The sequence below is a fragment of the Pleurodeles waltl genome, chromosome 7 (assembly GCF_031143425.1).
Source record: "Pleurodeles waltl isolate 20211129_DDA chromosome 7, aPleWal1.hap1.20221129, whole genome shotgun sequence".
Taxonomy (NCBI): domain Eukaryota; kingdom Metazoa; phylum Chordata; class Amphibia; order Caudata; family Salamandridae; genus Pleurodeles; species Pleurodeles waltl.
The window spans coordinates 855,514,661-856,091,376 of record NC_090446.1 but is presented as its reverse complement, the minus strand read 5'-3'; the positions used below and the strand labels follow the sequence as shown (position 1 = coordinate 856,091,376).

Here is a 576,716-nt window from a genome sequence, read left to right as displayed (position 1 = left end):
CCTAGAGACTTGATCGTGCCACAATCCTGGAACTGTGTGCCCAGTTGGAGCTAGCTAGACCTGATGTCAGCTGTCCGCCATCCCACAGGAATCCCCCCTCACGTGCAGGTGCTGTCAGTACTCCATTTCCTAGCAAGTGGGTCATTTCAACAGTGGCCCTAGCATCAGGGATGTCCCAGCCTATGTTTTCCAACGTGTTGTCCAGAGTGTTGTCTGCCATATTTGTCTAATGGTTGTCTCCTGTCTGTATTACCTCTGCAGGTCAGCGCCCATCAAAAGAAGGGTATGTGGCATCCCATCGCCAAGGACGTGTGGACCCAGGTGGATCACCCACTGTCAGAAGCAATGGGAGGACCTGAGACGCTGGGCACGGAAGACCACAGAGGCCCAGCTGGGGATGGCCTCCCAACGAGGAAGATGTGCCCGTTGGACCCTGACACCCCTGTTGGCCTACATACTGGTGGTGGCCAATCCAGAGCTGGATGGGAGCTTGAGGGCATCACAGCAGCCACAAGGGGGTGAATGTAGTGGCCATCATTGAAGCTCATGGCTGGAGGGGTGGTATCCGGATGGTGGTTGTGTGTCGGTTTGCACCCCTAGGCCAGGCCAGACATAGCAGCGTAGGTCCTCTGGTGGCTAAGAGTCTGCAGTGGAAATACTGCTTACCAAGCTTGTTAGTATTCACTACTGGTCAGGGCAGCGTGGGTCCCAGGTGTGCTGTAGTTGGCGGTGTGTACCCCTCCTCATTCCTTGTTGAGTAGTCATCTCACTGGTAGTGCAATGCATAGTGCATAGGCCTGTTCTCTGTGTGGGGGTGCTGTGTACGCCACCGGTGGTGTTGGTGCAGTCATTGACGCAATGTACCCTTTGTCTCTCTCTTCCCTTTCTTATTTTGTCATCCTGTCCATATGTGCATTAGCATCATCTGGCGAAGTTGCAGAGGCACCGGCAACAGAGGGAGTTGCATCCCACTGGACCCTGGAGGCAGAGTCCACCGACGCTGAGGGCACCATTGGGACGGAGGGTGAGGGGAGCACCACGGCGGAGACTGGAGGGGACCACACAAACTCTGATACCTCCTCCGATGGGCGCTCCCTGGTGGTGGTGGACACCTCTATGACCACCACTCCAGCTGCAGGTATAGCCGCCACACCCCATACCAGCACTGCACTCCCAGTAGCCCCACAGCGAGTTGCCCGTGCCCGCTCCCCCAGGAGGGTGGGCATCTCCTTCCCCTCAGGGACCTCAGGCCGTGCCCCTGTAAACCCTGCTGCCCTGAGTGAGGAGGCTATTGACCTCCTGAGATCCATCTCTGTATGGCAGTCAACCATTGGGAATGCCATCCAGGGGCTGGCAGCTCAGATGAAGCAATCAAATGCAGTCCTGGAGGGCATTCACGGTAGATTGGCTACCCAACAGAGATCGATTCAGGCTCTGGCCTCCTCTCTGATGGCAGCCATTGTCCCTGTTTCAACTGTCCCCCCTCCACCTTCCACTTCCCAGTCCCATTCTCCTCAACCCCAACCCATCACGCACACAGCCAGACGAGCATGCTCATAAGACAACACCCAAGAGTGTCACAGGCAAACTCAAGCACCACACTTCATCCCACAGGCAATTACAAAAACACCATTCTTTTGCAGGCACGACAACATCCACTATTTCCACTGTCTCCCCCTACTCCTCCGCCTCCACCTCCCACCCAGTTCCATCCACACTCACACCTGCATGCACTACATCATCATCCACTACCAGCATCATCATCACACCAAGCAGAACACACACCTCACTGGCAGACACCTCCACAACATCCAAGCACATATCCCCTGTGTCCTCTCCCACCGTGCCTGTCCCCCCTAAAGTACACAAACGCAAGCACTCAGACACCCAATAACCATCCACCTCACAACAGCATAGAGCCCATGCACCTGCACCCATATCCAGCAGACAAACACCTTCAACAACCACTCCGTCATCCTCCACTCCCATTACTCCTCCTTCTTCCCACCCCAATTTCCCTAAGAAGCTTTTCCTTTCCCAGATTGACCTCTTCTCTAACCCTCCACCCCCAGTCCTGTACGTATGGGTAGGGTAGCAAGGACCCAGCCAAGCACCTCAGCCAAACAGTCCATGGGCCCAGTGGTAGCAGCACCTACTCATGGTTGAAAGGATTCCAGGCCACAAATACTGAAGGGGAAAGAGCCTGCACCAGCCACACGGAAGGGGAAGGAGCCTGCACCAGCCAAAAGAAGGGGAAGGAGCCTGCGCCAGCCACAAAGAAGGGGAAGGAGCCTGCACTAGCCACAAAGGAGGGGAAGGAGCCTGCACCAGCCACAAAGAAGGGGAAGGAGTCTGCACCAGCCACAAAGAAGGGGAAGAAGCATGCACCAGCAGCTGTCACGGAGCCCCAACCGATCGTTGTGCAGCCATCAGAGAGTGCAGAGGCTGAGCAGGAGCCTCCCACAAACACCACAGCATTGCAGCCATCGGAGGGTGCAGGGGCTGAGCAGGAGTCTCCCACAACCACCACCACAGTGCAGTCATTGGAGAGTGCAGGGCTTTGCAGGAGTCGCCCACAACTACCACAGTGCAGCCATCGGAGGGTGCAGGGGCTGAGCAGGAGCCTCCCACAACCTCCACCATGGTCCAGACATTGGAGGGCAAGCAGGAGCCTCCCACAACCACCTCCACAGTACAGCCATCGGAGGGTGCAGGGGCTGAGCAGGAGCCTCTCACAACAACCAACACAGTGCAGCCGTCACTGCCGGTGGAAGCCATATAGTCCAGCCTCCAAAGGCTGCGGTGCGGCCTCCCCCCTCCAGAACCAGTGGGGCATTCACCCATTCAAGAGACTGCGGCCTTGCACTCCCCAGGACCAAGCACAGGCATGTTGCCCCCTGCAGAACGAGTGAGGTATTCACCCACTCAAGAGACTGTGGTCTTGTACTCGCCAGGACCAAGTACAGGGCATGTTGCACCCTCCTGAACCAGTGGGGTATTCACCCACTAAAGAGACTGTGGCCTTGCACTCCCCAGGACCAAGCACAGGGCATGTTGCCCCCTCCAGAACCAGTGGGCAAGTCACCCACTCCAGAGACTGTGGCCTTGCTTTCCCCAGGACCAAACACAGAGTATGTTGCCCCCTCCAGAACCAGTGGGCAAGTCACACACTCTAGAGACTGTGGCCTTGAACTCCCTAGGACCAAGCACAGGGCATGCTGCCCCTTCCAGGACCAGTGGGGAAGACACCCACTCCAGAGACTGTGGCCTTTCACTCCCCAGGACCAAGCACAGGGCATGTTGCCCTCTCCAGAACCAGTGGGATTGTTCCTGCATCCAGCTGAGGTGGCCCCTCTCCCCCTGAGGTGCCTGCCTAATTGCCAACTGATGCCCCTGCAGTGTTCTCTCCGTAGTGGGGCAGGATTCGAGTAGGGCTTTGCACATTGCCCTGTGGCCAAGTAGGCCCTGTGAATTATGGACTGCGCAGTGTCCCTTTTTTTATACACATGTACAGTTCTGTTTAATGTGTAAATCAGATTGTCGAATTTATTGTTGGACAGATTACAATCATTTTTGTAAATTCCTGTTGCCTTCGCAGTATTCTGCAGATTTTCATGATCAAGTTGTTTTTGTAATGCATATGGTTGTGTGTATGGTGTGTGTGTGTGTGGGTGTGTGTTGTATGTATGTGTGTCACTCTCTTTTTCCTCCCCCCCTCGCCGGCGTTGGTGTTCCAGGTGGAGCATAACTTAGAAGATCATCAGGAATACTTGCATTTCTGGTTCCATGGCGGCATAGTTCTTTCCTTTCTCTCCAATGGGGAGTCCTTTGACTTTGGTGCTTTGTTTCCACCAGGCTTTTGATGGCGTTGGTAGCGCCCCGGAAAAGGTGGCGGTTTGCAGGGTCATAATATTGTGGGCGGTACTTTGTCTTCCACCTGGTTGTAGGCGGATACCGCCGTGGTGCCTGTTGTTTCCACCCTGGCGGTCAGTGTGGTACTTTGGCTGTCTATCAGAGATATCATTGCCATGCTCATAATTTGGTGGTAGTTACCGCCCGCCTGTTGGCGGTATTACCTCCACTTTATCACCGACTGCCACTGTCGTAATGAGGGCCTAAGAGTCTTAGGACCTCATTTCAACCTTGGCGGGTGGCAACCGCCGCCCGCCAAGTTGAAACCGCCGGGCGGCCGCCATTGTGGCCGCACTCTCACAGGGCCTACTTGGAGATCCAGGTTTACGCCCGCCGGCCCAGTGGGATCTCGGCCGCAACACAGGAGCTGGCTCCAAATGGAGCCGGCGGTGTTGCGGCTGTGCGACGGGTGCAGTTTCCCTACACAGCGTTCTGTGCATGGATTTTCAGTTCCTGTCTGCCAACTTCACCTTTCAAGGCCCAGGGACTAGATAGGGCACAACTTGGCAGGGCAGGAATCTCAGCAGAGAGCCCAGGTGCTGGCAGGGGAAGGCTTTTATGGCCCTGAGACTTCAACAACAGCAGGAAAGCTCAATGCAAGCCCTTGAAGATGTTTCTCATCAGAAATGTACAACAAAGTCCAGTCTTTGTCCCTTTTCATAGGCAGAAGCAGCAACTGCAGGGTAGCCCAAGAAAGCACAGTCACAGGCATAGGCAACACTTCTCCTCAGCTCTTCAGCTCTTCTTTGTTTGTAGTGGTTCATCTTGATCCCAGAAGTGATCTAATTTTCAGGGGGTTTGGGTCCACTACTTATACCCCTTTCTACCTTTGGAGTAGGCAAACTTCAAAGGAAAGTCTCTCTTGTTTGTAAGATCCTTCCATGCCCAGGCCTGGCCCCAGACACTCACCAGGGGGTTGGAGACTACATTATGTGAGGGCAGGCACAGCCCTTTCAGGTGTGAGTGACCACTCCTCCCCTCCCTCCTATCACAGATGGCTCATCAGGATGTGCAGGCTACACCCCAGCTCCCTTTGTGTCATGTCTAGAGGAGAGGAGCAAACAGGCCAACTGTCAAACTGACCCAGAAAGGAAATCCACAAACAGGCAGAGTCACAGAATGGTTTAAGCAAGAAAATGCCTACTTTTTAAAAGTGGCATTTTCAGGAAAACAGTCTAAAAACAACCTTTACTAAAAAATGTATTTTTAAATTGTGAGTTCAGAGACCATAAACTCCTTATTTCTATCAGCTCCAAAAGGGAATCTTCAGTTTAATAATATTTGAAGGCAGCCCCATGTTAACCTATGAGAGAGATAGGCCTTGCACAGTGAAAACCGAATTTGGTAGAATTTCACTGTTAGGACATATAAAACGCGTTAGTATATGTCCAACCATAAAAATACACTTCGCCCGGCCCATAGGGCTATCTAGGGCCTACCTTAGGGGTGCCTTGCATGTATGAAAAGGGAAGGCTTAGGCTTGGCAAGTGGGTACATTTGCCAAGTGGAATTGACAGTTTAGAAACTGCACACACAGACACTGCAGTGGCAGGCCTCAGCCATGTTTACATGGCTACTCATGTGGGTGGCACAACCAGTGCTGCAGGCCCATTTGTAGCATTTGATTTACAGGTCCTGGGCACCTCTAGTTCACTGTACTAAGAACTTACTAGTAAATCAAATATGCCAATCATGGAAAGCCAATTACACACACATTTTACATAGGAGCACTTGTACTTTCCACTGGATAGCAGTGGTAATGTGCCCAGAGTATCAAAAACAGCAAAAACAAAGACCAGCACACATCATCAATGTGGGAAACAGAGGCAAGAAGTTAGAGGAGACCACGCCAAGGATGCCAAAGCTAACAGGCCCGCTGTGGTTTGTGTCTCCATCCGGCGACTCCTGACTATGGGCTTTGCCGGTCAGCCTGTACCTTGGATGATGAGGGAGTTTCGGGTCTGCTGAGCCACTGCAAAGACCTTAAATCCCTGGACTTGACATGGCACACACTGACTCCGGACCTTCATCTGATGTGGCGGCTCCCTTTAAGGCCTGGCCTCAGGGACTATCCTGTGGCCCATAGCACGATTGCAGTGGTGAGTTTTTGCCCCCTTATTTTCCCTTTTTAGACGGCCAGGGAGCTGGCTTTCATTGTGGCTTTGGGGCAGTCTGCCATGCTGCCCATGTGGTGAGCCTCGCTACAGCTGACTCCTTTTTGCAGGTTATTCTCCATATTACTACTTGCCTACTGAAGTGCCACATCCTTGCCAATCCTATACCTACAAGACTCAGAGCAGATATCACTGGCTCATTCTCACTTTAAAGCTGCTTGCTCGATTGAAGCATCAGATTTGGCATAGACAACCGTGCCACTATCTGGTGTATCCGCACGGCACTGAAACATGGGACAGGGAGACCCAACACAGAAGCAACTGTTGTTTGATACTAGCAAGAAGGCCCCTATGGATGATCCTGCATCTGTGGGCTCAGAGCATGATGCTACGTCTGCCCCTCCCCTTCCTCCAGATGGCACAACAGTGATTATGGCTGAACTCCCGGCAAGATTCCAGGCTATAGATTCCCGCCTTGATACCTTGGATGTGAGACTGGACTGTATGGATAAACATCTAGATCGCCAGGCTGCCAGAATAGATGGGGCAGAGTGTTTGATTTTTGAGGTGGAAGATGTCTATGTTGACACCCAAAAACATCTGGAAAGGGTAGCGCACCTCCTGAAAGTGGTGGCATCCATAACTGAGGATCTGGAGGCACGGTCACGTCGCAATAACGTTCACATTGCAGGGGTAGCAGAAATGACAAACACTGGCCGAATGGATAGCTTTGTGGAAAGGCTCCATGTGGAACTATTTGGTAGGTAGGCCTTCACCTGCACCTTTGTTGTGGAGAGAGGGCATAGATCGCTGGGCCAGTTCCCCATCCTGGAAACCCCCCATTGCCCCATAATTGCTAGACTTCTAAACTTTCAAGACCAGGATACTACTCTATGTCAGGCACATAAAAAGGGTATCACCGGTATCTGGACATGTACATTTCCATATTTCCGGGCTTCACACAGCTGGTCCAGGATGCGTGTTGCAAATATGCAGACGACAAGGAAATACTTCAGAAAAATAACATTTGATATGCAATGTTGTACCCAGCATGATTGAACATTGAACTAGAGGGCAAGCATCATCTGCTCACCTTTCCTGCTAAGGCTGCATCCTTCTGCAAACTATGCCAGCTTGGGAGGTCACTGTGTGTTCGGCGGAGCTCCACACACTCTCCCCCGCATCGCGGCCTCTGTCGCAGGACGCCCGAACTTCAGATGGAGGCCCTTCGATCTGAATCTCCTCTCGTGATGAGGCTGACACAATGCATGCTGATGACACTGCCCTATGATATTAGATGACTATTTAATACATTGTCTGCTTTCATACATTATCTTTATAACTCTTAGGCTATGGGCACTTTTCCCACCTATGGAGTATTGCCACAACCCATGGTGTTTGCCGGTATAGTTACTTGTGTGGCAGTTCTATCGTTTCTTGGGATTTACTGGAGGCTATATCACTGGTGTGGGTGGGGGGAGTTGGGTTGGATTGTTTATTTATGTATTATCACAGAAGCTATCACTCTTTCCGCACTCCGGTCAATCTGGCTGTCTAACTCACCTAGCTAGTCCATATTCTACATCATCACTATATTATGCCACGTTACTTTTACTCATGCAATGACACGTATGTGTATAACTTGGAACATTAGAGGTCTAAACAGTCCAAAGAAAGGGAGGCAGGTGCTTTCGTATCTTAATAGGCATCACATAAAGTTGTCATTTCTCCAAGAAAAGCACCTAGCGCCTCGCCCTGATCACTCCTACGCTGCACAATGGGGCCAACACCCATATTTTGCATGTCACAGCTCGTATTCCCAAGGGGTATCTATATTGATCCACCAGAGTATCCCCTTTAACTACTGCACTGTTGATTCCGATCCTGAGGGGTGTTACCTATTGATACAGGGAGACCTGGCAGGTGTTCTGGTTTGATTAGCTAATGCTTATGCTCCAAATGGTGGAGACTTTGATATTGCCTACGATACCTTGTTGGACCCAATAGGCTCTACTGGGGTAGCAAACCACACTCTCTTTGCATATTAACAGACATCTTAAACAATTTCCAAGTTTCAGATTGGTGTTGCATCCGACACCCACACATCTATGATTTTACATTTTATTTGTCCCCGCATAACAGTTGGACATGCATTGACCACTGGTACTTCCCCCCCTTTACTTCTGTGGCTATCTGATATTTCCCATCCCCGCACTTTATCGACCACTTTCCTGTTTTGGCCAGACTCAGCATACCTTCTACCACTCTGTTGTATAGGATCTGACATTTCCCAGTAAACATACTACATGATGAAATGTTTTGTTCTGAGATTCGAGAGGCTCAGTCCAGTGCCACTCCACATTGTGGAAGCTTTCAGGGACTACATAAGAGGTATTTGTGTAGCCAAACATACTGTTGTGCTCCGAGCTATTGAGACGGATCTTGCCTGAGTGGAGAAGCAGCTTACTGACATTGATAACCAGACCAGCTTGCAAGCTGAAAACACATCCATGCTTGCGTGATCAGAGTTGTTGCAGGAGCTTTATGCCCTAGTTGCGCAAGAGGTTGCTCATCTTGGTAAATATGCTACGGCCCATCGTTATGGGGGAGAGAACTGGGTGAACAAATGCTTGCCTCTTGCACCCTCAATATCAGGCCTCGTTCATTATGGCCTTACGTTGTGAAGACTCCACCAAAATTGCAGCCAATGCTGCCATTGATCTGAATTCATGGAATACTTCCATCATCCATAAACCTCTCGGGTTGATTTGCCAGCTGCTGATCTGGCAAATTACCTGTCACATATTGCCATGGTGTGGCTGGATAGAGGCCAATAACAATTTTTAGCAGTCCCTATTACTTGTGACGAGATATCCTAGCCCAGAGGTTTCCTGAGTGGATCGAAGGCCCAGGACTAGAGGGATTTACAGGGGATTTTTATAAGGCCTACAAGGATGTCCTGACCCCGCATTGGGTAGACGTTTACTCTGAATCTCTACAGCTGGGAACCCTTCCCCCCACCCTTTGGGAGGCTGTTATTATATTACTGTTGAAACTTGGCAAGCCTTCTTGTCCCTGTGCCTCATACAGGCAGCTATCGCTGTTAAACCACAATACTGAGATATTAGCCAAGATTGTTGCCACCCGCCTTGCTCTCCTCATGGACAAAATCATTTTCCCTATGAAATCTGGGTTTGTTCCTCATCGTTCAACAGTGATTAACCTACACACCATTTTTGCGGTGGTTAATCAGATCTCTCCAGACTTACTGGTGATGGCAGAGCTCTTGAATGGACCTTCCTCTATGCCACCTTAACAAAGTTGAGAAACCTAAAGGGGATTAGAGACTTAATTAAGCTGCTCTATACAGACCCTACTGCAAAATTGAACATAAACGACACCCTCTCAGAATCCTTTTCTCATTTACGTGACACCTGTTAGGAATGCCCGCTGTCTCAACTGCTGTTTATTATAGCCAGGGATCCACTGGTGCGCTATTTACAGGAACGTCACTTAGATCGAGGATTAACATTTTATCAAGGCCCTCTTTTGGCTGCCTCATTCACCGATGACACTCTCCTGTTTGTCCGTCACCCCTCCACCAATCTTCCTCCCCTGATCAGGGAGGTGATATGCTTTGGCACCGTCTCTGGTCTGTCCATAAACTGAAGCAAATCAGAACAGTTTCTGCTAACGGATGCAACTACTCCTTGCTCCCTTGACTATCCGCTGCAATGGTGCAAAGACCTGCCAAAAATTCTGCATAGAAATAGTGCTGAGGTGGTCCGTTTAAACTACGGCCCCGCAATTGATAAACTTACATCACAGATAGAAGGCTGGATTAAACTCCCACTTTCCGTGGTTGGTAGAATAGCTAATATTAAAAAGGTGGCCCTTTCCTGCTTTTTATATTTATTTCTCAACATTCCAATTGCGCTATACAATAGCTTGTTTGATACTCTTCATACCTTGCTTACGAGACTCATATGGGCTGGCTGGTGCCCTTGTGTGTGGTGGGACACGTTAACTCTTTCATAAGAACAGGGAGGATTTTTGGTGCCTCAATTTCGTCTCTATTATTTGGTAGCCCAGGGGCACGTTGCCTATTTTATTTTACCACCCAGACTCCTGACTTCAGTACCTCAACCCCGAGCATGTCCTGGCTCTTCCCTTTTCCTTCACCAAGTTTTTGCCACATGGCCTCCCCAGGATCCCAGCTGAAATCCAGAAGATTTCCACTCCATGCTGGGCATGGTTCAAGCTGCTCCTTTATCTAGGCCATGACATGCTGTGCTCCACCACCTTCCCTTATCAGGGAACACATGGTTTCCACTCACACCAGGGCAGTTAACCCAGAGCACATTAACCGCCCATCAACTTCACATGATGGGTGACTTCTTTAGTGAGGCCACACTGAAAACTGTTGCCACATTGCTTGAGGGCCACAATGCAACATACCTAGATAGTTATACTACATTGCTTATAAAGTTTCCTATGTACTATGTTGCCTAAGTACTCACATGAACCAATCAAATTTCCTCCACTCTCTTTATTTATTGTGGCCCCTGATAGCACACATCTGATATCTCAACTCTACAGCACCTCCCTCAAGTTCAGGTCCGTGGGGGCAGAAAAATCCAGATCCGCATGGAAGTGAGACATGGGTCATTCTCTGTCAGATAAACAACAGTACTATTGCTGTGCACAAACTAAACTTATCTCCAACAATCAGAGGCATAAACTATTTCACTACAAATACCTGCTCTGCACTTAAGTAACCCCGCAGAGGCCCACCAAATTAGATCCCTTCTGATCTCATTCCTGTCCAGAATGCTCTACCGAGCATGCTGATTTTGCTCATTTAGCCTAGATGTGCCCCCATCCGTGCATTCTGAGATTCAGTACATGCCACCCTGACACAAATGACAGGACACCTGCTCACTCCTAGCCCATTTCTGGTGTTGATGGGCAATGTTAAGCCATTGCCCCTGCATCTCCAATGCTTTGTTGCATTGGCCTTACTCCTTGTGAAGCGACAGGTCAAACTCCACTGTGGTAGCAGTACAATCCCTACCAAATCACATGGCTACATGACATGTCTTATTGTGACACCACTAGTTAAACTTATATGGCACTATAGCTGTCATCCTCCTGACCCAAGAACATATGGCAACCATTTTGAAATTATCTCTTGACCCTGCCTCTCCAACAAACGAAGATTGAGATTGACTCATCTCACTAGCATACTGACACCTCAGCCCATCCCCTCTGTAGGGTATACACAAACAGTTCTCCTGAGAAGTTGGGTGAATAATACCCCTGTTTTTTCCAACTCTTTCTCTCTCTGTTGTGTCTATCCTCCATACTGCATCCATCTACTGCATTCCCCTCCGACTATGATCCATTGCCCCATATTCATTTCTACTAGCTATTGAATTGTTGACAGCACATTCCAGATTTGGACTATGGTGATGTTTCTATTATGACCTAACTAGTAACTGTTACCTATGTTTGCAATGTTCTCTAGATTCGTTCAACTGCATAAAATCAAAATAAAGTTAAAAAAAACACAGCATGGTGCTGCTGCTTGTTGAAAGACAACAAAATCAGTGTTGACGTGGATGCCATCAAACGTAAGTACACACACCTCCCCCTGTATCATCAAACTTTATAAACAGCTTGTAGTCCTCACTGAGGGAAGCAGGGGTAACAGGGGCTGGGGTGGAGGTACCAGCGGCAAAGGAGAACCCACACTCTTGGGTGAGCAGTCATGGGCAAATAGGTTGTAGTGAATCCATATTAGCTTTTATTGCGACTCAGGATATGAGCTCAGCCCTTTGGCTTGCAGGCCTGTGCCCCCGTCACCTAGTGACTTTTAACCTAGGGGCATATTTATACCGTGTTTGAATTGAAATAGTGTCATTTTTTATGCTATTTCAGTGTAAACTTAACTCCATACTTATATTTTGATGCTAGACCCGTCTGGCGTCCAAATATTAGAGTTAAAGCCATTTCTTTGCCTGCAGAAAACTACCTTGCGTCAATGAGATGCAAGGTAGTCGTTCCTGGGCGAAAAATTACTCTAAGGCCCATGCACCTTATTTATCCTCCTGTGCAAAAATGGTGCACAGGAGGGGGGCAGGCCTACATAATGGGGCTAAGCATCCTAAGCGCCATTATTCACCGCCTGGGTCAGGGTAGGCATTAGGGGACCTGTGGTCCTATTTCCATGGTGAAACACCATGAAATAAGTCCATCGGTGCCCTCCCCAGGCCCCAGGGACACCCCACCCACACCAGAGGGACAGCGGAGGATGGGGGACCCCATCCCAGTTAAGTATAGGTAAGTAGAGGTAAGTATTTTTGGATTTTTTAAGGGCCACCATACATGGCACGGGGTGCAATGACCATGCCCAGAGGACCCTAGTCACTGTGCTGGCCATTAGGGTGGTGGACATGACTCCTGTCTTTCATAAGACAGGAGTCATGTGGTATGGTAGGTTTAGCATCAAGAAATGACGCGAGGCTGGTTAGAGTTATCTTATTTTACTCTAACCAGCCTAACATCATTTTTTGGTGCAAAACCCCCTTCTCCCATGCTGCCACCCCCACCCAGATAACACTGTTCTTCATGACGTTAGCCCACCCTTTGCGCCGGATTGAGCCATTCCGGCCGGGGTCTTGGAATGGCACTAGCCGGTGGTATACATTTGAAGTTAGCACAGTTTAGTGTCACAAAGTATAAATCAGGGCCTTAGCGTGCTCTGTTTTAGTCCATATATTTTGTTATTTCTTTTAAGATGGCTGCCATTGTTTATAGTTATAAAAATGTTTGATTTGCATTATCAGTGAAACTCTGCAAAGGCGTCACTATCAGCGTCATATTCAAATGTTGTATGTAGGTATTCACATTATATTCCTTTCTCACATACTTGTGACAGGAACATAGGGGGTCATTCTGACCCCGGCGGTCTCTGGGTCGGCGGGAGCACCGCCGACAGACCGGCGGTGCCCCGCAGGGCATTCTGACCGCGGCGGTTCGGCCGCGGTCAGATGCGGGAAACCGGCGGTCTCCCGCCGGTTTTCCGCTGCCCTGCAGAATCCTCCATGGCGGCGGAGCGCGCTCCGCCGCCATGGGGATTCTGTCACCCCCTACCGCCATCCTGTTCCTGGCGGGTCTCCCACTGCACCCGTCGCACCCCTGCAACTCCGCAGGCTCCATTCGGAGCCGGCATCCTCGTTGCAGGGGCATTTCCGCTGGGCCGGCAGGCGCTCTTTTGGAGAGCGCCCGCCGGCCCAGCGGAAATGTATGAATGGCCGCCGCGGTCTTTTGACCGCGGTGCGGTCATTTGTCGGCGGGACCTTGGCGGGTGGCCTCGGCCGCCCGCCAAGGTCTGAATCAGGCCCATAATGTACACTTGTTTGGGATTGTTTACATAATTGCTGCCACAAGTCTGCCTCCTTATCAATTGTTTGGTAAGATATCTGCATCAGGGGTCCTACATGATCTGTATAAATACATCTCACACAGACAAGGTTATCAGAGGGATTCCCTCCATCTATACTGCACCTCCATGCATTCTCCCTTCACATTGTGTTGACAATGATCCTGTATGAACTTTGTGTAGCTCTCTATGTGTTTCCTCATTGCAGGTGACAGTGCCTGTGCCACAACACTGACATAAGTTTGTGTCATACCACCATATGCTTGCTCATTGCAATAGGATGCACCTTTGATCAGGGACTGTTGTTCTGCCCTCGGTCTGTGTCATGGCATATGTTAAGTTGGAAGATATGGTTTAGGTATGCGTTAAGGCTCTAGTTAGTGACAAGATACACCAATTTGTTAGCCTATTGTGTGGGATCAAATCTGACAAAGCCCTTTCTTCTGCGGTCTGGGAGACAGTACCTTTGAGATATCTAGGCCACCTCAAGATGGTTCTGACATTCTTGGCTATGACAGTCCGGGCATTTTTAAATCCTATGTGTTGTACTGTGCAATAAAATGTTTGATGTTACCAGACACTTGTGTCATATTCTTTCTAATTCTCCTCAGCATGACACTGCCTGAGACGTATCCCTCCTTCCATTACCATCTTATGTCTCCTTCATGTGCATCACATGGGTTTACAATTTAACCTTTCAAAATGTAGAAAAATGATAGTAGGCAGTGTTTTTGTGATAGGTGTGTTTATTTACATGTGTACAGAACATTTTTGTGGGACTCAACAAAAAACTAAAGTGAAGGGTTCAGACATGGTGGATGAAATCAAACCAGTAGATGCCACAACATTTGAAGTCCAAATTCTAGTGCCCTACTACCATGTAAAATAGAAATTGGTTCAGCAACAGTCAACAGAGTAAATCTGTGGCACACAAAGGAGTTCCTTCAGGAAGAGGCCACTTGCTGGCAGTGTTGATGTCTTGCCATTTTCACCTCCTGGAGTCTTAGGTGGACGTCCCCATTTGCGTGGGGTGGTATCTGCTACTACAGAGTCAGGGTTGTCTGAGGCAGGTCCTTCACCTGACAGGGCCTCCCTTCCAGTGGCTGCCACAGATGTTGAAGGGGCTGCTATTGATTTGCCAAAGGAAGGGGTATGGTGTTGCTCACGGTCCATGATCAGGATATTACCGATCTCCCTGAACACCCCTGTTAGCCGGTCAGCATGGTGTTGGTGGTCTCCCACTTTTCCAGAGGCTCAAGATGGAAGTCCCTCTGTAGCTGCTTCATCTCCCACAGTTCAGAAAGTACCTGACCCATCACTCCTTAGGATTGTTAGTAGCTCCCAAGATTTGGCTGATGGTGTCCTGGCCAGGACCATCTCCAGCAGCCTCATGCTGCAGGACTACACCATCCCTCCCACGCAGGCACCCTACCCCCATGTGCCTGCTCCCTTGGCACAGCTTGACCCCTATAGCTGGCTCAAACACCATCATTGTCAGAGGTGCTTTGCTGTGACTCAGGATCTAGGAATGGAGGGCACAAGATGGTTGTCACAGTCCTTGGGACACAGGTTTGAGGGTGACTGGCTGCCTGAGATGCTGAAGCAACAGGGCTATGAGGAGTTGATGTGGTCACTGTGAGGCTCACTGGTGTCGTCTGACCAGGTTTTCTGAATGGGCCAGAACCTTCATCAACATCCAGACGTCCAGGAGTGTCCTCACAGAGGACTACATCCATGGGGTAGTGGCAGTCTTTTCAGTAGGTTCGGTATTCACAGTGGCAGCTAGACCTGTTGATGTAATGGTTGTATTGTGACATCTACGTCCAATAGTAAACAGTGACATTTGGCTAAGGCAATGTACGTATTGTAAATGCAGATTTGCCTTATGTGACAGGTACACATGCTATCAGTTGTTTTGACCTGACATTTAGGCAACATACCAATTCCATTTCAGTCAACTAGCTTCATAATGTCTGTGTTTATTAGCAATTGGAAGGATTGTCTTAGACTCATCTATTGCCAGCAGTGCAGGCTATACAGTGGCTAGGCAGGATGTGCGTTAGGTCATTTTAAGACCTAGTTGACTGTTATGCAGGCAGACTCAAGACCTTGTTATATATGTGATAGTTGTCAATATGTGGTCAGTGCATTGTGAATGTGTCTGCTGCCAATACCATTCATATGATGCATCTTTGGGCCTTTGATCTGTCTCAAATTGTTTTGCACACAGGTTGAGCTGTCCATCCTGTCCACAATATGTTCATCTTAGCATAGCTGCTCAAGATGGATCTAGGTGTTTAGCCACATCACAGAGTGTTCCATGATCTGTATCTTGGTCCCTCCCAGGTGGGTAAACATAATTTGTGAGTTCACAGACAGATGTACATTGTCAAATAGAAATTGGCCTGGTTATTGGAGTTACTGGGACTGGCCCTCCTGGGATCTACAGTCATGTTACTCCAAGTACTACACTCAGTAGACAGATGCATCCTCTCAAGTGGGTACAGTTCAAAGTCTGAGTAGAGGGACAAGGGACATTGGAGCAGGGGACACTTTTGTGGCTGAGTGGAGGGAATTCTGAGTTCTGAGTAGGATACACTCTTTTGGTTTTTGCAATGGTAGAACAGTGCCTCCTGGGAATTGTAGTGCTATTAATCCCTGTACTACGCACACTATACAGAGAGGTTGTTGCCCCAGGTGATTCTAGTTCACATGCTGGAGACCACGTAGGGGTCTATGGACAGGTGGACACTGGGCTGTTGAGTGGGTTGACAGTGAAGTTGGGAAAAGGTGATCAGTGAGCATGCATAAAAATATATTTTGGTTATATTTTATTGTTGTGACTTACCTGACTCCACTCCCCCAGGTATTCCTGTCAGGCCCTCAGGATGTTGGATAACCAAGACCTTCACCTCCCAGGATGTGAGTTGTATGGGAAGAGCTGGGGACCCACCACCAGTCTACTGGACATTCAGCTGGTGCCAGGATGCCAAGGAGCGGACCTTGCCCCTGAGGTTGTTCCACCTCTTCCTGATGTTGTCCCTTGTGTACAGGGTGGGGCTTACAGCATTCACTCTGTCATCTATCCTTTGCCACATTTACATTTTCCTAGCGATGGTAGTCTGCTGGACCTGGGCTCCAAATAGTTATGGCTCTACTCTAATGATTTCATCCACCATGACTCTTAACTCATCTTTAATGAAACAGAGATTTTTCTGGGGTGACATAAAAGTGATAATTAAAAAAATTATAGGTGGTGGGAATTAAGCAGGTGATGGGTAGTAAATGAAATAGAGAGATGCACATGGATGTGATATGAGGGTGTGGAATATGTGCTCATTGAAAGTTGGAGGGGTACATATTCCATGGTTTTATCTTTTTTGATAATGTGCTCTGGCTACTGTGTTTGGTGTTGTGGATGCAAAGGATTGTGGTGTGTGAAGGGGTGTGTTTTATAGTGTGCATTGCAGGTGTGTGAGCTGTGTTGTTTTCAAATCCATCCACTGTGGTGTTGTGTTTTACTTTGTTGACCACAAACCGACGTTTTAACCACCATTGGCGGACCGCCATGGCTGAGCTTCACTGCAACTTTGTATTTGTAATGGATTCGGTGGTTGGTTGATGGGATGTCACTGCTGGTGGTTGGACCACCTATTTGTGAATATCATGTGTCATAAAAACAATCATTTTAAGGTCATAATTTCACCCTCAAATACCCCTATATTACAGCCTTAGGGTCAGGTGACCTCAACCCTGACCCCTTATGCCACTTTTCATTCCATTTTTCAATACTGGGGACCGTGTCCGATTACCTAAAATGTCATCGCAACTTTCTGGTCTGGTTACATGCTGACAGCCAATCACATCATTCCTAGTGTCTCGCGCATTTGTGAATTCATTGCGATCACCGTGAAAATGTCGCAACAGATTTGTGGCCCTAGATATACTAATTTATTTCCCCTTTAATATCTCGAAAACTACTGGACGGATTTACACCAAATAAAAAAAAGTGTAATCTGCAGAAAAAAATCTAGCTTTATGCCCAATTTGGTGTAGTTCCAGTTCGGGCTGCAGTTGTGTTCAAAATTCCTATGGGAATTAACATGAGAAATGCAAGTTATTTTCACCCCCCTTTTCCTGAGTGCCCACTTGACAGATCACCCTGAAAATTGTCATGCAGAACAAGAAACACAGGCAACTTTTTGTTTTGAGAATGTCAAAAATATCTGTCAAGAGGCGTCAAAGATATAGGCAAGTCAAAAAACACTTTCTCTATAAAAAACACATGGTCCTAACTGTAACTACCTACTGGTGACCGCAAGTAGGTAATATATATACACTATATATATATATGAGTAGTTTTTTTCAAAATACTTTTATGGTACTCTCTAGGAAATGCATTTATAACTTTCTATACATTATTGACTACATATCATTACAATACTGACCTCAGTACAATTAGAATTACGAGCCTGAAAAATATTTTTCAGGTGTATAGCAAAATAAAATGAAAGTGCTCTGTCAAAGAACATGGCTGCCATTAGACTTTGGAAAAGCACACATTCGCTTATCAGATAATCCCTGGTCATCGCTATGTACTGAGGTTGCACAGCCTTACTACTGATGCAACAGATATAACTAAAATTTCTTGTTTGTGAGCAGATTTTTACCATATAACATTTGGCAGGACTATACTTTATGGTATGGGAATGTTTCTTTTGTTATTTGAAGTGAATTGGTCAGTAGTTTAGTGGTATCTTGTGGCAGTACTGCAATACTACCACGGTATAGGGTGGTGAGAAAATGTAACATGATTGGTAAATTAAAGGCTTTTCCAAAATGAAAAGGCAGCTTTCTTCTTCACTCCACACTTTGGCTGTGTTCTGTGCTTGCATATAAATTCAAGTATAACAACGGGAATATAATGCACAGGAAGAAATGTGCCTGTTTGTCATAGTTTCTAGTGGTAGGGAAAACACATTTTATTGATACATATTTTTTATGAAAATGGTTCGAGAATACCATGGTAGTACTGGAAAATCAAATGGAAGGTACCGCAGTATGTAAAAACACTTTAAAAAATACTACATATGAAAAAATACATTGCACACAATGTACCGTGATTCTTAAAAGACCCTTTGCTTGCTTTACAAAATAACCAAATTTAAATATCGCATTGAAGCTAGGTTTTGAAGTGTGAAAGGAAAACATAGTTTCCATATGTCGCAAAATAAACACCATCAGGACAATATTGTACTGCATTTGAATATTTTATATCCAATTGACAAATTGAAGACAGTCCATGATGTATAAGGAATGTTGAGACTTTCAGGTTCACATACCTTCCAGTCTTTTCAAATTTTGCAGCATTTTTATTCACCTCTTCCACTTCTGTGTTTGGCAAATTTCGGAGAAGACAAAATGTGTGTTTGGAAAGATAGACATTAAGGTGGAAAATGTCTACTTCATGTCAGTTCCTTGTCTCACTCCAATTATGTGACTAATATCATTGGCACCAGAATGGGTAATCACAAAGCTGGGGTGGTCACATGTACTAAGAGACAAACGTACAGATTAACTAATTCCATCTCAAACCTCTTTTCCCAATCCATTTAGGTCTACTGCTTTCAATTCTGAACCACCTTTAAAACGGGCTTCAAAATCTGTTTTCTTGGCATGTTCCTTTGGTCTAAAAAGTGAAACTTTGCCAATAAGCCAAACACAAACCATCTTGTACCTGCACTGATTGTACAGCAATAATGTGCAGAGAATCATACAAACAAATATATGCACAGTGTGATGATTGCCTGTTAGAACAATACATTACATTAGTAACTTCATTTTGAAAGCAGCTTAATTATTGGTTTGAATACAAATTGGGCTACTAACATGGCACTATACTAACAAAAACAACGAAACATCAAAATTATGTCAGAAAATGAAATAGACTAGACTGTACAAGTGCATCGACACAGGTATTACAATGGCATTTAAAACAAATATTTCTGGCCACATTACAATGATATCTAATAGAAAAAGAGATCATGAATACCATAAATAAGTTAATCTTTATGTGATTGGTTATTAGGACAGAGTAGGCTATAAACACAGCCCACTACTACTAAATACACATTTATACTTACATGAATATGAAAACAAATATAAAAATCCATAAAAATGTAATGAATAATTAAGGCATCATCTGATTTGTTTACAACAGAAAGTGGGTTTATAAACACAACCCAGTTCTACTAAAAACCACGGATACCTACAGGGACTCTAGTGACTGTTGGAAAACAATACAATTATTTTTCTTCTTCTAAGACAGAACTGAGAATTTGAGATTTATACCTCATCATCTACATCTATACATTTCTTCATACTACAGGTACAGTTGTTTGTCTAATATAGTTTCTGAAATTACACAGACACAAAGAGAAAATAATTCACAAAATAACACTTCCATTATGACAATGAGTGCTGTAGGCATTGCTTCTTTATCGCTTTTCTACAAGGCTTTTGTCCAGATTTAACAACATGCATAAAAAAAAATCTTGGAAAGCCAAAATAAATGACTACAGAGATCGGAAAAAGAAAGTCATTGAATGAGCAATTGGAGGATGCACACAGAAAAGCAATAATACTGTTACCACTACTTATAATGTTATTACTGTTTATACACACCATACCCATACTTCTAAAATGGTTGATGGGAAACTATTGATGGAGAAAGCACTAGTAACAGTTAGTGAGTACAACAAACATATTCATGCCATTCATGCAGATTCTATCTAGCTATAGAGTTTTAGAAGAAGATAAACGACTAAGACTAGCACTGCAAAGCCTTACACAACTCATGCTTATTAACAATCTGCTTGAAACACTTCCTTTCATAAGGAAAAAAAAAACAGACTAACTCACAAGAAAACAACCTGATCAACATATTGTTGATAAGCATTTCATGTAAAAAAAAACTGTTCATTTTCATAATGTATTGCATGAAAACCCTGGACCATTTCATTTCAACGTATAACATACATAAAATGCATACAAAACAGAGAACAACACCTAGGCCTTCATTATTAGTTTGGCGGTCTTTAGATTTTGATCTCACAGGCAGTCTCTCAGCCACCACCTGCCACACTCATAACGGGGGCCTAAATGTCTGCAGGATTTTTCAAGAAATTGGAGACATGCCTGTATTGTTAGGAAGTCTTTCACAGGAATGTAGTAAAATACTGTATTTACCCAAGATTTTAATGAAGAAAAAAACAACGCCTGTGCAAATGGAATTTCACATCTATTTGCAATATTAGAGATACATCCATTGTCAAGCCAAATACATTTCTAATTACATATGTGAGAAAACAGGGCTGATTCCACAGGCCCCCTAACTTTTTCCCCCATTTTTCACTTTTTGCTGGTGTTTTCCTGGCTCCAATAGTGCCCTGGGTACTGCTGATCAGTCCCAGGGCCTGTGCTCTGTGTAAAATGAGTATGCAAATTAGGCTAATTATAATTGGCTATCTCAATCAACCTATATGTCCCTAGTATATAGTAGGACATGCAGGTTTAGGGAGCCCAGCAAAGGAGGTGCACCGATAGGTGTCCAGTGTAATTTTAAAGGCAGGCCTGCCTTGCTGGCTGCTTTTAAACAAACGTTATATGCAAATTCGACTTTGGAATTAAAAGTACTTCCAAAGTTTTAAACTACCTTATTTTTACATATGTCACCCCTAGGGTGTGCCCCTAGGGTTGCATGCCTTGCAACTATAAGCAGAGACCTTATAAATATTGTTCTATAAGCTCTGGTGAGGTGAAATAGCCAAATTTGTTTTTCCCTAACTGTAGTGAATGGCCTCCTTAGGCTAAAATGGGAAGATTTTATTTTAATTAACAAAGTCCCCTTAAGTGTCAGATACCTTGAGTTTGGTATCCAATTAGTTGTTATAATAAATCCCACAACTTACAATTGTTTAATTTAATACAACGAGTTCAGGTAAAGAGTTTTAAAAGTCTACCTGAAAGTTGCCAACTTCAGCTCTGTAATGCCCATCTCTGATTGGTCCGCATCTGGCAGCCTGGCCAGGCTGTATTGATGAGGTGTAAAGTGTCCTGACCTGAATTCAAATGATGTGCCTCAGCAGATGGGGAAGCAGGAAAGGGGGAGGGCAGCAAAACTAATCTTCAAAGGCAGGAAAGGACATTTGGAGCAGCCCAGCACCTCCCTCACATCACACAACACCAGACAATTAGGAGCACTCTTGATTAGATTAAGATAGGGTAGGAGAGGGGTGTGTTAAGGATTTTTAGCCACCCCAGTGGGTGGGCTCAGTTACATCTAACCTCCAAAAATCACTTTCAGCCATGTTGGATTTTTGAGGAATGTTGCTCCCTGGGAATTATTTTTTCCACAGTTCCCAGGAAGTGGTCATCCAAGGGGGAAGGAGCCTGTCTGGGATTGGATACACAGGACCCCCCCCCCCTGTTTTTCATCCTGGAGCAAGGATAAATACGGCAGAGCTGCGCCCACACCTCAGACCCCTACAAGGAACAAGACAAAAAAGAAAAAGGACTGCCCTGCAGGACCCCTGACCTCCAACCTGGACACTGCAGTCTGAAGGACTGCACCTGCTGCACACACGGGCTTCACCACTTAAAGGACTTTATCTGTCTTTTACTTCTTCAAGAAGGGACTCCCTGTTTGCTACAGGTACAAAGGAGCTGTCCAGAGTCTCCTGCATCAAGTCCTGCAAGAAGATACCAGGTGACCAGCGTCCAGTCGCCATTTGAAGATTCTGACCAGGAGCATTCTGGGAACTGTAGTCTCAACACCCAAGGAGTAACTCACAGCTTCGGGAACCTTGGATCAAGTTGTGGACACTTCAAGGACCCAAAAAGAGGACCTCTGAAAGAAGATACATAAGTTTGGAGATGTTTGGAGCAACCCCGTAAATTGAAGAGGTGTATTGTTGGAGTTGTAGTCCCAGACCCCAAGAGGCAAACCAGAGCCTCTGAACCCTTGGCTGGTGTGTGTTATGGACCACTTTCCTGAATCAAGAAATAGTTCTGGAAGTAAGCGTAACAGTGTTACCTTCGGGGTAGCCTGAACTCTGGACTTTTGTCACTGTCGAGTGTGACCTTTTTGTAACCCTTTGAGCGCTAGGTGCTTCTATACGCAAGAAAACAGTAATTCTTTTAAAAATCATGGGGGTGATTCTAACTTTGGCGGGCGGCGGAGGCCGCCCGCCAAAGTTCCCCCAACAGAATACCGCTACGCGGTCAGAAGACCGCCGCGGTTATTCTGTGTTTCCCGCTGGGCTGGCGGCGACCACCAGAAGGCCGCCCGCCAGCCCAGCGGGAAACCCCTTCCCACGAGGAAGCCGGCTCCGAATGGAGCCGGCGGAGTGGGAAGGGTGCGACGGGTGCAGTAGCACCCGTCGCGATTTTCAGTGTCTGCAATGCAGACACAGAAAATCTTTTAGGGGCCCTCTTACGGGGGCCCCTGCAGTGCCCATGCCATTGGCATGGGCACTGCAGGGGCCCCCAGGGGCCCCAGGACACCCCTCACCACCATCCTGTTCCTGGCGGTCACGACCACCAGGAACAGGATGGCGGTGAGGGGGTCGGAATCCCCATGGCGGCGCAGCAAGCTGCGCCGCCATGGAGGATTCCTCAGGGCAGCGGAAAACCGGCGGGAAACTGCCGGTTTTCAGTTTCTGACCGCAGCTGTACCGCCGCGGTCAGAATGCCCTTGGGAGCACCGCCAGCCTGTTGGCGGTGCTCCCGCGGTCCCCGGCCCTGGCGTCGGAATGACCGCCCATATCTCCTGTTCCCCTCATCTGACTTTAATCATCTTGGTGTCATTGTAAATGTAAAAATATAATTTAAGTTTATCAATTGGTGTTGAATTTTTATTATTTTTTGTGTTTTACTTATTTACTGTTTTGCAATTTTTAAATGCTTAACACACTTGTCTTCTAAGTTAAGCCTTGTCGCTCTTTGCCAAGCTACCAAGGTTTGAGCTGGGTTTAATTTATTGAGACCTAACTGGACCTAAGTTGGGGTTAGTGGCCTATTGTTGGTGAAGGTACTTACCTGCCCTTACCAATAATCCACTTTCCAACAACATATAAAAGGTCATCCCTACTTAAAAAGAATAAACTACTACAAACCTTTAACATCTGCTCATTTCAGACTTACAGGCCTACAAGGAGAGTTTTTAGCTTCCCTCAGAAATCACGTGTGACACAACTGTTCCCCATTTTAAAATGCTTTCCACACATCATTCAACAATACGAAAACCTGTGGGCGCATTATGCTTTTAAACCATCATTGCAATTGGAACAACTTAACTTTACTCTAATCCATACTTCAGTATGTCAAGAATATTGTGGACTACATACATTCTGCATATTTTGATTCACTATCTGAACTGCAATAATTGTCCAGAGGTTGCCTTTTCTCAGAATGAGTCGGACTAAACATTACCTGACTTAGCCAATTAAAGAATGGGTATTCTTCCATTTGAATAAACTATTTCTGACATACCTAATCAGATGTGCATCTGTTATCAGCAAACACATTAACAGAAGCAAGCAAAAATAATTGATTAGGATTGAACATATTGAATCTGAGGAAAAAAAATCAATGGAGAAAGCAGACACTGTTAACTTCATTTATTGTTATTTAAAACTAGACCATAGCTTAATGCCTTCGTGTGGAATTCAAAAAGACTTGGACATGTATTCTATTCAATCAGAAACACTGTAACTGGATTTATTCAAAAACATTCTCATTCGAACTGTACATCTTTATTCAAACCATTGTTAGAATGCTCCAAATACCTGGAAAATTTCAGTCACATTAACCAGTATGGGCACTGACAGTAAAAGTTGTTCTCCTTCCACTTGACTTCAAAGAAACAAAACTATTCTTGGAACTGAATGCAGAATAAAGGAACCTTTAGTGGTTTCAGTGAATGGAGTGCCTGCAATAAATAAAACAAAGTTTGTTAAGAATTAATAAGTATAGGCAAAGTCAAGAAAATATTTCATTACCTTCATTAAAAACAACATCCGCAGTAAAAATGTGTTAAAGTGGTTGTGCTCTCCCCTTTAAACATGGTAAGATTGGCTTCCACCTATATGCTTATTTTATTTCCTTTTATTTAATTTACTTATAAGGCCCCTGCAGAGTGGTATACCATATACCTGGTTCCTGTAAATTAAATGTTACTAGTGGGCATGCAGCACAGATTGTGCTACCCACCTATTAGACCCTTAAAACATGTCCCAAGTCCGCAATTGCAGCCTGAATGCAATTGTAATATTCCAATATGACTTGGCAATAGAACTCACCCTGCCAGGACCTAAACTCCCCTTCTACTGAATATACGTATACCAGGTAGGACTTTGGTAGCCCATAGGACAGGGTGTATTGTAATGAAAAGGTTGGGCATGTACTTTTAAGTTTCATACGTCCTCATAGTAAAAAAAAACTCCTAAATTCTTTTTTCACTAACGTGCTGCCTACCTGTCTAATACAAGAACATTTAGTTGCCTCATTACTTGTAATAAGTGCTAACTTTTGACCGGGACCATGTAAGCATTTAATTTTGGTATCATGAAATCATCATTAACGTAAAGGGCAGATTTTGAGTTACAATTTTGAAAAAGCCACTTTTATAATGTTAGCATTTTCCTGCCCTTAGCCTTTTGGTGCCTGCAGACTATCTTAGGTCACATGACTATGTATAACTTTTAGACTTTGTGAATTCCTCCCCAGCTTTCACACAATAGTGGAACTAGGCTGCCTGAATAAGCCCTCTGTTGGCAGAATGGGGGTGGAGCTGGATGCAGCCCCACTTGCAACTGGATAGGTTTTGCTTTGCCTTCACACAAAGAGCTTGTCACCTCCATGTTGTCTTTGTATCCAGCTTGGAACCAGGACAGGGGAGTCAAGAAATTCCGGGCACTTCAAAGTGAAACCTTTCCCAAATTCAAAGGATACATCAGGTATAAAAATCAAACCTTCGGACTCACTCTTCAGTTCACTTTCTAGACCTGGGAATAGACTCCTAGAAGACAGGCTGCTGCTCTGGCTCGCTGTGTACTGCACAAGACTCCTTTGCTGCACCTGGAGTATGCCTTGGGCTCTCAGTGGCCAATGATGCTGTTTCAGCCCTGCAACTTCTCCTGGTGACTCCAAAGACTAGTTTGCTGGCCTCCGTTTCAGTGCCACAAGAACACAAACGGCTCAGACTGTCTTGAACCCACACCTGGACCGAGCCTGCATGAGTTCTGAACCCTTACGTAGAGTCTCACCAATTCTGGACCTCTAGCTGTGGTGCTAAAGGTGCCCAAAATCCACCACTTGAGACGTAGACACTTTCTGGCAAAAGAAGTGCTCTGAGAAATGAGAGAAGACCGGTACCAACCTGCTTTTCGATTAACCCAAAGTGCATTCATGGTGGCCTGAATTCACAGCTGCTCCCGCTACGTTCTTGTCCACAGCAGCAAATCCTGTTCAGTGGCCCTTCACAAAAGGGTTATCTGACCTCATGGAACTGTCTTTGGCTACAGCCTCCTGCCTCGTCCAACTGGGGATTTTCAGCTTCCCAAAAAATGACTACATCTGAATATAGAAATATTCACTGTGCTTCACACAGTGGCTCCCCAATGACAATGCTTCATTCTTGGGCACCAACCGCAGCCTAATCCCACTGAACTTGATCTACTTGGAAAAATGTTGTTCAAAATTCGGCTCAGTCCGAAGCTAAGCGCTGATGGGGCCAAATCCAAGGGGTCGATTATGAGCTCAGCGTACAGGAAGACCCCTCTGTCGAACATCCGACAGGAAGGTTGCCGCTTTACTGGCTATCTCCCCACCAGCCCCCTAACTACTTTCCCTCTGGGCTGACAGGTGGAAACTAAAGTTTTTACCCATCAGCCCAGAGGGAAAGTGGTTGCAGCATTGTTGCCACTCATAATCAAGCCAGTGGCAATGCTTCCACCCTCAGGGGGTACCAGCACCCTTGTAGTGCACACTGTCTGCACAAGGGTGCTGGGGAGGGGGACCCCTGCACCGGTTCTCTGCTTGCCTTTTCATGGCAGTGAAACAGCCAAGAAAAGGCTGGTGGAAAATCAGGTTATAATCAGCGGCAGTGATGACCGCCTCCTCAAGTCTGGCGGTCTTTTGAACCTGACAAACTCCTAAGGAGGCCCCAAGTCTTGTACCTGACTGATGCTCCATTATGGTCAGCCATATGTTTTTACTTTGACCTGCTCTTATGCGACTAGATGTCTGCAGTTGATGCTTTGATATTTTAGGTACTAGTTTTTGCTAGACAAATCATAATTCTGGTTCTACTGATTGGAAGTTTTTCATTTTGGTGATGAATAATTTATAATAAATTACTCTATTTTTTGAAATTGGTGTAAGATTTTTGTTTGTTGTATTTTTACTTTATTACTGTTTGTATGCTGTATAAATACTTTCCACATGGCATGTAGGTTAAGCCTGACTGCTTTTGTGCTAAGCCACCCAGGGTTACACACAGGTTAGTTAAGTGAATTTTTTTGTTCACCCTGCCAGGAATTTTGGCTGTTGCTTGACCAGGCCTCACACCACATTCAACCGAAACACTGATGTTTTGTAACTCTAGCAGATGAAAGAAGCCAGAGGCAAACTGATTAGTGAGTGAGAAAAAACACTAAAAGCAAGATGTCATCCACATTTATTCCTCACTAGAAAAGCTAGACAATATAATGATCATCCAGTCTGAATTTCAGCACGTGAGTACCGAGCCACAAAATTATATTCAGAACATTCACTCTTTCAACAGGATATTACTTTTATTTTACACTACTACATGAAAGTGAACTTTAAATTAATTCCTATGTTGTTGCATATGTTATGCAAACTATAACTGGCTCCACTAATATCACAGCACAGTATTTTGTTGAAAAAGTCGATGACAAAGATAAGTCTTGAATATAACTTGATACATATTATGGCATGTCAATGAAGGTTAAATGAATATTGGTTTAGAAGATATGGAGATTTAAAATGCATGCTCAGTAATTTCGGATCACCAACTTGGTTTATAACTTTAAGCTGTGCTGAGTGTGGATGGGGTAGCTTGTAAAAATGTCTTCCTGAAGCAAATGGTAATCAAGATATTAACTGCAAATCACCCTCTGAATTATTTTATTTGTATCCTGCCAATAATTGCTGATATTTCAACCCCAAATATTTATGTTTCACTAGTTCACCCACAACAAAAATTAAGTTAGAAAAGTTATTGATTTTTTTTTACCTTTAGAACATCAAATAAGAGGAGCACAGCATGTTCATATGCTTCTTTCAATCAAAGATGCACTTTAATTTGGCTATGACTCTAATGAGTCTATTCGATAATTTGTTGAACGTCATATCACTTGCAACATCCCAACAAAAAAAATAATATATTTGAACAACTTTTACACTTTCAATCACATAAGAGTTGTAAGTACTGCTTATAAAAACATTGGAACACTTCTAAATATTACTCAAATTTTGCTTTGAATTCCCAAGACCAATTACACAGAAATAAAGAGTAATGTCATCAGTAAGACATGCTGTTACAGACAAATCATCAAAAAGCACTTACAGTCTACAGAAGCCACAAGCATCACAATAGGTTAATTACTACAACTCTTTAATTCTACATGAGTGAGATACTAAAATAGATATACAATTCACTGTACAGCAGTTGACCGCTATGTTACTTCGTGCATTACAAAGTCAGAAAACACAGATGTGAAGAAAATATGGAAAGAAATATCTACTGAGAAATCCTTGAGTAAATGATTACACAGATTTAGCCTCCAATCATGTGGCTTAGATTAGCCTTCTCATCTTCATGACGGAGAGTTCAGAAAACCCTGTCTGAAATTGAATAGCTTGTGCAGTTTGATCCCATGAACAAAGACATTTTGAAAAGCAATATTTTGGACACAATACTCAAAGAAAGTCCAATATTAGAAGAACTATCACTCTATGAAGTTGCTTACCTTTACACATATAGGAATAACATGCCAGAAGATATCAACACTGGGAAATTTTGAATTGAAGGAATTAATGGCTGTTTGATATATCATTCTAAACCTACAATTATTAATCATTTGATTTGTGACAGAAGAGAAAAGAAACAATTCTACTATGTAACACGTATTTAACTCTTAAACAGTTGCATAAAGCAGAGGACATTATGGGGGTCATTCTGACCCCGGCGGGTGGCGGGAGCCGCCCACCTGGAGGGAACCGCCAGAATACTGCTGCGCGGTCAAAAGACCGCCGCGGTTATTCTGGGTTTCCCACTGGGCTGGCGGGCGACCGCCAAAAGGCCGCCCGCCAGCCCAGTGGGACACACCCCTCCATGAGGATGCCGACTCCGAATGGAGCCGGCGGAGTGGAGGATGTGCGACGGGTGCAGTAGCACCCGTCGCGAATTTCAGTGTCTGCTGAGCAGACACTGAAATTCAAAGTGGGGCCCTCTTATGGGGGCCCCTGCAGTGCCCATGCCATTGGCATGGGCACTGCAGGGGCCCCCAGGGGCCCCACGACACCCCTCACCGCCATCCTGTTCCTGGCGGGCGGAACCGCCAGGAACAGGATGGCGGTGAGGGGGTCGGAATCCCCATGGCGGCGCAGCTACCCGTCGCGAATTTCAGTGTCTGCTGAGCAGACACTGAAATTCAAAGTGGGGCCCTCTTATGGGGGCCCCTGCAGTGCCCATGCCATTGGCATGGGCACTGCAGGGGCCCCCAGGGGCCCCACGACACCCCTCACCGCCATCCTGTTCCTGGCGGGCGGAACCGCCAGGAACAGGATGGCGGTGAGGGGGTCGGAATCCCCATGGCGGCGCAGCAAGCTGCGCCGCCATGGCGAATTCCCATGGGCAGCGGAAAGTCGGTGGTACACCGCCGACTTTCCGTTTCTGGCCGCGGCTGTACCGCCGCGGTCAGAATGCCCGGCAGAGCACCGCCAGCCTGTTGGCGGTGCTACCGCCGACCCCGGCCCCGGCGGTCCTTGACCGCCGGGGTCAGAATGACCCCCTATATGTCTGTTTGAATCCTATTAAGATGCATTTTTTGGGTATCAAAATTTGATTGCATTGTCTCAATTTCAGACATACTTGCAAATGTTGGAAGAAAAACTTTAGCAACAGAATATCATTAAGGTCAAATTGAAAACAATAATGTATCTACTAATAAATCTTCCATATCGAGCACTTGCGACCCACTTGGACAGCCAATTAACTACCCAAACACAATGGCCCCAAAATTAACATGTAGATTACATAGGCTGCCTCTTACAACAGCACTTGTGTTTTGACCAAAGTATTTGCAGATTACACCTGAAAATTAACAATAAACAAACATTTCTGCACGCTCTAAAGATAGACAAAAAGTAGCCCAAAAAAAAAAACATATAGCCTACAATCATAGAGACAATGCTTCATGGCCTGAACTAGCAATAGATGCCCGATAAACACAGCCCAAAACTAGTATTTTACATCAAAAAAGTAATACATTGTGTAGACTTTGGGAAAAAATACAGTTGAATACCTTTTTTACAAAAAGTTTACTGAAACTGCAAATTATACCTTATCACATAAATCTATATATGTGCATACAAAACTCCTACATTCCCATTATATTCATTATCTCAATTTTTGCAACCAAAAATACTTCTCAGTTCTCTTACCAAATTAATAAATGTTCAGAACACTTAAAAACACAAGTTTATATTTAAAAAAGTTACCAATTCCAAACTTCAATGCAACAATGAAGGTTAAAACGTATTTACAGTTAGGAAGACATATGCATTTATGTATATATATATATATATATATACACATATATATTCACTGAAAAAAACAAAGGTTACAGGGATGTTATAGTTAGGTTCGGAAGAATTTACTTGTACAAAATTATAGAAATTCAGCAGTTTAGTTATTTCAAGAAACTATACCTTGTGCTCTAAGGTAACAATAACTTGTGCCCTCACCATGCTCTGCTAATTACCCCAGATATTACAGCACTCATTACAACTTCATAACATTATTAGAAATATAGATTAAGTCCAATAAATGAAGAAAAAACTCTGCATTCATTATAAATAAGCCCAAGGGAGATGGTGGGGCATCAAACTGCCCTAGGAAGGGGACCCCATGTCCCCCCTTCTTTATTTCAAAATACCCCCTGGACCTGGGTGCCCTAGGGGCTTTTTAAAAACAAGCATGGGAGCCCACGCTTGTTTTTTATATTTCCCGCAAATTCACAGGTTCACTGCAAATTTGTAGCAAACATTTTTTTTGCCCGAGGGAGCAACCTCTAGGACCCCAGTACCAGAACTAAGGGATCAGGGTGACCCTACCCCACTTCTTCTCTTTTTTGTGGGACTTAGATGAATGGGTCCCAAGATGGCTGCCAACATCCCCTGGTTGAAATGTTGGCAGCCAATCAGAGCTCTGCATATTTTTTCTGAGTGCACTTCCGTTCAGCGGTTCCCGCTGTAGTTGTGCCTAAAATTCCCATGAGAATTATAATTGAAAACTCATGTTTTTTAATTTCTTTTTTCTATGCTTGAAGAATCACCCCAAAACTTCCCATGTACAACAAGGTTACTAGAATACATTTTTGGGAAAATGTTGTAAAGATTAGTCAAAAGGCGTTAAAGATATAGGCGAGTCAAAAACACTTTTTCAATGGAAACATGGTCATAACCATACCTACTGGCGACCAGCAGTAGGTAATAAAAATATAAACATATATCTATACATATCTCTCTCTCTCTCTCTCTCTCTCTATATATATATATATATATATATATATATATATATATATATATATACTTCATATTTGCTGATGTTCCCCGGCTACTTCCACACTAGCGACGTCGGTGCGATGAACGGAAGCCGGCCACCACTCTATAGAGAGAAAAAGGGAATCCAGGTACCTCCGTCACTGGTAGCTGAAAAACTGCACTCCACAGGATTGTGAATCGTGATAAAGAAATTTAATGGCAATGTGTTTCGATCTCCCAGAGATCTTCCTCACAGCCAATAAGAATAATGTACACCACTTCCCTTAAAAACACTTGAGATGCATTAGACATGGTAAAAAAAACTATAAACCTTTGACAGAGTAAGAAGAAAGACAAAAAATAAATATATACAATTAATTTACCTCTAATCATATTCATGATATATCTGCCAATTTATACTTCAACATTTTTTAAATACTCAGCACACATGAGTTCTGGCTAGCAATATTCAATTATGAAATGCAATCGTATTTACATCATTTCCAGAACCCTTATACAAATATCTATACCCAATATACTGGCCCAGTGGCCATATAATATATCATAATCTATTGCACATGATTTGTCTGAGCAAATACTTGTGGCCCCTCCTAGATCCCATTGCATATCATTTCCCTTATATACTGGCCGAGTGGCCAAATCTTATATCATAATCTCTTGCACATGATTGGCAAACATTTGTAGCCCCGCCTAGATCTCATCGCGTACAGTATATGTTTATCTTACATATCAAATCAACAAAATGTCATTTTATTTTATTGTTTCAAGTCAATCTTCTGCAAAAGAACAAACCCTTGCTCCCACACAAATAGATACATAAATATATAGGATAAAGAGAGTGCTGAGAGAAATTTCCACCTATCATCCCATCAGAGATGCCCCATCTTTTGTCTCCCATAAACGCACTCATCAACATAATGCAGACAGATAAGAAAGCTATGCCAATTGTGCCATATTCTGAAATCTGTCAACCTATATGGACCGAAAGCTCCCCATCAAGATTCAGACCCATCGGGCCTTACTGTTAAGATGCACAATATATTCAGACTCCAAAATCCAGTGTTTTCTCTCTCTCTGTCTCCTCCTCTTGCTGAAACCTCCACCCTGTCCATACCAAAGAAACTGAAAGAGTATCAGTATTTTTGGCACGCTCTTGTTCCCAATGTCTCGTCACTGGATAGTTATGATCGCAATTCCTAATTGCTCTCAAATGCTCCAAGATACGTTTCTTGACAGGAAAAATGGTACAATATATTGTAAACCACATGGGCATTCCAAAACATATACACAAAAATCACTATTGGGGGTGATTACCTTGCTGATCTTCCTCTCCTGTCCATTTGCCATTGTGTCTTAACATTGACACTATTCTTGCAGGCTTTACAATTGCCACACTTATGAAAGCCCTGCTGTTCAGTTAGCCAACTAACCTGTTTGGGAGCCTTCTTCATGTTGCTATGTACTAAAAAGCCTCTCACTGATCTAGCTTTACGATAGGTAATAAAGGCGGAAGGTGAAACCTTGTCACCAATCACACTGTCTGATTTAACCAAATGCCAATGTTTTGAGATCATCTTTCTGATCTCCTGAGATTCAACATTATAAGAGGTAATTAATCTCACCTTATCCTCACCTCTGGAGAAACTAGATTTATTTGTAAAGAGATCCTTCCTAGGGACACTTCTTGCTTTATCTCTGGCCGTCATAAGGACTTGATGGGAATATCCTCTAACCCGGAATCTATGTAACATAATGGCCTCTTCTTTCTCATATGCATGCTCATCAATGTAATTACCCCTGGCCCTCAATAGTTTACCATAGGGGATACTCCACTTCAAATTGGTCGGATGATGACTTTGTGCAAGCAGGAGACTGTTACCTGCTGTCTCTTTTGAATGAAGACTAGTACACACCTTGCCTCCCTGAATCTCCACATGTACATCCAAAAATTGAATTGCACTTCTGTGGAATTGATGGGTGAAGGATAGAATCATCTCATTACTCGATATGAAGTTTTAAAAAATCAAGCAAAAGACTGACAGACCCATCCCAGATGACAAAAATATAATCTATATACCTTATCCAAAGGGCTATATGACTCGCCCAATTCTCATTGTCATCTGTCCAAAACATATTCTTGATCCCACCAGCCCATAAATATGCCAGCAAAACTTGCAGCAAAACAACTTCCCATGGCAGTCCAGGTAACCTGTCTACACCATTTGTGGCTAAAGGTAAAAAAATTGTGACTGAGATAGAAACCCAACATCTCCAACAACATCATGGTATGATCATACATATGGCTAGCCTTGTCACCAAATAAATGTTTACATGCTCCAATTCCCAATGCATGATCAATGCTTGTATATAAAGCCACTACATCTATAGTGACCGAAAGGTACATGGACTGCCAAGGTATTTCCTCGATTCTAGAGATAAAATCTGCACTATCCCTACAATCGGAAGGAAGGTTCAGCACATAAGGTAGCAGGAAAAAGTCCAAATAAATTGAAGTAGGTTCCAAAAGACTAACATTTGCTGAAATATTCGGCCCTCCCGGGGGATTGGTCTTATTTTTATGGTTTTTGAAAACATATAAAAACAGGGTGCCACTGGTTTCTGTACATATAGAAACTGAAATTCTTCTGTACCAAGAAGACCCTGTTTTCTCCAATTGCCAAGTTTACTATGGTAACATCCTATAGACTGCTTGCAAATTTCATATGATGAGACCTCATAATCTCTTGATATCATGAGCTGTCTATCTGCTTCCTTCAGATATGCCTGTACACCCCATTAGAGTACATTTCCACCCTCATCAGAAGGTTTAATAACTACATTAGAATCTTCTGCTAATGAATGGAGAGCCACTTTCTGAGATACAGTAAGATTTTCAGCAAAACGGTTCTTGCTCTTCTGCCACATCTTAAACAAATCCTTTGTCACTAATTCCTGAAAGGTGTCAATATTATCATGTGGAGTATTGGGGTTGCAATTAGATTTGGGTTCAAATGAGTTCCTACTTGTTCTGTCAACCTCTAAATTCATTGCTACCAGAATCTCTGTTTCTGATTGAGAGGACTCCACACCATGTTCCAAATCGTGCAGCATCCTAAGTCCCTTTACGTCACTCCAACACAGATTATCAAAGTTGTGGTCTACACCAGGAACTAGAGCAGAAGTTTTTGAAGATTTATTCCTCTGTTGCTTAAAAATCTTCAACAATTTCCGCTTTTTACAGGACAGGAAAACATCAATAAGAGTTCTACAATAATCCATGTTAGCTACAGGACAAAATGATAAACCTAACTCCAAGAGAGACTGTTCACCTGGATTCAGTTCATGAGATGATAAATTAACCACAGTCAATTGGTTGTCACCCATTATCTTTTCATTCATTATCTTTTCTTTGTTTGCCGTGTTGGTTTCCCACAAGTCAATTTCGTGTTGTTTCTTTTTCCCACTTCTCCTGTTTTTCCACCTTTGTCGTTGTCTGCATCTTTTCCTCCTGGCCAAGGTTTGCCTCGCGGACCTCAGCTTGGTGTAAAAAATGATTCCCATCCAAAGCGGGGAGAGGCGCACTGTGCCTATTGCCACCACCAGGAAGCTCCTCCAAATCCGAATACATTTCTGAACCAGATTCAGATGTGCCCAATTCCTGCTGTCTTAATGCACCCCGTGTTTGAAAACTCTTACTGCATTATCATATTTCCTACCAAAAGTAAGGATTCAACCCAATCCATAATCATATTTATCTCTCAAGAATTTCTTCCTTTTCTTCATCTGAATTTCCTGTTCAGATTTAGTGACTCTCTGCTCCATACCCATTACAGACTTTTTAATTTCACCCTGGTCAGTGTGTTGATCCAAAATCTTTTTTATTTTCATTATCTCATCACACGTTTGTTCAAGTTCCAACTTTGCATATTTAGATAATAGGCCCAACATTCCTTTGCACATAGAGGCCAATAAAGCTGACCACTCCTCCAACAATTTCTGATTGGGATTCTGGTATGTGGGAGTAATGAGAATGCATTAACCCCTGGGGACCCTGGCCACCTCAATATAATTGTCAAGAGGTGTAGTCTCCCACCAGCGATTAATATCCTTTTTCAATAATTTTTCATACAAAAATAGGTGTTGTTTCAAAGTTCTAGAGCGCTCAAGGCCGCTACTCATTATTGCTCCATTGAGAGACTTATCTTCTTGTTCCTCATTAAAAATATTACTCGCTGTCTCCGCCCGTTTTGAGTGCCATTCATCCATGCCAGAAAATCTTTTGATGAACAATACGGGCAGACAATGGAAGGGGTGATCCTCTCACAAAAAATACTTTTACTGAATAAACAGAAAACACTCAGCACTCATGTCCTACCACATCACAGTCACAAGCCACGGCTGCCCAAACTGTACATAAAGAAGAAAGGGCAAAACCCCTGCCTATATATAATGATCTCTTTGTTTTCACAGAGTTCGTCAAAGAACTTTTACTGTGAAGATACTTACCGCCTTCCCATTGGGAGACTACTGATAATCATGCATGTTAAACTCACTAGATTTTTCAAATTTTGGCTTTTAAGCAGGATAGGCTGACAGACTCACCAACTATATAGACCGACCTCGGGTGGCTCTACTCGACTGTTCCACTGGATCCTTTCAATAGTGCTGCCCTCGATCCACACACTGAATCATGGAACGCACAACAATGCGTATCGTTAAACAGGCTCCACTCCGGTCGTGTGAAGCTCGCATATCACTGCAGTCAGGCTAGGCACGCCCCCCTCTCTTCGCTACACACGGTTCAGTTCCCTACACCTGTGCGCGCACATCTGAGTATTTGCTCAGACAAATCGTGTGCAAGAGATTCGGATATATTATATGGCCCCTGGGCCAGTATATAGGGCATAGATATTTGTATAAGGGTTCTGGAAATGATGTGAATTTGATTGTATTTCATAATTGAATATTACTGGCCAGAACACATGTGTGCTGGGTATTTAAAAAATGTGGATGTATAAATTGGTAGATATCTCAAGAATATGTTATTCTGTTAAAGACTTATACTCTTTTCACCATGTCTAAGGTATCTCAAGTGTTTTTAAGGGAAGTGGTGCACATTATTCTTATTGGCTGTGAGGAAGATCTCTGGGAGATCGAAACGCGTTGCCATTAAATTTCATTATCATGATTCACAAGGCTGTGGAGTGTGTTTTTTCAGGTACCGGTGACGGAGGTACCTGGATTTTCTCTATCTATCTATCTATCTATCTATCTATCTATCTATCTATCTATCTATCTATCTATCTATCTATCTATCTATATATATATATATATATATACTACTGGTGGTCGCCTGTAGGTAGCTATAGTTGGGACCTAGTTTCCATGGAAAAAGCATTCTTTGTTTTGCTAATGACCTTGGCACCGTTTGACGAATCTTCACAACATTTTAAAAATTAGTTTGCCACTCTGCTAAAGGAAGCGTCCAAAAACACATTTTTCCCATACAACTTTAATTAGAGATTTTAGACACAACTGCAGCCCGACTGGAATGACACCACATTTGACTGAAACCTAGCTCTTAGTCCAGAAAAATCTCTTTTTGTAATTTGGTGTAAATCAGTGCAGAAGTTTTTTAGTAATGAAAAAAAAAAGGAATTTATATATATCTAGAAACACAGAGGGCCTGCAGATCTGACAGATCTCATAGTGAGATCTGATTGGCTCCCACCACTTTAACAAGGAAGTGGTGGCTGCCATCTTGGAACACAGGACTTGGCCGAGTCCCAAGTAAAAAAGTTAAAAAAACACAAGGGGGCAGTGGAGGGATCTGTGGCCATATTTTTTCAAAAACCCTTAAGGGTCGTGTCCCAGGGAGACTTCTTTCTGTTATGATGGGGAAGGGGAGTAAAAGTGAACTCCCACCCAAGGCTAATTTTGGCCCAATTCCCTGGGGCCTGTCCTTTCTAAAAGAGGGAGGGTGGTATGCAGCTCCCCTCCTAGGCCAATTTTGGCCCTAGTGACCCCATTCGTGGGGGCCCGGCCAAAGTTCAAAAGGGAGTGGGCCATCGAGTCTCTCTGCATGGGCCAATTGTGGCCCTGGGGACCCCATTTCTTGGGGCCTGGATGTATTAGTAATGGGGATGGGGCCTAGTGGCCCAACTCCCAGGACCAATTTCAGCCATGGAGACTCCATCACCCAGGGCGTGGCCAGAATAAGAAAGGGGAGCGGGTGCTCCTCCTGGAGCCATGAATGGCCCATTTCCCAGGGCCATCTCCTGATATGTCTCGGGGTGCCAACTCCCAGGATATTGTGCAGGCAGGGAAACCTGTGTTTGCTCTCACTTGGCAGGGGCAATTTCAAAGTTCCCACGAAGAAAGAGCAAACATGAGGTCTGTTCCCAGGTTGAAGGAGCTATAAAAATGCTCCTGCCAACTGGGAACAGACTTTAGATCTGTTTCCTCACCCGCAATGATGTGGGCAGGGAAACAGAAATAAATATTGCCCTTGCCTGCAGGGAGCATCAATTTTAGCTGCTCCCTATGGGTGGGAGCAATGCTGGTTCCTGCTGGATGTGGGGAAACAGCTGGGGTTGTGGGGGTCTTGTGGCTCCCACTGCATTTCTCAACCATATCATGCTGGGTGCCCTGGGTGGCCACTAGGACACTCAACCTTTGTTGTCGGGCCCCATGGGATGGGATCCCGGGCCCAATATTGGCCCAGGGAGGGGGGTGCATGCCCCACCCCATTTAAAAAAGTGCTAAGCCCTGGGGGATGGGTCTCTGGGGCTGAAATTGGCCTGGGGAGGTAGGCTGCATGCCCATCTCACCCTTGAGAATATGATTGGGCCCCAGAATCAGCCCTGGGAGGGGGGCTGTGTGCCCCCATAAATATATTGGTGAACCTGGGAGGGTGGGGTCCGCGAGGCCAAACACAGCCCGGAAAGGGGGTCACATACCTCTTACCCTAAAAATATGCACCAGGCACTGGGGGATCAGCCTAGGTAGTAGGAAATGTACCTCCCTCCCCCACAAAATGAATTGGGCCCTAAGAGACGTGATCCCCAGGGCTGAAATCGGCCCAAGGAGAGGGGCTGTAAACCCCCTCCCCTTAAATGTAGAGGTGGGCCTTGAGGGGATGGGTTCCCTATAGCCCAAATTTGCTTAGGAAGGTGAGCCTTGTGCCCCCGCTCCCTCTGAAATATGCTGCTGAGCCTGGGGGATAGGGTCCCTGGGTCCAAAAGCAGCTTGGGAGGTGGGTCCCATACCCGTTTCCCTTAACAAATACACAAGTCCCTGGGAGATGGGGTCCCCAGGCCAAAAGTGGCCCGAGGAGGAGCCCTGTGGGTTGGCTCCCTTTCAAGGGTTGGACACAGGCCAGGCTTTGCATCAAAACCCTGCCACTCACAGCTGAATGATGGATGTAAGCCAAATAATGATGAGAACATCGATAAAGTGGACTCACAATATAATGCTACAGGAACCTCTTTCCATGACAGTACCTTCACTCACCTCCTCCTCCCACCATCCCATTGGCAAATTAGTATAGCTGGGGGCACTGTACCTCTAAACTGTTAGTATATCTCACCATTGTACAAGAAGATGTTGTTAGATACGCACTACTCTTTCATACTATGGAACATCTGACTTTTTTATATAATTTGTTCGTCTTGGCTCTTAGGAAGTGTTTTATTGCCCTAGGACATCTTGGTGGTGAATACTAGTATACAATTATGCTACATCGTGTGACCTGAGAAGCACTCCATCTCCCCAATTTATATCAAATATTTCCCACAAAAAATCTAAAGTATCCTTTATATATGAGGATAGGTTAATACCAAGGGGCTCAAAAGAAAGACTATATACTTCTATTCAGTTTCAAACATGCTCCCTTGTGCATCAATTATGGAATGCCCAGGAGGATTGTGAACATTTTTGTGCACCATCGTAATAAGGTAGCAGATAAGAAATGTGGGATGTTCCAGTCTCCAAAATCTGTATTCATCAAGATTAAACAAACTCTTATCTTTCCACTTATCTAACTCCTTTTTAAAATAAACAAACTCTTATCCTTCCATTTATCTAACTCCTTTTTAAAATAAATAGTCTGACAAAGTAATCTTCTTGTAACTTTGAGGATCATTAATTTGTCTAGAAGCCTCAGCTACATATATTTCTTTAGGCCATTGAAAAATATTGATACCCTTATCTGAGTCTGGTATGACTGCATTGTCTTGTTCACATAATTTCTCAATAGTTGACATATATTATTGTTTTCTTTCATTGTATCATTCCTTCTTCATCATGCAGGTGTGTCTTATGTCTCTCAAATACCTGTTCATTATCTCTGAGAATATATCTCAGTTATCACGTGGCATCTGTGGGATCAACTAGGACTTAGATCTGAATTTTCAGCCACCTTCCTCATCAATATTCAAAGGCATTAATTCCATTAGTAAAACATCAACAACACTGTGTTAATTCACACTGAATTCCTTCTCTAACTCAATCAGTTCATGCATAAAATACATATCTGATATTTGCAAATTGCTATCACGTCTAGTTTGTATATGTACATCTTTATTCTTACGCTCCTTCTCTTTGTACAGCTTCAACAATTTCTGGTTCCTCATGAACTTACATCTAATCTACTCTAGGAATAATCAAAATTTGATTCTGGACAGTAGAACAGATCTAATGAAATAAGTTGTAATTGTATAGCAAGAGAGGAGGCTAGCTTTATGCATTAAGCCTTTTTTTCACTACTTTCAACAGCCATGTTAAAATCAAAAATGACAACATAAACCAAACGGACTTTCAGTCCTTTAAACTCCCCAACACTCCACACTCTTCCCTTTTTGTTTATTGCTTCTGAGCAGGTAAGTAAATCTTACATCATTTGTCAGTTTAAAATATAAAATATAAGTATTTATTGTGAGCTTATAACTGCCAATTTATTAATAGAGTTTTGGTATGGTATATCTGTCAGAGCCCAATTTGCGGGAGCTGCGTTAGAGTAGCTAGAGTTATTTTGGTTAGTGATAGAAAGATATAAATAATAAATGTATTGTTTGACAATCTAGATATAGATCAATATGTCATAGGTTGTTTATCTAATGGATGAACATTTATTTATTGTATTGTTTCTTTTATTTTAGAAGGTTTTATAGCTGTTTTCATGCGTGTTTAAATGCAGGAAACAGAAACATGAATGTTATAAAGTACTTTTTTTGAGAAGCTTAATGTTACTCCTTTTTCTAAGTATGTGGGACTGGTAAGTATTTGGAAAGAGCAACTTTCTTTTCAGTACATGGCAGTGGCAGCCGGCAGCTTTAGGAGGGAGGGGGGCGGGCCGGAAGCACACACCCACACTCATTCTTTCACACACAGACACACATGCACGCACATCCATTAACAACACTCATAACATTCAAACATGCACGAACGCACCAAACATTCATTTAAAAACATCACACACACACACACTCATTCTTTCACACATGCACGCACATCCATTAACATTCAGAACATTCAAACATGCACGCACGCACCAAACATTCTTTTTAAATGATCACACACACTCATTCTTTCACACACACACACGCACTCATGCACGCACATCCATTAACAACACTCATAACATTCAAACATGCACGCACACACCAAACATACATTTTAAAACATCACACTCACACTTACCTTCAGCCTTAGAGGTCCCAGGAGGGCTGGGACTGCTGCCTTCCCTCATTGGCTGACCTTAGGTCAGCCAATGAGGGAAGGCAGCAGTCCCCGCCTCGTCACAGAGTGGGATGGGGTCAGTGAAACTGCTGACCCCACCCCACTCTGTGACGAAGTGTCACTAATTGACATTCACCCTTGGCGCTTCAGGGCTTAAACGAAGTCAATGGGTGATGCTTTCCTCGACACCCAGGGGAGGGCCTCGAAGCACCTTTGCTGAGCCGAGGAGGTTACGCCCATAGGAGCTGTGACCTCCTCAGCCCAGAAAAGTTCAGCGCAGGCAACCAGGAGTCTGCGTAAATCGTGCATGTCTGCTCCTGGCTACCTGACCTGAACATGAAGAGTGTCTGTCAGGCTGACCTTTGTTCAGCCTGACAGACACTCTTCATGAAGGTGGGGGGGCGTGGTCCCTCCACCCTAAAGGATTGGCCGCGCCTAGTACGTGGTTCATTTTACAGTTAAATATGCATTGTGGTCTAAGCGTCTTTTGAAAAGGGACTTTCATTCCGAGTCCTGCGTCAAGCATGCTCGTGATGCGTCTTTGTGAAGATTTTGATCTTCAAGAGTCCGTTTCAAGTGCGCTTGCGACGTAACACGTCTTCGTGAGAAGATTGCTCATCACGAGTGGCGCGTGCAAGCTCTCACATGAAGAAAAGAAAGGATTTTAAAGTTAAAAAAATACAAATAAATAAATTATTACCAGAAAACAGGATTTCTTATTCTTGAGGAGAAGAACTTGTCGATCACACAGGAAGTACACCACAGTGCATTGCGTAGAATATCAACATCATGATGTCGTTTTGGGTCTTTTTTGAGAATAATGAGAATGAATGAACGTTTATCGGAACAGACTATTATCTGAGGAATATATGAGCTGGTCAGTGTAGTTTTAAGTACTTAGAAGTAAATTAAGTTTAGAGTTTAAGAGAAGATTAGAATATAATTTAATTGATTAGAACAGTTTATTTAGGAAATGGCAGAGCCAAGTACTGAAACTAATAAGCAGTACACCACAGTGCATTGCGTAGAATATCAACATCATGATGTAGTTTTGGGTCTTTTTTGAGAATAATGAGAACGAATGAACGTTTATCGGAACAGACTATTATCTGAGGAAAATGTGAGCTGGTCAGTGTAGTTTTAAGTACTTAAAAGTAAATTAAGTTTAGAGTTTAAGAGAAGATTGATTAGAACAGTTTATTTAGGAAATGGCAGAGCCAAGTACTGAAACTAATAACAGGAAAAAAGGATCAGAGAGTTAATTAGAGAGGAATTAAAGGAAAGTGTAAAAGAAACGTGTGATATTCTTAACAATAAGTAGAGAAAAGGGCAAGATGATGAGGAAGAGTATTAGACCTTGTCTGAAGAAGATATTTCTTGTAATAAAGGTGCAGGTGGAAAGTGTTTAAGACAAAAGAAACACTTGATGGTTGAAGAGGCCTCAGTATCTTCAAAGTATGGGGTCCAAGGCAACTCACAAGAAAAGGTGACCCAAAGCGGCACATGTTCAGGGGAGGTTAACCCTGCATGTTGATTCAGGCATGATATTACAGGGAAAGAGACCAATACTGAAAGTGATGAATATGTTTTTGGCATGGATTATGAGGAAGGAGAAATTGTAAGTGAGTCAGAGTACAGAGATAGTGAGTTCTCCTCCTAGAAAGAAGGCAAGAGTATGAAAGACCCATTAGGTCAGAAAATGTTTGATCTTAAAGAAATAAGACATCAGACTTGTGGCCTTTGGCCCATGTAGCAGAATATGCTAGAAGTAAGTTAAGGAAGCCCTTGGAAAAAGAAACATTATGAGGGCAGAGTGTTCTAGGCCTATTATTGGAGAAAGGGTCACGATGACCCCTAATTTGGATCCTGAGTTGATTACTTATTTAAACGTGAAAGAGATCCAAGGAAAGGATTGGGATGCTTGCTGAAACAAGGCGAGGATAAGCTATTAGATGTCTTGGGTCCTGTTGGAAAATGGATTATTAGTAAGGGCAGGTAAGTACCTACACTTAGCAATAAGCCACTAACCTCCACTTAGATCTAGTTAGGTCTCAATAAATTAAACCCAGCTCAACCCTTGGTAACTTGCAACGAGCGACAAGGCTTAACTTAGGAGACAAATGTATAAAGCATTTAAAAATCACAAAACAGTAAATGAGTAAACATAAAACATAATAAAATTCCAACACTAATTTATAAAAATAGATTAGTTTAAATCTTTAAAATAACACCAAAATGATTAAAATCAGATAAGGGGAACCGGAGATATTAATTTTTACAGAATTAAGGCCTTCTAGTGCATAGTAGCAACCAGCACTCAAAGGGTTAAAAAACAGGTCACACTGGAAAGGAACAAAGTCCAGAGTTCAGGCCACCCATGAGGTAACACTGTCACACTTACTTTTAGAAGTGTTCCTTGAATCAGGAAAGTGGTCCACAGCACTAGCCAAGGGTTCAGAGGCTCTGGTTTGGCTCACCGGGTCTGGGACAACAACTCCCATAATATACCTCTTCATCTTATGGAGTTTCTCCAAACATCTCCAAACTTCTAGATCTTCTTCCAGAGGTCCTTTTTCGGTCCTTGAAGTGTCCACAACTTGATCCAAGGTTCCAGAAGCTCTGAGTTGCTCCTTGGGACTACAATTCCCAGAATGCACCTGGTCAGAATCCTCAAATGGCCACCGGACGCTGGTCAGCTGGGCTCTGCTTGCAGGACTTGATGCAGGGGACTCTGGGCAGCTCCTTTGTACTCCAATCAGCAGCTGGGTCCTTCCCCCTGTGATGACCACTTCCTGGGAAGTGTATCAAAAATCAATCCCAGGGAGCAACATTCCTGAAAAATCTGTGATGGCTGAAACTGATTTTTGGAGGTTAAATCTGGCTGAGCCCACCCACTGGTATGGCTAAAAATCTTAAACACACCCATCTGCCCTCTCCTAATCTAATCAGAGGGGCACCTAATTATCTGGGTTTGCAGAATTGAGGGAGGTGCTGGGTTGCTCCAAATGTCCTTCCCTGCCTTTGAAGACCAGTTTAGCAGCCCTCCCTCTTCCTGCTTCTTCATTGGCTGGGGGGGAGTTTTCCTCTCCCAGGCACACCTCTTTGTGTTCAGCCCAGGCTTCTTTACACCTCATCAAGGCAGTCTGGCCAGGCTGCCAGAGGCTGGCCAATCAGAGCAGAGAACTACAGGGCTGAAGTTGGCATTTTTTAGGTAGAGTTTAATTACCTGTACAAGTTATATTAAATCCACCAATTGTAAGTTGTGGGATTTATTATAACAATTAATTTGATACCACACTTGAGGTATCTGACACGGAATGTGACTTTATAAATTAAAAAGAAGTCTCCCCATTCTAGCCCATGGAGGCGATCACTACAATGAGGGAAAAACAAATTTGGCTGTTTTACCTCACCAGGGCTTATAAAACTATGTTTATAATGTCACTGTTTATAGTTACATGGCACCGAGCCCTAGAGGCACATAGGGCACACCTTAGGGGTGACTTATATGTAAAAATAAGTTAGTTTAAGATTGTGGAAGTACTTTTAATTTCAAAGACGAATTTGCATATAACTTTAATTTAACAGCAGTCTGCAAAGCAGACCTGCCTTTAAATAACACTGGGCACCTCAGCAGTGCACCTATGGGTGCATTATCTATACTGGGGTCCCTAAACCTACATGCCCTACCATATACTAGGGACTCATAGGTAGGTTGACATAGTCAATTATAATTAGCCTAATTTGCATACTTATTTTATACAGAGCACAGGCCCTATGACTAGTTAGCAGTACCCAGGGCACCATCAGAGTCAGGAAAACACCAGCAAAAAGTGAAAAATGGGGGCAAAAAGTTAGGGGGCCTCTGCAATTAGTGCTATATTCCCATACAAGCCCTCCCCAGCCCACAAGCCCAGGTGACTCAGCCCCACCCTGGGAGAGTCTTCCTGGCTTGTCAGGCGAGGAAGACAGTGAAGAAAACTGGCTGTCCCTTTTGCAGGGCCTACTCTGCCTAACACCCTCCTGTCATGGTCACTCCCTCTGGGTAGTGAATCCATGCCCACAGTGAAAGGACCCATCTAAAACTGAAACTTCCCTCTAGGGGGGTCTTCCTCCTCTCTTTCTGCCAACTTGGGTAGGGTGGTTCCCACCTCCCCTATTCCTAACTTTGCTAGGGCAACACCTAGCTTGCCCAAAGAAGTAACCCAACACTTGAGCAACCCCACCATGACCAACAGGTTCATAGAGCCAAACTAGATTTTGGCATTGGGGTCTGCCTCCCAGGCCAATTGCAGTGCTGCCATGAAGGCTAGCACCCATCAGGGGCTACTGACAGCTGTCAGCACCCAGAACCCTAAGCTCTTCACTGACAGGTGGGTGAGCCGCTTTAGGGGAAACTGTGGGACCTGGCACCGCTCTTGCTGTCTAACACTGGGGCCTACTACCTCCTGTGGCTGACACCCTCCTTCCACTCTCCCTTCTGTCAGCGCAGGGGCAACACCCTGCATTGGCAAGCTACCTGACTACTCAAGACTTCCTGGGTGTCAGGTGAGGCCTCACCAGTGGCAACTCTTGGCTCCCCCCCCACTGGGGCAGAAGGCCTTTGGCCCCCTGGAACTCTCTTTAAGAGCGGCCAACCCTTCCTTTTCTTCTTTCCTTTTCTTGGGGACCCCTGTCTCCTAAATGTAGGGACTAGCTCCCCAGGACTTTGGGTTGTGGGGCGGCCTGGGCAACCACCCCATCTGGGACCAGACTCACCTCTGGGAGCTCATTGCCTAGGATACAATCCAGGGGGAGTTCAGCACTGACTACCACCCTAAACCGGTCAAGGACACCCTCCCTTTCTAGGGGCACTATGGCTACAGGTTTGGAGGTGCCCTCCCCTGTGGCTATCCTGACTTTCCTGGTCTCTCCTAGGACATACATGTCTGGGGTCACCAACTGGTCATTCACTATGGTGTGACTGGCCCAGGCCAGTGGTAGGTATCCCATCCACCTGAATGGGGTGAAAGTGCCCACTCCAACCCTCAGGGATCACCAGCTTACCATCTGGTCCTGTCTCCTAGCCCAATTCTATGAGGACTTCCTATCTGAGGAGTCCTCCTCAATGGCTACACTGGACAGCCCAGTGCTAACCACCTTCTGTGGGCATGCTGCATCTCCCCTGAAGTGACCTGTCTGCTGACAGTCAAAGAAAGCCTTACTGTCTAAGAGCTTTTTCAACCCTGAGTCTCCCTCCCTCTGCTTGTAAGAGTGGGAGTGGGATTTACTCCCCTCCTTCTTACGGTTCTGGGGTACAGATGGAGTGTATGTGGTGGGCTTACTACCTCCCTCATCAGGTTTTTGGGGACCTCTCCTCCCCCTTCTCGGAGTCTCCCCCTCGGGACTTGACAACCACCCTGTTTTTCAACCACTCATCAACTGCCGCCCACAGCTCTCTGGGGTTGGTCAGCTTAGAGTCTACTAAATGCTGGTGTAAACTTTCTTGGATACAATTGGTCAAGATGTGCTCTTTCATGACTAAATTGTATAACCCCTTGTAAGTATTTACTTTGTTACGTGTATCCAGCCCTCGAGTGCCTTAAGTGAGGTGTCTACAAAGTAAACCTAAGACTGGGTATTGACCTTCTGGGTGTCCCTGAACTTCATCCTATACTGCTCTGGGGTAAGACCAAACTTCTCGGTTAAGCACCTCTTCATACTAGGGTATGAATCTGCCTCCTCCCCACTTAAAGTTAGAAGCCTATCCCTCACAGAGTTGGGGACCAACTCCCATAGAAGTGAACCCCAGTATTGAGGCATAACCCTTCTCATTCGGAATGCCCTCTCAAAGGCCTCCAATGACTTGTCTATGGCATCCCCCTCTACATAGGCAGGAACCACCCCCTTGGGTAATCTGGGACAAAACCCCCACCCTTGGGCACCTCAACTTCTCTGTTGCTGCCACCATCTCTCTGTTCCATCCTTGCCCACTTCTCCTTCTCTAGGACCAACTTCTCAGCCTCCAAAGCTATGAAGGCTGCCTGGGCCTCAAGTTCCTTTTCCCCGAGGTCCAGTTCTGCTTCCTCTTGGTCTCATACCACAGACCCTTCCCTCCCATTAGCTCTGGATGGGGCCCTAGCTACTGAGAATACAGTGAGGCAATCATCCTCCTCCTCCTGGAGGTTGGAGAGGACATCTTCCCTCTCTCTTGCTACCTCTGAAGCTTTCTCTGTCTCTTTCCGCACTACCCAGGTTTCAAGGAACTTGACAATCACAGCCTTCCTCAGGTTCTTAGCAGCAAGTAATCCCCTCTTTCCGTACAACACCCTAATGTCAGCTGCAGTAAGCGTGGGTAGGCTAGCCAGATCAAGCACCATGGTCTCCCTTAAGTTTTGTGTCACTTAAAAAAATACTTTTGCACCTATTGATCAGAACAATTTAGAAAAATCAAAAATGAAGTAATCAAAAAATGAGTTCAAATTTGAAAAATCAAAAATACTTTTGTTCTAGGTTAATTTAGAGGATTTTTAACTCATTTCACTTAAAAGTGTAGTGTGATAATAAACGCATGTACGGGATCCCACCACTGCACACCAATCAGGTTGGAAAATGGATTATTGTTAAGGGCAGGTAAGCTCCCACTGGAGCCCCAGAGAAGTTCAAGGAGGACGCGGGTGGGGTGGAAGCCTCACTGTAGGCTTCCCGTCTGGGGCAGTCCTCCCGTTTTGTTGTGGGCCCCTGCGATAGGCGTGTGGCCCCCCACTGTGGCCTCTCATTGTTTTGAGGCATTGTTTTGGCTCCCGCCCATTGGAGGGCTAGCGGAGGGCTGGGGGGTCCCCAGATATCATGGGCCCAGGAGGGACCCATTATAAAAACCAATAGGGGTACGTGTCGTTCTGCTGCTCCCCCTATCATCAGAGTGGCCCCCCAGAGGGAGAACATGGTGCACAGGGGGGCCCCTTTTGTTCTTCCTGGCACTGGAAGTGCCTTTCATCATAGAACAGGTACTTTTTAAAAGGACATGTCATATTCAAATGTTCCTAGTATGGAGATGATTGATTTGTATGTTAACCTGCCTAGTTTTGTGATATGTTACATACATGAACTGCTGTTCCTTTTATGGGTGTGACATGCTGATATGTTTCTTGATTTGCCATGTGTTTTATAATGCTCTTGGTATAGGCACTCATGATACTTTAATGACAAGTGCATTTCTTGTGTAATGTGACTTCTGACTACTGCTTATGTTGCAGAACAATAAGTAACGTGTGTGTTATATGTGACTACAGCTGGTTCTGCAGAGTAACTATTGTGTAATGGTCTGACAACTGCTTGGGTAGCAGGATATTACTGACATGTTGTGTTTGGTCTAATAATTGAGTTGTGTACAATACAGTATATTTTCATATAACTTGGTGTTGTGTTTCCTTTGTGGTGGGAATAGTATGTCATGTGTGTTGTGTGTGTTGTGCAAATGCTTTACACATTGCCTCTAGGATAGGCCTGACTGTTCGTGCCAAGCTACCAAGGAGGTGAGCAGGGGTTATCTTGGACGTGTAACTCACTCACCCAGACTAGAGTGGGTTGGTTCTGCCTGGCTTAGATGCATACCCTAGCCAGCCAGAAACCCCATTTCTAACAATATGAATGTGGGGGCAATCACCTGCCATGACTATTTACTAATTTTACCCCTCCTTTCTTTGGAGCTGACTATGGATACTGTCTGCAGCTGTGGGTGTGACTCCTTATAAACACCGCCAAATGGAAGTCCAGCTTAAATCATGCCCTAAGCAGGACCCGGTTAATAGTTGAATGGGCTCTTGGAGCCCACAAGTCCTGCTTCAGTACTCTGCATGTGTCTGGGGGATTGATATACCCGCCACCGATAGTAAGCAAAATAGTACTACTTTGCTGCATATTGCACAATATTTTTGTGCAGATAAATCTACCATGGGCCAATGTCAATCCGGAGTAGGAAGTGCCAGACAATGAGGATAAGAAAGATGAGGAGCAATAACAAAATGTCCCATCAGTCGCAGCAACATGGCGGAGTGGCCATGTAGTTCAAAATCTTTTTACAAATGCTTGACCGACTATCACAGTATTACAAAATTATGACCAAATGGAATCTGGTACACATACCAAAATAAATATATGAGCACTACCATTGTGTAAGCAAGTTAACTTTATAGTCACAGTAAACACTTGATTGCCACACAGAAAACGTATGTAGCTATGGGTGACAAAAAGCACTGAACAACATCTGGTACGTCCAAAATAGTGTGCATGGCTACAACTTGTATCAAATAGACCTCCATTACCAACCACAATGAACATGAAGTGTTGAAGTAGATAGTCTGCCATTACTGTTTGTGTCTCTTTTACAGCTCGCCATTTATGTGTCCTCATACTTGTCAAGGACTGTAGAGTTTACTCATAGTATGATGACTGTGAAAGTGATCCACATAGTATGTGCATGAGAACACAGTCCAACCCCTACAGTTGACCTATGCAACATACAAATCTGCAACCACATATCATATCCATTAGGAGATCACATATCACACATACAAATCCTAAATACTATACTTTGCTGGTGCAAGAGTGTATACACAGTGAGTTGGCCACATTTTCCCCACTATGCCAAGATGCCAATGGAAACAGCAGTGATGTAGCCTACCATGTTGGTATGTTGCACTCAGAGACAAGCAATAACTTCACTCCCATGCGTACAGCCTTATTGTGAATGTGAAGACACAACACCAAGAATCTGTGTATGAAACAATTGCCCATCATAAATCACAAAAAGCAAGGTTCATTCACCAAGGTTCCAGAGACTGATGCATCCCAAGATATAGTGGTCAAATGTGGCTGAAAATTCACAGGTGAACATCATGTTTGAATGCATACCCATCACTTAACTTCAAGTAATCACACATTATAGACACATTGTGATGAGTGTCAATGGCAGACATAGTTATGATTGGACTACACCTGACTAGTTGTGGCTAGACAAGCTGACCTTGTGATCCACAAATTACAGAGTAAGCCTGTAGATAAAGACAAGGAGCCATTGTAATGTTAATGAGCAACACATAACCTCCAAAAAGTCCATACAGCTGGTGTCTACGTAGTACAACTTGTTCTAGTGTGTTTATGATGGCTGTCTGGTAACCGTTGATATGCATATATCATCATGGGTCATTAATGCCACCACATATACATATCAAATGTAGAGAACCAGTTTGTCCCTTGTCTGCCACTTACCTATACTGTAGGGTGGCTTCAACACACAATGTTAGTCACTCCCTGAGTGGGTATGCTGCAACCACAAGACATCCTAGGATAGCAAATTAAGAAGATATGGGCCTAGGTACCACAGGCCAGTGACGCTGGTGTCACATCACATTTGGCCAATCAAATGGCACAAGCCTCTCAACAATATCCATGAGGCCATGCAAAGTCTAGCCATATGGCTCCTCCTGGACTCATAGCTATAGAGCAAATGAAGGCACCCCATGAGGCTCTCCATTGTTACTCTGTGTAATGGGTGTATTGCAGGGACCTTGTTGGTGCATTATTGCTGGACAACCCCCATGGATAATCAGGATGACTCATGTAAACTTATGGATGACAACATGGGACTGCAGAAAATGCCCATACGGCCACCTAATCTGCTGTCAACTTGAATTACACTTCTCTCAACACTTTCCTGCATATAAGCCATTCACAGAATAGTCCTACATGGCCAATGTAAGCAACAGAATGCAGGACACATGGAAACAGATGAGCCAAGGTCACATCCATATGTACATCCTTGTTCAGGCTCTACTTAAGATGTCTGACAATGGTTGGACTGTGCCAGGAACACGTGAGTCTTATTACCTTTCACAGTGTCAAACTACATGGGTGTTGCATGTCAACACCCACTTCTACGGACAACCAACACTGCCTTGATGCAGAGTATAGTAATGGTCTGATGTACATTGCCTTGCTGTCCTCAATAATTCAAAGGTCACACCAAGGCATGCATCATGGTCTAGCATTGCACCATCAGCATAAGTGAGAATCATGTGCCCCAAAATGATGAAAATGTTACTATCCTGGTCACCTTCACATGCTAACCAATTTGAAAATGACACTTTGGCCACAGTATTCACGCCAGGTGCTGTTTGGTAGAAGTGCTGCAGGTGCACAATAGGCTTTTGCACACACTTTGTTGCCCCCTCAGGGTCCCTAGAAATGCCTGAAGGTGCTGCACATGCTTGTGCCAACATTCATGAAGCAGCTGTGGCATAGGTACACTTATACTGGCTATGGCATCGACAGAGGGTGTGCTCGCTTGTGCATGGGCGTGTAAGCCCATGCTAATATGAAATTCACTCTGATTTGGACTGAACGCCATATGTAAGATGTGGGGCCAGAGACAAAGTAAATCTATGGAGTTGCACTGGCAGTGTGTCCCCCAATGGGAGCCCCCTGGAGGGGGGAATTGGGGCACATGGCCCCATCCATATATCCCCTTCCAGGTGGATCCAGCCAATCACAGCACTTACCAAACTGTAACCTCTCAAAGTTGCCCGACTGCCTGCTTACCTGCACTGTAATACACGGCACAGGTTGCAGAAGGCTACGGTGTCTTAGTTGTGGGTGCTCTGACCCCATGCCAGTGCAAGTTTGTGGCATCCCTGGGGATATCTCAGGTAATGTAATCAGGTTACTTATTTGGCACACAGGGCACCTCTAGTAAGTTGTGTTGTTGTGCTAACAGAGCGATTGGGCCCAATGCATAGTATAATAATACCAGTAATTCGTGCACTGTCACAGATGTACACTGTCAGCACACACTTTACAGACATGCAAAGACTGTAAAGAGGTCAACCCAACTCAACTATTCCCAGGCAACACCGCAATGCCTGTAAATGCTTACACATATTGCACATCATACTACTCAGAAAAACACACATTGCACCATTGCATCAAAAAGAAAGATGCATTGGACTAATGTGTGCTTTTTACAGCTATGGCGTCAGCCGAAAATGGCACATCCCACCCGACACATCTGAATTACCGTATGGTGCTTTGTCAGGCCTTGTGTGAAATCCACGCATTGGCTGGAAATGTAAAAAAAACTGATGCATCAACTGAAAATATGCCTCATCCACACAGGAAGAGATCCAATGCATCAGCCATGCTGCAAACCAGGAACTGTGAAATTACTTGTATTTTATTTTTTACTCACAGTCCATTTGTCTGTGCTTGTGAGAGGGTGTGTTTTGGTTGTGCTGGAGAGAGTAGTGGTGTTTTTGGAGATTGCTATACTGTCTGATGTCCCTGTAGTGTCCCTAACGTGTACATTGTCCTTTGTAATTTTTATAGTGCATTGTTTTCTATTGTGTTTTTTGGCCGGTCTACGTTTATAGGGCTATTTTTGTTGTTAGGGGGAGTTGTGGGTAGTTTTGGGTTGATGAACTTTGTTTTGCCTCAGGTTGTGTTTGGGGATGGACATGGGGAAGTTTTGCTGAGGACCAGGTAATTGAAATTAGTATTTAGGATAAGGTAGTGTAGGTTAGGTTCGAATGGTTAGGTTTTGTAGGTTAGGTGCTTTTAGTCATATACTTTTTAAAAATTTCATTAAATATCATTGTTGGCTACATAGAAGCCTACATCATGATTTACTGTTTAGGAGTTAGCATGTCTGCTTAGGTATTGTTAAGTACCTGCCTTTGGTTTTGCTAGCAGTGTTTGGCAACATGCGTGACTAGGTGATTTACCTAAGGACAGGTACCAGTCAGGTTGGCTAGAGAATTACATGAGCTATCTACAAACATCATTGAGCAGTGTACGTGGCAATCTGGATGTGAATGGATACAGAGGCCAACACAGGTATTCACATATGGTTGCTCTGTGTGGGTAAGACACGTGACATGCATTGGAGGGATGTTGTATTTAAAGCATTCTCCCTAATCCAAGGATTTTTAACTCACACACTGGGGCCCCGTTACACACTAACATTTGCATCATTTGCTTGTCACAGCAATGTTGTTTGTTTGCTACTATCCATGGGTAGACCAGCCATCACAGGTGTGACTTAAATCACCTTTAACATTGCATGATACCTAATGCACTTCATGCTTGTGAGCTTGAGTAACTGCTTGCTGGTCAAAATACACATCGGGTTAACCAAATATGTTTCACTCTGTCTGTGTAACTTTGTCCCCGACTCCAATCCACACTTGTCCCTTTGGGAAATAATTGGTGTATTTGCCTCACACAAAATGCACAATGTTTAAGTTAGTCCTGACTCAAACACACATAAACCACACAGGCTGTACTAAGTGCTTTTATTTACATGTGCAAATAATCAGGAGGTTCACAGGAATAGTTCTAGGACAACAACCCCAAAAGATGTATAGAGTCAGTGGATGTCCAACAGAGTGATTGGGGGTAGCATATCATGGCATGGAGGAGAGGAGTACTTTAGTGAGGAGGAGGACCATGTTGCCATTAGGGTATATTGGCAGCATTTATAGTCCTCAAAAGAATGAGGTCAAAAGGGGGAGAATGAAATTGAGGATAGTGGCAATTGATTTTAGGCTGGCATGTTCATAAGCACTGGACACTTTTGCAGGTGAAAGCGGTGGAGTCCACATGTTCCTCTTCTGATGTGTGAGGTGCGTTCTGTGAGAGGGGTGTTGTAGTTGCCGGAGCAGAGTGAGACACACATACATCAGGGGCTGAAGATGCAGATACTGTGTCCACAACAGCATCTCTGTGGCAACATATAACGCAGCACAGCAGCAAGGATGATCAGCTGGCTTTGCAACACAGCAGCAATGTCACAGTGGTAAGCAGCCATGGTAGCAATGAAGGAGTCCTGCTTCCCCTCCATGTACTCCAAGGTGGTTTTGATTGCCCCCAGCTGGTTAGCAACCTCATTGTTGCCACTTTGGCAGGGCATTTACTCATGCCTCTTCCTAATGACACCAGCACTGTGAGCCAGGGACTGCTGGAGGCCACGGAGTGGAGAATAGGTGCCTCTTATTTCAGCAGAGTTGTATTTATTTGGACTGAGGCACCTATGGACTCCCTCTAGAGTGCCAGCCATGGTCTCCATCCCTGCCTGCACCTGATCTCCCCGCTCTCGCATGAATCCTACTGCAGTCTGTTGGAATCATTTGTGTGGGTCCTGGGAGTCCAGGTGGTGTATGTGGGATGGTAGATGGATCATCTGAAGACCCCACAGCACTATTGAGCCTCCCTGTGACTGGAGATGGTGTCTCTATGCAGCCCTGGATTTCCTGAAGGGTGTCTGTGTTTAGGGTTTGCAGCTTGTAATCTACATCATCGCTGAAATCTGAGGCAGTCTGCTGGCCAGGAGATATGGGTTCATCCTCTGAGACAGAGAAATGGTAATGGTGACCTCTGTTAAATGTTGACATGAGTAATCAGGTTGACAATCAAGGTTTCAGATTTAGAACTTTCAGTGCAATAGCGGTGCATAGGACACCAGGTAGGAAGGGGTATTAATGATAAATTGCACTGTAGTTCCCTTACAGGTGGCAGTATTTCTGCATTGTCCTCTCAAACACTTTGTACCTACTTTAAGGGAATGAACCCTATCCTACTGTGTTGATTGTGATCACTGACATTCACCCTATTTCATCTTGATCACAGTTGGATATCTGTAGAGTGTCACACATCATTGACTCAGCCCCATGCCAGTGTATGTGTACATGCCTTCTGTGGTTACCCACCTTTGGGTCCTGGACACAAGTTAGTGCCACACAGTGATGATACCCAGATCATACATTCACTCTCATGTGCCCACAAAATGAAGCTTAGGCGTTACCATATCCAATGGAGCTACATGTTGGTTTGTTATTGAGGGCTATGGGTCAGGCATCTCCTCACATGGAAGTAATGCTGGAAAGAGTGCCACGTACCTACCTATGTTTCCCACATCACTAGACCCACCCATTTCAGCTTTGGACCTTCCATGACTCCTGTAATTTGTGGTGGCTAACTAGCCATTGCTATCCTTTGACAGGTCCCTGTTTGACATCCTCCAACTTATACATGTGGCACTATGATGTTGCATCAAACTCCCTCCTGGCATGTGCTACATCTTCCCCATGTCACATGACATGTAGGATCTTGTATCCCAGTGGGCTGTTTTCTGCTATTCCTACCCAGCTGTGACCCAAGTGTGGACCAGTCAGACATTGCAGTGCATGTGTATTAGTGAGACTACCTTGCAGAACACATGTTCATTCTCACCTCCCCAGTATGCACAACCTGCCAAAAGGGCCAGGTCCAACACATATACATTCTGTTATGTGTCCTGATTGACTCATAAACTTGGCCAACAGTATGAGATGAGCTATGACATTGTTTGGCATTCATGGAAGTTGAATGTAGATTTGACTGACACTGTATTACACATAAAGATGTACTGTCCTCTGTGACATACTTTCTATTTGTCATACTTGTGAGTGCCAATGCCATGGAGGTGATGATTTGTCACCAATAAGGAGAATCAATTAGCCATTGAGGAGATAAATCTCTTACACTCATCTTTTGTCTCTGTTTATGACTAGTTTTCCATTTCTGGCCTGATACATGTCAGAAATTTCTCCATGCAGCTTGGGCTAGTGAGGTTGCATACTTCATTCACACATATTTGGCAGTGAGAGTTGGAGTTACTGTTGTTCAATTGCTCCTGCCAGGGGCAGGGTAGTGAGTGGATGTCAATGTGGGGCATGATAGTGTACTAATGACAGTGTACTATGTCCATTATGTTGATAGTACAGAAGGTATTTGAGATATGTGGGAGTCTTATGCTATACAGTACAGCTGGTACACTAACCACACTATACTGCCACACTGTTTGGAGACAGTATAGGACATATATTCCACATGATTCAGTGTCCCGGGTTTGCTGCTGCACTATCAATGTGCAGCATTGCTCTAAGTCAGGCACATTATTCCCAAGGTGACTGTGTGGCTGCCTGTCCAGTGAGATGTACTTAGTGTATGAAGCTATACTTTGCTGCACAGTCAGAAGCCTTGGAGGACTGTGTGCAGCAAAATGATGGGCACATTAGATGAGATGTGTGTATATGACGACTAATGTAAATTTGCATGATACACATGATCTTGATAAGTAACAATAGAACTATATTTCTCAGATTCACAGATCTGGAATACAAGAAATGCCTCATGACCATGAGAGGCAGCTGTGGACACACAGACAGAAAGGGAGTCCTTTCCTTCAACACAGTGTTTGGGTACACCATTTCACATAGTGCAGCTTTAGTGAGGATCTTTGAAACATTTGCATACACACCTAAGACCTCATTTACCAGTTGCTGCTGCAAGACAGCACAGGATATCACTTGGCTGTGCTGCTCTACATACAAAGGGAAGGGCTGCAATGTGCCATAACATACAGCACATTCATAGTCTGTCCACATACGCACCATCACATATTGGTGACTATCTCATAATACACACCGTTGCACCATGGTGCATGTGTCAGCGTTGTGGCCTCATATATTTTTTACTTTAAGGAACAGATTCCTGCACCAAAAACTAACAATCTATGCAATTTCCTCATTCTGTGTGACCTGAAGAACGCAAGACACATAGAAATTGGTAATGACAAGGAGACATGTTGTTATTTCTCCTCATTATACCTCCGCTTTGGGGACACACTAATTGCAAACAGTCCCAGGGCCCCAGATCCTTGGATCTGTGAAAATGTGTAAGATCAGCATTGTTTTTCCATGGGAAAACCCACGCAATTGCCCATGGAACACATCCTTGATGTAGTGTGAGGCAACGCTGTACTTTGGTCTAGCTTGCCTTACTCTCTATTTATGAAGCCGTGCAAGGGGACATAGGCTGCCTTTTGCAGTGGCTCATAAATATAAATTGGGGACCTGCTCCACCAGAGTGTACTGGACATTGATGTTCCAGCAGCGCCATCTACTTGCTTATGTGACCCACAGTGGCATAGGCGGTCTCAATATGCATGACTTGGGTTGTGTTGCACATGTGGCACGTAGTATGGTGCAAGTATGTAGGCCAACACCTGCTACATGTGCAATGTCACCAAACACAGAGATGACTATTTTGGTATATATGTACTTCAGATGTACTTACCAATCAGTAGGCCATTCTCATATCTCCCATTCTGGAATCAACCATTTATGATTGTATTCCGGAAGATGAAGTAATCATGAGCACTCCCCAGGTACTTTGCAAGGACATTGATGAGGAGACCCTGATGGTCCATGATTGCCTGCACATTCATAGAATGTGCATGCTTCTAATTGTGGTATAGGTGGGCTGTAGCTGCAGGAGGCAACAGTTGCACATGGGTCCATTGCCATCAGCACATGTGGAAATCCTGCAATGAAATAAAAGCCTTGCTTGTTTTACTGCCGTTTCTGTGGTGTGTTGGGGAACATGAGGTACTGGGATGTAAGGCTTATGATGGCATCTAGGAGAGAGGGGAGGAATGCCAGGAAGGATGGCGAAGATAGTCCTGACACTGGCTGTGGCGGATTGGAATGGTCCAGACGCCAGCATGTATAATACAGCCAGTAGCTTGGTCTGTGGAAAGATGCTGGTGCACCGCTGTGATGTTGTTTGCAGAATTGTTGCAATCTGATGCAGGAGCTGTTCAATGGACTCCCTCCTGAGCCTGTAATAGTAGATGACCTCCTCCTTCCTGAGGCTAATGAGGGTAATCGTCTGCCTGTATTACTATTCCCTTCTCTTTTGCTGCAGCCGCAGTACATGTTGTGGTGATAGTGGTGGTGATGGTGGAGGTGGTAATGATGGTAGTGTTGGAGATGGTGGTCCTCTTGGTGCTCCAATTTGCAGTGGAAGCAGGTCCATGGTGTCCTAGAGCTTGCCAGAGTAATTTGAGTATGTCATTCTTATGTACCAGTGCAAATGCATCAATTTTATGCCTGATCTGACAATGCATTACTTTTTTACGCTATTGAGACTCTGCACGTTTTTTGCCAAAGAAGCATCATTTTTTTTTTCTATGTACATATGGCTGTGTCCATTCTATGTGGTTATTGAGAGGGGACACCTACCTTGCATATCATTGCAGTTATCTGAAGCAGTCAGATCTGGCACAAGGAAACACTGACGCATGGGAGAGAAAAGTGACACTAAAAGCCTCTAGCATCAATTTAGAAATATGGAGATAAGAATGCACCACCGCTGTGTCAAACAAATTATGCAGCGGTGGTGCAAGCTCCTTGAAAATATGCCCCCAAGAGATAGGAATTCCTTGGATTTTTTACAGGTAATAACTTTATCCCCTTTTGGCAAATCACCACAAAACTTTGCAGACCTATTCATGTTTTTACATTGGCAGATGATGCAAAGTTTTGTGGTGATTCTTTAAGGGGGTGTAAAGAAAAAGGGGAGTCCCAAAGCACATTTTACCACCAATGCATTTCAATAGACTTTTTACAAGGACCTTGCGTCAAAACGGCTAAACGGATTTTCATGAAAGTTGGCAGAAATGCAGATTATGGTGTGAAAAGGACCCTTTTGGCATTGGAAGTGAATTGGTTCAGTACATTTTTGTAACTTCTAAGGCAGAAAACCTATTGATATATTGGGCCTTAGTAAACCATGGCAGTACCATGGTATACCGCTGTACATGGCAAAGACAAAATTGTTAATGAAATCCTTTACAAAATGAAAAGGCAGTCATAATTTTCAGATCACAGTTTGGACGTGTTGTGAGTTTGTGTGTAAAATATAGAAGAAGAATGATGATTTTGTGTACGAGAGGGAAGGAACAAGTTTAGAATAATTTGTAGAGGTAGGGGAAAGTAGTTTTATTGATTTATTATTTTTAAATATATTTACAGAGTACTGCAGCTCTGTTGTGAAAGTTTCTAGGAAATACCACAGTAGCTAAACAAATTTTAAAAGAACTATATATGAAAAAAATACATTTGACACAATATGGGGTGGCTCTTAAAAGAACCTTTCTTCGTTTTCCAAAGTAAACATATATAAATCTGGTTGTGAAGCCAAGCTCTTAAATTCTTAAGGAAATTATGGTTGTAAAATGACATCATCAGCATGATATAGTGCTGCATTGGAATATTGGATATCCACATGAATAATGTAAGATATCCCATGATCTCTGTGGAATGCCGAGACTGTCATGTTTTTATGTCTTTGAACTTTATCAAACTTAGCAGTCACTGACAAATAAAGACAACAAAGTGTGTCTTTGGAAATATACTTACTAGGATGGAAAGTACCTCCTTCACTGCAATTTCTGTCTAGCTTCAGTTAAGTGACATATATCACTGCCACCCCAGTGGGTAACCATTAACCTGAGATGGTCACATTCTTGAACAGAGGAAATTAGAGGGAGTAACGGATTCAATCGTAAGCCTCTTTCCCCTATCCATGTTATGTCAACACCTTTCAAACTCAAATCAGCATGACGATCTGCTTTCTTCGTATGCTCTCTAACCCAAAAGATGTAACTATGCCCAACAATCCACACATGAACCATCTTTCCCATGCACTAACATGCAATAATGAGGAACACTCAGCCAGACAAAGAAATATATACAGTTTGATGATTGACCAGTAGGAAACTACATTATATTAACAACTTCATTTTTAAAGGAGGATAAAGATTGGCTTACATACAAATTGGGTTACTATTGTAGCACATCATTACCAAAAACAAAATGAAGCAAGAAAAACAAATAGTCTGCAGTAATTAAGTTGCAGGAGTATTAGAAAAGCATTTGAAACATCCAGTTCTGGTCATATGACAAAGAAAACCATTAGAAACATAAATAAGAAAACAATTAAGAAATAAGACAGAATCTGAATATTAAGAATAAGAGTAAGTGGGCTATATATAAACACAGCGTAATACTACTAAATACACATTTGTGGTCCATGACTTTAAAAAGGAACAGAAAAATACATTACAAATACAATAAAGAAGGAAAGCATTATATCATTGGTCAGTAAGAAAAGTGGGCTATAAATACAGCCCAGTATTACTAAATAACAGCAACAGCTATACATACTCTGGTGACTGTTGTAAAGCAAAACAGCTCTATTTCTTCAACAAAGATATTTGGAAGGATTTGAATATTTTACCTTTTCACCACCATTTAAATATCTCTACATAAAACAGGTACATTGCTATGTGGAAGAGAAAAATAATGCAACAAAATACATTAACACAATACATTTACTATTGGGGCAATAAGTACTGTAACCTCCACATCTATATGTGTTTCTGAAACAGATTTCCCAAAATTGAACACAATACCTACAGAACAATACCTGGCAAAGTAAAACTTTTAAAAGTACTACGTAGATTAATTGAACAGAGAAGGACGATGTCCAAAAAAATACAATGCTACTGGCAAGACAACTCAAAATTGACTCACTGTTTTTATACAGGGTAAGCACAGCAGTAAAAAGGTTAATATGAAGCAATCGCCAAAACAGCAAAATTAACAGTTAGCCATTCCAACAAACAAAATACTTCTTATTTAACAAAAATATACTCTTTCACAAGCAGAGACAAGAATTATAAAACTTGTGTGCTCAAAAATGTGATCCAAACATTTCTTTTCATAAGGAAATATACAGTACAGAAAAACTCACACAGAAACAATATGTTCAACATATTGTTGAAAAGGCTTTTCGTGTGAATAGAAAAGTATTCATTTTCATTATGAATTGCGTCAAGACCCTGACCATTTAATTTCAACCTATAAAACAACTAACAAAATAAAGTTCTGCAACATTTTCCATGGAATGTGGAGACATAAGTCAAGTGCTAAACTACACTTTCATGAAGGGAGTTACCATCAACAGAATAATTGTGTGCTTTCAGTCAAATATGAAAGTCAGTGTTATGAAGTCTTACAAGGTAATGTATAAGGTCAAAAGCAAAAGATATATAAAGAAAATACACTATCTACTGACAATTTTCAGAACAAAAACAAAAAAAACAAGCATATACATAAACAGAACTGCACTACTATTTGTTATATTTGAGATGCCTTCATTGAGAAGATATAACATTTCTAATAGCAAATAAAATGTCATTACTACTTAAAAAAACATAAAGTAAGTGGCTATTTTCATGGCCACAAGCCAAATAGTGCATAATCTTTTCTATTTACTTGGCGATCTGCAAAATAGTATATAATCCTTGCTGTTTAGCTGGCCACTGATTAAATAGTAGACATGAGGTACAAGTTGACTGGTGGCTGGATAAATGGTGTGAAGGAATTCTTTATTTAGCCCAGCATTAGGAAAAAAGGGGCCACAATTAATGGTAGGGTGATGGCCACCTTTTAATGTGAATGCAACATGTGTGAGGCATATGAAGTTAATTGCATATAGAAATGTGCAATAGTTTGTACAAAAGTAATTGGATGAATTCATTGCTGAGAAAAATTCTATTTCAGGAGTTTCTGGATGTGGCACATATATTTTTTGAATTGCATCCTAGGAGTATTTAGCTGTCCGTAAAGAATAATGAGTATGGTTTTAAAGCATGTTGCATAAAAGTTTTAATCACTCATGAGAATCTTGTGTTTTGTAGCATTTATGATCCTCCTCTTTATTATTTTCCTAGGCTTCTTATGGAAGGCTTTGTGCTTGCTTTAGGCTTCTTTTTCAGAGGGGTGGTGCTTGCCAACTATTTAAAAGCTGACAGCACAACAGCAGTCACCAAGCACCAGCAAACAGGGAATATGAACAGGTAGGTGGTATCTGGGTTTTAGAGGGAGGGACAAGTACAGTAGGCAATTAGTGTTTGGGGCACAGTGCTTTGGGACACTTGCAGGAGGTAAATTGAGTAAGCAGGCTTCTATAAAACAGGAAGGTGAAAGCAAGAGATGGGAAAGTATCATCTGGATAATTCACAGTATGAGTTCACTCTGCTGCCATTGAATAAACACACCTGTTCATAGTATTCACGCAGCAGAGTGGGTTTCACGCATAGAAGCTTATTGCCCCCTTGTCATCAGTGGCACCTTCAGCCACCCTGACATTTTAGTCACTTGCTCAATGTTTCATGGGAATTGTAGTTTTGTTTTTGACATGTTAAGCAGTATTTTAAGTGGTCAAGCTCCTGTCTCTACAGAGCCCTCCTTTCCTTTCTGACATTCACAGTACTCTCTCACCAAAGGAAATCTATAAGCCAAAAAATAAAAATTGTGTGGCAGGCTTCGAGCCATACTTGACTAAAGCCATTGTGAAAGGAGTTTGGGGAAGGAAAGAGTGGGACCAGCAGGAGTAGTATGATGAAAAGCAGGAGAAAAAGGGCCAGAAGATGGGAACCAAGAGGTCTAGGGAGACAAGAGCCATGAAGACCAGGACAAGAAAAAGACAGGCCTGTGCAACTTAATCTGATAGCACCAGGGTTACCAATGTCAGAGGGGACTGGGAATAAATGGACAATAGGGAACAGAGCAAGGAAAAGCAGGTCTAAGAATACCTGGACCAGGGTGACAAGGATCAGAAGTCCCAGGAGGATGTGGAACAGGGCGATTAGGAATAAGTCGACAACAGTTTGAAACAACAGTTTCAAGGGTAGAACTGTTGGTGTTCCAGGTTCATGAGAACTATGGCCAGGAGAAACCAAACTATAAGGACCGAGACCAAGAGGATCTGAGTGAACTGATACATAATCCTGAGAAGGACAAGGAAAATGAAAACAATAGCACAACCATTGCCAGGAGTGCCAGGGAGGTGAGTCCAGGGACACAGACAACTAGATCCAGAAGGAAAGGTTCCAGAAGAAGCAAGGAAGATGAGGGGGCCAATACCAAGAATACCAAGAGGATCAGAGCCAGGAATACCATGTCTAGAGCAAAGAGGATTAGAAGAATCAGCACCAAGAGGACCAGGAACAGGCCTAGGAGTACTGTGGACTAAATTCATAGGACTAGGTCCCAGAGTACAAGTTGAGCAGAAAGACCAGGACCTGGGGCTAGCCGGACCAGGATAAGGAAGATCCGGGGGACAAGAACAATCAGAGCCGTGCAGACTAAGGGGGCTTGACCTGAATATCCAGGAGGACCAGGATCAAAATGATAATGCTCTGAAGGTCACAAATAAGGGGAACCAGGACCTAGAGGACCTAGAGGGTTCAGACCATTGGGTGCAGTGAGAAACCAAGAGGACAAGGCTGAGGGCCAGGAGGACAAAGATGATCTAAACCAGCAAGACAGGGGCTAAGAGGGCAAGGACTAAGCGGCCAAGTAGAGTGACAGGATCATCAGGACCAGGACCTAAAGTACTAAGAATCAGATTAGCAAGGTGAGAAGGATCAGAAAAACCAGATCAAATGGCCAAGGGTCAAGAGGACCGGGAAAGATGAGGAAGAGCTAGGAACAGTGTGGCTGAATGACAAGGATGGACAGAGGAACCAGAATCAAGAAGATCTACAATACAAAGACCCAAACAAGGAGTACCAGAACCAAAAGGGTTAAGAGTCATGGGCAAAAAGCAGGAAGAAAACATGGACTGTGAGGACATGAAATAGGAAGACGACTATTGCTACACAAACCAGACTGAGAGTGAGGAAGACTAGGAGAATAGAACCTGAAGAATCAAGAGGAGATGGTCAGGTAATGCAGGTGACTAAGAAGTTTCAAGTTGAGCAGGAGGACTGAACATTGGGGGGTTTAGGGCCATGCTGGTGAGGGTCAGGGGTGCTATGGCAACCAGTGCCATGAGGACCAAGAGGACCAGACCATGACCACAATGACCAGGCCCAGCCCAAGATGACCTAATACAGGAACAGTAGATGCTGTGTCAGATGGACCACAAGGATGAAGGCAAGGAAAATAAAGATCACTCAAACCAGGAAGTCTAGGAGTGCCAGCCCTTGGAGAACCAGGGCAACAGGGCTAGATCAATATTGACCCAAGAGACCAGCAGGATGAGGCTGAGGTTCAATAGTACCAAAATCAAATCAGGAGGTCCAGGGATGCCCTATAAAACCAGGAACACCAGATTCAGGAAACCAGGGTAAGCAGACCTAGTTAGACCAGGGCCAGGATGAGGATCAGGAGGATGAAAACAGCCCAGAAAAGAGTACTTGGAACAGGAGGAGGACCAACAATTAAAGACACAGAAGAATCTGGGAGAAAAGAAAGCAGGAGGACACCTATGTGAGTCTAGGGCACATGTAGAAGGCTTTCCCTTTTGTGAATGGTTGTTATTCATGCTTCATATGCTGTCAACCCTGAGAAACCCCACCTCATCAGTCCCAGTATAGAACTGGCAAGTATTTGCTGAAAAATTAGATCATGCAAAGTGAATACAAAGCAGGGACTGTTGCACTCTGACCTTTGAGTGAAGGAAGATGCTGTCTGATACTGGCACAGTAGTCTGAGGGTGGATCTGAGGGCATGGGGACTAAAACATGGCATAGGAGTTTAAAGGTGGATGGTTAAAAATGGGTGTGGTCTGTGAAGGAGACAGAAAGGGGTTGAGAAACTCAGATGGCTGTAGTCAGGAAAATGTTTGATGGCTAACAAAGGGTAAAATGGCTATGACAATCAGAAAAGGGGAGCTCAGGATCACAAGAAGGCTCTGTTTAGGAAAAGAGGAGGTGATGGAGGCACCACATAGATCACCTCAAATGGCCCAAAGAGGAATTTTGCGTGGCTCCTAGATCTTTGTCCCCAGTTATGCGGAAAGTGCAGCTTTTAGACTCCTTGTTTGATGAAAATATAAGTGCATGAGCCACTGGGTGCATTTTGCATTATGTGATGGAGAGTGGATACAGCTTCCCTATCCTTTTGGATGGAGGGTGGGGACCTAGAACTGAAATGAGAGAGAATGGAGAAAAGGTTACCCAAAGAAATTCTGGCAGGGCCTGCTTAGGTCCTCCTAAGTGATGATGTAGGGTAAGTGGAGGAGGCCATAGGTTTATTTTTTAAAGGTGTTAAAGTTTCTAAGCAAGACTGCCTGTTGTCTGTGCCTGATGACTGCTCAGGAAGGCTAATAACAGCCAGGTGCCGATATCTCATGCTTCATTGTGTCCTTGTTTTGGATACTTCTCCTTGAAGCCAGAACTATTGTTACTGCTGTAAGAGCTATCAAGTATCACCTAGGCTGTGTCTTGGGTACAGCGAGCAAATTATAATTCAAAGACCATCACTTTAAATCAGTTCTGAAACCTCAATTGTGGATTCACATCCCATGACTAGAAAATAATTATTTAAGTGGAACTGTGAAATGATTGCTAAATAGATCAAAATAATGGATGTAACAAAATGTATCTCTGTTTATTCAGTGTCTTATTCCTTACACTTTTTGCAATAAAGTCAATGAATAAAAATCTCTGAGAGTTTTTTTTTTTTTTTCTTCTGTGTCTTTGATGCCCACATGTCTTTCTCTGGTTTACTGGAAAAATTCATTCCTATTCCAAAGGCATTCAGTTCAACTAATTATAGTCCCATTCCTTTGCTTGTGGCTCCTTGACAGAATACATCCTCTGAAGGCCAGACAGAGTAGGGGCTGTCAAAGGCAGTGCTTTATACTGTCTACCCTCTTTAGATAAAACCTGGGTGTAAAACACAGGAAAGACCTTTTCCCCCTGGGAGAAAACTCCCAGCGTGTGGGACATTACCTCTCTGTTTTTCAAAAAACAAGCTCCCATTTTGGGAGTTTGTTTTAAAAAAGTAAATATTTTTTTAAAGATTCCCGACCAGCCATCATGTATGTCAGTACTGTCCTTCAAATGTTTCATGCATAGGCAGAAACTGCCATGACAGCAGTGTCTGTCAATATAGAATGGTGTAGACAGGGCCAGAGTACAGCTCTACATCAGGCCCACAGTTTTTCTTTCTTCTGTCATGGTTTTGGCATGAAGCCTCTCAATCATACTGTGTTGGTCACTTCATAAGAAGCCCTATGCAATAGTTTCTATTTTGATAAAAATTACCTTAAATATTAGAAGGCTCACACTTGTTGTTGCTTTTACAAATCATTGTTTTTGGGTGTTTTAGTCTGATTTGTTTATTTGAACTGAACTAGAATTAATAATTTCAGACTGCACTAATTTGTTGTAGAACAAGAAGTGTTCTGATAACATAGAGCCTTTTAGTAATCTTTTCTCTGCCCCTGGTGCCTTCCCATAATTTTGTGAGCAAGAGTGAGTACATAACTTTGGAAGAGTAGGCACCTTGAAGTAGTCTTGGAAAGATTCTCATCATATTTATAATTATTCACCTCTACATTATCAGTAGTCTCTTCTGCAGGTAAATGTAAGGGAGTGTCAGCATTTGGGGAGCACAAGACAGCTTCATTAAGGGCCTACCAAGTCACTATTTCATGGCCTATGGTGTAATGGAGTGGCAATCTCTGCCATACAGTTCAAAGTAACTTGGAGACTTTCAAATATTTTAGACCTATAGATGTATAAGTGGGTGCCTATATCTAAGCCAGTTTTGGCACTAAGAGCCCCATGTCGAAAAAATCCCAGGGTTTATGACCATAAAGGTGTTTATCATTATGTACAAAACCATTTGTATTCATTAGAAATTCTATCACCTAGTGAAAGGATTTTTGCAATCATTTCTGAATTGGAAATGAGAGCATGTATGAATGTGGATTCCTCCCTCCCCTTTTAAATTGTGAAAGGAATTTGTTGATAGTTTTGTGACTGCAATAATTGTTGCAAACCACTGATGAGCTAACGACCCCCATGTTGGGGTGGTAACTAATTTCTAATGAGGAAGAGGTCTCTTTAAGATCTCTTTTCCTTTGGGAATCGTGCCGGCAGCCTTTGGAGGTAGGAGTTTTCCAAAACCGAAAACCATTTTTTAACCAGCACTGGTTCTTTTAATGAACATGGGCTGCTTTGAAATAAAAACATTACCCATTTTGGATTGCGGTCATGGACATGATGGTGTGCTGTTCCTTGCAGGCCATCATCTGTGATTGCAGTCATTCTGCAGGCCTCTGTGATCCAGTATTTGTTTAATGGACCGAACAGTACATATGTCAGATTAAAAAATACTATTCTATTCTCAAAACATAAGTGCTGAATTTGCAACCACTTTTGTGAATGGAATAGTAATACATCAGTACACTGAGGCCCATATTTATACTTTTTGACGCAAACCAGCGCCGGTGCTGGTTTGCGTAAAAAAAATGACCGCTGGCTAGCACCATTCCAACGTGCCAGGCGGGTGCCTTATTTATGGATTGATGGTAGCCGGCACTGCAGGCTGGTTAGAGTAAAAAAAAATACTCTAACCGGCCAGCGCAGGCATAGAGAAGAATGGAAGTTGTGCGTCAAAAAATGGTGCAAGTCAGGTTAGACTAAAAAATAATGGCTCTACCCAGACTTGCGCCATTTTTTGACGCACAACCCCCATTGAAATGACTCCTGTCTTTCATGCCTCCCTGACATGACTTAAGTCCCCTGGGCATGGCCATTGGGCACAGTGGCATGTAGGGGGGCCCAAGTTAGGCCCCCCTATGCCACTTAAAATAAAATACTTACCTCAACTTACCTGTACTTACCTGGGATGGGTCCCCCCATCCATGAGTGTCCTCCAGGGGTGGGTGGAGGTGGCAGGGGGTGTCCCTGGGTGCAGGGAAGGGCACCTGTGGACTGCTTCCATGGTCAGAGACCATGAAAATTAGCCCACAGGTCTCTTAACACGTGCCCTGACCCAGGCGTTAAAAAACAGCGTACATCAGGCTGTGCGCCATTTTTTAAGCCCCGCCCCCTCCTGTGCGTCAAAATGACACAGGAGTATAAATAAGGTGCACAGGTGTTTAAGTCATTTTTTGGATGGGAACGCCTACCTTGCATGTCATTAACACAAGGCGGTTTCCCGCATCCAGAAAATAACGCACACTGCTGAATTTTGACATTCGTGGGCTCGGGCGTCAAAGTATAAATATGGTGTTATGTTTGCGTCGAACTCGGCACAAACAGAGTATAAATATGCCCCTAAATTTCACAGGAAGATGATTCTTGTGTTCACTTCTTGTGTGCAGTTCTACCTGGTGTAAGTAATTGTTTAAATCTTCATTAGGCACAATAAAAACAATGAAAAACTATTTAAGCTGTTTAGACAACAGGCAGGTAAATAGTGATGTTCATATGCTCTTTGTATGGCTAGTGGCCAAGCTGTGAAACTGTCTACTAGTTAACAAGCAACTAGGTAACTAATTAAATTTCTTTTCAAGTTATCTCCAAGACCACCTGCAATACAGTACATCATTTCTGGCATTTAGCCAGATACCAGGTAAATATTGAAATGTATGTGCTACTTGTCAGGCTGTTGGTCAAATAATATAACATTTCTGCTATTTTACCATCAGCCACATCAATAGTTACATTTTTTGGATGACTGCTGGCCTAACTGTACATGTCTGCTGTTTTGTCAGCAGCTGGGTAATACCAGAAGTTTTTTTTTTATTTGCTTGACTACTGGCTAAATAGTACACAATCTCTGCTTTTAGGTAGTGGCCAGTTGATAGTGAAGTGTCCTTTTTATTTGAATGGCTCCAATCTCTACCATTTAGCCAGTGAAGGTTAGTGCTTTTTGCATGCCCATCAACCAAACAGTGAAGAATTTCTATTACTTACTATTAGTCCTGGTAAATGGTGATTTGTTTCTGCTATTTGCACTGCCATCAGCCAAACAGTGCAAAAACACTACCATTTAGTCAGCGGCTGGGTAAATAATGAGCTTTTCTGCTATGTGTGCACCCATAAGCTAAACAGTGCAGAATCTCTACCACTTACCCAGTGAATAGTGACATTTTTCTGATACTTCCATGACTGCCGTCCAACCAATGTTGAATCTCTATTTTATTGCCAGTGGCCAGGAAAACAGTGAGGTTTTGCTACTGTTTTTAAGGACACCAACCAAAGTGTAAACAATTTCTTGCCTCATCAAAACTGGTAATGTTAGTTATTTAACAGTGTTGTCGACTCAGTAGCCCCACTACATTAACCATTACTTGCAACTATACAATGCTCATTATTCTCATACGTGATTTGATTACACATGTCATGAGTCCTATTAGGAACGGTATAATTTAACATGCTATAAGTGATGAAATATGAAAGGACATAAGCAGTGCATGGAGAAGGAGCGAGTTATAGTTAATGTAGTCTGGCTACCTAGCAGGCAACGCTGTGTGCAGAGTTTCTTCCAAAAGATAACCAATGGAGGATACAGTTGTTCTGCCCGGTGGGATTTGTGGCATTTTTGTGCAGTTTAGGTAGCAAATTTGAGGCATTTGGTATGCATATTATTGTGCTTACAACAATGCATGTCCTTAAGTAACATTTATGTTTTTCTACTTTGGTTTTTCACTGCACTAATAATTACGACTTTGGTAAGCCATTTGCTTGAGCGTTGTATGCACTAACATACATATGCACTATGTATTTACTTTTGGAGCATCAGGGTACTCTGCTATGTGTATGCTATCCGACAAGACAAAATGGTGCTCACATTCTACACCTTCGTGAGGGCAATGTGCGATCGACCCATTTTCTATCTTTAATTTTATTATTCCATTACTGTTGTTACTGCACTCCTGTTACCCGTGACAAAGCCCTAGCTGGGACCAAACGCAGCAAAGAAGTCAGCCGTGAATAAAGTGGCTTTTTGCAAACTGCAGGAGTGTCTGCGTGTATCCTTGACTGTGGGTATTAAAAAATGTTTTTTGACTTGCCTATATCTTTCGCACCATTTGACAGACCTTCACAAAATTTTCTAGAAAGTGTGTTCAAGTGATTTTTGTTGTGCATGGGAAGTTTGAGGGTGATCCGTCATGCGGGGTCAAGAAAAAGGGGGTCAAAAACCTGTTTTTCCCATGTGAATTCCCATAGGAGTTTTGAACAGAGCTACAGCCCGAACCGCTGGACGGAATTACACCAAATTTGTCAGAACGGTAGCTTTCGGTACACAGTTTACACTTTTGCATATTTGATTTAAATCCATTCAGTTGTTTCTGAGATAGTAGGTGAAATAAATTTGCATATTTAGGGCCACGGATCCGTATTGACGTTTTCACTGTGATCGCAGCGATCGCGGCAAATTCACAAATGCATTGGCCAACAGGAGTGTTGTGAATGGCTGGCTGCAACCTGACCAGAAAGTTCCACCCGCGGTTTTATGTAGCGGGACATGGTCCCCGGGGCTGAAAAATAAAATAAAAAGTAGAATAAGGGGTCAAGATGGAGTTACCCTGACCCCAGGGCTGTGATATAGGGGTGTTTGATGGTCAAATTATGACCTTAAGAGTAATTTTTCCATGGCATCTGATATTCATGAATACGTAGGGACACTCAGCGTGCCGCCGTGTAAAGCGGTGCCAAATTCGCAACTATTGATGAAAAAAAAAATCACAGACTCATTCATAGAGTAAATCATTCACTCATAGAAGCACTCAGACACTCATGCACCCACTCAGTCATACACCCACTTTCAGACCCACTGAGACCCTCATGCACCCAATCAAAGACCCACTCAGACCCTCACGCACCCACTCACAGGCCCACTCAGTAATTATTATTTGTTTCTTGTGTTGTTCTTAGTATTTGTATTTAAGAATTGGAAAATTATATAAATGCTTTTTAATTTTAAAACTACACTATCCAGAATGCATTGTAAATAATGAGGCACTATGCAGTATAAATAGCAAAAGGGAACAGGGACTCATTCACTGTGAACAAGACTCCTTGGGGAGTTGAAACGCGTTGATGGTTGTTTTTTTGGCATCAATAAATAGGCACTATTAGAACTTCATGGAGTGCAGTGAATACTTTTGGTGAATTATATTTCTCGAGATTGGTCCTCTCCGTCACTAGCACCGGCAGTGGAGTGCACCACCCAGCAACCTTTAGACCATCCTTGTTTGAAGATATATATATATATATATATATATATATATATATATATATATATATATATATATTGTTAGACCTGACAGCCTTAGGGTGGTCACCCCAAACTTTTTGCCTGCCTCCCTCCACTTTTTGGACACCGTTTCTGCTGGTTTTAGGACTCTGCGCACTTTACCACTGCTAACCAGTGCCAAAGTGCATATGCTCTCTCCCTGAAAACATGGTGGCATTGGTTCCTACGCAATTGGCTTACTAAATCTACTTGTATGTCCCCAGTAAAGTGCACTACTGTGCCCAGGGCCTGTAGATTAAATGCTACTAGTGGGCCTGCAGCACAGATTGTGCCTCCCACATAAGTAGCCACTTAACCCTGCCTCAGGCCTGTCAGTGCAAGGCCTGTATGTGCAGTTTCTCTGCCAATTCGACTTGGCATTTAAAAGTACTTGCTAAGCCTTAAACTCCCCTTTTTCTACATATAAGTCACCATTAAGGTAGGCCCTAGGCAACCCATAGGGCAGGGTGCTATGTAGATAAAAGGCAGGACATATACCTGTGTAGTTTATATGTCCTGGTAGTGTAGAACTCCTAAATTCATTTTACACTGCTGTGAGGCCTGCTCCTTTCATAGGCTAACATTAGGGCTTCCCTCATGTACTGTTTGAGTGGTAAATTCTGATCTGAAAGGAGTAACAAGATCACATTTAGTATGGCCAGAATGGTAATACAAAATCCTGCTGACTGGTGAAGTTGGATTTAAAATTACTATTTTAGAAATACCACTTTTAGAAAGTGAGCATTTCTCTGCACTTAAATCTTTCTGTGACTTAAAATCCATGTCTGGCTAGGTTAGTTAACAGCTCCCTTGTGCATTTCACTCAGACAACCCCAAATACAGGATGCTCAGTCATGCCTGAACACATCTGCATACTGAATGGGTCTTCCTGGGGTGGGAGGGTGGAGGGCCTGACACTTACATTTGAAAGGACAGTGGCCTGCCCTCACACAATGGACTGTCAAACCCCCTACTGGGACCGTGGGAGACAGGACAGAACTGAAAGGGGACCTGGTGCACTTCTAAGCCACTCTTTGAAGTCTCCCCCACTTCAAAGGCACATTTTGGTATTTAAACAGGGCCTCTGACCCTACCAACTCAGACACTTCTGGACAAGATACCACTGGTGAAGGAACACTGAACCAGACCCTGCAACCTGCCAAGAGGAACTGCCTGGCTGCCCAAAGGACTCACCTGACTGCTTTTCTGCAAAGGACTGCTGCCCTTCTGTTGCCCTGCTTCCTTTCTGCCCTCTGACTCTGCTGAGAAGTGCTCTCCAAGGGCTTGGATAGAGCTTGCCTCCTGTTCCTTGAAGTCTCAGGGCCAAAAAGACTTCATCCTGCAAAGAACTCCTTGTGCCGCGGAAATTCTATGCCCAGCCTGTTAGAAACTATGCACAGTCTGCATTGTGGTGAGAAAATCTCTGCATGCCGAACCGGAATGATGCAGCCTGGCTCCCCGAGAGGAGATCGATGCAGCTCCAGCGTTGCGACTGGAACTTTGACGCATGGCCCACTGGATCGACTCATAGCTAAGCTGGAACGGCGCAGCCTGACTTCCTGCGAGGAGAATCGACACAGCGCCTGCTCTGCAACAGAAATTTCCCACATTGCCCACCGGATCAACGCAGCTCCTGTGACTTCATCCTGCACACCCAGGATGCCTCAGCATTGTCCCTGGGGCATCCAAATACCCCGCAACCTGAAGAGGATCCAAGTCTTCGCACTGGAAATCAACGCAAGGCCCTTATTGTGTGGAAAAATATCTATGCATCTTCTGTGTGCGCCAGGAGAAACCGATGCACACCTCCTCATTTTCCACACATCTCCTCTGCGGCCCCTTGCAGATAATTTAGACGAAAACCAGGTACTTTGTGCTTGCAAGAGACACTTACTGCTTTTTAAGAACTTAAGACACTTTTTTTTATCATTCTCTAAAGTGATATTTCAATGTGTATTTATCAAATCTTGATCGTTTTGACCTGCATTTAACCAGATAAATATTCTATATTTTTCTAAGCATTGAGTGGTGTGTTTTTGTGGTGTTATACTGGGTTATTGCATGATTTATTACACACTGCCTTCTAGGTTAAGCCTGACTGCTCAGTGCCAAGCTACCAGAGGGGGGGGGGCACAGGATAATTTGGATTGTGTGTGACTTATCCTGGCTAGAGTGAGGGTCCTTGCTTGGCCAGGGGTAACCTGACTGCCAACCAAAGACCCCCCATTTCTAACATATATTTATATATATATATATATATATATATATATATATATATATATATATATATATATATATATATATAAAAAGTGATGGGTGGTTTCTAAGCCCTTTTTAAGGTTTTTGTTTAAAAGAGATTTTGCAAGCTCATCCCAAGCGCTCCGAGGGCAAAATCTAAAAAGGTTACTTCTGCTCACTTGCTACTCAGCTTCTCACTTTATATATGCAAGGGAACATAATGTTTCCTAAAACACTTTAAGATCTTCTGGGTTTATTGTTTTTGTATTGATCTAACTCATTGGTGTCACCACGGTCTAAGTTATGTCATCAATTAATGTATTTGTGGACCATAAATGGACAATTCTGTGATTTGATTCACTCCCAGGTAGAAGTTTGAAAATTCTTGCTTAGTGAAGTGGAGAAGTCACGTGGAAGCATTTCCTTGTGCAGGCTAAAGAAGCGTTGCCAATAGTACCGTCTCGATTATCCTGCAATCGGTCCCAATTAATATTTATTTCGCGTTAATCCTGTTGGCGTGCCTCAGGTTGGGTAAGTGATATCCTATTATTTATTGACTTGCTTTAAAACAACGCGTTCCATGGCCATTGACATCTGAGAACTAATGATCTTGTGCTGGTATCATTACCTGTCTCACAGGTGCCAAAGGTCCTCATTCATTATGTTCTTCTGCATGGCTGCAATAAATTGCTTTCTCCACATCCTTTCGTCATCCATTCACTTTCTCATCACCTCACTCACTCATTTGCTATGAGAGCTACCTCATGTACTAATCATCGATGTAGTTACTCACCTCTTAAACCATTTATGCATTCACCTTTTCGTGACTCTCCGTGCCCTGGATGTCATTCATCCATGCACTTCATTTATCCATCCATTTACAGATTATTGCATTCGCCCACTAACGCTTCCACCTACACCTACGCAAACAAACACAGATAAACTTGTTAATGAATGAGAAATAACTCTTCATATTAATAAACTAAAAGTTCACCTTGTCAATGCTTACTTAATGCACCGAACTTCTTTATGTGCCGGAATTAATATCTTCTTCAGCCTTAGGGCTCTTATTTTACAGTTTGTATGGAACATTTTTGGGGCCATATTGGGGTGGGGGGGGAGTTCTAGATGATAACATTATGAAGCATACCTTAATGAATCTCATAACATTTTAAATGTGAAGCTGTAATACGTTTCCATAACCTATTTGCGATAAAAGGAAAGGTGAGATAAGCAGGGTTTTATTTTACTGCTTTGTTTATTTCTTCTGGCTGGTAAATTGTCCCTTGAGGTGCTGTAGATGGCGTTATCAACATGACTGTGTGCGCGCTGCGCAGTTACATGCAAATGTGTGCTTGATACAACTCACTAGAGGGCCCCATAGTGAATCTAGTGACTGAGGAAGGGAATTTACAAAGACAATGAACGCTCTTTCATCTGCAAGAAGTCTGCCTTGTTTGCACTGGAGGCGACGACCAATGTAAAATACTGAAGTGTGAGAAAGGAGCTGTCCTCGAGAGTGGAGGCAAATATATATATATATATTCACTGAAAAAAACACAGGTTACTGGGATGTTAGAGTTAGTTTTTGCATTTACTTGCACAAAGCTACAGAAATTCAGCAGTTATAGTTAGAATTCTTTCAAGTAACTCGCTCCCTAAGGTAACTATAACTGGTGCCCTTGCCATGCACTGTTTTGTTATCAATAATTTTATTGCCAATCAAGATAGCATCAATTTTATCTATCATATAATATGTGGAATATTCAGTTGTGCATGGTGCTTTAAATAGCCACAAAAAGTACAAAGAGCCACTCATGGGTATCTGGTCACACTGGACGGGGGTCAAAGTCAAACAATCAAGCCAACCGCGATGAAGAGCGGGTCCGATAGAGGGACTTGGTTCATCCTGGTGAAGAGTTTACCTTCTTTGAGACCGTGTCATCGCAAGGAGTCCCAGCTAAGGCTTTGCAGTGGTGGGGGCCATGAGGAATTCATTCTTGGCACAAGGAGCAGCTGTTGCAGGAGCTTCGGATTGGTGGAAGACATGTGCTGTCACGGTTCAGTGCAGAGAGCAGGTTGCCATCGGAATGCCTTGTTGGCTGGAGATGCAGTGATTGTTGCTGATGCGAGGAACCCAATTTGGTCTGGTTCAAGGTAAGCAAGTCCAGTCTTCCTTCTTCAGACAGCAGGGCAGTCCTTCTTCTGAATCTTCCACATGTCAAGGTGTGTTTTGGTGAGAGGCTCTGAACGTGACACATTTCTACCTAGTGCCAGTCTTTGTTTGGGGGGCAGTCATAGGCCTACTCCCAAACTGATCCTGGTCAGTTGTCCCCCTTACCCTGGGTTTGGCTCCAAATTGTCTAGGGTAACAAAGACGGGGCAGGCCTGGTGTCAGTTTCTTTTGTGTGTGCAGTGTACAGGGTTCCTGGAATGTAATACAGACAGGGCACAACTCCTCCTCACAACATCCTGGAAGGAAGACCCACTCCCCCCACACTCAACCTCCTTTTGTCCCCACATGTTGAAGGCATACACACCACACCACAGGAGAGCCATTCACAGGCATGTGACCCTGGATGTTGGCAGAAAGGCACATTTGGATTAAGCAGGAAAATGCCAACTTTCTAAGAGTGGAATTTTCAGAATAGTAACTTAAAATCAAACTTTACCATTTAAGTGGATTTTAAATTACAATTCATTTGAGTGGAAGAAGCATATCTCTACCTGTTCAAAACTAAAGTTATCACTTATTAAGTGTACTAAGGTGATCCAGTTTTAGTTTACGTGAGAGATAGCCTAACAGTGAAAATGACTCTTGAAGTTTTTCACTGTCAGGACATGTAAAACCTCATGCCCTACTTTTTAAATACTGTGCACCATGCCCAATGCGCCTACAAGGCACAGCTTAGGCCTACCTTAGGGATGAGACATAAGTAATAAAAAGGAAAGTTTAGGCATGGCATAAGGTTTGTTTTCTTATGTCAAAATTGTAGTTTAAACTGCACTACTGGTTGCAGTGGCAGGACTAAGACACATTTTACAGTGCTACATTTTACAGTGGCACAATGACTGCTTATGCCTGCTTGTAGCATCGAAATTACTGGCCCTGGGTACAGGTACTCCTATTTACTAAGGACTTATAAATAAATTAAATCTGTCAATGAGCTGTACACCAATTTGACTCTGCTTGAGTGAGAGAGCAGAGTCACTTTACCACTAATTAGTAGATGTAACATGAACAGAGTTCTACAATGCAACAAAAACAGATCCAGCAAAGTTTGGAGGGTATCAGAGCATACATAGGCTTCTCTGTGCCCCTTTCACTCCCATGCGAGAGACTTCATCATTCGGGTCTGTGGACAGATTCACTATTATTTGAAATTCCCTATTGGCCCTGTGTCTGACATCCTGCTGAGCTTTTTCTATTTGTGTATGTATGTGGTATTTATGCACCACAAAACTAGCTGAAAGTCATTGCACAGAGTGAAAGGCACGATCCGTATTGATGACGCTACATAGCTCCTCTCATCCCACATTTCAGAATATGCAAAACCAGCAATGTTGTTTACCCTTGGTTACATTATGACATGTTCCATTACACATGAAATATCATGCTTTTAATTATTGCTTATTAGCAGGGACATGATGATCATTTAGATCAACCACACTACTCACTGAGCCTAAATGTATGAACTTGCAAAAAGTTGCGAGGGATATTTATCCAGATAGTTCCAATTAGGGTTCAGGGATCTGTCATGGTACTGATAGTAATGTATGCAAAACATATGGGATGCCAATTTGTCCAGTAAGACTTATATTTCATTTGCACAGTTTGAAAATAAATTACATTATTCACTCAACTGTGTAAACAAAATACATAGTCACATTTTCTGTTATTGGGACAACTAATTCCAATACCTTGTATATGCCGAGGTGCTTATGCCCTCACAATTGTTCGCATTTCTCTATTCTGAATTGCCATTTTGCTATCACATTTCTTCATAGTTTGGCAAAAAAACAGTGAGGGGGAATGGTTAGGGAAGGTAAGTCATGGCTCCTTGTGGAGAAACGTGGCAATCCATGGAAGGAAACAGTATTTTGGAAATTATATTTCCTCATTGTGTCCATGAATCCCTAGTTGGAGAGACATGAGAACATTTCATGTGAAGGGGTAGTGGGGAGTTGGTCTAACATATTTGCTAGGATTTTGAAAGGATTAACAGAAGATTCTTTGACTACAGGAATGGGAAATGCAGTGTTATCACATCAGAAATTCAATCAAGACTTGTGGGATAGAATAAACATGTGTGTTAGATAGATCTTATTTAATTGGAAGAAAACTTTGATGATCTTGTAGTGTGGTTAGTTTTACGGATACTTTGCGCATTAGCTTCAGACTTTAGGCCTTTGTGCACTTTGCCCTGAATGTATTTTATTAATTTGCTGACAGCTTAGAGCCGCTGTGCACTTTGCTCTAAATGCTTTTTATTAGGCTTCGTACTGTTATTTTTCAAGTAGCCAGTTCTACGGTGTTGTTTTTTATTCATATCACACTGTTTTGCCTACTTCAGCACTGGAGTTCTTCATAACATATTCACTCTGTTCTTCAGTCAAGGATACAGTCTGGTACATTGCCGATAGACGTGGTAGGAGTTTAGATTTGGCATTCCTGCGTAGGGACATTTTGTGATCACGATGACATGTTAGTTATAAAATCACTTCCTTGTCCCAATACATGCAAGAGGGAGATTCCGACCAGAGACCCACAGCTAGACGCTGACTGCCTCGTTGCAGATGCTGAACCAGATCACAGGCCTTTGCTCAGGTATGAGGGCTTATGTCTCCCCGGTGATTCGGAAAGGCAAGCTAGAAGCTTAACATGCTGGTCTCTTAATAGAACAAGCAGAGGGAGAGTAGAAACTGTTAGGCACTATGATAGCTTTGTTCTTATGTTTTACTCTCCTGGTGACTATTTCAATCCTACTGTGTTGTATTGTTCTCGTTATTGCGGCTCACGCCTTATTATCTAAAATACAGTCGTTTTATTAAAACATTATATAAAACTTATACTGTCTTTGTCATTTGTATATGAGATCATATTGTAAATGAGAGAGTTGGCTTGGATCTGAGTGACCACGACTTCCCTGAGAAGTTCCAAAGATGTCATGCGCTCGGCTGCCTAATCATTTCTTCCCCGTGGGAGAAATGAGGCACTGCTAGTTAGCCGGAGCAAAAACCTGATTTAGGGTGACAGAGTTCCTTACACGTGGGTCAGACTCAGTCCCCCACACCGTTATCGATCCTGCTGCCTAGAAATCCAGTAGTCTAATTTAGGATAATGAGAGCCCACGCGACAATCTGATGACAGAAAGGGTCTCCATCTTTTGGATGTAGGTGAGCATCAGCTAAATTAAAGATCACAAGCCTGTCATTCATTCAGCATAAGACACTTTGGGGATCAAGTGAGCAGTACAGTGCAGAATTTATTATATTATTAAAATAACAGCAAATAAATTATCCTTCATTGCTAATGAAAGGACATGATGAAATTTACTCTGCCTTATGGAACATTCCCTCTTTCCCAGCCAGAGTGTCCGGTTCCTTACCTTGGATAGGTTTAGATATAATGTTGGCAAAACTTCCTTTTTGTCATTTACTGATGCAAAGCATTAATGTGGATAACATCTAGAAGACAGATACTTTTCATGCTTTGCCAATTGAATGAGTTTTCTGTAAGCAGGCAATTTCAGCCTGATATACTTTGAAGAGCCTACATGGTTGTAATATTTCTGATGGAAATACAACTCCCATAAATTAGCTGACATTAACCCCTCATGGGATCCTTCTCATCCCAGTCCTAACTAACGAGGTAGATCCCTCACAGACAGTAGTAGCACAGAAGTACCTTCTCTATTTTTACCTTTTTTTTATAAAAAATATAATGACTCCTCATCTCTGCCTCCTCCTGTTTTGTTTTCTGTTGCATCTCAGGTGAGCACTTTATTGAATTTTCTTTTATGTTTTCTTAATACTGATTTCAGTTATAGTGTTGTGGTGTTTTTTCCTTACCGTTTTCACGTGCGGTTGTGTGTGTTCACAATGGGCAGCCTTTGCTGGAGCACGCGGCAGAGTGGTTTTGCCCACTCTTGGATGTGCTCCCTGCTCATGTGCTGAGCTGGGGCAGTGAACTGCTAATGCATTTGGAGTGTGGGTTCCATGGGGCCAGATTGACATTTTCCTTGTTCTCTGCGTGTTCGAGTCTTGATGTGGACCAAAGAGCTCAACTGCTTCCTCTTGAGACACTGGGTTCTCGCAACATGAGACCCAGTTGCCTGGTCATGGCTATTAAAACAGGAAGCACACATGCTGCTATAGCCCGTTGCTGTTCTTACTGGAGACAGGTTGTTGTGATGGCCAAGCGTTTAGAGAAAAAGAAGAATGTTCAGCCTCCTGAGTAGCAGGAGCCTGAAGAACTGTTGCATATTTCTTGTGCAGACTTATAGTCTTCGATCAAAGAGGCTGAAAGTTCTGCTTTAAAGGAGTAGGAGGTCCCACAAAACATCAGAGGTTGGATGATGATGCAGATGAGACTAAAGACTGTAAGGGCAGGTACATTCAGCATGAACAACTGAAGGAGGTCGTAGCTCATATTAGTGACCAACTGGGGTTTGATGTCCCATGTTTTGAGGAGGATGAATGTCTGCCACAATAAAACACTACAACGTAAACTGTTTGCCTTTTCATGAGGTCATTAGAAATATGTGGTATAAGGAATAGTAGGATGTTGACAAGTCCACGTTTCCTCATTTTCTTCACAAAAGATATTTGTTGGAGGGTTTTGAAGTTCCTTCAGGCACCTAAGGTTAATACATTCTTGACATCCATGTTGTTCGCTTCCTCTTTGGCCTCGGAGAATGCTGTCCATGCAGACCCAGTTGACAAGAAAGTGGAGTCTCCCTTGAAACGTGAATATGCTGCTTCTAACTATAGCATTATACAATCTCCTATGTCACTTACGCCAAGCAGGCTTTCTTGAAGGACTTTCATTCTTTGCCTGCAGTCTCAGGAGGATCATTCAGAACAGTTGGCTCATAAGGAATTGTTACAGTTTATGTCAGTTGCTGTCTTTGGCAGTCTTCAGGCCTCGGTTTCTGTGGCTGGTGCTTCCATTGCGGGGAGGAGGTCCTTGTGGTTGAAGTCTTGGAAATAGGAAACTAGCCAACACTCCTTTTTGTAAGTTGCCATTTTTGGGCCCAAAGTTGTTTGATCCGTAGCTCTGTGATGTGGTTGATAAAGCAGCATAGCAGAAAAAGATCCTGCAACCTTTTAAACATGTGGCATATAAGAAACAGTTTGGTTTCAGGAATGCTTTTTTTTTATGCCAATGAATGCCAGTCCTTTCTAGGTAGGGCCTCGGGTTGGGGGCTCCCTTCTACAATAAATACTGACCCTCTTCCTCCAGTGCCCCTTTTATTCAGCAGCCAAAACTACTATATGTGAGGGGGAAGTCCCCTTGAAGACTTTCTTCCACAGTGGAAGCAAGAAGTAATGGATGCCTGGGTCCTTTCAGTAGTGGAACATGGCTATCAGATTCAATTCAAAGGTCACACTCCTCTTTCATGCTTCAGACCTACACCTTCTCCAAAGGATCCAGGGCAGTTGCAGAGTCTCAAGGTGAGACTAGACTTGCTCCTGAAGAAAAAGGTGATTGTATCAGTGCTGGAAGATCAGCAGGGTTTGGTGTTCTACTCAACCCGATTTTTTGTTTATAAAGCCACACAAGCTAGAATGTAGCACTGCTCTGGGTGCCCCCACACCTCCAAGGGTTGCAACCTGTGAATCAGACAGCACACAGAATGTGCATGCAGTTGGCATGTCGCAGAAGAGAAATGCACCACGATTGACAGAGTGGGCCACGCGGGGTCCCGCAACCAGTGAATCTGCTCACAACCAACAAGATGCTTGTGAGTGTTGTGGCCCCATGATGAAAGGCCACACTCCTTGAATTCGGGCAGTACTTTGAAGGCTCTTCACCAGGTAATCTGGTCTCCAGACACAATTCTTAGTTCCACGCTTGTACCACTTCTACCAGGTACAATCTAGCAGACGATGTAGGTGTTTAGGAGTGCACTGTTCTCCAGATGACTAAAGTAGCAGGTGTAGGTCCCTCTCAAGAGCTCTTTGATGTTCCTGAGACCTCCACCAAGAACAGGAGCAAGCCAAAAAGCCCTTGGAGAGCACTATTCAGAGATCACACAGCAGCAGGCAGACTGCACAGTCCAGCCACAATGTAGGAAAGTCAGCAATCCTCAAATTGTAGATAACTCATGGCAGTGTTGAGAGCCTTCCTTGTTTTTCAGAAGGATCTGAAAGGTCTGTCCATCCCAGGGGCACAGGGTTGCTCCAATCCCTCTCCTGCAAAAGGTACTGCAGAAAGTCAGAGTGAAACAGGTGCTTGTGCTTCTCATTGCCCCTTACTGGCCGAACCGTCATTGGTTTCCTCTCCTTCTGTCTCTGGCCAAGGGTTGGTTTTTTTTGTTCTGCCTTGCAGCACCTCTACCTTTCAGTTTCCTTTGCTGTCTCACCAGATGATGTCTTGGTTTCATCTTATGGCCTGGCCATTGAATGGGTAGGTTGGGTTCAGTTAGGGTGTTCTTCCCAAGTTGCTCTGGAGATTCAGGGGGTCATCGCAAACCCTGGCGGACAGTGTTAAAGTGGCGGTAAGACCGCCAACAGGCCGGCGGTAACATTTTTGCAATTACGACCGTGCCGGAAACTGCCAACAAAGACAGCCACTTTAACACTCAGACCGCCACGGCGGTACAGACAAACAGCTTGGCGGTCACCGCCAACAGACAGGCGGGAGACAATGTACCGCCCACACTATTATGACAGGCCAATCTGCCACCTTTTCCGGGGCATATACAATGCGGATAAAAACAAGGCGGAAACAGGCATTTCGAATGAAAAACGCTCACCTCTAACCACTCCACGAGGAAGGAGGACACCATGGAGCCGGAACTTCATATTCTCCCAGCGCTAGTCTTCCCACTCTTCTATGAGGATCACCAACGCCGGCGGCGAAGACCACGGTGAGTACTGCACCTACGACATAGGGGAGGGGGGAGGCAAAAAACAGGGACACACACACTCAACACCCCAAACCCCACCCCGACCCTCAACCACTACAACACACACACCAATGCATATCTATACATTACAGTAACACCCCCCAACACCCCCGGAAGAATGCAAAGACAAAAGTAAATGAGTGTAACTATTGTAATATATCAAAAATCAGTAAGCAAAAATATACATATATATATATACACTATAAACAAAACTTATACCACGATTAGTAGTCCAGGTTTTGCATCATTCATATTCCGTGGACCACTGGGCCCAAAATGCATGGGTGAGGCCCACACAAGATACCCGAACATGACGGAGAGAAAACTGTGGGGGGCATCAGATAGAAATACAACAGGCACCTCAGGGGGAAGGGAAGAGGGGGGGGCACCTCAGCCGGATGAGTGCACAACGCCAGATCCACGAGGGGGCTCCATGCCCACTGCTTTTTCCTGGGGAGTGCAAAGCCACAGTCTCTCAAGGCTCTCCAGTGGGTGGTTTGCAAACGGCTTTATCCTGGGGAGGGCAAAGCCACAGTCTCTCAAGAATCTCCAGTGGGTGGTTTGCCCACTGCTTTATCCTGGGGAGTGCAAAGCCACAGTCTCTCAAGTCTCTCCAGTGGGTGGTTTGCCCACTGCTTTATTCTGGAGAGTGCAAAGCCACAGTCTCTCAAGTGGATAACTTTCTTCACGGATTCTGGAGGGGGCTTTGTGCCCAGAGTGATGCATCCTGTGAAGGACAGAGGTAGTGGATGGATGTCTCCACTGGTTCTGGAGGGGGACTGGTGCCCAGAGTGCTTCATCCTGTGCAGGACAGAGGTAGTGGATGGATGTCTCCACTGGTTCTGGAGTGGGACTGATGCCCAGAGTGCAGCACTCACCCCGTGACGGTCCCCGTTGCATCACTGCCCCTGCCGCTAATGGGCAAGCCGTGCTTGCCATGGCGGTCTTTGCCCTGTTCAGCGGTGCTTGCCCTGTTCAGCTGTGCTTGCCATGGCGGTCTTTGCCCTGTTCAGCGGTGCTTGACTTGGCGGTCCTTGCCCTGTTCAGCAGTGCTTGCCCTGTTCAGCGGTGCTTGACTTGGCGGTCCTTGCCCTGTTCAGCAGTGCTTGCCCTGTTCAGCGGTGCTTGCCATGGCGGTCTTTGCACTGTTCAGCGGTGCTTGCCCTGTTCAGCGGTGCTTGCCATGGCGGTCTTTGCCCTGTTCAGCGGTCTTTGCCCTGTTCAGCGATCCTTGCCCTGGTGGTCCGTCATTGCCCAGCTGGGCTGTGGCTGGCGGTCCTTCATGTGACAGCTGGGCTGTGGCTTGTGGGGCCCTCCTGGGCAGCTGTGCTGTGGCTTGTGGGGCCCTCCTGGGCAGCTGGGCTGTGGCTTGTGGGGCCCTCCTGGGCAGCTGGGCTGTGGCTTGTGGGGCCCTCCTGGGCAGCTGGGCTGTGGCTTGCGGGGCCCTCCTGGGCAGCGACGATGGTGCTGGCGGTGGCCTCCTGGGCAGCGACGATGGGGCTGGCAGTGGCCTCCTGGCCAGTGACGATGGGGCTGGCGGTGGCCTCCTGGCCAGCGCCGATGGGGCTGGCGGTGGCCTCCTGGCCAGCGCCGATGGGGCTGGCGGTGGCCTCCTGGCCAGCGGGGATGATGGCGGTCTTCTCAGCTGTGCTGCTCCTCACTGACTTTGCAGGTTTCTTCTGCCCCTTCCCCACCTTGGGAGGAGTCACTGCCGAGTCCACACTCCCCCCGGGACCCCTGTGAGCGGCTTGGCTGGCTGGAGTCTTCCCCCTCTCCCGCCGGGCACTGTCCAACGTCTGGTGCTTCTCAGGGGGGGGGGACTGGCTGTGCTGTGGCTCCGTGACAGACTGGCTGGCCTGGTGACCGGTGCACTCCACATACCTGTAACAACAGGCACCACTGGTCCCGGAGATTTTTTGGCCGAGGTGCTAGTAGGGGACCTATGAGTTGGAGGGGGGGTGGCGGGAAATAGGTTAAGGGGGGACAGGAAAAGTTGTTTGTACACACTGGGACGGGTAGCTGGAGGGGGTTTGGGAGTGGAGGAAGAGGTGGTGGTTGTAGGAGGTGTTACTTTTGGGGATTTGGGTGCAGGTGCATGCGCTGGAGGCTGTCATGAGGTGGATGGCTGTTGGGTGGGTGTGTGCCTGCGTTTGTGTATCTTGGGAGGGGGCGTCACAGACACACTGGGAGAGGACACTGGGGACGTGTGAATGGTAGTGGGGTGGTGACTGCACGTGAGCGGGGTGTGGTGGTGGGTGTGCTGGAGACGGACATAGTGGCTGTAGAGGTAGTGCATGCAGGTGTGAGTGTAGATGAGACTGGGAGGGAGGAGTGGAGGCAGTGGATGTTGGTGTGTCTGCATGTGTGTGATGCTTGCGTGAGTGCCTGTGGGATGTGTGGTGCTTATGTTTGCCTGAGCTTCCCTTGTGTGGTGAGGTGTGTGCAGGCTGGTCTGATGGTATGCTTGGGATAGGCAGAGGTACAGGGGATTGGGTCTGGGTGGAGGAAGTTGGAGGGGGGAGGCTAGACACAGGGAAAATGGCTGCCATCAGTGCTAAGGCCAGAGTTTGAAGGGTTCGATGAAGGGCAGCCTGACCAGAATGAATGCCTTCCAGGAATGCATTTGTGTGTTGCAACTCCCTTTCTACACCCTGGATGGCATTCAAAATGGTAGACTGCCCAACAGTGAGTGACCTGAGGAGGTCAATGGCCTCCTCACTGAGGGCAGCAGAGGTGACAAGGGCAGGGGCTGAGGTGCCTGGGGCGAAGGTGATGCCCACCCTCGTGGGTGAGTGGGCACGGGGCACACGCTGAGGGGCTCCTGGGAGGGCAGTGCTGGTAGGGGGGGTGGTGGCTGTACCTGTTGAAGTGGGGGGCACAGATGTTGCCAACACCACAAGGGAGCTCCCATCGGAGGACAAGTCTGTGTCACTGGTTGCAGATCCTGTGACTGCCGTGGTGCTCCCCTCGCCCTCCATCCCACTGGTGTATTCTGAGTCCGTAGTGTGGGCCTCCATGCCCATGTGGGATGCAGATCCCTTGTGCTCTGGTGCCATTGTACCTCCGCCTGATGATGCTAATGCACACAAGAACAGGGAGACCGCAAAAAAAGGGGGGGGGACAGAAGAAAGACAGGTTGAGTGCATTGCTTACCACTACCGTTGGTGGACAATACAGACACAGCAGCCCCCTGCACTACGTCGCGCTGTTGGGCTCTACAGTGCAATTTCTGGGAAATGGCCTACAAGGCTATGGACGACATCTGCACACATAGATGACCCTGGGGCATGAATAGCTGTACTTGGCACTCTACATAGGTGGGGTGGGGGGACACAGGGCCATGCCTTATGAATGGGCCTAGCCTACGGAACTCGCCCTGGCCTAGGGGAACCCACAGCCCTCCTCCCCCGCCCAGACACCTTCACTGCGCGCAAAGTCAGCTGAATGATAGTGTACTCACCCCCTTGTGTCTGCTGTGATGCCCTCAAGTGCACATCCAACTCAGGGTAGGCCACCGCCAGGATCCAGAACATCAGGGGTCATGGTTCGACGGGCACCCCTCCCACATTGGGAGGCCATTCCCAGCTGAGCCTCCACCGTCTTCTTGCTCCAGCAGCGAATGTCCTCCCATCTCTTCCGGTAGTGGGTGCTCCGTTTGTGGTGGACCCCCAGGGTCCGGACGTCCTTGGCGATGGCACGCCAAATATCTTTCTTCTGGTGGGCGCTGACCTACATGAAATGTACAGGGGAAGAAGAGAAGTCATTAACAACTGCACCGTCAAAATGAGTGGCCCCCATCCCTACCCTTGCCATGTGGCACATGCATTCACCATCTTTCATGCACTCAGAACTCTGCCCCCTTCCTTCTTACAACCAGCCCTCTCCACACAGGCATAGCCAATACAACATGCTCCCTGTGTACTTACCTGTTGGTCTGGAGGACCGTAGAGTAGCGTGTACTGGGGAAGGACCCCGTCGACGAGCTTCTCCAACTCCTCTGCAGTGAAGGCAGGGGCCCTTTCCCCAGACGCACAAGCCATTGGCCCTCATTCTGACCTTGGCGGGCGGCGGAGGCCGCCCGCCAAATTCCCGCCGTCAGGTTACCGTTCCGCGGTCGAAAGACCGCGGCGGTAATTCTGACTTTCCCGCTGGGCTGGCGGGCGGTCGCCTTCAGACCGCCAGCCAGCCCAGCGGGAAAGAGGCTTCCACGATGAAGCCGGCTCGGAATCGAGCCGGCGGAGTGGAAGCTGTGCGACGGGTGCAGTTGCACCCGTCGCGTATTTCACTGTCTGCACAGCAGACAGTGAAATACATGTAGGGGCCCTCTTACGGGGGCCCCTGCAATGCCCATGCCAGTGGCATGGGCACTGCAGGGGCCCCCAAGGGCCCCGCGACCCCCCCTACCGCCATCCGGATCTCGGCGGTCCGACCGCCGGGATCTGGATGGCGGTAGGGGGGGTCGGAATCCCCGCGGCGGTGCAGCAAGCTGCGCCGCCGCGGAGGATTCAATGGGGCCGCGGTACACTGGCGGGACCCCGCCAGTGGTGCCGGTCCGACCGCGGCTTTACCGCCGCGGTCGGAATCCCCATTGGAGCACCGCCGGCCTGTCGGCGGTGCTCCCGCGGTCCTCCGCCCTGGCGGTCAAAGACCGCCAGGGTCAGAATGACCACCATTGTCTCTTCCAGACCGAGGTCAGAGCAGCACTTGCATGTAGGTCCTCTCCTGTCGAAGATCAGGTATCGAGTGATTCAACAGTTAGAAAATGTCGGTCACATCCGCGGTGGTCACGTCTGCAGCGGTGCGTACCATCACCGCCGACCTATATCGTCATTGGCTCCTGGGACCCATAGGGTCCAATGTTAACCAATGCAGCATTGCGCCGTGGTCTTCGCCCGCCTACCGCGACTGTGTACAACGCCAGCGCAGTTACCTCACATCCCATTGTCCCACTTTAGAGGTCAGACAGCCGCCATTTCAGGGGCCCACATGGCCTAATTACCAATTGCGTCACACAGACCTAGGCCTAGTCTCAACACACATACAGGCCACATTTTTTGTATGATTGGTGTTGTGTGCATACTGTGGGTACATACCTCTGAGTTGTTTGACTCTGTGCTTGCTGTTGTCCTTCATAGGCACCGTCCGCTGGGACATGTGAGGAGATGGCGGAATCCTCTGGTGTACCGACCGCTGGTGGACCTGTCGACAATGGAGGAAAGACATTTGATTATCACCTACAGGTTTGACCGTGCCACAATCCAGGAACTGTGTAGCCAGTTGGAGCCAGACCTGATGTCAGCAATCCGCCATCCCACAGGAATCCCCCCTCAAGTGCAGGTGCTATCAGTGCTCCATTTCCTTGCAAGTGGGTCTTTTCAAACAACAGTGGCCATAGCATCAGGGATGTCCCAGCCGATGTTTTCCAATGAGTTGTCCAGAGTGTTGTCTGCCCTGCTGAAACACATGCAGAGCTACATCGTTTTCCCTCAGGTGGAAGACTTGCCTACAGTGAAAGGTGACTTCGATGCCCTTGGACATGTCCCCAACATCATAGGTGCCATTGATGGGACCCATGTGGTTTTGGTCCCCACCCACAGGAGTGAACAGGTGTACAGGAACCTGAAGAGTTATCATTCCATGAATGTACAGATGGTATGTTTGGCAGACCAGTACATCTCCCATGTGAATGCCATGTTCCCTGGCTCAGTGAATGATGCCTACATCCTGCGGAATAGCAGCATCCCTTATGTGATGGGTCAACTACAGAGGCACCGCGTGTGGCTATTAGGGGACTCTGGTTACCCCAACCTGTCATGGCTACTGACCCCAGTGAGGAATCCCAGGGCAGAGGAATGCTACAATGAGGCCCACGGGCGGACTAGGAGGGTGATCAAACGCACCTTCGGCCTCCTGAAGGCCAGGTTTAGGTGCCTCCATATGACAGGTGGATCCCTATTCTACTCACCAAAGAAGGTGTGTCAGATCATCGTGGCCTGCTGTATACTTCATAATTTGTCTTTGTGACGACAGGTGCCTTTTCTGCAGGAGGATGGTCCAGATGGCAGTGTTGTGGCAGCTGTGGAGCCTGTGGACAGTGATGAGGAGGAAGCAGAGGAAGAAGACATTGACAACAGGGACTCAGTCATCCAGCAATATTTCCAGTGAAACACAGGTGAGAATACATTCCTGCCTACTACAAGTACTTTTACACTTCTACCTCTATCCTGTCTGTCGATTTCACCCAGTGTATGGTCAATGAGTTGTCACTTTCCCTTACGGTTTCACAGGTGTGGGTCCCAACGTGTGTCATCTGCTTAGATTCCTCATGGACTAGAGCTGTGTGACATAGGTATGTTGACATTACTATTTCCTGGAAATTTTGTCACTGTAATTGCAAATACACTATTTCAAAATCACAGACAGACTCCAGATCTTGGTGCTTTAGGTGTGTTTATTTAAATGCAAAATATTGGAGGGGGAAGTTAAATGGTGAGGGTGATGGTGGAGGAGTGTCCATGGCAGAGTCCAGTCTATTTGTCTCATAGGTGCATTGCCCATATGGGCATAGGAAGTGGAGCTGGGGCAGTTCCAATATGGACAGGGGGACAAAGTGGGACAGTGGGTTGACAATCAGGGTGGTCTCATTTCTTGGCGGGGGTCTTGGCATCGTGCTCTGTCTTGTTCCTGGATCTCAGGGACCGCTTGCGGGGTGGTTCTCCATCTGCAGGGGTTGGGGTGCTGGTGTGGTGGTCCTGTGGCGGTACCTCCTGTCCACTAGCGCCGGCAGAGGTGGTGGGCAGTTCAACGTCCATGCTAGTGTCAGGGGCCCCTTGGAGTGCCACAGTGTCCCTCCTGGTGTGAAGTATCTCCTTCAGCACCCCTACAATGGTGCCCAGGGCGGTGCTGATGGTTCTGAGTTCCTCCCTGAAACCTAAATACTGTTCCTCCTGCATGCGCTGGGTCTCCTGGGAGTGGTGGTATGCTCCCATGATGGACAGGACAGGGCCTCGTGGAGAGTGGGTTCCCTAGGCCTGTCAGCCCCCTGTCGCACAGCAGCCCTCCCAGTTCCCCTGTGTTCCTGGGCCTCCGTCCCCTGGACCGTGTGCCCACTGCCACTGCCCCCAGGTCCCTGTTGTTGTTGGGGTGGTGGGTTATCCTGGGTTCCCTGTAGTGGTGGACACACAGCTGATTGACGTGTCCTGGGTACGGAGGTATGGGCCCGCTGGGTGGGTGCTGTGCTGTTGTTACCAGAGGGTGGAAGGTCTGTGGTGGCCTGTGCCTGTGCGAGGGGAACCGACTGTCCCGAAGCCCACGATGGTCCGGCTGGTCATCTGGATCCAGTTGGACAGAGCTGCTGTCATCACTGTGGGCCTCTTCTGTGGGTGGGGTGGAGATTTCTGGACCCTCCTGTCTAGTGACGTTGGGTAGTGGTCCTGCAGGGGTGTAAAAGCTTAATTATTGCATCTGTGTGTGTCATGGTGGGCAATGGATGGGTGACCGGTGTACCCCAGTGCTTACATTCCTATATGGGGACTTGTGTGATGATGGTTTAGGGGGTTGTATGGGTATGTGCAGTGGGCATGCTTTAGTGATGGGTGTCCATGCGTTGGGGTTGCATGCAGGGCTTGGTGTTGGGATGAGTGGTTTGTGATAGTGGGGTATATGTGAGTTGTTGGAGTGCTGAGGGTGAGGGTAGGGGTAGGAGTTTGGGATGGCATGCAGGAAGGGTGGGGGATATATTAGTAAAGCTTTGACTTACCAGAGTCCATTCCTCCACCGACTCCTGCGAGGCCTTCAGGATGCAGAATCACCAAGACCTGCTCCTCCCATGTTGTTAGTTGTGGGGGAGGAGGTGAGGGTCCGCCGCGAGTCCGCTGAACCGCCAAGTGGTGTCTTGAGACCACAGAACGCACCTTCCCCCGTAGGTCGTTCTACCTCTTCCTGATGTCATCCCGATTTCTTGGGTGTTGTCCCACTGCGTTGACCCTTTCGACTATTCTTCTCCATAGCTCCATCTTCCTTGCAATTGAGGTGTGCTGCACCTGTGCTCCAAATAGCTGTGGCTCTACCCGGACGATTTCCTCCACCATGACCCTGAGCTCCTCCTTCGAGAACCTGGGGTGTCTTTGCCGTGCCATGGGGTGGTGTAGGTGATGTGTGGGGTGGTGTGTGTGGTGATAAGTGTGGTGATATGTAGTGGTGTGTGGTGTTTTGTGCGTGGAAGTTGTGTGGGTGATGGTGTTGAGTGCCTGTGGATGCTAGTTTGTGGATGGTGGTGTCTCTCTCTTTATGTTATAAATTACAGAATCAACTAAAGGTTGATGACTTTGATAAATGTCAGTTACACCAACCACTGACTAAGAGGGACTAACCTCAATACCTCTCTATGTATACATTGTATGGGCCCTGTGACATAATTTTAAAACTGGCTCACTCAGGCCTATTATTAATCGAGAAAATTGAAAAGAAGACAACTGGGTGACATATGGTTTTTGTACCCAAGTAGGGGTTTAGGTCACCACATTTCAAACCATTCTCGCTTAAGGTGAATTAAACAGATTCATCAGAAAGCTGTAAAATAATGTTTTGATTGTGACAACTTTGATGCTGTGTATAATTCAAATAATGACACTTCTAGGCCGGAGACTGAGGGAGATCAATATTGTTTTGTTCCAACAAGCCATGCGAATGTGATCTTTCACGTGATAGAATGGATTTCTATGTATACATATCCGTTTGCATTCACTCCAACCTGCTGCTTGTTTTTTGTGCATCTTGAATGAAATGTGTCTTTGTCAACCTACCCTTCTTAAAGTTTTGTGAATGGGGTTGATCTGACTTCAATAAATCGATAAATCATCCATACCATGTTTTTTGTTCTTTCAATAGAACAAGGGACATTAGTGTCATCAAAGTCACCACTCATCGATTACCCCAAACGGGCCTACTTTCCTCTTTCTACTTCTCACCAGAACAGGGTGACCTCTTCCCTCCGGGTCTTTCTAGACGCTGTTTGCAGTTTTGGACATAATGACCTGGGGTAAGATATTCAACCTACAAAAGAACAATGCGGTTAACTAAAACTCAGTATTTCGACCATTGTAATTATTCAGTGGATTGTAGGAGTCATCAAAAGGTGAAAAGTTGCTACGCAGCTTGTCACCTTTGTGGAGGATTTGCTTCAGTATATGCACATTAAACATTTTACTTTGACAGTCCATCACATCTTAAACCGCTGCCATCACGTGTGGAATTAAATACCTCTATGACTGGCAGCAAGGAGATAAAATCAGTTTATAAGAACATATGGAATTGCTTTTCCCTCCTGCCAGGCTTAATCTAATGTGCTTTGAAATGCTGCCTTTGCAGGTTGCAGGTCCAAAGGAAAAAATACATTTTGCAAAGAGTAAAACACAGCATCTTGAGCCTTGAGTGCATTATAATGTGTCACATCTGCATCAAATTCAGATAATTTCCGATTCTTAATGCCTTCACAATGTCGAGAGAATACTTAATATAATACTCTCAAAACGTCCCTACCTGCCGTACGAAAAATGTGACACATGACCTACACACAGTAAAACACAGTATCTGTACAAAAAGATGAAAACATGTTTGCATTAATGATGCAGTAAATTCTTCTTTTGAAACTGTAGGTGGTCACTGTTCAGAAGGTCCATCTAGTATTGTAGCAGAAGTAAGCTTAAAACGTCTCGGTATGTACTCCACTAAGGTATTGACGTGTGCTATATTCATAATCGTGATAGAAACACAAACGAACGCAATCATTTTAAATTATTGAGTGCCGCAAGTCTCGAAGGAGAGAATTCCCCGTAAACCATACGCTTACAGAATTTAAAGGTACAGTTAACTGCAGAGGCAGCCTTTCATGGTGAAAATGCAGTATTGAAGACTGGGAAAACCTGTCAGAGAGAACATGTTGCTGGCAGTCTTACGGGTTACTCGGCCTTTCATCAATGCCGAAGGGGCAAGAGGGGTCTCACTGGCCAGCGGCAGCACAAAGAAAGTCACCAAAAGTGCCTTTTGTGTGCTTTGTTTACTGTTCTATTTTGTGTATTTCTTGCTTGATCACAAATTACAGCCTCCGCACATGTGAGCAATTGCTATATAGTGCCCAGAATATTAACAACAACTTCAATGAGCTACCAGATAAAAGGTTATTTCTTGTTCCCTAAATGTTCAGTTTGTCTAATTGCCTTTTAGTAAAGAGTTTACGCTTTTTCCAGTTTTCACTATTTATCAATATTCACTATAGCAGTGTGGTCTTACACTTTGTCTGGCAAAGAATGGGTACTGCTCAGAAATCAAAGGCAAGGCCCCCATTTGTAAACCCTATTATTACCGCCCAAATGATCCAAGGCTTCTGAAGTAAGTAAATAAGTAAAACTTTTTATTGATTCTAATTATTAAAAACTATAACAATTTAACAAAGAAATAAAATAAATACAAAACAGGTAAACGAGAAAAAATAATCATACAAATGACAATTCAATATGTCATGAAAAATGCTGATCCTTTACAGCTTTTCAAATCAGTACTAAAATTACAATGTATAGATTGAGCTTTCAGAAAAATAAGCAGTGTTCTGGCAGCTCAGTCTCAGGACAACGTTCAAATCAAGAATTAAAATGCAATATACTTTAAAATATTTGCAGGATTACTTGGCATTGCTGCCTAAAAAACAGAGGTTAGGACATTATGACAGGAGTCCACACCTGGCATCAAAATAAGTGCAGAAGTACGTGCTGTTTCGGACCAGGGCCATAGGTCAATTTCATTATACTTCAAAAAGGGGGATTCCCATCATGTTTGTAAAGTGCATCTTACACCGTCAAGTGGCCAGGCACTCCTAACTTGCACTACTCCAGACCAAGATAGAGCAGTAAAGGTATAGGCCAACAAATAAAGTGCACTGTGCGATTTGTAGGTTTTCAGGGGTATTATTTCACACCTCAGTCTCAAAAGTTATTTTTTTAAAACAAGTTTCATGGGCCTGGATAGGTAAGAGGCATTTCCCTGGTCATGTCTGCCTTCTTCATTACATTTTTGCCTTTTTAACAAGGGTTTGGGAAACTAGTTTTGGAGACAGGCTTTGTTCGAGGAGACTCTGTGCACCCAGAAGGTAAATGGAGTCCCTGGCATAGGGCTACCATTGGAGCTTGTAGTCCTGGATGCCTAGCCCTATTAGTTCTTTAAGGGATTCTTTGGAGGCTGCCTTGAGCTTCTTGAGATAGAACAGAAACCGAGTTTTCAGCATTATTGATTGTTTGCATAGTCTGAATTCCAGTCTTATTTGGTACGAACGGGTAGAGTCTGGAAGGTGGACTAGGCATCTATAGAATTGGGTTTGGGCTTTGTCTGGCCATGTGGCAAGATGATCTTTAAATATCAGCGAGCTGCAGGTTAAGGTAGGTGTAAATCAATTACTGTACAAATGGCCATAAGGTCAGGGCCACGCGTCTTTCTTAATAGTTTTTGAAAACTCATGGACAGAGAGATTTCTTTCAAGTTAGACAGATGTGCTTGGCGCGAGCCACACTGATTGATGTAGACGTCCAAGTACTTTATACTTGGTACTTGCTCCAGTCGTACATTGCCCATATTAAATTTGAATTTGTTAAAGTTATTGATTTTTCTGGATCCACATGCCATTATTTTCATTTTTATCTGATTGACTGAGAGCTTGTTTTTCTAACAATACAATGAAAGTGCATCTAAGGATTGTTGGACCCCCACAGCGGTATAGTCAAATAGTAGCGTGTGGATGGCGTAGTGGAGGCACTGGATGCGGGAGTCTGCAAATTTGAGGGGGAACGCTCAGGCTGAAGCTTGTGCATCATTTATATCAGCCAAGTAGAGATTAAATAGTATGGAGACTATAATGCACTCATGTTTTAAGCACGGAATAGTTCAAATCTTGTGCTTTGTAACTCTATTTGCTGATATTTTGACTCTCAGCCAAGTCCTGGTATAGAGACTCATGATAACTTTCAGGCTTCTGAAGGAATAGCATGCTACACCTTTATGCTGTTGGAATATGTTAATCACATTGTGCATTACCATGGCACACACATGCACATGTTGCTGTTGCTTAGCCCCTCGAAATAGCTCTGGTCTTATAAAGTTTCTGCTCTGGACTTCGGTTACTTTACTCTTGCAGCACACACTCAAGTCCTTACCCATGAGAAAGTAACGTTTTCTCAGGAAGATGTTTTTCCTACGACAGAATTATCTTTTTCCTGTATACAGCTATCTGGTTCCGGACACTCAGCCAAAGAATCCACTGTGAGATACAAGGCTGTCTCTGCCCTGGAAAATAGGTGTAATTTTCTCTCAGGTTATAGAATGAAAGTGGTCAGCATTGTGGCAAACAGGTCTCAGGTTATATCCGCCAGAGTAAGCTGGCCACAAATATAAACATAGGAGATGGAAATTCTTCATGACCTGGTTGGGCTGTGATTTGTATGATAATGAGACATATTACTATTGTAATACGCAGATGTTTTAAATTGCATCATTCAGTATCCTCCTACAACAGAGTTTACATTTATTGATGGACATCCTTGCCCAATCACTGAAGGATACCAAGTACTTATCATTATGGGAGCAGCAGGACTCTTGGTTCTGAGATACCGCACCCAAAATTTCTAAATTCTTTGGGGTGGTCATTTCTGTACTTTGTATAATTTCACTGTTTCGAGCCATCTCATGAAGAAGGTGGATTGTCTTGTAGATAGCTTTTCTGCAGCACATTTTGCAGCTAATTCCCACATTTTACTTTGTTGTCCAATGGCGTATTCCATCAGGTTATATCAGGAAAGCTGAAATATTTGTTGAATTACGTATAATCTTGATTTGACTCCCCTTAGAGGCCACGTCGAATACCAGATATTCTTACAGTGATGGCTGCAATATACAAATGTTAGCTAATAATTATCGGATATTTTATTGAAGACTAGTTATTAATTTAACCTTAGGCAAATGCCACCCTGTACAATAACAAATAAAACAAATTGCATATTTTCATTCAAGAAAACTCACAGGGTGAAAATAGTGTCAAATAAGCAGCAGTGTTTTGATAGCTGAGCGATGCAGGTTTGATTTAGGGTTGGAGAGGCACATCTCTTTGTTTCAGTGATGAGAATGGGATTAGGCTACTGGGAAAGTGCCACATCTTACAAGCGTGCTGTGTCAGAAGTGAAGGCAGAGAAGTGTGGCTGAAGAAGGTGAGCTGTAGGGCGATGAGCAACTTGGGCATCTAAAGGATTCACTTCCTCTGGGTGAATGTCATAGCTTGACGGTTACTGAAAAAATAAAGATGTACCCATGACCCAGAAGAGCGATGTTGCACAGGACAGATTTGAGTCTTTCTGACTAAGCCCTGTGCGTCGGGTGGGCATGGGTAAGATAAGCATCATACTAGGAGTCAACCAAATCGCTTGCTATTATTGTATTTACCTGCAATATTTACCAGGGATTTTGTTACCTGATAAATTCCTCTCCTGCTGACTTCTGATGGAGTCTAGGGCCCTATCTTTTCAACTGGGGTCAAATGGATATTTTCTTCTCTTTTCGGAGCGGTGAAGAGATCATTTTACCCAATCAAATGGATTACAGTGCAACTCAAAAGTCACACATTAAACCTCAGAGTCCAAATAAAGTTTCAAAGGGCTTTATTACAGACTCAAAGCCAAAGTTACATAGATGAGCCTCAAAACCATAGTACAGAGATACAAAATCACCAATGGCGATTTAAGGCGTCGCAAAATATTAAATTGAAGCAACATATAACAGACCAATACTTCAATAGCAACAATGCAGAAAATCAGGAAAAGTACTTGATGTCTGGATTCTAAAATTAAGTTCTCTTGCCTAACCATTGAATCTAGCTCCTAAACTATTCTAATATTGAAATAATACCCGAGAAATGTTAGCAAGCAACTTCATCAGAAGATTCTGTTCAAGAGAGGTGCAGTGGCAAAAAGCCACATAGTAAGTATGAGGTCTAAACCTCAAAAAGGTCTCTCTGAGCAAGAGGCAGAGAGAGTCTGAAATCCTCAGCAGCTAAACTACTCTTATATTTTGCCTTTTCCAGGTGTGATGACTTCACTACCAAAACTCTCATTTGAAAAACAAAAACTGTAAGGCTGTTATAATTAACAATTCAGTCTTCTGAAGCCTTCGACTAACAACCTTGACACACACTCGCATTCTGGAATCTTAAAAGCTATAGTTGCCAGGGCCATAATATTCCTTTCATTCAGTAGCACTCTTTCAGACTCTGGTATCCCTCATGCACAATGAGCTTCTTCTTAACTTCAGCACCTGCAGATTTGGAAAAACAAGCATTTACTTTGAAGATTAGAACATACAAAAAGAATGTGGCCTTCACTCTGATCAACTAAAATGAACACAAATATACTTTTAGTTCAAATATAGTTAAATGTCTAACTCGTTGAATATAAAATGATTAAAAAGAATAACGTTTCTAAAATACTACAATATTGACATTCATGCAATCGTGTATTAATGTGGCTTGCATAAAATGTAACTCTCATTGTGCACTACTAATATATCTCAGTGCACTACATTTAACAATTTGTTTTACATGTTACAAAGGGAAAATAACCACTCCGTCTTCGTCATGTTTTAGGAAGCATAATAGTGCAGCCAGGTTATGCTCCTTCACTTCTTTGTCAGGTGGTGGGCTACTTGTTTTTAAGTCCTTGTTCTTCTGCCCTGTCTCCTGCCTCTCAGGGAGCCCTCGAGTTGGCACTTTTTTCCAGCCACATTACTGCTCCATAGACGGAACCTGTGGACCTAAAAAGAGAGCAAAAAAATGTTATCAACAGAGGAACTGTTATTACAATTTGATACGGTTCATGCATAAAGTTTTGCCAAAATGGATGTTGGTGATTAAGAATTGTATCTTCTGAAGTTTCTGAAGTTACTAAAAACAAGGGAACAAGACTTTATCAGTATAATTTACCAAAGCCTGAAGTAATTCACGCACCGCACGTTTCCATTCACTCGTACTGCAACACACTCTTATAAAAATTGATGGAGGCAGGGACTACCACCAGCAAAAACACCACATAGAGTGTAACACAAATTTCTTGATTTGAAGGTTAAATTAAAACTCATATTTTAATTTTTAATATACGCCAACAGAAAACTATTATTTGGTATTATTTCTTATTTTTTATTAGATTTTGAAACATAGACAACCATACAACAGTGTCTGGCCACCGCTGACAACTTTTGAATATATGTAAAAACGTGTGGATAGTGTAAATCAACAGTCAATTTGACGGAAGCAGCAGTGACAGCACTTACATCCACAGTGTCAGGTAGGCAAGCCAAAAACATTAAAAGAAACAAGAAAAGTTCCACTCAATTTAACACATCTGAAGTGAAACACCGTGCACCGTGGTCCACTTACTCCCTTGCCCTCCAGATTTCCCCTCAGTCAATACAATTATGCAGTAATATTTCTGATCTCCTCCTCATGTGACACCTGTGGCTGGGGCATGGCTCCAAGTGAATTCCTTGGTAAGCCACCGAACCCTCCCATATTTTATAGTATTTTCAAGGGCATCCACTTGCAATGCAAATAGGGAGTGCCAATCTCATGCAGTGGTCTAGACCTCCCATCCACCACTCCAATAAGCTGGAAATAGTGTCCCTCCAGGCCTGGGCAATGTCCCACTTTGTCACAACTAGACCCATCCTCAGTAGGTTTCGTGTATATCTGTTCCCTTCAATGTCATCAGAAATGTGGAGCAGGGCGCACATGGAGTCTTCAGCAGCGTCTGCCCCAGGACCCACTCTAAACAATCAAAAACTCCCTCCCAAAACAGTGTCAGGATAGGGCATCTCTAAATTGTGGCAAGGAGTCTCCACAGGCCTCCTGGCATTGCAGTCAGGCCACAGACGCGATCAACCCCCCCTCCTCCAGAGTGTCCCCCTTTTTTAGTATATCCAGTGAAGTAGCATAGTTGAATGAGGCGGTACTAGGTCATCATTGCAGTTTCCCTGGGAGAGGCTATCGCCTCTCTCCAGTCCTTTTCCACCATGGGGCCATAGTCCTGGGTTTATGACTCTCAGAGCGAATCAAAGATGTCTTTGGCATTGTTAATTAGGGATCAATATATAGCTTAGATCATATGATCAGGAATGTGTGCAGGATTATCTTACATTCCAGGGGAGTAAATACTGGAATCTCCTGTAGGCAGACAGGTATGGTGTAAGAGCATGGCAGAGCTGAAGGTATTTGTATAACTGAAACTTATGGAGCTGAAACTCATCCTGCAGTTTTGGAAAAGTCTGCAGAGAGTTGTCTCTTAACCGTGAGACACCTATAAGGTCCCGGCTTCAAAACACCTGCAGGCCGACTACCTGCTATTGGTATGTGCAGGCCCAAAAGGGCATCTCTTGTGTGTCTTGCCTCTCCACCCCTGTTGCCACCACAGCCTCCCTCCTAGCACCCAGGACCACCCTCATTGCTGGGGGGAATTTTTGGGGGGACCCTTCCATATACAACAGGAGAGGGAGTATCTGCATCCCCATTGCCCATCCCTCAGCCATGAAGGATGGATGAGTGAAACCCTAAAAACTGCCAGTTATTCATCACACTTAGTTGACCAACCTGTAATAAGAGTGTACATCCAGAGTGGTGATGGTCACATCATAAGTCTACTTGCAACATTTGGAGAGGGTGATCAAGGGTGGACCATGTTTACACAAGCAATGTATCCACATGTTAGAAGAGAGATGTCAAGTGGAAAGGGGAAATTAAGAAGTTGGTATATGAAATGGGTAGTGTCACCATTTTAAAAACAGCAGACCTGCCCTGGAGGGACAAGGGAAGCAACTTCCAGAGCCTAAAGTGCAATGTCAGTCTGTCCAGCTGGGGCTTTATGTTCATCTTCCAAGCACAAGCCTCATCAGTGGTAATGTATACCGTTAAATATCAGAACCCCTGGTGGAGAACCCCTACACCAGAGATCCACGACAAGTCTGTAAGACCGTTGCCTAATAAGTACTCTGAGGATTTCTCGGGATGCATCAGCAGGAATTTTGTAAAGCACACTACTCACCTTTGAGGGTCTCAAGGTACTGAGGAGGGGCCTGGGGGGTGAAGGTGCTGCTACTGCTCGAACAGCCAGGTCTTGAGAAGTCTCCTGAAGGTAAGGAGGTGTTTGGTCTGGTGCAGGTGGGTGGGAAGAGTGTTCCACGTCTTGGCCGCGAGGTGCGAGAATGATCTGCCGCCGGTTGTAGTTCTGCAGATGCGTGGGACGGTTGCGAGGGCGAGGACGGCAAAGCGGGGATGCCGGGTCAGGGTGTAGAAGAAGAGCCATCTGCTGAGGTATTCCAGTCCGGTGCTGTGCAGTGCTTTGTGAGCGTGGGTGAGGAGTTTGAAGGTGATTCTCTTGTTGACTGGGAGCCAGTGCAGGTCTCTCAGATGGCCTGTGATGTGGCAGTGGCGGGGATGTCCAGGATGAGGTGTGCCGAGGCGTTCTGGATGCATTGCAGCCTCTTCTGAAGTTTTGCCGTGGTTCCTGCGTAGACGGCATTGCCGTAGTCCAGTTTCCTGCTTACGAGAGCTTGAGTGACTGTTCTTCTGGTTTCTGTGGGGATCCATTTGTAAATCTTTAGGAGGTTGCAGAGGATGTTGAAGCAAGAGGAGGAGATGCGTTGACTTGCTGGGTCATGGATAATGAGGAGTCCAAGATTAATCCTAGGTTGCATGCATGGTCGGTGAGAGTTGGAGTGGCTCTGAGAGTGGCAGGCCACCAGGAGCCATCCCATGCGGTAGCTGAAGATGAGGACTGCTGCCTCGTCGGAATTGAGTTTGAGGCAGCTGTTCTTCATCCATTTAGTGATGGCCTTCATTCCTTCATGGAGGTTGGTCTTGGCTGAGTTCTTGATGAGGGAGAGGATCAGCTGGGTGTCGTCGGCTTATGAGATGATGTTGAGGTTGTGGGATCGGGCAATGTTAACAAGCAGGGCCATGTAGATGTTGAAGAGGGTCAGGCTGTGGGACAAACCCTGGGATAAGCTGCAGATGATTTTGGTGGCCTCTGAGCGGAATGGGAGGAGGCGGACTATCTGGGTTCTGCCGGTGAGAAAGGAGGTGACTCAGTCCAGGACTCTGTCACGGACTCCTGCATTGCTGAGGTGTGAGCGTAGGGTGTGGTGACAGACGGTGTCAAATGCGGCCAAGAGGACCAGGAGGATGAGAGCCGCGGTTTTGCCGTTGTCCAGTATGGTTCTGATGTCCTCGGTGGCGGCGATGAGGGCAGTTTCTGTACTGTGGTTGCTGCGGAATCCGGATTTGGAATGGTCTAGGGTGCTATTCTCCTCGAGGAAGTGGGTTAGTTGTCTGTTGCCAGCCTTCCCAATGACGTTCGGTGGGTAGGGGAGCAGGGAGATAGGCTGGAAGTTCTTGAGGTCCTTTGGGTCCACCTTGGGCTTTTTGAAGAGGGCGTTGATCTTGGCGTGTTTCCAGCTCTCCCAGAAGGTGGCAGACTTGAAGAAGCTGTTGGTGATCTTCCATAGATGGGGTGCGATGACAGAGCTTGCTTTGTTGAGGATGTGGTGAGGGGAAGGGTCAGATGGAGAGCCGAAGTGGATGGTGTTCATGATTTTTATGGTGTCATTGACATTGACGGGGGTCCAGGAGAGCAAGAGACTGGTCGGAGGTGAGTCTGCGGTGTTGGTAGTTGCCGGGGGATCTGGGTGCTGAAGCTGTCGTGGATGTCAGCAGTCTTGTGGTGGAAGCAGGAGGCTAGGGATTCGCAGAGGTCCTGAGATGGCGGGATATCTTTGGCGTTGGAGCTGGGGTTGGAGAGTTCCTTCACGATGTTGAAGAGCTCCTTGTGGCTGTGTGCGTTGTTGTTGATTCGGTCTTTGAAGGTGGTTTTCTTGGCAGTTTGGATGAGTTGGTGGTATTTGCGGATGGTGTTTTTGAATGGCGTTGTTGTCTAGAGTCTGATCTTGGTGCCACTTCCTTCGAGTCTTTGGCAGGTTTGCTTAGATTCTTGGAGGTCGGCAGTAAACCAGAAGGCCTTTCTGTCGGTGCAGTCTTCATTGGACTGCCGGGTCAGAGCTGCTAATCTCTGGCCCAGTGGGTCCAACGACCCTGGCAGTACAGGCGGGGATGTGGCGGGTTGGCAGACCAACCACCAGCCCGTCGGCTGTGAAACCCCCACCATGGCCCTGGCGGTCAGAAGACCGCCAGGGTCTTAATGGGGGCCTAAGTCCGAAGGTAAACTTTTGACCAAGGCCTCCTGCTTTTTGTAGCCTAGCAGGGATCCATTGCGGTCAGCCTTAAACTTTGACTTTGCCCCGATCGAAGTGCAACCAGATATCCCAAGTGGCACTTTTTTTTTTCTAAGCACTAAAAAAATATTAATTCTTTAAAAATTCATATCTCCGGTTCTCCTTATCTAATTTTATTCATTTTGGTGTCAAGTTAAATATAAAATATTTCAATTTTTTGAAATTGGTTTTGGATTTTTAAACTGTTTCCTGTATTTTATTTTATTACTGTTTTGTGTTACTTGAATGCTTTACACACTTTGGCCCTCATTAAGACTTTGCCGGTCTTTTTACAAGACCGCCAATGCTGCGGGCGCCAGAAGACTGCCAATGCTGGTGGTTTCCCGACCACCGTATTATGAGTACTACAGGATTTCTGCCACATTTTGGATGGAAATCCTGCAGTAGTCGTGCTGGAAGTCAGAAGCGCATGGGCGGTTCCACCACCGGCCCACCCAAAAGGACTCCACAGCCATATTACGACCACTAATACAGCCTGGCGGCATCCTGATGGCGGGGCGCTGCCAGCGATGGAAGCGCCCTTTCCCGTTTCCTGCCAGACGACCTCCTCACTGGACAAGGTAAGCCAGGTGTCCGACAGGGGAGAGGGTGGGGGGTGTGTGCATGTGTGAGTTGGTGTTGTCTGTATCTGTGCATGGATGTGTGCATACGTGTGTGTTTGCATGTGTGTGTGCATGGGTATGTGTATGCATGTGTGAATATATGTGTGTATGCATGGTTGAATGCGTGTATGAATGTTGAAGTGAGTGCGTGTATGAATGTTGAGGTGAGTTTGTGCATGAATGTTGAGGCGAATGCGTGTATGGATGCTTGTGAGTGTATGTGCGGTGCGTGTGGGTGTCTGTGTGTATGTATTTGGGAGTGAAGAAAGGGGCACTGTACTAGAAGGGGGTGGGGAACAGGAAAGGGGGCACTGTATTAGAAGGGGTGTGGGGGATTCTGCTATGGAGAGTGGGGTGGGGGGTATTGGGCATGCAGTGAGGGTGGGGGAGTCATCTGCCGGTGACAGGAAAGATGTTTCCTGTCACCAGTAGCCTTTCTGCCAGGGTTTTTGTGGCAGTGATACTGCAGCAGAAACACTGGTGGAAAGCTGACTCCTAATACCGCCAGTGGTCTTCATTGGAAATGCTAATCTCCAGTGCTGCGGGTCCAACCGCCCTGGCAGTACAGGTCGGGATGTGACGGGTTGGCAGAGGCCAGCCAGCCACACTCATAATGTGGTGGTCTTCACCACCAGCCCGTCGGTGCTGAAACTGCCACCATGGCCCTGGAGGTCAGAAGACCACCAGGGTCATAATGAGGGTCTTTGTCTCCTAAGTTAAGCCTTGTTGCTCATTGCCAAACTACCAAGGGTTGAACTGTGGTTAATTTATTGAGACCTAACTGAACCTATTGGCGGTTAGTGGCCTATTGCTAAGTGTAGGTACCTACCTGCCCTTACCAATAATCCACTTTCCAACACTGGGGAATCACAGTATTGTGTCTCAAGTGCCAGGAGTCGTGTCTCCATCTCTGCTACTTTGATGTCCACCCAATTACGGTGTGCTTCATGATAGCTGTTAATAACGTTGGGAATAGTTGCCTTCATCACAGGCCGGAGAGTCCCCAGGGAAGTCACCGAATCAATGTTGCGGTGGAGGTATTATTTGGTGGCCTTTTGGAGGGCCGCTGTGAAAGTTGGTATCTGCCAGGGTCTAGTTGTTGAGGCGCCAATGATGAAGGCCTCCCCTTTCACTAACGACTATCACCAGTTCGACCGGAGAATGATTGGACAGCTCACAAGCTTGAATGTTCATCATGCGTATAGAGTGTCCCTGAGCCCTGGGGAGGAGGATGGAGCCCAACCTGGAGAAGATAGTGTGCACTCAAGAAAAGAAGGTATACCCTGTCTCCAGAGGATGGTAATGGTGCCATGCACGTCTTCACAGAGGAGCCCACGGGCAGGGACCACAAGAGCACATCGTTCTCCCTGCACACCCCTAACGACATTTTCCACCAGGCCCACCTCTCCGTTGAGCCAAGAGTCCATGGGCTGCATCCCTTAATGATAGGAGTTGGTTAAGTGCGACCTGTGTCCATCACAAGTGGGTCATCAGGCATGTGGGTGTGGGTAGTGAAGCTCAGTGGCACCCCTCTCTCCCGAGCACGGCAGAGTGATGTGGCAGAACCCATGGAAGTATCTCAGCCAACAACCAGCGCAGTGCCCCGGTCTGGCCGCAAGTCCCGGAGGTGGACCCCCTCAGAACAAGCATCTGTGTACTCAGGGCTGCAGGGGCTACATTGCCCTGGGTCCCGGATCCAGGCTAAGCTGCTTCACCCGCAACAACACCCCCTCTCATCCACAGAGCCCAACACGGCAGCCAATCCTATCAGCTAAGGAGGTGAAAGTCTCCATCCGTCCATCAAGGGACTCAGAGTAGGTACTCACTGGGGGTACAGGTGATGAGAAGCAGCAGACAGGCTTCTTACTCAAGGGCCTCCTGCCCCAGTCCACAGCAATTCCTGCAGAGATCCAAGCAGGCCACCGCTCATTCCTGCAGAGAGAGTCCTCACTGGGCAGAATAACCCAGCTCACTGCACCACCTTCAGGCCATTACAGGGAGGGTCCTCACGGGACAGAACAACCCAGCTTACTGCACCAGCTTCAGGCCATTACAAGAGGCAGGAGCCCCCACTCTGGTATGACACAGCCACCAGGTCTCCTGTGCTGTTCCACGCACACCTTGTTCTTCTTCCTCTGGGCCCAGAAGCAGCCGCAGCCTTGATGACACAGCTGCCTAAGCCCTCATTGCCACACTCAGCCACTACCATATCTAGGCGGGGCCATCCGATTCCCAAATGGCTGCTAAGTCCCCATGTGTCGGGCTCTGATTCCTGTTGGATCAGGGTCGATAAGTAATTGCAGGGCCATGGGAGCTTAAACCAGAGCCACCGTCACTTTTGGTGGCTCAGCCACATCCCCGATATGTTTTCTTATTTTAAATGTAATTTACACACAAAAAAACATTTGTAATTAATAATTATAGAAGTAAAAATGTTGTTGCAATAAATTATATTTTATATTTGGTTTATTTTAATTGTTTATAAATACTTTTTCATAATATACAAGTAATTCATATCTTATAACCAGACTTATAATACATATTCAACACACCTACTTCAACAGGGGAAGGAAAATATTAAAAAAATAATCTAATAAAAATACATTTTAAATGGACCATTTACAAAACAAAAACAAAACAAAATTAAAAAAATATTGCAGAAATATTGTAATACACAAATTGCACCCAGGCTTTACATACATTCAACTCAACTGACACTGCAAGAGAGAACAGATCTAATGCGTAGTACATTCTCATACCAAGCAACATGTGAAAGTCATTGAGGCATATGTGCTGCTCTGAGGCTGTATGGAGCAGACAATGTAATTCACTGTAATGATCAAAATAAAGGTTAATACAAGGTCTTTCTCCTCTTCGGTGAAGTTCCTCATCCTCTCAATTGGGGTAGGATGTAAATTAGATTCAGAGCTGATGTATTATGTTTTACTGATAAGGTATTCCTAGGAGAAGAGGAGTTAGGTAAAGTATTATTGATAATTTTTATGCTTAATGTGTGTGAGTTATATTCATTAAGGGTCAGGTGCGTGGTGTTTTCCCATTCCATTACATTTGTGGTTCTCCTTCCTTGGCGTGCAGAACTCCCCCAAACAGGTATAATGTTTTTATAATAACATTACTTTGTAAATATGGTCATGAGAGGGTTAATACCCTCATTTCATAGTGTGAAACATGCAAGTCCAAGTCTCAAATCTCATATGGTAAAAGAATTCTGAGTATCTCTAGTCACTTTATTTGTGCCTTTCCCTATCTTGCAATGCTAAATAAACCCTTACGAACATATGTGGTATGGGCCCTTCATGTTGTCATGACTCCATCTTGTGTCGTATGTGAGGTGCCCACTGAGTCGCCTGGAACTTTCAGCTCTCTAGTCTTTCAAGTCCTTCTGATGATTACGTGATCCAGGCATCTGCAAAGCTTCTAGTGCCTTTCTTCGAAAAGCTACAAATCCGCCTCCCCTGAGTCTACTGCACCAAGTTTCCCGTTGTCTTCAGACTCTTGTTCTGGTACTGATTTGGCTAATTACCTTCTCCTCAGGTTAGTGCACATAAATCTGTAGCTTAAGCCTTGTTACCAAAAATTGCTACCTTTGTATTCATGAGCACATGTTTGGAATTTGATGTTATTTGAGTGTTCATCCCCCATAGAGGCCCAGCGCTCTTGACTCTTTCATTGAAGTGCTCTGAACTCTATTGTACCTGAACTGAACGTTGCTTCTGTGTTTTCTTGACACGTTGTACCAAGTATTTTGGGAGAAACTTCTTGAGTTTGAAATTGTGTTTGAGTTTAAGTTCGGAATCCATATGTACCGGAGTACCGGAAAATTGATAGTTTATTCTTGAAAGTGTTTTCTGCTCTCTCTCATGCCACATTCATGATGAAGTATGTAAGTGTTCAAATAGTGCAAATAATAGACAGATCAATTAGAACTGGGAACCTACAGGTAACATTGTCGCTTGGTGTTTAGTGCATCATACTTGCATTGAGGATATGAGGTACAGCACGTTTGAACCCAGTGGCAGCCACAGTTTTTGGTTAAGCCTGGACCCTTTCCTTTTGACAGAGCAAAGATACTCCTTATTATATCTTGTCTTGGGGGCACAGCTTCTATTTAGGCAATTCCACTCATTGAGAATAATGATTCAGGCTTACATGATTTTGGAAGATTTAAAGAGGCAATGCAAAATCCCTTCACTAAACAAACCTTTGTTCAAGCTAGTGATAATGAGCTATTGAATTTGTGTCAGGGCAGTAAGGATCTGCTGACTTATATTACCATATTTTGAAGACTATTTAGAGAAACCCAATGGCCAAAAGAAAAGCAAACCTTTATTTTTTTAGAAGGTCTGAGAGATGGCATGAAGGAGTCTTTAGCACAAATTGTGAATCTCCCAACAGACTGTTTATTGACTTGATTGTTTGGTTAGATCATCACTTGACTGTACTTAAGTGAGATCATCCTTGAGGGGAACCTAGACTATTAGTGATACATCCAGAACATAAGGAGATAGAGGCTAAGAATCTGAATAGCGTTCAACCCATGCAGAGAGGGGGTTTATGTCATCTTTTAACTATAGAAGAAAGGGACTAAAGAAGAAAGCTAAATCTATGTTTGAATTGTGGTACAGCAGGCCCATGAGTGTACTGTCAAACTTAAAGGAATTTCAAAGAATGTTGCTTTAATGTCCAGCTTGATGCAGGAAAACTAGAGAGCCCGGTTCACACAGGGGGTCAACCAGTCAGGTAAGGTCCTAGTGCAGACGCTCCACCTTTTGACAAACACTTAATACATGGTACTGCAGCATTTTACTATAATTCTTACTTTAATGTTTTCCAATCAACAGCGGAAGGTGTTACCTATACTTTTGGATTCTGGTTCTCCAGGAAACTTTTTTGATTTAGCCTTAGCCAGGTCATTGCATATGATTTGTATTGAGAAAATGGATCCAGAACCAGTTAGAGCTGTAAGTGATTCTGCAATCTCTTCCAGAATGATTATATATGAGACTGTTTCTATTGCACTTGGAGGAGCGAATGGGCATACTGAGACCTTGACTTTTGATCTCAATGACACACTCAAATTTGATGTTATTTTGGGAGTTCTTTGGCTTTAGCTTCACAATCCATTCAATGGTTGGTCCTGTTGCCTTGTCACCCTGGATTCACATTTTTGTTGAAACCATTGTTATAAACAGTCGCAGGAAATTGTGTATCCTTTGATGAGTGCAGCAGTAACCCTAGAGTGCGAACAAAACCCTATGCAATCACCTCCTCACAGGGAATTTGATTGCTGATAGATTTAATTCCAGATGCAGTGCTTTGTTGCAGTTGTGTCTATGCTCTCTCAGAACCAGAGACATAATACCTAAAAAAATATCTGGATGATTTACTAGCTCTGGGATTTATCCGTCATTCTACCTCCCCTGCCTCTTTATCACTCTTTTTTGTACCGAAGATAAATGGTGAGTTAAAGAGATGCATATACTTTAGGGCCATGAATAAGGTTAGAGTTAAAAACAGATATCCATTGCCCTTGATATTGATTGGCCAGCACCAACCTCGGTCATAGAGGTGCAAAGTTTTATGGGGTTTGCAAACTTTTTTAGACATTTTATCACCCGTTTCTCAAACATAGTTCCAAACTTTTACAAAAAAAAGGTGTCTAGTCTGGTCGCAGGAGGCTGATGATGCATTCAAATTGCTCAGGGAGAAGTTCACCATGGCTCAGACATCCTGATCCCAACTACAAAATTTGACATCTCTCAGGTTGCCGTGAGAGGTATTCTGTAGCAGCACAACAGGACAACTGGGCAAATACATCCTGCAGCATTCTTTTCTAAATAACTGTTGCTAGCTGAGCATAAGTATACAGTTGTCAAAAAAGCACTATTGGCAATAAAATATGTTTCCAAGAATTGGCAATAAAATAAGTTTCCAAGAATGGTGCAGATACTTATTCGGGCTCAACATACCATCACAATATATACAGATCATAAGAACCTCCTTTTTTGTGATAATTAAAACATTTACCCCCTAGACAAGTAAGATGGTTACTGTTCTTAGTTGAAAGCAATTACATCATCACGTATCATCCAGGCACATAACAGACTAAGACAGACCTGTTATTCAGGTGGGGTTACTCCAATCAGATTTCTCAGGACCAGGCACCACAGAACATCATAGCGCCTGAACACATAGTAGGGCTTTGTGAACAAGAGTAATTTTCTAGAGAAAGCATGAGCCACGACGACTTAGATTCCTAGGTAACAGCTAAAGAGAATCATGTTCATAATGTCTCCCATATCATGGTAACACCTTGTTTGTTCCCACTAAGGTATTAGGACAGGAGGGACTAACTTGGTGTCATGATTCCCCTGTGTCTGGTCACCCTGGGATTCCAAAGACATTAGTTAATTGTCAGAGATGGTTTCGGTGAACATCCTCGCCTAAGGATGTGCATTGCTATATCGAGACCTGTGCTATCTATTCTCAGAACAGGACTCCTCACACCGCGTTTGTGTTCTTCTGTCAAGAATTTTACCTTTACCCCCACATCCTGACATAAGTATGGTTTTATCACGTTAGAAATGGGGTCTTTGGATGGCAGTCAGGTTACCCCTGTCCATGCAAGGACCCTCAATCTAGTCAGGGTAAAGTAGAATCACACTCAGTTAAACCCCGCTCACCCCCTTGGTAGCTTGGCATGAGCTAGCAGGCTTAACTTCAGAAGCAATATGGAAAGTATTTGTACCAACACACACAGTAATACAGTGAAAATGCTACAAAATGGACACCACATTTGTATAGAAAAATAGGTAATCTTCCTCTAAATCAAACAAGACTAAAACAACAAAAATCCAACATACACAAGTCAAGATATGAATTTTCAAAAGTATAGGAGTCATAGGGCCAGATGTAGCAAAATCCGATTTTGCGACTTGCAAATTGCGAGTCTGAGCGACTCGCAATTTGCAAGTCGCAAAATCGGATGCAGAATGGTGTCTCAGACACCTTCTGCGACTCGCTATGGGGTCATAGGGGGGGTATGGGTACGACTCGCAATTTGGGAATGAGCATTGCGGGAGGCCGTTTGCATGGCGCAAACTGCGTTTTTCGCAGTTTGCGCCATGCAAACAGCTTGCTACATCTGGCCCATAATCCTTCAAAAACAGTGAAAATGCTGCTTTTAAACAAAGTACCTGGTTAGCGTCAAAAATAAAGCCACAGCGTGTGTCAGAAAAGTCGTCGATGCATTGATTTCTTACTCGCAAGTAAGGCCATGTGTCATTTCCTTCGCCGGTCAGGTCGGCGATGTGCCGTTTTTCTCCCTCACAAGAGAGCGATGTGTCGATTTCCGGAGGGGCACCTCGGATCTACGCAGAGTCTAGTTGACTTGGATGCCACGGGATGATGCATTGGAAATCTGGTCTCACGTGTTAGAAAACCATGCTGTGTGGGGTTTGTCTCGTTATCAGTCTCTGTAAGCGGGTGTTGTTCGTCATTTCTCCAGCCTCGATGAGTCGATCTCCCAGCTGCGATGGAGGTGGAGCGTCATTTTTAGCTGCGAAGCTGGTGGTGCGCCATTTGTCAGCTGCATTGTGGAAGGTGCGTCGTAAATTACCCTTCACAGCATTCTGTGAGTGGATTTTCAGGTCCTGTATGACAACTTTACCTCTCCAGGGCACAGGGACTGGATAGGGCACTACTTGGCAGGGCAGGAGTCTTAGCAGAGAGTCCAGGTGCTGGCAGGGGAAGCCTATGACAGCCCTGAGACTTCAACAACAGGAGGAAAGCTCAGTTCAAGGCCTTGGAGATTCTCCTCAAGCAGGAATGCACAACAAAGTCCACTCTTTGTCCCCTCCCAGAGGCAGAAGCAGCAACTGCAGGATAGCCCAACAAAGCACAGTGACAGGCAGGGGCAGCACTTTTCCTCAGCTCTTCAGCTCTTCTCCTTGGCAGAGCTCCCTCTTGATTCCAGAAGTGATCTAATTTTCATGGGTTTTGGGTCAACTACGTATACCCCTTTCTGCCTTTGAAGTAGGCAAACTTCTAAGGAAAGTGTCTCTTGTTTGTAAGATCCTGCCTTGCCCAGGCTTTGCCCCAGGCACATATCAGGGCATTGTATGAGGGCAGGAACAGCCCTTTCAAGTGTGAATGACCACTCCTCCTCTCCCTCCCAGCACAGAAGGCTCATCAGTGACCCTGAACTACATACCTCCATTTGCTCCCAATGGGAAATTATAATTTAATTGAAAGATAGTTCAAGGCAATCCCCATATTACCCTCTGTGAGAGATAGGCCTTCCAAAAGTGAACATTAAAATTAGCAGTATTTCACTATCAGGACATATAAAACACACCAGTACATGTTTTACCTTTTAAAAACCCTGCCCATTGGGACAGTCATGGATAAACCTATCACCAATACAATTTAGACGGAAAGCACTGGTTAAGAGTGGTATAGTGCCCAGAGTCGGAAAGCTAAGAAAAACAGGTCAAAAACAAAATAAGGAAGAAGGCATAATAATAATCATAATGAAATAAAACAGTTAATCTGATAACTTGAGTGTGGCATAACATATGTTCAAATAAACAAAATTAAATTGTATGCTACTTAATTAACAAATGTTAATGATTTATATGTTGTTCCTGATAATGAGTGCCCTTGGTTAGATTAGATAATTATTTGTCAGGACCTATTAGACAGCAGCTCTCAGGAGGTTTGCAGATTCATGGGAGAGTTGGGGACCTTAAAGAAATATGGTACTTGAGGTGTCATGAAGATGGAGGTTAGGGAATCATGAATGTAAGTGTTGACATTCTACCTATTCTAAGATGGCGGCGGTTCCCTGTGAAGGGAATGGTAGTCAAACAAAGTCAAAATGACATCCAGACTTCTAGGTTTCACTCCTGGGTCACAATAGGCAAAGCAGTATTTGTGGGCTGAATTCTCAGGGCCTAATTCAAAAAGGAAACCTTAGACCTGAAGTCTAAGTTGAGACCTAATACTTAGCATTAGACCTGAAATCTAAATTTAGGTGGTCCCTCAAATAATCCATCTCCGATACCCAGTGCTCCTGGAAAACAAATGGCATCTCCTGAGACCCTAAAACAATTCTCCTCCTTTTTTGCTCAATTTAAATTACATTTTATGCAAAGAGTGCTACAGTTTACCATCAGTGTGGTGAAAGTCTCCATTATGTTGTCTTATTTATCCAAAGATGCTTTAAATTGAGTATTCCCATTGATACTAAGGAACAATTCATATTTTTAAAATTATGAGTTTTTAACTCACTTTTAAGGGGTCTCTGAAAGGCAGCAGACTAAACAAGAGGCCCATTTAGGGTTGTTATCACTAATGCAAGGCTCTCAAGAGTTGGTGTCATACATTACTCAATTTCATAGATATTTATTTGAGGCTTTGTGGACAGGTGAAACAGCTATTGCAGCAAGTATTGATTTAGTGTAGCAAATTGATAAACAGTTAGCTAATCGCCGAAGAAAAAGAAGATAAGAAATTCAACTTTCCAATGTGTTCTTCCATTCTTCAACCCCCTACTAGTTCTATGTCCCCTTCAATTACTGCTGATTTACTGAAAGGGCTAATGCAGATGAATACTACTAGGCGAAAACTAACCTCTATGAAAATAAGCATCAAAGAACAAAGCAATTTTGTCTTTATTGTTGTCAGTATGGACGTTTTTTTTAGATGCTTCATCCAGCGGCCAGAAAACATCAAAACTTATCCTTAAACAACAGAATAGGACCTAGTGTTTTACAAGAAAGACCTGCTGAAACACCAGAATCCTTTTCTAGAAACTATATTTTCATTACCACTCGCAGTGTCCTTTGTCCTTTATTCATGGCTATGGAAAACTTAATGGCCTAATCATTTGCAGCACCACAAGTATTAAGTTGCTAAAACAAATCAGGATGAATTAATGAGAAAATGTTACTATAAAGGTTGCTCAGACCATCATGGTTTCTTTACAAGGACATCAAGAGTCTATCACTTTTGATGTCATATTGGCGCATTCATTCAGTATCATTTTAGGCATGGTCTGGCTTTACAGACACTATCCAGTTTTTGACTGACTGAAATAAACTCATACCTTCTCCTCTCATAGATGTCACTAACATTGTTTTACTAAGGCTGAAGTCACTGATAATAAAGACTTTGATATGCCACAGATCTACCAAAAAGTTGCTGATGTTTTATGTGAAAAAGGTGCAGAACTACTACTATCACATAAAACCTATGATTCTGCTTATGATTTAGGCACTCATTACAACCCTGGCGGTCAAAGACCGCCAGGGCTGTTTTGTCGGATTGCACCTCCAACAGGCTAGCGGTGCAATCACCGCCAGGACTGGTGGTTTACCGCCATGTTGGTCCCAGCGGTTGTAATCCCCCAGGGCAGCGCTGCCCAGGGGATTACGAGTCCCCCTCCCGCCAGCCTTTTCATGGCGGTAGGAACCGCCATGAAAAGGCTGGCTGAAAGCAGAGTCGCGGGGCCCCCTGCCATGGCCCCATGGAGCTATTCATTGTCTGCATAGTAGACAGTGAAAAGCGCAACGGGTGCAACTGCACCCGTTGCACTGCCACAACACCGCTTGCTCCATTTGGAGCTGGCTCCCGTGTTGCGGGCGACATCCCAGCTGGGTGGCGGGCAGAAACCTGGCTGGGCGGGCGGGCAGAAATCAGGTTTCTGCCCGCCCGCCGAGCGGGGATGTCATTATGGCCACCGCGGAAGTGCTGCCGCTTTGTTGCCGCCCGCCAAAGTTGTAATGAGGCTCTTAGGTGGTCATTCTGACCGTGGCGGTCGCCGCCCGCCAAGCGGTTCCTGCCGAAAGACCGCTCCACGGTCAAAAGACCGCGGCGGCCATTCCGGCTTCCCCGCTGGGCCGCCGGGCGACCGCCAGAAGACCGCCGGCCGGCCCAGCGGGAAAGCCCCTTCAACAATGAAGCCGGCTCGGAATGGAGCCGGCGGAGTTGCAGGGGTGCGACGGGTGCAGTGGCACCCGTCGCGATTTTCACTGTCTGCAAAGCAGACAGTGAAAATCTTTGTGGGGCCCTGTTAGGTGGCCCCTGCACTGCCCATGCCGCTGGCATGGGCAGTGCAGGGGCCCCCAGGGGCCCCACGGCACCCGTTCCCGCCATCCTGGTTCTGGCGGTGTACACCGCCAGAAACAGGCTGGCAGGAAGGCGGTCGGAATCCCCATGGCGGTGCTGCAAGCAGCGCCGCCATGGCGGATTCCCTGGGCCAGCGGGAAACCAGCGGGAAAGCCCCTTGAACAATGAAGCCAGCTCGGAATGGAGCCGGCGGAGTTGCAGGGGTGCGACGGGTGCAGTGGCACCCGTCGCGATTTTCACTGTCTGCAAAGCAGACAGTGAAAATCTTTGTGGGGCCCTGTTAGGTGGCCCCTGCACTGCCCATGCCAGTGGCATGGGCAGTGCAGGGGCCCCCAGGGGCCCCACGGCACCCGTTCCCGCCATCCTGGTTCTGGCGGTGGACACCGCCAGAAACAGGCTGGCAGGAAGGCGGTCGGAATCCCCATGGCGGTGCTGCAAGCAGCGCCGCCATGGCGGATTCCCTGGGCCAGCGGGAAACCGGCGGGAAACCGCCGGCTCCCCTTTTCTGACCACGGCTCTACCGCCGCGGTCAGAATCGCCCAGGAAGCACCGCCAGCCTGTTGGCAGTGCTTCCGCCGCCCTCCGCCATGGTGGTCATGGACCGCCAGGGTCAGAATGACCCCCTTAGTCTCTAGCACCAAGATGGCCCATGGTTCCGATTATGCCATTACTGAAAGGAAAAAAGGAATTACAGAATTACAGAAATCCTAGTTAATGTTGTTATACTGCACTCTACTTCACTGTCAGGAGCACCTATATTTGTCAAACCAAAGACTTATGCAGAATTACACTCATGCATAAACAGAGAAATAAATGATATAACCTTTAGAAATAAACATTCATCACCTCTTTGGTCAATGTCACTGGACCAACTCCATTCTGCAAAACACTTCAGAAAACTAAGTCTTCAAGTTGTGTACAATTTAAGCGAATACAAGATGGTGATGAATGGAAGCTGGCATTTAACACCAAATGTTGCCATTGTAAATACTTAATCATGGTCTTTGGGCAATAAAATGCACTAGCCATCTTCCAGCACTGAGATGATCAGTGATATCTTGGATGACTTCCTGGACACTTTTGAGGTGATCTTCATAGATGGTGTCTTCATCTTTTCACATTCTATTGAAAAACACAGACAAAATGTAAAAGATATTTTTCAACACCTCTGACTCATCACTTATGTGCAAAGCTATCTAAGTGTGTTTTAGAAATCTCCTTAGTGTTGTTTTGGGGTTATGTTATAGCTGACAAAGGCATATGCATAGATTAGAGAAATGTGACAGCAGTAATAGAATGGCCTACACCTCAGTAAGGTGTTGTGGGATGTGCTTACTTCTACAGACAACTCATTTAATCTTGTTCCACCATTATTGTTCCTTATACTAGTCTAACCCAAAAAGGGGTCTCTTTTGACTGGGGAGTGACAAAAGATTAATTTGCAATGTTAAAAAATATTTTTAGAAGCAGCCAAAGGGCTGGACTGTTCCCATGTTTGGCTGGGTCCAAACTGGAGTGGCGCAATGAGCAAAAGAATAATGGATTTAGGCCCAGATCTGTGACTGGAGGAGAATCTTTGACTTCATTCAGCATTCTGTCCATCATCTGTTCTTCTTATATGAGGAAATATGGGGCAGTTATCTTGTGTGAGGACAATGGTGATCTCCATCTGTTGCTGATGCTAGTGGTGTCTGCCTATGGTGTGTGAACTCTTCCTCCACCAGTACTGCCTGTAACTAGCGTGCTTGTACCCAGCTTGCCTCCCACTTTTAACAGCCAGTCTTTGCTTTGTATCAGAGTAAACTCAATGTGAGCTTGTTGGCTGAGGGTAGAGACTTGCCATTAGGCAAGCTGAGGCAGCAATCTTGAGTGAGGGCAACAGGACAACTTCTCCTTTACAAACACTGGTGTCCACCACATAGGGATGGAGACCTTGTCACCTCCATTGCTGCTTTTTACTGAACTGCTTCAGACTTATTGCAAAACATTTATCCATTTCTGAGGGGAAATTCATTGAACTATCTTGTATGGGACAAGAGATTTCAGTAAACAATAGGTTCCTGTGTCAGTACTCATTTAGCATCGGCCTTGGAACATCCAGTGGGTAGCCAGGTGACACCCTTTCGACTCAGGGCCTTCCATTTGGGATTCCCCAACACTTTTCTCTGGTTTGGCAGAAAGGGCACGAGAGAGACACTACCCCTCATTACGTGCCTGTTCGATCCACGTGAAGCTCTGTTCGACAGCCTTGGTCATCTTGGCTCTGTACTAATTCACCTCTTCGATACCTGGATATTGCACATGTTCAAGCCAAAATCCACACATCAACTCCTTTTCTAGGAGGCAAGCCCCCAATGTGAAGACACCTGTAACAAACATAACAAATACTTTTGCACAGGCCTTACTGTCTGAGCCATCATCGGCCATGGATGCATTACTCTGAGAACTCTATGACATGAAGACTTCCATGTGCTCAATCAACAACTAAGGGGGTCATTCCGACCCCGGCGGGAGCACCGCCAACAGGCTGGCGGTGCTCCTGAGGGCATTCTGACCGCAGCGGTATGGCCGCGGTCAGAACCGGAAAACCTGCGGTGTCCCGCCGGTTTTCCGCTGCCCTGAGGAATCCCCCATGGCGGCGCAGCTTCCTGCGCCGCCATGGGGGATTCCGACCCCCTCACCGCCAGGAACAGGATGGCAGTGAGGGGTGTCGTGGGGCCCCTGTAAGAGGGCCCCATTTTGAATTTCAGTGTCTGCTTAGCAGACACTGAAATTCGCGACGGGTGCTACTGCACCCGTCGCACACCTTCCACTCCGCCGGCTCCATTCGGAGCCGGCTTCCTCGTGGAAGGGTGTTTCCCACTGGGCTGGCGGGCGGCCTTTTGGCGGTCGCCCGCCAGCCCAGTGGGAAACCCAGAATGACCGCTGCGGTCTTTTGACCGCGGGACGGTCTTCTGGCGGTCCCAGCCAGGCCGGCGGCTACCGCTGCCGGCCGGGGTCAGAATGACCCCCTAAGTCTCTAAAATTGCTACAGAAGACACATCACTCAGATTGTATATCACCTCCTTTCAACAATGGCTGGATGCAATGGGCAAATGATTAAAGTCATAGAGGCACTCATTAATGACATTCCAGAGGGATCCCCAGAGATATGGGTATTGAGAAGAATAGTGATTGATTTGGAAGATGGGAGCAAACAGGACAATATTCACATCATGGGAGTGATGAAACAAGGGGAAGGAGCAATAAAGCGTATGCTTCTCTGAAACTATTTGCCCCGGAGCTGGAGATTCAGCAGGTTCACAGGGTCAGGTCACTCACCTCCTCCTCTCCCTCATGAAGACCCTGACCTAGCTTGGCATGTCTCCAGAAGGCACCAGCAAGAGTGTCAGATCATTTTAAATGTACAAAAACATGGCCCCTTACCAATTTGAAAATCATCACCAACATTGAAGTTTCCCATTAAACAAACCAACTGAAGAAGTGGTTCTTGGCTGTGTGGTACCATCTTCGAAAATGTGAAACACTTTATGGCCTTTTGGAACTGGCCATGATGCTAAATACTATGGATAGCAGAACTCAAGAGTACGTTAACCTTGAAGTATTGGAGACTTTTCTGGATGCACTGGGCATTAGCGATATGCATACTTGAGAACTCTCTGAGGACTCAACATCACTCGCCAAAACAAGAGCGGAACAATCGGCTGAATGATCAGGAGCAATGAGGAGGTTGGAGAGAGTCACACAATGGTAGTCGTTGAAGGGGGAACACCTAATCAAGAGCAATGGTGCTCCAAGAGACAAATCATGCTCCCTGCTAAAAATTTAAACTTTGAATATTAATAGTTGGTTCAAAAGTTTAGGGTGGGTTCTAAATGGTGTATCGATGACCCATTTGGTGAACATTGGCAGTGCTGCCCCTCTAACTGCTAAGCTCCTGGTCTTACACTGACATTACAGGGTGCTCCTACTATGGTTCATCAGTATCATCTGGCTTAATTAGGTATCGATTTGATCGGACTCATTGTTCTACTAAATGGGACAAGCCCTGCATCTGCCACCACCTGGGTTCATCTTCCATAACGGAGTCTCCACTATGTGACTGTGGTGGTTTTGCACATTATGAATGTTACATTTCTGATATAGTTATTCACCATACCTTTGACACAATACTATGCTCATAGGTTGATGTTTCCCCTGGACAGTAGGTTGTATCCCTGCTGACTTATTTGAGTCAATATATGAAAGCAACACTGACTCTTATGCACAAATGCTATGGGCATCCGGAAAGGTTTGCCTCAGGGGACAACGGATGAAAGACTCTGCTGACTTTCAGAGATGCTGTGAGTCTTAATGGTGAAGGTTGGCTGGCCTCACGTACCAGCTGACCATAGTGTATTATGCAGCCCCAGAGAATTGTTCAAGGTCAAATATGACCTGAAGTCTCAATACACATTGCAAGCTGAATCAGCACATTTTAGAGTGAATTCGAGGCACTATGACACAAAGGAAAAAGCAGGTCAGTTGTTGACGGTGGAATTGAAACAGGTGCAATCCCACAGAATGATACCAACTATCACGATGGCTCATAATGCACTACTCACTGATGACATTCAAAAGGATTTTACTACGTTTTATAAAAAATTATACTCCTCAACAATGCAGGACAACATACATGAAGAATGAGGGTTAATGGCAGACTCACCCTACTGATGCTCTGGCATGACCAGGTAACTTTACTTGGAGATGATGTGCTTGATGACGAGATTGCTCAGACAATAGACAAGATGGCAACAATGAAAAGGCTGGGAGACACCGTTCTCCTGACTAAATTGTATAAAATTACCATACCCAGACCTCTGATAGTGCTGCTATTGTGTAGGTTGTTCAGAGAAATCTCAAACCCTAATGCTCCCCTTCTGGAATTCAGTAAGGCATGGATATTGCTGATATCCAAGCCAGGCAGGGGCCAACTTCAGTGTATCTATTAGCGGCTGACATCAATGCAGATATGAAGATCCTAGTGAAGATTTTGGACACAAGACTCAAGACATACACCCCCTCTTAATGCACCCTTCTCAAGTTTAGTTTGTACTGGGGCGTTCCTCAGAGAGCCACTTGGGGATGCTTTTTCACTTACTCTGGCAGGTACAACAAGACAATGACAACATTTTTCTTATCTCGCTTGACACCGAGAAGTATTCAAACATGTGGAATGGCTGCATCTGTTTGGAGTAATGAAGAAGATGGACCAGGGAAAGCATTCATAATAACGTTGGTTAGCTTTATGACTCTCCCATGGTCTCAGTGACATGAGAGGGATATTCCTCACAATTTTATATTACTAAGTGCGGAACAAGACATGGGTACTCGCTTTCCCCCTTATTTTTGGGGGGGGAATTAGAGCCGCTAGTGTCTACTATCCTCAACACGCTGCATATTCATAGGGTACCCAAATAATTTTTTGATGCACAACCCCCAGGGAAATGACTCCTGTCTTAGCAAAGACAGGAGTCATGCCCCTCTGCCCAGTGGCCATGCCCAGGACTTCTGTCCTCTGGGCATGGCCATTGAGCACAGTGGCAGATGTGGCCTTGCTGGCTCCTCTTGTAGCGGGTTCAAAGACAGTACTGTGTCTGGTACGTCGACGTCTAGGATCCGTCACCGGGGCTGTGAGACTGCTGAGCCTAGAGAGCTCCTCACTATCCCCACCACCCAGTTCCCTATTTGTAGCAGTCTATGCTGTCTGCATTGTATCCAGAACATTAGTGATTTGCACCAATCCCTGTGCAACGTCCCAACTGCAATGTGCCATCTCCACCTGTATGCCCACAGCACGTCGTGATATCAAGGAAGTTGAGCTAGCGAGCCAATTGACCAATCTGCAGAACCCATCCAACCTGCCCATAAATTGGTGATGGCACCTACGGTGGCTGATACGCTCCTGGTGAATCTCAGTGCTGAGTTCCCTAATGGTGTCTGTCATCTCCTTTGTGTTTTCTGCTGCTGTTTGCTGTCCCTCATGCAGCTTGCACATGTTTTCATTCAGAGACTCCAACTGCTTGTGCATTGATCCCATGTTTTTATTGAGTGCATCCAACTGCTTGTGCAGTACTCCCATATGGTCATTGTGAGACACCAACTGCCTGTGCATTGACCTCATGTGTTTGCATTGCAGGCACTGCACTTTCAGCATGGAAGCTTCAAGGCCGCCAAAGAGTGATGGGCCCTCTCCTTCATCAGTGCACTGTCTACCTGCCTTGTGACGCCTCTTGAGGGGAGTGGACTGATGCTGGGGAAGGGACTGCTGTCTTACTGTGGATCTAGCCTCTGGGGTGGGTGTGGGTACTTCATCTAGCATTTCATCTGAGTCCAGGTTATACTCTGCAAGAGGTAATACTCTTCCCCTGCGTCTAGGTGATGCAATAATGATGGACTCACTGGTGTTTGAGTCAGACTGTGGCTGTGTTTCGCTATCCCCCATATTTCCACCTTCTGCTGCGGCAGGGCCCGGGTCATCTACAGCGACAATTTGCAGCATGTCATTGTTGCATAATAGTTATCAATGTACACTAACATCGTATCACTATGAGTCGTTTGTGTTATTTCTCTAGGTGGCTGACCACTAACTTGCTATTTATGTGGTATTTGCACTTTAGGGGTGTGGACTACCACTCCCATAAGGTATTGTTGCATTGTATGTAAGATGTGGCAAGGACTACTTATCACACTGCATCGAGCTAATTGCTATTTCCTAGGGGGCATTTGTACATGCACATATGGGGATACAAATCATTACTGCCCTTACCTTTGCTGGTGCTGGGTGTCCCTGAGATGTCAATGTCAGTGACACCACTGACAGCTTCAGGAAGCAGTGTGGACTCCACCGTGTCTTCCATTGGTGTGGACGGTGTCTGGGTGGGTGGTCCTCCTCCGATGCTCCTTGCCTCCTTCAGCCTGCTGGCTACCCTCTCTTTGGCATGGGAACGCAAGTAGTACCATCGCTTGCGTATCTCCTCAAAAGAGTGCTGCGCGACACCCACTGTGCATATTTTGGTCTGGATACCTGACCACAGTTTCCTCTTCTCACTTTCAGGCACCTGGAGTGAGTTCTTCCTGAAAAGTTTGTCGTGGTTCATGACTACCTTCTCAGTGAGCACCTCCAATTCCTCCTCACTGAATTTGAGTTTGTGCTTCCTGTCTCCTTTCTCCTTCACATTCCCATCATTGGCCACGTTGCTTTTTGGTCCTGGCTGGCTCACAAGGCTGCCTCCCTGGTGCTGGGCTGTGTCTGTCTGCCTGCTCCTGTGAGTGTGGCTCCTGGAAACAGCATGGGCTGACTCACTTCCTGGTTGAGATGTCATCAGCCTGTTCTGGTTTGCAGTTTTCGCAATTTGCGATTTTCAAATACCAATTCTCTATTTTTTTTATGATTCAGTATTTGCAACTCGCAAATTGCATTTGCGAATTTTAAGAAATCCCTATTACCGACTCGCAATTTTGATACAACCCATTTTGTATTTCTTAAATAGCAATTTCTTCGAATTCCCTATTTATGAAATGCAATCCGGGAGCTTGATACATCTGACCCTTTGTGACCATTCTTTCCCACATGGTTCAATAGAGCAATCGTATCATACTTGCACTAGTCCCTTGTTTTGGATGTAATCAGCAAGTCATCAATGTACTACACCAAGGTCGATTGGAAAGTCAATTCCAACAACTCCAGATTCTTTTTCAAGATCTGATTGAATATGGAAGGTGACTCTGAAAGCCCTTGAGGAATTCTGCACCTGCAATAAACTCGATCCAGAAATTTGAAACAAAAGAGAAATTGACTATCCTCATGAAGAGGTACAGAAAAGAAGGGTTGCGACAAATCAATAACAGTGAACCACTCAGGATCACATGGAATTGAAACACTATCACAGCTGGATTTGACACACAGTTCAACATTTGACCACAATCTAATTTATTTTTCTCAAGTCCTGGACAATTTGAACTTTCCCACAGGGCTTTTGCAAACCCATTATCGGTTAATTACATGGACTGCTCAATACTTCCTTCAAAACCCCTTGGTTTACAAAGTCTGCAATTATCTGGGCAGCCTCCATAAGGACATCTTGCGGTATGTGGTACTGTAGACGTTGAGGAAAAACTGCATTCGGCTTTACAGTAACTTTAACTGGCTCAACTCCCTTTATCAGACCTACTTCTTTTCCTTTCAAATCCCACACTTTCTCCTTAACCATTCCCTGCAAATCAGGATGAAGCTCTTTCATAGTGAACATCGGGAAAAATTCAATCAGAGGGTACTTCTCATTTATAGTTTCACCTTCTATCTCTGGGGCTTGGTCATCTTCATCATCACTATTCATCTGAATCTCAATTCCATCGTTTGAACAAGTAATCAAACATTTCGTTTTACACAGCAAGTCTCTTCCCAGTAGGGATACCTGACTTGAATCGCATACTACGGATTTGTGCCACCCCTGAAAGTTGCCAGTTTTAACCTCAATCGAGTTGGTCAAATATTGGTTGGCTACTCCTACAATCTGAACTGTTCTACCTGAAAGGGGCAAATTTTGAACTTCTGCACTTCTCACTGTAGGGCGTGTAGCTCCTGTGTCAACCAAGAATGAAACTCTGTGACCCATAACCTTTCCCTTCACATAGGGACCTCTTTCATCCACTTGTATGGAAGTTGCAAGCACACATGGCTCCTCATCTGAACTGTCGCTCATCCAACAATCATTTATTCCATTCTCACTGCGTAACGGGAATTGGTGCACTGTGTTATTACTTTGGCTAAGCCTCCGACTTGTGCTTGTTGAGAAAGCATAATCTACTGATATTCCATTGGGGCTTGAGGTATTTGAATTTGCTGTCTAGGTACCATGGGAACCTGCTGTTGCATTGGCTGCAACTGTGTCATTTATATACGTGGCATTGACACCTGCTGCATGGGCTGAAAATTCTGCAGTTGATTCACATTATTCAGAAAATTTGGATTAGGACCCCTCACTATCAGCCCTTTCATGCTCTGGAATGAAATGATGTCATTACTCTGCTGAATGAGACCTTCCTGCACCATCATTGGACACTCCCGTTTCCAATGTCCAACAGCTCCACAAATGTGACATGGCAATCATTTCTTCATTCCCTGCACATCATTCTGAACCCTACAATACCTAAGTCTGGACCACGATTCACATTACCTCCACGACCTCCACCTCTCTTCTGGGGCTGAAACGTCATGTTTCCCTGCTGCGGCTGAGGTAACTGCTGTGGGAAATTCCCTTGCATACCTGTTTGAGCTGCTTTAATCTGCATCACCATCGCCTTTTCTTTCAACTTTCTCTGCTTCAACTCAATCTAATCACTGCACTATTTTGCATACTGCAACACCTCATCAATCGGCTTTGCTTGCCAGCAAATCAAATGACTCTTAATCATCTGTCCAATTTCAGGTCTCAACCCTGCCACAAATCTGAACACAAAATGAATCATGTCTCTTGCCTCAATTGTCTCTGTACCACTGTAATGCTTGAACGCCTGCAACAATCTCTCATAATACGCATGTATTGACTCCGTTGCTTCCTGAGCTCTCCTGCCAGTCCTCTGCCAATCAAAATTCTCATTTTCAAAAATTAAGTCACCTTATAGTAATATTTTATTACCTCAGGAGATGGTGCACCTGTATTTTTGTCTCTCTCTGGTTCACTTGTTGGCCAATCTACACTCCTTTTACACTCAATCCAAAGATCAGCTGGAACCACTATCTCTAGTAATGTGTTCAAGTCTTCCCACAGGCACTTGGCAAGTTTCACCAACCTGTCTGTCTGCTGATAGCACTCTACTGGCTTCTCTCTCAATTTTGGATAATCATTTGTAAATGATCAAATGTCACTTCTGCTTCGAGGGACATGAACAAAGTTCCACCCTGGAATCTCTCTCATTGGTAAAAATGATCACTGGATCTTTATCCTGCTGCACATTTGTAGTCAGCTCCACAGAATCCCTTTTTCTCTTGTCTTTTTTCTTTACCCATCTGCCGTTCCATTTGTCTAATGCTCCCCAGGTCTGGGCATTCTGAAGCAATTCCTTAAGGTGTGCCTTCATTCCGGCAGATCTCATGTGTTCAAAATCTTTAGCCTCAAAATCTAATCTGTCACTCCTTTTCAAATGCTTAGTTTTCTCTATTTCTATGCCATACTTCTCTGCCAAGTCTGCTAATTTCTGATGCACATTGCCCACTTCCCTCGTAATCTTCGGGCACAAATGTCTCAATTCTGCCTCTGTGTAGGATTCTAACCTATCCACATTCATAGTACCCTTAATGAGTTCACCAGCTTCCATGTTTAGCCTGGCATAATTCAAACACTCTTCTCCCTTAGGAGCACTCCGTGGGGTATTCAGCTTGTCTAACCATTCAGTCAACTGCTGAGCTGTCAATCCTTGCAGCAAAATGTTGCTTGCTGGGATTGGTGGCACCTGCTGTGCAACTGCATTCGGGGTCTGTGGTGTCAACAATTTCAAACTCTGGCTAACGTTTGACCCTACCAAAGTATCTGGAAGTGCTACAAATGGACTAAGGTTTAACAATGATCTTGATCTGTCAAATGTCTGTCCCGCAGGACAGACTATTTGAGCACCTTCATTATGACCTTCCCTCGTTATATTCTGGGACATTGCTCCCAGTTCACCTACAGTCATTTTCTTCTATGAAAATAAGGGTACGGCTGGACCAACAGTAATAGGTAGCGATATAGCATCTGGGGCTGTTCTAGCACTTACGCTCTGTGGGACAGTAACTCCCATATTCTGATTCATCATTAGAGTCATATCTTACAGTGTCCCTGTTACTGGAGTGAATCTCGGCATTACCTGGGGCGGCACTTTGGCAGTAAAAGTGGAGTTGGTTCAGTCTGAACCAACATTGGTCTTGGGAAAACCTGTTCCATAGACACCATTTAGTTCAAAGTTGTTTCCATAATGGGCACATCAGGGTAAATTCTCTGAACCTGTGGCGGTTGCCTCTGATTTTGCACTACAGGAGTAGTAGGCACATTAAGGCCACTCTGCATCGCATTCTGTGTCAGGCTAGCATTTACCTGCATCAGACTCATTGTCACATTAACCTGTGTCGGGCTGTCGCATCAGCACTGGTGCTCGGACCACTTTCATGTGATGTATATGGTGGTGGGCGATTTCTAATACTGCGTAATAAACTCATCATCATCTGATTCCTCCTCCACCGTTGAAGATTTTCTAATCTCCCTACTCTCAGACGGACTTCTGTTAGTCTTCCTAGTAGCTTTCCTTCCTTCCTTCTCATGGTCCTGCGTAATTGCCGGAAACAACTTAATTCTGTGCAAAGTCTCCATCCTCCAAACTCTCTGATCACTGTCCCACCTAGCCTCTGCCAAAGTCTTTTCTGCCTTTCTCATTCTCCTCTCGAACTTCTGTTGCTGCTGCTGTCTGGCTACTAGCTCCCAAATTGCTAATGCCTCAAACTGTACTGGTCTCGAAAGAGGTTTCGATTCATATAGCACCATCCTTCAAAGCTCCAAAACCCTCAAACTGAACAACTCATTTGTAGGAAAGGCTAAGTTCCAATCTGTCAATTTGCATCATTGCTTTAGCCAAAGACATGGCGCCACACCCTTCTCTTCCATTACAATGTAAGCTGGTGTATTTTCTGTCGGTGTAGTCTCGCCTATACTTGTTGTAATATACGTATCTCCCCTTAAAGCACTCTTTAAAGCTTTGAAAAATGTCATCTTATCGACCTTTTTGCTATTCAAAATCAAATCAGTAAGTGACTGTTAATCCCAGTATTCCCTTCACCTCTTTTCTCAACCAATTGCCTCTCACAGACAGCTGCCATCCGTGCACGACCCTTCTCACTAACCAACCTATTCCATCGCAGCTCCAATGATGTCACACTCACAGGTACTGCGGCTGACAAAGTCTTGCGGCTTGTCCTCAAAAACTCCGATTCACACAAACTAATGCAAAGATTGCGAGCACAAATCAAAAAACAAAAAACAAATCTGCTGGTCTACTACAACTTCATTTGGAGTACGCAAACTCCCCAAACTCTCAAAAACCTCACAATTGTCCTGCGATTTGCATAAGCTATGCAAGTGCAACCTACTTCATTCACACTTTTACTAGAACACCGAGAACATCCTCAGACAACCGTTAGCACGATCCAGGATTTGGGGAAAGTCATTTCTGGCCTAAGAAGAATGTTCCCCTATCATCTCTGCAATTTGTATTAAAAAAAAATCAAAATCTCAATAATAATGAACCTTCACCTCTGTTACTATCCACTGACATCTATCATGGGCTCTTAAGGAGACAAACCTCTTTATCAACACTGTTAACATCTGTTACTTTATACCGGACAACTATGATAAGCTCTTAAGGAGACTAACCATTACCTCTGCTACCATCTCTGGTAGCATGTCTAACCTTAATAAGTAAACTTACAAGGGGACGCAAATAGGTTGATGAGTCTTTTGACTCGCAATTAAGATGTTCTTACCATAGCTCCAGTGCATGCAAATCAATAACAATAACCAATACACAATATCAATAATCAACAAGAATCAATAAGAGTATTAATCAATGGGGCCAGTATTTGTCACGCACCATGACCTTTCAGTCGTGAATAACCACACCTTTTAATAAAAGTTGGAATAGTTATTTCCCTATATTAACAATGCTATGGTCATGTAGATTAATCTCAAAATCAAATGAAACACATACAGAAACAATACTGGCTGTCCAAAGTGGTGGAAGAAACGTAATCTAATCAAAGCTTGAATTACAACACTTTCTAAGGCTATGGTACAAATTAATAACAAAATCAACTACGACAAAGTGATTACATACATTTGAATTCAGCAGAGAAATTCATCAAGCATTATTCCCTATTAGCACTCTTCATTGTGAGGATCCTTAACTAACATTAGATTAGCATCAGCATGTTGGGCTTCATGCAAAACAATTTAGTAACACAAATTTGGAAAACAGCTATCTATGGCTCTATCAAAACAGTGCAGTTGGTACCTAGAAAGAAAAAGCAAATAGACATAATAATCAACAGTCTAATTCATAATACCTATCCTCAATGTGGATCAGGAAGCAGAGTCAGTCTTTGTCCTCAGGACATCAGTCAATCAGCAAGGCATCAGGATTCAGCATCAAAGTTCAGAAAATGCAAAGTCTTTAAGCATTAAAGTTAAGCATATCTCTTGTCAGGAAGCACAAGAAAATATTGACCTTTCGGCCAGCAAGAAAATGGGCAAAAATCTGCCTTCTCTCATTGCAGTGTCTTTAAATCAAAACCACTAAAACTAATTCCCAAATCCCTACTGGTCAATTAATTGCATGTTCACACTTTGTCCAATAAAACTAAAACTCCAAATCTATGAATTCTACTATTACTCTGTTCACATGTCGTTGTTTGGTTGTCCTGCAATGTCCTCATCATCTGGCTTGTCAGGTAACAATATTGTTGCAGCTTCTGCTCCTCAGTATGTCCATTGTTCTCGTCCTGAGAAAGTCAGTCTCACACGCATTACACACAAAATGTTACATTAGCAAGAACAGCATCTTCTAGCAGTCAGTTCTTATGAGACACTTTCAGTTATGCGCACATTTAAACAATGAAATGGAAAATCACAGTTTAACTCTCTAGGACAGCCAATTATTAAACGTTAAGTAAGACCTTCCCTTAATTAAGGCCTACAATTAACAAAGCTAAGACATAATGCATAACCTTTAATATGACATATTACTACATTAGTCAAATATATACTTGAACATTTTGCAGTATTAGAATATTAATAGGTACACTTCGTGAACATTGGCGGCCACTCATCGTAATCACATTTTCAAATGAGTGCATTATTTTTCTACATTATTATTTTCTACACAAAACTATTATTCAGAATACATGAACACTCATTAATCATTTTTATTAATACACCTGTGCTAGCAATGGCAGAGGCAGGTAGGTCTATTTGGGTCTGAAACATAAAGTCTGTCTCAGACATAAGGTGTACTTGAAGCTTGCAGAGCAAATTGGTAAATGATTTACGAATAATAGTATAATTGCTAGCTTGCTCGATCCAGTTTACTGCAGCTCAATGAAACTCTTAGACAGAAACTCGATTAACGTCAAGAAGCCTTGCCGTCCAGCCACTGCGTGTACTTACAAGAAGTAAATTACCTGAGAACAAAAAAACTTTATTGGATAATGTTTTTGTTTCGCAATCGGTAACTGCATATGGATTTTTCCTGAAAGTGCTAATTATCACATTTTAAAGTTATCCCATTGGGCAGTCTCTGCAAACAACCAACCGACTAAAAGGAAGCTCAAAAGAGAGAATTGAAACTCTTCCACATGTATATTTGTTAATGGTGCTGGAATGTAGTTTAGCTCTGAAACCTTTAATCTGATATTCTGATGCTTTTTGAGACGTCGCACCTGAGGTTCTTGCAGCAGGGAAAGTGGTTAAGATGCACTGTATGCACCATGTAAATTAGTGTAGGTTCATAGATAAAGGGAATATCTAAACCTTTTTGTAATACTGTGTATTTAATAAAGCACCGCTACCATACATGATAAGGATATGCACGTCACTGAGGAGGTATGTGATCACTTAGAGGAACGCGGCCAAACGGAATGTATGATGAACCTGTGTACATGATTGCATCTTGGCATAAATGGCAGAGCGGAGTATTGCAGGGCAAATATATGTTGTAAATATCCGGCTTCAAAGGTGCTCGCTAGAGACATGTTTCCAAAACGCTTTCGCCAATGCGGGTGCTGAAGAATTTATGGGCAAAGAACAATGAGCGCAATACTCTGGCCAGGGCTCAGGGATTAAGCCTCCTCTGGATATACCATAGACCCCTGTTATAGAAAACCTCAAGTATTGTACGTCACTGTGAAGTAAATCTGCTGAGCCATATGCACATTTTTCAACTACAACAGGATCCCATTGTAAAAACAAGCTGTCAGCGCGTTGATTGCAAAATACACATGGCCAAAATCTCGACCTTATAAAAGTGGCACGCAACAAAAACGTTGAACTTTATTTTTTTCTGAGTGCAGCCAAACCAATGTACCGCTTTTTTTATGCTTACAAAAGGATTGTCTTCGGTGGTCACCTCTTTTGAAGTCAGTCCTTGGGCATCTAGTACAACAACACCGCCTCCCCCCTTAAAGTCCGTGCTCACAGAAGTTTTGAATGCGCGCAGTGAGGTCACACATGCTTCCGAGTGCTGCATCAGTACGGGACTTGTATAAACAGATCATTGCAATGTATTGCTGTAATAGGCTAAAAGACGGCAACCATGTTGACTCGGGGTGTGTGTGTTAGGGGGAGGGGGTAAGGTCGTCCATTGGATGCAATGGCTAGTTAAATTGGTGAACATATATGCTGGCAGCTTGCGAATCATCCATATATAAATAAGTGCATTCTTAAAAAAGTGATGACGCAGAAAAGAAAGACTAACATATGTTCATATATCATATAACCAAGATCGTATAAGGTAGTGTGATTTTAGTAAAGAAAATAATGAACAAGGGAAATTGTGCCCTCGGGGTAGTTCGCCATTATTATAAACAAGCCTAATTAATCATGAAGAATTGACAAATGTATTAATCCGTCATAATTGCAAATGTGTTTTATGATTTTCTTGATTGAAACTGTTTTGTGCTTAGCTTAAATTTAGTAGAGGCTTTGGCCTAGTTACCTGGTCTCAAATTCAACTGCGTGGTTTTACTCTTAAAAGAACATTATTCAGTTATTTTCCAGTAGAGATGACTAATACACTTATCTCCAAGGTTTCGTGCTATGCCGGTTGCATCCCTTTTGATGCAAGGTCAGTCTCTGCAGGTGCGGACAATAAAAGTACTGATATCGAAATATTTGGCAAACTTTGTTGCAACTTGTGTTCCAAGGCTCCTAGGACAATGTATGCATAAATGAGTACTAGGAGAAAGACACTATTCATTGGTCAAATTGAAGCCACCCTATGAACCCTCCAATGGAAGACCCTGAAGAATTTGGAATGTTTCTTACTTAAACCCACTGGACAAAGAGAAGTCAGCCATTTTTCCTTGATGCCATCTTTGAAGCCAAATGCCAGACGTCATCTTGGACGACATCTTGATGCCCTTTTCTCTATTCCAGAGAAAGAGACTTTAAGAATTCTCACCCTAGAGACTTTAACTTTAATTTGCCCCATCTTGCCCATGCAGTAACTTTGCCCCTTTCTCCTTGCTGCTGCAAGGAAACTTGCCCTTTACTTTGCCCCTTTGAAATCTGCCTCTTGCTGATCCATCCGGTACCTGAAGGAAGAAGACTTTCTTGAATGCTGATTGTATTTGGTAATTATGAAAGGATAATTGTATTATGCATTGTGTTTTTCCTTTTAGGTACCAACTGCTATTTTGATAGGGCCCAAGCTAGAAGTTTTCCAAATTTGTGTTGACCAAATTTGTTTGCATGAAGCCCCACATGCCAATGCTAATTAGAGGCTAGTCAAGGTATTCATCTGATGCACCATGCTAAATTGAAATCTTGTTATGCTGACCGATGTATGAAATTAGTCAAATTCAGTTGCTTATATTAGTGATTTGTGTTGCTATAACTGAATGCATTATAATTCAGATTTTGCGTAGATTGAGTTTCTTCCGCCGCTATGGACAGCTAGTAATGTTCGTATACATATATCATTTGGTTTTGAGACTTATATACATTGTGCTAGCTTTGTTAATATAGGGAAATAAATTAATTAACTTTTAATAAACTGGTGTGGTTATTCATGACTGAAAGGTCATGGTGCGTCGAAATACCAACTGTTATTGATTCCTAATGTGTTATTTCGATCTATTAATTGAGTATTGGCCATCGGTTACAATAGTCATTGATTATTGGTTTAAGTGATCCGACTATTCTAGGATGAGGAGAGCCCAACTCGGCTAAAAGGTTCACCGACCTCCAACGTGTCCAGGTACAGGTAATTTATAAGGGCTGGACGCGTTAACAGTAGATGGTAGCAGAGATTGATTGTTTGGCCCTTTGGGACCCCATCCGAACAATAGACGGAGTTAAGTTAGAATTTTTTTTGATCAAACAAGTTGGAGAGATGGTGATGCCCTGAATCCCCAATGACTTTCCCGGAATCTCGGAGCTTGCGAATGGAGGAAATGGAGGTGTGAGAATGTTTCTGTCGTTTCTAGTGATGGTATGAGAGAAGTTAGGGTTTTGAGCTTGCACAGCTTATTGCCACAGATTAATTGAGAAGTTTGTGAGGATTTTAGGGGGTTACGAAACCCCAATTAAAAGATTTTAGAGGAGTGTTACTCCAAAGTGTGAGAGTAGGGAAGTCGTCGAACTTCACATGTGTGTAGCGCTTTGTGCAGGAAAAAATTGTCCACGTGGTTGTTGATGTTGAGACGGGCCCTGCGAGGTCAAGAGACTCCGGAGTATGTTGAAAAGTGTATGAGACACTTGATTGATGTTGTAATCTGTTCGGTTTAATAGGTTGATAGGGCGTGGTCAACGAGTCAGTATGAATATCGAGGAATGAAAGAAAATTTTCGACTTTGAGATTTGACGAATTCTAAGGTGCACTAGAATAGTTCATTAATCAGTTGAGAGTAAAGTTTGCGGGTCAAATTTTGCTTGCGAGAGTGGGAAAATGAGAAAGATGGAATAACTGCTGAGGCTAGTGAAAAATCCCTAAAGTTTCTGAAGCGATTGTATTACCCTTCCTGTAGTAAACCAACAGATTTGTTTTCTTCTTTTGGTTAGTGCTCGCGATATATATTGCGGAAAATAGTTTTGAGTGAAGCTGAATGAAGGAGGACAAGCCGCGGGACTTTGTCAGCCGCAGTGTGTGAGTGTGACATCACTAGGAGCCGTGCTGGGATAGGTTGGTTGGTGAGAAGGGTCGCGCACGGATTGGACGCAGTCCGTGAAGCGCAATTGGTGGGGAAAGGCAAGCGTATTCCGGGAATTAAAGTCTCTTATTGATTATACATATTCTAGAAAAATAAAAGACGGAAAGATGAAATTTTTCAAAGCATTCAAGAGTGCCTTGAGGGGAGATGTATATATTAAAGCAAATGTTGGAGAAGAAACACCGCCTGAGGGTACACCAGCTTACATTGTGATTGAAGAGAAGGGTGTCGCACCATGTCTATGGTTAAAGCAATGGTGCAAACTAACAGGGAAGCATGGAAGTGTAGCGTTCCCTATCCATGGGTCGTTTAATCTAAGAGTTTTGGTGAATCTAAGATTTGCGCTATACGACATGAAAGTACCTCCAAGACCAGCACAGTTTGAGGCATTAGCAATTTGGGAGCTAATAGCTAGAAACCAACAACAAAATAAATTTGAGACAAGAATAAGAAAAGTAGAAAAGATACTGGCGGATGCCAGATGGGAGAGCACACAAAAGGTTTGGAGATCCGATGTACTGCAGGGAATTAAATTGTTTCCAGCAATTACTGATGAAGCAGAGACGGAAGGAAGAAAAGCTACCTATAAAACAAACAGGAGTCAGTCCATAGATAGAGAAAACAACAGGAATTCGAAAAGATCAGACGAGTCAGACGATGAGGAGTTCATTATACAATTGCTAAATGATCACCCGCCAAAATATGTGGAAAGCGAAAAAGGCTCAAGCATTAGTACTGCCCCTCCAGAACCAATACAAGGTAATGTGACACCGAATTTGATAATATCACAGAGGCAGGGCAGTTCCGATATGCCCTTTGCACCACAAATACCACAAATTCAGAGGATATATCCTGACGTGCCTAAATTTAATCCTGTCGATAATTATCAGCCGCAGGTTCAAAGGCGCTGCTGTGATGAGCATAGTCTGGGAATGACTTCTGATTTAATGGCGTAGGGAGGACAGAACTATCAAAGACCAACATCGATTCAAGCTGAATCAACACAAATTTTGATGCCTCAAAAGCAGGTACAAGAAGTGGCGAGGTACACTCGAGTAACAGAGAGCCAGTTAGGTATGCCAGCAATGATGTACCATAATGTGGGGATTAACATGCCACAGAATTCGGGGAACAGACAGAATCCAGATACAATATCTTTGCCTATCACTGTAGGTCCGCCAGTACCATTGTATATACAGGCAAACCCAAATGTATGCGATCAAGGGGTAATGACACAAAATGAGACAGGGAGAAGATGCATAAAAAACACTCCAGAAACGACTCCGGTAGGAACACTGCCAAATGGATCTGGGTCTTTGTCGGAATTTAGCCCAATTCCAATTTGTGCTCCGTCAACTGTGGTAAGGTCAAATCCACCACTAATAATACTGTTAACTTCAAAAAACGAAACGTTGCAGCAACCATCAGTGGCAGTTGATGTAAGTGCTACACTGATGGGACTGAACGCACAACAGCTAACACAATGGTTCAACAGTCTGAACTCCCCACAGAGTACATCCAGCGGGAAGGGAGAGGAATACCTGAATAAAATAAGATTGGGCATGGAAGCAGATGAACTAGTAGAGGGAACGATGGGTCTGAACAGGTTAGAATCATACACAGAAGAAGAGCTGAGATACATGTGCCCTAGGATTACAAGAGAAGTGAGCAGCATACACAAGAAGTTACAAGAAATTGCAGACAGAAACAAGATCGATATAGGTAAGACTAAACACTTGAGCAGAAGTTACAGGTTAGACTTTGAGACAAAAGACTTTGAACACATGAGATCCGCAGGGATGAAAACACACCTTAAGGAGATACTGCAGAGCGCGCAGGTCTGGAGATGTCTCGATAAGTGGGAAAGCAGGTGGGTTAAGAAAAAGGACAAAAGGAAGGAAAGTACCCCAGATTGGAATGAAAAATCACAACAGAATGACGACCTGATAACCATGTTGCCAATGAGAGAAACAGCAGGGGGAAAACTTGTACATGTACCTTGGCACAGGTGCGATATTCAATCCTTTACGGATGATTTCCCTAAATTAAGAGAGAAGCCGATTGAATGGTATCAACAAACAGATAGATTTGTGAAACTCGCAAAATGTCTTTTGGAAGACCTGAACACTTTATTCGAAATTGTGGTTCCGGCAGATTTGTGGGAAGATTGTAAGAGGGCTGTAGGTTGGCCAACAAGTGAACCAGAAAGGGACAGGGACACAGGTGCACCATCACCTACGGTAATGAGTTTATACCATAAGGTGATTGAGCACTTGAAAACAAAGGTCGCGTCGAAAAATGTGGATTGGCAGAGGATCGACAGGACAGCACAAGAGGTTAAAGAGTCGATACATGCGTACTATGAAAGATTGTTGAAAGCGTTTAAAAATTACAGTGGTACGGAAACGATTGAGGCAAAGGACATGCTCCACTTTATGTTCAGGTTTGTGGAAGGATTGAGACCCGAGATTAGTCAGATGATTAAAATGCATTTGATTTGTTGGCAGTCAAAATCGATCGACGAAGTGTTGAACTACGCAAAATATTGCAGTGATGAGATTGAGACAAAGCAGAAAAGGTTGAAAGAAAAGGTGATGGTGATGCAGCTTACAGCAGCTCAGACAGGCTTGCAAGGTTTACAAGGTTTTCAACAACAGTTGCCGCAGCAGCAACAGCAGGGAAATGCTATGTTTCAGCCACAAATGAGAGGCAGAGGCCGAGGAGGTTTTGTGAATAATGGTCCTGATATAAATACTGTTATGATTCCGAATGGTATACAGGCAATGAAGAAGGTGATGGCATGTCACACGTGCGGAATCGTCGGGCATTGGAAACGGGAGTGCCCAATGATGGTGCAGGAAGGTGTAGGTCAGCAAAACAATTACGTCAATGCATTTCAGAATATGAGAGGACCGAAATAGAGAGGTCCAAATCCAAATTTTCAAAATAATGTAAATCAGATGCAGGGTTTACAACCCATACAACCGCAGCAGGTGCAAATGCCCCGTGCACAAATGGCACAGTTGCAGCCAATGCAACAGCAGTTCCCTATGGTACCTAATCAGCAAATGCAAATACCCTTAGCACCAATGAATCAGCAACAAGTAATGCTTCCTCAACAGGTCACGGGTCAAGGGATGAATCAAAATGACACAGTACACCAATTCCCGTTACACAGTGAGAATGGAATAAACGATGCGTGGGAGAGTGAAAGTTCAGATGAGGAGGGAAATTGTATGCTTGCAGCATCCTTGGAAGTTGATCAAAAGGGTCCGTATGTGGAAGGAAGAGTTATGGGTCACCGTGTTTCGTTCTTGGTTGACACCGGAGCTACACGCTCTACAGTCAGAAGCATCGAAGTACCAAACTTGCCACTTTCAGGGAGAACAGTTCAAGTAGTGGGAGTAGCAAATAGGTACCTGACAAACCCAATCACAGATCCAGTGCAAGTCAGAATTGGTAATTATCAAGGGTCACATAAATTTGTGGTGTGCGACTCAAGCCCGATATCACTATTAGGGAGAGATTTATTGTGTAAATTGGGATGCTCGATTATGTGTTCAAATGATGGAATTAAAATTCAGACAAACAGTGATGAGGAAGAAGAGGACAGTTTAGGAGGAGACGTAGTGGAAACTGTCGATGAAGAGTATCCCCTGATTACTCTTCATCCAATGCTCACTGAAGCAGATATTCCTGCTGAGTTACAGGAAACAGTTGGAAAGGAAGTGTGGGATATGACAGGTAAAGAAGTAGGATTGGTCAAAGGAGCAGAGCCAGTGAAAGTGACCGTAAAACCCAATGTAAATTTTCCCCAGACCACACAATATCATATGGCGCAAGACACCCTCATGAAAGTCGCCCAACTCATTGATGAGTTTGTAAAACAGGGAGTACTGAAAGAAGTGTTAAGTAGTCCATGTAATTCACCAATCATGGGACTAATAAAACCAAGTGGAAAGGTCCGGATTGTTCAGGATCTGAGGAAAATAAATGACATAATAGTCAAGTGTTGTCCCGTAGTACCAAATCCAGCTGTGATAATGTTTCAAGTTCCCTATGATGCTGAGTGGTTCTCAGTCATCGACTTGTCACAAGCATTCTTTTCTGTGCCCCTTCATGAGGACAGCCAATTTCTCTTTTGTTTCAAATTTTTGGACAGGGTCTACAGTTGGTGTCGAATTCCTCAAGGGTTTTCAGAGTCACCATCAATTTTCAATCAAATTCTAAAGAAAGATTTGGAATCATTGGAATTACCATTTGAATCAACCTTGGTACAGTATATTGACGATCTGCTGATCGCGTCCAAGACAGAAAATGACTGTACAGCTGACACCTTTGCCCTATTGAATCATTTGGGAAGGAACGGACACAAAGTGTCCCCTTCGAAATTACAGTTCTGCCAGAAGAAAGGGAAATATTTGGGTCACCAAATAGAGAAAGGGTCAAGAAGAATTATGAAAGAGAGAATAACAAGTGTGCTTCAAATGAGTCCACCAAAGACAAGAAGAGAGGTGAGAAAGTTTTTGGGAATGGTGAGCTACTGTCGCCAATGGATTCCCAATTTCTCAACTCTAGCCAAACCTTTGCTGAAACTGACCCAGAAAGATGCACTGGATGAAATAGTGCGGAAAAGAGATGAGATGGATGCTTTTATTGAATTAAAGGAATGTATGTGCAGGGCTCCAGCTTTAGGTATGCCTGATTACACAAAGCCTTTTACATTGTTTTGTCATGAACGTGATGCATGTTCCTTGTCTGTCTTGACTCAAGCCCATGGTGGCGTAAACAGGCCAGTAGCATATTTTTCAGCTACTTTGGATCCGGTCGCTGCAGCACTGCCAGGGTGCTTGCGTGCCGTAGCAGCAGTTGGTATCAGCCTAAATCAAAGCAAAGGAATAGTGATGGGACATCCTTTAACAGTCATGGTCAATCACTCAGTCGAGATACTTTTGACATGTTCCCGGACACAGCACATGACCGGTGCTAGGCTTACAAGGTACGAGACAATAATTTTGGGCTCACCTAACGTGCAGCTGAAAAGGTGCACTACGTTGAATCCGGCAACCTTGTTTCCCAGTGAAAATGTCAAAATTGAGAACGCTGAAGACATCGAGCACGACTGTCTTCAGGTGACTGAATTTTGTACAAAACCAAGACCTGACATCAAAGACACTCGATTGGAAGAAAACGATCAAGTTATTTTTGTTGATGGTTCATGTTTAAGAGATGCACTAGGAATATTGAAAGCAGGATATGCTGTATGTACAATAACAGGTGTTCTGGAAGCATCTTGGCTTCAAGGAGTTTTCTCTGCACAAGTAGCGGAACTGATAGTACTTACTAGAGCTTGCCAACTTTGCACATTAATGAAAGTCACAATTTACACTGACAGTACGGATTTGGAATAGTGCATGACTTTGGACAGTTGTGGTCACAAAGAGGCTTCATGATCTCTTCAGGATCCCCAGTGAAAAATGGTGAAAGAATAAGAGAATTGTTACATGTTATCCAGTTACCAGGAGAAGTAGCAGTGGTAAAATGCAGTGCACACTCAAAATCACAAGACTATGGGGGTCATTCTAACCCTGGCGGTCCAAGACCGCCAGGGCTAAAATGACGGGGGCACCGCCAACAGGCTGGCGGTGCCCCGCTGGGCATTCTGACCGCGGCGGTTTGACCGCGGTCAGAAGTGGAAAACCGGCGGTCTCCCGCCGGTTTTCCACTGCCCATTTGAATCCTCCATGGCGGCACAGCTCGCTGCGCCGCCATGGGGATTCTGACAGCCCATACCGCCATCCTGTTCCTGGCGGTTCGCCCGCCAGGAACAGGATGGCGGTATGGGTTGTCGTGGGGCCCCTGGGGGCCCCTGCAGTGCCCATGCCAATGGCATGGGCACTGCAGGGGCCCCCGTAAGAGGGCCCCACAAAGAATTTCACTGTCTGCATTGCAGACAGTGAAATTCGCAACACCGTCGCACCTTCCCACTCCGCCGGCTCCATTCGGAGCCGGCGTCCTCGTGGGAAGGTAGTTTTGCACTGGGCTGGTGGGCGGCCTTTTGGTGGTCGCCCGCCAGCCCAGTGCAAAACCCAGAATACCCTCAGCGGTCTTCCGAAGGCGGAGCGGTATTTTGGAGGGGGAAGTCTGGCGGGCGGCCTCCGCCGCCCGCCAGACTTAGAATCACCCCCTAAGTTTCTTTGGGAAATGGATATGCAGATCAAGTCGCAAGGTTTTGCGCATTGAACTGTATATTACTCAGAGACGAATGGAACTTGATAAATGAGCCAGAACTTGAACCAAGTGAAGCTTTTGCTCTAAAGGTTGTAGATACAATCGATGAACTGAAATCCTTACAGAACGATGTTAGTGAAGATGAGAAACTCTCATGGAGCAAATTACAATGTGTAAAGAAACCAGATGATTTGTGGGTTTCAAGTGAAGGGAGATTGGTTCTACCAAACAGTCTTTTGACACAGTTGGCCACACTGTATCATGGACAAGCCCATCTTGCAAAGGATGCCATGGTTAGACTATTCAAAATCAATTGGTTTAATCCCAAATTCCGTCAAGTTGCTGAAGCAGTTTGCCATTGTTGCGTCATTTGCCAACAAATGAACGCAGGGAAGGGGACGGTAGTAAATTTGAGCCACATTGGAAGAGCAGGTGGTCCATTCAGTCGGATGCAAATGGATTTTATTGAGATGCCTGTGCATGGAGGCTTGAAGTATGTGTTGGTGATTGTGTGTATTTTTAGTCACTGGATTGAAGCATACCCTACACGCAGAAATGACAGTCTCACAGTTGCAAAACTACTCTTCAGAGAACTAATACCACGTTTCGGATTCCCGATCTCCTTAGAATCAGATAGGGGAAGTCACTTCAATAACGAAGTAATAAAATTACTATGTGCAGCGCTGAACATTGAGCAAAAATTGCAATGTAGCTACCGCCCTGAAGCATCAGGTCTAGTGGGGCAAATGAATGACACATTGAAATCAAGGGTGGCGAAAATATGTGCATCAACAAACTTAAAATGGCCTGACGCATTGCCCTTGGTGTTAATGTCAATGAGAAACACCCCTGATAGGAAAACTGGACTGTCCCCGCACGAGATCCTCATGGGCAGAGCCATGAGACTTCCACCAGTCCCTGAAAATGCCCTTTTGAATATTACAGATGATATGGTGTTGGACTACTGCAAAGGTCTAGCTGATGTGGTGCGCTCTTTTTCTCACCAGGTGGAGGCAACCACCTTGCCACTGATCCAAGGTCCAGGACACGCCCTGAAAGCAGGTGACTGGGTCGTGATAAAGAAGCACGTGAGGAAGTCGTGTCTGGAACCCCGTTGGAAAGGACCTTTCCAAGTGATTCTGACAACTACCACCACTGTGAAGTGTGCGGGAGTTCCTAACTGGATTCACGCCAGTCACACAAAAAGGGTGACGTGCCCCACAGAAGAGGAAGTTGAAGCGCTGAAATTGCCAGTGACTGACAGGAAAGTACCAGGCACCGAGACAGAACAACGAGAACCTGGAGGCGAACGAGCAGAAATAGAGGAGGGAGAGATATTTTCTGAAGAAGAAATAGCTGATCCATTTGGTGGTCGCCCGCCAGCCCAGTGCAAAACCCAGAATACCCTCAGCGGTCTTCGAAGGCGGAGCGGTATTTTGGAGGGGGAAGTCTGGCGGGCGGCCTCCGCCGCCCGCCAGACTTAGAATCACCCCCTAAGTTTCTTTGGGAAATGGATATGCAGATCAAGTCGCAAGGTTTTGCGCATTGAACTGTATATTGCTCAGAGACGAATGGAACTTGATAAATGAGCCAGAACTTGAACCAAGTGAAGCTTTTGCTCTAAAGGTTGTAGATACAATCGATGAACTGAAATCCTTACAGAACGATGTTAGTGAAGATGAGAAACTCTCATGGAGCAAATTACAATGTGTAAAGAAACCAGATGATTTGTGGGTTTCAAGTGAAGGGAGATTGGTTCTACCAAACAGTCTTTTGACACAGTTGGCCACACTGTATCATGGACAAGCCCATCTTGCAAAGGATGCCATGGTTAGACTATTCAAAATCAATTGGTTTAATCCCAAATTCCGTCAAGTTGCTGAAGCAGTTTGCCATTGTTGCGTCATTTGCCAACAAATGAACGCAGGGAAGGGGACGGTAGTAAATTTGAGCCACATTGGAAGAGCAGGTGGTCCATTCAGTCGGATGCAAATGGATTTTATTGAGATGCCTGTGCATGGAGGCTTGAAGTATGTGTTGGTGATTGTGTGTATTTTTAGTCACTGGATTGAAGCATACCCTACACGCAGAAATGACAGTCTCACAGTTGCAAAACTACTCTTCAGAGAACTAATACCACGTTTCGGATTCCCGATCTCCTTAGAATCAGATAGGGGAAGTCACTTCAATAACGAAGTAATAAAATTACTATGTGCAGCGCTGAACATTGAGCAAAAATTGCAATGTAGCTACCGCCCTGAAGCATCAGGTCTAGTGGGGCAAATGAATGACACATTGAAATCAAGGGTGGCGAAAATATGTGCATCAACAAACTTAAAATGGCCTGACGCATTGCCCTTGGTGTTAATGTCAATGAGAAACACCCCTGATAGGAAAACTGGACTGTCCCCGCACGAGATCCTCATGGGCAGAGCCATGAGACTTCCACCAGTCCCTGAAAATGCCCTTTTGAATATTACAGATGATATGGTGTTGGACTACTGCAAAGGTCTAGCTGATGTGGTGCGCTCTTTTTCTCACCAGGTGGAGGCAACCACCTTGCCACTGATCCAAGGTCCAGGACACGCCCTGAAAGCAGGTGACTGGGTCGTGATAAAGAAGCACGTGAGGAAGTCGTGTCTGGAACCCCGTTGGAAAGGACCTTTCCAAGTGATTCTGACAACTACCACCACTGTGAAGTGTGCGGGAGTTCCTAACTGGATTCACGCCAGTCACACAAAAAGGGTGACGTGCCCCACAGAAGAGGAAGTTGAAGCGCTGAAATTGCCAGTGACTGACAGGAAAGTACCAGGCACCGAGACAGAACAACGAGAACCTGGAGGCGAACAAGCAGAAATAGAGGAGGGAGAGATATTTTCTGAAGAAGAAATAGCTGATCCATTTGAGGAGAACGGCGGAGAAACATCAGAAAGTGACGAAGATCCTGAGGGTGACAAAGAGCCTGCGACAGGTGAAGAAGCAGGAGAGCCTGATCAGAGGAGGGCTTTCCCTGAAACAGATGATACAGGAAAAGAAAAGGAAAACCTGATTGAGCTCCTAGAGGGAGACGACAAGAAGAGGCAGAGTGAAGTCGTACAACTTCGTCCAGAATCAGTTGCAGGTCCCTCAGGTGAAAACAGTGCGAAACGAAGACAAAGCATATCGCCAGTGAAACTAAGGACTAAAGAAATAGCAAATGAAAATGAAGGGCCAAAGTTGAAAGAGAAAAGAAAAGAAGTGTCTGTCGCAATAGCAACACCAAGTGAAGAGAAAGACCCAGCCAAGAAAGAAAGTACCAGTGAGAGAGAATCAAAAGGAGATGCAAAATTAAAAAGGAAAAGAATACCGAGCAGAAGATATTCTGGTCCAGAGTGGGCATACATAGCCACTAACGATTGGTCAGACAAATTCCTATCTCTCAGTCTTGAGAACGAAGAGGCGGAACTTCACTTTGGCACTTGAGAAGTGAAATCCCATGAACATTACCGAATAAGACATTGATAACCTGATTGACTTTTGAACCGGCTAAGACATTGCTAACTTGATTGACTTTGAAACCGATTTTGAGACAAAGCTGCTAACCGATAAGAGACTAATGCTGCTAAAAAGAATCGTGTGAACATTGAACTCGTTCAGCTTTATATATATATCTGCAAATCTGATTTGATAAAGTGTCTTCAACTTTCTGATTCTATATAGATCATGAGTATTGCAGGGCAAATATATGTTGTAAATATCCGGCTTCAAAGGTGCTCGCTAGAGACATGTTTCCAAAACGCTTTCGCCAATGCGGGTGCTGAAGAATTTATGGGCAAAGAACAATGAGCGCAATACTCTGGCCAGGGCTCAGGGATTAAGCCTCCTCTGGATAAACCATAGACCCCTGTTATAGAAAACCTCAAGTATTGTACGTCACTGTGAAGTAAATCTGCTGAGCCATATGCACATTTTTCAACTACAACAGGATCCCATTGTAAAAACAAGCTGTCAGCGCGTTGATTGCAAAATACACATGTCCAAAATCTCGACCTTATAAAAGTGGCACGCAACAAAAACGTTGAACTTTATTTTTTTCTGAGTGCAGCCAAACCAATGTACCGCTTTTTTTATGCTTACAAAAGGATTGTCTTCGGTGGTCACCTCTTTTGAAGTCAGTCCTGGGGCATCTAGAACAACAACATCGCCGCCCCCCTTAAAGTCCGTGCTCACAGAAGTTTTGAATGCGCGCAGTGAGGTCACACATGCTTCCGAGTGCTGCATCAGTACGGGACTTGTAAAAACAGATCATTGCAATGTCTTGCTGTAATAGGCTAAAAGACGGCAACCATGTTGACTCGGGGTGTGTGTGTTAGGGGGAGGGGGTAAGGTCGTCCATTGGATGCAATGGCTAGTTAAATTGGTGAACATATATGCTGGCAGCTTGCGAATCATCCATATATAAATAAGTGCATTCTTAAAAAAGTGATGACGCAGAAAAGAAAGACTAACATATATTCACATATCATATAACCAAGATCGTATAAGGTAGTGTGATTTTAGTAAAGAAAATAATGAACAAGGGAAATTGTGCCCTCGGGGTAGTTCGCCATTATTATAAACAAGCCTAATTAATCATGAAGAATTGACAAATGTATTAATCCGTCATAATTGCAAATGTGTTTTATGATTTTCTTGATTGAAACTGTTTTGTGCTTAGCTTAAATTTAGTAGAGGCTTTGGCCTAGTTACCTGGTCTCAAATTCAACTGCGTGGTTTTACTCTTAAAAGAACATTATTCAGTTATTTTCCAGTAGAGATGACTAATACACTTATCTCCAAGGTTTCGTGCTATGCCGGTTGCATCCCTTTTGATGCAAGGTCAGTCTCTGCAGGTGCGGACAATAAAAGTACTGATATCGAAATATTTGGCAAACTTTGTTGCAACTTGTGTTCCAAGGCTCCTAGGACAATGTATGCATAAATGAGTACTAGGAGAAAGACACTATTCATTGGTCAAATTGAAGCCACCCTATGAACCCTCCAATGGAAGACCCTGAAGAATTTGGAATGTTTCTTACTTAAACCCACTGGACAAAGAGAAGTCAGCCATTTTTCCTTGATGCCATCTTTGAAGCCAAATGCCAGACGTCATCTTGGACGACATCTTGATGCCCTTTTCTCTATTCCAGAGAAAGAGACTTTAAGAATTTTCACCCTAGAGACTTTAACTTTAATTTGCCCCATCTTGCCCATGCAGTAACTTTGCCCCTTTCTCCTTGCTGCTGCAAGGAAACTTGCCCTTTACTTTGCCCCTTTGAAATCTGCCTCTTGCTGATCCATCCGGTACCTGAAGGAAGAAGACTTTCTTGAATGCTGATTGTATTTGGTAATTATGAAAGGATAATTGTATTATGCATTGTGTTTTTCCTTTTAGGTACCAACTGCTATTTTGATAGGGCCCAAGCTAGAAGTTTTCCAAATTTGTGTTGACCAAATTTGTTTGCATGAAGCCCCACATGCCAATGCTAATTAGAGGCTAGTCAAGGTATTCATCTGATGCACCATGCTAAATTGAAATCTTGTTATGCTGACCGATGTATGAAATTAGTCAAATTCAGTTGCTTATATTAGTGATTTGTGTTGCTATAACTGAATGCATTATAATTCAGATTTTGCATAGATTGCGTTTCTTCCGCCGCTATGGACAGCTAGTAATGTTCGTATACATATATCATTTGGTTTTGAGACTTATATACATTGTGCTAGCTTTGTTAATATAGGGAAATAAATTAATTAACTTTTAATAAACTGGTGTGGTTATTCATGACTGAAAGGTCATGGTGCGTCGAAATACCAACTGTTATTGATTCCTAATGTGTTATTTCGATCTATTAATTGAGTATTGGCCATCGGTTACAATAGTCATTGATTATTGGTTTAAGTGATCCGACTATTCTAGGATGAGGAGAGCCCAACTCGGCTAAAAGATTCACCGACCTCCAACGTGTCCAGGTACAGGTAATTTATAAGGGCTGGACGCGTTAACAGTAGATGGTAGCAGAGATTGATTGTTTGGCCCTTTGGGACCCCATCCGAACAATAGACGGAGTTAAGTTAGAATTTTTTTTGATCAAACAAGTTGGAGAGATGGTGATGCCCTGAATCCCCAATGACTTTCCCGGAATCTCGGAGCTTGCGAATGGAGGAAATGGAGGTGTGAGAATGTTTCTGTCGTTTCTAGTGATGGTATGAGAGAAGTTAGGGTTTTGAGCTTGCACAGCTTATTGCCACAGATTAATTGAGAAGTTTGTGAGGATTTTAGGGGGTTACGAACCCCAATTAAAAGATTTTAGAGGAGTGTTACTCCAAAGTGTGAGAGTAGGGAAGTCGTCGAACTTCACATGTGTGTAGCGCTTTGTGCAGGAAAAAATTGTCCACGTGGTTGTTGATGTTGAGACGGGCCCTGCGAGGTCAAGAGACTCCGGAGTATGTTGAAAAGTGTATGAGACACTTGATTGATGTTGTAATCTGTTCGGTTTAATAGGTTGATAGGGCGTGGTCAACGAGTCAGTATGAATATCGAGGAATGAAAGAAAATTTTCGACTTTGAGATTTGACGAATTCTAAGGTGCACTAGAATAGTTCATTAATCAGTTGAGAGTAAAGTTTGCGGGTCAAATTTTGCTTGCGAGAGTGGGAAAATGAGAAAGATGGAATAACTGCTGAGGCTAGTGAAAAATCCCTAAAGTTTCTGAAGCGATTGTATTACCCTTCCTGTAGTAAACCAACAGATTTGTTTTCTTCTTTTGGTTAGTGCTCGCGATATATATTGCGGAAAATAGTTTTGAGTGAAGCTGAATGAAGGAGGACAAGCCGCGGGACTTTGTCAGCCGCAGTGTGTGAGTGTGACGGCACTAGGAGCCGTGCTGGGATAGGTTGGTTGGTGAGAAGGGTCGCGCACGGATTGGACGCAGTCCGTGAAGCGCAATTGGTGGGGAAAGGCAAGCGAAAAGTATTCCGGGAATTAAAGTCTCTTATTGATTATACATATTCTAGAAAAATAAAAGACGGAAAGATGAAATTTTTCAAAGCATTCAAGAGTGCCTTGAGGGGAGATGTATATATTAAAGCAAATGTTGGAGAAGAAACACCGCCTGAGGGTACACCAGCTTACATTGTGATTGAAGAGAAGGGTGTCGCACCATGACTATGGGTAAAGCAATGGTGCAAACTAACAGGGAAGCATGGAAGTGTAGCGTTCCCTATCCATGGGTTGTTTAATCTAAGAGTTTTGGTGAATCTAAGATTTGCGCTATACGACATGAAGGGACCTCCAAGACCAGCACAGTTTGAGGCATTAGCAATTTGGGAGCTAATAGCTAGAAACCAACAACAAAATAAATTTGAGACAAGAATAAGAAAAGTAGAAAAGATACTGGCGGATGCTAGATGGGAGAGCACACAAAAGGTTTGGAGATCCGATGTACTGCAGGGAATTAAATTGTTTCCAGCAATTACTGATGAAGCAGAGACGGAAGGAAGAAAAGCTACCTATAAAACAAACAGGAGTCAGTCCAGAGATAGAGAAAACAACAGGAATTCGAAAAGATCAGACGAGTCAGACGATGAGGAGTTCATTATACAATTGCTAAATGATCGCCCGCCACCATATGTGGAAAGCGAAAAAGGCTCAAGCATTAGTACTGCCCCTCCAGAACCAATACAAGGTAATGTGACACCGAATTTGATAATATCACAGAGGCAGGGCAGTTCCGATATGCCCTTTGCACCACAAATACCACAAATTCAGAGGATATATCCTGACGTGCCTAAATTTAATCCTGTCGATAATTATCAGCCGCAGGTTCAAAGGCGCTGCTGTGATGAGCATAGTCTGAGAATGACTTCTGATTTAATGGCGTAGGGAGGACAGAACTATCAAAGACCAACATCGATTCAAGCTGAATCAACACAAATTTTGATGCCTCAAAAGCAGGTACAAGAAGTGCCGAGGTACACTCGAGTAACAGAGAGCCAGTTAGGTATGCCAGCAATGATGAACCATAATGTGGGGATTAACATGCCACAGAATTCGGGGAACAGACAGAATCCAGATACAATATCTTTGCCTATCACTGTAGGTCCGCCAGTACCATTGTATATACAGGCAAACCCAAATGTATGCGATCAAGGGGTAATGACACAAAATGAGACAGGGAGAAGATGCATAAAAAACACTCCAGAAACGACTCCGGTAGGAACACTGCCAAATGGATCTGGGTCTTTGTCGGAATTTAGCCCAATTCCAATTTGTGCTCCGTCAACTGTGGTAAGGTCAAATCCACCACTAATAATACTGTTAACTTCAAAAACCGAAACGTTGCAGCAACCATCAGTGGCAGTTGATGTAAGTGCTACACTGATGGGACTGAACGCACAACAGCTAACACAATGGTTCAACAGTCTGAACTCCCCACAGAGTACATCCAGCGGGAAGGGAGAGGAATACCTGAATAATATAAAATTGATGAGGGGTTTCTTTGAGCCATTGTCACCTTTCCACACAGCTCACGCCCACAGTGAAAACCTTACATGCTTGCTTTCACTGATGGAGATAAGCTTCTTAGATCGCACTGACGATAGGAGGAAAGCGGTGAAGGAGAAATTAGAAAGGGAATGACGCAGAAAAGAAAGACTAACATATATTCATATATCATATAACCAAGATCGTATAAGGTAGTGTGATTTTAGTAAAGAAAATAATGAACGAGGGAAATTGTGCCCTCGGGGTAGTTCGCCATTATTATAAACAAGCCTAATTAATCATGAAGAATTGACAAATGTAGTAATCCGTCATAATTGCAAATGTGTTTTATGATTTTCTTGATTGAAACTGTTTTGTGCTTAGCTTCAATTTAGTAGAGGCTTTGGCCTAGTCGCCTGGTCTCAAATTCAACTGCGTGGTTTTACTCTTAAAAGAAAATTATTCTGTATTTTTCCAGTAGAGTTGACTAATACACTTATCTCCAAGGTTTCGTGCTATGCCGGTTGCATCCCTTTTGATGCAAGGTCAGTCTCTGCAGGTGCGGACAATAAAAGTACAGATATCGAAATATTGGGCAAACTTTGTTGCAACTTGTGTTCCAAGGCTCCAAGGACAATGTATGCATAAATGAGTACTAGGAGAAAGACACTATTCATTGGTCAAATTGAAGCCACCCTATGAACCCTCCAATGGAAGACCCTGAAGAATTTGGAATGTTTCTTACTTAAACCCACTGGACAAAGAGAAGTCAGCCATTTTCCTTGATGCCATCTTTGAAGCCAAATGCCAGACGTCATCTTGGACGACATCTTGATGCCCTTTTCTCTATTCCAGAGAAAGAGACTTTAAGAATTCTCACCCTAGAGACTTTAACTTTAATTTGCCCCGTCTTGCCCATGCAGTAACCTTGCCCCTTTCTCCTTGCTGCTGCAAGGAAACTTGCCCTTTACTTTGCCCCTTTGAAATCTGCCCCTTGCTGATCGATCCGGTACCTGAAGGACGAAGACTTTCTTGAATGCTGATTGTATTTGGTAATTATGAAAGGATAATTGTATTATGCATTGTGTTTTTCCTTTTAGGTACCAACTGCTATTTTGATAGGGCCCAAGCTAGAAGTTTTCCAAATTTGTGTTGACCAAATTTGTTTGCATGAAGCCCCACATGCCAATGCTAATTAGAGGCTAGTCAAGGTATTCATCTGATGCACCATGCTAAATTGAAATCTTGTTATGCTGACCGATGTATGAAATTAGTCAAATTCAGTTGCTTATATTAGTGATTCGTATTGCTATAACTGAATGCATAATAATTCAGATTTTGCGTAGATTGCATTTCTTCCGCTGCTATGGACAGCTAGTAATGTTCGTATACATATATCATTTGGTTTTGAGACTTATATACATTGTGCTAGCTTTGTTAATATAGGGAAATAAATTCATTAACTTTTAATAAACTGGTGTGGTTATTCATGACTGAAAGGTCGAAATACCAACTGTTATTGATTCCTAATGTGTTATTTCGATCTATTAATTGAGTATTGGCCATCAATTACAATAGTCATTGATTATTGGTTTAAGTGATCCGACTAGGATGAGGAGAGCCCAACTCGGCTAAAAGGTTCACCGACCTCCAACGTGTCCAGGTACAGGTAATTTATAAGGACTGGACGCGTTAAAAAAAGTCATTAATTACTAAAGTCATAACGAAATAGTCACCCCCACTGATGGTAATGACCCTTAAAAAGACTCACCTTGAAGTGACTTATTCATTGTATTCGTTGTAGATTTCGTATCAACATCCTATGTCCAGGCTATCACAGTATTTTAAAATTCATAAGCATACTGTTAATAGCAAATTGAAGGAGTATTATCCAAAATTTATAAATATAGGCCTATCAAAGGGTGGAAAGCACTGTAGTAGTCCACGAACAGAAGTCATATATATTAAAGGGGTCCGCTAGATGGCCTGCATGGCTAAAGCGAATTCTCTCTATCTGACTTCTCTTGTGTTCATACTCCGTACTTGGCTTCGGGAAAAATATATATAGTGTGATGTATCTCAATAATCATAAGCCAAAATCAGTAAATGTTATATTTTATAGTTCTTCCCATTAGCTCTCAATAATAAAACTCTTTAGGTGGCTCTTTAGATGGCAAATCCAGTGTTGCTCGAACCTGAATAGAACCCAAGGGGCTTCACTCAGAAACTTTTGTATAACTATCCAATTAAGGTCACAGTTAGAGCAAGTGCCTTACTACTTTGGTGGCTAATTTATCCAGGTAAATAATTCTTCTGTGTTCAATAATTTTAGATTTGACCTACTATTTTGTCATGCAAATGTAACCAAATGCCCATGTCCATGTTTTCTTTCATACTACTCCGTGAGTATTACAATTCATTTTTAGTTTCTGGCTCTTTTGGATATTTCAGACCAAGGTCTTATGTTGTAGTGTGTGTGTCTGGTAAATCTATAGACTGTAAAGCTCCTAGAGGGATTATGTCCCACTAATCTGGGAAAAGACCACAGAGTTGTTTGGCTGACTTTCTTTTCATTGGTCCTTGGTTGAATGCTGACCAGATAATTTCACTTTTTTTTTACAAGAATGAAGGTTTCTCTAAAAATATATTGTCTGCATCTATAATCTAGTTAGCAGTAAAAAAGGGGTGAGCATAGTCAGTCTTTCAGATTGAATTTTTTATACAATTTTTAATGGGGCATGCCGATTATCAGTGCTTAATTTGAGCTTGTTGATTCCGGTGCTGAGCACCGGCACTTATTTTTGAGGGCTGGGGCTTATTCTTCTGCCTCAGGTATTTGCTGCGAGCAAAAGACACACACGGGAAAGACGGAGGAAGGGAAAAACGAAAAAGCGTCACAAAGAGTGAGCTGAAGGGGCAGGGAGAGGCTGTACATGGATTGAAGAGGCCCGAGATGGCTTCAGGATTACGGTGCCTCAGTACTCTGTGCTTGTACATTTAATTGCAGCAACCACGTGTTTAAGAGGAGGGCTTTGAGCACCGGCACGCTTTTATTTACAAATTAAGCACTGCCTATTATTGTTTCTCACTCTTCTCCTCTTAAACTCTATGGTTTTCCTAAACTAATACCTAGCCTTTAGCCCCCGCCATACACAGTTTTTTAGTAAAAAATGTTACTGCAAATATTACATTGATTTTATCAGTGATGTTATCAAAGATGTCATGAGTGCCGTAATTTGTGGGTTAATTAGCAGTGCATGGTGAGGGTGAAAATTGTAGTTACCTTAGGGCATGAGTTATAGTTCCTTGAGATAACCCTGTGTAAGCTCCTAACTAGGCCTGGGCGAAGCTTACAGAGTTCCACTCTGTCAAAATCCGCAGAGTTGATTTAAAACACCATGGAATTGCACAGAGGCAGAGTTCCGTGAGCAACCGAGTGGCACCCTGTCCTGGATGTGCCCGATCCCTGAAGCGCTAAGCAGGGTCGGGCCTGGTCAGCCAGGCCTGACCCTGCTTAGCACTTCCCAGATTGTAAGCATTCAGGACAGGGTTGAGGCAGGGAAAGCTGCTGTTTCAGGCCTTCTGTGCACAAGAGACCAGGGCAGGCTGGTGCACAAGAGGCCTGAAACAACAGCTTTTACTGCCTAGGGACCTGGCCTAAATTCAGGCCAGGCCTGGCCAGGGCCGTAGGCAGCAAAAGCTGTCATTTCAGGCCTCTTGTTCACCAGTGTGCACATAAGAAGAAAAACGAGGACTTAACTGGGTCCTACCAGGAGGTCCTCGCCATTGTCTGCGGACTGGCTCTCTGCCTCTCTCTGTTCCCTGGCCTGCTCCCGGTCCAGAGTTCTGGCGGTCGGAGGGAGGCCTGGATCCAAAGCCGTTGGTCTGGCACCGGTGAGCAGCTCCATGATGGCAGGCCGAGTGCTCACTGCAGCCCAATTATGGGCCACACAGCTCAGGCGCAGACTGTCTGTGCTTGCGCTGGTTGGCCAAAAACTGGGCTGCAGTGCAAACGCGGTGAACTCCGCTCTGCTGGTGGGGCTAGGAGAGTTTTTAGTCAAACTCCATGCTCCAAGTGCTCTGTTAGCTCCACCAGCAGAGCAGAGCTCACCACCCCACCTACTCCAAAACCCATGCCATGCATGGCCAAAGGGGTTTGGAGCTTGAAGGGGGCAACATTAACTATTTATATTTGGGGGGCGCACAGGCACTCCTGAGCCCTGGGAATTACCACCTCCCCAGGGCTACATAATAAAAAAAAACTAGCACAGACCACCCCCTAGTCCTGGGGTCACCACCTACCCGGGTCAACATTCAAAAAATATATGGGGGGCTGCAGAAACCTCCCCTGGGCCCCAAGATTTACACTTCCCCAGGGCTTTATTTTATAAGTATGTTGGAGGCCACACGGACCCCCCAGTCCCCAGGGACCACCACCTCCCTGGGGCTACTGTTAAAGCTATTTATCAGGGGGGCCACAAGGATTCCCATGGGCCCTGGGGACCACCACCTGCCCGGGGCCAAATACTTTTTCCAAACGGGGGGGAGGCGACGTTGCCCTCCTCCCTAGGCCAATTTTGGCCTTGGAGACCCAATCACCCGGGGCCCAGCCATATATACAGGGGTGCCAAGGGCACCCACAAAAGACTATGGGGATCAGGGGGTGCGCCTCAAGGCCCCCATGGTCTCAGCCAGCTCCCATCTCCTGCAGGAGATGGGATTGCCCTTCTAAGCATGACACTGCTTTTTATAGGAGTTCCCTGCTTGCAGGAGCAATCTTTTCATCTCCTTTCCTGCATGCATGTTTATGTGCAGAAAAGAGATGAAAACACTGCTTTCAGCAAAAAGGAGCTGTCCAACAGCTCTTGCTTGCTGAAACCGGAGAAAAGTTTGCTTTTTCTTGGTGGCAGCAGTCAGCTCCCACCAAACAAACACAAACAGCTTCCTCCTGGCACCTCGGTAGGTAGCAGGAATAGGCCCTGAGGGGTGGTGGTCTCCAGGGCCATGCATGGGTCCATGAGGGGCGGCCGCGTGGCCCAACCAACTTACTTTTAAATTGACCCCAGGAGGTGAGGTCACTAAGGCTGGGGGTCTTCAATGGACCCCTTTTTGTAAATGTATTTGTAGCCCCGGGGAGGTGGCAGCGCACGGCACCAGGGGGTCCACAGGACCCCCCCTATTAAAATGATATGTTGCTTCGGGGAGGTGGTGGTCACCAGGGCGTGGGGGTCATGCAGTCCCTCGCAATTACGTTTTAATTTTCCTAGGGAGGTGGTGGCCCCCAGGGAATGGGGACCCACAGGGCATCCCCATATTTTCCTTGATTTCCTTAGGGAGGCGGCGGTCCCTGGGGCAAGGGGTGCCTACACAGCACCCCTGCATTTTTCATTCATTGCCCCAGGGAGATGGTGGTCCTCCAAGGCTGGGGTGGGTCCGCGCAGCACCTTGCATATTTTTTCATCATAGCTATGGAGAGGTGGTGTTCCCAGGGCTGTTAAAAGGCCATGGGAAAGGGGCCCCATGCACCCCCCACTTTTTTAACACACTAATACCCCCCGGGACCTGGCCCACCATGGGGGCCAAACAAATTTACAGCATGGGAGTCCCACTTTAAAAAAAATATATATCATACAAAAATCTGGTTATCCCTTCCCCAGTCCCTTTTCTTTGTTTATCTTTTTTGTGAGACTCAGCTGAAGCTGAGTCCCAAAATGTCTGCCAACAGGTTCTTGTTGAAGTGTTGGCAGCCAATCAGATATCTGCATGGGGGAGTTAGATCTGCGGATCCTCTGCATGCCTAGATATCTATATATTTTAACTTTTAATATCTCAGAATCTACTGAAAAGATTTATATCAAATCTGCTCATAAAGATCTAGCTGCCTGACAAATTTGGCGTAATTCCATTTAGCGGTTTGGGCTGTAGCCATGTCTAAAAAATGAAAAATCTCCTTAGACACAGATGGGGAATCAATTATTGGGACTGCCCCTTTTTCTCAGCCCCTGCTTGACGAATCACCCTGAAACTTTCCAAGCACAACTAGATAAAGCAGGGCACTTTCTTTGGAAAATTTCGTTAAGATTCGTCGAACAGCGCAAAGGTTATTAGCTGAACAAAAAACACATTGTCTATGGAAAAAGTTGGTCCTAGCAAGAACTTCCTACTGGCGGTCACCAGTAGGTAATAGATACATTTCACTATATATTTAATTTAAAATTCATGAACAGGCTAGACATGGTACAAAGGATTGTAGTCTGGAATATTGAGTAGGGAACACCTCAATATCATGTCGCGGACAATGATATTGAAAGGTAAGTGCATATAGGAAACTATATAATTACTATTGCTAACTCCACTTCTACATACCTTGATAATAAGTATACATTGTCAAGGTATATATATATATTTACCTGCCATTATTTTAGTCCTTGATATCATGGCAATGATGTTAAAGAATAATGATAATCTTTACTTGATGTTCAGGATCCACATAAGCCAATGGTGCTGCCCTGTCCATAGGTATGCCCCATGACTTTTCCATTCAGTGAGTTCTCAAACTGAAAGAATTTGTTGGTCAAAGCAATTTTTCCTAGTGCCATTATCAAATAGATGGTGTCTGATACTCCCAATCAGAATCTCTTAGAATCATATTAGTTACCCTCAATGTGGCATACTAGGGAATGTTAGCTGTAAGGACTCCACATCAAGGGTAATATTTCCATATCTGAGTCAAAATTTAGACAATGTAACATATTGAGTATATTCCTTGTGTCTTTACTTAGGAATGCATTAGCTTTACAATAGGCCAAAGAAAGTTGTCACAAAATTGTGAATCAGATTCCAAAATAGAGCCTACTCAAGGTACCATCGGCCTACTCATAAGTGCTATCATACATTTATGGTTTATCGGTAAGATATAGCCATACTGGATCTTTGGATTCTCGATAGAAAGTCACCTTCTTGTTCCTAAAGGCAGTGAGCTGTTACTGCCTCAGTTGCTAGATTTTCAATCTCGAACATTCGCTGCTAGGGTTCCAAGTCAGTTTTTATAGAGATTCACCTTACTGAGTAAGTATAAATATTAATTCCGTAATTGTTCTATCTATAAAATCAATTGCTCCACTGTGTTTAGCTAGTTTTATTTTTTTAAATCTTGCGGTATTGTCTCTCTGCCTTAGACACATTGCTGAAGAAATAATCACCTGTTTTATTAATATATCCGGATTATTTAACAGTCTTTTGTTCTCCCTCTGGTAGGATGGTAATCTTTTTCCGTAGTCTTGTGTCATTCTGATAAGATTAGGGATTGTCTTGATTTGAAAAAAAAAACATTTTATGATAATATTGTCCTTGTTCTAAAAGGGTCATGACCTTGGGTGGAAAAAGCCCAATCTCGTGTTCAAGACATGTGGTCTGTCTTTGAGAGCCATCTCGCACAGATTAACCATAATATTCACTCCGAGTTTACTTGGTTGCTGTGCCTTCTCTTTGCTTCCAGTAGTCATTGGAGAGGGGCGGTCCTATCTAACCTGGTTCTTATTTGTGCCTCTGAATTTCCGGCTCCCCTTCACTGCATTGGTCTAAAAAAGTCCCTCCTGTCGTTTGGGGGGCCCAGTGGTGGCAAGGACAGGTGCTATTAAGTAGGTTGGTCATACATAGCAGCTGAATATACAAAATATATTCAGGTTTGTGTATCTTATAGTTTAAGATTGTCTGAATGTATAATAAATTGATGTTGGTGACAATGTATCTGACAACAGAGTTGCTTTAGATTCTGAAAATGTTACACAGCGAAAAAGGCAAATAGATTATTCTGTTGGTATGAACTTTATTAACATTTATTCTTTGTTTATGACTCTTTTAATGATGTGTTTAAATATAGTTTATATCACTGGATAGGTTGCATTCCTGAACACAGCTGGATCTTTTTCTATACATGTTTTCAGATTTTCCACAATTTATGTCAGCTCATCTGCCCAGTATCATTAGATTTCAAAGCAACCTTGCAAAAACCATTTCCCTCATATGAACGTGCATTTTGTTTGAACATGAAACTGCCATCAGTTTTCTGGCAAAGCTGTACCTTCGGTGACAGGTGGTGCAGAGCTAGTAACTGCAATCTCAGTACTTCACTCTCTAAAATAATATTTATGTTTACTACAGAACACAGAAGCAGAGAGAGGTGTTCAAAATATTTAGCATACCAATTTCATGACAAGGGCTGATTGTTTCATTAACATCTTACCATGTTGAATTACATCAATATGATACATGAATGTATCTGATTTGAGGTCATCAGCATGAAATAAAAAGTGTTGAAATAAAACAAAATGCTGATTTGATCCTTTAACAGCCTGAATGAGGTGGATGGAACATTTATGTCCATCACATTACTTGACTAATGTGGTGGATGTGAACAATTAGTCCACCGGGAGGCTTGGGGGAACAGGAGGCTCACTCAATTTAAATATTGATGGGACAGATGAGGAATTGCTTCTTTGTCAGTCCATACCCTTTCCCACCCCCATTTAATGTCATGATGATGTCATTAGTCAACCAAGAGATGCGTAGATGGGGGCAGATGAGTGCAATCTCCATACATTTGGTATGACTTCTCCTCCCTGCGTGGGACCTGAGTATTGGGAGAAGCATTTCTGGAAAAAGGAGCATTTTGCCTTTCCAGCGGTGCTTCTCCCAAAAGGATTCCTGCTCATAAATTGTGGCCTGGAGCCCAATACCTAAGCAGGAATTCCTGCTAAGCACTAGGGATGTCTGTTTTAGAGGGTCAACCCCCAAGGCATAAATAGTTTTTTGTATTTTCCCTTTTGGGGGAGGGTAGAGATCAAGCCCTTAGCAGGGAATGATGGGTCACCCAATGAAAGGGAACAATTTTTAACCATTCTGTTTTTTCGTCACTCCTTCCCGGGGAGCTTTCTGCAGCCCCAGGCAGAACACCAGACTTGTGGGGCACTACTGGAATGGGATGAGTCTCTTCTTTCCATTGGTTCCACACTGCAATTAATTACTTCTTGGGGACTGCGGTTTTGGTTGTGATGTCTGAGCAGGGATCCCTCTGGATGTCAGGGACATTTGTTTTCAGGTGTGGGTTCACCCTTTCACCTCGGAATCATAACTCTTTTTTTGTATTTTCTCATCCCTCTGGGGCAGTTTGTGGCCACTCTCAAGGAAAATAGAACTTAGCAGCCATTATCTTTTTCTGCACTGCCACCTGAGGTCTTTGTTTTGCCTCCCTGGAAGTAACCTAGACATGTGGGGCACCCTTTTCTATGGAAACCTGCTCAGGGACAGCCACTGGAAATTTGATCTCCAAGCAAGAATCCACAATAGACTACAAGGATTATTGTTTTTGTGGATGGATCCTTCCCCCAAGGGATCTGGATTCCCCTCAACGACCCCTCGGTATTTGTTTTTTTGTTTTGCCCACTGCAGCATACATGGTCTGCAGACTTCAGCCACTGGTTAACCTCACTGTGAATGAGGGACTGTCTATATATTGTAGAGGCTTTCAGACCCTTCTTTCTATCCTTTGTTCTATTGCTGTGTCAATCCCATTTGTATTCAGCTCACCATAGCATACAGCATGGGAAAATAGGCAAGCCCACTTCAGCCATTGTCTACCTTCACTGTGAGTGAGAGCATTATGCCTTTTCACCAGGAGCACATCCTCACACAAAGTAGTTCCTTTCAATGTCAGAGCCTACTCAGACAGTATGTGCTTTTAGAGACCATCAAAATATTTTTGCTTTTAGCCAACGTTTTTTAGACTGATGAGAACCTGGCAGCTTCCCCAACAATACGTTGTTGGTCAAGCCATGAATTTGGGGATGTCTGCCTACCCTGGGGGCATACATCATTTTCAACATTTCACTTTCTGTGGTAGAGGGTCAATCAGGCCATATCCCCTCCCTGAAAAGGGTAAATAGGGAATTGTAGTTGTCTTTCAATTTGCCTCATTTTGTGTTGCAAGCTGAGTTATTTTTTTTTCACTGTTGAGGATTTCTTTGCTCATTGTTGGCGACATTTGATTCCTTTATTGATACAGTTATGTTGACTTTCTCAATTACTTTTGTGTTGCACTCTGATTTGCACAGGTTTTTATTGCATTCTCACTTTCAGCTCTTTTCACACATACAACTATCTCAGTACATTTGCATGAGTGCCTAGGCATTTAATTTAGGACACAGTATTTGAGGAGAAGGTTTTAGATTGCTAACAGAGATGGCATCTTGTTTGATGACTGCTGCCCAGTGCTTTCTTACATAGTGGAGGAGAGCTTTGAAGCAGATTCTCATACTGATACCGATGAAGAGAATCATGGTTCAAAATCTGGAAGTAATTTTTCAGTTGGTGGAATTCCATTCGATGAGGACTAATTTTTCAGTGAATCTGAAGAACATGAGCATGGCAGTCATGATGTTCACTTGCAAGCCCAATCTGTGCAGCTGGGACACAATGGCAGCGTAGCCATATATGGAGTGCAGGCAAGTGCTGTGCTGAGCACAAGAATGTTCACTTGAAAGCCTCTTAATAGATGTCAGCTGCAATTTCCCCTACTTTCCCTAAATACTTAATGTAAAGCCAATACTGCATTTTTTTCTGTCATTGGCAAAGGCCATCTTTTTGTGTCTGATGTGTTCCTTATAAATTTTACACTAAACAAGCAGTTTCCCGGAGAGCATAGAGACACTCTGGCACTTCATTCTATGGCTTACCGATAGGCACCCACTTTACCTGAGGAGCTGAAAAATGAAAATGTTGTCCCTTAAAAACAAGGGAATAGTGCATAGACCAACAGTACAGTCTTATGATTTTACCCTTATGGTTTGGACAACACCCAGTTTCACATGGGTCATGACCAGACATTGTTTTTCGACACTACAGCATATAATGCATTTCAGCGACAGCTTTGCTGCATTTCCCCAGGATCATCCAGACCATGATAGGTTGTTCAAAACTTGGTCTGTCTTAGAATATTTGTCTGCCAAGTTTCCAGAGAATGATACTCCTGGGAAGAATAAAGCAGTCGGCAATGTCATTAATCAAATACAAAGGGTGACTGCTGTTCAAGCTTTATATACTAAGTAAAATAACTCATTCCAGCATGAAGTTGGTCATATTGTGTGAGAGCTTCAGTGGTTATGCACACAGCTCAAGAGTATAAAACGGGAAAGTCTCTAGTATAAATCCTCCAGACTGTCCTTCCACGTTAGTAATTAAAAGATTGTAAAGGAGCTTGAGCAATCACTCCTTTAGAAAGGTTATAACCTTCATGTGGGCAATTTGTATAACAGAGTTGAGCAGTTTCACGAGTTGTACAATGCTGGCACTGTGGCTTATGGAACAATTTGAAGTTTCTGCAAAAGATTCCATCAGAAGCTTGTTTGTAAGGAGCTCCAAAAAATCTAGGGTAGTGAGTTGCATTACAACAAACTGCTAGCTATCAAATTCTCAAGACAGGCACAAGTATATGTGCTCACTGCAATTCACAATTGAGCCCTTCTCCATTCTTAGTGTGGGGTCACTGGGCAGAAGTAATCAAGTGCAGTTGTATATTTGATTACAAAACGTATGTGGGCTGGTGGATAAAAATGACCAACCTATACAGTGAGAGCCAAAAATGTGCATATAGTATGGGAAGTTAGTCATCCACCTGATCAGTTAGCAATATACTTTGTGTATGTACCTCAGACTACCAAGGGAAGACCTTATTTGACTTTCAATTGCCCATTATTGCTAGTCTTATTATTATGGAAGCAGTAGCATCCTATTTCATCTGTTGTTTAGGACATTGGATTTGGTCAACTAAATTTCTGTTAACAGAGAAAAAGAGTATTCCATATCTACAATGCAAAGTTTGTGCTCAGCAAGGAAAGAAGCAGGAGAGGCATTATAATTTCCCAAATGCCCATCTCAAGCCACGCTTGTGTGTTCTTGGTCGCCTGCATTTGTAACACATAAAAGTGATGATCTTCGGAACTGACTGGGGGGCAGCAGACAGATTACTATTAAGTATCTGTCTTTAAATTGATGTGCCTGGATACATGCCTTCCATGACCCATTACTTGACTAGCTATCCTGTGTAGGTAGAGGTCTACCTCTTCCATAGGATAACTTTGGATTACCTTATTACATTTAATAAGTGATGAGATTTAACTGGGAGCTGGTATGGAAGTCATGTTTGGTGTCTGAGAAATTGTAATTTAAAATCCTCCTTAACAGTAAAGTTAGATTTTTAGGTCATAATTCTGAAAATGCCATTTTTATAAAGTTGGCATTTTCTTGCTCTAACCATTTGGTGCCTGCAGCCTATCCATCAGTCACATGACTGGGTGCAGCTGGTAGTTGGCCCTCGCGTATTCCTCCCAGACCGCCACACAATAGAGAGGCTAGGTGTGCCTGGATGGCCATCGCAGACATCATAGGGGAGCAGAGCTGTACATAGTCCCCCAAAACTTCGCTCTAGCCAGTTGTGCCTGAAAACGGCCGGGACCAGCACAGGAAAGCAAAACACTCTCCAGACACTTTTGTGAGGAGACACCTACAGAGGTTTCTCTTTCTCCCACTTCGGAGGGGGCACCAGGTATAAAAATAGGAACCTCAGACCCACTCTTCCATTCACTTTCTGGGCCTGGGAGGGACTCTTGGACAGCCTGCTGCTGTAGCCTGCTGTGCACTTCAGAAGGACTGCTTTGCTGTACCAAGAAGGACTGCTCTGTTCTTCCCACTGCTTGAGCCCTGCTCTTCTACTTGAAGCTAGGACTTCAAGAGTGACTCCAAATGGCCTCCTGTTCAGAGCCTCAGAGACAGAAACTGCTCCAATCATCTTGAACCAGCACCTGGACCCTGCCTGAGTTAGTCCCAACCCTCCAAATGGTTCCTTTCTAATTCTGGACCCTTGAAGGGGAACTAAAGGTGTCCAGATAACCTAAATCCAAAACTTGGCACTTAGAACATTTTTGCCCAAAGAGTGCTCTGAAAACCGAGATGAGACCGGGGACTACCTGCTCATTGATCCACCCAAGGTGCATCGCTGGTCATTCTGACTTAGAGGCAGCTCCCACTATTTTCTTCTCCACTGCAGCAAATCCTGTTCAGTTGCTCTTCACAGAAGGGGTATCCATCCTTGAAGGGGCACTAGGCAGCTACAGCCTGCAGCTTCCTCCCACTAGAGATTTTCAACTTCCATTGAAAAGACTTAGGGCCAGATTTACAAGGCCTCAGCTCCTTCTTGCACCACATTAGTGTAATTGTTTTTTACTCTAATTTGGCTCAACAAGGTATAAATCACTGTGCCATATTTACAAAATGGTGCAATGCATGCATTGCGCCCCTTGGTACCCCCCTGCTCTACATTATGCCTGTGCCAGGCATGATGTATGCAAGGGGGCGATCCGACATTAGGAGGCATGCAGAATGGCGCAATGAAATCTACAAGCTTTATTTGCGCCATTTTTGGTGTCATTTTTAATGCTTGCTCAAAGCAGGTGTTAAAAGGATGCACCAATTGAAATCAATGGGCCTCCTTGCACTTTGCTCCACTAGCGTCAACATCTTTTAATCTAGTGGAGCACAGCACCACAATAGTGTCAAACATTTTGACGCTATTGACCTAGCGTGTGCCATGGTGTGCCGTATTTTGTAAATACAGCACACCCATGTTGTCATTACAGGGTGTGGTGGGACGTAGGAAATCTGGCGATTCAGTACTGATGCATCAGATTCTTGTAAATCTGTGCCTAAGTCTGAATATAGGAATTTCACAGCAATTTCATCCAGCGCCTCCCCGACCATGAAGCTTCCTCCTTTGACACTGCCATCTGCCTTGCCCCGCTGAACTTTGCATTCTCAGACATTTTCTTCCAAAAATGTCTATTAAGTGTGAAGGGAAGCAAAGACCAGGCCCAATCCATTAGGTGTATTCAAACCAGGCGCCATCATGGTCAGTCGTAACTTTCGACTTTTCCCCTGTCTCTTGCAACTAGGGGGCATATTTATACTACTTTTGTGCCGAATTTGTGTCACTTTTTTACACAAATTCGGTGCAAAAGTTACTCCATATTTATATTTTGATATTAGACCCATCTAACGTCAAAATATTGGAGTTTGCACCATTATTTAGATTTAGATTTCAATGAGATGCAAGGTAGGCGTTCCTATCTAACAAAATGGTGCTAACCCCATAGCCCGTATTTATCTCTCCATGCTAAAATGACACACGGGTGGGAGGAGGGGCTAAATAATGGTGTAAAGCTCGCTTTCCACCATTATTTAATGCCTGGATCAGACCAGGCTTTGGGGGACCTGTGGACCCATTTCCTTGGTTAGATACCATGGAATGGGTCCACAGGTGCCCTCCCCAAGCCCTAGGAACACCCCACCCACACCAGAGGGACACTGGAGGATGGGGGATCCCATCCCAAGTAAGTAGGGTGAGTATAGGTAAGTATTTTGTTTTTAATTAAAGTTCCATCGGGGGACCAACTTGGGCCCCCCTGCATGGCACAGGATGCAATGGCTATGCCCAGGGGACACCGGTCCCCTGTGTTGGCCATTGGGGTGGTGGGTATGACTTCTGTCATTTCTAAGACAGGAGTCATGTTGTATGGATGGTTTTGTGTAAAAATAATGATGCTAGGCTGGTTAGAGGCATTTTTTTTGCCTTTAACCAGCCTAACATAATTTTTTGGTGCAAAACCCCTTTCTCCCATACCGCCACCCCCTCCTGGCTAACATATTTTTTTTTACAATGGCCCAGCTTTTGTTCCGGCTTGCGCCATTCCATAAATATGGTGCCCGGCAGGAATGGCGCAAGCCATTCCTATACTTTTTGATGCAAAACTGTGTTAGTGCAGTTTTGCATCAAAAAGTATAAATGTGCCCCTACATGTCTGCAGTTTGATATATTTGGCAATATTTTCCACCTCAAAATGTAAAAAAGCATACCTCCGGTTCTACTGGTTGGATTTATGTTGTTTTCATAGCAAGTACGTTATTAAAATTGAGTAAATATTTCTATATTGGTCTGGGTTTTTTATTGTTTTGTGTTGTGTTAAGTTTAGCATGACGGCTTTTGTACCAAGTTACCAGCATAGTTAATTTAGTGACTTACAGTGGTTCACTCTTGAAACGGATTGTGGCTGTTGCTTGAGCAGAGTTACACCCCCTTACACAACAACCCGATTTCTCACAACCCTGAACTTTTTTGAAGGCAGTGCGCTCTGTTCTATGCATGAGGTGTAGCTTTCAGTACGGGGTTGCCAGCATAGCATGTGCAGGAGAGATCTGTGCAAAGCAGTAACAAGTCTCAAGAAGATCCAAGGAGATGGTCTTCTATATGTCTCCACATTGGAACCTCTCCAAATGTTTTCAACATGTATACCATCCTTGCCAATTGTGCAGCCAGGCAGTACATTTCAGCATCAGGAAGCCGAAGACTAGGGGTGGAAGTAACTTGTGGAGATTCACTGTGTGGAATTCCATGGAGTTGCATGAAAGCTACTGGAGATTCCAAAGAGTTCTGCAAGTGGGTGTAATAGGCATGTTGCTCTGCTTCTGCTAATTTTTAGCTAAATCAGCACAAGTGCTATGACATGATGCATCAGAAGATGTTGCTTTTTTTGCTGTCAGTCGAGTAGATGTTCTACTCAAGCAGCAGCTTTCTCACCTCAAATGGTCACAATCACTCACAATCACCAGCGACCGCCTGCAAATGCCCATGTTGAGAAAATCTTACTAGGGCACACCAATTCTTGCTTGCGCTCACCAACTTACCACTATCGAGCTGTGCACAAGAAAAACTCCACCATGGAGCGGATGGCGGAGTTTTGCTAGAACTCTGTGTTATAAGTGTAAAGCGGAGTTGCCAAAACTCTGCAAACTGCTGGAAGAACGGCATTTATCACCCTGCCCTACCGAAGACCCCATGGAGTAATTGATGCATAAAGCTTAGACACTTTAAGATGTGGTTTACAGTCACGACACAGAAATTTCTAAATATCTTCATCAATCTCCTGGAGAATGAGGATCGGCATTATTAAAGGAAGCATATTAAGAATGTATGTGAATCTGTGCATAACATTAATTTTCATGATATGAATTCTGCCCCACATAGATAGTTGGAGCTTAGCCCAGGTATCAAATTCAGTTTTAATTTTGTCGATCATGGGAAGCACATTGCCCTTTATTATATTGGTGAGGCCAGGGTTCAGGAATATGCCTAGGTACTTAAGACGACTTAAGGCACATAAAAGGCGAGGTGTCTAGAGAGGCTCTGTTTGTGGTGGATGTCAATGGTAATGCCCCACATTTGGACAAGTTTATGTTATAGCCCGAAAATGCATAGACTAACTCTATCACTGCCATTAGGGCTGGTATTAAGGTAGATGGGCTTGAGAGGGTGACTAAGATGTTAAGAGCACTGTAAATGGCCTTTTAGTTTTTCTGTAGTTGTATTTACGCGCTGGATGTCAGGGGTCATGCATATAGCAATGGCAAAGAAGTTAATGGCGGGCAGAAACAGCAGGAGGGAGAGGAGACAACCCTGTCTCATGTCTTGTTGATCACAAAGTAGGGTAATTTTAGGCCTCCACAAACTACGGAAGCTGTGGGATTGCTGTAAATCCACTGTATCTTTTCAATGAAAGATTTACTTAGGCCCATCATTTCCATTATGTGAAACAAGTAAGTCCATTGGACACAGTCAAATACCTTTTCGGCAACCAATGAGACCAATTATTTTCATTTTTATCTTCTTTAGTCTGCCAATGCAGATGCAAGACAGTCCGGGGATGATCTGTGGAACCTAGCAACAAATCCTACCTGAGATGAGTTAAAGAGGGAGGAAATAAACAACTTAAGACTATTGGCTAAACCCTTTGACAAAATCTTTATATCTATATTAATTAAGGATATGAGCCTGTAATTGGAACAAGAAAGCACATTTTCCCCTCAATTCAGTATTACCTAAATGTACACTCTATGGTACTCAGAGAGGTATGTAAGTGGATCTGAGACTTCTCTAGACAGTTTTTCTAAGACAGGAAGTATTAGGGGCTTAGTGATCTTGTAAAACTCAATCGGGACCATCTTTCCTTGGTGCCTTGAGTGCCATCACCTGCTCTTTTCCATCATAAGTGATCTCCCCCACAAAGTGTCTAAGTGTTCAGGCTGAAGTTTTGAAATTTAGCTCTGACCTAAAAAGGCATTTTCCACAGGTTGTGCTTCCATTGTTTCTGAGTTACATAGAACTTTATAAAATAAGGTGAACTCATGCGGGATATCACAGGGTTTGTCCCTTTTCAATTGGGCTGCCATCAGACGTCTGGCTTTTTCTCACTCTCAAAATGATGCTGTTTTAAATTAAAGATGGCAGGTTCATTCTGCAAAGTGATTAGCTCATTAAGAGCCAGTCATTAAATAGATTCAAATTAGGATGTGCATTGTATTCATTGGTATGATGCCCTCCCTTGTCGGCCAATCCATGGGGCAGATTTAAGAGCCTCTTGTGCCACTTTAGCACCATCTTAGCATCATTTATTTGAGGCTATGGAGGTGCTAAGATGGCCATTTCCCTGTGACATATTTACAAAGTATCCCAATGCATGCATTGCACCACTTTGTAACCTTTTGCACCCCATTATGCATGTGCCATGCATAATGTATGCAAAGGGGGCGTTCCGGCGCAAGGAGGCCCACAGAAATGGTGCAATAAAATTTACAAGATTTCATTTCACCATTTTTGGCGTCATTTCTAACACCTGCTAAAAGCAGGCGTTAACAGGACCCGCCCATTGTAATCAATGGGCCTCCTTGTACTTTGCTCCACTAGTGTAAAAATGTTTGATGCTAGTGGAGCAAAGCGCAACAATAGCATCAAAATTGTTGACGCTATTGTTCCTAATACCACCATGGTGCACCGTATCATATATACGGCGCACACATGGTGGCATTAGGGGAATATACGGGAAAGCAAGAAAAGTGGCGCTGCATTGCATTTCTTAAATCCGGCCCTATGTTGTAAGTCCCTGAGTCCCTCATCATATTACAACAAGGACAAGTCTTTATTGCTGCCCATGGCATGTGCGTGGAGGATACTGTTTCAACGTTTTCTTCCAGGTAAGGTTCTAGGAATAGACACAATCTTACCTTATTCTCAGGAGTATATATTTTCCCAACTTCATTTGCCATTGGGATGCTGGCTGCCTTATCATGGCAAGGTATAGATCTATGAGAATTAAGTCATGGTCAGATATGCTATAATAGCAGAATGAAAGATGTGATCAGGTGGTGGGCTAAAAATGCTCTACAGAGAAAATAGTCGGTCCTAGATCAGATGTCATGAATGCAAGAAATGAAGGTGTAATCTCTCTCAAAGAGATCTGTCAAAAATGATAGCTCCACCAAGGCATGATTGGATTTATTTTCCTTCCAAATGAACCTACCACATGGGTTTTTACAATGAAAACTTTACATCTATTGATACAAGAATTGGATGAGAGGTTCTAGTCTCCCCAAGGAGGACTTTGGTTTTTCTAAAGGATTGACCAAAAATGTCATCTTAAAACCAACGGGTGTGTAAATTGACCCCACAGTCAATGTTTCTGATAGATTTTAAGTTTTGTGAAGACATATCTGCCTAATTGTCTTTCAAGATTTATATGACTTGAGCAGCAAAAGGTTTTATGGAGCTAGATATCTACTCCTCCCTTTCGGTGGGCCAAGGGTGTATCTGGTTGCACAGTGTGGTTTGTACCATATTGGCATAAAGACCAATACAGTTCCAGTCCTTTTTTAAGTTTCTCATGTTCTGTGATTGTCAAATGAGTCACCTGAATCCGGGCTGTGAGTGCCTAGGTATATAATAATCTTTTTACATTTTATAAAATGGGTCAGGCCACTAACATTAAGGGATACAGTTCTAATCGGACTGTCAGAAGGTGAGGACATATGTACAGCATCCGTATGTACATGAGCGAGTACAGGTACGGGGGAGTGAAGATACTGTCCTACCATTTGGAAGAGCTGTGGTGGCCAGGAAAAGTCTGATCTAGTCTGGATATGTCACAGGATAGATGGTAAACTAACCGAATGACCTACCATAAAACCTCACACACTGTCCACAAAAAAAATGTGACTCGGGTGAGCCAAGCCCTCTAGCCAAAAGTTCAGAGGCCCAGCCCTCAAAATTGCTTGAGTTTTGAACATGTCCGTCAATGTTATGGAAGGGAAGGAAAAGGGGTCAGAGACCAAGTCAGTGAGGCGGTATCACATACAGTTAGCAGAGAAATCTATGAGAACTGTAGTAACAAACAACAAGAAAACACCAAAATAAAGTCATACATCATACCTGTCATCAGCAGGATCATGTAGTATTAACCAAAGCACCAAAGCACTGCACGCTAGACATGAGGGAGAAAAGGGGGCAGGCATAGGGCTGTGACTTCAAGGAAAAACAGGTGAGAGAGAAGGGAAGACATCCACCTCATCAAGGATGACACTGACACCCATATTTATGCTCCGTTAGCGTCATTTTATTTTACACTAATTCGGCAACGGGGTGACATTGCCAGCTAGCAATATGGTTGTGGACTGTGCTATAAAAACATGTGGATGTGACACTAATGCAAAGTGCCCACTGCTACACATCCGGATTGAGACAATTCCCCACATACATAACAGATGTACAGGCAGATGGACCTTCAGACACTAAAACCTTCACCCCCACAACCAAGTTAGCCAGCTTACCTGGAGCAATTTCAGTAGTGTAGGTACACGTTTCCACATGAGCCAACTCGGTGAGGGCACAAAAATAGCTTGGCATAGAACTTGTCACACATGGGATAATTGTGCATTGTCAATTGTGAACACTTCAGTGCTGCCAACTTATGGAGATGTGTTGTGCATTTTCACCTAGCCAAATCAAAGGGCCTCACTGTTGCATTTCACCTGCAATTATATATGTCAAATTGGATGGGATGTTCAGCCCATATAGTGCAACCATGTTACCACCACAGTGGAATCTATTGTGTGTGTGGAAGTATCATGTCACCTCCAGTGAAGGCCCACGGACACTTCTTTCACATTACATAATGCATGGGAGATACACACTGAACTTCAAGTTTCTAAATATACCACTGATTTCATGTCAATCAGCCAAACACCAGTTTTGATAGTTAAACAAGCCAATGCAGAAATAACATCTCAGAAGCGTAGGATCCCACACAATACCACAAACACAGCTGAGTCATAGACGAAACAAGATAACAACTGCCATGCAAAGTGACAATCATGGTGCAAACAACAACAAAATACTTACCCTCATTTTCTCTTTCAGCTAATCAGGGTTACGGGATCCAGCCATGGATCATGCCGCCAGCTGCTAACCCAAGCACAGCAGCAGAGCGTGCCTATATTGAGGCACATCGGAGGACATGCACCATAGTTGAGAGGACTTTTGGCATCCTGAAGTCCAGATTCAGGTGCCTGGACATCACCGGAGGCCGCCTCCTATATTACCCTGAACTGATCTGCAAGACCATTTTGACCTGTGGCATCCTGCACAACATTTGTGTGAGGAGGAACATTCCCGTTTATGAACCGGATCAACAAATGCCTGAAGAAGAGGAAGAGGAGGATGTTGTCCGTGAAAATGAGGGGGAACATCCAAACACAGCTGCAGGATTGCGTCGGAGACAACACATCGTACAAAACTTCTTCTAACTATAGTCACCATCACCACTTTGTTATCATATGTAATTGAACACCTCACTTCATCATGCTCTGGGTAATTATTTATGCACCACGTGTTCTTTTTTGCTTCATGGAGAATTGCAGAAATACAAATTTGCATACTGAAAAAGCCACATCACATTTGATGGGTATGAATGTACAGCAAACATCACACACAGTGTTAACGACATATATCCTGTCTATTTCACATTTGAAGGGCAATATCAGAGGACCACAGCTATGAGACACATCCATGTTGCCAACATAGTCCATTGCAGCATATGACACACAACTAAGACACCATCAATCATAAGGTAAAAAAGTGCTTCATACATGAGGCAGTGGATCTGCAATTGCATTGGTAACAGGAATGTATGACCAGGCCCTTGACAGCAGTAAGTGTTACATCAGCTATCTCTGCAAGGAGCATGTGTGACAAGAAGTGCATCAAACATGTAAATGGATAGCACAAGTGCCCCAGGTATGACAAGCATTGCTCACAAGACATGCCCCGCGCAGTCCATCCCAGGTAATAAGTCCTGCCACTGCTTTGTTTTAAGTCTCTGCCCACCCTTCTCTAGGGGGCCCTGTAAATGGACTATCTGTACCCTGAGAATCTTTATCTACCCATACCCAGACTCCCATTCTGACTCCTGTGTGCTTCCCTCTTCAGTATGGCATGCCATAGTGATCGTTTATCAGTCTGAATAGACTTCAGGTCCCATAATGCACTGCCTGGTAATCAGTAGGACCTGTAATCAGCTGTCCATTGCTTCCCATGTGAAAGGTCCAGTTGGCCCTTTGAACTTGATTCTCAACTCTAGGACTTGTGAGAGACAGAAGGTGCACACACCTGTGAGCATTTCGATGCAGACCAGCCATTTCAACCTGCCCTCCCCTTGCTGCTGCCTGGAACTGCTCAGAGGATGCCATTTTCTGAATCTCCTTGTTGTGCATTGGCATACAAATCATTTGTGTACTAGAGCCCTTGGGGGATTGTGTAACATTGCAGACCACAGCACAAACTGTTTTTAGTTCTCACAGTGCTGTTCCTACTTGTCCCAGTCAGAATCTGCTCACTGTGTATTTGCCTTGTTCATGTTTGTTCCTGATAGAGCCTGCATCCTGTAAGCCAGACTGGTTCCACTCTTTGCGTTAAACATAGAGGTTCCCTGTGGCTACATTTTTCTCAAAGTTGCTTTCCATGCCCTCTGTTTCCTCCTGGGGTATTGTGTCTGGTAGGTCTACGATGAATCCTCAAATGTATAGTATAGTTTAATCAGTTTACTTATTGTATTCTGTTCTGGGACATGTATTTGAATGGCCTAATCCAGCCCCCATTCTTTGTCTGGTTTTGCATGTATTCATTAGTGCCAAACAGTGATAGTGTGCTATGGCTGTATGCATGGACTCGGTATGGTGCCTACAGCACAACAAACAAGTGTTGCTAATGTGTATGTAAGGACAAAACATTTTTGTGCCCTGACGGTCCACACACAGATTTACTTCTGTATCCACCTTTTGATGGGGCTTGCATTGTGACTAGCTGTGAGATTAATCAGCACAGAGGCACGGATGTTCCCTGTTGCAGTGGGAATTTCAGAGCCCACCCTGTGTACAAATGTTGTGATGAAACCTGCCTGTTTCCTATTACTGATCCATAAAGTTTTTGAGCACACCAAGGTTGCCCTGTTGTCAGCCTTATAAATGTTCTGCAGTGCCATAGCTGGACTATCCCCATGTGTGTCGTTAATTGATCTTTGGCTTTAGGTCAATTCTGCTTCGAAGGATACTCTGTTAATTCAGGGATTGGCTCCACAGACTCATGACTAGACCTGCACGTAACTGTGACATCATGGAGGCCAATACTGACATAGGGTACACATGGTCACACATGCTTAGACCTTTTCATTTATGGTTGTGGATGTTTAGAATTTTTGAAGTAGTGATTTATTGGAGATTGGCGTTGTATATAGTGCTTTCATATAAATCTACACTTGGGTTTTTGGCTCCTGTCTTATTCCTCCTCTTTCCTTGTTTTTTCTCTTTTGAATGATTTTTCAATAGGGACTATTGTATTCATATTCATATGTGTCTTGTTTTAAGTGTTTTATGTAAACATATCTATGTTGTTATACATATTTATATGTCTGTTTGAAAGTAAATCATGTGTATTGTATTACAGCCCTGAAGAAGTCCTTTGTATGGACGAAACACGTTGGCTGTCTTTTATTGTGATGTTTGGTTCATTTTAACAAAAGATTTAAAGAGAAGATTCAAAATGGACGGCTAGTAATGAATTTGACTCTCTGAATATGGTTTAGGGTGGTGCATCATCAACAATTGATTTGTTTATATTCCCTTTTGTGGGATTGTACCTAGGCAGCAGGTGTTTGAATGTGTGTACACATTTTTCTACTCCGAGCATTTTAATATTGGCAAGGGAATAGTGGTTAGGTGCATTGAGCTATAGCCTGCTGATACCTGTTAGATAATTTTTTTTACACATGGACACACACTTGAACTGGACACTTTTGTGCAATGAACCACTGGAAATATGTGAACACATGCAGCATGGTCTGTTGGTCCTCCACAGCCGCAGGAGAAACATAGGTCATTTACATGACTCAAACTGTGGGGTACAGAACAATTTTAGGATTGGATTTGAAACTCTGTGTCACAAACAATATACCTACCTAGCATGTTCAAATAATGGACTCATGGGTATTATACACAGAAGTGTCCATGAAGTGGTATTCAACATTTTATTAAATGTGATGGGTTACATATCTGACATAGCCATTATCAACCGTCCTCTATCTATCCTGTGTATAGTTCGTCATGGGAAATGTTTTGTCCCCAAAGTCAAGGAAGTACACACCATAAGACGCAACAGATATAACAAACACATATCATGACTGATGTACCTCAATGAATGGCATCAGATGATTATACACAATCATAACACATTCCTACATGCACATTACGCCAAAAGTTTCTTGTGACGTTCCTACAGAGGAACAACAACACTTTAAAGAGCCAATTCACAGACATAAACACACAGGCCATGAGTCTATGGGTTTAGTTACGTAGTCTTGCTATCCTTTCTTGATGCAAAACCTGTTCAAACTAGGAAATACCAATTTTATTCCAAAAGTTTGTGTTGCTGTTGCGTCAGTTAAGAGAGCTTATCTGGAACATCAACATGAGTATTATGGTCTGCAGTAGTATGGTCTGCCACATGTGCCCAAACACAATAACACACACTGCAGGTCATTCCATCCTACCTTTCTATAGTTATAGGATGCATGCATGTAAAAAAACTCACACACACACTGTTTAAGACAGACTTTTTGATGCAAATGTGTCAAAAAAGACGCATATGCATCAAAATATAATGCATATGCGCTAAAAAATGACGCTCACACCCATAATACATCGATTGGTCCCTAGCGTTAATTCCAACACCGCATCCCAGGAAATCGGTTATCCATTAAAAATTTATTGATCCTTGAATGCGGGGTAATTTTCATGCATATGCGTCAAAAATTATTGATGCAAACCTCTTAAGCGTCATACAATTACACGCAATATAAAATAAACGCCCCGCAATTGACACAGGAAGTGATGTAATAGGATATCCTGTTTACAGAACTGGTACAGTGGGTGTACTTTCACTTTCACTTTGCAGTCTGTGATTATTCTAGACTTTGTGGCTGTATCTTGAGTTGTCTCTGTGAATATTGTGCTTTTTTCTCCTGTGTCGAATGCTATTGTATTCTGTTGTTTTGTAAGTGTCTGTGTTAATCTGTGTAAGTGTTTTTTGTCATTTATTGTGGTTAGATTTGTCTTTGTACTGTTGGGTGTGTGTTTGTGGGTATTGTTAGTTGGTGTATTGTTGGTCTGTCTGTGGGTTAGTTAAGTTTCCTTTTCATAACTTCTTTCCCTGTTTTTCCCTCTTTACCCTTTCCTATCCTATTTTGTTTGATATGTTGGGAAGGCCACATCTGGGGAGAATGGGTGAGGAGGAGCTAGGGGCTTTTGTGTGGCTGGTGTGCCACTTCCTCCCCCTTGGGGCTGGGTGAATCAGGGGTATCACACGGAGGCAAAGAGGCTCAGGTGGGCAAAGGTGCTGTTCCACCTAAGAAGAATCTTCAACAGCCAGCGCAACGACCACCAATTGAAACATCGCTGGGCTGACCAGGTGGCGCGAGAGCAGGACCTGCTGGACCACCTGGGTGTGGTGATTGGTGGCCCTGTTGGTGAGTACAAATTTGACTAATATGTACAGTACAATGCTCTGAAGTGACAGTAGCAGATTTTGTGACATGCTGCATGCAATGTTTGTGGACATGTGGAATGCAAGTTGAACAACTGTGGCCCTGATTTATACTAATTTTGCAATGCATTACCGTCATTTGTTGACGCTAAAGCTGCACAAACTTACAAAAGGCAACTTTATCTAGTAATTTATTAACGCTTTGGCGTCAAGAGATGATGGTAATGCGGCACAAACAAATTAATTATTCAGGGCCTGTGAGTGTACCAGGAATGGGATGTATTTCACATGCTAATACAAGGAACCAATGTAGTCCCCAGATTTTTTCAACCATGTCTGAACAGTATTCATGACCATACGCAGAAAGCTCTTTATATTAATCAATCAATATTTCTACTTTGTTTGCGCAGCATTTACATTATTTCTGGATGCCAAAGTATAGCACACTTGCTATAATCACATTTTTTTGTGCTAATTTCCATAGTTGTAGCGTAAACAAATGAAGCAAATGCAACACCCAAAAAAGACACATCTGGCCCTAAGTTCACTGTTTCTGTGTGTTTACATCTGGACAGATAATCTTTTACATGGCCAAACCCAATTGTGCCCGGATGCTACCAGATTGCAGTAGCACACAGCAGGTTCACCTCGTGGCTTTTCGGAGTAGCTGTTGAAATCCTATCATTGTGTAGCGTGGCCCAACAACATTTTTGCCTTGGGCGCAATTGCTGGTACAGAGCTGGTGCAGTTACCATCTGTGTCACTTTATAGCCAAACAAGTTTGTAAAGAGAATGGGTCATCATGGGATCCCTGCTCCTTGTGAATGCATGGTCACAAACTATTTGCATGATGTTGTGCAAGGACCCACTGACTGCTTCCATTATACAATTTAAGTGACAAAATAGGTTGTTATTTTACTTTTGGTACACTCCTGCTGATATAGTGCAGCATATGTACAATTATTAACTTCTCAGTATGAAGGCTATCACAAACATGGTGGTTTGCTAAGATCAGCAGGCCAGCATTCCTGTGAGTGCCACCATTCCCAAGGTGCTTTCAAATAGAGACCTACCTCATCATGATTGCAGAAGTAGGACATTTCCTAACCCATGTTTTAATTAGCAGACAGTGTCAGTTCGGTTGTATTATCACAGATCACCCAACTTGGTAATTGTAAGTTAATGAATGTGGCAAAGTGTGATTTACAATACCTGATATAGGTACACAGGGCCCAGAGTAACACATTTCAGGTGCAATGACTACACCTATGCCCATGCATTCTGTCACAGATGATCGAATTAGACACTGTCAGCATACATTTTTGTTGTTGTTTTGAATCAGATAAATGGCCAATCCATGTTTAGCGTAACATTGTCATCAAGTAACGCACATTATCCCTGCCATCATGTTGTCATAGGGGCATATACGGCTCTGAGTACACTGCCAATGTGGCATTTGTAACCTACACACAACACTTGCACACATTTCATGGACCATTGAAAGCACAATAATTCCTGAATGCAAATCAACGCACATGAGCATCACGCAGTATCTCATTGTCCCTTGATGCACAAGCCACAATACCTGAGTCACTGGTATTGCAGTGCATCAGGAACGTGGCATTGTATGTCTCTCATAATAATACATGATGAAATGGAAGAATGGAAGACCCTCTAAAATTAATTAAGCACAAATTTGAGTAATCATGTTTGGCACCACATGATTGTTAGGGCCTGTGCATGTGTGCATATGTGTGCCTATCACTCACTGGAGTGACAGTGTCAATGCATGTTTGCAGTACTATGTCTGTTGGTGTGTCTACATGCCTGATGTGCAGCTATATCATATAAAATGTCACACACAGTAATTTGTTGTTCCAAGTTTTGTATGGTGAGCAGACATTGAGCACATATCACCCTTCCATGTTTTACAGGTGGACCCCCCCATATAATTGCTGAAGTGGCTTGATTTGCGGACCCAGACGTATCCAGTAAGCGTTAATATGTTTGTCCTGTGTTGTGTTTGCAGCTGTTGTGTGATTGACTCCTGTGTGTTGGACTCATTGCAAGCTATGATGTGCTGGCACGTGAGCTGATATGTAACTTGACTGGAGGTTGACATTTTGTTCCATGCTAGAGTTAGACATTCTGCAGCGGAGAGTCATATATTGGGAGTCGAGTGCTGCCTTATAGGCATGGACAGGTGAACTGGGTGATTTATTGCTACATGTATGCCAATAATTAATTTGGTGGTGGCTAGTGTCATACTTTAGTCAGCAAGTCATACCCTGATTCATACAGACCAGTGATGCATAAGTTTTACACACAGACTTGAGCATCCCTGTTAAGTAATGAACATATAGGACTGTATGGGTGACTTTCCGGAAGCATTTAGCTCCACATGTTGTACTCCATTTATGTGGCACTTGAGTGGAATGTCATAGGTGTGCATGCAGGTCAAGGCCAGATGGGTGCTTGCATAAATGTGCTTGATTTTGGAAAGGTGTCAGTGAGATCTAATGATGTTGACAATTGTCCGCAATTAGAAAAATAACTGTAGATGTGATTGTCCAATGGTTGACTCAATCCTAGTTGGCAGCCCTCCATACTTGTAGTGGACTGACTATACCCATGGACAGCTGTCCAAAGCTTCGTGGTTGTCTTGGATGTTTGAAAGTATGTGTTGCATGACCATCCCCCCCTGAGGCACAGGGTAAGGTCTAGAAAATATGTGTACCTAAGTGTGATGATCCCAGTGTAGATGACAGACATGTAATTCAAACATTCTTGTGTTCCAAACTACAATGCCCCCTCATGATTACCAACTGCATAACATCCTGGCAGTTCAATGAATCAATCAATCAATCAAATAATTTCTTAAGTGCACTACTCACCCAGTAGGGTCTCAAGGTGCTGTAGGGGCCAGTTACTGCTCGAAGAGCCATGTTTTTAGGTGCTTTCTGAAGGTTAGAAGGTCCTGGGTCTTGCGTAGGTTGGTGAGGAGGTAGTTCCAGGTCTTGGCGGCGAGGTGAGAGAAGGATCTGCCACCGGAGGTGGTGCGTTGGATTCGGGGACTGTGGCGATGTCGGCAGAGCAGAGCTGACGAGTGGGTATGTGGAAGTTTACTCAGCAGTTCCATATACAAATCACAGGTCTTGTGTGTCTTGATTGTCATCCTGAAGATAGTTATTAGTGGGCCTGGCACATGTGGAGTACTTGCAGCATTTGTTATGTGACTAATAGCAGTACAAAGATACACAGATCATTTAATTAAGTACACACCTTGCTGTGCATTGCTGTGCTGTTAGATAGTTGATGGGTAGGCTGCGTTGGCATGTCATTCCTCAGGGACATTCTATCATCTGTACTATGATTTGTACTGTATGTGCTATTTTTGATGAAGTATTAGAATATCATCTGTAGATGTATCACACAACATTGTCACTAATGTTTGGCTTTCTCTATTTTTACAGCTGCCAACATGAATGCCCAGGAGATACGGGAATTCCAGAGGCGGGCAGTGCATTACTGCCACATACTCGATGTGGAGGCTGGGTACCGCAATATGGCACGTAGGTATCGCCATGAGAGAGCCACAGGGGTATGGAGGGCATTTGCCCAGGGGGTCCAGCATTGCCCATCACTGCCACCACCACCACAGCTCAGACCACAGTGGCCCCAGGGATGACAGCCACTGTAGCAGGTCCCTCGACTTCGTCTGCTCCGGACCCACAAGCAGAACTTCCTGCACCTCCCCCTCCAACCACGGCGCCGGCACCAGCAACGGCATTTACAAGTGGTACCCAGACAACCCCAGCTGCTGTGGTAGACAATCAGGATTTACAGACACTGAATGATGGGCAGGCTGCAGCAGGAGGTGTCCCACAATAGCAGGAGACTGCGGGGTATCAAAAAGATCCTGCAGAGGGCCAATTTGTAACTTTTGGATCCTCACCCATGATTCCCTCCCACCTCTTTCCTCATTCTTTCTTTAGTGGGTTTAGAGGGCTTAGTGTTAGGTTAGAGTAGGCTGTTAGTTTAGTTAGTATAAGTGGTCTGGGAATGGAGGGTGTTAGATTATTACATGTTTTTTGTGGGTGGGTGGGTGGGGGATGATGTTGGGGTTTATTTGTATAAAGAAAAAACAAAAAAAATAAATTAATTAAAAATAATATATATATATATTTGTTTAGGAGAAGATAGTATGTGTTTAGGGTAGTATATGTTGTCTTACATGTGCCCCGTCATTTAAGGGGGGTGTGGGGTTGATGTTTAGAGTGTTTAGTTAAATGTGGTAAGTAAGTTTAGCTTAGGGTAGTTAGGGCCAGTTGTGGGTAATGTATAGTTAGGATAGGTTAGGTTAGTTAAGGTGTTTCCCCTAGTTTACGTTTCCTTTATTTCTGTAAAATAAGGTTTTAGGTACTCCTTCACAGTATGTGCCATGTGCTTGGGGATCAGGGCCTTTGCACTGGTGTACAGTGTCAATTTAGTATTTGCATTTGTATTCCATCCTGCATCAGAATCCCATTATTGACATGGTTATTCCCAATTCCAAATGAGCTGTCACATTGGCAGCTACAATAAAGCTACTTCTCTATGCATCTGCCATCCATTGCACCCACCATTCAAGGTTACTATGGATCCCAATGTGTTGTTAAGGTTGGTGTGTTTTTAAATCTGTCATTGTTTGAGTCCTGTATTGGATTCTTGGCCACTGTGGGACGTCTGCCTGCAGCCTGATGTTCATGTGAACCCTGATAATCCGAGTGATGTTATAATCTTATAAAGTTCTGTATACATAACTCACACCTATCATTTATTACATTGTACTCCCAGGTTACATAATTGTCCATACACTTGTATACATCCATTCCTGTTGTATGGTGTGAGTGTGATTAAAGTTTATAGTCAGATGTCACATACATAAAGATTATCTTGAAGGGAATGTTGGCCACATTGAGTTTCATCTTATACATACATTGGAGCTGACTTTTTCAGTTCTACACAGCATTATAGTGTTTGTTCTCATTTAACTTCAGAAATAAGCCTAAAGAAGCACAGATGATGATAAAATCCAGACCCCAGTGCATAGTTATCAGCCCACGTTCTTTCTACACTGTTGCATTGACATTCTTTGGCCATTGACATGTTACATACATCACAAATTTCCTACACAGTTGATGTGTTACATTACACAGAGACAAAGTGGTTGTGTAAGTGCTATTTATTTTAAAGTGCTGTAGTGCAATATTTACATAGTCCAGGATTGTAAATCCATTAGTGTGACGCAGTTTGCGTCAAAAAGTATAAATATGGCCCTGAGTGCCAGTATGGAAAGCGCTAAGTCTTAGTCTGACTGACAGTTCACGATTTCAGCAGCTGGGAATTATCTCTTGGCTGCATTTGAATCTGAGGTGTATATATGCGCCTGTCCCCTGCAGATTACTTTTGTGTCACTTGTTCAAGATGGCATTGTTGTTCGAGGTCATCGGAAGGCAGGGACATCCAGGAGATGTTCAACTATTTTGGGCCTTGAGCATCTCTGGTGTCCATAGGTAAGGAGTCCAGTGTTTCCAACCAGTTTTCCAGGATGCCGGGGTCATCATAGTCCGTCACAGGTTCCAAGAGGCTGTAGCTTATTTCCTCTTGATAAAGTAGGGGCCTTGAAGCCAAGAACTTTTTTCCTTTTAACGTTGGTTTCGTATGAAAAGTCTGCTAATATCTAGATCTTGTAACTATTGCACATAAACAGCCCATGTTTCTCGGCCATGTTCATGACTCATCGGATCTGTTGATGGGATAGGAAACACACCAGGATTGGTGAGTTCAAGTTCGAGCAGTTGTGAAATTTAACTTCATCAGCTGTCTGAAATTCCAAAGGTGGATTGAAGGATTGGTTCTGCAGAGTGGAGAGGATTTAAAGAGGAAAACAAGATATCATTACCCTCTTATTTTTTCAAGAGCCCAGTACCATGCAAATTATCGCTCTAGCTTCCATCCTCCAAGGCTTTCAGATTCGGTTTTATGTGCCTGATGTCATGTCCCTAATTCTGCAGACCATCTAGTCGGGTCTCCATTTTGAATTCTGGAAGATGTGGCATCCATCTGTTTGTGAAACTTGGCAAAGTCCGCCCATAAGGTGTACTTCAGCAGTTGTATTTGTCACAGTCATATTGACCTCCATTATTGAGGATTTGATTTTGGTCAGTTACTGCAGTAAAGTTTTCATTGCTATAGATGTCATTTGGGTAACGTTCAACATGGCTAAGGGCAAGGAAGATGTTGACTTTGAATTGCATATCACTTGTGAAAAGAAATAGTTGACAACCACCTTAAATTGCGACGTTTGGTGTAACAGAAGATGGAGGCAGAAGGAGTTGACCACAGGACCAACATGTGGAAGTTCTTCTAGTGTAGATAACCTCCTACTTCCCGGAACACAGGGTGGTCACTCCAGAGAAAGCAAAAGCAGATGACTACATAACCTCAAGATACAGAGTCCAGTTCAGATGTGGGAGAATCCCCTACAAGAAGGGGGCCAAATGAGAGATTGAGAGAGAGCTGCCTTGAAACTCACTCCCCATCTGTGACTTGCAGGGCCTTATTTATAGCACAAAATACTTTGGGTGGTCCTGTCGCATTGGCTCTCATTGTCCCAATGAGGCTGCTGGATTTGGGTGGAAGCTTCCCCTGAATTGTGGCAAACTGAGTTCGATCCCACACCATGTGACAACTGTAAACCTAATCTGGCAAACTAGCAGCACCTCACCAATGCCTAAGAGCCGGAGTAATCTGTGGCAACCGGGTGCATAACATTGCGACTCCTCAGGGAAATCGTGGTGGATCAGATCTCATCCTATTCTCTCAGTTACATTTGTCTCACACATGCAAAGACAAGCAGAAGCAGCGAATGTTTCAATAAGATTTATTGAATCAGCTGTATCCTAAATAAAATCTAACATGAACTGCAATAATTATGATGATAAAACATAATCAAAGCTGAATGGTGACAAGAAAAGTGAAACACAAGAAACGTCCCGCCATACTGTCACTATACAAAATGTATGATTCCTACCTATGCCATCAATGTTCTACGTTAGAGCACAGCAGAATAAACCTTTATCTGTCCTTCAAGACCTCCTGGGAAGACATCATCCCCATACCTGAATATGACAGTAGTGAAGAAGCCTGTCATCTTATGAGACACCTTCCCCAAACAGACCAGAAAACCGGCAGGCTCAGCAAGAAGTTTTAGCAAAGTCAGACACATGCAGTAGTAGTCACCTAGTTGGAATCTCCCTATAACGTGCAGGGGGCTGAGAGATATTTTTATAATGAAACAGCTAGTGTTCTGAGAAAAGTGTCCCCATGTAAAAATACGTATATTTCTGTAAAATGTCAGAGATGCTGTGTACCACTTTGAGCCGGCAAACCTCTCTTGTCACCGCCTTGAATAAAGCACAGAGTTAAAGAATGTCCTGTTTAGAAATGTAAATGCATTCCTAAGTGAAAAAAGAATAAGATAAAGGGAAATAGAACATGACCACAAATGTGACAGTTCCTAAAAGAATAAAATGAAATAAAATAAAGCTTTAGTAGGTTACAGGGCACAGACAGTAGGCCTAGTTGCTAAAATAATGTGGCTTCACTACAGAACCTCTGAGGGGAATAAAGAGTAAGGCAATTAGATAATCTTAGATAAAAGTGTATAAAAAGGGCAACTTCAACCAGAACCTCTACATCCTTATCAGAACCAGCACATCTTCAGCTTTGCATGAGTTGGAACCAGTGCACCCTTGTCCTTGCTGAGAGTGGACCCAGCGCATCGCCTTTGGAACCAGCGTATTTGCCTTCAGAATTAACTAATAATCTACTCGGGTGCAGCAGCCATGCATCGCATTTGGAACCAGTGCATCGCACTCGGAACCAACACATTGCCACAGTTATGTGGAGAAAATCAATGCATCTCGTCCACTGTGTGGCTCAGCCCCAACTTATCACTTCAGCTGCACCTTGCAACTTCGTCAATGACAACGCATCCTGGATCAAGATACTTTGGTTCAGTGGACCCAAGTGGGTCCCAGTATCTGGCTCACACTCCATCGTGGTCGGCCTCAACTTCTGACTTTGCCCTGATCCAGTGAAACCAGATATCCCATTTAAGCGCTTATTGCTTCAATGTGATATTTTACATTTATTCTTAGAAATTCATATTTTGACTTCTACTTATTGGATGTTTGTCTTTTTGTTCTTGTTTATTTATTAAATTAAGTTCTATTTTTCTTATCAGGTGTGGAATCTTGTTGTGTTGTTTTCATAGTTTAACTGCCTGAAGTGTTGCACAAATACTTTACACATTGCCTCTTAAGTTAATCCTGACTGCTCTGTGCCAAGCTACCAGAGGGTGAGCACAGGTTAACCTAGGGTGTGTTTGTGACTTATGGTGACTAGGATTGTGGTTCCTGCTTGGACAGGGTGCATACCTCTGCAACCAGAAACCCAATTTCTAACATTTTTCACAGAAGGTAGGAAAATATGTTACAGACTCTAACTGGGATTTACATTTCTGGAAGATCCAACACTTTTGATTGGCACAGGGTGATGTCCATCTTGTAAATAAGACCTAGGATTTCCTCTAGATTTCTGAACATCTAATTAACACAGTCAGGCAAGAATACCGCTGCTGTTGGTGCTTCCAGAATGCACAGCTGAGTATTCCACTTTTGTTAAAGCAGTGGAAGTCTGAGCCAGCCAAATAAGTTGACAAGGTAGACAAAAGGCCCTGAAGCCCTTGCTACCCTTCAATAGATATCAAATGAGTGCATCTACAAGTGCAAATGAGTGAAGAAGTGACCCTGCTTGACAAACACACTTGCTCTCTGTACCTCCACTTGTCTTTTTTGCTTTAGTGATTTGATGTCATCATCTAGTTGGCCTGCCAGTTGTGCATTCCAAAGAGTTGTGTGGTCTGAAAACAAAAGCTTTGTAGCCATTACATTATGTCTGTATTACTCCAATTATCATTACAAATAGACACTGTAAGAAAATGGGTTATTAATTGTGCAGGTTGTGAGAGGCCTGTGCAACTAATAGGTTCACAGCTTCCCCTTATTAGGAACCACGCAACCCATTGCAGCGCTTGACTCTCACAGGGTAGCGAAGCAGAGAAGTCCATGGCCTACTCAAGGGTGGTGGAGTGATCTATTAATCAGCATTCACTGCCACACAATAATAACACTCAATAAATGATTGTCCAGTAAATGCTTTTCTTTAGGGAAAAAAACACATTCATTAAACATACACTACTAAGCATTCATTCACAAATATACTCATCAGGCAGTATAAAAACACCTTGATGACTTTTGACCCCTAAAGGCTCATGGCCTCTAAAATCACAGTACTCCCCCACCTATATCAGTTAGAACATCACACTAAAGAAGGGCACCACTTTAAATTAATAAAGCCCATTGGCTGTGTCAGAGGCCATAACAACAACTTATAAGGCAAGTCTTTTGGGTTTGTAAAAGGTTCACCACATTAAAAGACAAATAATTCACATGTTAAAACTAAATCATTTCACTGTAATCAAAAAAGCATGTGTAAATGCAATTATTAATGTCAATAAAGCAATTCAATGTTGATCAAAATCACTGTCAGCAGTACATTATTATAAATATAGCATTTGAAATGAATATAACATTTATCTGTCTCTTTTTCTACACACCTTCAAGAAAAAAAAAAAAAAACCTAAAGGTGCTGTATGCACATTTGAAGATGAAAACTCTCCAACTTTGGGAGTGATTTAAAAAAGTGTGTGTGTAGGAAGGGTCATAACTTCCTTGACCCCGCAAACACAGGATCAGTTTTCAAAATGTACTTTGTAGGAGGGATGCTGGACCTTCTTCAACCCCCACATCATCCATTGTTCCAGGAGGACCACAAAATACAAATTTGGGACTGTTTCAAATCCCTCAGGGCTTTATAGGGTGCTCCTGTAGGTGTCAGAGTCACCAGATCCTCGGGGTCTGCGCATGTTCCTAACACGTCCACCACTGAACAGCTCCAAGACTCTGATAGGTAAATCACAGAGGCTAAGAGAGTTCAAGAGGGGAAGAGGGGATTAGGACGGGAACAGCTGGGAAGGAGACCTGTAGCAAGAAAAAGGTTAGAACACACAATATGAAAATTATATCTGCTGAAATCAATACTAGACTATGATTCTAAGCCTAGTCATTCTGAAAACATGAACAATCTAAGAATTAAGCTTAAAATGACTAAGGTGGTCATTACAACCCTGGCGGACGGTGTTAAAGCGGCGGTAAGACCGCCAACAGGCTGGCGGTAAAAAAATTGGAATTATGACCGTAGCGAAAACCGCCAACAAAGACAGCCACTTTAACACTCCGACCACCACGGCGGTACAAACAAACAGCGCGGTGGTCACCGGCAACAGACAGAGGGAGGACAATGTACCGCCCACAGTATCACAACCTACCAATCCGCCACCTTTTCTGGGGCGGATTCACCGTGGACAAAAACATGGCGGAAACAGCCATTTCAAAGGGAAAACGCTCACCTCTACACAATCCACGAGGAACGACGACAAAATGGAGCCGGAACTCCATATTCTGCCAGCGATAGTCTTCCTGCTCCTATACGAGGATCATCAATGCCGGCGGCGAAGACAACGGTGAGTACTGCACCTACGACATAGGGGAGGGGGAGGGAAAAACACAGGGACACAGACAACCAACATCCCAACCCCCACCCCGACCCTCACCCATTACAACACACACACCAATGCATATCCAAACATTACAGTAACAAACCCCAACCCCCCCCGGAAGAATGCAAAGACCAAAGGAAATGAGTTGAACCATTGTAATATATCAAAATACAGGAAGCAAACATATACATATATACATATACACATTAAACAAAATATACACCACGATAAGTAGTGCAGGTAATGCACCATTCATTGTCTGTGGACCACTGAGCCCAAAATGCATGGGCGAGGCCCACACTAGATCCCTGATCAAAACGGAGAGAACACTGCAGGGGCATCAGATAGAAATACAACAGGCACCTCAGGGGGAAGGGAAGGGGGGCATCTCAGTCAGATGAGTGCACCACGCCAGATCCACGAGGGGGCTCCATGCCCATTTATGTATCCTGGGGAGTGCAAAGCCACAGTCTCTCAAGTCTCTACAGTGGGTGGGTTGCCCACTGTACCATCCTGGGGAGTGCAAAGCCACAGTCTCTCAAGTCTCTACAGTGGGTAGTTTGCCCACTGTACCATCCTGGGGAGTGCAAAGCCACAGTCTCTCAAGTCTCTACAGTGGGTGGGTTGCCCACTGTACCATCCTGGGGAGTGCAAAGCCACAGTCTCTCAAGTCTCTACAGTGGGTGGTTTGCCCACTGTACCATCCTGGGGAGTGCAAAGCCACAGTCTCTCAAGTCTCTACAGTGGGTGGGTTGCCCACTGTACCATCCTGGGGAGTGCAAAGCCACAGTCTCTCAAGTCTCTACAGTGGGTGGTTTGCCCACTGTAACATCCTGGGGAGTGCAAAGCCACAGTCTCTCAAGTGGATGCATGTCTCCACTGGTTCTGGAGGAGGACTGGTGCCCAGAGTGCTTCATCCTGTGCAGGACAGACAGAGTGGATGCATGTCTCCACTGGTTCTGGAGGGGGACTGGTGCTCAGAGTGCATCACTCACCCCGTGACAGTCCCAGTTGCGTCACTGCCCCTGCCGCTCATGGGCTAGCGGTGCTTGAGTTGGCGGTCTTTGCCCTGTTCAGCGGTGCTTGCCATGGCGGTCTTTGCCCTGTTCAGCGGTGCTTGCCCTGTTCAACGGTGCTTGCCGTGGCGGTCTTTGCCCTGTTCAGCGGTGCTTGAGTTGGCAGTTTCTGACCTGTTCAGCGTTGCTTGCCCTGTTCAGCAGTGCTTGCCATGGCGGTCTTTGCCCTGTTCAGCGGTGCTTGCCCTGTTCAGCAGTGCTTGCCGTGGCTGTCTTTGCCCTGTTCAGCGGTGCTTGAGTTGGCAGTTTCTGACCTGTTCAGCGTTGCTTGCCCTGTTCAGCGGTGCTTGCCATGGCGGTCTTTGCCCTGTTCAGCGGTGCTTGCCCTGTTCAGCGGTGCTTGCCATGGCGGTCCTTCATTGCCCAGAAGGCCTGTGGCTGGCGGTCCTTCATGGGTCAGCTGGGCTGTGGCTTGTGGGGCCCTCCTGGCCAGTGACGATTGTGCTGGCCTCCTGGGCAGTGACTCTGGCAGTGGCCTCCTGGCCAGTGACGATTGTGCTAGCCTCCTGGGCAGTGACTCTGGCGGTGGCCTCCTGGCCAGTGAAGATTGTGATGGCCTCCTGGGCAGTGACTCTGTGCTGGCGGTGGCCTCCTGGGCAACGGGGATGAAGGTGGTCTTCTCCGCCGTGCTGCTCCTCCCAGACTTTGGAGATTTCTTCTGCCCTTTCCCCACCTTGGGAGGAATCACAGCTGAGTCCACACTCCCCCCGGGACACTAGTGAGCGGCTTTGCTGCCTGGAGTCTTCCCCCTCTCCCGCCGGGCACTATCCAACCTCTGGTGCTTCACAGGGGGGGACTGGTTGTGCTGTGGCTCCATGCCACACTGGCTGGCCTGGTGGCCGGTGCACTCCACATACCTGTAACAGGCACCACTGGTCCCGTAGATTTTTTGGCTGAGGTGCTAGTACGGGACCTATGAGTTGGAGGGAGGGGAAGAGCTCAAGCTTGGCCAGGAAAAGTTTCTTAGGAACTCTGGGACGGTTAGATGGAGGGGGTTTGGGAGTGGAGGAAGAGGTAGTGGTTGCAGGAGGTGTACGTTTGGTGACTTTGGGTGAAGGTGCATGTGCTGGAGACTGTCGTGAGGTGGATGGCTGTTGGGTGGGTGTGTGCCTGCGTTTGTGTATCTTGGGAGGGGGCGTCACAGACACGCTGGGAGAGGACACAGGGGTCGTGTAAATGGGAGTGGGGGTGGTGACTGCACGTGAGCGGGGTGTGGTGGTGGGTGTGCTGGTGCGGGACGTAGTGGCTGTAGTGGAAGTGCATGCAGGTGAGAGTGTAGACGAGACTGGGAGGGAGGAGGGAGACAACGAGGAAGGGGACACAGTGGAGGCAGTGGATGTTGGTGTGTCTGTATGTGTGTGATGCTTGTGTGAGTGGCTGTGGGATGTGCGGTGCTTATGTTTGCCTGAGCTTCCCTTGTGTGATGACGTGTGTGCATGCTGGTCTGATGGTGTGCTTGGGATAGGCTGGGGTACAGGGGATTGGGTCTGGGTGGAGGAAGTTGGAGGGGGGAGTCTAGACACAGGGACAATGTCTGCCATCAGTGCTGAGGCCAGAGTTTGAAAGGCTCGGTGAAGGGCCGCCTGACCAGAATGAATGCCCTCCAGGAATGCATTGGTTTGTTGCAACTGCCTCTCTACACCCTGGATGGCATTCAAAATGGTAGACTGCCCAACAGTGAGGGACCTGAGAAGAAGAGAGGTGACAGGGGCAGGGCCTGAGGTGCCTGGGGCGAAGGTGATGCCCACCCTCCTGGGTGAGCGGGCATGGGGCGAAGGCTGAGGAGCTGCTGGGCGGGCGGTGCTGGTAGGGGGGTTGGCGGCTGTACCTGTAGAAGTGGGGGGCACAGATTTTGCTCCCACCACAAGGGAGCTCCCATCGGAGGACGAGTCTGTGTCGCTGGTTGCAGATCCTGTGACCGCTGTGAAGCTCTCCTCAACCTCCGTCCCACTGGTATATTCTGAGTCCGTGGTGTGGCCCTCCATGGCCATGTGGGATGCAGCTCCCTCGTGCTCCAGTGCCACTGTACCTCCGCCTGATGATGCTGATGCACACAAGAACAGGGAGACCACAAAAAGGGGGGGGACGACAGAAGAAAGACAGGTTGAGTGCATGGCTTACCGCTACCGTTGGCGGACAATACAGACACAGCAGCCCCCTGCACTACGTCGCGCTGTTGGGCTCTACAGATGCAATTCTTGGAATATGTCCTACATGGCTATGGTCGAAATCTGCACACATAGATGGCACAGGGGCATGTATACCTGTACTTGGCACTCTACAGAGGTGGGGGTGGGGTGTCACATGGCCTGCATTACGGAGGGGCCTAGCCAAGGAACTCGCCCTGGCCTAGGGAAACCCACAGCCCTCCTCCCCCACCCAGACACCTTCACTGCGCGCAAAGTCCGCTGAATGATGTTGTACTCACCCCCTTTTGTCTGCTGTGATGCCCTCAAGCGCCCATCCAACTCAGGGTAGGCCACCGCCAGGATACAGAACATCAGGGGGGTCATGGTTCGACGGGCACCCCTCCCACGTTGGGAGGCCATTCCCAGCTGAGCCTCCGCCGTCTTCTTGCTCCAGCGGCGAATGTCCTCCCATCTTTTCCGGCAGTGGATGCTCCATCTGTGGTGGACCCCCAGGGTCCGGACGTCCTTGGCGATGGCATGACAATTATCCTTCTTCTGGTGGGCGCTGACCTACATTACATGTACAGGGGAAGAAGAGAAGTCATTAACAACTGCACCGTCGAAGTGAGTGGCCCACATCCCTACCCTTGCCATGTGGCACATGCATTCACAGTCCTTCATCCACGCAGAACTGTGCCCCCTTCCTTCTTACAACCAGCCCTCTCCACACAGGCATAGCCCATACAGCGTGCTCCCTGTGTACTTACCTGTTGGTCTGGAGGACCGTAGAGTAGCGTGTACTGGGGAGGACCCCGTCCACGAGCTTCTCCAACTCCTCTGCAGTGAAGGTAGGGGCCCTTTCCCCAGACGCACGAGCCATTGCCTCTTCCAGACCGAGGTCACAGCAGCACTTGCAGTGTAGGTCCTCTCCTGTCGAAGATCAGGTATCGAGTGATTGAACAGATAGAAAATGGCGGTCACGTCCAGGGCGGTCACATCCGCGGCGGTGCGTACCATCACCGCCGGCGTACATCGTCAATGGCTCCTGGGACCCATAGGGTCCAATGTTAACCAATGCAGCATTGCGCCGCGGTCTTCGATCGCCTACCGCTATGGTGTACAACGCCAGCGCAGTTACCTCACATCCCATTGTCCCACTTTAGAGGTCAGGAAAGCCGCCATTTCAGGGGCCCACATGGCCTAATTCACAACTGCTCACACAGACCTAGGCCTTGTCGCACAACACAAATATAGGCCAGATTCTGTGTATGAATGGTGTTCTGTGTAGACTGTGGGTACATACCTCTGAGTTGTTTGACTCTGTGGTCGCTGTTGTCCTTCATAGGCACCGTCCGCTGGGACATGTGAGGAGATGGCGGAATCCTCCGGTGTACCGACCGCTGGTGGACCTGTCGACAATGGAGGAGCGACATTTGATCATCACCTACAGGTTTGACCGTGCCACAATCCAGGAACTGTGTGCCCAGTTGGAGCCAGACCTGATGTCAGCAATCCGCAATCCCACTGGGATCCCCCCTCAAGTGCAGGTGCTATCAGTGCTCCATTTCCTGGCAAGTGGGTCATTTCAAACAACAGTGGCCATAGCATCAGGGATGTACCAGCCTATGTTTTCCAACGTGTTGCCAAGAGTGTTGTCTGCCCTACTGAGAAACATGCAGAGCTACATCATTTTCCCTCAGGTGGAGGATTTGCCTACAGTTAAAGGTCACTTCTATGCCCTTGGACATATCCCCAACATCATAGGTGCCATTGATGGGACCCATGTAGCTCTGGTCCCCCCCCACAGGAGTGAACAGGTGTACAGGAACCGGAAGAGTTATCATTCGATGAATGGACAGATGGTATGTTTGGCAGACCAGTACATCTCCCAGGTAAATGCTATGTTCCCTGGCTCTGTGCATGGCGCCTACATCCTGCGGAATAGCAGCATCCCCTATGTGATGGGTCAACTCCAGAGGCACCGGATGTGGCTATTAGGGGACTCTGGTTACCCCAACCTGTCATGGCTACTGACCCCAGTGAGGAATCCCAGGACCAGGGCAGAGGAACGCTACAATGAGGCCCATGGGCGGACTAGGAGGGTGATCGAACGCACCTTCGGCCTCCTGAAGGCCAGGTTCAGGTGCCTGCATATGACAGGTGGATCCCTATTCTACTCACCAAAGAAGGTGTGCCAGATCATCGTGGCCTGCTGTATGCTTCACAACGTAGCTTTGCGACGACAGGTGCCTTTTCTGCAGGAGGATGGTCCAGATGACGGTGTTGTGGCAGCTGTGGAGCCTTTGGACAGTGATGAGGAGGAAGCAGAGGAAGAAGACATTGACAACAGGGACTCAGTTATCCAGCAATATTTCCAGTGGCACACAGGTGAGAACACATTCCTGCCTACTACAAGTACTTTCACACTTCTACCTCTATCCTGTCTGTCGATTTCAACCAGTATATGGTAACTGAGTTGTACATTTCCATTACGGTTTCACAGGTGTGGTTTCCAACGTGTGTCATCTGCTTAGATTCCTCATGGACTTGAGATGTGTGACATAGGTATGTTGACATTACATTTGAGAACGCATTTTGTCACTGTCATTGCTAATACACATTTTCGAAATCACAGACAATCTCAGATTGTTTTGTGCTTTAAGGGTGTTTATTTAAGTGCTCAATATTGGAGGTGGGTTGTAAAATGGTCAGGGGTGATGGTGGAGGAATGTCCATGGCAGAGTCCAGTCTATTAGTCTCACAGGTGCATTGCCCATATGGGCATAGGAAGTGGAGCTGAGGCAGTTCCAATATGGATAGGGTTACAAAGTGTGACAGTGGGATGACAATCAGGGTGGTCTCATTTCTTGGCGGGGGTCTTGGCATCGTGCTCTGTCTTGTTCCTGGATCTCAGGGCCCGTTTGCGGGGTGGTTCTCCGTCTGCAGGGGGTGGGGTGCTGGTGTGGTGGTCCTGTCCACTAGTGCCGGCGGAGGTGGTGGGCAGTTCTTCGTCCATGCTAGTGTCAGGGGCCCTTTGGAGTGCCACAGTGTCCCTCCTGGTGTTAAGTATCTCCTTCAGCACCACTACAATGGTGCCCAGGGCGGTGCTGATGGTTCTGAGTTCCTCCCTGAAGCCCAAATACTGTTCCTCCTGCATGCGCTGGGTCTCCTGAAACTTGGCCAGGACCGTTGCCATCATCTCCTGGGAGTGGTGGTATGCTCCCATGATGGAGGAGAGGGTCTCGTGTAGAGTGGGTTCCCTAGGCCTGTCTGCCCCCTGTCGCACAGCAGCCCTCCCAGTTCCCCTGTGTTCCTGGGCCTCCGTCCCCTGGATCGTGTGCCCACTACCACTGCCCCAGGTTCCTGTTGTTGTTGGGGTGATAGGTTATCCTGGGTTCCCTGTAGTGGTGGACACACAGCTGATTGACGTGTCCTGGGGACAGAGGTATGGGCCCGCTGGGTGGGTGCTGTGCTGGTGTTACCAGAGGGTGGAAGCTCTGTGGTGGCCTGTGACTGGGTGTTGGAAACCGACTGTCCCGAGGCCCACGATGGTCCGGGCTGGTCATCTGGATCCAGTAGGACAGAGCTGCTGTCATCACTGTGGGCCTCTTCTGTGGGTGGGGTGGAGATGTCTGGAACCTCCTGTCTGGTGACGTTGGGTAGTGGTCCTGCAGGGGTGTAATAGCATGATTATTGCATCTGTGTGTGTCATGGTGTGCAATGGGTGGGTGACCGTGTACCCCAGTGCTAGCACTCCTGTTGGGGGCTTGTGTGATGATGGTTGAGGGTGGTGTTATGGGTATGTGCAGTGGGCATGCTTTAGTGATGGGTGTCCATGCTTTGTTGTGTCATGCAGGGCTTGGGGATGGGATGTGTGGTTTGTGTTATTAGTACATTAGTGAGGAGTTGGAGTGATAGGGGAGGGGGCGAGGGTGGGGGTTTGTGATAGCATGCAGGTAGGGTGGGGGATATGATAGTTAAGATTTGACTTACCAGAGTCCATTCCTCCACCGATTCCTGCGAGGCCCTCAGGATGCAGAATAGTCAAGACCTGCTCCTCCCATGTTGTTAGTTGTGGAGGAGGAGGTGGGGGTCCGCCACCAGTCCGTTGTACCGCGATGTTGTGTCTGGAGACCACAGAACGCACCTTCCCCTGTAGGTCGTTCCACCTCTTCCTGATGTCATCCCTATTTCTTGGGTGCTGTCCCACTGCATTGACCCTGTCGACTATTCTTCGCCATAGCTCCATCTTCCTAGCTATGGAGGTGTGCTGCACCTGTGATCCAAATAGCTGTGGCTCTACCCGGATGATTTCCTCCACCATGACCCTGAGCTCCTCCTCCGAGAACCTGGGGTGTCTTTGCCGTGCCATGGGGTGGTGTAGGTGATGTGTGGGGTGGTGTATTTGGTGATAAGTGTAGTGATATGTAGTGGTGTGTGGTGTTTTGTTCGTGGAAGTAGTGTGGGTGATGGTGTTGTGTGCCTGTGGCTGCTAGTTTGTGGATGGTGGTGTCTCTCTCTGGCCTTCTTTCGATTTTTTGGGTCGTAGGGGTTTGTGGGTGATGTGGGTGTGTGTTTTATATAGTATTGGGTGTGTGGGAGTGGTGTGTGTATGTGTATCAGGTGGGTGTATTTCAAATTGTCCAATGTGGCTGTGTTTTGTAAATGTGTGTGTATTTTGAGCGCGGCGGTGTGTACCGCCAATGGAATACAGCGGTTGAAAGACCGCCGCGTGGATTTGTGTGTCGTGATAGCATGGGCGTATTTCTGTTGGCGTGACGGTGGAGGATTTGTTTTCGTCAGTTTATCACTGACCTTTGGTATGGCGGACTTGTGTGGGTGTCTGAATTTTGGTGGATTTCGGGATGTGGGTCATAATAGCTGTGGCGGAATTCCGCGGCTGCAGCGGTGTGTTGGCGGTCTTCTGCACGGCGGTAAGCGGCTTTTACTGCCAATGTTGTAATGACCCCCTAAGTTTCAAGATGGCCGGATTCCTGTAAGGGAATCAAGATGAATTAAATGAAAACATTCTTATTCAAGTACTTTCCTTTACATGAGAATCAGAAAAACATTCTGACTGAATTTTAAACCAGTCATGTAAATCCTTTTTTGAGAATGCATACTAGGACCATACAATATTGCATCTAGAAACTCTGGCCTTCTGTGTACTCTTAAAATGTTTCAACACAAATTGCGCATATTGCAGATTTATATATATATATATAGTAAACACCATAAAAGGATTGTGCACTATGAATAACACAATATGGATTCATGAAAAAAATCACATAACTTGTCAACTCGAATATTACATAATAAGTATCTTATAATAGTGGCATACAATAAACAACATGAATTAAACTTGAGGAGAGAATCGTGCGTCTTGCCGATTCGAGTGTCACCATGTAAAATGTCAAGAAATGGTAGCACACAATGAATATTAAAGTCAAATCATCATTAAACGAATAACGCGTCTTTTGCCGATTCTTAAGCCACCATGTAAATGTCAAGAAATGGTACAGCACAATGAACAACAAAGTTAAATCCTCATGAAACGAATTGCGCGCCTTGCCGATTCGTAAGACATCATGTAAATACCAAGAAATAGTGGCGCGCAATGGACAACAATGTTAAAACATCTTAAAACGAATCGCGCGTCTTGCCGATTCTTAAGCCACCATGCAAATGTCAAGAAATAACAGCGCGCAATGAATAACTAAGTCAAATAATTATGAAACGAATTGCACGTCTTGCCGATTCGTAAGCCACCATACAAATGTCAAGAAATGGTAGCGCGTGATGAATAACAAAGTCAAACCTTTATGAAACAAATCGCGCATCTTGCCAATTTGTAAACCACCATATAAATGTCAAGAAATGGTAGCGCGCAAGTAATCTGTTAATCATTAAAGAATTAAACCAAGAATATGAAAATTCTCAATAACGGTGTCGGGACAGTCCAACCACCGTCTTACTGCCTGGAACAATGATCACCAATGAAGGATGAAGGGCAGAAGCCTGGAAGATCCAAAAGGCCGCCGGGATAGGAGCTCAGGAAGAAGCTGCTGCTCTGCACCGGGACCTCTGAATAATGAGCACTGGGAGCTGGGCTGGCTCTCTTTTATAGAGTCTTGGCCCAGCCCACAACCACGCCCAGGCATGTTGCAGGGAAAGTCTCTGGAAGGCCCTCGAAAGGGGCCACACCCTAACACACTCTGAAAACCTGCAGCAATACATTGCAAAGGAACTGTCTTTGTAAACAGATTAAAAATAAATTTTCAGGATTGAACTTTGAAATGCAAAAAGGTTAAACCACAACATATCAGCACAATGCATAAATTACGTTGTTTTGAGAGGGCTGGGTTTTTGCATTCTAGTCGCCAATAGAGCGCCTACTGCTCTGGTGTTGACAGTAGGGGCCAGTGAATATTTGATTAGCAGCGCCAGCCACACTCTTTACTGGTGCATGGTCTTGCGACACCTGCCTTTTTCCTTTCTGTTTTTCTTATTTTTTTTAGAGCTGACCAGTCTCACCTGGACACCCCTGTCACTTCATTCATTGAGGCCAGGCGGAGAGCCAATTCCTGCCTGGCGAAGCTAGCTCCCCACACAGCTGGTACTGTCCTCGCTGAGAGAAGGTGTATCCTTCAGCGAGGCCAGTGCCATTGTGGGGAGTGTGATGGAACTCCCCCTTAAGTCTTCCATGGTTTAGAGGTAAGAGATGGGGGACCTTTAGCATGTACACAATGTTACGGTCAGAGGAGAAGGAGGAGGAGCTAGGAACCAGGAGTACTGAGAGAGGACGCCGCCACCGCAGCTGCAGCCTGTCATTGCCCTCAGCTTGCCACAGGTCTGAAGTACAATTGAAAGCACCAAAGGCACCACCGGAGTTGAGTACCGGGTGAGCTATCACTTGGGGGGCCACCAAGGGGGTTTCTTGGTTTGGGGTGGCTCATTAGATTTGCTTGGAGCCTGCTGGGTCAGCAAGCCGTCCGGCTGTTACTGCAGCATTTGCAGCATGAGGCAATTAGTGGACCAGTGTATACAGAGGAAGTGTTGCCAGTTTTCCAGGTTGACAGTTTTCCAGCAGATTCGGATGGCAGCCTGGTAAGGAGATTTGGCTGTCTTGGAGACTACATACTTGGAGTCTTGGCAGACCTGGCTGTCCTGGCAAGGAAGAAGTCTGTGTGGAAATATTGGAGACAGCCCTGTGTAAATTGAGGAGCTTCAAGGGGCTTGGTCTGTTGACCACTTTTTTCCACTTTTCTACTTTTCCCAATACTGTCATCATTAGCTCTGTTCCCAGATTGTGTGTGCTGCAGGAAGAGGCCTAGGCCACAGGCCCCCTCAGTGGTGTGGAGGAGGCTGGCATTAGGCCAGTGTGGCTTGTACCTCTTAGAGGAGGGCTTGCCTGCTGCACATTTTTCACTTATTGCCAATCCCTTAGTTTGCCCCGACTGCCCAATCAGCTGTTTGGAGTACAGGTACAGCAAATATACATTGCCAGGAAGATGGAGCTATGATGGAGAATTTTTGGCAGGGTCAACGCCGTGGGACAGCACCCAAGAACAAGGGACGGCATCAGGAAGAGGTGGAACGACCTACGGGGTAGGCATGTTCTGTGGCAGCAAGGCACAAGCTTGCCATACAGAGGACTGGCGGTGGACCTACTCCTCCTCCCCCACAGCTCACAGCATGGGAGGAGCAAGTCTTGGCATTACTACATCTTGAGGTACTCGCTGGAGTAGCCGGAGGACTGGACACTGGTAAGTCAACATTTACCACTTATCACCCTCCCATACCTGCATGCCATCACACCCCCTCACCCTCACTCCCATCACTCCACTCCATCCCACACACTACACCTACACATATGACTAGCCCCAATGATAAGCCTTTCATGCTATACCAATGCTTGGACAGCCCTCTTAGCCCTGCATGGACACCCACCATTGAAGCATGCACAGCATAGGGAAACTAACAATACCACAATACATGACCATACACAAACAAAGGTGGCAGGGCAACAGCAAAAATAGAGGGGAAGCCAGGGATGTACAATATGTCACAGACATGAAGCAAAATACATCACTTATATCCCCACAGATGCCCTAGCCAATCCCAGTGGAGAGGAGGTGCCACGACTATCCAGTCCCCAACAGAAGATGTACCCAGGGAGAACAGTAAATCGGGACTTCAGGATCTGGACCAACAACCTGGCCCATCAGGGACCACTGGACAGTCGGTCACCCAAGCCCACTCACAGTCCACCACAGAGCCTCTCCATTAGTATCCAACACGACAGCACCCATCCAGTGTACCCGCACCTCTGTCCCCAGGACACGTCAATCAGCAGTGTGCCCACCTGTACAGGGAACCCAGGCCACACCTCACCCCCAAGACAATCAGGGACCTGGGGTCAGTGGCAGTGGGCACACCGTTCAGTTGACAGAGGCACAGGCCAACAGGGAGACTGAGAGGACCGCTGTGCACCAGGGGGAGGACAACTCAGGGAATTAACTCTCCAGGAGGCACTCAATGAGATCCTGGGACCCTATCAACATTCCCAGGACACAATGGGCCACATCCTTGACAACGTGCAAGAGAACAGGTGGCTGCAGGAGGAACAGTATCAGGGGATCAGGGAGGACTTGCAGGACATTAACACCACCTTGATCTCCATAGCAGGGGTGCTGGCAGACATGGCCAACATCTTGAGGGAAGCAGCAGCATACCAGGGGGCCCCTACCACTGTCCAGTCCATTGACCAGCCCTCCAATTCCACTGCAGCTAGTGGGCATAAGGCCCCACCACAAGACCCACAGGCCACCAGCACCCCTCCCCCTGCAGAAGGTAAACCACCCCGCAAACATTCCCTGCAACCCAGACAAAAGCCAGAGACACTTGCCAAGACCACCACCAGGAAATAAGACTCTCCTGATTGTCCCCCATGTGCCCCACACTGTCACCTTCTCCACTTTGAACTGCCTTTGCCCCCCTTCCTATGGCTCTTTGGACACTGCACCTGTGCTACAAACAGACTGGAACAATACCCTGGACTTTCCTACATCATCACCCCATTCCATTACACTTTTCTCTCAATTTCATAGCACTACAATAAACACCGTTGAACACAACTTGACTACTACTATTTTATGTGTTGCGAATGTGCATTTATGGAAACAGTCACATCTAGTGCAAATGATTTGAACACTGTGAGAGCATAGAAATATTGACCTGTAGCTATCTGTACTCATCACATCAGTACACAATGACAAACCATAGGTGACAGTAAGTTGACATACAATAGGAGTTAGTGCCATCATGCTACAGCCACACAGAAAACATCAATAGTCAGAGGGATGGTCAGTTGCACTGTCTCACCTATGTGTCATTGGGAGTATTGCCGTATAACTGATGTTCCGTTGTCCTCATGCTCATCCTCTGCCTCCTCATTCCCACTTTCCTCATGGTCCACTGCTGCCACAGGGGCATCTCCAGTCTCCTCCTCCTGCAGAAAAGGTACATGGCATCAGAGGGCCAGATTGTGCAACATGCAGCATGCCACTACTATCTGGCAGACCTTCCCGGGTGAGAAGCACGGGGATCCACCTGTCAGATGGAGACACCTGAACCTGGCCATCAGAAGCCCGAAGGTCCTCTCGATGATCTGTCTGGTTCACCCATGTGCCTCATTATAATGTTCCTCATCCCCTGTCCGGGTCAGCAGCCTCAATAGGTTTGGGTAGCCAAACCCAGTCACCTGCAAGTATTGAGGGACAACATTTAGCCTCACACAATGATTTGGGGATGACACCTGGAGGCATACACTAATATACAGTGGGTGGGGACCATGGCTCACCTATTAGCTACACCCTGTGCCTCTGTAGTTGGACCATCACATTTTAATGCTGCTATTCCTCAGAACAAAGGAGTCATGCACCGACCCAGGGTACTTAGCATTGATGTTGGAGATGTACTGGTCCGCCAGGCACACCATTTGCACATTCAGTGAGTGGAAATGTTTCCGATTCCGGACACCTGCTCATTCTGGCAGGGGGACTAATGCAATGTGTGTCCCGTCAATGGCCCCAACAATATTGCTTACAAGTCCCATTGCATTGAATTCGGCCTTCACAGTGGCCAGATCTTCTACCTGGGGGAAAACTATGTAGCTGCACATGTGTTTGACCAGGGCAGACAAAACTCTTGCAAGCATGCTTGAGAACACTGGCTGTGACATTCCTGCTGCCAAGCCCACTGTCACTTGGAAAGAACCAGTTGCCAGGAAATGGATCACTGATAGCACTTGCACAAGAGGGGGGATCCCAATCGGATGAAAGATAGCAGATATCAGGTCAGGCTCCAACTGGGCACACAGCTCTGTGATTGTGGCCCTGTCCAGTCTATAGGTAAGTATAATGTGCCTGTCCTTCAGTGTAGCCAAGTCCACAAGGGTTCTGTACATGGGGGTATGTCTCCTCCTCCTATTTGTCCGCAGCAGTACGTATCTAAGGGACACAAGAGTGAGCAGGCTGTCACAGTTTGAACAATGGAACCCCAACCTCAGTGTACATAGTGCATTTATGTGATGGGACACTGGGAATGGCGAGGTATGTGCTAATCTAGGCTGTGACGCAGTTAAGGTTGATTCGACCATTGTCCGCCACCATGAAATGGCGACCGCCTGTCCTGTATGTAGGGACAGGTGGAAGTGAGGAAACTCTGCCGACATAGGGCGTTGTGGCGGAAGGTAGTCTTGCACTGCAGTGCAATTCCTCATTGTATAGCATGGGGCTCTATGTAGTACTGTGGCCAATGGGGATCTTTACTGGTGGTGACGGTGTACACCGCCGCGGATGTGAAAGCCATTTTCTATCTGATTCCTCACTTGTTTCCTGACCTTCAACAGGAGAACACCTACACTGCATGTGCTGCTGTGACCTGTGTCTGGAACCTACTGTGGCTCGTGTGACTGGGGAAAGGTCCCTTGCCTTCACTTCGGTGGAGTAGGAGTGTTTGGTGGATGGGGTCCTACTGCTGCGGACTGCTGTATGGGCCTCCAGACCAATAACTGCGTACACCTTGGGCACAATGCATGTGGGAAGGATGCATGGATATGTGTGTGCAAGCATCTTGTCATCGGGGGGAATGTCTTGTGGTGGTGTACATGGTAAATCCAAAAAGAAAAAGGGAGCACACTGCCTTGCATTCAAGCGGAAAATAGCCCCAAGGCATCATGGTAAATGCAGTCATTTAAATATAAATAGCGAGAACTTTTCAAAAATGATTCACCCTAAGTAGGTGCAGCAAGTGCTGTATCGCTGTAGAAAGTCTTTCACCTAAGGTAGGTGCAGCAAGTGCTGTATCTCTGGACACATGTTTCTGGCTTTCGGCCGTCATCAGCAGAGAGCGTATGTAACTGAAGGGGTCGCTTGAAATGCTGCCAAACGTCTTCACAGGTTTTTGTACCACTCAGTAGGCACACAGGTGCATCGCCAGTGCTCGTCAGCAAGAGGCACACGGGAGCCATCATTTAGACATCCAAAAAGAAAAAGGGAGCACACTGCCTTGCATTCAAGCGGAAAATAGCCCCAAGGCATCATGGTAAATGCAGTCATTTAAATATAAATAGCGAGAACTTTTCAAAAATGATTCACCCTAAGTAGGTGCAGCAAGTGCTGTATCGCTGTAGAAAGTCTTTCACCTAAGGTAGGTGCAGCAAGTGCCGTATCTCTGGACAAATGTTTCTGGCTTTCGGTCGTCATCAGCAGAGAGCGTATGTAACTGAAGGGGTCGCTTGAAATGCTGCCAAACGTCTTCACAGGTTTTTGTACCACTCAGTAGGCACACAGGTGCATCGCCAGTGTTCGTCAGCAAGAGGCTGACGGGAGCCGCCATTTAGACATCCGAAAAGAAAAAGGGAGCACACTGCCTTGCAATCAAGCGGAAAATAGCCCCAAGGCATCATGGTAAATGCAGTCATTCAAATATAAATAGCGAGACATTTTCAAAAATGATTCACCCTAAGTAGGTGCAGCAAGTGCTGTATCGCTGTAGAAAGTCTTTCACCTAAGGTAGGTGCAGCGAGTGCCGTATCTCTGGACACATGTTTCTGGCTTTCGGCCGTCATCAGCAGAGAGCGTATGTAACTGAAGGGGTCGCTTGAAATGCTGCCAAACGTCTTCACAGGTTTTTGTACCACTCAGTAGGCACACAGGTGCATCGCCAGTGCTCATCAGCAAGAGGCTCACGGGAGCCGTCATTTAGACATCCAAAAAGAAAAAGGGAGCACACTGCCTTGCATTCAAGCGGAAAATAGCCCCAAGGCATCACGATAAATGCAGTCATTTGAATATAAATAGCGAGAAATTTTCAAAAATGATTCACCCTAAGTAGGTGCAGCAAGTGCTGTATCGCTGTAGAAAGTCTTTCACCTAAGGTAGGTGCAGCAAGTGCTGTATCTCTGGACACATGTTTCTGGCTTTCGGCCGTCATCAGCAGAGAGCGTATGTAACTGAAGGGGTCGCTTGAAATGCTGCCAAACGTCTTCACAGGTTTTTGTACCACTCAGTAGGCACACAGGTGCATCGCCAGTGCTCGTCAGCAAGAGGCACACGGGAGCCATCATTTAGACATCCAAAAAGAAAAAGGGAGCACACTGCCTTGCATTCAAGCGGAAAATAGCCCCAAGGCATCATGGTAAATGCAGTCATTTAAATATAAATAGCGAGAAATTTTCTAAAATGATTCAGCCTAAGTAGGTGCAGCAAGTGCTGTATCGCTGTAGAAAGTCTTTCACCTAAGGTAGGTGCAGCGAGTGCCGTATCTCTGGACAAATGTTTCTGGCTTTCGGCCATCATCTGCAGAGAGCGTATGTAACTGAAGGGGTTGCTTGAAATGCTGCCAAACGTCTTCACAGGTTTTTGTACCACTCAGTAGGCACACAGGTGCATCGCCAGTGCTCGTCAGCAAGAGGTTCACGGGAGCGGTCATTTAGACATCCAAAAAGAAAAAGGGAGCACACTGCCTTGCATTCAAGCGGAAAATAGCCCCAAGGGATCATTGTAAATGCAGTCATTTTCCGCTTGAATGCAAGGCAGTGTGCTCCCTTTTTCTTTTTGTGGTGTACATGGTGTGCACCAGCCTATATGTGGGCCAATGGTGATGGAAACGGGATTGGTGGGCCATATGTGTGACAGGCTGGTTTGTATGTGTAATGGTGTCCTCCTGTCTGTATTACCTCTGCAGGTCAGCGCCCATCAAAAGAGGGGATTATGGCGTGCCATAGCAAAGGACGTGCGGATCCTGGGGGTCTCTGCCAGGCGGAGCACCCACTGTCAGAAACGGTGGGAGGACCTGAGACACAGGGCACAGAAGACTGCAGAGGCCCAACTGGGGATGGCCTCCCAACGAGGCAGGAGTGCCCGTAGGAACCTGACCCCCCTGATGGCCCGCATACTGGTGGTGGCCTACCCAGAGCTGGATGGGCGCTTGAGTGCATCACAACAGCCACAAGGGGGTGAGTACAGTGGGCATTACTACCATAATTGGCAGGTGGCATGGGATCCGGGTTGTGGGTGTGAGTTAGAGGGTGCCCCTAAGGCCAGGACAGACATTTCAGCGTGATCCAGTTCAAGGGTAATGGGTGTATGGCAAATGCAGGTAACCTAGCTTGTTATCATTCCATGTCAGTCAGGGCTTTGTGGGTCCCAGGAGCAGTGCAGTTCGCAGTGTGTGGCCCTCATCTTACTGTGACATCTAGCCAAATCACTGGCAGTGCAATGCATAGTGCTCAAGCCTGATCTCTGTGTGTGACGGTGCTGTGTATGCCAACTGTGGTGTTGGTCCAGTAATTGGCCCACTGTTTTTTTTTCTCTCTCCCCCCCTTTTTTCCTATGTCATCATTTCCATGTGTGTTTTAGCATCATCTGACGGAGAAGCAGGGGCACCGGTGACAGAGGGAGCTGCACCAACGCCGATGGAACCAGTGGGACGGAGGGTGAGGGGAGCACCAAGGTGGAGACAGGAGGCAACAACACAGACTCAGATACCTCCTCTGATGGAAGCTACCTGGTGGTGGCGGACACCTCTGTGACCACCCCAGCTACCACCCCCATACCAGCACCGCCCTCTCAGTAGCCCCTTAGCGAGTTGCCCCTGCCCGCTCATCCAGGAGGGTGGGCATCTCCTTTGCACCAGGCACCTTAGGACCTGCCCCAGTGAGCCCTGCTGCCCTGACTGAGGAGGCTATTGACCTCCTGAGATCCATCTCTGTTAGACAGTCAACCATGGTGAATGGCATCAAGGGGCTGCCATCCCAGATGTAGCAATGCAATGCATTCCTGGAGGGCATCCACAGTGAACTGGTGGCCCAACAGAGATCGATTCAGGCTCTGGCCTCCTCTCTGATGGCAGTCATTATCCCTGTTCCTACCGTCCCCCCTCCAACTACCATTTCCCAGTCTCCTCAACCTCAGCCCATCCCATGCACACATACAGACGAGCATGCACACAAGACAACACACAAAAGTAGCACAGTCAAACATAGGCACCACACTTCACCCCACAAGCACTCACGCAAATAGCAGACAGTTGCAGACACAACCACGTCCACTGCCTCCACTGTCTCCCCCTCCTCCTCCTCCTCCATCACCCTCATAGTCATGTCCACACTCACACCTGCATGCACTGCATCAACATCCACCACCAGCATCACCACACCAAGCAACACACACACCTCACCAGCAGACTCCTCCACAACGTCCATGTACACGTCCCCTGTGTCCTCTCCCACCCTCTCTGTAACCCCCACCTAAAGGACACAAATGCAAGGACTCACACACCCAATAGCCATCCATCTCACATCAGCACACTGCCCATGCACCTGCACCCACGTCCAGCAGACATACACCTCCAACAACCACTCCCTCAACCTACACTCCCATCCCTCCTCCCTCATCCCACCCCACCGTCCCTAAGAAGCTTTTCCTTGCCCAACTTGAACTCTTCCCTCCCACTCTCACCTCATCCTGCCCGTAAGAGCCGGGTCCCAACAGCCCAGCACCTCAGCCAAACAGTCCATGCGGACAGTGGTGGCACCACCTAGTCGTGGTGGCAAGTCAGCGAAGGATCCCACTCCACCAGCCAGGAAGGTTAAGGATCCCACACCTCCTGCTATGAAGGGGAAGGAGCCCGCACCTCCTGCCATGAAGGGGAAGAAGCCCTCAACTCCTGCCAGGAAGGCTAAGGAGCCTGCACATACTGGCATTAAGGGGAAGACACCCTCAGCCCCTGTCAGGATGGGTAGGGATCCAGTGCCTCCTGCCATGAAGGGGAAGAAGCCATCGACTCCAGCGGAGGCTGTCAGGGTGACACCACCACCACCTGTGGTCACGGGGCCCTCATTGCCAGCTGAGAAAGTGCATCCCTCACCTCCAGCAGAGGCTGCCCAGGAGACACCTCAACCTGCCAACACGGTGCAGCCCTCAACTCCAGCAGAGGCTACCCAGGAGGCACCTTCACCTGCTGACACTGTGCAGCCCTCAACTCCAGATGACACAGTGCAGCCATCACCACCAGCAGAAGCCATGTAGGTCACCCTCCAGGGACTGCTGTACAAGGGGCCAGAGACTGTGGCCCTGCACTCCCTGGCAGAGAGAAATGGGCATGGAGCCGCCTCCAGAACCAGTGGCAAAGTCACCGTCTCCAGAGACTGTGGCCTTGCACTCCCCAGCAAGGAGAACTGGGCATGGAGCCCCCTCCAGAACCAGTGGGAAAGTCACCTGCCTGAGAGACTGTGGCCTTGGACTCCCCAGCACAGAGAAATGAGCATGAAGCCCCCTCTAGAACCAGTGGGAAAGTCACCCACTCCAGAGACTGTGGCCTTGCACTCCGCAGCAAAGAGAAATGGGCATGGAGTCCCCTCCAGAACCAGTGGGCTTGTTCCCGTATTCAGCTGAGGTGCCCCCCACCCTCCATCCCCCTGAGGAGCCTGCCCACTTGCAAACTGATGCCCCTGCAGAGTTCTATCCGGATGAAGTCAGGATTCGAGTTGGGCCTTGGACTGTGCCCTGTGGCCATGTGGGCCCTTAGAACTTTAGACTGGGTATTGGCCCTTTGTGTACATTTATACATATCTGTTTTTCATACAATTGGTTCATTTGGTAGCTGTTTATATCAATACATTCTCATTATTGCATTCTTGTTGTCCTTGTATTATTCTGCCGTGTATCGTGTGCCATTGTTTTTCATCTGCAGCTGGTTGTGTGTATGATGTGTGTGTGTCGGGTGTGTGTCGTACAAGTGTGTATCACTCTCATTTTACTCCCTCCCTCCTTTGTGTGCGAGGCGACTGTACTCACCGCCATCGTCTTCGTCGGCGTTGGTGTTCCAGGTGGAGCATGAGGTATATGAGCATCGAGAAGTCTTGCAGTTCCGGTTCTATGGCAGTGTTGTTCTTCCCTGTGTCTACGATGGTGAGTCTTTGCTCTTCTGTGATGTGTTTCCACCAGGCTTTTGATGCGTTGGTAGTGCCCCGGAAATCCTGGCAGATTGCAGGGTCAAAATATGGTGGGCGGTACTTTGTCTTCCGCCTGGCTGTTGTTGTCTACCGCCGTGGTCAGTGGTGTTAACACCCTGGTGGTTGGTGTGGTACATTGGCTGTCTATGAGAGTTTTCTCTGCCATGGTCATAATTTGACAGTTATTACTGCCAGCCTGTTATCTGTATTACCACCACCTTATCACTCACCACCAGGGTCATAATGAGGGCCTAAGTGTTTTCTTTGGTCTGACAGTCATCATGGTTTGGCCAGTTAGTATGACTGGCTGTAGGCCACATTGAAGTGCAGGGTATATTTTTGTGAGTCAGAGTGTGGTGCAGGGTGTTCTTCTGGTGTGGATATATGTATTGCTTTAGGAAGATAGAGAATGTGTCAGAGTCTGTTAAGGCTGTGTAGTTTAGTAATGCAAGGTGGATGTCTGAGGGCATTTTGTATGAGTGTTATTGCAATGAAAGGTTTTCTGTGGGAGTCCAGTCAAGGGAATTTTGAGCTGAGGAGATGTATGATTATATGTTCTGTTTTTGTAATGAACTTAGAATATGCAGACTTAGGTATGATGGGAAGCTTTTTGTGGAAGGAAGTCAGTGGATGCTCTGCCCTAGCTGTTGCATGACTGGATGTTCATGACTGGAATTGATGTGTGCATAAATATTGTGAGGCATTGCTAGTGCGCAGACATGTGGATGGAGGGCCCCTGATTGAGAAGGCTACAAGACATGCAGGTCTTGGACCATTGGGTAATGTTAGTCACAACCTAGTTGTTGACTCAATTTCTTGTTTGACAAAGAAAGGGGTATTTGTGCTCACAGACTTGAGACCAGTATGTGGCGATTGGGGGGCAGGACCACAGAACATGGAAAACGTTGCAGTGAGTGATGTTACACCACCAGCAGCGGTCATGGGTTAGAAGTCTGGCCCTTTAGAGCTTCCAGGGGTCCAATATCAGTCTGACAATATTTGAAAGTAGATGGATATCAAGCTGTGTTCCCTGAGGGCCCTGTCATAATCAATAGCAGGAAGGACCAGTGTCCTATAGAGTACGTCCTTTCCAGGAGTAGCTGCCCGAAGAGCCTGGTGGGTGAGAGGGAGGGGAGCTAGGGTTGACCTTTAATGAGAACTGCATAAAGACTTGATAAAGCCCTCTTTGCATACCAAAGACCCATAAGTACTGTAGTATGGGAGATTGCAGTAAGTCTTTGCCTCATGGGACATTGGTTTCTCCAAAGCAGCGAAATAGCTAGTGGTAACACCATGCTTCTTCCTGTTAGAGCCTAAATTCAGAGTATAGTTGGTCAAAGGATTTGAGTCTTTCATGGATTGTATGCCAAGAGTTCTCTAAGTTGGCCCATGGAACGAGTATTCGCCTATGCACAGCACTAAGTTGTGCCAAAGAGGGGCCTGCCAATGCACATAGGGGGTCGTTCTCAGGCACTTATCTGATTCTTGGTCGAGAGGGACTAAGGCAGAGATGGGCCATTGTGAGAAAAGGTGGTGTCCTAGGAGTGCCCAAATGTTTTTTTCCATATCAAAGTGCAGGTTAGTTGCAACCTGAGAAAGGTGATAAGTCAAATTATAGTAGGAGAGTTGGGGTAGTCTAAGGCCTCCAGCCGACATGTCAGCCTGTAGTCAGGTGGCACAGATGTGTGGTTGTGACCTACTCCAAAGATAAGAACAGATGTCTGCTTGGATCCTTGCAAGTAGTATCTTGGGCACCCGGAGGGCTACAGTGCTGAAGATATATTGGAAGTGGGAGGACACAGTAATTTTCACTATTTATACACGTCCCCAGAGAGACAAGTTAATATGAGACCATTTAAGAAAGTCACGCTGTGTGCAGTCCAGGAGGAGGGGGGAGGTTATCCTCTACCATACACTTTAAGCATCTGTTGACCTGAATGCCCAGACAACAGAGCCCACTCAGCACCCATCTCATTCTCATATTATGGTGGTCATTATGAACGTGGCGGTTTGGACCGCCATGCCGGCGGTTATCGGTCACTACTGCTGTTAGACCTGACAGCCTTAGGGTGGTCTCCCCTAACTTTTTGCCTGCCTCCCTCCACTTTTTGGACACTGTTTTTGCTGGTTTTTAGACTCTGCGCACTTTACCACTGCTAAACAGTGCTAAAGTGCATATGCTCTCTCCTTTTAAACATGGTAACATTGGATCATACCCAATTGGACTATTTGATTTACTTATAAGTCCCTAGTACTGTGCGCTATATGTGTAGATTAAATGCTACTAGTGGGCCTCCAGCACTGGTTGTGCCACCCACTTAAGTAGCCCCTTAACCTTGTCTCAGGCCTGCCATTGCAAGGCCTGTGTGTGCAGTTTCACTGACAGTTCGACTTGGCATTTAAAAGTACTTGCCAAGCCTAAAACTCCCTCTTTTCTACATATAAGACACCCCTACATTATGCCCTCGGTAACCCATAGGGCAGGATGCTGTGTGGGCAAAAGGCAGGACATGTACCTATGTAGTTTACATGTCCCGGTAGTGTAAAACTCCCAAATTCGTTTTTACACTGCTGTGAGGCCTTCTCCCTTCATAGGCTAACATTGGGACTGTCCTCATATATTGTTTGAGTGGTAGCTGCTGATCTGAAAGGAGTAGGAAGGTCATATTTAGTATGGCCAGAATGGTGATATAAAATCCTGCTGACTGGTGAAGTTGGAGTTAATATTACTATTTTAGAAATGTCACTTTTAAAAAGTGAGCATTTCTCTGCACTTAAATCATTCTGTGCCTTACAATCCACGTCTGGCTGAGTTTCGTTGACAGCTCCTTGTGCATTCACTAAGACACACCCCAAACACAGGATACTCAGCCTCACTTGCATACATCTGCATTTTGAATGGGTCTTCCTGGGCTGGGACGGTTGAGGGCCTGCTCTCACACAAAGGACTGCCACACCCCCTACTGGGACACTGGCAGACAGGGTTGAACTGAAAGGGGACCTGGTGCACTTCTAAGCCACTCTTTGAAGTCTTCCCCACTTCAAAGGCACATTTGGGTATATAAACAGGGTCTCTGCCCCTTCCAACTCAGACACTTCCTGAAGAAGAAAACTTGTAACCAGAACCTGCATCCTGCCAAGAAGAACCTCCTGGGTGCCCAAAGGACTCACCTGACTGCTTTCTGTGAAGGACTGCTGCCTTGCAGTTGCCCTGCTGCCTTGCTGCTCCCTGGCTGTGGTGAAGAAGTGCTCTCCAAGGTCTTGGATAGAGCTTGCCTCTTGTTCCCTGAAGTCTCAGGACCAAAAAGACTTCTCTCTTGCAACTGGACTCCTTGTGTGGTGAAAATTAGACGCACAGCTTGCTAAAAACAATGCACAGCCTGCACTGTGGTGAAAAATTCACCGCACGCCGAACCGGAACGACGCAGCGCTTGTGACTTCGTTCCACAAGCCCAGGATTCCACGCACAGACCCCGGGGCGTCAGAAAACCTCACAACCCAAAGAGGATCCATGACCGAGCGCCGAAATCGACGCACAGCCATCCCTGCGTGGAAACTAAACGACGCATCACCGTGTGTAGCCCGAGAAATCGACTCACACCTCCTTTGTCTCCACGCTTCTCCTCCTCTGTGGCCCATTGCGGAGATTTTTCACACAAACCAGGTACTTTGTGCTAAAACAGAGTTTGTTTGCTTTAAAAAGACTTAAGACACTTCATATCACTTTTCAGTGATATCTCTACATTTCCTTATTGCATCTTTGATCGTTTTGACCTGCAAATATCCAGATAAATATTATATATTTTTCTAAACACTGTGTGGTGTATTTTTGTGGTGCTATATTGTGTTATTGTATGATTTATTGCACAAATACTTTACACATTGCCTTCTAAGTGAAGCCTGACTGCTCAGTGCCAAGCTACCAGAGGGTGGGCACAGGATAATTTGGATTGTGTGTGACTTACCCTGACTAGAGTGAGGGTCCTTGCTTGGACAGTGGGTAACCTGACTGCCAACCAAAGACCCCATTTCTAACATTGGTGATCAGCGGTGAGGATAGGACTTGTGTTTGTGCAATGAAATACAGTAGCTAAGTATTTCACTACCTACCCACAGTTGAAGGTCAACTTGATTTTTATCTTCGCTCTGCAAATTCATCTTTCCTGTCAATTTTGAGACCAAAATCCTCACTCAACATGTCTCAGGCTGTGTCTCAAGCAGGAGATTTTGGCCAAGCCCTGTTGGAGGCATACACTGTCAAACAGCTGAAAGGGTTCTGCAGTGATATGAGAGTACCCACCCAAGGTGCCTCCAGAAAGGAGGGCCTGGACAGAAGCCCATTCAGAGGAGGATGCTGAGGAGGAGGGGCCAGAAGATGGTTCCCAGAGGATTTTTTGCCATTAGTATATGTTACCACTGCAACTGTGCCCCCTGCCAAACCAGGGAGCAGTGTCTCTGATCAAAGTCTGACCACAGAGGAAAGGAGAGTTTCAGTTGCAAATGGCAAAGATAAAAATTGAGGCTCAACAGGAGGAAATGAGGGCAGAGAGAGAAGCCAAGCAAGCTGAGGCTGAAAGAGCAGCCAAACAGATTGAAGCTGAAAGAGCTGAAGCTGCAGCTGAGAGAACCTTTGCTGAGAAAAAACTATTGTTGGCTCATGTAGGAGGAGTTGGAGATCAAGGCGAGAAAGTCTGAGTCCAGCAGTAATGGTGGCAGCATACAGGCAGGACCTGCTGGAGAAAAGAAGGTTTGTATACCCAAAAATGTGGTGCCCAGGTTTGTGGTGGGAGATGACATAGATAAATGGCTAGCTGCTTGTGAAGTTGCACTAAGGGCTAATGAGTTTCCTGAAGGGCAATGGGGTACAGCTATGTGGAGTTATGTGCCAACACTGGGGAGGGACACACTTCTCACACCGGACCCAAAGGATCAAAACACATTCCCACTTCAGAAAGCCATTTAACTTGCCAAGTTTAGGCTGACCCCTGAGAAATACCGTCAGAGGTTCTGGGACAGCACCAAACAATCCACACAAACATGGGTAGATTTATTTGACTTTTCCAGTAAGGCACTGAATTGATGGGTGCGGGGCATCAAAGTAGATTATAAAGAGTTATATGACTTGATTCTGAGAGAGCATATACTCAATATTTCTTTTACAGAGTTGTGCCAGCACTTGTTAGATAGTAAGCTAAATGACCCCAGGAAGCTTGCTGAGGAAACGGACCTCTGGGTTAGCACCAGATTGTCCAAAAAGGCATCTGGGGGTGGGACTCCCACAAAGGTGGTCAGGGTTCCCAACAGAAGAAAGAGGGGGGAGAAAAACATAAAGAAAAGAAGTTCTCAAAAGGCCCCCAAAAGAATTCCCAGTGGGGGTGTGGATACCATTACTCTTCTAGGTTTGCAAAGAAGCCAGGGTATTTTGATAAATCATTAGGGAAATTCATTCCCAAATGCTTAGAGTGCTACCAGCATTGGCACTCGAAAGGCGACTCCCAGTGCCTCAAAAGGACACAGTCCACCACTGGACAGACACCTGGGTTGGCTAGTGTAGCGCTCGGGGGGAGACAGTCCCAGTTAGCTTTGGGGAGCAGGCAGAGGTTTCCCTAGTGTCCCTGGGGGAAAGAGAGATGGTGCCTAAAGCCTACATGCCAGAAAATACTTCAAAGTATAGGCAGTGGGTCACCATTGATGGGCAAAGGGTTGAGGCTCTGTGTGACACAGGAGCCAGTATGACTTCTGTCAGGAGTCAGCTGGTGTCATCAGAGCAGATAGTCCCAGATACATTCCACCAGGTCATAGTCGCTGACAATCGCAAGAGTAACCTACAGGTGGCTCTGGTTCCCTTTGAGTGGGGGGGTCTCTGGTACACTGAAAGTAGCTGTGAGTCCTGCCATGCCTGTAGATTGTCTGTTAGGCAATGATCTTGAGCATAATGCCTGGAAAGAGGTAGAGCTCAGATCCCACCTGGAGATGTTAGGTTTGCCTGAGTGGGTCTGCATGACCACACGGTCCATGGCTGCCCGGGAAGGGAGTCAAGGGCATCTGGAGCCTGGAACAATGGTCCAGAAAGCTGCAGAGAGGAAGGGCAAGAGGCGCAAGAAACCTGCCTCAGATGTTCCCACAGTGGTAGACAGGGCCCCTGAGGAGGAGGAGGCCCCTGAGCCAACTGGGGAGGACATAGCTGACCTGGGTAACCTACCTGAACTTGCTGGCTGGCAACGCACAGCCTGCCCCGCAGTGAAAAATTCACCGAACGCGGAACCGGGATAAACCAGCGCTTGTGACTTCGCTCCACAAGCCCAGGATTCCACACACAGACCCCGGGGCATTGGAAAACCCCGCAACCCAAAGAGGATTCACGACCGAGTGACGGAAATCGACGCACAGCCGTCCCTGCGTGGAAACTAAATGACGAATCACTGTGTGCGGCCCGAGAAATTGACGCACACCTCCTTTGTCTCCACGCTTCTCCTCCTTTCACACGAACCAGGTACTTTGTGCTAAAAGAGACTTAGGGGGTCATCAAAACCCTGGCGGACGGTGTTAAAGCGGCGGTAAGACAACAAACAGGCCGGCGTAAAAAAAAAGGGAATTATGACCGTGGCGGAAACCGCCAACATAGACAGCCACTTTAACACTCCGACCGCCACGGCGGTACAGACAAACAGCGCGGCGGTCACCGCCAACAGACAGGCGGAAGACAAAGTACCACCCACAGTATTACAACAGGACAATCCGTAACCTTTTCCGGGGTGGATTCACCGTGGATAAAAACACGGCGGAAACAGACATTTCAATGGGAAAACGCTCACCTCAACATACTCCACGAGGAAGGAGGACACCATGGACCCAGAACTCCAAATACTCCCTGCGATAGTGTTCCTGCTCCTCTACGAACATCAGCAACGGCGGCACAGAAGACAACGGTGAGTACTGTACCTACGACATAGGGGAGGGGGGAAGCAAAAGTCAGGGACACACGCAACACCCCCACCCCGACCCTCGCACACTACAACACACACACCAATGCATTTCCAAACATCACAGTAACAACCCCCAACCCCCTCGGAAGAATGCAAAGACAAAAGGAAATGACTACAACCATTGTAATGTATCAAAATACAGTAAGCTAATATATACAGAAATATTTACAAATGCCAAAATATATACATCACGATCAGTAGTGCAGGTATGCACCATCCAATGTCCGTGGACCACTGGGCCCAAAATGCATGGGCGAGGGCCACACTGATACCTGTCCAGAAACAGAGTGAACACTGCAGGGGCATCAGATAAAAATACAACAGGCACCTCAGGGGGAAGGGAAGGGGGGGCACCTCAGCCGGATGACAGCACCACGCCAGATCCACGACGGGGCTCAATGCCCATTGATGTATCCTGGGGAGTGCAAAGCCACAGTCTCACAAGTCTTTGCAGTGGGTGGGTTGCCCACTGGACCATCCTGGGGAGTGCAAAGCCACAGTCTCTCAAGTCTCTACAGTGGGTGGGTTGGCCACTGGACCATTCTGGGGAGTGGAAAGCCACAGTCTCTCAAGTCTCTACAGTGGGTGGGTTGCCCACTGCCATATCCTGGGGAGTGCAAAGCCACAGTCTCTCAAGTCTCTACAGTGGGTGGGTTGCCCACTGCCATATCATGGGGAGTGCAAAGCCACAGTCTTTCAAGTCTCTACAGTGGGTGGGTTGCCCACTGCCATATCCTGGGGAGTGCAAAGCCACAGTCTCTCAAGTCTCTACAGTGGGTGGGTTGCCCACTGGACCATTCTGGGGAGTGCAAAGCCACAGTCTCACAAGTCTCTACAATGGGTGGGTTGCCCACTGGACCATCCTGGGGAGTGCAAAGCCACAGAATCTCAAGTCGATAACAGTCTCCACTGGTTCTGGAGGGGGACTGGTGCCAAGAGTGCTTCATCCTGTGAAGGGCAGAGGTAGTGGATGCATGTCTCCACTGGTTCTGGAAGAGGAATGGTGCCCAGAGTGCATCACTCACCCCGTGACGGTCCCAGTTGCATCACTGCCCCTGCCTCCCATGGGCTAGCGGGGCTTGAGTTGGCGGTCTTTGCCCTGTTCAGAGGTGCTTGCCCTGTTTGGCGGTGCTTGCCATGGTGGTCTTTGCCCTGTTCAGCGGTGCTTGCCCTGTTCAGCGGTGCTTGCCATGGCGGTCTTTGCCCTGTTCAGCGGTGTTTGCCCTGTTCAGCGGTGCTTCACTTTGCTGTCTCTGACCTGTGCAGCGGTGTGTGCCATGGCGGTCCCTTATTGCCCAGCGGGGCTGTGGCTGCCGGGGCCCTCCAAGGCATTTACTCTGGCGGTGGTCTCCTGACCAGTGACAATAGTGCTGCCCTCCAGGGCACTGACTCTGGCGGAGGTCTCCTGACCAGTGACGATAGTGCTGGCGGTGGCGTCCTGGGCAGCGGGGATGATGGCGGCCTTCTCCGCCGTGCTGCTCTTCCCAGACTTTGGCGCTTTCTTCTGCCCCTTCCCCACCTTGGAAGGAGTCACAGCTGACTCGACACTCCCCTCGGGACCCTTGTGAGTGACTTTGCCGGCAGGAGTCTTCACCCTCTCCCGTCGGGCACTGTCCAACTTCTGGTGCTTCACGGGGGGGACTGGCTGTGCTTTGGCTCCGTGTCACACTGGCTGCCCTGGTGCCCGGTGCACTCCACATACCTCTAACAGGCACCATCAGTACCGGACTTTTTTGGGCTGAGGTGCTACTACGGGACCTATGAATTGGAGGGGGGGTGGTGGGAAAGAGGTCAACGTTGCTCAGGAAAAGTTTCTGACGAACACTGGGACGGGTAGCTGGAGGGGGTCTGGGAGTGGAGGAAGAGGAGGTGGTTGTAGGAGGTGTAACTTTAGGTGATTTGGGTGCAGGTGCATGTTCTGGAGGCTGTCGTGAGGTGGATGAATGTTGGGTGTGTGTGTGCCCGCGTTTGTGTACTTTGGGAGGAGGCCTCACAGACACACTGGGAGAGTACACAGGGGACGTGTAAATGGTAGTGGGGGTGGTGAGTGCAGGTGAGCGGGGTGTGGTGATGGGTGTTCTGGTGCGAGTCCTAGTGGCTGTAGTGGTAGTGCATGCAGGTGAGAGTGTAGACGACACTGGGAGGGAGGAGGGAGACGACGAAGAGGGGGACACAGTGGAGCCAGTGGATGTTGCTGTGTCTCTATGTGGGTGATGCTTGCATGAGTGCCTGTGGGATGTCTGGTGCTTATGTTTGCCTGAGCTTCCCTTGTGTGGTGAGGTGTGTGCATGCTGGTCTGATGGTGTGCTTGGGATAGGCTGGGGTACAGGGGATTGGGTCTGGGTGGAAGAAGTTGAAGGGGGGAGGCTAGACACAGGGACAATGGCTGCCATCAGTGCTGAGGCCAGAGATTGCAGGGTTCGATGATGGGCAGCCTGACCAGAATGAATGCCCTCCAGGAATGCATTAGTGTGTTGCAACTCCCTTTCTACACCCTGGATGGCATTCACAATGGTAGACTGCCCAACAGTGAGTGACCTGAGGAGGTCAATGGCCTCCTCACTGAGGGCAGCAGAGGTGACAGGGGCAGGGGCTGAGGTGCCTGGGGCGAAGGTGATGCCCACCCTCCTGGGTGAGCGGGCACGGGGCAAAAGCTGAGGGGCTGCTGGGAGGGCGGTGCTGGTAGGGGGGGTGGCGGCTGTACCTGTTGAAGTGGGGGGCACAGATGGTGCCACCACCACAAGGGAGCTCCCATCGGAGGACGAGTCTGTGTCACTGTTTGCTGATCCAGTGACCGCCGTGAAGCTCCCCTCGCCCTCCGTCCCACTGGTGTGCTCAGAGTCCGTGGTGTGGCCCTCCATGGCCATGTGGGATGCAGCTCCGGTGCCACTGTCCCTCCGCCTGATGATGCTGATGCACACAAGAACAGGGATAGCACAAAAAGGGGGGGGACGACAGAAGAAAGACAGGTTGAGTGCATGGCTTACCGCTACCGTTGGCAGACAATACAAACACAGCAGCCCCCTGCACTACAACGCGCTCTTGGCCTCTACAGATGCAGTTCCTGGGATATGGCCTACATGGCTATGGCCGACATCTGCACACATAGATGACACAGGGGCATGAACACATGAACTTGGCACTCTACAGAGGTGGGGTGGGGTGCCACATGGCCTGCATTACGAAGGGGCCTAGCCTACGGAACTCGCCCTGGCCTAGGGAAACCCACAGCCCTCCTCCCCCACCCAGACCCCTCCACTGCGCGCAAAGTCAGCAGAATGAGAGTGTACTCACCCCCTTGTGTCTGCTGTGAGGCCCTCATGTGCCCATCCAACTCAGGGTAGGCCACCGCCAGGATCCGGAACATCAGGGGGGTCATGGTGCGACGGGCACCCCTCCCACGTTGGGAGGCCGTCCCCAGCTGAGCCTCCGCCATCTTCTTGCTCCAGCGGCGAATGTCCTCCCATCTTTTACGGCAGTGGGTGCTCCGCCTCTGGTGGACCCCCAGGGTCCGGACGTCCTTGGCGATGGCACGCCAAATATCCTTCTTCTGGTGGGCGCTGACCTACATGACATGTACAGGGGAAGAAGAGAAGTAATTAACAACTGCACCGTCGACGTGAGGGGCCCACAACCCTGCCCTTGCCATGTGGCACATGCATTCACACTCATTCATGCTCGCTGAACTGTGCCCCCTTCCTTCTTACATCCAGCCCTCTCCACCCAGGCATAGCCCATACAACTTGCACCCTATGTGCTCACCTGTTGTTCTGGAGGACCGTAGAGTAGCGTGTACTGGGGGAGGACCCCGTCCTCCAGCTTCTCCAGCTCCTGTGCAGTGAAGGCAGGGGCCCTTTCCCCAGACGCACGTGCCATTGTCTCTTCCAGACCGAGGTCACAGCAGCACTTGCAGTATAGGTCCTCTCTTGTCGAAGTTCAGGTATCGAGTGATTGAACAGATAGAAAATGGCGGTGACGTCCGCGGTGGTGACGTCCGTGTCGGTGCGTATCATCACCGCCGGCGCACTTCGTCTTTGGCTCCTGGGACCCACAGGGTCCAATGTTAACCAATGCAGCATTGCGCCACGGTCTACGACCGCCTACCGCGACGGTGCATAACGCCAGCGCAGTTACCTCACATCCCATTGTCCCAGTTTAGAGGTCAGGCATCCGCCATTTCAGGGGCCCACATGGCTTCATTTTCTACTGCGTCACACATACTGAGGCCTGTACTACACACACATACAGACAACTTTTTTGGAATTTGTTTCGTGTTCTGTGTAGCTGTGGGTACATACCTTTGAATTGCTTGACTCTGTGGTCGCTGTTGTCCTTCCTAGGCACCGTCAGCTGGGACATGTGAGAAGATGGTGGAATCCTCCGGTGTACCGACCGCTGGTGGACCTGTTGACAATGGAGGAGCGACATTTAATCATCACCTACAGGTTTGACCGTGCCACAGTCCTGGAACTGTGTACCCAGTTGGAGCCAGACCTGATGTCAGCAATCCGCCATCCCACAAGAATCCCCCCTCAAGTGCAGGTGCTATCAGTGCTCCATTTCCTAGCAAGTGGGTCATTTCAAACCACTGTGGCCATGGCATCAGGGACGTCCCAGCCTATGTTTTCCAACATGTTGTCCAGAGTGTTGTCTGCCCTGCTGAAATACATGAGGAGCTACATCATTTTCCCTCAGGTGGAGGATTTGGCTACTGTTAAAGGTTACTTCTATGCCCTGGGACATATCCCTAACATCATAGGTGCCATTGATGGGACCCATGTAGCTCTGGTCCCCCCCCCCACAGGAGTGAACAGGTGTACAGGAACCGGAAGAGTTATCATTCCATGAATGTACAGATGATATGTTTGGCAGACCAGTACATCTCCCAGGTAAATGCTATGTTCCCCGGCTCAGTGCATGACGCCTACATCCTTCATAATAGCAGAATCCCTTATGTGATGGGTCAACTCCAGAGGCACCGGGTGTGGCTATTAGGGGACTCTGGTTACCCCAACCTGTCATGGCTACTGACCCCAGTGAGGAATCCCAGGACCAGGGCAGAGGAACGCTACAATGAGGCACATGGGCGGTCTAGGAGGGTGATAGAACGCACCTTCGGCCTCCTGAAGGCCAGGTTCAGGTGCCTCCATATAACAGGTGGCTCCCTATTCTACTCACCAAGGAAGGTGTGCCAGATCATCATCGCCTGCACCATGCTTCACAATCTGGCTTTGTGACACCAGGTGCCTTTTCTGCAGGAGGATGGTCCAGATGACGGTGTTGTGGCAGCTGTGGAGCCTGTGGACAGTGATGAGGAGGAAGCAGAGGAAGAAGACATTGACAACAGGGACTCAGTCATACAGCAATATTTCCAGTGACACACAGGTGAGAACACTTTCTTTACTAATACTTTTACTTTCACACTTCTACCTCTATCCTGTCTGCAAATTTCAAGCAGTATTTGGTAACTGAGTTGTACATTTCCATTACGGTTTCACAGGTGTGTTTACCAACATGTGTCATCTGCTTGCATCCTTCATGGACTTGTGATGTGTGACATAGGTATGTTGACATTACTATTGAGAACTGATTTGGTAATTGTGATAGCTAATACACATTTTCAACATCACAGACTGACTCCAGATTGTTTTGTGGTTCAAGGGTGTTTATTGCAGTGCTAAATATTGGAGCATGATTATTGCATCTGTGTGTGTCATGGTGTGCAATGGGTGGGTGAGCGTGTACCCCAGTGCTAGCATTCCTGTGTGGGGGCTTGTGTGATGATGGTTAGGGGTTGTTATGGGTATGTGCAGTGGGCATGCTTTAGTGATGGGTGTCCATGCTTTGTTGTGTCATGCAGGGCTTGGGGTTGGGATGGGTGGTTTGTGTTATTAGTACATTAGTGAGGAGTTGGAGTAATAGGGGTGGGGTGAGGGTGGGGGTGTGTGATAGCATGCAGGTAGGGTGGGGGATATGATAGTTAAGATTAGACTTACCAGTGTCCATTCCTCCACCGACTCCTCCGAGGCCCTCAGGATGCATGATGGTCAAGACCTGCTCCTCCCATGTTGTTAGTTGTTGAGGAGGAGTTGGGGGTCCGCCGCCAGTCCGCTGAACCGCGATGTTGTGCCTGGAGACCACGGAACGCACCTTCCCCCGTAGGTCGTTCCACCTCTTCCTGATGTCCTCCCGATTTCTTGAGTGTTGTCCCACTGCGTTGACCCTGTCGACTATTCTTCGCCATAGCTCCATCTTCCTTGCAATTGAGGTGTGCTGCACCTGTGATCCAAATAGCTGTGGCTCTACCCGTACGATTTCCTCCACCATGACCCTGAGCTCCTCCTCCGAAAACCTGGGGTGTCTTTGGCGTGCCATTGGGTGGTGTAGGTGATGTGTGTGGGGTGGTGTATGTGGTGATGAGTGTGGTGATGTGTAGTGGTGTGTGGTGTTTTGTGCGTGGATGTTGTGTGGGGGATGGTGTCGTGTGCCTCTGTGTGGTAGGGTTGTCTATTGCTGTGCTCACTCTCTGGCCTTCGTCTACAATTTTTGGTCGTAGGGGTTTGTGGGTGATGTGGGTGTGTGTTTTATATTGTGTTGGGTGTGTGGGAGTGGTGTTTGTATGTGTATCAGGTGTGTGTAATTCGAATTGTCCAATGTGGCGGTGTTTTGGAGATGTGTGTGTATTTTGAGCGCGTGGATTCGTGGGTCGTAATAGCATGGGCGTGTTTCTGTTGGCGTGACGGTGGAGGATTTGTTTTCGCCAGTTTATCACTGACCTTTGGTGTGGCGGACTTGTGTGGGTGTCTGAATTTCGGCGGATTCCGAGATGTGGGTCATAATAGCTGTGGCGGGATTCCGCGGCCGCGGTGGTATGTTGGCGGTCTTCTGCACCGCGGTAAGCGGCTTTTACTGTCAATGTTGTAATGACCCCCTTAGTCTGCTTTAAAAAGACTTAAGACACTTTGGGGGTGATTCTTACCTTGGCGGGCGGCGGAGGCCGCCCGCCAAAGTACCCCCGCCAGAACACCGCACCGCGGTCGTCAGACCGCTGCGGTGATTCTGGGTTTTCCACTGGGCTGGCGGGCGACCGCCAAAAGGCCGCCCGCCAGCCCAGTGGAAAACAACCTTCCCACGAGGACGCCGGCTCTGAATGGAGCCGGCGGAGTGGGAAGGTGCGACGGGTGCAGTGGCACCCGTCGTGTATTTCAGTGTCTGCAAAGCAGACACTGAAATACAAAGTGGGGCCCTCTTACGGGGGCCCCTGCAGTGTGGCATGGGCACTGCAGGGGCCCCCAGGGGCCCCACGACACCCCATACCGCCATCCTGTTCCTGGCGGGCGAACCGCCAGGAACAGGATGGCGGTATGGGGTGTCAGAATCCACCATGGCAGCGCAGCGAGCTGCGCCGCCATGGAGGATTCATTTGGGCAGCGGAAAACCGGCGGGAGACCGCCGTTTTTCCACATCTGACCGCGGCCAAACCGCCGCGGTCAGAATGCCCTGCGGGGCACCGCCAGCCTGTTGGCGGTGCTCCCGCCAACCCTGGCCCCGGCGGTCCATGACCGCCGGGGTCAGAATGACCCCCTTTATATCAATTTTCAGTGATATCTCTACATTTACTTATTGCATCTTTGATCGTTTTGACCTGCAAATATCCAGATAAATATTATATATTTTTCTAAACACTGTGTGGTGTATTTTTGTGGTGCTTTATTGTGTTCTTGTATGATTTATTGCACAAATACTTTACACATTGCCTTCTAAGTTAAGCCTGACTGCTCAGTGCCAAGCTACCAGAGGGTGGGCACAGGATCATTTGGATTGTGTGCGACTTACCCTGACTAGAGTGAGTGTCCTTGCTTGGACAGGGGGTAACCTGACTGCAAACCAAAGACCCCATTTCTAACAACCGCCAATGGCATGGCGGGCCAGACCGATATATTCTGAACACATGTAGTGAACTGGCTGCTTTGCTACCACCCACCACCAGGCCAGATTCGACCGCTGGGACGACTGTGGGCACATTCGACCCAGCGGTGGGATTTTGATCTTATTTCCTCCACAGATTTCCTGGCAAGATACCCTGCCAGGTAATCCCTGGCAGAAAGCATACGGGTGACAGGAATAACCATTCCTGTCACCTGTATGTAGCATGCCAGGCCCCCCCTTGCCACCATACCTACCCACCTCCCCAAGCCCCTAGATCCGTCCCCACCCCCTGAACCCCAAAAACCGATAACCCAACCCTCCACCCCAAAACCCATGTAGCTCCCCCCAACTTGACCCTCACCATCCCTCACACCCCACCCCTACATACGGGTCCCCCCAAACCCCCACATCTACACACACCCATTCACCTACATGCACACATGCAGGCATGTATTCAAACACACATCTCCCCACACATATACTCACGCACACCCCTATGCACTCACACACACACACACACACACACAACCCCCTCCCCCTTCCCTCTCGGACAGCACTTACCTCTTCCGTTGCAGTGCTCCGGAAGGGTACGGACTCCGTGGATGCAGCTCCACCACCATCTCCACTTCTCAATACACCGCCACACCTATAACTGCTTCATTATAGGCATGATGGTGTATGGTCTTACTTGGCAGTGAGGGTGAAGCAGCATCCACCCCCGCCACCGACCATCAATGGCTGTGAGGCTCCATGCGTCATTATTTGGCAGGATGCTGGCTGCCGCCACTGGCGCACTTTCATTGATCGCCGGTGCGGTTGGCAGCGGGGCATCCCACCAAGTTCTTAATGGGGGCCTATATCTATGGATACATGCAGGAATGGTGATTTGCATTGTCAGGAGGCCTTCACTCTTTGTCCAGCTAACCTTATAGCCCAAAAACTCTGAGCAGTCCTCTGGGTGGACATAGCCACTGCTGAGGGGAAAGAAGCAGAATGTTGTCTGCACAGAGCACGATCTTTGCCTCTCTGACTTCTGTGGTGATACCCGATACCCCCGGTGATTCTCAGATTGTGACTGATAATGGCTCTATTGCAGGAAGAACATAAGTGGGGCCAGCCCTGTTGGGTTCTGCAACCAACCTGGAATGTCTGGGAGAGAAATCCTCTGCAAGACTCTTCAACTGAGGGGCAGTCATAGAGAAGGCAGACTTACCAGATGAAGTAATTTGCTAAATCCAACAGAACATCACCTAAAAAAGGTAAGGTAATTTGACTTGGTAGAACACCTTTTTAACAGGGTCATCCTTGATGTGCCACAGGAGGTGCAAGAGTGTCCACATGTGGGTATGGGAACTGTGTACCCAGAGGAACCAACCGCCAATGCTGTGGGGAAGAGGCTGCCGCTATGCCGGCGGCCTCCCCCAGTCATATTACACTGTTTTCACTGGACCGATAGGTGGAAACATCACACTACGATAGAAACAGTGCCACAGCATTGGCCTCGTCTCCCTTCACCCTGCACTGGAAGCCAAGAAGAAATCTCCTGTGGGTCGACTGAATCTTCCCTCTGCTCCAGCAGGCACCAAACTTCAGCATCACCGGTACTCTGGGACCCCCCTCATCCTGACGAGCGTGGCCTCTGGAATACAGGTGGTATACCCAAGTGACCTAGACTGTCCAGTCGTCCAACTGTCCAAATTTGGAGGAGGTAAGTCCTTGCCTCCCCTCTCCAGACAGTAATCCTGTGTACTGTGTGAACTGCAGCTGCTAGGGCTTCTGTGCACTTTTGCAAGGCATCCTTTGTGCACAGCACAGCTCAGGTCCCCAGCACTCCGTCCTGCATTGCTCAACTCACTGAGTTGACCACCAACTTCGTGGGATTCTCTTTTGTAGTGTTGAGATGACCGCTATGCTCAGTTTTCTTGAACCCGTGTTCAAGTACTTCTGTGGGTGCTGTCTTCTTCTTCATGGACTCTCTGTGTTGCAGAGGGCCCCCTCTGTCTCCTCTACCAAGTGGCGACCTCCTGGTCCTTCCTGGGCCCGGGCAGCACCCTTTTTCTTCAACCATGACCTTTGCAGCTAGCAAAGCTTGTTTGCAGTCTTTCTCCAAAGAAACAACTCTGCATCCTCCAACACTCTGTGGGACATCTTCTGTGCAAAGGAGAAGTTCCTGGCATCATCCGTTATTGCAGAATCTTCAGCTGCTTCCACCCAGAGGCAGCCATTTTGCACCTTCAGCTGGGGTTTAGTGGGCTCCTGCCCCCCTCCTGGACACTTGTTTGACTCCTGGACTCGGCCCCCTTCCTTTACAGGTCCTCAGGTCCAGGAATCTGTCTTCAGTGCTTTGCAGTCTGTTGTGGTCTTTGCAGAATCTCCTATCAAGACTTCAGTGTGTTTCTGGGGAAGTAGGGTCACTTTACTCCTACTTTTCAGGGTCTTGGGGTGGGGTACCTTGGACACCCTTAGTGTTTTCTTACACTCCCAGTGACCCTCTACACACTACACTAGGCCAGGGGTCCTTAAGTGGTTCGCATGCCACTTTTTTAGTATATGGTTTGTGTTGCCCTTAGGCCTATTGCATCCTATTGTATTCTACAGTAATTGCACTACTTTTCTAACTGTTTACTTACCTGATTTTGGATTGTGTGTATATTGAGTGTATTTTAATTACCTCCTAAGGGAGTATATCCTCTGAGATATTTTTGGCACATTGTCACTAAAATAAAGTACCTTTATTTTTAGTAACTCTGAGTATTGGGATTCTTATGATATAGTGCTATATGATATAAGTGGTATAGTAGGAGCTTTGCAAGTCTCCTAGTTCAGCCTAAGCTGCTCTGCTATAGCTACCTCTGTCAGCCTAAGCTACTTATTAGTAGATTAGTAGTGTTCTGTCAGCCTAAGCTGCTAGAACACTACTAATCTACTAATAAGTGATTACTGGACCTGGCACAAGGTGTAAGTACCTTCAGGTACCCACTATAAGCAAGGCCAGCCTCCTACAATGCATGTTTGACTTTAATGATGTTCTTCTGTTTAAGCGTTCACTCGTGCACTCAGTCGAGCTTCATCACTGACACTTGCTTCAGCTTTTCACTTAATAGTCTGTCAATCTATCTTCATAGAAAACAGGCTCCTGCATTTGCTGTGGTAAAATACTTGGGGCTCACAAAGTCTAACAGTAGAATGTAATTCATACATGAAATGCCTCTAACAAAGTTTTCTATGATGATTAATCCTGCGGGCTTGTCAGCATTACTCTGTGTTGGGCATTTAACCAATTAATTATACACTGGGGAGCAGAGGGACAGGATGTGCTTGTTTCAGTATTCTTCATGATGCTGCACTGTCATTCACCATCAGCTCTGTAAAAAGAAATAAATTAAAAATATAAGATTTACTTGGTATGCTTAATATAATTACTATTATAATTATTATCAATTTATATAATCACATGTACTGTAATTGTACTTTTTAATTATAAAATTCACAAAAATAAAAATTATGAAAATTATTCAATTTACAACAAGGGATCTTGGGAGTGGAGGGTAACTCACAAAAGGCAAAGAGTTGTAACTTGCTATCACATATTTTCCATCTCTAGGGGTCCATACCATGCCAATAAACCATATTAGAACCCATTCTCCCAAGGGATAACAATAACAGGCTCAAGGCCTAGTACATTTTAAATCATGCCTGGCCAAAAGCATCAGTGCAGTGTTTTGATGTTAATACCATAAAACATTTGAACCTAATAAAAAATCTTTTGTAATCGATACATTTTGGTGTCAGCTTATCACTGCACGCATGCACACACACACAACCATACACACACACACACACACACATAAATATATCTATATATAAATATATATAGATATATTTTTTTACCTACTGTCCGTTGCCAGTAGGTAGTTATAGTTAGAACCTAGTTTCAATAGAAAAAGCGTTTTTTGACTTTCCTATATCTTTGGAACTGTTTGATGAATTTCCATGAAATTTTCGAAAGAAGTGTAGCAGTGATTCTTGTTATACATGGAAAGTTTCAGGGTGATTTTTCAAGTGGGGGCTGAAAAGGGGGCGAGGGGGCAAAAAACTGACATTTCCATGTTAATTTTCATAGGAGTTTTGAACATGAATTGCCCATGTTAATTCCTGTAGGAGTTTTGAACACTACTGCAGCCCGAACCCCTGGATGGAATTACACCAAATTTGGCAGAAAGGTAGGTTTCAGTACTCAGATTACACTTTTGGATATTTGGTGTAAATCAGTTTAGTAGTTCTCAAGAAATTAAAGGGGAAATGCATTTGTATATCTGTGGTTGCAGATTTGTCGCAACGATTTCACGGCGAACACTACTAATTTGCGAATGCGCAAGCCAACACGAATGCTGTGATTGGCTGGCTGCAACGTGACTAGAAAGTTGCAGCCACCATTGTATGGTACGGGAGAGGGATCCTGGAGCTGAAAATACTCTCACACCCAGGGACACCCTCTCACACCTATTGTCCTATTGTCACACCCAGAGAGACAGACCAATGCGGCGAGGGGTTGGGTGGTTATAGGGGGTTGGCCGCAGAGCCTGGCTGCAGGCCAGGCTTAGCCGCCAACCCCCACCACACATGCCCAAAGGCCATGCACAGTGGTGGTTGGATTAACGTATACTAATTAATATGACTTAACGTTAAAAAAAAATATAGAAATTTACTGAAAAATCCAAGGTTTAAGGGAATGTAATAGCTAGTATATAGTATTAAAAAAACATAGAAATTCACTGAAAAAAACAAAGGTTACAAGGGCATTATAATCAGATTCAGAATTTACTCATACAAAACCTTAGAAATTCAGCAGTTATAGTTATTTTAAGTAACTATAACTTGTGCCCTAACGTAACTATAACTCGTGTCCTTGCTATGCACTGCTAATTACCCCAGATATTACAACACTCATGACAACTTCTATAATGTTATTAAAAACAAAAATGAAGCATTAGCAGTCAAATTAATGAAGAAAGAACTGTGTATGGTAGGGGCACAAGTTATAGTTACCTTAGAGTGTGAGTTATAGTTACTTGAAATAACTCTAACTGCTGAATTTCTATGGTTTTGTACACGTAAATTTAGAACCTAACTATAACATCCCTAATCCTTTGTATTTTCAGTGAATGTACGTATATATATTTACTGAAAAAAACAAAGGTTAGAGGTACGTTATTGTTAGGATATAGAATTTGAAAAAGCATAGAAATGCACTTAAAAGGTTACAGGGAATTAATAGTTAGGTTCACATATTAAACGTACAAAACCATAGAAATTCAGCTGATATAGTTAGATTTATTTCAAGTAACTATTACTGGTGCCTTAACTTGCGTACACAGTTATCTCATCAATAATGTTGCTGCAAATGTTACAGTGACATTATCAATGGTGTTATAAAATATGCCATTAGTGCTATAATATCTGTGGTAATTATCAGTGTCATGGTGAAATATATATGAAGAAAATGGCGAAATAATAAAATCAAAAATACTTTCCAGCCAAAGGATTGGAGGGACATTTCTGCATTGAAGAAAAACTCCACACTAATAATTAAATCATCTGATAAGGGGAGTAATGTTGATCTATTGGACTGGGATACGTACCTTATGGAGACTGGAAGGCAACTGAACAATGTGACCCATTAACAATGCCTTACACAAAATCCCATGAACCACATGGAGAAAGAATAGCATGTGAAGTTGAAGGTATGGTATGATTGTAATTTGTTGGATTGTGGTGAGTACCATCATTTATGGGACAAACATGCTAGTATTCCAACCATTTATTTCCTCCCAAAGATACATAAGAATGGGACGGTGCCACCCGATAGATCAATAGTGAGCATGATTGGGCCTCTGCTGGAGAATACTTTGTGATATTTGTATTTATATCTCCGGCATTATGTCACTGGATTGACATCCTGTTTGAAAGACTCAAATTATCTTTCACAAAAATTGAATGAGATCCCAGGGAAGGATGATTACATTTTGGTAACACTGGATGTGGTGTCCTTGTATAACTCCATTTACCATAAGTATGGGGTTCAAGCATGCCAGTACTTCCTTAGGCCCATAGAGCATTTAGAGCACACACAAATGATGATCAGTATGCTCAGATATTGTCTAACTAATAATGTGCTTATTTTCAATAATAGGTACTATTTGCAACAGCCGGGTACAGCAATGCGCACCTCCTTATTCCATCCTATGCAAATCTGTTCATAGGGTGGTGGGAGAAGGAGGTCACCTGGGCTGAAGACAATGAACACTACATGGGAAAGAGGGCACTATGGACATGCTTCATAGATGACTTGTTTATATTATGGAAGGGAAATTAAACAACTTGCTCAGCCTATTGAAAAATTTAATTATAATGATTTCAACATTTGTTTTACGAGTGAGTATAGTAAGTCCCTTTGCATCTTTTTGAATGTTGAATTGAGTGTATTGGATGGGAGGTTGAACTAGGATCCATAGAAAACCTACTGTCACTAATTCTATATTGCATGCTAATAGTGAACATCTAGGGGTACTAAAATTTAGTTTTCCCTATAGCCAGATGCTGAGGGCAAGGAGAATCGGCTCAACAGATGAGGAGTTCAACAATGAAATTTGTAGAATGGAGTACATGTCACTTTAAGGGAAAGGAGTTTTATGACATTGTGACATTCCTTAGAATTATTATCTAAAAAAGACTTACAAAATTAATTTTGATGGAAAGATTTCTGGCAAGGGGTTACCCATTAAGTGTTCTGGAGAATGAAAGAGATAGGGTTTTTGAAAAACAGAGAGATCAAATTTTGTACCAACAGGACAAGATATTGAAAAGGGGTCATGGTGATGTAAAGAGGTTATACCTACAGCACAGTGAATCATATTCCGATATCAAGAGGATATTGCAAAGGTATTGGTATGTGTTGAATAAGGATGAACATTTGAAGAGTGTAACACATGTGGGCCCATGCATAACCTCTAAGAGAAATAAGGGCCAGATGTAGCAAAAAGAAAATTTGCGAGTTGCAAATTGCGAGTCCATGCGACTCGCAATTTGCAACTCGCAAATTGGTATGCAGTACGGTGTCTCAGACACCGTCTGCGAGTCGCTATGGGGTCGCAATGACCCACCTCATTAATATTAATGAAGAGGGTCGCAAATTGCGGCCCCATAGCGAGTCTAGGCACTCGCAAACATGGAGGCCTGCTGTCGTCAGCAGACCTCCATGTTCGTGACTGCTTTCTCAATAAAGCAGTTTTTTTTTTTTAAGTGTAGCCCGTTTTCCTTAAAGGAAAACGAGCTGCACTTTAAAAAAAAACGAAACCTTTAGTTTCGGTATTTTTTCAGGGCAGTTAGTGGTCCCTTGGACCACTACCTGCCCTGAAAAAATAGTATTGGGTCCATTCGCAAAGGGGAAGGGGTCCCATGGGGACCCCTTCCAATTTGCGAGTGGGTTACCATCCACTTGAAGTGGATGGTAACTGCTACACCCTTTGCGACCGCATATACGGTCGCAAATGGTATTGCATGCCACTCCGAATCGCAAATAGGAAGGGAACACCCCTTCCTATTTGCGATTCTGAAATGCATATTGCGAGTCGGTCCCGACTCGCAATATGCATTTCTGCATAGCAAAGAGGCATTTGCGCCTCGCAAATGGCGATTTTCGCCGTTTGCGATGCGCAAATCCTTTGCTACATCTGGCCCTAAATCCTTAGGTGACATCTTGATGGGTAGTTATCTCGACCCCGGGGGTAATAATTGGTTACAGCAGAACACTAAGGGTTTTACCAAAGGTAATTCTTGCAAAGCATGTGAATATGGATTAAATCAGGAAACATACCAAACATTTGAATGCTGTGATGTTTTAATTGAAGACAGGATCATGTGCAACACTGATTACGTGGTGTATGTTTTGCGGTTTGGCTGCAATAAACAATAAGTGGTCAGCACGATTAATAACTTGAGGATACGTATCCTGCAACAAATGTGTGCATAAGGCATAATGATAAGAATTACCCCAGGGAGGCTCATTTTGAACAGTATCATGAACATTACTTAGCAAGCTTTTGCTATTTTGGTATAAAACATGTTGGACGGAGCCCACCCACGTGGAAGAGATAGAGAGAAGGAGTTACGGAAAGAGGAGTCACAATTAATTTTGACATCGGGTACAGAGATCCTCTGGGGTCACAATATAGATGCTGAGTTGCATGTTCACATTTAGATTATGTGGTGACCTCTATATATAAGCTGTGAATTTCTTATGTATTTGGATCTTTACTATTCCCTCCCCCACTCTTTAACTGGAGTTTTGATCTGGAGATTGTCGCTATGGTTTATGGAGGTACTTAGGCACTCATTTGTGTAGAGGGATCTCAGGTTTTCCGCACTCCAGAGATTTATGGTATCTGAAACTGGATGTATAAAATAATGTTGTCTGTAATGCAAGTTGCAGGAGTAACTTTAATTGTAATGTACCTGACGGATTATTCTTATGAAGGAATGAGCACTGCCTTGAGCCTGTCTGAGATCCACTTTCAAGAAATTAAGCAGGAAGTGGAATCTTGATTGATTCACGATATATGAGAATTTATGAATGGAATATGAAATGTTTTTATGCACTTTATTTGATGGACCCCTCCTGTATATAGCACATGTCACCTTGAGAACAAGGAGTGTTATCACATCTATGACATTCCTTGTATTGATTGTTTTGAAATCTATTGAGTTCTATCTAGGAAGCACATTACATTTTATGATGCATAAGTAGCTATATTTCATAGGGGGTGGATATTTGGACATTTAGTGGGGTTTTCAATGACATTTATGAATGAAACATTAGTTTGTCCTATGCAATTTGTTCGATCCTATGCACTTTATTTGATGAACTGTTTTGGTATATAGTACATGTCACTTTAAGGGAAAGGAGCTACATGCCATTATGACATTCCTTAGAATTGTTATCTAAAAAAGAATTACAAAATTAATTTTTTATTTTAATGATATATTTGATCAATAAGAAGGACATAGTCGGGATCTGTGATGATGTTCTTGATGCAATTTATGTACATTTGTGTTATGATTGTAAACTTTTTTTAATAGCACGTCACTTAACAAGTCTTTTACAAGAGGCAGAGGATGATTTGTGTATATATTCTAGTGATCTTACAGGGAGTATGGATGCCATAGCTGAGATCAGGCATATGATTTATCGTCAATTGATTCATTATGTATGACATCCCTGAGTATGAAATGCAAGGAATGTATATTTTGGACTGTGATATTTTCCATTGTCTGGATACATATGTTCAGTGTTCTTTTGAAGTGCATAGGCTTCTTTTCCCCCACAGCCCCGGGCACCACCACCTCCCCAGGACTATGTATGTTGGAGGGGGGCCACGTGGCCCCCCTCAAGGAGCCAATGATGGCTGTGTGGCCCCGCTCCCACCCAAAAATAATAATTAGGCCACGCCTCAGCGATGGGGTGCTATATATCTATTATAAATGTTATTGAAGTGGGGACAATTGTAGACAGAATGTTTATATGCTTTCAGAGCACTTTGCTCATTTGAAGGAGCACCAAAAGGTTCTTAAGACTACACTCAAGTTTTAAATAAAAAAATGTAGGCTGGCGTGAGGTTGAACAGAGGAACCCAGACTTTGTGAGAGCAGTGAAAACAGCCAAGGTTTAAACCAGAATGTCAGATCAGATGTATCTAGTGATCTTTTAAAGGGCTGAGAATTGCCCTAAGCAAGCAAACATAGTTTGCATACCTCAATTCCTTCAGGATATTTGAAGAGTTGAGGGGTTATGGCAGATAATTTCTTGTAAGGGTGGGGACTAAAAATATTGGGCATCTCACAATCTTATTCGTACATCACGTACACAGCAGAGCCACATGTTTTACAGGCTCACACACAGTGCTTTTACTTTACTGGGTTCTTACAGGTCTGGAGAACACACTGTGAAAAAAGATGGTCTGGTACTAGCTTTCACTTCTAAAGAAAGTGAAACAATCTTTTCCAGAAAACGACTTCAAAACTGCTGTTTCAAGCCCTTGTGCTCTTTCATCTGAAGGTGGTAATGCCCTTCTCCCTGGCCTCCCAGTCTCCACACTAGCAATCTCTAACGCTATCCTACACATTGTGGCACGTCTCATTCATGACCTGAAGAAATATGATCACATCACCTCCAACATGAGAGAAGTCCATCGGCTCAATTTGTTGGCACACACCATCTTTAAAACTAGCTGCATCATTTACAAAGTCATCAAACCTAACACGCCCAATAATCTTGCAGATCAGATCACCATCTTTGGTGGTTCATGCACATCCCCAGCCAGGACACCATCAGACTGCAGAGTAAGTATAAAAAAGAAACTCCAAGCAGCAGGCCTTTACAATCTATTCACCCAGGATCTGGAACACAATCCCTTTACTCTTCAGGGCTGCACCAACACTGTTCTAATTTAGGAAAGAGTTGAAGACTCATTCTTTAATAACAGTGCACTACAATGGTTTATCCTTTCATAAACCACCTACCTCTCCGATCACCGGACAGCATTGTGTTGCCTTTTGGCTAGGTCGCGTTAGAGGAATATCATATACATAAAGGTTACATCAGTCATTCAGCCCATATTATCAGAATGCAGTAGTGATTGTCATTTAAATCTTAGATTTAAATATATTTTTGAAAATGTAAACATTTGTCCCTAAGCCCTAGTTTTACAGTGTAACAAAATTTGCACACCTGCAGTATCAAACAAGTTTTTCATCCTAGAAAAAAATACTTATCTGTATTACGAAAAACAAGATTTTTATCCCAGCGAACTAGTATTTCATTTTTAGCAAATGTATTTTTGGTGTCTCAACACTGGTTTGTAATTTTGATCAAGTTTTCACATGTGCTACTGCCACACATGGATATATTGTATGTCACATGTCCACTAATCCTCATGTCATGTCATAGCTGCACATTATATCAAAAATCAACACTATTATGCCAGGGATAAAATTACACAGGGATACTCATATCACACAATCACCCTTACACATACTTCGACACACTCATGCTCCTAAAACACACACAGACCATTCAAGACATATACACATGGCAAATATTTTACAGTTCCCTATGGAATATGGTTTTCAGCATCATAACATAAGCCCCCAAACCACTTTGTAGAGTTTTAACATTGTCAAGACTACTAGGATTATGTGGCTAGGTTATCTACATTATACAGCAACGTTATCCAAGTTATCTGGCAAAAATTTGAACTAAGTGGTATAGTCTCTGTCAACATTTTCATCGATCTGAGCTAAAACATTTTAGCGAAATTTGTAAATTAAGCACAGTGTGGGTCAAATTACATGTCAAGTGCTAAATCTATAATTATGTGGTAATTGCTACAGCCAAAGAATCACAAACTATTGACCCTCACCATTATCCATTGTTTCATAAATAATTTATTAAGGAAAGGTAAACAAAAGCTAAATATTCTGATTCTAATCAAGTGCACACCGTTAGCTGCATTTTTTAATACAATATATATTTCAACTAAAATCCCCCAAACTAAACATGTAATATACAAATACATAAAGGGTAACATATCAAATAGCCCAATTATTGCTATAGTTTTGTTCTAACAACATTCAGAAACCAGTTAGTGATCAACCTTATGGTTTATGATGTCACAAGAGCCCTTTGATGGTAATATTGGACCAAATAACTATGTTGCATGTTATGCATTTTCTCTCACTGTGGGACATCATAAATCACATTGTCGAAGGCTGAGTGATATGTAATTTGTCACCAGAACCCCAAGATAATAGCTTAGGACCTATTCCATGTTACACGTCATGATTTTTGTTTTCATTATCATTTTATTTTGAGGTAACTAAGCTTGAAAAAAAATGTTTTTCAAAGGATTTAGGGCCTCATTACAACCCTGGCGGTCCAAGACCGCCAGGGCTGTTTTGACGGAAGCACCGCCAACAGGCTGGCGGTGCTTCCTGGTGTATCACGACCGCGGCGGTACCGCCACAATGGCCCCGGCAGTTGTAATCCGCCAGGGCAGCGCTGCTTGCAGCGCTGCCCAGGGGTTTACGAGTCCCCGACCGCCAGCCTTTTTCTGGTGGTCTGAACCGCCAAGAAAAGGCTGGCGGTACGGGGAGTCGTGGGGCCCCTGCACTGCCCATGCCGCTGGCATGGGCAGTGCAGGGGCCCCCTGACAGGGCCCAATGCGGCTTTTCACTGTCTGCTGTGCAGACAGTGAAAAGTGCGATGGGTGCAACTGCACCCGTCACACGGCCGCAACTGCACCCGTCACACGGCCGCAACACCACCTGCTCCATTTGGAGCCGGCTCCCATGTTGCGGCCCACATCCCCGCTGGGCCGGCGGGCGGAAACATGGTTTCCACCCGCCGGCCCAGCGGGGATGTACAAATGGGCACCGCGGGAGTGCGGCCGCATTGGCGGCCACCTGGAGGTTACAGCGCCGCCCGCCAATGTTGTAATGAGGCCCATAATGTTGAAAATAAAAAGTGAAACTCTGAATCTTACCTTTTAGGTTGTCAGCAGAACAAAGAAGAGAACAATCTTACATAGTTAGGAATGTAGAATGTTAAAAAAAAAAGCTCACCCTTTGCTTTGATTTAAAAAAAAAAAATGTATGTATGTTGAGGGGAAGCTAGTTGTTCTCTCCATGGTGCAGCTAACAATGAGCACTGTTTTGAATTGGAATGTTTAGGTTTTTTTGAATGAACAGATTGTGGAATGGTTAGAGCAAGTAGAATTATGCTATTCTGTGTGTGCCGCATGTACTGTATAATAATTGATTAACCACATTTGCCACAATGTTTTTGTAGCTCAAATGGGTTAAAACAATACAATAAAGTATGCAGCACAATGCTGCATAAAATGGATTATATTTTTATATATATATTATATTCACTGAAAAAACAAAGGTTACAGGTACGTTATAGTTAGGTTGACGTTTTACGCATAGAACGCCATAGAAATTTAGCAGTTATAGTTAGACTTATAGCTATACTTATGTTAAGAAACTATAACTCGTGGCCTAAACTTACGTTTCGGCACAAGTTATAGTTTCTTCAGATAGGTAGAACTATAAACTGCTCAATTTCTATGGTTTTGTATGGGTAAAACGTCAGCATAACAAAAATTCTATGGGTTTTTTGTAACGCACATGTTAATATTTGTGTCAGGTTGCGGCATGCCAATCAGGGCCTTGCTTTTCCCCAGGATCCAAGGAGAATCCTTGAATCTGTGGATTGGCTAAAAAAATGGGCAATTAGGATACATGTATTATGACCCGTTATATGTTTTTACACTGTTTTTACTACCTTCAGAGGCAATGCGAGAAACAGACCGGTGGCTGCAACTTTTCTGTTAGGGTTGCAGCCAATCAAGGCCTTGCATTTCCTCTGAATCCACGGACGATCCGCGGAGGAGCCAAGGAGGATCCGCATCCCTCTATGTACAAATGTGTTTTTCATTTAACCACTAGAAAACTGCTGAATGGATATACACAAATTTAAAAATAGACCTCTTTCTGGACCAAGAGCTTCCCATCTGCCAAATTTGGTGCAATTCTGTGCAGTGGTTTTGGCGCTATTTCTTTTCAAAACCCCTTTGCAAAAATGAATGAGGAAACCATGTTTTGGGACTCCCCCTTTTTCCAGGCCCCCGCTTTACAGATTACTGTAAAACTTCCCAGACAGCAACTGATGGGACCACTATTGGTTTTTGGAAACGTTTGTGAAGATTCATCAAATTGCACTAAAGTTATTAGCAAAACAATAAACGCTTTTTCTATAGAAACTAGGTTCTAACTATAACTACCTAATGGCTAACACCACTACCAGTGGAGTGCTGCAGTCTGTGGTTTCAGACCCCTGATTGATCACTAACAGAAAGCAAGTGTGTCAGTGAAATACAACACAAATAGTACATGTGTGATAGGCTGAGCACAGCCTGCCGATCACTAAAACAGGCAGTTTATTTTCTTTCCAGTCACTATGAGAGTCTAATACTGTGATACTGAAGCAGTTTTGCACAACTTCAGACTATTATAGTAAATCTGGAACAGGTCTAATGAATCACTGCATGAACCCCAATGAAGGAAGCCCTCTCTGTTTTGCGACTTGTGGCTGGAGTATCTCAACAAGGCCAATATGGAAATACATGCTTTGTAAAGTGCACAACCACTTCTAAAGTGATCTCTTGATGCTGATGGCAAGATGTACTGTTAATTAACTCAGGGGTGCTAATTTTATCAATTTGTGTAAAAGGTAGGCTAAAGCAAAATTAAGTTTACAATGGCATAAGCTCACAAAATTTCCTGCATTTCACATCACATTTTTTCCACAAAATGACAACACCTACAGTATTACACCAAGAAGCATCATACATTTTTCATTTATTCAAAATTTGATTGTGGGAGCATGGTAACAATGCAAACGAACAGAACATGAGTGGCTGTTCATGTCACATGCAGTTTTTCACTTTTTTAGTGTCAAATGGACCCTCACATTCAAAATGAATGCATGATTTCTGCAAAGAAAATTGTTGAGACAGAAAGTTCCTCTGCATTGTAATGGACTTGTACCCCTACCCTAAGTGCCCAACTGTATTGTTCTCTAAACCCCTAATGCTGATTGTTGTGGTCATAGGCAAACACGGATCATATGTGCATGCCATGACATAGGCCTGTCTCAAGCATTACAGACTGTTGGACTAATGGCTTCCAAAGCGTTACCCTCATTGTGGTGGAAGGCTACTGCCTTTAACAGGAGTTAAGCAGCACAAACACTGTGTGGCAGCTTACTGTGTAGTGATCAGTAGTAGTGAACAGGTCCTTTTTACTCTGTGTCACTGGAGTGAGGCCTATTGGCTCACTCACGTTTTTTTAAAGTTCCACTGCTGTGTGCTTAACTCCTCCTCGGCCCACGTCAAGTAGATGTGGAAGTGCTTGTCAGCACAAGAGTGGTGAGGGCGCTGGGTGTATGTGTGACTGCGAAGAGTACAATACAGGGATAGAGCAGCGCTGTGCAGTGTGTGCACGGTTTGAGTGCATTTGCTGGGGGGGTGTATGAGTACCTGCAAGGAGATAAGTAATTGAACAGTGGAGTGCTGTGCAGTGCAAGCATGATGAATGCATTGTACACAGTGTATGTGTACCCACAAGGAGTACAGTACATGAAGGGAGTAGTGTTATGCAGTGTGCACATGGTGAATGTGTGTACAGGGTGCATGGGGGCCTGCGGTGGCACAATACATGGAGGTAAAAGTGCTAGACAATGTGTGTGCTGTGTACATGCACTGAGTGCAAGTTTACCTGTAATGGTGCATTCCATGAAGGACCCTGGGTTCCATTTTGGAAGGCCTCAGCCTGCGTGATCAAGACATGAGGCGGTAGAGAAATCCTCCCATAGAGATTTGTGTATTCCTGAACTCCTCGGAGCTGGGTGGAACACACTAGAAAGGGGAGATCTGGGTACCACCTACACACTTCAAAGTGTGTTCTTTGATTCAGTGAAACATCGCAAGGAAGGGGCCTGAACACATCTCAGGAAGGTCATGGGGCTGATAAGGGAATCATAACGAGTTCTGCTGGGGGCACTGAGATTAACTTTCTGGTGCACATATCACTGTGGCTGACATCCAGGTGTAAAATCTAGTCACTTCCATATCCTGTGTTATGGTACTATCAGCATCTGCTGCTGTAGCAGATGACTTTTCAAGAGGAAGAGGGAGAAAAGTATGACCTTCAAATCAAGCCGAATTCCAGCATAAAACGTCAAAGACGTGAACTCTTATTCACTTTTGGTGTCTGGAACTGGTTTGTAAGAAGAGAAGTTTGAAATCCCCAAAATGTACATCTGCTAAGATGTGCTGTGTGAGGAGGCGAAGCTCTGCAAAACTTATGCCTGTGACCAGAACTGGAGGCCAAGTCTTGCTAATCTCTCTGCTGGGTGAGGGGACATCACCCAGGGAAACAAAGATCACCTGCCCAGGACCATGGAGTACCAGTGCCTATCTGCTTGCCAAGACCAGTCTGTCCAGTGAGGAAAAGAAAAGCACTGGAGCGAGTAAGGCCCAGTAGGGAGCCTGTTCGAGTGGACTTCAGGTGAGGTAAGGAATCGGCTGCTGCACGGAACAGATCATTGTCCATGTGCAGAGTTGAGTCTCCTGGCCCAAGTATACCAGGAGACGGTCCCCATTAGATTAGTCATGGAAAAGATTGCTATGCAGTAATTAGAAGCCTGCGCAGCACTGAAGTAGTGACCCTGTGTGCTGGGAGAAGCAGTGGAAAAGACTACCTTGCGGAGAAGAGCTGAAAACTACATGACGCTTTTGCACCAACCCCAGGGTACTCTAAGACTTTGCATGTTTCTCTCCAACCGGAGATGGTAAGAATTGTTTTGGGCAGGGAAAATCACTGCAGAAAACACGGCGGCACTGAGATACTCTTTGACTTGACTTGCCTTTAAGAGTCCAAGAGGACTCTTGAGAAATGGACTGCTAGTTGAGCATTCACTGGATGCCCAAGAGTGAATGGGTAATTACCCCAATCTCAATACGAGGAGAACATGGGGCAGGGAATTGCCATTGACAGCCCGACCTCTAGGGAAAAATGTGTTACTGTTTATGAATCACGTATTCTACCTTTGAATGATAAGAGTTAGAAATGAAATACTTTTCTCTTTTTTATAACTCTTTGAGTTGTAAACCTTTGTTCATTAATTTGTATCCAAGCCAACCCCTCCCTGAAGGAGCGTTAGATTACTCTTCCATATCTAATGCTAGACAGTAAAGTGCAGGAGGGTACTTGTAAAAGTCCTCAACTTCCATGGTTGGGCCCAGTAGCCCCTGCGTGCCCTTAGGCCCCCTGAAAGAGGTCTGACAAAAAATATGTGAATTTCACGCAAACATACTGAAAGGTTTGGTGGACCCACTGGCATTTGACCAGGCAGCTAGACAGAGACTTCAATAATGGATAATCTACTGCACTGAACTACCAGACTCGGACCCATTCCAAGACAATACATTTTTATATAATGCTTGAGCTCAGTGTTCTTTCAAACCTCCAGTAAAAGTAGGTTAATAAATGGGTCTAAATGGTGTGTTCTCCAATAATGCATTTGAAATTCATTGTTTAAAAACAGGTTGTTTTTAAAGAAAGTCATTGAATATTCTGAGTACTCCACTCAACATCACAGTCGGCTGTAGGTGTTTGCCCCAGTCATCCAAGAGTCCAACATAAGGATTTTTGGGGCCCCTGGCAAGCAATATTTTGGGGCTCCTTGTAAACTAAATTTATTGCCTGTAGAAATGGGATCTTTGGTTGGCAGTCAGGTTACCACCTGTCCAAGCAAGGACCCTCACTCTAGTCAGGGTAATTCACACACAATCCAAATTATCCCGCTAGTAGCTTGTCACTGAGCAGTCAGGCTTAACTTAGAAGGCAATGTGTAAAGTATTTGTGCAGTAAACAATACAACAACACCATATAGCACCTCAAAATACACCACACAGTGTTTAGAAAAATATATTATATGTATCCGGATAAGTGCAGGTACAAACGATCAAAGATGCAATAAGTAAATGTTGTGATATCACTGAAAAGTGATATAAAGGGGGTTATTCTAACTTTGGAGGAGGTGTTAATCCGTCCCAAAAGTGACGGAAAAGTGACGGATTTACCACCAGCCGTATTACGAGTCCATTATATCCTATGGAACTCGTAATACGGCTGATGGTATATCCGTCACTTTACCGTCACTTTTGGGACGGATTAACACTCCTCCAAAGTTAGAATAACCCCCAAAGTGTCTTAAGTCTTTTAAAAGCAAACAAAGTCTCTTTCAAGCACAAAGTACCAGGTTCGCATGTAAAATCTCCCCAAAGGGTGTCAGAGGAGGAGAAGCGTGGAAACAAAGGGGTGTGCGTCGATTTCTCAGGCCACACACAGTGATGCATTGTTTAGTTTTCATGCAGGGACGGCTGTGCGTGGATTTCCGGCGCTCGGTCGTGGATCCTCTTCAGGTTGCTGGGTTTCAGATGCACCGGGGACGGTACATGGATTTCCTGCACTGACAGGACGGAGTCACAGGAGCTGAGTCGATCCAGTGGGTGTTGCATCATATTTTCTACTGCACTGCAGGTGCTGCGTCGATCCCTCTCTGGAAGTCAGGCTGCTTCGTTCCACTTCGGCTATGCATCGATCCCTAGGGCCATGTGTTGAATTTCCAGTTGCTATGCTGGCGGTGCATCGATCTTCTCATTCCGAAGTCGGGCTGCGTCGTTCCGGTTCGGCTTGCGGTGAAATTTTCACTGCAGTGCAGGCTGTGCGTCATTTCTGGCAGGCTTTGCGTCGAGTTTCACCCCACAAGGAGTCCTTCTTGAAGAGATGAAGTCTTTTTGGTCCTGAGACTTCAGAGAACAGGAGGCAAGCTCTATCATAGCCCTTGGAGAACACTTCTTCACCTCAGCCAGAGAGAAGCACGGCAGCAGGGCAACAGAAAGGCAGCAGTCCATCTCAGAAAGCATTCAGGTGAGTCCTTTGGGCAGCCAAGCAGTTCTTCTTGGCAGGATGCAGGATCTGGTTACAAGTTTCTTCTCCAGGAAGCGTCTGAGTTGGTAGGGGTAGAGGCCCTGTTTATATACTGAAATGTGCCTTTGAAGTGGCGGAGACTTCAAACAGTGGCTTAGAAGTGCACCAGGTCCCCTTTCAGTTCAATCCTGCCTCCCACGGTCCCAGTAGGGGTGTGGCAGTCCTTTGTGTGAGAGCAGGCCCTCCACCCTCCCAGCCCAGGAAGACCCATCCAAAATGCCGATGTATGCACATGAGGCTGAGTATCCTGTGTTTGGAGTGTGTCTGAGTGAATGCACAAGGAGCTGTCAACTAAACCTAGCCAGACATGGACTGTAAGGCACAGAAAGATTTAAGTGCAGAGAAATGCTCACTTTCTAAAAGTGGCATTTCTAAAATAGTAATATTAAATCCAACTTCACCAGTCAGCAGGATTTAATGTCACCATTCTGGCCATACTAAATATGACCTTCCTACTCCTTTCAGATCAGCAGCTACCACTCAAAAAATATATAAGGGCAGCCCCAATGATAGCCTATGATGGGAGCAGGCCTCACAGCAGTGCAAAAACGAATTTAGGAGTTTTACACTACCATGACGTGTAAACTACATAGGTATTTGCCTGCCTTTTACCTACACAGCACCCTGCCCTATGGTTACCTAGGGCCTACCTCAGGGGTGTCTTATATGTAGAAAAAGGGGAGTTTTAGGCTTGCCAAGTACCTATAAATGCTAAGTCGAATTGGCAGTGAAACTGCAAACACAGGACTTGCAATGGCAAGCCTGAGACAAGGTTAAGGGGCTACTTAAGTGGGTGGAACAATTAGTGCTGCAGGCCCACTAGTAGCATTTCATCTACAGGCCCTGGGCACACATAGTGCACTCTACTAGGGGCTTATAAGTAAATTAAATAGTCCAACTAGGTGTGATCCAATGTTACCATGTTTAAAGGGAGAAAGCATATGCACTTTGGCACTGGTTAGCAGTGGTAAAGTGTGCAGAGTCTTAAAACCAGCAAAAACAGTGTCCAAAAAGTGGAGGGAGGTAGGCAAAAAGTTATGGGTGGCCACCTTAAGGCTGTCAGGTCTAACATTTCCCATTTCAGCTAACTCAAACACTGGTTATACCAAAACATACTGAATGATATGTTAACTTTCAGAAAGGGAGCTACGCAAACATAGCCAGGAACTCAAGATGCCAGGAGCCCATCATCTAAATAGTACCCAAGGAAAGCTTCAACAATGATAAAGACATGTTTTGTTATTGGATCTAGATTGTTTGTTCCTAGGCAGCATTTCACATGAAATTCACTATCAAACCAACCTCTCCCTCTCATTGTATTGAACAAACTATAAATGTTGATAAGGTGGATATTTAGGGGACTAGTGAATACAGACACATGCACAAGCTTATTTGCTAGATAGTCATCATTGCAATTAAATCCAACTATGCAACTGCCATTTTAACTGGAACAGATTACACGAGAGCACAGCTTTGAGGAATGTTTTCCATTTATTGAATAAAATCTGATTGTTTTCTCCATTCTTCTCTTCCCTGCCGTGGCCAATCTGTCCTCTTTGTCTGTGCCGCTTTTCTAGCGAAACAATGACCTCTGACTCTGTTGAGTGAGAGAAATGAAAGGGGGTGGGAGACAGGAAAAAGGCAGAGAGGTAGAGCGGATGGTGCTGCAAGAGAGGAGAAGTAGAGAGAGAAGTAATCAGAGAACGATGTGGCGTAGATACGTAGGTGAGGTAGGGAGGGATAAGACAAAGGGAAGTAGCCATAAAGATACATACAGGTGGAGAAAGAAGAGGTAGCTTGAGAAAAAAATTAGATCGGTAGGTATGGTTTTACTTTGAGATAGAGAGGTAGCTAGAAAGGGAAAGTTAGAATTTTGAGGGGGGACATACATCAATGGGTGACATAAAGAGTGAATGAAGGAAAAATAAATGTTGAACTAGACGCAAGGCAGAGAGAGAGAGAGACATAAAGGTAGACAGGTAGATAGATGAGTTTGCGAGAGATGTATAGATAGAGGTGAGGTAGAGAGAGTAGTGAGAAGAATAAGAAAGGGACACAATGAGAAGAGATGGATGGAAAGATAGGTCAGGGAAAGAGAGCAGTGAGAGAGTAAAGGGAATAAAGAAAAGGGGTGAAGGGTAGAAAACTAAGATAAAAAAGGTGAAGTAAGGAGACAGTGTGAAACACAGAAAGAGAGGTGACACTGGTACAATGTGATACAGTTGAGAAAGAGTTCAAGTAAATGGAGGAGTGACATAGGATGTGAGATGGAAAAAGAACAGTAATGGCAGGTAGCAGTTTGAGATGGATAGCTGAGGAAGATAGAAAGGTCAGGAGGTAGAGATGTGGGGTTAGGTATGAGGATTGGCTGAGAGATAGAAGTGAAGTCATGAGAAAGGTAAACAGATGTGGGGGTCGAAGAGGTGTATCGGTAGTGAGGTTGGGTAGATCTAGGTCAGGGAGAGAGTTCAAATAGAGTGATGTCCAAATGACAAAAAAAAATCTTACTTTTATACACATTATTTTATGGCAGTCCTTCTGGCTATCATTACAAGAGGTCCTTTGGAGGCTGGGGCATGCACGCTTTGCCCTTGCCTTAAATGGCCCTACAAAAGTACCATAAATCCAAGAAAGATCAGAAGTGGTTCAATTTCTCACATGATGACATGGAAGAACATGTGTGGACCCTAGAGCAAGGGGCAAAAGTTATGTGCATCATTGCAGCATAGGGTGGTGTACAACAAATCTTAAAGATTATGTGAAGCAAGAGACTACCTGGAGTTCTGCAGGATGGAAGTGCAGGGTAAAATGATTCAATTCAGGGAAGTTCAAGCCGATACACACTGGGAGCAGAGCATGCTGTGGATCTGGGATGACAGGGTGATAGTTAGGGCCACAGACTGGTATACACGGAGGACATAGGGGCATATTTAAGAAAAATGGTGCTGTACACATTGCAGCGCCACTTTTCTTGAGGACCTTAGCACCCTGCTAATGCCACCATTTGTGTGACGTATTTATAATTCGGCGCACCATGGCCAAAGTTAGGGGACTAGCATCTGAATTTTTTATGCTAGTCCAGCGCTTTGCAGGATTAGCGTCAAAAATTCTGACGCTAATCCTGCAAAGCACCCAGAGGCCCATTGTAACCAATGGAGCCCTACTAGCGCAGGCGTTAAAGGTGCTAAAAAAATGGTGCAGGATCTGTTAGATGTTTTTGCCACCCATAAAGGGAGAACGCCCCCTTTGCATACATTATGGCTGGCACAGGCATAAGGTAGCGCAAAGGGTTACAAAGTGCAGCAATGCATGCATTGTGCCACTTTGTAAATATAACATGATGTTTTTGGCCTTCAACACCACATTAGTGTAAAAAACATAATGCTAATGTGGTGTTGGAATGGCACAAGGGGCTCTTAAATATTCAATATGCCACATAGTGTGATGTGCTTCAGTGAGTACAGGCTGATGTACATGTTTATTGGTAGATGAGCATGTGGTGATATTGGAGCCCTCTGTAGCACAAATGTTTGTATGGGTGTTTGTCTGTGCACATGGAGCCTGTGTGTCTGCTCGCCTGCGTGTTTGTTGATCAACAGCAAGCATGATAACCCTCTCTGACAGGAAAGACTACAAGCCCATCCATGATTTATTAAATTTTAACAGAGAAGAGATTTTAGTGCTAGGTGTTTGTAATATCTAAATCCATAGTTGGACAGAGGGGCCTCTAGCTTTAACCCAACACTTCCCTTTACCAGTAGGACATTCTTTGAAAACAGCTCCATACTTTAGAAACAATGATTATTGAAGGTTTTACAATACCACTTCCAGATCCAGAAATAATTGAGTTTGTGTTGGGATTGCTACCAGAGGCAGTCAACATACAGCCACACAGGCACACATTGATCAGACTGTTGGCAGGTGTGCATGGGGCATGTATCTATTAGTCTGTTTGCATGGGTGTAATTTTTGATTATATATACTGCATGCTGGTCTGTGTGCACAGATACCTGTAATTTGTGGTTCTGTCTGTGCTGGTGACTTTATGTCTGTGTGCATGGTTGTCCCCTTGCCTGTTTTTCTGTGGGTAAGTGTCTGTATTTACGGTTTTCTACAGATAGGTGTACTGGGGTTTTCTGTGAGATAAGGAAGTAGGATTGAGAGACGTCAAGCGTGGCTCAAGCTGGTATAACATATTGAGCTGAGGCCCGGGCCCCTACACACCAGCCTGACTGGGATCCTGCTGCTACTGCAGTCAAAGATGCCTGCCTGACTGTTTCATGGCAGGACAGTCCAAAGTATACTATTTACATGAGATTAAAGGAGTGAGTGAGTGTTTCATAAGCCTGTGTACATGCACACTGATCTTCCATCATTGTCCTGTAGTTCTGGCTCTCTAATGAGCCTGTCTACAGACTGGAACGGAATGTGTACATGATTTACACCTTTAATAGAAGCATAGCGCACATGCGCAGCCCAGCTTATACCTGTTAACCCTTACAACAGCTTTGCAACATAGGATCAGAGACAGTATTTTGTTTTATTTGTATTGTTTTAAAAGCACAATTTGAAAAAACACAGCTGTTACATCGAACACTGATGCTGTCAGCTGTCCCGATCACATATCAGGTGGCCACCTTTATGGGCTCTAGGCAATTACCCATTTCGACTATGCCTTAAATCGTCTCTGACTCACCTACCATCCCGGGCTTTGCTGCACATATAAGCCTGAGGAGAGGCCTAGACGCAGTGCGTTCACGCTGCATGCCATCCTGCTGCATGCTGTGCCCTCACTGCTGGTAGTGAATCTCCAGGAGAGCCAGTGCTGATGATTCATTCATATTACTAACATTCAGTGTGCCTGGGTGCGCCTCCCTGCCTCAGTCTCTTACTCTGGAGATGATTGAGGGTTCTTTTAGTTTCATTATTGGTAATAAAGTGCACTGTCTTAGGTGTCAAGCTTAACGATATTTTTAAATAAATAACAGAAACTGAAAGTTCAGAACTTTCATTTTGGGGGGTGGGGTGAAGAGCACATTATGGCATGCTTAGGCCCTGCTCAGCCCTCCGTGGCTACGGCCCTAGCTGAACCTAGAGAGAGAAATAGCCTTTTGGCCTTGTATCACCATGACGGTAGAGTATAGTGTGCCACATCTTTTCATATTATCCACCCTGCCTTGTGGGGTTACAGGGAAAACCTCAGGTGATGGGTTAATACACACACAGGTTTTCCTTAAAACCAAAAATAGTTTCCTTGCCTTTAAACTGCACCACAGCCAGAGTACAGTAATGCTCCTGCTATCCATACGTTTGTCATACATGAGAGTGGCATAAATACATGATTCAGCCCACATCTGACATTTAACATATACATCTGTATCATTCTCTGGGATTCGTTAACTATTTAGGGGGTCATTCTGACTTTGGCGGGCGGCGGAGGCCCCCCTTAGTGTGTTGGTGGAGAAGAGTATAGACCATATGGTAAAACAACTGGTGTGAAGTCAAGAAAAAAAAAATAATCAGTGCAAATATCCTCCTATGCATGCTTTGCTGTCCCACCAGCCCCAAGGAAGACATTTTTTCTTCAAATTTGGGAATTTAATTTCGGTTAGCATATGATAATGATAATGTCATCAAGACACAAAGCTGCAGTCCTAAACTGACTGAAAACAACCTGATGTGTTATGGTAGTTACAATCTTGGTTTTGTCATTGGAGACAAGAGTACTATAGATCCATTTTGGAACAATTGTACAATGAATACCCTAGTCTGGGATATTTGGCCCAAGTGACTAAGCAGTCCAAGCGTCATGCACCAACTCCAGCCTCCCTCTAAAGATCCATAGTTATCTCCTCTCTGATGGGAGCAGTTCATCAAGCCTTGTTTTTATTTTGAATTTTTGCACTTGAGGTAATGCTATTGTCAGTATAAATTAATGATTGGACGAAGAAGGTGCACATAAAAGGGAGGGTGTGCTGCTCGCAGCTGACTTTGGGCAACTTGGCTTTTTAGCACTGCATAGATGACAGTTATATAGATTTTGAAGCTGTGCCATAATGGACCCCTTTTGAAGTGTTAGTTGGCCATTTAGTCTCTTTCTCTGTATCTGCACTATCTTGCCTGTTGTTTTGCTGCTGTCATTTATTTCTCCGAAACTAAAAGTCATATTAAATTTCATGAATGTCAGAGCTTCTCTCAGCGGTCATCAGATAATGTGAGATCTCTGCACTTCACGCACGCCGAAGAATATTTTTAGAGGACAAAGGATGCCCACTGGTGAGGAGGGAGCTAGAGTGATACTATCGTGAATAATAATCTAATTTTAAAGAAATTACTTAAACAAAAAGATAAGGAGAGTGGCGTCAGACCGTGAACGTCTAGAGGTCTATATACGAGGAGGTGGCGCTTGGACTATTTTTTTTAACAAAACCCTGAGGCTTGTGGGTCAGCCAAGGTTATATCTGAGGACATGCATGATGACCCAAATCACCAATATATTTTTGTTTCTAGCTCGTGGCGCTATTGACAGAGCACAATATTACCAATATCTGCTGTGCACAGCACAAATTTGCGGTCATTTCCACAATAATTTCTGTGAGCGCCACACCATCTCATGAGCAGAATGTCCGACGGGCTGATGCTAATTCCGCGCCAAACCCAACAAAGTGGATTTTGCTTCTTTAATCTCTCATAATGCCTGATTCAATTATTGTCACTGCTCTGCAAACAAAGTGCCGCCCTCTGACACTAATTCCACAGGCTGGGCCAATCAGAGGAAAAATCAAAGGCCGAAAAAGGGGTTGGGGCTATGAGGGCAGAGAAAAAGTGAGCAGGAGAGAACGAGGCGTAGACAAAGAGGGAACATACAGAGAGAGACAGGAAAACGACGAAAGAGGAGTAGAGGCAGTGATAGAGAAAGAAAGAGACAGAAATAGAGAAAGAGTGAATGTATGAGGGGAGAAGAGACGCGCACACGTGGAATTATAAAGGACGAGAAGAAGCGCCAGAAAGAGACCTGCAGAGGAGCGGCATACAACTAAATAAGCGAGACAGACAGTAGAAAGATAGGAGAAAAGTCGAGAAATAGGCTGAGGGAGGAAAAAGAGAGGCCTGGGGTGGGCAGACCGAGGGACAATAGAAAGATACACAGACTTAAAGAGCATTACAGTGTAGCGAACTAGAGTTAAAAGCAAGAGAGAAGTCTGTGGGCACACTGTCCATTATAGAATGCGGATGAGAGGACAAGAGAGATAGAAACCGAGAGAGACAGATTGAGAGGCAGACACCAAGAATTAAAGTCAGACAGACGGAGACAAGAAAATAGTGAGAAGGGAGAAAGACACAAAGAGAGAAGGGAGAAAGGACGAGTAAGAAAGAAGAGACACGGAGACGAGGACCGGCGACATAGAGTAGGAGAAATGAAATAGAAAAATAGCTTGAGACAGGAGGAAGGCACAGACAGGGACAAAGGCGAGGAGAGGTTTAGAGAAGGAGTGGGTTTAGGGTGATGTGATTAGGAAAGAAACAGCTTGAGTGGGACAGGCAAGAGGAAAATCGTGTCTGGGTCATCCCAATCTAAATTCAGTCCAATTAAAAACTGAAAGGAGGCAACTGGGGTTCGAGACTTGCCAGTCTGAGTCTGTCATCAGATTTCTTTTGTCACTAAGTCCTTGCTCCAGACATGGCCTTGAGGATCAATTATTTGTTTTTTATTTTTATGGGGTAAGTATGCCCTTTAATTTCTCGTGACACCTTTCCCAGTAGCTTAATGAGTCTGTCAATCCTTTTGTTGATATTTCAGAAAAGTAACTTTGATATTGAGAGTAACAAACATATAAAGTGGGGGAAAAAGTCAATCCTGGTTCTCAATTACCAATGTGTTTTGCAGTCTGGTGTGGGCCTTTGGAAGATGGCATGCTGAAGCCGGGGTCCACTCTGAAAATATCACACGGATCTTGGACAGGCTGCTGGATGGCTACGACAACCGCCTGAGACCTGGGATTGGAGGTTAGCTCATTGATTATTGAGAATGCCCATGTGGTGATTACCTTACCAACATTTATTCAGATGCCCTTGACTATGAGGAACTCTATATTATATGGTAAATTTCAGAATATACAATGAATTGTGTTGCACATTACCTGGTTTCTGCAGTTAAAAGAGACTCGTGCACTTATTTTAGTCAGTAAGATAGTGGGGTGGTGAGCGTCCGATTTTTCCAACATTCAAGTTGGTATATGATGCAAAAATACATTAAGAGGGGGTAGGGTGCATGAGAGGGGCTTAAGGCGCAATGGACATGGTGAGGAATGCAGATGGGTAGGGCTACTAAGTGAGGGAAAACACATTGGCCTGATTTAAGAAAAGTAGCGCTACACCCAGTTCAGCGCCACTTAATGCCGCCCTAATGCCACCATGTGTGCGCCCTATCTAAGATACGGCACACCATTGCGGTAGTTAGGGAAACTAGCATCAACATTTTTGACACTAGTTCATAACCTTGCAGGATTAGTGTCAAAAATGTTGATGCTAATCCTGCAAAACCCATTAAGGCCCATTGTAAACAATGGTGTGTCGCCTTTTAACGCCTGTTCTGAGCAGGCGTTAAAAGTGTTGAAAACAATGACGCAAATAAATCTTTTAGATTTCTTTGCGCCATTTTTTGCCCCCCCTTTGCATACATTATGCCTGGCGAAGGCATGATGTAGCGCAAAGGCTTACAAAGTGTCATAATGCATGCATTGCGCCACTTAGAAAATTTGGTGCAGCGATTTTGGCCTCATTGGGCCACAATATTGTGAAAAAAAATTACTCTAATGTGGCGCAAGTAGGCCCTAGGGGATCTCAAATCTGCCCCAGTATTTTGTAAACTTTCCAATATTTTTGAAGAGTTTCAAAACAGAGAAAGGGAGAGAGGGTGAGCGCGTTATTGTCTGTGTGCATGTAAACATTTGTGGTGAAATCTGACAGAGACATTACCATATCCGACTGAAAGCACCTGTACCCAACTACTTACCAGAAAAGACATTTATTGGGGTGGGTGTAACACCCTAAACACTCCCTGAATCTACACCCTTGCTCGTGCACAAAAAAGAGCAATCTAGAGCCCTATTTGACAAAGGCAGATTCAGCATGTGTATTTGTAGATAGCAGGGACGATTGTAGTAGTTCTGCTAAATATGCAGATTTTCTTTCCTCAGTGGCCGTTAACATCTTATACGCGCTCACAGCGAGTGTTGCAAATGGGCCGATGTGTCTCTGTGAGATATGGGGTTCTCAGGGGATTCTCATCACATTCAGCAGGGGGAGGGGCATCATTTCACGTTACAGCACTGCCAAACGACATTGGAACAAGTTTCACCAAATTATTGGTGTGTCCCTTGAACTGTTGAATGGGGATGCAAGATAATGAGCAGGTAACTCAGGATATTTTTACTCACATGCATGATGGTCCATGGAAAAGATCCTGGATGAAACAACATTCCCTAAGTCAAGAACAATAAAATGCAACTTATTTATTCATTTAAGGTAGCAATAACCACAATATAGTGCATATTTCATATATAAATCATACGCAGGGATTTAAGAAGTTTACGATCATGTTTTCATTTGCTTAGTGTTTTATTTGCTGTTTGAACCATACTGAAAACTACATAATATCATAAATATCATTAAGGTATATTATTGATTTGAGTCACATACATGTTTTCCACGTTTCATGGTTTACCTGACGAAGGAATCATATTTACATTGTAAAATAAGTAATACACTTGCTTGGTGCATTTACGCAAAGGGCAATTTTTAAACACGTAAAGGCCATACTAGGCCTTGTACTATAGAACGTTGGAGTATGGAAAATAAGAAATGGCTTTCGATCGCAGCCTTATTTGTCTCTGAAACCCCACCTTAGTCTATTTTAGAAACGTCACTCATTCACATTGCCTGACAGCGCCTAAGCCTTGGGCATGCTCATCCAGTAAACGATGTGAAACGTCCTGGTTCAAACCTTGTACCCAAGCCCCACTAACCCTTAACATGGCGCCTATGCCTACAGATGCAGCCTTGTGGATATATACACATGTTCCCAAATCTTCACACATTCCTAACTAGGTAGGTAGGTAGGTGGGGTAACTGATACCCAAACGTATGAGGCACATTTGGTGAATGAGGTATAAGAAATGTTGTGCAATAACCCCATTCCTACAGTTTCCCTCTGAAACATACTCCATGATGAAACATGAAGATTTCCCACTGTGTGAATACTCCACGCTCTTAGCATGGGTGAATGAAGGCAAACGTCTGATCATTATCATAACACTCATGACATATGCCTCAAGGTTATGTAATTCAGGCAAAAAGTTGAACATTTTAGCTGAGCACAAGTCTGTGCATACTAATATTTGGACCGGTTGATAGGTTTTCATGGGTTAAAGCTCATGAAATTGACAAATTAAATATTACACTAAATTCATGGTGGCAAAACGTTGCATTACTTCGGCATACTGGTAGGAGAGGAAACTGTCAGTAAAGCTGTTTACAAGAAATATTGTTTTCTCAAACGAGTCTCCTGGCAGACATTTCTATGACAGACGAATTCAATATCTGGCCTCATGTATACTTTTCGCACGAAATACAAGACATGTACATTTGCTAAATTGGGCGTTATTTTGAATGAGAAATCCCAATTTTGCAACCCCTAGCTAAGCCTTAAATTGTTTATATTGTTTTTGAATTAAACATGAAAGTATTAGACAACACCTAAAATGTGATCGACTAAAACAGAAGAGAGGTATAGCTTTCAAGGCAGCACAACATCCTTTTCAGATGTAAGACACATGCAACCATTTTGACAAACTGTCACAAAAAGCCTCATCATAGAAGGAAGTAAATGCTTTTGCAGCTTTTGCCAGTAAATAGCATATCAAATGCATTCAATTGAAATATTTCTTAGTTTCATATGTCTGATTTCTACACATTTGAGCGACAGAATTCATTAAATACACAGAAGCGTTGAATCAGTATCACATCTGCCCACCTCCTTCCTATCACCTTGGTTTCAGCTATTCAATCTTCGAAATCCATTACACGTGTGAATTTTAAATATGCAAGTTGGAACTTTCAACCACTTTAAATCCTGTATATTCAGTTTAAAATACGTTCAACAAAATGCATTACAGAGTTCACGTTTTCACTGTATATCTTACAGGTAATTATTTGATAACCAATTCACTTTTGGCTTGCTGTTGCTCGATATGGCAAAATGCAGTTCATATTATAAAAGTAACGTGCTCAGAAAATTCCTCAGCTGCGAGACCTACATAAATTGCCTCCTTAATTGTATATCTGCTTCCGTCTTTATCATGCCTTTCTTCTGTCCCCCTGTTGGCCTTTGTCTTTGCAGTTACGTCTAGTACATCCGTATAGTGCTGATAAGGTCTCTTTTGACAGGTATGCTGCTTTACCTAGTCATTAGGAAGACATCGAAGAGCTCTCGTGTAATTGTACACCAAAGGTCTATGGCTGTAGTCAGAATCTGGCGCCTCCGCCAGAGTGACCATTTCTCTCCGAATCACTATGGACACTTTCCAATTCTGGAGTTTTGTGTCATAGCCTACTGCTTTCTGAGCGCTATAGTTTTGTTTTGCTTCAAGTGAAGTAGTTAGACTAACACACCTGAAATCAAAGATTTGTAGGTGAAACATTCAGGACTGGAGAAAGTGTAGCATTGCACTGCAGTCGGGTGGCTGTGGCCATGCTAACTTTTCTTCAAAATCCCTTTCTGTGAGGGATTTGAAATGGAGTTACACACAGGTTGTGAATGGAACAAATAATAGGCCGAGGACCCAACTAAAAGTGACCTCTATTAGCGAATCACATAGCTAAACCGTGGGCTACATTTGGAAACTGGGGCAGTTTTGAACTTGTAAAGGCACACTGTATAGGTGTTTTGTAAGGAAGGGAAGAGTGCAAGTCTTTGTGCTTGATATGGGCAATGTTTGTGTTAATATCAGGGAACTCACCAGTCAGATCTGGCCCAGCAGACTACACAGCAGGCCCAATAACAGCTAAGGAAATGTCTCACACACTGTCCTGTCAGACCAGCTCTTCTGCCACAGCCTGATTGCCCTATAGGACAGTCTGACCCTGGGAACATACAAGGAGTAAGCACATCAGTGTTTTTAATGAACTGCTCACGTTTCATTGTGAATTATGCTAGAAAACCTACATGTGTTTCACTTACTGACATGCGCAGGTCCAAGTTGTAGGTTGTAAATGTGAATGGACATATCCTTTCTACTCTCTACCCAGCAGTAGTATTACACTCTTTGTCCTGTTGTAAATGAAACGGTCACTTTTCCAAAACACATCAACAGAAACTACACACATAGTAGACTTGTGCCTTGGCTGAGCGGCAATTTATTATGTTATTAGTACCCAAAGTACTTGCTTATTGATCCAGTATTTCTGTGACTTGGACTCTACTTTCAAAATTTCAAAACAGTAACAGCTGCAGTTTTAGTATTACTATTAGTGGAAGTGGTTAATACTAGTAGTTGTAGTGATGGCAGTGGCACTGACGTTATTACTACAACTACTTAGACTAATAATTATAACACTGCTACTACTTTACTATTAGCAGTAGTAATTATAATAATATTAATAATAATAATAATAATAATAATAATAATGATAATAATAATAATAATAGCAGCAATAAGTGCAATGAGCCCATTAATAGGTAGCTTCAGCTGCTGTGCCCCTGGCATTATCACACTGATGATCTGTTTCATCCTGATCTGCAAAGGACATTGATGCATGATGTGAAGAATAATTATGAACAAACTTCCACCAGAGCATGCAGGTTAGCATTGATTTACACTTCAGAATCAATTGAGTGCACAAAAGTTCGGTGATTGCTTTTCTCCTTTAGCATCCAAGGACAAGGAGAGTGAACCATCCTTCTGATGTGCAGAGCTTTCTGTTCTGCACCCATGTTGGTTCATTCTCATAGTCAATGTCCTCCAGTGTAGAGAATAAGGTCCATCTGGTCCCTCTGACTTGGTTCTCAGCTGTGCATCGCATCATTCAGTTGATGAGAAGGTTGAAGAGCAACACTGACATTACACATTTCTGTCTCAATCCGGTCTTGACTTCGAAGCTATACACACTATCTCCCACCATGCAGGCAAAATTATCTTAGAAGATTTTTATGAGGAAAACTATTTACTGTGATATGCCATAGGCTCTCAGTATATGCCGTAGGCTGCCACTGTGGACACTGTAAAAGGCGTTCTCAAGAACAAGGAAACTGATGCATATTTGTCCCTGACACTCTGTGCACTGCTCTATGATGTTGTGTAGAGTGAGGATCTGATCAACACAGCCTCTGCCTTTGCAGAACTCTTAACTTCTTGTCCAAGACATCAGAAATGCACTATATAATGATTTATGTCAGGATATTTTTCTCAGGACTGACAGAAGGGTGATTTCCATGCCAGTTGTTAAAATTGGCTCATGCTCCCGTCTTGGAAATATTGACAATGATGCTTTGATTTCAGTCATCTGACACTTTCTTTTTCTCCCTAATGTATGTAATCAGTGGTTGGAGGATCCTGGTTGATGTTTCTGAGTCTGCCTTGAACATTTCTGCATTCAGGTTGCCTTGGCCAGGAGCCTTCCCATTTTTCAGAGATAGGATAGCAATGAGTCTTTCTTTCTGTGGTGGATGGTGTTCATATCCAATTCTGCCTCTGCTTCTTGGATTCTCCGTTTGTCTGTTGGTACTGGTCTGTTTAAAACATCTTTCCACTGCTACGCCCAACATGCTTACTGCTCTTTCCCTGTAGTAAGTAGCCTGCCTCTCTTGTCCATGCTAGAGGGTTATATGTTGCACAAGATTTACCACTGACAATCTTTGTGATTTTGAAGACCTTCCCACACCTGTTTCTTGAATTCGTGAATGACAAGGTTATCCATATACACCAACTTGTCTGGTCTTGCCATTCTTTGCCTGCTCTGTTTGCTTCTATGTACTGTTGCTTGTACTTCTCCTGCAGCCTCTCAGATTTGGCCTCCATGATTTTTTTTTTGCTGCCTTCCTGTCTTCAAAAACTTGCCATGTGTCTTGTCTTATCTATTCTTTCCTCTTCCTTGTCTTGGTACCCAGGCATGTTTCACAGCTCTTTACACATAATGAAGAGGCCTGTTCCAATTTCTTGTTAACTATGTCCGCAAATTGACCAGACTGATCCTCCATGTCTGCCAGGAGCTGAAGCCTGTTTTTGATTTGTAAGATTAATACCTTCTCAGTCTTGGAGTCCTGTAAATTTTCCACATCGAACTGCTGTCATCTTGATGTTTTGTGTTCAGTTTTTTTGAGCTTCAGCTTCAGAAGAGTGGTTACTAGAAGGTGAACACAGCTGATATCCACTGCCCTCCTCACTCTGAAATCTTGTAGTGAATGTCTTCAAGGGAGGCTTATCATGAGGTAGTCAATCTGATTTCTGTCTCTGCCATTGGGTGAGCACCAAGTTGGCAAATATCATGGTGGGGGAAGAGAGTCCCTCCTATGATCAGATCATTTGTGCTGCAAAATTCTAACAGTCTTTCACCATTGTCATTCACTGTTACACAGCCTTCTTTTCCCATGGCTCTCTCATGCTTCGTGTTTTGGTTTGCCACGTTAACAATCAAGTCTCCCATCACAATCTTCAGGTCATGGTTTGGTATAGCTTCAAGCTCAGATTGCATCTGTTAGTAGAACATGTCCCTGCATCACATGTTGGAGCGTAGCACTGGATAACCTGTGTCACACGTTAGAGCGTAGCACTGGATAACAGTGGTGTTGATGTGTCTGCCATTTAACCTGGCTGTCATCAGTCTGCTGTTGATCGGCTTCCACTCACTTAGGCATTTCTATGTCCCCTTTCTCCGGAGGATGGCTAGTCTTTATGATGTTGGCCATTTTCCTTTCTCAAGTACAGTTCTGTCTCTCCTGCAGTAGTTTTTATCCTGCCAGATAAGGTCCTCCTACTTTTGCTGCCACCCCAGCATGTGCATCTCAGATATTATTTGAGTCAGCTTCCCTGAGTTATACATAGTCCGTATACTGCAGAGTCTGATTCTGATCTTGCACTTGCACTCAGAACCTCCATAATCCTGTCATTAGGTTCCTTGCAGCGATGACTACTGTCAATCATGAATGCCTCATGCAGAGAATCTAGAAATCGCATTAGACAAAAAGCCTTAGTGGTTCTTGCTGCTGTTTCTGCAACAAATGTTTTTTATGAGCCAAGGGAGTAAGTTAAGTCATATGATTATGGTACATTCAGGTCCTTGACATTTATCTGTTCCTTAATGAGGAGGATTCTTCAAAATCATTATATTTCATCTAGATCAACGGTTACCAGCAGCAGAAATTATGTAGCCTGGGGTCAGATCATGATCTCCTGGGTTGAACTTGTTATTAGGGATTCCCTTAGTTGAAAGTAACACACAGCCTTCCTACACTCGACAGCAAAACACCAGAGACAACCCAGATGCTGCTTATTTTTTCCCATACAGTTCATTTGTCCCTAGGGTTTTTCTGAAGGGAAAGCACAAGGGTTTCTGCCAGAACAAGCTCAGGGACAATATACTTGCACGGCATCACTTCAGCATCACGGACTTTGGGGAGCAAAACAAGCATGCTCAATTAGACAGCATCTTACAAGAGTGAAACCATGAAATCAACTTCACTATTTGGCTTTTCGTACACTGAAAGTGTATTTGAACTGCCTGTCAGGTGGCTGTGACCAACTGCCAATGACTGAGCATATCAGCTGAAGCCCCCTTTTGCAAGGAAGAGATCACCATTGACACTAATCCGATTGGATCTGATTGGATCGTGCTGCTTTTCTTCATGAACAAGAAGGTGCATACTATTTCTGCAAGGGTTAGCCTAAACATGATGCCGCCCTGATGGTCTGCTTGCCTGGTGCTCACCATGGTGCCCAACAGTGACTTAAAAAGCACATCGACATGCACAGAGAGCACCAAATGGGCATTTCTATTGGTAGATGGATGGGTGCCTGAGTCCAGACTACAAGTGCAGGTGAGGTGAGCGTTGGCTCTGCTTGATGAGTACATTCTTTCCCTCTCTGTATCTGTTTTTGCTTTTTCACCTTTTAGGCACCCCCTACCCTGCTATTTCCTTGTACCTTCTAACTGCCTTCCAACATGGTGTGTGTTGAGCAGAGTATCACTACAAATCTTCGCGACTTGGGTGTCAGAAGAATATTCTCTAATCCACAGTGGAGGACCGTGACACTGCATCGATGTGCAGAGGTCCAGTACCCGACTGTCCTGCTCATGAGTACCATCTAGAAGTTCAAAGAGGACCTGCTGTGTTCTATTGCGTGCTCTTTCTGAGCGTGGGTCATGCCCTGTATACATACTTCAACCATTTCAGTACCAAGATCAGCACCAAGACCTGGTGTCACTCGCACCTTTGGGTAATGATGTACAAATTCAAATATACTGAATAGACCTAACCCAAAACAGGGAGACAAAGACGGTTGCACAGACAAGTAACTCCTTATTGTGAACATCAACACTTTAGCTTCTAGTGTATCTTCTTATGATACACAGGATTCTATAATCACTGTATATTGGCTAGTCTTAAACATCTTTATAATCAATGATTTCTGGCACACCTAGACACCAATTATAATGAAAAAACGACAGAACTTGAAATTATACGTTATTACAGTCAAGTTCTGAGGTCAAAGTGCCTGCTGCCAGAAACAGCAGTCAAGGTGAAAGGCAAGTCAGGTCATGGAGCATAATTAAAGCAGCATTTTAGCAATTAAAACAGAATGTTGCAATTCATTCTTCTGCTCTATTTTTTAAGATTACAAGGGCAAGCAGAAAGAGCATGTTTATATGTTGCACCTCTTATGTAGTTAGAGAAAAGACAGAGGGGGTTATTCTAACTTTGGAGGAGGTGTTAATCCGTCCCAAAAGTGACGGAAAAGTGACGGATTTACCACCAGCCGTATTACGAGTTCATTATATCCTATGGAACTCGTAATACGGCTGGTGGTATATCCGTCACTTTACCGTCACTTTTGGGACGAATTAACACTCCTCCAAAGTTAGAATAACCCCCTCTAATCTTTCTGCATGTTTCCGCACATCCAGAGCTACTGCAGCTTTTTTTTTAACTGACTTGTATTGAACTTTTTCTCATGCCTGTTTGCAGCAACTATCTAACAGATTTTTGATACGGGTGGGTGGAACTCCTGGAGCTTCACTCTGTGGAATTCTCCGGTATTACATAAAATCTATGCAGGATTCCACGGAGTTCCGCAAGTAGACGGAAATTGGTATGTCTTGCTGCCTGCACTGATTTTTAGCACCAGATGTTTGTTCTGTGCTGAGAAATCAGTGCGAACAACACCACTTGGCATGCCGGAGGGTGCAGATACTCGAGTTGGTTTTGTGACCACTCAAGTAGATTTTCTACTTGAGATGCAGCTTTCCCAATGCAAACTCTGCCATGCAGTAGAATGAGGCAAGAACTGCACCTTACTTTCATGCATAATGCGGAGTGGCCAAAACTCTACGAACTACGCTGGCAGAGCGGAATTTATCACCCACCCCTAACTTTTGAAGTGTTTAATTTTGCACTAGGGGTTTAATTTTCATTCCTCGTGTTTGCAAACATGCTATCTCATTCGCATGAAAGAGATAAGCAGTAAGGATTTAAGTATTTTGTGAAAAAGGTCAGAATGTGACCATTTATTATGTGGGCTAAAGTATCCACTGGCATACATGATAAGGATATTGCAAATCACCTTAGAGTTCCCTAACCTTGTAAAGGAACGTGGCCTCAGTCTTGCTGCCCTTTATGGTTATGAAACTCCTCTGTGACTTGCAATATCCGTACAATGTATGGCAGGGTGTACTTGATCCCTTATATCTTTCCCTGCAGACTACGTATTTTTTAGTTCATGAAATTTGCCTAGGGTTTAAGATCTGTTAGTGATCGCGAACAAGGTAGTATGAAGTATTGTTTTGGCAGGAGGATCACAATCACTGGGATTCCATGTGCAAGAAAGTTTGCAATCAGTCAATGAACAGAGGCCTTATATTGAGTGTATTTTGGGTGCCCAGTGTTGCTAGTGCATTTCATTTGTGGTATTTTGATTGGCTGTGTTCCTATGCCTATGTATATTTATGTCATTATGTCTAATCCCAGGATGCACAGCAGCTTCAATAGGATAGGTTCTGTATTCAGGAACAACCTACTCCAGAAATGTAAGGAGCCTTGAAGGAGGAGTGTGATGGGGACTAACCACCTGAAGTTGTCAGAGTACCTTGTGCTGTGGATTATAGTAAGCATTTTTAAAGTGATCCAGATATCGCTAAGTAGTCTCTGCGATTGGGGCTGCAAGAAAATTGTGGCACATGCCATGCATAAACTGTCCCAAAACCATTAGAAAGTATATTTTGGGAAATGGTTTTCAGTACAATTGCTAACATTTGGTCTCCTACAACCAGTGGCAGCTGGTGACCTTTAAAGGTGGTGGGGCATAATCCTTGAATCAAATTCCAATAAGCTTCCTCTTGATGTGCCCTCTCACACTTTCTTGCACTAAGGACCTCATTTACATAGATTTGGTGTAGAGCCCAAAGGGCAGGAAAATGCACCCTATCTATGAGATATGGTGCACTCCTGTCCTTTCAGCTAGTGCCGGCGCACAATTTGGTGCTTAGTGCCAAAGCAGACACCCTTGCACCATAGTGCATGGCGTCTGTGTTGTTGGCAAGATTGTTTTTGTGCAGGAAGGGACACCCTCCTGTGCAAAAACAATCCATGGAGGTGTTTTCCTCACTCTATGTGTGTAGCAGCACACATTGAAAGAGGAAAAAATGCGAGGAGAAATAAAAACATTTCGCCTTGTTACGCCTGCTCTGGAGAGGCATAAGGTTTTGGCACTGCCCCAGGGTTACATGACTTTGTAAATCTGGGGGAGTTTGAAAATCCATGGGTGTTGCATAGGAACACCCGCTGCAGTGCCCAGGGTATGCCTCCTTGATGTAGAGTAAGGCAACACAGTGCTTTGAGCTGCCCGGCCTCACTCCATATCTATGAGGTCATGCAAAGCTGAGCAGCGTGGCTTTGCGACCCCTCATAGATATGATTGAGAGGCCCGCACCATTGGATCATTTAGAAAAGTGAAGCTCCGGTGGTGCAAGCCTTTTGTAAATAACCCCTAAGATTATTGTCTCACTTTCACTCACTCAGTCTCACTCTGCTTTACTAATTTCTTCAGTCTCACTCATTCAATTCTGACCCATTCTATCTCACTTAGTCTCACTCATTCTCACACTTTCTGAATTACTCAGCCTTACTGTAACTCAGTCTCACGCACAGTAACTCTCAATTACACTCACTGTCATTTTCCCTCACTCACATTCATTCTCACACATACTCATCCTCACTGTTACTCATTCTCACTCACTCAGACTCACTCCTTTACTGACTCTCTCTGAATTTAACTCACACACATAATCACAGACATGCTCACAGTACTGGAATGGCCCAGATGCCTTAATTCACCTGTGTCAGCAATCAAACAATGTCACTAGCTGCCTTAGTGTGTTGCTGCATCCAAAGGGGGTCTGCATTCTATTTTTATTATACCATGAGTGAATAATTATTCACTCTTGATACAATAAAAATACACTACAAAACAAGGAGAGTGTTGTATAGCTGTGAAGCCCATAAAGGAGAGCTGCCTCTGGTCCAGGGACACCCCTACATCAAACTAATCTATCCACTCGATCAGCCATCCTTTCACGTATTAACCCCCTTTCATCAACACATTCATCCATCATCCTTTTGCTCCATCTATCATCATTCTCCCTTTGAATCATCCATCTATTCAGCTTTCACCCAGCCATCCATCCTTACACCCATCCATCCACCCTGCGCCCCATACATCCATCCATTTACCCATTCACTCAGCCATCCATCCTTTCACTCACTCATTCATCCATCTAGCCATCTATTCACCTATCCATAAATTCACCCTTTCACTCATCCATCCTGGCTGGTTTTATCTGCTCATCTATCCACATAAAATACAGATCTGTTCTTTGCAGCAGGCATATTAACCCTCTACGCTACTTTATGGTGAGTCAAAACTGCCACTATACAAAACTCAGATCTCTATCTCTCTAACAGGAACATTAACCATAAGAGTTATCTTGATATTTGTTTTGCATCCTGAAAGTTGGACACACAAAGATTTCTGAAGCATGTGTTTTTAAATCCTAAGTTATTGCTAAACCCAGCGCCCCCTGAGGTCAGTGCCCCATTTCGAGGATAGCGTCCAGTGCAGCTGCATGCCCCCCCCCCCCCCCATAGCTGGCCTTGCTCATGGCCTCCGTGCTGCTGAGAGATGAAGAAAGGATGCTGGTGGGGCAAAAAGGAATTCTTTACAGCACAAAGGAAGAAAAGAGGTGCAGGTGTGGACGATATTTTGGAGAGTGTGATGGGTGCATCAGCTAAAATGCAGAAAGATAGCATTGCGGCTCAGTGACACCTGGTCACTCACCTCTAGAATGGTAATTTCTCCTGTTACGTAAATATGCAAGGCGCCACCTCCTCCTCCTAACAGGACAAGGGCAAAACTGAACCTTCAAACCTGCGCAGTGGCAGACTCGAGGTTTCAGTGGCTGCTGTTTCACCCCACCCTTTCGCCACTTCGTTACTGGCTGATTGGCATATAGCCATAGGAATTGCAGGGCTTCAGCCTTGAGCGCCCATTGCTACCTTTATCTGTGACGTTTTAAACATCACTGATGGGGAGGCGTGCCAGGGGCCTGAGGCCAGGGCCGGGGTGTCAGCAGCCCTGGATAGTCTCTCTGATGGCTGGTGGAGGCACTGTTGTGCACCTGTGCCAGCCATCAGACAGTGTTACAACAAGCTGCCACAGGAAGCTCCTGGACGGCATTTATTGTAGCAAGGCTGAATAATAGATGATTATTCACTCTTAGGCCCATATTTATACTTTTTGACGCAAAACTGCGCCAACGCAGTTTTGCGTAAAAAAAAATAGCGCCGGCTAACGCCATTCTGAAGCCCCATGCAGGCGCCGTATTTATTGAATGACGTTAGCCGGTGTTAGCCGCCGGCGCCGTCTGGTGTGCGTTAAAAAAAACGACGTACACCAGGCAGCGTCGGCGTAGGGGGATATGGGGCTTGGGCGTCAAGAAATGGGGCAAGTCAGGTTGAGGCAATTTTTTCGCCTCAACCCGATTTGCGCCATTTTTTACGACTCCCAACCCCCATAGAAATGACTCCTGTCTTAGCAAAGACAGGAGTCATGCCCCCTTGCCCAATGGCCATGCCCAGGGGACTTCTGTCCCCTGGGCATGGTCATTGGGCATAGTGGCATGTAGGGGGGCACAAACCAGGCCCCCCTATGCCACAAAAAAATTAAAAATAAAAACTTACCTTAATGTCCTTGGGATGGGTCCCTCCAGCCTTGGGTGTCCTCCTGGGGTGGGCAAGGGTGACAGGGGGTGTCCCTGGGGGCATGGGAGGGCACCTCTGGGCTCCTTCAGAGCCCACAGGTCCCTTAACGCCTGCCTTTTGCAGGCGCTAAAAAACGGCGCAAAAGCGGCCGTACGTCATTTATTTTGACCTGCCCACTCCCGGGCGTGAATTTTGCCCGGGAGTATAAATCCGACGCACATGCCTCGGAGTCGATTTTTTAGACGGGAACGCCTACCTTGCATATAATTAACGCAAAGTAGATGTCCACGCTAAAAAATGACGCTAACTCCATGGACTTTGGCGCTAGACGCGTCTAACGCCAAAGTATAAATATGGAGTTAGTTTTGCGTCTAGTGTATACAAATGAAAATTGTCCAGAAAACAAGGAGGGCGTAGCCATAGAGCCCTTAAAGGAGAGCCGCTGCTGCCTACAATATGTGACCCTGTTTAGAGAACTGTGGTAAAGGTAGACATGTGTGCTGTTAGTGTAACTTTCTCCTATTTCCCTAAATTTCGATTAATATAGTAACCCTATCCAGATGATAGATACAACATTACATTATGGATTTACAGTGGAAATGTGCAAATATCTGTAGTGAAGCTACTATAGCACGTTAGTCCTCCTTTCTGCGAATAGAACCCTAAATAACTGGGAAGCACTAGAACTACTGATCATGCCTGATTTTAAAGATGTCCCAGTTCCTCTAACGGATATTTACCAGTATATGTGTTGTAGATTAATGCATGTTAATCTCCTCCATATGTTTAATGTGCCGCATTTATCTGACTTTTCTGCAGGCTCAGCTACAGAAGTTAAAACGGATATTTATGTGACAAGCTTTGGCCCAGTCTCAGATATAGAAATGGTAAGTGTGCATTTTTATTAATCTATGCCACCAGGTCATGTCTGGTGTTTCACTTATAAGTTCTAGTTGTTTGCCTGGCCTGCACACTTATCTGTCAAGTCTGTGGTTAAAGTTTATTAGTATGTAGCCAATGTTTAACCCTTGCCTTGGTGACATTTATTTCCTCCATCACCATGCAGCTTTCGAAGTCGACTACTTTAAAGCAGATCACAGATTTTAATCCGCTTTAGTACTGATAACAATTACATTCAGGACGAGACTTTTTTTCTCAGCTAGTTCACAATTTCTCGCCCTTATTTTCCTTGGGTACATAAATCAGCACAGAGCGAAAACAAAAAACGTAGCACTTTACAAGAAATAATGGCAACGCTGTTTTGTTAAAACAAGTTCAAAATCTGCTACGCAACTGAAGGGAGAATGGACGATAATTCAATTTAGAGCGATAACGGATGTAGTGATGGCATTAAAACAAAGATAAAATGCGGGAAGAATCAATGCAAGGTTTCGCAGTAGGTAATTCAGAGTAAGTGGCACAGTAAGGGGAGTCAGTGAGCAAGAGAGCAGCCAGACAATTAAAAAAAAATACCTCCCACTTTGAGCTAAATGTTACTACGCGAGAGAGTAAAGTGGCGACATTACCGACCCTTCATAAATTATGATGCTATTGTGGAAACGAGCACCACGGTGCACCTTGTTGTAAATATGGCACAACCAATGTGTCGGTAGGTGGATGCAACACTTTCTTGTAGATCTAGCCCTTAGTCATTTTAGGTCGAAATGTCTAGTTTGTTATGAACATCTTGGGGACATTTGGAAAGCTTCCCTGGAAATAAATTCTTTCGACTGCTTACAATTGGCTTTGTGGCTTGTAACTTGCTTGCTATTTGCTGGCTTTGTTTTAGGATGTCCAGCTTTAGTTTGTCCCTTCCCTTGCCAAAGCTGTATTCTTCCACCACCATCTGCTAAAAAGCCTTTAAATCTTGATTGTATCTTATCACATTTACTGTGCATTCAGACAGAGACCAACTGTCAGGATATGTCCTACAGGGAGCTTGGGGTTTACTTTATTTCTCTAACTTCAAAGTGGGAGGTTTTATGTGAGAAACTCGCAGGCTACTCAGGGTGTGCTGTACAAAGCAAGATTTGAATGTCTGTAAATGAACTGTGCAGATATTTCAGATTATGGAAAGAGCAAATGAAGCACATTTTTTGTAATTCCAAAGTGGAAACAGATACTTTAATATGATCAAAACAAATAAATACACTAAGTGATGACATTTCTACACATTATCGTTTATGTGCTGTATACTTTTATACTAGTAAAACTATGGCCCTCATTCTGACCTTGGCGGGCGGCGGAGGCCGCCCGCCAAAGTCCCGCCGTCAGGTTACCGTTCCGCGGTCGAAAGACCGCGGCGGTAATTCTGACTTTCCCGCTGGGCTGGCGGGCGGTCGCCTTCAGGCCGCCCGCCAGCCCAGCAGGAAAGAGGCTTCCACGATGAAGCCGGCTCGGAATCGAGCCGGCGGAGTGGAAGCTGTGCGACGGGTGCAGTTGCACCCGTCGCGTATTTCACTGTCTGCGCAGCAGACAGTGAAATACATTTAGGGGCCCTCTTACGGGGGCCCCTGCAATGCCCATGCCAGTGGCATGGGCACTGCAGGGGCCCCCAGGGGCCCCGCGACCCCCCCTACCGCCATCCGGATCCCGGCGGTGGATGGCGGTAGGGGGGGTCGGAATCCCCTCGGCGGCGCAGCAAGCTGCGCCGCCTTGGAGGATTCTATGGGGCGGCGGTACACTGGCGGGAGCCCGCCAGTGTTGCCGGTCCGACCGCGGTTTTACCGCCGCGGTCGGAATCCCCATTGGAGCACCTCCGGCCTGTCGGCGGTGCTCCCGCGGTCCTCCGCCCTGGCGGTCTTTGACCGCCAGGGTCAGAATGACCGCCTATATGTTTGTTCAAATGTAATGGTTATTACAATTAAAAGATGTGTTTTCTGTAAAGGCAGTGCTATACCCCACCATGCATACACAAATTTACCCCACTCTACTCTAATTTGCACCACTCCATGCCACTGCAGTCTACTCTGCACCACTCAACACTATGGCGGTCATTCTGACCCTGGCGGTCAAAGACCGCCAGGGCGGAGGACCGCGGGAGCACCGCCGACAGGCCGGCGGTGCTCCAATGGGGATTCCGACCGCGGTGGTAAAGCCGCGGTCGGACCGGCAACACTGGCGGGCTCCCGCCAGTGTACCGCCGCCCCATAGAATCCTCCAAGGCGGCGCAGCTTGCTGCGCCGCCGAGGGGATTCCGACCCCCCCTACCGCCATCCAGATCCCGGCGGTCCGACCGCCGGGATCCGGATGGCGGTAGGGGGGGTCGCGGGGCCCCTGGGGGCCCCTGCAGTGCCCATGCCACTGGCATGGGCATTGCAGGGGCCCCCGTAAGAGGGCCCCTAAATGTATTTCACTGTCTGCTGCGCAGACAGTGAAATACGCGACGAGTGCAGCTGCACCCGTCGCACAGCTTCCACTCCGCCGGCTCGATTCCGAGCCGGCTTCATCGTGGAAGCCTCTTTCCCGCTGGGCTGGCGGGCGGCCTGAAGGCGACCGCCCGCCAGCGGGAAAGTCAGAATTACCGCCGCGGTCTTTCGACCGCGGAACGGTAACCTGACGGCGGGACTTTGGCGGGCGGCCTCCGCCGCCCGCCAAGGTCAGAATGAGGGCCTATGTCACTACAAGCCACTCCACACTGCACCACTCCACACTACGCCACTCCACAATACGTCACTGCACTCTTCTCTGCAACACTCCACTCGACGGGACTTCACTCAATGCTTTTCTACTCTAAACCACTCTACCCTATGACAATGCTATATACCCCACACTGCTCTACTACACACCACTGCACTCTTCACCATTGTCCTCTAAGCCAATCCACTGTAAGCTACTCCAATCTAGTTTGCACTCCACAACACTGTACTCTATGACACTCTACTCTTTGCCACTTCATTCTATACAACTTCATTCTACTCTGAAACAATCTACTCAATGCCACTGCACTCTATGCCACTCTAATCCACTATGCACCATTCCACTCTACGCCACTCCACTATACTCCACTACAATCTACCTGAACCGCTCTGGTACACTCTACCCTACTGCACTCTATCCACTCGATTCTTTGCTGCTGCACTCTTTGCTGCTGCACTCTACACTACCTTCCTCAAAACCAAAACACTCCATGCCACTGCACTCTATGGCAATCTACTTTACACCACTGCACTGTGCCACCATACTCTACTCTCCACCTTTGTTCTCTATGTCACTCTACTCTACACCATGTCACTCCAAGTCACTTTGCTCTGCACCAATCTACATCAATGCACTCCACTCTATATCACTGTACTCTATGAAACTCTATTCTGCAACACTGTGCTCTCTTCAACTGAGTTCTACGCCACTCTGCTCTGTACCACTCCACTCTGTGCCACTCCACTGTATGCCGCTGCACTCTACTCTGCACCACTCTGTGCTACAAACCTCTACTGCACTTTATACCAGGGAACTCTATGCCATTACACTACTTCACTCTACTCTAATCCACTCTATGTCACTGTATTCTACTGTGCACCACTGCACTCTATGACACCTCACTCAACACCACTTCACTCTACACATCTTTACTCTACTCTGCATCACTTTACTGTGTGCCAGAGCAATCTACCCCACTCTATTATACATCACTGCACTCTTTGACACTGCACTACTGTACTCTGCACCACTCTGTTCTTTGCCAATGCACTCTATGGCAATGCACTCTACAACAATCTACTCTGCAGTCTGCACTACACGCCCCACCACTCTACTCTGCATCACTTCACTCTACACCACTCTTAGCTATTCTGCACCACCACATCCAATGCACTCTACACTACTCAACTCTATGCCACTCTACTCTACACCTATGCACTCTATCCTGCACCACTCCACTCTATGCTGCACTACTTCACTTCACTTCACTTTATGCCATTTCATTCTACCCTGAAACAACTTGACTCTATGCCACTTTACTCTACTCTGGAACAATCTACTCTATGCCACTGCATTCTATGCCACTCTCCTCCACTCTATGCTACTGCACTCTACACATCTGTAATATACTATGCACCACTCTACTCTACGCCACTTCACTCTACTCCAATCTACAACACTCCACTCTACGGCACTACATTCCATGATATTCCACTCTATGACACTATAATCCATTAAACTCTTCTCCACTGCATGCCACTCCACTCTATGCCACTCTACAACACTACTCTGCTCTCTGACACTCTATGCAAGTCCCTCTACACCACTCCATAACATGTTACTCCACTCTAGCCTATGACACACTACTCAACGCTGCTCCACTGCTTCACTCTATGCCAATCCACTTCACTCTATGCTGCTCCATGCCACTCACTCTCATCTATGCCATTTGACTCTACAACACTCTACTCCAGTCTCTAACATTCCACTCTCCTGCACTACTCCACTCTATGCCACTTCAATCAATGACAATCTATTGTGCTCTAAGTTACTGAGCTCTTCAACACCCTATACGACACCTTCAACATCACTCCACTCTGCTCTATGCCACTCCACAATACTCTATGCCACTCCACTCTACAAAACTCTACTTAACTCTATGCCTTTCACTGTGCTCCCTCAACAACAGTCACAACACTCTACATCATTCCACTCTATGACACACCATGCACACAGTACCACAAAGGAAACTGGGTTATAGCCAGCATTTTTCCGATGAGCCATCTGGGCTGAGGAGAGGATAGGATGGTCGCTTACACCTGAAAGTGCTGTCCCTGCCCTCACACATTGCAGTCTCCAACCCCCTGGTGTGTGTCTGGGGCCTGGCCTAGGCAGGGAAGGATCTTGAAAACAACAGAGACTTCTCTTTGAAGTAGGCCTACTTCAAAGGCAGGAATTTGTATAAGAAGAGGACCCATAACCCCTGAAAATCACATTACTTCTGGAACCAAGAGGAACCTCTCCCCGGGAGAAGAGCTGGAGAAGCAGGAAAGGAGTACTGCCCCTTTGCCTGTGACTGTGCTTTGCTCGGTGGGCCTGCAGTAACTGCTTCTGCTTAAGAGAGGACAAAGACTGACATTTGTGTGACTTCTCACTGGTGAAAAATCTCCAAGGGCTTGAACTGACCGTGTCTCCTGTTGTTGAAGTCTCAGGGTCAACAAAGACTTTTCTCTTCCAGCAGCTGAGCCTGCCTGCCAAGTGGTGCCCTAACCTGTCTCTGTGCCCTTGAAAGGTGCAGCTGGTGGAAAAGGACAGAAATCCATGCAAAGACCTCTGTGCAGGGAAACTTTTGATGCACCACCTGCTTCGCGGCTGCTAAACGACACACCGCCAGCCTCGCGGTTAAAATTTAAATTCCACCTGCATCGCGGCTGGGAGGTCAATGCAACGCAGCTGGAGAAATGACGCGCTTCACCAGCATGGGGTGCAGTTAACAATGCAAGCCCCCACGCAGCGCAGTTTCCTGACACCATGCAACAGGATTTCAACGCAACATCGCTGGGCACGGAAAATCAATGCAAAGCCTGCCCGGACCGAGGGGCCCGTCCGGATTGACGCATCGCTCTCTTGCGGGAGAGAAGAAAGGATGCATGCCGACCCGACCGGAGGATTAACAACGCATTACTGGCCTCTTCTGATGCACACTCCCCCTTGCAGCTTTATTTTCATTTTAAAGTTCATAACTTGACTTGTGTATGTCAGATTTCTATCTTTTTGTTAAGATAAATATTACCTATTTTTCTTAACCTTTGTTGTGAGTTCACTGGGTCACTGTGTGTGTTGGTACAAACACTTTACACCTTTTTTCTGAAGTAAAGCCTGCCTGCTCGTGCCAAGCTACCAAGGGGGTGAGCGGGGGTTAATTGAAGGTGATTTTCCTTTACCCTGACTAAGTGAGGGTCCATACGTGGATAGAGGGTAACCTGACTGCCAATCAAAGAACCCATTTCTAACAGAGACCTATTAGTTTTGCCAATGGTTGTTTTCTCTTTATTACTCTGCTTGGTTTCTTTGACCACTCCCTCCTATGGACTCATCAAGCAGATATGCATGGCATCTTGCTTACTTGAACTGATAATTCGTTTCTGCTCCTCCACTTATGACTTTCCAGCACATGTCAATGATAATAAGGGCTATAAAACAATTTTAATCTGCCCCAGTATTGTGAGAAAATGCCTCTTTTTGACATGGTTAGCCCCCACATTTTACCTGGTATTTCATGTTGGATCGAAGTTGTTAGTGCCCAGGGTCCCTCCTAACTGGGTTCCCTGGGCCAGATCTCTTTCCCTAAAGCTGTTATGATCCATAGCATAACTGGCAACACATTTAGCTGTCACTATAAGTCCTTAGGAAATGGTACCTAAGTACCCAGGTCTTGGGGTACTAAGAGAAGGCCCCTGAGGGCAGTAGCACAGGTTGTGCCACCCTCTAGGTCCATGCATCCAGAAGCACCTTCCACTGCCATTGCAGGCTGAGTGTTCAGATGCAATCATAAAAGGCAAAATCGGCATGGCACACAGCCTGTGTGCCCTGTCCACCATACTCTGCATGCACCAAAGGTAAGTCACCCTTCTGGCAGGCCTTCCAGCCCTAAGACAGGATTCACTATATGGTCTGTGTGGGCATAGATGCATGAGCAATATGCCCCTACTGTGTCCTTGCCAAACCTGGGACATAGTAAATGAACAGAGCAGCCATTTTAATGCATGTGCTGGACACTGACACGAGTTTCACAGCTACATGGTGGCTACCGTGAGCCCAGGGTTGTTTGGTAACAAACAACTCAGAATGATAAATCCAAGCTGGTAACTGTATTGGATTTATTACAAAATGTACCCAGGGGTCCCCTTAGAGGTGCCCCCTGCAAAAGCTAACTACCCTAGCATGGTTGCTGGCTGGTCACAACCAGCCTGCCGGCACTAGGGGAGAGTCTGAATCCCTGAGGTGAGAGATCCTGCTCTCTGGGATTCAGAACAAAGCCCTTCCTGGGCAGAAGTGATAACACCCTATCCCTCAGGAATGTGCACTGCCTTGCCAGCGAGCTTCAAAGGGCATAGCACCCTTGAATCTTGACCCTCAGGCCTGCTGTTAGCAGCAGATGGCCGTCCCCATTGCAAACCCTCACTTTTGGTGCCTGCAACGACGGGAAACCAGACAAAGAACAGGAGGAGAGGTCAGTCCTGGCTTTCAGCACCCCTAAGGTGTTGCACGCGAGGTTACCTCTCCATTTTATTTTCCTCCTTCTTGCATGCAAGGGAAATAGCCAATGAGGTATAGGAAGTGACCTCTGACCACAGGAAGTGGCCACTTAGTAGACATAGGGGGTCATTCTGACCTTGGCGGTCTTTTCGCAAGACCGCCGAGTTACCGCCGCGGTGAAGACCGCCGACCGCGGCGGTATGCCGCTGTGCGCATTCTGACCGCTGGGAGCGTTCCGCCGGAAAACCGCCAGCAGCCACACTGGCGGTCGGCGGGAAAGTGGAGACTGGTCAACCTCCACCGCCACGCCAGCAGAACACCGCCCACAGAATTACGACCCACATTTCTGTGTGGCGGTCTTCTGTTGGCGGTCTTCTGTTGGCGGTCACCTCCCCATGGCTCCTGTCACCTCCCGGAGGACCAACGCACAAGGTAAGTTGATCGTCCGTGAGGGGAGGGGGTGGGGGGGTGTTGTGTGATGTGTGCGTGCATGGGGGTGTGCGTGTGAGTGTGTAGAGGGGGTGTGTGAGTGCGTGCATGCGGGCGGGGAGTGCTGCTGTGCCTATGGGCAATGTGTGTAGTTCGGCTGGTGCGCATGTCGGCATGTATGTGTGCGGGTATGTGTCCCCGTTGTGTATGTGTGTGTGTAGGGGGTGTGTATATGTGCATGTTGGGGGTGTGTGCATGTCGGGGTGCGTGTATGTGCATGTCGGGGTGGGGGTGGGGAGGGGGTTCGTACCACCTCTGGGGGGTGGGAGGGGGGTGGAGGGTGTGGGGGGAGGACTCGGGGGTGCAGTGGGGGGTGGGGGAGACCCCTATCAGTGCCAGGGAAGGAATTCCCTGGCCCCGATAGTGCCTACCGCCATGGTTCGCATGGCGGTTCCCGAACGCCAGAAACCGCGGCGGTAAGCAGGGTCATGATACCGTTGGCGGTCTTGGGTCGACCGCCGGACCGGAGTGCGCAGACTCCAGCCCGTCGGTCATGACCGCCGTGGCTGTCGGAGTGGGGAAGTGGCGGTCGGTCGCGGCGGTGACCGCCGCGGTCAGAATGCCATTTTTAATACCGCCGGTCTGTTCGCGGTCCGACCGCCGCCTCTCCGCCGACCGCCAAGGTCAGAATGAGGGCCATAGTCACCCTAAGGTAGATGACCCATTGGTCACTACTAGGTGCCCCTAAATGCCACGAAATACAGTATTTAGTGGGAATCCCTAGACCAAGTAATCAGATTCTAAGGACAAAAGAAAACCAGCAACAAGGAAGTCCCAAGACTCGAGAACTGAAGTCCTGCTGCACTAAGAAAACCCTGACTGCTGCACCCAGGACTCGACAATCACAGCTGAGGGGTTGCTTGGACATCAGACAGACTCTACAAACCCCCAGAGGGCCTCCACTCTTTGAAAATCGCCAGTGACCTCCCTCCAGAGTGAAGGCATCATTCTGAAACTCTGAGGAACCAAAGACTCATTGAAGGTCACTTCACTGACCTACTGCTGACCAAGGAAGCAGATGCTGCAGCTGAACCAAACTTTGCCCGTCGGACCTTGAGGACAAAACCTAGCAGTGTGCCAAGTTTGGTGGCATTGCGCTCTCCAGTGACCAGACCATGCAATAGCCTTAGGTACTGCTCACCTCATGTCGCTCACCTAGAAGGACAGTCCATTTTGAACTGAAAAAGGACCAGGAGGAAGCCCCAGTCAAGGGTCTTTAGGAACCACCTAGACCTCCCACCAGAGTGCCGACCTGTAAAGCAACCCTCAAAGTGACAAATGTCTGCAGCTGTTCCTGCTGGAACTGAGAGTTGCCCAAATTTCTCCAGCTGGCCCAAGGTACCCATTGATGACCTAGACATACCTGCAAAAGTAGACATTGCTAAATGCATTGCCTGACTTACTGTGAGTTTTCAAAGTATTTCTTAATTGATTCCCAGCGTGCGTAATTTTGCACAAAAAGATTAAAGGCCTGATTTCAGAAAAGTGGGGTTGCACGCTTTAGCGCCACCCTAACACCACATGTGTGTGCCGCATCTAAGATACAGCGCACCAAGGTGGTAGTTAGGATCACTAGCATCAATTTTATTTTACGGTAGTTCAGAGCTTTGCAGAATTAGTGTAAAAAATGTTGACACTAATCCTGCAAAGCCCATTGAGACCCATTGTAAACAATGGTGTGCCTCTTTTTAATGCTTGCTCTGAGCAGGCATTAAAAGTGCTGAAAAAAATAACACAAATAAATCTCTATTGTGCCATTTTTTCGCCCCCCACACATGAGGAAACCCCCCTTTGCATACATTACGCCTGGTGCAGGAATAATGTAACGCAAAGGGTTACAAAGTGGCACAGTCCACTTTGTAAATTTGACATGGTGATTTTGGCTTCATTGGGCCACATTAGCATAAAAAAAAAAATGATAATGTGGCGCAAGAAGGTGCCTGGGGTGATTTAATATGCTCCTTAGTTTAAAATGTAAAATATTCACAACTTAAATAATATTTTCTAAATTTTGATGATCTTGGTCTTAAAAAAATTATAAAAATCTGAAGTATTTTTGTAAATTGGTCTTGAGTTACTCTTACTCTTTAGAGTGTGTGTGCCTCAATTTATTGATCCTGTGAGTACAACAAATGCTTTGCACTTCTACAGGGTTCGCCTAACTGCTCAGCCAAGCTACCATACAAATTAGAGCATCAGGTGGCCTAGTTTTACCTCCGTAAACCAATGCGTGGTTGCCTGGAACCCCTGCACAGTGTGCCTAGCTTTGTACACGACATAGATGGCCAGCCTCCTACAAGTATCACTTCAACTAAAACTGATAATTGCAGGTGCTTCATCTTGCACTCGAGACACTGCTCAATTTCCTCTCAGGTACCCAAGAAACTGTAATTGCCATTGTGCTTGTTTTCTTTGAACTATTTAGAGGTTCACAAACCTGTACAATTATAAGAAATTATCATTTGAAGAAATACGGAGTATCTGTTTTTGGCTTGAAGAATCTAATCCAACATTTTGCTACAGTTCTTATTTAGGACCACATTTAAGAGGGCCTTGCTGCTAGTACCCTTGACTACTGACATGGTGCGCCATATTTTAAATATGGCACACACATGGTGGCATTACAGGGGCGTTAAGGGCGCACAAGAATAGTGGCGCTGCACTCGGTACTTCACCACTTATCATAAATCTACCCCTTAGTGCGTGTGAAATTTAGTTGCTTGAAAACCCTGTTTTTTCGGCATCAGTACTGCTTCGCATTGGCTGTTTCTCCAACTCTACATGCTCTCTGAGATTCTAAAACATTAGAGCATTACAAACATTAGAGTTTCACGAACATTTTATAGAGTGTTAATCCTGGAGCCTTATGTCCAGATTTACAAGCGAAGTACCGCAGATGCGTCACTTTTTTTGACGCATTGGTGACGCAAGATGCCCCTTCCTGCACAAAAAACAATCATGCCCACAATGCAAGCAAGCAAGCAAGCAGAAATGTGTGCACCAGCGTAGGGGATAAGGACAGGAATGTGTCATATCTCTTTGACAGGGGGTATTCCTGCCCTTCCGTTTTGATGCAGGGCAGCGCAGCAAGAAGGCTTGCAGCACTGCCCTGTACCAAAACATTGTAAATCTGGCCCTTAGTTCACTGCAAATTTACAATATATTAATCTTCATTACCTTGTTTCTAGATTAATGTTCCCACTGTAAGACTACTGTTCCACTCTATCATTACTATCTTACATTTGTCTGTAGTGTTTTGTCTGTTTTATTTCAGGTTATTGTTTATACTGTCCATATGTTTAATGTACATTAGATAATATTAAATGTACTGGACATCAGTAATTTATTATAAATGTGACCTTTGTATCACACTGTACATAGAATTGACATGCCCACCTCCTTTGCATTCTTCTTTGGCTTCTCATCCTTCTCTCACTAGACAGTCAATGATGCTTAGGTGAGGCAGACCTTCTGTCAGAGACTTAGGGCCTCATTATGACCCTGGCGGTAGAGAACCGCCAGGGCCAACGGGGGCGGGAGCACCGCCGACAGGCCGGCGGTGCTCCCTTGGGCATTCTGACCGCGGCGCTTTGGCCGCGGTCAGAAAGGGAAAACCGGCGGTCTCCCGCCGGTTTTCCACTGCCCCTAAGAATCCTCCAAGGCGGCGCAGCTCGAGGGGATTCTGACAATCCTTACCGCCATCCTGTTCCTGGCATGGGCACTACAAGGGCCCCCGTAAGAGGGCCCGCTAGTATTAAACTGTCTGCGTAGCAGACAGTGAAATACGCGACGGGTGCAGTAGCACCCGTCGCACCTTCCCACTCCGCCGGCTCGATTACGAGCCGGCGTCCTCGTGGGAAGGGAGTTTTTCCCTGGGCTGGCGGGCGGTCTTTTGGAGACCGCCCGCCAGCCCAGGGAAAAACTCATAATACCCTCCGCGGTCCTTTGACCGCGGAGCGGTATTATGGAGGGCTGAATTCTGGCGGGCGGCCTCCGCCGCCCGCCAGAATCAGAATGAGGGCCTTAGTGCCTGATGTAGATCTGGGAGGATGTAATACTCTGTCACAAATGTGACGGATATCCAGTCTGTGTATTATGATACCCATAGGATATAAAGGGATCATAATGCAGGGGACGGAATATCTGTTGCGTTTGTGATGGAGTATTTCCCCCTGCAAAGATCTAAATCAGGCCCTGGGTATTTTTAATACTATTTACTAAAGACCCTCAGAGTTTTTACAGAACCCATTGGCCGCTACAATTGTGTGCTCCTTAGTCCCAGCCTCATGCAGGTCATTTCAGATTTAGAAGATACTTTGTTGACACCGTGATATAGAATCTATTCTGACAGTAGCTCTCTAGTGCCAGGACCATTAAATTGATCCAGACAAAGTAACAACATCAAGATGCTGATGGAAATTACATCATGCTTTCTCCATAAGTTTCAAGATTATAAACCCACTGAATACAAGAATGGCTACAAACTAGCCTTGAGCAAGCTAATTTCTCCACTACCTTCTGTTAATTTACTTATTTTGAACATCTATTTACCTCCACTATGGTTGCACCCACAGAAACAACTCTGCCTTCTTAGCTCACTACTCGCTCACTTAGGGCCTCATTTACGAGGCTCCAGAGGCACCCTGCACCACCGGAGCATCATTTTATTTTAATGCTCCAGTGGCTCAGTGTTCTGGCCCATATTTACAAGGCCACGCAAAGTCACCTTGCATGTCATTTCATGGCCTTGTATGTATGGACCCTTTCACACATAACACTGCTTGAAAGGGGTGTTCCATGGGTGTTGCTGTGGGTGTTCCCATGCAGCACCCATGGAATCCAACTGAATTTTATGCACTCCCGGATTTACAAGTCTGGGATTGAATCAGATTCCTATGCCACCTCAGGAGTGGCATTTAAGTGGTGTACTGCATTCACCAGCACATAGAAAGAGGACAATACCATTAATGATTGTTTATGTTGCAAGGGTACATGTGTTGGGGTTAGGCGCAATTTGTGCGCCGGCGAAGGAAACAAGGACAGGAATGCACCGTATCCTATGGATACCGTGCATTCCTGCCTTTTTGTTTTGATGCAGAGGGAGCAGCAGAAAGGCTTGTGGTGCTGACATGCACCAAAACTTAGTAAATTAAGCCCTCAGTGTCACCCTCTCAGCCTCTGCAGCATTTTACTCTTCTTAAATCATGAACACGTCTATGTTCAGTCCCAGCACCAGGGTCAACAGTCATAGTCCCCCACCTCCCACTCCATTAACTTTACCAAGCTATTTTCTTTCTCCCTATCATCTCCAGCTGAACTTATTCCTATACGTATTCCTATGTCTTTTGTGTACAGTCAGATCCTGTCTGCCCCCAAGTGACGAAATGGTTAGCCATCTAGTTTATGACTACTCATTCAAGATATGTGTTCTTCAATTCATGAATCGATTTCTATTTGAGCAACATTCCATCTCCTCTCTTACGGCTTTTAAAATTACCTTAAAGTCTCAACTACTCATGTCTAAAGTAGTGTTACCTAATTCCAAACACACTAATGTCCTTCCATTACCCTCTACTTAAAATATGTGGATATGTAAATATAAAAAAAACGATCCGACAAAAAGTGGTCCGACAATGGATAACTATAAAAAATTAATAATGCTACACGTTTCTGGGATTTGCCTAATTTTGGTCCTTTCCATCAGTTCATAAAAGTTGCTGTCCTTCCCCATAGGAAACTATGACTTTCTGAAGTTTTTGGGCATAAACTAGTCAGCCATAACTTAATGGCAGGGGATTATCGAAAAACAGACATTCAGCAGATATTTGAATGTGGGAAATTGGTACAAAGGACACAAAGCTTCATTGAATCAATCAAACAAATGTAACGATGAAGACCTCGATGTGTGAACTGTTGTCACTGTATTTTTACAGGAATACAGATTGGATGTATTCTTCCGTCAGACCTGGGATGATGAGAGGTTGAAGTTCCATGGACCAATATCAATTCTGAAGTTGAACAACTTAATGGCAAGTCAAATCTGGACTCCAGACACCTTCTTCCGCAATGGCAAGAGGTCCATATCACATGCCATGACTACCCCCAATAAACTGCTTAGGATTACCCAGAATGGAAGCATTCTGTACACAATGAAGTGAGTTCAAGCCTGATCATCACTGAATGTCCATTAATCTATGTTATTTATTCACGTTAATCAGAAGGAAATGTTCTCTCATGTGTTTTAGGCTCACAATTAATGCAGCATGTCCAATGCTGCTTATAAATTTTCCAATGGATGGACATGCTTGCCCACTGAAGTTTGGGAGCTGTAAGTATGCAATATTCAATTACACTAAAAGATGCTTGCATTAACATGTATGCACTGCTGCTTTTGTTTAATATGGTTTCAAACAACTAGGATGTCACCAAATGCATGCAGCATTCTCTCTTAGCTAGTGGTGGGCTCAATTCCAGCGTAGTAAAAAAAAAAACATAGGAATTTTATGCATTTTCCCATCTAGAGAGTGGCATTGGGAATCAGCCAATGCTCTGAAGGTGGACTACAGTTCTTTCTTGAAGCACTGTGAAGGGCTGATCAATGTATTTATCTTAACCCTTTCCCTGCTAACCCTTTTCTCCTCCTGTGCTAAGCCTGTTTTTTGGCTGTTTGAGGTAATTTTCGCTTACACCCCTTTAATGTTTTGTCCACATAAGTTGTCCATGCCGAATTGCATCCTTTTTTCCAACATCCTGGGGATTCTAGAAGTATCCAGAGTTTGTGGACTCCACTAGAGGGGACTGAGATATTAGCCAAAATACAGCTACATTTGGATTTTTTGAGGAACATTGGAAAAAAGTGCTGCAGAAGAAAGCATCTGTTTTTGTCTCTGCAAAGGATATCAACAAAGGGTTTGTGGTGCTAAAATCACCATCTTGCCAGCTTTCAAGCAAAGGCAGAAAAAAACAATTGTTTCAACACAGTTTCAGGATTTTACTTGGACTTCTCTGAATTTGGGGGTACCATACTAGCATGTGAATTACAGGGCATTTCTCAAAATGGCTTCTTTCTTACACACTGTCTTACATTAGGGAGGCGCAAATACAGAGAAAGACAATTGGTAATGACACTTTTATGCTATTACTTGTTCCTGATAAAAATGGTCCCTCACTTGTGTGGGTAGGCCTAGTGCTTGTGCAAAGCCCTGAGACGCAATGTGGACACTTCACATTTTTCCGCTGAAAACTGACACATTTTTTGCAAAGTGCCTAGCTGTGGATTTAGGTCTCTAACTCAGCCAGCACCTAGGGAAACCTAGCAAACCTGTACATTTTTGAAAACTAGACGCCTAGGGGAATTTAGGGGGGGAGGTGCCTTGTGGGGTTGTCATCAGGTTCTGTCACCCAGAATCCTTTGCAAACCTCAACTTATGTCTAAAAAACACATTTTCCTCACATCTTGGTGATGCAAAGTTCTGGAATCTGAAGGGAGTCACAAACTTCCTTCCACCCAGCATTGCCCCAAGTCTCCAGATAAAAATAGTACCTCATTTGTGTGGGTAGGCCTAGTACCGATGGCAGGAAACACCTCAAAGCGCAACATGGACACATCACATTCTTCCACTGAAAACTGACGCTTTATTAGCAAAGTGCCTAGTTGTGGATTTCTGCCTCTACCTCAGCTGACACCTAGGGAAACCTATCAAACCTGTACATTTTTTTAAACTAAATGCCTCGGGAACCCAGGATAAGGTGACTTGTGGGGCTCTCACTAGGTTCTGTCACCCAAAATCCTTTGCAAACCTCAAAATGTGTCTAAAATTCCTCACATTTCGGTGATGCAAAGTTCGGGCTTCTGGGGGGGCGCCACAAGCTTCCTTCCACTCAGCATTCCCCCAAGTTTTCTGATAAAAATTGTACCTCATTTGTGTGAGTAGGCCTACTGCCTGTGACAGGAAACAGCCCAAAACATATTGTGGAGACATCAAAATTATCTATCACGAAACAACCTGGTTTTGCAAGGGGGTTACCTGCGTTTTTGGTCCCAGGCTCGACAGCCATTTAGGTAAAAACTTACTAAACCTAAACATTTCTGAAAACTAGACTCCCTGGGGAGTCCAGAGAGGTGTGGGTTGTGTAAATCTTCCAAAGATTTATTTTCTAAAATAACCTGTAAACCTCAAATTTAGCTAAAAAAAAATCACATTTTCCTCACATTTATGTGTGGGATCATTGTGCAGGCACAAATGTCCTATCCCCCAGCATTCCTCTTTGGTCTCCCAATAAAAAAAGATACCTCATTTGTGTGGGTGGACCAAGTGCCTGCAACAGGGAAGGACAAAAAACATGTAGAGATTAAGGGGGCACCAAAGTGTGTGGTTAAACGTAGTTTTTTAATATGTTTTTAGATTGACTTTGCTTTGTGCACCCACACAAGTAGGAATCATTTTTAACAGGAGGCCGAAGCGAATGCTGGATGGTAGGAAATATGTGGTGGTGCAGTGATTACACACTGAAATGTGAGGAAAGTATGATTTTTCAGATAAATTTGAGGTTTGCAGAGGATTCTGGGTAAGACAATGTTGGGGAATCCACACAAAACACACGTCCCTGGACTCCCCCAGGTGTCTGGTTTTCAGAAACTCCTGGGTTTGGTAGGTTTCCCTAGATGGCCGCCGAGCCCGGGGCAAAAAAACGCTGATATCCCCTTTCAAAAATACGTCATTTTGTTATAGATTGGGGGCCACCTGCATTTTTGGTCAAGGGCTCCGCGGCCATCTAGGGAACCTACCAAACCCAAACATTTCTGACAGCTAGATACCTGGGGGAGTGCAGAGAGATGTGACCGTTTTTTATCCCCCAATGTTTTCTTACCCAGAATCCCTTGCAAATCTCAAATTTAGCTAAGATGTCACACTTTCCTCACATTTTTGTGTGGAAACGTTGTGGTTTCACCCCTCTGGAACAAATTTTCTGCCAAACGCCTGTGACAGGGAAGGGTCAAAAACTTGTAAATTGCCTCTTTAGACCCACTTCGGTTCCTCTCAGTTTTTCATTGTATACATTTTTAGGCTGACTCTGCTTTGGGCACCGCACACGCAAAGATTTCCTACCACCCAGCGTTCCCCACGATATGCTGACAAGAATGATGCCTCACTTGTGTGGGTTCCCAAAGCAGAGTTAGCCTAAACATGTATAAAATAAAAACTGAGGGGAACCAAACTGGGTCCTAAAGGGCAATATACATGTTTTTGGCCCTTCCCTGTTGCAGGCACTTGGCCCACCCACACAACACGTAGATTGCCCTTTCTGACTCACTTTGTTCCCCCTCAGTTTTTCATTTTTTATGTTTTTAGGCTGACTCTGCTTTGGGCACTCACAAAAGTGAAGTATCATTTTTCTTCTGAGACCAAAGGGAAGGCTGGGTGGAAGGAAATTGGTGCTGGAGTGGTGATCCCACAACTTCCCCACACAGAAATATGAGGAAAGTGTAACTTTTTAGCTAAAATTGAGGTTTGCACAGGATACTGGATAAGAAAATGGTGGGGGATACATGCAAGCCACACCACCAGCCAAGTGCTAGTTCATTGACACCGCCAGCCAAGTGCAAGTCCACACACACCACCAGCAAAATGCCTGTACACACACAGCCAGCCTAACACCAGTACATGAGAGAACCTTTTCCTGGTACCTAGTGGTTTCCTGCCCCACAGGGAGATCAAAAAGACTGAGCTGATCTTTTTTTTTGGGGGGGGGCATTTCAATGCCCATTATCGGCAGCCCTCACCCATGGATGAATAAAAACAAGTCCCTTGTGCCTATTTGGTGACTAGTGGGCTTTCTGCACCCCTGGAAAGCAGATGGGAGACTATGGCCCCTCTCTGCCCCCTGGGGGTCAGAAAGACTGTGCTGATTTTTTTGTGGGGAGGGGTGGGGCTACTGTAATAGCCATTCTAGGCAGCCCCCACTCCTAGATTTAAAATAAATCCCTGCAACTAGTAGGCAGAAACAATGTGCTGATTTCTTATGTGGGGGGCAGGGACATTGCACTGCCCATTCTAGGCAGCCCCCACCTTTTTAGTGAATAATAAAAAAATCACTAGTGCCTAATGGGCTTTCTGCCCCCTGGGGTCATAATGGGGTCTTTTGCTCCATCTGCCATGCAGGGAGGGAGCACTAGCATGCCCATTTTGGGCAGCCCCCCACTCCTACACACTAACAAAAAACATCCCTTATTCTTAGTATGCTTTCTGCCCCCCCCCAAGGGGGGGCAGAAAGCCTGAATTTACTCTAAAACATTAGGGGGAACAAAAGTCCTTGCCCAAGTGGCCGCTCCCCCTTCATGGTGGCTTGTGGGTGGTTCCCTGCTTGGGGATCGCCCTCCCTGGGTAATCCCCAAGCAGGGATCCACTAGGGACGGGTTCCATTGGAAAGGGGAGATTCCTTCCTTTCCAATGATACCCCTCCCATTTGCCTTGGTACTCATGGGGCTGAGATAGCCCACTGAGGATCGAGGCAGTAATAGTGAAATGATCCAGTTGGCGCTGTGCACGCTGATCTTCATTTCACTGATACAAAAGTAACATCCTCTGGAGAAGGGGACCCTCTCCCCCATTTCCTTGAGGCTGTTTCTTTCTAAAAGAAATCCTTCTGGTGCCTGAGAGGGATTCAAGTGCCATGTGGTCGGACAGCCAGGAGCCGTCCAACGCACATGAGTACTGATGCGTTGGATGGCTCCTGGCCATTGGATGCACCGGAGTGGCTAATTTAGTTTTATTTCCCTTAATACCAGCTGCATCAATGTAAATACATAGACTGGACCCCTGACATTAAACTCCAAACCCCAGCTGGATAGTTAGTCTGTGTGCAGTACCTTCAAGCTAGGTTTATCTGGCACACAGGTGCCCTCACAAGATCCCCTGCTGGGAATGTCTCGAATCAGCACTGCCTTGGGCTCGCATTGTAATTAACTCTATATATTTACCAATATGTTAATTGCAATGGATGGCCCCTGTCAGCACGAGATCACACAATAATTTATTGTTCCTTGCATTTCAAAATTCCCAGAATGAGGAATTATTGTTTTGCAGGGTATTCTGCTTGTATTTCTCCCTTTTATCAATCTGGGATAAGCGGATACAGAAAAGGCTGAACTGCTTGCTGTTTCATATCCACGTACAGTGGGTGCCAGAAAGGGAATTTCACCCATCCAAACTTTAACACTGAATGCAGATTGATTATGCAGATTTGCAGACTGTCTAGTAATTTCTTCAGTTTTACTCTGAATATGAAATAAAAGTAGTTTGGCTGTGTGCATACAATTGTTCTATGCCCCAGAGAGAGGAACAGATGTACTATGCCTTATTAACCTCTTAGCTGCTGGGCCTTTTCCCATCCAGTGCTGAGCACTTTTTTGGCTATTTGGGGTAGTTTGAGCTTAGGCCTTCATAACTTTTTGTCCACATAAGCTATCCACGCCAAACTTGCGTCCTTTTTTTCCAACATCATATGGAATCTAAAGGTTCCCAGAGTTTCTGCGTTCCCCTGGAGGAGACCAAGAAATTAGCTAAAATACACCTAAAATTTTGTTTTTTTCAAAAAAATTGGAAAAAAGGGCTGACGAAGAAGGCTTGTGTTTTGTTCCCTGAAAATGGCATCAACAAAAGGTTTATGGTGCTAAAATCACCATCTTCCAAGCTTTTAGGAACAAGCAGACTTGAATCAGAAAACCACATTTTTCAACACAATTTTGGCATTTTACTGGGACATACCCCATTTTTACTATTTTTGGTGCTTTTAGCCTCCTTCCAGTTAGTGACAGGAATGGGTGTGAAACCAATACTTGATCCCGGAAAGCTAAGCATTTCTGAAAAGTAGACAAAATTCAGAATTCAGCAAGGGTGCATTTGTGTAGATCCTACAAGGTTTTCCTACAGACAATAACAGCTGGAAAAAAAAATATTGAAATTGAGCTGAAAAAAATTGCCATTTTTCTCAGAGTTTTACTCTGTAACGTTTTCCTGCAATGTCAGATTTTTTAAAGCAATACACTGTTACGTGTGCTGGACTCTTCTGGTTGCAGGGATATATGTGGCTTGTAGGTTCATGAAGATCCCTAGGTACCCAGAGCCAATAAATGAGCTGCACCTTGCAATGGGTTTTCATTCTATACCGGGTATACAGCAATTCATTAGCTGAAATATAAAGAGTGAAAAATAGGTATCAAGAAAACCTTTGGCCCGTATTTATACTCTGTTTGCGCCGAATTAGCGTTGTTTTTTTCGACGCAAATTCGGCGCAAAACTAACGCCATATTTATACTTTGGCGTTAGACGCATCTAGCGCCAAAGTATGGGCAAATAGCGTCATTTTTTTGCGGGAACGCCTTCCTTGCGTTAATGAGATGCAAGGAAGGCGTTCCCGTCTAAAAAAATGACGGCGACGCAAATGCGTGGTATTTATACTCCCGGGCAAAAATCACGCCCGGGAGTTGGCGGGTCAAAAAACCCCGCATTTGCGCCACTTTTTAACGCCTGGGTCAGGGTAGGCGTTAAGGGGCCTGTGGGCTCAAAATGAGCCCACAGCTGCCCTCCCATGCCCCCAGGGACCCCCCCTGCCACCCTTGCCCACCCCAGGAGGACACCCAAGGATGGAGGGACCCATCCCAGGGACATTCAGGTAAGTTCAGGTAAGTATAATTTTTTATATTTTTTAATTTTTTTTGGTGGCATAGGGGGGCCTTATTTGTGCCCCCCTACATGCCACTATGCCCAATGACCATGCTAAGGGGACATAAGTCCCCTGGGCATGGCCGTTGGGCAAGGGGGCATGACTCCTGTCTTTACTAAGACAGGAGTCATTTAAATGGCGTCTGGGCGTCGAAAAAAATGGCGCAAATCGGGTTGAGGCGATTTTTTTGCCTCAACCTGACTTGCCCCATTTTAAGACGCCCTAACGCCATTTTCCCCCTACGCCGGCGCTGCCTGGTCTACGTGGTTTTTTTCCACGCACACCAGGCAGCGCCGGTCTGCTAGCGCCGGCTAACGCCATTCCATAAATACGGCGCCCGCATGGCGCTTCAGAATGGCGTTAGACGGCGCTAAATTTTTTGACGCTAAACTGCGTTAGCGCAGTTTAGCGTCAAAAAGTATAAATATGGGCCTTTGTATTTCCAAAATGGGCATAAGATAAGGTATTGAGCAGCAGTGGTTATTTGCCCATCTCTGAATTCCGGGGTGCCCATACTAGCATGTGAATTACAGGCCATTTCTCAAATAGACGTCTTTTTTGCACACTGTCTTACATTTGGAAGGAAGAAATATAGAGAAAGACAAGAGGCAATAACAATTGTTGTCCTATTCTGTGTTCCCCCAAGTCTTCCGATAAAAATGGTACCTCACTTGTGTGGGTAGGCCTAATGCACACGACAGGAAAGGCAACATGGACACATCACATTTTTACATTGAAATCTGACGTGTTTTTTGCAAAGTGCCTAGCTGTAGATTTTGGCCTCTAGCTCAGCCGGCACCTAGGGAAACCTACAAAACCTGCACATTTATGACAACTAGACACCTGGGCTGACTTGTGGGGCTCTGATCAGGTTCTGTTACCCAGAATCCTTTGCAAACCTCAAAATGTGGCCACAAAAACGCTTTTTCCTCACATTTCGGTGATAGAAAGTTCTGGAATCTGAGAGGAGCCACAAATTTCCTTCCACCCAGCGTTCCCCCAAGTCTCCCGATAAAAATGATACCTCACTTGTGGGGGTAGGCCTAGTGCCCGCAACAGGAAATGCCCCAAAACACAACGTGGAGACATCACATTTTGACAAAGAAAACAGAGCTGTTTTTTGCAAAGTCCCTAGCTGTGGATTTTGGCCTCTAGCTCAGCAGGCACCTAGAGAAACCTATCAAATCTGCACAGTTTTGAAAACTAGACACCTAGGGGAATCCAAGATGGGGTGACTTGTGGGGCTCTGATCAGGTTCTGTTACCCAGAATCCTTTGCAAACCTCAAAATGTGGCCACAAAAACACTTTTTCCTCACATTTCGGTGACAGAAAGTTCTGGAATCTGAGAGGAGCCACAAATGTCCTTCCACCCAGCATTCCCCCAAGTCTCCCGATAAAAATTGTACCTCACATGTGTGGGTAGGCCTAGTGCCCGCGACAGGAATAGATCACACAACAGTCAATGTTGGTACTTACATGAGGCAACTGTTGACCCTGGGGTGATCCATTCCTTATGCAGGCACTAGGTATAGGCACTCAAGTGGGGTAGTGTTTTAACAGGACAGGTGAGGAATCACTGGGTGGTAGGAATTTTGTGGATCGCAGCATATTCCTGTAGTTTGTGTGACAGAAATACAAGAAAAGTTTTTATTCAACATTCCAGCTTTGCAGGGTATTCTGGGTAAGAAAACTTTGGGGAATACACACAAGTCACACCTCTGTGGACTCCCCCGGATGTCTAGTTTCCAGAAATGTTTGGGTTTAGTATGTTTCCGTATATAGCAGCCAAACTCAGGACCTGCCTTACCAAAACCAGTTTGTTTTGCGATAGATAACTTTGATGTCTCCACAATACAATTTGGGCAGTGGAATTCAGGCTGAACTAAATTGGGGAGCTCCCAAGAGAGCACCCTCTCTGTGCTTGCCCCCGCATTCACCTGCTCTCTTGGTTGGGCTATCCCACTATTGCCCTGTTGCACAGACTGTGCTTGCGAAGGGACAACAGGACTGCCCTCATCACCTCCCTCACAATTAACTGGAAGGAGTTATCCAATGGCACTCCTCCAACTGAAAAATCACTCCCAGAGTCTGCGCCATTGTCCTATCCCTCAGATGCTGTCTCAGTATCTGCTGTCTCAGTCTCTGATCCTATGTCAGAGCTGTCCTCTATAACCAGAGTGACGTCAGCAGCAGTCATCCATCAAGATGCCATCTCTGCTATTGGCTAAACTGTTGCTCTAAAACACTAGCCTACATAGACAGTCACAAAATTGCTGGTATGTGTGTGTGATACGTGCAACAGTAGAGGCCACCTTACCTGCGCTTCTTCCCTCAATCAGCACGTTCTTTCAAGACACTCAAACACCTTGTCACATACCATTCATCACAGTCTTTAGCACCTCCTGCGCCCAGTCCAACAATCTTTATTGGTGCTCCCACTCCCATGTCCTCCTCCTCGGATTCCCTCATTACCACCCAGCAAACGTGCTCTTCATCTCTCCATTGCCACTCCCCACCCCGCACATACATTTCATTTGTATTATAGCGCAGGTAGTGGCTGACTTTACTAATGTACTCAGCTATTTACATAAAATACAGATTTGCTCTTTGCAGTAGTCATAGAAACCTTCTGCGCTTCTTTATGACACTAAAACTGCCACTAGACAAAAGTCTGATCCTTTTGTAGCAGAAACATAATCACAAGACTTGCTTGACTTCTTTATTGCTGCCTAAAAGCTACAGTTGAAATGCGTCAGTTGAAGTATGTGCACTGCGTTGAAGACGCAAGCTGCAACTGCAAGACAACTGGCGGCAAATATATATATATATATATATATAAGATATTTATATTGATCACTTTTATATGTGGGTCTGGTTTTCCTGGGGGCCGATTGCAGCCCCCAGGGAAACCACACATGCACTGACAAAAGTGATATATATATATACCTATATATCTATAGATCTCTATATAGATATATCTATTTACATGGACATATCTCTCTCTCTCTCTCTCTCTCTATATATATATATATATATATATATATATATATATATATATATATGTATAGATCTATATATAGATATATCCATGTAGATAGACATATCTACCTACATGGATTGATATACATATATATATATATATATAAATATATATATATATATATATACACATATATATACATATATATATAGATAGATCTGTATTTTTTTTGTTGGTAGTTGTAGGGTTTCCTTGGGGGCCAAAATGGCCCTCAGGGAAACCCTACAACTACTAAAAATAAAATTGCCCCCACATATATTCGTTATATATTTTTTTTAATTAGCCCCTGGGGGTGGCGCAATCGCGCCCCCCCAGGGGGCCCCGAAATTGAAATGTAAAAATATGGCCCCACAGGGGGTCGCCCTGCCAACGGGCAACCCCCTGTCAATTTAGTTTTTAAAAAAAATTTGCCCCTGGGGGTGGCGCGATCGCTTGTGATTGTGCCTCCCCAGGGGCCCAAACATTTACATAAAAAAATGTGGCCCGGGGGGGTGGCGACCCGTTTTCCTAGGGGGGCTGACCCCCCCAAGTGAAATCCCTGGTGTCTAGTGGCGTTTCCTGGCCCTCGATCGCAGCTGTGCTTCAGGAACGCGTTCAGGAAGGCCTCGTATGAAAGGGGAGAGTCTCCCCTTTCATACGAAGCCTTCCCGAACGTGGGGAAGGCCTTGCGGCTGGCTGCCATCACAAAGGGGCGGGCGGGGGGGCGGGGGGAGACACGGAAGCTCTTCCGTGTCTCCCAGGGAATAAAATTGCCCCTGGGGTTGGCGCGATCGCTTGTAATCGTGCCCCCCCAGGGGCCCAAACATTTACATAAAAAAATATGGCCAGGGGGCCCATTTTCCTAGGGGGGCCGACCCCCCCAAGTGAAATCCCTGGTGTCTAGTGGCGTTTCCTCGCCCTCGATCGCAGCTGTGCTTCAGGAACGTGTTCAGGGAGGCCTCGTATGAAAGGGGAGAGTCTCCCCTTTTATACGAGGCCTTCCCGAACGTGGGGAAGGCCTTGCGGCTGGCTGCCATCACAAAGGGGGGGTGGGGGGTGGTGGGGGAGACACGGAAGCTCTTCCGTGTCTCCCAGGGAAAGAAATTGCCCCTGGGGTGGCGCGATCGCTTGTGTGCTTCAGGAACGCGTTCAGGAAGGCCTCGTATGAAAGGGGAGAGTCTCCCCTTTCATACGAAGCCTTCCCGAACGTGGGGAAGGCCTTGCGGCTGGCTGCCATCACAAAGGGGCGGGCGGGGGGGCGGGGGGAGACACGGAAGCTCTTCCGTGTCTCCCAGGGAATAAAATTGCCCCTGGGGTTGGCGCGATCGCTTGTAATCGTGCCCCCCCAGGGGCCCAAACATTTGCATAAAAAAATATGGCCCGGGGGGGCGGCCCATTTTCCTAGGGGGGCCGACTCCCCCAAGTGAAATCCCTGGTGTCTAGTGGCGTTTCCTGGCCCTCGATCGCAGCTGTGCTTCAGGAACGCGTTCAGGGAGGCCTCGTATGAAAGGGGAGAGTCTCCCCTTTCATACGAGGCCTTCCCGAACGTGGGGAAGGCCTTGCGGCTGGCTGCCGTCACAAAGGGGCGGGCGGGGGGTGGGAGGAGACACAGAAGCTCTTCCGTGTCTCCCAGAAAAAAAAAAAAAAAAAAAAAGAAAATCTGCACCCGAGGTTTTTCGAACCCCCTCTCTGGTGTCGGCCACTGGTCGTGACCCGCACCAGGGAGGTAGTTGAAGGGGTTAAATAACCCATGTCATATTCGTGACCCCCTGTGCATCTTTTTCCTTGGCCACACTAACTCTTACACTTGCACTTTTACCCACCAATCTGCTGTTTTTTGACCAGCATCATTTTTGTTTTCTGCACAATCCTTAGGATATGCTGTGACCTATTTCCTTTCTTAATACTTGGACAGGAGCATGCTAAAGTCATCTTCAGGCATAGGGCCTCATTATGAGTCTGGCAGTCCAATGACCGCCATACTCACGGTGGCGATCGGCCCGCCGCACTCCTTGTGGTCCGACTGCCAGTCAAACCACAAGGGGATTGTCACTGCCAGGAACAAGGTTCTCGACGGACTGACAGCGCATGGACTCATGGTCAGCCACGTTTGCACTGTACTCAGCGCCATCTTGCCGATCACCACTCCTGTTTCTGCCAGCCTTTCCATGGCGAGGATCCCACCAGGGAAAGGCTGGCAGAAACATAGTAGTGGGAGCCAGAGGGGGGCCCAAGCCCTGCCCATGCCCCATGGGCCCATGGCATGGGCAGGGCAGGTGCCCCCTGTGCATTCCGAGGGTGTTGTGGAGCTACGGTATTGGCTTTGGCTCCCTTAAGTATGACCAGGATGACAGACAGGAATGTTGTAATGCGATGTTCCCACCGGTCAGCCCGATGGGATCATCGTAATACAGTGGTGGTGATGCAGCCGGGCTGATGGCAGCCTCATCCCCACGAGTTTGACAGTCGGCTCGTCTGACCGCCAAACTCGTAATGAGCCCCATAAATTTATATTTTTTAATATAGCTCCTGCCACTCAGCAATGTAACTGTGCTTGTTTCGCACTTAAATCACTGGAAATACCTGTAACAGATGTGAATACTGGTTCTGACTCAGAACTGATGCTAGGGTCAGGCTTCACTAGCCGTAAAGACTAAGATAGAACACTGTTTTTTTTTTTTTTTTTAAATCACCAAACCTTAAAGTGTCCATTCAATGGAGAGAAAAACTATCCTCTTTGCTAAGACCTGTATTTCGATGTTGGCTCAAGCTTTTATACTGTTACATCATTCCCCAGATGACACTGATGACACAAAAGAAACCAACTAAGATTAAGGCATACTTCAGAAGCAAGTTTCCTGAATCCAAGTAAATCCTACGATTCAATGAGTTATTGAATTGCTAATAAACCAGCCAGTTAATTTAAAAATTAAAATAATGTTTGAAGCTAAAATATTGCAGAGCTATAGTACACAATTCTGGGTTTTGGAGTATAGAAGCTCTTCTAGAATGCACAATGCTTGTCAATGAACTAGGAAAGTGCGATACTGGGATGTGTGAGAGTTCAAACATACGCAGAAGAAACATTAAGTGGTAAGGTTGCTCTTTTTAAAAATGCAAGCAATATTAACAGATCTGTGTCAAGCAGTAGTTTTCTGGCTATAAGTAATGGCTTACACTGCTAGGAGGTTCCAAAGGTGAATAAATGTTCTGCACAACAGAGAAATGCCTTATGGGACATTCAAAGTCTTCCACTGAAATACTTTTCCTGGAAAATTTGCTATATTTGATCAACATGCTGTTTGACTATTCAATATGAGATCAGGGTCTTTGTCAATAAAAAACAATGAACTTTTAAAACAAAGGCCCTCATTTTAACATCGGTGGTACATACCGCCTACTGCCACGGTGATGGCTGCCGACATACCGCCACCGCGGCTACCATCTGTCTACCATATTATGAGCACTGCCTGACTTCGGCCACAAGAAGGGCAGAAATCCGGCAATGCTCATGGTGGTGGACACTGGTAAGCTAGCGCTGCTACCACCAGCACTGCCACACCAGTAGAACACCGCCAGCCGTATTATGACCATAATATGGCCTAGCTGTGTTCTGCAGGTGGGGTGCTGCTGGCAGTAGCAGCACTCCTTTCCGTTCCCTGCTGGAAAACCTCCTCACCCAAGGTAAGTTGGGCTTCCACCAGGGGAGTTGGGTGGGAGGTTGGGGTTTTGTGTGTGTGTGTCTTACTTTGTGCATGAATGTCTGAGGGTGTGTGTGAATGTGTCTATGTGTGTTGTTTGCGTGGGTCTATGCGTGTGAGTGAATGCGTGTAAGAATGGTGAAGTGAGTGCGTGTCTGCACGTCAGTGTGATTGTGTGTAAGAATGTGTGTGAGCATGTCTGGAAGTATGCATGAATTAATACGTGTATGTCAGTGTGTGAATAAATGTGTGTATGTCAGTGTGAGTGAATGGTTGTATTATTGGTGCGTGTGGGTGTCTGTGTGCGTGTATGGGGAGGGGGTGTGTGGTTAGGAGTGCTGTGACTGTGGTGGAGGTGGGGGTGTAATGTGTGGCTGTGGGGGATGGGGTCAGTTGTGTGGTGTGTGCGTGTATGGGGGTGAGTGAGTGGATCAGAAGGGGGTGGGGGCTTAGTATGTGTATCGGGAGGGGGTGAGTTTGGATGAAGCGGGAGTGGGGGGGCATCAGGTGAGTGCTGGGGGTGTGTGGGAGCTGCCTACCAGTGACAGGGAAGCAATTCCCTGTCACCGGTAGGGCCCCCCGCCATGGTTTTCATGGCATTGCTAACGCCACGAAAATCATGGTGGTACGCCGGCTCATAATGCCATGGGCAGTACTATGCCAGCTGCCAGGCTGGAGATAGAGATCTCTGGCCCAGCGGCTCATACCACCATGGCAGTATGAGTGGAGAAGTGGCGGGTTGGCTGCAGCCAACCCACCAATCTCATAATGTGTCGGTAAGTATCGCCAGCCTGTTGGCTGTCATACCAGCACATTATCCCTGGCGGTCACAAGACCTCCAGGGACATAATGAGGGCCAAAATCTTCAGTGTAGGACATAGCAAGCACGTGTAAAAGTGAGAAGGATAAATTCCTAATGCAATGGTACTGGTAATAATCTCTGCTGCTCATATTATGGATGTGGGGCCTAATCTCCAAAGTTCTTTTGTAGTCGCAAAGCCTCTGAATCAGAAAATCACAGTCTCAGTAAAGGATTTGTGTGATTCATTCCCGATTACAAATAGTAGGAGACTTGAAAGAGGCACTTCAGCACTCATTTCCTATTCAGAAATTCCTGTATTAATTGGGATTTCAATTGCAGTCTCAAACCACTGACCAAATATCATCTCCTGAGTTGAGATTATAGCTGAGGGCCTGGTTTAGATCTGGGTGGTACTGGTCCCGCTGTCAACTTTTTGACTGAAAAACCATCTGCCGCTGTGGCGGTCCACCTGCCCTATTTAGATGTCGGCAGTCCCATAGGTGAAAATATGCATTTGAACCGCCGCCTCCACCAAGAAACACCCCCATGTCAATTGTGCCATAGGGAAAATTGGCTGCTGGTGGCACCCCTTCTTACCATGCAGATATGGATGTGCCTTTCCATCAAGCAAAATGTGGCATCCGACCTCCACTTCTGATTTGGCCAAAATAGGGGGGCACAATTCCACCCTCTGCCTTTGACTGGACATGACTGGACAACACCTGTTGTCACTGCGGCCACCGACCCACGTAGAAAACACAACATCCCCATCGTCAGACTCGAAGCTAGGGATGCCACATTGCCAGGGTACGTTGGGTGGGCACTGCAGGGAAGTCGAGACCACTCTAGGAATATTAATGTCACAGTCATTATTTAAATTCATTGTGACATGCACATGTCGTGGAGACAATTGTGTCACACATGGCTCAGACACATTGGCACAACATGCAAAGCACACACATACACAACTGTCATTGTGGTGTCATCATTCATTGCAAAATGAATGCTGGCACCACAATGATGGAACGCTCACACTTGACAACAGTGTTCATGTGTGCACATTGCAAGGGGATCTGTACTGGTAGGTTTGTGCTATCTGTTGTGTATGTGAGTCAGTAGGTGTGTGTGCGTGTGTGGATTGGCTGGTTGAGATGGAGAGAGATGGAATGGGTGATGTGGTTGTGTCTATATGTGTGTCACTTGCATGTGGGACTGATGTTGTTCTGCATGTTGTGTTGCTGTGTGACATCTTCAGGTAAGTATTGTTGGTTTGTAACTGACATTGCTGTGATGTGTGCAGTTGTGCCTTTGTGTGAGTGTGTTTATGTAGCTGAGTGTGTAGTTTTGTTGGTTATTGTGGTTGTGTCATGTGTCGGCGCAGTGTCAATGGGATGTGTGTTGTGTCATGGATATATGTCAATGTATGTTTTCAGCATGTACGGGTTGTATTGGACTTGTAATGGATGATGGTGTGAAGTGGCATGTTGTGTTGTGAGTAGTGCAAGGGGACACCTATTGCTAAGTTACAGAGTGTGTGTCACTTACCTCTATTCCATAGCCCCTACCATTGTACAAAGTTCATTGGTTCACATTGCCATCTCACTCTGTCAGAAAACCCTCACAGTGCACCGCTTGCAGAGCTGTAACATTTAGTTACTGTGGGCGGAACACTGTTGATGTGACAGTCTTCTCGCCAAGGCAGCTTGGCAGTAACACCGTCAAGACCTAAATCAGGCCCTGATTCTTCCAGGGAAAACCTGTTCCTGACGTTCAGCTTCCATTGTGATAACATTTTGACTTCAGAAGAGCAGGAAACAGCCCAGGGGACTTCTGCATTTTACCCCCCTTCTGTCTTCCTATACAGAAAACATTTTAAAACAGCAACTGTTTCTATAATGAACATGGAATGTTTTTTTAAATGTTTCCAGTTTGAATATGCTAAAGCAGGAATGGAAGAAGAGTATGAATATTGATGAAACATTGGTTATTAGGGTTAGTTCAGGGAAATAGTTACTTTGGCTACAGCCCATAGTAGAGGTATCTCAGTCCTTCAAAAAAGGGTTGCTACTCTTTAATATCTACCCATGACACAGTCAAGAAATTGGGCATGAAAGATCACCATACCTAACTATAACTTATTTTAACCTTTGTTCTTTTCAATAAATGTCTAAGGTTTGTTTTACCTAAAGTGTGACATTGTCACAAACCTAACAATAAGTGGCATTCAACTATGTTTTTACAATAACTTTCTGGGGTATTTTGATTATGTTTATCTAACTTCCTCACTGAGCATAACTTTGGACTGTGTGCAGTAGAGAACTGGACACAGGGATTTACCTGCATCCAGACCCTGCGTCCAACCCCATGCAGGAGGCCAAACCCCCCAATCCTCTTGACCTTTGGCAGTGTGTGGCATGGGATTTGCCACAGCAACCAGGCCTGCGTCCAACACTCACAGCCAGCCAGCCACCTGCCAAGTGTGACTGAAGGCCAAGCTCGGTGTAGGATTGGCTGCAGAGCCTTGCCACAGGCCCAGTGCCCAACCTCCTGGAGTCCCTGTGCATATTTCCGAACGCCATACAAGGTGTGGGGTTAGTAGCAGCCCTTTTGCCCGGTCCCCTGCGAGTATCAAATACCACATTACTGGCCCACAGGGTTACTCAACGCCACTTAGACACCTAATCATAATTTTATTTGGTGGTACCACAGTACTCCCTCAGAACCATAGAGGAGGGCCTTGTTGGGTCCAGCAAGAGACCTGTTGCATCTTAATGGAGCTTTCCGGGGTCTTGCAGGAGTACCCTGAGCCCCTCTGGCATGAGTTTTTTGCTTTGACCCACTGCTCCCAAGGGGACAGACTTCCCATGTCCTGTAATGGCAGCTGCAACATTTCTGTGGATGTTGCAGCCAGCCAAGCAAATTCCTCAGTACTGCAGGATCAGTCAGTCCTGTGGCACCAAAGTGGACAATGGGAAAAAATAAATCCAGTAGCTTTTTCTTTAATTGATGGTATCACAGAAGAACCACAGTACTCCAGCTGAACTAGCTCCCTAGATGTCACTAACTTTAAACCTTAATGTCTCAAAAACTACTAAACAGATTTACACCAAATGACAAAATATGCTTCTCCAATAAAGATCTACCTTTCTGTCAGATCTGGTGTAATTCTGTACAGCTGTTGTTTTGTAAAATGATTCTTAAAATTCCCATAGGAATAAATCAAAAGTCACACTATATTTAGTTTTTGAAATAATACAAAAAATTATCATTCTATACGAAACAATTGAAATTCACCATTTATAGTTTACTAAGCTAAATATATCTACTGCTTCCACCAAGCTCTACTTATGACCTCTTATAGTGCATCACAAATGACATGTTACATGACATCATTGATGATAACCCTGATTATATCATCCAAGCTACTGCTCTTCTAAAAGCTCTAGAAACAGCTTGATACATTTTTTTTAAACTATGGGGCACATTTACAAGAAAGAAGTACATCATAGATGATGCACCACATTTCTTGTGCACCCCACTGACACCTAACAACACCATGGTTGTGCCGGAATTACAATACGATGCATCATGATGGTCGTTAGCACAATAGTGTCAACATTTTTTACGCTATTGTGACACTTTGCTCCACTAGCGTCAAAAATGATGATGCTAGTGCAGCAAAGCAGAGGAAGGCTCATTGAATATAATGGGTGTGTCATTTTAATGCCTACTCTGAGCAGGCATTAAAAATGATGCAAAAATTAAGCAATGAAATCTTGTAGATTTCACTGTGCCATTTGTTAGGGTCTCCCAGCCCCAGAACGCCCCCCCTTGCACACATGCCTGGCACAGGCATAATGTGGTGCAAGGGATAACAAAGTGGCGCAATGCAAACATTGCACCACTTTGTAAATATGGAGTTTCAGAAATTTCTACCTAACACATTAGCCTAACAAAATCATGCTAATGTGGCTCAAGAAGGTGCAAAGGGCTTGTAAATATGCCCCAAAGTATATAATAAAGGGTCCATGAAGATATATAGATGGACGTTATCAGAAACAGTGAAGGACTGGAAACAAGTCTAATTCAGTATTATAAAAGTAAAATGGTGCACACAAACTACCACTGAAATTTTAAGTGCAAGCAGTAACAAGGTAGAAACTGGGCACATCTAGTTGCAGACATTTGTTTCAAACAGGCAGTTGAAGAAAATGTGAAAAACTAAATCTTCTCCCTGAAATACATTATTCACCTGTGGATTCCTGTACATATAATAATGTTAAAGAGTTCACATGTAGAGCAATGAACACATTTGATATTAACTGGAGATTTACGAAGTTTATACATTTATTTCCATAAGTTCAGAGAAAATTCTGAGGTATTATACATTATTGCAGACTGTATAACATATTGGTGACTCAGAGATTGTTCAAGTGGCAGAATGATTGTTAAAATAGTATGTACCGTTCTGCTAATTTCAGGAGTATGTGTAAAGTACTTTTACATACTAAAAAGGGTAGTCCATAGGGACTTGTTGTGCATGCCTTATTATTGGTCGACGCATAGCACTGAAGCTGTTCGCTTAAAATCTATGTGTGATGAGTTATTTAACATCCAATTAAGGTAATTAATGACAAAACACTGTTTTTGAATGGTATCCAAGGTTTAATAAATTGCTAATCTCATTAATGTCTACAGGGCCATTATGTTTTACACACCTCAATACCAATAGAAAAAAGAGCATACATCTACTTAATGTGTTTGATTTCATAGATATGGTTCATATTCTGCTTGTTGCAAGATGTTGCATTCATTAGTACTACAGATTTTATGGAAAATTGGGTCTATGTGTACTTAACTGTTTACCTTCTAGTATGACACTCTTGTAGCAAGCTTTCATATCCATTAGATGAGGTCATCTGTGATGTATTCAATGATGTCATTTAAGGTGTCATCAATTATTTAATCAATTATGTCTTTTAACATGTCACAAGTGATGTAATATGTGAGGTTATATGTAGCACATGGCGGGGGCATAATTAGCTCAGTAAATTATAACTGGTGAACTTCAGTTTTTGGATGTTAAATGCATTATTTCAAACCCTAACTATAACCTCCTTTTTGTTTATTTATGTGAATTTCTGCTTTTTTTACCATATTCACCAAATTACCCCCTGAGCAAAGCTTTTGGCTGTACATAGCAGGGGTTGGCCGCAGGGCCAGAAGTCTGGCAGGGCCTTTAGCCCAATGCCCCCATTGGTGTCCAACCATCACTCTAGTCAGGATAAGGTAGATACCCGCTCAGATAACCAATGGGCCCGCACTTGGTAGCTTGGCATGAGCAGTCAGGATTATCTCAGAAGCAATGAGTAAAGCATTTGCACATAACACACAATAAATCAGATAAACCACTACAAAAGGACACCACACCAGTTTCAGAAAACTAGCCAATATTTATCTATGTAGAACAAGACCAAAATGAGAAAAATCCAACATACGGTAATAAAGAGATGAATTTTGGAAGAATTGCTTACAAATACAGTCCCTTGAAGTCGGTAGCTCCACCTGGGCGTAGCAGGCCAACTATGGTGTCAGGAAGACCCGCAAACAGTACCTTTGGAATTGCAGGGCATCATGATCCTCGCAATGAGATACGGAGAGCAGCATCACTGGAGTCGTGGTGATGGTTCCGGAGGTCAGCTTTGCGGATCGAACTCCGGGCTGATGAAGTCAGGAGCACTGACGTGGATGGCATGGGAGCTGCAGTGCGAAGCGGGACAATGCGACTTGCGGTGCCTACAGCGGCTCGGTGATGATGTCCAGCAGCATCGGTGAGACCAGGGATGCGGCGTGAAGAGGGGAGCTGTGATTTGCAGTGTCATCAGGTCACGGTGCAGGCGTCGTCGTCATTGCTGAAGCACTGTCATCGGTAGGCCCAAGTCAGAGGTGCCGCGAGGGACGGGCTCCGTGCAGCATCCATGGGTCATGGTGCAGACAGGAGCGCCTAGTGACGACACTGGAGTTGATGGTGCTGGTGTCGGTGGACCGGGGCTGCGGTGCGGGATGGGATGGTGCTTCGTGTACCTCACAAGTGGCATCCACAGGCCGCAGTGCAGGCTGCAATGTGAGCAAGGTGATGCTGGAGTGCGGGGCCCACAGGTCACGGTGCAAGCATCTGCTTGATGGCAGCGTCAGATGGTGGTATCAGTGAGACCAGGGTTGCGGTGTGAAGCGGGGCAGTGCGGCTCGATGAGGCGTTGGCAGGTCACAGTGCAGGCCAGTGGCATTGTTGGCGGTGTCGAAGTGGTTTGTCTTCTTGAACAGCACAAAACACATAGTTCCCAGCACTGTAGGCAGATGAAACTGACATCTTTAGGAGATATGAACTGTACTTTTGAACCCTTGCTTGAACAGTGGCCTAATGGATGAAGAAGATGAACTTTGGGGTAGTCCACATTTAATGAATAAACAAAAATGTACTCGTTACTGTGTTGCTTCTCAGTTGGCATCTTTATCTTTTAAATATGGTCTTAGGGCCTGTAATAGCCGTACTCCTTCCGATTTGAGCACCGCGCCCACATTTAAACGAGGTACGTCGACTAGTGTAATTGATTACTTCTTAGTGGATGTTAGGTTATGGCCTTCTCTAAAAGATATGAAGGTGGATCCCCGTTATGAGAGCAATCATAACCCGTTGCTTCTCACCTGACATAGGGATGTATTTAGGAGAGCACAGAATGACTATCGCACTGTGGTTCCAGCTCCACTGTTGGACAATAGTTATACTCGGGTCTGTTGGCCAAAAGTGTTGTCTAATCCCTACCTGATAAGTGGGATTTATCAATTGTTTGTTGATGTAATGGCTGTTTATGAAGAGTATGAGGTCAACACCATCCCCATTCTTAGTATCCATTAAGATATGTTGAAGAAATTGCAGAGCTTTTTTCACATTAAGACCTCCATTAAGCATTTTGAGGGTAACTCTAAGAATAATGTGTGGTTCAATAAGGAGTGTTCAAAGACTAAGTCAGCATTAAAAACAGCTATTATGACCTGTTCCCAGGGGGCAATACAATCAGCTAAACATGCTTATAAGAAGATCACAAAACAAGCAAAGAAAAATTGGGAAGATTCAATTTGGCAAAATTTGCTTGAAACAACCAAACTCAATGATAACATGACATTCTGGAATCTATTGTCCAATAGACAAAGAGGGGGCAAGAGCAGTATAAGTAATCATATCCAACCTGAAAGTTGGGTGAATTATTTTACTAAACTTTACGCTACATCGTGTAGTTTTTCAACCTACGAATCAGTTTCTCCGCTGTTGGTTACAATGAGGAAACTATAGCAGCAATTAATTCATTAAAATCTGCTAAAGCGCCAGGACCAGATAAGATTCCAGGGGATTTATATAAATCTGAACCAATAATATGGTCCTGGTATTTAAATTTTATTTTGAATAAAATCGCAACGGGGGCCCAATTCCGAGTACTTGGAAAGGGGCTGAAATAATTCCTATTTATAAAAAGGGCGATGTGAGCTCCCCAGCCAATTACAGACCAATTAGCCTTATTGATAACTTACAGAAAATGTTTGCCAAACAGCTTTTGGAAAGGCTATTAATTTGGGTACAAGATTACCAGGTGCTATCCCCATTACAGGCGGGTTTTTGCCAAAAAAACAGTACGATAGATCAGGTCTTTAGGCTGATGTTCCTATATTGGAAATATGTAGTCCTTGCCAAGCAAAATCTATATGTTGTTTATGTGGACCTTCGATCTGCCTTTGATATGGTCCCTAGAGTAAAATTATGGGAAGTGTTACACAGAAAGGGTACTCCCATCAATATAATCCATCTACTACAACAGCTACATGAAAATGCATACGCTCAGGTGAGATGGGGTAATCAGGGAGAGTTAACAGAACATATTCCCATCCATTGGGGGGTTCCCCAGGGATGTGTCTTGCCTCCAACCCTATTTACCTTATTTATAAATGATGTAGTACAAATGTTGTCTTTTTGTCAGAATGATGTCCCCTCTCTGAAAGTTCAGAAAATCCCTATCCTACTCTTTGCAGATGAATCTCTACTCATCTCCAAGACCCCAATGGGTCTCCAAATTAATGGTGTTCAGTCCAAGATCAATTAGGAGATCCACCATCACTTTAGATGGGACACCTTTAAATAAGGTGAACTCAATAGATTACCTGGGAGTGAGGATATCAAATAATTTACATTGGGAGGACCAAATTAGCAAAAGTGCGGGGCTTCTCCAGCACAGGGCGGGCACTATACTGCGTTTTTACAAAAGCCCTGTATCAAAAGCTGTATCTCTGGCTATTAAAGTCTATCTGGCAAAGGCGCAGGGTGCGGCCGCCTATGGTGCTGAGATGTGTGGGTTCTACAACAGTAAAAAACTGTCTGTGGGCGAAAATAATTTTGTCAGGGCCCTACTTGCATGTCCTCATAGCACACCCTTGATCCTGGCGTTTCTGGATCTTGGGTTTAATCGTATTGCTGATCTGAGAGCTCTAAGACCCCTACTCTTTTGGGTAAGGATCTGGACTACCCCTGAGCTTGTTACATATAGGGACCGCCTTCATGATTTACTACAAAGACCGAATGTAGTTTCTATTCCTTGGTTTAGATGTGTTTCATTCCTTGGGGTTGGAAAGCTACTGGGAGAATCCACAGAATTTAGGGAAAAATCATAAATTGATTTTGAAAACAGCTTACTGCTCCAGTTGTAAGAAATAATCTTTTTCGTTGCACATCATACGGTCGGCTGACTAATCAATTCATTGACTTCAAGTGGTATCCCCAGCATGAACTTTATTTAGACCTCATACCTGATCTACTGGGGAAGAGTTTGTACACTCATTTTAGTTTCGGGTGTTTACCATTGCTGCCTTTAACAGGCAGCTGGGGATCGTTTCCAACATCTGATTTATGTCCTGCCTGTTGTGACAGTACTGAATCTTTTGAACACTTCATGTTTTTTTGCCCAGCATATTCTATTCCCCGGTCAAAGCGGATCGGTACAACTTGCCGAAATTTGGGTCTAATCCAATGTTGAACTACCCTAAGGATCTTGAAAAGTGTTACTTCAACCCTTTTAATTTCTGCAGTTAGCAAGTTCCTTGTGGCTGCCTGGCATATATAAACTCATTATTTTAAAAGACCTTAAAATGTTTTGTAAATAAGTATGGTATAGATATGAAGTGGGAGGTTTTATACTTTATTGTAATATTTAAATGTTTTTTAATCTTGTCAGTGTTTTAACCTTTCTATGAGTATAAATAGATTTATGATTGCTTTGATGGTTATGTTGATCGAATGAAGCTTGTTTACTACTACTAAATAACATCTTTGGTGCCCCTGAGACTTCCAACAGGAGGCAAGCTCTATTTGAAGCCCTTGGAGAACTCTCTTAAGCAGGATACACAGCAAGGTTCGCCCTTTGCTTTCTTTTACAGCAGAAGCAGCAACTGCAGGCCAACCCAGCAAAGCAACACAGCAAAGGAGCAGTACTCCTACTCCAGCTGTTCAGGTCTTCTCCTTGGCAGAGGTTACTCTTGATCAAGAAAGATTCTAAAATTCTGGGGTTTTGGGTCCACTAGTGATACCCTTTTCTGCCTTTGAAGTAGGGATACTTCAAAGGAAAGATCCTGCCTTTCCCAGGCCTGGCCCCAGATACACTCCAGGGGGTTTGAGAATGCATTGTGTGAGGGCAGGTAGATCCCTTTCAGGTGTAAGTGACCACTCCTCCCTCCACTGTAGCCCAGATGGCCCATCAGGATATGCAGGGCACACGCCAGCTCCCTTTGTGTCACTGTCTAGAGGGAATTCGCAATAGCCCAACTGTCAGTCTGACCCAGACATGGAATACACAAGCAGGCAGAGGCACAGAATGGTTAAAGCAAGAAAATGCCCACTTTCTAATAGTGGCATTTTCACACAAACAATTTAAAAAACAACTTTACCAAAAGATGTATTTTAAATTGTGAGTTCAGAGACCCCAAACTCCAAATCTCTACCTGCTCTCAAAGGGAAACTAACCTTTAAGGATAATTAAAGGGAGCCCCCATGTTAACTGAGAGTTAGGCCTTGAAGCAGTGAAAACAAATTTGGCAGTATTGCACTATTAGGACATGTAAAACACATCAGTACATATCCCACCTTTATTATACACTGCACCCTGCCCTTGGGGCTACCTAGGGCCTACCTTAGGGGTGCCTTACATGGAGTAAAAGGGAAGGTTTAGACCTCAAAAGTGGGTTAACTTGCCAGGTCAAATTGGCAATTTAAAACTGCACACACAGACACTGCAGTGGCAGATCTGAGGCATGTTCACATGGCTACTCATGTGGGTGGCACAATCAGTGCTGCAGGCCCACTAGTAGCATTTGATTTACAGGCCCTAGGCACCTCTAGTGACTTCTTAGTACATCAAATATGCCAATCAGGGTTAAACCAATCACCAATACAATTTACACAGAGAACATATGCACTTTAGCACTGGTTAGCAGTGGTAAAATGCCCAGAATCCTAAAGCCAACAAAAACTGGTAAGGAAAAAATAGGAGGAAGGAGGCAAAAAGTTTAGGGATGACCCTGCAAAAAGGGCAAGGTCCAACACTCCCTCACTCATAGCCTGCAGCTGCACACAGCAGGGGTTTGGCCTCAGGTCCTGGCCTGCAGCAGAGTCCTGCACCCAACCCCCCTCAAACACTGAACCCCGCGAGGTGCATAGCCTCCGGCTGTCAGGGTGTGCTCTAGCCGGTCTCTTGTTTTTTTCTTTTCTTTTCCAGGATGCAGGAACCATACTTCTGAGTACTGTAATGGTGGCCTTGTCATATTGTTCATGTTGTGATCAGCCAATAAGGATTGACTAGTCCCTTTTTAATTAGCCAGTTAGAGCACACCTGTCCACCAATGGTTGTGGTGTACCTAACTTTTTAACCCCTTTTTGCACAACCCAAAGCCCTCCTAATAATCTTTTTTTAAAACATCTACAAGGACTTACACCACGTCACAAAACGCGTGCATTATAAGTCAAGTTTACATTTTTAGATAAATAAAATGGGTAATTACTTTTAGTACTCTTTAGAAAGATATAGAACATTTGAGCATCACCCATTTAATATTGATTGTGTGGCTGAGAAATGTGCATTTTTGTTTACACTAATGTGCTAATATTTAAAATGAGTTTTATGAAACAACATGCAATACTGTAAATTAAATATTAAATGCAAAGAGTATTGTAAGCCAATTAAAAGTATGGACTCATTTTTTTTTTTCTTTTATACTACATTGACACTGCTGAGTTAGTTAAAGATTACATATATACAAAGAACAAAAATAAAGTACAACATGGGACAGTGAAACTTTTTGCTGGTGGTGGTCTGCCTTTTCAATGTTTTTGTTCACATACATGGAAGTAGTCATTGGTAGATGCTGAGCATGTCAGATTACTAATATTATTTTGCATTTGTATAGCACTTGACTTCCAGGAGGGCTTCCCAGCACTAAGTCAAAAAGAATAGAGTGGGCACCAAAAAAACACTAAATGAGTGACGTCTTCATCTTCTTCTGAAAGATTTCAAGGGACGTGGCAGCTCTAATTCCAAAGGGGAGTGAGTTCCATAGTTTAGGGCTTAGGTATTTGAAGGCTTGGCCTCCCTGTCCCACCAATTTCACTCTGGCAATAATAGCAAGGCTCAAGGTACAGAAGCATAGCACGTGCTTAGGACCACATGGGATGACAATATTGTTTATGTAATCAGGGGCCTTCTGCGCCATAGCCTTATACATATATCACAGTGCTTTCAACTTGACCTGTTTTGCATCTGTCAGCCAGTTAAGCTCATGCAAAAGGTAGAGACTGAAGCATGCAAAGGGGTAGCCTTATACATTTATCATAGTGCTTTCAACTTGACCTGTTTTTCACCTGTCAGCCAGTGAAGCTCATGCAAAGGGTAGAGACATAAGCATGCCGAAGGACATGGCAGTGAAGTCTGGCAGTGGCATCCTGCACTATTTGCAATCTGTTCGGAAGGGACATTGAGATACCTAGATACAATGTTACTGTCGACCAGAAGTGAGATAATTAAGGCCTGTATTACAGTTCTATGAGCAGAGATGGGGGGGAACTCCAGAATTTTATGCAGCCATTTAAGGAGCTTGAAGTATGTAGCAGATATCATATTTGTCTGGGTGTCCATCCTAAGTCTACTATCCAGGCAAAAACTCAGATCCTGCTTCGGAGTGGGGCCAAGACCCAAGACCTCAGTCCAGGTCGATGGACCCGAAAGGTGAGGTTGGCTGCCCACCACCAAGACCTTCCATTTTATTTTAAACAGTTGTCTTGTATCCAGAGTGCCACTGCCATAAGGCAGGGCCTCAGCTCTAGGTCAGTTTTATCCTTATTAGAGGATAGGGAAAAAACTTGTTTGAGTATCGTCAGCACACAAAAATAAAGAAGTGCCAAAAGCTTCTACAACATCAGCTAAGGGTTGACTGTAGACAATAAAGAGTGTTAAGCTCAGTGAGAAACCTTAAGGAACTCCAAAAGGACTCTTATGAACTGAAGAGTAGGAGGAGTGAGAAATCACTCGACATGGCACTAGGATCCAAAAGAATAACTTCATTTGAGCCTCCAGAGTAAAGTGTTGTTCTAAGATGTTAAGTAACCGCTAGCAGAGCTGACACCATCTAAAGCCAATTTGCAGGCTATAGGAAAAGATGCAAAGTTCTAAATGAGGCGAAATTTGTGAGTTGATATGTTTTTCTAATAGCTTGGTTGGAGCCCCAAGGAAAGAAATAGGACAGAAATAATTTGGCTTGGCTGCATCCAGAGTAGGTTTTCTTTCAGAAGTGGAATAACCATAGCGTGGCTCCAGGAGATAGGGACTAGGGCTTCTGTCATAGCCATATTGAACAGATCTCTCCGGATGGGAGAAAGTGAGCCACAGCCGTCCTCATGTAGCCACAGAGGAGCTGGGTCTGATGGCAACCCTCATTTAATAGAATCCTGCAGTGGCTCAAAGCCTTGAGAGTCAGTCAAGGTATGTGACTTCAGGGAGCACTCAGCAACTGTTTCTGCTATCTCACCCAAATCTACCATGAATGTGAAAGGGGACCCCTCATCCACAGGGGCATCAAAAGAAAAATAGATGTTGGGTACTTTATTAAAATAAAGTTGGCCGCTTCATCACCTCTATAAGAAGATAGAGGCCTCACTGGAGTAATACTAGCTGGGTCTGATTTGGCTTTAACTATTTCAAAAAGCTCTTTGAATGGGTTCATGGTGCAAGTGATTTTATTATTTGAGAAAGCAGCACACGCTTCTCTTCACAGGTAGTGATAAGATTTCAAAACATCTAGCAGTGGCGACCGGCAGCTTTAGGAGGGAGGGGGGCGGGTGGAAAGCACACACATACACACACACACTCATTCTTTCACACACAGACACGCACTCACGCACGCACATCCACTAACAACACTCATACCATTCAAACATGCACGCACGCATGCACCAAACATTAATTTTAAAACATCACACACACTCATTCTTGCACGCACACACATTCATTAACACTCATAACATTCAAACATGTACGCATGCACCAAACATTCATTTTAAAAGCTCACACACACTCATTCTTTCACACGCACGCGCACGCATGCACATCTATTAACAACACTCATAACACTCAAACATGCACGTGCGCACCAAACATTTAATTTAAAACATCACACACATTCACACACACACACACTTACCTTCAGTCTCTGGGTCCCAGGAGGGTTGGGACTGCTGCCTTCCCTCATTGGCTGACCTTAGGTCAGCCAATGAGGGAAGGCAGCAGTCCCAGCCTTGTCACAGAGTGGGATGGGGTCAGTGAGACTGCTGACCCCACCCCACTCTGTAACGAAGTGTCACTGATTGACAATCGCCCTGGGCGCTTCAGGGCTTAAACCTGGGGCCCACCCAGGGGAGGGCCTCAAGGCACCTTTGCTGAGTCGAGGAGGTCACGCCCATAGGAGCTGTGACCTCCTCAGCCCAGCAAAGTTCAGCTCAGGCAGCCAGGAGTCTGCGCAAATCACGCATGGCTCACTCCTGGCTGTCTGAGCTGAAAATGACGAGTGTCTGTCAGGCTGACCTTTGTTCAGCCTGACAAACACCCTTCATGAGGGGCAAAAGCTGGGGGGGCGTGGCCCCTCTGCCCTAAAGGACGAGCTGCCACTGCACACGGACCTCAAACAGTATGTTGAGCAGCTATACACGTTCTTGCACTTCCTACTGTATTGAGTGAATATTAGTCTGTTAAAACGCAGACAAGTGACTATGGGGGTCATTCTGACCTCGGCGGTAAAAGCCGCTTACCGCCGGTCAGAAGGCCGCCACAATACCGCTGCGGCCGCGGTCAGCCACCACGGACATTCTGACCCACAACTGCAAAACCTCCAAAAATCCGCCCTCCACTGCAGTCCGCCACATCAGCGGCCAGCGGTAAACTGGAGAAGACTAAACCTCCACCGCCACGCCAACAGAAATATGCCCATCCCATTATGACCCGCAAATCCACGCGGCGGTCATTCAACCGCGGTATTCCATTGGCGGTACACACCGCCGCGGTCAAAATACACACACCTTTACAAACCCCTACCACATTGGACAATTTGAAAGGCACACACCTGAAACACATACACACACCACTCCCACACATCCAATACCATATAAAACACACACCCACATCACCCACAAACCCCTACCAACAAAAACCAGAGACGAAGGAGAGAGAGACACATCAGAGAATAGATAGCCAGACACACAGAGGCACACCACAACATCACACACACCACATAGAAGCACAAAGCACCACACACCAACACACACATCATCACATACACCACCCCACACCTCATACACACCACCCCATGGCACCACAAAGGCACCCACGCTTTTCGGACCAAGAACTCCGGGTCATGGTGGAGGAAATCATAAGAGTGGAACCCCAGCTCTTCGCTCTCACAGGTTCAGCACACCACCATAGCAAGGAAGGCGGAGCTCTGGCAGCGGATCGTGGACAGGGTGAACGCGGTGGGACAGCATCCCAGAAATCGAGAGGACATCTGCAAACGATGGAACGACCTACGGGGGAAGGTGCGCTCGATGGTCTCGCGACACAACATCGCAGTGCAGAAGACTTGCGGGGGACCCCCACCCACTCCACCCGAATTCACAACATGGGAGCAAGAGGTACTAAACATCCTGCATCCTGATGGCCTCGCTGGAGTACACGGAGGAATGGACTCTGGTAAGTACAAGGCCAACCACTTCACCCCCCCAGCATGCTAACCCCCACCCTCACCCCCAACCCCCCAGCACACATCCTCCCTGAGAATGTCTCTCCAGCACAACCCACCCAACACCAACCCCTGCATGCCATCCCCAAACTATGGACACCCATCACCTAAGCATGACCACTGCACATACCCATCCCCCCCCCACAAAACACCCTCACAACACCTCCCCCAAGGGAATGCCAGCACTGGGGGACAAGGGCACCCATAAAACGCAAGCTAATGCACACACAGAAACAATAACCATACCCTCTTACCCCATGCAGGACCCGAACGACAACACACCGGTCAGGAGGGACCAGAAATGTCCATCCCACCCCCGGAACAGGCCCCTAGTGATGACAGCAGCTCTGTCGACCTGGAACCTGACGACCAGCCCGGACCATCGGGGACCTCTGGGCAGTCGGTTCCCCTCACCCAGACACAGGCCACTGCAGACCCAACCCCCTCTGGGAACAACAGCACAGCTCCCACCCAGCGGGCCCATGCCTCTGTCTCTAGGACAGGTCAAGCAGCGGTGTGTCTACCACTACAGGGCCCCCAGGGTAACCCACCAACCCAACAACAACAGGGACCTGGGGGCAGTGGGAGTGGGCACACCATCCAGGGGACAGAGGCCCAGGGAAACAGGGCAACTCGGAGGGCTGCTGTGCGACAGGGGGGGGAGGAGAGGCCCAGGGAACCCACTCTCCAAGAGGCCCTCACCACCATCATGGCAGCCTACCACCACTCACAAGAGACGATGGCGACGGTACTGGCCAGGTTCCAGGAGATCCAGGCACAGCAGGAGCAACGCTACATGGGGTTCAGCGACCAACTCACCAACATCTCAACCGCTATGGGGAGCATAGTCCAGGCCCTGAACCATATAGAGGACACGTTTCGGGACCATGTGGCATCACACAGGGCCCCTGTCACTAGCCAGGAACAGGAACAGCCTACCACCTCCGCCGGCGCTAGTGGACAGGAGGCCCCACCACAACGACAGCCCACCAGAACCCCACCTCCTGCTGAACAACAACCACCCCGCAAAAGGAGCCTGAGATAAAAAAAAACGACAAAGTAGGATGTCAAGACCCCCGCCAGCATCACATACCCCATGAAGTCCTCCCACTGTTCCACATTGCCACCCTGTCAAACCTTGAACTGCCCCTGCTCCTTCCTGCCACAGGCATATGGACAATGCACCTGTGAGACTGAGAACTGGACTCTGCCATGGACATTACTCCACCCCCACCCATCACTGTTTCACTATCATGTACCAATATCTATGCACTAATAATAAATCACACATTGCACTGAAATCAATCAGGACTCAGCCTGTCTTATTTACAAATGTATGACACATTACATATCAATTACGTATTATTAACATTGTGAATTACACATACCGAGGTAACTTAGCATTAGTCCATGGGCCAACCAAGCCGAGGTCACGCAGTGGCTCATACAGCACAGAAAAGGGAAGGGAAAATCAAACATCATGTTTATAGTTCTGGGGGGAAATCGACAAAGTTGAGATGCAGGAGGCTTTCAGGAAATGTAAAATGGCATGGGTGATTATTACCTGTGTGCTACTGGAAATACTGTTCTATTACTCTGTCCCTGTTGTCTGTGTCGTCCTCTGAGTCTTCCTCCTCTTCACTCTCCGCAGGCTCCACAGCTGCTTCAACACCACCATCTGCACCATCCTCCTGCAGGAAAGGAACCTGACGTCGCAATGCCAGATTGTGAAGCATACAGCAGGCCACAATGATGTGGCACACCTTCTTTGGTGAGTACATCAGGGATCCCCCTGTCATATGCAGGCACCTAAACCTGGCCTTCAGGAGGCCAAAGGTCCTTTCGATGATCCTCCTAGTTCGCCCATGGGCCTCATTGTACCGTTCCTCTGCCCTGGTCCGGGGATTCCTCACTGGGGTCAGTAGCCAAGGCAGGTTGGGGTAACCAGAGTCACCTATTAGCCACACACGTTGTCTCTGTAGCTGCTCCATCACATAGGGGATGCTGCTATTTCGCATAACATACGCGTCATGCACTGACCCTGGGAACTTGGCATTTACATGGGAGATGTACTGGTCAGCCAAACAGACCACCTGGACATTCATCGAATGATAACTTTTTCTGTTTCTGTACACCTGCTCATCGTCTTTTGGGGGTACCAAAGCCACATGGGTCCCATCAATGGCACCAATGATGTTGGGGATATGTCCAAGGGCATAGAAATCACCCTTCACTGTAGGCAAGTCACCCTCCTCTGGGAAAATGATGTAGCTCCGCATGAGTTTCATCAGGGCAGACAACACTCTGCTCAAAATCTTTGAAAACATAGGCTGAGACATTCCAGATGACATGGCCACTGTTGTCTGGAATGACCCAGTTGCCAAAAAATGGAGGACTGACAAAACCTGCACCAGAGGGGGAATCCCTGTGGGTTGGCGAATGGGGGACATCAGGGCTGGCTCCAGCTGGGCACACAGTTCATGGATAGTGGCACGGTCAAGTCTGTATCGAAGTATTATATGGCGTTCTTCCATTGTCGACAGGTCCACCAGCGGTCGGTACACGCGAGGATTCGTCCTTCTCCTCGCAAGTCCCAGCGGACGGTGCCTAGGAAGGACAACATGGAGCACAGAGTCAGGCAAACCACAGGTACGTACAGACAGCTTGCACAGTTAAAGAATGGCAATGGGTTGAAAGGCGTGTATGTGTGGCAATGCAAGGCCTAGGCCTGTGTGTCGCAGTCAAAATTAAGCCATGTAGGCCCTTGAAATGGCGGCTGCCTGACCTGTGAAGTGGGACAATGGGATGTGAGGTCAATGCGCTGGCGGGGCACACCGTTGCGGTAGGCGGTCGAAGACCGCGGCGCAAAGCCGCATTGGTTACAATTGAACCGTATGGGTTTCAGGAGCCAATGACGATGTGCGCCGGCGGTCGCGGTACGCACTGCCGCGGTACGCACCGCCGCGGGCGTGACCGCCATTTCCTAGCTGATTGATCATTTGAGACCTGATCATCCACAGGAGAGGACCTATACTGCAAGTGCTGCTGTGACCTCGGTCTGGAAGTGACAATGGCTGCTGCGACTGGGGAAAGGGCCCCTGCCTTCACGTCTGAAGAGTTGGAGAAGCTCGTGGATGGGGTCCTCCCCCAGTATGCGCTACTCTACGGTCCTCCAGACCAACAAGTGAGTACACCGGGTGCACATGGAATGGGCTATGCCTGTGTGGATTGGGGTGGATGTAAGTTGGTGGGGTGGGGGGCGAATGAGGAGTGCAACGCACGACAGATGAGAGCATGTGCCATATGGCAAAGTTGGTGGGGGGGGGCCAATCACATCTAACATGCAGGTCATTGATGATTTCCTCCTTTCCACCCTGTACATGTCAAATAGGTCAGCGCCCATCAGAAGATCGAGATTTGGCGTGCCATCGCCAAGGAAGTCCGGAACTTGGGGGTCCACAACAGACGGGGCACCCACTGCCGCAAGAGGTGGGAGGACATCCGCCGCGGAACAAGGAAGACCGCAGAAACACTGCTGGGGATGGCCTCCCAACCTAGGAGGGGTGCCAGTCGCACCATGACCCCCCTGATGTCCCGGATCCTGGCGGTGGCCTACCCTGAATTGGATGGGCGCTTTAAGACATCACAGCAGACACAAGGGGGTGAGTATCAGCACATTCTCCTATCTTTCTGCGCAGTGGAGGCGTCTGGGTGGGGGAGGAGGGCTGTGGGTGACATTAGGCCAGGGCGCTTTCTGTAGTGTAGTCCTCTTCCTTAGGCATGGCCCTGTGCCCCCGGCCCCCACCTCTGTAGGGTGACAAGTACAGCCATTGATGGTCCAGCATCACCCATGTGCGCGTTTGACGTCTCTTGGCCTGTTGTCCTAGTCAGTAGTACTGAGTAGTGTACCCCGAATGCGCGGCTTAGTGCATGAGGCTCCTGTGTCTGTCCTCTCCGCCAACGGTGTTGACATTGCATGCACTCAACCTGGTCTTCTTTTTTCTCCCCCCACCCTTTCTCTTCATCTTCTTGTGCATGTGTGCATTAGCATCATCAGGCGGAGGAGATTTGGCATCGGAGCACGAGGGAGCTGCAGGACACAAGGCCCCGGTGGGCCCAGGAACAGACACCGAGGGCACCAGTGATCCGGAGGGCGAGGGGAGCACCACGACGGGGACCGCTGGTGAGAGCAGCGACAGCGACACGTCCTCAGATGGGAGCTCCCTAGCGGTGGCGGCAACATCCGGGCCCCCCGCCTCTACAGGTACAGCCGCCACCCAGCGCACCAGCACCGCCCTCCCAGCAGCCCCTCAGCCTACGATCCGTGCCCGCTCGCCCAGGAAGGCGCGCGTCTCCTTCGCCCCAGGCACCTCAGCCTCTGCCCCTGTTGCCCCTGCTGCCCTCAGTGCGGAGCTCATTGACCTGGTGAGGACGCTCATTGTTGGGCAGACGACCATTTTGAATGCCATCCAGGGTGTGCAAAGGGAGGTGCAACAGAGCAATGCGTACCTGGAGGGCATTCATTCGGGTCAGGCTGCCCATCAACGATCGTTCACTGCTCTGGCCTCAGCACTGACGGCAGCCATTGTCCCTGTTTCCAGCCTCCCTCTTCTTACTGCCTCCAGCCTGTCTCTGTCTCCTGTTCCTCAGCCTATCCCATCCACACCATCAGACCAGCCTGCACACACCTCAACACCCAAGAGCAGCTCATCCAGACACAAGCACCACAGATCCCACAAACACTCACCCAAGCAACACTCAGATGCAGACATTCCAACAGTCACAACCACCTCTGTGTCCCCCTCCTCCTCGTCTCCCTCCTCCCTCCCTGTGACGTCTTCACTCACACCTGCATGCACCCCAACATCAGCCAGTGCTTCCATCACCACCTCACCCTCCAGTACAGTCCACACTCGTGCAGTCACCACCCCCACTGCCATTTACACGTCCCCTGTGTCCTCTCCCACTGTGTATGTCACCCCCTCTTCCAAGACACACAAACGCAGGCAGACACCCACCCAACAGCCATCCACCTCACGTAAGCCTACAGCACCAGCACCTTCACCCAATGACAGCACACCTGACTCTCCTACAACCACATCCTCTTCCTCCACTCCCATCACCACTTCTCCTACCCTTTACCTTGGACCTAAAAAGCTTTTCCTGGCTAGTCTTGACCTCTTTCCCTCCGATGAGCTCCCCCCTCCATCTGCAAAGAGTCCCAAGAGCACCGCAGCCACCACCAGCCCAGCTTCGAGTGTCACTGTTGTGCATGGGATCTGGAGTCCACCCTTTGCCAGCAGTGACACATCGATCAGCAGCAAGGACACGTCCAGCCCCCCCCCGGCAAGAGGACCCGCAAAAACAAGGGCCGCCGTGCGAGGACTGACAGGGCTGCCCCCAAGGAGCAATGTGCGGCCACTTCACCAGCCACACCATCTAGGGGAGGCAAGGGCCCGAGAGCCCCATCAAAGGAGCGGAAGGGCAGCAGGAGCGCGGAGAAGGTGGACCCCACATGTCACATCCCAGCTGGGAAGGAGGACACTAAAGAGGCCAGGAGTCAGTCCCTGAAGGGTCCAGAAACGTCACGGTCCGAGGGCGACTGAGCAGGGAGTCCAGGCCAGGTCTGGCTCCCTTGACCTGCTGGATGAGCACCGCTGAACAGGGCCCGCCGTGGAGAAGAGCACCGCTGAACAGGGCCCGCGGTGCAGAAGAGCACCGCTGAACAGGGCCCGCCGTGGAGAGGAGCACCGCTGAACAGGGCCCGCCGTGGAGAAGAACACCGCTGAACAGGGCCCGCCGTGCAGAAGAGCACCGCTGAAGAGGGCCCCGCCGTGAAGATAGGCACCGCTGAACAGGGCCCCGCCGTGAAGATAGGCACCGCTGAAGAGGGCCCGCCGTGCAGAAGAGCACCGCTGAACAGGGCCCGCCGTGCAGAAGAGCACCGCTGAACAGGGCCCGCCGTGAAGATAGGCACCGCTGAACAGGGCCCGCCGTGGAGAAGAGCACCGCTGAACAGGGCCCGCCGTGGAGAAGAGCACCGCTGAACAGGGCCCGCGGTGCAGAAGAGCACCGCTGAACAGGGCCCTGCTGTGAAGATAGGCACCGCTGAACAGGGCCCCGCCGTGCAGAAGAGCACCGCTGAAGAGGGCCCGCCGTGCAGAAGAGCACCGCTGAAGAGGGCCCCACCGTGAAGATAGGCACCGCTGAAGAGGGCCCGCCGTGAAGATAGGCACCACTGAAGAGGGCCCCGCCGTGAAGATAGGCACCGCTGAAGAGGGCCCCGCCATCTCAAGGACCGCTCCGCTGGGCCCTTCTTCTCAAGCACCGCTCCGCTGGGCCCTTCTTCTCAAGCACCGCTCCGCTGGGCCCTTCATCTCAAGCACCGCTCCGCTGGGCACCGCCGTCTCAAGCACCGCTCCGCTGGGCCCTTCTTCTCAAGCACCGCTCCGCTGGGCCCTTCTTCTCAAGCACCGCTCCGCTGGGCCCTTCTTCTCAAGCACCGCTCCGCTGGGCCCTTCATCTCAAGCACCGCTCCGCTGGGCACCGCCGTCTCAAGCACCGCTCCGCTGGGCACTGCCGTCTCAAGCACCGCTCCGCTGGGCCCTTCATCTCAAGCACCGCTCCGCTGAGCACCGCCGTCTCAAGCACCGCTCCGCTGGGCCCTTCTTCTCAAGCACCGCTCCGCTGGGCCCTTCTTCTCAAGCACCGCTCCGCTGGGCCCTTCTTCTCAAGCACCGATCCGCTGGGCCCTTCATCTCAAGCACCGCTCCGCTGGGCACCGCCGTCTCAAGCACCGCTCCGCTGGGCCCTTCTTCTCAAGCACCGCTCCGCTGGGCCCTTCATCTCAAGCACTGCTCCGCTGGGCACCGCCGTCTCAAGCACCGCTCCGCTGGGCCCTTCTTCTCAAGCACCGCTCCGCTGGGCCCTTCTTCTCAAGCACCGCTCCGCTGGGCCCTTCATCTCAAGCACCGCTCCGCTGGGCCCTTCTTCTCAAGCACCGCTCCGCTGGGCCCTTCATCTCAAGCACCGCTCCGCTGGGCCCTTCTTCTCAAGCACCGCTCCGCTGGGCCCTTCATCTCAAGCACCGCTCCGCTGGGCACCGCCGTCTCAAGCACCGCTCTGCTGGGCCCTTCTTCTCAAGCACCGCTCCGCTGGGCCCTTCATCTCAAGCACCGCTCCGCTGGGCACCGCCGTCTCAAGCACCGCTCCTCTGTGCCCTTCATCTCAAGCACCGCTCCGCTGGGCACCGCCGTCTCAAGCACCACTCCGCTGGGCCCTTCTTCTCAAGCACCGCTCCGCTGGGCCCTTCTTCTCAAGCACCGCTCCGCTGGGCACCGCCGTCTCAAGCACTGTTTATGGTTCACTGTGCCCACCATGCCTCCTCCTTGACCAGTGGAGACTGTCATCCACCTGATGGACTGTGGCTTTGCACTCCCCAGGATGGTACAGTGGGCAGCCCACCCACTGTAGAGACATTGAGAGACTGTGGCTTTGCACTCCCCAGGATGGTACAGTGGGCAGCCCACCCACTGTAGAGACGGCATGGTGGCTCCTCGTGGATCTGGCGTCGTGGACTCATGTGGCTGTGGTGCCCCCCCCTTCCCCCTGAGGTGCCTGTAGTTTTTACATCTGATGCCCCTGCAGTGTTCTCTCCAAAGGACTCAGGTCTCCTGTGTGGGCTTTGCCCTTGTTTCTCAAAACTTTGGCCCACGGACATGATGAATTCGTAGGATGTGCAGGACTTGTTACTTCAGTTATACACTGATGTGTATATCATTTGTTTTCTTGTAAATATCTTTCATGGTTGTACGATAATTTTCAGGAGCTTTTTGGTACATAAATATTTATTCCAAATTTGATTATGTCATAGCATTTTTCAGGGGTGTTTGGGTGGTGTCACTGTGACTTGTTGCTCTGCATTGGTGTGTACATAGTTGGGGGGAGGGGGGGGTCGCATATGTGTGTGCCCGTAACCTTTCGTCCTCCCGTGTGTCGTAGGTGCAGTACTCACCGTTGTCGTCTGCGCCGGACTTCGTACTCATGGTAGATGAGAAGGTAGACGAGAGCAGGTAGGATGTTTAATTCGGGTTCCATGCTGTCCTCCTTCCTCCTGGAGTGCGTAGTGGTGTGCGTTTTCCCGTTCATAGTCTGTTTCCACCGTCTTTTTATCGGCGGTGCTCCCGGCCCGGAAAAGGTGGCGGATTGGTGAGTTGTGATAGTGTGGGCGGTACATTGTCTGCCGCCTGGCTGTTGGCGGTGACCGCCGCGCTGTTTGTTTGTACCGCCGTGGCGGTCGGAGTGTTAAAGTGGCTGTCTGTGTTGGCGGTTCCCGCCAGGGTCAGAATTCCATTGTTTTGACCGCCAGCCTGTTGGCGGGTTGGCCGCCGCTTTAACACCGACCGCCAGGGTTAGAATCACCCCCTATGCCTTTCCAAATAGTTTAATGAACATAGTTTTATTGTTCACAACGAAAGCTGTATTGTGAGCTACAGCACACGAATTGTGAAAACATAGATGTTCAAAATGTATGTGCAACATCCTATGCAGGGTCTTTTGTTAATGTTCATCTGGACTGTCAGATGACGTTGTGAAATAGCGAAGAATAGGACCTTGGGTCATGTGATCAAGATCCGCAGTGGTCGAAACTCGTCATCCTTTACTTTGTTCCTGAAATAAAACAACCAGCTTTACTCTGGTGGCCTGGAGTGGCTCATTCTTCACTGTCACTTAAGGTGGAAGATTTCATTTGTGATTATTGTGTGGCCCCACCCATGGATAGATAGATAAATAGATAGATATTTAGATAGATAGATATTTACTGAAAAAACAAAGGTTACAGGAACGTTATAGTTAGGTTCACATTTTACCCAGATAAATCCATAGAAATTCAGCAGTTATACTTATACTTATGTGAAGAAACACATCAGAGATCTGTAAGGGAATGTATTTTAAAATACGCCAAACAAATTCCATTTATCTGAAGGACTTTTGGTCTATCGGCCACCTGGCCCTTATTCCAACTTTCTGCAGTATTGGCCAAATGTAATTGAACCTCTAACCATGTCCACTAAGAGCATTATCTTAGGGGATTTCAACTTTCATTTTGATGACAACCAGAACCCACATATTAAGGAATTTTTAAGTTTTATGGCAGTCTTAGATTGGGAATTGAAAGTTAAAACAGGCACTCACATAGCAGGCCATTTGTTAGACAGGATATTTGCCCGTCCTGAGGATCAGGTGATGTTGACAAACACGCTGCTTGATTGGACAGATAATCATCTTCTAACCTTCAGATTTATGAAGGTTTATCCGTCACAGCACACTAGTTCTAATAGGAAATTAGTTAGATACTGGAATCGTATTAAAAAGCAACAGCTAGGCCCGGCTGTAGTTGCAGGTTGGGCAGCTGCCTAAAGCCTCTCTCTGTCTGCTACGGACAGTTTTAATTATGGAATAAATATTGCAATCAATCAACTTGCCCCACTTAAGACCTCTTCAGAAAAAAAGAAAAAAACAGATGCCCTTGGTTTACTAAGGACCTCAAGCAACTACAAAGAAAATATTGCCAACAAGAAAGGAGATGGAAGTTAGATCCAAACTCGGCTGAGAAAGATAAGCTAAGAGTTGTCCTGAGGGCTTATAAAGTTGCTAGTACTAAAGCTAAATCTGATTATTTCACCCAAAGGATTAAGGAGGCATCAAATGCCCTCAGAGAACTTTTTAAAGTGGTACGTTCCTTGACGGCTCCTCCTCCTCCCTTGGGGCTGGAAAACTCACAAGAATTCTGTGACAAGGTGGCAACTTTCTTTGAAAATAAAGTTTAACAAATTCACTGGAGCTTTAGCTATTCTGAGGGGACATTCTGCTCTCTTGATATCTCTAATAGCACTTCAGATACAGATCGTCCTTTGTTAACCAATTTTCAGTCACTACTTCCTGAAAGGATTAAAAAGATTATGTTGGGAATTAAGTCAGGTTCCCCTAGCGATCCTTGCCACCCACATATCCTACAGCATGTTCCTGAACAAGTCTCTGCAGCCCTTGCTCCGGTTTTTCAGGAAGTTCTAACCACAGGAGTTTTTCCTCCTTCTTGGAGGAAGCGACTGTGGTTCCCCTGAAAAAGAACCCTGACGGAGCAGTACATGATTTAAGTAATCTGCGGCCCATTTTTCTACTCCCTGTTCTGGCTAAGATTTTTGAGAAGCACATTAATAATGAATTAGCCAATTTTCTTCATAATTTGGGAGGCTTAGATCCCTCCCAACATGGCTTTAGGAAGGCCCATAGTACTGAATCTGCACTCATAACCACTTCTGACACTATTTGTAGTTTGGTGGATGAGGGGCAAGGAGCTATATTGGTCCTAATGGACCTATCTGCTGCTTTTGACACCATCTTGCCTCAGATTATGGTATATCATCTCCATCAAGTAGGGATTAGAGATACCGCATTGAAGATTTTGGAATCTCTTTTGAGAGACGGACCTATTACGGTGAGTTGTGGAGATTTTAGGGCACCGGCATATTATCTGCCATGCGGTGTCCCGCAAGGCTCCTCACTGAGCCCCACCTTATTCAACTTGTATGTCGCTCCTTTAGCCAGACTAATTCGTTCGTTTGGCTTCATGCCCACCTCCTATGCGGATGATACTCAACTGATCATTCCAGTTTCTAAAAATTGGGAGGAAGTGGCAGACCACTTCAATAATTGTATGCGAGAAGTCAACAGTTGGATGGGCCTGAATTGGCTAAAGTTGAATGGTGACAGAACCGAAATTTTGTTTTTTCGGCTCCGGTAAGGAGTTGTGGAACTCAAGCTGATGGCCTAGGAGTGTGGCGAGCTTCCTGTCCCTATTACCGCCACCAGAAACGTGGGTGTTATTTTCGACAATTGCCTTTCCTTTAAGTCCCAATTGAACTCCATCACTAAATCTAGTTTTTGGATTGTGAAAACGTTGAAAAAGATTTTTTCTTACTTCCAGATGGATTGGAGAATTACAGTCATCTTGGCATTAGTAATTTCCAAATTAGATTTATGTGATGCCTTGTTGCTCAATCTGGATAATTCCTCACTTAACAAGTTCCAGCTGATTCAAGACACTGCTGCCCACTTCATATTAGATCTCCCTTGTTCGGCTTCTGCTAGCAGTAGCCTGAAACAATTGCATTGGCTACCAGTCACAAAGCGCATAATGTTTAAAACTCTATGTCTGACCTATAAGTCTGTGCACAGATGTGGATCGGAATATTTGTCCTCGAGGCTACGTTGGTATAGTCCGAGTCCGCAACTTAGATCAACAGTAGCCCACATGATCCATGTCCCTTGTACTCGTAGGGCTAGATGGTTAGATGAGGCCTTTATGGTAGCTGCTGCCAAATACTGGAATTTACTCCCTCTGTCCATAAGGAAGGAACAGAATTTTTTGACCTTCATGGGGTTAGTAAAAACTTGGCTCTTTCCTCGCTATTTTTTCTTCTTCCCTTGAGTTCTTTTTGGTTTGTCTGACACTTACCCTTCTTGTACTTAGCGCTTGATGCCACAGCCGGAATGCAGTTTATAAATACCAAATACAATACAAATACAAATACAAGAAACTGTAAGTCATAGCCAAAATTTACTTACTGCCATGAGTTATGGTTTCTTCAGATACATATAACTAAATGTATAACTATAACTGCTGAATTTCTGTGGTTTTGTGTAGGTAAAACATGAACCTTACTATAACAATAGCGTTTGGTATTGTCACTGAATTTCTGTAGTTCTTTTAATGTAAAGTAATATATTACCATATCCAAATACAACCACCTCTGTACACGGCCCCCACTATTCTTTTAGGTTGCGTCCAGGCAATAAGTGGATCCCTTGCAAGTGAATCTGCGAAGGATCCACATCCCTAGATATCTACATAATATTTCCTTTAATTACTTCAAAACTACTGAACAGATTTATATAAAAAAGAGATCATTCTGGACAAGATTTATCTTTCTGCCAAACTTGGTGTAAATCCGTTCAGTGGTTTGGGCAGTAGTTGTGTTCAAATATTGCAAAATGTCCGTAGACATAACATGGGAAAAAGGTTTTTCTCGGTTTCCACTTGATGAATCACCACAAAAAGTTGGTTCAAGCTATAACTACCCACTGACTATTGGCAGTAGGTTATAAATATGTATATATATATATATATATATATATATATATATATATATGTTTAATTAAAAAACAAAGTTTAACGCTTAGTTATAGTTAAGAAAACATATATCCCCACACAAACTAAGTTTAAACTACACAAACATTAAAAATTCCAAAGTTTATACCTTTCATTTACAATCTATTCACCACCTTAAACTTATTATATGTAGCAGACCTACTTACACACCCTTTTCAGTTTGCTAACCAGACAACATTAACTATAACTTGCCACTCTACCATGAATGGTGTTGTGGAGTGTATGGGGATAGAGTGGAGTGTAGAGCTGGAAAGTGGAGTATACGGGGATAAAGTAGAGTAGGATATTGTACTGTGCCATGAACTGTGGTACATTTTTATGGAATGGAGTTATATAGAGTGGAGGAGAGTATCATAAAATGAACCAGCGTAGAGTGGGGTGGCATACACTGTCCTGTCATACAGTGGATTACTGCAAAGAGTAGCATACAGTGGAATAGCGTACAGTGGAATACTGTGCAGTGGAGAGTAGAAGAGAAGAGTGGCATAGAGTGGAATAGCATGGAGTGGTATATAGTGGAGTAGGGTACAGTGGATACGTGCAGAATGGGGTGGCATACATTGAAGTGGCATAACATAGAGTCAAGGAACCTGTTATAAACTAGTGTGGCATCTCATACAGTAGAGTGGAATGCTGTGTTGTACAGTGTTGGAAACCATTGTAGAGTGAAGCATAGTGTTTTATGATAAAGTGTACAGGCATATGGTCGAGTGCAAATTTGGACAGTGGAGTTTATGGAGATAAAGTGGAGTATAGTATAGTAGAATGACATAGAGTGTAATAATGTTTTGTAGAGTGGAGTTATATAGAGTGAAGGAGAGCACACAGGAGTGGCATAGAGTGGAGGAACATACACTGGAGTGGCGTACGCTGAATGGCATAGAGTGTAATAGCATACAGTGTAGTAGCTTACAGTGTAGTAGCTTACAGTGTAGTAGCTTACAGTCAAGAGGCATAAACTGTAATACTGTATACTATAGTAGAGTATGGTGGAGTGGCATACAGTGAAGTGGTGGAGACTTGAGTGGTGTAATGTGGGGTGGAGTAGAGTGTACTAGCATACAGTGGAGCGGGCAGGGTGGAATACCATAGCGCCTTGAGACCCGCACGGGTGAGTAGCGCGCTTTATAAATGTTAATGATTTGATTTGAGTAGAGGGGTAAAGATTGAAGTCACAAATAATGTAATAACATAGAGGGGAGTGGGGTGCAGAGGAATAGCGTACAGTGGAGTACAGTAGGGTCACGTAGAGTAGAATAGTGTAGAGTGGAACAGTGTAGAGTAGAAAAGCACACAGTAGAGTGACGTACAGTGGAGTACTGTCGACTGGAGTGGTGTACAATGGAGTCAGGTATTGTGAAATAACATATAGTGGAATAGGGTCCAATGGACTAGCATAGAATGGAGTGAAGTAGAGTGGAGTGATGTACACTGAAGTGGCATAGAGTGGAGTAGTGTATAGCAGAGTGACCTACAGTGGAAGAGCATATAGTGGAGTGGTGTACAGTAGAGCGGAGTAGACTGGAATAGCGTATAGTGGAGTAGCATACAGTACAATGGCGTACAGTAAAGTGGTGTAGATTGGAGTGGCATAGTGAAGTGGTGTTTAATAGAATATTATAGACTGGAGGCGGGTAGATTGAAGTGGCATACACTGGAGTGGTATAGAGGGGAGTGGCATACAGTGGAATAGAACAGAGCAGAGTGGCACACAGTGGAATGGTGTAGAGTGGAATAACATGTCCTGGAGGTGCTTATAGTGAAGTGGCATACATTAGAAAGGCATACATTGAGGAGGCGTAGAGTGGAGTTGCGCACTGTGTAATAACGTAGAGTGCACTGGTATAGAATAAAGTTGTATGCCGTGTAATAGCATAGAGTGGAGTAGCACAGAGTTGAGTGGCAAACAGCAGAATAGCATATAGTGGAGCAGCATACAGTGGATTGATGTTGTTATATGGTTCCTTCTAAGATAATAGGACTGTGTATTAGGACAACAGAACTTCGGAATGTGGAGGGCTAACTTCATCCACACAATCAGGAGCTGTTGGTCCATGTCCTGGCTAGTTCACAGTGCCTCAGCTGAATCCCTAAACCAACCGGGGTGGAAGGTGATCACATGAACCTAATTATGACACTCTGACTCCTCAGGGAAGTTGTGAAAACAGATCTTACCCTATTGTGTTATTGCTCATGCATGCCGTGTGAACCACAACTAGATGCAATATAAGTTTTCAATACATTTATTGTAAAAAATCACAATCTGGCATAAAGAGATTGAGATGTGATAGTTAGTCAAATGAAAGAAAGCTAAGTAATAAGCATTATAAACATGGTAAAGGAAATAAACAGTCCAACCATGCTGAATGTGGTTCTAGATGTTCTAGAGGTTCAAGAGGATCCTACCTAAGACTATGCGGGGAGCACAGCTGGTGTAACCTTCTGCTTGGCCTGATCCAAGGGATTAGCTCCAAACCCCATACCTAAAGACATTGTCAGGTATCATCCTGCAATGTAGATGGAAATCCTCTTGGGAAGCTAGTAGATTAGCACCAGCAAAGCAGCATGTCGAACACAGCATTCATCCCAAGATTTTCGTGGCTGGAAGGCTCTTTGCCTCTTCCAGGTTGGTGCACCATGTATATAGTAAAGCCAAGCTGTGTTGAAAGCACATCTCTGCTGCAATGCTGTGTCTAGATGTTAGAAGTTGTCTCCTAAACAAGCAACATAAGAACTAGGATATTTTGTACAGTGTTCCTAGCCTGAACAGAAAGTACTGATCACATGTCTTGTAAAGGCTAGCTCATCAAGCAACTCGTAGCACAGATTCCAAGAAGACTACCATGATATAAATGCATGTAAATGTCAGTGCTAAAAGCAGCATAGCCAAATAAATAACACTATACTAGTCTAACGTCACAATATTGGAGCTAAAGTCATGTTTTGGATGCATGAACCCACCTTGCATCAATGAGATGCAGGGTGGGCGTTCCCATCCAAAAAATGTCTCTCAGGCCTTAGCGCCTTATTTATCCTCCCGTGCAAAAATGGTGTACGGGAGGGCCCAGATAATGGCACTAAGCCTGCTCAGCACCATTATTTAATGCCTGTGTTAGGGCAGGTGTTAGGGGACGTGTGGAACCATTTCCATGGTCAAACACCATGGAAAGAGCCCACAGGTGCCCACCCCAAGCTCCAGGAACACCCACACCAGAGGGACACCAGAGGATGGGGGACCCCATCCCAGGTAAGTAGGGTAAGTAGAAGTAAGTATTTAAAAAAATATTCAGTGCCATTGGGGGCTCTGAAATGGGCCCACCTACATGGCACCGGGTGCAATGGCCATGCCCAGGGGACCCTTGGGCATGACTCCTGTCTTTTATAAGACAGGAGTCATGTGGTATGAATGGTTTTACTTCAAGAAATGGCACTAGGCTGGTTAGAGTAATTTGTTTTTACTCTAAGCAGCCTAAAGTCATTTTTGGTGCAAAACCCCTTTCTCCCATAACGCCACCCCCACCCAGATAACGTCATTTTCCATGATGTTAGTCCACCCTTTGCGCTGGATTGTGTCATTCCATAAATTTGGCGCCCGGCTGGCATCCTGGAATGGTGCAAGCCAGTGCTATACTTTTTGACACAAAACTCGATTTGCGCAGTTTTGCGTCAAAAAGTATAAATATGGGCCTAAGTTTAAATGCCCTATAACTTACTTATAACATACTTACCCTATTTAACTGCATTATCTCTTAGTAAATGATAATGTATGATACTGGCAAATTTCATGTAAATTCATGTAGCCATTTTTGCACTACCTCAAACACAATAGTTTATGTAAAATGTATTGGTGTAAAAATGTGTTTTGGGGCCCCCTTTTATCTCTACAAACCCTTAATGATTCAGCACAAAAATTTACATCATCTCAAAATGTAGAAAATGCTATAGATCTGAAAGGTTTTGTGGTGATTCATCAAAAGGGTGAAAAGTTATTAGGGAGGTAATATACCATGAATTCCTATCTTTGCGAATAATATCTATAACTATAGAGTGGCAATCAGATTTAATTTGATTTCTTTCTTTTTACATATTGCATTTGGTATTTGTTTATTGCTTTACATAATTATGTGACTATGAATGTGTTTTTAGTAGTACATGTAGTAATTCTAATATTTTCCTTATGCAGTCTAGTGTATTTTTTTGTCTTGCTTGCTACTTTTAGTAGGATTGTGCTACATATGAATCCCAAAGTGAATGAAAGCCAATCATTGTTGTTATAAAAATTAAGATTTTTTTTTTCTTCCTAATGGCCAATTATCATGTCCTCCATATGGTAGTTTGTTTAGCTCACTGCTAGGTCACATTTCTATTTTATTACACATGAGTACAAAGGAAATCCATGCAATATGTGCAACAGGTCTGCAAGGTTTTGCAGGGATTTGTCAAAAGAGTGCAAAGTTATTAAAGGACAAATATCAAAGAAATCCCTTTCTCTGGTAATCCTAACCTTAATTACAGAGTAGCTACTACTCCTCCTCTGTAAGATATATATATATATATATATAGTGTGTATTTGTTTTTCACTCGTTATAGTTAGGTTCTGAATTTACTCGTACAAAACCATAGATATTCAGCAGTTATAGTTAGAGTTCTTTCAGGTAACTAAAACTTGCCCCCTAAGGTAACTATAACTGACGTGCTCACCTGTTAGTCGGTAGGTAGTTATTTTTCTGCAGGAACACATTGATTAAGGAATAAGTACACTGTAGTGCTAATCGTATGTTCCTAAGTATAAGGATAATCAGGCTGCACAATGGTTCTATACTATGTGTGTTTTAGATATCAACATACTATATTATATGGATATATATTTTTATTATAATATTTATGTAATATTTATTGGAAAAAAAAGATCATTGATGGGCTAATGATTACGAGATTGATTTATTATAATACTATATTATTATGTACTTGGACATTTCAAGATGGAGTGTATTTTGCACAGTATAATGTAACTTTCCTTTCTTGTAGTCCTTTCTTTGTGTTTTGGCTGGTATGGGGTGTTTAAATTGGGTGTAGTACACTCCCATGTTGTACGTGAGCAAGGCTACGGCTGAAACACGTTGTACTGGGAGGAAGCATTGGTGATTAAAGAAATTTGGCTTTCTATTTGTGTCCGGATAATCTTCTATATGGCTTTAGAAGAAGTGCTCAATATATATATGTTTTTGAAAATCTAAGTGAGATTTATGTGTGGTGGAAGGAGTAATGGGTGCTTTTCTCCAAGCTACCTGGAGGCCTATAAAAAAAATCGCAAATTTGCTGCAAAAATAAATGAATTCAAATGTGTTTTTTCTAAGGGATCAGGGTGTCTCTACCATGGCCCCATTTATTTTATTTTAACTTTTTTTCTGGGACTCGGCTCAAGTCGAGTTCCAATATGGCTGCCAACATTTCCTGGTTTGAAGTGTTGGCAGCCAATCAGAGCTGTGCATTTCCCTGCATTAGCTTGTCTTTGTTCGCGAATACTTTGCAGCCAGAAATATACAAATTTGAATTTCCCTAAATTTCTCATAAACTATTGAACGGATTTACACCAATTACCAAAAAGCACAAGCTAGCTTTCTGTCAAATTTGGTGTAATTCCGTCCAGTGGTTCGGGCTGTAGACTTGTTGACAGATCCTATGGGAATTAAAGTGGGAAACACAATGTTTTATGAGATCCCTTTTTCTTGGCCCCCGCTTGACGGATCACCCAGAAACTTTCCATGTGCATCAAGAATCACTGGGCCATTTCTTTTGGAAAATTTTGTGAAGCACTGGGCTACTTCTTTTGGAAGATTTCGTGAAGATTTCTCAGAAGGTGCAGAAGATATAGGCAAGTCACAAAATCCTTTTTCTATGGAAACATGGTCTTAACTTTAATTAAATATATATATATATATATATATATACATATATATATATATATTATCTCAAGTAACTATAACTCGTACCCTAAGGTAACTATAACATGCGGCCCTGCCATGCACAGTTTTATCGTCAAAAATGTTACTACACATATTACATTGATATTATCAATGATGTTAACAAAAATGGCAGGAGTGCTGTAATTTGTGAAGTAATGGTGAAGGCTCGAGTTATAGTTACCTTAGGGCACAAATTATAGTTATGTGAGATAACTATAACTATAACAGGAGAATTTCTATGGTTTTGTACTTTTAAAATGTTAGCCTAAATATAACATCCCTGTAAACCTTGTTTTTTCAGTGAATTTCTTTTTTTTTTTTCATGTGAAATATTTTCATTACTGAATGTTAACCTAACCACATCGTACACGGCCTTCAGCCGTATGTTGGGATGGTTGGCCGCAGGGCCTGGCCACAGGCCCTGCAGTCAAACCCTATAGCCACCAATCGCTGCACTGAGCACTGCCTTTTTTAAAACTAGCCCGGGGACGTGGTGGTCCCTGGGGCTGCAGGAGGGCCGGTGGCCCACCCCAGTGTGCCCCCCCACACTAGATTTGAATGTGGGCCCCTAGGAGGTGGCAGTCCTCATGCCCAAGGTAGCTATACTCTATGCCCTCAAAATGGACTGCTAATTACCCCACAAATTAGGGTACTCATGACATCTTTGATTACATCATTGACAATATCAATGCAATATTTTCAGTAACATTTTTGCTGAAAATACTGTTCATGGTGGGGGCGCGAGTTATAGTTACCTTAGGGCAAGAGTAAATGTTAGTTGAGATTAACCACAATGGGTGAATTTCTATGGTTTTGTACGTTTCAAATGGCAGCCTAACTATAACGTGTCTGTGTGTGGCTTTATGTGCTTATAAATATATATGTTATCCACAACGATGACAACCCACTCATCGTACGGCTGCACCAAACCAATATATATGTGTATATATATATATATATATATATATATATATATATATATATATATATTTATATATATATATATAAATATATATATATATATATATATATATATATATATATATATATATATGTATGTCCCTGGTAGCCCACGGGATATATATATATATATATATATATATATAACTATGTATATATATATGTATATGTATGTTTTTGAAAATCTAAGTGAGTTGTATATGTAGTGGAAGTAGTAATGGGTGATTTTCTCCAAGCTGTGTTGTACTTACTCTCATGCCTTTAAGCTCATACTCATTTATAGAGCAATGTGTGTGGAAGTGAACCTTTGATGATGTCACCTGAAATTTCATCAGAGATGTCATCAATGAAGTCATGTGAGATGTCATCAGTGTTGTCATATATGATGTCATAGAACATGTAATGAGTGATATGTGAAGTCATAAGCAGTGCATGGTGGGGAGCAAGTCATAGTTAGTGCTACTAACCATAGCTGCTGAATTTCTGTGTTTTTTTTTAGTTCAAAACTTTAATGTCACTGAGAAATTTTCCTATACTGTTACTTTAGCCTATGTATATTACTTTACACATTGGTACCCACTGTGTAGCTATATGTGAGTCAGGTCATATTTTCTATAAGAAGAGCATTTTTGTATTGCTTATGTATTGTATAGCTAATAACTTTGGCAATGTTCAATGAATCTTCATGAAACTTTCTAAAAATAAAAGTCATCCACTTCAGCTCCTTCCTGGAATGTTTTGGGGTGATCTGTTAAGTGAGAGTTATGTAAAATAGGGGTCCCAAAACACTTTTTTCCAATGCTCTAATTTCATCCATAGGAAAAAAACCAATTACAGAGTAGCTACTACTACGCCTCTGTAAGATATATACAGATATATATAGATAGATAGATATATATATTTATAAAAAAATACATCCATAGGAAAAGTTAGACATTGATACCCGGGCCACCCTCCCCAAGCATAAAAAAAGACCCCAGGGACCACATCTCATAGGTCCGGCTCAATTAGTATGTCCCTGGTACCCCACCCCCGGGAGAGAGTAATTTCCCTGGCTGCATCAGTGCAGGCAGGGAAACACGTTTGCTCCCACCAGGTGGGTGCAATTTTAAATCTCCCACCAGACAGAAGCAAATATGCCATCCTTGCTTGCAGCAGCATGGGCAGGGAATACATATCTAAACCCAGTTGGTGGGAGATTTGAAAAGTATCCCACTGGGTGGGAGAAATCTTCTGTTTCTCTGCCCCCACTGACACGACCAGGGTAACAGATATTGCTCCCACCCAGAGGGAGCATGAAAGACTGCAGATTCCTCAGAGTGGGTGCAATATCAGCTTCTGCACCATGTGGAGCACTGTCTGGGGTCCTGGAGGCCCATAGGTTCCCCCGCAGCCCCAAAATGTGGCTTAGTCATTTGTGGGTGTCTCAACTGGGCACTGGGCCACCCATTAATAGCACCCTGGAATCCCTGGAGTTCCGGAGATCCAAGGCGCCTTGGGGAGGGTTGTGGCAGGCCCCCCTCCACCTAATGACAGAATTCAGCCTTGGGGATGTGGTCACTGTGGCCTATTAAGGCTCAGGGAGGGGATTTGTTTGTCCCTGTACATATGCAGGAAATACCACACAATAAAGTGTATGGTGGTTATTGCTATTATACTAAGACTCATGCAAATATTAATACAGTTTCATGCCCATCCACAATTTTGAGAACCTTTCCTTCCTCATAAACTTCTCACCCACATTCTCCTTCTCAAGCTTTTTGATTGACAGAACCCGAGGACCTGGCGCAAAGTTTACAGAGGCCTTCCCAGTTCTGATCACAAGTCTACAGAGAGAATTAATATAACCCTTCTTGGGGACTTTAATGTACATTTTGACCAATTAAGCAACCTGCTAGCATCAAGTATAATAATGATTTTGGGTCCCTCCAATTAACACAAAGAGTAGATGGTCCCACACATGACAGAGAGCATCTCCCAGAGCCCTTACATTAAGGCTAATAAATCCCGTCCCTTGGCATGGACAGACCACTTTCTGATTCCATTCATGCTGGACAGCAACCCAACAACTAATGCTACCAAGTTAGACCCAAGTTTTGACCGTAGATGGTCAAAATCAAACAAAACGCAGCCTCAGCTAGACCAATTCTAGGTTACCACCCTAAACCCTCTAATAGTAAATTCAAAGTGTGGATTACAGATGCTTTGATGATAACATTCCAATGGCCTTGGTCAAAAAGCAGAATCAGTTCCTTGGTTTTCCTCTCACCTTGCATACTTAAAATAAATGTAACAGAATAGAAAGGAGTTGGAGGAAAGACTGCAAGGAATCCCAACACAAACTTGTATAGGCTTGCAATTTGCCATTATCACCTTGAAATTAAAAAGGCCCAACCCTCTTAGTATGAAGCCAAGATTGATAAAGCAGCCAGCTCCCAGGGAACTATTCCAAATCGTCAAATCACTCACCACACCAAAATCAAGAATTGTTCTACCAGTCCCTACAGTCGTACGCTGCAAAGAAGTTGGTGCCTTCTTTCAAAAGAAAGACTCTGACATTTACTGCACACTTCAATGAACTGAATTTGTCTCCAGCTCCTCCTCAGAGAAGCAATTGCATAATGTGCTGTGTAACTGCCTTCTTAACTGTCCCCCATTGCAATAGAAGCACTCCCAGAACTTTTCAGCAAGGTGAAATCGTGCTCCCCCATTGACCCAGCACCATCCCATATACTCATGCAAGGAGATCAAGTTATCTTCTCTACACTATTGGACCTCCTTAATCTTTCTCTTGTGACTGGTGAAGTCCCCCCAACCAGTAAACAGGGGGTGGTGAAACTTCATCTAAAAAAAGTAATCTCAACCCTTCATGCCATGGGAAATACAGTCCACTTTCTCCACTTTTAGCAGTAGGGACAGTTCTGGAAAAACATCAATCAAAGGGCCTCATTTATTAGGCTCTAGTGCTCATTTTTTCAATGCTCTGGTGGTGCAGTGTGCTAGTCTATATTTACAAGGCCACGCAAAGCCACCTTGAGTGGGTTTTCATGGCCTTGTAAATATGGACCCCCTTCACGCATAACACTGCCTGAAAGGGGCGTTCCATGGGTGTTGCTTGGGGTGTTCCCACACAACACCCATGGAACCGGGAGGAATCTGATGCACTCCCAGATTTACAAGTCTGGGTATGTGTCAGATTCCTACGCCACCTCACGGGTGGACTAAGAATGACGTAATAGGGAGAAACATCTTTATTTCTCTCCATTGTCTCCTCTTTCCATGTGTGCTGCATTTTGCAGCACACATAGAAAGAGGTAAACACCTCTTGTGTTTGTTTTTCTGTGGGAAAGTGTCCCTTCCCTGCACAAGAGCAATCATCCCTGCAATGCAGGCATCCTTGCACCATGGTGCAAGGGTACCTGCATTGGTGCTAGACAGCAATTTGTGCACCAGCACAGGGGGAGAGGACAGAAATGCAACGTATCTTATAAATACGGCACATTACTGCCTTTTCCTGGTGGTGCAGGGTGGCGCAGCAAGCCACTTGATGCACCGCCCTTTGCCAAGGGCCTGGTAAATGAGGCCCAAAGTCTCTCCTTATTTCTGGAAAAAAAAATCCTCTCCTCCACTGTACAGAGACAGGTTTCTACCCACAATATAGTATGGATACCATCCTCCTTACAGTTACAGAGGAGCTAAAAATGCTGCTGGATCAGGGAGGAGCCCCCACTATCATCCTCTTGGACTTGAGCGCAGCGTTTGATACAGTGTAACCTGAGCTACTGATACAAAGGTTGAATAAAGGCAAAATAAAGAACATCACTCTTAAATGGTTCACTTCTTTTTTAATGAATATGTCATTTTTAACTTGTGAAAACTCATGCTAATCGGACATTTTCCACCTGAAGTGTGGGGTACTGCAGGGCTCTTCCATCAGTCCCATGCTCTTAAAAATTTCTATCCATTCATTATTTGACAATGCCCAGGAATTCAGGTTGTCTATTATCTCATCTGCGAACGACACACAACAGGTCATCTTCCTTATCCCTCGGAAAGGATCACAACTGTCTCCCTGCTTGGAAAAAGGGGCCACCTGGATGGCAAATTTCTGCCTTAAACTAAGCAAGCAAAAGATGGATCTGATGATTCTGGAGAACAAACCAGACCCCCAGCCATCTCTAGAATGGCCGGAGTGTTTGGGTAAGAAACCTGCTTCGGTAGCCTCAGAACCCTCTGCAAAATCCTAGACGTTCTACCCACTAGTCCAGAAGAGCCATAGTCCAGGCACTGGTCCTCTCCCGTCTGGATTACAGCAACTCCCTATGCACTGGCTCACCTAAGAACATCATCAACAGACTCAAGGTAGTCCAAAATGCGGCCACAGGGACTCTACTGAAAGTCCCGACCCTGGCACCTGCTAAAACTTGCCTTATCTTTTCTCCACTGGCTCCACGTTGAAGAAAGAGTAACATTCAAGTCTCTATGAATAGCACACAGAGGGATCTACTCTAAAGGACCCTATATGATTAGAGCGCTATTGACACATAACCCCAGAATGTACCTGCAATGACTTTTCCTTGACTGTTTTTGATGGCTGTAGAACTCGGTTGTCATTAACTCAGCTATACAAGTGGTAAACCTACCCCTAAATGGCATATTTAATTTACCTATAAGTCCATATTATATGGTAACAAAAATGTACTTAGCACCTGTAAATTAAATGTCACCAATACGTTGCAGCACATATTATGCCACCTAATACAGGGACAGGTCAAACATGGTCCATAGACTGCAGGACTGCCCTATGTATCACAGTGGTGCAGGGTTTAACTGAAAATTCAACAGATCAAAGTAACATATTTTATGAGGTTCTGAAGGCCCTTTTTCTGAGCAGTGGATGGCATAACTCACTCACTCTTGTTGGACGACGGAGTGTTATCATGGATTGCACTGCAAATGCTGACTAGGGTCCATATGAAGGGGGGGCTAGTGCTCCTGGATCTATGTCTCTATAACAGGGCTGCACAACCACTAGTGGTAAATGACTGGGGATTAGCCAAGCAACAAGCATCCTCAATACAAGCTGACAGGGAATCTATGGCCTCAGATGGGTCTATTCAATGCCTCTATAATGGAGCTTGCCTGACAAGAGAACCTTCCCCGACGCATCTGGTGGTTAAAGCATGGAAGGTGTCAATGACCAAAAATGGGATGGGAGGGGAGGCTGACGCTGGAGCACAAGCTGTGGGATTCAGTGGCCCTGGAAGAGCTCAAGGGACTGGAGTACAAAATGCAGTAGGAAATGATTAGTGTATCTAAACTCAGGGATATTTGAGGTTTCCAGGGCCTCTTGACCTTTAAGGAACTACAGAGGCAGTTCAATATGGCGGACCCCCAAATATTTTTATACAAACAGATCCAACATGCTCCTCGGGAGTAGAAGAGAGATGGCAGACACTGCTCTCTAACTGGTGTGACCAGCCCTCACAGAACGAAGGGGTCAGGTGGGTGGTTGATCTAAGAAAGCTGGCAGTGGCACAGCAGGATATGCAGAGCATACAGCTTACAAGGCCAGGGGCTTTCCAAGGAAATTTGAGAAGGTCTTGGGTCCATAGCTGGATTACAAATAATTAGATTAACTGAAATGTGCTGTGATGTCTTTACAAGATTATTCAATGTACATGGGGAAAATTGTGCCGTTGTGTCATGTAGATGCCAGTTGGATTTACATGTATGTGTTTGGTTGTAAAACGTTAATAACAAGAATAAAAAAAACAGTAACCCATTTTAACAGGACCACATTGTTCTTTTATATATTAATAATATTACCCCTAAGTATGGTTTACTGCCTATTAAAAATGGGGTGCATGTTTTTTTAGAATAGGAAAGGTACATTTTTAATGTTAAACTTGTCCTTACAGTGAAAAGGCTTAAACATCTATTTTCACTCTAGCAGGGTTAGATGTCCCTAAGACATTGGAATATAATATTAAATTTAAGGTTGCAATCTCATGATGGAAACAGCTACAGAATATATTCTTTGACTCTTTAAAATATTTATTACAAATCCGAGTCATTGGTAAGTTGGCTTTGTTATAGATATTGTATAACAGGTACTTTTAAAAATGTGCCTGCTACCTGCCTGAAGACTCTAGAAGCCCATTTACATAAGCTTCCAACTGTCATCCAGGAGCTAAATAGCCCCACTGATGTGGTGTGAACTTGCTTCTCTGGCATTTTGAGGGTCTGGGCTGTACCTGGGGAACTTAATTAACTTCACAGGGGTCTATCCTGTCACAGGCAGTTATAGTTAACACCTGGGCTTGCCCCCTTCCTTTGTCTCCCTACCCAGTCAGGCATCAGGCCTAGTGGGAGAGGAGCTGCCCTTAGAACCTATTTTGTCTGACCACAGAGACTGGGTTGCTCATTTCCCTAGATACAACTTTCAGGTGGGCACAATAGAGAGGAACAAAGATTCTGCCAGGTAAGGTTTGAGCAACTAGGAGCACTGTGGGATTGTTTGCAGTAAAAATGCAGGAAGGTCTGTAAAAGTGGAAAGGGTTACTGCTGGGAACTTTTACCCTATTGGATAGGAATGACCAGGAGTTTCCTCAAAATAAAGTCGCTGGCACTGGGCATAAATGTGGCACCCGTGGTAACATCCTCAGATCACTTCTGGGCCAGTGGAAGACAGAAGAGAACTGGGCCTGCTGTCTGTGACCTGCAAAGAGCCTTGAAGGCTAGACCTGTTTGCCCTCTTGTACCCAAGACAAGGAAGTGAACCACAAGCCTCATAAGGCTGACCTCCTGCTTAGGCTACAGGGGCACAACAAGCTTCAAGAGGGCTCCTCCAGCATTTACAGCTGACCTATTCTAATTAGACCTTGCCTGGACCCTCCTGCAGGCCCCTGATGAAGTGAATCATTATCCTAAAGTACTTTCCTTAATGTCCTGGACCCTCGGCTGAATGTACTCCTCCTAAGGTTTCCTGAATCCTGGGACGTTTTAACAACCTTTAGCTCTGAGAACCAGCATGAGACCAGGATCAAACTGCCAAGCCAGTCCGACAAAGGGGCATTGCAGCTTGTCAAATATTCAGGTTGCTAGGTATCCAGCCCCTCCGAGCCCTCTTTAGTTTCAGCCTTCCACCACTGGAAGAATCCAAGCTCCAAAAAATACAAAGGTAGATATCTTTACCCGGTGAAGGCATAAAAAGTAAAGAGACTGTCTCTGGGTGTGAAATTCAAATTTCCCCACTTACAAATTTCCCTCCAAAAGTCAACAGCTTCACAGAGATCTCATCCAGCAGGTATCTGATGACATAGAGCCCTCTTTGGCCATAGTTTGCTGAATTTCCTCACTGATGATTTTTTACTTCCATTCCAGAAATTAAAGGTACGAACTAGAGTTTGGCAGAGGGGATACTCCCTCACAAATGTGACAGATATCCTGTTTGTGTATTACAAGTGCATTATATATTTGTGACAGAGTATCCAATCCACCAAACTCTAAATCAAACCCTAACCCCGAAGGTAAAAGTTTTCACCAGGACAAACCTGGTACCTGTATCTGACCAGTGCTTCATTGTGGTCAGCCTTAAACATTATGGCCCTCATTACAACCCTGGTGGTCAAAGACCGCCAGGGCTGTTTTGGAGGTTACACCACCAATAGGCTGGCGGTGCAAACTCAGGTATTATGACCAAGGCAGAAGCGCCGCGGTCGCACCGCTGGGACCGGCGGTTTTCCGCCACGGTGGTCCCGGCGGATTTAATCCGCCAGGGCAACGCTGCTTGCAGCACTGCCCAGGGGATTACGAGTTCCCTTTCTGCCAGCCTTTTATTGGCAGTAGGAACCGCCATAGAAAGGCTGGCAGAAAGGGGAGTAGAGAGGCCCCTGGGGGCCCCCTGGCACAGCCCCACACAGCTTTTCACTGTCTGCACAGCAGACAGTGAAAAGCGCAACGGGTGCAACTGCACCCGTCGCACGCCCACAACACCGCCGGCTCCATCGGGAGCCGGCTCCCATGTTGCGGGCGACATCCCCGCTGGGCCGGCAGGTAGAAACTCGGTTTCCGCCAGCCGGCCCAGGGGGGATGTCATGATGGCCACCACTTGAGTGCGGCCGTACTGGTGGTCGCACGGCGGTTACAACTTGGCGGGCGGCGGTTGCCGCCCGCCAAAGTTGTAATGAAGGACTATGTCTGTCCCATTCAAGCTCAACCCAATGACTGTAGTGGCACTTTATGCTTTTTGGGGCTATTTTAATAGTCAAACTTTAAAAATTCATAACTTCACTCTACTAATTAGATTTTTGTCATTTTGGTGTCATTTTATGTATTTATTAATGTACTGTATTATTCTAAATTGGTTTGGGATTTGTCTTGTGTTGTGTTTCTGAATGTATTACTATGTGAGAAATGCATAAATACTTTACACATTGTCTCTAAGTTAAACCTATCTGCTCTGAGCCATAACTACCAGGGGTGAGCTCATGTTAATTTGAGTACTCACCTCCCTCAACATATACCTGCTATTTCTCACAGGTATTATAGCAACACTTTAATAATCCACTTTACATCATCCATGTGGTTTAGCTTCACATTTGTCATGATCAGTATGGCGATGTTAAAGAATTTGTAGTAATTTCTAAAATCCACCCAAAGCTTGATCCTATTATTGATTGCCTACTTCACATGGGTGCTTTCTGACATACTAATATCTCTTCTGGGTTATGTATGTTTCAGAATGTCAGAAAAGCTGAAAGAAAGACAGTTTGTTTCTTTGATAGGATATCATCCCCACCTCAGTCAGCATTTTCTTGCCTCTAAATCTCAACAATTTTATCATTACATAATACAGCAGTACATGAAGGAGGCTATTGAACAGCTGTTCACAGCAATGCACACTAATAGATGTCCACAAGGTAGCAGTTCCATCACAACCCCAAAAAAAGATTCCAAATGGGTTTTCTGTCAGCCCCAACATAACTAATATTGCATCAAGAGTGATCTTCCATGTTACATGTTTAATATTTCAATCACCACTTTAGTCATTATGTCTATGGAACAGTCTCACAGTGTGGTTATCCAGTCTACCAAGGCAGACAAACCTATTGCAAGGGCTTGATCAACCTTTTCCTCCCAATTTTCAGGCTGTTCCTCAGATAGTCAGTTTATCACTACTATGTGTGTTCCCATCTGGCCTCTGATACCTTAGTTCAACAATGGAGCATTACTTTCTACTTGGAAGCACTGATGTCAGAACCTTGTCGTCAGTAGGAATATCTTCCTCAAGCCTTAGGCCTTTTTGTCTCTGTTACCAACTATGTTACCAACTGCAGAAATCAAAATTTCAGGACCTATGGAAACAGGGATATGAGGGCTGGGAAGGAAAAGAGATAACTGTCGCGGTTTTCAATGGTCTTACCGTCGCAGCTGAGAGGTGTAGGGGAACGGTCCTTGTTCCGACGGGTTCTGCTCTGGCCGAGGTAGGGGCGACCCCTTCCGGTAGCCAAGGTGCTGTTTGGTATGAGCGAACCACTACAGTCCGTGCCCTCCAGAAGGAGTCCCAGAGGAAAAACCCCAGTAGGGTAAAAAACCTCCACAGGAACTCCCTGAAACGAAAAGGAGGACACCAGGGTATTAGGACTGTAGATCAGGAAGGCAGGAAAACAAGGCAGATCAGGAACAGACAAGATTTGCAGAAGGAAATCAAATAGGAGCGTGACTACCACCAAGAAGTGTTGCAACGCAATGGACAAGCAGTTGGAATCCCCTTATATACCCCTGGACAGGAAATAGAAAACAGGAAGTAGAACACCACCATCTTGGATTGGGAAAAAGAAAACAATAAAGAATTAGGTATGTGTGTTTAACAATGCATGCTGGGCAGAGAGGAAGTGGTAAGCATGCTGGGAAGAGAAAAAGGCGAGTATAAAGAACCCCAAGTGTAAGGGTTCGGTTTGTCCTAGGAACATCGGTAAGTGGTGGGCAGGAATGACATGCAGGAAAAATAAATGTTAAGCGCATGATGCGCTGTGTGCGGCCATGCCTGAAACCCCCTCGGGGTTTCAGGCTCTGCCGCGTCTGCCTTTATGGCAGAATTTGAAAGAAGGGAAGCGGCGAGCGCCGCGGCCCCCAGACCGGCTCCCTGGAGCCTCCATGGCTCTCGCCGGAGCCGCAGCAACCCCCGCGACCTGGGCGTCCGCCGCGGCGTCTACCGCAGCCGCGGCGAGCGCCGCGGCATGACAATAACTACCTCAGGACTGCTAAGGCTCTGTCTCCTGCAATGTCAACATGTTTGGCACACATTTGCATAGTGTTCTAACCACCTTCTGGTGTTTTGCGGTTTACATTCTGTTAATAGGACTGCTTGTTTGGGACAGCAGCACCATCGAGCTTGGGAGACTAAGTGCAAGCCCATGCTGATTGGTAGCTGTTGGCCTAATCCTGGCTAGCTCACAGAACCTCACCGTGACCACCTAACCTATCAGGGTTAAAGATGTTGACAGCAACCTGAACATGACATTCTGACTTCTCAGGGAAATCGTGGAAACAAATCATACTCATATCTCTCAGTTACCCATGCACAACAAGGTGAAACACAAGATGCAAAACGCATGTGTAGAAGCAATTGCACTCTGGTATAAAAAGCATGCGCTGTGATAATTAGGCAGATGAAACAGAGCATGGTAACCAACATTTCAGCCAAAGATGAACAACCCCACCATGTTGTGTGTTTCTAGAGGTTCGTACCAAGACTCTGGCCCTCATTCTGACCTTGGCGGTCTTTTCGCAAGACCGCCGAGTTACCGCCGCAGTGAAGACCGCCGACCGCGGCGGTATGCCGCTGTGCGCATTCTGACCGCTGGGAGGGTACCGCCGGAAAACCGCCAGCAGCCACACTGGCGGTCGGCAGGAAAGTGGAGACTGGTCAACCTCCACCGCCACGCCAGCAGAACACCGCCCACAGAATTACGACCCACATTTCTGTGTGGCGGTCTTCTGTTGGCGTTCTTCTGTTGGCGGTCACCTCCCCATGGCTCCTGTCACCTCCCGGAGGACCAACGCACAAGGTAAGTTGATCGTCCGTGAGGGGAGGGGGTGGGGGGGTGTTGTGTGATGTGTGCGTGCATGGGGGTGTGCGTGGGAGTGTGTAGAGGGGGTGTGTGAGTGCGTGCATGCGGGCGGGGAGTGCTGCTGTGCCTATGGGCAATGTGTGTAGTTCGGCGGGTGCGCATGTCGGCATGTATGTGTGCGGGTATGTGTCCCCGTTGTGTATGTGTGTGTGTAGGGGGTGTGTATATGTGCATGTAGGGGGTGTGTGCATGTCGGGTGCGTGTATGTGCATGTCGGGGTGGGGGTGGGGAGGGGGTTCGTACCACCTCTGGGGGGTGGCAGGGGGGTGGAGGGTGTGGGGGGAGGACTCGGGGGGGCAGTGGGGGGTGGGGGAGACCCCTATCAGTGCCAGGGAAGGAATTCCCTGGCCCCGATAGTGCCTACCGCCATGGTTCGCATGGCGGTTCCCGACTGCCAGAAACCGCGGCGGTAAGCAGGGTCATGATACCGTTGGCGGTCTTGGGTCGACCGCCGGACCGGAGTGCGCAGACTCCAGCCCGTCGGTCATGACCGCCGTGGCTGTCGGAGTGGGGAAGTGGCGGTCGGTCGCGGCGGGGACCGCCGCGGTCAGAATGCCATTTTTAATACCGCCGGTCTGTTCGCGGTCCGACCGCCGTCTCTCCGCCGACCGCCAAGGTCAGAATGAGGGCCTCTATGTCTAGATCTGAGTGGTTGTAGCCCTCTGCCTAGCCCAATCCAAGGCCTTAACCCCAGCTCCATACCTGAAATGAATAGCAGGGGCCTGCCTGTTGTGCAGATGGCAATCCTCTTGGGAACAGAGAAATCACCATCAGCAAAGCTGTCTGTATTGAGGTAAGCATCCAAGGACAGTCATGACGGGAATTCCCTCTTCCCCGATTGGGCCTATCGTTTGGATAGCAGTTCTGGTGTAATGCTGAGTCTTGGAGATACAAGCTGGCTCCTGGGCTGGCAAAATTAGTTAGCATATCATGTATGGTGAGTACCAATCTTGAGCAAGGACTACAAATTACATGTGGTAAAGGGCTGATTAAATGTGCAGCGTGAACTTTGTCTTCCTTGAAGAAGCACCTGATGAAACATGTAAAGGAAAATGCAAAAAGCAGGTTTTAATAAAATAAAAATAAAAATGTATGTAATGTAATATAATACACAAGCTGTAAAATTGAGCTAAGACATGGGTGTCCAACCCAAGCTCTAAAAGGGCCGTGTGGCACAGGCTGTTGGTTGCGTAACTGTTGAGCTGGTCCAACAAAAGTGAAGGATGAGGAGAGAGCAAGACTCTCTGCGAAGAGGAAATATTAAAACCCTTGGATCAGGAGGCCAGGGGAAATGAGCTCTGAGATGGAAAACCCATCCTGAGAAATCCAAGAGAGTGCAAGAACAAACCGTTCTCTCAGAATGAAGTGCATAGCAGAGACAAGCCTGCATGGGGAAAGATGGCTACCATCTTTAAAAGGTTTGAAAGGCCCATCTGATGTGTGCAACAGTACCAATACATCACTCAGTCACAACAACCACTATCCACCCGGAATCCAAAATGTACTCATATATAAATCATCTGTATTCCTACCATTTCCTGGGACCTGATTATGCTAATTACTGCATTTTCGTGGCATCAGCCCTTACAAAGAGAGTTCCAACAGTATCCCCACCCTCAGAATAGTCCTGGCTTCCTAAGGAAACAAAAAATGGAATGATGAATGGAGTACATAAGTTAAGAGCATGGACAAAAATGCTGATTCCTAAGGCTTGTACTGCGGGCTGTACGTTTTGTTAATCAGTCAGGTATCACAGATGATCCTGAATTTGTTGATAATTAAAAATGGTATGGACTCAGTGTAGGAAAGTACCATCTTGCCTGGCATGTTACCCCCAATTTTACTTGTGTGTCAGTTTGTTTTTGCCTGTCTCACTGGGATCCTGCTAGCCAGGACCCCAGTGCTCGTAGTTTGTGGCCTGAATGTGTTCCCTATGTGGTGCCTAACTGTGTCACTGAGGCTCTGCTAACCAGAAACTCAGTGATTATGCTGTCTCTGCTTTTAAAATTGGCACTGCAGGCTAGTGACCATTTTTACCAATTCTGATTGGCATACTGGAACACTCTTATAATTCCCTAGTATATGGTACCTAGGTACCCAGGGTATTGGGGTTCCAGGAGATCCATGTGGGCTGCAGCATTTCTTTTGCCAACCAAAGGGACCTCAGACAATTCTTACACAGGACTGCTACTGCAGCCTGAGTGAAATGACGTCCACGTTACCTCACAGCCATTTTACACTGCACTTAAGTAACTTATAAGTCACCTATATGTCTAACCCTCACTTAGTGAACGTTAGGTGCAAAATTACTAAGTGTGAGGGCACCCTGGCATTAGCCAAGGTGCCCCCACATAAGTAACTTATAAGTCACCTATATGTCTAACCCTCACTTAGTGAAGGTTAGGTGCAAAATTACTAAGTGTGAGGGCACCCTGGCATTAGCCAAGGTGCCCCCACATTGTTCAGGGCAATTTCCCCGGACTTTGTGAGTGCGGGGACACCATTACACGCGTGCACTACATATAGGTCAATACCTATATGTAGCTTCACAATGGTAACTCCAAATATGGCCATGTAACATGTCTAAGATCATGGAATTCTCCCCCCATGCCAAATATGGTATTGGGGGGCCAATCCCATGCATCCCCGGGCTCCAGCATGGACCCCGGGTACTGCCAAACTAGCTCTCTGGGGTTTCCACTGCAGCTACTGCTGCTGCCAACCCACAGACAGGGTTCTGCCCTCCTGGGGTCTGGGCAGCCCAGTCCCAGGAAGGCAGAACAAAGGATTTCCTCTGAGAGAGGGTGTTACACCCTCTCCCTTTGGAAATAGGTGTTAATGGCTAGAGAGGAGTAGCCTCCCCCAGCCTCTGGAAATGCTTTGAATGTCACAGATGGTGCCCTCCTTGCATAAGCCAGTCTACACCAGTTCAGAGATCCCCCAGCCCCTGCTCTGGCATGAAACTGGACAAAGTAAAGGGGAGTGACCACTCCCCTGTCCATCACCACCCCAGGGGTGGTCCCCAGAACTCCTCTAGTATGTCCCAGACCTCTGCCATCTTGAATGCAGAGGTGTGAGGGCACAATGGAGGCCTCTGAGTGGCCAGTGCCAGCAGGTGATGTCAGAGACCCCTCCTGATAGGTGCTTACCTGGTTAGGTGGCCAATCCTCCTCTGAGGGCTATTTAGGGTCTCTCCTGTTGGTTTCTCTTCAGATAACAAATGCAAGAGCTCACCAGAGTTGCTCTGCATCTCCCTCTTCGACTTCTGTCAAGGATCGACCGCTGACTGCTCTAGGACACCTGCAAAACTGCAACAAAGTAGCAAGACGACTACCAGCAACATTGTAGTGCCTAATCCTGCTGGCTTTCTCAACTATTTCCTGGTGGTGCATGCTCTGAGGGCTGTCTGCCTTCACCCTGCACTGGAAGCCAAGAAGAATTCTCCTGTGGGTCGAAGGAATCTTCCCCCTGCTAACGCAGGCACTAAACTTCTGCATCACTGGTCCTCTGGGTCCCCTCTCATCTTGACGGGCATGGTCCCTGGAACACAGGAGCTGGATCCAAGTGACCCTGACAGTCCAGTGGTCCATCTGTCCAAATTTGGTGGAGGTAAGTCCTTGCCGCCCCATGTCAGACAGTAATCCTGTGTACTGCATGACCTGCAGCTGCTAGGGCTTCTGTGCACTTTTGCAAGGAATCCTTTGTGCACAGCACAGCCCAGGTCCCCAGCACTCTGTCCTGCATTGCCCAACTCATTGAGTTGACCACCGGCTTCGCGGGACCCTCCTTTGTAGTGTTGAGATGAGCGCATGCTCAGATTTTTTGAACACCTGTTCAAGTGCTTCTGCAGATGCTGCCTGCTTCTGCATGGGCTCTCTGTGTTGCTGAGTGTCCCCTCTGTCTCCTCCTCCAAGGGGCAATCTCCTGGTCCTTTCTGGGCCCAGGCAGCACCCATTTTCTTCAACTGCAACCTTTGCAGCTAGCAAGGCCTGTTTGCCATCTTTCTGCATGGAAACAACTCTGCATCCTCCAGCATGCCGTGTGACATCTTCTGTGCAAAGGGGAAGTTCCTGGCATCTTCTGTTGTTGCAGAATCTTCCAATTCTTCCACCCAGAAGCAGCCATTTTGAACCTTCATCTGGGCTTTGTGGGCTCCTGCCCCCCCTGGATACTTTCATGACTCTTGGACCTGGTCCCCTTCCTTTACAGGTCCTCAGGTCCAGGAATCCTTCTTCAGTGCTTTGCAGTCAGTTGTTGTCTCTGCAGAATCTCCTATCACGACCTTAGGGTGTTTCTGGGGAAGTAGGGAAACTTTACTCATATTTTTCAGGGTCTTGGGGTGGGGTATCCTGGACACCCTTAGTGTTTTCTTACACTCCCAACGACCCTCTACACACTACACTAGGCCTGGGGTCCCTAAGTGGTTCGCATTCCACTTTCTTAGTATATGGTTTGTGTTGCCCCTAGGCCTATTGCATCCTATTGTGTTCTACAGTGTTTGCACTACTTTTCTAACTGTTTACTTACCTGATTTTGGTTTGTGTGTATATTTTGTGTATTTTACTTACGTCCTAAGGGAAGATATCCTCTGAGATATTTCTGACACATTGTCACTAAAATAAAGTACCTTTATTTTTAGTAACTCTGAGTATTGTGATTCTTATGATATAGGGGGTCATTACGACCCTGGCGGAAGGCGGAGAACCGGCGGTAAGACCGCCAACAGGCTGGCGGTCTCCCTTCATGGAATTATGACCATGGCGGTTACCGCCATGGTCATCCACCGGTTCTCCGTTCCGCCCGCCGGGCTGGAGACCTGGGTCTCCAGCCCGGCGGCCGTCACTATACCGCTGGAGGTATTTTGACCCGGCTTACCACCGTGGATTTCCTGCGGTTTGAACCGCCATGAAGTCCATGGCGGTAAGCACTATCAGTGCCAGGGAATTCCTTCCCTGGCACTGATAGGGGTCTCCCACACCCCCCACCCCCACCCCGACTCCCTCCCCTTCCCCCCCACCACCCCTCCCCACCCCGACCCCCAACATCACATCACCCATTCCCACACGACACGCATGCAGGCACCACCTACACACTCACACGCACACACGCCAACATACATGCCTACATACACACACACAGGCAGACACGCACACCCACATTCAAACATTCACGCACACATCCATACTGACATACCCACAGACATACACGCACTCATTCCCATACACACAACACCCCCGCAAGCATACACGCACCCACACCCCCCCTTGACATACACACACGCACACCCCCATGCACGCACACAACACCCAACACCCCTCTACCCCCCTCTCCTCACGGACGATCGACTTACCTGGTCCGACGATCCTCCGTGAGGGGACGGGAGCCATGGGGGCAGCTCTGCCGACACCACACCGCCAACAGAACACCGCCACGGCGAATCACAGGACGTGATTCGCTGGGCGGTGTTCTGTTGACCTGGCGGTGGAGGTGGAGCAACCTCCACTTCCCCGCCTCCCGCCAGTATGGCTGTTGGCGGCTCTCCGTCCGAAAAAGGACGGCGAGCTGCCAACGGTCATAATAGGCCGAGTGGAAAACCGCCACCACTGGCGGTCTTCCGCACGGCGGTCCCTCTGCGGTCTTTCAAAAGGACCGCTGAGGTCAAAATGACCCCCATAGTGCTTTGTGACATAAGTGGTATAGTAGGAGCTTTGCATGTCTCCTAGTTCAGCCTAAGCTGCTCTGCTATAGGTACATCTATCAGCCTAAGCTGCTAGAACACTACTAATCTACTAATAAGGGATAACTGGACCTGGCACAAGGTGTAAGTACCATCAGGTACCCGCTATAAGCCAGGCCAGCCTCCTACACTCAGCATTTAGGAGAATCACCCATTAGCACTTGCAGCAGAGGAATGAGGCACAACGAGAAGGGTGCACATAAAACAGGATGGATACTGCAATGAGAAGGAGGTGAAAGTCAGAGACCCATAGGTATGGTTAGGTGTTTGACAACTTTTGACAAAGCACCTTTTATATCTTCTTTGAGACTCTGATGAAAACTATCTGCTGCCATTTTGTCAGTTCCTGAGCTCTCAGAGTTAAGACACTGAAATGGGTTATATAAGAAACAAGTTCTTAAATACCGTACTGTGGCAGCAGTTGGCACTCATGAGCTTTTTGAGTTGTGTGTCTTATTTCAAAATGGCTTGAATTTGAGCCACAAATTATCATATTGAGATGAAATAGGGCTTTGTTTTAAAATCAAAGGAGTCGCCCAACTTAAAATATGTTCAGTTAGATTTTACAACTTGAATGTTACTTTTGAACTGTTAGCACCAAATTGCTCAGGGTGATTTATAAATTCAATTAATATTGAGTCAGAAAGGCTTCTAAAAGTTTAGAATCCTATGAGAAACTTTCCAGTGGTGCCATTACCAGACTGGTGGAGAACCCCATTGGTCTAACTGGGCTACCCAGTATTGTTGAATTGAAATGCCAACTAGACACCACAGGACCAAAGCAATTCCCTTTGAGGAAGCTGAGTAGGTGATAACTTTCATTCTACAAGTAATTCAGATCTTGCAAGACAGCTCTGAATCATAGGGATTCAACTGCCTGATTAAAGGCAGCAGTGGGATTGGTGGCTACGTCCACGGGTTGCGGTAAATATTCACGTTTAGAGTGTTGCGGACTGGAACTGCACTATCTACCTCAATGCCTCCCTGAATCCTGAGGCCTTTAGCTTGGTTACCAACTACAGTAGTCCAAAAGTGAGACCTCAGGAAAACAGTAATAGGGTTGGGAAGGAATTGTTTAAAATAGACACTTCAACAATATTAAAGATCTGTATACTGAAGTCCATGAGGGTGGACCAAAACATGGCAAAGATAAGGATAAAGGGAACGTCCCTGAGGAAAGTGTGTTGTAAAGTAAAGGATCAAACGCTAAGGAGAGATAATCTTGTGAGCGCAAAACAGGAGCAGGGAAATCAGGAGAGTGCAGAAGGAAATAAACATTGAACACAGAAGGGCAGGTGCGAACTGGGCATTGCAGGAACAGGCCTACCAACATGACGATGCCATGCAAAGGCTCCCTGTACAGAGCCTACTTTCAATATTATTTGCTGATACAGAAACTCAGAGCACGATGCCTGTCCATTAGCTGCTGCCTGAGGAGAAGCCAGAAGTGGATTGCTATTATCTTGATGCTAGCCAAGATTCTGATCCTATATGTGCTGCAGATGCCATTGATGAAGCAGATGTCTTAATTAGAATTTTTAGTGAAATGTTTACATATTTTGAATAATGCCTTATATAGAAAAATGAATGACATAGAAAAATAATGTGCATGTTTGAAAATGTGACCTTGAGGAATGGCCACCAATATTCACGAGATGTACTAATTTATAATTAATCCATATAAAATATTGAGAAAATGTATTAGATTAATGTAGTAATATGTCATATTAAGGGTTATGAATTATGTTTTTGCCTATTAATTGTAGGCCTTAACTTAGTGAGTGTCTTAGCCTAGTTTTGCCAGGCCTCTTGCAGAAGCTGTATTTCATAGCGGTTAATGAAAAATGCTGACAGAGTGAACTAACTGTGAAATGCTCATTGTTTTAATAAAATGCTTAGCAGAAGCTTTCCAGTGGATCCGATGGACGGGAGATGAGATCTCTAGTAATGTATCCAAATGTGTGTAATGTGCATGAGATGTACTTTCCCAGGGCGCGAACAACGAAGACACCGACTGGAGACGAAGATGCAACAAATTCGATACCTGACAAGCCGGATGATGAGAACATCGTAAAGCAGACCAATCAACAACGTGAGAAGTGTGAAATATTAGAATTCATAGATTTGGTATATGGACACTATTGGACAGAGTAATAACGTACAATTAATTGACCAATTAGAAATTAGGGGATAGTTTGGTATAACAACGGGACAGAGGAGACCAAATTTAAATTTGAGGACATTTTTAAGCAGACCCCTGTTGAGAAGCAGAGACTTGGAAGAGATTCAAAATACTGTAATTGGGCTCATACTCTCTGACTAAGAGCCTGATGTTTTTCTGATTGATTGATGACCTGAGGATGAAGACTGATTCTGCTTGCTGACCCATACTGTGGATCGGTAGATATGACAATGTGAATGAATTGCATGTTTATGCTTATTCTGTCTAGGTACCAACTGCGCTGTCTTAATAGTTTCTTTAGTTAGATGTTTTTCCAAAATTGTGTTCTAAATTGTTTTGCATGAAGCCCCACATGCTGATGCTAATCTGGGTTAGTTAAGATTATTCACATGACGACTGACGAATTGCAGAGACATAGGGTTGATGGACTATTTTGCTGAACTTTATGGATATCATAGCTTTGCTGAAATGGGTTTTACTAATAATCTGTGCTGATGAATTGGAATGTCTTTTGATTCAAGCTTTGATTAGATCATGTTTCTTGCGACTTATTGATTAACAAGCATTATTAAATTTAGTTTGAATTGAGTTGGTGATTACGATTCATGACTTTGGTATTGTTAATAACAGGGAAATAAACTTACTAAAGTTTTACTAAAGGTGTGGTTTATTCACGACCTTTCAGTCATGGTGTGTGAATTTTACTGACCCCATTGATTATTGACTGACGAATGATTATTGATTATTGTGCATTGATTATTGTTTCTGGACTGGAGCTATGGTAAGAACACCGTAAATGAGTCAAAAGGTTCATCGAACTATACGCATCCCCTTGTAAGTTTACTTATTAAGGATCAACGCGCTAAGACCATACATCACCTAGTCACTATGGATGACATCCACATTGAACTTGAAACACGCCTCTGAACAGCACCTACTTGGTACACCACTTTCTGGGACTTGAATTTGCCAGGCACCATGTTCCCCAAGGTTCTGCCATTTTAGCCATGTTACTTGATTGCTACCGAGTCATGCTATCCTAATTCTGACAATCATATGAAAAATAGTTGAGCCAACCAGTGAAGGGGTATAGGTGTATACTCTTCATATCTCTAAGAAAGTGAATTGTTAATTTGAGAAGGGATAACTTTAACAACTTAATAACACAAACTAGCTTGGCTGCAACATAGTTCTATGTGAAATTCTGCACAATGCCTGGGAGATTTCAAACAAGCAGCAGGCAATTCCCCAGCGAAATATGTTTAAGTTAACGGAGTACTAACATTTAAAGGTCAGAATAAAATACCCAAACCAAAATAGAGAATAATGTAATAAGCAAAAGTATCCACAAATTATCAAAATCTGAAAAGGAGAGCTGGCGATATATATTTTAAGGTTTTGAATCATACAGCACTTAGAAAAAGTATAGAATCAATGAAAAATCTTGGTCATATTTACTAAATTTTTACGCAGCGCAGGGAAACAAGCAAAGTTGCTGCGCTACATGAAAGGGAGAGGGCAGAAAAGCTCCATATTTACAAATATATGGAGCTTTTTGCTTCTCTCCTTGTGCTGGTGCACTTCAGGTAGCCTAGGGCCATGGTGAAAGGGTGCCTGTGTTGCAAGGAGAATTGTTTTTGTGCAGGAAGGCAAATGTTCCTGAAAAAAAGCAGCACACATAGAAAGATTTTTCTCCTCATTACCCCATCCTCTGTGAGGCGTAGTGATTTCACGCAACCCCAGGTTTACAAACCTTTGCAAATCTGTGATTGTGTGAAATCCATTTGTGGATGCATGGGAACCCCCCTGTTCCACCCATGGTTTGCCTCACAAAATTAAATGTAACGCAATGTAGTGCAAGCTACTACATTGCTTGAAATTTTTTTTACTAATCCAGGCAGAATGGTGCAAATAGTCCCTTGCATGGCTTTGCAAATATCTACTAGCATGTTGGGCCATGGATATGCCACAAAAGTAGTGTAACCGGAACACAAATTGTTAGTAAATATGACCCCTAGTTTTCAGTTGACCAGAAAGTTCAACAGAGTGAAGGTTTGTTACACCAAAAGAGTCACAAAGGACAAAGGTTTTACCTTTGGAGTTTGGGGGAGAGGATACTCTGTCAAATGTGGCAGACATTCCATCCACCTTATTACAAGTGCTAAAGAATATAGTGGCCCGTATTTATACTTTTTGACGCTAAACTGCGCTAACGCAGTTTAGCGTCAAAAAAATTTGCGCCGGCTAACGCCATTCTGAAGCACCATGCGGGCGCCGTATTTATTGAATGGCGTTAGCCGGCGCAAGCAAACCGGCGCTGCCTGGTGTGCGTGGAAAAAAAACACGTACACCAGGCAGCGCCGGCGTTGGGAAAAATGGCGTTAGGGCGTCTTAAAATGGCGCAAGTCAGGTTGACGCTAAAAAATCGTCTTAACCCGATTTGCGCCATTTTTAACGACGCCCAGACGCCATTTACATGACTCCTGTCTTAGTAAAGACAGGAGTCATGCCCCCTAGCCCAATGGCCATGCCCAGGGGACTTCTGTCCCCTGGGCATGGTCATTGGGCATTGTGGCATGTAGGGGGGCACAAATCAGGCCCCCCTATGCCAAAAAAAATATATAAAAAAAAAAAAATTATACTTACCTGAACTTACCTGAATGTCCCTGGGGTGGGTCCCTCCAGCCTTGGGTGTCCTCCTGGGGTGGGCAAGGGTGGCAGGGGGGGTCCCTGGGGGCATGGGAGGGCACCTGTGGGCTCATTTTGAGCCCACAGGCCCCTTAACGCCTACCCTGACCCAGGCGTTAAAAAGTGGCGCAAATGCGGGGTTTTTTGACCCGACCACTCCCGGGCGTGATTTTTGCCCGGGAGTATAAATACGACGCATTTGCGTCGCCGTCATTTTTTTAGACGGGAACGCCTTCCTTGCATCTCATTAACGCAAGGAAGGCGTTCACGCAAAAAAATGACGCTATTTGCCCATACTTTGGCGCTAGACGCGTCTAACGCCAAAGTATAAATATGGCGTTAGTTTTGCGCCGAATTTGCGTCGAAAAAAACGACGCTAATTCGGCGCAAACGGAGTATAAATATGCCCCATAATGTACTTGTCATAATATACAGGGCAGCTGCCCCATTTGTGATGGAGCATCCCATTTGCTCAACTCTAAATACAGCCTTTAATCTACTTTTTGGAGATTAAACAGTGTACTGAGCAAAGCTAAAAGCCAGAAAGGGTCACTTGAAGTGCAATACATCCTTGCTGAGTTCCCACTAAAGTAATTGGGTTTGATGTTAAAATATCTGTTGGTAATGGCCCTTTTTGCAGGGTCATCCCTGACCTTTTTGCCTCCTTCCTATTATTTGTTTTTACCTGTTTACGTTGGCTTTAGGGCTCTGGGCACTTTACCACTGCTAACCAGTGCTAAAGTGCATATACTCCCTGTGTAAATTGTATTGGTGATTGGTTTATCCTTGATTGGCATATCTGATTTACTAGTAAGTCCATAGAAAAGTGAACTAGAGCTGCCCAGGGCCTGTAAATCAAATGCTACTAGTGGGCCTGCAGCACTGGTTGTGCCACCCACATTAGTAGCCCTGTAAACATGGCTCATACCTGCCACTGCAGTGACTGTGTGTGCAGTCTTGCACTGCCAATTCGACCTAGCAAGTGTACCCACTTGCCAGGCCCAAACCTTCCCTTTTCTAACACGTAAGGCACCCCTATGGTAGGCCCTGAGTAGCCCAATGGGCAGGGTGCAGTGTATGTTAAAGGTGGAACATGTACTGATGTGTTTTACATGTCCTAACAGTGAAATACTGCTACATTTGGTTTTCACTGTGCAAACTCTATCTCTCTAATAGGTTAACATGTGGGCTGCCTTTAAATATTATTAACGTGCAGATTCCCTTTCAGAGCAGATGGAAATATGGAGTTTAGGGTCTCTGAACTCAGAGTTTAAAAATACTTCTTTTAGTGAAGTTTGAAAATGCAGCTTTTAGAAAGTGGGCATGTTCTTGATTTAACTATTCTGTGATTCTGCCTGTTGTGGATTCCATGTCTGGGTCAGTTTGACAGTTGGGCTGTTTGTGAATCCCCTGAAGACAGTGAGACAAAGGGAGCTGGGGTGTAGCCTGCATATCCTGCTGAGCCATCTGTGCTACAGTGAAAGGAGGAGTGGTCACTTACACCTGAATGGGCTGTGCCTGCCCTCTCACAATGCAGTCTCCATTCCTCTGGTGTGTCTCTAGGGCATGGCCTGGGCAAGGCAGTATCCTGCAAACAAGAGAGACTTCCATTTGAGGTTTACCAACTTCAAATGCAGAAAAGGGTATAAGTAGTGGACCCAAAACCACAGACTTTAGATTTCTTCACAATTACTTCTGAAACCAAGGGGAACCTCTGCCACGGAGAAGAGCTGGAGAGCTGGGGGAGGAGTACTGCCCATTTTCCGGTGACTGTGCTTTGCTGGGTTGGCTTGCAGTAGCTGCTTCTGCCTGAGAAAGGACAAAGACTGACTTTTGTGTGAGTTCCCACTGGTGAAGAATCTCCAAGGGCTTGAACTGAGCTTGCCTCCTGTTGTTGAAGTCTCAGGGACATCGAAGACTTCCCTCTGTCAGCACCTGGACTTTCTGCTGAGACTCCTGCCCTTCCAAGTGGTGCCCCAACCTGTCTCTGGGCCCTTGAAAGGTGAAGCTGGTGGAAAAGGATTGAAATCCACGCAAAGACCTCTGTGTGGGGACATTTTTGATGCACCATCCTCCGCCTGCATCATGGCTGGAAGATCAATGCACCGCAGATGCTGAAACGACGGTCAACAACCGCTAGTGGCTGCTGATAATCACGCAAACCCCATGCAGCGCAGTTTCCTGAAACCAGGCAACCAGATTTCAAAGCAACATCACTAGGTGTGAAAAATCAACGCAAAGCCGGCCCTGACTCGAGGTGCCCGTCTGGTAATTGCCGCATTGCTCTCTTGAGAGGGAGAAAAATGGTGCATCGCCCACGCGACGTGAGAAGTAAACATCGCACAAGCTCACTTGCGAGTAAAGAATCAATGCATCGCTGACTTTTCCGATGCTTGCTTGCCCGTGCAGCTTTACATTTTTACACAAACCAGGTACTTTGTGTATCAACAGCATTCTCACTGTTTTCTAAGGCACTTATTCTTTTTAAAATTCATATCTTGACTTGTGTACGTTGGATTTTTGTCGTTTTGGTGTTGTTTAATTTTGGTAAATATTGCCTATTTTTCTAAACTGGTGTGTTGTCCATTTTGTAGTGGTTTTACTGTATTACTGTATGTGTTGATACAAATACTTTATACATTACTTTTGGGGTTAAGCCTTTCTGCTCATACCAAGCTACAAGGGGTGAGAGGGGGGTTAATCAGGTGTGTTTCTCCTTTACCCTGACTAGAGTGAGGGTCCCTGCTTGGGAAGAGTGCAAACTGACTGCCAATCAGGGACCCCATTTCTAACAATATCTGAACACGAAAAAGCTTGATTTCTTTGGATCCAAGACTGATTTGCTGCTGGGATAGATTTACTACCTTGCCCCGCTCCAAGGTTTTAACTTCTGATTTAGTGACTTTTTTGGTTCTCATAAATCACCAGCTCGGCAATGCTGGAAGCTGCAGTAAGGCAGGGCTCCATGAGTCAACATTCCTTTACCATGAGATTCCCCAGAACCTGATTTCAGTGATGCAAAATGTTCTGAGTAGCACAAATTAGATTTTTCTGACCACCAAGAGTGTATCCTTCATGTGCAAGACTAAGCTCATTGACCAATTGCTGAAAAAGTTGTTTCTGGCCACAACTACAGCCTTCAGGTCATTAAAATAGTCTTCTAGGCACCTGGTCCCTGGGCAGGGCACCTGCATAGTCTCATCTACAGTGATCTGCTGGGCATTCCTAGCATTGCCATTAACAAGTTCAACATAAAACATGAAAATGAAATACAACAAGTTAATAATCTTTGTCTTTCTTGTTCATTCTTTTAACTTGATCAATTATTACAAAGCTTTATACAATTTTTCAATGATTTGCTTGTAAAGTTTGTGAATTGTTGTAACCTTTATTAACTATTATAACGACTGGCATATTTTGTAATGGGTTTTTATTAATTGACACAATTAAATAGTATCATCCTTCTGCTTTATATATCCAGGCTGCACGTAGCAGGATGCTAACTACTTCAACCACGGAGAGCAGCTCCAACACCCGGGTGGAATCAGTACTTGGGTCTTTTTTTCCACCAGCTCTCAGGCAGTCTTCTTTCTTCAAGATTAAGGATGGTGCAACTTGCATAATTCTGTGTAGTGTAATCTTGTGTAATAACTAGAGTATGCCACAAGATTACACAGAATTGCATGAGAAGAGTAATTCTGCATTTAGTGCTATTTCTTAGCGCCACAATGACCCCTCGTGTCCATTTTGGATGCAAGGGGGCCTTTTTGTGCTAAATCATAACACAAATAGCGAGTGTGAACAGCCACTCACACTTGCTAAGTATGCTCTTGGGCTATGATTTTTCCCTAACTTACTTCCGGCATTTAGCACTATTTTCTTATCACTAAATGCACCAAAATGAAGGAAGGATGTGTTTTTTCACAAAGTAAAGGCACTGAATGCAGCAGAACACAAATAGCGAGCCCACACAGCCACTTGTGCTTGCTAAATGTGCTCTCACAGTATGATTTTTCCCTCAAATACATGATAAGAAGTAATCTAATAATTATTAGTAATTCAGCACTGAAGAGTAATGCAGAGTTACCGAAACTACTCGTCCGACTTAATTGAAGTTCCATCCAGGCCTATTCAAGTTGTTTTCTTCCCAGGAATGTTCTGAGTTGGTGGTGGTGTTAATATTGGAATAGTCAATAGTGATACACACAGTGATACATTCATATGTAAGAACAAAGTCACATCACCACTATTAAATTTGCCCCTCAAGAATTCTCCATCAACCCAGGCACAAAAGCATGTGATCAGGCAGGCTCTGCGACGTAGGCTGGAGGGTACAGATTGACAGGTCACAGGTGGGGTGGTGTGTAGCAGACAAATGTGCAAACAGGAATCTTAGATCAGTCCCACAGATGGGTACAGTGACACCACAATGGTCCGAGGAAATTGGCCCCAATAAAACACACATGACCAGAAGGGTGCACACACTCCAAAGTCAGATGCTATATGAAGTTAGGAACACTTAGCCGATTAGAACACAGCATGCACAGGAACGCACAGTGACCACGCGCTCCTCAGGTCGGGCATCTGGACACATACTCTCTGGCCCACATTGTGTCCACACAAGGTCAAGGCCCACCAGACTTTGCTTTCAGAACCTTATTTATAACTCCAAGACAACTGTTCACATTCTTCACCGCAAAAGGAATGTTGCAATTTTTTATGGTACCCAGAGAACTGTATAAAACATCGCTCTGAACGATTGTACCTTGAGACAGTCCTCAGACCCCGGTTCTGAAGCTGTTCTCCCGGCTGTAATGTTTAATTAAACAAACTGTTCTGTTCTGTTCTGCCAGACGCCTCTTGTCTTTTGTTTTGTAAGGTAAATTCACATTTGAGCAATCGTGGTGAAGTGCCAAATGTATCCTGCGCACTAGGCACTGATTGGAAAATGGAGTACCTTATTCTATCCCACTATCCCCACTTTCTTTTTTAGCGCTTCCTCTTTGGTTTAGTGTAACTTTTTTGCGCAAGCACTAAAGTCAAGATCGCTACCACTTGCCTCCACCTAGATTTGATATGGCTATTTCCTAGCCATTCCCTATTTATTTGAGGTGTGCTCCTCTCTGTCAGAGTCCAAACAGGTTTTCTTTCCTGCTGAGGTTTGAGCCAAAAAGTCTAGGCTGCACTGGGAACAAATGTGAACAGTCCAAGCTAAAATCCATCTGACTGGAACCAGGACTGTAGGCTTACAAGGCACACTTTAGAGCTCACCTATCTGATATATAAAATATGTTTTCTTAATTGGCAAAAGCACTTTTTCTGCCATGGAGCACTACAGTGCTTTTAAACTCTGGCCTACTGTGGCTTTATCCTTTCACACTGTGATTTAATAGTAATAGCTGGAGTGATATATTTTTGTTATATATTTGGGTGGTATAAATGCACACTGAAGCCCACATATGACTTTGTAACTCAGTACCACTGGTGTGATTTTATACTAACTTACAAAGGACATATTAGACAGTTAAAAAATCCATGTGGGCAAAACTAAGGGGCACTCTCTGTGATGCACTGTGACGCCCAGTGCAGACACACATCTACAAGGCCACGCAAAGCCACTTTGTGTCGCTTTTCATGGCCTTGTAGACATGATGTAAGGCAACAAGGCTCAAGTCTCTGCAGTGTCTTGCACTGCATCAGAGAGGCGTACCATGGGTGTTGCGGTGGGTGTTCCCACACAACATCCAGGGGTTTTGATGCATTCCCAGATTTACAAGAATCTCTAAAGCTGGGACTGCATCAAAACTGTACACCTCTCCAGAGCAGGCGCAACAAAGATAAATATCTTTATTTCTCCTTATTGTTTCCGCTTTCTATGTGTGCTGCATTCTTCAGCACACATAGAAAGAGGAAAATGCCTCTCTGGATTGTTTTTGTGCAGGAAGGTATTCCTTTCTGCACAAAACAATCCTGCTGACAACACAGACACCTTTGCACCACGGTGCAAGGGTGCAGCATTGCCAATAGGCAGCAGTTTGTGTGCCAGTGCAGGGGGAAAGTTCAGAAATACACTGTGGGGGTCATTATGACCCCGGCAGTGAGTGGAAATGTGGTGGTAGTACCGCCAACAGGCTGGCGGTGCATACTCCCACATTATGAGAATGGCGGGTTGGCTGCAGCCAACCTGCCACTTCTCCACTCATACTGCCATGGCGGTATCAGCCGCCGGGCTGGAGATGTCAATCTCCAGCCTGGCCGCCGGCATAGTGCTGCTGGCGGCATTATGAGCATGTCTTCCACCATGGTTTTTGTGGCATTAGCAACACCATGGAAACCATGGTGGTAGGCCCTACTGCTGTCAGGGAATTCCTTCCCTTTCACTGTTAGGCAGCTCTCCCACCCCCTAACACACACCTGACATCCCTACCCCCCTCTATCTAAGCTCTCCCCCACCCCCTCCGATCCTCACACTCCCCCAACCCCCCATACATGCAAACACCCGCAAACACGCACCATGCATACACCCAATCACTAACACTGGCATACACACATTCATACCCACATACTTCCAGACATGCTTGCACACATTCTTACACAATCACACTGACATGCAGAAAAGCACTCACTTCACCATTCTTACACGCATTCACTCACATGCATGCAACAACGCAAATAACACAACACACACAGATGCATTCTCACCCACACTTAGACAATCATGCGCACACCCAGACACACACACACAACGCCCCCCCACCCCCTTCCCTGTCAGAAGCCCGATTTACCTTGGTCAAGGAGGTCTTCCGGCAGGGAATGGGAAGGGGCACTGCTACCGCCAGGAGCACCCCGCCAACAGAACACTGCCTGGTCGTATCACTGATCATAATACAGCTGGCGCTGTTCAACTGGCGTGGCGGTGCTGGTGGTAGCAGTGCCAGCTTACCACTGTCCACCAGTATGATCACTGCCGGATTTCCACCCTGCTTGTGGCAGAAGTCCGGCAGTGATCAGAATTTGGCGGACAGATTGTAGCTGCGGTGACAGTATTTTGGCAGCCGTCACCACAGCAGTAGGTGGTTTTTACCACCATTGTTATAATGAGGGCCAGTATCTTGTAAATATGATCCATTTCTTCACCTTTCCCTGTTGTGCAGGGCAGTGCAGCACAGACACTTTCTGCACTGCCATGCGACACATCCTTGTAAATCTGCCCCTAACTTCACAATACTATTTTAGGAGCAATCAATCAATCAGCGATTTGTTAAGTGCGCTGCTCACCCGGTATGGTCTTAAGGTGCTGGGGGGATGCTACTGCTCGAAGAGCCAGGTCTTGAGGCGCTTCCTAGGTTGAAGGGGAGGAAGTTCCAGGTTTTGGTGGCAAGGTGGGAGAAGGATCTGCCGCCGGCTGTGGTACGGTGGACACAGGAGATGGTGGCGAGGGCGAGGTTGGCGGAGCGGAGCTGACGTGTCGGGTTGTGGAATTTGAGATGCTTTTTGAGGTAGGCAGGTCCGGCGTCATGGAGAGCTTTGGGAGCATGGGTTAGGAGGTTGAAGATGATCCTTTTGTTGACGGGGAGCCAGTGGAGGCCTCTGAGGTGGGCTGATATGTGTTTGTGGCGAGGGAGGTTGAGGATGAGTCGTGCAGAGGCGTTTCTGGATGTGCTGGAGTTTTTTCTGGAGCTTGGCCGTTGTTCCTGTGCAGAAAGCGTTACCGTAGTCCAGTCTGCTGCTGACGAGGGCGTGGGTGACTGTTCTTCTGGTTTCAATGGGGGATCCACCTGAAGGTCTTGCGAAGCATGCAAAGGGTGTTAAAACATGAGGATGAGATGGTGTTGACTTGCTGGGTCATAGTGAGCAATGAGTCCAGTATGAAGCTGAGGTTGCGTGCATAGGTGGTGCGCACTGGGGCAGCTCCCAGAGTGGCAGGACACCAGGAGTCATCCCATGCTGCTATGTTGGTGCCGAAGATGATGATCTCGGTCTTCTCTGAGTTCAGTTTGAGGTGGCTTGCCTCCATCCAGTTGGCAATGGCGTGAAGACCGGTGTGTAGGTAGGTCTTGGGGGTTGCGTGGTCCTTCGTGAGAGAGAGGATCAGCTGAGTGTCGTCCGCGCCGAAGATGATGTTGAGGCCGTGGAATCGGACGATGTTTGCGATGTAGACATTGAAGAGGGTGGGGCTGAGTGAGGATCCCTGGGGGACTCCGCAGATGGTCTTGGTGGCTTTTGACAGGAACAGGGGGCGGTGGACTCTTTGGGTTGTGCCAGAGAGGAAGGATGTGAGCCAGTCCAGGGCTTTGTGGCAGAGTCCAGCGTCGTGGAGGCGTGTGCGAAGTGTGTGGTGACAGACGGTGTCGAAGGTTGCAGAGAGGTCGAGGAGGATGAGGGCAATGGATTCCCCTTTGTTGAGCCTGCTCCTGATGTCATCAGTGGCAGCGATAAGTGCTGTTTCGGTGCTGTGGTTCTTGCGGAAGCCAGATCAGGAGATGTTGAGTAGGCTGTTGTCCTCAAAGAAGCGAGATAGTTGACTGTTGACTATCTTCTTGATGACCTTTGAAGGGGGAAGATGGCGCTCTCGAAGGAGCTGTTGATGATGGTCCAGAGCTAGAGAGTGATGATTTAGCTGGCTTTATTGAAGACGTGGTGAGGGCAGGGGTCGGCGGGTGAACCGGAGAGGATGGTACTCATGGTCTTGGTGGTTTCCTCGTTGTTGGTGTGGGTCCAGGCACTCAGGATTTTGGTGTTGATGGGTGCGTTGGGGTTGGTGTTGGCAGTGGTGGTGGTGGTGGGGGGATGGCGGTGCGAAGCTGCCATCAATGTCTGTGATCTTGCTTTAAAAAAAGGTGGCAAAGGAGTCGCTGAGGCCTTGGAAATGTGGGGGGTCGGCAGAGCAGGTCTTGGGGTTGGTGAGTTCCTTGATGATGCTGAAGAGCTCCTTGCTGTTGTGTGCATTGTTGTCAATTCATTCTTTGTAGAAAGATCTTTTGGTGGTCCGGATGAGCTGGTGATGTTTGCGGATAGCGGATTTGAGGGCAGAGTGTTTGCTTTCTGTTTGTTCTTGGCGCCAGATCTTCTCGGCTTTCCGGCACTCCGCTTGGAGGCCTGAAGGTCTGTGGTGAACCAGAGAGCTTTCTTGCTGGTGTGGGTGTTGGTGATTTTCTTAAGTGGAGCGAGGGAGTTGGCGCAGTCATCGAGCCATTGCTTGAGTTTGGGGGCAGCAGTGTTGGGGTCACTGGTGTTGGGTGGCAGGGCATGGGCAAGGGTGGAGATCATTTGGTCCTTGGAGATCTTGTTCCACTTACGGTGAGGAGTCCAATGCTGTTGGTGATGGGTGGTGGGTTTCTTGAAGGAAAAGTGGACACAGCGGTGGTCGGTCCAGTGTAGTTCGGTGGTGTGGGTGAAGGTGACGTGGCTGCTGGTGGAGAAGATGGCATTGAGTGTGTGGCCGGCTGAGTGAGTGGGCGTTGTAACAAGTTGCTTGAGGCCGAGGTTGGCAAGGTTGTCCAGTAGGGCTGCGCAGTTGCCGTAGCCGGTGTATTCCAGGTGGAAATTCAGGTTGTCGAGGAGCATGTAGCCCATGGAGGCAAGGGCGTTAGTGCTGATTGTGTCGGCAATGGCATTGCAGAATTGTGGGCGGGGACCAGGGGGTATGTAGACGAGGATTCCTCTCAGGGTGGTGTTGGCGTTGACGGAAATCTGGAAGTGCAGGTGTTCAGCGGCGTCTAGGGTGTCATGGGTGTCAGTTGAGCTCCTGATGGAGCTCTTGTGGACTATGGCGATTCCTCCTCCTGGTTTGTTGGTGCGGTCTCTTTGGGTGATTTTGTAGCCCTCAGGGATGGTTATGGCGATGTTGGGTTCCGAAGAGGGGTTCATCTAGGTTTCGGTGAGGAAGGCGATGTCTGGGGAGGAAGATGTGAGCAGGTCCCTGAGTTCGACGGCGTGCTTGTGGACGGAGCGGACGCTGAGGAGGATGCAGATGAGGTGGTTGTGGTGGGTGGCGTTGTTGTGGTGCTTGGTGGCTTGAGCGCAGGTGAAGTTGCACGTCCGGCATGAGAAGGGTTCATGGGTGTGCCTAGGAGAGGTCTGGATGCAGGCGGTGTGGTGGCCGGGGTTGATCGTGTGGAATTCTTCTGTGGTGAAGCGGCGTCTGGTGGCGTGGGGGGTGCGAGGGGCAGGGGGACTGGTGCTGGGCGCGGTCCAGGCCCGGACGGGTGCAGACGGCGGGCTTGCCTCTGGCGTGCCTGCACAGCGGCCACCATTAGGAAGGGGAGGTGGGAGGGAGGAGAAGCTGAGAGGCAGGAGGCAGGGAGCGATGGGCAAATGGGGGACGAGGGGGGCTGGCCGCAGGGGAAGCAGCGACGGGAACAGGGGGAGGTGGACGAGCCGAACATCGGCAACAAATGGAAAGTCACAAAACAGAACCAAAGAGCAGAAAAGGCACAGAAAGCAGAGTCAGAGACGGAAAGGCACAAAAAGGCACAAGAGGAAAAACGTCACAAATAACGCACAGACAATTACAGGACAGACACAAAATACTTACGGTAACCACTAGACACCAGGGATGAGGCGCAGGCGGGTGCCTGCGGGTGGTGGAGGGTCTCGAACTCACAGCAGCAGCGAGGGTGGGGTCGGGGGCACGGAGGCAGACAGGTGGAGCTGCGCAGCATGTTGAGTGAAACATGGCCTTAAAACAGATCAGGGGACACTCTCTGCACTGCGCAGCGGCCACCATTAAGAAGGGGAGGTGGGCGGGAGGAGCCGCTGGGAGGTGGGCAGTGGTGGGCAAATGGGGGAATTAGGGTGGTGAGGCTGCAGGGGAAGCAGCAGCGGGAACAGGGGGAGCCGGACGAGCCAAAAATCGGTGACAAATGGGCAAAAAAAGACAAGGAAGACAAAAAAAAGGAGGAAGTCACAAAACAGAGCCAAAGAGCAGAAAAGGCAGAGAAAGCAGAGTCAGAGACGCAAAGGCACAACAAGAGGAAAAACGGCACAAATAACGCACAGACAATTACAGGACAGACAAGCAATACTTATAGCAACCACTAGACAACAGGGATGAGGTGCAGGCGGGTGCCTGTGGGTGCCTGCGGGTGGTGGAGGGCCTCGAACTCGCAGCAGCAGCGAGGGTGGGGTCAGGGGTACGGAGGCAGACAGGTGGAGCTGTGCAGCATGTTGAGGGAAACCTGGCCTTAAAACAGGTCAGGGGTCACACATGCAGAGCATGTGTTGTAGCAATAGATGATAGTGTCACACAATACAGTATCATAATGCTAGCAAAAATAAGGTCCAGAAAAAGAAGACAAAACTTGGCGACCACACAGAAAAGGGAACTGTCAAATTCAGCAAATTTAGCAGAGAGGCTTTGTGTGGTACCCCATAGAGTTATAAATCCCAGTATAGTTCACTATTCCAGTGAGCAAGACTTCTTGTACACTATCACATTTTGTTTTATTGAACTTACAGTTACAAGCCCACTGTATGCACAGTCATGAATTAATGTGTATATTAATGCAGCTCTTTACTCCAGTGAACTTTACTTATTCCTATGCATTATGGTATTATGTATGGAAAAATTGAATTAATTAGATAATGCCAGAACAGTGACATCCATTACCCACATTCTACCCAAAATGTTTAATCTCACTGTTTTTCTGCTTAGTGTGTGTCTTTTTGTGGTGACAGAGAGCATGTGGATGACATAACCCAAGTACATACACTACTAACTCCCAATTCAAGGGGCAAGTCCTCACTGCAGAACCATGTTAAACAGCTCCAGGGTGTTGGTATCTTTGTGAAGTGGCATGAATCATGCACTGTTTAACATCCAAACATAGAACTGAGATATCAGTGTCTATGGCATTTTGCCATCACAAAGCCATTTCTGGCATACTTGTTCCTCATTGATGTAATAGCTTGCTATGCCATTTCATTTCAATTCAATCACCAACCACATCATATCCATAGACTTCTTGGTTAAGCATAGAAGATATCAGCTCCTTAACATGAAATAAATCAAATCATGTTTTCAGTATTGTTAAAATGAGCCTCTGGAGAGCTCTGAAGTTATATCTTTCCACACTTATGTCTTGCCATGCTCATTAGACATTTTTTGGCCAAATATTCTGTTAGAAATATGCCTGAACATATATGAGATTCACATACCATGATTTACAACCAACAATTGAACAGGTTGCTGAACAACTGTACTGACCCCCGGCACATTCATCAATATTTTACATCTGGATATGTAGCGGGATATGTAGTGTTCAAAATTGTGGTGAGGTCATTACCCTGAAAGACAGTTGTTGTCACTGTATATCAGTGCATTGGAATAATGTGAAGTTCTAGCAATGAAGGGTATTTACTTTTCATCTAAAACTTATAGCCATGTGTCAGGAAATGAGAAATTAGTTGTGTGACTTGTGGGGTTTGGCTCTCTCAGGGTAGCAAAGCAGAGTAGCCCAAGACCTACTCAAGACAGGTGGTGTGAGCTAGTAATCACCCTTTACTGGCACTCAATAATAACACTCAATAAATGATTGTTCAGTCTGCACTTTTTCTGTTGAAAAAGGAAAAGTACATTTATTACACACTTTTTACACACACACACTACCCAATACTATGCAGTAGTTTACAAATAAACATAAGGCTGATGGAAATACATTTCAATGACATTGCATAATCACCTCTGGCCCCCTAAGGGGTCAAGACCAATAAACACATCAGGTAAGTACATTGACTTAGTCAAAGGCTCAAGTTCAACAAATCACTTGTCAATACATCATCATCTTGGAGGGAACATGCAATAATCAATAATAACCATGTGTAAATGCACTTAATAATGTTAATAAAACATATACCTTTTGATCAGTAACCACTGTCAACATTATTCTTTCAATAAAGCATTTAAAATGATAATAAAGTATACACCTTTTGATCAGTAAACACTAAGAATATTATTATTCTTTCAATTTAGCATTTTTTAATGATCATCCCAAGTGTCTGTGTGCATTTTTATCAACTTTTAACTAGCGAAACTGCAATTATCAAGAAACACCCTAGAGGACATTGAATTTGGTTCACAAGCATGTAACAATATACTCTGGACCTAGAGGGTGTTGCACCACTTGTATACTCTTTTGAAACACATCTATGCCAAAGTGAATTTGACCAGGAACTTAGCCCCTAGTGTGCGCAACACTTCCAGATGAAAAGCTCATGCTTGTGAACTTGAAGAAAGTTCTGTGTAGTCATTGCGTCATGGTCCCTGCAGACTTAGCATCAGTACATTTTAAAAAGCATCTTTGGGCCTCCTGGGGTAAGTTGCTGTCTTCCGGCAGTTTCCTTGGAACTTTTGTACATCGTTGGTGGTGGTCCCGCTGTCCTGGGACCAACATGAGGGGAAACAAAATGTGCCAAGTTATGAAGCCCCACACGGCATTATGGGGTGCTCATTCAAGGGAGTGTGAATATTTAATTAATGGCTCTTCTGCTGTTTAGGGAAGAGATGCTGCCTGGGTTTTCCTTTTTATTGTCTGCTGCGCTGCCTCCTGGACTTTTCTTTTTTTGGGGTGTACCCAGCCCCATCTGAGCACTCCATTCACTTCCCTTGATAGAGAGCAGCCAAGCTAGCCCATTCCTAGCTGCCCCTGCTGGTTCCCTGCATGTGCATCACTCTTCTGTGCTGTGTGGGAGCCGGATGGTTGCATCTTTCCTGCTCACTCCTACAGGCAAGGTACTAGTTGCGGTTTTGGCTTCCCACTCCTCCTGACCTGCCACTGTTGAGGGAAGGGCGGCAGCACTTCCACTGCTGCTTCTTCATTCAGGGGCCTAGAGATAGGGTCCTGGGCCCCTCCTTCTCTCCTCTCCACTTTAGGGGTGCCTGACGAAATTCCTCCATTATCAACACTATTGGGGGCCCAGAGCTGGGGTTCCGGGCCACCTGATGAAGAAACTGGACTGTATGATGGTTTCCCCATGCCCATGGAACACTTGGAATTGGGCCCCAGGCATGTCTCCTTCCAGCATATAAACTTGAGGACTTCTCCTTTGGTGACCCTCGGGCCCTGGCCTACCTGAGGGGTTTATAACCAGTTCCATCAGAAAAACACAAACAAGAGAAAGCTTTCCTCTTGCACAAGATCTTTTAAGTGAGGGTGGAAGGTTCCAGAAGTGAGGCACCTCTGGCCCATTCTGGGGTGACACATCAACTCTTTGCCTCTGTCCCCACCTTCCTGCACAGCCTGCTGGGACATTTCAAAATAGCATCACCCAGGATTCACTAGTCACATATGCTACGTGGGTCTCAGCTCTGCCCCTCACTGACATCACTGCCAGGACCTTTCCCACCAAATCTTCAAAGAGAGACCCCTCTTTTGTTACCTCCAGAGATCTGGGCTCCCTCCTTCATTCAGTGGGCTTGGCTAGGCCCATACCCGGTACAGTTTGACAGTTAACTGATAGATGCAGAACATTCTGCCCCACCCCTTTCCTCCTCCAAGCTGAGTGAAGCACTGTTAATTGCTCCCGTTGTGTGGTGAGGCCTTTGTTTAAGCTTCTGGAGAGGAATGTAATTAACTTGACACAGCAGGGTGACCAAAGGACTGGGCTCTGATCCTGAGCTTAGCCAGAGAAATATGACAGTCTTGGATGACCCATACGCTGTACAGATATTTTTGAGGACTTGCAGTGATGATTTTCTCATACAGGTTACGCTGCAATACAATCCATCACTGGTCTCTGCAGGCCAAAGGGAAGTGAAGCTGCACTCCAAGGCACCCTTATCAATAGGTGTATAACGGATGTCACTGCAGACAAGACAGTAAACCACACTGACTTTCCCTATGAGTGTCCACTAACATTATGAGGCTACCTCAGTTCAATATCAAATCCTGCAGAGTCCCCTCTGTGCCAAGCTACCTGTGAGCAGTTACTGGGCAGTGCATGACAGGAGTCTCCCACGCACAGCCCTTGCACATGTACAGCCGTGTCTACGTGTAACCAGCCATGTGCTTCTAATCTTTGCTGTGAAGCAGCAGCCTTGTTTTAAAAGGCGGACACTGGTAGTAAACACACGCAGTCTATTTACCCTGAGATTACCGTGGTGAGTCAAAGGTTGTGAGACTTACCCGCAGTAAAAAAGGTCAAAAACTAGGTGGTCAAAAAATACGGGCAGATTTGATGAGCAGATTCCAGTTCCTTACACCATGTAATTGTAAGATTTCATACGAGATGTAATTTGTTCTTGTACCTTTTTGTTTCATACCTTAGATGCCTACCCCAAAAGTGAAATCATATACACTTGGCAGAGAGGACTACTTAAGTCTGTCGATGTGTCAAAAGAGTCCTCAAGTCTCCTCCAGTATGACCTAGTGGGCCAGACGGTGTCTAGTGAGACAATAATGTCCAGCACAGGTAAGCACATCATTGTAGTTTGTACAGTCATTTGAAAATGGCTAACAAAGATGACACGCGTTAAATATGAAGTGTATTGGGTATCAATATAATACCTCTTTCATCTGATGGGATTTCTATGCAGTCCACGTCTGTCCCAGCAGGAAAGGAAATCATACCTAGCTACGTAACAAAGAGTGTCTTAAAGCAGCACTAGAAGGTGCACATCAGACCTTAGATTACTCGCAGGAAACCTGATTTTTCTATGAACTTGCAATGAAAAGTGTTAAATGTCCCTTTACTTAACCATTAATTACATTTTAATGTAGAATGTCACTTTTCAAAAAATATGTTGTCTTAACATTTTGAAGAACACTTCCTTCAAAGTTTTCGACTCTCCTAGATGTTTCTACATTTTCATAATTATTGCAATAATTCAGTCAAAAGCACTGCAAGAAACTACACGTGCTCATTTCTCTCCTGAAAGGGATTATGATTTGCTCCTATATTGTTATGATTTTGAGGGTTTCTTGATTTGTTTAGTGTCATAGCTGCTAATATTTGTTTTCAACCATCTTTACTGTTCTAAGTTATCCCTATCCTGTTTGACTACGTATTGAGTTTATTTTACTGTTTGCAGTTATCTCTAGCCCGTGAGGCTACTCACTGAGGTTTTTATAACCTTGGGTTGACTATTTATGCAATTCTGTTAATGAATAAGCCAGATGAAACTTGATTGACTTTAGCTCCCATAAACAGATCAGTTGTCTGTTTGATATTCATTTTTAGTTTTGACCTGGAGAGAAATGCTTAGGCTTTCTTTCCAGTCTATTGTGATCTCGTAAATGAATATCCTACACTACAAATATAACAGGGCTTTAAATCTGTTTGCTTCACCCATTGCTCTCTTGGAGTCCCGTTCACACTGTAGTTCAGCCCATAGGACAGAATCCATACAGTGGGAGTTTTGATCATCCCCCTTTTGGCATTAGCTTGTGAGCAATGTTAGTTATGACTTTTATCAGACCAACTAATTGTTGCTTGACTTGTCAGGCAGTGTGAGTGACATAATTTTACCTATTTGCTCTGCATTAACACTTGGAAGGGACAACACCTGACAGGAAAAAGAGTTTACACGAATCTGCCAAAGTATGTCATTCTGGCCCCTTCTATGTCCCACCCTCCATGTAAGTGCTACAGTGCTGCTCATAATGATCCATTCACTTACTCTACCACGAAGTCGTCAATACCCTCTTTGTTACTGTGGCTCCCCACAAAAAAGGGGTGGAGTCAAATAACTTCGAAAGCAGTTGTACTTAACTGGATACAAATCCAGATTTGCACTGTTAGCTGTGTGCTTGAAACGCTATATATAATGTCTTTACCTTGTTGACCTTATGTCTAATGACAAACGACCTTTGGCAAAGAGGACGCTCGACGTGCAATACTAGTCTCTGTCAGATACACTTGCACGGAAAGTGGCTTTTGAAGCATGAAGCCGGATCCCTTTAGGGGTTTCTTGGTAGTGAAGTACAGAACGATTGAAACATTTTAAAAGATCTTGCTTTGTCTTAAGTCTTCTTTGCATACAGGACTGTAAAGATAAAGTGGTTTATGTGCACACTGTACGAGCAGAAGTAAAAACACAGACCACCAAATTCCCCCCACCACTCCCCTTACCCCAGAGTTAAGTTTAATGATTATTAGGAATCCAAGAACTGAATAGGCTCGTGAGCCTGATCATATCTAGCATAGTTTGAAGATCAGTACTAGTTGTACTATATGCATAGAAATATGAGAAGCCATTGCATTTATATAATTTGAGTACACATTAGTCTTGCGATTCCACTGAACTACTCATGTGGATGAGGTTTGTATTTTATGAAGTATTCCAGCAAACATGAAGCACAGATGGTCACAGTTTGCCTTTGCCGGTTTGGTCTACCTTTGTAAGAGACATTCTTGACCCGCAATTGTCACAGCAATCTAACCAATCGTGGTCTTTGCTCATTGCCTGGTAGAATAGACCACAGGTACAGATTAAAATGTTGAGGTATGTCATAAACAACTCTGCCACTGTTAGGTTCCATCATTCATGGCCAGATTTTCAAGATCATGAACATGAAGCATGGATAGCAGCTGCAAGGTCCTGTGTTATTTTTTGAAGGAGCAACCCAACATACCTTCATGACTGCCCCTCTCTGACATTCCTAAAGCAGTTCACTGATTTGGGCAGCCACCATTGTTTTTATATATGCAGGACCTGTTCGCCAAATGAGGAAAAGGGTTGTAAACATCTGTGGCCCACATTTTCTGGACTAGTTCAGTAAAAATACTTCTACCCGAGTCCCTTGTTTAGTAAGTCAGTCTAAAAAAGCTTCAGTGCTTCAGCTACATGCTCCAAGCCAGAGAAGAACAGACCCCATTCTATCTTGTATGTCCTACAAAAACATATCAAGCTTTCACTATGGCGGGCACTAAGCAAACTCAGAACAAGTCCTTTGGAGGGAAACACCTCACAAGAATCTGGCTACAGAGGCAACCCGCAAGAGAGCTTTTTCCTTTGTCAGAGTCAAGAAGCCTCACTGCTACTTACCCGGGACTGTGACTCTCTGCGAGATCCACCACTACCAGATCTAAAATAGGCATTGTCAGATGTTGTCCTAAAGTCTTTTGACACTGGAAATTAGTTTCTTTGAAGATATATGAGTTGATGTTAGCACAATGGTACACTAGATTGAGAGTTCTCATCAGGTCAACTATATGGTCATTGTGAAATGTGAGAATTTTCCTAAGAAAAGAGAGCTGCATGTTTGTGCTCTTTGGCACTTTGTTGGCTTAGGGACTAAAATATGTTTTGTGTTGAAAAGAATTCCCAGGTTCTTTACTTCTAATGAGGCAGAGGGAGCCGTCCACAGGTTTTTTTGGACAGGCTAATGAAGTATGTCATGCTCAGATCATTAGTGCCTCTGTATTGATGTTGTTCATGCACAAAAACTGCTTCACCATCCAGTGGAACATACGTCTCAAACACCAGCTGTTTGTTGTTAAATTGTATCTAAGGAAAATTATGGAGGTTCAGTTTGACCAAAACTCGGATTTCCGTTATGTGCAATATCCACCATACATTGCAGTACTTAACAGGCCACTTGCAATAAGAGCAAATTGTCAGATCACTGTGTGCTTATATCCCACTAAGCCCCTCCACTTATGGTTCATTAGGCCTCAAATTATCACTCTCAAGGGTCAAAACACAATAGGTGTTTGATTATAATATATTCTTCACACAAAAAAAAAACGGTGGTATCATGATTCATTCAAAAACACAGAAATTAAGTATTGCCAATCACACTATTCAACAGTTAGATAAAATGATGAACCTGATAGTCAGTAGTACACTCCATAGTTACTTAATCTACCTGATATACATGCATCAACAGTTGTCTGTGCAACAAAGAAGATAGGTTTAAATGCTAACAGTTCCAATTTGTCATGTGTCTTTATTGAATCATTAAATCAAATTCTAAATGATTAAATATATTTGTACCAATAAATAAAAAGCTGTGATGTTCCAGAAAACCCCTCTACCCTAGAACGTTTTTTTCCAGTGTTTTGCATTTTTTATATTTATTGTGTTCATAGTGATATATTTTCTATCCTTTATTTAGACAACACCTACCTTACATAGTAACAGTTCAACACCCATCAGGTGCTCGCCAATCTACTAGTATCTGAATAACATCTAGTAACAAGCTGTTACCATACAAAGTCATCACTACACCAATAGGTTATGTAATGGCATATGGACTAGGGGTCCAATTATATTTATATAATTACTCCTGTGATGTCAACCTTTTCACTACCCACAATAAAGTATGCAAACCACTTATATGAAGTACCCTAAAAGATGTCTGCCAACGGGAGAGACAGGTCCTGCTGTTACAATGACAGGGTATCATGTGACCTACGATACAGACAAGGGCAGCTACATGGAATTATCCACTTTTAGGATATAAACCTCCATGCTGCTCCTCCCAGTTATCATACGGACTAGGAAGCACAGATAGTTTTCCAGGACAGCATACCGTAATAGTCAGTAGGTGAAACCGAGGATCTTCAAGGTATATTGGGGCCCTTTAAACTCAATATGGGGCAGATCCATTCTACTACATCCACCAGGTACCTTGACTGGCAAGGATGCTGGGTCACTCTAAATTACTAAAGGGTCCTTAACTTACATTTGTGAGAGTAAGCCAGCCTGCCCTGTATGCTCCACAAACTTATTACACTACATACAGTGTTAAGAACTGTGTACTGTGCCCACAAATGTCCTGCATGTGTTGACTCACTTGTGTGCACATTCTCACTTTGCATGTTGTCAATAGATGGATAGTTGGTTGGAATTGTATCACCACAATTGTTTACTTAAACCTACAGATCTACCTTGTCCAAAGCAGTTGAGTTTCCAGACCAAGGAACACTTTTATAAGTGTGTTGCATAAAAAGGTTAGCACATTAGGAGTAGGGACATTAACCAATAGGTTCATCCCTGTGAAGTAGGATGAGAATAATGTGACCCTAAAGATATGTCAGCTGATTTAGAGGCACTCTGGCAAGAGCCATTTAAACCACAGTTGAAGGACAACAGAACAATTAGGGTTCAATTGTCCCTCGCAATGTTTTTAACCTTGGCATAAATCCCCACAAAACAAGTATTTTTATGCAGGAAATCATATTCAATTTTAGTATTCACATTGCTTCTACTCGCTGTCCATGACACTCGCCATTATTACCAATGTACTACCATGAAAAACAGACAATGAAAAGATTTCATAAAAAGAATCCCCCTTCTTGTGTGGGGCCGTTGAGCCCTGTGAAGAAGCATGCCACATAGGTGGGTGATAGTTCATGTTCCTCAATAGAACATTGCCTAAGTGGACCTGTTAGCTTAACACAAAAATAGAAAATATTGAGAAAGAATGAAATACGCACTAGCGCTTGGGAAGACCGTATGGCAGCGACGGAACTACGGGATCCCTCTCAATTTTGGAAGGTGGATAATCACCCAAATTTTTCAGGAAAGGAAAATAGGGGTGACGACTGTTTGATACCAGAGGGGGTCTGGGTAGACCATTTTTCATCTGTATTTCAATCTGCAAATAATCCCAATGACGGAGGGGAGGTATGTGGCCTCCCACGTTCGGCTACTCCAATTCCAGTTAAGAGCGGCATTTTACTTGAGGCACATGAGATCAGTGCAGCAATAACTAAAATGAAACTAAGGAAAGCTCCTGGCCCTGATGGGATACCGGTGGACCTATTTAAATCTCTACCTGATCTGTGGGTTCTATTAATCACAAATGTTCTGAACAGTGCTATTCAAAGTGCTATCCCCTCCTCATGGTTAATGGAAATAATCGTTCCGATCTTCAAAAAGGGTAAGAGGCTTGACCCCTTCTGCTATAGACCCATCTCTTTAATAGACTCCACGGCAAAGATACTGGGGAGTGTCATTCTGACCCGGCTCGAGGATTGGGTTGTAAGGACAAACATTTTATCGCCAATTCAATATGGGTTTAGGCCTGGATTAGGCACAGTGGACCAGGCCCTAAATTTACATCTTATCCTCAGTAAATATGTTATTGCCAAAAGGGAACCTATCCACTTAGCATTTATAGATCTGTCTAGTGCATTTGATATGGTGAACAGAGCAAAACTGTGGGACATAATGGATACAATGGGGATTGAGCAAGATTTGTTAGTTTTGATCAAACGCTTATACTCTGACCTCTATATTTTAATTCAGTTTGGACAACACAGCGAAAGGTCCCATCCCCTTGTTTCCAATCGAGGTGTTAGACAGGGCTGCACACTGGCATCTTTCCTGTTTTTACTGTACATAAACAGCTTGTATAATTGTTTGGTCCAAAATGGTAAGGATTTCCCAAGGATGAGTTTTAGACAATTGCCAATTTTATTATATGCCGATGATGCTGTTTTAATTGCCCGCACGGCCAATGGTCTACAGACTCTCCTGGATCTTTTTTTAACACACACACGAGAGCTTGATTTGAAAGTCAATTTAAAAAAATCTCACGTTATGACCTGCGGTCCTAAAAACACTCGTACCAGATGTTTTAGAATGGGGGGGAATACTTTGACAAAGGTAAAAGACATTTGCTATCTAGGTCTGTATCTAAGTTCCACTCTTTTTGGAAATTCCATTTGAATTTTAAGTTTCAACAACTGGCAAGAAATGTTGATGCAATCTTTTGCTTTGCCCGCAGATTAGGGCATAGACCGGTCCACCAGATCCTCACGCTCTACAACTCTAAATGTGTTTCGGCGGCGATTTATGGGGGTGGCCTTTGGGGATATACCAGTCGAAGCATTTTACAGCTTGCAGAGAATAAATTCCTTCATCGGTTACTTATGGTACCTAAGAACATAGTGAACATTTTATGCCATGAGGAACTGGGAATCCGCTACATTACAGATTTGATAGATATTTCCCCACTTTTGCTATGGATAAAAGTATGGTCAAATCCGGCGGCTACTTTAACACACGATTGCGTAAAAGATTGTATTTCACTAACAAACTGTAACAAAATTCCATGGCTAAATTTTGTTCACAATGGCTTCCGAAACTTGGATTTGGAGTATATGTATTTTAAACCAGAGCTCCTGCCAGCTAATGCGAAATAAATTGTTAAACTTCGACATAAAGAGCATGTTATGAATCTTAGATACCAAGTGGCAGAGAAATTGAGCTCTTTTAATTCATACATACAAATTCTATCATCAGACTTGCTAGAACCTTATTTTGTTTGGTTCCCGACCCCTTCTTTATACTCTTTACTCGTACTTTTTAGATTTAATCTGATCCATTTTAGAGTGGCGTTCCCGATAAAATGTGTGTGGGGAAAAAACACTACCATCATGCCCTTGTGATAACTTTTCGAAACAAAGTACTTGCCACTTTATTTTATTCTGTAAACTTTACTCAGTTCCCAGGAAATCCTTTTTATTACCCATTTTGCGTAACTTGCACACTTCTTCCTACAAAGAAGGATTGACTGGCATCCAAAGCCTCTCATCCAAACAAATCTGCATTTCTATTCTTAGTTTTATTAAATCCGCTATCACCATTAGAAACCGATATGAACTGGTAATGTGACTATTTATTAAGAGAAATTAGGCATTGTCTTATTGCTATATTGTCTTATCATTATATACACTCTTATAAGTTTTTATTATCTTATACTGTTTTAGTAAGATTGGGCGGTAAGCTTAGACTTAATAGATTTGCTTTTTATGAATGCCATAAGTACTGTATTTTATGATGACTTTTATGTATGTATGTATAATTTTATGGCTAAACGCCGAATAAAGTTATTTTGACTGACTGACTGACTGACTGAAAAGAAACCTCATCAGAGTTCCCGGACAGAGGGTTGTTCTGGAACGTCACATTTTGTGATTTGATGGTTAGCATAGAGATGATATGTGAGGGACCGATTCCAACCCGGCCCTCCTTGAGTTGTATGTTTTTTCCAGATATTTTTATTTCACAATTCAAAATTATCACCTAACTATATTATACAGATGTTGTAATAATATCCGTATTAGATTTGCAGATTTATTTGTTTGAGTTGATAGGAAGAGTATTTTAGTAATTATTTCCACCACAGTGAAAGGAAAGTAATTAATCAAATTGTTTTAATAGTTAGGGCTTGGGTAAAATTTAAATGTAGTTTGTAAATTGGTTACGCAAAATACCCAAAATGACATCACTTCACGTAATTGCACGCCATTCATGGTAAACGTTTACTGCAACATTGCAGTATGTGGTAAAAAGTTACTGCAAACATACAGGAACAATAGAATTTGAGAAGTTGTTGTTTGTGGTGCTTTTGTTTTATTACACTGTTTTTAGACTGAAATAAGTTTGGCCTATAATATTAACACAAGGGCGAATTTAACGCAAAAAATATAACGCTAAATGACAGATTTTGTACTGCTAGATCGTGGGGGTCAAAACAATCATCTATTCTTACTTGGAATGTGGTATTCATGGATTTGCCTCTTAGATTGTCCACATCATTTTTAAACTACCACAAGATCGGACCGAGGGAGCCAACATCCAGCCAATGCAGACACAAGACACAAATTTTGCCTGAAAACGAGGAAAAGTAGTAACCTATGAGAGCACCCGGATGGTAGAATAAATAAGGCTAAGGACTGTGAACAGGGAATTAGTGTGAAAACATCTAATAATGATGTATAATATTTACCCAGCTCAAAAAAACTCAAAGAATCAAAAATGAAAGGCCAAAGAAAAAGAAGGTATTCTGGAGATAAAAGTTACTGGTGACTTCACATTCTAGCCTGTTTCCATGGCACATAAATGTGATGACATTTTCCTTGTGCTGAATTATATTCTTCTATGCCCTTGATATAGTCAGTATTTGGTCAACTAACATATTATATAAACTAAAAATACCTCAGCCTCCACTCTCTATTTTTATTTCTGGGCAGAGGCAATTTAGCTATCTGGAGGACTTCATGTCATCAAATCCTGAAAAACCACAATAAGAGGTACAGAGAGAGGGTAGTCTTTGGATCAGTCCATTAAGGCCTTGGAGATTTATGTGTTTTTCATGGTGTGCCACTTCTTGGGTGCAGTCTGTCAAGTCTCTGGTATTATGTTGATGAATTCATTGTCCCATTCGTGTTCCCTCTGGGTTTAAATGATAGGACATAATGTAGTGCTTTTGCTAGACTGCAGATGTAAAATGATTTATAGCTTGTACTTAACAGCCAATGTCTGTTTGTGGTCTGGCTCGACAGCGCAGCTGTTCCGAGACAAATATGTGTGCATCAATATAGAGTGACTTTGTCTACGACCACATGTTTGGAACCAGGAGTACAGGATTTGATGGGGCAGAAATTGTGTGCTTCCACAACAAGAAAAGCACTTGCCGTGCCATGGTTTGGTTCCAAGGGGGTTCCCATCAGATAAAACAGCCACCTGTTAAACATTGTGAGGCAGTGGTGCCCTACACAAAACACGTCATCAGGCTGCACATTTCTTTCCCTTTGAAATCGCTGGGCATCCACCTACTTCTCCCATTCGACTGCAGTGTAGTTGTGCAGCTAACACTGGGTGGAAGGGAAACTCGTACTATTATGCATTATAGCAGAAAACCCTTCCAAACACACATTCCACTGCTGTGTGCGAAGTAGGTGGTTAACAAAGATACCGGGTAGGAAGGGCATGGATATCTGATGCTCCTCAAGCTCGAGCGCCTGGTGTTATTTACAGGGCCACTGCACCACTGGGTGGGCAAAATTACAACCCACAAGCCTTGCTTGAGCACGAGGCCTTAGCGAGTTACCTCATGCTTAACAAAGCGAGAGCAGGTAGGTGCAGAAGACATGGCTAGAGCACAGCTGCTCCCCGTAGTCTGTAAATGCTCATACATACAAGCAGGAGGAGTCTGTCTGTCCCCAGATCCACTACATCAGGCCATCAGAGCAGTCAGGAGGAAGCTCCTGGGCAGCTGGTGCCTCATCCCGAGGATCAGTGAATAGTTGTCCACTTGACACAGCTGAGGTAGCAAACATGCACATAGGTGGGAGCAGAGAATCCCTGTTTCTTGTGGACAGATAAAACAGTTAAGGCCATCGGGCCAGTCCAGAAGTGCCTAGGCAGCCTACTCCCCTTGCAACTGTCACAGACAAGAATCAGCATGAGAACCCATGAAGTGCACATCCCTCAACCTCATTCAAAGGTTGCAAGGTGAGAGATGTCTGGGTACAAGATAAACGTTTCTTATTGTAGGAAGATTGGTGTCTGAGTATGGTTCGAGCAGTGTGTGAGTGAGTAGCGTCAGCTGTGTGTGGGTGTTAGGTCCATGGAAAGTGTGAAGGTGACCAGTATGAAAGTACAGTTTCAGAGGTAGGAGACTGTAGGGTGAACAATCAGCATGAGTGGTGTGTTAATGGTGTAGGAATTCAGGGTGAGGGGTATGTAAGCAGCGAGGTAAGTGGTTAGCAAGGGTGGAGTTTTAGTGGTGGGTGAATGCAAGAAGAGAGGTGGTAAAAGGTGTCTGGGTACAGGGTGAGTGGTGTCTGGGTGACAGGCAGGTGGGTATGAGGTGAGCAGTAGATGAGTGCCTGATGAACATTGATTGCAGGGAGTAAGGTGTGAGAGTGGAGGGTGAGCATATGAGCGCAGGATAAAAAGTCTGTGAGTGCAGGGCAAGAGGTGTACATAAATGCAGATGAGTAGTGTGCCCTGTGTGAATACAGGATGCGCAGTTGGTTTTATAAGGGTAGGATGAGAGGTGCACCCGTGTGAATGCAGAATAAGTGGAGATCCTGTATGATTACAAATTGAGCTGTGGGTCTGTATAAGAGCCAGGTGAGAGGTGTACCAAAATGAATGTGGATTGCGCAGCATGCTTTTGCAAGTGCACGATGTAACACATTAACGCCAGTCCTATTGGATTAACATTCCCAATGACTGCTTTTGGATTTTACTGGATATTTTAATTGCTAATATGAGGCTTTTTTATTTAGGGATTCGATGATGTTTTGATGACTTGGAGTACCATAAAGACGTAATATTATCTACTAATGGGAATTGCACATTCATTTTCTTTACTTTGGCTTTGCTGTCATTTAAAAAAAAAAACTTTTTTAAGTTAAGCAGCAGTAACTGTAGAGAACGCTAAACAGAATGTCGGGAGCACATTACCAGTGCATAAAAAGCAATAATAATGACAGTGTCAGTAGTTAATAAACACCCCTCCACCCACCATCCAATGCCCAGCAAACGTTGGACGATATATTCTCAAGACAAAAGCAAAATGTAGAGATAATTAGATTCTTTACTTGCCCACTCCCTGACTACACCTATAATGGCCTGGCTTGACTCCGTTTCCTGCCACTGTCCAATGTCTCCAGGGAGTAGTATTGCAGGTATCTGCCCCATACCTTAGGGAACTTTCAGGGGCACCCCCGGAAGCATATGTGACTTTGTCTGCCACATATAAATGTCCATGCCCCATTTCCACTCCTGTAGTGTCAGGTACTCACCTACTCCCGAGTACTGAGCTATGTTCCTCTTAGTCACCACTAGGCCCAAGATACAAAACAAAGGTTTAGCCTGTGGCAGGTCCACATTGTTAGTAATCCCCAGGAGGATCAATTTGGGTTCTAGCCGTATTGAGTCTGCAAGGACCCTACTGAGCTCCTCAGTGATTGCCATCCAGTAGTCCTTTATTACCAGACACCCCGATATTGTGTGAAAAAAGGAGCCGTCCTCTCCCCGGCACTGTGGACAGTGTGGGTTTTGAGCCCTCCCCATGGCGTGCAGACTCTGTCTATCATAGTACACACTGTGAAGGATTTTGAATTGGATTATTCGCTGCCTTGATTGTATTGCTACCTCCCTGGGATGCATCAGGACCGCCCCATTAGTGCCTTCAGATCTCCTACATCCTCTACCCATTTCCCCCTGCAGTCTATGGAGGTTGTCAGACATGTTATTAGTTAGAGTATTATAGACCGCTCCTCCCCCCACCTCCTCCGTTAGCAACTGCCCTTACAATGGTGCATACTCTCCGATAACCTTCTGGGGTAGCCCCTTGGCCCGGAATGCATTAATGATCTGCGCCTATTTCAAAATTGATAGGCGTTCATTACAAACTTTGTGCTGAAGAGAGGAGAAGAGTAATATATCTCCACTCCATCAAATCCCAAAGGTGAAGATCCCGATAATATCCCATGCCTCGAAGCCCTGCAGTTTCTGCATCTTCAGGAGCCACCCCCCTCCAACAGGTGGGTTTCTTAAGTGGGTTTACAGTGCCAACCAAAACACTTTGTGGGTCTTTCCCAGGCCACCAACGCCGCCTGGGTAGGCAGGAGGAGACACTGCACCCCCCTGACCCCATATAGATAGTGCAAGTAGGACTTTCCCCCCCACTTCACCTGTTCCAGTCAGTAGGTTAGGTAGTCTAGTGGGGTCAATAACTCGTCATGTATATTAATAAAATGAGCTGCCGAGTAGTATGCTTCCAGGTCAGGTAGGGCTAATCCCCCATTACATGGCTTGCATTGTAAAGTTTTAAGGGCAATTTGAGGGTGTTTCCCATCCCATAGTAGGGTCGGCATGTCTCCATTCAGCCTAGTAAAAACCTCTGGGGGGATTCGACAGAACATATTCTGAAAGACATACATCAGATTTGGGAGTGAAATCATTTTAAACATAGCCTCTTGTCCCATCAATATAGGGGGGAACCATCTCCATCTCTACATCTCCTCTTAGAAGGCTTTTACCACATTCCCTTGTTATGATCAAAACGCAGATCTTGCCTCAGCATCATGAAGATTCCTAGATATTTAGAACCCTCCACTGCTCGCATCAAGCAATGGGGGAAGGGTCTATTTCACCCTGTGGAAGGTAGAGTCCCGAGTTATCCCTGTTAATGCTGTATCAGGAGTGGCACACACACACCTCAAACAAATGGAAGATGAGGAGGAGGGTCGTAGATGGCTCTGCAATGTAGAGGAGGATGTTGTCTGCATATAGCACAATCTTCTCCTCTACTGTGTCTCCACCAGTGATTATGAAGCCTCGAACCCTGGGTAATTTTGCACTATGCATGCAAAGAGTTCTAGTTTGAGAGCAAAAAGGAGGTGGGACAGGGGGCAGCCCGGCCTGGTGCCTCTACAGATGTGGAACTCGCGGAGAGTATTACATTAACTTGAACAGCTGCCACTGGATCGCGGTAGAGCAGTTGCACCCACTTTTAGTACTGTGGACCAAACTGAACATCAGGCGTGATGACCTATAGGATTCTAGTGGCCAATTACATGGTTAGGATCTTGACCTTTATATTTAGTAGTGAGATTGGGCAGTATGAAGCACAGTGGTCTTTCAGCTTACCCTCCTTGTGGATCACTGCTATAGTGGCCCATCTAAGATATGGCGGAAGGGTGCCCTTCTAGCCAGCTTCTAAAAACATATTTAGGAGGTGGGGCCTGAGCAGCTCAGAATAACGTTTGAAGAACTCCACTGGAATCTTTGGGGCCCTAAAGTTGTATTGGTTTTCAATTTTGCCATGGCAGCTTGAAGTTCTGCCAATGTGATTTTAGATCCCAGTGTATCCAGTGACTTTGCGTCTAATATGGGGACAGTTACAGATGATAGAGCGTTCCGACCTACTAAACTACCTGTATTGGGACGCTCTTGGGTCGATGAATCTTTTGACCAAGTGGGACTCTCCTCACTCGTGAGTGATCAATTTAATCAAATCAATAATCAATAGCGAACATAAGCAATGCCCTGATCAACATAACACTTCACAATTAATCCAGAATACATTTCGACGAAAGCATGACCTTTCGGTCATGAATAACCACACCGGTTTATGCAAAGTTAGTGAATTTATTTCCCTATATTAACAAAGCTAGCACAATGTAAATATGTCTCAACACCAAATGATATACGTAGATGAACATTAATAGCTGTCCATAACGGCGGAAAAGATGTAATCTATGTAGCATTTGAATAACAATGCCTTCGATGATAGCAACACAAACCACTAAAACTATAATCTGTAATGAGCTAATTGCATACATTTAGTCAGCATAACAAGGTCTCAAATTGCATCGTGCAACAAAGGAATCCTCATCTAACCTCAAATTAGCATCTGCATGTGGGGTTTCATGCAAAAACAATTTAGCAACATTAATTTGGAAAAACTCCTAACTAGGGCTCTTATCCAAAATCAGCAGTTGGTTACCTAAAAAGAAACACAATGCAATTGTACATTTTCTTTCATATTTACCAAATTCAATCAGCATTCAAGGAAGTCTTCGTCTCACAGGTACCGGTTTCGATCAGCATGGGTACCGGTTTCGATCAGCATGGGACGGGGCAAAGGGGCAGGGTGGACGGGGCAATTGCCTCACAGCGGCAAGATAAAACTACTACTTCATGCAAAGGGACGAATCAAAGTTAAAGTCTCTAGGGCGAGAATTACTCAAAGTCTCTTTCTCTCGATTAGAGAAAGCATCAAAGTCTCTTTCAAAATGGCGTCGCAGCAAAATGGGCCATAATAGCTGCAATGTCCTGCAAAATGGCGGGTAATGGCTGCAATGTCCGCAATGGGCCAATGGCAATAATGTCCGGTAATGGCTGCTTTCTTCTCGTGCACCTGCTTTTTATAGACAACAGTTCAAATCCAGTAGGGTCTTCCATTAGAGGGTTCATAGGTTAGCTTCAAATTGTCCAATCAAAAACATCAATTTACAAGCTTCTACCTAGGCATACATTATCCTTGGAGTTGGGAACGTAAGTTGCAACATATTTTACCAATTAACTCACTTTCAGAGCGTCCATTGTCTGCACCTGCAGATTGACCTTGGAGCAACGAAGAAGATGCCGGGCTGGCACGAAACCTTAAAGATAAGCATGTGAACCGATCTCACTGGAAAAGTACAGCTTCAAGCAAGAACACACGTTTATTAGCACATTGGAAAAATACGAGCATCTAAACCGTGAGACACGGCAACTAGGCCAAAGCCTCCACTAAAGTTATGCTAAGCTAAAACATTTCAAACAAGCAAATCATGGCACACGTTTACGATTATGTCAAATTAGCACGATTCTAATACATCACGTTATATAAAGCACGCTTATAAATGTTGGCAAACTACTCTGAGGGCACATTTGTCCCCGTACAATCTTATTTAGTTCGATTAAAGTCACACTTGATTATTGCTACACTACGTTTAAGCGCTAATAAATGTAAAACCTTCATTTCAGCGTCATCAATCCCTCCTCTGATGACTACTTGTCATCACACAAAACCATTCCCACAAATTTTATGCCATTAAAATTCTGTCAGTTCCCTCTGCCTTTTAGTTCCCCTTGTTTTTGCTTTGTATTCTTCTGCCATTCTTTTCATCATTTTCTCTTCCTTCCTTCTTCTAATTCTTTCCATGATCATTATTATTCCCCTTTTTATTCCCCAAATTCCAAATATGCAAATCAGTACTATTAATATTCCCTGTATTATTTTTTATAAATTCCATTCCAAATGCCACCAAGCCAACTTCCCACTGACGCAATTCCCTTTCCAACCTTCTCCCAAACTCCTGGTTCTTTCAGTTCCTTCAAGTCTGCACTCTCTTTCGTTAAATTTGCAAGCATTGTTTTAATCTTCACACTGTTGTCCGGAATATAAGTGCAACAGTGGCGCGCACCAAGCATTTTGCAAACGCCGCCATCCTTTGCTAAAAGAATGTCTAAGGCAAGCCTGTTTTGAAGAGTCATAGCTCTTTCCGCTGCAAGTTCAGCATCCATCAGGATTATAGCACCTGAAAACTTTGTCAACATGTTATCCACTATAGTAGACAACTTTCTTATTTTAATGGAATTCAACACAACTCCCAATGAAGGAATCATGGCTCCAAATATATCTCCTACCACAGCAGCTGCGGTCTCTCTTTTCTGGATACGATGGGATCCAGATGTCTTTGGAATCACCGATAGGTCATCCAGTTGATAAACCTTTGGGAACACTATACCCAAATAACATCTCCCCCACCATCCCTTTGGAAGACGGTAATAGGCATTATGCCCGCAAATGTAGTATACACCTGGTATGACAGGGTCAAGTCCGTTCATCATGAATGTCCATTTGGCCTTAAAGATAAACGTATGTTTACATTCACTCGCACCCACAAAAATGTTGTCATAATAAGATTCACCACGATATATACAAAATTTTCCTACATGCCAAGCATCTAAAGCTATTTTCCCATGTGTTCTTATTGCGGCAAAATCATAATTATCTACTGAAGTCCTCTTATGTAGCTCCTTTTCTAATTTCGCATTCATGTGTGCCCTTCTATCGTCTGTGCGATCTAAAAAGCTTATTTCTACTGCAGAGAGGGAGCAAGTAAGGTTTTCCCTATGAGCGTGAGCCGTTTCAAAAGGTTGCATTGGCTCGAAAAATTCCCTCATAATTTTAGCATCCCAATCTTTAGAAATCTGGCTAAGCTGCGTGATTATAGGAACATATGCAAAGGTAACATCATCATTTGAGTAAAAATACTGTATGTTGGTTTGACCATAAAATCTAGAAGTTACTATACTACATGTAATCCCGTATGTAAGAGGCATGTGGTGATAAGTCACCCCTTCCGTTACCGATGTCGGTATCTGTGTACACACATAACAATCTTTCGCATCCATAGTCTCAACATAGAAAACATTATATGAAAGCTCCTTCTTATCATGCAAGTGTCTCTCATCTAATTGTAGTCTTTTCAATGCTGTTAGTTCAGTGACAGTAACAGGAGCAAAAGTAGAAGCATCAATTTTCTCATTCTCACCCTTACCATGTATTCCAAGCACTATTGCCATTATTATTAGTATACATGCAACTATCAAGCCTATACACACATATTTACAATATTTCACTTTACTGTTTTGTGTCATGATCTGTATAGAATCAGAGAGCTAGAAGCACTTATAAAAGAAACGATTTAGCAATTCAGTTACAAAGCTGAACGAGCGCAATGTTCACACAGTCTTCTTGAGGAGCCAAGTCACTTATCGGTTAGCAGCATTTGTCTCAATTCGGCAATAACTCAGTTTCTTTTCGGCAATAACTGAGTTTTTTTTTTTTTTTTTTTTTTTTCAAAGTTCAATAACTCACTCTCTCATTTTTTTTTTTTTTTTTTTTTTTCAGTTGGCAACGTTGTCTCAAATCAGGTTTAAGAGTCAATCATGTTATCAAAGTCTTATCAAGTTAGCAAATGTCTCATCCGGTTTAGCAATGTCTCAGCTGGTTGTATCACGTTAGATTATAGCAAGCAATGTCATTTACCAGCTTTTCAATCAACAGTGTCCATAAAACTTTTCTTTTCTATTGGTATCTCTTCTTCTTCGTTCTCGAGGCTAAGAGATACAAATTCGTCAGTCCAATCGTCATGAACTACATATGCCCATTCTGGACCGGAATATCTCCTGTTTGGTATCCTTTTCCTTTTCAGTTTTGCATCTCTCTTTGACTCTGCCTCACTGGTACTTTCCTCTTTAGTCAAGTCCTTTTCGGCACTTGATGTTGGTACCACGACAGACACTTCCTTTCTTTTCTCTTTCACTCTTGGCCCTTCACTGTCGTTCAATGTTTCTCCAGTTCTTTCTTTTACTGGTGATATACTTGGTCTTTTCTTTGCACTGTGTCCACTTGAGGGACCTGCGACCTCTTCTGAAGGAGTTTGAACAGTCTCGTTCGGTTCTGCTTTGTCCCCTCCTCCTGGGGAGACAATCAGGTTCTCCTTTTCTTTATCTGTACCGTCTGCTTCTGGGAAAGCCCTCCTCTGATCAGGCTCTCCTGCTTTTTCACCTCTTTCGAGCCCTTCGTCACCGTTACTTTCTTCAGGCTCTTTGTCACTTTCAGCTGCTTCAGGCTCTTTGTCACCTTCAGCTGCTTCAGGCTCTTTGTCACCCTCAACTTCTTCGTCGCTGTCTGAGGTTTCTCCTTGGCCTTCCCCAAGTGAATCTGTTTCTTCGTTCTCAGAGAATATTTCTCTCTCGTCTATTTCTGCCTGTTCGCTTCTAGTTCTGTTTTGCTCTGTCTCAGCACTCGGCACTTTATTATCAGGTACTGGCAGTTTCAGCGCTTCAACTTCCTCATCGGTGGGACACAACACTTTCTTTGTGTGACTGGCGTGAATCCAGTTGGGAACCCCCGCACACTTCACAGCGGTAGTGGTCGTCAGGATCACTTGGAAAGGGCCTTTCCAACGGGGTTCCAGACACGACTTCCTCACGTGCTTCTTTATCACGACCCAGTCACCTGCTTTCAGTGTGTGTCCTGGACCTTGGATCGGTGGCAAGGTGGTTGCTTCCACCTGGTGAGAGAAAGAGCGAACCACGTCAGCCAGACCTTTGCAGTAGTTTAACACCATATCATCTGTAATATTCAAAAGCGCGTTTGCGGGAACTGCAGGAAGTCTCATGGCCCTGCCCATGAGAATTTCGTGCGGGGACAATCCAGTCTTTCTGTCAGGGGTGTTTCTTATTGACATTAACACCAAAGGCAATGCGTCAGGCCATTTCAAATTTGTCGATGCACAAATTTTCGCCATTCTTGATTTCAGTGTACCATTCATTTGTTCCACCAGTCCTGATGCTTCAGGGCGATAGCTACAATGCAGTTTTTGCTCAATGTTCAGCGCTTCGCAAAGTAACTTTATAACCTCGTTATTGAAGTGACTTCCCCTATCTGATTCTAAAGAGATCGGGAATCCGAAACGTGGTATTAACTCCCTCAGCAATAGTTTTGCAACTGTAAGGCTGTCATTTCTACGTGTGGGGTATGCTTCAATCCAGTGACTAAAAATGCACACAATCACCAACACATACTTCAGACCTCCATGCACAGGCATCTCAATAAAGTCCATCTGCATCCGGCTGAACGGGCCGTCTGCCCTACCGATGTGGCCCATGTTCACAACTGTTCCCTTCCCTGGGTTCATCTGCTGACAAGTGACACAACGGTGGCAAACTGCCTCTGCAACTTGACGGAATCTGGGGTTAAACCAATCAGTTTTGAACAATCTTATCATGGCATCTCTCCCTAGGTGAGCCTGCCCATGATAAAACCGCGCAAGCTGTGATAAGAGACAATTTGGTAAGACAAATTTTCCCTCATTTGAAACCCATATCTCATCTGGTCTCTTTATGCATTGTGATTTAATCCAGGAAGCTTTTTCATCCTCCCTGACACTATTCTGCAATGCTTTTAGTTCATCCATTGTATCTACGACCTTCAAGGCAAATACTTCAGCTGGTTCGAGCTCTGGCTCATTTATTGAATTCCATTCATCCCTGAGCAATATGCAGTTCAAGGCACAAAATCTTGCGACCTGATCCGCATATGCATTTCCCAAGGAAACATAGTCCTGTCCTTTTGTATGAGCACTACACTTTACCACTGCAATTTCGGCTGGCATTTGAATGGCGTGTAACAATTCCCTTATTCTCTCCCCGTTCTTCACTAGCGACCCTGAAGAAGTCAGGAAACCTCTCTGTGACCATAGTTGCCCAAAGTCGTGCACAATTCCAAACCCGTACTGACTATCAGTGTAAATGGTAACTTTCATCAATGCAGACAGTTGACATGCTCTTGTAAGGGCTACAAGTTCTGCTACTTGTGCGGAATAAACTCCTTGAAGCCAGGACGCTTCCAAGACACCTGTTACAGTACATACAGCATATCCTGCTTTCAATATTCCCAATGCGTCTCTTAGACATGACCCATCAACAAAAACAATTTGGTCATTTTCATCAAGCTTAGTATCCTTAATGTCAGGTCGGGGTTTTGTGCAAAATTCAGTCACCTGAAGGCAGTCATGCTCGACGTCTTCAGCGTTCTCAATTTCAGCGTTTTCACCGGGAAGCAAGGTTGCTGGATTCAACGTAGTGCACCTTTTCAGCTGCACATTCGGTGAGCCCAGAATTATCGTTTCATACCTTGTTAGTCTTGCTCCAGTCATGTGTTGCGTTCGGGAGCGGGTCAAAAGTATCTCAACTGAGTGAGGGACCATGACTGTCAATGGGTGTCCCATCACTATTCCTTCACTCTGAGTGAGGCTGATACCAACTGCTGCTACGGCGCGCAAACACCCAGGTAGTGCTGCTGCAACCGGATCCAGAGTAGCTGAAAAATATGCTACTGGTCTGTTTACACCACCATGGGCTTGGGTCAAGACAGACAAGGAACATGCATCACGTTCATGACAAAACAATGTGAAAGGCTTTGTGTAATCAGGCATACCTAAAGCTGGAGCCCTGCACATGCATTCTTTCAACTCAATAAAAGCATCCATCTCATCTCCTTTCAGCTCAATTTCATCCAATGCATCCTTCTGGGTCAGTTTCAGTAAAGGCTTTGCTAGAGTTGAGAAGTTGGGAATCCACTGGCGACAGTAGCTCACCATCCCCAAAAACTTCCTCACCTCCCTCCTCGTCTTTGGTGGGGTCATTTGAAGTACACTTGTTATTCTTTCCTTCATTATTCTCCGTGACCCTTTCTCTATTTGGTGACCCAAGTATTTCACTTTCTTCTGACAGAACTGCAACTTTGAAGGAGACACCTTGTGTCCATTCCTTCCCAAGTGGTTCAGTAGGGCAATGGTGTCGGCTGTGCAGCCACTTTCTGTCTTAGATGCAATCAGTAAGTCGTCAATATACTGTACTAGGACTGACTCGAATGGCAATTCTAACGCTTCCAAGTCTTTCTTTAGAATCTGGTTGAAAATTGACGGTGACTCGGAAAACCCTTGAGGAATTCGACACCAACTGTAAACTCTGTCTAAGAATTTGAAACAAAAGAGAAATTGGCTGTCCTCATGAAGAGGCACCGAAAAGAATGCTTGTGACAAGTCGATGACTGAGAACCACTCAGCATCGCAAGGGACTTGAAACATTATCACAGCTGGGTTCGGTACTACAGGGCAGCATTTGACTATAATGTCATTTATTTTCCTCAAATCCTGCACAATTCGGACCTTTCCACTTGGCTTTATTAGCCCCATTATTGGTGAATTACATGGACTGCTTAACACTTCTTTCAGCACTCCTTGCTTTACAAACTCGTCAATCAGTTGGGCGACTTTCATGAGGGTGTCTTGTGCCATGTGGTATTGTGGGGTCTGGGGAAATGTTACATTGGGTTTTACGGTCACTTTCACTGGTTCCACTCCTTTCACCAATCCCACCTCTTTTCCTGTCATATCCCACACTTCCTTTCCGACTGTTTCCCGTAATTCAGCTGGAATATCTTCTTCAGTAATCATCGGAAGAAGGTTAATCAGAGGGTGTTTTCCATCGTCAATTTCCATCTCGTCCCCTTCTACACTGTCCTCTTCTTCCCCATCACTGCTCGTCTGAATTCTAATTCCATCGTACGAACACATGATCGAACATCCCAGTTTGCACAACAGGTCTCTGCCTAACAGTGCTATCGGGCTTGAGTCACATACCACAAAATTATGTAACCCTTGATAGTTACCAATTCTGACTGGTACTGGATCTGTGATTGGGTTCGTCAGGTACCTGTTTGCTACTCCCACCACTTGAACTGTTCTCCCTGAGAGGGGCAAATCTGGTACTTCAATGCTCCTAACAGTTGAACGTGTGGCTCCTGTGTCAACCAAGAATGAAACTCGATGACCCATAACTCTTCCCTCCACATACGGACCCTTTTGATCAACTTCCAAGGATGCTGCAAGCACACAATTTCCCTCCTCATCTGAACTTTCACTCTCCCATCCATCGTTTATTCCATTCTCACTGTGTAATGGAAACTGTTGTACTGTGCCATTCGTACTCATCACCTGACTCGAGAACTGTGGAGGAACCATCACTTGCTGCTGACTCATTGGTGCCAAAGGTATTTGCATTTGCTGATTAGGTACCATTGGTAACTGCTGTTGCATTGGCTGCATTTGCGTCATCTGCATACGGGGCATCTGCATCTGCTGCGGTTGCATGGGCTGTAATCCCTGCAGCTGATTTATGGTCTGAAAATTTGGGTTTGGACCTCTCATTTTCGGTCCCCTCATTGTCTGGAATGCATTGACATCATTGTTTTGCTGACCAACACCTGCACCTTCCTGCACCATCATCGGGCACTCGCGTTTCCAATGACCGACGATTCCGCACACGTGACACGGCATCACCTTTTTCATTGCCTGCACACCATTCTGAATCACTACAGTGCTCAAATCCGGACCATTACTCCCAAAGCCTCCTCTGCCTCTGCCTCTCGCCTGTGGCTGAAACACCATGTTTCCCTGCGGCTGCGGTATCTGCTGTTGAAACCCCTGCAAACCTTGCAAACCTGTCTGAGCTGCTTTAAGCTGCATCATCATCACTTTCTCTTTCAACCTTTTCTGTTTCACTTCAATTTCGTCGCTACAGTATTTCGCATAATTCAACACCTAATCAATTGGTTTCGATTGCCAACAAATCAAATGCGTCTTTATCATCTGACTTATCTCTGGTCTCAGCCCTTCCACAAATCTAAACACAAAATGAAGCATGTCCTTCGCCTCTATTGTTTCCGTGCCACTGTAGTTCTTGAACGCCTTCAACAACCTCTCATAGTAACCATGAATCGACTCTTTAGCCTCTTGGGCAGTTCGATCAATCTTCTGCCAATCCACATTTTTCGCAGCAACCTTCGTCTTCAAATGCTCAATCACCTTATAGTACAGGCTCATTACCATAGGTGACGGTGCACCCGTATCCCTGTCTCTCTCTGGTTCACTTGTCGGCCAACCTACAACCCTTTTGCATTCTTCCCACAAATCTGCCGGAACCACAATCTCAAAGAGGGTGTTCAGGTCTTCCCAAAGACATTTTGCAAGCTTCACAAACCTATCAGTCTGTTGATACCATTCAATCGGCTTCTCTCTCAGTTTGGGAAAATCATCCGTAAAGGACTGAATGTCGCTTCTGTGCCACGGTACATGTATTAATGTTCCCCCTGCTGTCTCCCTCATTGGTAACATGGCTATTGCATCACTACTCTGTGGTCTTTTCTCGTTGTGCTCTGGGACACTGTCTTTCTTCTTTTCCTTTTTCTTTGCCCACCTGCTTTCCCATTTGTCCAAGCACCTCCACACTTGTGCACTCTGCAGCAATTCTCTAAGGTGCGTTTTCATGCCTGCTGTGATGTGACAAAATCTGTGATCCCGAAATCCAACCTATAGCTCCGGCTCAAGTGTTTTGTCTTATCTATCTCAACCCCGTTTTTGTTAGCTATTTCTTGCAACCTTCTGTGTACCTTGTTCACCTCTCTCGTAATTCTGGGACATAGATACCTCAGCTCTTCTTCCGAGTAGGACTCTAGCCTATTCACACCCATAGTCCCTTCCACCAACTCGTCTGCTTCCATGTTCAACCTTACCCTGTTCAGATAGTCTTCTCCCTTCCCACTGGTTGAGCTTTGTGTGGAATTCAGACTGTTGAACCACTGTGTCAGCTGTTGCGCATTCAACCCCATCAGCGTAGCATTCACATCGACTGCCATTGACGGTTGTGGCAACTTTTCAGTGTTCGATGATAGTGGTATCATCAGTGGGGGACTCGACCTCACTACTGTTGACTGAGCACATATGGGACTAAACTCCATCAAGGACCCAGATCCAGTTGGCTGAGCCACTATCGGAGTCGTATCTGGAGTGTTTTCTATGCACCTCCTTTCCATCCCATTCTGTACCACTAATCCTTGACCGCTCACACCTGAGTTAGGCTGACTGTACAAAGGTACAGGTGGACCTACAGTAATGGGTAGGGATATCGCATCTGGGTTCTGTCCATTCCCTAGGTTCTGAGGCATGTTCATTCCCACACTATGGGTCATCATTGCCGGCATGCCCGTCTGACTCCCCGTCATCTGAGCATGTGCGTTTCCCCCATGCATCTGCTTTTGAGGCATCAAAAACTGGGTTGATTCAGCTTGTGCCAATGTTGGGTTGCGACCATTCTGTACTCCCATTACGGTTGGATCTAGAATCATTCCCGTACTGTTATCACTGCTGTAATACCTTGGGACCTGCGGCTGATAACTTTCTGCTGTTTTCAGCATAGGCACATCTGGATATATTCTCCTAACCTGCGGTATCTGCGGGGTGAACAGTAAACTCGGGTCTTTAGGTCCCGATGGCGTTTCTGAATTCGGAGTTTCATTATTCTGTACCGGTGCCGGAGGGGCAGAACTGGTACTTGGACCCTGTCCACTCTCTGCATAAGGTGGTGGACGGTCGTTCAGCAATTGCATGATGAACTCCTCATCCTCTGACTCGTCTTCCTCTCTATCTTTTGAACATTTCCTGTTTGTCTTGCAGGTAGCTTTCTTACCTGTCGCCTCTTCTTCCTTAGCAATTGCGGGAAACAATTTTATCCCCTGCAATACATCTGACCTCCACACCTTTTGTGCATTATCCCACCTAGCGTCCGCTAATGTCTTTTCTACCTTCCTCATCCTGGTCTCGAACTTCTTTTGCTGTTGCTGTCTAGCCATTAGTTCCCAAATCCCTAGAGCCTCAAACTGTGCTGGCCTTGGAGGTACCTTCATGTCGTACATCGCAAATCTCAAATTCTCTAGGATCCTTATATTGAATGTCCCATGGATCGGGAACGCTACGCTCCCATGCTTCTCTGTCAACTTGTGCCATTGCTTTAGCCAAAGGCATGGAGCTACCCCCTTTTCCTCCATTACAATGTAAGCTGGTGTACCTTCGGGTGGCGTCTCCTCTCCTACACTCGCTTTAATGTAAGACTCCCCCTTCATCGCACTCTTGAATGCCTTGAAAAATTTCATTTTCTCGTCTTTTATTTCACAAAGTTTGTAATCAATAGGTGACTTTAATTCCCGGAATACTCTTCGCTTGCCTTTCCCCTTCCAATCGAGCCCCACGGACTGCGTCCAATCCGTGCGCGACCCTTCTCTGCAACCAACCTATCCCAGCGCGGCTCCTAGTGACGTCACACTCACACACACTGCGGCTGACAAAGCCTCGCGGCTAGTCCTCCTTCACTCAGCTCCTCTCGTACCAACTTCTAGCATGTATCGCGAGCAACCAAATAATAATAAAACAGATCTGTCGGTTTACTACAGGAGGGGTAACACAATCGCTTCAGGACCTTAGGGATTTTTCACTAGCCTCGGCAGTTATTCCATCTTTCTCGGTCCCCACTTTCGCAAGCAAATCTGACCCGCAGACTCTGCTCTCAACTTGTCAATGATCTATTCTAGTGCACTTAGAATTTGTCAAAGCCCGAAGTCGAACTTTCTTTCACTCCCTTAACACACGTACCGACTCGTTGACCACGCCCGGTCAACCTATTAAACCGACCAGACCACAACATAAAACAAGTGTCTCATACACTTTTCAACATACTCCGGAGTCTCTTGACCTCGCAGGGCCCGTCTCAACAACAACAACCACGTGGACCTTTTTCTGCACAAAGCGCCACATGCACATGAAGTTCGACGACTTCCCTACTCTCACACTCGGAGTCGCACCTCCGCTATTTTCTATGAAGTTCGACGACTTCTCTACTCCTACACTCGGAGTCGCACCTCCGCTATTCTCTAAAATCCTCGCAACCTTTTCACACAATCTGCGGCAATAAGCTGTGCAAGCGCAAAATCCTAACTTCACTCATACCATCACTAGTACCGCCAACGCTGATTCCACACCTCCGTTCTCTCCATTCGCAAGCTCCGAGATCCCGGGAAAGTCGCGGGGGACTTAGCCCATCATCATTCTCTCAATCTATTTTACCCAAGAAAAATCTAATTCAAACTTCTCGATTGCGGTCCCAAAGGCGAAACCGTTAATTCAACACCATGTACTTCTCGACTGTGGGGTCCCAAAGGGCGAAACCGTTAATTCAACACCATGTACTTCTCGACTGTGGGGTCCCAAAGGGCGAAACCGTCCTCTGCTACCATCTACTGATAGAGCGTTCCGACCTACTAAACTACCTGTATTGGGACGCTCTTGGGTCGATGAATCTTTTGACCAAGTGGGACTCTCCTCACTCGTGAGTGATCAATTTAATCAAATCAATAATCAATAGCGAACATAAGCAATGCCCTGATCAACATAACACTTCACAATTAATCCAGAATACATTTCGACGAAACCATGACCTTTCGGTCATGAATAACCACACCGGTTTATGCAAAGTTAGTGAATTTATTTCCCTATATTAACAAAGCTAGCACAATGTAAATATGTCTCAACACCAAATGATATACGTAGATGAACATTAATAGCTGTCCATAACGGCGGAAAAGATGTAATCTATGTAGCATTTGAATAACAATGCCTTCGATGATAGCAACACAAACCACTAAAACTATAATCTGTAATGAGCTAATTGCATACATTTAGTCAGCATAACAAGGTCTCAAATTGCATCTTGCAACAAAGGAATCCTCATCTAACCTCAAATTAGCATCTGCATGTGGGGTTTCATGCAAAAACAATTTAGCAACATTAATTTGGAAAAACTCCTAACTAGGGCTCTTATCCAAAATCAGCAGTTGGTTACCTAAAAAGAAACACAATGCAATTGTACATTTTCTTTCATATTTACCAAATTCAATCAGCATTCAAGGAAGTCTTCGTCTCACAGGTACCGGTTTCGATCAGCATGGGTACCGGTTTCGATCAGCATGGGACGGGGCAAAGGGGCAGGGTGGACGGGGCAATTGCCTCACAGCGGCAAGATAAAACTACTACTTCATGCAAAGGGACGAATCAAAGTTAAAGTCTCTAGGGCGAGAATTACTCAAAGTCTCTTTCTCTCGATTAGAGAAAGCATCAAAGTCTCTTTCAAAATGGCATCGCAGCAAAATGGGCCATAATAGCTGCAATGTCCTGCAAAATGGCGGGTAATGGCTGCAATGTCCGCAATGGGCCAATGGCAATAATGTCCGGTAATGGCTGCTTTCTTCTCGTGCACCTGCTTTTTATAAACAACAGTTCAAATCCAGTAGGGTCTTCCATTGGAGGGTTCATAGGTTAGCTTCAAATTGTCCAATCAAAAACATCAATTTACAAGCTTCTACCTAGGCATACATTATCCTTGGAGTTGGGAACGTAAGTTGCAACATATTTTACCAATTAACTCACTTTCAGAGCGTCCATTGTCTGCACCTGCAGATTGACCTTGGAGCAACGAAGAAGATGCCGGGCTGGCACGAAACCTTAAAGATAAGCATGTGAACCGATCTCACTGGAAAAGTACAGCTTCAAGCAAGAACACACGTTTATTAGCACATTGGAAAAATACGAGCATCTAAACCGTGAGACACGGCAACTAGGCCAAAGCCTCCACTAAAGTTATGCTAAGCTAAAACATTTCAAACAAGCAAATCATGGCACACGTTTACGATTATGTCAAATTAGCACGATTCTAATACATCACGTTATATAAAGCACGCTTATAAATGTTGGCAAACTACTCTGAGGGCACATTTGTCCCCGTACAATCTTATTTAGTTTGATTAAAGTCACACTTGATTATTGCTACACTACGTTTAAGCGCTAATAAATGTAAAACCTTCATTTCAGCGTCATCACAGATACTAGGTAATGCACAATGTGCGGCACATCCTGCAGTGATCTAGCTTCGTAAAACTATTCATAGTAATGGGCAAAGGCATCGGTAATAGTCTCATCTATGTCAGAGCATTCCCCCATAGCTCCACTATCCAATGCACCCACCTTGCCTCTGCATCCTTTCTGCCTAACCAGGCCAGGAGTTTCTCGGCTTTGTCGTTGTATCATACAGCCTGTGTAGTAACGTCCACTTTTGGTTCTTTGCCCCTTCTTGTGCCACTTCACAGTATTCCATTTTCAGGAGTTCCAATTGCCTGAGTTTGGGGGTTTCTGGGTCGCCGCCCAGCTCTTCCTCAATTTCCAAAATTGTCTGCTTCAGCTGTTCCGGTGCCCCAACAGCCGCCTTCTTCTTTCAGGCTATCAGGTTTTGGGCACTGTCTCGAAGAACCATCGTATATGCTTCCCAAGGCGAAAGCATTCCTGCACATAGGATTTCTTCAAAAAGGCAACAATAATGCCTTTCTTTTGTGTATGTTTCATTGCTAATGCCATTTGAATAAGTAAAAACATGTTGACACTTAGACTTTCTTACTTCCCTTTTGTCTGTTTTTTACTGCAATTTTCGTATTCTAATTAAACAAGCCATATCAGTTTCCTGTTCACAAACACTATAAAACCACAATTTTTTCTTAAACAACTTCGTTTGCACGTGTACCATTTACTTTCCACTACTTTTTTTAAACACACTAAACAGCCATTTTTTACCACAATTTTTAAGCACACATACTTTAAAAAAAAGTTTTGCTATCCTTTTGAAGCTAACATCCAAGCCGTACGACGTCATACATACTTAACATCCGTCACTATAAATTTGTAAAAAAAAGAACTCCGTGTTTACTAACCTAGACGTGCGTACATATTTACCCGATTGTATACTGCTCTTTTTAGGTCTACTCAGCAAGCAATGTATACCAATTTGTATCCCAAATTACATAACAATGTCAAAATAAAAATGTGCCTCATTTCAATCAACTTTATCTATAGCATATTAACAATTTTCAATCAGAAGAGTGGTGTCTATGGTAGGTGTTTGCACATCCCAATATAACAACAAATGTGACAAAGGTAGTTCAAAAAAGGTAAATAAGTCTAAGGAGTATTGAAAGAGAATCCCTAGAGTGGTGCTCACATGGTACCAGCATCCGGTCAACTAGGGTGTGACATTTTCGTTCTGTGAAAGAGTCCGGACAGCTTATGTAAGGTGTACCGAAGCACACACTATACAGTGTTGAGATTAAGTTCATTGGAAAGTAATCACACATATTCACTGGATTAGGTTGCTACAATTCATCTATATATTCATCCAATCTTCTGTTATAATGTACAGAAGTTTTTCCATCGAGGCAGCCGGCAAGTGTTTCATTCACATGACTTTTTCAAGGCTATAGAAATGTACAAGGCGAATTCAGAAACTAATATGGGCAATATGACACATAAGGTACCCTATAACCACATTGTTGCACTGACCTTTAAGGCAGCATGTACAACTGTCCCCACTAATGTTCCCCCAGACCCTAGGCTTTTTAGGCAATCGCATAATGTATAGGAGCAGAGCCTGGCCAGGGCCCTCAAGTCAGGCTGGTATCAGGCAAGAGAACGTGGCATCTCCAAGTGGGAGGGCTTTGAGCTGGGGCACAGAGCAGCCATTGATATGCTGGCTCCCCTGGTTAAATTAGGTCCAAAACCTGGGAGGATTTTATCCTCTCCATGGTACTCAGAGGAACTTAAAAACCTACAGAGATTGTACAGACATCAAGAACGCAGATGGAGGTTTCATCAGAATGATGAGGACAGAGCCAAGCTTAAGGCCTCTCTTGAGGAATATAAATCAGCTATTAAAACAGCTAAATCAGATTATTTCTTCCGCAAAATTAAGGAAGAGGACAATGGACCTAGAGAACTCTTTAAGGTGGTCTGCACCCTGACTTCCCATCCCTCCTCCCCAGTGTTGGAGAATTATCTCGACTTTTGTCAAAGGGTCACAGACTTCTTTAAGAACAAAATCATACAGCTTCATGCTAATTTTGTGCAGCCCCCACCGGAGCGGAGTGGGGCAGTTAAGCGGGGAGCTCTAGTCTCAGATACTGGACTGAAGCTTACCTGTTTTTCACCTTTAAAGGCAAACAGAATTAAAGAATTGCTGGGGGGTGGGTTTAAATCTCGGTCCCCCAATGACCCCTACCCTCCTAGGATATTAAAACTAGTACCTGATCTGGTCTCAGTTGCCCTTGAACCGGTTTACCTAGACATTCTGAGGGAAGGGTACTTTTCCACCAGCCTGGAAGGACTCCATTGTGATTCCTCCTACTAAGAAACTGGGCGGCGACCCAAATGATCTGAAAAATTTACGACCCATCTCTTTACTGCCCGCCACGGGCAAAATTTTGGAGAAACATCTAAACATCGAACTGGCTGGTTTTCTTTAGGCCAGTGGTGGATTAGACCTTTCTCTACATGGGTTCCGTAAAGCTCATAGTACGGAATCCACTCTGGTCTCTTCTGCTGATATAATTCGGAGAAAATGGGAATAAAGGGGAGGTGGCGCCATTCTTGTGCTATTGGATCTTTCTGCGGCGCTTGATACCATATCCCCTCAATTGTTGATACAACGACTCTACCAACCAGGAGTTATAGAAAAGGCTCTTGATATTTAATTTTTGATGGATAGATCTATTACGGTTAGCTGCGATGATTACAGGGTGACCCCGTTTTAACTTCCCTGCAAGGGTCCTCACTTAGCCCTACTTTGTTTATGTTGCCCCACTGGCCAGACTGGTTCTCTCGTTCGGCTTTCAAGTGGGCTCTTATGCGGATGACACTCAGTTGATCATTCCTGTCAACCAGAACTGGGAGGAGGTGGCAGACAGATTTTACAATTGCATGAGTAAGATTAACAACTGAATGAGCAACAATTGGATGAAAATGAATGGAAAGAATACGGAAATTATTTTCTTTGGCATAGGCACCAATTTATGGAGCTCCCATTGGTGGCCGAAGTCCTGTAATGAGTGTCCAGACCCGAGTTCATCAGACAGAAACCTAGGAATTTTATTTGACAGGACTCTCTCTTTTGAGCAACAAGTTAACCATACCGTCAAATGTTGCTATTGGTGTCTGAAAATGCTTAAGAAAATCATCCCCTTTCTTCAGGAAGAACTTAAAATGATGGTGATTCTAGCTTTAGTTATTTCTAAACTTGATGATTGTAATGTTATGATGTTAAACATCAGGAAGGGTCTCCTCTATAGATTACAGCTGATTCAGAATGCTGCGGTTCGCCTAGTGCTGGATCTCCCGTGCTCTGCATCGGCTAGCAGTAGCCTGAGACAGCTGCATTCGTTACCAGTGGAAAAACGGATTACGTTCAGGACACTTTGCCTCATGTATAAGGCTCTCCACCAGGAAGGCTGTAGTTATCTCAGCTCTGCCTTGCAGCCTTACCTGCCTTGTCATCAGCTTAGATCTTCTGCTCTTCATCTTATATCAGTCCCCGGCTGCCGTAGGGTTAGATGGGGGATAAAGCCTTTTCAGTGGTGGCAGCGAGACTCTGGAACTCCCTTCTGCTGTCCATTAGGCTGGAGGGGACATACCTCCGCTTCCGGAAGCAGCTTAAAGCCTGGCTATGTTCACATTGGGGAGGACAACGCTTTTTTTGTAGCTTCAGTGACTGGTTTTACTGTTGTTAGGATTCCTCCGACTTACCTTTCGTCTTCAGCTCTTCGATGCTACGGCCGGAATGCACTCTATAAATATACATAATACAATAATATAAGAAAGTAGCAAGGGTATGCAGAAACGTGTGGAGGAAAACCAAAAGGCACTGTGTGAAGTGACATAGTTAACATAAGTCAGATCATAGTAAAGCACTCATTCAGAACTAGGGTGCCCAATAACCCTAATCAGGCTTTACTTATAGTGTGTATGTTAACGGTTGCCTGCTTGGTTTTACTCCGTTACAACATGGTATTGACACACCCGAAGGTTTTTTCTTTTCTTTGTCTATGCGATTGGACGTTGGGATATTTAATACCCCGAGGGTATTAACCTGGCCAACAACAAAAGACACCTAAAATGGGTCAATATTGTGGCCCGGCCCGCACTCATCAATGCTGCCAACAACACCCTAAAATCCACACTAAGGGACCTAGAGGCGGGTTCTGCAACACCCCACCAGGAAATTAGCTCAATCCGCACCTCCTGCTTTAGGGATATCGCAGCCCACTTCTCAGCACCCCCAGCCCACGACGACAAACGACCCAAAGCCAGGCACCGCTGGTTCAACAAAACGTGCCGGTCCCTAAACAAGCGCCTAGTTCAAGCCATTAAATCCAAGGACCCCATCGCCATCCGCGTAGCTAGGAAGTCCTATAAATCTGCAATATGCATAGCCAAGCGTGATCAAGATAGCAAATGGTGGACAGCACTCAGCGACGCTGTGCGCGAGAGAAATTATAGCCTGTTCTGGTCCCTGGCAGCGCGAGGCCCAGAAACCAGTGGTTTGGACATCACAACCAATATTGCCCCAAGAGACTGGATAGCCCACTTTAGTAGTCTGTACTCACCTGATCATGATAGCCCCACCTCTGTTTGTACGGGCCCCCTCCTACTTCACTCATCAGCACCAACCACCGCAGCACCCCTGTTGTTCTCCCAAAGTGATATAACTTATTCTCTAAGCACTCTAAAACGCGGCAGGGCCCCTGGTTCAGACTGCGTCCCAGCAGACCTATTCTCAACAGACCTAGCATCCTGGTCAAGATATCTCACCATTCTAGCTAACGCAATAGCATCTGGGGCGCCAATTCCCGACTCTTGGAAAGCGGCCATTGTTATTCCAATCTTTAAAAAGGGCGACAGATCTCTTCCCTGTAACTATAGACCCATTAGTCTAATTGACTGTGTCCAAAAAGTCTTCTGCCACTGCCTCCTAGGGAAGATAGAAGAATGGATAATTGACCACGATATCCTTAGCCCCCTCCAAGCCGGTTTCCGAAAGAAGATTTCCACCACTGATCAAGCCCTCAGATTCCTATTATTATATTGGAAAACAGTGTTCATTGGTAAAGGCAGCCTTTATGTAGCTTTCGTGGACCTCAAATCTGCCTTTGACCTAGTACCTCGCAACAAACTGTGGGTCACTCTCTCTCGGATGGGAATCCCGGAACACATCCTTGCCATTTTGATACGACTCCACGAGGACAACTACGCACAAGTCAGGTGGGGCAACAAGGGCCAACTTACCGATAGAATCCACGTCTCTAGGGGTGTGCGGCAAGGTTGCGTACTTGCCCCGACCCTCTTTTCCCTGTACATCAACGAAATTGTCCCCTCCCTTCTCAGACTGCAGGCTGACGCACCTTCACTTGGCACACAAAAAATCCCAGTCTTACTCTTTGCCGATGACACTCTTTTGATATCTAAGACCCCTAGTGGTCTAAGGAAACTCCTTGCGTGCTTCGAGCATTTCTGTTCATCCCAGGGACTCGAAATCAACGCAACGAAAACCAAACTAATGACCCTTAATCCCCACAGATCTTTCAAAGGGAAATTTACTTTAGAGGGCTCCTCACTCGAGAAGGTGGGCATTTTCAGCTACCTGGGCATAACACTCACTGACAACATGTCCTGGAAGCCACACATAGGAAAACAAGCCCTTAAATTAAGACAAACAACTGGGGCTCTACTAAAAAATTTCCACCTCTCACACACAAAACCAATTCGCCCAGCATTACAGTTATACGAATCCCAGGCAGTTTCCTCAGCGCTCTACGGGGCTGAACTTTGGGGTTATACCAAAACCCAAGACCTAACCACCGCTGAAAACAACTTCTTAAGAAATCTTGTGTCCCTTCCGCTAAGCACCCCACTGTTCCCTCTTTTCAAGGACCTCGGCATCAAACGCATTGGTCACAAAGCCCGCCTGCGACCTCTGCTGTACTGGCGACGTCTCTGGACCACTCCGGAACTTGACATCTTCACCGAAGCTCTACAGGTCATCCTAAAAGCCGACCACCTGCACAGAATCCCCTGGCTACGATCCATCAAGGATTTACTTCACTCTATCGGGCTCGATGATCTCTGGAACTCACCAGCCACGTCAGTCTTTCCCTCGAAAAGCGAACTAAAGAAACTTTACTGGCAAAGGGCCAACAACGAAGACACTCGGGCTGCACTCCACACTACATTATCTTGTGACTTTGCCAACCTAAAAGAGTCATGCAAGTACGAAACTTTTTGGGACCTAATCACGGTCCCAAGGGAAAGGAAACTGTACTTCCAGCTCCGCATTGGAACACTCCCATTAAGACTTTTCACCAGCAGCTGGTCACACAACGAATCCACCGCATGCCCTGCTTGCAAAGCCCCCGTCGAGAATCTCCCTCACCTCCTTTTTGCATGCCCCGCGTATACTGCCCCCCGTAGGAAATGGCTGGCCCCGGCATGCAGACTACTGGGAGCACGCTGCTCTGCGCTAGCTCTGCGAATCCTTAGATCAGACACCAGGCCAACGCTAGTGATCGCTATCGCCAAATTCCTCGGAGCTAGTTGGCTTATTAGAGGGAAAACTCTCCTGGACAAAGACTCCAAATAAGACTGTCCCAACATCCTGCACAGTGCATTTCATTTCATCTCATTTCATCTAATTTCATTCCATTTTATTCTATCTCATTTTTATTCCATTTTAATTTTTATTTATGTTTTACTCCCTTTTATCACCATATTTACCTGCAATTTTAGTTTATTATGTGCATTTACTTGTATTTATTACTGCTCGTGCTTTTTTGGCTCTTGTAGCCGCAATAAAGCTTCTTTGAAATTGAAATAATACCCGCGTCTTGCACGTCTCACTTAACTTTGGGCTTCAATGCTACTGTGAACCTCTGGTGAATGTTCTTGCTGTGCTTTCACATTTCCAACTACCCGAAGGAAACAGTTGCACTGTGATTCTCTTCTCATTTTGGCATTTTGGCATTTTTGGCATTCTCGTTTCTTTTGTTTGCCATTGACCACTTTGTTTCTCTACAGATGTCCATATAGTAAATACAGTTTATTTCCAATTTCAAAGGAAAAGAGTCTCCTCCAAATATTTCTTCTGTACTTGATGACATGTACCCATTTACAGGTTGATTAATCTATTTGTCACTGCCAAGATAAATGTTTGCTAATTCCTTTTGCTCATACCTCATTCCAATATCCCCCTAATCTATTATCACACATAATTTTTTTGTTTGTTTCAGGCAACTATTCACAACAGGTGGTTCTCTTCTATCTGCAAAGGAAGATTGGCTACTACCTCATTCAAATTTACATTCCATGCATCATGACTGTGGTTCTGTCTCAGATTGTCTTCTGGATCAACAAAGAGTCAATTCCAGCTAGAACTGTGGCAGGTCGGTATATTTCAAATATTAGCTACTTGTATTTTTTTATAATAGTGGATGTGATGAAATAGTAAAAAAATGAAACTGGAAGGAGTTTATAGATGGTTACGATTCCAGTGTTGTTATAATAATTAATAAAAGTAAATACAAATACCATTCATGAAAACAACATTGCAATATAAATCAGGAAACAAGGCTGTATTTAAATAAGGGAAACAATTATCTCCATATAATTAGGGGCATGTATAATATATTTAAAAATGACAATGATTTTTGATCTACTTGGATGTACACAAAAATCTTTGCATACTTTTAACGAAAATATATTGTAGTTCCGTGTACATTTTAGCGGAGAGCTGTACGTTTTAGCACTGGGTTGATAAAACATTGGGTAAGTCTGTCAGGGTTTCTAATCCTGACACAAATTGATGAGAGAGCTCGGAGTTCCCAATATGTGCCAAAATCTTTCATTTTTCAGCCTTTGGGACAGATTAGCCCAGTGCAAGAATTTGTATCATGTGTTACAATAGGTCGTTACAGACAAGAGGAGCATTTTTTCTGTTAAATCCAACAGAAAGCCCCTACTTTATATTTTTGAAGAGGAAGGCCAGGGCTGCTGTCAGGACAGACTCCACCTAAAAAATCCTTCCAAGAAAAACTAGAAAAGGGGTAGTACGGCAATGGAAATATGCACGTATATGAAAGTAAAACAAACAGCTTCAGGAAGACCACAGAAAAAGGGATGGACAGGGGAGCCAAAGGGAGCCCTGGCAAAATGCTCAAACTAACCACACTCCCTTCATCTCTATGTGCTGTGTCTCTCTTACCATCCATCCAGTTCCTCTCTCTTGCCTTCTCTCATCTCGCTCTTCTGCCTTCATGATTGCTTTCTCTCTGCTTTCCCCGTCTTTCCTTCTCTTTCAGCTTCGGTATCTGGTGCAACTAACCTCTGAGAACTGGGGAAAGTCAGGGGCGACTGTTTTTTTTTCAAAAATTGCCTCCCAGGGCCCCAGCCCATTGGGGAAATGCATGGTCGGAAAAAAGCCTGTTTGGCCTTGCCCAGAGACACGATAGTGCCTGCAATGAAAGTTTCAGACACTGAGCAACATTGATTACCTTCAATAAACAAAACAGCCATATAGACTAATGGCAATTGAGATGAGAGTCATCAAGTCACCAAATAGTAACTACAGTAGGATAAGAAAGCCAGCAGACAAGGAAGTAGAAGAGTGAACTTAACCAACTTTTTGATGTTGAAGGATTACACACAACATTGGGTAGATCCATCCAATCGATACAGAAGAGAACTCAGCACCACCAATGACATCAGAGGAGATATAGGCGGTGATTCTAACCGCGGCGGGCGGCGGTCGCCGCCCGCCATGCGGTTACCGCCAAATGACCACACCGCGGTCACAAGACCATTCTGGCTTTCCCGCTGTGCTGGCGGGCGACCGCCAAAAGGCCACCCGCCAGCACAGCGGGAAAGACCCAGCAACGATGAAGCCGGCTCCGAATGGAGCCGGCGGAGTTGCTGGAGTGCGACGGGTGCAGTAGCACCCGTCGCGAATTTCAGTGTCTGCTAGGCAGACACTGAAATTCTTTTTGGGGCCCCCAGGGGCCCCGCGGCACCCCCTACCGCCATCCTGTTCCTGGCGGGAGACCCGCCAGGAACAGGATGGCGGTAGGGGGTGTCAGAATCCCCATGGCGGCGGAGCGCGATTCTCAAGGGCACCGCCGACTTTCCGTTTCTGGCCGCGGCTGAACCGACGCGGTCAGAATGCCCAGCGGTGCACCGCCAGCCTGTTGGCGGTGCTACCGCGGTCATTCGCCCTGGCGGTTTTTACCGCCAGGGTTAGAATGACCCCCATAGTGAGCCAAGTAATGTAGAACCCATCATGTGGCAAGTTGTACATGCACTCTGAGTTACACATCGAGAACAACCCATGACACCCAAATTTCTCTAGAACAGGTAGGCAAGCTGCACCCGATCATGCATGTGAAAAATAATACATATAATTTAGTTTTTTTTCTGTTCTGAAGAGCCGCATGCCCATTGGAGTTAATATCAAACTATGTCCTACTGAGAGAAAAGTGAACTCCCACAAATTAATCAGTCAGTATGTTCCAGTAAGAGAATCCCCCGTTTAATTTTTGCTCAAGCTCAGTAATGCTTCATATGGAACTTCCTTTACGAAGTGAGAGTCATCTGAAAAGCTTGAAAATAAATGACTTCAGTAGCTCTATCTATCTATCTATCTATCTATCTATCTATCTATCTATCTATCTATTTATCAATCTATTTATCTATCTATCTTTACACAGGCAGTGATAGTTCCTGTATAGTTATGGCTAAGTCTGACTATCTATTGTTTTCCTAATAACTTTGGATAAACGTTGCATGCAATATTCCAGTTTGGGTTCTCAATTGCAAGTCATGTGTATATACAACAAGTGAGTGGGGGAGAGGTAAAACAGGGGTTAAAAATACATTTCCCACTTTAACTCCTGTGGGAAACTATCAGCTGCAAGTTAGTAAAAGAACGCTGAATGGAATTTCATCAAACCTGACATATTAGATTTTTACCAAAGGACTATCTGTGGGTACAACACTTCAGAAAAATAAATAAAACCAATTGGATGATTGAGCTTTTTTTCCATAATCCATTTTGGGTCTGCAAATGCAATATCTAGTCCATTGACCCAAACACTCACAAAGGCTGACCAAAACATTTTCCCTTGCAAACACTGTGATAAGATGATGGCCCCAGTTCATGACTTCAAAAAACATTTTGAAGAGGTCATAGAAGAGGGCAGGGTGAACATACGCTGACTGCCAGGCCTAACTAAGGGGAACCAAAAATTGTCCCCCAGAAAAATAAAATTAACAAAAAATGCCTGTCTTGCTGGTTCCGCTAACCCTGTGGGAAGTTTACAATCCCCAACAGACACACAACCCTTAAGCCTGAAGCCCCTAGTCAGAGGCTTCAGCACTGCAACAGGGTTATGGAAGGGCATCCAACATGGGTCCAAGAGGTCTATAGTCCAAAGTCCTGCTACTGTGGCTTCATACATTGGTGTCATTTTGAAAGTGAAAAGTCCATGACTTCCACAACCATATGGAGTGATGTTGGGCACCTTTCATAGTCCACAGTCTCATCTCAGTGCAGAGAAGACAGATTGTATGCCATTTGCTTAAGAGGAATCTGTGCATGTTGCAGTCTGTGGTCTGCTTGTCAAGGTCGCAGACAATGGGCACCATCTTAGGATGTGTCAAGGGCTCTTTAAATAGTCCATGGACTATCTACATATTTGGAGGTTGCAAACAATTAAAAATTCTAATTTCCTCAAAATAAAATGACACACATACATGTTCCCTGGCTCCACATTCAATCTTTAGGAGTAAAGTAATATTGAACTCAACTATATTTGTAATGTATTGTGTCAGTAGCCTTTCTCATGAGATTATGGACCAGAGCACCCAGCAATGAGTGCATGACTTCCAATGTAGTCCATGGAACTCCTGTCTAGTCCATGGACTATCTCACACATTAAGGGCATTCTGACCTTCTCATTGGCTGAGAGACAATCTCCTGCATTACAAAACTGCATGTCTCATAGCAACAGGCATCACATCCACTGTTAGCAGACTGCAGAGCAGCTGCTATTTTGTGACACTGCTGCTCTGGATCTTACCACCATATCTAGCTCAGTTGACTAAGATGTTGAAGGACCATCAGCTGTTTCTTAACATAAAAAAGTGATGTGAAAGAGGGACACCAGATAGGCAAGTAGACCTTCCACAATCATGCTGTGTGCCATCCCTGTTGTTTGAAATCAATTGATTGAATACATTCTACAGGATGCACAGGAAATCCTCTGTCCCTCTTATCAAACTGGAAGCTATCTCTCCCTCTTATCAGATTGTGGCATAGCATTCTTTAGTGTATGGCATGGTCATGTACTGTGGAAAGAAACATTTCAGTGCTTGTCTGAAGCAAATCACAGTATACCAGATGCATAATTTGTGTATTCATTTATTCCAGTTTTTAATTCACTTGCAGAGTTGTTTTTTTAAATACTAGAGTTGTGAAGCTAGAGCTGATTTTGTTACCTCCAAAATATAAAAAAAAAAAAAAAAAAATTCTATAAAAACAAAAATAATTGTATTCTCACAATTAAACTTAAAGGTATGAAAATGAAAAAAAAACGTTGTATCTATTGTATCAATTGTATGTGAGTGCATTAGAGAAAGTTAGTGAAAGTCCACGGAGTAAGGGACTAAGGGCCACATGTAGTAAAGTCAGAGATTGCGACTCGCAAATTGCGAGTCTGTCCGACTCGCAATTTCCGACTCGCAATCTCGGATGCAGAACGATGTCTCAGACACCATCTGTGACTCGCTATGGGGTCGCAAAGGCCCACCTCATCAATATTCATGTGGTGGGTCGCATTTTGCGACCCCATAGCGAGTCCCTGCACTCACATGGATGGTGACCTGCTGAAGTCAGCAGACCACCATGTCTGTGACTGCTTTTTGAATAAAGCATTTTTTATTTTATTTTGCAGCCCATTTTCCTTAAAGGAAAACGAGTTGCAAAATGAAAAAAATACCGAAACCATTTGGTTTCGTTTTTTTCAGAGTAGGCACTGCCTGCTCTGAAAAAATATTTTTGTCGACATTCACAAAGGGGAAGGGGTCCCATTGGGACCCCTTCCCTTTTGCGAATGAGTTACCACCAGTGTGACACTGGTGGTAACTGCGAGTTGCTTTGCGACCGCATTAGCGGTCACAAAGCAATTCTGAATAGCGATGCTAGTCGCAAATAGGAAGGGAAGACCCCTTCCTATTTGCGAGTCGCATTCTCAAATTGTGAGTCGGTCCCGACTCACAATTTGTGAATGTGCATCGCGTTCGGCCATTTGCATGGCGCAAACTGTGATTTTCACAGGTTGCGACATGCAAACGGCTTGCTACATCTGGCCCTAAGAGAGAAGATTTCTAAGAATAAAGGTGAGAGACAGAAAGAAAAGAGTGAGAATGAATCTGAAAAATAGTGAGTAAAGCGAAAGGTTAAGTGATTGAAAATTAGGGAGTGTGCTTGATGGAATAAGTGGATTAGTGGGGGTTAAGGAGAGGGTGAGTGAAACTGAAGCTGAGAGAGTAGACAAGTGAGAACATGAGTGAAAGTCTGAGAAAGGAGTGTGGTAGCGTGTGTGAGAGACCAAAAGGAAAAATAAAGGGATCAGTGAATGAGCATGAGGGAATGAATGATAGAGAGAATTGGCCTTTCTGAAAGTTATGTAATATTATGTGTATTTGTAAAGCAGACTATCACCCACAAGGTTATCCTGGCACTACTTATGGTAGGTTGGATGATTGAAAAGCCAGCTAAACATCATGCCACAAGAAACCTTGGTGTTGGCATGACCATAACATTAATGAAAGCTCTGACTCATTTTGTTTGCCACTGTAAGAAAGTGGGTTGGTGATTGAGTGGGATGTGAACCCTGCCTAAGCAACAGCCACAATCCCTGTCAGGGTGTACCACTAAAGCCACTTAATTAAGCTGTGCTCAACCATCTAGTAGGTTGGCACAAAAGCAGTTAAGTGTAACTTAAACAGTAATGAAGTGAAAACACAACACAAGAATCCCACATTAATTTAGAAAAATAGTGAACATATTAATACATTATTTGACACCAAAATGACAAATTTCCAATGAGTAGAACCAGAGTTATGCATTTTCAAAAGTTTAAGGCAAGAACTAGTGCCTAAAGGCTCAAAGCATAAACTGTTGATAATTAGTCAGGCAATACTGAGTCAAAGTTGAGAAATAATGCCAACCTAAATGGAGCATGAGTTGGATACTAAAAGTGGGTTGGGCCCAGTCAGGACTTGGAAAAGTCTCTAAGAAGGTAGGTGTTCAGCAGTGCAAAGCTACAGTCAGCGTCTGAGGAGGATGTATCATCTTCGGGGAGGCTCTGGATGAAGTTGCTGTGAATATTTCTTTATTTGGAGTATGACTGTTTTTTAAGAAGTTGGAAATCTCCAGTGAGATGAATCTGGAGGCTGTTGCTGACAAGAGTTCCATGAGACCAGATACCTCCCTATTGAAAGACCACTGAACAGGATGTGCTGCTACAAAGAAAAACATAGTGAGAGCTGCCGCAAAGTCAGGCCGACCAACAACACACCTTGGGTGGATCGACAAGCAGGCTGGTCCCAGGCTCCTCTCGGTTCTCAGAGTAGTTTTTAGCAAGAAATGTTTGAAGTCCCAGGTTTTGAATTTTAGCTATTTGGGCACCTTCAACACCGCCACCAAGGATACAGAACTGGAGGACACCACTTAGTGAGGCTAGAGCTCACTCAAGCTGCGTTCAGATGTGGGTTCAAGATGATCTGAGCCTTTTCTATCCCTGAGGCTTTGCCCTGAAGGCCAGCCAACTTGCCCTTGGAGTCATTCTGGTAGTTCTGTCTTCAGGTGATGAAACAGGGCTCAACCAGCAGGGCAGGCATTTGAGGGTTCAAGGCAGGCTTGAGGCAGCAAAGCAGTCCTTCCAGGTGCAGCAAAGCAGTCTTGTGGATTACAAAGCAGGCCACAGCAGCAGGCAGTCATCTGAGAGTCTTTCTGCAGGTTCAAAAAGTGTACTGAAGAGTGGGCCTGAAGGCCCCATTTTTTACCTGCTTCCTTCGGTGAAGTAAGACAGTTTTCTAGAAAATTCACTTTCAAGTGATCAAGTTTCTTGCTTTCCTTGCTCGTGGCTGTCTGCATGATCAATGCAGGTGTGACAAGTCCTTTGTGTGAAGACAGAGAACAGGCTACACACAGTTGCATGTGAAGCTGTGCCCAACTCCACTACCCCAACCTGTCATTGAAGGCCCATTCAGGCACACATAATCCTGCTATTGTATGGCTGCATGTCAAAAATAAACAAAGTCCAACTTCCAACTCCATCCAGACATCTGTACCAGGAACAGGCTGCAGGCACCAAATAGGGCAGTAAAATATCAACTTTCTAAAGGTGGCATTTTTTAAAATTGTAACTTAAAATCTGACTTTTACATTAAAGAGGGTTTTAAATTACTATTTCCATGACACGAAACATGAAATGTTTACTTGTACCCAATCATGGTAGCACTTATTAAATATAATAAGGCAACTTGTGGTTATCCCATGGGATAAGTAAGCCTCACTATAGTGTAAGATGAATTTAGGATTTTTTTCTCTCCAGGATATGTAAAACTACATGTTCAACCTTTACAATGCACCCTGCCTTTACGGGCTGAAAAGGGCCTACTTGGGGAGTGACATATGCACTGATAGATGAGTTTAAGGCTTGGAAAGGGGGTTATAGTGACAAAATGATCTGGCAGTTTAAAGCTGCATTTAGACTGCAATGGCAGACCTAGGACATGTTTTAAGGGGCACCCTAGTGGCAGGCACAATAAGTGCGGCAGGCCAAGTAGTAGCATTTAAGTTACAGGCCCTAGGTATATGGGGCCAGATGTATCAAAGGGCTTTACCCATTCTGTGCCTATGGGAAAATGTGTTCATACATATGGCCCATGGTATATGTTAGACTTTTCATCCTTGGCGCGGTCTCCCTTAACTTTTTGCCTCTGTTCCCCAGGTTGTTGATGTGTGCTGGACTCTGATTTTGCTGTTTCTGTTACTCTGGGCACTTTACCACTGCTAACCAGTGCTAAAGTGCAAGTGCTCCTTTACAAAATGTGTATGTAATTGGCTTATCCGTGATTGGCATACTTGATTTACTAGTAAGTCCCTAGTAAAGTGCACTGGAGGTGCCAGGGCCTATAAATCAAATGCTACTAGTGGGCCTGCAGCACTGGTTGTGCCACCCACATAAGTAGCTCTGTAATCATGTCTCAGACCTGCCATTGCAGTGTCTGTGTGTGCAGCTTTAACTGTAAACTCGACTTGGCAAGTGTACTCACTTGCCAGGCCCAAACCTTCCCTTTTCTTACATGTAAGGCACCCCTAAGGTAGGCCCTAGGTAGCCCCAAGGGCAGGGTGCAGTGTATGGTTAAGGTAGGACATATAGTAATGTGTTTTATGTGTCCTGACAGTGAAATATTGCTACATTCCTTTTTCACTGATTGCAAGGTCTGTCCCTCTCATAGGTTAACATGGGGGCTACCTTTAAATATGATTCAAGTCTAGATGCCCTTTGGGAGTGGATGGACATGTGGAGTTTGGGGTCTCTGAGCTCACTATTTAAAAATACATCTTTTAGTGAAGTTGATTTTAAGATTGTGTGTTTGAAAATGCCACTTTAAGAAAGTAAGCATTTTCTTGATTATACCATTCTGATACTCTGCCTGTTTGTGGATTCCCTGTCTGGGTCAGTTTGACAGTTGGGCTGGTTGCACCTCCCACTAGACAGTGACACAAAGAGAGCTGGGGTGTAGTCTGCATTTCCTGATGAGCTATCTGTGCTAGGAGGGAGGGGAGGAGTGGTCACTTACACCTGAAAGGGCTGTGCCTGTCCTCACACAATGCAGTTTCAAACCCCCTTGTGAGTGTCTGGGGCCTGGCCTGGGCAAGGCAGGATTTCACATTCAAAAGAGACTTTACTTTGAAGTAGGCCTACTTCAAAGGAGAAATTGGGTATAAGAAGGGCACCCAAAACCACAGACTTTAGAAATACTTCTGGAAACAAGAGGAACCTCTGCCTGGAGAAGAGTTGAAGAGCTGAGGAAGAAGAGCTGCCCTGCCTGTGACTGTGCTTTGTGGATCTAGCCTGCAGTTGCTGCTTCTGCCAGAGTAAGAGAGCAAAGACTGGACTTTGTGTGCCTTCCATCTTGAGAAGAACTCTCCAAGGGCTGTGGTGCCCATCCAGTTCTTGGGACCCTGAAAGGAGAAGCTGGCAGCCTAAACAAATAAACAAAAGGAAATCCATGCACAGAGCGGCGTGCGGGGAAAAGATTGACGCGACTATCCGATCTGCGGCTGAAGAAACGACAGACCGCCAGCTCTGCGGCTGAAAAGCGATACTCGCCGGAAACGTGACCGAAGAATCGACGCACGGAGCAGGAGAAATGACTCGCAGCATCGCTGATGGAGGCTGGGATATTCGCAACCCACGCTGCGTGGTTTTCGGATCATCGTGTGGCTGGATTTCCGACTCAAGTACTGCTGGGCGGGTAAAAACAACGCAAGGCCTGCCCAGACCCTAGGGTGCTGACCGGTTTGATGCATCGCTCTCCTGCGGAGAGAAGAAACAACGTGCCCCGACCGGGCGGAAGGAGAAACAACTCAATGTCCCGCTCGTGAGTGGAATCAACGCATCGCAAGACCCTTTTCGTCGCACCCTCGCCTGTGCGGGATTATTTTTGACGCACCCAAGGTACATTTTCACACTAACAGTGTTAGTGTGTGTTTGAAACTACTTAAAGACTCTTTTTGTATTTTTAATTGATAACTTGACCTGTGTATTGTGGATTTTTGTCGTTTTGGTCTTGTTTTTTTTTTAGATCAGTGATCCTCAAAGTACGGCCCAGGGGGCCGCATGCGGCCCTTTTGACCTTTACATGCGGCACCCAGAGCAGCAGTAAAATTAGGCTGCTATTTACTGGATTTAACAGGGGGCACTTTATTTAAACATGATAGAAGATAGGGAAAGAAAGTAAGGAATTTGTCCTGCACCGCTTTTAACTACAGGAACACTTTCATTCTTTAAGAAATCTTGCAGCAAATGTCTATAACTATAAGTGTTCTTAAAAATTCAAAAAGTGCATTTCATTTACACACAGAACCATTTAATCTAACAGTGCATGGAGAAGTATTTTTTTAAAACAAAGGTTTCAAACATAAATTCAGAAACTTTCATTCCCCCACCACAACCCAACATTCATTCTTACCCCCACCTTCATAACAATGCCAATAGTGAACTAAGAGGTAAGTCAGTTGTTATCTGCACTCTTTGATTGGCCTGATTTGCTATTACAGTATATATGAACAACTTTATAGTTTATTAAATCAAACACAGGAGAATGGTTTGCACAGCGCACAATCCAAAGTCATGCATTGTGAGATCCTCCTACATACAATAATGAAGAAAAAGAAGGGAACGTGAAATAAAACAATTGCCTAGGATCACACTGTTTGGTGAAGTTGGAAAGCTGGGATTAATGCCAGGTTTTCTGGTTTCACATTATGCGATTTGGCCACTAGATCTATATGCTTTGCTGCCCCCTATCACCACCATAATGCCACAAACCCTCCCCACCCAGAGCCCCCTCCTCCCTTTGATCGGCATGCTGCTAGCATCAATGCGGCCCTCTGTCGCACCACAGATCAAACTTTGCGGCCCCTGGGAAAATGTTTGCGAGTACCCATGTTTTAGATAAATATTTCCTATTTTTCTAAACTTGTGTTGTGTCATTTTGTAGTTTTTTCATTAACTTACTGTGTGTGTTGGTACAAATACTTTACAGCTAGCACTCTGAAGTTAAGCCTACTGCTCTGCCAAGCTACCAAGGGGGTAAGCAGGGGTTAGCTGAGGGTGATTCTCTTTTACCCTGACTAGAGTGAGGGTCCTTGCTTGAACAGGGGATAATCTGATTTTGAACCAAAGACCCCATTTCTAACAGTATATTAGTTTACAAGAGACTCACAAGTAATTTATATTGCCAATCAGGTGTAAACCAATGTAGCAATGTTTTAGGGAGTGAGCAGAAGCACTGTAGCACTGGTTAGCCATGATAAAGTGCACAGAGTCCTAATGACAACAAAAACGAAGTTCAGCAAAAATAGGAAGGTAAGGCAAAAGGTATGAGGGAAGACCATCCTAAGGCCAATAACCAAGTTATCATGTCTGCTTCCTGGCAGCCAAAGAATGCTTTGGTCTTTTAGTAGTTGGGATTTTGACCACTCATTGTTGACTTGCTTTGCCTTACTCTAGTGTTAATTGTTGTGCTACGTATGCTTGTTCTGTGTGTCGGGTTCACCACTAATCATAGGATGTGGAATGTGGAATCTGCCAATATGTCATGTTGACATGATCAAATAGGAAGTAAAGCATGGTGCTTCTATGTGAGCAGGACAAAACCTTTTCAATCCAGGATATTACTTTACCAATTTGTTTTTAGGAATTTTCAACGGAACTGACCATAATGTACCGCACTGATTTTTAAAGACAAACACAGGATTGGATTTTAGGTGTCTCCACATTGCAGTAGTTTGGTAAATGGAGACTGAGTGATTATTGGATCTATGATGCAAGGCTTGTGGAACTTTTAGGTCTTTTGTATTGATAGCCTTTGCAAGGCGTCAGTCCAATGTGTGAGTACTATATAAATCCTCACTATGATGCTTTCACACTCCCCTTTTGTGGATTGTGAAGACAGAGACATGGATGTCACAAAGACAACCTCAACTTTGTCTGTGGTATATGAAAAGGATGAACTGTGAAATAAGATTGAGGTTGCTTGTTTGAACAGTTTAATGCAGTCAGAGATTTGTTTTGTAAAGTTGAAGAGGTGTACCAACCATTACAGTGGATACCTCACTGCACAGTGCTTTTCTGAATTAATTATTTACTACACCCAGTAATTACTACAGCTGACATGAACAGGAACGAGCATTACCAAAGGCTCTTGGCAATGATGTACAGCAACAGCAAGATGCTCTGCAGCATGGCTAAAAGGAAAAAAAAACAATGCTATGGTCCTGCAGCTGTGATGACGATTGTACGTGTGCCATTATGCATGTGAGCATATAAAAGAACATGCACAACAGCGTGAATGCTCTGTTTTTAAGGCATAGAGACCAGCACCAATTTGCTGGTACTCAGCTAAAAAACATGACTATAGGTATGGGGCCAAAGCAGGAGGGAGTTGGAGGGGTGTAAAACAGCACACAAGGGAGAGAAGCACCTGGTGCTGGTGGTAAAGCACATGAGCAAGAAAGCAACAAAAAGCTTGAGGAAGTCAGGGAGTTTGATGGGAGGAGGAGCACTTAAGAAATCTTTCAACATGGTTCACTGAGGGGGCAGGTCTCTTGTCTAGGGGGCTTGGAGGGAGGATCAGAAGAAGTAGAGAGCCGGAAAGCATATGCACTCTCATGAAGTGCTTAAGCGAAAAGAAAAATGTAGCTTCCTAAATGGAACAGTGGAAAAACAGAAGCCAGACAATTAGAGAGATGGTAAAGAGGCTGTGATCCAGAGGAGGTACAAACACAAAATGAGCAAGATGGGACAACTAAAGCCACAGAATAGGGAGCAAGTAAATGAGAGTGACCTAAATCCAAACAAAGGTCAGGAAGGGGTGGTCTGTAAGCCCATGGTAGACCTTGGCAACCCCCCAATAGGTGTTATTGCAACCAGGTAACTTGTGGTGTCTGGTAGACTCAACCAAAAAACATAACTTAAAGTCGTTAGCAAAATAAGTGACATTTAATTTCTTTTAGAGCTTTCTATTGTTCCCGACCTGGGAGATTAGGATAAAAAAGGAGATGCCTGGAGTCCTGGATCCCTTCACTTAAAGAATGGTGAAAAATACAATGTGACTCTGAGCTAAAATGTCTGAATAGTAAATTTAGAAACCATCTGGCACGTTTATTTACATTATGGTGGTCACTATCACCTTCAGCTGGATCTTTGAACTGTTGACAGACCTATTTTATTGGAGACTTAAGCATGCGGGGATTTGCAGAAGTCTCTGAGCTGGCCTGAGGTGAGGGGCTTACAGGCAACCTATGCCATGGGCCTTAGTGTGAAGGCATGAGGGGAAGGAATGCTGATACATAATTATTGGTGTGCAGAGTTTTAGAAAGAAGTGGTTCATCATTAGACTGAGACAAACAGCACTACCAATATTTTGAAATGGATGCAAACAGAATATGATTGATTTTGCCTATGTAGAAAAGAAGGCATATGGAGTGAGGATAGTTTCCAAGGAAACAAAGTGAGACAGAGTGAGTGACAAAACGTATATGAAAGTGAAGAAGGGTATGAGGGAGTATGCGAAGGACAACGAGTGCACGATAGAGTGGGTGAGTGAAGAAGTAGATATATGAAGGAGAGAAAATTAGTAAAGAGTGACTGAGAGTGAGTTTGGACAAGAGAGAGTAACTCTAAGTAAGGCAATGACTGAAAACATGAGTGAGTGAAAATGAGGCAGTGAGATGGAGTGAACTGATGAGTGTATGTGAGAGTGAGAGAGAGTGAGAGAGAGCAATCATGAAGGAGGATGTGAGAAAGGATGTGAGCCAGACATATATCATAGGAATTGGGAAAGTGTGTGAGTCACAGAGTGAGAGTGACATAAACGATCTTACATGCACATCAAAACAGCATTCTGTCTAGGATAATTGACTAAAAAGAGTATTTTTTTCCCTACTTCTTGTCTGTCATTCTTTGCTGCTGCTACATTACTATGGTTAATACACCTGCAGTTAATTTATTTTCTGTTCACAGATTTATGAACCACCTGATCATATCAGTAGGACTAATACAACCATCTCTCAATTGAATTTGACTTTTCTCTTGCTGTACATCCACAAAGTGAACACCTTCCTTAAAGCGTAGTGTCTCGAGCATATCTCAAATCTCTGAATCACTTTTATTATCCATCTTCCTTGAACTACAGTCTCCTTCTCCTTTCTTTGAGATGGACTAAGCTCAATTGTGGAAAGCTGCACTCATAGTAATCTTCTGCCAGGCCATAGTATTCAATTCGAGATTTTTTTAATTTGCAGTTTAAACAAAGACATTGCTTGAACTTGATATAACGTTAATGCCTTTACACAATCTCCAATATTAACTGATCAGAACATGTTTTTAATTAGGTCAAAAGCTCATCGTGTCTAACCTGTTTTTCAACAGACTGCAACTTTAAAATATTTGGTAGTTCTTGTTTTCACCTCATCAGTTTGAACCAATTTCTGCACAGACTTTGCTTGGCCCTAAATGGTGATCAATTGTAAAAGCAATAAGGTATAGCTGTTTTTTTTCCAAGAAAAGAAAACCACACTCTATTTGGTTTATCTAACTTAAACATCTTATAACCTTCTCATGTGTAGTTCTCGATAGAAAGCAGCCAATCAGATCTTATCTAATCAGAGATTTTTTAGTATTCAAGTAATTGCCTCATATGCACATTACAACGATTAGCACCCAATGAATCATAATGACATTAGCTTTTACCTTTGATAAACAAAAAAATATATAAAATTACCTAACGATTGTGCATTATGGAGGAAACGGCTTAGGCACAATTACTAAAGAGGATTTATCTGTTGAAATAAAAGAAAGCTTTGCAAAAATTATGCATATCTTCACCTACTAAGACTTTGTATATTCATGTTTTTCCTAAGGCAAAAGTGGAAATGATCTGATTAGGTTTGTTCGTAAAATGACACATCCCATAAACATGTCAATAAAGTGATTTTCCCTTACTATTCGCACAACGGGATGCGATAAAACTAACACAATAATAACTGATTTGACGTCTGGAATTATCCAAAAGATGGAGTCCATCTCACAGAAAACTCCAACAGGACCTTCAGATAAAACATCAAAGTGTTGTGTGTTATGTATAAATTATCTGAAAACACATCTGAACCAATTTTTGCTTGTATTGGAATTTTCTTGGGTTTAAAAAAAATACTTTTTGGATTTGCATACACTCTGTACATCGAGGCTAAACCCCCATTTTACCACATTGGTTTAGTGCACCACTTCACTTTTTGAGTTTATCTAAACCAATGTAAGGTCTGTAAATCTGGCAAATGTTATCTCTAAGTGTATATTTAATTACATTTATGTATTTTATCCATTAATATAAGTAGGCCACTATTCGGTAATCCCAAACCACTTCAAACAGTCAACAGAAATGTGAGGCCAGCCCCTACTATGCGCAGCCTGGCCATACTTAAACTATTTTTTCATTAATAATTGTTTTTCCGGAGTCACAGATGCTACAATAAGATGTGAAGGTCTGTGGTTTCATGTTGTACTGCTGTGTTGTCCATGTATCTGGCTTTGGACCAGCAAACTCCACCAATGTGCCAAAATAGCAATTGAAACTTGATGTTAATTTGCGGTCCCAAGCCTGTGAAGCTTGTGCCCAGTCTGCGACCCAGAGCAAAGATTTGCTTATCTCGAAGGCCACGCTGGGAATCATAACTCCATGAATTGTATCTACGAACCATGCTGCATAGTTTATTTTTTGTATTATTTAAGCACAGTGTTACCTTTGTGCACCATCCACCCCCACTTGGGCCTGGGTATCAGGGGGGCTAACCCTGTCTCCTTATGTGTCCTTATAGGATATAAGGACTGAATTCATTTACACTGTAATGGCCACAGGAAAATGTTTGCTGATTTTGCGGCAATCCAAAAAAAGGGTTTTGATTTCTCTTAGGCTGAAAATACTCGCCTCATGGTATTTCAGATTTTTTTAAATTTGTATGTTCATGGATCTCCTCAAAACCAGGTTTGTGAAACTCTGTGAAATACTTGTCTAGCTATTTCTACAATTCAACCGTTTCATACGCAACCCAAGACGCATTTTAAATACTGATTTCTCGAAAACTCTTACGTGGTTTTACACCAACCCAGGAAATGACGCGTCCTTCTTTACAGATCCATATTAATGTCATATTTGGTGTGATTCCATTCACCGGTTTTCTACTGTATTGAGGAGCTAAGAGTCCACTGGGAGTTAAAATGGCAAATGCTAATTTTGAGATGCTCATTTTTTGATTCCTCCGTTGATGGATCTACATGAAACTTTCCATGAAGAACTCAAGGTGGATGTGCATGTTTTTGAAAAGTTTTATACTGATTCGTCAAATGGTCTCAAAGTTATTAGCAAAACAAAAACTACCTTTCAATAGAAAGTCTGACTTAACCATACTTGCATAAGGCTGTCACGTCCTGTGTTATACATATATATATATATATATATTTAAAATCACATTCATGATTCTAGGAAGTAACAATACTCCTTGGTCAATGAAATAATAATTTATTTGAATAACAAACTCATAATCTAAACAACACATTTCAACACGTTTAAACTTCAATGTCATCTCATATCCTATTAACATATATTTATGATCATCAAAATCCACAGTCAACGTGAAGTTATGGTAAAGAAATAATACATCAAACTCCCAAAACAGACTTAGGGGGTCATTACGACATTGGCGGGCGCAAGCGGTAACCGCCGTGCAGCCGCCAATGCGGCCGCACTCCCACGGCCCCCATTACAACATTGGCCCAGCGGGGATGAGACCGCAACATAGGAGTCGGCTCCTAATGGAGCCAGCGGTGTTGCGGCCGTGCGACGGGTGCAGTTGCACCTGTTGCGCTTTTCACTGTCTGCTATGCAGACAGTGAAAAGCTGGCCAGGGCCCTGTTAGGGGGCCCCTGCACTGCCCATGCCAGTGGCATGGGCAGTGCAGGCCCCCCCAGGGGCCCCAAGACACCCCTTACCGACAGCCTCTTCCTGGCGGTGCAAACCGCCAGAAACGGGCTGGCGGCAGGGGTGTCATAATCCCCAGGGCAGCGCTGCCCTGGCGCATTATCACCGCCGGGGCTAAAACGGCGGGAAACCGCCAGCCCCGGCGGTGGGACCGCGGCGCTACCGCCGCGGTCGTAATAAGGGCCTCCGTACCGCCAGCCTGTTGGCGGTACGGACACTACATTACCCCTGCCGGAATGACCCCCTTAATGTGATTGTTAAAAAGCCATTACTTGCATACCACCGTGATAGCTATTACTCACGCATAAAACATACTAAATTTGAAGTCACTCTGTTTATGCTACATACACACTAACAGAAATAAACAACCTAACATAATGAAATAATAATAATAACATGTATCCTACATTATACTGTATTCCTAGTGGTGTGAGCATAATTTAACAGGATAATTGAAATGCAATATCATCATTGTCATTTACGATGTCCTCATAATATGTGAGGTTAAGCGCCCTATATTGGTGGGAGAGTTGCAGGTGTTCATGGTTTATAATACTATCCATAGGTAACCAATTAAAGGGATTTTTTGGTTTTATTTTGCAAACATAACTATAGGCTAACTGTGCTTTTTAAGAGAATTTCAAAGTTATCAAACTGTTAACGTCTTATGGGTAGAAGAAATAGGTAAACAGCACCAATCAGAACAAAATGGCACAGTCAATGAAACATGGCAGTGAAGGAAATTGGGTTGTTGGTTGACTGGGGGGTGAGCCCTGGTCAAGCAGCAACCACAATCCTGGTCAGGGTGAGGCACAAGCCAACTCTAAATTTACCTGTGCTCTACCCTGTGGTAGCTTGGCACAGAGCAGTCAGGTTTAACTTAGAGACAATGTGGAGAGTTTTTGTACAACAGCTCATACAGTATTAAGGTGCAAAACGCCTCTCAAATGGAATCACACACCCATTTAGAAAAGTAAAGCTTTCTTTAATAAATAAGACAAGCCAAAATTGACAAAAATCTAATCAGGAGAACTGGAGCTATGCAACAGTAAAGATTTTAGTGAAAATTGCACCAAGAAGCAGAAAGCGTGAAGTGTAGATATCTGATTTCACTGGACCAGGACAAAGTCAGAAGTTCAGACCAATTGCAATGGAGCCTGAGCCGACTGCAGGTATCCAGTTAGGCCCACTGAAAAAAGTATCTTAAATCCTGGTTTGCGGAGTGCAGCGAAGATTGCGTCAAAGATGCATTAGGCATCCGAAGAGATATGTCGTCTGCTGCAGTACAGAGTCCGGCATCTTCGCCAAGGATGCCGTGAATGACAGATGTGATGGTCTGACCAGAGGATGTGTTGTGCAGTGGTGGTTCTGATGGGCTGCAATGCAATGTGGGTTTTTGCAATAGCTTCAATCCACTCAGCAGCGACAATGTGTCAGTTCTGCTCGGTTTTGCTCCCCGCAACAGAGGAGATGTGTCAGTTCTGCTGGATCCACAGAGGCTGGCAGAACACTATAAGCCCACTTTCAAGGGTCCAGGACTGGGTTAGCAGCACTTGGCAGGGTCAACTCAAAGATGGCAAAATCCAGGTGCAAGGTTGTTGGAAGCCCGTTCTGTCCCTGAGGGTTCAGATCAGGAGGCCAGCCAACTACCCCTTGGAGTCCCTCTGGGTTCTAGCTTTAAGAGATGCAGGCCCAGTCCTTCCCCAGGCAAAATGGCAGCAGGCATCAGATCAGCACAGCAGGAAAGCAGTCCTTCGTAGCAGAAATCAAGGAAAGTGGCAGTCTTTCAGCAGCACAGCAGTCCTTTTTTCTTCTTTCTTGAAGATTATCTACAGGTCCAGATGGGTAGTGAAGACGTGGAGTCTGAGGTCAAGTATTTAAACCTCTTAAGAGTTGATCAGCAACACCAATAGGATGATGATAGTAAGAGTTTCATTCTCTCAAAGCAAATCCAAGAAACCCCAAAGCCACCCCACAATTCTTAGGTTCAACTGTCTACTAGAGTTCTAAACAATCCTCCTGAACATTCCATTGTAACCATGGTTGGGGGGGGGATGGGACACTGGAATGGGGTGGGGGAACACAACCATTGGGAAAGTAAACATTTGAGGAAATACTGTGGTAAAAGTGAGAATAAAGGTTATTGCTTTATTAACAACAAATTACAACAGATCTCCACCCCAAACATTAGGGAAAAATGCAGTCCTTTTTCCAGATCGACACTGAAGCATTTCTTGATAGTCGTAGAGCTCCACCCAGGTTAGAGGTAGGTGGAAATTCTAAGAGCAGGCTAGGCTTTTTCTTATGTGTAGAATAAGTCACACTTAGACAATCTGTCCAAGCTCCAGACCCTACCATCTTCCTAAGTTACAACATTTCCTCCTGCTCTTATCACTCTCAGGGGATTGGAAAATGTACTGTCATCTCTTTGGAAAAAATTAGGGAGTTTCACTACTACCCAGTTACCCACTTTCCATTGCATACTCTTAGCATCATGTATCCAGTCATATCTCATTTTGTATTTATTTTGGTGTTGGTCAACTCTCTCATGAGCTTTATTTCTGTGTACCCACCTAGACTCTTCCCCCTTGCAACTAGTTACAATTTAATTTAGTGCCTGTGAGTCTACTCTTTAGTGAGAGGAATGGAGATATTTCTGTGACAGAGTTAGGAGCCATGCGATATGACTGCAACATTTTCTTAAGAGCTTTGTCCACAGGCTCTCCCAAAATGATAGGAAGCTGTTGACATTCCCTGATCACCCTGTTTACTCTTCAACCGATCCTTTGGCTTTAGGGTAATATAGAGCTGTCCTGAAATGTTGTATGGACATCCTTGTAAGGAATTCTTTCATTGTGTCTGAAGTGAGTTGTATCCCATAATCCGTGATTAAAATGCTGGGCATACCTTTTACCATGGATACGTCGGTGAGGAATTCAGTATGAAATTCACCTCCCATGTGATTATCCATTGAGAATGGTAATCTACTATTTGCAACATAAATTTTCCAGTCAGTGTGGAGTGGTTCAGAGAGTTTATGATGTCTCATACGATAATGAGGTAGCTCCACTGGGGACAATGGTGCAATTCTGGTACTTGTGTTTTTGTCAATTACACACTCCATTACCCTACTTTCTACCATCACACCACCATGTTATCCATTCCTGGAAACCAATAAGTGGATCTGTCTTTGAATTTGGTAATAGGTTCCCTGTGTTCTATACCCACTAGCCTGTCCCATAACTCTCTAAGGGGTACCACTCTGTCACCTCTCATGTCATTGCAAATACTCAATTTGAATCACACATCTCAATAGGTTTTGAATTCTCCTTGTAGATCCTTGGGTTTTGCTGGCCACCCTTGGACAATTGTTTCTTTGAATAACTTAAATGTTACATCACTAGCTACATTCCCTTACCATTCTTCTTTTGATAGTCCCAGAACTTTGACATATAAAATGGGATCCACAGAGACAAACCCTACCTCTTCTTTTCTCCTGGGTAAGCTAGACAATCTGAGGCTACGTTTTTACTGTCTGGGACATATCCCATTTTAAAATTATATACTTCTAAGCCTAAGAGCCACTTAGCTACGTGGGGAGTGGTCTTATCTCTCCCTTGAGAGGTAAAGATAAATGTGGGAGGTCTGCTCTTAGTGTGAAAGGGAGCCCTCACAAAAAATAATTTACAATGAGTTATGGCCCATTGGCAGGCCATGGATTCTCTTTCTATAGTGGAAAAATTATGTTCCACCGCTTTGAGAGCTTGAGATGCAAATGCGAAGATTTTTACCTTAACGTCTATTGTTTACAGTAATGTGGCTCCTATGCCCTTATCACTGGCGTCAATAGTCCAAATAGGTTTTTTTTTTGTATTAAAATTTCCTAATGTTGGTGCATTTGCTATAGCTTGTTTTACTGTGTCAAAAGACCTTTGGCATTCCTGATCCCAGTTAAAAGGATTCCCTTTCTTGAGTAATGATTTCATGGGTGTAATGAGATTGGGATTTTTTTTTACAAATTTGGCCATGTATGGTGTGGCCTACGTATTCTATTGTACATACTCCAATTTGAAATTTCTCCATTTTGAGCATTAAGCCTGCTTCATAGAGGGCCTTAAAAACTGTTCTTATTGTGTAGGTGTGTGCGCTTTCTGTGACCCCTGACACTAGGATATCGTCTTGGAAGCATAATACATTCTCAATGCCCTCCAAGATGGTTTTCATGAAACTCTGAAATACATTGTCTGCTTAGGCCAAGCCAAAGGGAATCCTACAAAATCTGTACGCTCCATGAGGGGTAATGAATGATGTAAGTGATTTGGATTTGTGATGCAGTTTTATTTGGTGGTAGTCTGGTGAGGGATCAATCACACTATCACAGCTGGCTTCTCCCACTCGGCTTATGATTTGATTGGTTCTCTGCAGTGGAAATTAGCCTACCCATTTTTTGACATGCAGAACTTTTAGGTACATAACTCAATTCCCCTTCCACTCTTATTTTTAGCAACTACAATGGGAGCTAACCATAAGAAAATCTCCATTGGTTCTATAACCCTGTATATAACTTGTTTATGGAGTTCTTGTTTAAGTGGTTCTTGCATCAAATGGGGAAAGGGCCTTGCTTTATACACTAAGGGTGCTGTATTTTTCTCCAAGATAATCCTGTGCTGTAAATTTTTTAGGTGGCCCAATCTGCCCTCAAACAGCCATGGGAATTCTTTGCAAACATCCATATCTGTGATTGATCGTTCTACCACCATAACTTGTTCTGTATTATTCAGAACTAGTTGTATTCCCAGTTCCTTTTGATGTCTCCATCCTAAAAGGTTTTTGCCCTTCTCTACCAAATATACCTTCCAACATTGTGACGTTCTTTGAATGAGATACGCATTGTTAACATTCCAAACAAAGGTAAAGGATCTCTATTGTATCTTCCCAGCTTAACATCTGCCGGCTGGAGTATGTATCCCTTATCCATAAATGTATCCTTAAAAACATTAGAATCTATAAAAGTGAATGGGGAACATGAATCATCAAATACAGTTACTTCCTCACCATTGAGAGAAACATCACAAAGCAGATAATTATTTTCCCATTCCTTCCCTTTTACTTTTATTTGGAATATGAATTTGCCTACATTCTCATTCAAGTTTTTAATGACATGTACTTGTTTTTTCCCTGTTTTCAAAATCCTGCAAACTCGGGAATAGTGTCCTTCCTACTGCATTTCCTAAATTCATTGTTACGAGCAGGATAGTTAGGACTATTTGCCAAGTGATTGTAATTTCCACAATGTTAAAATTTGTTTTTGTTTACTTCCTTGCCTGTGCCACTTTCTTTCTGTAATCCACTTCATGAAACGTTTGCTCCTCCTCTTGTTTTAAATTAGAATCATTATGGTCAAGGTGATCTCTTACCACCTTTACTGTATCAGAACCAGTTAATTGTTCCATTTCTTTGATGCACTCTGCTGTGTGTTCTACGCTCTTTGCAAGGTCAATAGCCTTTTTTAAATCTTGGTTACGAGGTAATAACTTCTCCTGAATAAGTGGGTTGTTGGTGCAACAAAGCAATTGTTCCCTTATTAACAAGTCACCCCACAGTCCAGATTCATAGGTATTTGACTTGCCTCTCAAAGAGGCTATGTAACTAGGTACCTTTTCGTTTTTTTTCCTTATATTCCACAAAACAACTTATGCCTCTCTAGTACTACATTCACCTTATGAACAAAATGTTATTACAATTTGCAAAATCACTTTTGGTACACATCTGTTGTGTTCTCATCTTCCTCTTCATTTAGTTCTGGACTCTCGTATATGTTCCTTCCTTCTATACATAGATTATGCAAAAGGATATGCTGCTTTCTCAGTGTTGAAAGATTCTAGCCCTCTATTGCTATCAGATACGACTTGAACAATTTTGCAGACCCCTTCAAAGGCAAAAGTGGTTCTCCTTCATCATTCAGGAAGGGTGAAGGTTGGGTCATGCTCACAGCAACCATGCTGGAAATTTAAATTGAGGTAAGGGAGCTAAGGTACATGCGCTACAAATAGATGATTACTTTCTTTACAACACAACAGAGTGAGCTATTTTATATCTTGGAGGAATGCTCACCTGGATGACAGGCTGGGAGTGGTTCCTGGATGTGGCAGAAAATCATCAGCTTCCCCTTCAACCTCGTCCTCTCAACTCTAACAAAAACTTTGGCCAGCCCCTGGAGAGGTCCTAGACGTGGTTCCCAAGATCTCAGTGTCCCGCCTTGAGCTTCACAGTGTTCATGGCCCACACACACACAATGGCCCTTTCCCCTCAGAAGCCTTCCACTGCCAAAGTCTAGACTGAGGTGATATCGGTAGACAATGCTGAATTTGGAAAGTGCACACTCCCCTTGGCTTATGCGCTCTTTCTTCGGCTTCACCTATCACGGCCATAGAGACGAGCCACTGGCCCCACACTGCAAGATGGAATGGGGTTGGCCTACTGTTCATGTTTCTCACATCTCCTCACCTGGGGAATCTGGGAAGCACTGGCACTGGAAAGCTCCTGCAACTTTGCTATGGCTGGGCTCTTTGTCATCAGCAACAACCACTCAACAGGTGAGTGACAGTTCAGCTTTTAGTGGAGTCTCAATGCAAATGATTCTCTCTGTGATAGCTTCTCTCTGAGTTTGCTCTTCATTAGTACACATCAGGAGTGGGGTTACTGTGAGCTGTCCCCTGCACAGCTAGCAGCTGGGCCCAGCTCCTCCCTCCCATCCTGCCAGAGAATCATCCATCACACCTAAGCTCCCTATTGTGTGTGGCTGTCTACGAGGAATACACAAAGCCCAACTGTCAACTTCTCTCAGTCATATGACCCAGAGATCGGCCGCAGGCTCCAATGGCTAAGGCAAGATATAAAGAAATTAATTTAAAATCTGGCTTCATCATTAAAGAGGATTTTATTTACAATGTCATAGATACCAAACATGAAACATTTATCTGCCCCAAATCAAATGTTAGCACTTAATACATGTAAGAAGGCAACCAAATGGTATCCTATGAGACAGGTTTTTCACTACCAGGACATGTAAAACTTAAAAGTACATGCCCCACCTTTTAATTACAATGCAACCTGCCCTATAGCCAACCTATGGTCCCCTAGGGGGTGAATTGATATGCAATCAAAGGAGAGTTTATGGCTTGGCAAGAGGGTTATATTTCCAAGTCACTTTGGCAGTTAGTTTAAAACTTAATTCAGGCTGCAATGGCAGGCATGGGACATGTTTTAGGGACTACTTAAGTGGGTTGCACAATAAGTACTGGAGGCCACCTGGTAGCATTTAATTTATAGGCTCTGGGTATATTGTATGCTACTTTACATGGGACTTATAAGTACATTAAATAGGCCATTCAGGTGTAAATCAATTTACCCACGTTAAACGGAGTAAGCATAATCCCTTTAGCACTGGTTAGCCGTGGTAAAGTGGACAATGTCCTAAGGCCAGCAAAAATGAATTAAGCAAAAAAGTGGTGGGTAAGGCACAAAGTTTAGATGTGGCCCTGCAGAGAGGGCCAGGTCCTCCACATAGGATAACATTGGGTTACCTTATGACATTTAATAAGATCTAACTTTTGATGGGGAACAGGAGAACTTTTCAGGTTTGGTGTCTAAAACATTGTAAGTAAAAATCCTCTTCAATGAAAAAGTAGGATTTTTTGTAAGTTACAATTTTAAAAATATCACTTTTAGAAAATTGGCATTTTTCTTTCTCAACTACTTGATGCCTACAACCTGTCACATGACTGTGTGTAGTAGGCAGTAGGACTTTGCCTATGCCTCCCAGACAGTCATGCAATAGAGGGAATCAGTGTGTCTGGATGGGCCACCAACATGCTGGATGGGGGGATGAGCTGGGCACAGCCCCAGTTGCAACTGATTAGGCTGTATTGTGCTTCACACAAAGGATTTGTCACTACCGCAGTGTTCATACAGCCAGCTAGGAGCCAGGGCAGAGGAGGGAGGAAACTTCAAGGACTGCAAAGAGACTTCTCTAGAAACTTCTACTTCCAATTGAGCATCAGATATGAATATTGGACCCTCAGACCCAACTCTTCAGTACACTTCTGAATCTGTGGATGGTATATACAGTATGAATGACTGCCAATCTACTGTCCTGTTCCTCTTCTTATCTGTGGCTTGCTACCCTGTTTGCTCAGAGGGAAGACTGGACCCGCACCTTTCTTCATAAACTGAAGTGACTCCAACGGTTAGCTGACGACCTCCTGTTTTGAGCCACTGGGACATAACAAACTCAAAAAGCTTCCTGCGACTGCCCAGCTGCCTTGCTGCCTGGACCTGCAACTAGACCTGCCTGAGCCCTGCTGGCCTCTGCTGGAGTGAATGCCTGACACCCAAGAGGTGGCCCTGAGGTCTTGGACCCTTGGTGTGGCATCAGTTGAGCTCCTTTATAATGAAATAAAGAAACCCTGAAGTTTTGGACTCTTCGCAAATGCGAACAAGCCTTTTATGCTAGTATCTTGCTGCCCACGCCGCTCACCAACAACGCATGGCAGCGCAAGGTCTACACTTCGTGCTACTGCATCGACAGCTCACGGTGAACGCCAACTCGTGCTCAAGCCACGACCGTGCAGATACTTGACAGGATCTTCGCACTACAGTGATGACTGTCCACAACGTCTGTCCTGCTTCTCACGTTATTTCAACAATCATCTGCAACGCTCTCCCTGCTCCTCGCAGCCCTTTCCACCATGAACGGAACTCTTCTCGCTGGACTTTAAAGGTAACTCTTTCAGAAGGACTAAGTTGCTCACTGTAATTGCCCCGCGCTCCATCATGGTTATCCTGAACTTGTGACTTTCACCCAGTCTCGAACAACCAGATAACTGAGTGACAGTTTGTGCTTTTAGGCTCTGTGCTAAGCTAAAAACTTTAAAATTGATTAGCCCAAGTTCTAGTGATTAGATTTTTCTTGTTTTGGTCTCAAAGAATGTATTACTTCTTACTCTGTTTTTCTAAAATGGTGTTGTATTTTCTTGTCTTGTCTACTCATATTATGACTGTTTGAAGTACTGCATAAATACATTTCACCGTGCCTCCAAGTTAAGCAGAACTGCTTTGTGCCAATTTACGAGAGGGGTAGGCAAAGGTTAATTTGGGGTTTGCTTGTGGCCCACATTGACAGAGATTGTGGTTGCTGCTTGAGTAGCGTTTCACGCCCTCATCCAGTAGCCCAATTTCCAACAGCATTTCTTAGTGTTTTCATAAAGCAAAGCTGCACAGTCTATGGCAGGCAGGGCTGGTTATAAGATGGTGCAACCAGTGCCACCGCACCAAGAGCTGACTTCGGGTGGGGGCACTTATTTGAAAGTACATTATGGTTTTAAAAGCACCTGCATTCCTTGCCTCTAGTAATTCTCAGGAAACAATACAAAATGTAAAAATAACTTTGGCGATTAATGTCCTTCCTGGAGAGAGAATGGAATTTTGTCTAGTGGAAGTTTTGACTCATCATAAGGTAGCACAAAGGGTTAATATGCCTGCTGCAAAGAATGTGTACCATGCAGATCACAAAGTGCATCTAATAGTCAGTGGGTTACTGATTCTGTCAGAGACATCCTTTTGTTATTTGCAGTTTACAAGATAAAATCCTAATAAGGGACATTGAGCAATTAAATGTCATCAGAGCTGGATGCAAACTGCAGGGTATAGACCATTGGTTCCCAACCTTCTGTAGACCCCAACTTTATCAGTACTGGAAGTCAGGGACCCCCACTGAATCGTAATTGGAATCCGGGGACTGAAAGCTTGTCCTCATCTGTTAATATTATTACATTTTCTGAGCAGTCACGGACCCCTTAAGGAGGCTTTGAGGAACCCCAGGGGTCCCCAGACCACAGGTTGGGAACCACTGGTATAGACAAAAGCACTATAATTTTTCCCCAATCTTTCATTATCCTAAAGGTTGCAAAAAGGGTTCATTTGGGTAGAAAGCAATTCTTATTATTAAAGAGAATCCCTAACCATGGTGATATGTTTTACATTCTGAGTTTGTTCCTTTCCAGACCAAGAACTCTTGAACTATACTATCCACTAGTATGGATGACCTGTTACTCCTACACCTTGTACTGCTATGTCTTGTGTAACATTTCCTATACACCGATTTAAACATGTATGATTGACTGTCACTGTATAATGGATGTGTGACATAAAGTGTTCCGACATCCTACACTTGTATGAGTGGTGCTTTTGAACCTAATTAAATGCATCTGAGAGAGGGGTTCATGATATTTGAGGGGCACTGTTAAAGCGTCGTAGTGAGGGAATCTGTGGCAGAGGTGGTCATGGGGGGGATAGGGAGGGGGGCGCCTAAATATTGTCACTAAAGCCGGCCTGATGGCGGGGTGCCCGGCATCAAGGACATTAGAAGCTCCTCTCCTTTCCTTCCAACAATTGCCTTTCGAAGTACGCCACCATCGCTTTCAAAAACAGTGAGATTACCGTGAAACATCAATGCCATGAGGTGATAATTTAGGCAGCAACTTTTCTTATCCAGTCATGCGAGTCCTAATAATTGCTCATAGTTTTTCGAAGTTCCAGATTTGTGGTCTTCCTTGAAAATGTGCACGGTTTCCTCTGCTTCCCTAGCGCCTGATTAAATAATTTATAGGCTTGCTGAACCCAGCAAAGCTGAACTGTACCCCAAGTACGTTATATATGCTAAATGCATATTTGAAACCATCTCTGTAAGTGAATATTTTCCAGAGCTTTTCAATGCGTAATGGCATTCCAGAGTAAAAAACAAACTCACTAACATTTAGCTGCAAAATGTATCTTTGCCACTTTTGACGTGTTTTAAGTGTTCTTAAAACTGTTTACCCTTAGAAATCAGCGTAGTTTAAAAGGAAGAATAGAAGGTAGCAGAAAAAACCTTTACACGGCCCCAGCACATCTGTCACTGCAAGTATGTTGGACCTATATCAACCTGATTGTAAATGATCTCGTGCCGCATTCTCACGGTGCCTGGTGCTTGTGGCAGGTTTATTTAGGTGAAACTATATAAAACCCTGAAGATGATTTTGACAGGGCCTTCAATGTGCAAGTGACACACTTCGTTAACGATATGCATGTTTTTAACATAAATTGGGTTGTTCAATGGCAGGCATGCTCATTCCAATAATAATAAGTCAGCATCCCGTTTATTGGTGTAACGCTCGTCATAATGCACCTCAGTAATATACTGTTCAGTTTGATTTGTTTGAAACCGAAAACTCTGATTCAGAAGAATACGACGGCCTCTCTTTTTACTTCCGGCGTCGTAAGGTGGCCAAGAATGAACGTATGTAGTCGATCTACAGCTTTCCTCTAGCAAACAAATAAGTAAATAATGCCATACCTTGCCAGTATGATGTCTTTTGCTGTTCTGTTTATAAATATTGAAGTAAGATACTATTTACAAAGATCCTTTTGACTGTCCGTTGACCTGGTATGGCATTGCTCACATGGGTGAAATGGCTGCTGCGAAGCTTCAGCAATGCTACTGTACACGTAGCAGTTTAATGATTGTATGACTGCAGGCCCAGATCACACTGACCAACAAATGGTAAAACCGCTGTGCCAAATGCTAAATAAAAAAATAATAATAAACGTAACCTATGCCCATTCTCCTGCCAAGCCCAATATCGCAGTATAAATCTCATGACATCAAAATATCCTTCTTCTACTAAATCCCCTATCCTCTTCTCTTACATCATTTTCTCCCATAGTTCCTCAGCTAACACCCAAAACCACTAAAGAATTTACAAGCAAAGCTTCATCTGCACACTGTAGAGTTAGAGTGCACTGTCACTTTTGCTTCATGTAAACTTCACCTATAACCTGAATTCATAGCTCAGCCTTGCTAGCTCTTTCTGATCAAAGCTTCCCTCACCCCTGGCAGTAACACCATCCTTCCATAGCCACAACCATGCTGCTACACTATCAAACCACACACACAACCAGAAGCCAGGTTGGATTTATTGACAATGCATCATGATTCATAGCCAGCCTTCTCTCAAAGACTGCTGAAGTCCTGCAACCTTTTGGGGGTGGCAGGGGTGGTGGGGGGGTAGGGGAGGGAGTCGGGGTGGGGGTTGGGGGTGGGGGAGACCCCTATCAGTGCCAGGGAAGGGATTCCCTTCCACTGATAGTGCTTACCGCCATGGATTTCATGGCGGTCCCAAACCGCATGAAATCCATGGCGGTAAGCTGGGGTCAGGTGGGTTGGAATACCGCCGGCGGTATGTGACGACCGCTGGGCTGGAGACCCAGGTCTCCAGCCCGGCGGTCGTTACCGCCGTGGCGGTCGGAACGGTGAAGCGGCGGCTGGCCATGGCGGTAACCGCCATGGTCAGAATTCATGAAAAAAGACCGCCAGCCTGTTGGCAGTCTTACCGCCGCTTCACCGCCGACCGCCACGGTCGGAATGACCACCATAATTTGGAAAAATCATCTAACTAGAGTAACTTACTATAAAATACACTGGTGTCATTATCTAAGTGGAAAAGGAAAGAAGAAACCACATTCAGTTTATACCTCTCCTCATGGAAACGCAGACAGAAAGGTTTAATCAAGCAGAGTGCTCACCATTGCGCAGTATCAGTAGACAGCAGCATCAAGACAGCGCAGAACACATAGGGCAGGCCAGCAGTTAGGATTTATCTGGGCATTTCAGTACTGAACAGCATTAGAAAGAGGTAATTAGAAAAGATAACTTTAATTCTTCATAGAACCTCTAAGAGTCTTAGGGATTAAGGAGAAGAGAGAGCAGCACCACATCAAGGGTCATCAGCAACCTAGTAAACATAACTTACTAAAAGTTTCAGAAGTCTCTTCCTAGGTAGAAATGCCCATGAGTTTCTGATTGGTCGTCCAGGTGAGCTCATCATGCGCTCTAGAATCAATATCCAGTAGGGATTCCACACCTCCATCAGGTTTGCAGCTATTCCTGATTTTCTCTGGGAAGATGCATTGTCATTTCGATGAATTCACACAGTTTAGCCAAAATATGATATTAATTTGTTGAAACATTGGGATACTTTCCCACAGCTCACTGGATGAGTTGACTAGTTCTCATGTGAAATTAAAAAGGCTACCTGTCTTGTTTGACAGCTAGAACAAATACTGCTACATTTGTAATTTCTCAAAACCTGGGCTCTGTCTTTAATACAATAGGACATTCACCAACACGTCAGCAACCTAGGAAATAATTCATGTCAGCAGGAAACAGTGATTTCTTCTGGTAATCGGGTAAAACGTTGCTCTTGTCTATCTTCTCTTTCATTGCTTTTCTTCCAACATCAACTTGATTAATGAACTCCTTTTCTACTTGTGTGAGAAGACGTGTTAGATTATTGCTGTGCACATATCCAGTGTCAAACGTTAGTGTTGGTTCAAAGAACCCACCTACAACATCTATGTTTCTAGCTTTTACATCCTGCTCAAATGCTGATTAATGGGAACAAAAACAATAACTAAATCGAAGTTTGAGTGAAAATACTGAATGTACAAATGTGTTAACAATAAACCGCAACTAATGCCACAAGTCAGTGGTAAGCTGTGATATGTGATCCACTCTTGCACTGGCAAAGGGATTTGTGTACACACGAAACAGTCAAGCACATTCATTGTATCCACATACTCATACAGTAGACTATAATAAACACCGGAAGACAAATCTCCCTTTGTGTCATCTAAATGCAGAAATCCCTCATCCTTGTGTAACTTATCCTGCTTAGATTGTGTTATTCCCTGTACCAAAGCTGCCATGCTTTGCATATCTTAATTCATTGAAATACTCAATCCTCCAATCAACAAAATGCACACAATCTTACATACTATAACTAAACCTATGCACACATATTTTCATTTACTACGTTTACCCTGCTCTAGGTTCAAGCTTCTGTAGAATCAGAAAGGGAAAAGAAAGAGAAAAAGACAAATTCAAAAGCAAAAGCGCACAAAAATCAAATCCAAAGCAGCTTTTCAAAGTCTTTTTGCACTTATTTACAACTGTTCTTGCTCATCAATATAACTTATCAATTTTCAAATAAAAAGTTTTCAAAAATAGTCCCAAATGTTTGTTTTCAATATATCATAGTCTGATGATCGCCTATTGTCACTTCCAGTGTGTAATATCTCTGTTGATCAATTGGCAAGGTTATTTCAAAACTTAATTCAAATGCAATTTCAAGTTCCAGAATGTTTAACTGAATCCTCACGGTCAAAACAAAAGGCCATAAACTCATCCTCCCATTCATTTGTGACAAGATAGATCCATTCAGGTGAAGAGTATATGTGGATTGGCACTCTTTTCCTTTTTGTTCTCCTTATGGTACAAACTTCGTCTTCACTCTGATTCTCTTCAACCACTTCTGTTATAGTTTGGAGTTTATCAGCAACCAGTTCAGGTGCAGATACAGGCCATCAATCTTCTCTTAAAGTTCTCTTTTCAAGTGGGACTGGACTCACAATGTTTGCTGTGTTGGAAAGAGTCAGTTAACTTTGACTTTGTTCTCCTGCACTTTCATCTACATTCAGAATGCTTGCAGTTTCACCACTTTGCACGAGCTCTGCTTTAGCCACTTGTTCAGACCTCCCAACTTGAACGATCTGAACCCCTTCTTCTTCAGCATTCACTCTTAAGGGATCAGACTCTATGTTTTCAAGAGGACACAGAACTTTGTGTGTGGCTTGCATGAATCCAGTTCAGAAGACCAGCACACTTCACGGCTCTTGTCATCACCAAGTTGACTTGATACAGTCCTTTCCACCTTGGCTCTTAAGAAGTCTTCCTCACGTGCTTTTTTATAAGAACCCATTCATCAGCCTTCAAGCTGTGGCCCTGTTTTTAAGCCATTTGAACTGTTGCTTCTTCAACCTGATGAGATAAAGAGCGAACTATATCAGAGAAGACCTTTGCAATAATACAGCGCTAAGTCATCTGCTAGGCTCAGAAGTGCACTTCAAGCACTGCTGGTAACCTCATTGCACGCCCCATAAGGATTTCATGCAGTAACGGTCCTGTCTTCCTGTCAGGGGTGCTAAGCATGCTCATCAGGACAAGTAGTAATGCATCAGGCCATTTCAACATTGTTGAGGCACAAATCTTTTACAATCGAGCTTTCAGTGTTCCATTCATTTGTTCCACCAATGCAGATGCCTTTGATCTGTAACTGCAGTGCAATTTGTTCTCAGTATTCAGTGCTACAAACAACAACATTATGATCTCACTATTAAAATGAGTTCCCTGATCTGATTACAAAGAATTTGGGAAGCCAAACCCTTGGTGGAAGTTCCCTCAGCAGTAGTTTGGCTACAGTAAGACTGTCATTCCTACATGTTGGATAGGCTTCTATCCAATTGGGAAACATGCACACAATTACCAGCACATACTTCAATCCATTACAGGCAGACATTTCAGTAAAATCAAGCTCTGGACATTCCGACCTGCCTATGTGGCTCAAGTTAGTCAAAGGGAGTTTTCCTACATTTATTTTTTGACATGTAACACGTCTGTGGCATACTGCCAATGCAATTAACCTAAATCTAGGATTTGACCATGTTTGTTTAAACGTGCGACTCATTGCATCTCTGCTGAGATTAACTTGACCATGATAATATCCAGCCATAGAGGTCAACAAACAAACTGGTGACACAATTTTCCCTTCATTTGAAGTCCAGATATCATTTTCCTCTCTTTGTACACCACCTGTTCTACTCTATCCTCTATGTTCTTCCTCCATTGCCTCTTCCTGCAATCTCAATTTCACTTTATCCCAGGCATCAACCACTGGCATTAGAAAGTCTGGATTTACCTCACTGGAGTCACTTCCACCACCTTCCTGTGTTATTGCTGGTAATAATTTCACTGCATGTAATGCAACTGCTTTCCACATTCTCTGCTTCTCATCACATCTAGCTTCTGCCAGTGTATTGTCTGCTTTCCACATTCTCTCACATTCTTGAGAGACCTGCCTCGCAACTAATTCCCAAATGGCAAGTGCTTCAAGTTGTGCAGGTCTAGGAAGGGGTTTTGATTAATACAACACCCTCCTCAGATTCGCTAACACTCCTAAACTGAAAGATCTGTAACAAGGAAAAGCTAAGATACCTTCATTCTCAATTATTTCCCACCGCTGATTACCCAAAGACATGCTGAAACTCCTCTTTCCTCCATTACCTCAAATGCTGGTGTACCCTCAGGTGGAGTAGGCTCACCCTCTCTAATTGGAATAAAACCATCTCCTCTCAACACACTTCTTAAAGCTTTGAAAAACTTCATTATTACACAAATCTAGTTCACACACACAAATTCTACAAATCTAGGACATAATGTCAATCTCACAGTCCACTTTACGAGCTGTTCTCAACCTATAGCAGCGCAGTCTTGTACACCAATCTGTGCGTGGCTTTTCTCACTAACCAAACTATCCCAGTGTGGACTAAATGAAGTCACAGTCACTTCACTCTGCAGCTGCAACTCACTTTGGAGCTGTTTCATGCATCTTTCATGCATACACTCTAAATGCAAATATTGCAGGCACAAAACCCAAACCTATCTGCTCACTACGGGTAGGACTCAAGCTCTTCCAAAGCTGTACGGTTACACTTCCAACTTTGGCTTTCGCACATAAGAAAGTAAGATTTGGCCCACAAATCTCACTCCGGTTGATACAGATTCTCCCTGTGCACTCAGGATTCATCAGATACAAACCAACAACCCATATACTCAAGTAATCTGCTGGCATTGTTGACAGTGCTCAATCGATCAACACCTCACTGCAGACAATAAAGTAACCAAGTGTCTCCATACACTTGTGCACTACTCCTGAGTGTTAGGCCTTGCAGGACCCATAAACAACAACAACCATGTGCGCAGTTTTTTAGCACAAAGCACAACATTCACTTGGAGTAGCCAAACTCCCCACTATCCTACGTGGAGTACGCAAACTCCCTACTCATTTACATGGAGTATGCAAACTCCCTACTCACTTCATACATTACACTTTACTGAAATTTAGCCAAAAGCATTGCAAGCGTGAACCCTACTCAAAACACATACCAGACACCTTCAACACAATGCTAGAATTTCATCTACCTTTACACTTTCATCAAGGACAACTCACAATGTGGGCAAAATACACATCACTTCCTCATGTGGCAAACCATAACTCTGCTGCCAAATCTTCTGGAGCGCCTGTGAAAGTCCTCTTTCCTCATTGGGTTCAGAAAGCAAGCACTCTGGTGACACACCATAACTTTTCCCACCACTACAAGTCGACTGGATATTTGGACTCAGTGAGGAGTGTGGTAAATGGATTCATTCGATTTAAACCAACAACATGAGATGCATAAACATTTTAACCACCATCAACAATTGAACTGTAAAACAAAACTCCAAACTGAATAAAGCTTCAAAGCTTTATTACAACCACAGAGCTTATGTAAAGTAAATGGTGTGCAAAACTAAGGTATAAATATCTAAAGAGATTAAGGACCTCATTATGAGTCTGGCGGTCTTGAGCAGACTCACAGTGATGGTCGGACCACCGTGGTCGTGGCGGTCCGACCGGCACATTACAACCGTGGCAGAGCTGCCACGGTCACACCACCAAAACCGCTGCTGGAAGCCTGGCGGTCCCAGTGGTTGTAATCCTCCAGGGCAGTGATGCAAGCGAGTCCCCATACCACCAGTTTCACCGCCATGGAAAGGCTGGCCGAATGGGGTGTAGGGGGCACCATGGGAGACCCTGCACCACCAGGGGCCCACATGCACAGCCCCATTGCGCATTCCACTGCACGTCATACGGGCACCCGCCGCACTGCCACATTGCCACTGACTTGAGTATGAGCTGGCTTCAATGTTAAGGCCCTGTTCACCACAGGGTCGGCGGGTTTCTGCCTGCCAGCCCTGCAGTGAGCTCCAAATAGGGCTGGCGGTGTTTGGACTGCACAGGAAGTCTCTCGACGGTTTGAATTTGGCCACCCACCAAATTCATAATGAGGGCCTAAGTCTACCAAACAGCAATACTATTAAACACTCCCAAAGAATAACACAGATTAACAAGACTGTAATATGCATATTAAAGTCAGATTTTAAAGCAGATGATGGTGACATCAGTAAATAATCATAATTCAGTTAATAATATTTCGTTTCAGAGCTGGGCCATCCTTATATCTAATACAAATTTGTACTGGCATGTGTGAGAATGAACTAACACATGCAGGCAAAACAAAAGAAAAGGCAAAAATATTTTGGAAAAACCATTTAACTAGGTTAACTCACTATAATAATACACTGGTGTAATTATCTAAGCTGAAAAGGAAACAAAAAAACACATATAGTTTATACCTCTCCTCATGGAACAGCAGATAGGAAAATTTCATCAAGTTGAGCGCTCACCATTGCGCAGTATCAGTAGACAGCAGCTTCAGGACAGTGCAGAACACAGGCTGCACATAGGGCAGGTCAACAGTTTTGAATTTATCTGGGCATATTAGTAATGAACAGCATTAGGAAAGGGGTAATTAGAAAAGATAACTTTAATTCTTCATAGAACCTCTAAGAATCTTAGGGATTAAAGAGAAGAGAAAGCAGCACCACATCAAGGGTTATCAGCAAGCTAGCTAACACGACTGACTAAAAGTTTCAGAAATCTCTCAGTAACTAGAAATGTCCACAGGTTTTGGATTGGTCCTCCATGTGGGCTCATCTTGTGCACTAGAGTCAATATCCAATAAGATTATCACACGTTCCTCTGGTTTGCACATATTCTGTATTTTCTCAGGGAAGATGCTGTCACGACTCACGTGCTGCTTGCGCCTGGAGTTTGCAGATCTTGAGGCGTGGATCTTGAGGGTTCGACTTTGGCCCAAAAAGGGGCGACTCTTTCTGGTAGCCACGGTGCTGTAGGCGAAGAAACGCCAAGGACAGACCGTGGCCGTGAGAAAGTAGCGCCAGAGGGAAAAACCCCTTCAGAAGAAGAGGAAAAACCTCCCAGAAGATTCGCAGGGGATTCCTGGAACAAGAACAGAGGAACAGGAATCAAAGGAACTGACGTAACACAGAAATGGCGAAATCCAGAGCCAAGGGCTAGGAAATCAGGAGCGAGGACACTAACTGAAACAGAGAGTGTTGCAGCGCAAAGAGGAAAAGAAAAACCACCCTTAAATACCATACAACAGGAAGTGACCCACAGGAAGAAAAAGGACACCATCTTGAATAGGGAAAGGTAGATAGAATAGACTGGAGCAGAAACCATAGAGAATAGGGAAGGAGGAATGCTGGGAAGACAGAGGTAACCTGGGAAGGGGAAAAGCCATAAAGGACAGAGGAGAAAACAGACCCAAAAAGGAAGAAAGACAGAAGAGAAGAAAAAGGAGCCCCAAACAGGTAAGAGGGGTCAGGAGACCCCAACAAGACGGAGGGAGAGCGCAGCGCGAGGCCCCTAGTAAGTCCTGGGGCCTCGCAGGGTGCAAGAAAGGCTCGGGGCGCGCCGCGTCTTAGAGACGCGAAGCGCGGCCCGAGCCGAACGCGCGGCTTGTGCCGAACGCTCGGCTCGCGCCGCGCGGTGCGGCGCGACAGTAGGCCCCCCTCCCGAAGGCCCTGGTTTGAAAGGAAATAAACGGTGAAAGCGCTGAGTCAGAAGAGGAGCATGAACAGAAGATGCATCTTCCCAAGAACACTCACTGAGAGGATAACCCTTCCAATGAATCAGATACTGCAGACGGGTGTGAAAAAGACGAGAGTCACAAATCTCCTGAACCTCATATTCAGGAACATCATCCACTAAGACTGGAGGAGGACAGGAAAACTGACGGGAATACGGATCTGGTACATAAGGTTTGAGTTGGGAGACATGGAAGACTGGATGAATCTTCCATGTGTGAGGCAAGTGAAGACGGACAGTGACAGGATTAAGCAACTGGAGAATACGGAAAGGCCCGTAATAGCGAGGTGTGAATTTGTTCTGAGAAAGACGTGAGGGTAAGAATTTAGAAGAAAGCCAAACTTTATCCTGTGGATGGTAGTCCGGAGTGGCCCTACGTTTCTTGTCTGCTACTTTCTTCATATATCTCTTGGTGTGTAAGAGATTAGAACGAATCAGTCTATGGATTTGTAGAAGACGTTTGGAAAAATGAGTAATAGCGGGTAAGGGAGTGGGAGACAGAGAAGAAGTAGGAAAAGAGGTAGGATGAAAACCATAAGAACAGAAAAAAGGAGTGGTCTTGGAGGCACTATGGACTGAGTTATTATAAGAGAATTCAGCGATAGGGAGATAAGTGTTCCAGTTGCTTTGAGTTGTGTTGCAAAAACAACGAAGGTATTGTTCTAAGCCTTGGTTCAGACGCTCGGTCTGTCCATTGGTCTGAGGATGGAAGCCCGATGACAGAGCTCTATCTATGTTTAGTGTCTTACAAAAATACCTCCAAAACCGGGAAATGTACTGAGGTCCTCTATCAGATATAAGAGTATGAGGAAGTCCATGAAGACGGAAGATATGTTCAATGAATATCTGGCTTAATTCTTGGGATGTAGGTAGTTTTTCAAGGAAGTGAAGTGAGCCATCTTAGTAAAAGAGTCCACAGTGACCATGATTACCCGGTTTCCTGCTGAGAGTGGTAACGAACACATGAAATCGGTGGAGATGGTGTGCCATGGAGTTGGCGGAACCGGCAAGGGCTGGAGTAAACCCGCAGGTCTGGTTCGGGGAATCTTGACTTGAGCGCATGTGGGACAAGCCTGAACGTATGTTTCAATATCCTTTTTCCAAGTAGGCCACCAGAAAAATCGTGATAACAGTTCTTGTGTGGCCTTGATGCCTCTATGACCAGCAACCGGTGAATCATGACACATTTGTAATGCCATTTCTCTCACTCTGTTAGTGGGGACGAATAACAGATCGTGATAATAATAGTATCCTTGTCTCTTATGTAAAAGAGGCCTTAAGTTCTCTATTTCATCATCAGATAGATTGGGGTACTCCAGTTGTACCTCCTCCAGAAAAGACTGGGCTACCCCAATGATCTTACTAGGTTCCAGTAGGGGTTGAGCTGGGACAGGAGTACAATCTGGATAACGACGCGATAGAGCATCAGCCAGAATGTTTTGGGAGCCAGGAATATATGTAATGTAGAAATCATACTGGCTGAAGAAGAAGGCCCAACGAGCTTGACGACTATTTTGGCATACGAAATTTCGTAAACATTGTAAGTTTCGATGGTCTGTTCTCACTTCGAAAGGTTCTTTGGAACCCATCAGAAACTGCCTCCATTCAATACAAGCTGTTTTCAGAGCCAACAATTCTCTTTCCAATACGGAGTAATGTTGTTCTGCAATAGAGAGTATATGAGACAAATAGAAAACAGGATGTTCAAGACCATCGTCCTCTTGTTGTTGGAGTAGAACGGCACCAATGGCTTTTTCAGAAGCATCGGTGACGACAATAAATCGTTTGTTGGTATCTGGATGTCTTAAGATGGGAGCTTGTGTAAATGCCTTCTTTAATTCCTGAAAGGCTGTTTCAGCAGTTTTAGTCCAGACAAACCCTTTAATAAGATTTTCCTTCTTTAAAGTGTGAGTTATATGGCTAGTTTGTTTAGCAAAGTCTGCGATGAATTGTCGATAGAAGTTCGCCAATCCTAGAAAGCATTGTGTTTCTTTAATGGAAGATGGAGAAGGCCAATCTAGGATAGCTTGTACCTTTTCTTGATCCATGGCTACTCCGGTGGTACTTAAATGATATCCTAGATATTTGACTTCCGTCTGGTCAAACTCACACTTTTCGGGTTTGCAAAATAGTTGATGTGCCCGGAGTCGTTGAAGGACTTGTTTAACATGGGAAGAATGGAGTTCGGGATTTCTGGAATAAATAAGAATATCATCAAGGTAGATTACAACTGTCTGATTCAGGAGATCCGAGAATACTGAGTCCATAAATCTCTGAAAAATTGCCGGGGCATTAGTAAGACTGAAAGGCATTACCCTGTATTCAAAGTGACCAAATGGAGTCCTAAAGGCCGTTTTCCACTCATCTCCTTCTTTAATGCGTAAGAGGTGATAGGCTCCCCGTAGATCTAGTTTGGTAAACCGTTGGGCCCCTCTGACTGCCTCTAAAATGTCCCTTATGAGAGGCAAAGGATAACGATCTTTAATAGTTATTTTATTCAGGCCTCGAAAATCCAGGCAAGGGCGAAGGTCCTTTGTCTTCTTGGGTACGAAAAAGAGAGGAGCCCCGGCCGGAGAAGACGATGGAACAATAAGACCACTTTGAATATTTTCATCCAAATACTCCTTTAGTACTTCCTTTTCAGTTTCCGTGAGGGAATACATCCTGCCAAAAGGAACGATAGTGCCAGGTTCCAAGGGAATAGCACAATCGTAATCTCGATGTGGAGGTAACACAGGTTTGGAAGGTTTTTGGAAGACATCTTGAAAATCCAAATAGTGTTCAGGAACTCCTTGGACTGTATTTCTGGTCGAACCGGTGGTACCCTCCGTGATTATTGACCTCTTAGGCGACCAATACTTGTCTGAAGCAAAACAGTGCTCGTGACAGAACTGTGAAGACAAGGAAACCGTCCGGGTAGCCCAGTTCACATATGGATTATGTCTGATGAACCACGGGATTCCAAGAATGATGGTATGGTTGGGGGAAGTTATAAGATCAAAGGAAATGTGTTCCTGATGGTTACTGATCTGTAGATTCAGCATCAGGGTAGTTGTATCTACTGGACCCGATGATATCAAAGATCCATCCACCGTGTGAACTTGTTCTGGAACCTCCTTAGGTTGTATAGGAACTTGTTGAGTGGTGGCCCACTTCTTATCCATATAAATGCCACTAGCTCCACAATCTAGTAGTGCCATAGTCTTCTCCTGACGGCCATCAGGTAATTGTAACATTACTGGTAAAGTGAACAAGGATGTGGTATTGTCGTTGAAGGAACTGATGGAAGGTATAGCTGCTAATCCCGTCCCCTCCCTTCTTACAGAGGACGGGAAGCGGCGTTTCCCGATGGCCTTGATGGACGTACTGGACAGGTACGCAGTATGTGGCCGGCAGATCCGCAGTATAAACACAAACCCTTCTTTCGTCTATCTTCTCGTTCGCTAGGGGAGAGAGGGCCTCGAGTTGTATCCACCTGCATGGGTTCTCCTTCGGTGTCTCTGACAGGAGGGCGAGGTTCCTCAGAACGATGCGGAAAAACTCGTGAGGTGTTTGGTTGAAAAGACCCTCTGCTCTTTCTCTTCTCTGTTCTCCGTTCCTGAAGGCGATACTCGATGGAGAGGGCTTGATCCATCAGGCCACGAAGATCTTCCACTCTGGTGGAATGTACTAGTTCGTCTTTGATTTCTTCTTTGAGTCCTCTACGAAACAAAGTCACCAAAGTACGTTCCACCCAGGTGGTCTCTGCCGCTAGTTGACGAAAGCGTGTAATGTATTGAAGGACATCTTGTGAACCTTGATGAATATCGCATAAGGCCTCTTCTGCTGAAGCCTCCAATCCCGGACGACTAAACATCAGCTTGAAGCGGTTCACAAAGGCGGAATAATCCGACAATACCGGATCGTTAGATGATACCATCGGGGTTGCCCAGGCCAAGGCAGGACCAGATAAGGCACTGATGAGATAACCCACCTTTGTTCTGTCATGGGAGAATTGGGTGGGTCGGAAGGCAAAGTACACTGTCAAGGAGTCAAGGAACTCTCGCAGCTTGGTTGGTTCACCCGAAAAACGATGGGTAGAGGCGGAGAGCGTCGGAACATCACCACTGCGGAAAGCCAAGGCCTGTCGCAGCGCAGCATTCTCACTGCGTAGTTGCTGTAATTCTTGAGCTTGTTGCTGAATTGTAGTTAGCAGAGCTTGATCCGGATCCGCAGCAGCTACCACAGTGTCTTCCATGGTGTTAGAAGACGTCGGGATGGTTAGGCGCTGCAATCTGTCACGACTCACGTGCTGCTTGCGCCTGGAGTTTGCAGATCTTGAGGCGTGGATCTTGAGGGTTCGACTTTGGCCCAAAAAGGGGCGACTCTTTCTGGTAGCCACGGTGCTGTAGGTGAAGAAACGCCAAGGACAGACCGTGACCGTGAGAAAGTAGCGCCAGAGGGAAAAACCCCTTCAGAAGAAGAGGAAAAACCTCCCAGAAGATTCGCAGGGGATTCCTGGAACAAGAACAGAGGAACAGGAATCAAAGGAACTGACGTAACACAGAAATGGCGAAATCCAGAGCCAAGGGCTAGGAAATCAGGAGCGAGGACACTAACTGAAACAGAGAGTGTTGCAGCGCAAAGAGGAAAAGAAAAACCACCCTTAAATACCATAGAACAGGAAGTGACCCACAGGAAGAAAAAGGACACCATCTTGAATAGGGAAAGGTAGATAGAATAGACTGGAGCAGAAACCATAGAGAATAGGGAAGGAGGAATGCTGGGAAGACAGAGGTAACCTGGGAAGGGGAAAAGACATAAAGGACAGAGGAGAAAACAGACCCAAAAAGGAAGAAAGACAGAAGAGAAGAAAAAGGAGCCCCAAACAGGTAAGAGGGGTCAGGTCACCCCAACAAGACAGAGGGAGAGCGCAGCGCGAGGCCCCTAGTAAGTCCTGGGGCCTCGCAGGGTGCAAGAAAGGCTCGGGGCGCGCCGCGTCTTAGAGACGCGAAGCGCGGCCCGAGCCGAACGCGCGGCTTGTGCCGAACACTCGGCTCGCGCCGCGCGGTGCGGCGCGACAGATGCATGGTCATCTTGATGAATTCATACAGTTCCACCAAAATATAAAACTTATTTATTTTTTGTAACTTTGGGATCCTTTCCAACAGCTCACAGGATGAGTTGACCAGTTCTCATGCAAAATTAATAAGGCTTTCTGTCATTTTCGACAGCTTGAACAAATATTGTTACATTAGTTATTTCTCAAGACATGTTTTCTTTCTTTAATACAATAGGACATTCAACAACAAGTCAGAAACCTAGGAAATAATTCCGGTCAGAGGGAATTTTCCAGCCTAGACTAACTAAAAAAGCCTCCATACATTTGAATGCAATTAACACACATAGGGCCATATGTACGAACACTTTTCCCATAGACACAGAATGGGTAAAAACCTTTACTACATGTGGCCCATAGAACCTATTGCACACCTTACAATTGGAATCAATTATGCAAAGCAAAATATTTAATTGCCATCATTTTTTGCAACATATTAGAAATAGCTTAAGTGTTTATATATTTTTCTGCACACATATAACTTGCATTAATAAAATCTATTTAAATAAATATAAGTACGATTAGTTCATGTTCATTTAATACTCTTAATATGCTTCACCTCTACTGTTTTTCTAAAAATAACACTTTCACTATGAATTCATGTCAGGAGTTCACTTGGCTATGTATGCACAACATCTTTTATGGCAAAATGCATTGTCAAATACGAATGGAGGCCACATTGTTCATCATGTGTTCTAACATGCACACATTTCATGTTAATTTCTCTGTTAGTCTTTTATATGAAGGTTTATAAATCACCATATGCTAACGTCTATGCCACGATTATATATGTAAAGTTTGATTTCTATCACTTTTAAAAGGAGCCTCTGGCAAAGTAAACTTTCTCTCCTAGTCACCTCAGTTTCCATACCTCAACCTTTCTCCTCCCTGCCTACCTCTGAATCTGTCTCTCTGTGCCGAGTGGATTCTTAAGAATTTCTGTGGGCGCTGGAAAGCCATATTTCATCTGTTTTTGTGAACCCTGTTTCTGTAAGTTTGTTTGACATAATGAGGGTTTCAATCAACAAACAATGGGTAGTAAAGTTATGAATGGGAGCATCATAATATATCTTGCCCAAGGCCTCAAAAATCCTATTCACACTGGCAAGAGGAAAAAAATCAGAGGAGAGGACAACTGAAAGTTGGTCCAATATAGCCCAGAGGACGATGAAACAAAGGAAGAAGACACCAGGGCCAGACTCACAGCAAGGAGGCGGGAACTCACCAGAACCTTCAGGCACAGTGACTTTTTTGGAACTGAGCAACCCTAAGGAGGGAATGGTGACGTCCCCAACTCGATCGTAGAGGAAAGGTCACTGGGTATTGGGGCATATATTTTCTTGGATGACAACTCAAAATAATGGATGCCCCGTTTTTCTCACAAGAATAGAAACAAATCCTCCTTTGCTAATGGGGTGCATCAAAGAGACCAGAAGAAACAAGAACATAAGAAAATTAAATAAGAGAAAATGCAGGACAAGAGTAGCACCTGGACATAGAAAGAAGAACAAACCTTAACCAACTGGGGATGAAGTAACTATCTATATGGACACTGAAATAAAGTGTGCATACTTTTTTCCTGGTTCTGTCTGTCTTGAACTTCCTTTCACACACGTTAACAAACCACCTTCAAAGTATAGTCTGCTTGTCTATCCTGTTTTATGTTTTTGGTGCACTGGTGTTTGTGTGTTGCAGTATTAACTATGAGCTCAAGTCTGTGGTTCGTGTACTGCACAATGCCTGGTATTTGTTTCCTAGATGCTATCATGTTGACCATTTCTTGCATTATACACTAAATTGGACTGCACCTTCCATTAATTCAAGGGTATGTCGGCCTTCCTCATTGTTAGAAACTGGGCCTCTAGTTGGCAGAGGTATGTACCCTGTCCAAGTAGGGATAACAATCCTACTCAGGGTAAGTAAGTTACACTCCCTAAATTAACCTGTATTAACTCTCTGGTAGCTTGGTACAGACCAGTCGGGCTTAACTTAAGAGGTAATGTCTACAGTATTTGTGCAGCATACCTAAAGTACAGTAACTCTATAAAGACACCACAAAAATACTCCACATCAGTTTAGAAAAATAGAAAAATAGAGAATATTCATCTGAGTAAAACAAGGCCAAAACAATGAAAATCCAATCTGTAGAAGTCAAGATATGAATATGTAAAGATTAAGGGGGTTATTACAACTTTGGAGGAGGTGTTAATCTGTCCCAAAAGTGACGGTAAAGTGACGGATATACCACCAGCCGTATTACGAGTTCCATAGGATATAATGGACTCATAATACGGCTGGTGGTATATCCGTCACTTTACCGTCACTTTTGGGACGGATTAACACCTCCTCCAAAGTTAAAATAACCCCCTAAATGTGAAATAGTGCTTAGAAGTCACTAGCGATCCAAAATCCAGGCCGACTGTGATGGAGGGTAGGTCAGCTTCAGGACCCAGTCCTGCTGAAATAATACTTTTGATGGAGCCTTTGTCGACTTCGAGAATCCACTTCATTGCCATCGAGCCGTGCAAAGGGGGTCCTGTGTTGTCGTCAAACTCTGTTGAAATGAATGGAAATGCATTGACATCAAGCCGCAAGTCATCGTCGAACCAAGTAGATCATGGATTCGATGTCCATTGGTGTCGAGCCGAGCCGGGCGTTGAGGCTATGTCATTGAGCAGCCGCTGCATCGACATCAAAGGGGAGTTGCAGAGGTTTTGATCGGCGCAAAGTCCCCAATGTGTCGATGTTGAGAAGGAAAAGGCTGCTAACACCCACTTCTGAGCTCCAGTACTGAAGGGGGGCACCTCAGGTAACGGTAGGACTCAAAGATGGCAGAGTCCAGAAGCACAAGGAGAGTTGCACGCAGTCTTTGATATCCCTGAGACTCCAGGAGAAAAGGGAGCAAGCCAGCAATCCCTTGGAGATATTCTGGGTCAGCAAGATAAGTCCAGTTGTGGTCCTCAGCAGGGCAGAGATCAGCAGGCAGAAAGACATCTCAGCTATCAAAAGAACCGGTTCCTTGGAATAGTCAGTCCAGGCAGAGTGACAATCCTTATAGCACAGCAGTCTTTACTCCAGTAGAGTTCTTCCCATGTCCGGAAATGATCTGAGTTACTAGGGTCGGAGCTGCAGTATGTATACACAAATGTGCCTTTGAAGTAGGAGTGACTTCAAAGCAGCTCCTTGACCTGAACAGGTTCCCCTTTCATCCCACCCCTGGCTCCAGACTATCAGTTCAGGGTAATCAGCCATTTGTGTGGGACTCAGGCCACTACTCTTTGAAGTGTAAGTGTGACCTGCATAAACAGGTACTGCAGTGGCAGGCCTGAGACAGGATTGAAAGGCTGCTTCTGTGGGTGGCACAATCAGTGCTGCATGCCCACTATTATCATTTAATTTCAGTCTTTGGGTATATGGTACACTACTTTACAAGGGAATTTACAAAGGATGCACAAGTAAATTAAATATGCCAAGCAGGTTTAAATAATTTTTACCATGTTTAGAGGAGAGAGTGCATGCTCTTTAGCACTGGTTAGGAGTGGTAAAGTGCTCAGAGTCCTAAAACCCAACAAAAAGAAGGTCAGAAAAAGAGGAGGAGGAAGGCAAAATGTGGGTATAACCCTGGAAAAAGGGCCAGGTCCAATACACATCCATCCGTTCATCCAGTCACTGACTGATCATTGCATGAATCCACTCACACAACCAAACAAAGTAAAACCTAATAGGTGAAGACACTTTTTACTTCACTTGGCTTGGAAATGCTTGTTATGTGTAGACACACAATGCAATTTATCACAAATACTATGCATCAATATATCCTTCATACCTGCATTAAATTCTTTATCATGTTTGTATGCCTTTCTAGAGTAATTTTGAGAATTTGCCTTTTTCCGTTTGTTAACATTTTTTGACAACTGCAATAGAGTCTGCAGTGAATCAGTGTTTCTGTGGACACACAGGTTTATCTTTTTCAAAAGGTAAATTTCATCTTGAGTCTTGGTGACTAGGTAATACAGCTGCTTTTATAGCTCTGCATGGCAGTTCATTTTTGGAGCACATTTTGTTTGCAATTGTTTAATGACACACATATGATCAGAAACTGCAATTACTTATGCTTTATGACACATACCATTTTGATGATGTATTGTTGCATTTGTTATGTGTAATATTTGACAGCATAATTGTGTGCATTTTAGAAGTTTCTCATAAAGTTTGAGATGCTGGGGGCCTCATTTACCAGAAACTGATGCAACATCATTGATGCGTCAGATTTATTACACCTGCCGCAAATCTCCTAACAACACCATCGATGTGCTGTATTTACAATATAGAGCTCGATGGTGCACCTTTTCATGGATATGTCAGAAATTCTGATGCATCTGTTGGCACTAAAGTGACACACTGCTAAAGTTACGTTGTAAAACTGACGCAAATCCAGCAATGCATCACGACACAGAGGAGAGTCCCACTGTAAAAAGTCCTGTGCCAATTATATGCCTCATCTGAGAAGGTATTGAAATTGTGATGCAGTGAATTCATAAGTGACACAATGACAGATTTTAAATTTTGCTGTGTCAGTTTTATTTGGATTGTTACGTGGGAACCTCGCACGGGTAAAATGTGATGCAGGGCTTTACAAATGACACATTGGGACCAATATGTCAGTTTGTACATATGGAGCAGTGTAGAGCACTGATTGCGCCACCGCTGCATAAAAGATCAATGATGCATCAGCATCACAAGGGGCTTGTAAATGAGGGTGTGGACTTAATTTCTTGTTTGGACATCTCATGTGAACAGTTATCTTACTATCAACCATCAGATCCCGAAGCTGTCCAAAAACGTAACATGTGCTTCAGTACCCTCTGTGTTACTTGCTGAAGCGAATAGTTGCCTGATCTTTGTTGACATACTTCTTTGCCATTCGCCATTTGCAAAAAGTACTTCAGGAAGAACTTTGTCTGGCTTCCTCTGCTTCTTTTACCTATAAAAGTATTGTAAATCAAAATTGTCATCTAGAATTTGTCCTTTAGTTGGATTGTGTCAGTATTCAGTTATTTCATCATTTTCTGATCAACTGAGGAGAGGAACAAAATATAATTAAAAATAAATGTCAATGCTTACAAATTTTTAAATCAAGGCACACCACATTTGGTGTAGGGGAAAATCACACTGGACCTAATTTAGAGCTTGACGAACTGGTTACAACGGTGAGAGATATCCCGTCCTCCGAAATCTAAATCCCATTATATTCTATGGGATTTAGATTTTGTTGGACAGGATATCTGTCACCGTTGTGATGGAGTAAACCGCTCGCTAAATCAGGCCCATTGTGTTTTATGTCAGTTCTACCAATGCTACAAAACAATTATTGCAGTCGTGTCAGATCTGCAGAATATGGTAATCCAGCTATGTTTTACTGTTTTGTCCCTGACAATCTCAATGTTTTCATGAAATCCTTGATTTCTTCTAACATTGCACTTCATCACGACCATAACAGTCATTAAACAATACTTTTCTCTCAAATCTTTTAATTGACATGCATATTCGAGGGACAGAAGTACCCACATTCTTCGATTCATTGGTTATCTTCAACTCTATGAGATAGTTCAAGAGCGGCCTCAATGAATTTGGTGACATGTTTATGGCGAGCCTTGTCCTAACCTGATGCTGGTAGAGTGAATCCATGGACCCGTGCAGTTGGACAAGTTGCAGAACTCCACAGATCATTGTGAGGTGGATAGACCACAACATCACCTTAAGAGTAGTTTCACTTTCACACACCTATTACCGAAAGCCAGATGTTCCGAACATTATGGGCATAAAGATGAAAGGAATCATGTTTTATCATTGCCCCTCAACTGTCCTAGCCCACAGCTTCATAATTTAGAATATAGTTCACTTGGATTTCCCTGTCACTACCTGTGTTTGAGCTGTACTAGATTGAAAATTCTAAATTTAATTTGAAAAGAAAGCAGAAAGAACAAAATGTTTACAACTTCAGAATCAAACAACCATTAAATGTTCAAAACATAGTAAGGAAAAGTTACACAAATGATCAAAACAAGGAAAAGCTACACAAGTAGTCTTAAACACCCAAGTAACAAATAGAAAGTAAAAGCAGTTCCTTTATATCAGTTAATGCAGCATAATATTACATTGTAAAGGTGAATACTAAAACTATAGAAAAAGTGCTGATGATGCCGTACAGTTGAGCTTTAATGAAATAGAGTGAACTTTGGTGCAAACAATTAAGTGTGAGAAAACCATGGCCAGGTCTCCAGCCCAGCGGTCGTCTCCACCCTGGCGGGCGGAAAGGAGAAGCGGCGGATGACCATGGCGGTAACCGCCATGGTCATAATACAAAAAAAAAGACCGCCAGCTTGTTGGCGGTCTTACCGATGCTTCTCCGCCTTCCGCCAGGGTCATAATGACCCCCTAAATGTTCAGCACCCTGAAAGTCAGTATTTCACAGATTCATTCTGGTGGATAACATTTAAACCCCAATAGCGTGTATCAGTGGGTTTATCAGGGTAGGATGAAGGTCACTCTAACACCATATACTATCAGCTGCCCACATGCTTATTGAATTTCTGTTAAAGTGGAAACCTGCACATCAGCATGCCACATAGGACTTTGAATCTGTCAAAATAGCAAACAAGTTAATTGTCATCTTTAGACAACAGCGCCCATGAGCAAACACAAAAGAAAACATGGGAAGAAACTGAGAAAAGACGACCTGGGCAAAAATAAAAAAAATTACTTTAAAAAATAAAACTTCACAATTTTGTCTCTGCTGTGCGCGTTTTTCCCAGTCACAAGCCTTCTGCTTGTGGGGCACTCAAAGTTAAAAGCAGCTAATAGTACCATTGATCTCGTCGGGAGCAGTGGACAGGCACTAATTAAGTTGTATCAATTAGTGTTGGATCCCTGCTCCACACAGAGAACCGGAAGTGATGCCAGGTGTGTCTTGACGAATTACGAGGCTTTAAAGAAGAGTGCCATGCAAATCAACAAATGGTGAGCCACATTCGTGCTCCAAGCCCCTTTACGGAACACAACAGAGACTCACAAGCGAGACGCATGCGCTAGCATATGCACTCGCAGGCTTGACCCTAAAAACCTACATCAATTTCAGTAGAATCACTGGCTCACCATATAGATTGAAAAAAATCATCACATCAAGAATCATTCCATGTAAAAATCATGCTTTAAATCGTAACTATATGAAGCATTGAATGTGATAAAATGCTGTTATTGTCCAGCACCACCAAAAACTATCTCAAGCCGTGTGCTTGAGGCTGTCCCCGGCTGCAATACATGGACCCTGTTTTTTTCCCCATGGTTTCAGAGCGACAGATTTGCAGTTGGCAAAGTTGGTGAAGTTAATAAAAACTGCAAAAGCAAGGTGCGAAGTTTAGGACTTCACAACCTTACCGCTACGATGCCCAAATGGCCTTTCACAGTGTAGGTTAGTTATGCAGATAAATGTATAAAATGGACTGCAAAATGTTTCTGCATACCCACAGCGCTTGAACGTGGGTGTGCCACAAAAGTGGTGCAAACTTAGGCCCTCATTAGAACCCTGGTGGAAAATCCTGCTTACCGCAGTGCTGACGACTGCCAACATACCGTAACCACGGCGGTATTCTGCTACGGGTAATATGACCCACACTGAGAAAACCGCCACTATACAGACACCCACACAAGTCCGCCACACCAAAGGTCAGTGATAAACTGGCGATAGCAAAACCCACACCGTCACGCCAACAGGAATACGCCCACAGTATCACGACCCACGAATGAACGCAGCGCTCTTTCAACCACGGTAAACCATTGGCGGTACACACCGCCGCACTCAAAATACACACATACGTACAAAACATAACCACATTGGACAATTCAAAATACACACACCTGACACACATACACACACCACACCCACACACTCACACACTCACAGCACTATAAAACACACACCCACATTACCCACAACCCCTTACAGCAAAACAATCTGAACAAGCAGAGAGAGAGAAAAGCAAAGACCACACAATCATCCAGGGGCACAGAACACCATCACACATACACCATCCACGCACCTCACAGCACACACACCAACACATCACCCCACACATCACCTCACATATCACACACACCACATCATGGCACCTCAAAGACACCCCAGGTTTTCTGAGAAGGAGCTCAGGGTCATGGTGGAGGAAATCATCCGGGTAGAGCCACAGCTATTCGGATCACAGGTGCAGCAGACCTCCAATGCAAGGAAGATGGAGCTATGGTGGAGAATCGTCGACAGGGTCAATGCTGTGGGACAACATCCCAGAACCAGAGATGACATCAGGAAGAGGTGGAACGACCTACGGGGGAAGGTCTGTTCCGTGATTTCAAGACACCAGATAGCAGTACAGAGGACTGGCTGTGGACCTCCACCTCATCCCCCACAACTAACAACATGGGAGGAGCAAGTCTTGGCGATCATGCATCCTGAGGGCCTCGCAGGAGTAGCAGGAGGACTGGACTCTGGTAAGTCAATTCTCTATTACTATCACCCACCCTACCTGCATGCCATTACAAACTCCTACCCATACCCTCAAACCCATCACTCCAACACCTCACATATGCCCCACAATCACAACCCACCCATCCCAATACCAAGCCCTGCATGCAACAACAATGCATGGACACCTATCACAGACCTGCATGGACACCCATCACGACAGAATGCACACTAGTGACAATCACTTACCCAAACCAATAACATCTCACACAACCCAAACGTGCCTTGCTAATAACAACCATAGAAGGAAACATATCCATGCACAAGATGGCACACACAGATACAATAACAATGCATTTACATCCCAACAGGACCCCTACCCAACGTCACCGGACAGAAGGTGCCAACCATATCCAGTCCCCCCACAGAAGAGGCCTACAGTGATGACAGCAGCTCTGCACGTCTGGATCAGGATGACTAGCCCGGCCCATCTGGGATTTCTGGACAGTCGGTTACCCTGCCACAGTCCCAAATCACCAAAAAACCCTACCCCCTCAGGATACACCAGCACAGCACCCAACGAGCGGGCCCATGCCACTGTCCCCAGGACACGTCAATCTGCAGTGTGTCCACCACTACACGGACCCCAGGCAAACCCACTAACCCAGGACGATCAGGGACCTGGGGTCAGTGGCAGTGGGCACACAGTTCAGGGGACAGAGGAACAGGACAACAGGGAAGCTGGGATGACTGCTGTGCAACAGGGGGAGGACAGGCTAAGGGAACCGACTCTCCACAAGGCACTCTCCAACATCATGGGAGCATACCACCATTCCCAGGAGACCATGGGCACGGTACTGGCCAAGTTTCAGGAGACCCAACGGCTGTAGGAGGGACACTACATGGGGATCAGGGAGGACGTCACCAAAATCTACACCATCCTGGTCGCCATAGCAGGGGTGCTGGCTGACATAGGCAAGACCATGAGGGAGGCAGTGGCACAACAAAGGGCCCCTGACACTAGCCAAACCAAGGAACAGCATTCCACCTCTGCCGGCACTAGTGGACAGGAGGCACCGCCACAGGACCAACAAGCCACCAGCACCCCACCCCCTGCAGAAGGAGCACCACCCCGCAAACTGTCCCTGCGATCCAGGCAGAAGACAGAGAACATTGCCAAGACCCCTGCCAGGAAATAGGACTCTCCTGATTGTCACCCTTCTGTCCCACTCTGTTACCCTGTCCACCTAGAACTGCTATTGCTCCCCTTACTATGCCCCATTGGGCAATGCGCCTGTGATACCAATAGAATGGACTGTACTATGGACCTTCCTCCACCATCACCCCAGCCCCTTGCACATACCCCTATACTCATTAGCCTCTAAATAAACACCCTTTAATCACAAACAAATCTGGAGTGAGTCTGATCTTTCACAAATGTATTATCACAACATTAGCAACAAATAGCAATGTAAATGTTCATTTACTCATCCCAATGTATGACATTTGTTGGCCAGCAGTACATATAGCAGAAAGCAGAATGTGGAACCCAGATCTGAAAAAAGTAAATCCAAAGGGAACAATCAGTGTCCATAGACAGAGGTTAAGAGAGTGACATGTATAATGTCCGACAGTATTCTGAAATGTGTGTAGGAGTTACAGTCTCCTACCTGTGTGTCACTGGAAGTACTGCATGATAATGTTCGTTCTGTTGTCACTGTCTTCTTCCTCTGCCTCCTCTTCCGTTCTGTCTACAGGCTCCACCGCTGCCACAAAACTATCACCAGGCTCATCCTCCTGCAGGAAATGCACCTGGCGTCTCAATGCCAGGTTGTGCAACATGCAGCATGCCACGATTATCTGGCACACCTTCTTCGGTGAGTAGTATAGGGAGCCACCTGTTAGATGGAGGCACCGGGATCTGGCCTTCAGGAGGCCAAACATCCTCTCAATAATACGCCTAGTTCACCCATGTGCCTCATTGTAGCGTTCCTCTGCTCCTGGCCTGGCATTCCTCACTGGGGTCAGTAGCCATGAGAGGTTGGGGTAACCAGAATCACCTGCAAATTCCAAGGAATAACTGTTAGACACACACTAACCCTTAGGGACTACCCCATACCCAGAAACCTACTCATACTGTGTGGGGATCTTGGGCTCACCTATTAGCCACACCCGGTGCCTCTGGAGTTGGCCCATCACATAAGGGATACTGCTATTCCGCAAAGATATACGCATCATGCACAGAGCCAGGATACTTGCCATTCACATGGGAGAATGGTCCGCCAAACACACCATTTGCACATTCATTGAATTGTAGCTTTTTCTATTTCTGTACACTTGTTCATTTCTGTGGGGGGGGGGCAAATGCCACATATGTACCATCAATGGTACCAATGATGTTGGGGATATGTCCCAGGGCACAGAAGTCAGCTTTCACTGTGGGCAAATCATCCACCTGGGGGAATACGATGTAGCTGCGCATGTGTTTCAGCAGGGCAGACAAAACTCTGGTCAACACGTTAGAAAGCATTGGCTAAGACATCCCAGATGCCATTGCCACTGTAGTTTGAAAGGAGCCACTTGCCAGGAAATGGAGCACTGACAGGACCTGAACTAGAGGTGGGATACCTGTAGGCTGGCGGACAGCTGACATCAGGTCTGGCTCCAATTGGGCACACAGGTCTTGGATTGTGGCATGATCAAGTCTGTAGGTGATTATGATGTGTCTGTCTTCCATTGTCGACAGGTCCACCAGGGGTCTGTACACCGAAGGATGCCGCCATCTCATCATCCGCCCCAGCGGTTGTCGCCTATGGAGGAGAACGCTGAGCAGAGGGTCATTTACCACATAGGTAGCACAACTGTGTCTGCAGTAATGTTAGTAAATCAGTGTGTGAAATAGTTAGTTCATATATGTGCCAATATGTGCTGTGATGCAGTTAGGTGCCATGCCATGTGCACCCCTGAAATGGCAGCTGCCTGACTTGTGAGGAGGGACAAGGGGAAATTAGGTAACTGCACTGGCTTTGTGCAGTGTCGTGGTAGGCGGTCAAAGACCGCCGTGCAACTCAGCAGTGGTTATCATTGGACCCTATGGGTTTCAGGAACCAATGGCCATGTACGCCGACAATGATGCTACGCACCACTGCAGACGTGACCCCCATTTTCTATCTGTTCACTTAATTGATACCTGACCATCAACAGGAGAGGACCCACACTGCAAGTGCTGCTGTGACCTGTGTCTGGAAGTGACAATGGCTCCTACCCCAATGGTACAATTGGACAGCTACTAGTGTCGTGGTCTTGTTGGTGTCATGTGTGCATATGTTGGTGTTTGGCATTGTACCCCATGGGGTGGTGACTACCATAGTGAGTGGTTGGGCAAGGCCTAGTGTACAGGGCAGCTCTGTGTGTGTTGTGTCCTCCAACGGTAGTGGTGTTACTGGCATTGACCATGTGTGTCCTCTGTCTTTCCCCCGTTCTTGTTTTGTCACCCTGTCCTTGCGTGCATTCGCATCATCTGGCGGATGAGCAGAGGCACCGGCGACGGAGGGAGCTGCATCCCACATGGCCCAGGAGGGTGAATCCACGGAGGGTGAAGGCACCAGTGGGACGGAGGGCGAGGGCAGCTCCACGACGGGGACAGGAGGAGATACCAACGACTCCTCCTCTGATGGAAGCTCCCTGGCGGTGGTGGACATGTCCGTGCCCACCCCTTCAACAGGTACAGCCGCCACCCCCTCCTACCAGCACCGCCCTCCCAGTAGCCCCTCAGCGTGTTTCCCGTGCTCGCTCACCCAGGAGGGTGGGCATCATCTTCGCCCCAGGCACCTCAGGCCCTGCCGCAGTCAGCCCTGCTGCCCTCTGTGAGGAGGCTATTGACCTCCTGAGATCCCTCACTGTTGGGCAGTCAACCATTCTGAATGCCATCCAGGATGTCAAGAGGCATTTGCAGCAAACAAATGCTTACCTGGAGGGCATTCCTTCTGGCGTGCGGCCCAACAGAGAGCGTTTCAGGCTCTGGCCCCAGCACTGATGGCCCACTGGAACATCTCATCTGCCCCTCCAACCATACTGCTGTACACAGAAATGTGGATAGAGGTCAAGATGAGAGCAGGGACACACCTCCCTAGATGCATTCCAAACACTAAAGAGCTAAAGCAGAGGTGTGGTCTCACACCCACTCTGTTTAATCTCTTCCTGGCGGAGTTAACATTAAGAATGAACACCTCTAATGCTCATGCTCCGAAACTAGAAGGCATGGTCCTTTCCAGACTCCTTTATGTCAATGATTTCATGCTAATAAGCCAAATCCCTGTAGAGCTACAGCACCTACTTGATATCACATAGGCCTACTCAGCAGAAAGCCTGATCATCAACTTAGAAAAAAAAAGATGTCAGTTAACTGTGCAAAAAGGAGAACTTCTAGTTGGCACGGTGGGGGAATGCAAATATCTGGGAGTCATTATTATAGATAAAAATGGATCATTCAACTCTCAGAAAGAAGCCTTGAAGAGAAAACGCTATGCACTGCCCCATGATCTAAAAAATCTGAAGGAAAAAATAGCTAGCCCTGTCCTTACTACATTACTTTGGGTGATCAAAGTAAAACTCCCACTAAAGATAACATATGGGTGTGAACCTGTGCAAGGAAGAGGCACACTCACCTTGGATGGCATTATGGCTGGGACATACAGAACGACTTTTAGTCTCCCCAAATATACATCCCAACACAAATAAGGCTCAAATTCGACCTCCAGAAGCAGTTTCTGGACAGAAAGAGGGGGGTTATATCCACAGCTGGCATAAATGCAGGAGGGCAGAGCCGAATTCTTTAAATGCACATCTCCGGCTGGAGCTGCAGGGTAGGTAAAATTTTTCCACTAGAGAATAACTCAATGGGCCATTAACCAAATTAGGTCTACATGATCTCTGGGAATCTCTGATAATCCATACAAGCCTTAAAAAATTGGTAAATAAAACTATCAAACCAATCTCATTAATCGAGAATAAAGCAACACTGGCAGGCACAGCCCATGGTTTCTTTTGAACAGCTACAAGACTGCTACACCACAACTATACTTCCACATTGGGTTCACCACCTCTGTTGTATTAACCACCCTGAAAGTGCAACCCAGCCAGGATCTTCAGCCTCCTGTGTGAAGTGGATAAAGAAGATCTACCACACCTTATATGCACCTGCAGGGAGCTACTGGCTAAACGAAGAACAATGTTAAGATCACTCTTAATCAAAGGGGAATACTCACACGCAGCCAGGTGGTGCTGGCCTGCGGTGCACCAGGAGATCTGCAGCTAATTTGCCACCTTGTGAGGTTCCTTTAAAAGGTGGAAAGGAAAATGGCAGCAGTGGCCAGTCTAGGTGGCTACTCTGACCAATAAATTTGCACTTTTTTAATTACCATGCACTTTTGCATGCATGAAAGCTTTAAAGTCTTACTGCAGCTGTTGGTGACAGACTCACGATGTGAAAGCAGGTTAGCTGGTATGCACGGCAAGAACTTTATTCAGCAAGCTCCTTACGTCCGACGGGCAGCTCGGAGTGTCCATTACGCACTTTATGAATCGCTTTGCTTCTTTTTGCACACACGACAGTGTTTGCCTTCATTGCAATGCCAATGATATTGTTCATTTTAAAGATTTTAAATTTGTACTGTAGAATGGTTTTAGTTTTGTTGATGTGTACCTCACATTTTTTGTATTGTTGTAATGGTTTTAATTAATCGGGCAATACTAATAAACTTGAACTTTAACTACCCCCTAACTAATAGTAGGCTTCTAGAAAATTACATAATTTGCAGTGGGAAAAAGCTGAAACCATCTTGAGCAAAACAATAGTTTAAACGCAAAAACAGTCCACAATATGTAAAGTTGACATTCAAAATGTCAGGAACATTTAGGCTAACCTAATTCATTACAACAAATTATTCATTTGTTTGCTTATAATGCCTTACTAAGATTGCCTACTACAACTTTTGCATTAAATGTGTGTATGTTATTTGGCATTGAAGTTAGCACTTTACAATTAAATGGGTTTAACTTACAAAAAGAGGAAATCGGAAATCAGGTCTACCACTAGTAAACGCCTCTTCCAAGGCTTAGAGGTTTTTGAAAACTACACTCCCAGGCTTACTTGCTGTGAAAAGATGAAGGGTGAGCTAGAAAATCGGCCTGTCTGTATAAGGATACTAAAAAACTGTACGGAATGGTTAGCTCTCTGTATGTACTAGCTAAAAGGGTGATGATGAAATCAAGTTAACAAAAACATATTTATTAAATTTTTATTGAATCAGTAAATTTGGACAAATTAACATGAATATATGAAATTATAATTACCCCACTGTTATTTCCTAGGGATCACCACGGTCCTCACCATGACCACTTTGAGTATCAGTGCCCGACATTCATTCCCTAAAGTTTCCTACGCCACTGCCATGGACTGGTTCATTGCCGTGTGCTTTGCCTTTGTCTTCTCGGCACTAATCGAGTTCGCAGCCGTCAACTACTTCTCAACGCTTCAGGCCCAGAAAGAAATAAGAAAGAAAACACTAATAGTAAATCTGTCTGCCTCAGCATCTTCTGGTGAAGCTCAAGACAAAATAACTTTGGTAAATAACGTTTATTATTGTGCCTAATGTGAGAGGTGGAAGAATGTTAGGTCTTTATATCATAAAGCCATCTCCAAAGAAATGAAAGCAAGGCTATATGTTAATTTAATTTGTGTCTCTCAAAGATCTAAACAATGCAAAATTCATCTAGGCAATGCTCACATGCTTCCAAATAATTTAAAAGTCAGAGGCCCACATAATTAGTAAAGTGGGAGGCAGTTGTTCCAGGTACTTGATTACTGACCTTTTTAAGAGTTGCAGATGGGAATGAGGAATAATTGTATGAATGTATCATGCCTTAGAAAGGTGAAAATGGATAGAACAAAATCATTTGTATGCTGTACTATAATAGTTAGATAATAATTATATATAGTATCTGCTGATACAAATGTGTAATCTGCCATTTATTACCATTGCTGAGTGCATAAATCGGTAATGACTCACGAGAGGCAAAGCCTTTAGTGGGAAATGAAGATGGCAATAAACAGCACATTACACTCAGAACATCTGTGTATGGAATGTCCTCCATGTATTAACGTGATGTAAATATGGAATTAACAGGAGCAAGCAGTAACCTCCATGATGCTGGTATTTCTTTCGCTGAAGATGTGTATAGCAATGTTTTACAGTTTTATCAATGGTTTTATGATGAATCTCCACAAAACTTTCAAAAACAGTACTCTTTTGTGGTTAATTCCTTCCTGAAAAGTTTTAGGGTGATATGTCAAAAGGGGCCCGACAAAAATAGGGGGACTAAAACACAAAATCTCCATGCATTTTTCATGGACATTTTGTTTTGGAGCTCAATATCGCAAAAAACACAAAATCTCCATGCATTTTCAAAATACTTTTTTTGGAATGCAATATCGCAAAAATTGCTGAACGGAATGACATCAAATTTGACAAGAAGCTAGATCTTGATCTAGACAGCAAGCTTTTATGATTTGGTGTAAATTGGTTCAGTGTTCTTTGAAAAATGAAGGTTAAAAAAACCAAAATGGAAGCATTTTGTTTTACTTAATATGACCAGTGGGTTGGGCAAGGGACCAGGGGTCAATAATAAAGTTATTTGGGAAGGAGCATATGCGTGGCCCCCTCTCAGATCTGATTTTGGCCTCAGGAACTAATCCACTAGGGCCCATCCAGTTAACTGAAGGGGATGGTGGCTGTAGACCTGCTCGTGATCCCCATCCCTTAACATCTGTTTCAAGGTGGCATTACATTTTAATGTAAAGCCCGGTCTGGCTATCTTAGTACATTGGGTTGTGCACCCATATATATGGGTGTTTGCTCTGATCTACCCAAGTAATGCCCAATACTTCTCAACTGATGGAGAATTACACAAAGCAGGTCAAAGAGTTTTTTTGCACTGAAAAAAAGTGACATTTCCAGCACATAACACTTTATGCATTAGAAAGTAAATACCTTTATGCCACTTTGCGCCACTTTGCATTAATTTTTGATGGCACAAAGGTGAAGAACCCTCAGCCTCGGCCTTTAAACACAGAACAGTAGCTAAAACAATAAGAGCTACCCCATTTGGCAAAGCTCACCAGCCCTAGGTTTTTAGCAGAAAACCATACACAAATAGCTTAGCAAATAATATATGCCCCCAGAAATGAGAACATATCCACAAGGCAACACTGATAAATATATCACCACAAAATAAAATAGATACTGTTCTGAGACTCTAAAACTTGAACCATTGTGAAAGTCATCGGACTGTCAAAAGTGTTATCAGGGCATACCAATGATGGCAAAATGTGCACATAACACATTATTCACATTGAGTTATAGGGTGTCATTACGACCTCAGCGGTCTTTTCAAAAGACCGCCGAGGCCGCGGGAGACAGAATACCGCCATTGCCGTCGGTATTTCTGTCTCCCTATTATGACATTTCCGCTGGGCCAGCAGACGGTAACATTGTTACCGTCCGCTGGCCCAGCGGAAATGTCACATCAACATTGCAGCCGGCTCGTAATAGAGCCGGTGGCAATGCTGATGTGCAGCGGGTGCAGTAGCACCCGTCGCACATTTCACTGCCTGAAATTCGGACAGTGAAATGCGCGACGGGTCTATGCCTGGGGGCCCTTGTACTGCCCATGCCAAGTGCATGGGCAGTGCAGGGGCACCCCAAGTCCCCTTACGGCCGGCCTTTCCATGGCGGTGTGTACCGCCATGGACAGGCCGGCGGTCGGGGACTCATAATCCCCAGGGCAGCGGTGCTGGCACCGCTGCCCTGGGGATTATGACCGCCATGCGGAATCCTGGCGGGAAAGTGGAGGGGCCGGCGGTATGGCCGTGGCAATTCCGCCACGGTCATAATTGCTGGCAGAACACCGCCAGCCTGTTGGCGGTGTTACCGCCAACATACCGCCAGCTGCCAGGGTCGTAATGACCCCCTTAGTCTTTTCAAATACACTTGTTAATGTCATTCCTAAATATGTAAGCTTTAGAACGTTTTATATAATTTGTTTTTCTTCTCTGTTAGACTTGGCGTTGTCTCCCCTAACTTTTTGCCTCTGTTTCCCAGGTTGTTAATGTGTGCTGGACTCTCTTTTCACTTTTTTTGATACACTGAGCACTTTCCCACTGCTATCCAGTGCTAAAGTGCAAGGGCTCCTATGTAAAATGGATGTGTAATTGGCTTTCCATGATTGGCATATTTGATTTACTAGTAAGTCCCTAGTACAGTGCACTAGAGGTGCCCAGGACATGTAAATCAAATGCTAATAGTGGGCCTGCAGCACTGGTTGTGCCACCCACATGAGTAGCCCTGTAAACATGTCTCAGACCTGCCACTGCAGTGTCTGTGCCTGCAGTTTTAAACTGTCAATTCAACTTGGTGAGGTTACCCACTTGCCAGGCCTAAACCTTCCCTTTTCTTACATGTAAAGCACACCTAAGGTAGGCCCTAGGTAGCGCCATGGGCAGGGTGCAGTGTACCTTTAAAGTAGGACATATACTAATGTGTTTTATATGTCCTGATAGTGAAATACTGCCAAATTCGGTTTTCACTGTGCAAGGCCTATCTCTCTCATTGGTTAACATGGGGGCTGCCTTTAAATGTGATTAAAATGCAGATTCTCTTTGGGAGCAGATAAAAATATTGAGTTTTGGTTCTCTGAAGTTTGTTTTTAGATTGTGTGTTTGAAAACGCCACTTTTAGAAATTAGGCATTTTATTGCTTAAACCATTCTGTGACTCTGCCTGTTTGTGGATTCCCTGTCTGGGTCAGTTTGACAGTTGGGCTGTTTGCACCTCGGCTATAGACAGTGACAAAAAGGGAGCTGGGGTGTAGCCTGCATATCCTGATGAGCCATCTGTGCTGGGAGGGAGAGGAGGAGTGGTCACTCATACTTGAAAGGGCTGTGCCTGCCCTCACACAATGCAGTCTCCAACCCCCTGGTGTGTGTCTGGGGCCTGACCTGGGAAAGGCAGGATCTTACAAACAAGAGAGACTTTACTTTAAAATTTGCCTACTTCAAAGGCAGAAAGGAGTATAAGTAGTGGAATCAAACCCCCTGAAAATTAGATCACTTCTGGAATCAAGAGGAACCTCTGCAAAGGAGAAGAGCTGAAAAGCTGAGGAGAAGTGCTGCCCGTAACTGTGTTTTGTTGGGCTATCCTGCAGTTGCTGCTTCTGCTTGTAAAAGGGGACAAAGACTGGACTTTGTTGTGCATTTCTGCTTGAGAAGAATCTCCAAGGGCTTAACCTGAGCTTGCCTCCTCTTGTTGAAGTCACAGTGCCATCAAAGACATCCCCTACCAGCACCTAGACTCTCTGCTGAGACTCCTGTCCTGCCAAGTAGTGCCCTTCCAGCTCCTGGGCCCTTGAAAGGTGAAGTTGGCAGACAAGAACTGAAAATTCACACAAGACTGCCATGCAGAGGCATTTTCGACACACCCTCCATGACGCAGCTGATAAATGGCTCACTGCCAGCTTTGCAGCTGAAATCAATGCTTCACCTGCATCGCGGCTGGACGATCGATGCAACGTGACCAGAGAAACAACGTGCAACACCCAGAAACAGAGGTCGATAACAACACAAACCCCATGCAGTGCAGTTTTCTGATACCGTGCAACCGGATTTTCTACACATCCTCCCTGGGCGTCAAGGTGAATCTGACTCTGCGCGGATCTGAGGTGCCCCGTCTGTAAATCGACGCATCACTCTCTGTCGAGGGAGAAAAACAACACATTGCTAACCCGACTGGAGAAGGAAATGATGCACGGCCTCACTTACGAGTAAGAAATCAACGCATTGCTACCCTTTTCCAAAGCACGCTCACCTGTGTGGCTTTATTTTTTATGCTAACCAGGTACTTTGGGTAACAACCACATTTCCACTGTTTTGTAAGGATTAAGACTCTTATTCTTTTAAGAATTCATATCTTGACTTGTGCATGTTGGATTTTTTTTGTTTTGGTCATGTTTTGTTTAGATAAATATTACCTATTTTTCTAAACCTGTGTTGTGTCATTTTGTAGTGTTTTCACTGTGTTACTGTGTTTGTTGGTAGAAATACTTTGCACATTGCTTCTGAAGTTAACCTGTCCGCTCATGACAAGGTACCAAGGAGGTGAATGGGGGTTAACTAAGCATGGTTCTCCTTTCCCCTGACTAGAGTGAGGGCCCTTGCTTGGGCAGGGGGTAACCTGACTGCCAACCAAAGACTCTATTTCTAACATTCTCTTGTCATGTTTGACTGAATGCTGAAACCAAGGCTTGAATGAGTTGCACACACTTATTGATTTGTTTATTTAGATATGTCATACTGTACCAATGTGTCACCCTTTGACTAGTATGGAACACCATGCATACATATGAAATAAGATATTGGGAGAGTAACTGAGTGATTTGATTTTTGTGCCACCGGGGAGATTGGTAAAGTAAGTGTAATTATTGAAATAACACTCCCGGGAATTTAAGACATAGGTTTAACATAGAAGTTCTTACATTAATACATTGGGATGTCAGAAAGAACGTCTTTGGGGACAGTGTAACTTGCACAGGGCAGGTATAGAAGAAATCCTGCCATCAGGTATTTTTGTTATTTATCTCTATGCCCCAGTTCCAATGAGAAATATGTTTAGTTTGGATTACCCACATAGCTGGTAGGAAAAAGTTTCACACCATTGGCCTTGCACCAATAGATATTTGCTCCTCTGTCTTTTCAACAATGGTTTGCGAATGGCCTAGCTGGTATGTATGCGGAACATAATGCATGGGTCACTTCTTAACGCTTCTTAGCCTTTGTTCAAAAACTGTTTGTGTACGGTACATGTAACTTTGTTTCTATTCCAATTTTACACCAGTTTAATTTGGTCTCAAGACCATTTTTGCAGACTGATTTTATATGGGCTGCAACCTTCCAAAATCTGGTTTCAGGTACACCACTGTAAACCACTTTGCAGTAGCCCAGCCATGCCACTCCTTCACATGCTGGAGGAATAGTAGCATCTTGTTAATCATTACATTTTGAACTTGTATTCAATTTACAAAAGCTTTCATTTCGGGGTAAATGCTGTGTTTGGAATAAATGATACTCTTAGTTCCTCAACAATTGGCTTGTACATGGAAAAACACATTCTTCCCAATTTTTCTGCCCCTTAGCAGAATTTCAGTCTTGACGCCATAACTGCAAAGGAAAAGTGTAATCGGTCGGTAAGAGACACTGGCCCTCATTCCAACCCTGGCGGTCTCTGACCGCCAGGACGGAGGGCAGCGGAAGCACCGCCAACAAGCTGGCGGTGCTTCCTGGGCTATTCTGACGCCGCGGTCAGAAAAGGGGAACCGGCGGTTTCCCGCCTGCTTTCCCCTGGCCCAGGGAATCCTCCATGGCGGCGCTGCTTGCAGCGCCGCCATGGGGATTCCGACCCCCTTCCCGCCAGCCTGTTTCTGGCGGTTTTCACCACCAGAACCAGGCTGGCGGGAACGGGTGTCGTGGGGCCCCTGGGGGCCTCTGCACTGCCCATGCCACTAGCATGGGCAGTGCAGGGGCCCCCTAACAGGGTCCCAGAAAGATTTTCACTGTCTGCTTAGCAGACAGTGAAAATCGCGACGGGTGCCACTGCACCCGTCGCACCACTGCAACTCCGCCGGCTCCATTCGGAGCCGGCTTCATTGTTGCAGGGGCTTTCCCGCTGGGCCGGCGGGCGCTCTTTTGGAGAGCGCCCGCCGGCCCAGCGGGAAAGTTGGAATGGCCGCCGCGGTCTTTTGACCGCGGGGCGGTCATTCGGCGGTGACCGCATGGCGGCACTGTCTGGAGATTCTATGATTTTGGAATGGGACAGCATTTCATTTTCCAAGCAGAAGTCCAGATGCATCTGGAACTACAAGAGTTGCTTTTGATCTAAAGGATCCAAACATATGTTGAAGAGCAATAATTATAAAGAGGAAAACAGGGCTGACTACATGAAACTTAACTACTGGTGGGCCATAGGGGCCACGTTCTGATATTTTGGCTTCATTTATAGAGCAATGTTTGGATCCAGGTTAAGGTTGCGACTTTGATTTCAGGCCACTTTATTGGCCTTTTTATGAAGATGCCATTGTACGCCAAATCCCAGGCTTGAAATTTCTGAGCTGGAGGGCAACGCATGTGTGGTAGTAGATTCAGGCACAGTACTCTTAAGTTGTTTCCACAAACTTTCTTTATTTATTATTTCATTTCTTAGAAAGAGGCTAACAGATTTTGTTCCAGTGAAATTTCTTCAGGATTGTAAATAATTTGAACATACCAAATCGAAAGTAATAATTATTGAGTTAACTATCAGCAGTGGCTATCAGTTTTTTTAGTTTAAAATATTACGTTTAACAAACAAACTAAAAAAATCCTATTTTCCCATCGTAACAAAGTCCTAACTATAACTACTTAGTTCTGACTTACTTCATGGGGATCTGTCAAGTTAGAGCCAAGAAAAAGTCTCCATGCAATTCCCCACACAATGTACCACAAGAAAATTGAACAGCAATACCTCAAAAACAGTTAAGCAGAATAACAACAAATCTGATGGAAAGCTAGATCTTCTTCTAGATAACGGTTTTTTTTGCGATTTAATGTAAGTCTTTTCAGTAATGTTTGAGAACTTGGAGGCAGATTTATGAAAAGTGGTGCTGCACATAGTGCAGTGCCACTTTTCTTGCACCCCGTAGCTCCCCCCTAATGCCACCATGTGTGCTCCTCATTTGATATACGGTGTATATCAACACCTCATTTGATATACGGTGCATGGCAGTAGTTAGGGAACTAGCATCATAATTTTTTACGCTAGTTCGGTGCTTTGAAGGATTAGCATCAAACATCCTGCAAAGCACCCAGAGGCCCATTGAAAACAATGGGAGCCTCCTTTTAATGCCTGCCCTGAGCAGGCATTAAAAATGACGATTAAAATGACACAAATACATTTCTTAGATTTGTTTACACCATTTTTTCATCCCACCCTAATGGGGGAACACCCCCTTTGCATACATTATGCCTGTGCCACTGCAATATCAAAAATGACAACATTAATGACAACACTGTGTATGGCTGGTATGGCTGATAGTGAGTTCTAGTTACATTAGAGCATGAGCTATTGTTAACTTAGATAGCTATTACCGGGCAACTTACTTGTTTTTTTATTTTTTTTATTTAAACCTTTGTTTTTACAGTAAATGTACATATATATATATATATATATATATATATATATATACCCATATGTATGTATATATATATATATATATATATATATATATATATAGATGATAGATAGATAGATAGATAAACACACACATATAGACACACACAACCACTCACAAATTATACACACAAATTTTGAAAAAGCAAATATTCACCTTCAAAAAGACCCAGCAGTAAAATGAAGACACCCAAGAAAAACAGAAATGCCCAATGGTTCAGTTTTTGATAGTGTGTTTGAAAAATGAACTTCATTAGAGCCTGAATACTCCAATTGCTGATGGTGTCCCATATTCCATACACAACGAAAATATAATAAGTTCAATGCATAAGGTTAGAAGATATAACCTGTATAAGTTAACTCACGATTATAAACGTTTATAAAAGTATCTATCATGTGCTGGTTCAATATCAAAACTGTGCCAATAAAATTAGTAGGTCCACATAGCTAGAAAATGTCATCATCTGTTCATTAAAATTAGGTATGGTTGCCCGTGAGAGAGCATATATTCATAGTGTGGATCATGATTTTCTAATTAAATCAATACCTTAAAGAGGTAAGAATTCAAAATGTTGTGTTTCACAAATTTATATATTAAAAATAATTAAGAAACAATCACTCAAGTAACCCCTCCTTTGATGTGGGCACCATAGTCAACACAACAATGGGTCCTATCAAAATGGCAGAAATTAGGTCTCTAGTTGGCAAAGGTTTGCACCCTGTCAAAGTAAGGCCCAGAATCCTGGTCAGGGTAAGTCAGTTGCACTCCCTAAATTGACCTGTGCTCACCCTCTGGTAGTCTGGCACAGAGCAGTCAGGCTTAACTTTAGAGCCAATGTGTAAAGTATTTGTGCAACACTTAATTACAGTAACACAGTGACAGACACCACAAAAAGACTCCACAACTGTTTAGAAAAATAGAGAATTTTTATCTGTATAAAAGAAGACCAAAGCAAAAATAACTCCAACAGGTAGCTCTCAGGATATGAATTTTTAAACAACAAAACCAAAATGATGCTTAAAAATCACTATCGTCAAAAGGTTACTTGAGGTCATGAGGGATTGGTGCACAACCAAAGTTCAGACCAACAGCGATAGTGGGTATGCCGGCTACAGGACCCAGATAGGTCCCGCTGCAAGAGTACCTTGTATGGAGCAATCTTCGTATTCAAAGACTTGATGGAAGAAGTCAAGAAGGTGCTGCTTCATCGTCAAGCCCATGGATGGAGGCGAAGCTTTTGTGCCTATCCACACAGCCGATAAAGGCTTTAGCGCTGAACCCTTGTATGATGCAGACACTGCATCAATGTCAAACTGCACTGTCCATTGGCACCGAACCGTGCAGTCCATCGAGGCGATGTCATCAAGCAGTTGCTGCATCGGGGTCAAGGGGGGATGCATTGGCTCCAGTCGATGTAAAGTCCCTGATGCATCAATATCAAGGTAGAAAAATCTGCAGAAACCCACTTCTGAGGCCCATGACTGGAGGCAGGCACCTCAGGCAAGGGTAGGGTGCACAGATGGGAGAGTCCAGCAACTCCATGAGAGTTGCAGATAGTCTTTGATGTACTTGAGATTGCAGGAGACCAGGGGACAAGCTATTAAGCCCTAGGAGATACTTGGGTTCAAAGATGTAGAGAGCAAGTCGAGTCCTTCTCATTTCCAGGCAAGAAGCAGCAGGTTGCAGGTAGCAGACAAACACAGCAATGCAGGTAGTAAAGTGACAGTCCTGCCTACAGCACTGCAATCAGCAGGCAGTGTAGTTAGCAGAGTGGCAGTCAGTCCCTCCTAGCAGCACAAAAGTCCTTCTGCCTGGCAGAACGTCCTTGATTGCAGTAGAGTCCTGATTTGGTAGGGTTTGGGGTACAATATTTATACCCAAAAGTGTCTTTGGTGGGGGAGACTTCAAAGAGAACTTTGAAGATCACAAGGTCCCTGCCCTTCCTCCTCTTGATCCAGACACTGTACCAGGGGGGTATTTAGCCTTTTGTGTGAGGAAAGGCACAGTCCTATTCAGGTATGTCTGCTCCTCCCTCCCATTTGGCCCAGGACAATCCACCAGCCTTGTGATGGGCTGTCAGGATGCAAATCTCACACCAAGCTTCCTTTGTTTGTGACTGTCTAGAGGTAATGCACAAAATCCAGCTGTCGTCCACCCCAGACATGCATTCAGAGACAGGCAAAGGCACAGAGTGGTTAAAGTAAGAACATGACAACTTTCTAAAAGTGGCATTTTCAGACTTACAATTTAAAATCCAACTTTACCATAAGTTGTGATTTTGAATTGGGAGTCCAGTGACCCTAGTCTCCAATTGTATATCTTTTCCCATTTGGAAGATATGCTCAAAAGATGCTTCAAGGTAACCCCAGTGGTAACCCTTGGGAGAGATAGGCTGTGCAGGAGTGAAAAACTAATTTAGCGTTTTTTCACTACCAGGACATGTTAAACTTAAAAGTACATGTCCAATGCTTTAAATATACTGCATCTTGCCCTTGGGGCTAACTAGGGTCTGCCTGAGGGGTGATTGACATGTAATAAAAAGGAATTTTGGGGTCTTTCAAGTGGGTGCACTTTCAAGGTGTTAGAAATGGGGTATTTGGTTGGCAGTCAGGCTATCCCCTGTCCAAGCAAGGACCCTCACTCTAGTCAGGGTAAGTCACACACAATCCAAATGATCCTGTGCCCACCCTCTGGTAGCTTGGCACTGAGCAGCCAGGCTTAACTTAGAAGGCAATGTGTAAAGTATTTGTGCAATAAATCATACAATAACACAATTGTAGCACCACAAAAATACACTACACAGTGTTTAGAAAAATATATAATATTTATCTGGATATTTGCAGGTCAAAACGATAAAAGATGCAATAAGAAATTGTAAAGATATCACTGAAAAGTGATATGAAGTGGCTTAAGTCTTTAAAAAGCAAACAAAGGGGGTCATTCCAACCCTGGCGGTCGGTGTTAAAGCGGCGGCCAACCGGCCAACAGGCAGGCGGTCAAAAAAATGGAATTCTGACCCTGGCGGAAACCGCCAACACAGACCGCCACTTTAACACTCCGACCGCCACGGCGGGACAAACAAACAGCGCGGCGGTCACCGCCAACAGATAGGCGGGAGACAATGTACCGCCCACCCTATCACAACTCACCAATCCGCCACCTTTTCCGGGGCGGGAGCCCCGCCGATAAAAACATGGCGGAAACAGACTACGAACGGACTGCTCACCTCTACACACTCCACGAGGAATCTGGACAGCATGGAACCAGAACTACACATCCTACCAGCTATTGTCTACCTGCTCCTCTACCAGGAGCACGAACGTCGGCGCAGAAGACAACGGTGAGTACTGCACCTAGGACACAGGGGAGGGGGGAGGAGAAAAGATTACGGGCACACACATACGCGACACACCCACCCTCACCCACAACTACCTACACATCAATGCAGAGCAGCAACTCAGAGTGACACCCCCCAAACCCCCCGGAAGAATGCAAAGACAAAATAAAATGATCATGAAATTCAAATATATTGTAAGGCTAAGTAAAAAAAAAAATCCAACATCTATAACTATATACGCATATGTAAATTGTCCTGTCCAAATTGGGTTCCAGTCATTGTACGTGGGCCAATGGGCCTCAACACATGGGCAAAGCCCACACAGGAGACCCGAATCCATTGGAGAGAACACTGCAGGGGCATCAGATAGAAAAACTACAGGCACCTCAGGGGGAAGGGAAGGGGAGGCACCTCAGCCACATGAGTCCACGACGCCAGATCCACGAGGGGCCTCCATGCCCACTGTACCATCCTGGGGAGTGCAAAGCCACAGTCTCACAAGTCTCTACAGTGGGTGGCTTGCCCACTGTGCCATCCTGGGGAGTGCAAAGCCACAGTCTCACAAGTCTTTACAGAGGGGGGCTTGCCCACTGTTACATCCTGGGCAGTGCAAAGCCATAGTCTCACAAGTCTCTACAGTGGGTGGCTTGCCCACTGTTACATCCTGGGGAGTGCAAAGCCACAGTCTCACAAGTCTCTACAGTGGGTGGCTTGCCCACTGTTACATCCTGGGGAGTGCAAAGCCACAGTCTCTCAAGTGGATTACAGACTCCACTGGTACTGGAGGAGGCATGGTGCCCAGAGTGCATCGTGCAGCCCTGCCAGACACAGATCCGGGCCTGCCCCTTCTGCCAATGGGCCAGCGGTGCTTGACTTGAAGGGCCCAGCGGAGCGGTGCTTGAGATGAAGGGCCCAGCGGAGCGGTGCTTGAGATGAAGGGCCCAGCGGAGCGGTGCTTGAGACGGCGGTGCCCAGCGGAGCGGTGCTTGAGATGAAGGGCCCAGCGAAGCGGTGCAGAGATGAAGGGCCCAGCGGAGCGGTGCTTGAGATGAAGGGCCCAGTGGAGCGGTGCTTGAGATGAAGGGCCCAGCGGAGCGGTGCTTGAGATGAAGGGCCCAGCGGAGCGGTGCTTGAGATGAAGGGCCCAGCGGAGCGGTGCTTGAGATGAAGGGCCCAGCGGAGCGGTGCTTGCGACGGCGGTGCCCAGTGGAGTGGTGCTTGAGATGAAGGGCCCAGCGGAGCGGTGCAGAGATGAAGGGCCCAGCGGAGCGGTGCTTGAGATGAAGGGCCCAGCGAAGCGGTGCTTGAGATGAAGGGCCCAGCGGAGCGGTGCTTGAGATGAAGGGCCCAGTGGAGCGGTGTTTGAGATGAAGGGCCCAACGGAGCGGTGCTTGAGACGGCAGTGCCCAGCGGAGCGGTGCTTGAGATGAAGGGCCCAGCGGAGCAGTGCTTGAGATGAAGGGCCCAGCGGAGCGGTGCTTGAGATGAAGGGCCCAGCGGAGCGGTGCAGAGATGAAGGGCCCAGCGGAGCGGTGCTTGAGATGAAGGGCCCAGCGGAGCGGTGCTTGTCTTGAAGGGCCCTGTTCAGCGGTTCTTGAGATGGCGGTGCCCTGTTCAGCGGTGCCTGTCTTGAAGGGCCCTGTTCAGCGGTTCTTGAGACGGCGGTGCCCTGTTCAGCGGTGCTTGTCTTGAAGGGCCCTGTTCAGCGGTGCTTGTCTTGAAGGGCCCTGTTCAGCGGTGCCTGTCTTGAAGGGCCCTGTTCAGCGGTTCTTGAGACGGCGGTGCCCTGTTCAGCGATGCTTGTCTTGAAGGGCCCTGTTCAGCGGTTCTTGAGACGGCGGTGCCCTGTTCAACGGTGCCTGTCTTGAAGGGCCCTGTTCAGCGGTTCTTGAGACGGCGGTGCCCTGTTCAGCGGTGCTTGTCTTGAAGGGCCCTGTTCAGCGGTGCTTGTCTTGAAGGGCCCTGTTCAGCGGTGCCTGTCTTGAAGGGCCCTGTTCAGCGGTTCTTGAGACGGCGGTTCCCTGTTCAGCGGTGCTTGTCTTGAAGGGCCCTGTTCAGCGGTGCTTGTCTTGAAGGGCCCTGTTCAGCGGTGCTTGTCTTGAAGGGCCCTGTTCAGCGGTGCCTGTCTTGAAGGGCCCTGTTCAGCGGTTCTTGAGACGGCGGTGCCCTGTTCAGCGGTGCTTGTCTTGAAGAGCCCTGTTCAGCGGTTCTTGAGACGGCGGTGCCCTGTTCAGCGGTGCTTGTCTTGAAGGGCCCTGTTCAGCGGTTCTTGAGACGGCGGCACCCTGTTCAGCGGTGCTTGTCTTGAAGGGCCCTGTTCAGCGGTGCTTGTCTTGAAGGGCCCTGTTCAGCGTTTCTTGACATGTGTCTCCAGGGTACCATATCCGGCCAATATATGGAGTTCACTCGCCATCCGACTTCTCGCTTGCGGGGCCCTCCTGTGCTGGAGTCCCGGGCCCGTGGGTGTCCTCCTTCACACCCGGAATGGGGCTGGTGGGGCCCTCCTGGGCAGCTCTCCTGCTGCCGGACTTGTCGGCTGTGCTGCCCTTGCCATCCTTCCGTGATTCTCTGTGGCCCTTGCCTCCCTTTGTAGATGTGCCAGGTGGCACCCCACTTCCTGACGGTGCCAGGGTAGTGCCTTTGGAGGCTGCCGTCTCTGCCCTCTCGCGCCGGGCCTTGCCTTTCTTGGTTTTCTTCCCAGGGGGTGGTCTGGCTGTCCCTTTACTGCTGGCTGATGTAGCTGCCCTTGAAGGTGGTGGACTCCAATATCCTTGTACTATGGTCCTTGTAGGTCCAGGGGTTGTGGCGGCTGAGGTGCTGATTGGACTCTTACGAGATGGAGGGGGTGGGTCAGGTGATGGAAAGAGGTTAATTTTGGACAGGAAAAACTTTTTAGGAGCAATGGGAAGGGTAGGTGCAGTGGGTATGGGAGTGGAGGAAGAGGATGTGGTTGTAGGAGAGTCACATGTGGTGTCTTTGGGTGCAGGTGCTTGTGACAGAGGCTGTCGTGAGGTGGATGGCTGGTGGGTGGGTGGCTGCCTGCGTTTATGTGGTTTGGAAGAGGGGGTGACAGACACACTGGGAGAGGACACAGGGGACGTGTAAATGGCAGTGGGGGTGGTGACTGCACGTGTGCGGAGTGTTCTGGTGGGTGTGCTGGTGATGGACGTAGTGGCTGATGATGTTGTGCATGCAAGTGTGAGTGGAGACGTCACTGGGAGGGAGGAAGGAGACAAGGAGGAGGGGGACACAGAGGAGGCAGTGGCTGTTGGTATGTCTGCATGTGGCTGTTGCTTGTGTGAATGCTTGTGTGATGTGTGGTGCTTATGTCTGGATGAGCTGCCCTTGGGTGTTGAGGTGTGTGCAGGCTGGTCTGTAGGTGTGTCTGGGATAGGCAGAGGAACAGGGGAGTGGGACTGGGTGGAGGAAGTTGGAGGAGGGAGGCAGGAGACAGGGACAATGGCTGCCGTCAGTGCTGAGGCCAGAGCGTTGAACGATCGCTGATGGGCAGTCTGACCCGAATGAATGCCCTCCAGGTATGCATTGCTCCGGTGCACCTCCCTTTCTACCCCCTGGATGGCATTCAAAAGGGTAGACTGCCCAACAATGAGCATCCTGAGGAGGTCAATGACCTCCTCACTGAGGGCAGCAGGGGTAACTGGGGCAGGGCCTGAGGTGCCTGGGGCGATGGAGATGCCCGCCTTCGTGTGCGAGCGGGCACGGGGCAAACGCTGAGGGGCTGCTTGGAGGGGGGAGCTGGTGCGCTGGGTGGCGGCTGTACCTGTTGTTGCTGTGGGCACGGATGTTGCTGCCACCACAAGGGAGCTCCCTTCCGAGGACGTGTCTGTGTCGCTGATGTCTCCACGTGTCCCCATTGTGGAGCTCCCCTCGCCCTCCGTCTCACTGGTGAACTCCGATTCGGTTGCATGGCCCTCCAGGGCCATGTGAGATGCAGCTCCCTCGTGCTCCGATGCCACTTCTCCTCCGCCTGATGATGCTAATGCACACATGAACAGGAAGAGCAGCAAAAAAGGGGGGGAAAATAAAGACATGTTGAGTGCATGCACTGGCAACACAGTTGGCGGAGAGGACAGACACAGAAGCCTCCTGCACTACGCCGCGCACTTGGGGTACACTACTTAATCATTGGGACTTGGCCTACAAGCCTATGGACGACAACTGCACACATAGGTGACACAGGGCCATGGATAGCTGTACTTGGCACCCTACAGAGGTGGGGGGCGGGGCACAGGGCCATGCCTTACGGAGGGGCCTAGCCTACAGAAATCGCCCTGGCCTAGGGATACCCACAGCCCTCCTTCCCCACCCAGACACCTCCACTGCGCGCTAAGATAGCAGAATGTGCTGGTACTCACCTCCTTGTGTCTGCTGTGATGTCCTCACGCGCCCATCCAAATCTGGGTAGGCCACCGCCAGGATCCGAGACATCAGGGGGGTCAATTGACGAGTGGCACCCCTCCTACGTTGGGAGGCCATCCCCAGCAGAGCCTCCACGGTCTTCCTGCTCCCGCGGCGGATGTCCTCCCACCTCTTGCGGCAGTGGGTGCCCCGTCTGTTGTGGACCCCCAGGGTCCGGACGTCCTTGGCGATGGCACGCCAAATGTCGATTTTCTTATGGGCGCTGACCTATGTGACATGTACAGGGGGAGAAATAACATTATTATAATTTTCTGCATGCTCGATGTGAGTGGCCCCCCATCCCCACCCTTGCCATGTGGCACATGCTCTCATCCGTCGTTTGATGCATGCCTCAATCGCTCCCCTCCCCACCATCTTTCATCCACCCGACTCAACACAGGCATTGCCCCCAAAGCATGCACCCAGTGTACTTACCTGTTGGTCTGGAGGACCGTAGAGTAGCGCATACTGGGGGAGGACCCCATCCACGAGTTTCTCCAATTCTTCAGAAGTGAAGGCAGGAGCCCTTTCCCCAGTCACAGCAGCCATTGTATCTTCCAGACCGAGGTCACAGCAGCACTTGCAGTATAGGTCCTCTCCTGTGGATGATCAGGTCTCGAGTGATTAAGCAGATAGAAAATGGCGGTCACGTCCGCGGCGGTGCGTACCGCCACGGTGTGCCACGCCAGCGCATTGACCTCACATCCCATTGTCGCACTTCACAGGTCAGGCAGCCGCCATTTCAAGGGCCCACATGGCTTAATTTCTACTGGGTCACACATGCCTAGGCCTTGCATCGACACTCAGACAAGCCATTCAATGCATAGAGAATCGTGTACTGTGCAAGCTGTGGTTACGTACCTGTGGGTTGATTGACTCTGTGCTCGCTGTTGTCCTTCCTAGGCACCGTCCGCTGGGACTTGCGAGGAGATGGAGGAATGTTCCCATGTACAGACCGCTGGTGGACCTGTCGACAATGGAGGAACGACATGTCATTCTGACATACAGGCTTGACCGAGCCACTATACAGGAACTGTGTGCCCAGCTGGAGGCAGACCTGATGTCACCCATCCGCCAACCCACAGGGATCCCCCCTCTAGTGCAGGTGCTGTCAGTACTCCATTTTTTGGCAAGTTGGTCATTTCAAACAACAGTGGCCATTTCATCAGGGATGTCTCAGCCTATGTTTTCCAAGGTGTTGTCCAGAGTGTTGTCTGCCCTGCTCAAACACATGCGGAGATACATCGTTTTCCCTGAGGTGGGGGATTTGCCTACACTGAAGGGTGATTTCTATGCCCTTGGACATATTCCCAACATCATTGGTGCCATTGATGGGACACATGTGGCTTTGGTACCCCCCAGTGAAAGTGAACAGGTGTACAGGAACAGAAAAAGTTATCATTCCATGAATGTCCAGGTGGTCTGTTTGGCTGACCAGTACATCTCCCATGTAAATGCCAAGTTACCTGGGTCAGTGCATGACGCGTACATCATGCGAAATAGCAGCATCCCTTATGTGATGGAACAACTACGGAGACACCGTGTGTGGCTAATTGGTGACTCAGGTTACCCCATCCTGTCTTGGTTACTGACCCCAGTGAGGAATCCCAGGACAAGGGCAGAGGAACGCTACAATGAGGCCCATGGGCGAACTAGGAGGATTATAGAAAGAACCTTCGGCCTCCTGAAGGCAAGGTTTAGGTGCCTGCATATGACAGGTGGATCCCTAATGTACTCACCAAAGAAGGTGTGCCAGATCATCGTGGCCTGCTGTATGCTTCACAACCTGGCTTTGCGACACCAGGTGCCTTTTCTGCAGGAGGATGGTCCAGATGGTGGTGTTATAGCAGCTGTGGAGCCTGCGGAGAGTGAAGAGGAGGAAGACGAAGAGGACGACACAGACAACAGGGACACAATGATACAGCAGTATTTTCAATAACACACAGGTAAGAATCAACACCGGCATTTTACATTTACTTACAGTCTCATGCCTCTCTACTGTCTGTCCTTTTCACCCAGTGTATGCTAACAGAGTTGTGACTTTCCCTTCCAATTTCAGAGATGTGGGCCCCACTGCGTGACCTCTGCTTTGTTTGCCCATGGACTACAGCTGTGTGACAGTGGTATGTTGTCATCACAATGTAACTGGTCATTTTGGCACGTTTATGTCTACTACATATTTTCAAAAATACAGGCAGACTCCAGATTATTTGTGTGCAATAAGTGTGTTTATTAAAGTGCTCAATTTTGGGACATGGTTGAAAATCGGTGATGGGTGATGGTGGAGGAATGTCCATGGCAGAGTCCAGATTCTCAGTCTCACAGATGCATTGTCCATATGCCTGTGGAAGGTGGAGCAGGGGCAGGTTAAAGTTGGACAGGGTGACAATGTGGGACAGTGGGATGACATCAGGGGGTATCCTTTCCTGGCGGGGGTCTTGGCATCCTACTCTGTCTTCTTCCTAGAACTCAGGCCCCGCTTGCGGGGTGGTTCTTCTTCTGCAGGAGGTGGGGTTCTGGTGGCCGGTTGTTGCTGTGTCAGGGCCTCCTGTTCACTAGCGCCGGCGGAGGTGGTAGCCTGTTCCTGGTCCATGCTAGTGACAGGGGCCCTTTGTGGTGCCACATGGTCCCGCAATGTGGTGACAATCTGGTTGAGAGCCACAACAATGGTGCCCATTGCGGAACTAATGTTTCTCAGTTCTTCCCTGAACCCCATAAACTGTTCCTCCTGCAGTACCTGGATCTCCTGGAACCTGGCCAGGACCGTCGCCATCGTCTCCTGGGAGTGGTGGTATGCTCCCATGATTGAGGTGAGGGCCTCGTGGAGAGTGGGTTCCCTGGGCCTTTCCCCCCCCTGTCGCATAGCAGCCCTCCCAGTTCCCCTGTTTCCCTGGGCCTCTGTCCCCTGGACCATGTGCCCACTACCACTGCCTCCATTTCCCTGTTGTTGTTGGGGTGGTGGGTTAACCTGGGTGCCCTGTAGTGGTGGACACACTGCTGATTGACGTGTCCTGGAGACAGAGGCATGGGCCCGCTGGGTGGGTGCTGTGCTGGTGTTCCCAGAGGGGGGTAGGTCCGCTGTAGCCTGTGGCTGTCTGAGGGGAACAGACTGTCCCGAGGTCCCCGATAGGCCGGGCTGGTCATCTGGGTCCAGGGAGACAGAGCTGCTGTCATCACTGGGGGCCTCTTCTGGGGGTGGGATGGACATTTCTGGCCCCTCCTGGGCGGTGTGGTGGCGTTCGGGTCCTGCAGGGGTATAAGAGTATGGTTATTGCTTCTGTGTGTGCCATAGCGTGCAATGGGTGGGTGCCCGTGTACCCCAGTGCTGGCATTCCTTTGTGGGGGCTGTTGTGATGGCGGTTTGTGGGGGAGATGGGTATGTGCAGTGGGCATGCTTAGGTGATGGCTGTCGATGGTTTGTGGTGGCATGCAGGGTTTGGTGTTGGGATGGGTGGGTTGTGATGGTGAGACATTAGCAATGAGGATGTGTGATGGTGGTGGGGGGGAGGGTGGGGGTATGAGTTGGCATGCTGGTGGGGTGGGGGGGATGAAGTAGTGAAGATGAGACTTACCAGAGTCCATTCCTCCGCCTACTCCTGCGAGGCACTCAGGATGCAGGATGTTCAAGACCTGCTCCTCCCATGTTGTGAATTCTGAAGGAGGAGGTGGGGGTCCGCCGCCAGTCCGCTGCACCGCGATGTTGTGCCTGGATACCATGGAACGCACCTTCCCCCGTAGGTCATTCCACCGCTTCCTGATGTCGTCCCGATTTCGTGGATGCTGTCCCACAGCGTTGACCCTGTCCACTATTCTTTGCCATAGCTCCATCTTCCTGGCAATGGTGGTGTGCTGCACCTGTGTCCCGAAGAGCTGGGGCTCTACCCAAACTATTTCCTCCACCATGACCCTGAGTTCTGCGTCTGAGAACCTGGGGTGTCTTTGGGGTGCCATGGGGTGGTGGGGATGAGGTATGGGGTGGTGTTTGCGGTGATGAGTGTGGTGAGTGTAGTGGTGTGTGGTGTTTTGTGCGTGGTTGTTGTGTGGGTGATGGTGTAGTGTGCCTCTGCGTGATGGTGTTCTCTATTCTGTGCTGTCTCTCTCTGGGCTTCGTCTCTGATTTGTGGTTGTAGGGGTTTGTGGGTGATGTGGGTGTATGTTTTATAGTTAATTGGGTGTGTGGGAGTGTTGTGTGTATGTGTCTCAGGTGTGTGTATTTCAAATTGTCCAATGTGGCTGTGTTTTGGAGCTGTATGTGTATTTTGAGTACGGCGGTGTGTACCGCCAATGGAATATCGCGGTTGAAAGACCGCCGTGTGGATTCGTGGGTCGTAATGGCATGGGCGTATTTCTGTTGGCGTGACGGTGGAGGTTTGGTCTTCGCCAGTTCAACGCTGGCCGTTGGTGTGGTGGACTTTTGTGGATGTCGGGTTTTTGGCGGTTTGCCTCTTGAGGGTCAGAATGACCGTGGCGGTTTACCGCGGCGGTGTTGTGGCAACCTTCTGACCGGCGGTAAGCGCCTTTTACCGCCGAGGTCAGAATGACCCCCAAAGTCTCTTTCAAGCACAAAGTACCTGGTTGGAGTGAAAAATCTCTGCAAAGGGCCACAGAGGAAGAGATGTGTGGTAAATGGTGTGTGCGTCGGTTTCGCCCCTTCACACACGAACTTGCGTCATTATTTTTCACGCGGGAAGACGTCACGTCGATTTCTGGCGTGCGGACAGGTCTCCTCTTTGGGTCGCGGGGTTTTCAGATGGCCCGAGGTCTGTGTGTGGAATCCTGGGCTTGTGGACCGGCTGCGCGTCGTTCCGGTGGGCGATGCGTGGAATTTTCTCCCTTACGGCAGGCGCTGCGTCGATTTCCCCTCTGGAAGTCGTGCGGCGTTGTCCAGACGGGCCGTGCGTCGAAGTTCCGGTTGCACCGCAGGCGCCGCGTCGATCTTTTCCTCGCAAAGTTGAGCGGCGTCTTTCCGGTTCGGCGTGCAGTGAATTTTTTATCACGGAACAAGCTGTGCGTCAAATTTTTTGCTGCACAAAGAGTCCAGTTGCAAGAGAGAAGTCTTTTTGGTCCTGAGACTTCAGGGAACAGGAGGCAAGCTTTATCTAAGGCCCTGAAGAGCACTTCTTCACCACAGCCAGGGAACAGCAAGGCAGCAGGGCAACAGCAAGGCAGCAGTCCTTCAGAGAAAGCAGTCAGGTGAGTCGTTTGGGTAGCGAGGCAGTTCTTCTTGGCAGGATGCAGGTTCTGGTTACAAGTTTCTTCTCCAGGACGTGTCTCAGGTGGTAGGGCAGAGGCCCTGTTTTATACCCAAATGTGCCTTTGAAGTGGGGGAGACTTCAAAGAGTGGCTTAGAAGTGCACCAAGTCCCCTTTCAGTTCAATCCTGTCTGCCAGGGGCCCAGTATGGGGTGTGGCAGTTCTTTGTGTGAGAGCAGGCCCTCCACCCGCCCAGCCCAGGAAGACCCATTCAAAATGCAGATGTATGCAAGAGGCGGAGTACCCTGTGTTTGGGGTGTGTCTCAGTGAATGCACAAGGAGCTGTCAACTAAACCCAGCCAGACGTGGATTGTAAGACACAGAAAGATTTAAGTGCAAAGAAATGCTCACTTTCTAAAAGTGGCATTTCTAGAATAGTAATATTAAATCCAACTTCACCAGTCAGCAGGATTTTGTATTAACATTCTGGCCATACTAAATATGACCTTCCTACTTCTTTCAGATCAGCAACTACCACTTCAATAATGTATGAGAGCAGCCCCAATGTTAGCCTATGAAGGGAGCAGGCATCGCAGTAATGTAACAATGAATTTAGGAGTTTTACACTACCAGGACATGTAAACTACACAGGTACATGTCCTGCCTTTTACCCACACAGCACCCAGCTCTAGGGGTTACCTAGGGCACACATTAGAGGTGACTTATATATAGAGAAAGGGGAAGTTTAGGCTTGGCAAGTACTTTTAAATGCCAAGTCGAGGTGACAATGAAACTGCACACACAGGCCTTGCAATGGCAGGCCTTAGACAAGGTTAAGGGGCTACTTAAGTGGGTGGCACAACCAGTGCTGCAGGCTCACTAGTAGCATTTAATATACAGGCCCTAGGCACATACAGTGCACATTACTAGGGACTTGTAAGTAAATTAAATAGTCCAATTGGGTATGATCCAATGTTACCATGTTTAAAGGGAGAGAGCATATGCACTTTAGCACTGGTTAGCAGTGGTAAAGTGCGCAGATTCTAAAAGCCAGCAAAAACAGTGTCCAAAAAGTGGAGGGAGGCAGGCAAAAGTTAGGGGTGACAACCCTAAGGCTGTCAGTTCTAACATGTGTGTCCCCCAGCTGAAAGTGGGGAGAGCTACCCAACCTCCTGGGAGCTCTCATCGCTAAGGTGGAAGTACCTGGAGAGACCATTAGCGTTGGCGTGGTCAATCCCCGGGCGATGCTCCACCGTAAAGTCCATCCCCTGTAGGAAAATGGACCACCTCAAGAGTTTCGTATTTTCACCCCTCATCAGCATGAGCCATCTGAGGGGCCTGTGGTCTGTCTGAACCCAGAAGTGAGTCCCAAACAGGTAGGGTCTTAGCTTCTTCAGTGCCCAGACCACAGCAAATGCTTCTCTCTCAATAGCACTCCACCTCTGTTCCCGTGGTAATAGCCTTCTGCTAATAAAGACTACTGGTTGGTCTGAGACCTCCTCATTTAGCTGTGCTAGAACAGCCCCTATGCCATGCTTTGAAGCGTCTGTCTGCACAATAAATTCCTGGGAGTAGTCAGGGGCCTTGAGCACGGGGCCCGTGCGCATGGCTTCCTTCAGAGAATCAAAGGCTTTCTGACAAGCCTCTGTCCAATTAACCAACCTAGGTTGTTTCGCGGGAAGTGAGCTCTGTCAAAGGTGACAAAATTGTACCATAGCCCTTGACGAATTTGCAGTAGTATCCAGTGAGGCCTAAAAAGGATCTCACGTCAGTATGTGTTCTAGGTGGTTACCAGGCCTTGATAGTTTAAATTTTGGCCTGGAGTGGCTGCACCTTGCCACCACCTACTAGGTGTCCCAAGTACACCACGGAACCCTGCCCCATCTTGCACTTACTAGCCTTGATGGTCAGGCGTGCCTGTCGCAGAGCCTGAAGCACCTCCTTGAGGTGGAGCAGGCGGTCCTACCAGCTGGAACTGTAGACAGCTATGTCGTCCAGGTAGGCTGCACAGTAGGCATCCTTGCCAGCTAGGACCCCGTTAACCAACCGTTGGAAGGTAGTGGGGGCATTTTTCAACCCAAACGGCATCACCCAGAACTGGTAATGGCCATCAGGTGTGGAAAATGCTGATCTCTCTTTAGCCCCCTCAGTCAGGGTGATCTGCCAATACCCTGAAGTGAGATCAAACGTACTCAGGAGCTTGGCAGCGCCTAGTTTGTCAACAAGCTCATCAGCTCGGGGGATGGGGTGAGCATCAGTCCGTGTGACTGAGTTGAGTTCCCGGTAGTCCACACAGAACCTGAGTTCTGGCTTTGCACCTGGGGCAGTAGCCTCAGGAACCAACACCACAGGGATGGCCCAGGGACTACTGGATTTCTCAATAACCCCTAAAGTCAACATCTTGGATACCTCCTCCTTGATGCTGGCCTTCACCTTATCCGATAACCTGTACATTTTGTTCTTCACAAGGGGACTGTCACCTGTGTCAATGTCATGAACCCAGAGGTGGGTCAGTCCAGGAGTAAGGGAGAACTGCTCCAACATCTCAGAGCAGTCTCCTCTCTGGTTTAGAGTCAGGGAGTCAGAGAGAATGACACCCTCCACTGACCCATCACCTTCTTTGGCAGAGAGGAGGTCGGGGAGAGGTTCACTCTCCTCTTCCATGCCCTCATCTGTGACCAGGAGCACACTGACCTCAGACCTCTCAAAGTGAGGTTTGAGCCAGTTGTGAAGGAAGACCCTTAGGGGTTGCCTAGGGGTCTTGAGGTCCACTAGGTAAGTGGCCTCCCCTTTACGCCCCTTGATCTCATATGGGCCAGTCCAGCAATCCTGGAGAGCCCTGGGCTCTACTGGCTCCATTACCCAAACTTTGGGGGTTATTACAACTTTGGAGGAGGTGTTAATTTGTCCCAAAAGTGACGGATATACCACCAGCCGTATTACGAGTTCCATAGGATATAATGGACTCGTAATACGGCTGGTGGTATATCCGTCACTTTACCGTCACTTTTGGGACGGATTAACACCTCCTCCAAAGTTGTAATAACCCCCTTTGTCTCCAGGTGAGAACTCAACCAGAGTGGTCTTCCAGTCATACCACTCCTTCATCACCTCTTGACTGGCTTCGAGGTTACTCTTGGCCTGCTTCCAGAAGCGTTGGGTTTGGTTGCAGAGGGCCAGCATGTAGCTGACCACATCCTGGGGAGGTGTCCTGGGAGCTTTCTCCCAGCCCTCTTTAACAATGCTCAGGGGTCCCCTGACAGGGTGACCATAGAGAAGCTCAAAGGGGCTGAACCTCACCCCTTTCTGGGGTACCTCTCTGTAAGAAAACAACAGGCACGGTAAAAGGACGTCCCACCTACACCTCATGGCTTCAGTCAGGCCACTAATCATGCCCTTCAGGGTCTTGTTGAATCTCTCAACAAGTCCATTGGAATGAGGATTATAAGGGGTGGTAAACCGGTAGGTCACCCCACACTCATCCCACATAGACTTTATGTACCCAGACATGAAGTTTGTGCCCCTGTCAGACGCAACCTCCTTAGGGAATCCCACACGGGTAAATATTCCCAACAGGGCTCTGGTCACCACCGGTGCAGTCATGGTTCTCAGAGGGATTGCCTCTGGATAGAGGGAGGCATGGTCCACCAAAACCAGGATAAACCTGTTGCCCAAGGCAGTTTTGGGGTCCAAGGGACCAACAATGTCAATGCCAACCCTTTCAAAGGGGGTGCCAACGATGGGGAGTGGGAGCAGGGGAGCCTTAAGCTATTTCCCTGTCTTCCCACTAGCCTGGCAGGTGGGGCAAGCTCTGCAGAAATTATCTGAGGCTATCCTCATACTGGGCCAATGGAAGTGGGTGACAAGCCTGTTAAAGCTCACAGCTACTTTCAGAGTACCAAAGACCCCACCCCACTCAACGGGAACCAGAGCCATCGGTAGGTGACTCTCACGATTGTCAGCGACTATGACCTGGTGGAATGTATTTGGGACTATCTGCTGTGATGACACCAGCTGACTCTTGACAGTAGTCATACTGGCTCCTGTGTCACGCAGAGCCTCCACCCTTTGCCCATCAATGGTGACCCACTGCCTATACTTTGAAGTATTTTGTGGCATGTGGGCTTTGGGCACCATTTCTCTTTCTCCCAGGGATACTAGGGAAACCTCTGCCTGCTCCTCAAAGCTATCTGGGTCTGTCTCCCCCCGGGGCGCTACACTAGTCAACCCAGGTGTCTGTCCGGTAGTGGACGGTGCTCTCTTGGAACACTGGGAGTCGCCGTTAGAGGGACCCTGCTGGTAGCACTCTAAGCATTTGGGGATGAATTTCCCTGATGATTTTTCAACATACCCTGGCTTTTTCCCAAATCTGGAAGAGGAATAGTTGCCACCCCCTCCCTGGGAATTCTATTGGGGGCCTTTTGAGAGTTCTTTATCTGTAAGTTTATCTCCCCCCTCTTTCTTCTGTTGGGAACCCTGACCACCTTTGTGGGTGTCCCCCCCAGATACCTTTCGGGACACTCTGGTGCTAACCCAGAGGTCCACCTCCTCAGCAAGCTTCCTGGGATCAGTCAGCTTACTATCTACCAAGTGCTGGGGCAACTATGTAAAAGAAATACTTAGCATATGCTCTCTCAGAATCAAGTCATATAACCCTTTGTAATAATTTACTTTGCTGCCCTCACCCAACCATTCAGTGCCTTATTGGAGAAATCAAAACAGTCAACCCAGGTTTGTGTGGAAAGTTTGGTACTGTCCCTAAACCTCTGACCGTATCTCTCAGGGGTCAGTCCAAACTTGGCCAGTAAAGCAGTCTTCATGACAGGATAGTTATAGTGATCACATGGGTCTAGGGTAAGGCGTGTGTCCCTTCCCTCTGGGGGTACATAAAACCGAAAGGCCGCCCCCCATTGCCCTACAGGAACCCCATGAGCCCTTAGTGCAACTTCATAGGCAGCCAGCCACTTGTCAATATCATCTCCCACCACAAAACTGGGCACCACACTCTAGGGTATATGAACCTTTATCTCTCCAACAGGTCCTGTATGTATGCTGCCACCATCACTGCTGGACTCGGACTGTCTTGCCTTGATTTCCAGCTCCTTGAGACTCAGTTCATGAGCTAACAAAAGTTTTTTTTCAGCCAGAGCTCTCTCAGCTTCAATCTGCTTGGCTGCTCTTTCAGCCTCAGCTTGTTTGGCCTCTCTTTCTGCCCTCCCTTCCTCCTGTTGAGCCTCAATTTTCAGCCTTGCCATTTGAAAGTGGAACTCCCTCTCCTCTCTCCTTTCCTCTGTGGTCAGGCCTTGATCAGAGACACTGCTCCCTGGTCTGGAAGGGGGCATGATTGCAGTGGTAACATCACCCACTGATGGCAAAAATTCCTCTGGGGGGCCATCTTCTGGCTCCTCCTACTCAGCATCCTCCTCTAAATGGGCTTCTGCCCAGGCCCTCAGTGCCACTTGAAAGTCCTCCTTTCTGGAGGCCCCTTGGGTGGGTACACTCATCTCCCTGCAGAACACTTTTAGTTGTTTGACAGTATATGTCTCCAACAGGGCTAGGTCAAAATCTCCTGCTTGAGACCCAGCCAGAGACATGTTGAGTGAGGATTTAGGTTTTAGAAAATTGTCAAGAAAAACAAATTTGCAAAAGAGATAAAAATCAAGTTGACCTTCAACTGTGGGTAGGTAGTGAAATACTTAGCTACTGTCTGTCACTGCACAAATGCAAGTACTATCCTCACCGCTGATCACCAATGTTAGAAATGGGGCCTTTGGTTGGCTGTCAGGTTACCCCCTGTCCAAACAAGGACCCTCACTCTAGTCAGGGTAAGTCACACACAATCCAAATGATCCTGTGCCCACCCTCTGGTAGCTTGGCACTGAGCAGCCAGGCTTAACTTAGAAGGCAATGTGTAAAGTATTTGTGCAATAAATCATACAATAACACAATATAGCACCACAAAAATACACCACACAGTGTTTAGAAAAATATATAATATTGATCTGGATATTTGCAGGTCAAAACGATAAAAGATGCAATAAGAAATTATAAGGATATCACTGAAAAGTGATATGAAGTGTCTTAAGTCTTTAAAAAGCAAACAAAGGCGGTCATTACAACATTGGCGGTAAAAGCCGCTTACCGCCATGCAGAACACCGCCAACACATCGCCGCGCCCGCGGAAATCCGCCACAGCTATTATGACCCACAGCACGGAATCCGCCAAAATTCAGACACCCACACAAGTCTGCCACAACAAAGGTCAGTGATAAACTGGCGAAAACAAAATCTCCACCGTCACGCCAACAGAAACACGTCCACACTATCACGACCCACGAATCCACGCAGCGGTCTTTCAACCGCGGTATTCCATTGGCGGTACACACTGCCGCGCTCAAAATGCACACACATCTACAAAACACAGTCACAGTGGACAAATCGAAATACACACACCTGATACACATACGCACACCACTCCCACACACCCAATACTATATAAAACACACACCCACATCACCCACAAACCCCTACGACCAGAATAACTGAGAGAAGGCCAGAGAGAGACACCACCATCAAGAAACTAGCATCCACAAGCACACGACACCATCACCCACATAACTGCCACGCACCTCACACAACACACCACTACATATCAGCACACTTATCACCACACACACCACCCCACACATCACCCACACCACCCCATGGCACGGCAAAGACACCCCAGGTTCTCGGAGGACGAGCTCAGGGTCATGGTGGAGGAAATCGTCTGGATAGAGCCACAGCTATTCGGATCACAGGTGCAGCACACCTCCATTGCTAGGAAGATAGAGCTATGGCGAAGAATAGTGGACAGGGTCAACGCAGTGGGACAGCACCCAAGAAATAGGGATGACATCAGGAAGAGGTGGAACGACCTACGGGGGAAGGTGTGTTTCGTGGTCTCAAGACACCACCTTGCGGTTCAGCGGACTGGCGGCGGACCCCACCTCCTCCCCCACAACTAACAACATGGGAGGAGCAGGTCTTGGCGATTCTGCATCCTGAGGGCCTCGCAGGAGTAGCAGGAGGGATGGACTCTGGTAAGTCAAATCTTAACTATTACATCCCCCACCCAACCTGCATGCCACCACATACCCCCACCCTTACCCCATCACTCCAACTCCTCACAAATGTCCCAATATCACAAACCACACATCCCAACACCAAGCCCTGCATGCAACAACAAAGCATGGACAACCAACACCAAAGCATGTCCACTGCACAAACCCATACACCCCCCTAAACCATCCTCACACAAGGTCCCACACAGGAATGCAAGCACTGGGGTACACAGTCAACCACCCATTGCACATCATGGCACACACAGATGCAATAATCATGCTTTTACACCCCTGCAGGACCCCTACCCAACGCCACCGCACAGGAGGGTCCAGACATGTTCACATCACCAACAGAAGAGGCACACAGTGATGACAGCAGCTCTGTCCAACTGGATCTAGATCACCAGCCCGGCCCATCAGGGACCTCGGGACAGTTGGTTTCCATCACACAGTCACAGGCCACTACAGAGCTTCCCCCCTCTGGAAACACCAGCACAGCACTCACCCAGCGGGCCCATACCTCTGTCCTAAGGACACGTCAAGCAGCAGTGTGTCCACCACTACAGGGAACCCAGGCTAACCCACCAAGCCAACAACAACAGGGACCTGGGGGCAGCGGCAGTGGGCACACTGTTCAGGGGACAAAGGCACAGGAACACAGGGGAACTGGGAGGGCTGCTGTGTGACAGGGGGAGGACATGCCAAGGGAAGCCACTCACCACGAGGCCCTCTCCAACATCATGGAAGCATACCACCACTCCCAGGAGACGATGGCAACGGCACTGGCCAAGTTTCAGAAGACCCAGCACCTGCAGGAGGAACAGTATTTGGGCTTCAGGGAGGAACTCAGAGCCATCAATTCCACCCTGGGCACCATCGTAGGGGTGCTGAAGGAAGTACTCAACACCAGGAGGGACACTGTGGAACAAAAAGGGGCCCCTTACACTAGCCTGGACGATGAACTGCCCACCACCTCCGCCGGCGCAAGTGGACAGGAGGCACCGCCACAGGACCACCACACCAGCACCACACCCCCTGCAGAGGGAGAACCACCCCACAAACTGTCCCTGAGATCCAGGACAAAGACAGAGAACGATGCCAAGACCCCCGCCAAGAAATGAGACCACCCTGAATGTCATCTTTTTGTCCCACTTTGTCACCCTGTCCATCCTCAAACTGCCCCAGCTCCACTTCCTATGCCCATTTGGGCAATGCAGCTGTGAGACCAATAGACTGGACTCTGCCAGGGATATACCTCCACCATCACCCCTCCCCATTTTTCAACCCGCTACAATATTGAGCACTTAAATAAACACCCTTGAAGCACAAAACAATCTGGAGTCAGTCTGTGATTTCGAATTAGTGTATTCACAATTACTGTGGCAAAATGTTCTTACAATTTTAATGTCAACCTACCTATGTCACACAGCTCTAGTCCATGAGGAATCAAAGCAGATGTTACACAGTGAGGCCCACATCTGTGAAATCGTAAGGGAAAGTGACAACTCAGTGACAATACACTGGGTGAAAATGACAAACAGTAGAGAGGTAGTACATGTAGTAGGCAGGTTTGTATTCTTACCTGTGTCTCACTGGAAATATTGCAGGATCACCGAGTCCCTGTTGTCGATGTCCTCTTCTTCTGCTTCCTCGTCTTCACTGTCCACAGGCTCCACAGCTGCAACAACACCGCCATCTGGACCATCCTCCTGTAGAAAAGGCACCTGTCGTCACAAAGCTAAGTTGTGAAGCATACAGCAGGCCACGATGATCTGGCACACCTTCTTTGCTGAATAGAATAGGGATCCACCTGTCATATGGAGGCACCGGAACCTGGCCTTCAGGAGGCCGAAGGTCCGCTCGATTATCCGCCGTGTTCGCCCATGGGCCTCGTTGTAGCGTTCCTCTGCCCTTGTCCTGGGATTCCTCACTGGGGTCAGTAGCCATGACAGGTTGGGGTAACCAGAGTCACCTGCAAATGGCGAGGGACAACTGTTAGACACACACTAACCTGCAGGGATATCCCCAGACCCAGACTACCATTCCCACTGACTTGCTTCCAGGTGCTCACCTAATAGCCACACACGGTGCCTCTGGAGTTGCCCCATCACATAAGGGATGCTGCTATTCCGCAGGATGTAGGCGTCATTCACTGAGCCGGTGAACTTGGCATTACCATGGGAGATGTACTAGTCGGCACAACATACCATCTGCACATTCTTGGAATGATAACTCTTCCGGTTTCTGTACACCGGTTCACTCCTGCGGGGGGGACCAAAGCCCCATGTGTCCCATCAATGGCACCTATGATGTTGGGGATATGTCCCAGGGCATAGAAATCACCTTTCACTGTAGGCAAATCGTCAACCTGAGGGAAAACGATGTAGCTCCACATGTGTTTCAGCAGGGCAGACAACACTCTGGACAACACGTTGGAAAACATAGGCTGGGACATCCCTGATGCTATGGCCACTGTTGTTTGAAATGACCCACTTGCAAGGAAATGGAGTACTGACAGCACCTGCACTTGAGGGGGGATTCCTGTGGGATGGCGGATAGTTGACATCAGGTCTGGCTCCAGCTGGGTACACAGTTCATGGATTGTGGCACAGTAAAGCCTGTATGTGATGATCACATGTCTTTCCTCTATTGTCGATAGGTCCACCAGCGGTCTGTAAACTGGAGGATGCCGCCATCTCCTCACATGTCCCAGCGGACAGTGCCTATGAAGGACAACAGCGAGCACAGAGTCAACCAACTCATGAGGTACATACACAGAGCTTACACAGAACACGAATCATAATCCGAAAAGTGGCCTGTGTGTGTGTTGAGTCTAGGCCTAGGTATGTGTGACGCAGTTACAAATAAAGCCATGTGGGCCCCTGAAATGGCAGCTGCCAGACCTCTAAAGTGGGACAATGGAATGTGAGGTAACTGCGCTGGCGTTGTACACCGTTTCGGTAGGCGGTCGAAGACCGCGGCGCAATGCTGCATTGGTTAACATTGGACCCTATGGGTCCCAGGAGCCAATGACGATGTATGCTGGCGGTGACAGTACGCACCGCCGCGGACATGACCGCCATTTTCTATCTGTTCAATCACTCGATACCTGATCTTCGACAGGAGAGGACCTACACTGCAAGTGCTGCTGTGACCTCGGTCTGGAAGAGACAATGGCTCGAGTGTCTGGGGAAAGGGCCCTTGCCTTCACATCAGAGGAGTTGGAGAAACTCGTGGATGGGGTCCTCCCCCAGTACACGCTACTCTACCGTCCTCCAGATAAACAGGTAAGTACACTGGGAGCATGCTGTATGGGCTATGCCTGTGTGGAGAGGGGTGGATGTAAGAAGGAAGGGGGAAGAGTGCGGCGTGCATGAAACGATGGTGAGTGCATGTGCCACATGCCAAGGGTAGGGATGGGGGCCAATGACTGTGACGGTGCAGTTGGTAATAAGTTTCTTTCCCCCTGTACAAATCATATAGGTCAGCGCCCACCAGAAAAAAGATATTTGGCATGCCATCGCCAAGGACGTCTGGACCCTGTGGGTCTACCACAGACGGAGCACCCACTGCCGGAAAAGATGGGAGGATATTCGCCGCTGGAGCAAGAAGACGGCGGAGGCCCAGCTGGGGATGGCCTCCCAACGTGGGAGGGGCGCCCGTCGCACCATGACCCCCCTGATGTTTAGGATCCTGGCGGTGGCGTACCCAGAGTTGGATGGACGCTTGAGGGCATCACAGCAGCCACAAGGGGGTGAGTACACTCTCATCCTGCTGATTTAGCGCGCAGTGGAGGTGTTTGGGTGGGGGAGGTGGGCTGTGGGTTTCCTTAGGCCAGGGCGAGTTTAGTAGGCAAGGTCTCTCCATAAGGCAGGCCATGTGGCACCCCACCCCACCTCTGTAGAGTGCCAAGTACACCTAGTCATGCCCCTGTGTCATCCATATGTGCAGATGTTGTCCATAGCCTAGTAGGCCTTGTCCCCGGGATTGAACAGTGGAGCCCAAGAGCGCGGCGTAGTGCAGGGGGCTTCTGTGTCTGTCGTGTCCGCCAACGGTAGTGGTAATGCATGCACTCAACATGTCTTTCTTCTGTTGTCCCCCCCCTTTTTGTGGTCTCCCTGTTCTTGTGTGCATTAGCATCATCAGGGGGAGGAGCAGTGGCACCGGAGCACGAGGGAGCTGCATCTCACATGTCCATGGAAGGCGAAACTACGGACTCGGAGTTCAACAGTGGGATGGAGGGTGAGGGGAGCTCCACGGCGGGGACAGGAGCTGACACCAGCGACACGGACTCGTCCTCTAATGGGAGCTCCCTTGTGGTGGCGGCAACATCTGTGCCCCCCGCATCAACAGGTATAGCCGTCACCCCCCTACCAGCACCGCCCTCCCAGCAGCCCCTCTGCCTTTGCCCCGTGCCCGCTCACCCAGGAGGGTGGGCATCACCTTCGCCCCAGGCACCTCAGGCCCTGCCCCAGTCACCCCTGCTGCCCTCAGTGAGGAGGCCATTGACCTCCTCAGGTCCCTCACTGTTGGGCAGTGTACCGTTTTGAATGCCATCCAGGGTGTAGAAAGGCAGTTACAGCAAACAAATGCATTCCTGGAGGGCATTCATTCTGGTCAGGCAGCCCTTCAGCAAGCTTTTCAGACTCTGGCCTCAGCACTGTTGGCAGCCATTGCCCCCGTCTCTAGCCTCCCTCCTCCAACTTCCTCCACCCAGACCCAATCCCCTGTACCCCAGCCTATCCCAAGCACACCTCAGCCGGTTGAGTGCACAACACCAAATCCACGAGGGGGCCACTGTTCCATCCTGGGGAGTGCAAAGCAACAGTCTCTCAAGTCTCACAAGTGGGTGGGTTGCCCACTGTTCCATCCTGGGACGTGCAAAGCCACAGTCTCTCAAGTCTCTACAGTGGGTGGGTTGCCCACTGCTGCATCCTGGTGAGTGCAAAGCCACAGTCTCTCAAGTGGATAACAGTCTCCACTGGTTCTGGAGGGGGCCTGGTGCCCAGAGTGCTTCATCCTGCTAAGGACAGAGGTAGTGGATGACAGTCTCCACTGGTTCTGGAGGGGGCCTGTTGCCCAGAGTGCTTCATCCTGCTAAGGACAGAGGTAGTGGATGACAGTCTCCACTGGTTCTGGAGGGGGCATGGTGCCCAGAGTACTTCATCCTGCTAAGGACAGAAGTAGTGGATGACAGTCTCCACTGGTTCTGGAGGGGGCCTGGTGCCCTGAGTGCTTCATCCTGCCAAGGACAGAGGTAGTGGATGTGATACTGCACTGGTTCTGGAGGGGGCATTGTACCCAGAGTGCTTCATCCTGCTAAGGACAGAGGTAGTGGATGTGATACTCCACTGGTTCTGGAGGGGGCATTGTGCCCAGAGTGCTTCATCCTGCTAAGGACAGAGGTAGTGGATGTGATACTCCACTGGTTCTGGAGGGGGCATTGTGCCCAGAGTGCTTCATCCTGCTAAGGACAGAGGTAGTGGATGTGATACTCCACTGGTTCTGGAGGGGGCCTGGTGCCCAGAGTGCTTCATCCTGCTAAGGACAAAGGTAGTGGATGACAGTCTCCACTGGTTCTGGAGGGGGCCTGGTGCCCAGAGTGCTTCATACTGCTAAGGACAGAGGTAGTGGATGTGATACTCCACTGGTTCTGGAGGGGGCCTGGTGCCCAGAGTGACTGTTAGGGTTTGTACACAGCAAAGAGCATGTCCCCTCTCACTGCACTAGTGGGTTCTGTAATAGCTCCCTTTTAAACTTACTATTCAAAGCCTTTCTTGTTATCTCACCTCCCCCCCCCCCTAGGCTTCTGTGTATGTTGTTTAATGTGCTGTTTTGTGTACACATTGGGCCTTGCTTTTACCAAGGCTTCTTTAAAACACTCCTCCCTAGGCCATGTGTTAATCCAACTCATTTGCATAATAACTGAAACTCTGCACACCTTTCAAGAACATGTGCAGCATGTGAGGACCACACCCAGCTCTTCAAACCACACCCAGCTCTGCACACCTTCCAAGAACATGTGCAGCATGTGAGGACCACACCCAGCCCTTCAAACCACACCCAGCTCTTCGAACCACACCCAGCCCTGTCTATAAAAGGCATCCCCCGAGCCTCACCCAGTGCTTGTGCTCGTCTACCTCCCGCTTACCTGAGAACAGATCCCTCGGCGCTGGCACTCCTGCTCTTTACAAACTTTCTTTGACTTCAATTGGCGCAGCTGCTGGCTCTTCCTTCTTCCGGTTTCCGGTTCCTCCTTGCCTCAGCCTCTCTCCTACGAGTAACCTGCAAAAGAGAAAGAAGACAAGGTTAGACTGATCAGTATCTCTTGCCAGCAACAAGTAAGTGCAAAACTTTTTATTACCTGAGGGAGCTTTGACGGCAATTTCTGGATTCGTGTATAGACAGTTTGAGGCGAAGTGCCTTCCACGAGCATTGTGATTAAGGCTCTTTGTTGCAGGATTATTTTGCAGGACTTTGTGAAGCGGACATTGTTTTTTTTCATGGAACTTTTGGGAATCGAACAGTGGAAACCATTGACAGCAAGGAAAACAGTAAATCAAGGACTTGCACAAATTACATGCTGTATTTTGATGTAAAAGTACAGTATTTGTTTTATAAAAGATTCTGGAAATATGCGAAAAGTGAGTCTGCTATTGGGAATTTAGGCTTTAGTTATATTATGATGAATGTTTGATATTGGTAATTCTGATAACGGTATTTGTTTAATTTTTTAGAAGCTTAACAGTAATAGAAAACACATCCCAGAGCAGTAACACATTCCAAACCTGGAAACTAGAGACCAGGATCCAAGAGGTACTTTTAGAAGAGAATTTCCAATAAATAAAGGGATAGTCAGGAACCCATTTAGGAATAGGTTGCACTTATCTGTTCTTTGTTTATGTTTCATTAGGCACCAGTTTCTACAGAAGTCAGAAAGGGCCGCAGATTTGTGCAGCACTTCAACAGTGGAAACGCAAGAACGGTGTTGTCTCTTTTTTTTTTATTTTATCCACTTCCCCCCTTCCCTTGAGCTTCTGTTCTTAGTGCACTGTTTTAAAAACTAGTGTGCTGGAACAAGCAGTTTCAGGGTGGGGTCGGATTGTCTTCAACCTCCATCAGAACTGAACAAGAACTCAGGTGAGCTGGGCTTTGACAGAAGCACAAGCCTTAAAAAATAATTTCAGTTCTGGTGGACGATGAATACCGGGGAAGAAATAGAGGGCATTGACGTCACGGATATGGCGCAGGCCCTAAATGAGGACTTGGCTCATAATGAATCAGTGTCTGGCATCTTGCAACATATGCAAGAGGAAATAGAGAGATTAAAGATGGAGAATACCTCTTTAAAACAGGATTTAAGCAGGTATAAATTTAGGGGATCTCAGTGGAACACAGCTTCTACGCCTTTGTTTAAAACCTCCTCAGAGACAGGGGCGCCATCAAAACATACAACTTTGCCTTCCCCAGTTGAGGTTACTGTTAATGTTCCTAATGTTGTGCCCTTAGCAGCACCTGAACGTTTTCATGGAGATAGTAACAAATTCCATGTTTTTATCAATCAATGTCAATTACACTTCATTTGTAAGCCACAACAGTTCCCTACTGATGATAGGAAAGTGGCATTCGTCTTGTCTTATTTGGGTGGCACAGCAGCCAATTGGTCAATTCCTTTCGTGGATAGAGATGATCCCATCCTCCATAATTGGAATCAATTTAAACGTACCATGACCAGCCTTTTTGCAAAACACACTTTCATGCAGGCAAGTGATAATGAGCTTTTAAATCTTAAACAAGGTAACAAGGATTTATTGACCTATCTCACTAGTTTTAATCGTTTACTCACCGAGACACAGTGGCCAGAAGAAAAGCGTGTCTCCCTTTTTTATAAAGGTTTGAGAGACGAGTTAAAAGACGCGCTGGCTCATATCGTTGATTTGCCAAAAGACTATTCAGACTTTGTAGATTTAGTTGTGAAATTAGAACATAGACTAGGAGAAAGAAAGAGAGATAAATACAAACTGGAATCACGGTTAACTTTTATTAGACACGAGAAGAAAGACACAGATAATAAACTCCCTGAACCAGAGCCTATGCAAATAGGGACACTCAGAGGTCCACTCACATCAGAGGAAAAAGAAAGAAGGAGAACATTTCAATTATGTTTATATTGTGGCAGGGCAGGTCACTTTGCCAGAGAATGTCCAGTAAAGCCTAAAACTCCACGAAAGGGTGCTGTTTCCTCCACCTCCTCAACTGAATCGGGAAACGATTAAGCTCGACAAGGGGAGAGGTTACTTGTTCGAGAAAACATCTTAATCAAACCTCTAATGCTGCAGCCTTCAGGGTACCGCACATACCTAGACATTTCATAATTCAGGTCGTTTTAATTGTTACTACCCAAGTGAGGCATTCTCTCCCTGTCCTACTGGACTCAGGCGCGACAGGAAATTTTGTGGATAATAAGTTAGCTGAAATCTTAGGACTTCCTATGTGCCTAAAGCCTTGTCCAGAAGCAGTATGTGCAGTGGATGGGTCAGAATTGACCTCTGGATTAATCACAAAACAAACAAGTCCACTTGTTATGGTCTGTCAGAACGGGCACACAGAGGTGATTAGCTTTGATCTGATAGATACTCCTAATTTTGGTTTGATTCTCGGGGTACCCTGGTTAACAACTCATAACCCAAAAATTGATTGGGTGAATAGAACTGTTACTTTGGATTCCTCTTTCTGTAGAACCAATTGCTATCAAGAAGCAGGTACAGAACAGAGCACAGTATTACACTGTGCTAGTGTTACACAAGATGAACCAAGTCTCCCTCCTGAATATTCTGACTTTAAAGACGTCTTTGATCCAGTAAAGGGTAGTGTGCTGCCCCCACATCGGTCTTATGACTGCCGTATAGATCTTATCCCAGGGGCCCCTTTACCTAATAACAGAGTATATGCTTTGACTGACGAAGAAACCAAATACTTAAGAACCTACCTAGATGACCTACTACAGTCTGGGTTCATCCGTCATTCCACATCTCCAGTGTCATCTCCACTCTTTTTTATCCCGAAGCCGGATAAATCCCTGCACGCGTGTATCGATTATAGAGGACTAAATAAGGCTACAATAAAGAATAAATATCCTCTTCCTCTAATACCTGTGTTGTTGGATCAATTAAGACATTCTACTGTATACACTAAACTAGATCTGCGGGGAGCTTAACACCTGGTCCGAGTAAAAGAGGGGGATGAGTGGAAGACAGCTTTCAAGACAAAGTTTGGTTTATTTGAGTACACAGTAATGCCCTTTGGGTTATGTAATGCCCCTGCGGCCTTTCAGTTCTTTATAAATGAGGTCCTACACAAATTCCTGGACGTTTGTGTCATAGTATACATAGACGACATCCTCATTTACTCTAAGAACTCAGAAGAACATACCCAACATGTTCGTGCAGTATTATCAAAGTTAAAAGAAAATCATCTTTTTGCTAAGTTAGAAAAGTGTACTTTTAATGTCAACAAGGTGGACTTTTTAGGATACTGCCTGTCACCTCAAGGAATAACTATGGTTTAAAGAAAATCAGTGCTATTGCTGATTGGCCAGAACCATCCTCTGTAAAAGATATTCAGAAATTTCTGGGTTTCGCCAATTTTTATAGGAGGTTTATTGCACATTTTGCAGACATTGCAGCCCCAATAACTACCTTGTTGCGGAAAGGGCAACGATTTCTTTGGACTGATGAGGCGGCACACGCCTTTCAACTCCTAAAACAAAAGTTCACTTCAGCCCCAATTCTGAAACATCCTGATCCTGACTTGCCCTTTTTTGTTGAAGCGGATGCTTCACAAGTAGCTTTAGGAGGAGTTCTCTCTCAACGAGATGCAGTAGATGGCCAGTTACATCCTATAGCCTTCTATTCCAAAAAGTTATTACCAGCTGAACAAAATTACACTGTGGCTGAAAGGGAACTACTAGCTATCAAAGTAGCCTTTTCAGAATGGAGGCACCATTTAATGGGAGCCAAGTACCCAGTTACAATCTTTTCTGACCATAAGAACCTACAGTTTTTTGGATCACTTAAAGCACTAACACCACGTCAGATGCGCTGGTTAAATTTTTTTAGCACATTTGACTTTGTTATAACCTATAGACCAGGTGCACAACAAATTCAATCTGATGTGTTATCTAGATACGGACATACCTCAGACATGAAACAAGATAAAATAGGAGAACCCATTATTCCTCCCCAAAAGTTGTTGGCACCAGTACAACAGAAGGATTTCATCACAGATCTATATAATGCACACATGCAAATAGCACCTCAGGATTGGTTAAAGGATTCCCATAACACAATACAACGAGGTTTATTGTATCACGACAACATGCTGTTAGTGCCCACCTCTGAATTACAAACACAGGTGATAATTTGGCATCACGCCTCACCGTTGGCAGGTCATCCTGGTTGGGTAAAAACCCTGGAAAATGTGCAAAAACACTTTTGGTGGGACACTATAAGAAAGGACATTAAGCAATTTGTCACTACCTGTCCAATTTGTGCAAGACATAAATCTTCTCATAAGGCTCCTGACGGCTTGATAATACCAATGCCAACACCCAAACAACCTTGGCACACTGTGAGCGTAGACTTTATTGTAGGTTTACCACCTGTAAAATCCTTCACAACAGTGTTGGTTATAGTGGATTTTTTATCTAAAATGGCACATTTTGTACCATTACGGAAATTACCCACGGCAGCAGAATTTGCCGATATTTTTATAAGGGAAATTGTGCGTTTACATGGTTTGCCAAGCAAAGTGGTGTCAGACCGAGGGAGCCAGTTCAACTCCAGATTTTGGAAAAAATTATGTGAAAAACTGAAAATAGATGTGGCCTTATCCACTGCTTTCCACCCAGAGACAGATGGACAGACTGAACGACTGAACCAAACCTTACTTCAAACGCTACGTTGTTTATTGGCTGATTATTCTAGTGAATGGTTGGAAGCTCTTCCTGTAGCAGAGTTTGTTTATAATAATACTGAGCATTCAGCTCTACTTTGCTCACCATTCTATTTCTTGCAGGGGTATCATCCAAGAGCTATACCCATTTTGTTAGAAGATTCCCTGTTGCCTACAGTAACGGATAGACTAACGAGGTTAGGTGACATACAAGACAAAGCCAGGAAACATTTATTAAAGTACAAGGAAAGCATGAAAAGACAAGCAGACAAACACAGGTCTGAGGCCCCAATGTATAAAATTGGTGACAAGGTATGGCTCTCCACAAAAAACCTAAACATAGAGGGATCCCGAAAGCTGCAACCACGTTTCATTGGACCCTTTAGTATAACTGCCATAGTAAACCCGGTAACAGTAAAATTAGATTTACCAAAAGAATATCCAGTACATACTACATTCCATGTGTCCTTGCTTAAGCCGTACAACTCAAAAACCCGACCTGAACCACCACCTCCACCCATACCAATTAAAGGAAATCTGGAATATGAAGTGAAAAGCATAAAAGACTCAAAAAGAATTAGTGGACGTCTGTTTTATTTAGTAGAATGGAAAGGATATGATGAATCTGAGAATTCATGGGAACCAGCATCATGGGCCTTGCTTTTACCAAGGCTTCTTTACATGCCCCACAGCTGATTAGACGGTTTTATTTAAAAAATCCAGGAAAACCCCGTCCTGTAGGAGGGCCTTTGAGGGGGGCAACTGTTAGGGTTTGTACACAGCAAAGAGCATGTCCCCTCTCACTGCACTAGTGGGTTCTGTAATAGCTCCCTTTTAAACTTACTATTCAAAGCCTTTCTTGTTATCTCACCTTCCCCCCCCCTAGGCTTCTGTGTATGTTGTTTAATGTGCTGTTTTGTTTACACATTGGGCCTTGCTTTTACCAAGGCTTCTTTAAAACACTCCTCCCTAGGCCATGTGTTAATCCAACTCATTTGCATAATAACTGAAACTCTGCACACCTTTCAAGAACATGTGCAGCATGTGAGGACCACACCCAGCTCTTCAAACCACACCCAGCTCTGCACACCTTCCAAGAACATGTGCAGCATGTGAGGACCACACCCAGCCCTTCAAACCACACCCAGCTCTTCGAACCACACCCAGCCCTGTCTATAAAAGGCATCCCCTGAGCCTCACCCAGTGCTTGTGCTCGTCTACCGCCCGCTTACCTGAGAACAGATCCCTCGGCGCTGGCACTCCTGCTCTTTACAGACTTTCTTTGACTTCAATTGGCGCAGCTGCTGGCTCTTCCTTCTTCCGGTTTCCGGTTCCTCCTTGCCTCAGCCTCTCTCCTACGAGTAACCTGCAAAAGAGAAAGAAGACAAGGTTAGACTGATCAGTATCTCTTGCCAGCAACAAGTAAGTGCAAAACTTTTTATTATCTGAGGGAGCTTTGACGGCAATTTCTGGATTCGTGTATAGACAGTTTGAGGCGAAGTGCCTTCCACGAGCATTGTGATTAAGGCTCTTTGTTGCAGGATTATTTTGCAGGACTTTGTGAAGCGGACATTGTTTGTTTTCATGGAACTTTTGGGAATCGAACAGTGGAAACCATTGACAGCAAGGAAAACAGTAAATCAAGGACTTGCACAAATTACATGCTGTATTTTGATGTAAAAGTACAGTATTTGTTTTATAAAAGATTCTGGAAATATGCGAAAAGTGAGTCTGCTATTGGGAATTTAGGCTTTAGTTATATTATGATGAATGTTTGATATTGGTAATTCTGATAACGGTATTTGTTTAATTTTTTAGAAGCTTAACAGTAATAGAAAACACATCCCAGAGCAGTAACACATTCCAAACCTGGAAACTAGAGACCAGGATCCAAGAGGTACTTTTAGAAGAGAATTTCCAATAAATAAAGGGATAGTCAGGAACCCATTTAGGAATAGGTTGCACTTATCTGTTCTTTGTTTATGTTTCATTAGGCACCAGTTTCTACAGAAGTCAGAAAGGGCCGCAGATTTGTGCAGCACTTCAACAGTGGAAACGCAAGAACGGTGTTGTCTCTCTTTTTTTTATTTTATCCACTTTCCCCCTTCCCTTGAGCTTCTGTTCTTAGTGCACTGTTTTAAAAACTAGTGTGCTGGAACAAGCAGTTTCAGGGTGGGGTCGGATTGTCTTCAACCTCCATCAGAACTGAACAAGAACTCAGGTGAGCTGGGCTTTGACAGCTTCATCCTGCTTGTGACTGACTCAATAGCGTCAGTGCCCTTGGCGCTCATGGGCCAGCGGTGTTTGGAGCGGCGGTGCCCTGTTCAGCGGTTCTTGGAGCGGCAGTGCCCTGTTCAGCGGTGCTTGAGGCGGCGGTGCCCTGTTCAGCAGTGCTTGTGGCGGCGGTGCCCTGTTCAGCGGTGCTTGGAGCGGCGGTGCTCTGTTCAGCGGTGCTTGGTGTGGCGGTGCCCTGTTCAGCGGTGCTTGGAGAGGCGGTGCCCTGTTCAGCGGTGCTTGAGGCAGCGGTGCCTTGTTCAGCGGTGCTTGGAGCAGCGGTGCCCTGTTCAGCGGTCCTTGGAGCGGGGGTGCCCTGTTCAGCAGTGCTTGAAGCGGCGGTACCCTGTTCAGCGGTGCTTGAGGCGGCAGTGACCTGTTCAGCGGTGCTTGAGGCGGTGGGCTTCTTTGCAGCGACTCAGCTGCTGGCGGTCCTCTCTGTCCCAGCGGGGCTTGTGCTGGCGGTCCGCTCTAGCCCAGCGGGGCTTGTGCTGGTGGTCCTCTCTGTCCCAGCGGGGCTTGTGCTGGCAGTCCTCTTTGTCCCAGTGGGGATGATGGCGATGGCCTCCTGGGCAGCGGGGATGATGGCGGTGGCCTCCTGGGCAGCGGGGATGATGGCGGTGGCCACCTGGGAAGAGGGCATGATGGCGGTCTCCTCCGCCGTGCTGCTCTTCCCAGACTTGCCGGGTTTCTTGTGGCCCTTCCCCACCTTTGTAGGTGTCGCAGCTGACTCCACACTCCCACTGGGACCCCTGGGAGCGGCTTTGGTGGCTGGAGTCTTCCCCCTCTCCCGCCGGGCACTGGCCAACTTCTGGTGCTGACAGGTGGGGTACTGTCCGTGCTGTGGCTCCGTGCCACACTGGCTGCCCTGGTGGCCGGTGCACTCCAGATTCCGGTGACTACAGGCACCACTGGTCCCGGAGATGTTGTGGCTGAGGTGCTAGGTTGGGACCTGGAGAGTCGGGACTAGGAGACGGACGGGTAGGGGAGGTGTGGGAAAGAGGTCAGGGTTGGACAGGAAAGGTTTTTGGGAGACACTGGGATGGGTATCTGGAGGGGGTTTGGGAGTGGAGGAAGAGGTTGTGGTTGTAGGAGGTGTTCATTTGCTGACTTTGGGTGAAGGTGCATGCGCTGGAGACTGTCGTGAGGTGGATGGCTGTTGGGTGGGTGTGTGCCTGCGTTTGTGTATCTTGGGAGGGGGTGTCACAGACACACTGGGAGAGGACACAGGGGACGTGTGGATGGTAGTGGGGGTGGTGACTGCACGTGAGCGGTGTGTGGTGGTGTGTGTGCTAGTGATGGCAGTAGTGGCTGTAGATGTAGTGCATGCAGGTGTGAGTGTAGACGAGACTGGGAGGGAGGAGGGAGACGAGGAGGAGGGGGACACAGTGGAGGCAGTGGATGTTGGTGTGTCTGCATGTGTGTGATGCTTGCGTGAGTGCCTGTGGGATGTGTGGTGCTTATGTTTGCCAGAGCTTCCCTTGTGTGTTGATGTGTTGATGATGGACTTCATTGGAGCACTACCTGGACTACTAGGATTGGTGTATATTTTGTTTATGGTGTATATGTATATATTTTTGCGTACTTGATTTTAATAGATTACAATGATTACACTCATTTCCTTTTCTCTTTGCATTCTTCCGGTGGGGTTGTGGGGGGTAACTATAATGTATAAATATTTATTAGTGTGTGTGTTGTCATGGGTGAGGGTGGGGGTGTTGCGTGTTGCGTGTGTGTGTCCCTGTTTTTTCCCTCCCCCCTCCCCTGTGTCGTAGGTGCAGTACTCACTGTTGTCTTTGCCGCCGGCGTTCGTGCTCCTGGTAGAGGAGCAAGAAGATGAGGGCTGGAAATATGTGCAGCTCTGGTTCCATGGCGTCTGGATTCCTCGTGGGGTGTGTAGAGGTGAGCGTTTTCCCTTGGAAGTCCTGTTTCCGCCATGTTTTTGTCCGCGGTGAATCTGCCCCGGAAAAGGTGGCGGATTGGTAGGTTGTGATACGGTGGGCAGTACATTGACTTCCGCCTGTCTGTTGGCGGTGACCACCAAGCTGTTTGTCTGTACCGCCGTGGCGGTCGGAGTGTTAAAGTGGCTGTCTTTGTTGGCGGTTTCCGCCATGGTCGTAATTCAATTTTTTTTACCGCCGACCTGTTGGCGGTCTTACGGCCGCTTTAACACCGTCCGCCAGGGTTGTAATGACCACCAAAGTCTCTTTCAAGCACAAAGTAACTGGTTGGAGTGAAAAATCTCCGCAAAGGGCCGCAGAGGAGGAGATGCGTGGCAAATGGTGTGTGCGTCGGTTTTGCCCCTTCACACACGGACTTGCATTGTTATCTTTCACGCAGGGAAACGCTGCATCGATTTCCGGCGCGCGGACAGGTCTCCTCTTTGGGTCGCGGGGTTTTCAGACGGCCCGGGGTCTGTGTTTGGAATCCTGGGCTTGTGGACTGGCTGGGTGTTGTTCCGGTGGGCGATGCGTGGAATTTTCTCCCTCACGGCAGGCTCTTCGTCGATTTCCCCTCTGGAAGTCGGACGGCGTTGTCCAGGCGGGCCGTGCGTCGAAGTTCCGGTCGCACTGCAGACGCCGCATCGATCTTTTCCTCATGAAGTCGAGCGGCGCCTTTCCGGTTTAGTGTGCGGTGAATTTTTCACATGCCGAACAAGCTGTGCATCGAATTTTTCGCCATACAAGGAGTCCAGTTGCAAGAGAGAAGTCTTTTTGGTCCTGAGACTTCAGGGAACAGGAGGCAAGCTCTATCCAAGCCCTTGGAGAGCACTTCTTCACCACAGCCAGGGAACAGCAAGGCAGCAGGGCAACATCAAGGCAGCAGTCCTTCAGAGAAAGCAATCAGGTGAGTCCTTTGGGCAGCCAGGCAGTTCTTCTTGGCAGAATGCAAGTTCTGGTTACAAGCTTCTTCTCCAGGAAGTGTCTCAGGTGGTAGGGCAGAGGCCCTGTTTTATACCCAAATGTGCCTTTGAAGTGGGGGAGTCTTCAAAGAGTGGCTTAGAAGTGCACCAGGACCCCTTTCAGTTCAATCCTGTATGCCAGGGTCCCAGTAGGGGGTGTGGCAGTCCTTTGTGTGAGAGCAGGCCCTCCACCCTCCCAGCCCAGGAAGACCCATTCAAAATGCAGATTGTTAGAAATGGGGTTTCTGGTTGGCTAGGGTATGCACCTCAGCCAGGCAGAACCTACCCACTCTAGTCAGGGCTTGGGAGTTACAAGATAACCCCTGGTCACCCCCTTGGTAGTTTGGCACAAGCAGTCAGGCTTAACCTGGAGGCAATGTGTAAAGCGTTTGCACAATACACAACACACATGACGCAAAATGTACACCACAAAGTAAACACAACACTGAGCTATGTAAAAATAATCTGTATTGCACAAAACATAATTAGACCAACATTACCCGTAAGTAATACCCTGCTACCTTAGCAGTTGTCAGAGGGTTATACAAGTTACTAATACTCTGTAAGAATATGCAGTTGTCACATTAGAACACGTAAGTACTCAGGATTCTGCAGCATAAGCAGTAGTCAGGAATTATAGTAAAAGGTACATGCACTTGTCCTGAACAATTTCTAAATACCCTTGAAAGGAACATTAGAGAATATACCACAAGTCATATACATACATATCAGCTAGACATGCCTAGAAAAGGAACATTAGCACATATATGTATCACCAGTAAACAGGTAGGATATAGAAAACATCTGTACATCTATATGAGGCTCCTAGAGCCTAGAGTCTCTAGAGAGTACCTGTTGGCTGGTGGAAAAGTCACTTCCAGGGCCTAAAGAAGGACACGGGGTCCCCCGGCGCTCCTGGGCACACCATGGGGGCCACGCGGTGTTTGTGGGTGAGGGGAAGGGCGTTCAGCCTTCTCGCTCCTTGGAGGGTAGAACGGGCCCCTCCGGGGACCCGTGAGCCTTGTGGGGGCCAGCCTCGGCCCCCTCACACCCTGTCCGTGGGGTGGGGGCCGGGCGTGGCCCAGCGACCAAAAGGACAGGCGGGAAGAGACCTTCGTGCAGGTCTCCCTTCCTGATTGTCCCGGGAAAACAAAGTGCCCGTGGTGAGGAGCGTCCCGCTCCTGGCGCAGTGACTGGGGAAGGGGGGCGCTCCCTGCGCCTTCCCCGAGTCCTGCCTCACGGCAGAAGGGAGCTCAGATCCCTCTGGGGGCCCGAGGGAAAGACTCGCCCGCACCCGATGTGGTGCACGAGTCAGGGGAAGCTGCTCCCAAGCTGTCGGGAGGCTTCCCTGTAGGGAGGAAGGCGGCTGGTGCCCTGGAGGCACTCCCGGAAGCGGGAGGTGCCTCAGGGGCGCCGCGAGGAGCTCGCTTGCTCCGATTCCTTGGCTCCTGTGCCCCGGGGGCACAGAGATGAGCGCGAACCCCACACTCCAGATTACTCAGTGAACCCGGCTGCGGTGGTGAATTTAATCAGTAGAGAAGCGCTTCTGAAAGCAAAAGGGCACTTCCATGAGCCCTGGCAGCGGCGGTGATTTCTCCTTAGCAGTAACAGGAACGCCCTTTGGAAAGCGCTAGGGGCAACATTTGCAGAGAGGGTTTGCAGGGGTGAGGGGCCACAGCACCCTGCCCCTGGGAGCAGACCAAAACAAGAAGGTGCACAGGGCTGGTTGGCCCAGCTACAGGCCAGCACAAGGGGTGCAGATGGTGGCAGTTCCTCCTAGTGACCAGGCAGGTCACAGGTCAGCACAACAGCAGCAGTCCAAGGTGGTTTCCTGGTGAGTCCATTCATCAGCGTTCTGTGTAGTTTCAAGTTCCAAGAATGTTCAAATTGTGGGGAAAATTCCCCTGTACTTATAGTCAGTTCTTACAGTGTTTTTCAATGGTAGGGAGAGGAGGTTCCAGCCAGTTACAACTAGTTCTGGGTGTGCCCCCTCTCTCCTTTCAGCACAGGCTCCAAACATAAGTGGGGGGTTAATGACCCTATTGTATGAGGCCAGGGCACAGTCTTTACAAATGCAGGTGTGCCCCGCCTCTCCCTTCTCTCAGCCCAGGAAGGCTTTACAATATGTAGATGCACCTCAGTGTCACCTCCACCCTCCCTGTGTTCAGGCTGTCTGAGAAGTATGCACAAAGCCCCAACTGTCAGTCTGCCCAGACGTTGATTGGAGACAAGCTGCAAAACACCAAAGTTATAAGCACAGATAAATGCGCACTTTCTAGAAGTGGCATTTCTGTGATAGTAATAAAAAATACACCTACACCAGTAAGCAGCATTTCTTACCACTGTCACAACCATACCAAACATGCCTACGCTACCCCTCATAAATCAGACAATACCCCTTACACATAAGGCAGGGAATTTCCAATGCAATCCTATGAGAGGGCAGCACTCACAGTAGTGAGACACCAAGTTAGGCTGTTTGTCACCATCAGGACAGGCCACACAACATGGCACATGTCCTGCCTTCTACATACATGGCACCCTGCCCAAAGGGCTAGCTAGGGCGTACCTTAGGGGTGACTTACATGTAGTAAAAGGGGAGTTCTGGGCCTGGCAAGTAAATTTAGATGCCAGGTCCCTGTGGCAGGAAACTGCACACACAGGCTCTGCGCTAGCAGGCCTTAGATAGGTTTGACAGGCTACTTCAGTGGGTGGCGCAAGCAGCGCTGCAGGCCCACTAGTAGCATTTCATTTACAGGCCCTGGGTATAGGGATACTACTTTACAAGGGACTTATAGGTAAATTAAATATGCCAATCAGGTAGAATCCAATCATACCAAATTTGTAAGAGAGAGCACATGCACTTTAGCCCTGGTTAGCAGTGAAAAAGTGCTCAGAGTCAAAACGTCAGCCAACAAAAGGGCCAGGTCCAACACAGATGTATGCAAGTGAGGCTGAGTACCCTGTGTTTGGGGTGTGTCTCAGTGAATGCACAAGGAGCTGTCAACTAAACCCAGCCAGACGTGGATTGTAAGGCACAGAAAGATTTAAGTGCAAAGAAATGCTCACTTTCTAAAAGTGGCATTTCTAGTATAGTAATATTAAATCCAACTACACCAGTCAGCAGGATTTTGTATTACCATTCTGGCCATACTAAATATGACCTTCCTACTCCTTTCAGATCAGCAACTACCACTTCAATAATGTATGAGGGCAGCCCCAATGTTAGCCTATGAAGGGAGCAGGTCTCACAGTAGTGACTTAGGAGTTTTACACTACCAGGACATGTAAACTACACAGGTACATGTCCTGCCTTTTACCCAAACAGCACCCAGCTCTAGGGGTTACCTAGGGCACAGATTAGAGGTGATTTATATGTAGAGAAAGGGGAGGTTTAAGCTTGGCAAGTACTTTTAAATGCCAAGTCGAGGTGACAGTGAAACTGCACACACAGGCCTTGCAATGGCAGGCCTGAGACAAGGTTAAGGGGCTACTTAAGTGGGTGGCACAACCAGTGCTGCAGGCCCACTAGTAGCATTTAATATACAGGCCCTAGGCACATACAGTGCGCATTACTAGGGACTTATAAGTAAATTAAATAGTCCAACTGGGTATGATCCAATGTTACCATGTTTAAAGGGAGAGAGCATATGCACTTTAGCACTGGTTAGCAGTGGTAAAGTGCGCAGATTCTAAAAGCCAGCAAAAATAGTGTCCAAAAAGTGGAGGGAGGCAGGCAAAAGTTAGGGGTGACAACCCTAAGGCTGTCAGTTCTAACATATGTGTCCCCCAGCTGAAAGTGGGGAGAGCTACCCAACCTCCTGGGAGCTCTCATTGCTAAGGTGGAAGTACCTGGAGAGACCATCAGTGTTGGCGTGGTCAATCCCCGGGCGATGCTCCACCGTAAAGTTCATCCCCTGTAGGAAAATGGACCACCTCAAGAGTTTCGTATTTTAACCCCTCATCTGCATGAGCCATCTGAGGGGCCTGTGGTCTGTCTGAACCCAGAAGTGAGTCCCAAACAGGTATGGTCTTAGCTTCTTCAGTGCCCAGAACACAGCAAATGCTTCTCTCTCAATAGCACTCCACCTCTGTTCCCGTGGTAATAGCCTTCTGCTAATAAAGACTACTGGTTGGTCTGAGACCTCCTCATTTAGCTGTGCTAGAACAGCCCCTATGCCATGCTCTGAAGCGTTGTCTGCCTGCACAATAAATTCCTGGGAGTCGTCAGGGACCTTGAGCACGGGGCCCGTGCACATGGCTTCCTTCAGAGAATCAAAGGCTTTCTGACAAGCCTCTGTCCAATTCACCAACCTAGGGTGTTTCGCTGGAAGTGAGTTCTGTCAAAGGTGACAAAATGGTACCATAGCCCTTGACGAATCTGCGGTAGTATCCAGTGAGGCCTAAAAAGGCTCTCACGTCAGTCTGTGTCTAGGTGGTTGCCAGGCCTTGATAGTTTCAATTTTGGCCTGGAGTGGCTGCACCTTGCCACCACCTACTAGGTGTCCCAAGTACACCACGGAACCCTGCCCCATCTTGCACTTACTAGCCTTGATGGTCAGGCGTGCCTGTCGCAGAGCCTGAAGCACCTCCTTGAGGTGGAGCAGGCGTTCCTCCCAGCTGGAACTGTAGACAGCTATGTCGTCCAGGTAGGCTGCACAGTAGGCATCCTTGCCAGCTATGAGGGCAGCCCCAATGTTAGCCTATGAAGGGAGCAGGTCTCACAGTAGTGACTTAGGAGTTTTACACTACCAGGACATGTAAACTACACAGGTACATGTCCTGCCTTTTACCCAAACAGCACCCAGCTCTAGGGGTTACCTAGGGCACACATTAGAGGTAACTTATATGTAGAGAAAGGGGAGGTTTAGGCTTGGCAAGTACTTTTAAATGCCAAGTTGAGGTGACAGTGAAACTGCACACACAGGCCTTGCAATGGCAGGCCTGAGACAAGGTTAAGGGGCTACTTAAGTGGGTGGCACAACCAGTGCTGCAGGCCCACTAGTAGCATTTAATATACAGGCCCTAGGCACATACAGTGCACATTACTAGGGGCTTATAAGTAAATTAAATAGTCCAATTGGGTATGATCCAATGTTACCATGTTTAAAGGGAGAGAGCATATGCACTTTAGCACTGGTTAGCAGTGGTAAAGTGCGCAGAGTCTAAAAACCAGCAAAAACAGTGTCCAAAAAGTGGAGGGAGGCAGGCAAAAAGTTAGGGGTGACCACCCTAAGGCTGTCAGGTCTCACCTAAGGCCAAAATGGCAATTTAAAACTGCACACACAGGCTCTGCAGTGGCAGGTCTGAGACCTGTTTACAGGGTTGGGGCTACTGTAGTGGGTGGCACAATCAATGCTGCAACCTTACTAGTAGCAGTTAATTTACAGGCCCTGGGCATATATAGTGCACCTTACTAGGGACCTACAAGTAAATTAAATATGTCAATTATGGATAAGCCAAAGTTACCATGTTTAGAGTACAGAGCAACTGCACTTTAGCACTAGTCAGCAGTGCCTAAAATCCTTAAAGCCAGCACAAATGAAGTCAGAAAAACAGGAGGTCAAAGAGCAAAACGTTAGGGGAACAATGCCCAGAATGCCAGATCGAACACCAAGTTATTATGTTCTAATTTTGAATTGAGATACATGTGCATCCCAAATCATTGTTACTAAAGAAAAAGTAACAAAAGAGAATAGTCTTGTTTTTGTGTTCCAAAACCGTATTGTACATATTGTCCTTCACCATTTCCAAAGAGTATCCCACAATGGAACACCAACTTGTTCTTTACAAGCTGTGTCCCTGCGTGTATGAAGTGGCAGTCATTTGCATTACCATTTATAAAACATGGATCATGTTGATGCATGGCTTTCATATCAATTTGTAAGTCATGACTCACCACAAACTAAAAATACAGTAACCCAGGAATATGATGGTACACCATGTTGGAAGTACAGTATTTGTTTCTTGTATAATACCCATGACACATATGGAGCTATGACTATTTTTGCTTTTACTTTTGATAAACAGTATTCGATGCATTCATTCCGTATCACTGCTGTTACCTTCCCAGCATATTATATGTTTTGTCCATGTAGAGGAATGCTTGCCCTAGACATGTTCCCTCTAATACAAACCCATAAAAAGGTTGGCATCAGAGAAAAAAAAAACCTGCAGACCACCGTTGGACTTTTAATGTTGATACCACTGATTAATTTACAGGAAGATGTTCTTAGACAGTGTGATTTACCCCAATTTAGGTATCATATGTCTATGTTCGTGATGAATATATTTGCAGGTCTCTAAAACGATATCCAGTGCTCTCATTCCACACTCTTTTTGGATGCAAGTTTACATGCTTGTGATATCATACATTGTAGATACCATATTTTTGTCATCCCAGGTCACATTTTCAAATTTATTTAGACTGTCCTTGCTGTCTTGCAAATAAGACATTAGGGGCCAGATGTAGCAACGGTTTTTACCCATTCTATGTCTATTGGAAAAAGTGCTTATACAAATGGCCCTAGATTATGTATGAGGTAATGTAATTGCTTATCCACATATTGAGAAAGTCATCTCGTGGGGAAATCCCATAGGTGAAAATGTAGCCATTTTGTTCACTACCGGAAGGACATATATACAAGGGCATCTCAGGTAGTAGAGATGTGAGTATCTATATTAATCCCCAGAAATGAGACCTTTCTCCTTCTAATCCAAGAGTTTCATTTTGATACGTAAGGTGAATTATACCATAGGGTTTTTGGTATTTGTGCATAACAGGGTGCATCTGCTAATTGTCAATTTATTTCAGCCATCTAATTTTCCTTATTGATAATACTGACATTGATGCTTTTATCAGCTTCTCATATAACAAGCTTTTGCCTTGATTGAAAGTCAATAAAGCTGTATTTTCTGTATATAATAGATTTCTTGTGTATGTGGTCCTTTAACACTTTTGTCTTCCAGCTGGCAAAAATTCTGTATTGCCCACTATTTGACGATCCTCAAATGATACTCAAAGTACAGCCTGACCTTTACGTGCTATCACCTAGACAACAGTAGCACTGGGCTACTGTTTACTCAACTGAGCACTAACATTAACCCCTAAGGTGCCATGGACGAGGTGATCTCGTCCAAGGCACCCGTTCCCGGGTGCCTTGGACGGGATCACCTCGTCCTGCACCCGGGAACTGGGGGGAGCACTAGCGCTCCCCCCATGTGCTCCCCACCCACCCCCCTAAGGCAGGGATGGAAGGGGAAGCCCTTCCCCTTTCACCCCTCCCCTCCCCTCCCACCCTGTGACGTCAGCGCGCATCGCGTGCTGACAATCACAGAGGGACTCCTCCCATCCAGCGCGATCGAAAGGGAAATGCAAGGCATTTCTCTTTCAATCACGTGGGGGAGGCCCAGAGAGGCTTCAAAGGGAAGGAAATTAATTTCCTTCCCTTTGAAGTCTCTCCGAGCGTTTCAAAAGCCGGATTGCAAAGCAAAGCAAACGCCCACTAGACACCAGGGATTGTTTTTTTTTTTTTTTAAAGTGGCATAAGGGAGCAACCCCTTGGGCAAAGGTCGCTCCCAGGGGGGGCATTTTTTTGGAAGGCCTTTTCTGCCCCCCCCCAGGGGGGGCAGAAATGTCTAGGCACCAGGGATCATTTTTTTTTTTCTTTTTGTTTTGTTCTGTTTTTTTGGACGTGGGGAGCAACCCCTTAGGCAAGGGTCGCTCCCCTAGGGGACATATTATATTTAGGCCATTTGGCCTATTTTTATGAGGCCAATCTGCCCCCAAGGGGGACAGAAACTACTAGACACCAGGGAGTTTTTTTCTTTTAGGTGAATTTCACGCAAGGGGAGCGACCCCTTAGGCAAGGGTCGCTCCCCTGGGGGGAAAATTTAATTTAGGCCATTTCTGCCTCCTTGGGGGGCAGATCAGCCTTTTTTTGATTAGGCCGATCTGCCCCCAAGGGGGGCAGAAACCACTAGGCACTGGGGATTATTTTTTTTGTGCCAATGTCACGCAGGGGGAGCAACCCCTTAGGCAAGGGTCGCTCCCAGGGAGGGTTTGGGGGGGGAAATTTATTTTAGGTCAAAGGCCTAGCTAAAGGCCAAAATCCACAGGTAGGCACTTTGCAAAAAACACCTCTGTTTTCTGTGAAAAAATGTGATGTGTCCACGTTGTGTTTTGGACCATTTCCTGTCACGGGCACTATCGCTACCCACACAAGTGAGGTACCATTTTTATCGGGCGACTTGGGGGAACGCTGGGTGGAAGGAAATTTGTGGGTCCTCTCAGATTCCAGAACTTTCTGTCACCGAAATGTGAGGAAAATGTGTTTTTTTAGCCAAATTTTGAGGTTTGCAAAGGATTCTGGGTAACAGAACCTGGTCAGAGCCCCACAAGTCACCCCATCTTGGATTCCCCTAGGTCTCTAGTTTTAAAAAATGCACAGGTTTGGTAGGTTTCCATAGGTGCCGGCAGAGCTAGAGGCCAAAATCTACAGGTAGGCACCTCTGTTTTCTGTCAACAAATGTGATGTGTCCACGTTGTGTTTTGGGGCATTTCCTGTCACATGCGCTAGGCCTACCCACACAAGTGAGGTATCATTTTTATTGGGAGACATGGGGGAACATAGAATAGCAAAACAAGTGTTATTGCCCCTTGTCTTTCTCTACATTTTTTCCTTCCAAATATAAGAGAGTGTGTAAAAAAGACGTCTATTTGAGAAATGCTCTGTAATTCACATGCTAGTATGGGCATCCCGGAATTCAGAGATGTGCAAATAACCACTGCTCCTCAACACCTTATCTTGTGCCCATTTTGGAAATACAAAGGTTTTCTTGCTAGCTATTTTTCACTCTTTATATTTCAGCAAATGAATTGCTGTATACACGGAATAGAATGAAAACGCACTGCAGGGTGCAGCTCATTTATTGGCTCTGGGTACCTAGGGTTCTTGATGAACCTACAAGCCCTATATATCCCTGCAACCCCCCCGTATATTGTTTTAAAAAATCTGACATTGCAGGAAAAAGTTACAGAGTAAAACGTAGAGAAAAATTTCAGTTTTTTTCACCTCAATTTCAATATTTTTCTTTTTCAGTTGTTATTTTCTGTAGGAAACCCTTGTAGGATCTACACAAATTACCCCTTGCTAAATTCAGATTTTTGTCTACTGTTTAGATATGTTTAGGTTTCTGGGATCCAGCATTGGTTTCACGCCCATTTCTGTCACTGACTGGAAGGAGGCTGAAAGCACAAAAAATCATAAAAATGGGGTATGTCCCAGTAAAATGCCAAATTTCTGTTGAACAATTGGGTTTTCTGATTCAAGTGTGCCTGTTCCTGAAAGCTGTGAAACTGATGATTTTAGCACCACAAACCCTTTGTTGATGCCATTTTCAGGGAAAAACCACAAGCTTTCGTCTGCAGCCACTTTTTCCCATTATTTTTTCAAAAACGACATTTTCACTGTATTTTGGATAATTTCTTGGCCTCCTTCAGGGGAACCCACAAAGTCTGGGTACCTCTAGAATCCCTAGGATGTTGGAAAAAAAGGACGCAAATTTGGCTTGGCTAGCTTATGTGGACAAAAGGTTATGAGGGCCTAAGCGCGAACTGCCCCAAATAGCCAAAAAAAGGCCTGGCACAGGAGGGGGAAAAGGCCTGGCAGCGAAGGGGTTAAAGAAATGTTAAATAAAGAATAAAGAATTTATTGGAAGTTTAATTCAAATTAAACAATGGAATGTGTGCAGGCTGCATCTGGGCAAAGCCGATCCAAGTGTGGGCTCACCCTGCACCTGTCAGCGACAAGAAGAGGCAGGACAGGGCCACTCCACTTGGCCTTGTTGTTATTCACCACTGTGACTGGTAAGAACACTTACAAACTGTTGGTTCCCGCATACTAAAGTCAGAAGTGCCTGACTATTGATATAGGGGGCTTTCAAGTTACTTTGCTTACTTGCTGACTACAATGTGTGGTACCCATTAGCGGCCAAAGCTCAGACTGAAGTGATATCTTTAACTCTGCACTTGAGACACAGGGGCAGTCTTACTGATCCTCTTTCTAAACTGAGAAAACTAGTGGTGCTCCCCACCCCCCCCCCGGGCTTCTAGGACAAACTAAAGGCCAGGGAATAGATATTAACTTTTGTCTTGTGACTCATAAAGGGCTACAGCCTGAAACTGCTAGATGAGCAGGTGCAAGTGTTTTGTTCTTGAATCCAGTCTCTAGTTGTTCAAACTGCTAGTTTTTGAAGAACCCAAGCAGTAATTGTGGCACATATTTGCCCCAACCCTTAAACAACCTTTTTTCTTAAATAGGTGTCTTCTGAGCAAGCATTAAAATCATGGTGAAACGGAAGGCCTCTGATAAAATACCCGGAGCTGGGGGAGCTAGAAAACTTGCCAGGCACTCAGCAGAGAAATGCAACATAATGAAGGGTTTACTTGCGCCAAAAAAAAAGGGGGACAACCCAGGGAAGGAAGGGAAGGGTAAAACAACAAAAGGGCATTAGGTAATACTTTAGTCAGGTTGAGGAAACGTGTGCCCCAGGAGATAGTAGCAAGGATAAACACACTAGTACCCCCCCCCCCCCAGGGAGTAATTCAGAAACCCCTCTGCAGGATCCCACACCTAAGCAAGTGCTAACATTTACCTCCCACAATAGCTGCCATTGAGTACTCCAATCAGTTTGAAGTATTAGGGACCCTACAAAATATCCAACAAACTGAAAGCAAAGGGATTGAACTATCCACGGCTCTCACAAGTGAGGAAAGAAATTACACCAATGTTCAGCTAAATTCCCTAAAGAGCGAGATAGAAAGCCTGCATGACTGTTTGGGCAGATTGGCTAAGGCATTAAATAAGAAATTGGATGGACTTTCATCCCTGGCAGTGAACATTAACACCACCCTATTAGACAACAAAAGAAGGTATCCCTATCATATTCCAAACAACTCCATTGTCAAGGCCTAAGTACACATGAGACCAAAACAGGTCAGTTTGGCTCTAGCAACTACATTGAAGTCGGATTGACGCTCCTTAACACATGTTAGAGGGGTCACAGAGGGACAGAGGTACAAGCCCAACTTTTTGGGAGTAGAGCTCTTATTATCTCAATTTATAAAAAAGGTAAGACAGATGAGTCACCATTTATAGACCCATAAGCTTATTAGATAACAGCCCAAAAATGTTATGCAGGGTACCCCGTTAGAACAGGTCAACATTTCTGACTATTTAGGTGTAAAACTGGGAGATAGCCTGTTATGGGGGCCAAAAATGGGGAAGAGTAGAACTATTCTGCATCAGAGATCTTTGGCAATAGGGAGAAAGCATAAGTAGACTTCAGGGGGCTCTGTGTAACCTGCCCTCAAAGTATATAGTGTCAAGGCAGTGGCAGAAGCCACCTACGGGGCAGAGATCCGGGGCTATTCCAATGAAACTGTCCTTACTTAGACAGAAAATAAATTAATCAATGCCCTTTTTAACCTACCTTCAAGCACCCCTCTCAAACCTCTGAGACTTGATCTAGCAATAAATAGCATCCCCCTGGTGATCTCTTCAAAATTGCTGTTTTAACTGGTCTAGCTTTGGTCAACCCTGGAGCCGGCTACTTATAGTGTATCTTTAATAGAACTAATTTCCTGTGAAAAACAAGTTCCTATGCCTTGACTAAAACAAGTTAAGAACCTGTGTGAAATAGTTAAATTGAATGATTTGTGGACGTACCCAGAAGAAATAGTCAAAGGTGACACCCTGAAGCTGAAATGATTATACTGGGAAAGTATTATGGTGCGAATCTGGAGTGACCAGAAAGCTGGGACCCCAACAGAGCAGTGCATGAGTCACAAATGCCTTCAGAGGTTCGAACCATACATGGATAAAATGTTCCCCCTTCAAGCCAAGTGCCTATATGTACAATTCAGATGTGGTGCATTACTGGTAAGATCGTGTACTTCTATGTGGGATAAAACAGGCTGTTCCCCTAACCATTGCCCTCACTGTCCACACCTTAAAGAGACAAAAGAAAACTTAGTTTTGTTCTGTCCCAGCTACTCACTGCCTCTAAAGAAGTAGATTGTCATAGTGTGTAGGCTGGAGGGTGTGAGGCATTACTGGGAGGCACTAAGAATTCTGAAAAGTAACCTGAAGGAACAGATTGTGTTTTACATCTCTCGTTTTCTACAGTGCGCATGGAAAATTAGATTGAAAAAGCTGCCCTCTAATGATCCTTATACTAGATACGCTAGTGGGCGCCTAAACTTAGTAATAGCACCTAACTCAGCTTCTGTTCTGCTAGAAGGTTTACACAGAAAACTGTGCACTAACTTGTGGAACCAATATTTTATTTGAGACTAGTGTCAATGACTGTTACTGTAGTCCTTCTCCATGCACTCAACTGAGACTGATATTTGTATTGTAATGTCTTATGTTTGCTTATTGTATACAATGAGGAATCCTAGAGATCCACTAATATCGCACTGTATTTATCTTATTTTAATTTCAGATTTACCATTTACCAACTATTTTATTTGATGAGCGTGTATATTAGTTATTTTAACATGTTTTAACTTATTGTATTCAATACTTTTATGGCTTTTTAGCCAAAATAAAACAATTAATAAAGCAACTCTGCGCCATAGAATTATTTGTTGAAGGAAAATGTGTACGCAGTTATCTGTAAAGTTTCATACCATGTCGCAGTTATCTGTAAAGTTTCATACCATGTCGCAGTTATCTGTAAAGTTTCATACCATGTCAAAGTTATCTGTAAAGTTTCATACCATGTCAAAGTTATCCCTCGGCTCTATTCTTCCACCATTATGTAAAGCCAAACATTGAAATGTTTAGTACCTCCTACAATGTTTTGATTACCAGCTGGTCGGCTTCCATTAGAATGGGAGGAATAGATATTTTTTAAAACTTGTCAGAAGCGTAGGGTGGATTAAGTTTCAGATCGTCACGAAAGATAGCACTGCTAATCAACACATTTGGCAAGGAAGGCCAACATGTTTTTATGTTTTTACCAAGTGTGTTGGGCTCAGATAATGCTGAAATAACTGATGTGTAGTGTTGTAAGGACCTCTTGGATACTAGTTGATTGTCCCTGTTTTTAACCTCTTTCTATATTTCATTTTTTTTTCATTTCAGCTGGGCTGCTTTTAGCAATCACATTTGCAAGCATTCTCACATGTTATTCTTATAGGAAAATGTGGTACAAGTTGTTTTTCAGTTAGCCTTTGTAGAACATGTAATCAACACTTTCTGTTCAAGGTTAGGAACACTGTACACGATATCCTAGTTCTTATATTGCCCATTCAGGAGACAGCTTCTAACATCTAGACACGGCATTGCATCAGAGATGTACTTCCAACACAGTACGGCTTAGTTATATAAACGGTTCACTGACTCAGAAGAGGCATTCCAGGCATGACCATCCTGGGATGAATGCTGTGTTCGCCATGCAGCTTTGCTGCCACTAATCTACCGTCCTGCTGAGAGGATTGCCATTTACACTGCAGGCCAAGTCCTGACACAGTCTTGAAGTATCGGGTTAGGGTGAATCTCTTAGATCAGGCCAGGCACAAGGGTACACTCACTATACTCTCAGTGTAGTCTTAGGGTAAGGTAGGAACCTCCAGAACCTCTCCTCTTAAACATCTAGAACCACATTCATCATGGTTGGATTGCTTATCTTCTTTATCATGTTTGTAATGCTGATTACTTTTCTTTGTTTCATCCACCTAATTATGGCAACTCATTCGCTTTATGCCAGATTCCAACTGTTTCAATAAATTTATTGAAAACATATCTTGCATGTCATTGTGTTCTGCCTTTGACATGCATGAGTAATACACAATAGGGTAAGGTGTGTTTCCACGACTTCTCAGGGGAGTCAGAGTGTCATGTTCAGGTTGCCATAATCACCTTTCACCCTGGTAGGTTTGGGGGTTTGGGTGATGTACTGTGAGCTAGCTGCCCTAAATACACAGTACTGTTATCTGAGTAGGAACCATTTAGCAGAGCCATGTAACATTATAACAAAGCAAAGAAAAGGTTGGGAATGTACTTTGGCCAGTGTGTCAATATAGTAATACAGAGCACAAACTCTACCTCTCACCTAAAAGAAAAAAAATATATCATAAAATTGTTTAGCAATTTTTTTACGAGACAGAGTAATCCATCAAGTGTGAATTTGGCAATATGCCTAATCAGTTGATTAGATATGAGCTGATAATTCAATGAAACGTCAAACAATGCAAGAGAGGTTGGGAGGCAAGAAATCCAATTTTGCAAGCAGCATTGCAAAGATTATGGAAGAGTCAGATTTAAGCATGAAGAAAATGGAGCACGTTGATGCTATGAGAAATGAAGAAGTGCATGCAGTTTATAAGAAAGGAGCTGCAAGAAGATTTACAAGAAGCATGGATCCCAAAGAGAAGAGTATGGCAGGGAGGAATAATACCCCAGGGACTAGTAGTCCAAAAAAATGTATAAGGGGTGTGATATATATAGAAGCACAACTCATAGCTGATTTTAAAGGGTATTATCCATTTGACCAAGACTGCCGTGATTGTGGAAGAAAAGGTCATTTAGGCAGAGTATGCAGATACTAACCAAGGGACATGTAACATGGTTGGAAGATAAATTAGAGATTCTGGAAAGGATATTTTGTGTCAAGGTCAAAGATGAGGCAAGGAAAAGTAGACCCAAATCGAAATTCATAGTAAATGATGTGGCAGTAGTATCAGTAGTGGGTCCCAGGTCCAGGTATATCATTATTTCAGAATCATTATTTGATAAAAACATTTGCAATCCAGTGATATACAACCGAAGGAGAAAGGTGGTAGTGATATACACATTGACTCCTGGGTTTCATTCAAAGAGCTTAGTTGCAGTTGGGAAAGTGTTTGTAGCACCGTGAGATTTTGCAATATGATTTCCATATTGTCATTCATCTTGTGTCATAGATTCAAGATTAAATGAACACATGGTGGTGATACAGAAATGTTTAACACCATGTTGAACAAATTTAGTGATGTGTCTCAGGAAAAAAAGATACGTTGAAGGGTTACGTTTCAAAGATGGTGCATTGCCAGTAAGGCATAATTTGTGTTCCTTTAGCAGTATGAGATGGGGTAAAGGGGATGTTGAAGGATGTGCAGGATGAGCGTGTCACAGAAGCGGTGGCCTCAAAGCGTCTTTACCCACTGATGATTTCTAAAAAACAGGGTCGTGTTGATTTAAGTCGTGGATAGTTTCCCATGTCCAAATATTACAGAAATGGTTTTGCTTGTCAATCATGTAAAGCATTTTAGGAGATTGAATTTAAAATATAAATACCACCAGATTAAATTACACCTGAAGTCGAAACATTTTGATCCCTTTGTAACGATATAGGAGGTATTTCAGTTTACCAGTATTCCTGTCAGGTTCGCATCCCCTTTTAATGTATCCCAGCTAATGATGAATACATTGTTTAAGAACATGGCAAATGTTTGTTTGTGTTTTTCAAGTATGACATTCTAATTTTTGTAGCACTGGAAGACGAGCAAAACTGAGTTCTTGGAGAGGGGTTGGCAATATTAAGAGATGTGGGGTTGACACATCAGAAAGAAAAGTGTCAATTCTTCTTGAGTGAAAGTGAGTATCTGGCATATTCAGTCTCGGAGCAAGGTGTTATGCCCAAGGAAGAACTGGAAAATGCCAATAGGTCAGCTTCATGCACCATAGGAATATATAAGTTGTGTTATTGTGTATTGTGTTATTTATGGGATTGATTTATGGGACTGATTACATAATTTTCAAAAATTATTCAGGATTTTACAGAAAAAACTGAATACTTGAGGGAGTTATTAAGATAGGGTAAAGCATTTAAATGGAGGGGGGCAAGAAAATTATTTAAGCAGAAGCAAGAGTGAAATTGAAAATGAGAAAATGTCGACCGACCCCTTTTGACTTTCAAGCAGCATGTATAGTGACTTGATGTGAGTGTGCATGGTTCTGGGAGCTGTATTATCGGAAGATAAATAGGGAGGGAAAAGCCCTTGGCTTCTGATTCTAGATCAAAAGTGCCACGCTGTGATAGAAGGGCAAACCTGAGCAGCAGGTATGGGTGTGGAGTATTTCTGTGCTTACATTAGGGGAAATGAGTTGTAAGTTATGTATTGATCGCAAACCCTTGCTCGGGGTATTTCAGTCTGAGTTGGCAACCAACGTTTACGCAAGGACTTGATACTATATTGAGGTAAATTTCCCTGCACTTCGATCCCATTTTTTCCTGATACCTTCCTCCTCTGCTCACCATCAGAGTCGTATATAACATAACTCCCCATCCAAATTGATAATGTTAAATTTAATATGGTAGGTTCAGCCCTCCAGCTGGTTGACATTTAAAAGGTTCCCTGAGAAAGACAGATAACAGTGATTTACATTTGACATGGTATACATTTTCAGCATATGTTTCATACAGAAACATTGCTTCATCGAAAATACTTTGCCACGGCTATGAAGAATGTGATGATGTAATTGAGGTTTTGATTGAAGTCAACAGGAGACAAGTACAAATATTATAAACATTAGTCTATCAGTGGAAGGTCATCAAGACCTTACCACCACTTATGTATCGAATATAATCTTGGTGGTTGTACAATATGAAAATGCTAGTTAAAAACAGAATTTAAAAACACAACAGAGAATAAACTACTTCAATGATGATCAAATTATATTTTCCTCGCAGAGGCCTTTCCGCAATGGTGTCCACACCAACCTCTTTGTACCCTAAAAAAGCAGTACTAAGTGCACTAGCGAGAGAATACATTAATTATTATAATATTGCTTTCCACAAAAAATAACTAATGCGTTTAGACCTGTGCTGGCCTTGTTTAATCAGATCCTTTGTCTGTCTTCGTTTGTGCATGAGTGTCACCAAGTGATCACCCAAGTCTATGTGTTCAAGATTAATTTGGGAATTTTAGAATCCGCTGATTTTCAATCCCTGTAAGGTATACCCTGCACTTAAAAATCATAGGTTTATAAAGTCCCAAAGGGTTATAAAGAAGGCTAAACAAATTGACAGTGCGAAGGATCATATCTGTGTATGTTTGAGCGACAAAAAGGCGTTTTCAGTATTATAAATCTTTCTACCTATCTTCAAGAAAATTGCAATCATTTAGCCTAACTGCTATAATTCACAAAAAAACATCCCGTATCACCCCAAGTTTGTCTGAATGATCTCTGTAGTTTCGAGGGCCCGTCATCTGCTACCTTGGTACATTTTTCAGATTTATATCAGTTGAGCATGAATTGTGACTTCGATTTGCAAAGTCTAACTTTTCTGTGTTGTGAGTGCGAGTGAGCTTTTTTATATATGTTGGCTTTTCAGTCTCACACTTCCTCCTTTGTGATTTTTGTTTCTGTAGCAGTTAGATTTTCTAGGGAGGTGTGAAGTGCTCCTTTTAAGAACTGATTTTTGTTAGGTTTCTGAGAGCATCAGTTCACATTGTGAGGTTGACTGACTGTACTTTGGGAGAGCACTGGGTATACTGCTAGCTGGTGGAAGATAGGGTAGGCTGCTCCTTTTTCCCACGACTACTCTCACACTTACCCTACCATATTTTATGAAGAAGCCCATTTGTTGTTCTAAAGAAGAGTATTTTCACCTTTGTACGGTTCAAATGTTCACATGGTGCTATGCTCACTAGAACATCTTAGAGTGAATGAGCTAGGTTTCTGGTGTTTTAACCTATTTTCCGAATTGTGTTCTTATTGATATAGTTCTCCTTTGTGTGGGATTTGCTCAGAAGTTCCAAACAATGAAGGATCTGTCTTCGCAGATTACATTGTATGCTGTTGCACAGTAATCACCACAATTACTTTCCAGTTGAATACTGCTGGTACCGATGCTGACTGGAATTCAGAGCCAATTCTTAAATTTGGAGGACCAATGGCTATAAATCTTTGGTGAAGAGCATGGAGGCCTCCTTCATTTGAGACTAAGAATATGAGAAAAATGGCCATTGTTAATGCAATTCTGTTGGTCCTGTAGGTGTTTCAATGTGTACTGAGTAGGTAGCAATGCTTTTGCGAATGTAAGTCATATGTAGGCACTATGCAGGAGTGAACCTGTTATATTATGCCAGTATTTCAATCTGGTTTGGATAAAATTCCTTTCCTCTCTGCTGTTTTTGTGTGCAATCTTATATGATTAGGCTCATTGCACAAGCATGGGATCCCATGTCTTAAGACCTTGGTGTCCTAGCTTCAGTTTTTGGTTTTCTTTTAGACTAACATTGAGAGTGGTCAGTTTCTTTGGTTATGTATTCTGTAGTGGTTGTGCTGGTGCATGGTTGGAATTTTATATATGCCTTGAGGAAGCATCCCTGAGATTGTGGGTCCATTCTACTGTCCATTGTGAACTTCCTGCAGTCATCTGGATCTTTTACTATGGGACCTGCATTGATTTTTGTGGGATGGCTAATGTGTGGGATGTGGTAGTTATTTATCAATAGTGCTAGCTTTCAATAATATATTGTTAGCTACTCTTCCACCTGATGTGTAAATGTGTTCTGCGTCAGTTTCTATCCAATGTGCCCGGCACCTCTTGATTCCATATTAGACTTGGTAATTATGAGGCCGGATCTGAGCAGTCTGTCTGGATGGTTCAGTGGATCTTTGCCTGAACTTGTCATCTTAGGAGGCACTCACTGGTGAGTATAGTGGAGCTTTATGCTGACTGGAATTCCTCACACGTGAGTTTTATAAAGTCAGGTTTGCTGATTGTCTTAAATAGTTGTATGTGAGGATATCTGTAACAAAAAATGTCTGACAAATACTGTGGCCTAAATACCATTTAAAAAACAGCTTGTTTCAGCAAATGTAGATTTTCTATTATTAACTCCAACACAGCAATCAATATCTTTAGAAACAATATTTAGGACACTATGATTAACATACGATAACACAGTTACAATATGTAGGTCATAATATTTTGTACCATACCTCTTAGAACTCAGGTTGCTAATAGTAAAGACTTGCAGGTTATTTGTAAATATGAGATACAGTTATTCAGCTCTTCCTTTCGGTGCTGCTGTTTGCTAGTTTTGTTTGAGAATGCATTTAGTGCCAGGATACAATTACCTATTTGCTAGTGGTTCTGCAAAGGTATGGATGAGCCCCTGTTGTTTATCTATGTTGTGATTGCATTTGCAATATTTGTTGTTGACTCACAAGCCTTCTTGGGCTGCCTTTCATGATACGTTTATGGGAGTTTGTTAGCATCGAAATTATGAGTGCCTTTCGGACTGTCTGGAAGCAGTGTTGTTACATAATCTTGTACTTTAGAACAGTGTGAAGTTGCAAAGCTTCCTCGCTCAACCTTCATTCCTTTCTTTGGAAACATTTGCATCTTCAAGATGTTGCTAATTCTTAAGCTTTTAATACTATTAATTAAAAAAATGTTAATATTTGTTCCCATTTCTTTCATGAAATGTATACTTGTAGATAACATGCCTACATATTTTCCCATCTTGAGTAAGTGTAATTAAAATGAAAATGATCTCTCACTGCGAGGAAAGTTTGGCAAAACTTGACTGGATGAAAGAAAAACATTGCTTCGACTACAGTGCTATAATGAAATAGCTGGAGGGAGGAGATGTCGTGTGGCTTTCTAGGGTTCAATGTTTTATTTGCTCGTTTTTGTGCTGGAACTTCATGAAATTGGGAAGGTCTCTTGCTATCTATGCTCGATGCTTCAAGACCTGCACTGTTGTGATGTTAGGGTTGTTCTCCTACAGCGGGACTATCTGGTTTAGCGTGTGTTAAGTACTGTTGTGGTATCAAAGTATCAGCCAATTCCTGAAAACGAGTCTTGTCCTGTCCTTGCCAAAGTGCTACTAGACTCACAACAAGCTCGACATAAGAAAAAAAAAGCTGACAACATTTAAATGACATTAACTTTCTATCCTATTTTCCCTCCAGCAATGTGATCCTCACACACACCTAAAGAGGAGAAGGCAACTCGAGCTTCCGCAAGGGGAATCATCATATGAAGAGAACAGATCTTGCTACGATTCTCAGTACTGTGAAAAAATGTGCGTTCCTCCATCAGACCCAGTATTGGAATACTCCACGCACCATCATGGCAGCACCAGCAAAATAGACCAGTATTCTCGGATCCTTTTTCCCATGACCTTTGCAGTGTTTAATCTGGTATACTGGGTGGCTTACCTTTCAAAGGACAACATGGAAATACGCCATAATATTTAACTCTCCCAAAATTGCAGGTATATTTTAATTATTTTTCTTGTAAAACATTTATTTGTACGAGTTCTGCACCACTCTTTTACTTTTACTGCTAATGCCATTTCACTATTATCTTGCTATATGACACAAGCAGTGATTTCGCAGGAATGGGGGCAACGGGTGGTATCCCGATGCTAATGCAGACAAGCAAGAGTGCTTCACTAAGTCAACAGGCAAAGACACTGTGGTTAACTAACAAGGTTTTCAATTTCTTAGCATTGCCTCGTGATTTATTCAGCAATGGAAGTTGGTTCCGGGCTTAACAGTAGCTACGGACAGAGCTGTCCCACCTGCTCTGGATTTAGATCACTTATGAAATTTCAGGCGATGGACAGAAATTCATCTAAGAGAGCATGGCAGAACATATTTAAAAAATCTCAGTTGTAGAAAGAGCGAGCCTTTTGGGTGGATCGTCCACCCTGCGAGGTATAGACCTTTGAACTACATTTTTATGGAAGCAGAGGCAATTCAATTGGACGGTGGGCTAGCGACAGAATCCTGTCTGCTTAGACCTACTACCAATCTTGCTGTGGCTTTCTAGACAACATGCCGTTTTGTTAATCAATACTCAGGTAAAACAAACGTACAAGAAGTTGCCATATTCACAACATGATGTAAAAATGAGTCTGAACAAAGGATTTTCAGCAGTCAATAGGAAGAATCAGAAAAAATCTCTTTGCCACTTTCAATGTAGTAAAGAAGATCACTACTGATTTATTTATCTGAGGTCTTACTATCAACTTTCCTACAGTTTCCAGATGAGATGGAGAGGAGTCCCTATTACCTCCTGGTCTGTCTTCCTTGCCCCAGTATTTACGTCATGAGCTTTAGCCTCCCGACAGAAACTCCAAAGTAAAAAAAAATAGTACACTAGTTAACCATCCCTCCAATATGGCCGGCTTCCCCTTAACCCTCACAGTGCATAAAGAGGAAGTCGACCCACATCACATCCTGTTTTTTAGTTTCTGGATTGAGTAACTGTGAGTCAAGTCGTAAGATTCAAGTAAGGATTTAAAGGGGCAGAGGTCTGGCAGGAGAAGACTCACTGTGTCTATTGTTTTCGAGGTATAGGGTGAGCAGACCCTTTGGTTTGGAGTGTATTGATTCGATTTTGGTGGGTCCGGACTGGTGCTGAGTACTCCACCACTGTGGGATTTTGTATTGGGCATACCTGCTCGGAGGTCCTGCTATAGTGGACTCAGTTTGGGGCAGAGTGCTGCCATTGTTGCAGACGGGGTGCTTCTGCTGCCTGTGACGTGCAGCTCAGCTGCTTTGATGCTCAGTGGGAGCAAGCAATTTTGGACAGTACGGAAACATTACCATGGGTCAAAGCAGGCGGCAGGCGCTTGGGGCATTGGAGGTGGGGCCTAGTATGGTTGCTGGGAGATTATGACGCTTTTTGCTGTAGTCTTAGTCTATCTCTTAGCAACCATAAAAGTGGAAGAGAAGCTCAAGGAGTGACATGTGCAGGGGCAGGAATTGAAAGACGTCCTGCAACATGTCAGACACAACTTGAAGTTTCTTGGCATGGTTGTGCAGGAGAAAAGTGAGGATTGTTTTCTCCCAGTATCAAAGCGTGGAACTTGAGTCACTGCTGCTCCAATATTCTGTTAAAAGGATGATGGAAAATGAATGGAAGGAGGTGGACAAGCTTACTTTTAGATTCTTATCAAGGAGGTATCTGTTGCAGGATTATGCAGAGCACTCTCCAGCATCCATCAAGGTGGATTCCTTGTTGGCAGGTCTAGAGTCCCAGGGGGCTAATATTTCCTGGGATGCTGCCCGACCAATCTGGTGAAAAGAAAGGTTGATGTTGCAGTGAAACGTACCTTTGCGTTATCTAACTGTGCTATTAGGACGGCAGCTTATTCCTCCTATGCCATTCAGTCCTTGATGATGGATTTTCTGACTCTGGCAGAATTAATGACTCAAGAGGAGGATATTACACATACATTGGCTCTTATGAAGCAGTAGGTGCATCTGTTGTCAGATATTTCCTTTGATTCCCCGGGCGTGGCAGCATCCAGGGCTGGTTCTTCAATTGCAGCCATGTGATAGTTGTGGTTATGGTCTTGAAAGGCAGATGCTGAGTAGAAGTCATTATTGATGAAAATTCCCTTTTCTGGGGTTGAGCTCTTAGGCCCCCCTTTAGAGGAAATGCCCAAAAAGTCAGTGGTGCACTACAAGGTGATGGCCCTTGAGAAAATGGGTAAACAGAATTTTTTTACTTATAAAAGAACATTTGGGGCAGCCAGGCAGGATAAAGTCAACCAGCCCTTCTTTGGTGGGGGCGTGGCCAGGGCTCCCTTTCCACTGAGAAATCCCAATTCCCGGCTGGTCCAATGGCCCCTTAGCCTTCCTTCAAGCCCTGACTACATGACTGGTATGCATGCCCCTGTGGGTGGATGGTTGGTTTGGTTCTCCTGGATTTGGGAAGAGACAATGTCAGATCATTGGGTTCTTCAAGTGGTGAAGAATGGTTTCCGGTTTGGTTCCTATCTTTCCCACCAGATGTTTTTTTAACTACTTCTTGTCCAAAGGATGGAGTGAAAAGGTAGGCTTTGCAGAACAGAGTTCAAATGGTTATGGAAAAAGGAGCCGTGGTGCCTATGCAGACTTCGCAACAGGGAAAGATGTATATTACATTATTTTTCTGGTGGAAAAACATTTAGGCAAGCTCAGGCCTTTAATTGATTTAAAATGGTTAAATCAGTTCATACTCTAAGTGAGGTTCGAAAGGATGGCGCTACAGAACATTCTTCCCTTCATCCACCAAGGAGATTTTCTGGCATACTTGGATTTACAGGATGCATATATGCATGTTCCTGTCCATCCAAGGTCACACAGGTTTCTCCAGTTCTGTGCGCAGGGACAGCTTTATTAGTTCAAGGAGTTCTTCCCCTAGGGTTTTTATTAAAGTTCTTGCCTTCCTTATTGGTATCATGCATACGAAGGGGACTAAGGTGTTTCCATATCTTGATAATTTGCTAATTTCTGCCTCTTCTTTCTTCAAGGAGGAGCTTCAGGTCCAGGAGGTCTGCAGAGTATTGCCAGCTCACAGATTATTTTTCAATCACAAGAAATTAAATCTCACTCCAATGCAGGACCTGACTTTCATTTGGGCACATTTCCAGACATTGGTGGGAAAGGTATTCCTGCCTGTGGACAGGAAACAGACTCTGGTGGCGGAAGTCCAGGGATTACTTGCAAAAACATTGTCCTCCTGTAAAACAATGGTTGAGGCTACAGTGCCTGATGTCAGTCTCTTTTATGGTCCTCTCCTGGGCATGCCTACATTTCCTCCCCATGATCAATTACTTACTGTCCCACCTGGTACTGAGTTTTCTGGAAAATACCCGGGGGGTGCTGGTTACAGAGGTTGTGAGGGAGGCTTTGAGTTGATGGTTGGATGATGTGAATCTGCCAAGGGGAAATTTGTTCCAGGTAGTGCCATCCAAAGTTGTGACCACAGATACAGCACGGAGGGTTAGGGTAAGACCCTGGGAGACCTGTCATTGCAGGGGAGATGGTTGAAAGTTCAGGCTGCTTGTTCCTCCAGTTACAGAGAGTTGAAGGCAGTACATTTGGGTCTCCTGGCTTTTTTCCCTTAGTTGGAAGGTCATCATGTACAGACCCGGATGGACAACAATGTGGTCATGCAGTATAAGAATCACCATGGGGGCTTTCAGGGTTTGCAGCTGGGCGGAGAGATCTCAGGTCTCTGTCTGCAATCTACTTATCCGGGAAGAATAACCGGGTGGTAGACAAGCTCAGTCCTGTATTCTCATTCATGAGCTGATTGTCTTTGATGATGGAGGTGTTCTGTCTACTGCAGAAGAGATATGGGATTCCAAGTAGAGACCTGTTTGTCTCAAAAGACTATGCCAAACTGCCACATTTGTGCACAATTGTTCCTTTCCGTGAGGCATGGAAATTGGACGCAATGTTATTCACATGGCTGGAGGGGTTGCTTTAGGCATTGCCCCGATCCCTTTGATTCCCAGGGTATTGCAGAAAATCAGGTAGGACAAGGCTCTGGCAGTACTGGTGGTTCTAAGGGTGACAGAGGCACCCTTGGTTTCCCCTGTTGTTGAAGTTGGCAATTCAGCCACATTGGGAGATTCCATGTCAACCGTGCACCCTGATGTGTCCCAGTCTCCCGTTCACAGTCCTTCAAACCCTGCACCTTCAGGCCTGGTGTTGAAAAGTATAGTCTGATGGTTAGAGACTGTTCGTGAGTGGTGGCAGATTTGATCCAACAGTCTTACTGGCCTTTGACTTTGCGGGCTTATACTAAGCTTTGGGAGCTTTATGTTAAATGATTCGCTGGACAGAGTCTTGACCCAGACAACTTAGATCCCATGAAGGTTCTGAACTTCATGTCTGATGGGTTTGCTTTGGGATTGGTCTCTTTGAATCTGAGAGCACATTGGGCTGTGCCTCAGGCTTTTAAATCTCCATGGTTTGATAATTTGGCGCAAGTGTTAGCAAGGCTATTGAGATCTTTTTCTTTGAAGAGGCCTACGGCTATAGCGATAGTTCCTTTGTGGGACTTACCATTTCTGTTAAAAGCCCTACAATGGGAGTCTTTAGAACCTCTAGACTCAGTGGCCCCAAATTCATGACCCTCAAGGTTGTCTTTTTGGTGGCGATTTCTTCAGTTGGGAGGATTGGCGAATAGGGTTTTCATCTGAGCTTTTTTTTAGAATTTTGGTGGATAAAGTGATTTTTAAAGCTCACTGCAGTTTCCTCCCTATGGTTTCTTCCTATTTCACAGATCAGTGGAGGTGGTCCGCCTTGCTTTTTTTCCCCAATCCTGCGTCTGAAGAAGAGGCTTTATCGCACCTATTGGATGTTAAGAAGGCATTGTTGATTTACCTGGTCAGGACAGAGAGTTTCAGGAAGGAGGCAGTCTGTTTGTAACTTTTGGGTCGGTGAGGAATGGTTTGAAGCCCTTGAATTCCATGCTTAGTCAGTGGACCAAGCAAGCAATTTAGTTGACTTATGAGTCTCAGGGTCCGGAAGTCGAGTGTAGGGTTCAGGGGAGATCCACAACAGCCTTACAAGCTTCTTGGGCTGTGTTTAATGGGGTTTTGATGGAGGAAATCTGTAATGCAGCCTCCTGGGCTACTACTCATAATTTTACGGAGCACTATAGATTGGAGTTTGGGGGTGGTGTCTCTATGTCTTTCACCTCTACTATGATTTGACATGTTTATTCTGCATTATTTTTGTGATATATTTTTATTAAAGCATACCTGTTGATGATTCTGGCATAGTGGCCTTTGTTATTTTTGACAACACAGCAATTTCTGACTTGCGTATCTGCTCATGATGTAAATACTGGGGTGAGAAAGAGGGACAAGGATTTAATGCCTCGGTTATTTACTGGTAATCTTCAGTACAGTAAGTCCTGGTCTTCCTTGCCTCAGTATGGCTTCCCACCCCTCCGTGTCCTGTATGAACCAGCTTCAGATGTGGGATGTGATGTGGGTCGACTTCCTCTTTATGCACTGTGAGGAGAAAGTGGAAGTCAGCCATATTGGAGGGATGGGAAACTAGTGTACTAACGTTTTTGGCTTTGGCGTTTCTGTCAGGAGGCTAAAGCTCATGACATAATTACTGCAATGAGGAAGACCTGACTCAGAGTAATGAAGATTACCTGTAAGTAACTGGGGCATTAGCAGATCAAAACCAAAATTATTATTGATACAAAATTATACTTATGTTATAATACAGCACATTTCATAGATATACAACATCCCTCCATGTATTGCTTCTAAATCGTTTTTGATTAACCACCAATGGTACATAGGTGTTTTTTGTGTTTTTACAGCATGGATGCTGTTTTACCAAATGTGGAGTGAATTTTCATTAAACAAAAATCATGATGAGCTAGAATAATTAATTTTCTGAGCTAAAATATATTTATTTTGAAACATTCGTGACAGGAGGTATATTTTTTATTTTCATAGCATGGTAGAAGCATTGAAAACATAGGTATTTAACTAAATTTTGGTTCTAAAACTATGACTATAATGACCAATAAGTTAAGTAACAACAATTAAATGGCCAATAAGAGAATTAAATCCAGTGGTAAATCCTAAACCTATTTAAAGCACTAGAAAGTTCTGACAGTAGTTGGTAGAAGAAAATGTAGCCTCTCTATAATTATCAAACTATATTTATTTTTTTAAATGTATGTTATAAAAAAGAAACACCAGGTCAATGTAGACAAACGTACAAGACAATGTTAAGCATGCTTTTAATCCATCCGCCCCTCCCAGGTATGACCGCTCATAATGAAATGGCATATCCTGTTGGAATCTAGCATACAAGAATGGAAGGCAATATCAGGGGAGGGTGGGAACAAAGAACTGTCACAAATATGGCCGAACTTGGATTAATGAACATTTTCAGTAAGTAATTAGGTCAGTACCACCTCATTCCCTTTCTGGTAACAAAATTAACAGGTGACAGTGTAACAATCAGCCAACCTGTACAAACAAACATTAGCCACATGGAAGCCAATAGTATGCAACATTATGAATATCTAGTCAAGGAAGACAGCTTTTTTTTCTCTTTAGGGGGACATGATGGCCACGTAGCGCTGAGGCTGTGAGCTTCCGATTCTCCGGCTGATGTGCGTTGGAGATGCTGGTGCTGTGAAAATGCCTCTGATGTGCCTACCCCGCGGTCCTAGCCCCGGGCACCTTGCAGGGCAGCGCGGGGAGGTGAAGAACGCCAGGGAGAGGATCGGTAATGGGGGAATTAAGCCCTGGAAAGATGCTGCAAGGGTTTTTCAGCAGGGGAGACGCGGACTGGCTCTCTGCCACTGCCTGGGGGCCCCTGTTTCTATGGCTTTTTTCTGGAGGAGTGAGGCAGTGAGCAGAACCCAGTTTTGGGCCAAAACCTTGGGTTGCACGGTAGGGAAGGCTCTGCACATGACGCTAGTGAAGTTAAGGGCCCGGGGAGTCAGCAGTGGCCCATCACTGGCGTCAAAGCAGCAGCCGCATTTTTTTATGGGGGTAGTGGGCCCCCTTGTGAGGGTCCTGTTAGAGCTGCAAAAGTACTTGGTCAGGAGGGGGTTTGTAAGAGAAAAAATAAGGGGGCCATAAAAGCTAAAAGCTAAAAAAGAGTGCTTTTTGGTTCACCCGCAGTTAGAGGCAAAACCGGTGGGCAGGCACTGTAGTAACCTGGGTGACCCTCGTAAGGTTTCTAGTGTTCAAGGCCACCTATCAGGAGCAGTTAGTTTGGTCTCCCCCTTAAGCCCTTTTTTAAAAGGACTATACGTGGCTCTGAAATGCAGTCCTTACAGAGCTCTGAATTATCTTCCCCCTCCCCGGTCTCTCTTGCTTGTTCTTATTGAACGTTCCCGAAGGGCTAGAAGGGGATAATATTAAAGATTATGTAATGATGTTGTTTAAGAAATGTTTTCATTCTATGGATCATTGAAAGATGGAAGAAAATATCCAGAGAATTCATCATGACCCCTTTAGGAGAAAGCCCGGTAGGAAGTCTCAAAGGAAAATTCTTGTTAACTTTGGTACTTATACCATTAAGGAGAAAATACTATCAGATGCCCTAAAGGCGAGCAATTTCTCAATGGGTGACTGGTCGTTAAAGATACGTTTAGACCTTTCTAGGGCAACGCTTGACAGGCAATGGGAGTTGGGGAAGTATATGCAGGAGCTTAGGTCTTTTGGAGCTACGGTTCAAATGAGATTTCCTGCATTTTTGAAGATTATGTGGAACAATACTATGTTTAATATCAGAGACCCTGCGGATGTTCGGGCTTTACTTGATAAGATGAAGTCTTCAGGTTGATGGCTTGCTCTTTTTGTTTTGTTTTTTGTCAAAGTCGCCTGGAAACCAAGCTCAAATGGGTGGTTGTATTCACCTAATTCGATGCTATGGGAGGGTTCCCCATTGGGGGTGGGTGGTTGAGGTTCATGGGGTTTGTTGGTTGGTGGGTTGTTAGCACTAGGAATGTGGGGTGTGGGGTGGCGGGGCTCGGGGATTATGCATTTTTTGGAAAAAGTCCTCAAGAATGTGGCAAGTGGCTGTGTGACGGATCTTGTGTTATTTTTTGTGTTTATGATTTTTCTTTTTTTTTCTTTTGGTCTCCTTTTTGACTGATGGCTAGTCGAAACAAGGTGTTGATTACATTTTTATCTTGGAATGATAATGGCCTGTGGGTTCCAGGGAGGAGGAGGAGAATATTTGAGTTTTTGAAAAGGATAGAAGAAGAGGTGATTATTTTACAGGAAACCAACCTATTAGAAGCAGAATGGGAAGAGTATCTCAAATACTTTAATTGGGTGGGATTCTGTGCATGTACTAATCAATCTTGTGTTGTGAAGGGGGTGGCAATTCTCATTAAGAAGTTGGTTACTATGAAAGTAGCAAAAGTTATAAAGGATTCTAAAGGTAGGTGGTTGACTGTGGAGGTTGCCCTATATGGGGTTTGGTTTACTATTGCTGGTTATTATGGGGCCAATATTGATGACCCCGCACCATTTCAAGACCTTTATAGCCATCTTCTGGCTGCTAAGCACCCGATTTTAGTAAGGGGGGACTTTAATATTTTATGATAGACTCACTGTGAATTCACCCAAAACCCAGCAGTGTATAAAACAAGGAATGTTGGATCTTGGCCTGATAGATATTTGGCATGAGAATGGTGGGGTAGGATCGCGGTTTACATTTAATAACAAAAAGTATGGCCATTACTCCAGGATCGATTTCTTTTTATTACAGCAACAGTTGAGGGATATGGTTAGATCAGTAACTCATGCACCAGCGCATCTTTCGGACCATTCAGCTATCAGAATGCAGGTTTGTTTTGAAATTTTTCCATCCATTCCTAGGTGGACAGTCAATCGTGCTCTTTTCTTGGACAAAGTGATAGTAGAGGGTCTGAAGAGGGGCACTAGAGAATTTTTGGGATTTAATTATTGATCTACTACACAGCAGCTACAGTGGGATGCTTATAAAGCATTCATTAGAGGTAGGTTAGTTGCTTTGGCTAATTGGTATTATCGGGAAGACAAGAATCAGCTTAAACAACTAGAGTCTCGTGTCGCCGCCTTGCAGGAGGCTACTCAAAAAGCTGAAGAGAGCCATTTGGACTCTGAATGCTCAGCTGGAGTGGGTTATAAAGAATTTGGGGTTATATCTTGAGAAGAAAATTAGAAGGTTGTGGGAATGTAGCAGGTTTGCTCACTATGAGTACGCAGAAGGTTGTGGGAAGCTTTTAGCTTGGAAGATCAAAACAGATCGCTCCAGGAATTTTGTTTCCTCCATTAGAGCAGAGGTTACTGGAGCCCTAGCTACAACTGAAGCTGAGATAGAGGAGGCATTTATAGGCATTTTTCAGAACCTTTACACTGAAGACCTGCATGTTTCCGAATCGTCGGTAAGAACTTATTTGGATGCCCTTCATCTTCCTCAGTTGTCAGAAGAGGATCAGATACAAATGGTCAGGGAGATAGATGGTGAGGAAGTGCAGGCTGCAATTCAGAGCTTAAAGAAGGCGGAGGCTCCTGGCCCAGATGGTTTGCCTAATGAATTATATTGTAATTTACGTGAGGAGTTAATTCCATTCCTGACAGAATTGTTTAACCTTCTCTTACAGGAAAGGGCTGTCATGCCTAAATCCTGGGATGAGGCGATTCTCCTTCTAAAGCCAGGGAAAGATCCAGCTTCTTGTAGCTCATATAGGCTATCTCCCTGTTGAATTCGGATTACAAGAACTATACACATATTTTGTCCAAAAGGCTTCAGGATGTGATTTGTAAATTGATACTCGTGAATAAGAAGGGATTCGTTAGAGGTAGACAATTGCATGAGTTAACCCATGATTTGCTGGGTGCTGTGGATTTGGCGGTCTCTGAAAAAGTTCCCTTATCGGTCCTTACTTTTGATGCCACCAAAGCTTTTGATCGTGTTAATTGGCGTTTTTTGCAATGTGTTATGGAGGGTCTTAGGCTGGGCTCTAAATTTGTTGGGACTATGCAGGCTATATATAAGGCCCTGTTCACCAGCATTATGGTAAATGATAGGATTTCCCCCAGATTTAGGATCGAGAGAGGGACGTGACAGGGTTGTCCCCTGTCTCACCTTCTCTTTGATCTATATATTGAGCCTTTGGCTGCTACAATTAGAGTAGACATTGACATACCTTCCTTTAAGTGTCTGGGTTGGGAAAAATAGGTGGCTTTGTATGCGGACGACCTTATGATTTATATTGGCCATTTGCCACTTGTTTTTCCTAGAATCCTGCAATGTTTAAAAGACTTTGGTGAATTGTCAGGTTATTCTGTTAATTCTGAGAAAACCGAAATTATGTGCTGGAACACCACCTATAATAGCCCTTTAGTCAAGCTGCAGATCAGATATTTGGGGGTTCAAGTTATTTCTGACTTGAATGATCTAGCACATTTCAATTTTGAAAAGATTTGTAAGGAGACCCGTGCTTTGTTTAAGACCTGGGCTTCCTTTATCATTTATAGGGAGAGTTAATGTTCTTAAAATGATTATTCTTCCCAAATTTACTTTTCTGTTTAATGCTATTCCTCTGGAATTCAAGAAAGGTGGTTTAAAAACATACAAGCAGATTTAACTTATTTTGTATGGTCCTCCAGAGGGGTTAGGATCGCTTGGCATAAGTTATGTAGGCCTAAGTGTAAAGAGGGGATTGCGGCTCCAGACTTTAGTAAATCTTATTTGGCTTTTCATTTGAAGAATGTTCGGTTTTTACTATGTGACAGTTCAGAATACACTTTTTTGTGGGCTGTATTGAGTCAAGAGTTTTCAGCTGCTGGTAGTTTCTTCTTGTATAAGTTTGGTCATCCCAAATTCTTTTAAAAAGTTAGTTTGAAACTTCTCAAAGATGCTGCTAGAGTCTGGTGGCTGGCTCGGCAAGCACTAGGTATTCACTATTATAGTTTTTGGGCTCCTGGTTTAGGCTCTGGGAGCTAACAGATTATAGGCTTTCCAAGTTTAAATACTTGCAGCTATTGAGTTGGGCAGCTTCCCTTCAAGAGGGGGGGGGCACTAAGAACTACTGGGAGGAGAGGCTGTTAACAGGTTTGATTCATAAATAGATTTTAGTCTGGTATGGGGTGTTGCTTGAAGCTTCGGACTCAGAGGCCTCCCTCCCAGAGAAGAAGTGGGGTAGTGTCTTGCCAGCCACAGTTATAGCACAAATTTGGGAGTTTTCATTTTCCATGCTTTGGTCAGTTACTAGATCAGTTGCCCTGCAGAAGAACCATCTGTATACAATAGACATCAAATCAAATCAAATCATTAACATTTATAAAGCGCGCTACTCACCCATGCGGGTCTCAAGGCGCTAGGGGAAAGGGGGAGGGTAACTGCTGCTCGAAAAAACAGGTTTTTAGGAGTCTCCGGAATGCGGAGTGGTCCTGGGTGGTCCTGAGGCTGGTGGGGAGGGAGTTCCAGGTCTTGGCTGCCAGGAAGGAGAAAGACCTCCCACCCGCCGTGGAGCGGCGGATGCGAGGGACGGCAGCGAGCGCGAGGCCAGAGGAACGGAGGAGGCGGGTGGGGACGTAGAAGCTGAGGCGTCGGTTGAGGTATTCCGGTCCCTTGTTGTGGAGGGCTTTGTGTGCGTGGGTGAGAAGTCGAAAGGTGAGCCTTTTGCTGACTGGGAGCCAATGCAGGTGTCTCAGGTGTGCAGAGATGTGGCTGTTGCGGGGTACGTCGAGGATGAGGCGGGCCGAGGCGTTTTGAATGCGTTGCAGGCGATTTTGGAGTTTGGCGGTGGTCCCAGCGTAGAGGGTGTTGCCGTAGTCCAGGCTCACGGTTTTTCTAGTGTCGGCGGGGATCCAGCGGAAGATCTTGCGGAGCATGCAGAGGGTGAGGAAGCAGGCGGAGGACACGGCGTTGACTTGCTTGGTCATGGTGAGAAGGGGGTCCAAGATGAAGCCGAGGTTGCGGGCGTGGTCTGTGGGGGTCGGTGCGGTGCCGAGGGCCGTGGGCCACCAGGAGTCGTCCCAGGCGGACGGGGTGTTGCCGAGGATGAGGACTTCCGTTTTGTCAGAGTTCAGCTTTAGGCGGCTGAGCCTCATCCAATCTGCGACGTCCTTCATCCCCTCTTGTAGGTTGGTCTTGGCGCTGGCGGGGTCCTTGGTGAGGGAGAGTATAAGTTGGGTGTCGTCGGCGTAGGAGGTGATGATAATGTCGTGCTTGCGTACGATGTTGGCGAGGGGGCTCATGTAGACATTGAAGAGTGTTGGGCTGAGCGATGAGCCTTGAGGTACACCGCAGATGATCTCGGTGGGGTCTCAGCGAAACGGTAGGAGGTAAACTCTTTGGGAACGGTTTGAGAGGAAGGAGGCGATCCAGTCCAGGGCCTGGCCTTGGATCCCGGTGGAGTGGAGGCGGGTGATTAGGGTGCGGTGACAGACAGTGTCGAAGGCAGCCGAGAGGTCGAGGAGGATGAGGGCGACTGTTTCACCGTTGTCCATCAGGGTTCTGATGTCGTCTATGACTGAGATGAGGGCGGTTTCCGTGCTGTGGTTGGTTTGGAATCCGGTTTGTGAAGGGTCGAGCAGGTTGTTGTTTTCCAGGAAGGTGGTCAGCTGTTTGTTGACGGTCTTCTCTATTACCTTGGCTGGGAAAGGCAGGAGAGAGATGGGGCGGAAGTTTTTCAGATCGCTCGGGTCAGCCGTAGGTTTCTTTAGGAGGGCGTTGACTTCGGCGTGTTTCCAGCATTCGGGGAAGGTAGCAGAAGAAAAAGAAGAGTTGATGACAGCCTGGAGGTGCGGGGCGATGATGTCGTCGGCTTTATTAAAGATGAAGTGAGGGCAGGGGTCCGAAGGGGCGCCGGAGTGGATAGAGTTCATGATGGATTTGGTTTCTTCAGTGTTGATGCGGGTCCAGTTGTTGAGGGTGAAGGCCGGGGGTGCGGGTTCGGTGATGTTTGGTTGGGTCTGGTGTCCGAAGCTGTCGTGGAGGTCTCTGATCTTGCGATGGAAGAAGGTGGCGAGGGATTTGCCCAAATCCTGTGAGGGCGTGACGGCGTTGGGGTTGGAGAACTCCTTGACGATGCTGAAAAGTTCTCTGCTGTTGTGGCTGTTTTTGTCCAGTCTGTTGGTGAAAAAGTTCTTTTTGGCACTGCGGATCAGGTGGTGGTGTTCGCGGGTAGCGTTCTTGAGGGCGGTCATGTTGTCAGCGGTGTGGTCCTTGCGCCAGGCCTTCTCGAGGGTGCGACAAGTTTTCTTTGATTCTTTGAGGGTGTCAGAGAACCAGAGAGGTTTTTTGGTGTTGGTCTGTCGATGCGTGCGTTTGAGGGGAGCAAGGTTGTCTGCGCAGTTGGAGATCCAGTTTGTGAGGGTGAGGGCTGCGTCGTTGGGGTTGGTGGTGAGGGTGGGTTGGTTGGCGATGAGTGCGGAGAAGAGTTGCTCTTCGGGGATCTTGTTCCACTGTCGACGAGGGATGGGTTGAGTGCGGAGGTGGCGGGTCTCGCGTCAGAATGTGAAGTGGACACAGCTGTGGTCGGTCCAGTGTAGAGCTGAGGTGTGGCTGAAGAAGATGTGTTTGTTGGCGGAGAAGATAGGGTAGAGCGTGTGTCCGGCGATGTGGGTGGCGGTGTTCACCAGTTGCTTGAGGCCGAGGTTCGCGAGGTTGTCAAGCAGGGCGGTGGTATTGGGGTCGTTGTTCTGTTCCAGATGGAAGTTGAGGTCGCCTAGGAGGATGTAGTCCGGCGAGGTGAGGGCGTGCGGGGAGATGAAGTCGGCGAGGGACAGGGTTTACTGGACACCCCAGAGGTTAACCGCTTTGGGTAAGGTAGAAAAGAAGTGCCCACGTTGTGAGGTGTCTAATGCAGATGATATACACATGTTCTGGAGTTGCCCTAACCTCTTTTCTTTTTGGTCCTCGGTTAATGGCTTTCTTAAACAGGCTATTTGCACGGGGGTGGAAGTGACTCCAGTATTAGTGTTTTTCGGGGTTTCTCTGGGTACCTCATGGGACTCTAAGTTGTCTAGATCACATAAGGGTATGATGTTTTTACTGATGTTGCTGGCTAGAAGACAAATATGTTTAAACTGGGTTAAATCTATATCTCCGAATATTTGTGACTGGTTTGCATCTGTTAATTATTTTTGTGATTTGGAACGCATGGGCCCGTTGGGTATCAGAGATGAAAGTTGGGCCATTTGGGATAACTTTGTGCAAACTGTCACCTCAGACATATAGTCCAATGATTATTACCACCTCCTTCTGTACACTTTCTTGCCCTGCCCCTGTCTCGTGGCTGGCGGCCGGCTGGTGGTTTTGCAGGTCACGAGTCTTGGTACCGGCAAGGAGAGGTGAATGGCTGCGTTTGCTCAGGTTGGATCTGACTATATTGGATCTCCTTACGTGATGCAGGTTGATGACCCTCAAGTAGCAATTTGGGATTTTTCTTTCTTTATTATTATGAGGACGAAAAAAAAAAAAAAAAAAGGAAGACAGCTTGGAGAAAGATATACTATGCAAAGAATGAAATCCTAAAACAGAGCAGAGCAAGGGCCATCCGTCATCAATTCGTAATGTTTCTTTATTCCAACAGACCTATTATATGCTTTATGTCATCAATGAAAGCGTTTCTGTGGCCTGATATAGAGTGTGGAAGAAGGGTACACCATAAAAGAAGTGCCATAGGATATAATGTATTAAAGAGGCATATAGAATATCTGTCGTCTTTGTGATGGAGTAACCCTGACTCACTTTCTCTACATGACAAAGGTACTTTTACCTGCCATTTAACTGCAGCCCAGCCAGAGCACAGTGATGCTCCTTGCAGACATATTTTTGTACTATGTTTGGGTAATGTAAATATACATGGCAGCCCGTATACGACATGCACCCTTCAATGCCATAAGTGCATTTTTAGCGCCATTTACAATGGACATAAAGGTAAGTTAACCAGGCCACTTATTTTTTCTGATCAGATATTGACCAAGAGAAAGAGGAAGACAGCACACAAACAGGAAAGAAGGAGGAATAAAAATATGGAAACACTGTCAAAAAGGGAGAATGCAGGGACCCGCAAGAGTGAGATAAATGAGCGGTATTGTATGAAAGTGGATTAAAGAGGTCTGCCCTGAGTTCAAGACTATGCAGCGTTGGTAATCAGCTCACCGACATTTAATAGCACCAGCACAAATTATTGCACTAATTAAGAACTTGCACCTCTCAAATTGAATCAATAAGCACGTTTTATTGCCTTGTACATGTAAGGCTAGAGTTAGCCAGCTGACTTTGGAATATCTAGACCATGGGTGCTCGCGAACATTTTCCCAGGTGCCAAAAAGCTTAGTCTCTGATGGCCGCATTGATGACAGCAGGGTGGGTGGTTTTGTTGTGGAGGTCCAGTAAGGTGGTTGCAGGGGAACCTAAGCATATACTTAGGTTCCCCTGCAATCAATCACAGTTTGACTACTTTACCAAATTGTGTGATCCAACGCAATTGTTTTATTTGGCTTTCCCTCTTTTTTCTTCATTATCACATTTAAGACCTCGAAATACATGACTTAAGGATAAGGCATACACAAAACCTTCTCCTGTGTTTGGCTCAATAACCTATAATATTGGTCATGTATAAAAGGGACCCGGGCCACCCAAAGAGTGAACATAACAATGGTCTTGTCTCTTAGTTCACTATTGGCATTGTTGTCAGGGTAGGGGGAATAACGTGTCTAAACTCGTCCCAAAACTTCCACTTTAAAAAAATAGGTCTCAATGCGCTGGTATAATCTGATATACTAAGGTGAAACGGTAGTACATGTAAATGAAATACAGTTTTTGAATTTTGAAGAGACTATCATATTTTTTACACTTTTGCTGCAATTTAAGTGATGCAGGGCGATCTAGTAACTTCCTTTGTTTAATTTCAATTAACCTTTAAATATATGTTTGCCCAATTATTTTGCATTGTTTTTTTAGTGCTGAGTGTAGTAAACTGTAGCCCAGTGCTGCTGTTGACCTGGGGCCGCATGCAAAAGGCCGCCTGCATCCCCGAGTCGTACTTGAGTACCAGTGATCTAGACTAACTTCATGCCCACGAAATGTGTCTCTAGATTGTTGAAAAAACGTTGAGCGCAACCCTGAGGGACACCCAACATTTTCGAGACCTCAATAAGGAATGATAGTTGCAATGGAAATATGCCAGAAGGAAGCATACACTTACCACAGAATAAGTTCTGTTTTACTTGGGGAAAGAAACACACGGCTAGGAAATAGAACAATGAATGGCTTATGGGGGAAAAGCTTAATACTACGGAAGGCCTATTATTTCACTTGTAGAGATGACAATGGCTATTATCTGTGAGACTGTTCTGAGATGGATGTGTCGAACCTATAATCTTCATTTCACAGATGAAAGCCAGGCTGTAAAAATAAAAAGCATGACTGACAGCCATACATTAAAAACCACTGTCAAGAGAGTTGTGCAGGCTCTTCATAATGATGCGGTTTTGTAGAACATTTTATTTCCCATTTAGATTTATATTTCTGGCAGCGCTGAAGAAACAACTAACATGCACACAATCTTTTCTTCTATCTCTGCAGTGCGGAATGCAAAATGAAGCAGTTGCTCGCTGAACCAACAGAGGAAAGGTGATGAAAACAGCTTCTTCAACGATTCCCTTATGATAAAACCGCAGTAGTAATCACTGTATGGCACTCTTACTCCAGCAATAAGAAGTAGATGTCAGATGGCCTACTCGAAGAGTTGACACGTGGACATTAGCAGAAGAAATATTAACTCCCCTTAAAGACATTTTGACTGTTGGGAAAAACTTACTAAATCCTGTATCACTTCTGCTAATTTAAACATTCGCGGGACAAAACGGGATCTATTTCTGGATGCTGAAAACGTTCAGATGGGATTTTTGCATTTAGTGCTTGGGTTAACTGTAAGCTTGGTCTCCCTAGAACTCCTCTCCAGATGAGTGTCTTTCAGCCGGCCTCATTTCTGTGGCTTGCCCTTCTAAATTAATATTCTGCTTTGATACAAAGTAGGCAAGGCATCGGAAATTAACGGAATTTCTGAGATCTCTTAACATTCAGAATCAATGTATAATACTACAGAGGGGCTGGCAGTAAGGGCTATGTTCCTAGGTAAAAATGATGCCGACACCTAGAGGCTGCCAAAGCACTTTAGACAATTACAGACACAGAAGTAGAGCCACATAATATACCAAAGCATCTTGGGAAAAAAACAAAAAAACAATAACAACAGTTACATTAAGGTATTTCACACAAATGAGCTTCGTAAGCTAAGGATAGTGTTGGCAGTGTTTCAATACAGTGTACCAGAGGAAATATGATCCTACTTGTACAACCCTAACAGTAGTGTTTAGGCACAGCATATAATGTTAAACATAATTAAAGTGCCTAGCTGGTCTATTAGTCCTAGTTACATCAGCATCGCTAGCAGCTGCAATGTGTCTCTCGGTGGCTAAATGTTTTTGGAATTGCAGATGTTTATATTTCTCTCTTAAAGGTCTCCTAAGAAGAAGAGGTTCTTATGTCCAGGGATAAGGAGTTCTTTGAAGCACTCAGAGAAGGATGGCTTTATTGCATGGGTACTCACAGACATTTTTCCAGGACCCAAAAAGTTCTGGTCTGTGATGTGCCCAAGAGTCGCATTGATACCAGTGGGGTGGCGATCGGGTGAGGGCGTTGTGAGGGATTGACGGTAAAGTGGGTTTAGGGAAAACGATGCACATACAACTAATGGCTGAATTGAACTATGTAAAAACAGAAAACCTGAGATTAATCACGGCTTTACCACTTTCCAAATTGTATGATCACAGGCAATTGTTTTAATTCACTTTCCTTACTTTTTCTTCATTATCACATATAAGAGGACCTCAAAATAAATGATTTCAAGAGGTGTGCTGTACAAAACTTTTTTTCTGTGTTCTGTGTATATAAACTATAATATTGCTCATGTACAATAGGAACCCAGGTCAATGAACAACTGACCTTCCTCTAGAGTTTACTCTTGGCACTCTTGTCAAGGTAGGTGAAAGAATTCATCTTCCTAAATTCATGTTTGAAAACTATCACTTTTAAATTGTTACTTCTCAATGCACTGATATAATCAGTTGTACTAAGGTGAAAATGTTCTGCATGTTAATTACATGTACTTTTTGAATTTTGAAGAGATGGCCATATTTCTACACTTTTGCTGCAAGATGTGTTTAAAAATGAAGGTGTTTCTAAAGTTAAGCAGGTCAGGATTGCCTAGTTGCATCCTTTCTTTAACACCAAAAACCTTTAAATACATGCTTGACTATTTAACAGTTTTTTATTTTTAGTGCCGGGTCGAGTAAACAGCAGCCCAGTGCTCCTGCTGACCAGGAGGCCACATGTAAAGGCCAGGAGGGCCACATGTGGCCTCTGGGCCGTACTTTGAGCACCACTGCTTTAGTGTTTTGTCCTTTAAATGGTAGTATTTAAAGAACAATGGGGTCTGCCTCCACAATTGATGCTGATCATCTGCAATGGACAGTTTCTCGGCTAGATAGGTTGTGGAGATCAGGGCATTGCTTAGTCAGTTCTATTTGGGGAGTGGGAATTCCAGATAGGCCAACTAAAGAAGCAGTGGGCTGCACTATGGAGGTATGAGAGGGCCAGGGTTCAGGAAAGAGTGTTTCCATGAGGAACACCCCCCCTTTCCCCTAGCGCCTTGAGACCCGCACAGGTGAGTAGCGCGCTTTATAAATGTTAATGATTTGATTTGATTTGAATACTGCTTTGCATTAGATGGGTCTCTGTCTAGATTGTCATAGAGCGAAAACAAAGCATTGGAATGGTACGCTGAGCAATTGCCTATTTGTAAGCATTCATCCCATCACCTTTTGGGTGTTTTATTGGTGGTAGTATGCCTAGAACCTTGAGGCTGGTTCAGCTTTCCAAGTCTACTACTGCCAATTATTGTGAATTTCAAAATGTAGTATATTTGCATTAATTCAAGGAATACCTCTGTTGGTGCTTATTTAGTACATTTTTGTCACTATATTTAGGATCCTGATCCAATTGAAATGAAAACTTTGGGAAAAACCGACAGAGACATAGCAGACCTCACTCAGGGCTTCCAAGCAAAAACGACTAATTGAAGAAGGTATCACACCCCAAACAGCCCCTCTGAATTGATGCTTTACTGTCCCACCTGGGCCTCATAGTTCTCCCTGGGAACTCATGAATACTGTCATGTGAAACAAAACAATCTGGAACCCCTAATGGAATCACTTATTTTAAATGTATTTTTACTGCACACATTCATCTTCTTCTTCTCTTCTATAAGAAGCCTTGATGGTAAAGTTATCAATTCAGTCAATATGGGCAGGGATTTTTGTTTCCAGCCCTCGCCTATAACTCTTTTTATCAAGTGACTGATGGCCACATGTGTTAAGCCTGACTCGCAAATAGTGGAGGGCTCGCAGGTAGATTATTTGGACAGGCTGAGTCAGAGCTGAATTATGTGTCTGGATTGGATCTAAGAGTCCTTGCACAAGTCGAGACATGAAAATGTATATAATTGAAAAAAAATAATGTTAAAATATCATACAATCTGCTTAAAATCCCAAAAAGTATATTTATTAAACATGTGAAAGCATTTCATCTTAGTACATCACAGTATATCACTGCATTGACAGACATTTATAAAAAATGTGATAGTTTTTAGAAACATTCATGGCTTGTCTCGCAATGGTAATGCTGTTAGCGAAGTAATAGACAAGACAGAAGCAACCCAGTTTATACTAGGTTCTGAACGTAATTCAAAAATGGAAGCAAATTGGTCTTGATGCAATTACCATGCTACAAAACTCTACAAATAATCCATACAACCAGGGTCGGTCAAAAGATGGAAGGCGCATACCCATAACAAGATAAAAGGGTGGGAAGACAATGGAGTATCACCCCAATAGAGGACAATATGACCAGTATTTCCGAGAAGGACCAGGTCTGTAATTTGAGGGTTCTACTAAGACCAAGTGTCAAACAGACTATCCTAAAAAAGGTTAAACAAGGTAGAAAATCAGGACCAATGATCACATTGTGGAATGGAACAACTGCTGAAATGGCCACATACCCTCAAAGTTACAGATGTCCAAGGAGCTTGCTGAAAAATTGAGTGGCACGCAGGTTAGCGACACAACTTGGAGTTGACCTGGTTGTTGCCAACATTCATAAGAAAGAAAGGTTCTCAACCTTTGCTAGAGTATTAAGGTAGGCATTAATGGAAAAAGAGACACAGATTGAATCTCAGGTTGACAAATACACACATTGATTTTTATGACTGATAGGGGAATAGTGAAACTATTCAGAGACATAAATCCTCAAGAGCTAATTCATGTATGTGGTACAGTGCTAAGGATAGTATGACCAGTGTTGTCAAAGCCTGGACATAGTAAACTGCACGTCATATGTAGACAAATAAGGCATCTGTAAAATATAGGATATTTTAGTGTCTTTGTTCCCAAACTCAAGGTTTTCTTACATCCAATACCACAAAAAAAGAATTTGGTGCTAGTCACACCAAAATACACAAGACACTTCCCTCAGGCCAATGTCATATAGAGGTCTCGATCATGCTGAAGCAAAAACTCAGAGTCAGACCAGATGTCGAGGCATGAATCTTTCCAGGACTGGTGACTATGGACTTTCTAACTCATTCAGAGTTATACACAAACATCCTTCTGAAGAAATGCTCTAAAAAATTATAAGAAGTTTCTCAAGTAATCGACCACCATGAGCTGGTTGGCTATGGCTCACCAATTGGCTTGCTTTATCATCATCAACACTTTCTTGGAATAACAGGACCACTATGCATATCACTAATAGTGCTCAATGTGTATAGCTGATGATTAACTTCACACAAAAAACTCAACCTCCTTTAGGTCCTCATCAAAGAAACAAAATAGATAATGCCTTCCTTCAAAGGTCCTTTAAAAATGAGTCAATCATGTCATGTCACATACATTTTTACTATGTGCCTAGGCTCATGATTACAATTGTACATGGTTAGACCAGTTTGTTGTGAATGGCCAACATGTTTCATTGCCAACAAAAAACTTACAAGCAAATTCATCAGGGCATGAGGTCCAATACTCACCCAACTGTGCTCCGTACCCACAAAAGAACAACCAGGGTCAGTTTACAGAACTGAAGTAGGATATACCTTACACGATAAAAGGGTGGGAAGTCCAATGGAGTGTCATCGCTATCATGGAAAATGCCACCATTGCTGCTGAGAAGCACCAGGTCTGTAATTTGAGGGGCTCATTGAGACCAAGTATCAAACAGACCATCCTAAAAAAGGGTGAGCAAGGTGGAACATCAGGTCAAAGGAACACATTCTGGAATGGAGCAATTGCTAAAATGGCCAGGTACCTTCAAAGTTACATATGTCCAAGGAGCTTGCTGAAAAATTGAGTTGTACCCAGGTTACCACTGTAACTTGGAATGGGCCTGGTTGTTGCCAGTGTTCATATGAAAAAAGGAGCATAATTTCTCAACCTTTGCTAGAGCATTGAAGTAGGCTTTAATGGAAAAGGAGACAAATACTTACTTGATTTTTGTGAATGAGAGGGGAATAGTGGAACTATTCAGAGACATGCACCCTTAAGAGCTGATTCATGCATGTGGTAAAGTATTATGGATATAACGGAGAGTGTTGTCAAAGCCTGGAAATAGTAAACTGCACGTGACTAATTAAGCAGCTGAAAAATATGGGGTATTTTAGTGTCTCTGTTCCCAAACTCCAGGTTGTCTTACTTCCAATACCCCAAAAAGGCCTTTGGTGCTAGACACCAAAAAACACTAGATACTCTTTCAGGCCAATGTCATACAGAGGGCTCAGTCATGCTTCAACAAAAACTCAGAGTCAGACCATATAACAAGGTATGATTCTTTCGAGGACTGGTGCCTAGGGTCCTTCTAACTCATTTGGAGTTGTACACAAACATCCTTCTAAAGAAGTGCTCAAAACAATTATGGGAAGTGTCTCACATAAATGACCACCATGAGCCGTTTGGCTATGGCTCACCAATTGGGTCACTGTATCGTCATCAGCACTTTCCTATAATAACAAGACCACCATGCACCATGTATTTCACTAATGATGCTCAATGTGTATAGCTACTGATTAACTTCTAACAAAAAACTCAACCTCCTGTAGGTCCTCATCAAAGAAAGAAAATGGATAAGGCCTTCCTCAAAAATCCATTAACAATAAGTCAAATATGGCATGTCAAATACATTTTTACTCTATACCTTGGCTCATGTTTAGAAGCAATCTTACATGATTTGTCAATTTTTGTTGTGAACAGCCGACATGTTTCATTGCCAGACAAAACTTACAGTGAAACTCATCAGGGTATGATGTCCAATAGTCACCCAACTGTGCTCTATACCTACAAAAGAAGAAGTGATCAAACAACAAGGAGAGGACAAAGACATAAAAGCATTAAACTGGGTAAACATATGAATGGCAATTCATCTTCACCCCCTTTCTTTTCTCCTTAAAGGCATGTTTACCATATGACCACATGACCACCAGATGAACTCCTACCAGTAGACCATAGGAGACAATTCTGGGGCAAGAGTTGTGGTCACTCATAAAAATCACAATCAGTGATTCAAAATAGCAGAAACTAAGTAAGGCCTTATCCATTTGACCGTGCCACATATAACATACCCAGTGCTCACAGTAATATTCTTCAGTTGTTACATACAGCTTCCAGGTACAAAATCTATCTCCCAAACGTCTTATAAGAAGTTCACATCCGTATGTACATGCAGTGCTCAAATCCCCGGGCATGTGCCTCTAGCAACAACTCCAGATGTAGTGGTCAACCCCCGTGTTCCACAATATTGCTACACTCATGCTGGTTTGTAATTAAGGCCCCCCAGATGGAAGAGACTTTAACTTTGATATCAACCATGGGTCAGCACTCTGTGTAACGCAGGCGTCTAAACAGATCTTACCTACGGTGCTGGCAGACCACATCAACAGCCACACGTCCCAAGTCAGCACCGCATTGCAGGAGAACAAAGGTCCTCTGACGTGTTGTGTCATTTACAGATCAGTCCCTAGACCGAGAACCATGCAGGTGCCATCTTGAAAGCATGATATTTTGACACTGCATTATACTGAGACCTAAAAAGGCCTCTTAGCCATTGTCCATGCAGTCACCATCTTAAAAAAAAAAATCTGAGTACACACTTAAAATAAGAATAGAATCCTTTAAAAATAGCATCATGTGTTTTTGCAAAAGGCATGATGTTACAATTTCAAAATATTGCATACTTGATGTATTACTTGATCATAAGTACATTGGCTGAATATAATGGTAGACAGTCTTACTCAAGCAAACCCGAAGACATAAAGTAAGGAACAGCAAAGAAGAAGCAGCCTACTAGACCACTGACAATTAGCCAGCCAAATCCACAGCTGCAATTTCAACCACTGATCTTATGCCATTCAACCACCACAGGAATGTACCAATCTATCTTTCAAGCTGGATGCCCTTTGAAATGCAAAGTGAGGTTTTAGCATTTTTTAAGGTCCCACATTCAACAAATGCTAATTCTTTTCTTATAATTTGGTGAATTTTTGTTGATAAAGGATCAAAAAAAGTGGAGACCACCGATATATATATATACATCCTTCGCTTTCACATATTTCTCGAAGAGGGCTGCACGAGGTTTGTTTAATGTCCATTTCCTGGCTTAATTCACAAGTCTTTTTCGATATGCCTGTTGTTCAAGCTGTTCTACCAATGTCATTGACTGATTAGCACCTTGAGACCCTCACGGGTGACTAGCCGCGCTTTACAAATAATGATTGATTGATTGATTAGCGAAAGTCCCCACATCAGTACAGTTTTTTTCTACATCTAAAAAATTGACTAACTGCAAGATTATCCCTAAGGGCCATTCATCTGGATGAAAAGATGCAAATGCAACAGAGAATATCTGCAAGTTGGTTTCTGGTGTTCCACAGTGGTTAATCTTGACCCAGTATCTGTTATATTCAGGTCTAAATAGGTAGCCGAGTCTCTACTGATGGACTAAGTGAAATGGAGTCAGGGGTCCAAACCTTTTATCCAATTAAAAAAGGACATCACATCATCCTCAAATACAAAAAACATTGTCAATATACTGCATCCACAAGTTTGGAGCGGTATAGGTTGGTTTTAAGAACAATTAAATTATTTTCGAACATCTCAACGTAGATACATGCAAGACGTGGAGCAAAGGTTGCTCTCATTGAAGTCCCTGACACTTGCAAAAAGAGCTGATCCTTGTATGCAAAACAAATCCTAGTTAATGCCAACTCTGTGCATTTCAACTCAAAAGATGCAGGGGTGTTCATAAAACCCAGTCCTGAGCCTTTACAGCCCTGGAGGCAGCAACTAGAGTGGCATCTTGGGGAATACTCGTATACAACTTTTCAATGTTTTATGAGTCACCAAAAACTGCAGTGCTGGAATGTACTCAAGCTCATGTAACAAATTCAAAACATCTGTGGTCTCTCGCAGATAAGCAGGTTGATTGATCACATTCTCTTATAGAAAAAAGTGTCAGCAATTGGGAGAGTGGCTCCAATAATGACTGAACCTCCTGCAAAATGGGATGACCAGGAGGAGGGCGTTGGGGTTGTGGATCTTTGGCAAAGTATATGGATTAAGCAAACTATCTGACTTAATTGCTACTCACAGATAATTTCTAGCTTCATTCACCATGGCCTTGATGATCCCCTGAAATTCAGATATAGGAACCCTCATTAATGGTGCATAATTGGATCATACACCCACCTTCCAACCTCTGCATCATAATCAGATGTGTTCAGAACCACAATTGCACCCCACTTGTCGGACGGTTTGATTACTTTATTAGGGCTTACCTGTGCGCTTTTCACAGTAAGCCATTCAGCTCTTGGCATATTCCAGAATTACCATGAAGGACGAGATTGATCCACTTTGGAAATATCTTCCAATAGCGTTCCTCAAAAAATGTTATTTCTGGACACTTATAAGATTTGGGAGGACAAAACGGAGAGGGCTTATGAACATTTATGAAAAAGAGTGATAGTGGATCCTTCGGTTTGTCCATAAAAAAATTATGCAGATTGAGTTTATGCATAGTTTCTTGGAACTCTTCCTTGCATTTGAAAGATCATTTTGTGGGGTGAGCAAAATCCTAGACCTTTATTAATGACATGGTTCTCAATTTCAGATGTGTCATAATCAGACAGGTTCACTACAATTGATGATCATACTGTGGATGATGCTACTGAGGACCCCTCCCTCTTCTCTGGGTTAAACTTGGGGAGCTTTTCTGCACAGAGAAGGTCCTGTCTGTCTCGGCCTTTTTCTCTTTCTCGGCCCCCTCACCAATTGCCTACCTGATCCTGCCCTAAAATGTCCTTAGTCGGTTACTCAGATCCTCTGTCTGCTGATTCTGTGCCATAATATGGACTCTAGTACTAGCTGAAGTAGAGGGTTGTTCACTAGAGGACTCCTCCTCACTGCTAGTATTATCAAAAGTCCAATTCAATGGAGTACGCCTCTTATTGACCAACACAGTTTTTGTTGGTTCTGTATTGAGGCCGGTTCTACCCAACAATACTTGTCATCAACATAAAAGAAAACCCACTCATGAGAAAACATTTCAAGATTTCATCTTAACCTTTTGATCTTTTGGATAACAATAAATGTTTTGCATTCAGTGAAATCAGATTGTAGGCAGTCCAAGTACTCCCTGGAATCACTGATGGTAGAGTCATTCTTTAATGCCTCTTTCTCTTCCAAAATCTCTTTCAGAAGTTCCTCCCCTAACCCGTTGGTGTATTAATAATATAATAAGTCATTTTCTAGTAGATGTGCTGGCAATACACCTCCAATCTAATCAAAAGCGCTTATTTTCTACAAAAAGAATTGACTCAATCCAAACCAGTAGACTAGTGGGAGCAGCACTGGCACATAAGTATTCAGTCCATAGGGAAGTTCATATCTGAAGTTTCTTGTAGTTCGACTTAGTTCCAAAACAGAACAGAATGTTTACACCAGGGTAGCAAAGGGTCAATATTTTATAACTCAGTTTGAAAGCAACATTTTATTATGACTCATTTGTCCTCATTATGCGCTAACCACTATTTGGTGCACAGATAGTGGGGGGACAGAATCTCTGACTGAGATCACAATAACTGTACCAAAAGTCAGCTAATCTGAGCTTTTAGTCCCAGAATAATAAATAAATGTTTGGACCTCGAGATACCAAAACCCTTACTAAGCATTTTTCTCCTGATTTATGTGGATAAAACACTGACATTTCCCGAATGCTCTCAGCACACTGGAAGTGTCAGTGGAAGAACAGATAGGAATGGAAGGGTAGTCTGGGGGAACAGTGGTAGGCACACTTGCACCTGTCTTCCCAGACCATTGTCTGCTCTTATGTGCTGCTATAGCTGTCAGGTGGAGGTCAGGCTGTACTGATACGCCTAGCTTTTAATCTTGCAGCGGAAAGTGCAGGCCCAGTGTCTTGGGTCCAGAGTTTGCACACCAGATAAATCTGGGCCTTGAGAGACTTTGAACCATGTTGTGAGGAATCTTTCCGGTGTAATATCCCTACTCATAGTGAGAGCCATTAACATACATAATTTGAACATTGTAGTTTTCTAGGCTGCTGACAATTTCAGAACTTTCTCAATTGAGGAAATTAAAAAGTGATTAAATAAATGTTTTTACCTAATCTCGATTAATGGCAACTGCTGTGGACAGCACTCTATCCCATCATTTTGTTACTTCTTGTGTCAAGGGAAAACTCTTTACCAAGTCGCCTTTGAACAGAAGCACAAACACTCAACTGTAGGCATGTTATTCCTACATTCCTTAACTTTATGTCTATGGGTAAATAGTCAGGTGAGTGAACAATTGATTGAATGACTAAGGGGGTCATTTCGACCTCGGCGGTCTTTTGACAAGACCGCTGAGGGACCGCCGTGCTGAAGACCGCCAGTGGTGGCGGTTTTCCTCTCGGCGTATTATGACTGCTGGCAGCCCTCCGTCCTTTTCCGGACAAAGAGCCGCCAGCAGCCATACTGGCGGGTGGCGGGGAAGTGGAGGTTGCTCAACCTCCACCACCACGTCAACAGAACACCGCCCACCAAATCACGTTCTGGAATTCGGCGTGGCGGTGTTCTGTTGACGGTGTGGTGGTGGCGGACCAGCTCCCATGGATCCCGTCCCCTCCCGGAAGATCAACGGACAAGGTAAGTTGATCGTCCGTTAGGGGAGGGGGGTTGTTGTGTGATGTGTGGGTGCATGGGGGTGTGCGTGTGAGTATGTAGAAGGGGTGTGTGAGTACGTGTATGCATGCGGGGAGTAGTGTGAATGGAAATGTGTGCGTGTCTGTCTGTATGTATGTCTGTATGGATGTGTGCATGTATGTCTGAATGAGGGTGTGCGTGTATGACTGTGTGTGTGTCTGTTGGCATGTTTGTTCGTGTGTGTGCGGGAATGTGTGTTGGTGGTGCCTGCATGCGTGTCGGGTGTGTGTCTGTGTTGTGATGTCGGGGGTAGGGGTGGGGAGGGGGGTCCTGCCACCTTTGGGGGGTAGCAGGGGGGTGGGGGGTGTTGGGTATGGACTCGGGGGAGGGGGTGGGGGGCGGCGGAGACCCCTATCAGTGCCAGGGAAGGAATTCCCTGGCACTGATAGTGCTTACCGCCATGGATTTCATGGCGGTTCCAAACCCCATGAAATCCATGGCGGTAAGCCGGGTCATGATACCGCCGGCAGTCTTGTGACAGCCGCCGGGCTGGAGACCCAAGTCTCCAGCCCAGCGGTCGTCTCCGCCATGGCGGTCTGATCGGAGAAGTGGCAGATGACCATGGCGGTAACCGCCATGGTCATAATTCCTATTTTTTTACCGCCAGCCTGTTGGCGGTAAAACCGCCACTTCTCCGTCAACTGCCAGGGTCGTAATGACCCCCTAAGTGTCTAATTTGTGGTAAATACAGGACAAATTAAGAAGGTCAAAAACATAGTCCCTGATTTATACTTTTTTTGCACAGCATTACCGTAATTTTTCGACGCAAAAGCAGCGCAAACTTCCAAAATACAATTGTATTTTGTAATTTTTCACCGCTTTTGTGTCAATTAATGATGGTAATGTGGCGCAAAAAAAGTATTCATCAGGGCCTTAATGTGCTACAAAGGATAGCATTGCACAGAACTGCAGAGAAATAGGGATTCTTTGTATATGTGCTACAGAAATACAAAAAAAGAAATATAGACAGGCAGAGAGGCAGGTAGTGTTAGAAACTGTAATATTATCTATGGTGGGTGACTGCCCATCTCAAGGTATAATCATAACTCTTGTCAGAGTGAACCCTCAAAGTCAGTAGATTAAACAGAGCTCACTCAACCCCTGCTAGCTGTGGCTCAGAGCACATTGACTTAATATCAAATACCAAAGAACTAAAATGTCAAAGGAGACAATAATTAACTTTTAATAAACAAAATAACACCAAATTGACAAAAATCCAGTAGACGGAACCGGAGAAATTAAATATCAAAGTTTAAGATGAATAAAGCATGAATTGCCAATGGTAGAAATTGGTTGTAGTAGACTGGGTCTGTGACTTGATTTGAGGCCAACCCCAATATAACATGGGTATAACACAACAAGTAGATTGGTCACGCTGAAACCTAGACGGCACAATGTTAAAAAAATGTCCAAGTCCCAAATCAATAAGGGATTTTGTCAATTTTCGGAGGTGAAAACTCTCTCCATGAATGTCAATGTTGAAGCTATCACCACTATTGTGGAACCATAGGCCAGATACTTGAAAGCAGAATAGTCCCACTGATGCTCTGGAGCTCTGCACCTTTTAGTCAAAAATCTTCTGAATCCCAACTCAAAAATGGACTTTGTTTTTCTGAGGTGTGGAGATCTCTGCACAAGACAAAACTGGAATTCAATCCCACACCATGGAACTGCTTGTCGGATACTTTTTTCTCCACATGTCCCCTTGAAGATGGGTGGAAAATTTGGATCCAGTCTTCTCTTGGGGGGGGTGTTCAAATCTTGCAAACATGATATCCCCCTGAAGATGGGTGGAAAATTTGGATCCAGTCTTCTCTTGGGGGGTGTTCAAATTTTGCAAACATGAATACTCATTCTACTCTGAAGGCCATGATTGGTATATTTGGTTGGCTGAGATATAAGTTGAGGATGCTGCAACTATCCATGTCTCATGCAGAATAGCTTTGCAGGACGATGTTCGACCACAGTCTGGTGCTTTTTAAATCAAAATGGGGACGCCAGGCGACTGCTATTCCACTATAGAGATTACTAACTGATGTAATGGAGGAATCCATTTTCAGGAAGACTCTCAAGGATGGTAGTCAGTAATATTTTTCTGACTGCATCGGGACAACCTGTTTTATAACTTTGGATTGTGAGGCATTAAGGGAGGAAATTAGGGATACCAACATAAGAGAGTATTCAAAATTCTAATGGGGTTCAGCAGGAACTGGATACAGAATTGTCAAAATAAGAACCTTGTAATTAACCTTGTCTTGGGCTGCTCCAGGAGCTTGCCAGTGCAAGGAGGAACGTGGCAAAGCTGTCTCATATCTCCACTAATTATTTGATTACTGGTGAAACCACTGTCAAAATGATTAGACAAATAGTTGATACCATTGGTATTGCTGTATGTGAAATAGGAACATCATATCACTATATGTGGATGACCTTCTCCTACATGTACATACCATAGTAGAGGGGACACAGGTCTTGCAGACAATAGCACAGCCATTTTGTAGGGTATCTGAACAAAAAGTCAGTTGGAGGAAATCTTGTATGAGCTCAATCCAAATGGCTAAGGTTGCAATACTGCCCCTAGCCACATGAGTTACTTAAATAGGAAAGCAATTTGTTTCGGTATCTGGGAGTATACATTTGTTGCAGTAATCCTGACATAGTGAATAGGAACAAAGGCAGACTCCTTATTGCGTTGAAAGTTTTTATGGCATTTAGGAGATCACTTCTATTGTCTCTTGTATGATTACCAGCAAATGGTTTCACACCTTGGCCAGCATTTTGCTTCTTTAAAATAGGGTGCTGGTAGGCCAGCAGTGGCACTGAGCCGAATGGTTACCACAAAAAAGCCTTCCGGAGAGATATGTCATAGGCTTAAACTTTCGCACCAATCATAATTCCATTATTATTTCACTTAATGTTGTTGCTTGAATCTGTAAATAAGCATGAACCATAGCTGATGTTGCCCTTCACAGTAAGAATACTAATGTGAGTGCATCTGTCTTTCAATAGATTTTGGGTATGTAGAAATGTTTTTGAAGGATCAATCAACAATAATCAATAAAATATGTAAATATCAGTGTTGCCTGTTTTATATTGTGTTCTGCTTAATTAACAATAATGATGTTTATTACTCTGTACATTAAGAAAAGAAACCTAATTTTAGTCATGTTTTGTGTCCTAGCAGGTGTGCAGAGTGTAATATGTTGCCATTGTTGAGTCATGTGCGGATCCATGACTCTTTCCAGATAAATGTCAGTAGAGGTCTGAAGCACATTAGCTTGCTATGAACTCAAAGGAGCGTGGCCAACAATATGGTTGGCTACGATGTTATTTCAGTAAACTCTTCCAAGCATGCTGTAATCTTGCATGAATCCTGTTTCAGAAGATGTTATCTGGGTGCACTTCACTCATAGGTCTGAATTGGAGACTAACCTTCTTCAATTACAGTGGCCAGTAGACCATGATTTATGTTTTGAGGCTCCAAGCTGCTGCTTGTTTAGAGTGTCCCTGTGCTATCTGAGAAATAAATGACAGCTTCCAGAGGTCTTGCAGACCTAGGTAGATGGCGCACTGCCTTACGACATAAACAGAAAGGTGGATTGGTAACTGCACTTGAGCACTGAAAGAAACCGAAAATCGACAGGGCTTTATGATGGGAAACAGCCTTTTCTACACAGCCGTAGCAATGCATAGCGTAGCATAGCCATGCAAGTGTTACCACGCTTGCCTGAACCTTGGATGTGCCTGAACCACACAAATGCATGGTAAAGATACCATGCATATGCGTAGTTCAGGCACACAGTAGAAACAGCTGGGAGAGGAACTGGGTAAGTGTGGTGGGGGTGGTGGTGGGATATTTAAGGATAGGGTGTCATAGGTTTTAGGGTTCAAGGTGGGGTGGGGGTGGGGTGGTCAGGGGGTCAGGGTAGTTTTTAGGACAGGGTGGGGTAGTTTTTAGGAGAAGGTAGGATTTAAGGTTTATGTTGGGGCGGAGAGTCAGGGTAGTTTTTAGGACAGGATGGGGTAGGTTTTAGGGTTCAGGACAGGGTGCGGGTTGGGGTTATTTTTAAGGACATGGTGGGGTAGTTTTTAAGAGAGGGTGGGTTATAGGGTTCAGGGGAGGGGTTGGGTCGTTTTTAGGACAGGGCGGGGTAGGTTTTAGGGTTTATGGCAAAGAGTCGGGGTAGTTTTTAGGAAAGGGTGGCATAGTTTTTAGGACAGTATAGGGTTTAGGGCAGAGGGTCGGGGTAGTTTTTAGGACAGGGTGGCATAGTTTCTAGGACAGGTTAGGTTTTAGGGTTTAAGGTGGGGTTGGGGTAGTTCTTAGGACAGGGTGGCATAGTTTTTAGGACAGTGCAGGGTTCAGGGAGGGGTCGGGTAGTTGTAGGAGAGGGTGGGGTCGTTTTTAGAACAGGGTAGGTTTTAGAATTTAGGGTAGGGGTCAGAGCAAGGTAGGTTTTAGGAAGGAGGTTGGGGGGGCATAGAGTACTTTTTAAGACAGGGTTGGTTTTAATGTTTACGCTGGATGCGGGGGTCGGGGTACCTTTTAGGAGAAGATGGGGTAGTTTTTAGGACAGGTTGGGTTTTAGGGTTTAGGGTGGGGCAGGGTTTGGGGTAGTTTTTAGGACAGGGTTAGGTTTTAGGGTGGGGGACTGGAGTAGTTTTTAGGACAGGACAGCGCAGGTTTTAGGACAGGGCCAGGTAGCTTTTAGGGTTTAGAGCAGGGGCAGGAGTCATGGTATATTTTAGGATGGTGTGGGGCAGGGAAGGTTTCAGGGTTTAGGCCAGGGGCAGGGGGCCAGGGTAGTTTTTATGACAGGGTAGGTTTTAGGGTTTAGAAGGGGGTCAGGGTAGTTCTTATGACAGAGCATTGTGGGTTTTAGGGTTTAGGGTGGGCGTGGAGGTGTGGGTAGTTTTTAGGACAGAGTGGGGTAGTTTTTAGGACACTGTGGGCCATATTTATACTTTTTGACGATAAACTGCGCTAACGTAGTTTTGCGTCAAAAAAATTAGCGCCGGCTAACGCCATTCTGAAGCGCCACGCGGGCGCCGTATTTAATCAATGACGTTAGCCGGCATTAGCCGCCGGCGCTGCCTGGTGTGCGTGAAAAAAAATGACGTACACCAGGCAGCGCCGGCGTAGGGGGATATGGAGCTTGGGCGCCAAAAAATGGGGCAAGTCAGGCTGAGGCAAATTTTTCGCCTCAACCCGATTTGCGCCATTTTTTTCAACGCCCAACCCCCATAGAAATGACTCCTGTCTTAGCAAAGACAGGAGTCATGCCCCCTTGCCCAATGGCCATGCCCAGGGGACTTATGTCCCCTGGGCATGGCCATTGGGCATAGTGGCATGTAGGGGGGCACAAATCAGGCCCCCCTATGCCACAAAAAAAATAAAAAAAATACTTACCGGAACTTACCTTAATGTCCCTGGGATGGGTCCCTCCAGTCTTGGGTGTCCTCCTGGGGTGGGCAAGGGTGACAGGGGGTGTCCCTGGGGGCATGGGAGGGCACCTCTGGGCTCCTTCCGAGCCCACAGGTCCCTTAACGCCTGCCTTGTCCAGGCGCTAAAAAACGGCGCAAAAGCGGCCATACGTCATTTTTTTTGACCCACCCACTCCCGGGCGTGAATTTTGCCCGGGAGTGTAAATACGGCGCACATGCCTCGGAGTCAATTTTTTAGACGGGAACGCCTACCTTGCATATCATTAACGCAAAGTAAGTGTCCACGCAAAAAAATTACGCAAACTCCATGGACTTTTAAAAACGACGCAATTCCGGCACAAACGGAGTATAAATATGCCCCTGTATGTTTCAAGGTTTAGGGCGATGGGGTCGGGTAGCTCTGCCAAGCGTGGTTATGTCATACAAGACTTTATGATGGGCTCATCCTATGGAGTAACAGAGGACTTCTTGCTCTGCTGGAAGGGGGCTGTTGTAATCCAAAAAGAATAAAGATGAAATCTTTGGAGTAGAGGCAAAAGCACTGCGGTTCTCCCCCATTCAAACCTGAGCTTAGCTGCACTGGAAGTGAGAAGAGGCATGTGAAACTTGACAGTTGGCTGGCTATGTGCTGGGGCTGCCAGCCTTTTGGGCAAGCACTTGGAGGAGTGGCACAAAAAAGCCTAAGCATTGGGGGGTGTAGGGAAACCCTGTGGATAAAAGTGTCTACTAGCACCATTTCCCTGATCATGATATATCAATATTCCATTGCAAGAGCTTGCACATAAGACTTGGGTAGAAAGTACAATTTGTAGGATGGCTCAATTGAATAGGGGTGCAGCACTACAGGTGAAGGATGCACTAACATTGTTTGATAAAGACACTGTTGATCTTGTCAACTTAACCTACATCGACCCCTGTGAGAGTGTCACTGGTTCAGTACTGGTTACTGACTTGAGTTGAAAGACATGGAGATCCTGTTCATGCTTCAGTTCCTGGCCCGGCAAAAAATAAAAGTGGAAGGAAAAACACACAAATTTGATGACGCTAAAGATGCTTGGTACTTGCTGGAACAATATGTCAAAGACAGCCAGTTCATCAATCAATCAATCAATCAATCAGTATTTGCAGAGCACGGCTACTCACCCGTGAGGGTCTCAAGGTGCTGGGGGGAGGGAAGAGGCCTCATCAGAAGAGCCACGTCTTGAGGTTCTTACTGAAGATGGTGAGCGACGGGCTTTGTGTGAGGTGCAGAGGGAGGTTGTACAAGCTCTTCGCTGCAGTGTAGGTGAAGGATCGTCCTCCGGTGGTGGTTTTGCAGATGCAAGGGATGGTGGCCAGGGCCATCTGGGCAGAGCTGAGGGATATGGCGGGGGTGTGGAAGGAGATGCAGTGGTTCAGGTATGCTGGCCCTGCATTGTGTATGGCTCTGTATGTGTGGGTGAGAAGCTTGAAGGTGATTCTCTTCTTGACCGGTGGCCAGTAGAGGGTCCTAAGGTGTGGGGAGATGTGTTCTCAGTGAGGGAGGTCCAGAATGAGTCTTGCGGCTGTGTTTTGGATGAGTTGTAGTTTTTTGATGTTCTTGGTTGAGGTGCCGGTATAGAGGGCATTGCCATAGTCAAGCTTGCTAGTGACTAAGGCGTGGGTGGCTGTCCTGCGACAGTCTGCTAGGATCCATCTGAAGATATTCCAAAGTTTGCGGAGTGTGTACCAGTAGGAAGAGGCAACAGAGTTTACCTGGCGGGCCATGGTTCGGGAGGAGTTGAGGTTGATTCCTAAGTTGCGGGCTTGCTCTGTCAGTGTGGGGGCGGGGGCGCTGAGGGATATGGGCCACCAGGAGTCTTCCTAGGCTGAGGTAGCATTTCCGAGGATGATGAGCTCAGTCTTGTTGGAGTTAAGCTAGAGGCAGCTTTCTCTCATCCAGGTGGCGACGGCTTCCATTCCTGAGTGGAAGTTCCTTTTGGGAGTGTCTGGGTCTTCAGCGAGGGAAATGATTAGTTGAGCATCATCGGCATATGACACGATGCTCATACCGTGGCCTCTGACGATGGCAGCGAGAGGGGCCATGTATATGTTGTCAAGAGTCAAGAAGACTGACACTAAAAACATGTAGGGGGCAGGGGTGCAGATATCAGAGCACCAAGAAGACTGTGTGACATCCGATACTGGTTGGCAGGATTGATACAATCACAGAAGCATGTGGAAAACCCACAACTTGAGTTTCAGCAGAACCAGCGAACACAAGCATTGATTAATTTGTCTTAGGCACTGATTGCTTAGCCTCCATCAGAGCTGAAACTGTTAGCTGTTACACTTAGAATTGCTGAAGATTTGGTGTGATGTAGCAATACATGTCTGTCTTCTCCTTCCTCCTTAGCATCTCACCACTGTGTCTCTGTTCCTTTCTTTCTCCTTGTTGAACTCAATGCTTGCCCTGTTGGAGGAACGAGGGGCTGGGCGAAGAAGGAGCAATGATGTGGAGGCCTCTGTAGATAATACGTGGTATTTTGCCCAGGTGCATGGATTCCAACAAGGCAGGGGGTTGGCAGAGCTCTCGCCCTATAATGCCTTACCATTTACTCTCACATATGGGAGCAGGTGTCTGGATCGTTTAGGAAACTTATTTTTGTTTTTGGATGGGGGGTTCATTGTCTCACTGCTCTTGCAGTGGATCATTGTTAATATGTATAAGTGGGCAGAGGATCACTTGGGTATCCATGCAGTTTCTCCTTCCGAAAGATAAAATACACTATCAAAGTCACAGAATTTGACTACTCACATGGGGGTAGCAGAACATGACTGCAAATGAGGAGTGCACATTTGAATATGGGTAACACACAGAACTATCCATTTGTGTCATTGAACATATGCAGGCTTAACAGTGTTTCCAAGAGGCATATGATGTGTACATACATTGAACACAATGGAACACACTATATTTATGCAGAAAATGGGCATTGAGCGGTGAATGCTTCAGATTTTGGTAAAGGTGGAGGTGACAGGTAATTAAAACCTCATATTCTCCATGTGCTTTGGATGTTGTTTTAGGTTGGGCCCATGATCATTTCATGTACCATCACACTTACACTGATAAGGAGGGGTAGTATTTGTCAGTGGTTGGGAAACTGGATGGGGCGAATATATGTTGTGAACTGATTTTTTTAACTGGGAACTTTCCCTTCAGATCCACCACCCACAAAATAACAAATATGCTAGGTTCACCGTATAGCTACCCAATCAATACACTGCAGGTTAAGCACAGGACCAAAACATTGAGGTAACATTAGTGATGACTATACGGGGAAGCAATCGGGCCCCTCGGTGGAGTGGAATATACATCACCTCCTCCATTAGCTGAATCATCAGAGCTCACAGGATATCCCATGGGGGGATTCAAGATAAACTGAGTGTCCTCTCCTTCTTGGCTGCCAAGCCAAAGTAAGAAATCGTCTTCCCCATACCTTCATGAACTCTGCCGTGCAACGCCCAGCCCCATACTCCACCCATTCTGCCTCCATACACTGGGTCATACCCTTGATCCACATGTGCTTGGTGGGTGTCAAGGGGCTCTGCCATCTCTTTGCAACATTCCTTTTTACCAATGCAAACCGGGTAACAATGTTTTGGGGCATGTAAGGTACATGTGACCCCTGCACCTTGGACAACCCCTCTAATACCTTTCCAATATTCCTGTATAAGGGGACAAGCCAGCATCATGTGGAAGAAGAGGCCATCTATGTCCCCGCAGCTCAAGCAGTTTGACTTGGGATTCCTCACCACTTAAATAAAGATTACAATCAAAGAATACCCTGTAAAGGATTTTGAGGAGTCTGAAACTTGTTTTTATTGCAATCCCCTGTGGGTACATCAGAGCTCCCTTCCAGTGCATGTCCTCCAGCTACTCCAACTCGGACTCCTACTACCCCACAGATGAGTCAAATTATTAGGGCTGTTGTTAATGAGCATACGGTATTCAAGGGAAACCACCTTGTATTACATCGGTCAATACTCTATTTTCATTGGGATTACAGCACTCTAGGTCCTCCCAGTCAAAAGATTTCATTTTGAGAGCATGCATAAGTTAAAAGTAGTGAAACCTTTGTGAGGGGTGTAAGTCCGATTCTTTCAGCAGATCTGCAACGGATTTCATCCCTCCCTTTCCAGCCAGGACCCCAGTGCTGAAACACCTATGTCGTCCCATCTTATGTACCCCACCAAATTGCTGTATTTCCCACATATCTCACTATCCCTATCACATGCCTCCAGGGTTTCCCAGGACAGTCCCAAGAGCTCTGTTCTGTGCTTCTTCCTACATGTATATAGGACTTGAGCTCCATCAGGGACCACTCCAGATGAGTAAAGGGATTGTCCCTACCTGCAAAGCCCATTCATTGACTGTCTACAAGTGAGCAGCCCAATGACAAGCCCTTAGGTGTAGCAGAGAAACATCCCCGCTGTACACATTTCTCTGTAACACCCAGAGAGCTATTTGAGGGAGCCCCCCCTTCCCAAAGGAATCTGCACAGAGTACTGTCCAAGTTATCAAACAAGGAGTCAGGAATCTTGTAAGGAGTATTCTGAAGGACGCATAGGAGTTTGGGTAATGTTATCATTCTGAAAAGGATAGCCCTGCCTGTAAAAGAAGTGGCAGGTGCCACATTAATATACATCTGCCCAAAATTCACAGTAGACCCTTTCTGAATCAATGGCCAGGAATTGGTCTTTGTTAATGGAAACTTCCATCCAATTAATTAAATACCCATGGTATCCACTGAGATTTCTGTCGTAAGTGGGAACTCCTCTTACTCCTTGCATTTTCTTGGTTAATCCTGTACCCTGTATACTTTTTGAAATTCCTAAAAACTGACATTTCCACCAGCAGGGAAGTCTTACAAGTAAAGCAGGACATCATCTGCATAAAGACATATTTTTTCGGTCTCTGACTCAAATACCGGGAAGTCTACTATGTCCCCTCTAATTCTGAACCACATTACTAATGGCTCTATCCAAGGTGAATAACAAGGGAGACAATGGGCACCCCTGACTTGTCCTCCTCCCCAGCTAGAGGGTCTCTGACAAACCCCAATGACTCTCACACTGGCCACAGGATGGTAATATAACATGTCAACCCAGCATCAGAACACAGGGCTGAACGCATATCACCTCAGGAACGGCCGTAGGTGCAGCCAATCTGTGGAGTCAAATGTTTTTTTCTGCATCAAGAACTACAAAGATCCTGAGAGTACCTAAGATAGTCGTCAGGCACGAAGCTGGCAAAGGGTTTGCCTAGTCGCCCGCTTTGGTATAACTTTGGTGTGATCTCTATGTAGCAGGACATAGATCTTGGGCATGCCTTCTCAGCTCTTGTCAACAATCCCTATTTTAAGTTTACACAGCAACCCATTTACATTTCAGGATAAAACTGCCAGGCAGTCAGAATAAAGTACTGTCATGTCTTGGGAGTCCATACTGTGGAAGAGCGATACAGCTGATAATCCATCCTCACCAACCCATACTGTTCTGCCCTCCAATGCATCGTAAAGTCTACCATCTACCCGTCGCCCGGCCTGAGCCATACTCAAGTTTGCCCTCTCACCATCCAATGAACGCACATGACAAGGGAAGCCATTCTCTGGGATGGCATTAGTTTTTGGCGCGGCCTCAGATTTACGTTTCCTTGTAAATCTGGGGAAGTGTCAAAAAGCAATAGGTGGTGTGTGGCTACGCCCACAGCAACACCCATTGCATGCCCCTCTGCTGCAGAAAACTGCATGGGGGGCCATATTTACAAGGCAAATTTAAGTTACAAAAAGCAGCTTAATGCCACCTTGTAAGTACGGCTCAAGGCACATTGCTACCTGCGCATCACAAAAAGTGACACTCTAGTGGTGCTAGGGGCTTGTAAATATGCCCCCAAGTATTTCGGTTTTCTATTTACGAGGTGGTATTTGGCTGAGCATTAGCAGTCTGTATAGAGTGTTTTCATTCTGCATGGCTTCTGCTCGCATTCCTCACAGTGCAGGACATGTTTACTGTTCCACATTGGGAGGTGACACAAATGACAGCTGGGCAGCTCAGCCAGAAGAGTGCAAAGCTGTGTGGAGGGCATGCTTTATTGAATGGATGTTGTGGCCTTAATAATTATGCCCTCTAAGCTACATGAGGAGAGATTGAATGTATGCTGCGTTTATCATTGTGAATCGAGAAATACCTGTGCACAGTCACTTCCTGACTTACCTGGCGTGGTGTGATGCGCCGATGTGTCACTCTAAGGGTTAGCCAATAAATCCACAGATCATAGTCCAGAATCACTCCTAGGCTTCATTCAGTCACCGAAAAGCAAACTCAATTTTTCGGGTTCCTCTATCAAGGTGAAAAACAACCTTAGCTCTTCATTTTTAGGGAATGACTTGGGATAAATGCACAAGTCCATATTGAAACTCAGGAGTGAGCTGCGTCCAAACCTAACCGATAAAGCAAGAAAACATTATACGAATAAGTCGTATAACATTATTAAGTGACATAGGCCCTAATTATGAACATGGCGGCAATCACCGCTCTGCCGGCATTGGCGGTAACTACCGCCTACAGGCTGGCGTTCCGGACCGCCAAATAATGAAGCATATGAGAAACAGACAGCGGGCCATCCACACACTGCCATTATTGGAGTGCTGACAACGACGGAAGGGGCCACCCACAGGCCGATGGAAAGGCCCCACCCACCCTACAAACAATGAAGCACAAGACCGCTGTAAAAGGAAACACTCACCGTAGGCACACACAACATGCCGAAGCAGACATGGAGAGAGAGTTGCAAATAATGCCAGTCCTGCTCCTTGCAATATTTCTCCACAACCGTGACCACTGACGAAGACGACGACAGTAAGTACTGCAACCTAGTAAACCTGGGAACCAAGGGCACAGTTAAACATCCCCAGACCCCCACCCAGCACCACACTCCCAACCGTTCACACCATCACATGCCATGCACACCAGAATAAGAGGTACTTACCGATACAAGGCAAAAAAAACCTGCCCAAAGTACGCACATGTGCACCCACAACCCCACAATGAAACGATGAACCATGTTTCCATATTGTGCCAACAGCACCACTGGGCACACAAACTTTAATACAACATTAAAATATTAATGTCCAAATAAGGCCATTGGCAAGTCCTTGTAGAATACCCTGAAGGGCCCAAATGTGCCAGACTTGATTCCCACATGTGCATAGGGTACTCCACCGTAAAAGGGACATCAATGGGGCAGCCAGGCACATCAGGGAACAGGGGCAGAGGGAGGCGGGTGGGGACCTATGCCTGGAAGGGGGGCTTGGGCTTACGTTTGGGAGGTAGAGGGGGTTTGGGTTTGCCCTTGGAAGATGGGGGAGTGGGCTTGGACTGGGGTAGTAGAGGGACCTGGGACAGCTCTTGGCTTCTTCCTCTCTGGGGAAGGGGCACAGGAATGGGAAGGGTGGACTGGGGCAGACCTGCATGAAGTAGGAGTGGACAGGGCAAGGAGATGGGCATGTTTAGGGACAAGACGGGGTGGGCCAGTGGGTTCAAACAGGTCAACAAGGGAGAGGAAAAGCTTCTTAGGGGCAGTTGTGGTGGATATGGAGGAAGGTGTGGGAGTGGAGGTAGAGGGAGTGGTTGTACCAGGTGTAGGTGTGCTAGATGTGGATACAGGTGCCTGTACAGTATGGTGATGTATGTTGACTGGGTGTCCGGGACCGTTTTAGTGTCTTAGGAGGAGGGGGGGTAGTCACAGTCGTACAAGGCAGGCCTGCCAGTGTAACTGGTTGTTGTCTAAGTGTCTGCAGGTCTGGTGAGTATGCTGCATGTGTATGCAAATGTAGCTGTGGTGAGTGCAGGTGTGGTGTCCGGGGTGGAGGACTGGATGTCAGATGTCGTAGTGACTGCAAGAATGGGGCCAGCAGCAGTGACTGAGGGTGCAGTGCATGTGGGTGTGCATGTTGAGGTGACAGACAGGGAGGCGTTAGAGGTGGATACCCTGGGGGAAGTGGATGTTCTCATGGGTGCCTTTGTATGTTGGCTGTGTGTATGCCTGTGGTGGGACTTGTGTTTCTCTGTGTGCTTCTTGTGTGTTGAGGTGTGTGCATGGCTGTCTGAACGTGTGCTTGGGACGGGTGAACGGAATGGGGTGCTGGAAGGGGTAGAGGTGGTTGGAGGGGGGACAGAAAGACCAGGGACACTGGCTGCCAGCAAAAAGGAGGCCAGAGCCTGAAAAGATCTCTGTAGGCCAGACATGGTACAGTCAATGCCTTCCAGGTATGCATTGCATTGCTGCATCTGGGATGCTAGCCCTTGGATGGCATTCACGATGGTCGTCTGCTCTACAGAGATGGTCCTCAGGAGGTCAATAGCCTCCTCCGTGAGGGCAGCAGGGCTGACTGGGGCAGGAGATGAGGTGCCTTCTGGGTGAGCAGGCACGGCAACTGGGTAGGGAGCAACTGGGAGGGCAGTGATGGCATGAGGGATGGCGGAAGATGACAAAGAATGGGTGGGCCCACTAGGGTCTGCCACCACCAGGGCGCTACCATCGGAGGAGGTATCAGAGTCACTACCACCAGTGGTAGTTGCCTCCCCTGTGGGACTCCCCTCGCCCTCCAACTCAGTGGTCCCATTGGGCTCCGCCAACTCTGCCTCCTTGGAACCCTGGGCCACCTCATCCCCACTCACCGATGCCACTGCTCTCTTGCCAGATGATGCTGAAGAACACAAAGAACACAAGAGCACAGGGGTGGGGAGACAAAACATGAGAGAAATTGTTAAATACCCGAATGGATGGACATACTTGGTGCACACTCACACTCCCATCCAGCTTACACACCTACACGCAGCACCTACAACAATAGTCATGACCATGCCCCTGGCAAGTGGCCACTACCCCAGAATAAAACTCATTTCCCACATGAAACATGGACCTGATGAACTGTGTGGACTACACACACGTGGACCATGGCCAGACAATGCACCCACTAGTTTATGTGCCCACAAAGAATCCTACAGTACAGGTAGATCAATCCCCAAGGGCCTATTGTGACCATTGACCCCTGCCCCACACCACTGTTGTGCCCCTGAAGGGCAGGACTGCTGGAACATACGTGTCAGAGTGCCTGGCATTAGACAGCATACATACCACAGCACCGAAGCACATCCATCAAAGTGGTATTAAACAGTGTTGATACTCACCCCCTTGTGGCTGCTGTGCTGCCTTCAAGTGCCTATCCAAATCAGGATATGCCACTGCCAGAATGCGGGACATTAGAGGGGTCAGGGTCCGACGGGCACCCCTTCCACATTGGGAGGCCTTCCCCAGCTGGGCCTCGCAGGTCTTCCAGGCCCAGCGCTGCAGGTCCCCCCACCGCTTCCTGCAGTGGGTGCTCCGCCGGTTGTAGACCTCCAGGGTCCACACCTCCTTGGCAATGGCTTGCCAGAGTCCCCTCTTCTGATGGGCGCTGACCTGTATGGGACAGACAGAGAAGAAAAACTGACATCAGGATATGCCCATCTGATACAGCTGACATGTCGTCCCCTGTGAGATGGAAAATTCACAGGATCATTTTACCAAGTCACTAATAGTACATGCCACACAACCTATGCCTGCGCAGTTACAAATTGAGCACACCTGCATACAGGCATCCGCCACTATCACACACATCCATGCAAGAAAACCGCCATCTCACCTGCTCCTCTGGTCGCCCATATAACCTGGCATACAGGGGTAGGACCCTGTCCACCAGCTTCTCTATCTCCTACTTGGTGAAGGCCGGGGCCCTTTCCCCTGTGACTCGTGCCATTGGAGTAACAATAGTCAGGACACAGCAGCACACTCAGTGGAGTACTTGCATGCACGGGATTCGGGAGTCAAGTGAAATTGGGGTGATGACATGGTGTACACTCCATACGGTGTGCACCGTCACCGCCGTCGGCGATCATGATAGGCCCAGTTTCCCCATTGACAACCATGTAAACCAATGAATGGGTGCACGGCGGTGAACACCGCCTTCTGCCATGACAACTACCACCAACGGAATGATGTCACTTCCACTCCTTCATATCTGGATGGCAGGAGGCTGCCATTTTGCTAGCACCACATACATATTTCCTGGTCAGGGGCCCCATTCAGGGCCTTCAAATCCCAGCCCTTAGTCGGCTGCCCACATGAGTGTCTGTTCCTCACATCAGACCAGAGTTATCACTGCATACATGTCCCTAAAGTTGTACATCATCCATTGCTTGTATGTGTAACCTACGTATTGTACACCAGTTATTCATTCGCAACATGTTTTGCATGTGTATTTGTGTCTCTCATATGTGTTCTTTCTTCCCCATGTGTACAGACTCATGTGGCGAGGGAGGGCCCCATCTGTGTAGAGACCTCTTGTTGAGTTGGCTACCATGGAGGAACATAACTTCATTGCCACCTACAGACTCAATCGTTCAACAATACATGACCTATGTACTTTACTGGATCCTGTACTGAGACCGGCTAATCGGAATCAACATGCCATCCCTACTGAAGTGTAAGTGCTCGCTGTGCTCCATTTTTTGGCTATGGGCTCACTTCAGGTGACAGTGGGCATGGATGCAGGGTTCTCACAGCCAATATTTAGCCTCATCCTGTCCAAATTTCTGGATGCATTTGTACAACACATGCAGACATATGTCAAGTTTCCCCAAAGGGCTGACCTCCCTGCCATCAAGTCTGTATTTTATGCCTTTGCTAACATTCCCCCTGTGATAGGTGCCATAGATGGAACCCACATAGCTCTCATCCCCCAAGAGTGAATGAACAGGTGTACAGGAACAGAAAGAACTTCCACTCAATTAACTTACAATTGGTGTGTACTGCTGACCAGTACATATCACATGTAAATGCCAGGTTTCCAGGATCAGCTCATGATTCCTTTGTCCTGAGGAACAGCAGTGTGCCACACATTATGGAACAACTACAAAGGACAGAGGTTGGTTCATAGGTGAGTGTGTAAGACACTGTATCAGTACATAACTGACAGCCAGGCTGTATGCAAGTAATGGCAGTTTGTTAAAATCCTCTTTTGTCCACTTTTGCAGGTGATTCTGGCTAACCCAACATGCAATGGCTCCTGACACCAGAGAGGAATCCCAGGACAGATGCAGAAAGGAATTATCATGAGTCCCATAGACGTACTAGAAGGATGACTGAGCGCACTATAGGTCTCCTGAAGGCTAGATTTCTTTGCCTTCATCTCTCTGGGGGATCCCTGTGCTATGGCCCTGAAAAGGTGTGTGGAATAGTGGTGGCCTGCTGCATGCTGCACAACTTGGCTGTGAGGAGAGCTATCCTCCTACTAGAGGAGAAGGGGCTGTATATCCAGACCTACTACCTCTGAGAGGGGATGAGCATGATGGTGAGGATAAAGAGGGGGATGATGTCCACTCCAGGAACCAGCTGATCCACCTATACTTCCAGTGACTATGAGATACAGTTCACTGATGATGTTGTCTACACTGCATAATGTTTGTCCGATTCATTTGTTTGAGGATATGGTGTCTGTAGTCATTGACACTGTTGCCTGATGACTGAGGTGGCATGTGCCATGGAGGCAACCATGGTGTACATTTTGAGTTACTCCAGACAATGTTGTTCTAGGGCTACCATTCCTGCAATAAAGGTATGCACATGGAATTGACTGGCCAATGCATTCACACTTACAATTGAATAATCATAATGACAGGGGACATACAAATTGGTGTAGATGTTTTTTATTACATGTCACGATTTCATATGTGTGCTGTACAGTGATAGGGTGGGCTCATGGTGCATGTCCATACCAGGTACATTGGCTCAACGATTGGTGGCAGTGGGTGTTGGTCCATATGTCGCTTGCAAGTTGGTATGTTGCTGTTGGCAGGTCAAGATGGTAGCACAGTGGCACACTTGGCAGACAGTTCAGGTCAAAGTCACTTCTTAGTGGGGGCCTTGGTCTTGGCAGGTGTTCCAGTGCCATATCTGGGTCTGAGGCCACGTTGTGTCCTCTGCCAGTGCCATCAGTCCATTTGCTGCTGCAGATGTATAGGGCAGGTCTGTGTCCAGGTCTGTGTAGGGGCCTCCAGGTTTGTGGGGGTCTCATGCTGGCTTGGGTAGTGGTGCTGCAGCACCCCTGCAATGGTGGCCATGGTGGCATTGAGTTGTTTCCACTGCTCTATGACCTCTTGGTGTTGTGCAATCTGCAGCCTTTGATTCTGCTCCAGGGTGGCTGGGATCTGGCCCATCCTGTCTTGGGTATGGTGGTATGCTCCCAGGACCTCAGAGATCACCTCCTGGGCTGCAGCATCCATCCTTTGGCCTCCCCCTGGGCCAATGATGCCCTCCCACTGGGCCTAGCCCCCTGTGCCTGTATCCCCTTCACAGGGCTGGCAGTCCCACTTGCACTGGGGCCATCATCATCCTGCCTGTTAGTTGGTGGAGACTCTGGCCTCTGTACATGTGGTCCACCAGTCTGTGGCCTGAAGACACTGGTGTGAGGTTGTTTAGCCTGAAATGATGGTGGTGGCTGAGTGGTAGGGGTGTCAGTGGTATCCTGGGTGGGGTTGCTTGAGGGTAACAGTCCAGGACTGTTTGATGGGCCAGGGTAATCCTCATTGTCCCTACGCCCCTCTCCAGTCTCCTGAGTGGGGCCTCTGCCTTCGTGTGGGGTGCTGGCACTCCTTGGCCTTTCCGTCCGGGTGACACGGGTGGTGGTGCCTGTGGGGGGGGGAGTGAACTTGTAAGTTACATTTACAGAAAAGGATAAGGATGCACTGCACTGCCCTATTTTCTGCTACTTATTACCCTGTTGGGCCATGCAGGGACCTTTTGTGGGATTATCCTTTCATTTTGCATGGGATGTGGAGGTGCATTGTGGGTGCAGCAGTGCCATGGTGTTTCCTTGCAGGGGTAGGTGACTGTGCACAGGGGGAGGGGTGTGGACCTGTTAGTGGGTGTATGGGCATGCAGGGTGACTGGATGTAGTTATTGTGGCCTGGGTGGGGTAGTGGTCCTGGTGGTAGTGAGGGGATGTGGTGGTACATGCATTACAGGTGTGGTAGATATGAAGAAATTGTAGATGACTCACCTAAGTCCAGTCCTCCAGTGAATCCAGTGAGGCCCTCTGGGTGCAGGATAGCCAGTACCTTCTCCTCCCAGTCTGTGTAGTCAGGGGCTTTAGGTGTGGGTCCTCCCCCAGTCTTCTGTACTGCAATGTTAAGCTTTGATGCCATAGACCTCACCTTCCCGCGCAAGTCATTCCATCTCTTGCGGATGTCATCCCTTGTGCGTGGATGGTTTACCACTGCTTTGACCTTGTGTACAATCGTCTGCCATAACTCCATCTTCCTGGCGATGAGTGTGTCCTGGACCTGTGCCCCGAAGATTTGTTGCTTGACCGTGAGTATTTCGTCCACCATGGTCCTTAGCTCCCTATCTGTGAAGCGTGGGTGCTTAGGGTGTGCCATGGTGTGTGTTATGGGTGTGGTGTTCTGGGTGTATTGGTGAGGGTTCTTTTTTGTATATGTGTGTGTGCCTTTTGTTATGTTGTGTACAGTGTATGCTTGTTTTGTTCTCAATATCTGTTGTGCAATTGGTGTTGCAAAGGATTGTTGGGGTGTGAGTGTTTTATAGTGTTGTGGATGTATGTCAGGTGTGTGGGTTTCAAACTTGCCAATGTGTGCATTTCTTGCTGTTGGGTCCCATTACAGGCCGTGGTGGTCCGTACAGCCAATGGTCATTCGAAATCCACTATCCGCCACAGTGGTTTGTGCATCATTATTTGGTGGGTGGAGGATTTGTCTGCCTGGCGGTGGTGGGGTGGGGATTACAGTGTTTTCTCCATCAACGGCCCTGGCGGTGGCTGGAGGGTGCAGAAGTTTTGGAGGTTTCTGTTTTTGGCATCATTATATGGCGGTGTGCTCTTCACTGCCACTGGTGGTTTTCTGTACACCGTCACCACGGCAATCAGCGGTGTTTTCCGCCATGTTCATAATGACCACCATAGATTTCAACAAGCTGAGGCATTTATGTATCTTACTGTATCCATGTAGCATAGCTTCAGTTTTACTATCTAGACAGTTTTAAAGATATAATTGTACCTAAGGACAAATGTCAAACTGTAGGGCAAAGAGATCTCATTCAGTACATGAGACATTTGGACAACCCTCGGAGGTACACTGCTGAAGAAGCATATTACTATCTCTCATTATCCCCTTTTCTGTAGCATAGCACACATTTCATGATAAGCCGTTGGCAAGCATTGACTGACAATTACTATTTCCAAAACAAAAGCACTCCACCTGGAGTGTTATGTTTTTGTTCATTCCTAAATACACAACAGTCCAGACTACCAGTGTCATAAATGGAGTTAGTCCTCTAGATCCCATGCAATCTGGTTTGAGTCATTTATTCCTACAGTAAGGGCACAATGGATTTCCGGAAACCTACCATTGTCATGTATTCATCTTTTCAGAACACAAAAAGTGCAACAGCAGCTGAAAAATCCATCCAGGGCCGTATCTAATAAAGAACAACTTAAAAAGTGGTGTATTTACTATGGTCAACCTGAATTATGTCATTCAAAATGAGGGGTCTTATCTTTGTTCCTGGTACCTCTCAGTCGGTTATGCAAGACAGGTACCTTATGTTTACCTCCATCTGACATTCTGCAATGACAGCCAGACATTCCCCTTTCTTCACAAGTTACATTTGTTCTTTCTGCTCCTGGATGTGCTAACTAGTAAAGAGTGCTGAGTATTTTAAGCAACTGTTCATCTCTGAATTAACATGGGAAGAGGTGCCCACTAGAGCCCTTTTGCTATATACGTGAAGCCAACTTCTTAAAAAAAAGACACTTCACCTTTGTTTTAAATTCATAACCTTACTTACCTGGAGAGCAAGTACTGCTCTGCAGTGAACTGGCTGGAAGAGTAGTCCAATAGGAATACTAGAAAAAGAAGAAAGACAAAGGGCCTGATTTAGATCTTGGTGGATCTGGTCCTGCCATCATTTTTTCATAAATCTGTCCACCAACAAGGTCATCTGCCTGCTTTATTTAGGTGCTGGCAAGCCCATAGACAAAAGTCTATTGGCAGACCGCCGTCACCACCAGTATTGTATGCCCACGCCAATGGCACCATAGGCAAAAGTGGGTGGTGGTGGGAAACCAGCCATTTTTACTGCCAGACCAATCAAGATCTGCCTTTCCACTGACGTAATTGTGGCTCCACACCTCAGTTGAGGGATTCAAAGGCATATAAGGTCGAAACTTACCTTTTTTTCTACTTTTCACTTCCCTTGCTGCCATGAACCCAATTGTACAAGTCCTACCTTTGCTGCTGCTTCTGGACCACAACGAAAATGAACCCCATTGTCACCAGAACTGAAGGTAAGTGACTGTTTTACCTGTTACCACCAGAATGTTCTGTACATTAGCTCTGGACTCGTGCATTAAAAAAAAAATACTTGCAAGCTGTAGTACAATAATTTCCAATGCACATGTGTGTGAAGTGGTATTTTAAGAAATTTAAAGAAATTCATGTGTATAATTTATTTGCATTTACCAATTTGGTCCAAACTGCCTTTATGCTAATGGACACTTGCATAAAAAGTCACATTAATCCCAAATTCAAAACGGCCCTTACAGGTGTGTTCAGTCATTTTTCCCAAACTATCAAATCAGATTCATATGCATTACACTTTATTTGAATTACATAAATCTATGGGTTTACAAGAATGTACATTCAATGTCATCCCTAAACTTAAAACATTTTGTATATGTATTATTGTCATATTTTCCCTTGTTTAGTGCATTTTCTGTATATCATTAGATTTCATTTACCTCAAAAGTGTTTTTCATGTGTAATGGATATGTGTTTATTAACACTATTCATTTTTAAATAAACACACCTGCATTCACAAGTTACAAAAATATCAACATCTTTATATTTTGTTGTAAGTATCCATTATCATGATGAATGCTTGCACCAAAATTAATATTTCCATTACAAATGTTCATCACAAATGTATGCACTATTCAAATATGGCAAATACAAAACCTTTTTGATCACTGTCATAAATTAAATTAAGTTCATATTACTCAAATTTTTTAAATAACAATGTCATTACTTTTATTACAAGTGTCAGGACGAACTTTATGAAAATAAATGATATTTCATTAACAAATTAGATACTTCTCTCATAATCAATTTATTAACCATAAGATAATAATTGTCTATAAAATAGTTATGGATTCACAAGTTGGGTTTCAGGCCCAGAACTTGTTTCCTATTGACACTGCCAATGGACAACCTCCTCAGTAAGGGGCATCTGATGAGGAGGGCAGGCACCCTAATGGTCCTTCTTTGGAGGGATGAGTCTGGGTGTCTTGGGGGTCAGAGACAGATAAGTAGTAAACGTGGGTTGAGGAGAACGTGTGGAAGGGATGAAAGAGGCCTGGGTTTGGGAGGTAGACGGAGCTGGAGTAGGTGTTGTGTGTGTGTCTGGCTGTTTTGCAGGTGCATGTGAGTCTGGTGTATGTAGTGTATGCTTGGGTGTGTGTTTCTTTGAAGGCATGTAGTGAATCCTATCTTGGTTTAATGGGAAACAGGAGTAAGCTTAGCCTTTTGGCTTGCAGACCTCTGTCCCTGTCACCCAGTGACTTTTACCCTACTTAGCTTGCTCTGTTTTAGTTCAATTATTTAATTATATACTTCCAAGATAGCTGCCTTGTTTTTAGTTAGGACAATGTTTTAGTTTTGTGTTCTCAGTGCCACTCTCCTAAGGCGTCACTATCAGTGTCAGAGATAGATAAGATGTAGGTATTCACATTAGGTACTTTCCAACTTTATGCTTTCAAAGGAATTGTTTTTGTAACTGCCTCCCCAAGCATGTCTTGTTATCTATTGTTTGGGAACAGACCTACGTCAGGAGTCCAAGCAGATCTGTATAAATGCACCTCACATAGACAGATTGTCAGAGGGATTCCTACCAGATGCCATTGATGCTATCCATGTTACAAGTCGCCTTGATGCTGACCCAGTCTTCGCGTCCCTACGGAGTCTGAGCTAGAGACCTCATTCCAAGGTAACAAGGGTTGAGGGACTCTTCTCATGGACATGGATTTGGCAGATTAGGTTAAACATACCTAGCTCTCTTTTGGTTTGAGATTAGGTTCATCATACTAGGGTAATATGACATATTTAATATCTCATGTCATTTTATGCTTTTCTAGATGGTGGGCGTCTTTGTATTCATGACTCTTGGCTTTACTTTTCTGCTCCTTGCATTATTCATTATCCTTATCATTGCAGCCAATGCAACTTATTGTAGATTGTAGTTTTGTTAATAAAACCTATTGAAAACTTTACTGCATCTCTATCATAGCCTGTGTTTGATTGAGACATGTTGTTCATGTGAGAAAGGGATGTCTCACTCTTAAGTCTATGCATAAAGGCTGCCACAAATCACCTTTTACTGTTTGGGTTTTGGTGAGGTGCTGCTTGTGAGCCGAAAGGGTTGGGATGACAATTGCGACTTGTTGTAGGACTGGCATAGTCACCTACAAACATAAGTACTGTCATCCTTAAACCAGCAGTCTTGCCCAGAGCAAGAGTCAAAGTACGACAGGCCTGTGGTGTTCAAGTGAGTTTGTGCATTTGTGTTTGGTGAGTGTTGTGGGTGTGCTTATTTGTCAGTGTGTTTGTTTGGATGAGTGTGCTATTGAGATGGTTGGTGTGGTTATGGTGCCTGTGTCTGCACAAGGTGTAGATGCATGTGTGTCTAGTACATGTCTAGATGTTTGTGGTTTTGAAGGTGATTTTTATTTGGGTGACTGTGAGCGTGTGGGTTTGGTGGGTGTTGTTTTGCGTGTAGGTGTGTGTGTGTGACCGTATGTGTTTGGATGAGTTTACTGTTGAGATGGATGTTGTGATTATAGTACTTGTGGGTGTGCTGGTGGATGTGGGTGTGGTGTAGGTTGTGGTTGTAGTGGTGGTGCATTTGTATTTGGTTGTGGGTGTTATGGTTGTGGTTGTGGTGATGGCGCTTGTGGGTGTGGTGGTGGTGCTTTTTGCTGTGGTGGTTGTGGTGGTGATTGTGGTGTCTATGGGTGTAGTGTCAATAGAGTGTGCATGATGGATGGGTGCATGTTTGTGTTTATTTGTGTGTTTATGTGTGGGTATGCTGCTTGTGTCTGTAAACGTGGGTGCCTGCAAAGAAGTGAGTATGCTTGGGATTGAGGTGGGAGTTAGAATTTAGGATGAGGAAGGAACCAGAATGGGGGTACAAGGTTGGGCGGGTTGGGCGGGTTGGGGGGCTGGGGCCAGTGCAGAGGATATTTTTGCTAGCAATCTCTGCATGCCAGACATTGAACTATGAATGGCATCCAGGAATGTGACCATATGTTGCATTTGGGAACTAAAACCCTGAATGCCATTCATGATCACTGTCAGACTTACAGAGATCCTGTGTAAGAGGTCAAAAGCCTCCTCACTGATCACAGTCAGGGGGGCATGGGCAGGGGAGAGGTGCCTGAGGCAAAGGAGGTCCCAGCCCTTTTAGAGAGGTTTGGCCAAGTGGGAGGGTGGAGAAGAGAATTTGGGTGGTGGATAAGGATGCAGATGGAACAGGTCCTGTAGGGTCCGCTACCACTAGAAGTGGTCACTTGTGTAGGCCTCCAAAGAAGATGTTGAGCTGGAGGCCTCTGTGCCAGTCTCATCACCCCCTTTGCCACTGTTTCCATCAGTGTCCAATGTTTCCCTACCCAACACACAGTGGCAAGCTGCTTCCCCACCTTCATGGTCAATGTCTCCTTCGCCTGCTCCTGAAGATGCTGAAAAGACACCCACAACATTTTTATGGTAATGATGCAATTAAAAATGATCACTAGGCTCATTAACAAAACATTTCAAAATTTTAATATTTCATCTGCTTCAAGGCTTTAAAATGTAAGCATGCTTTACCATTACCCCTTGCATGTAGGGAAAGTATTATGACCCATTTGCTCACCGTTTTGTAAATTACCATCATTTTTTATCATTTATCTTAAAAACTTCTAATTCCTCATGGAATGGTTTAACACCTCTTAATGGTACAGACTGGTTGCTTTGAATAGTGAACTCATGTCACAAAATGAATATGTAGCTGCAAAACTTCCTTTTAATAACTACTTTGCTTCATTATTGATTTATCATCTGGACATAACAAAGGACACAAACAAGTTGTATTGTGTATGTCTTCTCTGTCACCAATGTGTACACATTCCTGTATGTTTGATTTAATAATGTTTTCCTACCAAATTAACGTTTATTGAAACAGACTGGCTTACATGCACATTTATGAAGGAGTAAGGCTTCATGCCAATCTGCAACTGTTAACTTGAACTGACTTCAATTTTGCATTGAAAACATATTTATTAAATGTTTTTGTTAAGAAATGTTGCCATTGTTCTCATATGCCTAGTCGTTTTGTATCACAGGATGAGTATTGTTTGGTCATTATACCAACTCACCAATGTGAAGTCTGGAACATCCACTGTATCAAAGTGCATTATGTGCGGCTACCTGTAATAGGGCCAACATGAATGAGAGCCTCTGTCATATGTACTTGGAGTTCAGTAGATACCTTTCCCCACATGTGGCACCATTACATGTATAATACATACAGATGCTCATTATTCTGAAGATGGTATACTTTTAAAAAGCCAAAAAATATTCAGACAAGTCCATAACTTGTTGGCTTCAGTGTTAGAAGGCTAGGCAGCTTTTTTCATAATACACGTACATGTACATGATGTTTGTGATCGTCAGCGGAGATGGACACAGCCATTGGATTTCGTACATTGCTGTCACATACGTTAGCCTATGGTTGTGCCTGTCGTGGAGTTTTACACCCAGTACCTGGTCAACTTCCACCGACAGCTGTAGGAGTGCAAATGTCTTGACAGCAAGGTCAGGTGGCCACCATTTTAGAACGGAAAGCAGTGTATTTTTAAATGTTAAGTGCATCACTACCATTCAAAATGGTGGCTAGTTGTTTTATATATGCCAAATGTGTACAATACTGGTTGTTGAAAAATTTGAAACAGTATCATGTAATGGATTACTTTGTTATAATGCGATAGTGACACAGTTTATTTTATACTTCCTTTGATGGAATTTTAGAAAAAAAGATAATGTGTAACTAATACATTTACATATATTATTTAGACATTATTTTTTTAAATATCAGACAAAAACATTTTATTCCAAGTTACATCACTAAAAAAGTATGTGTACATATATGTCAAAAAACATATGGAATTTTACAAATCCATGAGATGTGTGTTGTATATCATGGTATTGTTTGCCCAGTTACATTTATATTTCCCTTTTTTTCTTAAATGCAGATATATGAACCCAAGGAGAGGTAGAAGACAAGAGCCTCAAGTGTTTAGACCATTTCCTAACCTTGCCACCATGGAAGAAAGGGATGTTATCAAAAAATGCAGATTGAATAAGCAAACTATTTTTGATTTATGTCATCAGCTGGAACCAGATCTTTTGGCTCACAGTAGGAATCCCACATCAATAAAACAAATCATGAAGACCATGACACTACTCCATTTTTGGCCACAGGATTGTTCCAATACACTGTGACAGTATCTGGTAGAATGTCACAACTAACTTTCAATGGTGTGCTACAAGAAATCCTTTCTTCAATGATGAGACACATTAACAGCTTCATCCAATTCCCATGAAATAAGGGTTTTGCAAATGTGATGGGAGGGTTGTATGCATTGTGTGCCATACCACACGTAGTTGGAGCACTTGATGGCACACATATTGCCTTAGTGTCACCACACACCATGGAACAGGTCTACTTCAATCAGAAAAACTTCCTTTAAATAGGTGTGCAAGTTGTCTGCTTACCTGATTTGTACATCACAAGTGTCTGTGCCCATTTCTCAGAGTCAACACATGATTCATTTATACTACAGAACAGCAGCATACCCCAGCAAATGTCGCAACTTGGACCTCAGAGGGCCTCACTTGTTGGTAAGTACAATCTGTCTTTATGTTTATTTGGTTAATTTCTAGTTTAAGAATGTACAATGGGATTAGATATTTTGCTCAATATAGATTTTTTTCATATAGGAGATTCAGTTTCTCCTAACCAACCACGGCTGTTAGCACCGCTGAGGAATCCAACAACACCAGATGAAGTCTGCTTCATTGAGGGCCATGGAAGAACACAGAGGCAAGTGGAGCAGGCTTTTGTGCTCCTAAAGGTCAGATTTCGCTGTCTGGATAAGACTGGTGAGCACTCCTTTAATCACCTGATAAGGTTTGCACAGTCATCATGGCCTGCTGTATGTTGCACATCATAGCCCTGCAACAGAACATCCCATGCATTGCAGAGGATTGCACTGGATAAGGATGTTAAAATGCCGAATGAGAATGATGGTGAAGAGGAAGGAATTGACGTATGTGAAGATGTTATTGACAACTTCTTCACAGGAGTGTACATATATCTTTATGTAACATTACATTTAATGTCCAATGAAAGAGCATATCAGTCTGTGCTGGACATTTTTAGGAAAAGGTAGTTTAGGAAATTCTAGGGCAAAAATGTTAGTTGATGAAATTTGACACATGGATTACTGTGTTCATTTACATTGTTTATCTTTGATTGTTCAAAGCAAATGTGTCTAAAATTATTTGTCATTTGGAATGTGTCTATTTTGTCATGAAACTTCATTCTTTTATTTTTGTTATTCTGTTTTAGGATCCTTCACCATATTATCTTAATTTGGACATTTCAAAGTTGTGACATTTGCTGTTATATGCTGCTTTTGCAAAATATAAAGAGAACATGGCTCGATTCTATAAAAAACACACTCACACACTTTGAATACACTTATCTTGTACAAAAGACACCTTGAACAGTGATAGAATAGATGTTTATGTGACTGCACTTGACTTGCTTTTTGTTGAATGTTGCCATCAAGGCAATATATGCTGTTTAACTTGCTCTGACCACATGAGTAAGTCGACCCATACCATACTCATCTCCATTCACATTTGTAAAATCCTCATTTTGCATTAAGTGTATGTTGCTGTTGGTGTGTCTCAACACTGCAAAAACAGTTTTGTAGCACCCAACCTAAAATTGGTTGTGGCAAGCCACCAGACACTGCCACATTGTGTTGGAAGGATTTTCTGGTCACAAAATTGTGTACTGCCATGACTTTGACTTTTGGTGTTATTAATGTGGGAATCCTAATGTGAGGCAGGAGGTCTGAATCAATAATAGTTTGTGTATTGAATCTGTTTTATATGGTTACATCCCATTCTTCCAAGGTGTCAAGGTCAGGAACTGTAAAAAGAGAAATGACACAGACTATTTGTTTATGCTTGTGTTCTCATTTTTCTTTCATTTGACCAACTTTTCTTGATTACTGATGTATGAAAAAAATACATTACAGTCCAGATTTAAGAGGTCCTAGCACCATTCTAACGACACATTAGCGTCATTTTTTATGCTAATGTGACAGATGGCCAAAAACGCCACGCCATATTTACAAAGTGGTCCAGTGCATGCATTGTGCCACTTTGTAACACTTTGCGCTACATTATGCCTGCGCCAAGCATAATGGATGCAAAGAGGATGTTCTCCCTTTGGGGGGAGGGAGGGCAAAAAAAATGGTGAAAAGAAATCTAGGAGACTTCTTTGCCTAATTTATTTTTGCATTTTCAACACATACTTTGAGCAGGCGTTAAAAGGACGATCCCATTGGTCATAATGGGCCTCTGAGTGCTTTACAGAATTCGACATCAACATTTTTGACACTTATCCTGCAAAAATTCTGATGCTAGTTCCCTAACTACTGCCATGGTGTGCCATACCTTAAATACGGCGAACAGACGGTGGCGTTAGGGGGGCGCTAAGGGGCCCAAGAAAAGTGGTGCTACGTGCAGCACCACTTTTTATAAATATGCCCCTAAGATTTGTGGTGTTTGGTACATTTCCTTTTTTTTTTTACATGGGAGAGACATTACCGAAATGTAACTTTTTTCTTTTAAAAGAAGGCATGTGAAGAAATGTCCTGAAAAGAAAACGTTTTGACAGTAGCACTCCTTGGCCAATTTCCAAGATCATCCCAAATTCTCTCTGAGGCACCCATTTTGACAAACAGCCTCTGATTGTGCAAAGGTGTTTAGCTTGTAGGTATTCTCTTCTATATTATGAGTTACTTTCATAAGATATCCAGTCTTTTCTGGAACCTCATCCCCTTTTTCATTCAAATTGTCTGCACTCGAGCTGTGCATGGCTTGAGTTGATCTGGTTCTTGTTAGTGCTTTCAAAGTATGTTTCAATAGTTTTATTGCAACAGCATCAGTTTTTAATGCATTGGATTTCAAAGTACTTTCCTCAACATACTGTATTTTTAGTTCTATGCTTGATCTTTCCTTCCTTCAAGAATTTTTCACAGGTGGATTCTACAAAAACACTCATCAAAGGCTATTAATAGACTGCTAAAGAGAGCAATAACTGGGGTCTTTCTGGAGAGTATATTTTAAGTAGTCGATGCACTATTTGCTACTCTGGTACATAGTAATTCTTGGCGATTCTTTCTCTGCCTGGTTGTTGAAAATGGCTCTTCTTGCATGGTTACCCCAAAATGTTTGCCTTCCTTCTCCTCCTTTTCTGACCTTGTTTTTGTTGGCTTTAGGATTCTAAGCACTTTAACATTGCTACACAGTGCTAAAGTGTATGCGCATCTCCCTTAAACATAATAACATTGGTGTATCCACAATTTGAATATTTAATGTATTTGTAAGTTCATTGTAAAGTGGTATACCATATACCCAAGGGCTACAAATTAAATGTTACTAGTTGGCCTGCAGCGGTAATGTTGCAACACACACCAAGTAGTCCTGTGCACATGTCTTAGGCCTGCCATTGGAGAGCCTGTGTGTGCAGTTTCATTGCCACCTTAGCTCGGCATTTAAAACCTCTTACCAAGTCTGAAGCTCACCTTTTACTACATATGTCACCCCAAGGTAGGTCTTAGTTAGCTCATAGGGCAGGGTGCTAAGTAAAAGGCAGGACATGTACTTTTAAGTTTTACATGTCCTAGTAGTGACAAACAGCCTATTTCATTTTCACGACTGTGAAGCCTGCCCCCCTCATAGACTAGCATTTTGAATTCCTTAATATACTTTTAAGTTGTAATTCCTGATCACAAAGGAGTAGCTGCGTCATGTTTGATATCATTGGAATGGTAATGATAAATCCACTTTACTGGTGAAGTTTATTTTTACTATTTTAGAAATACCACTTTTAGAAAGTGGGCATGTCTCTGTTCTCACTGTTCTGTGTGCCTGACAGCCTGTCTCTAATACAGGTCTGGTCTGAGCTGTGTGACTGAGCTATGTTTGTGCATTCCCTCCTGACACCCACAACACAGGACACTCAACTGCACCTACATTCATCTGCATACTGATGAGGCTTCGTGGGCAGGGAGAATTGGAAGGGCTCACATTTACACTTTTAAGGGTAGCAGTTCCCCTGACTGATGGTCTGGAGCCGAGGCTGGGATGAAAGGGGGACCTGTGCACTTCAGAGAGGTCCTTTGAAGTCATCCCCCACATCAAAGGCACTTTTTGGTATAAGTACTGCGTCTCTGACCCCCTCAAATCAGTATACTACTGGACATAGAAGGAACTCTGATGGAGAAAAGGTTCTGTGCTGTAAGGATTTCTACTCTGCCAGGAACAACTGTTCCCTGGAAGTGCTTCTCTGCTTTGCTGTGCTACCCTGCTGCCTGCTGATCTCTCCCTGGAAGTGCTTCACTGCTTTGCTGTGCTACCCTGCTGCCTGCTGATCTCTACCTTGCTAATGACCAAGGACTAAACCCAGAGTGACTCCAAAGGCTTGCTGGCTTGCGCCCTGTTCATGGAATCTCAGAGCCGTCAAGGATTTCACCTTAAAGTCGCTGCTGTAAGACTCTGCCCTTCATGAGTCCAGCAGCTGGCTTAGGACCAAGTTCAGAGAGTGCTGAGAACTAACCCGACCTGATACAAGAACAGCACTTCACTTAAAGGGATTGGGAGCCCCGTGGATAACCCGGGCTGGATCACTAGTCTCTCTACTACTAAAGCCTCAGTGCTCTGTGAGCTGCCCAGGCCCGAACACCAGTGCCTTTCCACAAGAAGACCCTGAGTCCCAGTTGCCGGAGGTTGGCGTGTCTCTGCTGAAGCCATCGCAGCGTCTTGCTGGGTATCTCTCTCTCTGTGCCGCTTTGTCTTGGTAACCAAGGGCAGATCAGAGATGCAAGTGTCATCAACAGTCTCCACCCCTTTCAGGAGGGCAACAACACACACCGAGGTGGGCCCTGCACCCGAGGCTCGCTGACACACCTGCTGCCGGGCTCCTACCTCGGCATTCTGAGTTGGCATACATCACCGCAAGGTACTATGGTATACCGGGACAGGGAAAGGGAACACGCATTGGTGATTTGAGCTTCTTGCGGATGGCGCAACTCAACCAAACAACTTGCACTTAAGAATATTGTGAGAACTCTTCCTTTCAGCGTTGTAAAAACCCTCTTGATTTGAAAAGCACTGCTCTTGCATTTATTCCTTAGGAATTAATATCTCATGAACTACTTATTGGATTTTTGTAATCTGGATCCCATTTGACTCCAATAAATCTTCTCTATTTTTCCAAACTGGAGTTGTTTTGTGGTGTTTTCATTGTGCTACTGTGTGCATGTGTGTGTTGCACAAATACTTTACACATGGCCTCTTAAGTTAAGCCTGACTGGTCTGTACCAAGCTACCAGAGGGTGAGCACAGGTTAATTTAGGGAATGTAACTTACTTACTAACCCTGACTAGGATTGTGGTCTAAGAGTGTGGTCCCTACTTGAACAGGGTGCATACCAATACCAACGAGAGATCCAATTTCTGACACTGGTGGTCAATGTTTTAGAAGTTCCATAAACATATTTCACAAATGGCATTCATTTGTTTGTGTGTGTATATCTACACAGCATATATTTCAAGTGTTGATAATGTTAAGTTCAAATGACGACAGCTACCATGATATCTTGTTTCTGTATCTGGAAAACATGTTTGCACTGTGATGTCTCTCATCCTCTCCTTTCTTACATGCATATACATGTGTTGAAGTCTCATGCATTAGACAAACTCCATTTGATGCAATGAATGAACATGACATGATTTCCAGTATTGTATGTTGTCTCTTGCTTAGCAGTACATTGAATTGATGCCATTAAATATATAAACAAAGATAAGAGATATAAGTTTATTTAAAGCCATATGAAGAAGATATATGAAATCTGTGTAATATATGAGATGTTTTTGATTTCAGCATTCAGTGAATTAGATTTCTTTAATGATTTTTAAGGGTTGGGTGCCTGTATAAGTTTGTATGAATCATGTTTTTTAACCCTGAAGAAGTCCTGAAAAAGGACAAATTGCATTGGCTACGGGGTAAATGAATGAAATTTAAAGTCATTGACAGAAAATAGGAGAAAGTATTGAATAAAGGAGGCATCTTTATACAAGGAAAGGAATGGATTGAAGATTCTTTATTTCTCATATGGCTGGGTTCAAGGCTGTTTCCATTTGAAAATAATTTTCTCCCACTATGGTTTGCATGGACAATGTAGAAGTGTTTCTGGGGCAATTTTTTATTCAATTGGTGTGCTGCAAGAAGTTCATCCTACAATTATGAGGCAAATCAAGAGCCTCATACACTTAACACAAAATGAGGATTTAGCAAATGGAAATGGAAATGAGTATGATATGGTCAAATCACACATGCAGTTAGAGCAAGTGAAACAGCACATATTGGTGGTCATTACAACATTGGCAGTAAAAGCCACTTACTGCCGTGCAGAAGACCGCCAACACACCGCGGCGGCAGCGGAAATCCGCCACAGCTATTATGACCCACAGCACCGAATCCGCCAAAATTCAGACAACCACACATGTCCACCACACCAAAGGTCAGTGATAAACTGGCGAAAACAAATCCTCCACCTTCACGCCAACAGAAATACGCCCACACTATCACAACCCATGAATCCACGCGGTGGTCTTTTAACCGCGGTATTCCATTGGCGGTACACACCGCCGCGCTCAAAATACACGCAGATTTACAAAACACAACCACATTGGACAATTCAAAATACACACACCTGATACACATACACACACCACTCCCATATACCCAATACAATATAAAACACACACCCACATCACCCACAAACCCCTACGACCACAATTACTGAGAGACGGCCAGAGAGAGACACCACCATCAACAATACTAGCATCCACAGGCACACAACACCATCACCCACATAACTTCTACGCACCTCACACTACACACCACTACATATCAGCACACTACCCCATGGCATGGCAAAGACACCCCAGGTTCTCGGAGGAGGAGCTCAGGGTCATGGTGGAGGAAATTGTCCGGGTAGAGCCACAGCTATTCGGAGCACAGGTGCAGCACACCTCCATAGCTAGGAAGATGGAGCTATGGTGAAGAATAGTGGACAGGGTCAACGCAGTGGGACAGCACCCAAGAAATCGTTAGGACATCAGGAAGAGGTGGAACGACCTACGGGGGAAGGTGCGTTCTGTGGTCTCAAGACACCACCTTGTGGTTCAGCGGACTGGCGGCGGACCCCCACCTCCTCCCCCACAACAAATGAGAGGAGCAGGTCTTGGCGATTCTGCATCCTGAGGGCCTTGCAGGAGTAGGTGGAGGAATGGACTCTGGTAAGTCAAATCTTAACTGTTACATCCCCCACCCTACCTGCATTCCAGCACATACCCCCACCCTCACCCCAATCACTCTAACTCCTCACAAATGTCCCAACATCACAAACCACACATCCTAACACCAAGCCCTGCATGCAACAACAAAGCATGGACACACATCACTAAAGCATGCCCACTGCACATACCCATAGACCCCCCTAAACCATCATCACACAAGGTCCCACACAGGAATGCAAGCACTGGGGTACACGGTCACCCACCTATTGCACACCATGGCACACACAGATGTAATAAACATCCTTTTATACCCCTGCAGGACCCCTACCCAACATCACCGGACAGGAGGGTCCACACATGTCCACACCACCAACAGAAGAGGCCCGCAGTGGTGACAGCAGCTCTGTCCAACTGGATCTGGATGACCAGCCCGGCCCATCGGGGACCTCTGGACAGTCGGTTCCCCTCACCCAGTCACAGGCCACCACAGACATTCCCCCCTCTGGAAACACCAGCACAGCACCCACCCAGCAGGCCCATACCTCCATCCCCAGGACACGTAAATCAGCAGTGTGTCCACCACTACAGGGAACCCAGGCTAACCCACAACCCCAACAACAACAGGGACCTGGGGGCAGTGGTAGTGGGCACACGGTCCAGGGGACGGAGGCCCAAGAACACAGGGGAACTGGGAGGGCTGCTGTGCGACAGGCGGCAGACAGGCCGAGGGAACCCACTCTCCACGAGGCCCTCTCCAACATCATGGGAGCCTACCACCACTCCCAGGAGACGATGGCAACGGTACTGGTCAAGTTTCGGGAGACCCAGTGCCTGCAGGAGGAACAGTATTCGGGCTTCAGGGAGGAACTCAGAGCCATCAATTCCACCCTGGGCACCATTGTAGGGGTGCTGAAGGAAATACTCAACACCAGGAGGGACACTGTGGCACTTCAAGGGGTCCTGACACTAGCATGGACGATGAACTGCCCACCACCTCCTCCGGCGCTAGTGGACAGGAGTCACCGCCACAGGACCACCACACCAGCACCCCACCCCATGCAGAGGGAGAACCACCTTGCAAACGGTCCCTGAGATCCAGGACAAAGACAGAGAACGATGTCAAGACCCCTGCCAAGAAATGAGACCACCCTGAATGTCATCCTACTGTCCCACTTAGTCACCCTGTCCATCCTTAAACTGCCCCTGCTCCACTTCCTATGCCCATTAGGGCAATGCACCTGTGAGACTAATAGACTGGACTCTGCCATGGACATTCCTCTGCCATCACCCCTCACAATTTTGCTACCCCCTCCAATATTGAGCACTTAAATAAACCCCCCTAAAGCACAAAACAATCTGGAGTCAGTCTGTGATTTCAGAATAGTGTATTAGCAATTACTGTGGCAAAAAGCTCTTTCATTTGTAATGTCAACATACCTATGTCACACAGCTGTAGTCCATGAGGAATCAAAGCAGATGTCACACAGTGGGACCCACATCTGTGAAATCGTAAGGGGAAGTGACAACTCAGTGACCATACACTGGGTGAAAACGACAGACAGTAGAGAGGTAGTAGTGTTTAAGTACATGTAGTAGGCAGGCTTGTATTCTTACCTGTGTTTCACTGGAAATAATGCTGGATCACTGAGTCCCTGTTGTCCATGTCTTCTTCTTCTGCTTCCTCGTCTTCACTGTCCACAGGCCCCACAACTGCAACAACACCGCCATCTGGACCATCCTCCTGCAGAAAAGGTACCTGTCGTCACAAAGCCAAGTTGTGAAGCATACAGCAGGCCACGATGATCTGGCACACCTTCTTTGGTGAGTAGAATAGGGATCCACCTGTCATATGGAGGCACATGAACCTGGCCTTCAGGAGGCCGAAGGTCCGCTCGATCACCCTCCTAGTTCGCCCATGGGCCTCATTGTAGCGTTCCTCTGCCCTTGTCCTGGGATTCCTCACTGGGGTCAGTAGCCATGACAGGTTGGGGTAACCAGAATCACCTGCAAATGGCGAGGGACAACTGTTAGACACACACTAACCTGTAGGGATATCCCAAGACCCAGACAACCATTCCCACTGTCTTGCTTCCAGGTGCTCACCTAATAGCCACACACAGTGCCTCTGGAGTTGACCCATCACATAAGGGATGCTGCTATTCCGCAGGATGTAGGCGTCATGCACTGAGCCAGGGAACTTGGCACTCACATGGGAGATGTACTGGTCTGCCAAACATACCATCTGTACATTCATAGAATGATAACTTTTCCGGTTTCTGTACACCTCTTCACTCATGTGGGGGGGACCAAAGCCACATGTGTCCCATCAATGGCACCTATGAGGTTCGGGATATGTCCCAGGGCATAGAAATCACCTTTCACTGTAGGCAAATCCTCCACCTGAGGGAAAACGATGTAGCTCTGCATGTGTTTCAGCAGGGCAGACAACACTCTGGACAGTACGTTGGAAAACATAGGCTGGGACATCCCTGATGCTATGGCCACTGTTGTTTGAAATGACCCACTTTCCAGGAAATGGAGCACTGACAGCACCTGCACCTGAGGGGGGATTCCTGTGGGATGGCAGATAGCTGACATCAGGTCTGGCTCCAACTGGGTACACAGTTCCTGGATTGTGGCACGGTCAAGCCTGTATGTGATGATCACATGTCTTTCCTCCATTGTCGACAGGTCCACCAAAGGTCGGTACACAGGAGGATGCCACCATCTCCTCACATGCCCCAGCGGACAGTGCCTATGGAGGAGAACAGCGAGCACAGAGTCAAACAACTCAGAGGTACGTACCCACAGCTTACACAGAACACCAATCATAATCTAAAAAGTGGCCCGTATGTTTTTTGAGTCTAGGCCTAGGTATGTGTGACGCAGTAAAAAATGAAGCAATGTGGGCCCCTGAAATGGCGGCTGCCTGACCTCTAAAGTGGGACAATTGGATGTGAGGTAACTGCGCTGGCGTTGTACACCATTGCGGTAGGCGGTCGAAGACCGCGGCGCAATGCTGCATTGGTGAACATTGGACCCTACGGGTCAGAGGAGCCAATGACGATGTACGCCTGCGGTGACGGTACGCACCGCCGCGGACGTGACCGCCATTTTCTATCTGTTCAATCTGGGAGCATGCTGTATGGGCTATGCCTGTGTGGAGAGGAGTGGATGTAAGAAGGAAGGGAGGAGAGTGCGGCGTGCATGAAACGACGGTGAGTGCATGTGCCACATGCCAAGGGTAGAGATGGGGGCCAATGACTGTGATGGTGCAGTTGGCAATCAGCTTCTCTTCCCCCTGTACAAATCATGTAGGTCAGCGCCCACCAGAAAAAATATATTTGGCGTGCTATCGCCAAGGACGTCCGGACCCTGGGGTCTACCACAGACGGAGCACCCACTGCCAGAAAAGATGGGAGGACATTCGCCGCTGGA

At 45.2% G+C, this 576,716-nt stretch overlaps 1 protein-coding gene across 1 annotated transcript; it reads left to right on the top strand.

The window, feature by feature from the left end:
- The first annotated feature begins 242,176 nt into the window (after nt 1-242,176).
- On the top strand, nt 242,177-530,554 carry LOC138245633 (gamma-aminobutyric acid receptor subunit alpha-6-like). Its single transcript, XM_069199369.1, has 10 exons — nt 242,177-243,059; nt 243,226-243,344; nt 257,686-257,753; nt 271,467-271,687; nt 271,779-271,861; nt 357,328-357,471; nt 391,926-392,078; nt 448,220-448,473; nt 512,322-512,626; nt 529,224-530,554. The coding sequence occupies exons 1-9, from the start codon at nt 243,019-243,021 to the stop codon at nt 512,607-512,609; spliced, it is 1,371 nt and encodes a 456-aa protein (XP_069055470.1). The 5' UTR covers nt 242,177-243,018; the 3' UTR covers nt 512,610-512,626; nt 529,224-530,554.
- Nucleotides 530,555-576,716: the final 46,162 nt, after the last annotated feature.

What these genes read in the sequence shown, in the direction of transcription:
- LOC138245633 (XM_069199369.1), top strand. Translation starts at nt 243,019, where the DNA reads ATGGCCTTGAGGATCAATTATTTGTTTTTTATTTTTATGGG. An exon ending in CCTGAGACCTGGGATTGGAG is followed by an intron (nt 243,345 to 257,685) that starts GTTAGCTCATTG and finishes ACTTTTCTGCAG; the next exon opens with GCTCAGCTACAGAAGTTAAA. An exon ending in GACAATAATGTCCAGCACAG is followed by an intron (nt 357,472 to 391,925) that starts GTAAGCACATCA and finishes TGTTTGTTTCAG; the next exon opens with GCAACTATTCACAACAGGTG.